The sequence below is a fragment of the Dendrobates tinctorius genome, unplaced genomic scaffold (genome assembly GCF_039654945.1).
Source record: "Dendrobates tinctorius isolate UK_male_01 unplaced genomic scaffold, ASM3965494v1 ptg000136l, whole genome shotgun sequence".
Lineage (NCBI taxonomy): Eukaryota > Metazoa > Chordata > Amphibia > Anura > Dendrobatidae > Dendrobates > Dendrobates tinctorius.
In genome coordinates, this window is record NW_027361804.1 from 4,204,828 (window position 1) to 4,781,543 (window position 576,716).

Here is a 576,716-nt window from a genome sequence, read left to right on the forward strand (position 1 = left end):
ACTTCTGATAATAACCCTCAATACTAATAATACTACTGATAACACCCCAATACTAATAATGCGACTGATAAGCCCCAATACTAAATACTACTGATAATAACCCAAAATACTAATAATACTACTGGTAATAACCCCCAATACTAATAATACTACTGGTAATTACCTCCAATACTAATAATACTACTGGTAATTACCTCCAATACTAATAATACTTCTGATAATAACCCCCAATACTAATAATACTACTGATAATAACCCCCAATACTAATAATACTACCGGTAATAACCCCCAATATTAATAATACTACTGATAATAACCCCCAATACTAATAATACTACTGATAATAACCCCAAATACTAATAATACTACTGATAATAACCCCCAATACTAATAATACTACTGGTAATAACCCCCAATACTAATAATACTACTGATAATAACCCCAAATACTAATAATACTACTGATAATAACCCCAAATACTAATAATACTACTGGTAATAACCCCCAATACTAATAATACTACTGATAATAACCCCCGATACTAATAATACTACTGGTAACCCCCAATACTAATAATACTACTGATAATAACCCCCAATACTACTGATAACACCCCAATACTAATAATACTACTGATAATAACCCCCAATACTAATAATACTACTGATAATAACCCCAAATAATAATAATACTACTGGTAATAACCCCCAATACTAATAATATTACTGGTAACCCCAATACTAATAATACTACTGATAATAACCCCCGATACTAATGATACTACTGGTAATAACCCCCAATACTAATAATACTACTGGTAACCCCAATACTAATAATACTACTGATAATAACCCCCAATACTAATAATACTACTGGTAACCCCAATACTAATAATACTACTGATAATTACCCCCAATACTAATAATACTACTGGTAACCCCAATACTAATAATACTACTGGTAATAACCACCAATACTAATATTACTATTGATAACCTCCAATACTAATAATACTACTGATAATAACCTCCAATGTTGTGAGTTCATTTTTCTCTGTTATGATGAGTCACCAAAGGAGGAAAAAACAAAATACCAGCGTCCAGAAAAACCAGAGAGGTTGGCAGCTATCGGATTGCAGACCCCTGAACCTATCCACAACAACTAGCAGTAGCCGTGGGGGGTTCCTACGGTGCCCTAGACCCCTCGATCACAGCCGGAGAACTACATAGCCTAAAGACAGAAAGGGGAAAAACTAAACTTCCCCAGAGCAGATCCCAAAGCAATAGGCAGCCCCAGCATATAATGACGGTGAAGCAAGATGAAAACACTAACACAGATAGAAAGATAGGTTGAGCAAATGATGGGGCCCAAGCTAACTACATAGGACAGGATAGGAAAGCTGCTGTTTGCCATCCGCAAAAACCCTATCAAAATGAGCCAACCGACTGATAGGAAAAACAGGCCCTGAAGTCGCTAGGCTTCAAAAGACTATATCAGCACTCAGGTATATTCTGAAGACAAAGCAAAAGATCAACAGATCAGAGACAAAAATGGAATTCAGCTCACCCCCGGCCGGGGATGGCAGAACTCCCAAAAAACAAGGCAAAACAAAAACAAAACTGAAGAGTACAAAGCAGAGCAGAAAAACTTAGCTTTGAGATGCAGGAATCAGACTGGTCTCCAAGAATCCAGCAGGAAAATCACCAGCCAGGAAGAAGGGCGTCGGCGGCCTTATATCCAGTCCTCAATTCCAGCCATCCAGTCATCATCTAGCTGCCCAGGTGTTTGGTAATCAGCCTCACCACCTTCCTTCACCAGAGGAGGGAGTTCATCAGACCTCAATGGTGAAGGGAAAAATGAACTCACAACAGTACCTCCCCCTTGAGGAGGGGTCACCGAACCCTCATCCATGCCACCAGGGCGATCCGGGTGAGCCCGATGAAAGGCACGCACCAATCTTTCGGAATGAATATCAGAGGCAGAGACCCAGGAATTATCCTCCTGACCATAACCCTTCCACTTAACCAAATACTGGAGTCTCCGTCTAGCCAGACGGGAATCCAGTATCTTCTCTACCTCATATTCCATGTTACCTTCAACCAATATAGGGTCAGGAGGTGCCACCACAGGAACTACTGGTTCAACAAACCTCTTCAACAAGGACTTATGAAACACATTATGAATTTTAAATGTGACAGGAAGAGCCAACCGAAAAGAGACCGGATTAATAATCTCCAAAATCTTGTAAGGTCCAATAAATCTAGGCTTAAACTTAGGAGAAGCCACCTTCATAGCGATATTTTTTTATGACAACCAAACCATATCACCCACCTTAAACTGGGGACCAACGGTCCTACGCCGGTTGGAAAACCGCTGGGCCTTTTCCTGGGAGAGAGACAACTTATCCACTACTTGGTCCCAGATCTGGTGCATTCTCTCCAACACAGTGTCAACACCTGGACAGGCAGAAGGCTCCACCTGCCCTGAAGAAAATCGAGGGTGAAAACCAAAGTTACAAAATAAAGGTGACATCAAAGTGGCAGAACTAGCTCTATTATTTAAAGCAAATTCGGCCAAGGGCAAAAATGAAACCCAATCATCCTGATCGGCAGAAATAAAACATCTCAAATACGACTCCAAAATCTGGTTTGTTCTCTCCGTCTGCCCATTGGTCTGAGGGTGGAACGCAGAGGAGAAGGACAGCAGAATCACCAGCCATACCGCAGATCCTAGGGTACTCAATAGCAGCAGAGAATTGTAAAAAGAAAAAAAAAAAAAGTGTCAGAATTTTTTTTTTTTTGTGTGCATATTTTTTCCTCTATATCTCTGAGGCCGTAGGGGGAATTTTTCTCTCAATGGAGATGAAGCAATTGTCTGATCGTGTGGAGCAGCTCGCTGCTGAAGTGCGGGGAATTTCCGCCTACCTTGCTCATTCACATGCTGCTGAACCAAAGATTCCTGCTCCTGATGTGTTTTTTGGGGATCGGTCTAAATTCTTGAATTTCAAGAATAATTGTAAATTATTTTTTGCCTTGAAGCCTAACTCGTCGGGGAACTCTGCGCAGCAGGTTAAAATTGTCATCTCTTTGCTGCGCGGCGATCCCCAGGATTGGGCGTTTTCTTTAAAACCAGATGATCCTATTCTGAATAATGTGAACGCATTTTTTCAAGCCTTGGGGTTGTTGTATGACGAACCTAATGCTATTGATCAGGCTGAAAAGACCCTGTTGGCATTGAGCCAGGGTCGGGATTCGGCAGAGTTGTACTGTCAAAAATTCTGAAAGTGGGCGGTCCTTACTACCTGGAATGATGGTGCCTTGGCAGCCCTCTTTCGGAAGGGTTTGTCAGAAACTGTAAAAGATACTATGGTGGGATTTCCTGTTCCCTCTGGTCTTGACGATCCTATGTCATTAGCCATTCAGGTGGATCGGCGTTTACGTGAACGCAAAACTACACGAGAGATGTTGCCACCTGTTGAACAAATGTCTGAACCTATGCAATGTGATAGAGTTTTGTCTAGGGCGCAACGTCAGGAGTTCAGAAGGCGTAATAAGCTGTGTTTTTTTTGTGGAGATGCCTCGCATATTATTTCTGTCAGCCCTAAACGAGAGAAACGTTGTGCACACACGTTTTCTGTGGGTGGTGTTCAACCTAAGTTTCTTCTGGCAATTACTCTGATCTGCTCCCTGTCCACATTTTCCGCCAAGGCTTTTGTGGATTCAGGAGCAGCTCTTAACCTGATGGACTTGGATATTGCTAAACGTTGTGGATTTCCTATGCCAACCTCTCTGGTTTTTCTGGACTTAGCTGGTATTTTGTTTTTTCCTCCTTTGGTGACTCATCATAACACTCCAAGACTAATAATACTACTGATATCCCCCAATACTAATAATACTACTGGTAATAACCCCCCAATACTAATAATACTACTGATAATAACCCCCAATACTAATAATACTACTGATAATAACACCCCAATACTAATAATACTACTGGTATTAACCCCCAATACTAATAATACTACTGATAATAACACCCCAATACTAATAATACTACTGGTAATAACCCCCAATACTAATAATACTACTGGTAACCCCCAATACTAATAATACTACTGGTAATAACCACCAATACTAATAATACTACTGATAACCCCCAATACTAATAATACTACTGGTAATAACCCCCAATACTAATAATACTACTGATAACCCCCAATACTAATAATACTACTGATATCCCCCAATACTAATAAAACTACTGGTAATAACCCCCCAATACTAATAATACTACTGATAATAACCCCCAATACTAATAATACTACTGGTAATAACCCCCAATACTAATAATACTACTGATAATAACACCCCAATACTAATAATACTACTGGTAATAACCCCCAATACTAATACTACTACTGATAATAACACCCCAATACTAATAATACTACTGGTATTAACCCCCAATACTAATACTACTACTGATAATAACCCCCCAATACTAATAATACTACTGGTATTAACCCCCAATACTAATACTACTACTGATAATAACACCCCAATACTAATAATACTACTGGTAATAACCCCCAATACTAATAATACTACTGGTAACCCCCAATACTAATAATACTACTGATAATAACACCCCAATACTAATAATACTACTGGTATTAACCCCAATACTAATAATACTACTGATAATAACACCCCAATACTAATAATACTACTGGTAATAACCCCCAATACTAATAATACTAGTAGTAACAACCCCCAATACTAATAATACTACTGGTAATAACCCCCAATACTAATAATACTACTGATAATAACACCCCAATACTAATAATACTTCTGGTAATAACCCCCAATACTAATAATACTAGTAGTAACAACCCCCAATACTAATAATACTACTGGTAATAACCCCCAATACTAATAATACTACTGATAACACCCCAATACTAATAATACTTATGGTATTAACCACCAATACTAATAATACTACTGATAATAACACCCCAATACTAATACTACTACTGATAATAGCCCCCAATACTAATAATACTACTGATAACCCCCAATACTAATAATACTACTGGTAATAACCCCCAATACTAATAATACTACTGGTAATAACCCCCAATACTAATAATACTACTGGTAATAACCCCCAATACTGATAGTACTACTGGTAATAACCCCCAATACTAATAATACTACTGATAATAACCCCCCAATACTAATGATACTACTGGTAATAACCCCCAATACTAATAATACTTCTGGTAATAACCCCCAATACTAATAATACTACTGTTAATAACCCCCCAATACTAATGATACTACTGGTAATAACCCCCAATACTAATAATACTACTGATAATAACCCCCAATACTAATAATACTACTGGTAATAACCACCAATACTAATAATACTACTGGTAATAACCCCCCAATACTAATGATACTACTGGTAATAACCCCCAATACTAATAATACTACTGATAATAACACCCCAATACTAATAATACTACTGTTAATAACCCCCAATACTAATAATACTACTGGTAATAACCCCCAATACTAATAATACTTCTGGTAATAACCCCCAATACTAATAATACTACTGATAATAACCCCCCAATACTAATAATACTTCTGGTAATAACCACCAATACTAATAATACTACTGGTAATAACCCCCCAATACTAATGATACTACTGGTAATAACCCCCAATACTAATACTACTGTTAATAACCCCCAATACTAATAATACTACTGGTAATAACCCCCAATACTAATAATACTTCTGGTAATAACCCCCAATACTAATAATACTACTGTTAATAACCACCAATACTAATAATACTACTGGTAATAACCCCCAAATACTAATAATACTACTGGTAATAACCCCCAATACTAATAATACTACTGATAATAACCCCCCAATACTAATGATACTACTGGTAATAACCCCCAATACTAATAATACTACTGATAATAACCCCCCAATACTAATAATACTACTGGTAATAACCCCCAAATACTAATAATACTACTGGTAATAACCCCCCCAATACTAATAATACTACTGGTAATAACCCCCAATACTAATAATACTACTGGTATTAACCCCCAATACTAATAATACTACTGATAACCCACTTTCTATATGTAGAGAATAAGAGCAGATAACCAGACGCCGTGAGCCTTTGTCCCTGGATGATGGTGGACGACCAGCAGTCCTGATTGGCCTTGGACTGTGGTATGGTGTCACTAGTAATATTCTCGCCTTTTATTCGTGGGTCGTGACACGGATTGGTGGCAGCGTGTTCCCAATGCGCCGGGTGTGTATAGTGACCCCTAGTGAATGCCTGGGCAGCTGCAGGCCGCCATCACCCCGAGATCTCCTTATTGTTAACCGCTCTGGGTGATGCCAGCTGCATGGTCGGGGGGACGCAGCTGCTGGAGCTGTTACTTTGTGACACTGACCCACTTTACTCAGGAAACAATGTCCCCAACTTGTAACAGTCACATTAACCCTTTCATCACACTTCTGTGCTGCCGTCTCCTTTTTGTAAGAATAAAGAGGTAGAGTTATTAATTATCAAGCGAGTTTTCTGCAAGAAGGGTTAAAGGATTATTGATTAAAAACTTCTGCAACTTTATAATATTCTTTGCTGTAATTCTTCTGAGAATGTGAGAGCTCTTCTTTCTGTCAGTGAATGGAAACATTAATATAATAATAATAAATTTTATTTCTATAGCGCCGACATATTCCGCAGCACTTTACATTTCAGAGGGGATTTGTACAGACAATAGACATTACAGCATAACAATAATCACATAGACCATAACAGATACCAAGAGGAATGAGGGCCCTGCTCGCAAGCTTACAGTCTATGAGGAAAGAGGGAGACACGAGAGGTGGGTGGTAACAGTTGCCCTGATTGTATGGACCAGCCATAATGTTAAGTGTGTAACAGTACAGACGCAGAGGGCTAATGGATGCATAAAGCATGTGGGAACATGAGGCTGGGAACCTGGTTATGGTAAAACTTTTGGCTGTGCCACACAGGGATAGATTAGGTTAATGTGTTGAGGCGGTAGGCCAGTCTGAATAAATGTGTTTTCAGGGCACGCTTAAAATTGTAGGGATTGGGGACTAATCGTATTGACCTGGGAAGCGCATTCCAAAGAATTGGCGCAGCACGTGTAAAGTCTTGGAGACGGGAGTGGGAGGTTCCGATTACTGAGGATGCTAACCTCAGGTCATCAGCAGAACGGAGGGCGCGGGTAGGGTGGTATACTGAAACAAGGAAGGAGATGTAGGGTGGTGCTGAGCAATGTAGGGCTTTGTGGGTGAGGGTAATAAGTTTGTACTGAATTCTGGAGTGGATGGGTAGCCAGTGTAATGACTGGCACAAGGTAGAGGCATCGGTGTAACGATTGGTGAGGAATATGATCCTGGCTGCAGCATTCAAGACAGATTGGAGAGGGGAGAGTTTTTATCTTACATTCATCTGAACCTGAGACTTTTCTTTTTTACTGCTGAAGGACTTGCTACAATGTATCAGTGTTTGTAAGAGATATAATCTCTGCGTCCAGAACAGAGGTTTATTCTGCAGATGTGTTTCGCTCACAGAGGATTGTCCAGATGTTGTTTTTCAAACCCACGACCAATCTGTTGATCATTGCAAAACGGATGTCAGGCACCGATCTGCTTTTGCTCTTCATTTTTCTTTGGATTTCACTTCCAGCACAATGCTGCCCCCCTAGTGTCTTATCTAACCCACCAGTAACCAGAGAGCTGCAGCCAAAATAAAATCCTGAGTGACCAATCACCTCCAGAAGTCACATAATTAGTACATCGCGCCCAGCTGGGTGCGATCTCTTCTCAGTATAACTACAGCTGTTCTGTGAAAAACTCAGAGGTTTGTGTGAGGGGCCAAACAGCATCATGAAAACCAAGGAGCCCACCAGACAGGTCAGGGATAAAGTTTTGGAGAAAAGTAGAGCAGGGATAGGCTATAAACATAGCTCAATCTCTGAACATCTCATGGAGCACTTATCAATCCATCATCCAAATGGGAGGAGTATGGCACAACTGCAAACCTACCAAGACATGGGCGTCCACCTAACCTGACAACCCAAGCAAGCAGGGCACTGATTGGAGAAGCAGCCAAGAGGATGATGGTCACTGGAGAAGCTGCAGAGATCCACAGCTCAGGTGGGAAAATCTGTCCACAGCAGGGGTGTAATGACAGTGGCTACAGAAGGTGCTCCCCTCCAGATCTGTGCTGGAGGGGAGCCGCCGACACCAGCGCCTATTTTAGCTGGATGTGAGTGTGAGGGGACTAAGTTTAAATTTTGCACTGGGGCCCACTGGACTGGTCCAAAGGACAACTTTTAGGCCGAGGTCACACTTGCGAGTACAATGCGAGAAACTCGCGCAAGTCTCTCGCATCAATACCCGGCACTGCCGCCGGCACTCGGACTGGAGTCGGGGGTTGCATGTACTTCTATGCAGCCACACACTCCGATCCCGAGTGCCGGTGGCAGTGCCGGGTATTGATGCGAGAGACTTGCGCAAGTTTCTCGCATTGTACTCGCAGGTCTGACCTTAGTCGTATACTTCCAAAATCTTGTCTTTATGGAAGAGTGGCAAGAAGACAGTTGTAAAAGCCACAAGAAGTCCCATTTACAGTTTGGGACACAGCAAGTATGTGGAAGTAGGGGCTCTGCTCAGATGAGACAAAAGGTGAACTTTTTGGGATAAATGCAAAATGCTGTGTGTGTTGGAAAATCAGCATTGCACATCACCCTGAAAATATCATCCCCACCATCACACATGGTGGTGACAGCATCATGCTGTGAGACAGTTTTTCTTCAGCAGGGTCAGGGTAACTGGTCAGAGTTGATGGGAAGATGGATGTATATAAATACAGAGAAATCCTAGAGGAAAACCTGTTAGAGGCTGCAAAAGACTTGAGAGTGAGGCATAGGTTTACCTTCCTGCATGACAACGACTCTAAACCTCCTGCCTACAATTAGATCAGAGCATATTCATGTGTGTGAAGGGCACAGTCCAGACCCAAATCCCAGAGAATCTGTGACAAGACTTGAAAATTACTGATCAGAAACGTCTCCATCCAACGTCACTGAGCGAGAGGGAAAAGAAGAAGGGGTAAATGTCAACTCTAGATGAACAAGGCTGGAGACACAGACCCCAAAAGACTGCAGCAGTGACTGCAGGGAAAGGAGGTCCCACAAAGTACTGACCCAGGGGATGAAGACAATTTTCAGATATATATTCTTATATTAATTGGGAAACCGCGTATCATTTCCTTTACACGTCACAAATGCTCATTATTTTGCATTGGTATCACAGAGAATCCCTGTAAAGTTCACGGGGTATGAAGACTTATTCAAGGCAATGTGTATAGTAAAATGTATACTATACAGTGTGAAAGCAAAGCAGGATAACACCCATCACCATGGGAAGTGCAGTGGGCGGGGCCTGATCACTGGCCATTGGTAATGCTGTCAGAGTTGTGACACTGCAAGGGGGGAGGGGATGGATGGTTGTTGTGATTGAGCTCAGTCTGGGACTTCTTCCATAAAGATCAGGAAGGATCAGACACCAAACATCACAAAGGTCTGTGACTGCTCCTGTGTGCAGAACCCTAATATGTCCCCTCCCAATACTAACCACCGAACTATCACCCCACATCCTGTGCCCTGAGTGTCCGTCCATATACACTGCACAGTACCACTCCTCCTGTATATATACACTGCACAGTACCACTCCTCCTGTATATATACACTGCACAGTACTGCTCCTCCTGTATATATACACTGCACAGTACCACTCCTCCTGTATATATACACTGCACAGTACCGCTCCTCCTGTATATATACACTGCACAGTACCGCTCCTCCTGTATATATACACTGCACAGTACCACTCCTCCTGTATATATACACTGCACAGTACCGCTCCTCCTGTATATATACTGCACAGTACCACTCCTCCTGTATATATACACTGCACAGCACCGCCCCTCCTGTATATATACACTGCACAGTACTGCTCCTCCTGTATATATACACTGCACAGTACCGCTCCTCCTGTATATATACTGCACAGTACCACTCCTCCTGTATATATACACTGCACAGTACCACTCCTCCTGTATATATACACTGCACAGTGCCACTCCTCCTGTATATATATACTGCACAGTACCGCTCCTCCTGTATATATACACTGCACAGTACCACTCCTCCTGTATATATACACTGCACAGTACCGCTCCTCCTGTATATATACTGCACAGTACCACTCCTCCTGTATATATACACTGCACAGTACCACTCCTCCTGTATATATATACTGCACAGTACCGCTCCTCCTGTATATATACACTGCACAGTACCACTCCTCCTGTATATATACACTGCACAGTACCGCTCCTCCTGTATATATACTGCACAGTACCACTCCTCCTGTATATATACACTGCACAGTACCACTCCTCCTGTATATATATACTGCACAGTACCGCTCCTCCTGTATATATACACTGCACAGTACCACTCCTCCTGTATATATACACTGCACAGTACCACTCCTCCAGTATATATACACTGCACAGTACCACTCCTCCTGTATATACACTGCACAGTACCGCTCCTCCTTTATATATACACTGCACAGTACCGCTCCTCCTGTATATATACACTGCACAGTACCACTCCTCCTGTATATATACCGCACAGTACCACTCCTCCTGTATATATACACTGCACAGTACCGCCCCTCCTGTATATATACACTGCACAGTACCACTCCTCCTGTATATATATACTGCACAGTACCACTCCTCCTGTATATATACACTGCACAGTACCACTCCTCCTGTATATATATACACTGCACAGTACCACTCCTCCTGTATATATACACTGCACAGTACCACTCCTCCTGTATATATACACTGCACAGTACCACTCCTGTATATATACACTGCACAGTACCACTCCTCCTGTATATATACACTGCACAGTACCACTCCTCCAGTATATATACACTGCACAGTACCACTCCTCCTGTATATACACTGCACAGTACCACTCCTCCTGTATATATACACTGCACAGTACCGCTCCTCCTGTATATATACACTGCACAGTACCACTCCTCCTGTATATATATACTGCACAGTACCACTCCTCCTGTATATATACACTGCACAGTACCACTCCTCCTGTATATATACACTGCACAGTACCGCCCCTCCTGTATATATACACTGCACAGTACCACTCCTCCTGTATATATATACTGCACAGTACCACTCCTCCTGTATATATACACTGCACAGTACCACTCCTCCTGTATATATACACTGCACAGTACCACTCCTCCTGTATATATACACTGTACAGTACCACTCCTCCTGTATATATACACTGCACAGTACCACTCCTCCTGTATATATACACTGCACAGTACCGCTCCTCCTGTATATATACACTGCACAGTACCACTCCTCCTGTATATATACACTGCACAGTACCACTCCTCCTGTATATATACACTGCACAGGACCACTCCTCCTGTATATATACACTGCACAGTACCGCTCCTCCTGTATATATACACTGCACAGTACCGCTCCTCCTGTATATATACACTGCACGGTACCGCTCCTCCTGTATATATACACTGCACGGTACCGCTCCTCCTGTATATATACACTGCACGGTACCGCTCCTCCTGTATATATACACTGCACGGTACCGCTCCTCCTGTATATATACACTGCACGGTACCGCTCCTCCTGTATATATACACTGCACGGTACCGCTCCTCCTGTATATATATACTGCACGGTACCACTCCTCCTGTATATATACACTGCACGGTACCACTCCTCCTGTATATATACACTGCACGGTACCACTCCTCCTGTATATATACACTGCACGGTACCACTCCTCCTGTATATATACACTGCACAGTACCACTCCTCCTGTATATATACACTGCACAGTACCACTCCTCCTGTATATATACACTGCACAGTACCACTCCTCCTGTATATATACTGCACAGTACCGCTCCTCCTGTATATATACACTGCACAGTACCACTCCTCCTGTATATATACTGCACAGTACCACTCCTCCTGTATATATACTGCACAGAACCATTCCTCCTGTATATATATACTGCACAGTACCACTCCTCCTGTATATATACACTGCACAGTACCACTCCTCCTGTATATATATACTGCACAGTACCACTCCTCCTGTATATATATACTGCACAGTACCACTCCTCCTGTATATATATACTGCACAGTACCATTCCTCCTGTATATATATACTGCACAGTACCACTCCTCCTGTATATATACACTGCACGGTACCACTCCTCCTGTATATATACACTGCACGGTACCACTCCTCCTGTATATATACACTGCACAGTACCACTCCTCCTGTATATATACACTGCACAGTACCACTCCTCCTGTATATATACTGCACAGTACCGCTCCTCCTGTATATATACACTGCACAGTACCACTCCTCCTGTATATATACTGCACAGTACCACTCCTCCTGTATATATACTGCACAGTACCATTCCTCCTGTATATATATACTGCACAGTACCACTCCTCCTGTATATATACACTGCACAGTACCACTCCTCCTGTATATATATACTGCACAGTACCATTCCTCCTGTATATATATACTGCACAGTACCACTCCTCCTGTATATATATACTGCACAGTACCATTCCTCCTGTATATATATACTGCACAGTACCACTCCTCCTGTATATATACACTGCACAGTACCACTCCTCCTGTATATATACACTGCACAGTACCACTCCTCCTGTATATATACACTGCACAGTACCACTCCTCCTGTATATATACACTGCACAGTACCACTCCTCCTGTATATATACACTGCACAGTACCACTCCTACTGTATATATACACTGCACAGTACCACTCCTCCTGTATATATACACTGCACAGTACCGCTCCTCCTGTATATATATACTGCACAGTACCGCTCCTCCTGTATATATACACTGCACAGTACCGCTCCTCCTGTATATATATACTGCACAGTACCACTCCTCCTGTATATATACACTGCACAGTACCACTCCTCCTGTATATATACACTGCACAGTACCACTCCTCCTGTATATATATACACTGCACAGTACCACTCCTCCTGTATATATACCCTGCACAGTACCACTCTTCCTGTATATATATACACTGCACAGTACCACTCCTCCTGTATATATACTGCACAGTACCACTCCTCCTGTATATATACACTGCACAGTACCACTCCTCCTGTATATATACACTGCACAGTACCACTCCTCCTGTATATATACCCTGCACAGCACCACTCCTCCTGTATATATACTGCACAGTACCACTCCTCCTGTATATATACACTGCACAGTACCACTCCTCCTGTATATATACTGCATAGTACCACTCCTCCTGTATATATACCCTGCACAGCACCACTCCTCCTGTATATATACTGCACAGTACCACTCCTCCTGTATATATACACTGCACAGTACCGCTCCTCCTGTATATATACACTGCACAGTACCACTCCTCCTGTATATATATACACCGCACAGTACCACTCCTCCTGTATATATACACTGCACAGTACCACTCCTCCTGTCCTCCCTTGCTGTCTAATTTATTAGATAACAAACTCCTCTCAATCACAAGACGTTTTCCAGCGTTTTCCACAACGTTCCTCAATTCCAGTGATGAAAGGTTATGGAGCCTCGTTCTGTATCTTTCTATATATCCATGTAATATCTATAGATTTATTATATATCTTTTATCTTCCTCTCGTCTTTCTTTATGTTCATATAAGATTCCTATAATTTTTATGACAGCTTGATTTAATTTACGGTACATAGATTATTATTATTATTATTATTATAGTATGTAGGAGACGCATAGCAGTCGCCTGACACTCGACAACTGTTGTGGCTGAGAATCTGAGCCATTTTATAGACGCAGATGGCAGCGAACCCTTAGATACATGTTTCGGCCTGGGACTATCATGTGGTGCCAGTGGATTGCTGCGGTACCCGGGGCCCACAGAAGTCCCTGTTGCCATCATTTTTCTCTTCCGTAATGTTGTATTGCGGTACATAGAACAAACGATGGAATGATCGCGTGGGTAAGTCCAGTAGGGGGATTTAATAAGTTATAAGAAAAAGTGTAGAAAGACATTAATAAAATCAAACAAACATAAATGATTAAATCACACTTTTTCACAATCAAAAAATAAATAAATAAAGCAAATGAATGAAAACAACAATATTTGTTCTCCCCACATCTAATATATGAAGTCCTCAAAATAATTAACTCGTACGGTAAAGTAGAAAAAAGAAAAATACATTATCATATGTCTCTGTATACAGGGAGCTCCCCCTAGTGGTGGCTGCAGACAGGATCTTATCATGTATCTCTGCATACAGGGAGCTCCCCCTAGTGGTGACTGCAGACAGGATCTTATCATGTATCTCTGTATACAGGGAGCTCCCCCTACTGGTGGCTGCAGACAGGATCTTATCATGTATCTCTGTATACAGGGAGCTCCCCCAGTGTTGACTGCAGACTGGATCTTATACTGTATCTCTGTATACAGGGAGCTCCCCCTACTGGTGGCTGCAGACAGGATCTTATCATGTATCTCTATACAGGGAGCGCCCCCTACTGGTATACAGGGAGCTCCCCCTAGTGGTGACTGCAGACAGGATCTTATCATGTATCTCTGTATACAGGGAGCTCCCCCTACTGGTGGCTGCAGACAGGATCTTATCATTTATCTCTGTATACAGGGAGCTCCCTGTTGTGAGCTCATTTTCTCGTTCACCTTTGAATCATAGAATCGTAGAGTTGGAAGGGACCTCCTGGGCCATCTGGTCCAACCCCCTGCTCAAAGCAGGATTTGCTAAATCATCCTAGTCAGATGTCTTTCCAGCCTGTTTGAAGACTTCCATTGAAGGAGAACTCACCACTTCTCGTGGCAGCCTGTTCCACTCATTGATCACTCTAACTGTCAAAAAGTTTTTTCTAATATCTAATCTCTGTCTCCTCCCATTCATTTTCATCCCATTGCTTCTAGTCTTTCCTTGTGCAAATGAGAATAAAGTTGATCCTTCTACAATGTGACAGCCCTTTAGATATTTGTAGACAGCTAATAAGTCTCCTCTCAGTCTTCTCTTTTGCAAACTAAACATTCCCAAATCCTGCAACCTTTCCTCATAAGACAGGGTTTGCAGACCGGTCACCATTCTGGTCGCTCTTTTCTGAACTTGCTCCAGTTTGTTGATGTCTTTTTTAAAATGTGGTGCCCAAAACTGGACACAATATTCCAGATGAGGTCTGACCAAAGAGGAGTAGAGGGAAATAATGACTTCACGTGATCTAGACTGTATGCTTCTGTTAATACATCCTAGAATTGCATTTGCCTTTTTTGCTGCTGCATCACACTGTTGACTCATATTCAGTCTGTGATCTATTAGTATACCCAAGTCTTTTTCACATGTGCTGTCACTTAGCCCTATTCCTCCCATTCTATATATGCTTTTTTCATTTTTATTGCCCAGATGTAGTACTTTGCATTTCTCCCTGTTAAAAACCATTCTGTTAGTTGCTGCCCACTTCTCCAGTTTATTTAAATCTTTTTGAATCCTCTCTCTCTCTTCTCTAGTATTAGCTATCCCTCCTAGCTTTGTGTCATCAGCAAATTTAATCAGTTTACCCTCAATTCCTTCATCTAAATCGTTGATAAAGATGTTGAACAATACAGGGCCCAGGACAGAGCCCTGTGTGTTGTGAGTTCATTTTCCCCTCCGTCACTGAGGCCTGGTGAACTCCCTGTTCTAGTGAAGGAAGGTAGTGAGCCTGATTATCAGGCACCTGGGACTAATGAAGACGATTGGCTGAGTGGAGTCACTGACTGGATTTAAGGCAGCCTACGCCCTTTCTGCCCTGCGGGTGATTTCTCTGTGGACTCTTGGACACCAGTCTGATTCCTGCTCTCCTAAAGCTAAGTTTTCTGTTTTGCCTTTTTGCATTTAAGATTTGTTTTTGTTTTTCTTGCTTTTTGGATTCTGCCACTCCCTGCTGGAGTGTGCAGTGTTCCGTTAGCTCTGTCTTCTGAAAGTACCTGAGTGCTGATTTAGTTTTTGAAGCTTAGTTGCTTCAGGGCCATTTTTATATCAGCTTGTTGGCTTTTGTCTCTGATAGGGTTTTGGCAGATTGCAGACAGCAGCCTTCCTATCCGTACCTATCTAGGTAGTTTTTGGGCCCCGTCTTTGCTCAGCCTGTCTTTCTGTCTGTGTAAGTGTTTTCATCTTGCTTCACTGTCATTATATGTGGGGGGCTGCCTATTACTTTGGGGTCTGCTCTGGGGCAGTTAGATTTCCCCTTTCCTTCTTTAGGCCTATGTATCTCTCCGGCTGTGATCGAGGGGTCTAGGTCATCATAGGAACCCCCCACGGGTACTGCTAGTTGTGTTGATAGGTTCAGGGGTCTGCAATCTGATAGTTGCCAACTTCTCTGGTTTTCTGGACTTAGCTAGCATTTCTGTTTTTGCCTCCTACGGTGACTCAATCATAACAGAATCACCCGCCCAACCGCAGATCCTTGGGTACTCAATAGCAGGAAAGAATTGTGTTTAAAAAAAAAAGTGTGTATATTCTTTCCTCTATATCTCTGAGGCCGTAGGGGGAATTTTTTTTTCTCTCAATGGAGATAAAGCAAGTGTCTGATCGTGTGGAGCAGTTCGCTGCTGAAGTGCGAGGAATTTCCGTCTATCTTGCTCGTTCACATGCTGTTGAACCAAAGATCCCCACACCTGATGTATTTTTTGGGGATCGATCTAAATTTTTGAGTTTCAAAAATAATTGTAAATTATTTTTTGCTTTGAAGCCTAACTCGTCAGGGAGCCCCGCGCAGCAGGTTAAAATTGTCATCTCTTTGCTGCGTGGCGATCCCCAGGATTGGGCGTTTTCTTTGAAACCAGATGACTCTATTCTGACTAATGTGAACGCATTTTTTCAAGCCTTGGGGTTGCTGTACGACGAACCTAATGCTATTGATCAGGCTGAAAAGACCCTGTTAGCATTGAACCAGGGTCGAGAATCTGCAGAGTTGTACTGTCAAAAGTTCCGAAAGTGGGCGGTCCTTACTACCTGGAGTGATAGTGCCTTGGCTGCTCTCTTTCGGAAGGGTTTGTCAGAAGCCGTAAAAGATACTATGGTGGGATTTCCTGTTCCCTCTGGTCTGGACGATTCTATGTCTTTAGCCATTCAGGTTGATCGGCGTTTACGTGAACACAGGATTACACGAGAGGTGTTGCCACCGGTTGAACAGACGTCTGAACCTATGCAATGTGATAGAGTTTTGTCTAAGGCACAACGTCAGGAATTCAGAAGGCGTAATAAGCTGTGTTTTTTCTGTGGAGATGCCTCACATATTATTTCTGTTTGTCCTAAACGTGAGAAACGCTTTGCACACACGTTTTCTGTTGGTGGGGTTCAGCCTAAGTTTCTTTTGGCGATTACTCTGATCTGTTCCCTGTCCACATTTTCCGCCAAGGCTTTTGTGGATTCGGGAGCAGCGCTAAACCTAATGGACTTGGATTTTGCTAAACGTTGTGGATTTCCGTTGACACCTCTGCAGACGCCTATCCCTTTGAGGGGGATTGATGCTACCCCTCTGGCTAAAAATAAACCTCAGTTTTGGACCCAGTTGGTCATGCGGGTCGCCCCAGACCACCAAGAAAATTGCAGATTTTTGGTGTTGCATGGTCTGCATGATGCCGTTGTTCTGGGGTTTCCCTGGTTGCAGATTCATAATCCAGTTTTGGATTGGAAGTCTGTGTCTGTGGTGAGTTGGGGTTGCCAGTGTACCTTTAGTGAGGCTCCGGTTTTTTCCACCTCTCCTCAGTCGCATGAGGTTCCTGACTATTTGGCGGACTTCTATGATGTATTTAGTGAGATTGAGTCTGCGTCCTTGCCTCCTCATAGGAGTTATGACTGTGCAATTGATCTAAGCCCGGGGTGTAAATTTCCCACGGGTCGGCTCTTCAATTTATCTGTACCCGAGCACGAGGCTATGCGATCCTATATTAAGGAGGCGTTGGAAAAGGGTCATATTAGACCATCCTCTTCACCTTTAGGTGCCGGTTTTTTTTTGTGGCCAAAAAGGATGGTTCTTTAAGGCCTTGTATTGATTATCGTGCCCTCAATAAAATTACTATTAAATATCAGTATCCGTTACCCCTGATTTCGGATCTATTCTCTAGAGTCAGAGGTGCTTGCTGGTTTACCAAGCTTGACCTCAGGGGGGCGTATAATCTTATCCGCATTAAGCAGGGGGATGAATGGAAGACGGCGTTTAATACTCCGGAGGGACATTTTGAGTACCTGGTGATGCCTTTTGGGCTCACTAATGCCCCTTCTGTCTTCCAGTGCTTCATGAACGATATTTTCCGAGACTTTGTTGATAAATTTTTGATTATCTATCTGGACGATATTTTGATTTTCTCCAAGGATTGGGATGCTCATGTGGAACATATTCGGACTGTGTTCCGGATCTTGAGAGAGAATTCTCTGTATGTCAAAGGATCAAAATGCCTTTTTGGAGTACAGAGGATTTCTTTTTTGGGATTTATTTTGTCTCCGTCAACTATTGAAATGGACCCGGCCAAGGTACAGGCCATTTATGATTGGGTTCAGCCCACTTCTTTGAAGGCCCTCCAGAAGTTTTTGGGTTTTGCTAATTTTTATCGGAAATTTATAGCAAAATTTTCTAGTATTGCCAAACCATTGACTGACCTGACCAGGAAGGGTGCGGATGTGTTGAATTGGTCTCCGGAGGCGGTTGCTTCCTTTCAGGAGCTGAAGCGTAGATTTACCTCCGCCCCGGTTCTGCGGCAACCTGATGTCTCACTCCCGTTTCAGGTAGAGGTGGATGCTTCTGAGATTGGTGCAGGAGCAGTGTTGTCCCAAAAGGATCCGGTAACATCTAAAATGAATCCCTGTGCTTTCTTTTCCCGAAAGTTCTCTTCATCTGAACGTAACTATGATGTGGGGAATTGGGAACTGTTGGCCATGAAATGGGCATTTGAGGAGTGGAGACATTGGTTGGAGGGAGCCAAACATCAAGTTGTGGTCCTCACTGACCACAAAAATTTGATTTACCTAGAGTCGGCTAGACGCTTGAACCCTAGACAGGCTAGGTGGGCCTTGTTTTTTACACGTTTTGATTTTGTGGTCTCTTTCCTTCCTGGAACTAAGAATGTCAAGGCAGACGCCCTCTCTAGGAGTTTCTTTGCTGATTCTCCTGTGGTGACCAAGCCTGCTACCATCTTAGGCGAAGGGGTAGTTCTTTCTGCCATCTCGCCCGATTTGAGACTTGCTCTGCAAGAGTTCCAGGAGGACAAACCTGAGCGTTGCCCCAGTGGAAAGTTGTATGTTCCTGACCAGTGGAAGAAGAGAGTGATGTCTGAAGTTCATTGCTCTGCATTGGCTGGTCATCCAGGTATTTTTGGTACTAGAAATCTGGTGAGTCGCTCTTTTTGGTGGCCCACCTTGTCTCATGATGTCAGGAATTTTGTGCAGTCCTGTGGGACTTGCTCCCGGTCTAAATCTTGTTCTCGCTCTAGTGGGTTGTTGATGCCTTTGCCGGTCCCCAGGAGGCCATGGACCCATATTTCAATGGATTTCATCTCTGATATGCCGGTCTCTCAAAGAATGACTGTTATTTGGGTGATTTGTGATAGGTTCTCTAAGATGGTTCATCTTGTACCACTCCCTAAGTTGCCATCTTCCTCTGAGTTGGTGCCCCTGTTTTTGCAACAGGTGGTTCGCTTGCACAGGATTCCTGAGAACATTGTATCTGACAGAGGAGTTCAATTTGTGTCTAAATTTTGGAGGACATTCTGTTCCAAGTTGGGAATTCAGTTGTCCTTCTCCTCTGCTTTTCACCCTCAGACCAATGGGCAGACAGAGAGAACAAACCAGACCTTGGAGTCGTATTTGAGATGTTTTATTTCTGCTGATCAGGATGATTGGGTTTCATTTTTGCCCTTGGCCGAATTTGCTTTAAATAATAGAGCTAGTTCTGCCACTTTGATGTCACCTTTTTTTTGTAACTTTGGGTTTCATCCTCGATTTTCTTCAGGGCAGGTGGAGCCCTCTGCCTGCCCAGGTGTTGACACTGTGGTGGAGAGAATGCACCAGATCTGGGACCAAGTGGTGGATAAGTTATCTCTCTCCCAGGAAAAGGCCCAGCGGTTTTCCAGTCGGCATAGGACCATTGGTCCCCAGTTTAAGATTGGTGATATGGTGTGGTTATCATCAAAAAATATTGCTATGAAGGTGGCTTCTCCTAAGTTTAAGCCTAGATTTATTGGACCTTACAAGATTTTGGAGATTATTAATCCGGTCTCTTTTCGTTTGGCTCTTCCTGTCACATTTAAGATCCATAATGTGTTCCATAAGTCCTTGTTGAAGAGGTTTGTTGAGCCAGTTGTGCCTGAGGTGGCACCTCCGGACCCTGTATTGGTTGAAGGTAACTTGGAATATGAGGTAGAGAAAATTCTGGATTCCCGTCTGGCTAGACGGAGACTCCAGTATTTGGTTAAGTGGAAGGGTTATGGTCAGGAGGATAATTCCTGGGTCTCTGCCTCTGATATTCATGCCAAAAGATTGGTGCGTGCCTTTCATCGGGCTCACCCTGATCGCCCTGGTAGCGTTGTTGAGGGTTCGGTGACCCCTCTTCAAGGGGGGGGTATTGTTGTGAGTTCATTTTCCCCTCCGTCACTGAGGCCTGGTGAACTCCCTATTCTAGTGAAGGAAGGTAGTGAGCCTGATTATCAGGCACCTGGGACTAATGAAGACGATTGGCTGAGTGGAGTCACTGACTGGATTTAAGGCAGCCTACGCCCTTTCTGCCCTGCGGGTGATTTCTCTGTGGACTCTTGGACACCAGTCTGATTCCTGCTCTCCTAAAGCTAAGTTTTCTGTTTTGCCTTTTTGCATTTAAGATTTGTTTTTGTTTTTCTTGCTTTTTGGATTCTGCCACTCCCTGCTGGAGTGTGCAGTGTTCCGTTAGCTCTGTCTTCTGAAAGTACCTGAGTGCTGATTTAGTTTTTGAAGCTTAGTTGCTTCAGGGCCATTTTTATATCAGCTTGTTGGCTTTTGTCTCTGATAGGGTTTTGGCAGATTGCAGACAGCAGCCTTCCTATCCGTTCCTATCTAGGTAGTTTTTGGGCCCCGTCTTTGCTCAGCCTGTCTTTCTGTCTGTGTAAGTGTTTTCATCTTGCTTCACCGTCATTATATGTGGGGGGCTGACTATTGCTTTGGGGTCTGCTCTGGGGCAGTTAGATTTCCCCTTTCCTTCTTTAGGCCTATGTATCTCTCCGGCTGTGATCGAGGGGTCTAGGTCATCGTAGGAACCCCCCACGGGTACTGCTAGTTGTGTTGATAGGTTCAGGGGTCTGCAATCTGATAGTTGCCAACTTCTCTGGTTTTCTGGACTTAGCTAGCATTTCTGTTTTTGCCTCCTACGGTGACTCAATCATAACAGAATCACCCGCCCAACCGCAGATCCTTGGGTACTCAATAGCAGGAAAGAATTGTGTTTAAAAAAAAAAGTGTGTATATTCTTTCCTCTATATCTCTGAGGCCGTAGGGGGAATTTTTTTTTCTCTCAATGGAGATAAAGCAAGTGTCTGATCGTTTGGAGCAGCTCGCTGCTGAAGTGCGAGGAATTTCCGTCTATCTTGCTCGTTCACATGCTGTTGAACCAAAGATCCCACACCTGATGTATTTTTTGGGGATCGATCTAAATTTTTGAGTTTCAAAAATAATTGTAAATTATTTTTTGCTTTGAAGCCTAACTCGTCAGGGAGCCCCGCGCAGCAGGTTAAAATTGTCATCTCTTTGCTGCGTGGCGATCCCCAGGATTGGGCGTTTTCTTTGAAACCAGATGACTCTATTCTGACTAATGTGAACGCATTTTTTCAAGCCTTGGGGTTGCTGTACGACGAACCTAATGCTATTGATCAGGCTGAAAAGACCCTGTTAGCATTGAACCAGGGTCGAGAATCTGCAGAGTTGTACTGTCAAAAGTTCCGAAAGTGGGTGGTCCTTACTACCTGGAGTGATAGTGCCTTGGCTGCTCTCTTTCGGAAGGGTTTGTCAGAAGCCGTAAAAGATACTATGGTGGGATTTCCTGTTCCCTCTGGTCTGGACGATTCTATGTCTTTAGCCATTCAGGTTGATCGGCGTTTACGTGAACGCAGGATTACACGAGAGGTGTTGCCACCGGTTGAACAGACGTCTGAACCTATGCAATGTGATAGAGTTTTGTCTAAGGCACAACGTCAGGAATTCAGAAGGCGTAATAAGCTGTGTTTTTTCTGTGGAGATGCCTCACATATTATTTCTGTTTGTCCTAAACGTGAGAAACGCTTTGCACACACTTTTTCTGTTGGTGGGGTTCAGCCTAAGTTTCTTTTGGCGATTACTCTGATCTGTTCCCTGTCCACATTTTCCGCCAAGGCTTTTGTGGATTCGGGAGCAGCGCTAAACCTAATGGACTTGGATTTTGCTAAACGTTGTGGATTTCCGTTGACACCTCTGCAGACGCCTATCCCTTTGAGGGGGATTGATGCTACCCCTCTGGCTAAAAATAAACCTCAGTTTTGGACCCAGTTGGTCATGCGGGTCGCCCCAGACTACCAAGAAAATTGCAGATTTTTGGTGTTGCATGGTCTGCATGATGCCGTTTGTGACGAACAGCCCACGGCCGTTCGTCCACTTACGGGCGACGACTAACGGGGGTCCCGCTGCCACCAAAACGCGACGGACAGCGGACCCTGTGTCACCACTATGTCACAATCCCACCACTGACACCGGTGTATCAGCGGACGGAGGGACGTGACACAATGCCGGCACACGGCTATCACAGGCGCAGTGGGGCTTATCTTAGTTATCCCACCACTGGCACCATGTGACAAAAATATCCAGCAAGCTAATCTCGCTCTACAATTTGCCGCAGGGGGAGTTTAATTTGGATGCCCCACCACTGCTATCAATCTTCCAAGTACTGCGGGGATTTGTGTATATCCCACTTTCTCAGTTCCACCTTGGAACTCGCAGCTCTCCGGCGCCCCCCTTACCCTCAGGTCAGTCAGGGAACTGCACCTAGGATAATTGGTCGCCGGACGGGCTGCCTGTTGTGAACCGGCAATTAGGCTTCTGCAGTAAGGGAATTATCAATGCTGTGGCCGCAGACCCTTATTCAGCAATATAAGACCCTTCTGTACTGCCAGCAAGCCGTAATAGCCGTACACAACGCGCTGCCACCAGTCACGGTTACTTAATTCACAGTGTTAAATTAAGAGGGTCCGTGGCAAACCCCTTGAATTAGTAGCGATTATCTATCAAAGGCGTATAGTTCGAGTCTTAGAGCATAGAGACAGATCTAAATAATTATTTCATTTATTTTCCGAAAGAGGACAGTGATTACAGATAAAAGTTGCTATAAAATTGAGACATAAAATATGTACAGTACAGGTATAAAATAAAAGTGGAGAAAACAAAGAGATTACACTCACAGTTCCATATTGTTCCTTAGGCAGACCATGCGGCTAAGGTGGGTGGAGGCGGAGCTGCACTTCTCCGCTCATCTGGATCTTTCTAGCACGACGACTTGAGCTGTTCTGAGCTGGTTCTGCCAGGGAATGCCTTATAGACTTTCCTATGTTACATCACAGAGAGGTGCATTCTGGGTTGATCCCACCTCTCTTATCCAAGTTATGTTTTGGCTACAAAACTTAGATTAGCTATAACTTTATGGGAGAAGCTGGTATGGACTCATCAGTGGTATCATGTTTCCCAGCGTAATGAGCCCATCAAGAAAACATCAAACATCTATGCGATATGACCGTCCATTTGGGCGCAAATCATATCTCAGGTTCTGGACATCCGAGAGTTTTGCAACAGGCACCACAGCGAAGCTGGGTCTGCTCGGATCGCAGAAATATGATTTTTATATTTCTGCTGGGTATGGTTTTCGCGGGACAATCCCTTATTGTTTTATTCAAACTCCTGGTTTCAAACAAAGAGTTTAGTTCCCGCACTTTTTTTTCTCTTTCAGCTGAGAGAAACCAAATGGTGTGAGGAAGATGGTCTAGCTAATTAACATTCCTGCTCTTCCAGAGGAAGTGGCAGGGTTGATAAAACCTGGGGGGAAGGAATTCCTACTACTGACAGTTTACAATGTCCTAGGATGGAGGATTTGTTAGCACATTGCAACAGAAAACATATCTTCGGGCATTGTACATCACACCTCCCCCCTTAAGAGGGCGCTAAGGAGGCATTACCTCTCGGTAATCGGCCATGCGCACCTCAGCTGGTTCGCCCCGGCGGGACAACCCATCGGCATTGCCGTTTTCACTGCCCTTCCTGTGTTTTACAGTAAAATCGTACTGTTGAAGGGCAAGGCTCCAGCGGAGCAATCTTCCATTGGTTCCGGACACTGTGTGCAACCAGCTCAGAGGGTTGTGGTCAGTTACCACCGTGAAGGCGCGCCCGTACAGGTAGGGCTGCAAACGCTGCAGTGCCCACACCATGGCCAGACACTCCTTCTCGATGGTCGAGTATGCCACTTCCCTCGGCAAAAGTTTCCGGCTCAGGTACAACACAGGGTGCTCTTGGTCCCCCGAGTCGACCTGGCTAAGCACAGCACCGAGGCCAAACTCGCTGGCGTCGGTCTGTACCAGAAACGGGCGACTGCTGTCGACTGCTCTCAACACTGGAGAGTTGCACAGGGCTGCTTTCAAAGCTTGGAAAGCCGCCTCACAGTCATCTGTCCAGTTGACTGTTTGGGGTAGCCTCTGCTTGGTGAGGTCAGTCAAGGGTTTGGCAAGGGCGCTATAGTCCTGTACGAACCGCCTATAGTACCCTGCAGTGCCCAAGAAGGACTTCACCTGTTTCTTGGTCCTGGGGGTGGGCCAGGACACGATTGCGTCCACTTTTTCTGGCTCCGGACTCATGGAACCCCCGCCTACCCGGTGCCCCAGGTAGTGGACCTCGCGCATGCCTATCTGGCACTTCCCCGGCTTGATGGTCAGGCCTGCCTGGTGAAGACGCTTGAGCACCTCCTGGAGGTGCTGAAGGTGTTCCTCCCAGGTGGAACTGAAGACGGCAATATCGTCTAAGTACGCCACTGCGTACTCCTCCAGTCCCCGAAGCAGGTGGTTGACCATCCGCTGGAAAGTGGCAGGGGCATTCTTCATGCCGAAGGGCATAACCGTGGACTCGTACAGTCCAAAGGGGGTGATAAAGGCGGATTTCTCCTGCGCCTCAGGGCTCAGGGGAATCTGCCAGTATCCCCGACTCAAATCCATGATGGATATGTAGTTGGCGTTTGTCAACCGCTCGAGCAGATCCTCGATGCGCGGCATCGGGTGGGCATCAGAGGTTGTGATGGCGTTGAGCCCCCTGTAGTCCACGCAGAACCGGGTGGTTCGATCCTTTTTAGGCACGAGGACTACAGGTGAAGCCCACGCACCTTTTGACCGTCGAATCACTCCCAGCCTTAACATCTCATCGACCTCTTGGCGCATGACTTGTTGCACCGTTTCAGAGATCCGATAAGGTGTTCGCCGTAATGGGGCATGATTCCCGGTGTCCACCTCATGAACCGCTAACTCCGTCCTCCCAGGACGGTTGGTGAACACGGGCCGGAAGAGTTCCAGGGTGGCCATCAACTGCAACCGCTGGGACACGGTGAGCGAACCACTTATCTCCATGTCCTCAATGGACCCATCGGCCTTGGCCTGGGCCAGCATGTCCAGGAGGGGATCTTCCTCCCCATCCTCTGGCAGATTGCAGACCGGTAGGATGCAAGCTTCACGTTCGTAGTGCGCCTTCAGCATGTTGACGTGAAAGGCCTTGCGCCTACCCCGAGCATGGTCAAGCGTGACCACGTAGGTGACCGGGTTGAGCTGTTGGTGGACGACGTACGGGCCTTCCCAGGCTGCCTGAAGCTTATCCGTTGGTACAGGGACCAGCGCCCACACCTTTTGACCCACCTGGTAGGTCCACTCCCGGGCGTTCTGGTCGTACCAGTGCTTCTGGTCAGCCTGAGCCTGCGTCATGTTGTCATGCACCAACTGCGTCAAGGTCTGCATCTTGTCACGGAAGCGCATGACATAATCCACGATGGACACTTCTGTGGGGTTTTGCTCATCTTCCCAGGATTCTCTTATCAACCCAAGGGGTCCCCGGACTCGCCTGCCATACAGGAGCTCGAAGGGGGAGAACCCGGTCGAGGCCTGCGGAACTTCTCTGTAAGCGAACAGCAGGTGTGGGAGGTACCGCTCCCAGTCGCGCCCTTGGGTCTCAACCAGTATGCGGAGCATCTGTTTGAGGGTACCGTTGAAGCGTTCACACAAACCATTAGTCTGTGGGTGATACGGACTCGATACCAGGTGCGTCACCTGCATTTTCTCACAGAGAGCCTCCATTAGGCGAGACATGAATTGGGGCCCTTGATCGGTAAGCATCTCCCTGGGAAATCCTACCCTTGAAAAGATGGTCACCAGTGCGTCAGCCACCTTATCTGCCCTGGTTGAAGACAGAGCTACTGCCTCTGGGTACCGGGTAGCGTAGTCTACCACGGTGAGAATGTATCGCTTTCCGGAGCTGCTGGGGACGGACAGCGGTCCTACAATGTCCACCGCGATTCTCTGGAAAGGCTCCTCTATCACCGGCAAAGGAATAAGGGGAGCCTTAAGAGCAGGCCCCGCCTTACCCACTTTTTGACAGGTGGCACAGGAGCGGCAGTAGTGTGTTACATCTGTCCCCATCTTGGGCCAATAGAAGTGTTGAGACAGCCGTGCCTTTGTTTTGCTGATCCCCAAGTGTCCAGCGAGTGGAATCTCATGGGCAATCCGCAACAACTCAGTTCTGAACTGATAGGGGACGACCAGCTGTCTTTCCCTCAACCACTCCTTTTTAGGATCTCCGGGTACTGTCTCCCGGTACAACCTTCCTCGTTCCCAGAACACCCTCTCCTTATCAGACTTGGAGGTGGGCGTCTCGGCGAGACCTCTCAATTTCTCCAGGCTGGCATCTGAGTGCAGAGCAGCCTGGAACTCCATGCTGGAGGCTGCCAGAAGTGACGTCAGGGTCCCCTCTTTACTGGGACCCTCTGGAACCGGCTCTGGGTTCACCTCTGGTTCAGTCTCTCCTGTAGCAGCAGAGGGTCCAGAAGACAGTGCGTTACCTGCGATCTGGGCACTCTGACTGCGTGTGACAGCTGCTATGTATGCTGTCTCCCTGGGGATTTCTACAGACCCACCAGCCGGTGCTGCCCTGGGCTCTCCCTCCCCATCCACCCCAAACACTTTAGGAGCAGTGCTACTTATGGGCCAGTTACCTTCCTCGGTGGCACTGGTCAGCTGCATGGCATTACCTTCCTCATGGTCCCCATGCACCTCCCCATTCTCTTGAGCACCGTTGCTTGCTCCTGCCAGGGGTTCCTCAGCCGTCTCACTCCGCAGAGTGACGGGGCTGAGCACCTCGGTACCTGTGGACACATCTACCGTTTCAAAGAAAGGGTTAACGGGTTCAGTCGGCACAGATACATCAACATCATCATTCCTAGGAAAAGAATGGTTATCAGTTTGCTTTGGTACATTCACATCAGCATCAGCATCGTACCTGGGGAAAGAATGGTTGTTAGTTGCATCATTACTCATCAAGGCATTAGCAGGTAACACATTCAGTTTCCCATCATCAACATCATCAGGGTTAACGTTACCCTTATTATCAGTTTGGGGAAGGGTGTCAGGGACATAGTATGCAACCATCCTCCCCAAGTCAGTCCCCAATAAAGCATCAGTGGGCAAATTTTCAGACACTCCCACCTCCCTCAACCCGCTCCCGGCACCCCAGTCAAGAAAAACTCGTGCCACTGGCAAGGGACAACGGGTGCCTCCAATCCCGGTGACAGTCAGGGTTTTCCCCTCAACAAACTCTTCAGGGGCCGCCAGTCCAGGACGGATGAGGGTTCGTTCAGCCCCGGTGTCCTTGAGGCCTGTAGCAAGACGGGCCCCCACCTGAACAGGTTGAACGTTGTCGTCAGCCCTCCCAACCACACCTCCCACCAAAAGAACAGAGGCGTTGGGCCCGGGGGCCTTGGCTGGGGGGTTCTTCGGCCTATTCGGACAGGTGTAAAAGAAGTGACCAGGCCGCTGGCAGTGGTGACACAGGCGACTGTCAGTAGCCGGCCTGCTGTTGGCAACAGGGACTGGGCCTCCGGAGGGACGGCTAGCTGGGGCATTGGGGTTGGTTGCTGGCTTACCCCCTTTCCAGCTGGTGGCGACTGGCCTCCGCGTCTCGGGCTTCCGGTTGGCCTCGTGGTTGTCGGCGATCTGCGCCGCTTTGTCCGCGTTCGTTGGTTCGCGGTCCAGGATGAACTGTCGGACCTCAGCTGGGCAGAGATGCAGGAACTGGTCTTTGATCATCAGGTCCCGTAGCTGCTCAAAGGTTTCAACGGACAGTCCATGGATCCACTGGTCAAAGTGGGTCCTGAGTCCTTGCACCACATCACTGTAGCTATCGTGTGGGCCACGTTGGAGGTGTCGGAACTTCTTTCGGTATACCTCAGGTGTCAGCCGGTATTTGGCGATCAGAGCCTGCTTTATGGCGTCATAGTCGTCATCGGCTTCTGGCGGAAGAGAAGCAAATGCCTCCAGGGCTTTGCCTTTTAGCCCTGGGGTCAAGTACCTTGCCCATTGGTCTCTAGGCAGCTGGTACTGTCTGCAGGCTTTCTCAAAGGCTCGCAGAAATGTGTCTAAGTCCCCATCCTTTTCCATCACGGGAAAATGCTCTGGCCGGGGTTTAGGAGTCTGGACGCTGCTGGGCTCACTGCTTCGGGCTGTGGGGGCATTCCCACCCCGCTGGAGTACCTCCAGTTCATGGGCCCTCTGCGCCTCCCTCTCGGCTCGCTGCTCTGCTCTCTCAGCCTCCGCTCGGCGCTCAGCTCTCTCAGCCTGGGCTTGACGCTCGGCTTGGGCCTCCTGCCGATATTGCTGGATCAGCCTCACCCGCCCATCACTGTCTTCGGCGGGGAGTGCGTCCAAGGCCATTTGCAGATAGGGGTCCACCCCGTCCTGGTTGAATGTGGGGCCAGCGCTCAGGAGTGGAGCCTCTGCTGCAGCCCCATTGCCACTTGGGCCAACTTCTGCGCTCGCTGGATTCTGGTCGTTGTCCAGCTGCACTAGAGCCGCGATCATTTGAGCTCTGTTTTTGTTTGTGGCGTCAAGGCCTTGGTACGTGCATAACCCAGCAAGAACTTCCTTTGTCTGCCGGTTGTACCAAGGTTCTCCTTTTGCCGCCATGGTTGCCAAATAAAAGATAGAAAAAGAAAAACGAAGAAACGGGAGGGGGATACTTGCAAGTACACACTAATGTCTCAGGACTAGTAACCACTGAGTCTGTTCTCCAAAACCTATGATGCAGGATTCCCGCAGGAACCGTGCAGGTTTTTAGTGAGAGGAATGATTGCTCAAACCAAATCACTAATGCTCTAGGATTATCCCACCGCTCTGCCACCAATATGTGACGAACAGCCCACGGCCGTTCGTCCACTTACGGGCGACGACTAACGGGGGTCCCGCTGCCACCAAAACGCGACGGACAGCGGACCCTGTGTCACCACTATGTCACAATCCCACCACTGACACCGGTGTATCAGCGGACGGAGGGACGTGACACAATGCCGGCACACGGCTATCACAGGCGCAGTGGGGCTTATCTTAGTTATCCCACCACTGGCACCATGTGACAAAAATATCCAGCAAGCTAATCTCGCTCTACAATTTGCCGCAGGGGGAGTTTAATTTGGATGCCCCACCACTGCTATCAATCTTCCAAGTACTGCGGGGATTTGTGTATATCCCACTTTCTCAGTTCCACCTTGGAACTCGCAGCTCTCCGGCGCCCCCCTTACCCTCAGGTCAGTCAGGGAACTGCACCTAGGATAATTGGTCGCCGGACGGGCTGCCTGTTGTGAACCGGCAATTAGGCTTCTGCAGTAAGGGAATTATCAATGCTGTGGCCGCAGACCCTTATTCAGCAATATAAGACCCTTCTGTACTGCCAGCAAGCCGTAATAGCCGTACACAACGCGCTGCCACCAGTCACGGTTACTTAATTCACAGTGTTAAATTAAGAGGGTCCGTGGCAAACCCCTTGAATTAGTAGCGATTATCTATCAAAGGCGTATAGTTCGAGTCTTAGAGCATAGAGACAGATCTAAATAATTATTTCATTTATTTTCCGAAAGAGGACAGTGATTACAGATAAAAGTTGCTATAAAATTGAGACATAAAATATGTACAGTACAGGTATAAAATAAAAGTGGAGAAAACAAAGAGATTACACTCACAGTTCCATATTGTTCCTTAGGCAGACCATGCGGCTAAGGTGGGTGGAGGCGGAGCCGCACTTCTCCGCTCATCTGGATCTTTCTAGCACGACGACTTGAGCTGTTCTGAGCTGGTTCTGCCAGGGAATGCCTTATAGACTTTCCTATGTGACATCACAGAGAGGTGCATTCTGGGTTGATCCCACCTCTCTTATCCAAGTTATGTTTTGGCTACAAAACTTAGATTAGCTATAACTTTATGGGAGAAGCTGGTATGGACTCATCAGTGGTATCATGTTTCCCAGCGTAATGAGCCCATCAAGAAAACATCAAACATCTATGCGATATGACCGTCCATTTGGGCGCAAATCATATCTCAGGTTCTGGACATCCGAGAGTTTTGCAACAGGCACCACAGCGAAGCTGGGTCTGCTCGGATCGCAGAAATATGATTTTTATATTTCTGCTGGGTATGGTTTTCGCGGGACAATCCCTTATTGTTTTATTCAAACTCCTGGTTTCAAACAAAGAGTTTAGTTCCCGCACTTTTTTTTCTCTTTCAGCTGAGAGAAGCCAAATGGTGTGAGGAAGATGGTCTAGCTAATTAACATTCCTGCTCTTCCAGAGGAAGTGGCAGGGTTGATAAAACCTGGGGGGAAGGAATTCCTACTACTGACAGTTTACAATGTCCTAGGATGGAGGATTTGTTAGCACATTGCAACAGAAAACATATCTTCGGGCATTGTACATCACACCGTTGTTCTGGGGTTTCCCTGGTTGCAGATTCATAATCCAGTTTTGGATTGGAAGTCTGTGTCTGTGGTGAGTTGGGGTTGCCAGTGTACCTTTAGTGAGGCTCCGGTTTTTTCCACCTCTCCTCAGTCGCATGAGGTTCCTGACTATTTGGCGGACTTCTATGATGTATTTAGTGAGATTGAGTCTGCGTCCTTGCCTCCTCATAGGAGTTATGACTGTGCAATTGAACTAAGCCCGGGGTGTAAATTTCCTAAGGGTCGGCTCTTCAATTTATCTGTACCCGAGCACGAGGCTATGTGGTCCTATATTAAGGAGGCGTTGGAGAAGGGTCATATTAGACCATCCTCTTCACCCTTAGGTGCCGTTTTTTTTTTTGTGGCCAAGAAGGATGGTTCTTTAAGGCCTTGTATTGATTATCGTGCCCTCAATAAAATTACTATTAAATATCAGTATCCGTTACCCCTGATTTCGGATCTATTCTCTAGAGTCAGAGGTGCTTGCTGGTTTACCAAGCTTGACCTCAGGGGGGCGTATAATCTTATCCGCATTAAGCAGGGGGATGAATGGAAGACGGCGTTTAATACTCCGGAGGGACATTTTGAGTACCTGGTGATGCCTTTTGGGCTCACTAATGCCCCTTCTGTCTTCCAGTGCTTCATGAACGATATTTTCCGAGACTTTGTTGATAAATTTTTGATTATCTATCTGGACGATATTTTGATTTTCTCCAAGGATTGGGATGCTCATGTGGAACATATTCGGACTGTGTTCCGGATCTTGAGAGAGAATTCTCTGTATGTCAAAGGATCAAAATGCCTTTTTGGAGTACAGAGGATTTCTTTTTTGGGATTTATTTTGTCTCCGTCAACTATTGAAATGGACCCGGCCAAGGTACAGGCCATTTATGATTGGGTTCAGCCCACTTCTTTGAAGGCCCTCCAGAAGTTTTTGGGTTTTGCTAATTTTTATCGGAAATTTATAGCAAAATTTTCTAGTATTGCCAAACCATTGACTGACCTGACCAGGAAGGGTGCGGATGTGTTGAATTGGTCTCCGGAGGCGGTTGCTTCCTTTCAGGAGCTGAAGCGTAGATTTACCTCCGCCCCGGTTCTGCGGCAACCTGATGTCTCACTCCCGTTTCAGGTAGTGGTGGATGCTTCTGAGATTGGTGCAGGAGCAGTGTTGTCCCAAAAGGATCCGGTAACATCTAAAATGAATCCCTGTGCTTTCTTTTCCCGAAAGTTCTCTTCATCTGAACGTAACTATGATGTGGGGAATTGGGAACTGTTGGCCATGAAATGGGCATTTGAGGAGTGGAGACATTGGTTGGAGGGAGCCAAACATCAAGTTGTGGTCCTCACTGACCACAAAAATTTGATTTACCTAGAGTCGGCTAGACGCTTGAACCCTAGACAGGCTAGGTGGGCCTTGTTTTTTACACGTTTTGATTTTGTGGTCTCTTTCCTTCCTGGAACTAAGAATGTCAAGGCAGACGCCCTCTCTAGGAGTTTCTTTGCTGATTCTCCTGTGGTGACCAAGCCTGCTACCATCTTAGGCGAAGGGGTAGTTCTTTCTGCCATCTCGCCCGATTTGAGACTTGCTCTGCAAGAGTTCCAGGAGGACAAACCTGAGCGTTGCCCCAGTGGAAAGTTGTATGTTCCTGACCAGTGGAAGAAGAGAGTGATGTCTGAAGTTCATTGCTCTGCATTGGCTGGTCATCCAGGTATTTTTGGTACTAGAGATCTGGTGAGTCGCTCTTTTTGGTGGCCCACCTTGTCTCATGATGTCAGGAATTTTGTGCAGTCCTGTGGGACTTGCTCCCGGTCTAAATCTTGTTCTCGCTCTAGTGGGTTGTTGATGCCTTTGCCGGTCCCCAGGAGGCCATGGACCCATATTTCAATGGATTTCATCTCTGATATGCCGGTCTCTCAAAGAATGACTGTTATTTGGGTGATTTGTGATAGGTTCTCTAAGATGGTTCATCTTGTACCACTCCCTAAGTTGCCATCTTCCTCTGAGTTGGTGCCCCTGTTTTTGCAACAGGTGGTTCGCTTGCACGGGATTCCTGAGAACATTGTATCTGACAGAGGAGTTCAATTTGTGTCTAAATTTTGGAGGACATTCTGTTCCAAGTTGGGAATTCAGTTGTCCTTCTCCTCTGCTTTTCACCCTCAGACCAATGGGCAGACAGAGAGAACAAACCAGACCTTGGAGTCGTATTTGAGATGTTTTATTTCTGCTGATCAGGATGATTGGGTTTCATTTTTGCCCTTGGCCGAATTTGCTTTAAATAATAGAGCTAGTTCTGCCACTTTGATGTCACCTTTTTTTTGTAACTTTGGGTTTCATCCTCGATTTTCTTCAGGGCAGGTGGAGCCCTCTGCCTGCCCAGGTGTTGACACTGTGGTGGAGAGAATGCACCAGATCTGGGACCAAGTGGTGGATAAGTTATCTCTCTCCCAGGAAAAGGCCCAGCGGTTTTCCAGTCGGCATAGGACCATTGGTCCCCAGTTTAAGATTGGTGATATGGTGTGGTTATCATCAAAAAATATTGCTATGAAGGTGGCTTCTCCTAAGTTTAAGCCTAGATTTATTGGACCTTACAAGATTTTGGAGATTATTAATCCGGTCTCTTTTCGTTTGGCTCTTCCTGTCACATTTAAGATCCATAATGTGTTCCATAAGTCCTTGTTGAAGAGGTTTGTTGAGCCAGTTGTGCCTGAGGTGGCACCTCCGGACCCTGTATTGGTTGAAGGTAACTTGGAATATGAGGTAGAGAAAATTCTGGATTCCCGTCTGGCTAGACGGAGACTCCAGTATTTGGTTAAGTGGAAGGGTTATGGTCAGGAGGATAATTCCTGGGTCTCTGCCTCTGATATTCATGCCAAAAGATTGGTGCGTGCCTTTCATCGGGCTCACCCTGATCGCCCTGGTAGCGTTGTTGAGGGTTCGGTGACCCCTCCTCAAGGGAGGGGTATTGTTGTGAGTTCATTTTCCCCTCCGTCACTGAGGCCTGGTGAACTCCCTATTCTAGTGAAGGAAGGTAGTGAGCCTGATTATCAGGCACCTGGGACTAATGAAGACGATTGGCTGAGTGGAGTCACTGACTGGATTTAAGGCAGCCTACGCCCTTTCTGCCCTGCGGGTGATTTCTCTGTGGACTCTTGGACACCAGTCTGATTCCTGCTCTCCTAAAGCTAAGTTTTCTGTTTTGCCTTTTTGCATTTAAGATTTGTTTTTGTTTTTCTTGCTTTTTGGATTCTGTCACTCCCTGCTGGAGTGTGCAGTGTTCCGTTAGCTCTGTCTTCTGAAAGTACCTGAGTGCTGATTTAGTTTTTGAAGCTTAGTTGCTTCAGGGCCATTTTTATATCAGCTTGTTGGCTTTTGTCTCTGATAGGGTTTTGGCAGATTGCAGACAGCAGCCTTCCTATCCGTTCCTATCTAGGTAGTTTTTGGGCCCCGTCTTTGCTCAGCCTGTCTTTCTGTCTGTGTAAGTGTTTTCATCTTGCTTCACCGTCATTATATGTGGGGGGCTGCCTATTGCTTTGGGGTCTGCTCTGGGGCAGTTAGATTTCCCCTTTCCTTCTTTAGGCCTATGTATCTCTCCGGCTGTGATCGAGGGGTCTAGGTCATCGTAGGAACCCCCCACGGGTACTGCTAGTTGTGTTGATAGGTTCAGGGGTCTGCAATCTGATAGTTGCCAACTTCTCTGGTTTTCTGGACTTAGCTAGCATTTCTGTTTTTGCCTCCTACGGTGACTCAATCATAACACCTGTAGTACCCCACTTGAGACATTCTTCCAACTGGATGTGCAGCCATTTACGACCACTCTTTGGGTCCGATCACTAAGCCAGTTATGAATCCACCTAACAGTTGCCTTGTCCATTCCATACTTAGTCATTTTTTCAATAAGGATTGTATGAGAGACTTTGTCAAATGCTTTGCTGAAGTCAAGATATACTATATCTACAACATTTCCTTGATCCACCCAATCAGTGATACCGTCATAGAAGGAAATTAAGTTAGTCTGACATGACTTATTAGTTACAAACCCATGCTGACTCTGTTTAATCACTTCATTCTTATCCAGGTATTGACATACATGTTGTTTAATAATTTGTTCAAAGATCTTTCCTGGTATAGAAGTCAGACTCACCGGCCTATAGTTGCCTGGGTCCACCTTCTTCCCCTTTTTGAAGATAGGAACAACATTTGCTCTTCTCCAGTCTTCTGGCACTTCTCCTGTTCTCCAAGAACTTTCAAAGATTATGGAGAGGGGTTCAAAAATTTCTTCTGCTATCTCCTTCAGTACTCTGGGGTGTAATTCATCTGGACCTGGAGACTTGAATTCATTTAGGTTAGCTAAGTGTTTCCTCACTATCTTTCTGTTTATAGATATCATGGATTCTTCTATTCCCTTAATAGGACAGTGAATAACAGTTGATGTTACATTTCCTTTCTGAGAGAAAACAGATGCAAAATAGGAATTTAAAAGTTCAGCCTTCTCAACATCCTGTCTTACCATTTCATCATTTTCATCCTGTAAAAATCCTATAGCATCTTTGACTTTTCTTTTACTTTTGACATATCCCCAAAATCCTTTATTATTGCTTTTGACATCTCTTGCAAGCCTCAATTCATTTTCAGCTTTAGCAAATCTGATTTGTGCCCTGCAGGTTCTGCAGACAGCATTATATTCTTCTTTAGATATGCCTCCCTCTTTCCATTTTATAAACATTTTTTTCTTCCTTTTTAGCATGTGCTTAAGTTCTGTGTTCATCCATCCTGGTTTCCTTAAATGCTTCCTATTCTTCCCTCTTTTCGGAATTGTTAACAACTGTGCTTTGAGAATTTCATTTTTCAAGATTTCCCATCCTTCCTGGACATTTTTGTCTTTAAGGATATCCAGCCATTGGATCCCTCCAATTCTCTTTCTGAATCCCTTAAAATCTGCCTTTCTGAAATTTAACCTTGACGTCTGAGTCTTCACAGGTCTTCCGCCTCTAGTTATCCAAAATTCTAAAATAGCATGGTCGCTACCTCCTAGGGTCCCAGCCACTTTTACCTCCTTAACCATTTCCTCCCTGTTTTTAAGGATTAGATCCAAGGTAGCAGTTCCCCTGGTTTTCTCCCCTACCTTTTGGAAGATAAAGTTGTCAGCAAGAGAGGATAAGAATTTCCTTGACCTGTTAGTTTTGCCTGAGAGAGATTCCCAACAAATGTCTGGATAGTTGAAATCTCCCATGACAACTATGTCATATTTTTTGGAGAACTTGGCCATTTGATGCATAAAGAGTTCATCCATATCTTCAGCTTGCACAGGCGGCCTGTAGTAAATGCCTACAATGGTGTCCTTTCCATTGTTCTGTCCTTGTATTCTTACCCAAACAGTTTCCACAGAACTCCCAGTCGCTGAAGCTTCTATCTCTGTGCAGATATACGCGTTTCTAACATACAATGCGACACCTCCTCCTCGTTTATCAAGTCTGTTTCTTGCAAATAAGTTGTATCCTTCTAGTCTTGTATTCCAATCATGTGTATTGTCCCACCAAGTTTCAGTGATTCCAATGACATTATATTTCTTTTCCTGTGTTAGTAGTTCCAATTCTCCTTGTTTGTTGCCCATGCTTTGTGCATTAGTATAGAAACATTTTAGTTTGTGATTGGTTTCTCTTTCTCCAATATTTTTATTAATTAGATTCTTTTGTCTTTGTTCTTCCTTTCCACTTCTAATAGCAGAGTTCTCAATAGCATTTGTCAGGTGTTTGGCTTTTTCTGGTCTTTTGCTTCCCTTCCCATGTTGTTCTAGTTTAAAGCTCTCCTTACAAGTGTAGCAAGGCGACTTCCAAATACATGCTTTCCAGTCTTCGTAAGGTGCACCCCATCTCTAGCAAGTAGTCCATCGTATAAGTAGTTCTCTCCGTGATCCAGAAATCCAAATCGCTGCTGACAGCACCATCAACGTAGCCAGTTGTTCACCTGCAGAATCTTATTCCACCTCCTTGTTCCATGGCCATCCACTGGAAGGATGGAAGAGAAGACCACCTGCGCTCCCAGTTCTTTCACTTTCTTGCCTAAGTCTTCAAAGTCTCTGCAGATGGTTTCCAGGTCGTTTCTTGCGGTGTCATTTGTCCCCACATGTAGTAGCAGGAATGGGTAGTCATCTGTAGGTCTGAAGAGTCCTGATATCCTGTCAGACACATCCTTAATTTTTGCACCTGGAAGACAGCACATTTCTCTTGAAGTTATATCCAGTCTGCAGATAGCGGCCTCTGTTCCTCTCAACAGGGAATCCCCCATGACCACCACTCTCCGTTTCTTCTTCACAACATTTTTCTTTCTCCATCCAGGAGGACTCTGAAGGCGTACAAGGTTGCTGTTTGTGGGCAAAGTCTTATCCTGATGTATTTCTTCATCGTTTTCCTGCGTGAGAGCCTGGTACTGGTTCCTGAGCAGTATGGGTGCTGACTGCCTCCTCATCCTCCTGCTTCTCTGGGTCACATGTCTCCATTCCTCTGTTTCTTCAGGTGCACTTCGAATTTCTTCTCTTTCTGTAACATGAAGAGATAATTCTGCTCTGTCCAAGAACTCTTCCCCTTCCTTAATGATCTTCAACGTAGCTAACCTCTCTTTGAGATTTTGCAACTTTTCCTCCAACAGGGACACAAGCTTGCATTTGTGGCAGGTGAAGTTTGGCTTTTCCACTGGTAAATCTGTGAACATGTGGCAAGAAATGCAGCTCACCAAATGGCTCCTGGCCTCTTCCATCTTGAGATTTCTTAAAAACGATGAAAGATGAGCCAAAATTTGCGCGCCGACAGGCGCGCGGATTTTCCGATTTCCTCTTTTCAGCTGCAACGGCCAAAACCCAGTGATCGTTGAGCTCACGGAGACTCTTCACTTATTCCAGAAGGCACTGGGAATATGCAAATGATCTCCTCAAGACTCTCCCCCTGGTCTTCCAATTTCCTCTTTTCAGCTGCAACGGCCAAAACCCAGTGATCGTTGAGCTCGCGGAGACTCTTTACTTATCCCAGAAGGCACTGGGAATATGCAAATGATCTCCTCAAGACTCTTCCCCTGGTTTTCCGATTTCCTCTTTTCAGCTGCAACGGCCAAAACCCAGTGATCCTTGAGCTCGCGGAGACTCTTCACTTATCCCAGAAGGCACTGGGAATATGCAAATGATCTCCTCAAGACTCTTCCCCTGGTCCGATGAACTCCCTCTGCTGGTGAAAGGGGGTGGTGAAACTGATTTGGATGGGAGAAACCTGTCACTGGAACAGGTGGATTGCGATTGGACATCCATAATCTCTGAGTGGATATAAGGCAACCGACGCCCTGTAGGATTGCTGGTGATTTCTCTGCTCTGAGCTTTAGCCTCCAGTTCAGTTCCTGTCTTCTAAAGCTAAGTTTTGCTCTGTTATTGTTCCATGAGATTTTGTCTGATTTGCTTAGTTTTGTGTTCTGCCAGACCCGGTAGGGGCTCTGCTGAATTTCCATTTTTGTCCCTGATCGGTTAAATCTCTTTTGCTCTGTATTCAGAATATATTGGAGCGCTGATATAGGGATTTTGAAGTCTAGTGACTTCAGGGCCGTTTTTCCTATCAGACGTGTTGGGACATTTTTGGTAGGGTTTTTGTGGATTGCAGCCAGCATCTTTTCTGTCCTTTCCTATCTAGTTAGTTGGGCCCCATCGTTTGCTCTGCCTGTCTTTCTGTCTGTGTTTGTGTTTTCATCTGTTTTCACTGACAATACATGTTGGGGGCTGTCTATTGCTTTGGGGTCTGCTCTGGGGCAGTTTTGATTTCCCCATTTCTTTCTTTAGGCTTATTTAGTTCTCCGGCTGTGAAGAGACATCTAGGACCACCATAGGAACGCTCCACGGCTACGGTTAGTTGTTGTGAATAGGATCAGGGGTCTGCAATCCGCTAGCTACCAACCTCTCCGGTTTTCTGGACTTAGCTTGCATTTTTGTTTTTTCCTCCTCCGGTGACTCATTCATAACCGCTCCCCCTACTGGTGGCTGCTGACAGGATCTTATCATGTATCTCTGTATACAGGGAGCTCCCCCTACTTATGGCTGCAGGCAGGATCTTATCATGTATCTCTGTACACAGGGAGCTCCACCTAGTGGTGACTGCAGACAGGATCTTATCATGTATCTCTGTATACAGGGAGCTCCCCCTAGTGGTGGCTGCAGACAGGATCTTATCATGTATCTCTGTGTACAGGGAGCTCCCCCTAGTGGTGACTGCAGGCAGGATATTATCATGTATCTCTGTATAGAGAGAGCTCCCCCTAGTGGTGGCTGTAGACAGAATCTGATCATGCATCTCTGTATACCGGGAGTTCCCCCTAGTGGTGACTGCAGACAGGATCTTATCATGTATCTCTGTATAAAGGGAACTCCCCCTGGTGGTGACTGCAGACAGGATCTTATCATGTATCTCTGTTTACAGGGAGCTCCCCCTAGTGGTGACTGCAAACAGGATCTTATCATGTATCTCTGTATACAGGGAGCTCCCCCTAGTGGTGACTGCAGACAGGATTTTATCGTGTATCTCTGTATAAAGGGAGCCCCCCCTCGTCGTGACTGCAGACAGGATCTTATCATGTATGCCTGTATACAGGGAGCTCCCCCTAGTGGTGACTGCAGACAGGCTCTTATCATGTATCTCTGTACACAGAGAGCTCCCACTAGTGGTGGCTGCAGGCAGGATCTTATCATGTATCTCTATATACAGGGAGCTCCCCCGAATGGTGGCTGCTGACAGAATCTGATCATGTATCTTTGTATACACAGACCTCCCCCTAGTGGTGGCTGCAGATAGGATTTTATCCTATATCTCTGTATACAGGGAGCTCCCCCTAGTGGTGGCTGCAGACAGAATCTTATGTATCTCTGTACACAGAGAGCTCCCCTTAGTGGTTGCTGCAGACAAGATCTTATGTATATCTGTATACAGGGAGCTCCCCTCGAGTGGTAGCTGCTGACAGAATCTTATCATGTATCTTTGTATACAGGGAGCTCCCCCTAGTGGTGGCTGCAGACAGAATCTTATCATGTGTTCCTGTATACAGGGAGTTTTCACTATGAAAGGGTTAAATAGCTTAGTTTCTGTCTGAAGCTTTCTGGTCGGTTTTATTTATGAGATGGTAAGTTCCCCATTCGTCTCATATTCTCGATTCTGGATTGAGAGTCGCAGTTTTACTTCCTTTTTGTAAACTACGACCTTTGACTGATTCTGAATTTTTTTTTTCAAAATGTGAATTATGAATGCAGCTCTGTATGTGATTGGAGTACATGACTGCACAAGAAACTTTGGCATCAATAGTAAGTCCTCTGCAGACAAGGGTCATGGTCTTGGTGCCATCAGTACCGGTCTCAGAGATTATTTGCGGGGTCATGCAGAGCTTTCGCTGTTCTCTATCAGTACAGAATCCAGGACAAAGCTCAAGCCGCGGCCAATGAAATGTTCCCTCTCTCGGTCCTATAGCAAAATTACCTGCAGCATCCCTTGTTATTGCTCTCTGTTATCAGCCATTTCTGCCAGGAGAATGATAGTACTCAATCTGTTGTGTGGCTAATTCCATGTTGCAGAATTGTGAATACAGCTTTGGATGTGACTGGAGTACAAGTAAGAGCAGCAATCTAGTGACCATTTATTATATGGAATGTTCTTTGTACATTAGGAAATAGAAATGACCTAACTGCGCAGATCTGTGGGGATCGCGGCTTGGAATGAAAATCTCAAAGAAGATTCAGTGGATCTCTGAGGTCTGATTGGTTTGAGACAGGATTCAACACCAAATGCTTGTCCATTTAGTTACTGCAGGTGATGCTGTAAGATCTCTATCTATTATTCTTTCCCCCTAGGGTCCATAATTACAGACAGGTTATGGGGGATCTCAGCAGGAGGTTGTGCTACATAAATATTCATTATAATGAAATGGCTGATAACAGAAAGCAAAGCCGGCAGTGAGTCCTCTGCTGTTACCTCCCAGCGCTCAGCATCACACACTCACCGTCAGATAGAGGAAGCGTCTCCTCCTCGCCTGCCTGGGGGCAGATACAGAACCCGGCCATTCGTGTGCAAACCTGGCATCTGCTGACTCAGCCGGTCTGGTGCTAAATCCCTGGTGTCAGCCCTGGTATCGCACTGAGGGGTCCGCGCTGGACAAGGTAGGACGCTGCCCGTGTGTCTGCGCTGTCCTGACGGGGTGGTGCGCACTCCGAGTGTTACCAGGGGCTTCTCCGGGGTCTGCCTGCACAGTGCCAAAGATACTGGAGGAACATGTGAGTACAATCTATTACTCCCTGTTATCAGCCATTACTGGGGAGGAGACTGTAGGACAGGAGACTACAATCTATTACTCCCTGTTATCAGCCATTACTGGGGGAGGAGACTGTAGGACAGGAGACTACAATCTATTACTCCCCGTTATCAGCCATTACTGGGGAGGAGACTGTAGGACAGGAGACTACAATCTATTACTCCCTGTTATCAGCCATTACGGGGGGAGGAGACTGTAGGACAGGAGACTACAATCTATTACTCCCTGTTATCAGCCATTACTGGGGGAGGAGACTGTAGGACAGGAGACTACAATCTATTACTCCCCGTTATCAGCCATTACTGGGGGAGGAGACTGTAGGACAGGAGACTACAATCTATTACTCCCCGTTATCAGCCATTACTGGGGGAGGAGACTGTAGGACAGGAGACTACAATCTATTACTCCCCGTTATCAGCCATTACTGGAGTAGGAGACTGTCATGAACTCATTTTCTGCTCCACCAGTTGAGAGTTCCCCTTCCGTTCTCCCTATGGTAGTGACAGGAGGTAGTGCGGTTGGTTTAAGTGGTAGTGATCTGCCACCTGATGAGGAAGATAACGATTGGATCTCTGGAGTATCAGACTGGATATAAGACAGCCGACGCCCTATCCAGGTGCTGGTGATTCAGTCTGCTTCTCAGGTCCTGGACTTCAGCTCTCTTCCAGTCTTCTCAAGTTAAGTTTGTTTTTTGCTATTGTTCACACTTGCGCTTGTTGGTCAATTCAGTTTTTTGTGTTATCAGCCTGCCCCTGCTGGGGCTATGCTGAAATTCCACTCCTATTAATCAGTATTTGCCAATCTGCTTTTTGTCCCTTATTAGATTGGCCTCTTTTTTGCTTTGTCTCAGAGTGCTGATATAGGTTTAGAAGTCTAGTGACTTCAGGGTTAATTTTGCTATCAGAAGTGTTGGACAATATTTTTGTAGGTTTTTTTTTTGACAGATTGCAGACAGTGTCTTTCCTTTTCTGTCCTTTTTAGTTAGCCGGGCCCCATCGTTTGCTCTGCCTATTTTCCTGCCTTTGTTTGCATTTTCATCTTGTTTCACCGTCAATACATGTGGGGGGCTGTCTTTCCTTTGGGGTCTGCTCTGGGGCAGTTAGTTTTCCTCTTTTCCTGCTTTATGTAGTTCTCCGGTTGTGACGAGGCGTCTAGGACCAACGTAGGAACACTCCACGACTGCTGCTAGTTGTGCGGTTAAGTTCAGGGATCTGCAATGTGCATAGTGACCAACTTCTCTGGTTTTCTGAGACTTAGCTTGTTGTCTTTTTTTCCTCCTCGGTTTCCCATTCATAACAGAATCACCAGCCATACCGCAGATTCTAGGGTACTCAAAAGCAGGAAAGAATTGTTAGAGAAAAAAAAAAAAAAGTGTCAGAATTTTTTTTTTTATTATGCATTTTTTCCTCTTTTTCTCTGGGGCCGTAGGAGTATTTTTTTCCTAATGGAGATTAAGCAACTGCCTGATCGTGTGGAGCAGCTCGCTGCTGAAGTACAGGGAATTTCCACCTACCTTATTCAGTCACATGCTGCTGAACCCAAGATTCCTACTCCTGATGGGTTTTCTGGGGATCGGTCTAAATTTCTGAATTTTAAGAATAATTGTAAATTATTTCTTGCTTTGAAGCCTAACTCATCGGGGAGCTCTGTGCAGCAGGTTAAAATTGTCATCTCCTTGCTGCACGGCGATCCCCAAGATTGGGCTTTTTCTCTGACATCTGAAAATCCTATTCTGACTATTGTGGATGCATTTTTTCAGGCCTTGGGGTTGTTGTATGATGAACCTAATGCCGTTGATCAAGCTGAGAGAACCCTGTTGGCATTAAACCAGGGTGTTATGAATGAGTCACCGAAGGAGGAAAAAAAAAAATACAAGCTAAGTCCAGAAAACCGGAGAGGTTGGTAGCTATCGAATTGCAGACCCCTGATCCCATTCACACAACTAACAGTAGCCGTGGGGGGTTCCTACGGTGCCCCAGACCCCTCGGTCACAGCCGGAGAACTAAATAAGCCTAAAGAAAGAAAGGGGAAATCTAAACTGCCCCAGAGCAGACCCCAAAGCAATAGACAGCCCCCAACATGTATTGTCGGTGAAAAGCAGATGAAAACACAAACACAGACAGAAAGACAGGTTGAGCAAACGATGGGGCCCAACTAACTAAATAGGAAAGGACAGAAAAGATGCTGGCTGCAATCCGCAAAAATTCTGCCAAAATAATGTCCAACACGTCTGATAGAAAAAAGACCCTGAAGTCACTAGACTTCAAAAACACTATATCAGCACTCAGGTATATTCTGAAGACTGAGCAAAAGATCAACTTGACCAGAGACAAAAATGGAGCTCAGCCTGTACCAACAAGGGCTGGCAGAACACAAACACTAAGTAAACAGACAATATCTCATGGAAAAATAAGAGAGCAAATACTTAGCTTTCAGAAGACAGGTACTGAACTGGTTTGCAAGAGCTCAGAGCAGAAAGGATCACCAGCACCCCTGTTGGGCGTCGGCTGCCTTATATCCACTCAGTGATTCCGGGTGTCCAATCAGGCTCCACCTGTTCAGATGACAGGTTCTTCCCAACCCAATCAATTTCACTACCTCTCTTCACCAGCTGAGGGAGTTCATCAGACATCAACGGTGAAGGGGAAAATGAACTCACAACACCAGGGTCGGGATCCTGCTGAGATGTACTGTCAAAAATTCCAAAAGTGGGCGGTCCTTACTACATGGAATGATAGTGCATTGGCAGCTCTCTTTCGGAAAGGTTTGTCAGAGACCGTAAAAGATGTTATGGCGGGATTTCCTGTTCCCTCTGGTCTAGATGGCTCTATGTCATTAGCCATTCAAGTTGATCGGCGTTTACGTGAACGTAAAACTACACAGGAGGCGCTGCCACCTTTTGAACAAATGTCTGAACCTATGCAATGTGATGGGGTTTTGTCTAGGGCGCAACGTTAGGAGTTTAGAAGGCGTAATAAGCTGTGTTTTTTCTGTGGAGATGCCTCTCATACTATTTCTGTCTGCCCTAAACGAGAGAAACGTTTTGCACACACATTTGCTGTGGGCAGTGTACAACCTAAGTTCCTTTTGGCAATTACTCTGATCTGCTCCTTGTCCACATTTTCCACTAAGGCTTTTGTGGATTCAGGAGCAGCTCTGAATCTGATGGATTTGGACTTTACTAAATGTTGTGGTTTGTCCATGACGCCTCTGCAGATGCCCATTCCTTTGAGGGGTATTGATGCCACTCCTTTGGCGGAGAATAAACCTCAGTTTTGGACCCAGGTGATAATGCGAGTTGCCCCAGACCACCAAGAAAATTGTAAATTTTTGGTGCTGCATAATTTGCATGATACTATTGTCCTGGGGTTCCCCTGGTTGCAAACTCATAACCCAGTTTTGGATTGGAAATCTGTGTCTGTGGTGAGTTGGGGTTGTCAGTGTGATCTTAGGGACGCTCCTGTTTTCTCCACCTCTCCTCAGTCTCATGATATTCCTGATTATCTGGCTGAATTCTCTGATGTATTTAGTGAGAGTAAGTCTGCGTCTTTGCCTCCTCATAGGAGTTATGACTGTGCAATTGAGTTGATGCCTGGGTGTAAATTTCCCAAGGGTCGGCTTTTCAACTTATCTGTACCCGAACATGATGCTATGCGATCCTATATTAAGGAGTCGTTGGAGAAGGGTCATATTAGACCTTCCTCGTCACCTTTAGGTGCTGTTCTTTTTTTTGTGGCCAAGAAAGATGGTTCATTAAGACCGTGTATTGATTATCGTTCCCTTAACAAGATGACGGTTAAATATCAGTACCCGTTACCTCTGATGTCTGATTTATTCTCCAGAGTTAAGAGTGCCTGCTGGTTTACTAAGCTTGACCTCAGGGGGGCGTATAATCTTATTCGCATCAAGCACGGGGATGAATGGAAGACGGCGTGATGCCTTTTGGGCTCTCTAATGCCCCTTCTGTCTTCCAATCCTTTATGAATGATATTTTCCGAGACTTTGTGGATAAGTTTTTGATCATCTATCTGGATGATATTTTGATCTTTTCTAGTGATTGGGATTCCCATGTGGAACATGTCCGGACTGTGTTCCGGATTTTGAGGGAGAATTCCCTGTTTGTTAAGGGATCGAAATGCCTCTTTGGTGTACAGAGGATTTCATTTTTGGGATTTATCTTGTCTCCATCGACTATTGAAATGGACCCGGCCAAGGTACAGGCCATTTATGATTGGGTTCAGCCTACTTCTTTGAAGGCTCTCTAGAAGTTTTTGGGTTTTTCTAATTTCTATCGTAAATTTATAGGTAATTTTTCAAGTATTGTCAAACCACTGACTGATCTGACCAAGAAGGGAGCTGATGTGCTGAATTGGTATCCTGAGGCTGTCTCAGCATTTCAGGAGCTTAAGCGGAGATTTACTTCAGCTCCAGTTTTACGGCAACCTGATGTCTCACTTCCATTTCAAGTGGAGGTGGACGCTTCTGAGATTGGTGCAGGAGCTGTGTTGTCCCAAAAAGACCCTGTGACTTCTAAGATGAATCCCTGTGCCTTCTTTTCTCAAAAGTTCTCCCCATCTGAACGCAATATGACGTGGGGAATCGGGAATTGTTGGCCATGAAATGGGCATTTGAGGAGTGGAGACATTGGTTGGAGGGAGCTAGACATCAATTTGTGGTCCTCACCGATCACAAGAATCTGATTTATCTGGAGTCGGCCAAACGCTTGAATCCTAGACAGGCTAGATGGGCCTTGTTTTTCACGCGTTTTAATTTTGTGGTCTCTTTTCTTCCGGGCACTAAGAATGTTAAGGCAGACACCCTTTCTAGGAGTTTCTTTCCTGATTCTCCTAATGTGACCAAGCCTACTACTATCCTAGGTGAGGGGGTAGTTCTTTCTGCCATTTCGCCCGATTTGAGACGCGCCCTGGAGGAATTTCAGGAGGATAAACCTGAGCGTTGCCCTATGGGAAGATTGTATGTTCCTGACCAGTGGAGAAAGAGAGTGATGTCTGAAGTCCATTGCTCCTCATTGGCTGGTCATCCGGGTATTTTTGGTACCAGAGATTTGGTGAGTCGTTCGTTTTGGTGGCCTGCCTTATCTCGTGATGTCAGGAATTTTGTACAGTCCTGTGGGACTTGTTCTCGGTCTAAACCCTGTTCTCGTTCTAGTGGGTTGCTGATGCCCCTGCCGGTGCCCAAGAGGCCATGGACCCATATCTCAATGGATTTTATTTCTGATCTTCCTGTCTCTCAGAGAATGACTGTTATCTGGGTGATTTGTGATAGATTTTCGAAGATGGTCCATCTTGTACCGCTTCCAAAGTTGCCATCTTCCGCTGAATTGGTGCCCTTGTTTTTACAACAGGTGGTTCGGTTACACGGGATTCCTGAGAACATTGTGTCCGATAGAGGGGTCCAGTTTGTTTCCAGATTCTGGAAAGACTTTTGTTCCAATCTGGGAATTCAGTTATCCTTCTCCTCCGCGTTTCATCCCCTGACCAATGGGCAGACTGAGAGAACAAACCAGACCCTGGAGTGTTATTTAAGATGTTTTACAGTATTTTTCCGACCATAAGACGCACTTTTTTCCCCCAAAATTTTTGGGGAAAGTGGGGGGTGCGTCTTATGGTCGCAATACACGGTACTAACCTTGTGGCTGGTGGCAGCGGGCGGGGCTCTGCGGTGCGGTGGTGGCAGCGGGCGGCGCTCTGCGGTGCGGTGGTGGCAGCGGGCTGTGCTCCGCTGCAGGGGCGGCGGGTCCACCGGCATTTCTTCGCAGCCCGGAGGCCTCCCGCACTTCCCTTGCTGGCCGCCGCCATGTTGCGGTGGCCTCCGGTAGCATGGACGCCGGAAATATGGCCGCCGATCCGGGGACGACGCATGCGCGGGATTAGATCTCGTCCCGAGATCTCGGGGGACGAGATTCAAATCTCGGCAACGAGATCTCGTCCCCCAAGATCTCGGGACGAGATCTGATCCCGCGCATGCGCCGTCCCCGGACCGGCGTCCATCTTTCCGGCGTCCATGCTACCGGAGGCCACCGCAACATGGCGGCGGCCAGCAAGGGAAGTGCGGGGGGCCTCCGGGCTGCGAAGAAATACCGGCGGACCCGCCGCCCCTGCACCGGAGCACAGCCCGCTGCCACCACCGCACCGCAGAGCGCCGCCCGCTGCCACCACCGCAGAGCCCACCTGTCCCAGCACAGCTGCCCCTGCCTCAGCACAGCTGCCCCAGCACTGCTGCCCCTGCTCCAGCACAGCTGCCCCAGCACAGCTGCCCCTGCACAGCTGCCCCTGCCTCAGCACAGCTGCCCCAGCCCCAGCACTGCTGCCCCTGCCCCAGCACAGCTGCCCCTGCCCCAGCACTGCTGCCCCTGCCCCAGCACAGCTGCCCCTGCCCCAGCACTGCTGCCCCTGCCCCAGCACAGCTGCCCCAGCCCCAGCACTACTGCCCCTGCCCCAGCACAGCTGCCTCAGCACAGCTGCCCCTACCCCAGCGCAGCTGCCCCAGCACAGAGCCGCCACCGCACGAGCCTGGACCACTGAATGACCCCTGTGACTACTTCTCCACCTGTGCCGGATCCCTTCCCAGGTAAGCTGAATTCGGACTGTAAGACGGACCCCTATTTGACAAATTATTTTTTTTTCCCTATTTTCCTACTGAAAATTGGGGTGCGTCTTATGGTCCGGTGCATCTTATAGTCCGAAAAATACGGTATATCTGCTGATCAAGATGATTTGGTCTCATTTTTGCCCTTGGCCGAATTTGCGCTGAACAATAGAGCTTGTTCTGCCACTCTGATGTCACCATTTTTCTGTAATTCTGGGTTTCATCCTCGATTCTCTTCAGGGCAAGTGGAATCTTCGTCCTGCCTAGGTGTAGACACTGTGGTTGTGAGAATGCAGCAGATATAGTACCAAGTGGTGGATAAGTTGTCACTCTCTCAGGAAAAGGCCCAGCGTTTTTCCAACCGGCGTAGGACCATTGGTCCCCGGTTTAAAATGGGTGATATGGTTTGGCTGTCGTCTAAGAATATTCCTATGAAAGTTGCATCTCCAAAATTTAAGCCAAGATTTATTGGACCTTCTAAGATTTTGGAGATTCTTGATCCTGTTTCTTTTCGATTGGCTCTTCCAGTTACGTTCAAAATCCATAACGTATTTCACAAGTCACTGTTGAAGAGGTTTGTTGAGCCAGTGGTTCCTATGGCAGCACCTCCTGATCCTGTATTGGTTAAAGGCAATGTGGAATATGAGGTAGAGAAAATATTGGATTCTCGTTTGGTTAGACGGAGACTCCAGTATTTGGTCAAATGAAAGGGTAATGGCCAGGAGGATAATTCTTGGGTCTCTGCCTCTGATATTCATGCCAATAAATTGGTTCGTGCTTTTCACCAGGCCCATCCTGATCGGCCTGGTGGCATGGATGAGGGTTCGGTGACCCCTCCTCAAGGGGGGGGTACTGTCATGAACTAATTTTCTGCTCCACCAGTTGAGAGTTCCCCTTCCGTTCTCCCTCTGGTGGTGACAGGAGGTAGTGCGGTTGGTTTAAGTGGTAGTGATCTGCCACCTGATGAGGAAGATAACGATTGGATCTCTGGAGTATCAGACTGGATATAAGACAGCCGACGCCCTATCCGGGTGCTGGTGATTCAGTCCGCTTCTCAGGTCCTGGACTTCAGCTCTCTTCCAGTCTTCTCAAGTTAAGTTTGTTTTTTGCTATTGTTCACACTTGCGCTTGTTGGTCAATTCAGTTTTTTGTGTTATCAGCCTGCCCCTGCTGGGGCTATGCTGAAATTCCACTCCTATTAATCAGTATTTGCCAATCTGATTTTTGTCCCTTATTAGATTGGCCTCTTTTTTGCTTTGTCTCAGAATATTTCAGAGTGCTGATATAGGTTTAGAAGTCTAGTGACTTCAGGGTTAATTTTGCTATCAGAAGTGTTGGACAATATTTTTGTAGGTTTTTTTTGGCAGATTGCAGACAGTGTCTTTCCTTTTCTGTCCTTTTTAGTTAGCCGGGCTCCATCATTTGCTCAGCCTGTTTTTCTGCCTTTGTTTGTATTTTCATCTTGTTTCACCGTCAATACATGTGGGGGGCTGTCTTTCCTTTGGGGTCTGCTCTGGGGCAGTTAGTTTCCCTCTTTTCCTGCTTTAGGCTTATGTAGTTCTCCGGTTGTGACGAGACGTCTAGGACCAGCGTAGGAACGCTCCACGACTGCTGCTAGTTGTGCGGTTAAGTTCAGGGATCTGCAATCTGCTTAGTTACCAACTTCTCTGGTTTTCTGAGACTTAGCTTGTTGTCTTTTTTTCCTCCTCGGTTTCCCATTCATATCAGAATCACCAGCCATACGGCAGATTCTAGACTGTAGGACAGGAGACTATAATCTATTACTCCCCATTATCAGCCATTACTGGGGAGGAGCATGTAGGACAGGAGACTACAATCTATTACTCCCTTTTATCAGCCATTACTGGGGGAGGAGACTGTAGGACAAGAGACTACAATCTATTACTCCGCCCTCTTAGCCCTTTGCTTTACTGGTTTGTGATCAAATTTTTCCTCAGAAGGGTCGATTGTGGACCGTTGGCGGGGGTGAGGATGGGCGGGGTGGTGCCAGAGGCTGTCCTGAGGGTAGTGGCCTACTCGGACGATGTCACCGTTTTTGTTTCTTCGCGAGAGGAGGCGATGGTGGTGATGCCAGAAGTGGAGAGCTACTCGGAGGCTTCTGGGTCCAAGGTCAACCAGGACAAGTGTAAGAGTCTCTGGCTGGGAGGCGGGGATCCGGGGTTTGATCTTACGGACACCCTCCCCAAACCCCAAGAACATGCCAAAGTAATAGGCATCGAATTTGGCCAGGGTGATTACTCCACGAAAAACTGGGAAGGCAGAATCAAAGGTGTCGCCCAAAGAGTGGACCAATGGAAGGTTGGTCTTTGACCCTGAGGGAAGGGGTTGGCCTGTGCAAAGCTTTCCTGCTCCCCTTGCTAATCTACCTGGGCAGCGTCTGTGTCTTGCCAGAGCTTCTCTGGACTCGGGTCTACAGTCTGTTCTTTCAGATGTTATGGGGGAATAGACTGAACCTAGTCAAGCGGGAGGTCACTTACCACACGAGGAGACTAGGGGGGTTGAATATGGTGAACCCCGTGGTGTTCCTAGTGAACACCTTTTTAAAGGTCAACGTGGCAAACCTCTGGAAAGAGAGGGCTCCTCCGTGGGTATTCTCCTGCAAGGGATGGTTTCAGCCTTTCTTCCAGGAATGGGAGACAGGGGGAAGATTGAAGGATCTTCGTGTCAGGATCCTGTCAGCGCCGGCGTGCAGCCTCCGCTGAGCAGGGACTCACCCGCACTGTAGGGGGGCCCAGGGTTAGGTACAGCCGGAAAGTACAGATACACAGGACCTGTGGACGCTGAAGTTAGCAAGCAGTCACAGGACCTATGGTCATGTGACTGCAAGGGGGCGGTGCTTAGCGTCCTGCTTTCAGAGATGGCAGGACACTATACAGAAATACTCAGAGTCAGGCAAAACTGAGGTCATGCACAGAGATATCAGTAAAGTACCAGGGATGAGACAGAACGGATAGTCAGGGCCAAGCAGGGGTCAAAACCAAACAGACATAGAAGATACCAAGCAGAATCCAAAGCAATATCCAGAGAACAGACCGAGTCGTACACAGAGAATCAAGCAACCAGAACACAGCACAAACACACTCAGGGGTCACCACACTATGCCAAGGGCAAAAGTATAACTGATGGGGATGGGAGCGTCCTGAGGCTATAAGAAGCTTTCCCAGAACCAATGAGAGGCCACTATAATAGGTCCCAGGTGTGCAGGTAACAGTCTGCACTGAGATCAAAACATTAACCCCAGAAGTGCCGGTCATCCAGCACTGGTATCATGACACTTCGCACACCGCACGGGCATCTCCCGGCTTATGTTACCCTGGTTTTGAAAATGATGCGCCGGTGGGGTCTGGGAATGTGGGAGGTGAGGTCCCTCCCGAGGAAACTCCTCGACATGCGGGTCTTGCTTTCGCATTTTAAGAGTCCATTGGTCCTCAAGGATTGCCCAAGTCGGGATCTAGAGGTTGGGTTGAGTTTGTTAAATTCTAATAGGATCCCCAAGAAGTACTGGGACTTGACTTGGCGCTGCTTCCAAGGTAAGTTGTATGTGAGGGACAATCTGAAGTACAGGAGCTCCGAGGACAGGAATTGCCCCCGTGAGGCTTGTGCTTACATGCTGGAAAGCATGGAGCACTTCCTGCTTAATTGTCCTTTTAATGCAGAGGTGTACAACAGGGTGGGAGCTTCCATTGGTTGGCCGCGGCTGGCTACTCTGTCCTATGCTGAGTGGGACTATGGAGCGTTCGGAGACCTGGGGAGAAGGGACCGAGTCACTTTATTTATAGTCAGTGCAGTGGTCAGGTACTTCACGTGGAACGCACGAGTTTTAGTTTTGACGCAGAGTAAAATCCTCCGTGTAGACGAAGTTTATAGCAGCATCCTAGGTGCCCTGGTGAAGGTCCGTTCTCTGGAGTATGAAAGACTGGGTGCCCGGAGGGCGGCCCATCTCTGGTGGGGTTTTTCCTTCGGGGTGCCTTAGTCCGTTAGTACTCCTATATCCTGGTGGTGGGCTGATGCCTTTTCACTCTAGAGCTTTGTTTTGAATTTCTGTCTCTTGAATAGGTTTGCAGGCATCATACTTGAGCCTTAGGCTGGGGTCACACTGCATTAAGGCAGTCCGTTTAACGGATTGCGTTACATCGTGGTGTAACGCAATCCGTTAATGCTGCAATAAACCCCCATTATCGGGCGCATCGCCAACGCATGCCATATTCGGCATGCGCTAGCGATGTGCCTTCATTCAGTGATGGACCCTCAGACGCGGGCTGCAGCGTCCGAGGGTCCGTCACCGCTAGCGCAGATGAAGCATCAGCACTAGCGGGTATAGCATAGTGCGATCGCGTTATGCTATAGAGTTAACACAGCCCGTCAACGCTATGCGTTGAACGTGCTGCTTTAACGCAGTATGAACCTAGCCTTAGGTGGTGAGTATGTAGGTTATGTTCTGTATTGATGGTTTATGTATATATTGTATATAGTGTTTTGTATGTATTGTATATATTTTATATATTGTGTATAATACAGGGTCTTAGTTAGGTTGGGTGGGGGGATGGGGGGTTTCAACAGCGGCTTTTTAAGAGACTGATCTGGCCTGGCCCAGGCCTCACCTGGGGAAGAACTTTGGGGCCTGATCCTAGCTTGGAGAATTCCTGAACTTTGTGGCCAGAGCTGGATCAAGGGTGGCGGGATAGTTAGAGTAGATGTGTGTTTATATATAGTAAAAATAAATTAATAAATTAAAAAAAAAAATACTTTTTTTTATTCTTTGTATATTGTGTTTGTAATTAAGTTTGTTGCAGTGTGAATGTGGTGGTGTAGGGGAGAGGCTGTGAGGTAAAGCGGTGTGACCGGTGGGTATTTGCTGTGTTTTGGTGTCATGTATAATATTCGGGTTAGTGTAATGTTTTATATAGTGTATATAATATTGTATATAGGGCGGTGTGAATGTAGTTTGGGGTTGTATATAATAGTATGAATGAAGCTGAGTCGGGGGTTTTACATGATTTTATATTTATTTATTATTTTAGGGGGTGCTTGTGTAATTATGGTAATTTCCTTTTTTTTGTTTGTTTTTTTGTTTTTTGTTTTTTTTTCTCTTTTTTAGTTTTCATTTCTTGTTTCTTTAATTTTCTTTGTATTTTTCTTTTTTCCCGTTTTGTAGGTCGAGAACTTTCCTAAATATTGTTTCCATTTCTGGTTTATTTCTTTGTGTTTTGTGTCTGATTTTGTCATATTGTTTTCTGATTGGAGTTTTTGTTCTTATGATTTGTTCTGTTGTGTTTTATTTTGTAATGTCATATGAAGTATTTTATAATAATAGAAAAGACCTACAATCTATTACAATCTATTACTCCCTGTTATCAGCCGTTACTCACCTGACCCTTCCTACATGAGCTCGGCAGACTGTGTTTTCTATGAGGAGGGTAAGAGACGTGGTACCTGACCCCTCACCATATGCCCTTCCCAGTCTCGCGTACACTAGACGATGGGATGGATTCTTGACCATCGGGTTTGGCCCCCAATGATGTAACGTCGGTGGGGCCCTGTGGTGTTGGGCGAGCAGACTATGGCGGACTGTCTGTGTATATAACACACCTGTTCTTTCTTCTCGTCTCCACAGCCGTGAAATAGAGATGTTTCTGTCCTGGATCCTCCTTCTCTCTTTGCTGCACCATGGCTGCTGTTTGCCTCTCTTAGAAGAGAGGGACGCTCTTCTGGAGCAGGAGGATGCCCGCAGAGCCGGCGGCGACATCGTCCTGGACGAGAAAGAAGTTGAGGCCAATAAAAACCTGATGGCAATAAAGGGGGCAGAAATGACTCAAGCCTTAAAAAGCGGCATCTTCCCTCCCAGCATGCACTTCTTCAATGCCCGGGGGCATATCCAGCAGAGCAAAGTGTTCAATATTCTCCGAGAGATGCCCAAAGGTGAGCGGTGGCGTTTTATGTGGTGTCTGGTATTCATAGCAGCAGTACCAGGCACAACCATGGAGTAGAGAGGCGCTGTGCTGGTATCACATGGTGGCTGCTCATCTGGTGCATTTCCCCTTATTCTGCCACCCATAGGGGGCGCTCTGCACTTACATGACTTTGCCATCCTGAGTGTGGATTGGTTGGTGAGAAATGCCTCGTATCTGCCAGACTGTTACATCTGCTTCACCAGCAACGGAGAAGCCAGATTCACGTTCTCCAAGCCGGCACCGGTGGGGAAGCTGCTGTCCAGCTGCTCCGGGTGGGTCCTGCTCGAGGCCTACAGAAAGAAGCTGGGAGACGTGACGGAGTTCGATAGCAGGTCAGTGATGGGGAATCATGGGGGTGGTCACAGGATGGGTCCCACCATGGATCGCCCGCTGCAGGGTCTCACCATTCACTTCTATGGGAGTCAAAATAACATCTGAGCTCATGGAGGGAAATGTAGCAGGAATACGAGGTGGTCAGCGTGTATAATATGGGTGCAGTGTAACGGGTAAATGGGGGCAGTGTAGTGGGTATATGGGGGGGGAGTACGGTGGATATATAGGGGGCCAGTGTGGCAGATATATGGGGTCAGTGTAGCAGGTATATGGGGGCAGTGCGGTGGATATATTGGGTGGTATGGCGGGTATATTGGGATGGTGCAGCGGATAAATGCAGCATTGCTGCAGGTACATGGGATGGTGCAGCAGGTATATGAGGTGGACATGCGGTTGTGCTGCAGGTATATGAGGTGGACATGTGGCTGTACTGCAGATATATGGGGAGCACATGCTGAGGTGTTGCAGACATATGGGGCGCATAAGCAGCAGTTCTGCAGGTATATGGGGTGCTCATATGGCGCACAGGCGGGTGCTGCAGATATATGGGGTGCATATGCGGCGGTGCTGCAGGTATATGAGTTGCACATGCTGCAGTACAGCCGGTATATGGGGTGCACATGCGGCAGTGCTGCAGGTATATGGGGTGCACAGGGGGCGGTGATGCAGGTATATAGAGTGCACATTCAGTGGTGCTGCAGGTATGTGGGGCGCACATGCGGCAGTGCTGCAGGTATATGGGGTGCGCAGGGGGCGGTGATGCAGGTATATAGGGTGCACATTCAGCGGTGCCGCAGGTATATGAGGCTCACATGCGGCAGTGCTGCAGGTATATGGGGTGCTCAGGCAGCAGGTATATAGAGTGCAGATGCTGCTCTGCTGCCGGTATATGGGGTGCACATGCGGCAGAGCTGCAGGTATATGGGGTGCGCAGGCGGCTGTGCTGCAGGTATATGGGGTGCACATGCGGCAATGCTGCAGGTATATGGGGTGCGCAGGCGGCAGTGATGCAGGTATATGGGGTGCACATGCGGCGGTGCTGCAGGTATATGGGGTGTGCAGGCGGCTGTGATGCAGGTATATGGGATGCACCTGCGGCGGTGCCGCAGATATATGGGGTGCACATGCAGCAGTGCTGCAGGTATATGGGGTACGCAGGCGGCGGTGATGCAGGTATATGGGGTGCACATGTGGCAGTGCTGCAGGTATATGGGGTACACATGCGGCAGTGCTGCAGGTATATGGGGTGCGCAGGCGGCGGTGATGCAGGTATATGGGGTGCACATGCGGCGGATGCGGCGGTGCTGCAGGTATATGGGGTGCACATGCGGCGGTGCTGCAGGTATATGGGGTGCACATGCGGCGGTGCTGCAGGTATGTGGGGTGTGCAGGCGGTGGTGATGCAGGTATATGGGGTGCACATGCGGCGGTGCTGCAGGTATGTGCGGTGTGCAGGCGGTGGTGATGCAGGTATATGGGGTGCACATGCGGCGGTGCTGCAGGTATATGGGGTGTGCAGGCGGAGGTAATGCAGGTATATGGGGTGCACATGCGGCGGTGCTGCAGGTTTCTGTATATTTCTCTCTTTTTCTCCAGTCTGATACGTAACCTGACGTTGCTGACAGACTCTCCGGAGCAGGATTACCCCACCCAGGACATAGTGTGGCGCAGGTTTGAAGGGGCTTTCATTGCTGCCTCCGGCCTCATCCTCTACGCCCCGGTCTTTAAGGAATATTTCTACGAGGGTCTGAAGGAGCTTTATCACGACCAGATCCAGTATGTGGAGCTGCGGACGATGCTCGCCCCGGTGGGTTCAGTGCACCTTAGCTTCAGTCCGTAGCTTTAGGATACAGTTTCAGGCCTAATACTTTTGCGCTGTTGCCCCCAGGTTTACGAGCTGGATGGTACGACTCATGATCGCGCCTGGTCAGTGGCGACTTACAGAGACATCGTCAACCGGTTCAAGGAGGACCACCCAGACTTCTTAGGAATGAAGATCATTTACACTGTGCACAGGTAGTCTTCTGTCTAGTTACGCACTTGCAGCCATATAGAGCAGAGTTCATCCTGAGCCTCCTAGTTCATGTACAGGATCTACGTCTACACAGTAGTTGGGAGTCTGTAGAAAGTGGGTGATCGCCCCAGTGGGGCAGCCGATTATCTAGATGTTCACCCCTATAGTGAGCGTCCATCATAGTGGTCTTAGCAGTATATTGTGCCCTCTCCCTCAGACATGAGGATCTCCCGGCAGTGAAGGAGGCCGTGCATTTTGCGATGCAGCTGATGTCACAGTTTCCCGACTCCATGGCCGGCTTTGATTTGGTAAGAAATATGAGCACAGACGGGTGGACATGCAGAGCCGGGGGCATCGTTTCCATGCAGTGACCCCCGATTCCTTCCCTTTCTCTATAAGGTTGGCCAAGAAGATGCCGGCCACTCACTGTACCAGCTGCGAGAAGCCCTTAGCATCCCCCGCAAGATGGGGGTCACCCTGCCGTACTTCTTCCATGCTGGAGAGACTAGTAAGTAAGTGAGGTGATGGTGTTGTGAGGGCCGACATCCATCCTGGCCGTCCACTCTGGAAGTGGAAGAGTTAAATAAAATTCTTAATCCATTAATGAAAAAAGAGGTGTGGTATAATCAAAGAGGGCGGGGCAAAGCACCGCACCGCCTAAATACTGTCATAAAGTATCAAAATAATACCGCCATATAATGGTCAAAAATGATTACTGAACCGGGAAAAAATAATACCGCTATACAGTGATCATATGAGATACATATACAGTGCAAAAATAATACTGCCATATATAGGTCAAAAAGGATTACTAAACTGTGCAAAAATAGTACCGCCACATCATGGTCATATAATAGACACACACACATATATATATATATATATATATATATATATATATATATATATACACTCACTGGCCACTTTATTAGGTACACCTGTCCAACTGTGTGTTAAGACTTAATTTCTAATCAGCCAATCACATGGCGGCAACTCAGTGCATTTAGGCATGTAGACATGGTCAAGACAATCTCCTGCAGTTCAAACCGAGCATCAGTATGGGGAAGAAAGGTGATTTGAGTGCCTTTGAACGTGGCATGATTGTTGGTGCCAGAAGGGCTGGTCTGAGAATTTCAGAAACTGCTGATCTACTGGGATTTTCACGCACAACCATCTCTAGGGTTTACAGAGAATGGTCCGAAAAAGAAAAAAAATCCAGTGAGCGGCAGTTCTGTGGCCGGAAATGCCATGTTGATGCCAGAGGTCAGAGGAGAATGGGCAGACTGGTTCGAGCTGATAGAAAGGCAACAGTGACTCAAATTGCCACCCGTTACAACCAAGGTAGGCAGAAGAGCATCTCTGAACGCACAGTGCGTCGAACTTTGAGGCAGATGGGCTACAGCAGCAGAAGACCACACTGGGTACCACTCCTCTCAGCTAAGAACAGGAAACTGAGGCTACAATTTGCACAAGCTCATCGAAATTGGACAGTAGAAGATTGGAAAAACGTTGCCTGGTCTGATGAGTCTCGATTTCTGCTGCGACATTCGGATGGTAGGGTCAGAATTTGGCGTAAACAACATGAAAGCATGGATCCATCCTGCCTTGTATCAACGGTTCAGGCTGGTGGTGGTGGTGTCATGGTGTGGGGAATTTTTTCTGGGCACTCTTTGGGCCGCTTGGTACCAATTGAGCATCGTTGCAACGCCACAGCCTACCTGAGTATTGTTGCTGACCATGTCCATCCCTTTATGACCACAATGTACCCAACATCTGATGGCTACTTTCAGCAGGATAATGCGCCATGTCATAAAGCTCGAATCATCTCAGATTGGTTTCTTGAACATGACAATGAGTTTACTGTACTCAAATGGCCTCCTCAGTCACCAGATCTCAATCCAATAGAGCATCTTTGGGATGTGGTGGAACGGGAGATTCGCATCAGGGATGTGCAGCCGACAAATCTGCGCCAACTGTGTGATGCCATCATGTCAATATGGTCCAAAATCTCTGAGGAATGCTTCCAGCACCTTGTTGAATCTCTGCCACGAAGAATTGAGGCAGTTCTGAAGGCAAAAGGGGGTCCAACCCCTTACTAGCATGGTGTACCTAATAAAGTGGCCAGTGAGTGTATATATACAGTGGGGCAAAAAAGTATTTAGTCAGTCAGCAATAGTGCAAGTTCCACCACTTAAAAAGATGAGAGGCGTCTGTAATTTACATCATAGGTAGACCTCAACTATGGGAGACAAACTGAGAAAAAAAAATCCAGAAAATCACATTGTCTGTTTTTTTTTTCATTTTATTTGCATATTATGGTGGAAAATAAGTATTTGGTCAGAAACAAGCAATCAAGATTTCTGGTTCTCACAGACCTGTAACTTCTTCTTTAAGAGTCTCCTCTTTCCTCCACTCATTACCTGTAGTAATGGCACCTGTTTAAACTTGTTATCAGTATAAAAAGACACCTGTGCACACCCTCAATCAGTCTGACTCCAAACTCCACTATGGTGAAGACCAAAGAGCTGTCAAAGGACACCAGAAACAAAATTGTAGCCCTGCACCAGGCTGGGAAGACTGAATCTGCAATAGCCAACCAGCTTGGAGTGAAGAAATCAACTGTGGGAGCAATAATTAGAAAATGGAAGACATACAAGACCACTGATAATCTCCCTCGATCTGGTGCTCCACGCAAAATCCCACCCCGTGGGGTCAGAATGATCACAAGAACGGTGAGCAAAAATCCCAGAACCACGCGGGGGGACCTAGTGAATGAACTGCAGAGAGCTGGGACCAATGTAACAAGGCCTACCATAAGTAACACACTACGCCACCATGGACTCAGATCCTGCAGTGCCAGACGTGTCCCACTGCTTAAGCCTGTACATGTCCGGGCCCGTCTGAAGTTTGCTAGAGAGCATTTGGATGATCCAGAGGAGTTTTGGGAGAATGTCCTATGGTCTGATGAAACCAAACTGGAACTGTTTGGTAGAAACACAACTTGTCGTGTTTGGAGGAAAAAGAATACTGAGTTGCATCCATCAAACACCATACCTACTGTAAAGCATGGTGGTGGAAACATCATGCTTTGGGGCTGTTTCTCTGCAAAGGGGCCAGGACGACTGATCCGGGTACATGAAAGAATGAATGGGGCCATGTATCGTGAGATTTTGAGTGCAAACCTCCTTCCATCAGCAAGGGCATTGAAGATGAAACGTCGCTGGGTCTTTCAACATGACAATGATCCAAAGCACACCGCCAGGGCAACGAAGGAGTGGCTTCGTAAGAAGCATTTCAAGGTCCTGGAGTGGCCTAGCCAGTCTCCAGATCTCAACCCTATAGAAAACCTTTGGAGGGAGTTGAAAGTCCGTGTTGCCAAGCGAAAAGCCAAAAACATCACTGCTCTAGAGGAGATCTGCATGGAGGAATGGGCCAACATACCAACAACAGTGTGTGGCAACCTTGTGAAGACTTACAGAAAACGTTTGACCTCTGTCATTGCCAACAAAGGATATATCACAAAGCATTGAGATGAAATTTTGTTTCTGACCAAATACTTATTTTCCACCATAATATGCAAATAAAATGAAAAAAAAAACAGACAATGTGATTTTCTGGATTTTTTTTTCTCAGTTTGTCTCCCATAGTTGAGGTCTACCTATGATGTAAATTACAGATGCCTCTCATCTTTTTAAGTGGTGGAACTTGCACTATTGCTGACTGACTAAATACTTTTTTGCCCCACTGTATATATATATATATATATATATATATATATATATATATATAGTGATGTAGTGACCACTGTGCCCACTAGGGGGCGCTGTGTGGATGTCCCGAGAGAGAGAATGAGTGGCAGAATCCTGAAGGACTGTTATGTATCTCAAGGTGGGTGGCCTTGAGATGGAGACTTATGTGTGTGTGTGTGTGTGTGTGTGTGTTGATCAGCAATGATATTGCTGAGGTTTTGTTTCAATTTGTCAGGGAGAAGTCTCCAGGTAACTGAGGAGACGGGCAGGCCCAGTTACCTACAATCCCACCCAGGGGCTGTGTTTGAGAATGTTATGATAAAAGTGTGTGAATGGTTCAAGGACCTGTGATGAGGTCATAGCCATGTGACCCGGTGGGCGTGGCTACGGACCGTATAAGGTGGCCAGGGTGGGTCACATGAGGTGAATGCAGGGACCTGGTTGGTCCGTTTTGGAAGGCCCCATCTGGGAGAGATGGGGGCTGTCTTCCTGACAGCAAGGAACGCTGTGTTGAATGGCTGCACGTGCCTGATGATTCCCTGGAGGGAATGGACGTCTGCAGCCTGATGAAGGAACTATGAGGAAACCCTGACGTGGGTGAGATAACTGGGGCAGAAGAGCCTGTGTATGCCTAACCTGTGTGACCACAGGGATTACAGAGCTGAACTCTGTCATGGACGCTATGCTGACGTTACGAAGTTTATGTTGCTGCTGTGGGTCTAAGATGGTAAATAAACCACGTGGACTATGATTGTTTTTAGAAAACCTGTGCCGGATCTGGTTTTGTGGCTGCTAAGCGAGTATCCCCTACCCGAATAACAGCGCTACCTTACTATATATATATATATATATATATATATATATACATACAGTCATGGCCAAAAGTATTGACACCCCTGCAATTCTGTCAGATAATATTCAGTTTCTTCCTGAAAATGATTACAATCACAAATTCTTTGGTATTATTATCTTCATTTAATTTGTCTTAAATGAAAAAACACAAAAGAGAATGAAGCAAAAAGCAAAACATTGATCATTTCACACAAAACTCCAAAAATGGGCCAGACAAAAGTATTGGCACCCTCAGCCTAATACTTGGTTGCACAACCTTTAGCCAAAATAACTGCGATCAACCGCTTCCGGTAACCGTCAATGAGTTTCTTACAATGCTCTGCTGGAATTTTAGACCATTCTTCTTTGGCAAACTACTCCAGGTCCCTGATATTTGAAGGGTGCCTTCTCCAAACTGCCATTTTTAGAGCTCTCCACAGGTGTTCTATGGGATTCAGGTCTGCACTCATTGCTGGCCACCTTAGAAGTCTCCAGTGCTTTCTCTCAAACCATTTTCTAGTGCTTTTTGAAGTGTGTTTTGGGTTATTGTCCTGCTGGAAGACCCATGACCTCTGAGGGAGACCCAGCTTTCTCACACTGGGCCCTAAATTATGCTGCAAAATTTGTTGGTAGTCTTCTGACTTCATAATGCCATGCACACGGCCAAGCAGTCCAGTGCCAGAGGCAGCAAAGCAACCCCAAAACATCAGGGAACCTCCGCCATGTTTGACTCTAGGGACCGTGTTCTTTTCTTTGAATGCCTCTTTTTTTCTCCTGTAAACCCTGTTGATGCTTTTGCCCTAAAAGCTCTACTTTTGTCTCATCTGACCAGAGAACATTCTTCCAAAATGTTTTAGGCTTTTTCAGGTAAGTTTTGGCAAACTCCAGCCTGGCTTTTTTATGTCTCGGGGTAAGAAGTGGGGTCTCCCTGGGTCTCCTACCATACAGTCCCTTTTCATTCAGATGCCGATGGATAGTACGGGTTGACACTGTTGTACCCTCGGACTGCAGGGCAGCTTGAACTTGTTTGGATGTTAGTCGAGGTTCTTTATCCAACATCCGCACAATCTTGCGTTGAAATCTCTTGTCAGTTTTTCTTTTCCGTCCACATCTAGGGAGGTTAGCCACAGTGCCATGGGCTTTAAACTTCTTGATGACACTGCGCACGTTAGACACAGGAACATTCAGGTCTTTGGAGATGGACTTGTAGCCTTGAGATTGCTCATGCTTCCTCACAATTTGGTTTCTCAAGTCCTCAGACAGTTCTTTGGTCTTCTTTCTTTTCTCCATGCTCAATGTGGTACACACAAGGACACAGGACAGAGGTTGAGTCAACTTTAATCCATGTCAACTGGCTGCAAGTGTGATTTAGTTATTGCCAACACCTGTTAGGGGCCACAGGTAAGTTACAGGTGCTGTTAATTACACAAATTAGAGAAGCATCACATGATTTTTCGAACAGTGCCAATACTTTTGTCCACCCTCTTTTTTATGTTTGGTGTGGAATTATATCCAATTTGGCTTTAGGACAATTCTTTTTGTGTTTTTTCATTTAAGACAAATTGAATGAAGATAATAATACGAAAGAATTTGTGTTTGCAATCATTTTCAGGAAGAAACTGAGTATTATCTGACAACATTGCAGGGGTGTCAATACTTTTGGCCATGACTGTATATATATATATATATATATATATATATATATATATATACACAGTACAGACCAAAAGTTTGGACACACCTTTTCATTCAAAGAGTTTTCTTTATTTTCATGACTATGAAAATTGTAGATTCTCTCTGAAGGCATCAAAACTATGAATTACCACATGTGGAATTATATAATTAACAAAAAAAGTGTGAAACAACTGAAAATATGTCTTATATTCTAGGTTCTTCAACATAGCTACCTTTTGGTTTGATTACTGCTTTGCACACTCTTGGCATTATCTTGATGAGCTTCAAGAGGTAGTCACCGGAAATGGTTTTCACTTCACAGGTGTGCCCTGTCATGTGTAATAAGTGGGATTTCCTGCCTTATAAATGGGGTTGGGACCATCAGTTGTGTTGTGCAGAAGTCTGGTGGATACACAGCTGACAGTCCTACTGAATAGACTGTTATAATTTGTATTATGGCAATAAAAAAGCAGCTAAGTAAAGAAAAGCGAGCGGCCATCATTACTTTAAGAAATGAAGGTCAGTCAGTCCGAAAAATTGGGAAAACTTTGAAAGTGTCCCCAAGTGCAGTGGCAAAAACCATCAAGGGCTACAAAGAAACTGGCTCACATGAGGACCGGCCCAGGAAAGGAAGACCAAGAGTCACCTCTGCTGCGGAGGATAAGTTCATCCGAGTCACCAGCCTCCGAAATCGCAGGTTAACAGCAGCTCAGATTAGAGACCAGGCCAATGCCACACAGAGTTCTAGCAGCAGACACATCTCTACAACAACTATTAAGAGGAGACTTTGTGCAGCAGGCCTTCATGGTAAAATAGCTGCTAGGAAACCACTGCTAAGGACAGGCAACAAGCAGAAGAGACTTGTTTGGGATAAAGAACACGAGTAATGGACATTAGACCAGTGGAAATCTGTGCTTTGGTCTGATGAGTCCACATGTGAGATCTTTGGTTCCAACCACTGTGTCTTTGTGCGACGCAGAAAACGTGAATGGATGGACTCTACATGCCTGGTTCCCACCGTGAAGCATGGAGGAGGAGGTGTGATGGTGTGGGGGGGCTTTGCTGGTGACACTGTTGGGGATTTATTCAAAATTGAAGGCATACTGAACCAGCATGGCTACCACAGCATCTTGCAGCGGCATGCTATTCCATCCGGTTTGCGTTTAGTTGGACCATCATTTATTTTTTAACAGGACAATGACCCCAAACCCACCTCCAGGCTGTGTAAGGGCTATCTGACCAAGAAGGAGAGTGATGGGGTGCTACGCCAGATGACCTGGCCTCCACAGTCACCAGACCTGAACCCAATTAAGATGGTTTGGGGTGAGCTGGACCGCAGAGTGAAGGCAAAAGGGCCAACAAGTGCTAAGCATCTCTGGGAACTCCTACAAGACTGTTGGAAGACCATTTCCGGTGACTACCTCTTGAAGCTCATCAAGAGAACGCCAAGAGTGTGCAAAGCAGAAATCAAAGCGAAAGGTGGCTACTTTGAAGAACCTAGAATATAAGACATATTTTCAGTTGTTTCACACTTTTTTGTTAATTATATAATTATATATATATATATATATATATATATGCACTGAAACCCATATACTGCCATACAGTGATCAAATAAGATACATATAGAATGCAAAAATAATGCTGTCATACAGTGCAGTGGTCATATAAGATTACTATACAGTCAAATAATAATAATGCTGTCATACTTTGGTCATATAAGATTTCTGCTCATCTCTACATTACTGCCTCTGTGTGATACTGCATATTTTGACTATTAGGCCAGTACCGGTGACCATATGACAGTGTATTGCTTCATTAGGCTGGCAGGGTATGGACGTAGATGAAAATGTGCTGGACGCCCTGTTGCTGAACACATCCCGAATCGGTCACGGATATGCTCTAATTAAACACCCCGTGGCTCAGGAGATGTCTCTGAAGATGAACGTCCCTCTGGAGATCTGTCCAGTCTCCAATCAGGTCAGCTGGGGGGCCGCTGGCCATCTTCATTACATGTGACCTTGCACTTTGTCAACCGTCGCCCATTTTCTGACTCACACTTTTCCTGTGCAGGTCCTCCTCTTGGTGTCTGACCTGCGCAACCACCCTGCGGCTACTCTGCTGGCCGACGGCCATCCATTGGTCATCAGCTCGGACGACCCATCCATTTTTGGCGCCCAAGGGCTGTCGTATGACTTCTATGAGGTGTTTATGGGAATTGGGGGCTTGAAGGCCGATCTGAAGACCCTCAAGCAGCTGGTGGTCAATTCGATTAGGTAAGTGATACTTCACTGTCTCAAAACGGGGACACTGGACGACCAGCAGATTGCACCACTCCCGGCATCTCGGTAACGTGGCATTACATGGCAGCCATTCAGATAATCCATACATGTAATGCCACGATGACTCCAATGCTCCACAGCATGAGCCACTCTCTTTTTGGGCCTACAGAAATGGTCCCGAGATGGGCACCGACTTCTTTGATGCCTAAATGCAAGTGTTTTGGTCTAAAGCTACCTTTTGCAGTTGTGTTTCATTACAAATTTTGTACTATTTCACAGGCTTTTTATCTAACAAGCACTGCTAGCTGCAGATAGAGTTAACTGAGAATCTGTCAGTGAGCTCCTTCTGACTATTACTGGCACCCTCATCTCCCAAATCTATTGCAGGTTCAGCTCTCTGTCTCCCGAGGGGAAGGACAGGCTGACGGACATCTGGCAGAAGAAGTGGGATACATTTGTAGGCGATTTGGCTGATAAGACCCACGAAGAGCAGGAGTAGAGCGTCACGCTTCACCAAAGCTCACGGCGTCCCGTTATATCCGAGAAGGAAAAAATAATCAACCACAAAAATACTTTATACAACATGGAGCAAGATGGAAAGAGAGTGAATGTGTGTGAAGGAGGGTGAGCAAAACTGGAGGACAACGCAAGAATGACGTGACTGTGTGCAAGATGTAGACATTGTGCTAGTAAATCCTGGATATTAGCGCTAGACCCGCTGCTTCCACCATTAATCCCTGCGGTTCCCTCACCCCTGGGGACTGTATAAGGGGAATGATATCCCGGTAGCAGAGGCTTATTGCTAGTGCCACGCCGTGCCGTGTAGATGTCTGAGCCTTTACTGGTAAATGAGGGCTACAGGCTGTGTGTACGGGATCTAGAATGTAAGGTCCTCTGGAGCAAGGACACTTGTGGGAAGGGGGGATATGCTCTTTGTGCAGCACGGCTATGAATGTGTTAATAAATTACCCCTATTGTATGTGCTTCAGTCTTCATTACAGATTTCTCTACTGCGGAGATTCACTGCCATCATTTACACCTGAAAAATAAAAATAAATTATGTCATCTATCCACAAGATCAGTGGTGGTCCTAGCAGTCGGACCCCCTAGGGATCACCTATCTACAGGACTTTGGTCTCATGTTCGGTAATGGTCCTAGCAGCCCAACCCCCAGAGATCAGCAAGTTATCACATATCCAAAGTACCTTGGTCTTGTGAACAGTGGTGGTCCTAGCAGCTGGACCCCTAGAGATCAGCAAGTTATCACATATCCACAGGACTTCGGTCTCGTGATCAGTGGTGGTCCTAGCAGCAGGACCACTAGAAATCAGCAAGTTACCACATATCCACAGGACTTCGGTCACGTGATCACTGGTGGTCCTAGCAGCAGGACCACTAGAGATCAGCAAGTTATCACATATCCACAGGACTTCGGTCACGTGATCACTGGTGGTCCTAGCAGCAGGACCACTAGAGATAAGCAAGTTATCACATATCCACAGGACTTCGGTCTCGTGATCACTGGTGGTCCTAGCAGCAGGACCACTAGAGATCAGCAAGTTATCACATATCCACAGGACTTCGGTCACTTGATCACTGGTGGTCCTAGCAGCCGGACCACTAGAGATCAGCAAGTTATCACATATCCACAGGACTTCGGTCACGTGATCAGTGGTGGTCCTAGCAGCCGGACCACTAAAGATCAGCAAGTTATCACATATCCACAGGACTTCGGTCACGTGATCAGTGGTGGTCCTAGCAGCTGGACCCTTAGAGATCAGCAAGTTATCACATATCCACAGGACTTCGGTCTCGTGATCACTGGTGGTCCTAGCAGCAGGACCACTAGAGATCAGCAAGTTATCACATATCCACAGGACTTCGGTCTCGTGATCACTGGTGGTCCTAGCAGCAGGACCACTAGAAATCAGCAAGTTATCACATATCCACAGGACTTCGGTCACGTGATCACTGGTGGTCCTAGCAGCCGGACCACTAAAGATCAGCAAGTTATCACATATCCACAGGACTTCGGTCACGTGATCAGTGGTGGTCCTAGCAGCTGGACCCTTAGAGATCAGCAAGTTATCTTATATCCACAGGACTTCGGTCACGTGATCAGTGGTGGTCCTAGCAGCCTGACCACTAAAGATCAGCAAGTTATCACATATCCACAGGACCTCGGTCTAGTGATCAGTGGTGGTCCTAGCAGCTGGACCACTAAAGATCAGCAAGTTATCACATATCCACAGGACCTCGGTCTAGTGATCAGTGGTGGTCCTAGCAGCCGGACCACTAAAGATCAGCAAGTTATCACATATCCACAGGACCTCGGTCTAGTGATCAGTGGTGGTCCTAGCAGCTGGACCCTTAGAGATCAGCAAGTTATCACATATCCACAGGACTTCGGTCACGTGATCACTGGTGGTCCTAGCAGCAGGACCACTAGAAATCAGCAAGTTATCACATATCCACAGGACCTCGGTCTAGTGATCAGTGGTGGTCCTAGCAGCTGGACCCTTAGAGATAAGCAAGTTATCACATATCCACAGGACTTCGGTCACGTGATCACTGGTGGTCCTAGCAGCAGGACCACTAGAAATCAGCAAGTTATCACATATCCACAGGATCTCGGTCTAGTGATCAGTGGTGGTCCTAGCAGCTGGACCCTTAGAGATCAGCAAGTTATCACATATCCACAGGACTTCGGTCACGTGATCACTGGTGGTCCTAGCAGCAGGACCACTAGAAATCAGCAAGTTATCACATATCCACAGGACCTCGGTCTAGTGATCAGTGGTGGTCCTAGCAGCTGGACCCTTAGAGATCAGCAAGTTATCACATATCCATAGGATCCAAGACTCATGATTGGTGGTGGTTTCATCGGTTGGAACCCCAGAGATCAGCAAGTTTTCACATGTCCAAAAGACCAGAGTCTCGTCATCGGTGGTGGTCTTGTCGGTTGGAACCCCAGAGATCAGCAAGTTATCACATATCCACAGTATCGGGTGTCTTATGATCAGTGATGGTCCCATCACTGAGACCCCTAGAAAAGAGAAAATGACCACCTAGCCACAGGACACTGGTCTCAGGATCAGACCCCCCAGAGTTATCACGTGTCCTGTGAATCGGTGGTGGCTTGTAATCCTAGTATTAGGGTTATTCCCGTTTCCGTCCACGGGACGTTGAGCTTTGCTGGCTCCGTATCCCCATCAGAAATTATAGAAACAGAGCCTCTCAGACGCTTTGGCCTTGTTCCGGTGGTCGGACATAGACAAAGTTACAAGGCAAGAGAACCTACGATCGTAGGTTCATGTCCACAAACAAAAAAAAAAATTTTGAAAAATAAGTAAAAATTAATGAAAAAAGTTTCTAAAATATATACAGTTGTGCTCAAAAGTTTACACACCCCCGGCAGAATTTTTGCTTTCTTGACCTTTTTTCAGAGAATATGAATGATAACACCAGAACTTTTTCTCCACTCATGGTTAGTCCTTAAAGGTTCGATGCATCTAAACATATTATTCTGTACGTTAAGTCCCGAAAAGTAAAATTATCACTTCCCCTAAAAATCTAATGGTAGCTATAGAAAGTACGGAATAATTGAGCCCTAGAGCCGCCTCATCGGCAAAAAAGTTTTAAAAAATGGAAACATAAACAAATGTATTGATTTTTTTTTTTTTACATTTTTTTTTTTTTTACAATTTTCTGATTTTTATCTTTTATACAGTAAAATAAAAAAAACCTCGACACTTTTGGTATCGGCGTGATCGTACTAACGCGGAGGATCGCGATTCTAGCTCATTTTTACCACACAGGGAACACAACAAAAACAAAACTCAAAAATATGGCGGAATTGCATTTTTTTTTTAGCATTTTACCATGACTGTATTTTTTCCGTAGTTTTTCAGTACATTATATGGCAGAATGAATGATGTTGTAGAAAACTACATGTCGTCCCGCAAAAAAAAAAAAAAAAATTCTCGTGTGTCTAAGGAGGCGGAAAGATTTAAAAAAAAAAAAAAAAAAAAAAAAAGTTATGGATCTTGAAATAAGAGGAAAAAATATAAAAGAGCAAAAATGAAAAATCGCTCTGAAAGAAGGGTTAAGCCATAATATTTCATAAGATAAAGGCAAGTAGAAGAACTGGCCTCTCACAATATGGAGGTTTTTACTTTCGTTTTACCTCAGGTGTCATTTCTGACTGAACATGAGGGAAATCAGAATCTCCTCAGGCGGTGACGTCACGCTCCCGGCAGAAGACGCTGTGAGCAGTGAGCTTCTGTCTCCGCCGCTGGAGCCATATTGTGTGAGACAATCTTCTTTGATGGTGAGGATGGGTGGTATTCAGAAACATGGCCGCCGATAAAGAACAACCCTCAGATCTGTGAAGACATGGAGGCACAACGTTATCCCGAGTCGTCGTGACCCGATTATATACCATTTCTCTCTCTTCTCTTTGTCATGGCTTCTGGTAGCTTTTAGAAGTAGTTGTAGATCCCGGAAATCGATTGATGAGACTGGTTCACCTCTGGACTTCATATCCCATCAGACCCTGCGCCGGAATACGCTGAGCTCTACCGTAAGTGCATTCTGGGAGTTGTATTTTTTTTTTTAATTTAGTGTAGCTGTCATGGAAGCTGACGGGTGCAGTGTGTGAGGGTCAGTGGCGGCTCCCTGGGAAAGTTACCTGTACAGGTGAGACAGTCCTGGCTCCTGGTGTGTGGGGGCCCTCGGGGCCCCTCTTCGTCTTGCTGTGTCAAGGCTTGTTTTTGTTTTTTTAATCTCTTTCACTGTCGTCACCATGTTGGCTTCTGTACAATTTGTTACTCGAATTTTTTGGGAGGTGAAGTGGCCAGAAAATAGCGATTCTGTTGCACGGTGTGTGCAACCATGAAGGCCAAAACATGGCGGCCAGGGGAGTGCAACCATGAAGGCCAAAACATGGCAGCCAGGGGAGTGCAACCATGAAGGACAAAACATGGCGGCCAGGGGCGTGCAACCATGAAGGCCAAAACATGGCGGCCAGGGGTGTGCAACCATGAAGGCCAAAACATGGCGGCCAGGGGCGTGCAACCATGAAGGACAAAACATGGCGGCCAGGGGCGTGCAACCATGAAGGCCAAAACATGGCGGCCAGGGGCGTGCAACCATGAAGGCCAAAACATGGCGGCCAGGGGAGTGCAACCATGAAGGCCAAAACATGGCAGCCAGGGGAGTGCAACCATGAAGGCCAAAACATGGCGGCCAGGGGCGTGCAACCATGAAGGCCAAAACATGGCGGCCAGGGGTGTGCAACCATGAAGGCCAAAACATGGCGGCCAGGGGCGTGCAACCATGAAGGACAAAACATGGCGGCCAGGGGAGTGCAACCATGAAGGCCAAAACATGGCGGCCAGGGGCGTGCAGCCGTGGCGGCCAAAACATGGCGGCCAGGGGCGTGCAGCCGTGGCGGCCAAAACATGGCGGCCAGGGGCTTGCAGCCGTGGCGGCCAAAACATGGCGGCCAGGGGCTTGCAGCCGTGGCGGCCAAAACATGGCGGCCAGGGGCTTGCAGCCGTGGCGGCCAAAACATGGCGGCCAGGGGCTTGCAGCCGTGGCGGCCAAAACATGGCGGCCAGGGGCGTGCAGCCGTGGCGGCCAAAACATGGCGGCCAGGGGCGTGCAGCCGTGGCGGCCAGGGGCGTGCAGCCGTGGCGGCCAGGGGCGTGCAGCCGTGGCGGCCAAAACATGGTGGCCAGGGGCGTGCAAACATGGTGGGCACAGGGGCTTCAGTAGAACTTAATAATGGGTGTGCAGTGTTATAGCAGTGCCAGTGTATTGGGGGTGTGGTAGTATAGCAGTGCCGGTGTATTGGGGGTGTGGTAGTATAGCAGTGTCGGTGTATTGGGGGTGTGGTAGTATAGCAGTGCCGGTGTATTGGTTGTGTAGTGTAATTGTAGTGGGGGTGTGGTAGCATAGCAGTGCCGGTGTATTGGGGGTGTGGTAGTATAGCAGTGTCGGTGTATTGGTTGTGTAGTGTAATTGTAGTGGGGGTGTGGTAGTATAGCAGTGCCGGTGTATTGGGGGTGTGGTAGTATAGCAGTGTCGGTGTATTGGGGGTGTGGTAGTATAGCAGTGCCGGTGTATTGGTTGTGTAGTGTAATTGTAGTGGGGGTGTGGTAGCATAGCAGTGCCGGTGTATTGGGGGTGTGGTAGTATAGCAGTGTCGGTGTATTGGGGGTGTGGTAGTATAGCAGTGCCGGTGTATTGGTGGTGTGGTGTAGTTGTGGTGGGGGGATGGTAGTATAGCGGTGCCGGTGTATTGGGGATGTGGTAGTATAGCGGTGCCGGTGTGGTGTAGTGGGGGTGTGGTAGTATAGCGGTTCCGGTGTATTGGGGGTGTAGTGTAATTGTAGTGGGGGTGTGGTAGTATAGCAGTGCCAGTGTATTGGGGGTGTAGGGTAATTGTAGTGGGGGTGTGGTAGTATAGGGGTGTGGTGTAATTGCAGTGGGGTTGTGGTAGTATAGCGGTGCCGGTGTATTGGGGGTGTAGTGTAATTGTAGTGGGGGTGTGGTAGTATAGCGGTGCCAGTGTATTGGGGGTGTAGGGTAATTGTAGTGGGGGTGTGGTAGTATAGGGGTGTGGTGTAATTGTAGTAGGGGTGTGGTAGTATAGCGGTGACGGTGTATTGGGGATGTGGTAGTATAGCGGTGCCGGTGTATTGGGGGGTGTGGTGTAGTTGTAGTGGGGGTGTTGTAGTATAGCGGTGCCGGTGTAGTGGGGGTGTTGTAGTATAGCGGTGCCGGTGTATTGGGGGTGTGGTAGTATAGCGGTGCCGGTGTATTGGGGGTGTGGTAGTATAGCGGTGCCGGTGTATTGGCGGTGTGGTGTAATTGTAGTGGGGGTGTGGTTGTATAGCGGTGCCGGTGTGTGGTGTAGTTGTAGTGGGGGTGTGGTTGTATAGCGGTGCCGGTGTATTGGGTGTGTGGTGTAGTTGTAGTGGGGGTGTGGTAGTATAGCGGTGCCGGTGTATTGGGGGTGTGGTGTAATTGTAGTGGGGGTGTGGTAGTATAGTGGTGCCGGTGTATTGGGGGTGTGGTGTAGTTGTAGTGGGGGTGTGGTAGTATAGCGGTGCCGGTGTATTGGGTGTGTGGTGTAGATGTAGTGGGGGTGTGGTAGTATAGCGGTGCCGGTGTATTAGGGGTGTGGTGTAATTGTAGTGGGGGTGTGATAGTATAGTGGTGCCGGTGTGTTGGGGGTGTGGTAGTATAGCAGTGCCGGTGTGGTGTAGTTGTAGTGGGGTTGTGGTAGTATAGCGGTGCCGGTGTATTGGGGGTGTGGTGTAATTGTTGTGGGGGTGTGGTAGTATAGCAGTGCCGGTGTAGTGTTATGGTGCTGCCGGTAACATGTGACCCTATGTATTTTTTCCCCCATTTCAGGTTCTCTGCCCACCGTGCGGCTGATTGCTGACGATGGCCGCCCTCGTGGGTTGGCAGCGTTTTTTCTCCAGGCTGGTGCAGCACACATCATTACCCCGGTGGCAGCGAGCAGCGTTGTCGGCTGTGCCACCTGCAGCAGTGCGGGGATCACCAGCGTCTAATGTAAGTGCTTCCCCCCACAATCTGCCATCACTCGTGCCCCCCCCCTGGTTATAATGTTGGCGTGGTGCTTCAGTACCACCTCTCTGGACTCGCCCTGATTCATGTTTTAACCCTTTTCGTCAGTCATCCCCGAACTTCGGCCTGCTGTTTGACATAGATGGGGTGTTGGTCAGGGGCAGAAATCCCATCCCTGGAGCTGCCGAAGCCTTCAGGAAATTACTGGACGGTGGCGGGAAGCTGGCGATGCCCGTTGTGTTTGTGACTAATGCAGGTAACTGTCGGCGCCAGGAGAGGGCGACTGAGCTGAGCCGGGTGCTAGGGGTGGAGGTAAGAAATGCTCCACCGCATGCAAAAATACACAGAAAAATTGCTGCAAAAACGCAATGTGTGAACATACACTAAAAGTAGCTATGGAGCCCCAGCCCATCCCGACCTTCTTGGTGCCGTCCCCGCAGGTCTCCGCTGAGCAGGTCATCCTGTCGCACAGTCCGCTGCGGATGTTCCACCACTTCCAGGATAAGTGCGTTCTCGTGTCCGGTCAGGGTCCGGTGGAAGATGTCGCCAAGGAGTATCCTTCTCTGACGTGCCCCATTATTGGCGGTTCACTCAACGTCCTGTGGGATCTGATATAGTCGGCCCTGTATCGTCTTGACCACAGTCCCTATGAATGTCTTTCGGCATGATCTCCTTGACACTTCGCAGCCTCGGCTTTATGAACGCGGTGACGATCGACGCCGTGAGGCAGGCGTACCCGCTGCTGGACATGGTGGACGAGAAGCGGAGGCCGAGGGGTGCTGTACGTATAGATCTGATGGTGATGGCTACCCCTGTATTGTACCCCACTGTACTGATTTTCTGGGAGTTTGTGATTTTTGCAAAAGTCCCACTGACGCAGATATATCCTATTTCTGTTCTATGCAGATCGATGTCGGCGGGAAGCTTCCAGCCATAGAAGGTGAGGAGGAGAATAAAGCTCAATAGGATCTTTCTTAAAGGGGTTGTCTAGAGATCTTGAAAGGGATGAGAGAATTGTAGATTTATAATTGCATTACATGGGGTTGATCGGTGTAATTGGAGCTCCCTCTTGTCGCTTTGCAGCCGTTGTTTTGTTGGGGGAGCCGGTACGTTGGGAGACGAGTCTGCAGCTGATCCTGGATATCCTGCTGAGCGCAGGGAGGCCGGCGGAGTGGAGGACACAGGTGCCATATCCGCAAATCCCAATATTAGCCTGTAATATGGATCTGCTCTGGATGGCGGAAGCAAAGATGCCTAGGTCAGCAGTGCACCGCTGTTATAAATGTCGCCAGCAGAGGGCATCGAAGTCTAAGGGGATCACTGAGAGCGCAGTCTGCTCTTCCACCACCAGAGGGTGCCATTTGCTGGAGGTCTCATTTCTAGCCCATCTCTTTTGTTTTTTTTTGCTGCAGGTTTGGTCACGGGACGTTTCTACTCTGCCTGGAAACATTATACTATAAAATCACAGGCCAAGAGCTGCGGTATGAGGCACTGATCGGTAAACCCAGCCCTGTCACCTACGAATTTGCCGAGAAGCTAATTCTGAGCCAGGCGAGGGAGCATGGGTGGAGTAGTTCCATTCAGACGCTCTATGCTATTGGGTGAGTTGCAGGACTATGGTGAGCGGCATTGTGGGAATTGCAGTGTTTTGTCCCAGCTTCTTATCCTGCTTTTTCTGCTTTAGGGATAATCCCATGGCAGACATATACGGCGCCAACCTTTATAACCGCTGTCTGCAGAGTCGGAGAGGAGACTCGCAGCGGCCACACAGCTGTCAGTCGGTCTTGGTGTGCACCGGGGTGTATAGTAATGGGGGCGACGTGCCCAGTGACCTACGGGAGAGCGTGACGCGGACCGTTTTCCATGGACATCGGGACTTTAAATTTGACCCCAGTCTGGTGGAGGCGTCCTACGTGGTGCGGGATGTGGGGGAAGCTTTGGAGTTGATACTGAAGAAAGAGGGATGGCGGTCAGGACGCGAGGGCGCCAATAATGTCACTGAGCCCCGATAACCAGGACCATCCGGATGTTAGCGTGCCAATGATGTCACTGAACTGCGGCTAACCAGAAAGATATGGACGTGAGCACGGAGATGATGTCTATGTGCCCCGATAACGAGAACCATCCGGATTTGAGTGCACTGATGATGTCACTGTGCCCTGATAACCAGAACCGTCTGGATGTCAGCGCGCTGATGTCGTCCCTGGGACCCAATAACCAGAACCATCCGGATGTCAGCGTTCCATTGGTGTCACTGATCCCCGATAACCAGAACCATGCTGACGTGAGCGCCGGTGATGTCGCTGAGCCCCGATAACCAGAACCATGCTGACGTGAGCGCCGGTGATGTCACTGATTCCCCGATAACCAGAACCATGCTGACGTGAGCGCCGGTGATGTCACTGATCCCCCGATAACCAGAACCATGCTGACTTGAGCGCCGGTGATGTCACTGATCCCCCGATAACCAGAACCATGCTGACGTGAGCGCCGGTGATGTCACTGAGCCCCGATAACCAGAACCATGCGGACGTGAGCGCCGATGATGTAATTGAGCCCCAAAACCAGAACAATGTGGACGTGAGCGCCGATGATGTCACTGAGCCCCGATAACCAGAACCATGCTGACGTGAGCGCCAATGATGTCACTGATTCCCCGATAACAAGAACCATGCTGACGTGAGCGCCGGTGATGTCACGGATCCCCGATAACCAGAACCATGCTGATGTGAGCGCCGGTGATGTCACTGAGCCCTGATAACCAGAACCATGTAGACGTGAGCGCCGATGATGTAATTGAGCCCCGATAACCAGAACCATGCGGACGTGAGCGCCGATGATGTAATTGAGCCCCGATAACCAGAACCATGCGGACGTGAGCGCCGATGATGTCACTGAGCCCCGGGCTCTGTGATCCTCCATCCCGATATGTTTTAACCATTATTTATTGCTTTTTTTTTTTTTTTTTTTTTTACCGGATCATTGATACTGGCCGTCTGATTGTCCAGCAACTGTGTGATAGTGATCCAGTATGATATGTGTCTGATAATCCGGAATGTTTGATACGGCTCCTGACTGTTTTGTAGACACAGACTAAACCCCATATATACTGACTTGTCGCGTGGTCTTGTGTGTGAACTGTAACCGATATTGTTGCCCACCGTCCTGTGGAGACGACGGACACGTCCATGGAGGATTCACCTCCGCAGCAGGGCGGTGGAGTCGGAGTCTGAGCCCATTTTGGTGGAGTCGTAGTCAGTCGGTGTCATTGAAATTGAGGAGTTGGAGGTTTGGCTTACAGACTCCACAGGTCGGTCAGGTGCGCGGCGGATTTTCCGCTTGCTTTTTCTTGCCATAAAATATGCCGCATCTGTCTCGTGGGAAGGTCCGCACCGCTGTGGAGAAGATTGGGAAAGATTTGGTGGTCCTGAGATGTCTGCACATAAGGGGGCTATAAACAGGGCCTGATATTTGGACGACCCCATCGCAGCTTTACTCCTCCACAGGAGACAGATGTCTCAGCCAGCGACATCTCTCAGGGGTCCGAGCCCCTTTCCCACCCATGGGTGTTATGTGCCCCTAATCTCTTTATCTTTACTATATAATTAACCCTTTATTACGGGATTCACACGTGTGCTAAAATAAGTTGGAAACTTGGACCGAAAGGTGGCAGATACGGTTTAACATTGATAAATGTAAGGTTATACACATGGGATGAAGGAATCAATATCACCATTACACACTGAACGGGAAACCACTGGGTAAATCTGACATGAGAAGGACTTGGGGGTCCTAGTTAATGATATAGTGCCAGGCAGCGGCTGCCAAGGCACACAGGATCATGGGATGCATTAAAAGAGGTCTGGATACACGTGATGAGAGCATTATACTGCCTCTGTACAAATCCCTGGTTAGACCGCACATGGAGTACTGTGTACAGTTTTAGGCACCGGTGCTCAGGAAGGATATAATGGAACTAGAGCGGGTACACAGGAGGGCAACAAAATTAATAAAGGGGATGGGGGAACTACAATACCCAGAGAGATTAGCAAAATTAGGATTATTTAGGCTAGAAAAAAGACGACTGAGGGGCGATCTAATAACCATGTATAAGTATATAAGAGGACAATACAAATATCTCTCCGAGGATCTGTTTATACCAAGGAAGGTGACGGTCACAAGGGGGCATTCTCTGCGTCTGGAGGAGAGAAGGTTTCTCCACCAACTTAGAAGAGGATTCTTTACTGTTAGGGCAGTGAGAATCTGGAATTCCCTGCCTGAGGAGGTGGTGATGGCGAACTCAGAAGAGGGGTTCAGGAGAGGCCTGGATTTCTTCCTGGAGCGTAACAATATTGTATCTGACAGTTATTGTTAGGTTCTTTAGAAGGACGGAGATCTGGGGATTTATTCTGACAGAATTTTATAGGCTGAACTGGATGGACTAATGGCTTTTTTTGGCCTTACTAACTATGTTAGAACTACAACTCCCAGCAAGTTCTGGCCACCTGCAGAGCCTCAGCTCTGTAAAACAAGCTAAGGAGGGATAATGTCTATGGTGCCATCATATGACATCAGGGGAAGGTGGGAGCCCCGGGGGGCCACATTCGACATCGGGGTGACCCAGTTCTGTCAGAGCCGATGTGTCAGCAATAAATTATCACTGTACATGCAGGAGACGGTGTAGCTGGGGGATGGGCGGACCTGCTGGGACTTGGAGTCGGAGCCTCGTGCAGAAATCCCAGCACCTCTGGCCGCGATCACTGAGGTCTCTGCAGTCTAGAAGATTGACTGTGCGCTACCGCTCTCAAAAGACTCCTACACTGTGAAAAAAGACTCTTGTCCATCATATTCTCCCTTTCTCCTGTTCTACATTTATCGCTAGACTATTTATTACCCACAATACCATTTATTGTGATAAATGCCTACGGCCCGTCTGTCCATGCCAATATATAGTGTCGGCCATTACTACCTCTTATCGGCAATCTACTGTGACTGCTGTAACTGTAAAGAACCCTTTTCTGTTTAACTGCCGGAATCGTGTTTCTTCCACCTGTAATGAATGTGCCCTGGTCCTTAGTATGGTCTTTGGTAGGAATAAGTCCTGTGCCGTCATTTTGTATTGTTCACACATGTACGTATATGTATAACTGAGATCTCTGAGGCGTCAACGAGAATTGGTCCTAACGCTGATCATTGTGGTCCCCACTGCCCCAGATACCGATCCTTATAGTCCTGTCTGTTGTCTTTATCCCTTTTATAGAACTTACCATTTACAACTCTCTATATAATTAGTGTGTCTGTATATACAGGTGCATCTCACAAAATGAAAATATCATCAAAAAGGGAATTTATTTCAGTTCTTCAATACAAAAAGTGACTCTCCTATTCTATAGAGTCATTACACACAGAGTGATCTATGTCACGGGTTTATTTCTGGTAATGTTGATGATTATGGCTTACAGCCAATGAGAACCCAAAAGTCATTATATCAGTAAATTAGAATAATTAACAAAAAACACCTGCAAAGGCTCCTAAGTGTTTATAAAGGTCCCTTAGGCTGTGTGCACACGGTGCGGATTCTGCTGCGTTTCTGCAGCGGTTTTGGCCCTGCGGAAACACAGCAGTTCCGCAGACCAAGTACAGTACAATGAAACCCTATGGGTTTTCAAAAACGCTGTTCTGACGGTGCGTTTTTTTCCGCGGTTTACAAACCGCAGCATGTCAATTGTTTTGGCGGTTTCTCACTTTAAACATAGTAGAGGTGTGAAACCGCAGGTCACTTTACCTGCGGTTTTACCTGTGGTTCCGCGTAGAAAAAAACGCCGGTGAATCTGCAGCCTAAGCCTAAGTCTGTTTCAGTAGCTCCACAATCATGGGGAAGACTGCTGACCTGACAGATGTCCAGAAGGCAGTCACTGACACACTCCACAATCATGGGGAAGACTGCTGACCTGACAGATGTCCAGAAGGCAGTCACTGACACACTCCACAATCATGGGGAAGACTGCTGACCTGACAGATGTCCAGATGGCAGTCACTGACACACTCCACAAGGAGGAGAAGCCACAAAAGGTCATTGCTAAAAGAAGCCGGCTGTTCCAAGCATTATAACCCCTTAACCACAGCTGATACGCCTTTTAACAGCAGTAGTTAGGGGTACTTAAACCACAGCATGTTAATTAAAAATGCAAAAATCATACAGAAAAAAGCAACACTAATAACCCAGCATTTACACTATTTACACTATACCGATAAGCCTACAGCCTGCAATGATCCTCGGTCTACTGAACCAGCGCACGACCTGCTGTACCCTCTCCTACTGTATCCTCACCCTCCCTGTAGACTGTGAGCCCTCGCGGGCAGGGTCCCCTCTCCTTATGTACTTGTGCGTCCCTTGTCTTACACATGTTTATTGTACTTGTCTATATTTCCCCTTTTCACATGTAAAGCACCATGGAATAAATGGCGCTATATAAATGCATAATAATAATGTGTGACCACAGCCTCAGCATTACGTTACCACATTTTTATAAAGAGAAAATCAATTACGCCATTTTTTACGCCGCTTATCGATCTCCATAAGTAGTGTGATCGCTGTGTTGTGCGGATCGTTACAGGGACACAAATATGTCCATGTTATTTGCTGACTTGTGAGGTTTATTATTTAAAAGAAGCGAAGTGAAAATGACATTATTGTAATTGTTTTTCATAATTTTTTAGTAATTGTATAGGGAAAAAAAATATTTTTTTTTTTTTTAATTTTCCCTCTAAAATCCAGGGACATATAAATACACTGCTATGTACAGATGTTTCTCTGGGTACAAGTAGTATTTGTCTGTACGTCCAGAGTCTGCAATGCAGCTTCAAATATTGAAAATCCTCCCAGTGTTGTCAGCAGAGGCTGTTGCTCATCGCTTTAATGGTCACCTGCAATGATAGAGGTCGCGGGTTCGATTCCCATGAGACCAGAGAATTATTTAATTAATGTAAGTACAAAGCGGAAATGCCGACCCACACCCCTCAATGAGCATGTTATGACAGCCACTAGACAAAAAGTGCGGTGGGTTTTATTTCAACCCCACCTAGAAGTGAGAATTCCTGATAAGCCCAAGAGGGGAAGATTTAGAGAGAAAACATAAGTCCCCATAAGAGAAAGTGATCCCTAGTGGCTGAAAAGTCCTGATATAAGTGATTAGGAGACTGGATCTTCAGGTCCCCTATGGACTGTGAAATCATCATTTTTCTTCGGTCTCGGTGTTGGTGCCATAGCTGTTGATAGAGACTATACAGATATCTGTCCTCTCCACTCTAAAAAATATATTTACAAGGTACCAATCATTTACAGACATTTTTATTATTATAGGGGCTGTATCTGCTTCCAATCAGTGGGGTACAGGTCCTGATTCCAACACCTATCGGTCATAAGACCACTGTGAAGTGCGCAGCTCCGGCATAAGCCGTGTGCATAAAGATGTGTAAGGGCTCAATAGTAAGTGTATGTGTCCGTACACCGCTCTGAGGAGAAAAATCACATCATGCAGAAAGGAATCGATGGAGTCGCTCTGCTCTTATTGGCATCAGTTATTAGATGACCCCTTTCTCTTTGGACAGAGCAGATGCCCATCACTGCTTGGTGTTGGGAGAGAACCTGAAGAAGGCATTATACCTGCCCCTGCTGGATAATGTCTGGGGCATTTCCTAGAGCAGAGCACGTCCATCTAATATATAATTGGCAATCGGCTCTGTCACAGCTTCCGGCGAATGTGCCGCTATCCCACAATCCACTGCGTCGCACAGGAAGTACGCCGCCCACCATATTGGAATAGCCAAGTGATGGGTATTCCAATATGGCACCCGCTGGTGGTACCAGGCCCTTGCACAGTATCACTAGCGGGACACCTGCCGCCGTCGGATCATACTTCACCACCCCCCGGCACGTCTCTGCAGCCCCCCTTCTCTCACGCCTTCCTTCAGCGGTCACGTGGTACCACTCATTAAAGTCATGAATATGCGCATATTCATGACTTTAAGGAGCGGTACCACGTGACCGCTGAAGGAAGAGCTGCCGGAGACGCAGGGGCTGCAGAGACGGCGCCAGGAGGGGGTAAGTGTAAGCGATATTCACCTGTCCCAGGTCCATCGCTGCACGTTGCTCTGTCAGTGACGTTCAGGCAGAGGGCGCGATGATGTAGTTAGAGCGCGCCGCGTCCTCTGCCTGAACAGTCACTGACAGAGAGACCCGGCAGACAGTGGCGAGCAGCGATGGACCGGGGACAGGTGAAGATCGCAGGTGCCGGGGCCCTGAGGAAGTGGTGACACCGGCACCTGGCCCCCCAGCGACGAGAGGTGAGTATGTAATTTTTATTTATTTGCAGCAGCATACGGGGCCCATTCTATGGAGTATTATATAGGGGCATAATCTATGGAGCATTTTATGGGGGCAGAATCTATGGAGCATTTTATGGGGGCATAATCTATGGAGTATTTTATGGGGCCATAATCTATGGAGCATTTTATGGGGCAGCATATGGGGGCATAATCTATGGAGCATCTTATGGGGGCATAATCTATGGAGCATTTAATGGGGGCATAATCTATTCAGCATCAAATGGGGCAGCATATGGGGGTGTTATCTATGGAGCATTTTATGGGGCGTAATCTATGGAGCATTTTATGGGGAATAATCTATGGAGCATTTTTGGGGGCATAATCTGTGGAGCATCTTATGGGGAGTAATTTATGGGGCATAACCTATGGAGCATTTTATGGGGTATAATCTATGGAGCATTTTATGGGGTATAATCTATGGAGTATTTTATGGGGGCATAATCTATGGAGTATTTTATGGGGGCATAATCTATGGAGTATTTTATGGGGGCATAATCTATGGAGTATTTTATGGGGGCATAATCTATGGAGTATTTTATGGGGGCATAATCTATGGAGCATTTTATGGGGCCATAATCTATGGAGCATTTTATGGGGCAGCATATGGGGGCATAATCTATGGAGCATCTTATGGGGGCATAATCTATGGAGCATTTAATGGGGACATAATCTATTCAGCATCAAATGGGGCAGCATATGGGGGCGTTATCTATGGAGCATTTTATGGGGGCATAATCTATGGAGCATTTTATGGGGTATAATTTATGGAGCTTTTTATGGGGGCATAATCTATGGAGCATTTTATGGGGGCATAATCTATGGAGCATTTTATGGGGGCATAATCTATGGAGCTTTTTATGGGGGCATAATCTATGGAGCATTTTATGGGGGCATAATCTATGGAGCATTTTATGGGGGCATAATCTATGGAGCATTTTATGGGGGCATAATCTATGGAGCATTTTATGGGGGCATAATCTATGGAGCATTTTATGGGGCATAAACAATGGAGCATTTTATGGGGCATAATCTATGGAGCATTTTATGGGGTGTAATCTATGGAGCATTTTATGGGGGCATAATCTATGGGGCATAATCTATGGAATATATTATGGGGCATATTCTATGGAGCATCTTATGTGGGGCCATTATTAACCTTTGTGTAGCATTATATGAAGTGTATTTTGTGTGGAGCATCTTATGGGGCCCATCATGAACTGTATGGAGCATTATATGGGGCTCCTGATTCAGTATGGATATTCAAAAACATTTAACCTACTGATGTCTCAATTTTACTTTTATTAGCATCTATTTTTTCCCTTCCCCATGACAGCACCGCAGACATGAGAGAAGGTATCCGCCCCCAGGAAACACGAAACCTGTAGCAGAGACATAAGAAGGGGGCAGCACCTCTCCCCAGTTTGGTTTCCTGTTTCCTGCAGGCGGATGCTTGGGGCAGAGCCTGTACCTCCGGAGGGATCCCCCTCTGATGATGTCCAGTCAGGAGGCTGAGGTCCACGGGGAGAGGATGGCAGCGGGGTGCGGTGGCGCGCGCCTGTCAGCCCAGCTCGGTGGGCGCTGTGAGCGGTGTCCTCGTGTGACTCCCCGGCGGCTGCTCCAGTGGGAGGCAGGGACGGGGGAGGCGTGGCCACCATGACACTGGCGCCGACGACTTCCGTGGTCGCACCGGAAGTGATGTCACGCTGGGGGAGCGGTGTACTAGGCACTTCCAGCGGGAGCAGTCCCAGAAGCGCGCACCGCTCCTCCATAAAAAGGGAGGCGAGGCAGGCGCCACTGGTCCCTGAGAGGCTGCACACGGGCTCCAGAGTTATAGAGCCAGACCAGCAGCAAAAGGCAAATGGATCCTGAAGTCGAGAGGAACGCGCAGGAGGAAGAGCTACCGGGGTACCCAGGAAAGGGGCCGGGTGAGTGCCTTTGTAAGGCAGCACAATATATTAACAATTGCCCTATATATGTCTTCTGTAGGGAAAGGCCACATCCAAACAAAAGAACAAGGAATGTGCATTATGCAAAAAGGCCCTAGCTAAAACGTATGAGAAGCGACTGTCGCTCATGCATTAAAAAGACAGTGGCTGAAGAGTCACCATCCCTGCTCCAAAGCATTAAAGCTATGATTCGGGATCAAGTAAAAGATGAATTAAGAGAGCAGACACCTAGCTCTGATATAACACCAGCCCCAACCCCGCCCCCACCTCCTCCTCTCCCTCCCACAGAGATAACTACTGATATAGAGTCTGAGGAAGAGCAAGGGGAGATAGGGGCCTCGGACTCGGACCTGGACTCCTCGGACGAGGAAAAGGGTCGTCCATATTTCCTATCTGATGACATTGGGAAGTTACTAAAGCTTGTAAGGTCCAGAATGGGACTTGAGACACCAAAAGAGCCAAAATCAATTCAATATGCTATGTTTAGCAACCTTGAGGGGAAAAAACGAAGGGTTTTTCCTTTCCATGATAGCCTGTTAAATTCAATCAAGAGAGAATGGAAGAAACCAACACAAAAATTTCCATACCGCAGGCACTCAAACGTAAATACCCGTTTGATGAGGAGGTATACGATAAATGGGAAAAAGCTCCCAGACTAGATGCCACCATTGCTAGTACATCCAGAGGAATAGCATTGCCATTTGAGGACATGGGCGCCTTAAAAGATCCCCTTGACAAGAAAGCAGACGCTTTTCTAAAGTCTGCTTGGGAAGCATCGGCTTGGTCGGTTAAACCGGGGGTGGCCGCCACTTGTACAGCATGTGCTATGGGCAAGTGGTTAGACGAATTAAGTGACCAAATTAAGAAGAAATGCCCAAGGGAGACACTGCTGGAGGCAATACCTTCCCTACAGAAGGCAGCGAAATTCCTGGCGGACACCGCAGTAGATTCCGTCCGTGGTGCCACCCGTGCATGCGCCCTTTCAAATTCAGGCCGCAGAGCACTTTGGTTAGAAAACTGGTCGGCAGACTTCCAGTCAAAAGTTAAACTCTGTGCCGTCCCTTGTGAGGGTCAATACTTGTTTGGGAAAGCATTGGACGAAATTTTAGAAAAGGCGTCAGATAAGAAAAAACGGTTTCCACCTCCCTTCCCTAGGCGCCGGTGGACTGAAGCTCGCTCGTCCTTTCGTGGAGCAGGGAACAGAGGGAGCCGAGGGCGGCCAGACGATAGAAGCACGCGGGGCAGACCCTGGAGGGGAAAGAGAAAGGATTCCTCTTTAGTAAAACCACCCAGAGACCCGATACTAAGCAATGACGCCAGGGCGGTTGGGGGAAGGCTTCGGTTCTTTGTCTATCAATGGGTAGCATTGCCCGCCTCAAAGTGGGTAACCGACCTGTTAGCCGAGGGCCTATGACTAAGTTTTCTAAGCCTTCCACCCCAAAGACTAAAAGTGACCCGGGTAGCCAAAAAGAATCGGGCTACGCTAGAAAAGGAGATCCAGCTCCTCATTCGAAAAGAGGTACTAATAAAAGTCCCGTCTCATCAAGAAGGGAAAGGGTATTACAGCACTCTGTTCCTCACGCCAAAACCAGATGGGTCACTAAGAACAATATTCAATCTCAAAGCCCTGAACCAATGCATCAGAACAGAGAAATTCAAAATGGAGACCTTGGGATCAGCAGTGAAGCTACTCGACCCAGGTTGCTACATGGCAGTAATAGATCTTACCGACGCCTATTACCATGTCCCAATATGGGGGGAACACCAACAATATCTAAGATTGGTAGTAGAGATTGCTCAAGTCCCCACTCATCTACAGAACCAGTGCCTACCCTACGGGGTATCAGTGGCCCCTCGTATATTTACAAAAATCATCGGGGAAGTAGCGTCCTTTATAAGAAGGGAAAATACCTGTTGGTACCCTATCTAGACGATTTCCTCATCATAGCAAACGACAAGCAAAATTGCGAAAATGCAGTTACAAAGGTCCTGGAAATATTAACCAGGTTAGGCTGGATGAGCAATCTGAGAAAATCCAAATTAACTCCAGTACAGTCACAAGAATTCCTTGAAATTCAATTGGACTCATTAAAACAGCAGTGCATTCTTCCAGAAAGAAAAATTGGGGCTATCCAACAGAAAATACAACGGATACAATTCGGTCGAGCCATATCAGTAAGAGAGGCAATGTCGCTCCTGGGCACGTTAACAGCAACAATCCTAGCGGTCCGATGGGCACAAGCCCATACGAGAGAGCTACAGTGGCAGATCCTATCCGAGCAGGAGAAGGGTCCTTCCAATTTAAACCGGGAGATCATTCTCTCCCCTCAAGTGCAGGAGTTGCTAAAATGGTGGCTGAGCACCGAAAATTTAACCAGATCAGTGCCCTGGACTACTCAAAACTCGGTGGTATTGACCACGGACGCAAGTCCGAGTGGTTGGGGGTCACATATAGAGAAACGAACCCTACAGGGCCAGTGGGAACCCGGAATGAGGGATGCATCCTCAAATCTAAAAGAACTGGCGGCTGTAAGGCGAGGCCTTCCCCTAGTAAAGCAAGAAGTACAAGGGCGACATGTCACCATACTATCCGACAACAACACGGTCATAGCATACATAAACAGACAAGGGGGTACAAGGTCGGCAACCCTTATGGCAGAGGCCAGGGAATTATTCACATGGGCGGAAAATAATCTTCTGTCCTTATCGGGTACACATTTAAAGGGGGCCGACAATTATCTGGCCGATTATTTAAGCCGTCATGTACTACACCAGGGAGAATGGTCCCTAAGTCAAAAAATATTTGGGGAAATCTGCGCTGCCTGGGGCACACCAGAAGTAGACCTGTTTGCCACCAGGGAAAATCGGAAAGTGGACAGGTTCTACTCCCTAAATCCAAGAGGGCAACCAGAGGGGGTGGATTCGTTACTACACCGGTGGAAATTTCGTCTGGCCTATGCGTTCCCCCCCCCCCTGTTTCCATTGATTCCAGTAGTCTTGAAAAAGATCCGACAAGAGAAAGCTTGAATAATCTTGATTGCACCCTTCTGGCCGAAAAGGGCATGGTTCACATGGCTCAGACGCATGTCTGTCTCGGACCCATGAATCCTCCCAGATACTCTGAATCTGCTATACCAGGGCCCAGTAGAACACCCCAGGGTTCACAGGCTGCACCTCACTGCGTGGAACTTGAGAGGGGACTCCTTCTAGCAAAAGGGTTCTCAGTCCCGTTAGTAACCACCCTGCTCGCTAGCAGAAAGGAGGTAACTTCACGCAAATACCAAAAAATTTGGGAAAAATTCTTGCAGTTCACGGGCCGACAAGGACTGGGACAGCCTAGGAAATACCAATAAAAGAGATCCTAGAGTTCCACCAGAAAGGACTGGTAAAAGGACTGTCCACAAGCACCTTGAAAGTGCAGGTATCGGCCCTGGGTGCATTATTTGATCAAAAACTGGCTGATCACCCATGGGTCTATAGATTCATTCGGGCCTCCTTTACATCCAGGCCCACAAAATTAACATCTAAGGTAGCTCCCTGGGATCTAAATTTAGTATTGAGGGCACTGACAGCGTCTCCATTTAAACCTATTGCTTCCATCTCGATAAAGGTGCTGACGCTAAAAACAGTACTCCTGGTGGCCCTAACCTCAACTCGTAGTGTCTGCGAGCTGCAGGCAATATCTGTAAATCCACCATATACCACCTTTTTGGATGATAGGGTGATCATAAAAACTGATCCAGCCTTCCTACCGAAGGTAAATTCCAAATTTCACAGGGAGCAGGAGATAATTTTGCCCTCGTTTTGTCCAAACCCAAATCCCAGGGAGAGAAAACCTTCCATTGCTTAGATGTCAGACGTTGCCTGCTTCAATATATGGAAGCCTCAAAATCATGGCGACAGTCTTCAGCCCTTTTTGTCTCCTTTCAGGGGACAGACGGGTAAGAAAGCTTCAAAATCAACAATTGCACGATGGCTACGTATGGGTTTTGCACTGGCTTATTCGTCTTTAGATCAGACTCCCCCACTGGGTGTAACGGCTCACTCTACGAGAGCCATAGCCACGTCCTGGGCTGAAAGGGCAAATGCTTCGGTTGAGCAGATCTGTAAAGCAGCAGTGTGGTCCTCACCATCCACTTTCTTCCGACACTATAGACTAGACCTAGGGCCCTCAAATCTGGCCTTTGGGAGAAAGGTGTTGTCTGCTGTTGTCCAACCCTAGGAGTTTATGCTATCTTTCATGTCTGTGGTGCTGTCATGGGGAAGGGAAAAAATGATAATTACTTACCGGTAATTTGACTTTCCAGAGCCATGACAGCACCGCATCGTTCCCGCCCTATCTTGGTGATGGTTGTGTGGTGCACCAAAAAATTTAAAGTTGTATCTGGATATGTAAATATACAATGAAAAAAGAGAAAAGAGGGTGCACGCTCCCAGGTATATACCAAACCTTTGAAATATCCGTAAAAAAAATGGAAAACAGCACGCCTTAGAAGATATGAAGGTGTTTTATTCAGCCCATTCAGTGCACTTTATATTAAGCAAGCACTTCATGATTGTATATCACAATGTTGGAGATCTGGTTTTATAAAACATATATTGTATTATTATCATAAAATACCTGTATAATTGGTGCGCTATAAAAAGGCACTTATTTGCTGTATAGTACTGCTTGAAAAAGGTCCGCACCCTTTTTGGACCGAAACGTTGCACTGAATGGGCACATAGCCTTATGGGCTGAATAAAACACCTTCATATCTTCTAAGGCGTGCTGTTTTCCATTTTTTTTTATGGATATGTAAATATATATGAAAATATAAAAAAAATCATAATATATATGTATAGAAAGCGAAAAGAAGGTGAATATTAGTGACACTGTTATATAACGTGTGTGTAAACTAATAAGGCGGTTACCTTTGCATACTCTGAAACAAACTGGGGAGAGAGGAGCCGCCACCTTCTTATGTCTCTGCTGCAGGTTTCCTGGGGGCGGCTGCCTTCTCTCATGTCTGCGGTGCTGTCATGGCTCTGGAAAATCAAATTACCGGTAAGTAATTACCATTTTTATTTTTGAAATTTACCAGTAGCTGCTGCATTTTCCCACCCTCGGCTTACACACAAGTAAAGTTTTCCCAGTTTTTTGTGGCAAAATTGGGGGGGGGGGTCGGCTTATACACGAGTATATACGGTGCATGTACACAGTATAATGTCCCCACACGCACTTACACACATATACATGCAGATACACACATACATATACAAAGTATAATGTCCCCACATGCGCACACACGTGCATACACACAGTATAATGAAACCACACGCACGCACATATACACATGTAGATACAAACACGCATGCACACACAGTATAATGCCCCCACATACTCATACACGCACGCACATACACTGTGTTCCAAATTATTATGCAAAAAATATTTCCTCCTATTGTCTCTAAATTACCTCTATGAATTGCCGTCATTGTTATTTTCCAGTCATCTAATATTCTAGTATAATTGCAATGTTTTTGAACAAACTGCCTATGAAAACAGTATATTTTTAAAAATAAGAAACCCTCACAATGCATGTTCCAAATTATTATGCACAGCAGAGCTTTCAACCTTTTTATTTTTATTTTGAACAAAAACAATGGTGAATTGTGAAGTTATAAGCATTATCAGCTTATTACAGGATGACATCAAACAGTTTTCAAGTCAAACCTTTCTTCTGGGTGATGTTACATTTGCACATAGGACCCTTGTTGGAAAGAAGCTTCTGAACTCTGTCGTCCATTGGATTTGTCAGTTTTTGGATGGTTTGTGCTTCCATTGTTTTGCCTGTGGACAGAATCCCCTCCCAGAGCTGCTGCTAGATGTGAGCTGCCTCCCGCCATAATAGACGCTCCTTGTGATGATGCTCCAGAGGTTCTCAATGGGGTTGAGGTCAGGGGAAGATGGTGGCCACACCAGAAGTTTCTCCTCCCATAGCAGCCAGAGATGCAGATGTGTTATTTGCAGCATGAGACGGTGCATTATCAGGCATGACAATGATCTTGCTGCGGAAAGCACGGTTCTTCCTCTTGAACCATGGCAGGAAGTGCTGTTTTAGAAACTCCACATAGATTATGGAGTTCATCTTTACCCCTTCAGGGATCCTAAAGGGGCCGACAATCTCCCCATGATTCCAGCCCAAAACATTACTCCACCTCCTCCTTGTTGGCGCCTTAGCCGTGTTTTCTCGTCCATTCCTTTTGGGCAAGGCGTTGGGATGTTCTCCCACCCCGGATCCACCATATCAATTCCCCTTACTTTGAGGCCTTTACTATTACAGTCATGGAAGATTTTAAAATGTCTCGGAATCGTTTTTAGCAGATGTACATCAGTTTCATCAGCCGCGGCCTCTATGCCTAAAACATGCTCCCTGACCCTAATCTTAAGTTGTCGGGTGGTCAACCCAACATAGATTAGGGAACAGTGACATGTGGCATAGTAGACCACGTTCCGAGACATACACGTAATAGATTTCTATATTTTGTACACCTTATTACCCGAGGAATCTGTAAATGTATCCTCTCTCACCATATTGACACATGCCACACAGTGGCCACAGGCGGCACTGCCGCCACCCCTCGTGTGTAAAGTTATCCAGAAATGTCCTAGGGGGATCCCCAATATAGTGGCTATGTACCAAATGATCTCCCAGATTTTTGGCCCTCCTAAACGTAATCTGTGGTGTATCGGGAATGATTTTCGCAATTATTGGGTCTGTTTTTAAAATTGGCCATGATTTTTTCAGAATGGTCCGCATCTGTTCTGAACGGGTATTAAAATTAGTAATAAACCTCACAACGTCTGACTTGACTGGTGCATCTCTTGGTTTGTATAAAAGAGCATTCCTGTCACTAAATTTAGCACATAAATACGCTCTTTTAATGGAGCGGTTGCTGTAACCTCTCTCTGAAAAACGGATCTTCATATCCCTGGCCTGATCCTCAAATTCTTCCATCGTTGAACAAATGCGTCGAAGGCGCATGAACTGCCCTATGGGTACCGACCGTACCATATGTGGTGGGTGAGAGGAGCATGCGTGCAAAAGCATATTCGTAGACGTCAGTTTTCTATAAATGGTGGTCTGAACAGTCCCCTCTCCATCCCTACTTATCAACACATCTAGAAACTCCACTTTGAATTTATCAAAGGTGGCGGTAAGATGTATGTTACGATTACCGTCATTTAGATGTCCAATGAACTCTTCTAATAGTCCACTATCCCCTTGCCAGATCAAAAGAATGTCATCTATGTAACACGTCCATAAGAGGACGCGCTCCATAGATGACAGGCGATCTGACATCAGGAGGTCCCTCTCCCACAGCCCCAGGAACAGATTTGCATATGAAGGCGCATAGGCCGCCCCCATCGCTGTCCCCTGGAGCTGCAGGAAAAAGGACCCCCTGAAGAGGAAAAAATTATGAGTCAAGGCAAATTCCAGGACCTCTAATACCAGGGTCCTCAAACCCAACGAGATCTTGCACATGGATAAGAAAAATTCTGTAGCCCGCAGGCCATCCTCATGTCGGATGTTAGTATATAGTGATTCCACGGTACAGAGGAACGTGTCATCATCTAAGATGAGGCCATCAATCTTACGCAAAAGTTGGTTTGTGTCCTTTAAATATGAGGGCAGATCTTCAACTAATGGTTGGAGTATTGAGTCCAGCCACTTATTTACACACTCCAGATAACCCCCACACCCCGACACTATAGGCCTCCCTGGGGGGGGTTTGCATGTTTTTATGTGTCTTGGGGAGGAGATAGAATGTGGGAATGGTGGGTTCAACCACAAACAGCGTACACCACAATTCCTTGGTTATAATTTTGGCCTCCAACCCCCTCGTTAGGATCACCCTGAGCTGCGAGCAAAAGGCGGACAAGGGGTTAAATGTTAATCTCTTGTAGCACATAGTGTTATTCAATTGGCGCATCGCTTCTTTCTCATAGGCCTGTTTAGGCCATACTACAATGTTACCCCCCTTGTCCGCCGGTTTGATCACAACATCAGGGAGGCCCTTCAGGTATGTTAGCCGTCTCCTCTCCTCCCCAGACAAATTATCTTTCTGGATGTATTGTGGTACATTCAGAAATTCATTAGTCACCACCTTCACAAAGAGGTCTATCGCACTGCAATTAGAAAGGGGGGGAAATTTCTTCTATCGGATCTTCAAGGAGGGAGGTATCTTACCTCCCTCAGGAGTTAGATGTTCCTCTGATAAGTCCTCGAGAGTTCTCAGTGCCGACTGTTCTTCTTCTGTGGGGAACAATGTATTTAAACTATCATCAAAGAAGAATCGCTTAAAAAGAAGGGATCTGGCAAAAATATTCAAATCTTTGATAGCTGTAAACCTATCAAAGCCCGCCACAGGTGAAAAAGATAAACCCTTGTGTGACAAGGTACAGTCCGCTTGTGTAAGTACGTGACTACTGAGATTAATTGCCTTGTTATCACTGGCCGGGCCCTCTGTAGAGCGATTCTTCTTTCTCTTGTAAGGATGATAATTATAATTTCTCATTCTCCCATAATTCGTGCCAAAACGAGTAACAAATGAGGAGGTGGAGGCATCCGACTGTGTACTGAGGGAGGATACTGAGGTGCTGGATGTAGCGGTCGTGCATGTGTCGTTGGTTGTCTCCAATAATATACACTTTTGTTTTGGTAATCCTTTAAATCTCTATTAAATTTAGATGTCTGCGTCTCAATGATCTTTTTCACCACCGTATCCACTGCTTTTTCCAAAACGTCCTCATACGACTTTAGTTGTTCTGCTGAGCAATTAGCTCGCAACTCAATCAAGGTTTGATCAATGTCCTTATCCAGACTGGCAATTGTTTTGGTATTTGGCCCCGCTAGCAATTTCATAAGAGTCATAGAGCATGCCCCACACGCATCCTCCCACCTAGATACAAAGTCGGCATCATCAATAGGGAAGGTGGGTAGCACCCGGACCCGGAGACCCCTGGGTATCATGTTTTTGACTATGTACTTCTCAAGAAAAATTCTGTTCCACCAGATCTTTGTTCTTTTAATTAACATTTTTTGGACAGATTCAAATGTAACATCATTTTTTTTTTTTTTGTTAATATACAGCATTTGCAGTTTGACCTGTCTAATGTATATTGACTCTTGTATATACAATATGTGATACTGCCGTTATATACAGCAGGATCACCTATATAATGTACATACAGTAGTCTCAATGTGATATATAGCAATTGCGGAGTCTCCTATATGATGTATATGTGTGTCTCCTATGTGATGTATGCATCATAATATAGTATAATACTGTCTTATTTATAATGTAGAGTTGTGTGTGTATATAGTGTAGAGCTGTTCATATAGTATATATCTGTGTATAGCGTATGTAATCCTCACTATATCCACTGGCCCATCTCTACACTATATAGTATATACACAGCTCCACGCTATATTCCTTACCGCAGAATATAGTGTGGAGCTGTGTACATTGGGTATACTCCTCCTGTCCTGTATACAGGGTATAAATATAAGTATCTGCTCTAAGTGTGTGTATCTATGAAAATAAGAAACACTCCGATTAATTGTGGAAAGTGGCAACGCATCAGATCCATAACAGAACAATTCTCTGCTATGGAGTTGTAATGCTACCACATGGCTAATAAGGAGTCCGCCACTTTTCTCTTATTTAATCGGTGTGCTGATTATTTTCTTTTTATCCCTTTGATTTAAGGGTGTGCGTCCTAAAAGCATTTCACCCACTGGTTAATATTTGGTGGTGCTCAGTTATGACACGTATATCAAGGCTGACATCACCACCCAGTGCTTGTTGGCAATTGCCGGGATCCACAAGCCGTCGGGGACATGTCATGCTATGGGGCTCGTAAGTCGTAGCGCCCCAGTGCCAGCCCCGACACAGTTGATAACAATGATGAGTGAGGGAGCCATCCGCTGATGCTCCCTCTCACCTCATTCCCCCTCTGCGTCTGATCTCTGTGATATCTTAGCGCAGAAGGTGCAATTACATCACTACAGCGCATCCTTTGTGCTGAGCAGTGGAAAAGGTCAGAATACGCTGAGGAGACCAGAGCAGCGGGGCACAAGGAGAAGTGAATATTTGATGATTTTTTATGTATGGAGTATTATACTTTATAGGGCCCATTATACTGTATGGAGTAAGATATGGGGCCATTATACTGTATTGAGCAATATATGGGGCCCATAATTCTGTATGGAGGACTATGTAGTGCCCATTATACTGTATGGAAGACTATGTGGTGCCCATAATACTGTATGGAGGACTATGTGGTGCCGATAATTCTGTATGGAGGACTATGTAGTGCCCATTATACTGTATGGAAGACTGTGGTGCCCATAACACTGTATGGAGGACTATGTGGTGCCCATAACACTGTATGGAGGACTATGTGGTGCCCATAATACTGTGTGGAGGAATATGTTGTGCCCGTAATACTGTATGGAGGACTATGTGGTGCCCATAACACTATGGAGGACTATGTGGTGCACATAACACTGTATGGAGGACTATGTGGTGCCGATAATTCTGTATGGAGGACTATGTGGTGCCGATAATACTGTATGGAGGACTATGTGGTGCCCATAATTCTGTATGGAGGACTATGTGGTGCCCATAAAACTGTATGGAGGACTATGTGGGGCCCATAATACTGTATGGAAGACTATGTGGTGCCCATAATACTGTATGGAGGACTATGTTGTGCCCGTAATACTGTATGGAGGACTATGTGGTGCCCATAACACTGTATGGAGGACTATGTGGTGCCGATAATACTGTATGGAGGACTATGTGGTGCCCATAATACTGTATGGAGGACTATGTGGTGCCCATAATACTGTATGGAGGACTATGTGGTGCCCGTAATACTGTATGGAGGACTATGTGGTGCCCGTAATTCTGTATGGAGGACTATGTGGTGCCCGTAATACTGTATGGAGGACTATGTGGTGTCCGTAATACTGTATGGAGGACTATGTGGTGCCCATAACACTGTATGGAGGACTATGTGGTGCCGATAATACTGTATGGAGGACTATGTGGTGCCCATAATACTGTATGGAGGACTATGTGGTGCCGATAATACTGTATGGAGGACTATGTGGTGCCCATAATACTGTATGGAGGACTATGTGGTGTCCATAATACTGTATGGAGGACTATGTGGTGCCGATAATTCTGTATGGAGGACTATGTGGTGCCGATAATTCTGTATGGAGGACTATGTGGTGCCTATAATACTGTATGGAGGACTATGTGGTGCCCATAATACTGTATGGAGGACTATGTGGTGCCGATAATTCTGTATGGAGGACTATGTGGTGCCCATAATACTGTATGGAGGACTATGTGGTGCCCATAATACTGTATGGAGGACTATGTGGTGTCCATTATACTGTATGGAGGACTATGTGGTGCCCGTAATACTGTATGGAGGACTATGTGGTGTCCATTATACTGTATGGAGGACTATGTGGTGTCCATTATACTGTATGGAGGACTATGTGGTGTCCATTATACTGTATGGAGGACTATGTGGTGCCCATAATACTGTATGGAGGACTATGTGGTGCCCGTAATACTGTATGGAGGACTATGTGGTGTCCATTATACTGTATGGAGGACTATGTGGTGCCCATAATACTGTATGGAGGACTATGTGGTGTCCATAATACTGTATGGAGGACTATGTGGTGCTGATAATTCTGTATGGAGGACTATGTGGTGCCAATAATACTGTATGGAGGATTATTCTCTCCTGTCTAAAATGAAAAGTCTGCAGTCACTCTGCGTATCACTCGGTGTGACTGCAGACTTTTGATTCCCCCCAGGACACGCATTGTTTCTGAGCTATTGTAGAAGTTACAATAGAGATCACTCATGTAATGTAAGAAGTGAAATCTTTGGCGTTGTACTGTACCGATATTTCCCTCTACATCATATAGAAGTATCCGTTTTCATCCAGGAGAGTGGGACGATTCTCTCCTCGCCCGTTTGCAGTCTGCTTCTTTTCTGAGCAGTTATTAATCATGTTCCCCATGTTACAGAGATGTAATGTCACCGGAAATATGGGATGTTATACTGAGGCCTCCAATGTTTTTCCTCCCAGCCATAGACTTGAATGGGTGAGTCTCATTGAGTTGCAGAGACAAATCGCACCATGATGGGATTTTTTTTCCGCACTCTGAATCAGTTTGAGGAAACAACTGTTCCTCTGCGCGGCCTCATTGTATATAACATGGGTCAGTGTGCGATCTGATGGAACATCACAGCCGCCTGGTTTATACACTTGTTCGCTTGAGCATTGGCCGACTGGATTGTCATTATCGGTTTATTATTTTCTACATTCCTATAAATGTGATAAAAATAAGTCCTGAAAGACCCCAACCCTAACTTCTCTCAAATCTGGCAGTTCTCCTGATCGTCTGGATAGGGGATGACTTTCTGTTTGTTGTGGATCTGATTGCGGGGACCCCCATGATCCTGGGACCCCGTAGTTTTGAAGAGCACCATGTAAAAGGAGCTGTGGTCGATCCTACGCACTGCGGGGCCGTTCTCATGTGGCTCATCCAATAACCCCTATTAGAGAGTGGTGAGGGCGCCGCAAAGTAGAGAGTCTGTGGGCTGGGGGGGCTTGTGCGGCAGGGCGGCTTCTTAGTCCCAGGACCACCGCTCTGCAGCCATCATCTGGGTGTACCTCTGGAACACTTCCATGGATCCCTCTGACTCTGAGGTTTTTTTTTCATGACATATTGTACTTTACGTTAGTGGTAAAAATTTCTTCGATATGACTTGCGTTTATTTATGAAAAAAACCCCGGAAATATTGGGAAAATTCTTAACATTTTGCAATTTTCAAACTTAATTTTTATGCCCTTAAATGATAGCGATACTGTACATCACACAAAATACTTAAAAAAATAACATTTCCCACATGTTTACTTTACATCAGCACAATTTTGGAAATAAAATTTGTTTTTTTCCTTAGGAAATTATAAGGGTTAAAAGTTGACCAATGATTTCTCATTTTTACAAGATTTACAAAACCATTTTTTTTTTTTAGGGACCACCTCACATTTGAAGTCACTTTGAGGGGTCTAGATGGCAGAAAATACCCAAAAGTGACACCATTCTAAAAACTGTGCTCAGAACCACATTCAAGAAGTTTATTAACCCTTTACGTGCTTCACAGGAACTGAAGCAATGTGGAAGGAAAAAAATGAACATTTAACTTTTTTTTTCTTTTACAAACATTTTACTTCAGAGCCATTTTTTTTTTTTTTTATTTTCACAAGTGCAAAAAGAGAAAATGAATCACAAAATTTGTTGTGCGGTTTCTCCTGAATACGCCGATACCCCATGGGGGTAAACCACTGTTTTGGTGCATGGCAGAGCTCAGAAGGGAAGGAGCACCGTTTTGGAATGCAGACTTTGATGGAATGGTCTGCAGGTTTCATGTGTTTGCAGAGCCCCTGATGTGCCTAAAAAATGACCCGAATCATGTTCTCTAGGGTCTCTGCTACCCCTGGCAACCAAGACCCTGGAGAAAATCAGACCCTGGGAGGCGCTATACACTTTTTCCACAGCGCTGTTAATTAACGCGCTGTGGTTTAAGTACCCCTAACTACTGCTGTTAAAAGGCGTATCGGCGGTGGTTCAGGGGTTAATATGCTTGGATACAGCGCTCTGTTAACAGCCGGCTTCTTCAGCAATGACCTTTTGTGGCTTCCCCTCCTTGTGGAATGTGTCAGTGACGGCCTTCTGGACATCTGTCAGGTCAGCAGTCTTCCCCATGATTGTGGAGTGTGTCAGTGACGGCCTTCTGGACATCTGTCAGGTCAGCAGTCTTCCCCATGGTTGTGGAATGTGTCAGTGACGGCCTTCTGGACATCTGTCAGGTCAGCAGTCTTCCCCATGATTGTGGAGTGTGTCAGTGACGGCCTTCTGGACATCTGTCAGGTTAGCAGTCTTCCCCATGATTGTGGAGTGTGTCAGTGACGGCCTTCTGGACATCTGTCAGGTCAGCAGTCTTCCCCATGGTTGTGGAGCTACTGACACAGACTAAGGAACCTTTATAAACTCTTAGGAGCCTTTACAGGTGTTTTTTAATTATTCTAATTTCCTGAGATAATGACTTCTGGGTTTTCATTGGCTGTAAGCCATAATCATCAACATTACCAGAAATAAACCTCTGACATAGATCACTCTGTGTGTAATGACTCTAGAGAATAGTCATTTTTTGTATTGAAGAACTGAAATAAATTCACTTTTTGATTATATAATTTTGTGAGAAGAACATGTACATTAGCGTGTGTGTGTATATATATATATATATATATATATATATATATATATATATATACAGTATATATAGAATTAGTGTCTGTATATACACACACACTCTCACACAAGCGCTCCCTCCCCTGCAGTGCCCTCCTCTCACCACCAGATGGCGGCACTGTGTGGACCCGTCTCATTCTCTCGGCAGCAGAGAAGCTGCTGCTCGTCCTCTCCGTTGCTTCCCGTGGCCCCCGCCACCTCCCGACTCCTCAGGGCCCCGAATCCCGGGATCCTCCAGTGACTACAGCTGCCGGAGATCGGGGATCAGTCCCGGGATGTCACATCTTCCAGACTGCTGCCTCCTCCGGGCGTCGCAGCCTCCTCTGTGCCCCCAGGTCAGTGCGTCTCCCTTCACCATGGAGCAGAGCCGGCAGCAGCCTCTACTGACCTCCTCCTCCTAGCAGCTGTGCCTCCGTGTCCACTACCTGTGCAGCACTGCCAGCAGCCCCCCACACCGTGCACCCAGAGCAGGACCCCCAGAGCACTGCCAGCAGCCCCCACACCGTGCACCCAGAGCAGGACCCCCAGAGCACTGCCAGCAGCCCCCACACCGTGCACCCAGAGCACTGCCAGCAGCCCCCACACCGTGCACCCAGAGCAGGACCCCCAGAGCACTGCCAGCAGCCCCCACACCGTGCACCCAGAGCAGGACCCCCAGAGCACTGCCAGCAGCCCCCCACACCGTGCACCCAGAGCAGGACCCCCAGAGCTCTGACAGCAGCCCCCCACACCGTGCTCCCTGAGCAGGACCCCCAGAGCACTGCCAGCAGCCCCCACACTGTGCACCCTGAGCAGGACCCCCAGAGCACTGCCAGCAGCCCCCCACACCGTGCACCCTGTGCAGGACCCCCAGAGCACTGCCAGCAGCCTCCCACACCGTGCACCCTGTGCAGGACCCCCAGAGCACTGCCAGCAGCCTCCCACACCGTGCACCCTGAGCAGGACCCCCAGAGCTCTGACAGCAGCCCCCCACACCGTGCACCCAGAGCAGGACCCCCAGAGCACTGCCAGCAGCCCCCACACCGTGCACCCAGAGCAGGACCCCCAGAGCACTGCCAGCAGCCCCCCACACCGTGCACCCAGAGCAGGACCCCCAGAGCACTGCCAGCAGCCCCCCCCCACGTGCACCCAGAGCAGGACCCCCAGAGCACTGCCAGCAGACCCCCACACCGTGCACCCTCACTCAGCCGGCCCCCCAGAGATTATACAGCTGCACATTCCAGCAGATGTGAGGACCGACGGTGGCCCCCGATATCTGCACAGAGCTGACAATCACAAGGCACCCTCCTTTGCTAGTGCTCCCCTCACCCCTGCATTGTTGTCCCCTATCACACCCCAATAATCCCCCCGTGCACACTCCTTCATTAGTGCACCCCAATAATCCCCGCCTGCACACCTCCCTCATTCTTGCTCAGTTTGTCATTTTTGTGCCCTGTGGCCCCCACCCCCTGACATCCTGCCCCCTCCACTCTCCCCGCTACCTGTGGCCCCCTCGTGCCCCTCTTCCTCGGCCCCCTCTTCCACTCTGGGGATGACGGCTGGGGAGTTCCCACATGGGGGCCCTGGGAGGCTGCCACGAGGGGGCCCAGGCTGTGCACTCTGTGGCTGTTATAAGGTGCTGTCCGTGGTGCTGCTGCTGGCACAGGGGGCGCTGCTGGATCTGTACCTGATCGCGGGCACGGACCTGTACTGGTGCTCCTGGATAGCCACTGACTTGGTTGTGGTAGCCGGATGGGGGATCTTCTACTCCAAGAACAGCCGGGGCCAAAGAGCCTATCAGCGGTCACTCAGCTTCTCTGGCTACGGGCAAGTCCTCCGGCCGAAGAAGGGCCACTTCGCCTACAGCCACCTGGCCTGGCTTATATATGCCATAGCCTTCACCCCAAAGGTGACCCTGATCCTCTGCACCCAGATAGTGGATCAGATCGAGGCCGGGGTTCCGCTGGGCAGCACAGGTTTCAGACTCACGGTGGCTCTCTCGGTTCCTCTCCTTTGGTCTCTGGTGCGCTCGCTCAGCGTTGACCCTCGAGGGTGGCCACACCAAAGAGCCAACGGCTACTTCCTCGCCTCCTGCCTGGATCTGCTGGACAGCTACACTCTCCTGGACCCCGTGCTTGAAGGGAAACTACTGCTAAATCCCCTGATCCGCTACCCTCTACTGGTGGTCTACTTCGTGGCTCTGGCCTCCCCCGTCCTCTGGTTGTCAGAGTTGGACTCGGCAGCTCCGGCCGGCTGTTGTCGCCTCTTCCTTCGCCTCCTCTGCAGCTCGATGGTGGACGCCCCCCTCTTGGCCGTCCGTTGCTACTTAATGTTGGGTCCGGCCCACCAACCCATGTCCGTCTTCATGTTAAAGAATGTCTTCTTTTTGGCCTGCCGCTGGTTGGAGGTCCTGGAGCTCTGCTGCCTCCTGAAATCTCCGGGTCCTGACCACACGGACCGCCCACCGGTACAGTTCAGCCACTGCGTATCCGAAAACGACATGGGACCCCACGCTTATGTCAATACGCTGGCTGTGACATCACAGAACTAAGCTGCGCTGCCATGGTGGCCGATCATTCGCAATTAACCCCTTGTTCTCCAGTGGACCTTATTCTTCCTTTACCAACACTGCCATGAAAATCAAGAGAGACCCTTTCGATGTCTAAATATGGAAAAGGAAGTCGTATAGAAACTTGGGATCTGTATGGGGGTCTGTCAGGTCAAATTAAAAGGTTTTTGGGGGGTGGGGGAAAGTTGATGTTTATCTATGGTAGCTGAAAAATGATTGGTTTGTAGACGTCATGTGATTACCCACCGTGAGATCCCAAAATAAGTTATACTTGGAGGATTTAAAGGGAAGTCATCACCAGCACAATGTAAGGCACCCAAAAAAATCGTCCCCAAAGTGCCAAGAAGGCACTAAAGTGATCCCCTCTGCCAATCTGATTCCTTAAAGGGTTAATCCCGTTTTCCTAGACGAACATTATCGGATAGGGCTTGTAAAAACAAACACTTTTGCAATTTACTGCTGTTTAAAATTTTCAGCCGTTCTTGAGATAATAACATTTTCATTGTTATACTCTTCTGCAACGGTGGTCGGTTTCCAAGGCAACCAGCCGTAAACCAAAAGAAAACTGTTCATATCTCAAGAAGGGCTGAAAATCTTAAGCAGCAAATTGTAAAATTGCTGGTCTTTACAAGCACTATCCGTCGATACCCATTTATAAAAAGTGTACAAATCCCTTTAAATTACTATAGTGGCCGCCGTGCTACCCTAAGTATAATAGCGGGTTTGATAAAAATGGAAATGGGTCTATTTGTGCATCTGTCGTGTCTTATTGGGAAATTTTAAAGGAGCACACACACCCTTTACATTTTCCAAAAGCTGCAAAAAAAGTTTTAAGAAAAAAAAAAAGTGAATTTTGAGTGAATTTAACGTAATTTGATGAGTAATGCATGCGACCTAACAATGGCTGGATATAACTTTATATATGGTTTAATTCTGTATTTAAAGGGGAACTCCTAATCTAAAGTAATCTTTGCCGGGAAAAAAAAAGTAATATAATCCCTGTTGGATTATCAACATTTTCCGTCAGCTGCAGGTTTCTTCTGTCTGGATTACCACTCCGATTCAGTGTTGCTGCAGTACTCACACCTACCTGCAGGTGTCACTTTAGCCTATGCGGTCAATGAGGCCTATGCCACCAACAGTGACCCCTACAGGGTACAAGAGAGAATATAACTTTTTTTGTATGGAGATATCTTGAGAAAATATATTATATTTAGTGTCAAAGTGAAATCTAAAGAAAAAATATTTTATGAAATGCAGGAAAAAAAAAATGCAAGAAAAAAGTCTGCTGCTATCCCGATTCTGTGAGCTGGCTGCGGGCCGCCCTTATGTACCGATTACACCTGTCAGGTCTATGCGCCGAGACCAGCACTGCCTTATCTCTCCTCACCCCAGGGCTCCTACTAAAGATTTCGGAGTCTTTGGGTGTCTTAAAGGGGCTCGATATATATATTTTTACTAATAATATTATTTAAATGGATGTATTTGGGGCTAAAAATCATTTTCGTAATTGGGTTTAATTAAAAATTTTGCACCGTTTTGCAGATAGCCCATTTAGCAGCCAGCCATAACCGGTATGATGGAGGCTATAGAAGGAGAACGGTGCAAAAATTTTAATGAAACCTAATGATAAAAATGAATTCTAGACAAAAATACATGCAAATATGTAAGAAAAAAAAAATCGTCCTAACCCCTTTAAGAATTGATAAATTTTCAATCACATTCCAAGGTTCAGGATAAAATGACTTAATATTTTAAGTTTTGGGTTGTTGCCATGACTACTGGTTATTACGGTAGCGGCTAGTGCGATTCTAGAGAACGGGGGATGTCGCTTTACGGATGGATTCATTTGGGCCCTTGCAATGAAATCTGCACCCAAATCAGTGTGTAAGACGCGGATTTCACAGCAGATTGGATTCATTTGGACTTTAAATCTGTACAATCCTTTTTTTTTTTTAATTGCTGCCTGGAAACAGTCAACAAGCAGGCTGCATGGTATCTAACAGGGCTAAGCTGAAAGTGGATCTGCTGACCAATCCACTGCAAAAATCCCGAGTCCCTGCACAAAATACGGCTCGGTTTCAGTACAAAAAAAACAAACTAAACAGCAGCTTGTTGATGGTTTCCACGTAGGCACGTTTTTTAACTGAATAATATCTGGCATGTATGAGCCCATAGCAACCAATGAGATCACTGCTTTCATTTTCCAGTCTGAAAGGAAAAGAAGAAATCTGCAATCTCATTGGATGTTGTCTGTAGTAGGAAAATGAAAGTAGGGAGTTGATTGGTTGCTATGAATCCACGGCAACCAATCAGATATCAGCTAGAATCTGCGTAGTGAGGGTTAGAAAATGAAATCTGTGATCCGATTGGTTGCTATGGACGCAGGCTGCTATCTTATTAATACCGCGACTTGAAGAAAAAAAAAAGCAGCAAATATTCTAAGGTGACCGCCGTATGGTGACCGGCTGACGCCATGTTACATGACGCTGATACAATGTCCGCCAACTGCTAACACTGCATAATATGGCAGCGACCAAACGCCTCCGCTGTGTGAGGTCATCACTATCTGTAGAAATCCAGCAAGGGCTGTTCTTCTAGAGGCGTCACGCTCTCACTTATCCCAAACTGATTGTAAATGCAACAAGGCTCTCAGGTAACGCCGCACCAAGGGCTGAACCTCAGGATCTCACACCCAGCAATGCACAAGGTGGCCGCCACGGGGCCAGGACTGCGCCTGCCGAGAGACGCACTAAGCAATGCATGGAGAAAGGGATATTTTTTTGTCTCATACGTGTTTTATAAAAGTCGGCGAACCCGCGTCTGTAAAGGAGATTCTGTCTGATTCAGCACCACCAATATGTAAGATGTAAACAGCTGTCGTCTTACAGCATTGTGTTATTACTATAATACCGCCCCCTGTGTACAAGAATATAACTACTATAATACCGCCACCTGTGTACAAGAATATAACTACTATAATACTGCCCCTATATACAAGAATATAACTACTATAATACTGCCCCCTATGTACAAGAATATAACTACTATAATACTGCCCCCTATGTACAAGAATATAACTACTATAATACTGCTCCCTATGTACAAGAATATAACTACTATAATACTGCCCCCTATGTACAAGAATATAACTACTATAATACTGCTCCCTATGTACAAGAATATAACTACTATAATACTGCCCCCTATGTACAAGAATATAACTACTATAATACTGCTCCTATGTACAAGAATATAACTACTATAATACTGCCCCTATGTACAAGAATATAACTACTATAATACTGCCCCCTATGTACAAGAATATAACTACTATAATACCGCCCCCTATGTACAAGAATATAACTACTATAATACCGCCCCTATGTACAAGAATATAACTACTATAATACTGCTCCCTATGTACAAGAATATAACTACTATAATACTGCCCCCTATGTACAAGAATATAACTACTATAATACCGCCCCTATGTACAAGAATATAATTACTATAATACCGTCCCCTGTGTACAAGAATATAACTACTATAATACCATCCCCTGTGTACAAGAATATAACTACTATAATACCGCTCCCTATGTACAAGAATATAACTACTATAATACTGCTCCTATGTACAAGAATATAACTACTATAATACCATCCCCTGTGTACAAGAATATAACTACTATAATACCAGCCCCTATGTACAAGAATATAACTACTATAATACTGCTCCTATATACAAGAATATAACTACTATATTCTTGTACATAGGAGCAGTATTATAGTAGTTATATTCTTGTATATAGGAGCAGTATTATAACTACTATAATACTGCTCCTATATACAAGAATATAACTACTATAATACTGCCCCCTATGTACAAGAATATAACTACTATAATACTGCCCCTATGTACAAGAATATAACTACTATAATACTGCCCCCTATGTACAAGAATATAACTACTATAATACTGCCCCTATGTACAAGAATATAACTACTATAATACTGCTCCTATGTACAAGAATATAACTACTATAATACTGCTCCTATGTACAAGAATATAACTACTATAATACCGCTCCTATGTACAAGAATATAATTACTATAATACCGTCCCCTGTGTACAAGAATATAACTACTATAATACCATCCCCTGTGTACAAGAATATAACTACTATAATACCGCTCCCTATGTACAAGAATATAACTACTATAATACTGCCCCCTATGTACAAGAATATAACTACTATAATACTGCCCCCTATGTACAAGAATATAACTACTATAATACTGCCCCCTATGTACAAGAATATAACTACTATAATACTGCCCCCTATGTACAGTTGTACTTGTGGAATCGGGCAGAATCTCTGAACAGCCGCTCTGGAGGTGTCGCCCGCTTGCCCTGTGACTGTAATAACGGGTGAATAAATGGTGATACTTTGTGCTCTGCGCCTCGTGTGATTATTGGGTAATGATGATTGCAGTGTACAGTCATATGTAAAAGTTTGGGCACCCCTATTAATGTTAACCTTTTTTCTTTATAACAATTTTGGTTTTTGCAACAGCTATTTCAGTTTCATATATCTAATAACTGATGGACTCCGTTATATTTCTGGATTCAAATGAGGTTTATTGTACTAACAGAAAATGTGCAATCTGCATTTAAACAAAATTTGACCGGTGCAAAAGTATGGGCACCTCAACATAAAAGTGACATTAATATTTCGTAGATCCTCCTTTTGCAAAAATAACAGCCTCTAGTCGCTTCTTGTAGCTATTAATGAGTTCCTGGATGAAGGTATTTGTGACCATTCCTGTTTACAAAACAATTCCAGTTCAGTTAAGTTTGATGGTCGCCGAGCATGGACAGCCCGCTTCAAACCATCCCACAGATGTTCAATGATATTCAGGTCTGGGGACTGGGATGGCCATTCCAGAACATTGTAATTGTTCCTCTGCATGAATGCCTGAGTAGATTTGGAGCGGTGTTTTGGATCATTGTCTTGCTGAAATATCCATCCCCTGCGTAACTTCAACTTCGTCACTGATTCTTGCACATTATTGTCAAGAATCTGCTGACACTGAGTTGAATCCATGCGACCCTCAACTTTAACAAGATTCCCGATGCCGGCATTGGCCACACAGCCCCAAAGCATGATGGAACCTCCACCAAATTTTACTGTGGGTAGCAGGTGTTTTTCTTGGAATGCTGTGTTTTTTAGCCTCCATGCATAACGCCTTTTTGTATGACCAAACAACTCAATCTTTGTTTCATCAGTCCACAGGACCTTCTTCCAAAATGTAACTGGCTTGTCCAAATGTGCTTTTGCAGACCTCAGGCGACTCTGTCTGTGGCGTGCTTGCAGAAACGGCTTCTTTTGCATCACTCTCCCATACAGCTTCTCCTTGTGTAAAGTGCGCTGTATTGTTGACCGATGCACAGTGACACCATCTGCAGAAAGATGATGCTGCCGGTCTTTGGAGGTGGTCTGTGGATTGTCCTTGACTGTTCTCACCATTCTTCTTCTCTGCCTTTCTGATATTTTTCTTGGCCTGCCACTTCTGGGCTTAACAAGAACTGTACCTGTGTTCTTCCATTTCCTTACTATGTTCCTCACAGTGGAAACTGACAGGTTAAATCTCTGAGACAACTTTTTGTATCCTTCCCCTGAAAAGCTATGTTGAATAATCTTTGCTTTCAGATCATTTGAGAGTTGTTTTGAGGAGCCCATGATGCCACTCTTCATAGGAGAACTACTTGCAAGTGGCCACCTTAAATACCTTTTCTCATGATTTGATACACCTGGCTATGAAGTTCAAAGCTCAATGAGGTTACAAAACCAATTTAGTGCTTCAGGAAGTCAGTAAAAAGTAGATAGGAGTGTTGAAATCAAGAAAATGATAAGGGTGCCCATACTTTTGCACTGGTCAAATTTTGTTTAAATGCAGATTGCACATTTTCTGTTAGTACAATAAACCTCATTTGAATCCAGAAATATAACTGAGTCCATCAGTTATTAGATATATGAAACTGAAATAGCTGGTGCAAAAACCAAAATTGTTATAAAGAAAAAAGGTTAACATTAATAGGGGTGCCCAAACTTTAACATATGACTGTATATCAGTGAGGTAGATACACAGAACAGATTTGTCCGTATTCCGATGGTCCGGCACTTCCCCTCCCAGTATTCCGGAGTCTGCATAGTGATAGCATTACATTCTACATGATGGCGGTATTACAGTACAATATTATTATTCGACAATAGGAAATTTACATTCATTATTTTCAGTACAGGATATAGATGCGTCAGTTTCACGGCAGCGCGGGAACTTTTGTGATTAGATTCATAACAGACTTTTTTTTTTTTTTTCTTTATTTTAGTGGCGTTAAAATTTAATTCTCAGTTTATAAAGAAAAAAAAAAAAAGCCTTCGATTTTGTGCCATTTACTATGACCCAGAACTTTTGCGCTTCTTCCTCAATTATTTTTATTGCTTTTCTCGCACTATTGGGAGATGAGGCACGGGACTGAACATTGCGGCATTTTGAGTTTTGCTTTATGGCGTTTACCATACGGGTTAATTACTTTTATATTTTGGATTTTCACAAGCGTGGCGATACGGAATATGCTTCTTTTATTTTGATTATAATTATGTATATTTTAATTTTAAAAACTTTTGCTTTATCTCTCACGGTTTGGTGTTTTTACTGCAATTTCACAGTAGTGCAGTCTGCATTATGTCTCCTGTGAAGCGCAGAGTACCCAACATGGCTCATTACACCGCCGGCACATTGTTAGGGTTCATGGTTCCATAGCCCAGATCCTCAAAGTGGCAGTGCTTGTCATCAGTCTGACCCGCGAGCAGGTAATGGTCACCACACTGCTCGTATACACAGTCCATCTGGGGGATCATTCTCTGACCTGCCAGGATTTCTCCGAGATCCATCGGTCCGGACGGATGAGTTTGAAGGAAACATTCACTGCTGGTCAGCAGAGGTTCGTCAGTGTCTCCTAACAGTGGCTGACGTTCATAGACAGTTTCCGGCCGTCTCGTGGTGGGGACTAGGTCTGAGGCTGTGCGCTGATCGCCAAGTATGGTCTGCAGGAGAAACTTCTGCTGAGCTTTCAACAAGGCATTGGGGTTGACATCTTGGCCAGATGCACACACGTCGTAATATGCTTCCTCATCATCCAAAGGATTGAACATCGCTCCGGCCTGATCTGCAAAGTCGCTCTGTAATAAAAACCTCTTCTGGGCTTCACCTAAGTCCTCGGATTCACCTTCTTGGTCACTTAGCATGGACAAGTCCATTTGACGTAACGAGTTAAGAAGAGACCGCTCCAGGTCGACAGATGGAGACAGTCTTGGATCTTCTGCATGGAAGACAACTTCAGGGTCATCGGATTGATCGAAAAAGCTCTGGCAGAGGAACCTTCTTTGGGCTTCGCCAATGTCCTCCATCACACAATCTTGGTCAGTTGGTACAGACAAGACCATCTGATCTAAGCGTCGGTCATAACGTGGCACAGACTCGTCTGCATCGACCAAGATCGGCTGTTGTCTATAAGATGCCTCGAGAGCTTCCATATTAAGGGATGGCTGCACAAAGGTGACCGGCGACAGCTCCTTATTAATTTGAGGTACCATGTAGCCAGCTGAGCACCCAACCACAAGAGATGGGTTTACTGATCGAAGAGGCTCTGGCACAGTGATATGAGGACTCACAAGAGAGACTGACCTCTCTGGTTGGAGGATGCGAGGACAGACTCTACGAGTGAGCTCATGTCCAGCCTCGTCCTCCACCATGGGCTGCTCATCCGCTTGTGCTGGGATATATTCCCTCCCTAACCAATCCACGTGCGTCTCCTGCCAAGTCCGGCACTGCTCAACGGCCTTCACCAAGTAGCGGTAGCTTGGATGTCCGGCCACGTCCACGTTATATTGCACGTTGGGCTGATGGCTTTCTATCCTCTGGATGCGGAATAGAAGGTGTTCCAGGTTTTCAATCAGTGCATACCGAGGGCAGATTTCAAATGGAGAAGGGATATCACCGAAATCACTCAGGTCACTGAAATAAGCCACCAGGTATCGATCATAAGGGTTGGCCATCTGGAAGTCAGGGAGAATGTTTGCCAGCGCTGGAGTGAAGAGGTCACCAAACATGTAAGCAGCGTCTTCAGGCAGCGACACCCGCTCTTCCTGACCGCTCTGCATCGCTCGCCATTTTGCCTGGACACCTCTGGAACAGAGAATAAGGATTGTCCCATTCGCCTTCTCGATTTCAGCTTTTTGATAGCCCAGCCAGGCCATGGCACCTTTTATCCCGATCATTTGGCTCTGGTACCGATCCAGAATGACGTCCAGGCCCCAGGCCAAGCTCAGGAAGTCTGCCAGCCTCACAACGACATTGACGTAAAGCTCGTGATCGGCAGAATAAACCAGCCATACTTTCTGTTTCTGCAGCAGAGGTGGAGGTGGTGGCGGCACTGACGGGGGCAGGGCAGGGGTTTTACCTGTAGTAAAAAAAAAAAAAAAAAAAAAAAGATAAAATGACAAAGTACTGTATAATTATGGAAGCATTATGAATTCAGGGATAATGCATTTTTCATAAATGCCACTAGATGGCAGGAGAGCAAGCATTCACTCATGCACACGACTGTCTCACTTTCCACCTTGCAGCAAAGATGCATAGATGATATTTCTGCAAAACATGTAATCCCCGAATATACGGTGAGCAGGATGTAAATCAGTACGTGGGGACTAGTTTGCAACATATTACAATAAATGGACAGCGCTACATAATCTGCTCGCACTACACAAGGAATTATTTATTTAGAGGCTTTCGACCGGATCTCAAGTCAAGGAGACTTGATGGCTGAATGATTTGCAGGAAGATGGAGCTTATGCAAGCCTGGATAGGTCCATCAGGGTCTTCGCTGTTTCTAGTCTTCCTCTTCGCCTTGTTCCTTCTATTCTTCTGACCATGATGTTCTCCAGTGATTGTTCTCTTCGTATGATGTGTCCAAAGTAGACAAGTCGTAGTTTGGTAATCCTTGCTGCCAGTGACATGTCCGGCTTGATTTGTTCTTCATGCCCTCCCTGGTATTGATAGCATGCTTCTCCAGCTTCACATTTCGGCATTGATTCCTCTCCCGTCTTATTTCTTTATCGTCCAGGTTTTGCATCCGTGTGTTACTACAGAAAAGACCGGACTAAGTACGAGCTGTGTCTTCATCACCAGTGAAATGTTCCTCGGTTTGAAGACCTTGTCCAGAGACTTCATGGCTGATTTGCTCGTAACTTTTCTCCTATTCAGTGTCATCTCTACACCTTCAGTGATCATTGATCTGAGTAGGTTGAAGTCCTTCACAACATCCAGTTAGTCGCCGTCCATCTTAGGCTGGTTTCACACTAGCGTTTTTGCGCAGCGCTGTGTACGCTAACATGCACCCCTATGTTTAATATGGGGGCGCATGGTCTAGCGTTTGTAAGCGTTTTTTGTGCGCATGTTTTTTTTGTAGTGTGCGCCTAGGCGCGCCGGACGCTACCTGTTGCATTTTTTGTGCGTCGAACCTGTCTAAAAAAAAAAAAAAAAAACGCATACACACAAATGCACAAAAAAAATAAATAAAATCACATTACAGTCTATGGGAACGCTGGAAAGCCAGAGTTTAAAATCGCATGCGTTTTTTAGACTTAAATGGCTAAAAATGCATGCGCCTAAAAAAAAAGCAATCGCATGCAAAACACATGCTGCGTTATTAGCATGCGCACAGCGCAAAAAGACGCTAGTGTGAAAGTAGCCTTAGACGTGTCGCGGTCGTATCTGGCAGCATCTTTGTAATGAGTAGCAGTCCCATAGTCGAGCTTTCCATCTTTACACGCCATAAGTCCTTCATTCCAGCTGCGCTTGTTGCCATCAATGTTGTATCGTCTGTGTATTGAAAATTGTAGAAGATTCAACCAGCAATTTGGATCCCTTCTTTTTCCTGAAAATTGCTTCTGTGTATAAACTGAAGAGAGACGGGGACAGGATGCCTCCTCGTCAGACGCGGCGGTCTACGCAACCAGGCCGTGTCCCATTCAGACTGTTGCTTCTTGGTCAATGTAAAGATTCTTAATGAGGCTGACCAGATGGTTCGGAACACCCAAATCCTTCATGGGATTCCAAAGTTTTTGGTCATCAACACAGTTTGCGGCATCGACTACATCAAAGCCTTTAAATAGCTCTCCTCGTTGGGTTCTTAGCTCTCCTCGTTGGGTTCTTTGGTCTTTTCCATGATCCCTCTAATGTTAGCAGTTACATCTCTGGTCCCTCTGCTTTTTCTGACTCAGGCTCGTATCTCTGCCAGCTCTCTGTGTCACAGGAAGGCTGGAGCTGTCTTTGTTGGATCTTCAGTAGTGTGATGGTTTCCACAGTCGGCGGCATCTCCCTTCTTCGGAATAGGAATAATCACAGATGTTATCCAGGCGTTATCCAGGCCTTGGGCCATTTCCTGTTGTCCATGTCTGCTGACAAAAAGCGTGTGATGACATCAGCTGCAGCTCCGGGAAAACTATTAGCTCTGTTGGAATATTGTCACCTCCAAGCATATTGTTGTTGTTGACAGAAGCTTTATCTCAGCATCTTTCAAGATGTTCGGTTCACCATCACTTCCAGTCTCAGTTTCTTCCTGTAGAGGAGGCTCCTTGTAGGCTTTCAATCTTTCCTTGCTCTGTTAGATGCCAATGGGAACTTTCAACATTCACACTCTTGGTTGAAACTTTCTTTGTGTCCATTTGATCTTTAGATCTGCCTGCCCAGTCTTGCCCTCCAGATGTTCACTTTCTATCTCTGTGTATATCTTTTGGTTATCAAGTTCTTTGTCTACTTGATTGGCTCTCTTTAGTCCTTTACTGCTTGACTAGCTCTCTTTAGTCCTTTACTGACACTGTCTGCGTCCCGCTCGTTACCTTTTGCCATTAGTCTTTCTTCGGTGATCTTTAGCGTCTCTTCTGTTAACCATGGCTGTGGGGGTCTCTTCTGCCTCTGGGGGTCTTACTGGCTTCTTCAGTAATCGCAGATATTATTCAGATACTAGTTGCATCGATGTTTGTCATTTACTTTTTTTACCTTGCAAGTAAAATTTTTTATTACTCCCTCTCCTTCACTAATTTTATGCTTTTTTTCGGGAATGGGTTAAAGCTACACTCACCTGATCCGTAGATACAATCTGTAAGAAAAGAAAAGGAAGAGAGTTATCAAGAAAATAAAAAAAAAAAATTGCAAATATCTCGTCAGCACCGCCAAACGCCCACCACAGCAGCAGCTGCAGAGAAGATGCCTCACGCAGCGGGGGGGGGGGGGGGGAAGTGACTCGAGTATTAACTCTATGCAGCTCATGTGTTGGGGGAGGGAAGGCTCAGGATCCCGCAGCCCCAAGATTTGTTTCTTACCTCGAAACCGCCAAAAGACGAATATTGTGCCCACGAAAGCCATAACCATTACAGCGGCCACAATCAGCCACAGGTGGACCGGCATCGCTGGCACTGCAGATTTAACATAACACGTAAATGCTCCAGTCACAACCAAAGCTGCATCTATCATTCTGTTGGGTTCCTCCGATACACTGACAGTCGTGGCTCACCTGGGGTCGGAGGGTATGGTATTTCAGAAGGGGGACACGTTGGAGCGTACCGCTGCCGCACACAGTCCGTATGACAGTTATCCATATGTGGCCAAACCTGAAAGCAATAACGGAAAACAGAACTTAGAAAAAGAAAGTCTGGTGCTCGTGCCCCCCAAAATCAGAGAGCAGAAAAATATAACTAAGGGTTAACAGACATCTACATTACCGAGACATTGTACCAGCAAGGCTCGTAGGTCACAGGGCTGTGGAAAATAACCTGCACTCGCTCAGCAGTCGCCCCCTGCAGGCCAGGAGAAAAAAGAAAAATAAGTTGCAATGCCAAGTTTGTCCACCAGGAGGCAGCACCAACAACTTACGGTAGTTATTATTATTATTATTATTTATTGTTATAGCGCCATTTATTCCATGGCGCTTTACATGTGAGGAGGGGTATACATAAAAACAAGTACAATAATCTTAAACAATACAAGTCGTAACTGGTACAGGAGGAGAGAGGACCCTGCCCGCGAGGGCTCACAATCTACAATGGATGGGTGATAATACAGTAGGCGAGGATAGAGCTGGTCGTGCAGCGGTTTGGTCGATCGGTGGTTACTGCAGGTTATAGGCTTGTCGGAAGAGGTAGGTCTTCAGGCTCTTTTTGAAGGTTTCGATGGTAGGTGAGAGTCTGATATGTTGTGGTAGAGAGTTCCAGAGTAGGGGTGATGCGCGAGAGAAATCTTGTATGCGATTGTGGGAAGAGGAGATAAGAGGGGAGTAAAGAAGGAGATCTTGTGAGGATCGGAGGTTGCGTGCAGGAAAGTACCGGGAGACGAGGTCACATGTATGGAGGAGACAGGTTGTGGATGGCTTTGTATGTCATGGTTAGGGTTTTGTAATGGAGTCTCTGGGCAATTGGGAGCCAGTGAAGGGATTGACAGAGGGGAGAAGCTGGGGAATAGCGGGGGGGACAGGTGGATTAGTCGGGCAGCAGAGTTTAGAATAGATTGGAGGGGTGCGAGAGTGTTTGAGGGGAGGCCACAGAGCATGAGGTTGCAGTAAAGGCGAGAGATGATGAGGGCATGGACTAGGGTTTTTGCAGATTCTTGGGTGAGGAATGAACGGATGCGTGAAATATTTTTGAGTTGAAGTCGGCAGGAAGTGGAAAGGGTTTGGATATGTGGTTTGAAGGAGAGATCAGCGTCAAGGATTACTCCGAGGCAGCGAGCTTGTGGGACTGGGGAGAGTGGGCAGTCATTTACTGTAATTGATAGGTTCGTAGGGGGGGTCACGTGAGATGGGGGAAAGATGATGAATTCTGTTTTGTCCATGTTGAGTTTCAGATATCTAGTGGAGAAGAAGGATGAAATAGTGGACAGACATTGAGGGATTCTGGTTAGTAGGGAGGTGATATCTGGTCCAGAGATGTAGATCTGTGTGTCATCAGCATAAAGATGATACTGAAAGCCATGAGATTCTATGAGCTGTCCCAGGCCAAAGGTGTAAATAGAGAACAGCAGGGGCCCTAGGACTGAACCTTGTGGGACTCCGACAGATAGGGGGCGAGGTGAGGAGGTGGTGTGTGAGTGGGAGACGCTGAATGTCCGGTCTGTTAGGTATGATGAGATCCAGGAGAGGGCCAAGTCTGTGATGCCGAGGGATGAGAGGGTCTGTAATAATAGGGAATGGTCCACTGTGTCAAAGGCAGCCGACAGGTCCAGGAGGAGGAGGACAGAGTAGTGTCGCTTGCTCTTGGCAGTTAAGAGGTCATTGGTGACCTTAGTAAGGGCAGTTTCAGTGGAGTGGTGTGACCGGAAGCCAGATTGTAAGCGGTCGAAGAGGGAGCAAGAAGAGAGATGGGAGGACAGTTCAAGGTAGACGTGTTGTTCCAGTAGCTTGGAGGCGTATGGGAGAAGTGATATAGGGCGATAGCTAGATACAGAGGATGGGTCAAGAGAGGGCTTTTTGAGGATAGGTGTGATGGAGGCATGTTTAAAGCTTGAGGGGAAAACACCAGTTGTTAGTGACAGGTTGAAGAGATGGGTTAGGGTTGGGATGAAGACTGTGGTGAGGTTTGGGATGAAGTGGGATGGGATCGGGTCGAGTGCACAGGTGGTGAGATGTGATCTTGAGAGTAGAGTGGAGAGTCGATCTTCTGTAATGGTGGAGAAGTTGGTTTTGAAGGTGGAGGGCTGGGAAGTCGGGAGGAAGGGCTCTGGGGGTTGTTGACCAAAACTGTCCCTGATGTTATCAATTTTCTGCTAGTTATAATAGAAAACGGAGATGTCTATGACAGCAATAATCCTGGGGTGCCCCGTGCCCCAGCGGAGATCCGGAATGCGTACCTGCTGCAGGACGACCTCCGTCGAGTTCGTGATCTTCGTATAGCGGATACCCACAGTGACGCCATATCTGAGGGCGTCGCTACGAGGGGTAAATGTCACAATCAATTGGTCTTCGGAGAATTCTAGGCTGATCTTAGGGCTCCAGCAATATCCTGGAGGGCCGAGCGGAGGATGTAATAAATCCTGACATCAGTACATCACCACTAAGGCTCCTCGTACCGTGCTGGTCACACACGTACCTTCCTTACAGCAGGTCCACGTCTCCATCATCCCATTCTCACTGCACCCTGAAAATACAGAAGACGCCGGAGTTACAACGTCACCGAGACTCCTGCCGCCCAATGCAACCACTGCTCTATACTGGGAAGTGTCCCTGCATTACCTGCGCAATCAATGACGCCACAGAGCTGAAATCTACCTGCTGCCACCATGATACACCGTAACTCCACCAGCAGAATAGTGAGTGCAGCTCTGGGGTATAATACAGGATGTAACTCAGGATCAGTAATGTAATGTATGTACACAGTGATTGCACCAGCAGAATAGTGAGTGCAGCTCTGGAGTAGAATACAGGATGTAACTCAGGATCAGTAATGTAATGTATGCACACAGTGACTGCACCAGCAGAATAGTGAGTGCAGCTCTGGACATACCCCAGAAGAGGAGGAGCGTCGCAGCTGAGCCTCTGCAGGCTGGGGTTTTGCTAAGCTCCTGGGAAGGGAGGTTTTTCCTGCAAGGACTTTCCATCTGCCCCCTTCCCAGGAAAGAGGACTCTCCCTGGGACTGAGCGCCGGGGCTGTGCCCCTGGCTCCCACCCACCGGCAAGCCAGCTGGGGGTGGGGGGCCTCATCCACTACCAGGAGGCCCAAGGCACAGCCAGACAGTCCCAGGGATGGGGAAAAAGCGGACCCCAGGGGGCCGCAAGGCTCCAGGGTCCGGGACCCCCGAAGTGAAGGCTGTGGCGGGCCCTTCCCCCGGAGGTGCAGCAGCCGGCAGAGGTGAGGCGGGGCCCCCCCTTAACATCTGGGGCTCCAAGGTTGCGGGAGAGCCAGTTACCACCTACGCCTCCCGCATTCATGCCCACCTCTCCGCGTACGAGGAGGCCGGCAAGCAGCTCAGGAGACTCCGGGGGGAGTTGGAGGGAGCCTGGGTCATCAGTAAAAACAGGCTCCCTGCCTCAAAGAGAGCGGAGGTCACCGCCACGGTCAAGCGGCTGAAAGGGGAGATTCGAGCCCTGGAGGACCGGCGAAGTACCATCATGGCCGGTAGCGGCCCCTTCCAGGAGAAGCTGCACAACAAGGACCGGTTCAGGGCCATGGCCGGTGGGTCTCCTGGGGGGGTCAGGAGTCCCCATCCAGGAGGAGGAGGAAGAGCAAGATGGCGCCCACACCACACCCGGGCCACCTCCACCTGAAGACCTGGCGGACACCAGCGTGAGCCAGGTAACATACAGTGGGATAGCCCCCGAGCAGGTGGCTCTCCCGCTGGACTCCAGTAACGTGGAGGAAAGCGGGAGCGAGGGGGAGCATGGAGGGAGCGGGAGTAGTTCTGAGGGGGGCTGCCTCATCCATAAACAAGTGCGGCAGACTGAATCCCCAGCACGGTTTGGCACGCTGTTGTTTGGGTATGAGGTCTGCCAGGAGGATGAGGCAACCGGGAGGAGGAGAAACAGGAGGCGCAGGCGTAAGACCTCTGAAGGCGTGGAGGAACAACTGGTTTTTGCTCCTCTTCCCGGGGCCCCTCTGTCCCGCTGTGTGGAACCCGCTACCCACCCCGGCTCGGGCCCTGTGGTGGGTCCGCAGCGAGGGAGCGGGGAGAGAGATGACTTGTGACCTGACTGTCGCATCTGGTGACAGTTCAGACCAGGGCAGCGACATGGAGGTCAGTGCTGGTTGTGGTGGTGGTGTCCAGGCTCAGCCCTCAGTGGCAGGGGGGGCTGGCCTGGCACCAGGTAAAGCTGGTACAGCCAGGGCCGCACATCCGGCGGCGAGTGCTGGGGCTTCTGGACCCCCCACGTACGGATCCGCTAAGTCTGGATCGCTAGTGGGGGTCCAGAAGCCTAGGAAGGGCGAACAGAACATCAAGCAGCAGCTGAGGCGGTGCAAAGTGCTGGTCGCTCCCATGTCGGCGCCTGAGGTGAGAGCGGGGTCTCCGGCACGTCGACCCAAAAAGGGGTCCGTGCAGGGGGCTCCGCCGCCGCTGGGCGACGAGGGGGAGTGGCCGGCCTTGCCTGTCAAGTGGTGGGCATAGGGTGGCCTCCCCGAGCGTTGCCCGGCCTGCAAAGGCTGTGGCGTGCGGGGGGGGGCATGTCCTCCACGGCCGTCGTCCCACCCGCTGCGTCTGCGTCACCCGGGGGGCGTGGCCTCACAAGGGGTCGCTGCTCTGCCCGTGGTGGGCGTGGCCTCGGCGGTCGCGGCTCCGCCCGCTGTGCTCGCGTCGCCCAGGGGGAGTGGCCTCACAGGGGCCGCGGCTCTGCCTGGGGTGGCTGCGGCCGGCGGGGGGCGTGGCCGCGGCGGGCCCGCTGCCCTCTGTCCCACCCTTCCAAGTAATGATGTGCTGCCCCCAAAAGCTGGCGGGGACTTGTCGGGGTCCCCGGCCCACCTACCTTCATCTGAGGGTGCGGGGACTCTGGCGCTCCCTGACAAGCCGGCGGTGGGGGTGAAGAAAAGTGCAGGGCAGGGAGCGGTGCCAGTGGCCGTCCCTGCCCAGAGCAAGGAAAACTCAGAAAAAGAAAAAAAAAAAAATGGAGCTGAAACCAGGAGCTGCTGTTGCTCCTAGGCCCAGCCAGGGCAGAGTGCATGATGTCATCAGCACTGAGGCATTTAAAGGGGCAGCAGCGCTCCTGGACAGGAGCTGGAGTAGCTCCCAGCAAGAGAGCTCGGGGCCCCCAGCAGGCAAAGAGAGGAACTGCACAGGTTCAGGAAATGTAAATAATGTAAATAATGTTGCTATGAACACCAATTGTGCGAGTGAGAGTGAGTACGAAAGCGGAGTGGACATATTTGAGGAGATGTTTGCTGAAGTGAATGGTGATATGAGTGACATGGATGAGGGAGTGAGTGCTACTGTGAATGTGGGTGAAAGTGCTAGAGTGAATGCAAATAATAAAAGTGAATGGGAGGACGAATGAGGGTGCTGGCACAAGTGGTGGTAGTGGTGGGAGGGCTGGCCCGTCTGCCACTCCGGCCGCGAGACCTCAACGCAATTATGCGGGGGCTGCGGCTGGGGGTGGTCCTGGGGGGTTTAGGGGGGGTCTCCTCGCCTCCGGGCTCCAGGGACGGCGTTTCGCACCGCCGTTTCCTGGAGGCTCTCAAAAGGGGAGATAGAACAATAGTGGTAGAGGGGAGGACAGTGGACTTGTCTTTCTGGATAGAGAGACACAGCCTTGCCGCCTTCCAAAATCAAAGGGAGGGACTGTTTGGTCTCTCCCCACAGCTGGGCAGGGGCCGCCAAGAAGGAATGTGGTCCGTCTTAGGTGGGGGGGCAGTGAAGCTTGTCCACCTAGGAGCAAGGTGGTGGAGCTCCTCCTTAAGATGGGCTTCGGGGCGAATGACATCTTTGCCCTGATACATCCTTCGGCGTCCCGCTTCATCCTTCGGCGTCCCGCTTCTTCGACGTCAGCTTCGTGCGGCCAGAGGGGCTTGAGCTCTTTTGGTCGAATTACGAGCTGGTGCGAGAAGAGCCCGAATGGCGAGACTTCGTGGCTCAAGCGGGGTCTCGCCAAAATTCCGTCAAGCGAGTGACCGTGGTTACATGTAACGAGTCACTCGCAGGCGTGGACATTATGACGTGGCTTTCCCGTTACGGGGAGGTCACCGAGGTCCCAAAAAAGAACAGGGATGAATTCGGCATCTGGTCGGGGGGCTGGACTTTCATGGTTAAATTGAAGGTTTCCGGCGGCACGGTCACCCACATCCCTTCCTCGGCGTTCCTGGGAAGGGACAGGATCCTGGTCTTCTACCGGGGGCAACCGAAGGTCTGCCACAAGTGCGGCGACCCCACCCACTTCAGCGCCAACTGCAAGGTGCAGAAATGTGCCTTGTGTGGTGGGGTGGGTCATCTGGCCGCCTTGTGTAAGGATATTCGGTGCCACCTGTGTGGTGACCTAGGTCACCCTCTCAGCCGCTGCCCTCGCTCTTTCTCTAATGCCGCCGCAGGCCTGGTGGGGGGAGACCGTGGGGGGGCAACCCCCGGTGGCGCTTCTGCTGTGACAGGTGGTGGCGGAGGAGGAAGGGCTGAGGGGCCAGTGAGGAAGGGCAATGCTGCAAGGGGCCCCGCGTACCAGCGGAGGCAGGAAAAGCGCCAGGGAGGTAGGGGACAGGTGGAGCCTCGGGCAACCGGGATGATGCCTGCTCCTCCCTCCAGGCCCGTGGCCAAAGCCTCTGAGGCCCTGGGGGAGAGTGCGGTGAGTGAGGAGATCAGGAGGATGGAGAGAGGAGAAAGCGGCTGACTCAGACGACTCCTCTCGTTATGAAAGTGTCGACGAGGATGTCAGAGAGCAGCCTACAGCATCAGGTGGCAAAACCAGGCGTGCCAAGCGCAAAACGGGGGGGGGGGGGGGGAAAGAAGGCTGACAAGCCTTCAAAGTCTCCCCCACCCCCAACCACCAGGGTGCACACGGAAGGGCCCGCTGACCCCCCCCCCCCTCTGATCAGACTCTCCAACTGGTTCAGCGCCCTCGGAGGTTCAGATGATGAGCCGCCAGACGAGGGTGCTGGGCCGGGGGCAACACCGGAGGGTCCTTCAGGGGATGGCGGAGTCCGTCCCTCAGGGGGCACTGTTCCTCCTGAGGGGGGGACAGACCTGGAACCCGGGGGCGAGGTGGGATGGACACGTCGGGAGCTTCCCTGAAAAGGAAGGTGTCTGACCCCCTCCCCAGGTGGAGGTGATAGCGGGGCAGGGAAGAAACTGGCCATCCAACTCGATCACCCATGATGGCTGAACTCGCCCCGTTGACACTGGCGTCCATTAATGTCGCCAGCATTAAGTCAGATGCGGCTCGCTTCACGGCCTTTGATTTTTTCTCCCGGATTGAGGCAGAAATTTTATTCTTGCAAGAGACCAGACTAACAGACATGGGGGCCATCTATAAAGCACGGAGGGAGTGGAGGTGCGGACCCTCATACTGGTCTCTTGCGGCCGAGCCGTATAGCGGGGTGGCAGTCCTTTTTAAGACTGCAGCTGTTGAATGCCGACGGGTTACTGAGTTGGAAATGGGGAGGTGCCTGATCCTAGATGTCTTCATGAGGGGACAAGAGCTCCGGCTCATCAACATCTACGGCCCATAATCCAAGTGGGACCGCAAATGTCTCTTCCTGAGGATCAAGCCCTTTCTTTTTACGAGCCGGCTGGTGGTCTTCGGTGGGGACTTCAACACCGTTACGAGGTCCCGTGACCGGGGGGGTCCCGGAGACCGCCTGGCTTATGACAGCGTCGCGCTTAATAGCATAGCCAGTGAAGCTCGCCTGGTGGATGTCCACATCCGGCACACCCCAGGTCACGGGGGTTTCACCTACCATAGGGGTAGCAGTAGGTCTAGAATAGACAGGTTTTTTTTTTTTTTTAAGGAGGACGCCATCTTTTCTGCTGTGTCCGTCGTTGAGGTGGAGTTCTCCGACCACTGTTTAATTTTGTTTTCTCTGAATGTTGCAGAGACTCCTCGGATGGGAAGAGGGCTGTGGAAGCTCAATTCGTCCCTGCTGGAAGAAGCGGAGGCGAGACAATCCTTCGAGGATTTTCTTCAGAGCCAGGTACCGCTGTTGGATCTCTGTAGTAGTAAGTCAGAGTGGTGGGAGATCTTCAAAAAGCGGGTGGCGGGGTTCTTCCGTCAGCTCTCGAACCTCAGAAGTCTGAACAGGCACCGCTTGTATCAGGCTCTGGGGAGGAAATTCGAGCAGCTTGTCTCGACTGGAGGTGACCGTGAGGAAATCTCCAGAGTGAAGTCTTTGCTCAAGAGGTGTCAGTATGATAGGCACACATCTTTGGTTTTTGAGAGGGACTTCGGGAAGTACCGCTCGCCCGACCCTTACAGAAACTGTAAGATGTCAGTGAATTGTAAGATGGTGACAGGACTGATCGACAGTACGGGGTCCCTGAACAGATCCAAATCAGGGATCCTGGAGGTGGTCAGATCCTTCTACTCACACCTCTTGGAAAAGAAGGATCTGGATCGGGACAGGATGTCGGCTTTCCTGGCTGAAACCGTCCCTGAGCCAGGGGGTGATCCCTCTCTTGGTGTTTTGGCAGAAGAAATCAGGGAAGAGGAAGTGAGACTGGCCATTGATGGGCTTCGGCCCAAGAAATCGCCAGGTCCGGATGGCTTAACATCCGAGTTCTATAAGACTTTTAGGGACTCCTTGGTCCCCCTCTTGACAGGGGTATTTAATGAGTGTCTCTCCTCGGGCACTCTTCCCGACTCAATGAGGAAGTCAGCCCTCATTATTCTGTCAAAGGGTAAGGATCCGTCCCGTATCGAGAATCGGCGTCCCATAGCGCTTCTCGATACGGACCGGAAGGTTCTGGCCAAGGTGCTGTTTAATCGGCTGAAGTTTGCACCCCGGCTCCTTTCAGGGGCCCAGCATTGCTCTGTTCCGGGCCGCAGTACTTTTAGTGCTGTGCTCGGTGTCAGAGAGGCAGTGGAGCAGGGTAGGGCAGGTCACTGGAAGGGGTACTTGCTGTCATTAGATCAAGCGAAGGCCTTTGACCGGGTCAACCACGAGTACCTCTGGTCTGTCCTTTTGAGGTATGGTCTGCCTGGGAGGTTTGTAAAATGGTTAGAGATCTTGTACCAAGGGGCTGAGACTTTTCCGCTGGTGAACGGTTGGTCAGGTCGCCCTTTTGAGGTGGGTTCTGGGGTCCGTCAGGGCTGTCCGCTGAGCCCGCTTTTATACGCGTTCGCAATCGATCCCTTCCTAAGGAGGGTAGATCGTGGACCCTTGGCGGGAGTCGGGATGGACCAGGCGGGCTCTGGGTCCTCTCTGAGGGTGGTGGCGTATGCCGATGATGGTTCCCTTTTCGTGTCCTCGAGAGGGGAGGCGGATTGGGTCATGTTGGAGGTAGTGCGCTACTCGGAGGCATCCGGGTCCATGATCAACCGGGATAAGTGTGAAAGTCTCTGGCTGGGAGGGGGAGATCCCAGGTTTGATCTCCCGGACACCCTTCCAGGGCCCCAGGCCACCGCCAAAATTCTAGGCATCGAATTTGGCCCTGGGGATTACCCCCAGCAAAATTGGGAGGGCAGACTTAAGATCGCCGCCCAAAAGGTGGACCAATGGAAGGGTTGGTCTTTGTCCCTAAGGGAAAGGGTTGCCCTGGCTAAAGGCTTTCTGCTACCTTTATTGATATACCTGGGCAGTGTGTGCATCTTGCCGGAACCTCTCTGGACACGGGTCTATAGCCTGTTCTTCCAATTGTTATGGGGGAATAGGCTTAACCTAATCAAGAGGGAGGTTACATACCGTACGAGGAGACTAGGCGGGTTGGGTATGGTCAACCCGGTGGGGTTTCTAGTAAACACCTTTCTTAAGACTAACATCTCCAACCTCTGGCTAGAGAGGGCTCCTCCGTGGGTAGTCTCCTGCAAGGGTTGGCTTTGGCTTTTCTTCCAGGAATGAGAGACAGGAGGGCAGGTGAAGGACCTAAGCACACCTCATGGGCATCTCCCGGCTTATGCTACCCCGGTTCTGAAGGTGATCCGCCGGTGGGGTCTGGGAATGTGGGAAATCAGGACCATGTCGAGGCAATGCCTTGACAGGAGGGTCCTGTTGACCCATTTCCAGAAGCCCCTGGCCCTTAAGGATTGCCCAGGCCGGGATCTGGAGGTCGGGCTGGGGCTTTTAAATTCTAAGCGGATCCCCATGAAGTTTTGGGACTTGACCTGGCGTTGCTTCCACGGGAGGCTATGTAAAGGATAACTTGAAGTGCAGGAAATCCGATTTTCGGGGTTGTCCCCGTGAGGAGTGTGGCGACGTGCTGGAAAGCATGGAGCACTTCCTGCTTCATTGTCCCTTTAATGCAGAGGTTTACAACAGGGTGGGGGCTTCCATACGTTGGCCGCGGCTGGCGTCCCTCTCCTATGCCGAGTGGGCCTATGGAGCGTTCAGATCCCTGGGTGGCCGGGACCCGTGCACTTTATTCCTAGTCAGTGTAGTGGTTAGGTTCTACACTTGGAATGCACGGTGCCTAGTTTCGACGCGGAAAAAAACCCTCCCAAGGGATGAGGTGGTAGGAAACATCTTGGGTGACCTGGTGAAGGTCCGTTCTTTGGAGTTCGAAAGGTTGGGTGTGAGGAAGGCCTCTTGGCTTTGGAGAGGCCTCTCCTTTTAGAAACGCACTCAAGGGAGAGCTAGCTCCGTGTGAATGAGGGTAGGGATAGCATAAGTTTCACTGGGTGTTAGGGACAGAAGTAGGGGCAGATAGGGACAGGGAGGGACAGGCACTGAGGGACAGATAGAGAGTTAGTTATGATAAGTTAGGTAGAGGAGGGGCAGGTAGGGACAGTTTCTTTAGGGACAGAAGTAGGGACAGTCTTAGTTGTTGAGGGACAGGGTGAATGTGTTAGTGAGGGATGGGGCCTCCAGAACTCCTTTCCTGGTGTTGGGCTGGTTCATGTCACTTTAGCTTTTTGTTTTGGAAGCATGAAATTTAATGGATATTGGGCTTGCAGGCACCAAACTTGGGCCTGTGGCAAGGTTTTTGGAAATGTGGTTAATACTTATTGTTTGGGTAATATTATCGCTGGTTATAGCAGGTCGTATCTTAGGTGTATAACAAGTGTAGTATGTGCTTTTTGTGTATGTGCATATGTATGCAGTATTGTATGTATGTCGTTAGGATGGTAATTTTAAAAAAAATGTATTTATTATAGTTAGGAAAGGGGGAAGGGGTACAGTCCGGTTGGGTGGGGGTCTCTTGCGGGGGGGGAGGGGGGAAGTTTGGACCCTGGAATGGACCCCGAGAAATCAAGGGCCGAAGATCAGAAGGAAGATGGCCTGGGAACTACACCAAGGACCATGTAGAGACGGGCCATAAACTTTCCTGGACCCTGAGGTGCTGTTTTTTTTTTCTGAGGCCATAAACTTTCATGGACCTAGGTGTGGAAAAGGCTACGAACTTGCGGACCTGTGGTGTGGGTGGTGGGAAAAAAAAAAAAAAAAAAAGAAAAAAGAAAAAAAAAAGGAATTAGACCTACCGGTAATTCTGTTTCCTGTAGTCCCTCAGGACAGCACCATGGAGGACGTCCTTCCTTGCCCTATAGTGGGACAGGATCAAAGAGAGGTTAAAAGGCCCCTCCCACCTCCACCCTCCAGTGTTTTTTCAAAGTACCACCGAGGATGGATGGAAATGGTCTAAACACGCCCTTACAAACGCGTCTGTAAGACCCTTTAGCGGCTCCATCTCGAGCCACGATGACCTGATGGATGAACAATCTGCCGATCGATTCCATGCAAGCCTAAAGACAAACATAAGGGAGGGAACTAAGGGTGCTGTCCTGAGGGACTACAGGAAACAGAATTACCGGTAGGTCTAATTCCCTTTTTCCCTTACGTCCCTCCGGCCAGCACCATGGAGAATACCAAAGCAAAGGTCTCAGGGTGGGTACAGAAGCCCCCAGATCAAAGTTCTAGGTAAGAACCAGGCTAGATGTAGACATTATCTATAAGCCGAGAAGAAATATAGATATCGAAAGGGATCTACAAAGGTAATCACCGCAGTGAGTGTCTGATATATGTCTATAATGGCCAATTTCAGTATGGATGTGGCAAACAAGATTTGCAGTGGAACAACCTGTTGCACCCCAATACCACTAATGAACCGCAGTGAATTACAGTTATTGTGATAGATACTTATGAATACCGCAGTCACAGAAATAGGATTAAAACCTTATTGCCCAGCAAAAGGTATGGTGATAACCACAGCCATAATACAAAGAGGACTGTACAGACCGTTAATTCGCTGTATGTGCTTTTAACACAAGATAGTTCCTTCGTCGGTCCTCCTGGGCTCGGCTTAACCTTGGCTGGAGACCACCTTACCATCCTACAAGGAAACCTGCAGGCCAGAGACCCTGCTCCGCTGGCAGATCAGAGCAATAACAGTACATGGAAAATAGCGGAGCATTGAGACGTATGTACCCTACTCATCCAGGAGGTCCTGTGTATTCTGAATCCTTTACATGTCTAAACCTCAAGAAAGGGTTGGCTATTATTTAAGACTAAGGAAATACTCCATCTGGCAGGTAACTACTCCTGCCACTACCAACACTGGCTTTTCATTAGAAGCATTGAAAGGGAAATGTGGATCCTCACGCCTGTTTTACTGATGTTAGACACGGGAGTCTGGACTTTGGAACTGAGGAGAGTAAGTGTGTGCTTCTATACAAGTCACTGACACTGTAAATGTGTCAACTTATTCATATGTTATATCCTAAACGGCAATCTTCTTAGAGATATTTATACCCGACTGCTATGGTGCGAGGAACCACACTCTTTAGCTAGAGGGAAATAGGTTTCCTCCCATCGCAGAGGGGATTGACTACTGCGAGACAGATGGGCTATGGGTTCTCGACTGCAAGAGTCATGGATACCGCTTCTTTACCTTAGGAGCCCTGACTCCCGTAAGAGCAGCGAGTATGGGATCCTCTGCCACCTGACGCAGGGCTGCTGAACCGCCACCAGGTACAAAAAGTAGTGATGCCACCCCTGGTAAACATAATATAACTGATTTATAGGACAAGAATCTGCCTAACGGGTCTCTATCAAGGAAACCAGTCCGACTGCTCTATGTGGAGTCGGGAAGAATTGTTTCCTCCCACCTTATGGGATTTTCTGCACCCAGACTATGTCCACTTAAAGGATGAACCCCAAAGACGTATGTCTCGCTTTAAAAGTTAACTATGAGAGGGACCTGCCTTTAGCCCTCAAGACAGTAACTCACTTTAGAGTTTCTGTTCCAAATAGACGAAATGCTAAGTTACTAGGCCAATTCAAGCATAACTGTTCGTCTGGCTAAGTCCAGTTGCCAAGAATGAAACAGAAACTGGGTCTAGGCCCGAAACACAAAGACCAGAGTTGGGGCCTGAGACAAAATGTGAAGTGGTAGGCCAACCATACAAGGTGTGGCCCACAAAAATGCCCAAGTCAGAAGGTCTAAGCCAGAGGCCCAAAGCCACAGCACCCGAGGTATTATGAAGCACAGAGGTATTAGGACCCATAAATGACCCCCTGAGGCGCAGGGGTACCAAAGCCTTATGACGCCATATGATGCACAGAAGCCTTATGCTGTACAGAAGCGCCATGATGCAATATGATGTGCCAAGACACTATGGGGCGCTATGAAGCAATATGATGCATAGAGCCACTATGAAGGCTTATGATGCAATATGATGCACCAAGGGACGATGAAGCTATATGATGCAGTATGACGCACAGACACTATAGAGCTCTATGTTGCAGCACAAAGGCACTATGAAGCCACATAGTGGAATACGCTGCACAGAGGTCCCATGATGCCGCATGGTGAACAGAGGCACCATGCAGCCCCCTGATGCAGTCTGATGCACAAGGGAACTATGAAGCCACATGATGTACAAAGGCACTATGAAGTCATATGATGACGTATGATGTACCAAAGTACTATGACGCCATATGATGCACAGAGGTACTATGAAGCACAATGATGCAACCTGAAGCACAATGATGCCACGTGAAGCGCAATGATGCAATATCAAGCGCAATGATGCCATATGAGGCACACTGGTGCAATATGAAGCAATATGATACAACACGCTGCACAATGATACAACACGCTGCACAATGATGCACAACGGCCGTATGGTGCACGGCGGCAACATATCGTGCACGGCAGCAGTATATCGTGCGCAGCGGCCATGTATCGTGCGCAGCGATACGATGTTCAGCGGCGATACGATGCACAGAGACAAAACGATGCCCCTATGATGTAATATGATGCACAGATTACGGCCCTGCTTGAAGGTGCCAAACAAGAGGCCAGGTCCCCAGCTACCCCCAAGAGAGCAATCAGAGATCCGGATAAACCTTCGCTCTGAATAGTATATCTCAATTGTCAGACCAGCTCCACCTGAAGGAGCTAATTAATGAGACTCAGGTGGAGAGCAGACTCCCTGGAGACCCTGTGTTGCATTCCACCATGTGTCCAGCCATAAGGCTCTGTGCAGACCTGGTCTGCAACTAACTGAGGTCCCATTATGAGATGTAGCTTGGACAAATGGCCTTACTATAGCCTAGAGGTCCAAGGCCTAGCTGCTTATATGTGGAGCATATCTCAGCACATGAGGCTCTAGGCCCAGCTTTGGCACCAAGGCATGAGGCTAGTATTAACCCAGAGGCCAGGCCCGGAACACAACATTCCAGCGTGCACTCACCTGTGCTGGCTCCACACCTGCTAGAAAGACAGGGGGAGCTGGTAACGCCGAGAGCCTACCATGGAGGGAAGTGGCTTTTGGTCAGGAATGTTGTATTACTGCCAGTGATTTCCTTTCCTGTGCCCCACGAGATCCAAGAAACTAGGCTGTTGCCTGTCTCGTTCTGCACTTCCGCGTTCTGCCGTGGAACGCACGCCGACCTTATGCTGACGTTGCCGGAGGCGCGGCGGCCTTCTCCACCGCATGTTTTCCGGAATTAGCCATGTTTTGCCGGCCGGCGTCCGAGCCGAGAGCCTCCCACCGGGAGGAGCGGCTCAACCCAGGAGCACGTCCGCTCGACTGGTCTCTGGGGCAGAGGGACTCCCCACCGGGGAGTGTCGGCCCTGGGCCCCTTGGCAGGGGGAAGGATTGGATGCGCCGCACGATCCCCCTGAGCCCATCATGCAGGCTGGCTGAGGAACTTCTCCAAGAGGTGTCAGCCACGGTCCACTTGACAGCGGGGAAGAGAGGGCTGAGACCCCCAATCCAGTCTGGTACAACGAATGACGGCTGAGGGACCTCTCCCAGAGAGGAATCAGCCACAGACCACCAGCCAGGGGAATGGAAAGCAATAAATGTCCACAGGCTATCTTCGCTCCAAGAGCAACCTCTCATACAACCGTCCCCTGCCGGGACAGGAAAAACACTGGAGGGTGGAGGTGGGAGGGGCCTTTTAACCTCTCTCTGATCCTGTCCCACTATAGGGCAAGGAAGGACGTCCTCCATGGTGCTGTCCGGAGGGACGTAAGGGAAAAGGGGGGGGGGGGGGGGACTGGGGGTTTGCTGTGTTGAGGGGAAGTAGTTGTGGGTCTGCCAAGATGGCTGTTTTTTTTTTTTGTTTAAGGCAGTGGGCCAGAAAAAGTGTTTACTTTCCTGTTTTAAATCCAGTATATAGGAATGAATGGGAGCATGAGTGAAGGCGTGAATGGGGTTGAATGTGAAGGAATGGATTTTTGTTTGTTTTCTGTTAGGAGGTTCCTGCTGGGGGTCCCTCAGGCTGCAAAGCCTGGAGACACTGCACTATGTTCTTCAGAGATGGACTGTCGTAAGCTAGCATATTTGCACAAGTTTGTTTTTTTTTGTATGTCTGTGTGGTTTATTTTAGTTCATGTATCGTGGTTTTTGATTTCTGGAATGTTGTTTTTGTCTGTCTTATGTATTATGTTTTTGATATTTTTATAATAAAAGAGATACAGGATGTAACTCAGGATCAGTAATGTAATGTATGTGCACAGTGACTACACCAGCAGATTAGTGAGTGCAGCTCTGGGGTATAATACAGGATGTAACTCAGGATCAGTAATGTAATGTATGTACACAGTGACTGCACCAGCAGAATAGCGAGTGCAGCTCTGGAGTATAATACAGGGTGTAACTCAGGATCAGTAATGTAATGTATGTACACAGTGACTGCACCAGCAGAATAGCGAGTGCAGCTCTGGGGTATAATACAGGATGTAACTCAGGATCAGTTATGTAATGTATGTACATAGTGACTGCACCAGCAGAATAGTGAGTGCAGCTCTGGAGTATAATACAGGATGTAACTCAGGATCAGTAATGTAATGTATGTGCACAGTGACTGCACCAGCAGAATAGCGAGTGCAGCTCTGGAGTATAATACAGGGTGTAACTCAGGATCAGTAATGTAATGTATGTACACAGTGACTGTACCAGCAGAATAGTGAGTGCAGCTCTGGGGTATAATACAGGATGTAACTCAGGATCAGTTATGTAATGTATGTACATAGTGACTGCACCAGCAGAATAGTGAGTGCAGCTCTGGAGTATAATACAGGATGTAACTCAGGATCAGTAATGTATGTACACAGTGACTGCACCAGCAGAATAGCGAGTGCAGCTCTGGTGTATAATACAGTATAAGTAATACAACAGATATCATCCTGTACATTATAGCCACAGAGAAACTCCGGGACCTATAATCCTCCCTGTGTGAACATCTGCTTAGGCAGAAGCAGGGGTATAGTACAAGCTTTGGACATGTGACATCCACACTGAACGCACAGTGACCTCTAGTGGTAGGTAAAGAAACTGCCATTTAGATTTTCACTGGACTCTGCAGCTTCATCCAATGAATAAATGAGGAAATCTCCGCGTTACCTGGAGCTGTAAATCTCTGCTCTCTGCGGTTCAGGCTTCCGTCTCGCTCTTTCGGCAGGTGCTGGACACTTACAAGATATTCATTACCAGGAAACACCTCAAACTTGTCGTAAAAGAACTTCCACTATGAGAGAGAACAGTGTGATCCGGCTGATACAGGAGAGCAACAGGATATAACCCACCTGCACCCCGAGACTCTCCAGGGAGTCACCTACCTCCTGCTGCTGATGATCTCGCTGACTGTCAAACCTGTTATTGAACTGGAACTGAACACAACGAGTGCGACCCGAAGAAAAATCCAGAACCGAGATCTCCGCACCTTGTAGGATCTGGATACTGGCTGCGAGGACAAGGGAGCGTCACTAGGGGGCCCCCCCAAATGTAACTGTGTAATATCCCAAGTGTCATCATCCTGTACCCCGAGCGTCAGTATCCTCATTCTGTACCCCCAGCATCAGTATCATCATCCTGTACCCCCAGCATCAGTACCATCATCCTGCACCCCCAGCATCAGTACCATCATCCTGCACCCCCAGCACCATCATCCTGTACCCCCAGCATCAGTACCATCATCATCCTGTACCATCATCCTGTACCCCCAGCGCCAGTACCATCATCATCCTGTACCCCCAGCGCCAGTACCATCATCATCCTGTACCCCCAGCGCCAGTACCATCATCATCCTGTACCCCCAGCGCCAGTATCATCATCCTGCACACCCAGCATCAGTACCATCATCATCCTGCACCCCCAGCATCAGTACCATCATCATCCTGCACCCCCAGCATCAGTACCATCATCATCCTGTACCCCCAGCATCAGTACCATCATCATCCTGTACCCCCAGCATCAGTACCATCATCATCCTGTACCCCCAGCGCCAGTAGCATCATCATCCTGTACCCCCAGCGCCAGTAGCATCATCATCCTGTACCCCCAGCGCCAGTATCATCATCATCCTGTACCCCCAGCGCCAGTATCATCATCATCCTGTACCCCAGCGCCAGTATCATCATCATCCTGTACCCCCAGCGCCAGTATCATTATCATCCTGTACCCCCAGCGCCAGTACCATCATCCTGTACCCCCAGCGCCAGTACCATCATCCTGTACCCCCAGCATCACTACCATCATCCTGTACCCCCAGCATCACTACCATCATCCTGCATCCCCAGCGCCAGTATCATCCTGTACCCCCAGCATCACTACCATCATCCTGTACCCCCAGCATCACTACCATCATCCTGTACCCTCAGCTCCAGTATCATCCTGTACCCCCAGCATCAGTACCACATCCTGTACCCCCAGTGTCAGCACCCTGTACCCTCAGCACCCTGTAACCTCAGTGTCGGCGCCCTGTAACCCCCGGCGCCCTGTAACCCCCGGCGCCCTGTAACCTCCGTGTCGGCGCCCTGTAGTGTCAGCACCCTGTAACCTCAGTGTCGGCGCCCTGTAACCCCCAGCACCCTGTAACCTCAGTGTCGGCGCCCTGTAACCCCCGGCGCCCTGTAACCTCAGTGTCGGCGCCCTGTAACCCCCGGCGCCCTGTAGTGTCAGCACCCTGTAACCTCAGTGTCGGCGCCCTGTAACCCCCAGCACCCTGTAACCTCAGTGTCGGCGCCCTGTAACCCCCGGCGCCCTGTAACCTCAGTGTCGGCGCCCTGTAACCCCCGGCGCCCTGTAGTGTCAGCACCCTGTAACCTCAGTGTCGGCGCCCTGTAACCCCCGGCGCCCTGTAGTGTCAGCACCCTGTAACCTCAGTGTCGGCGCCCTGTAACCCCCGGCGCCCTGTAACCCCCGGCGCCCTGTAACCCCCGGCGCCCTGTAGTGTCAGCACCCTGTAACCTCAGTGTCGGCGCCCTGTAACCCCCGGCACCCTGTAACCTCAGTGTCGGCGCCCTGTAACCCCCGGCGCCCTGTAACCTCCGTGTCGGCGCCCTGTAACCCCCGGCGCCCTGTAACCCCCGGCGCCCTGTAACCCCCGGCGCCCTGTAACCCCCGGCGCCCTGTAACCTCAGTGTCGGCGCCCTGTAACCCCCGGCGCCCTGTAACCCCCGGCGCCCTGTAACCCCCGGCGCCCTGTAGTGTCAGCACCCTGTAACCTCAGTGTCGGCGCCCTGTAACCCCCGGCACCCTGTAACCCCCGGCGCCCTGTAACCCCCGGCGCCCTGTAGTGTCAGCACCCTGTAACCTCAGTGTCGGCGCCCTGTAACCCCCGTGTCGGCGCCCTGTAACCCTCGGCGCCCTGTAACCCCCGGCGCCCTGTAACCCCCGGCGCCCTGTAACCCCCGGCGCCCTGTAACCCCCGGCGCCCTGTAACCCCCGGCGCCCTGTAACCCCCGGCGCCCTGTAACCTCAGTGTCGGCGCCCTGTAACCCCCGGCGCCCTGTAACCCCCGGCGCCCTGTAACCCCCGGCGCCCTGTAACCCCCGGCGCCCTGTAACCCCCGGCGCCCTGTAACCTCAGTGTCGGCACCCTGTAACCCCCGGCACCCTGTAACCCCCGGCACCCTGTAACCACCGGCACCTATCCCGGACACTCACAGTCGATGCCTACGGTCCAGTTGACCCTTAGGATCGGCACGCGATGCCCCGTCTCGTTCCGGCCGATCCCCGGGGTCGCCGTCACACTGGAGGGGGCTGTGGGGGTCCAGTCCTCCGGTCGGAGCCAGCTGAGATCCAGGCAGTCACCTAAAGGGGGAAGCTCGGGTAAGCTGCGGACACACCGTGCGAGCGGCGGAGGCTGCGGCCACTTACTGTCCCGGACGGTGCACGCCATCATCCCCTGCAACACAGAGAAGGCGCTGGTGAGCACTGGCCCTCTGCTGGGGAGGCCGCCGGCACCGGCGTCGGTCACTCACCGGCTGCGAACAGTTGAAGGCTGGGGAGCGGATGACTCGGAGTCCACGGGCGACACCCAGGAGCGCGGCGAGGACGAGGACAGCCGCCGCCATGACCTCCGCTCCACTGCGCCGGGCAGCACTGCGCTTCCGCCTGCCCGCTGCTGAGAACTATATGCAAATCACCGGGGCGGGCGGACCAATCAGAACGCTCCATCCTGCCCAGGTGAGAGCAGAGGGGAGGTGGCTATGCCGGGAACTGAGGTACCGTGGGGAAATCCCAGGTATGCAAATGAGAGGGCGGGGCTGGACCTGTGTTATTATTGTGGTTGGACGGAGAGAAGTGGCCCAGTGACGTCAGCGCTGTTTCCGCGGAGCGCTGGTCCAAAGTGGCGGTTGGTGACGTCACGTCTCATATATAATGCCAACTCCAAAGGCGGCGCGATTTAGTTGCCGCCGCGACGTGAGGCGGCAGGCGGGTGGGCAAGGTGTTCGCTCTCCGCGGCTTCTGTCAGAACGCATAGTGCAGTACTGGAGAGATGAAAGCGGTTAGAAAGACAGATGGTAAGACTGAACTATAACAGAGGAGAGGACAGACGTCAGGTGGAAGCACGGGTAGCCAGGTGGTCTTAATGTTATGGCTGACAGGGTTATATGTCACAATATGCCCGAAATAGATTAAATGTGAAGTAAAAAAATAAATAATCACCGAACATAAAACTGGTTTTAATTTCCATTTGGGCTATAATTGGGTTTCTCACATTTTTTTTTACAGAGGGCAGAGATTGGTGTACAACATCCAACCCCCCCCCCCAAAAAAAAAAACCAGAAAAAGCAGCTGTGAATCATTAATGGGGTACAATACATATTGGGCAGTCACCCTAGAATTCATTCCACACTCCCATTGGTTCCCCTGTCACTGATCGTGGGGCACCAATGGGTTGTCATGACAGCCGGGGGTCCGCTGAAGACCCCCGTGCCTGTCGATAAGATCCCGTGAAAAGAGCAGATTACTGCAGTGCACAGGTGCCAGGAGAGGTCCAGCGCCTGCGCACTGCAGTACTGTGATCTGCCCTCAACAGGGTAGAGCAGTGCGCCGGAGCCGCGACGGGCAGGAAAGAAGAGGATGTCATCGCTGCAAGATGGGAGGCGCCGGACCACGACTCCCTCCGAACCCGGACCACCCCTGGGTGAGTATAATCAAACTCATTTTTCTCTTTCAGGGTAAATCGGGGGCTTCTACAGCATTACAGAATGCATTACAGAATGCTATAGATAAGCCCCTGAAAGCGGTGGCCGCAGCTGATAGGCGAAAAATAGAGTAACAGATTCCCTTTAAGGCCAAGTTCACACATCCGTTATTTATGGTCTGAATGCAGACTGGCTCTTGGTCTCATGGCTCAAATTCTGCAGCCTCATAGGTATATATGAGCCTTTACATTAGGGGGCCCCTCTGAGAGTAGCCCACCCTGCAGCCACCCATGATCTGTGAGGAGACTGTGTACCCTCTGGTGTTGGAGCTCAGAACAGCTGCTACCTGCATGTAAGAAACCAGTCTGAGCAGTCGGTGGCTGTGTAGGTGATGTATGGTGTTTTGTGGAAATATGGTGGGATATGCCCCCCTCCGGTGTTTCACAGCTCGGGCTTCTTTAATGTCACAATTTAAGCAGTGGGGCTTTCATGGATGCCGGATCTGATTGAGATCTGGGAAATATGGAGACAAACCATTCTCGTGAAATCTGTTACAGTTCTCATTCCATTCCTGAACACATTTTTCCGTGTGGCAGTGGCTTTACCTGCTGAAGAGACTCTTCAATTATAAAGTAATGCAGCTATGAATTGGGTTCTTCGCTGTACAATGTCGCGGTAGGTGTTACGTGGCACATCCAAACAGGACTGGGACAAAGTATTTTGGTGCCAAAGGCTAGTTTCACATTTGCGTATGGAGGAGCTGCGGAGGGCTGCGAACTTCCTCCGTGAAGCTCCACCCACTGCCGCACCTTCTCCGGTCAGCTCCACCTACGTCTGCATGCGGCCTGCATATCCTATCTTTAGCATTGGGTACGCAGGTCGTGCGGATGCCTCCGTATGTGTCGTTTTGATGATGCGGCGACCCACATCGAACGCAACATGTTGGAATTTGATGCGGTCACCGCATTGTCAAAACGACGCATGCGGAGGCATCCGCATACATCTGCACGACCTGCATACCCAATGTTAAAGATAGGGTAGGCAGGCCGCATGCAGAAGTATGCGGACGTAGACGGAGCTGACCGGAGGAGGTGCTGCACTGGGCGGAGCTTCAGGGAGGAAGTCCGCAGTTCCTCCATATGCTAGTGTGAAACTAGCCTTAGGCAGATGAAGCCAATGCACCCCCCCCCCAAGATAAAGAAATGATTCAGAGACTAAAGCCCCCGTCACACATAGCGATCTCGCTAGCGAGATTGCTGCTGAGTCACAAGTTTTGTGACGCAACAGCGATCTCACCAGCGAGATCGCTGTGTGTGACAGCGATCAGCGACCGGCCCCCCTGCCGGGTATCGCAGATCGTTCCTGAAAGCTCAGGACTTTTTTTGGGTCGTTGGTCTCCCGCTGGCCAGCACGCATCGCTGCGTGTGACAGGCGGGAGAGCAATGAACAGCGATCAGCGCGCTGGTAACCAAGGTAAACGTCGGGTTTCTAAGCAGGGCGCGGTGCTTAGAAACCCGATGTGTACCTTAGTTACCAACGTGCTGATGCAGGGAGCTGGTAACCAAGGTACACATCGGGTTTCTAAGTGACGCGTACCGCTTAGAAACCCGATGTTTACCTTAGTTACCAGCTCCCTGCATCAGCGCGCTGGTAACTAACGTACACACGCTCGGCGTCGCTGCTGCTGATCGCTGTGAAGATGCCTGTTTGACAGCTCACCAGCGATCATGTAGCGACTCACCAGCGATCCTGACACGTTGATATCGTTGTCGGGATCGCTGGTGAGTTGCTATGTGTGACGAGGCCTTAAGGTAACAGGACCCCTAATGCAGATCCCCCTTCAAGGCTAATGGGCTAGTTAGCAAACTGATGACCACTTCTACTAGAATTGTTAACTTTTTCACAAAAAAATGTTATCAAAAGTTAAAAAAAAGTGGTGTACTTTAGTGATGTGACTTAACAGGGAATGCAATTTCAAAGTTAGATACAGAAACAATAATATTTTTGAGGGCCATTTACACAATACAGGGGGAAAATAGCTTTATTAATCCCAACTCAAGGATAGTTGTGGAAACTAATAAAGCGTAACTATAATCGGGGCCGTTTGGTTTCTATTAAGGTGTCCAGCATTTGGCAAATACCCTAATGAAAAATAAACAGACCCCCCCATTATAAATAAAGGGCTACGTCTGAAGGTTTTTGCATCCGTCCTGCAACAAATATAGCTGGCACAAAACTGATAGTGGTTCTAGTGATATATTCCGGTTCTGGTGACTTAGTCATGTAGTGATGTTTGTTCTGGTGCTGTATTAATGTAGTGAGAATGATTTTGGTGATATATTCATCACTAGAACGATCATCAGTACATGAATATAAAGCCAATATCATCATCAGTACATAATTAGATTGTAAGCTCTTACGAGCAGGGTTGTCATTATTTTGCTTTAATTATTTTATCTTTAGCATTATTTCTTATGACTTGTATATGAACTATTAAATTGTAAAGCGCTGCAAAATATGTTGGCGCTATATAAATAAAGATTATTATTAAAATTAGAGAACCAGAGCCATCAATAATGAATATAGCACCAGAAACATCATCAGTAAATAAATACATCACCAGAACCACCAGCAGTATATGAATACGTCAACGGAACCACCATTAGTACATGAATGCATCACTGTATCCACCATCAGTACATGATTACATGATCAAAACCAAGAGTACTTGAATACAAGAACCAAACTTAGGACAACAATCAAATGTATCGCATGAACCTATAACACTACACCTCCCAGTATGTCCTTCACAATGGTAAGGAGATACTGGGATTTGTTATTAGCAGCCATCATCAGACTGCGGGCCATACAGGAACCACAGTACTGTCAGTATCACAAATAAACATTTCTATCCAGGTAGCTGATAGATGTAATCTATAGCCATCTCTTTCTTTTCATCTCCATCTTGTCTAGATTCCATGATGACTTTTCACATCCACAGCTATTCTTTGCAGACCTCCCACTTCTCTGTTTTTTTGGAGCACATCTCGACATAGTGCCCTTAAAAATAGTGTTTATTTTGACCTTAAGGCTATGTGCCCACGGTGCGTGTTAAAACGCACACCAAAAACCGGACTCCTTCCCAGAAATCGCGCGGTTTTTTCCCCCGCGCGATTTTACCGCGATTATGATCGCGATTTTGCAGCGATTTTCGTGTGCGATATTCAAGCACTTTCCAAGTGATTTGAAGCATCGCTTGGAAAGTGATTGACAGGTTGGTCACACTCGTCAAACATAGTGTTTGACAAGTGTGAGCAGGTTTTCACTATTGAGGCCGCCTATGCGGCATCAATAGTAAAAGATAGAATGTTAAAATGCTAAAAAAAACTAAAAAAAAATCGGTGTATATTTACCTTCCGGCGTCCCGCGCTGCATTCCCCGGCCACAGCGTTCCCAGTAATGCCTTGCGAGACCTGTGATGATGTAGTCTCGCGTTGCTATAGCGATCTCGCGAGACCACGTCATCACAGGACCGTGCCGCAAGGCATTACTGGGAACGCTTAGGCCGGGAATGCAGCGCGGGACGCCGGAAGGTAAATATACCCCAATTTTTTTTATTTTTAATTCTTTTTTTTACAGGGGTATGGTACCCAGGGCCTGGAGGACAGTCTCCTCTCCTCCACACCGTGGGTACCAACCGCACATGAGACGCTTAACTTCCCGCATGGTGGGCACAGCCACATGCGGGAAGTCAGCGATTCTCATGAATTCCTATGGGTGCGGAATGGCGGCAATTCTTTGCGATTCCGCACAAAAGAATGAGCATGCTGCGATTTTTTTCCGTGATGCGATTCCGCCGCGGAAAAAAGCACAGCATTAGCACAGCATGTGCGGAATGCATGGGGGGCGTTCTGTGCATGATTTTTAAACGTTTTCGCGCCGAAAATCGCGGCAAAACGCTTAAAAATTGCTACGTGTGCACACAGCCTAAAGAAGCCTTCTATGGTATATGACCTTCACACTGTCTATCATTATCATCTATAATTGCCACACTGTCCACCCTTATGACCCACGGCCTATACCATGACTGTCTCCTCTCTAATTTTCCAATACACTTTCTATATCTCCACACTGTCCCCTTGCCATGCTAACCCCTCTCCATATTGTGCCTCTATTTCACGTTGTCCCCACTCCATATCAATTCTGTGCCCCTTTTCACACTTTGCCATCATACTGCCCACCACGCTGCCCTGTTCAAAGTATAACCTCTCCTCACAGTGTCCCCCTACACAGTATGATGGTCACCACCGCTGTCCATATGGTATGATATCCACCACAAGCTCACCACCAGAGCCCCCATATATAGTATGACGTCCACCACAACAGACCCCCCATGAATAGTATGATGTCCAAAACAGCCCCTATAGATATTATGATGGTCCCCACAACACCCTATACAGTATTATGGCCTACAAACAACAACCCAAACAGTATGATATTCACCACAGCCCCCTGTCCAGCATGGTCAACACAGCCCCCCAGTATAATTACCTCCACAACTCCATATACAGCATGGTCACCACAGCTCATCATATACTTTGCTGTCCCCCCTTCACAGCCCCTCATTTCATGGCCCAAACGCACATCCACTCATATTTTGGCCCCCCGCACAGCCCCTCAATGCATTGCCCCCCTGCACAGCCCCTCAGTTTATCCTCTTCCATTTGCACAGCTCCACATTGTATCCCCCCTCTGCACAGCCCCTGGAAATAAATCAGCTGGATGGCGCAATGATATTACTGCACCGCGCCATCCAACGTCCCCTGCGTGTGCCTTCTCTAACATGGCGCAGACCGGAAGTGGCCTTTGTCTTGCTGGATATCCTGGCGGAGCAGGGGAGATGACAACTCCACTGCTCCTGTGCTGGCTGTGCTGCTCACAGCAATTATAGCTGTGATTGATAGGCGCAAATGCAATTGAGAGCAAGGAAGGAGTGACGGCTGGGGCGCAGGAAAGAGAGGGGTGAGCGATGTCAGTCACTATTGCTCACCTCTTTGCCTGTGCCCCCCTCGGGTAGGCCGGAGGTAGCGCCCTAGGCAGGTGCCTACCCCTCGATGCGGCGCTGCATCCTCATCAGTGCCAGAATTCAACATTTTCAACACAACTTTGCTTACATCACACGACATCTACTGTTGGCATCTCTTTACCACGTAAGGCTTTGTTCACATCACATTGTACAGTCTGTTGAAGGTGTGTGGCTGGAAGACTCTTGGTTTATACCTCCGCTAAAAGGCTGTAACGTATTTCATGCTATAAGCTTACATTTTCTTCTATATCCTGATATGAAGCATGTTGGAAGAACCTGGATATCTTCTGTATGTAATCATATACAGGAGATGCCCAGGTTATACCAGCAGTACATATATAATTATATACAGGAGATGCCCAGGTTATACCGGCTGTACATATATAATTATATACAGGAGATGCCCAGGTTATACCAGCTGTACATGTATAATTATATACAAGAGATGCCCAGGTTATACCAGCTGTACATATATAATTATATACAGAAGATGCCCAGGTTATACCAGCTGTACATATATCATTATATACAGGCGATGCCCAGGTTATACCAGCTGTACATATATAATTATATACAGGAGATGCCCAGGTTATACCGGCTGTACATATATAATTATATACAGGAGATGCCCAGGTTATACCAGCTGTACATATATAATTATATACAGGAGATGCCCAGGTTATACCAGCTGTACATATATAATTATATACAGGAGATGCCCAGGTTATACCGGCTGTACATATATAATTATATACAGGAGATGCCCAGGTTATACCAGCTGTACATGTATAATTATATACAGGAGATGCCCAGGTTGGTTATAGCAGCTGTACATATATAATTATATACAGAAGATGCCCAGGTTATACCAGCTGTACATATATCATTATATACAGGAGATGCCCAGGTTATACCGGCTGTACATATATAATTATATACAGAAGATGCCCAGGTTATACCGGCTGTACATATATAATTATAAACAGGAGATGCCCAGGTTATACCATCAGTACATATATAATTATATACAGGAGATGCCCAGGTTATACCAGCTGTACATATATAATTATATACAGGAGATGCCCAGGTTATACCAGCTGTACATATATAATTATATACAGGAGATGTCCAGGTTATACCAGCTGTACATATATAATTATATACAGGAGATACACAGGTTATACCAGCTGCACATATATAATTATATACAGGGGATACCCAGGTTATAGCAGCTGTACATATGTAATTATATACAGGAGATGCCCAGGTTATACCGGCTGTACATATATAATTATATACAGGAGATGCCCAGGTTATACCGGCTGTACATATATAATTAAATACAGGAGATACCCAGGTTATACCAGCTGCACATATATAATTATATAAAGGGGATACCCAGGTTATAGCAGCTGTACATATATAATTATATACAGGGGATACCCAGATTATAGCAGCTGTTCATATGTAATTACATACAGGAGATACCCAGGTTATACCAGCTGCACATATATAATTATATACAGGAGATACCCAGGTTATACCAGCTGCACATATATAATTATATAAAGGGGATACCCAGGTTATAGCAGCTGTACATATATAATTATATACAGGGGGTACCCAGATTATACCGGCTGTACATATATAATTATATACAGGGGATACCCAGATTATACCGGCTGTACATATATAATTATATACAGGAGATGCCCAGGTTATACCGGCTGTACATATATAATTAAATACAGAAGATACCCAGGTTATACCATCTGCACATATATAATTATATAAAGGGGATACCCAGGTTATAGCAGCTGTACATATATAATTATATACAAGGGATACCCAGATTATAGCAGCTGTACATATATAATTATATACAGGGGATACCCGGATTATAGCAGCTGTACATATATAATTATATACAGGAGACGCCCAGGTTATACCGGCTGTACATATATAATTATATACAGGAGACGCCCAGGTTATACCGGCTGTACATATATAATTATATACAGGAGACGCCCAGGTTATACCGGCTGTACATATATAATTATATACAGAAGATGCCCAGGTTATACCGGCTGTACATATATAACTATATACAGGAGATGCCCAGGTTATACCAGCTGTACATATATAATTATATACAGGAGATGCCCAGGTTATACCAGCTGTACATATATAATTATATACAGAAGATGCCCAGGTTATACCAGCTGTACATATATCATTATATACAGGAGATGCCCAGGTTATACCGGCTGTACATATATAATTATATACAGAAGATTCCCAGGTTATACCGGCTGTACATATATAATTATATACAGGAGATGCCCAGGTTATACCAGCTGTACATATATAATTATATACAGGAGATGTCCAGGTTATACCAGCTGTACATATATAATTATATACAGGAGATGCCCAGGTTATACCAGCTGTACATATATAATTATATACAGGAGATGCCCAGGTTATACCGGCTGTACATATATAACTATATACAGGAGATGCCCAGGTTATACCAGCTGTACATATATAATTATATACAGGAGATGCCCAGGTTATACCAGCTGTACATATATAATTATATACAGAAGATGCCCAGGTTATACCAGCTGTACATATATCATTATATACAGGAGATGCCCAGGTTATACCAGCTGTACATATATAATTATATACAGAAGATTCCCAGGTTATACCGGCTGTACATATATAATTATATACAGGAGATGCCCAGGTTATACCAGCTGTACATATATAATTATATACAGGAGATGTCCAGGTTATACCAGCTGCACATATATAATTATATACAGGGGATACCGAGGTTATAGCAGCTGTACATATGTAATTATATACAGGAGATGCCCAGGTTATACCGGCTGTACATATGTAATTATATACAGGAGATGCCCAGGTTATACCGGCTGTACATATATAATTATATACAGGAGATACCCAGGTTATACCAGCTGCACATATATAATTATATACAGGGGATACCCAGGTTTTAGCAGCTGTACATATCATAGAATCATAGAATCGTAGAGTTGGAAGGGACCTCCTGGGCCATCTGGTCCAACCCCCTGCTCAAAGCAGGATTCGCTAAATCATCCCAGTCAGATGTCTGTCCAGCCTCTGTTTGAAGACTTCCATTGAAGGAGAACTCACCACTTCTCGTGGCAGCCTGTTCCACTCATTGATCACTCTAACTGTCAAAAAGTTTTTTCTAATATCTAATCTGTGTCTCCTCCCATTCAGTTTCATCCCATTGCTTCTAGTCTTTCCTTGTGCAAATGAGAATAAAGTTGATCCTTCTACAATGTGACAGCCCTTTAGATATTTGTAGACAGCTATTAAGTCTCCTCTGTCTTCTCTTTTGCAAACTAAACATTCCCAAATCCTGCAACCTTTCCTCATAAGACAGGGTTTGCAGACCGGTCACCATTCTGGTCGCTCTTTTCTGAACTTGCTCCAGTTTGTTGATGTCTTTTTTAAAATGTGGTGCCCAAAACTGGACACAATATTCCAGATGAGGTCTGACCAAAGAGGAGTAGAGGGAAATAATGACTTCACGTGATCTAGACTGTATGCTTCTGTTAATACATCCTAGAATTGCATTTGCCTTTTTTGCTGCTGCATCACACTGTTGACTCATATTCAGTCTGTGATCTATTAGTATACCCAAGTCTTTTTCACATGTGCTGTCACTTAGCCCTATTCCTCCCATTCTATATATGCTTTTTTCATTTTTATTGCCCAGATGTAGTACTTTGCATTTCTCCCTGTTAAAAACCATTCTGTTAGTTGCTGCCCACTTCTCCAGTTTATTTAAATCTTTTTGAATCCTCTCTCTCTCTTCTCTAGTATTAGCTATCCCTCCTAGCTTTGTGTCATCAGCAAATTTAATCAGTTTACCCTCAATTCCTTCATCTAAATCGTTGATAAAGATGTTGAACAATACAGGGCCCAGGACAGAGCCCTGTGGTACCCCACTTGAGACATTCTTCCAACTGGATGTGCAGCCATTTGCGACCACTCTTTGGGTCCGATCACTAAGCCAGTTATGAATCCACCTAACAGTTGCCTTGTCCATTCCATACTTAATCATTTTTTCAATAATTATATATAATTATATACAGGATTTGTCCAGGTTATACCAGCTGTACATATATAATTATATACAGGAGATACCCAGGTTATAGCAGCTGTACATATGTAATTATATACAGGAGATGCCCAGGTTATACCAGCTGTACATATATAATTATATACAGGAGATACCCAGGTTATACCAGCTGCACATATATAATTATATAAAGGGGATACCCAGGTTATAGCAGCTGTACACATATAATTATATACAGGGGATACCCAGATTATAGCAGCTGTACATATGTAATTATATACAGGAGATACCCAGGTTATACCAGCTGCACATATATAATTATATACAGGAGATGCCCCGGATATACCAGCTGTACATTTATAATTATATACAGGAGATACCCAGGTTATACCAGCTGTACACATATAATTATATACAGGAGACGCCCAGGTTATAGCAGCTGTACATATATAATGATATACAGGAGACGCCCAGGTTATACCAGCTGTACATATATAATGATATACAGGAGACGCCCAGGTTATACCAGCTGTACATATATAATTATATACAGGAGATGCCCAGGTTATTCCAGCTGTACATATATAATTATATACAGGAGACGCCCAGGTTATACCAGCTGTACATATATAATTATATACAGGAGATGCCCAGGTTATACCAGCTGTACATCTATAATTATATACAGGCAATACCCGGGTTATACAGGCTGTGCATATATAATTATATACAGGAGACGCCCAGGTTATACCAGCTGTACATATATAATTATATACAGGAGATACCCAGGTTATACCAGCTGCACATATATAATTATATACAGGGGATACCCAGGTTATAGCAGCTGTACATATATAATTATATACAGGAGATGTCCAGGTTATACCAGCTGTACATATATAATTATATACAGGAGATACCCAGGTTATACCAGCTGCACATATATAATTATATAAAGGGGATACCCAGGTTATAGCAGCTGTACATATATAATTATATACAGGGGATACCCAGATTATAGCAGCTGTACATATGTAATTATATACAGGAGATACCCAGGTTATACCAGCTGCACATATATAATTATATACAGGAGATCCCCAGGTTATACCGGCTGTACATATATAATTATACACAGGAGACGCCCAGGTTATACCAGCTGTACATATATAATTATATACAGGAGACGCCCAGGTTATACCAGCTGTACATATATAATTATATACAGGAGATGCCCAGGTTATACCAGCTGTACATATATAATTATATACAGGAGACGCCCAGGTTATACCAGCTGTACATATATAATTATATACAGGAGACGCCCAGGTTATACCGGCTGTACATATATAATTATATACAGGAGATGCCCAGGTTATACCGGCTGTACATATATAATTATATACAGGAGATGCCCATGTTATACCGGCTGTACATATATAATTATATACAGAAGATGCCCAGGATATACCAGCTGTACATATATCATTATATACAGGAGATGCCCAGGTTATACCAGCTGTACATATATAATTATATACAGAAGATGCCCAGGTTATACCGGCTGTACATATATAATTATATACAGGAGATGCCCAGGTTATACCAGCTGTACATATATCATTATATACAGGAGATACACAGGTTATACCAGCTGCACATATATAATTATATACAGGGGATACCGAGGTTATAGCAGCTGTACATATGTAATTATATACAGGAGATGCCCAGGTTATACCGGCTGTACATATGTAATTATATACAGGAGATGCCCAGGTTATACCGGCTGTACATATATAATTATATACAGGAGATACCCAGGTTATACCAGCTGCACATATATAATTATATACAGGGGATACCCAGGTTATAGCAGCTGTACATATATAATTATATACAGGAGATGTCCAGGTTATACCAGCTATACATATATAATTATATACAGGAGATACCCAGGTTATAGCAGCTGTACATATGTAATTATATACAGAAGAAACCCAGGTTATACCAGCTGCACATATATAATTATATAAAGGGGATACCCAGGTTATAGCAGCTGTACATATATAATTATATACAGGGGATACTCAGATTATAGCAGCTGTACATATATAATTATATACAGGAGATGCCCAGGTTATGCCAGCTGCACATATATAATTATATATAGGAGATTCCCCGGTTATACCAGCTGTACATTTATAATTATATACAGGAGATACCCAGGTTATACCAGCTGTACACATATAATTATATACAGGAGATGCCCAGGTTATAGCAGCTGTACATATATAATGATATACAGGAGATGCCCAAGTTATAGCAGCTGTACATATATAATTATATACAGGAGATGTCCAGGTTATACCAGCTGTACATATATTATTATATACAGGAGATGCCCAGGTTATACCGGCTGTACATATATAATTATATACAGGAGACACCCAGGTTATACCAGCTGTACATATATAATTATATACAGGAGATGCCCAGGTTATGCCAGCTGTACATATATAATTATATACAGGAGATACCCAGGTTATACCAGCTGTACATATATAATTATATACAGGAGACGCCCAGGTTATGGCAGCTGTACATATATAATTATATACAGGAGACGCCCAGGTTATACCAGCTGTACATATATAATTATATACAGGAGATGTCCAGGTTATACCAGCTGTACATATATAATTATATACAGGAGATGTCCAGGTTATACCAGCTGTACATATATTATTATATACAGGAGATGCCCAGGTTATACCGGCTGTACATATATAATTATATACAGGAGATGTCCAGGTTATACCAGCTGTACATATATAATTATATACAGGAGATGCCCAGGTTATGCCAGCTGTACATATATAATTATATACAGGAGATACCCAGGTTATACCAGCTGTGCATATATAATTATATACAGGAGACGCCCAGGTTATACCAGCTGTACATATATAATTATATACAGGAGATGTCCAGGTTATACCAGCTGTACATATATAATTATATACAGGAGATGCCCAAGTTATAGCAGCTGTACATATATAATTATATACAGGAGATGTCCAGGTTATACCAGCTGTACATATATTATTATATACAGGAGATCCCCAGGTTATACCAGCTGTACATATATAATTATATACAGGAGATGCCCAGGTTATGCCAGCTGTACATATATAATTATATACAGGAGATACCCAGGTTATACCAGCTGTACATATATAATTATATACAGGAGACGCCCAGGTTATACCAGCTGTACATATATAATTATATACAGGAGATGTCCAGGTTATACCAGCTGTACATATATAATTATATACAGGAGATGCCCAAGTTATAGCAGCTGTACATATATAATTATATACAGGAGATGTCCAGGTTATACCAGCTGTACATATATTATTATATACAGGAGATGCCCAGGTTATACAGGCTGTACATATATAATTATATACAGGAGATGTCCAGGTTATACCAGCTGTACATATATAATTATATACAGGAGATGCCCAGGTTATGCCAGCTGTACATATATAATTATATACAGGAGATACCCAGGTTATACCAGCTGTACATATATAATTATATACAGGAGATGCCCAGGTTATGGCAGCTGTACATATATAATTATATACAGGAGACGCCCAGGTTATACCAGCTGTACATATATAATTATATACAGGAGATGTCCAGGTTATACCAGCTGTACATATATAATTATATACAGGAGATGTCCAGGTTATACCAGCTGTACATATATTATTATATACAGGAGATGCCCAGGTTATACCGGCTGTACATATATAATTATATACAGGAGATGTCCAGGTTATACCAGCTGTACATATATAATTATATACAGGAGATGCCCAGGTTATGCCAGCTGTACATATATAATTATATACAGGAGACACCCAGGTTATACCAGCTGTACATATATAATTATATACAGGAGACGCCCAGGTTATACCAGCTGTACATATATAATTATATACAGGAGATGTCCAGGTTATACCAGCTGTACATATATAATTATATACAGGAGATGCCCAGGTTATACCAGCTGTACATATATAATTATATACAGGAGATGTCCAGGTTATGCCAGCTGTACATATATAATTATATACAGGAGATACCCAGGTTATACCAGCTGTACATATATAATTATATACAGGAGACGCCCAGGTTATACCAGCTGTACATATATAATTATATACAGGAGATGTCCAGGTTATACCAGCTGTACATATATAATTATATACAGGAGATGTCCAGGTTATACCAGCTGTACATATATTATTATATACAGGAGATGCCCAGGTTATACCGGCTGTACATATATAATTATATACAGGAGATGTCCAGGTTATACCGGCTGTACATATATAATTATATACAGGAGATGCCCAGGTTATGCCAGCTGTACATATATAATTATATACAGGAGATACCCAGGTTATACCAGCTGTACATATATAATTATATACAGGAGACGCCCAGGTTATACCAGCTGTACATATATAATTATATACAGGAGATGTCCAGGTTATACCAGCTGTACATATATAATTATATACAGGAGATGCCCAAGTTATAGCAGCTGTACATATATAATTATATACAGGAGATGCCCAGGTTATACCAGCTGTACATATATAATTATATACAGGAGATGCCCAGGTTATACCAGCTGACGAAAATTAAGAGACCACTGTAAAATTTTCAGTTTGTCTGATTTTTCTCTTTATAAGTATTGTCACAGATTACAAGGGGGGATATATTTGTATATCTCACCGCTGCCACCAATTTGTCACGTACCCGCTTCTTAGCACATGACTTGCGCCTGCAAAGGTTAATAATCTATCTCCTCTCACTCAGTCCAGCATTTATCCTCTGTCCTATGCTGCAGTGGGAGCATAAATCACTCCGACACAGACCACACACCCCGCTCATACACGCTGCCACCACTCACCGAACACATGGGCGATGAGTCCCGGAAATACTACTACACTGCTCAAAAAAATAAAGGGAACACTAAAATATCACATCCTAGATATCTCTGAATGAAATATTCCAGTTGCAAATTTTTATTCATTGCATAGTGGAATGTGTTCAGAACAATAAAACATAACAATTATCAATGTAAATCAAAATGAATATCCCATGGAGGTCTGGATTCGAAATGATACTCAAAATCAAAGTGGAAAATCAAATTATAGGCTGATCCAACTTCAGTGGAATTGCCTCATGACAAGGAAAAGATGCTCAGTATTGTGTGACCTCCCTACAACGTCTGGGCAAGCTCCTGATGAGGCGGTGGATGGTCTCCTGAGGGATTTCCTCCCAGACCTGGACTAAAGCATCTGCCAACTCCTGGACAGTTTGTTACGTTGGTGGATGGAGCGAGACATGATGTCCCAGATGTGCCCAGTCGGATTCAGGTCTGGGGATCAGGCGGAACAGTCCATAGCTTCAATACCTTCATCTTGCAGGAACTGCTGACACACTCCATCCACATGAGGTCTGGCATTGTTCTGCATTAGGAGGAACCCAGGGCCAACTGCACCAGCATATGGTCTCACAAGGGGTCTGTGGATCTCATCTCGGTACCTAATAGCAGTCAGGCTACCTCTGGCGAGCACATGAAGGGCTGTGCGGCCCTCCAAAGAAATGCCACCCCACACAATTACTGACCCACTGCCAAACCGGTCATGCTGAAGGATGTTGCAGGCAGCAGATTCGCTCTCCACGGCGTCTCCAGACTCTGTCACGTCTGTCACATGTGCTCAGTGTGAACCTGCTTTCATCTGTGAAGAGCACAGGGCGCCAGTGGTAAATTTGCCAATCCTGGTGCTCTGTGGCAAATGCCAAGCGTCCTGCACGGTGTTGGGCTCTGAGCACAACCCCCATCTGTGGAGGTCGGGCACTCAGACCATCCTCATGGAGTCGGTTTCTAACCGTTTGTGCAGACACATGCACATTTGTGGCCTGCTGGAGGTCATTTTGCAGGGCTCTGGCAGTGCTCCTCCTGTTCCTCCTTGCACAAAGGCTGAGGTAGCGGTCCTGCTGCTGGGTTGCTGCCCTCCTACGGCTCCCTCCATGTCTCCTGGTGTACTGGCCTGTCTCCTGGTAGCGCCTCCAGCCTCTGGACACTACGCTGACAGACACAGCAAACCTTCTTGCCACAGCTCGCATTGATGTGCCATCCTGGATGAGCTGCACTACCTGAGCCACTTGTGTGGGTTGTAGAGTCCGTCTCATGCTACCACGAGTGTGAAAGCACAACCAACGTTCAAAAGTGACCAAAACATCAGCCAGAAAGCATTGGTACTGAGATGTGGTCTGTGGTCCCCCCCTGCAGAACCACTCCTTTATTGAGGGGTCTTGATAATTGCCAATGATTTCCATCTGTTGTCTACTCCATTTGCACAGCAGCATGTGAAATTGATGGTCAATCAGTGTTGCTTCCCAAGTGGACAGTTTGATTTCACAGAAGTTTGATTCACTTGGAGTTATATTCTGTTGTTTAAGTGTTCCCTTCATTTTTTTGAGCAGTGTATAATATATATAGATCCTCTGTATATAATGATCCATGTACCATCAGTATAACCTGGGCATCCTTTGTATATAGTGATTTTTTTATGCATCATGCTTGCAGTGCTTATTACAGGAATTGGACTAAGTAATCACTTTTTTTTTTTTTAAATAAACTTTATTTTGTAGCCATTTTACAACATCATTGCTTAGGTAAAAATGCAATCTTACATAAATATACATTTATCCCAAAGATCAACCTTTAAATATCTTTATTTCAGAGCCCATTCTGCCGGAGACTGGATGCCACGTGCAAGGAGGGGGAGGAAGGTTTACATTAAACACCCGAGAGCTGAGTGTTCCCAAAGGGCCCTGGATAAATAGGGGGCCCAACTGGGAGGCTGGAATAATGGAAGCAAAGAGGGGGCTTTCCTGGGGCAAAGGTCTCTCCAAACACAGAGGCTTTTACATTCTTATATCCCTACCTATCCGATTTCATGAGGATGTTAGGATAGGACTCAAGTTAATAACCTTCAACTTTTATAGGGACAGGACCCCACGACCTGTGAATTTGCATAACATCAAGTGAAAAAGTTTTGTTTTTTTTGCTGAATTTCACTGGCAGCTTTCGTACTTTTGGCAGTGTCTGCTATACGTTACTTTACAGAGGTATTCTGGCATCAGAACCATCCATGCCCACCACTACATATAGAGGAAAGGAGGCAAATAGGAACAAGGGCACTGTCACTGTGGAGCCATTCAATGGAAAACTGCATAAAATGCTTCAGGAATACATGAATAATTGCCAGATATAAATCTGGATATTTCCTTGAGGTGTACAATTCTTCACCTGACATCTCAAAATGTAAGAATGTAAAGGCCGTGTATAATAAGTCTATTAGAGCTGTATGATGGGGTCATCTTGGGCATGTAGTGCAGTGTCTATATTGTATATCATGTTGGAGGTGCAGTGCTCTGTGTGGCATATACAGTGCCTTGAAAAAGTATTCTTACCCCGTAAACTATTCCTCATTTTTTCACGTTATACCCACAAACTTAAATGTATTTTATTGCGAATTTTATGTGATATTAACATAATGTAGCTAGTATTTGTGAAGTGTAAAGGAAATTATACAAGGTTTTCTAAATATTTAAAAAATATACAAATGCCTGTCAAACTTTTCATATTTATTCAGCCCCCTATAGTCTGATACCCCTAAATAAAATCCTGAGTGATCAATTCCTTCCAGAAGTCACATAATTAGTAAATTAAGTCCATCTGGGTGTGATTTCTTCTCAGTATAAGCACAGCTGTTCTGTGAAGGCCTCAAAAATGTGTGTGAGAACATTAGGGTTCAATCATCATCATAAGAACCAAGGAACACACCAGACAGATCAGGGATAAAGTTGTGGAGAAGGGTAAAGCAGAGTTAGGTTATAAAAAAAAAAAAAAATAGCCCAAGCTCTGAACATCTCACGGAGCACTGATCAATCCATCACCCAAAAATGGTAGGAGTATAGCACAACTGCAAACCTACCAATACATGGCCGTCCACCTAACCTGATATTCCAAGCAAGCAGAGCACTAATAGCAGCTCATGGTCACTCTGGAGGAGCTGCCGAGATCCACAACTCGTGGGAAAAACTACCCACAGGACAACTATTAGGCCGGGGTCACACTTTCGAGTGTGATGCAAGAATCTTGCGCAAGTCTCTTGCATAAATACCCGGCACTGCCGCCAGCACCCGGGACCAGAGTGTGCGGCTGCATGGATTTCTATGCAGCCGCACACTCTGGTCCAAGTGCCGGCAGCAGTGCTGGGTATTGATGCAAGAGACTCGCGCAAGTTTCTCGCATCACACTCACAAGTGTGACCCCGGCCTTAATCTTATACTTCAGAAATCTGGCCTTTATGGAAGAGTGGCAAGAAGAAAGACAGTTTTGAAAGCCACAAAAAGTCCCATTTGCAGTTTGGGACACCGCAAGTATGTGGAAGAAGTTACTTTGGTCAGATGAGACCAAAGAATAACTTTTGAGCTAAATGCAAAACGCTGTGTGATAGGAAAACTAACACTGCACATCACCTTGAAAACACCATCCCCACCATCACACATGGTGGTAGCCGCATCATGCTTAGGGGAAGCATTTCTTCAGAAGGGCCAGGGAAGCTGCTCAATGAGAAGATGGATGCAGCTAAATACAGGGCAATCCGGGAGGAAACCCTGTTAGAAGACTTAAGACTGGGGTGTAAGTTCACCTTTCAGCAGGACAACAACCTAAACATCCTGCCAGACCAACAATGGGAAGTTTAGATCAAAGCATATTCATGTGTGTGAACAGTCTAGTCATAGTCCAACCCAACTCCCAATAAAATACATTTAAGTTTGAGGGTGTAACTTGAAAAAATGTGGAAAAGTTCACATGAATACTTTTTAAGGCAATGTATCAGGATCATGAGGGGTGTGTGGCATATATATTGGTCATGTTCGGGGTGTAGTGCTCTGTGTTTATCTCTATGTATGTGGCATGTATCCGAGTCATGGAGGTTTGTAGAGCTCTGTGTGTGGCACATATCAGGGTGAAGTTGGGAGGGTTTTGCGCCCTGCGTATGGCACATGTAAGTGTCATGTTTGGGGGGTGCAGTGCTCTGTGTGGCACATTAGGGTCATGTTGGGTGGTGTAGGACTCTGTGTGGCACATGTTGGGGGTCTGTAGCGCTTTGTGGCACATGTCAGGGTTGTGTTGGGGAGTGAAGTGCTCTGTGTGGCATATCACGGTCATGTCTGGGGGGGGTACAGTGTTCTGTGTGGCACATGTTGGGGTCTGTAGCGCTGTGTGGCACGTCAGGGTCATTTTGGGGGGTGCCGTGCTCTGTGTGACACCTATGATGGTCATGTTGGGAGGTGTAGCGCTCTGTGTGGCACATGTCAGGGTCATGTTAAGGGGGTGTAGGGCTCTGAGTGTGGCACATGTTAGGGGGGGATGTAGCAATCTGTGTATGGCACATGTCATTTTCATGTTGCGTGGTGTAGTGCTCTGTGTGTGACACATGTTGTGGGATATAGTGCTCTGTGTGGGTCACATATCGGGGTCATGTTGGGGTGTTGTAGTGCTCTGTGTGGGGCAAATGTTGGGGGTCATGTTGGGGAGGTGCAGTGCTCTGTGTGGCATATGTTGAGGGGATGTTGTGTCCTGTGTGTGGCGCATGTGGGGGTCATGTTGCGGGGGTGCAGCGCTCAGTGTGTGGCACGTGTTGATCATGTTGGGGTTGTGTTGCTGTGTGTGGCACATGTCGGGTCATGTTGGGGTGGTGCACTCTGTGTGTGGCACACATAAGAGTCATGTTGGGGGGTATAGCGCCCTGTGGGTCACATGTTGGGGAGTTGCACTCTGTGTGTGTGGCACATGTCGGGTCATGTTGGGGTGGTGTACTCTGTGTGTGGCACACATAAGAGTCATGTTGGGGGGTATAGTGCCCTGTGGGTCACATGTTGGGGAGTTGCACTCTGTGTGTGTGGCACATGTCGGGTCATGTTGGGGTGGTGCACTCTGTGTGTGGCACACAGAGTCATGTTGGGGGGTATAGTGCCCTGTGGGTCACATGTTGGGGAGTTGCACTCTGTGTGTGTGTGTGTGGCACATGTCGGGTCATGTTGGGGTGGTGCACTCTGTGTGCGGCACATGTCTGGTCATGTTGGGGTGGTGCACTCTGTGTGTGGCACATGTCGGGTCATGTTGGGGTGGTGCACTCTGTGTGTGGCACATGTCGGGTCATGTTGGGGTGGTGCACTCTGTGTGTGGCACACAGTCATGTTGTGGGGTATAGTGCCCTGTGGGTCACATGTTGGGGTGGTGCACTCTGTGTGTGGCACATGTTGGGTCATGTTGGGGGAGTGTAGTGCTTACTGTGTGGCACATGGGGCATGTTGGGGGAATATAGCGCACAGTGTGTGGGACATATCAGGGACCTGTAACGCTCAGTGTGGCACATGTCGGGGTCATGTTGGCAGGTATGTTCCTTTATGTATAGCGAATAATAGACTAGTATTATTGTCACTGTGGGGGTCTGTATACAGCATAGATAAGACAGTAGAGGGGGGATTCTTCTGGGTTGTTTGCATTCCCTTCCTATCTTTTTGGAGCTTTCTGAAATAATTTCTCATGAAACATTTGATGAGGTTGTATCGCCAAACCCAGATGCTTCACACTGAAGAAACCCAAAATGAAATGGCAATAAAAAAGCAATGTACTAAATAGTTTACATATTTACACCGCAATGTACTGCACAGCAACACATCGCACAAACTCACCCACTGAAACAGAAAGAAACCTACAGTTTCCACTCTGAAAAACAGATGCGAGTGTGGGTTCATGATGGAACTGGTGAGCACAATGTGATTAATGGCAGCCACACTGGACGGGTACGGGGTTACATTCGGCAACAGCTGCAAGTTGTATCAAGGTTAAAAAAAGGCTAAGATCACTAGAAATATTAAAAAGCAGACCCAGATTCAAGTATTTTTGCAACAAACCCTTCATGCACAAAGTAGCACAAAACCAAAAAAAAACGGCCACAAGTCACTTGGTAAAGAAGTGCAATCATCTCGCAGCACGTGGCGTCGGTGTCTGGACGCCGCTGAGGCACTGGTCTATAGAAGAAATCAGAACATGAGCTACAATTTAAAGTTCGTTTATATTTAAGCTTTTATATTTGACTTTTTAAGAAAAAAATTCTGCTCATTTTGTGCTTAGGAGTCCAGTGGGCGGTCTTATCAGTGAGCGACAGTCTTCTTGCATAGAGACTGCTCACTGGACTCCTCAGCTCTGAATCAGCAGGAATTAAAATCGATGAATTAGGAGTAATACTGTTTTCCCACAAAATTATATCCAGATCTGCTCCACTCTGTAACATAGTCCCCATAGCCTACTCCATGTTTAACAGGAGGGGGTCCCTTTAAGGCCAAGAAAGAGATTAATTTGTAAAGTAGCCGCACGTCCTCTGTCACTTCATAAATGGCGGACACATCATGTACACACCACTCTGATAACCAGTGGTTATCGCCACTTTTACTCCTCATTGAGGTATATATCTCTAATAACTTTTTACTACTTTGTATTTTTTTTTTTAACAGCTCATCTTGTCTCAATAGTTTTTATTTATCTGGTGTATTTATCATGTATGTGAACTCTACAGCTGCACGTGGAGGAAACAGACGGTCTGTGGACAAACGATAAGAAGTCATCAAAGTATCCCCAGATAATTGGAATCCCCCCTGTCTTTCCATACTGTCGACAGGTCAATTTAAAGGGAGTCTGTCAGCACAGAATGACTGTTCAAGCCCAGCACAGGCGCATCATGGCGCGGCCAAACAGTTCATTGCACCTCTCCACCTACTTGTTTTTCATTGATCTCTCTAGCTTTACGAAGCTAGAGCCGTCAATCAAAAGAGAGGGGAGGCAGAGAAAACAAGTAGGTGAAAATCTACACTTAAATGTTTGGCCACATGCGCCGGTGTTTGGTTTGATCTGGCATTCTGTACAGACAGATTCCCTTTAAAAGGATTGTCCAATTTTTGGACCCCTTTTTTCAGATTACGAGGATTCCTCAACGATAAATTGACCCTATTGCTAGGACCTAGCGGTCAGTTGTCATCTCCCACAAGTAGGAGCAGGTGTTCAGTTTCCCTGCAGTGCCCCCACAGGAGACATATAGCATTACATATTGCTCCTGAAAATCGAAGGGCAGAGTGAGGCGAGCAGTTTCTAGCAGATTACTTTGGATTTGAGTCGATTAACCAATCTTTTTGCCTAAGAATCATAAGCCCAGTGCCACGTTGTGCCCACCATCCTCTACCACCGTGCTGCGTGGCGAGATGACAGTGAAGTGGTGATGTCAAAAATTAACATGCAAAAATCTGTCACGTGTCTTCTATCAGCAATACAACATCCCTGAATGTCTAGGAAAGTATATATATGTATATTTCTCATTAACAGTATTCCCATTTTAGCAGCTATTAAGGACAATGCCAAAGTCTCGCTAGGAAAAACGTCTGTGAAAAAATATATCACCGGAAATCAGTGCACCCATTATCCTCAAGGGTTGGCAGTGATTAATGTCTTGTGAAACTTCCACTCTCGAGCACATAGTTGCGCTGATGGACCCAAAGTCTGACACTAAACAGGTTAGGAAACTATTCTCTTTTATTAAATGCTCCGCTTGTCCCATTAAAGCTGTCATAGGCCCACCTCGGGAACGACTGGCATTTCTTACACCAGTCTGAGAAAAAAAAAAAAAGTAATGATTTACGTCAAATTTCTTAAAAGTTGCAAACTTTTTAGTATGTTTGGCACATTTGAGACAGAGACATGATAAATCTGTCTAAAATACTGGAGATCACATGAAAACTATGACAACTTTTCCCAAAAATGAGAGAGTGCCAAGAAAAGGGGCAGTTGTTTTTAACGTGACGCAAGTCATGATTCTTCACCTTTATTCGTGCAATTTTGCCAAAGATTGGCAATGTATTGGTAAACAGGAAAAATGCATTACTTGCTGTGGACGCCTTTTGCATCGTGATTTTCTTTAAGGATCTGAATCTATAATCATAGAGGGAAGATGGCGGCCCTCACACATTTATACTCTTTACATTTCAGATTTAACGGTAGTATAATAACGTCACGGATTGGTCGCTCTGTCTGCATCATCCAGCAGGGACAGCCAATCGTCAAACAGGAAGGAACGGCACTGAAACGTGACAGCTGCACCAAATACACTGTATTTAAATGGAAGGAGTAGCTGGATGACACAATTTTTTGATTAGCAGCAGAGACGATGTTGGATGATGCAGCAGGAGCATCGAAAACATTTTGCATCTGGAAATGCATATTGAGAAAATCTTTGGGGGTTCATGGATAGAAACATAATAACAAAAATAAAAAATGAGCAAGAAAACAGTTGTGATCGAGGTTTCTCCAAAGATCCAACCTTTTTAAGTTCTTAATTTAAAGGAACCAGGATGCCAGGTGACCCCCAAAAAGGATTCCAGCGGGTCCTCCAATCCCAATATAGAATAAAGAAAGAAAGTCAGCTCCGGATGTTTTCTCCTCCTCCCACCCCAACTAAAAAGGATGAAGAACGCTGTTCTGGTCACTCCAGGTCACGAGAACAGTGAGGCACTTCTGAAACAAACTCATTAGGAACACCAAAAAAAAAAAAAAGAAAGAAACTGAAGAAGGAGCACAAAACTCCTCCAGGAACATCCACCCTCTGACAAATTGGCATTCACTACGGCTCTTGTCTATATGAGGCTACTGGCTGCTTATGTATATTCGGCAGTCCTCCTGTTCGCCATCGCTAGTTGCACAACCCGCTGAGAGTCCTGGCTCCTCTGACCCAACCCCCACGCAGTCCAGCCCCTGGTCCCTGCGGTTGGTGAAAGGTGAAAGCTTCCCGTTCGGGCTGGGATTGCTATTCAAGAAGCTGTCAGCTGCGGATTCCATCTCCTCTATCGTCATATCGCAGGCATCCGCCAGCTCGTGTGTTGCCACCTGCAAAAAACAGGGGTCCTGAGCAAACTGCGCCAAACCTTCAGATATCAGCACCTTTGGAGAAAAGAGATTTGTCAATGTAACAATCTTTTGCAGTCTGTACAGATAAGCAGCTCTTAAAGGGGTCGTGCCAAGTAGTTCTTATTTCTCCACCGGGAGTGAGAAATGCTGCTGGCAATAGCCAGGGAAACCACCCATGCTGGCAGGCTGGTATCATGGCCACAGTACTAAAGAAAAATGAGGCACCGCTCAACTTCTAGCCTTTCATTACACATCACTCCCATTAATTACTCTTTATCCGAACACCTATACTTATGCCTGATGTGAAAAAGGGGACATTCACAGGTCCACTTATAATCATAACTTCCCTTACCGCTTCCACTAAACTGCTTGCACTGCCGTGGTGCTGCCGCGTCTGGTCCCGCGTGTGGCAAGGAACTGTGAGGGAGGCCGGTCGGTCTCTGCTGAGGTTACAGTCGCTGCAATGCACCGATGGGAAGCTGCTGTTTAAACTATCTTTGGGCCCAGGGTCTCCTTGTAGCCTCAGTGCTGGTACAGTTTGTTGTGCCCACCCTCGGGAACAGGGTGTAGCGGGCGGTGTGGAGCAGAGGCGTGAAAATGCTGTTGGCGAGTGACTCCTCCGCAGTAGCGGGCTGAGCCCGGCTACCGCTAACGCCTGTGAATGTAGAAGATGTCTTGTATTATGCGCTTCATCTTAAAAATGGATTCTCTCATGTCCCTTATAAAATGCACTAAGCTATGAAGATTATATGGAATTAATGTATTGATGAAAGAAAGGCAAAAAGAACAGAATCACTACAGATAGGCAGGAGAAATCTTAGAAGTATTCACCTGATGGTGTACCAGATGGAGCTGCGGTAAGACCGCTTTGGGTGAAGTGTCAGCTCCTTGGTTCCGGTACCTCCGTAGACATTCCAGATGGAATGATGCCCTTCGCCCTGCAAAGATACCCATAAGGAAAGCAGTTTTCAAGAATGCCTCTTGAACTTAATTGTTTATTCATCAGTATCTTCAAAAGCCCACCATGAGCCTTATATTTGAAGACATATGGAGACTTTTTCTAGCACAACTTCTGGGATTACCTAAAGAAGCTGAGCGCAGGAAGCTTCTTTTAGGAGACGGACACAACCCTTTCTCCAGCTCTCCTTCTGATGGGGTCAACTGCCGACTCTCCTCATCTCGATCAGAAAACCTATAGGGTATATGGAGTACTTCAGATATACCTGTTTTACTCATGAACCACAGATGTGACTCACATTCATTATACTCCTTCTAGAGATGTCATCTGCCTTCGACAGTCAACCACTTCATCCTTCATCTGTAGATCCTCAGACCTCGCCCTCTCCAGGATCTAAAGTCACCATACCTTTTTAACCACACATATAGTGTCTCTTACTCCCATACTACTTCCTTATCCTGCCCTCTCTCTTTTGTCCTTCAAGGACTGACCTTGGGAACCCTACTCTTCTCCATTTATGCCTTTGGCCCTGGACAACTCATAAAGTCCCACGGCTTCCAGTACCACCTATACGCTGAGGACACTCAGATCTACCTCTCTGGCCCAGACGTCACTTCTTTGCTCTCCAGAACATCAGAGTGTCTATAAGCCATATCCTCTTTCTCCTCTTGCTCCTGCTCAACGTGGACTTAAGTGAACTCATCATCTTTCATCCATCTCACCTAAACCCCTCTACCCGATATTTCTATCACAATAACGCTTTCCACTGTAACGGACGTCCGCTGCCTTGGAGAAACCCTTGACTCGGCCTTGTCCTTCAAACCTCACATCCAAGCTCTCGCCGCCTTCTGTCGCCTCAAACTCAAAAATATTTCTAGAATCCATCTACTAAAATATTAGTGTCCTTATCTAATCCCCAGCCTTGACTACTAAATTAACCTCCTCTTTGGTCTTCCTGCTAACACTCTTGAATCTCTCCAATCTGTCCTTAAATTTGTTGTTCGATTAATCCACCTCTCTCTTCGCTACTCCTTCTCAAATCCCTTCAATGGCTTCCAATTCCTCCAACGTATCCATTTCAAACTACTAACTACAAAGCCGTCTATAATCTGTATCCTTCTTATGTCTCCTAACTAATCTTCCAATATCTTCCCACATGTAATCTCCGGTCCTCTTAAGACCTTCTTCTCTCCTCCAAACGCAATGTTCCTCACCCATCGCCTCCAAGTCTTCTACTGAGTATCCCCTATCCTCTGGAATTCTGTGCCCCAACACGTCCCATTATCCGTCACACTCGGAACCTTCAGACGGAACCTGAAAACACATCTCTTCAGGGAAACTTACAGTCTGCAATGACTGCGCTGCCACCTCACTAACCCATGAGTGGTCGTCTCACCACCACCGGAGCTGCAGCAACCCCCCACCTTACTATCTTCGGATTATCCTGTAAACTGTAAACCCTCTCATCTTTGTACCAGTCTGTCACTGCTAGTTTGTTCGTTGTAATTTTATATTTTTGTATGTAAACCCTTTTCACATGTACAGCAGCTGGGAATCAATGGTGGTCTAAAAAGAAATAATAATTCAGGTGTCGTATCTTATGTAAAACTCACATGTCTGAACAGAGGAGGCTGGGCTCGCTGCTGTACTCCACTTCCTCACTGGCATCGTATGTCTCATCCTGGGATGCTTCCTCTCGACATATGATCGGCAGACGGCTGTCTCTGGATACTGAGCTGTGGAACAAGTTATTAGAAACGTAAGTCCCAAAAATGCATAATGTACATTCCCTAAGCTTTGTAGCCGAGGAACCTACCGTCCCCAGGCCTCACAATAACATGTCCTGGATTGGCAGTAAAGAAAAACAGAAAAAGACAGTCACATTGAGATGGAAAAGACACCCACAGAAATATGAGAGATGCTTAGGAAGGAACTACCACCAGGTGATAGTGGCTTTTACAGCACCTAAAGAAGCTCAACAGACTTTCATCATCAAATAGTTGTCTTTTGAATCCTATTCTTACCTCTTTGATCCAAGTTTCCAAGATCCATGAGTACGAATTGGGCAGCTCTGTCCTTCTACGGTGCTGATGGTGCTCTGGTATGGAAGTAGGTTGGGAAGACGTACCAAAGCTGTATTGTTGGCGTTGTTAATGTTGGCATTGGAGCCAGAAGACGAGTAACTGCTTGGAGTGAATGTAGAGTCCACTAGCTTCTCGTGAGATGGGGAATCGAGGTCCCCGGGGCCACCAGAGGTTTTGTTGATGTGTAGTGGCCGTTGGGTGGTGAAAGTCTGTGGGAACGCACTTCGTACCTCACTTTGGTAGTAGCTGACATGATTCCCAAATAAGCCTCCTGCTCTCTGAGGGTTCAGACAAGAAGAGATGAAGGAATCAGCACAGGGCACTAAAATCGCAGACACGGATGAAGGTTTACTGGACAAAAATGCAAAATACAATTTGCCTTTTAATAAATGTTCGCTGGATATCTCACCTTGCAATTGCTGACTACAAGATGCTGTCGTCCTCTGTTACTTCCAAGTCACTTATTCAGAAGCTTATTCATTGAGAGCCAATCTACCTACTCTACACGGTCACATCACTTACCATGTGTTTTATAAAAGGCAACTTATATTTTACATTCACTGTTTGTCACTGCACTGACTGACAAGTTCTTCTGTTACTGGGGATTAGGACATAAATGATCCAGCAATGCACAAACCAAAGGAGATGCAATATACACGATCAGATGCCCCATGGATCGACAACAATGTATGACTACGATTTCATAATGAGAGACATGGAAACTGCACAATGTCACATAACCCAGCTCTAAAGCTTTTCAGCAATACACATATCAGCCAATATTAAATGATACATTGTCATCAGTGTTTTGAGGGGAGTTGGTGTCGCCCCCAGACTGGAACAGCTGGATGTTTGGTCATAGGTGTATAGGCTGATATTGGGATCTACCACGTCAAATCAAGAAAATGGCATTTAAATCCAATTCACTCTATAAAATGGGATTCAAGCCAATTTCTACAACCTACAAGAAGCTGACAGGTGACCCGTTTGCATAGGTTTGCTGTTACAGGACAATGAACACAGTGTGGCACAAGTGATACAATCTAACACAATCCTGACATAGATGTAATGTTATCAAAGCAGAGGCGTGATAATGTTACTAGAGCAGGCGTACTCAGCGGAGTGATACAATGATACAGAGCAGGCGTACTCAGCGGAGTGATACAATGATACAGAGCAGGTATACTCAGCGGAGGAGTGATACAATGATACAGAGCGGTGTACTCAGTGGAAGAGTGATACAATGATACACAGCGGTGTACTCAGCGGAAGAGTGATACAAGGATACAGAGCGGTGTACTCAGCGGAGGAGTGATACAATGATACAGATCAGGCGTACTCAGCTGAAGAGTGATACAATGATACAGAGCAGGTATACTCAGCGGAGGAGTGATACAATGATACAGAGCAGGTGTACTCAGCGGAAGAGTGATACAATGATACAGAGCAGGCGTACTCGGCGGAAGAGTGATACAATGATACAGAGCAGGCATACTCAGCGGAGGAGTGATACAATGATACAGAGCAGGTGTACTCAGCGGAAGAGTGATACAATGATACAGAGCAGGCGTACTCGGCGGAAGAGTGATACAATGATACAGATCAGGCGTACTCAGCGGAGGAGTGATACAATGATACAGATCAGGCGTACTCAGCGGAGGAGTGATACAATGATACAGAGCGGTGTACTCAGCGGAAGAGTGATACAATGATACAGAGCGGTGTACTCAGCGGAAGAGTGATACAAGTGTCATGGTCACTGTGTGTCTGGGCGCAGGTGTTACCGCAAGGCGAACCCATAACACACGTGACCCAGGATACAGCGCCTCCAGTGGGGCGAATTTAAATAATACGTGCAGATGGATACACCGCCTCCACCTGGCGAATTTGGGTATTACACGTTAATAAACATTCTGGAAACCCTGCCTCCAGTACGGCGAATTTAAATAAGGGGGACCTGGGAAACATTAACAGTGGTGGGCCCTGCAATAGGGAAAAGGGAATTGGAGACCTCCTGAGCTCCCCTGAGCCAGTGTCCCTGCACTCCTAACGTTCCCTATGCCGGTTTCGCACCGGGCGCCGCACGCGTACCTCAACACCCTAGCTCGCCCTGACCCTAAACCCTCACTAGGGAATAGGTCGGTGCGGAAACTAATCCCACCACTGCACTAATAACACACATGAGGGAAAGAGACAATACAGGGGGACACCACTTAGCTTTATGCTCTGTGCTTATGCTCCTGCAACAGAGCCCTCCACCTGCGTGTGTCTTCTCCTCCACCTGGATCCATCACCATAACAGGATCCTGCACCATAGTGCTGCCTAGGAGCAGAGTCCACCACCAGTTGCTGCAGCTTAATAACAGAGTCCCAAGGATAAGTTCAGCTTCTGCCACGAAGTCAAGTATGCTTGAGTCCAGCTCAGCAGCCAAGTCCCACATGGTGAGTGCCACTCTCCATAGTAGCCACTCCACCAGACCATGCACACACTTCCCGCTGACACCATCACTGCGACTCCACCACGCCATGCCAGCCCTTCGTCCAGACACCATAGCTGACACACGTCCCCCCTGGCTAAGCTGCGCAGGACTCCTCCTCAGCTCCATCTTTCCACCAGGCTCTCACAAACTCAGAATAAATGAATCAGTCAGTATCACCAGCCGTGATTGCACACCCTGAGACTCCTTTATAGAGCCCCACACCTGATTCCTAATTACGTGCACATTAACTGAAACCTAAGGTGTGATACCACTAACCACCACCGGGGACAGTCAAGTCACCTTGGCAACTTGCCAAAAGGAAAAAAAGTTCACACAGTGCTTTTAAAACTGTCAGATCACTTCAGATCATGACAGTACCCCCTCCTTAATGAGGGGCCTCTGGACCCTCAAGACCACCCCTCATTAGGGAAACACCTACAGCGGGGACGCCCAGATCCTGAGTTCACTCACCACTACCTGACACTTCAGGTTTATGACAACACACCGCTGGTATTGGCAATAAAGTTCATTTTGGAGGCACCACTCATCTCCACAGTGCCGACCTGGGGAACGAGTTTATGTATGTATGTTTGTTTGTTATGAGCTGATCAGGCTCCACAACACACTTCCACAAGATGTTTTTTGGTGGCACACATACACGCTCGTTCACACACAGGTCCGGACCTGAACGTTTATTGCATACATTCGATTGTCATAATTGGTGAACTCACTCTGAACTAGACAGCAGAGGCGTCCCCCTGCATCACCACACTCACACCCCCGCAATTCACCAAGGGGTCACCACCCTCCAACCCTCTTCACCATGAGGTCTGCACCTCCCAGGGTTGGTTAATGGCGAGGGTTGAGATTTGTCCCAACTCCCCCGCAGCACACCTGCTGCTCACACCAGGAGGAGAGGGACCGGATATGGAGGAAATATACACTCACTGGTCGCCTCCACACGACCAGGAGGGGCGGCTTCTTCGGTGGTATTTGAAGATTTGGCGTAAACCCCGCGGACTCAACACCAGTCTGCTCATCACCGGGACGTACCCCATCTCCTCGGGGAACACCAAGCAGCTCCGTGGGGCACCATTCCTCCCACCAGCCTGGGTACGCCCGCGTGCATGAGCAAGTCCCGCTCCCCAGCAGCGACTCTAGGGGCTTTTAGCAAGATCACAGCCGCCATTTTGATTTCCTGGTTACCTGAGCAGAGGCCCCAGACCGTGATAACTGCTGCTGCAGCGGCTCTAAACACCTTGCCGCTCCCCACTCACCTCAGTGAGGCCCGGCAGCAATTACTCAGCGGTCTCCACATGGCCAAAGCTCACCAGAAAAAAAAGCAGGGCTAGTGATAATGTCATGGTCACTGTGTGTCTGGGCGCAGGTGTTACCGCAAGGCGAACCCATAACACACGTGACCCAGGATACAGCGCCTCCAGTGGGGCGAATTTAAATAATAATACGTGCAGATGGATACACCGCCTCCACCTGGCGAATTTAGGTATTACACGTTAATAAACATTCTGGAAACCCCGCCTCCAGTACGGCGAATTTAAATAATAAGGGGGACCTGGGAAACATTAACAGTGGTGGGCCCTGCAATAGGGAAAAGGGAATTGGAGACCTCCTGAGCTCCCCTGAGCCAGTGTCCCTGCACTCCTAACGTTCCCTATGCCGGTTTCGCACCGGGCGCCGCACGCGTACCTCAACGCCCTAGCTCGCCCTGACCCTAAACCCTCACTAGGGAAAAGGTCGGTGCGGAAACTAATCCCACCACTGCACTAATAACACACATGAGGGAAAGAGACAATACAGGGGGACACCACTTAGCTTTATGCTCTGTGCTTATGCTCCTGCAACAGAGCCCTCCACCTGCGTGCGTCTTCTCCTCCACCCGGATCCATCACCATAACAGGATCCTGCACCATAGTGCTGCCTAGGAGCAGAGTCCACCACCAGTTGTTGCAGCTTAATAACAGAGTCCCAAGGATAAGTTCAGTTTCTGCCACGAAGTCAAGCATGCTTGAGTCCAGCTCAGCAGCCAAGTCCCACATGGTGAGTGCCACTCTCCATAGTAGCCACTCCACCAGACCATGCAGACACTTCCCGCTGACACCATCACTGCGACTCCACCACGCCATGCCAGCCCTTCGTCCAGACACCATAGCTGACACACGTCCCCCCTGGCTAAGCTGCGCAGGACTCCTCCTCAGCTCCATCCTTCCACCAGGCTCTCACAAACTCAGAATAAATGAATCAGTCAGTATCACCAGCCGTGATTGCACACCCTGAGACTCCTTTATAGAGCCCCACACCTGATTCCTAATTACGTGCACATTAACTGAAACCTAAGGTGTGATACCACTAACCACCACCGGGGACAGTCAAGTCACCTTGGCAACTTGCCAAAAGGAAAAAAAGTTCACACAGTGCTTTTAAAACTGTCAGATCACTTCAGATCATGACAACAAGGATACAGAGCGGTGTATTCAGTGGAGGAGTGATACAATGATACAGATCAGGCGTACTCAGCTGAAGAGTGATACAATGATACAGAGCAGGTATACTCAGCGGAAGAGTGATACAATGATACAGAGCGGTGTACTCAGCGGAGGAGTGATACAATGATACAGATCAGGCGTACTCAGCGGAAGAGTGATACAATGATACAGAGCAGGTATACTCAGCGGAGGAGTGATACAATGATACAGATCAGGCGTACTCAGCAGAAGAGTGATACAACGATACAGAGCAGGTATACTCAGCGGAGGAGTGATACAATGATACAGAGCGGTGTACTCAGTGGAAGATTGATACAATGATACAGAGCGGTGTACTCAGCGGAGGAGTGACACAATGATACAGAGCAGGTGTACTCAGCGGAGGAGTGATACAATGATACAGAGCAGGTGTACTCAGCGGAAGAGTGATACAATGATACAGAGCAGGTGTACTCAGCGGAAGAGTGATACAATGATACAGAGCAGGTGTACTCAGCGGAGGAGTGATACAATGATACAGAGCAGGTGTACTCAACGGAGGAGTGATACAATGATACAGATCAGGTGTACTCAGCAGAGGAGTGATACAATGATACAGAGCAGGCGTACTCAGCGGAAGAGTGATACAATGATACAGAGCAGGCGTACTCAGCGGAAGAATGATACAATGATACAGAGCAGGCGTACTCAGCGGAGGAGTGATACAATGATACAGAGCAGGCGTACTCAGTGGAGGAGTGATTCAATGATACAGAGCAGGAATACTCAGCGGAGGAGTGATACAATGATACAGAGCAGGCGTACTCAGCGGAGGAGTGATACAATGATATAGAGCAGGTGTACTCAGCGGAGGAGTGATACAATGATATAGAGCAGGTGTACTCAGCGGAAGAGTGATACAATGATACAGAGCAGGCGTACTCAGCGGAAGAATGATACAATGATACAGAGCAGGCGTACTCAGCGGAGGAGTGATACAATGATACAGAGCAGGCGTACTCAGTGGAGGAGTGATTCAATGATACAGAGCAGGAATACTCAGCGGAGGAGTGATACAATGATACAGAGCAGGCGTACTCAGCGGAGGAGTGATACAATGATATAGAGCAGGTGTACTCAGCGGAGGAGTGATACAATGATATAGAGCGGTGTACCAAGCGGAAGAGTGATACAATGATACAGAGCAGGCGTACTCAGCGGAAGAGTGATACAATGATACAGAGCAGGCGTACTCAGCGGAGGAGTGATACAGTGATACAGAGCAGGTGTACTCAGCGGAGGAGTGATACAATGATACAAATCAGGAATACTCAGAGGAGGAGTGATACAATGATACAGAGCAGGCGTACTCAGCAGAGGAGTGATACAATGATATAGAGCAGGCATACTCAGCGGAAGAGTGATACAATGATACAGAGCAGGTGTACTCAGCGGAGGAGTGATACAATGATACAGAGCAGGTGTACTCAGCAGAGGAGTGATACAATGATACAGAGCAGGCGTACTCAGCGGAAGAGTGATACAATGATACAGAGCAGGTGTACTCAGCAGAGGAGTGATACAATGATATAGAGCAGGCATACTCAGCGGAAGAGTGATACAATGATACAGAGCTGGTGTACTCAGCGGAGGAGTGATACAATGATACAAATCAGGAATACTCAATGGAGGAGTGATACAATGATACAGAGCAGGCATACTCAGCGGAGGAGTGATACAATGATACAGAGTGGTGTACTCAGCGGAAGAGTGATACAATGATACAGAGCAGGCGTACTCAGCGGAGGAGTGATACAATGATACGGATCAGGCGTACTCAGCGGAGGAGTGATACAATGATACAGATCAGGAGTACTCAGTGGAGGAGTGTTTCAATGATACAGAGCAGGTGTACTCAGCGGAAGAGTGATACAATGATACAGAGCAGGCGTACTCAGCGGAAGAGTGATACAATGATACAGAGCAGGCGTACTAAGCGGAAGAGTGATACAATGATACAGAGCAGGTGTACTCAGCGGAAGAGTGATACAATGATACAGATCAGGAGTACTCAGCGGAGGAGTGTTTCAATGATACAGAGCAGGTGTACTCAGCGGAGGAGTGATACAATGATACAGAGCAGGCGTACTCAGCGGAGGAGTGATACAATGATACAGATCAGGCGTACTCAGCGGAGGAGTGATACAATGATACAGATCAGGAGTACTCAGTGGAGGAGTGTTTCAATGATAGAGCAGGTGTACTCAGCGGAAGAGTGATACAATGATACAGAGCAGGTGTACTCAGCGGAAGAGTAATACAATGATACAGAGCAGGCGTACTCAGCGGAAGAGTGATACAATGATACAGAGCAGGTGTACTCAGCAGAGGAGTGATACAATGATACAGAGCAGGTGTACTCAGCAGAGGAGTGATACAATGATACAGAGCAGGCGTACTCAGCGGAAGAATGATACAATGATACAGAGCAGGCGTACTCAGCGGAAGAATGATACAATGATACAGAGCAGGTGTACTCAGCAGAGGAGTGATACAATGATATAGAGCAGGCATACTCAGCGGAAGAGTGATACAATGATACAGAGCAGGTGTACTCAGCGGAGGAGTGATACAATGATACAGAGCAGGTATACTCAGAGGAGGAGTGATACAATGATACAGAGCAGGCGTACTCAGCGAAAGAGTGATACAATGATACAGAGCAGGTGTACTCAGCAGAGGAGTGATACAATGATATAGAGCAGGCATACTCAGCGGAAGAGTGATACAATGATACAGAGCTGGTGTACTCAGCGGAGGAGTGATACAATGATACAAATCGGGAATACTCAATGGAGGAGTGATACAATGATACAGAGCAGGCATACTCAGCGGAGGAGTGATACAATGATACAGAGCAGGCATACTCAGCGGAGGAGTGATACAATGATACAGAGCAGGCGTACTCAGCGGAAGAGTGATACAATGATACAGAGCAGGCGTACTCAGCGGAAGAGTGATACAATGATATAGAGCAGGCGTACTCAGCGGAAGAGTGATACAATGATACAGAGCAGGAATACTCAGTGGAGGAGTGATACAATGATACAGAGCAGGCGTACTCAGCGGAAGAGTGATACAATGATACAGAGCAGGCGTACTCAGCGGAAGAGTGATACAATAATACAGAGCAGGTGTACTCAGCGGAAGAATGATACAATGATACAGAGCAGGTGTATTCGGTGGAGGAGTGATACAATGTTACCTGGCCAGGCGTACTCAGAGCAGTGATACAATGATTCAGAGAAGGCGTAGATGAATGATACAATGTTACACAGAGGATACAGTGCAGATACCAGATGAGTAATACAACGTGATACAGCAGGATATTACACGCTGATATAGAGGTGAACTTGGTGGGAGGTGATACAATGTTACAGGTTCAGTGATACAGAATGAGTGATACAATATGAAACCACAGGATAAAATACAGAGTCTGAAGCAATGACACGTATACAAGCAGCTGTGCATTGTTACACATGTGGACAAGCCTCAGTAATGAAACATGGTGAAGGCTACACGGAGGCTTTGGTCGCCTGATGTGAACAGAATCACATCGCCCCCTCTCATCTAATAATGGTCAGGGAGGTCACAGGACGCCATCACTCTCACAAATGTAATACACAACAGACCATGTCTGACCAATTCATACACAAAGTGCAAACATTCTTCCGGTTTTGTCTGGAAACTGACATGTGTCAAAAGTCTTATCGTGTATCCCTAATCTAAGGAATATGAGATGTGAGAATGACGTGTAGGATAGTACACGGTGTATGTGGAAGGATATACAGTAAATGGGATATGCTGGGGATGTTAGTACGGGGGGTACAGAACAGCAGGTACAGTGTGCACACGTTATAGACAGAGTTAGACGCAGCGTTACAGCAGGACGGATGCAGAGCGCGCTGAATACGAGGTGACACATGCTGGCGAGATAATAGCTGGCGGACGTGTTGTAGCAGAGCGGATTCAGTCCGTGTTACCCACAAGTGCCATACACATGATCTCCCCAGCGCAAGTTTATTCCTACACACCCTGAAGATGTCGTCCTCTGACGCTGCAGACACGGCCTCCTTCATGGCTTTGTCCAATTCTTCCTCTGCCGTCAGGTCTCCAGAAATAGCTCTGCGGATCTCAGGCCCGATATCATGCAGCGTGCGTAGCCCGGCCTGAGGGGAACCACAAACATCTGGGCTACTAGCCAGGGCCGAGATTTGCCAGATCCTTACCAGTAATCAGGACCTGGATTACGGGGCCCTTCTTATCCTGGGGGCCATTTACATAACAGCTGGATATATATCGCGTATCCAGAGTGGTATATAAGGTTATGTACAGATGATCTATACAGTCATGTACAGGATGATATATATATAGGAGGGATATACAGAATGATTTATACAGGGTGGCAGATATGGCAATGTACAGTAATATACAGTTATATAGGGAAGTATATACAGTTATGTACAGGATGGCGATGATGAGGAGGTGTATACACTCATATGTAGGCGCTATATCCACTAACTGCTTATATAGAAAATTCAATGCATTTACTATATATTGGTTTTCATCGGCATCAAAGCGTTAATATATGACACTATAGCTGTGTAACATACAGTACTGTCCTATAGTCTGGGGACGTGACAGATCCCGTCCGTCTGACTGAGCTCCCCTCTTCTCACCTAACAGAGTGAACTCCAGGATGATGGGAGTGATTACTATACCTGCAGCGAGAGAGCGTTGCGCTGAGAAGGTTTTCCTACCAACCCTTGCTCTTTGCGTTTCTTGAATTTCCGAAAATATTCCTGAATCAGGAAAGTGGCGTAAAATTTTCCCACAGTGACTTCATCATCTGAGAGAAGAGCACAAAATGGTGAGTACCCATAATCCACAGTTAGAAGCGTGTTTTCTGCATGTCTTATGTATGGGGCTACTGATAGCCACAAGCAGAAATGTTCATGCATTAGGTTTCATTTTATCAAATTTGCTTCCCTTGTTTCCTCCAGTGGCCAAATACACAGAGCAGCACGGTCTGTCTTGCCCGGAGCTGGAAATCCCAGCACAAGCTGCAGCCGCAAATCGCAGGACTGATCCTGTGTGCTGCATTGTCATCCCTTCCAACATAAAAGTGGGATTGGATGCAAGTCCTGTACCTGGTATCCTGATATTACATAGGCAGGAAGAATGGGACTTCAACTGAGCAATCTTCTCTATAGGCCATCCGCACTACTCCCCCATCCTCCAGAGGCCTGCCACACAACTACTTCCTAGAGGCTGGCCTACAACTCCCCCAGCCTCTAGAGGCCTGCCGCACTACTTCCTACAGAGGCTGGCCGTACAACTCCCCCATCCTCTAGATGTCAGCCGTACGAGTCCCCCATCTTCTAGAGGCCTGCCGCACAACTACTTGCTAGAGGCAGGCCGTACAACTCCCCCATCCTCTAGAGGCCGGCCGCACGACTCCCCCATCATGTAGAGGTCTTCTGCACAACTACTTCCTACAGAGGCTGGCCGTACAACTCCCCCCATCATCTAGAGGCCTTCCGCACAACTACTTCCTACAGAGGCTGGCCGTACAACTCCCCCATCCTCTAGAGGCCTGCCGCACTACTTCCTAGAGGCTGGCCGTACAACTCCTCCATCCTCTAGAGACCGGCCGCACGACTACCCCCTTCTCTAGAGCCTAGCTGCACGACTTCCCCAACCTCTAGAGGCTGGCAGCATGACTACCCCCCTCTCTTAGAGGCTAGTCGCAAGACTCTTCCATCCTCTAGCACGACTATCTCCTTCTCTAGAGGCTAGACACATGACTCCTCTTTTCTCTAGAAGCTAGCTGCACAACTCCCTCTAGAGTCTAGCTGTACAACTTCCCCAATCTCTAGAGGCTGGCAACACAACTACCCCCTTCTCTAGAGACTAGCCGCACAACTTCCCTAACCTCTAGCAGCTGGCCGCACGACTACCCCCTCTCTAGATGCTAGCCGAATGACTCTTCCATCTTCTAAAGGTCAATTGCACGACTATCCCCTTCTCTAAAGGCTAGCCGCATGACTACCCCGTTCTCTGGAGGCTAGCAGCACAACTCCCTCCTCTAGAGTCTAGCCACACGACTTCCACATTCTCTAGAGGCTAGCCACACATCTGTATTCTTCTCTAGAGGCAAGCAGGCTGACTCTCCCTTCTCTAGAGGCCAGCCACAAGACTCTCCTTTTCTCTAGAGGTCAACCGGCTGACTGCCCCTTCTCTAGAGGCCATCCATACGTCTCTTATCCTTCTCTAGAGATCAGCCGGCTGACTCCCCTCCAATCTGTGTCTGGGTCAGCATTAGCAGGTGAATGGCACCACTTTTGCAATGTGTTGCATGTAAAGCTGCATCTTGAACAATAGTTTTAACAAATGAGCATTTCACTTACCACCAGCCGGGGGCACCACCTGATCCAGTAGTTTCATGCTAGTTCTTTTCCAGATCTTTTTAATGATCGCCCTGAGCTCTTCGTTGGCTTGTTCTAGGTTACCTGTTGGGTGGCAGGATTGTTAGCAGCGGTATGAGGGGTACAAGCAGCGATACATTGCATATGTGGGGCTCCTGATCCACTTTAAGGGGCATGTCCAGTTTTATATATAATTATTATATGATGTGAAGTTATTCTGTGAGATGTAATCCCTCGCAGTTTTATCAGCAGACAATGGTGACCCTTACAGACCCCTTATATTTTTGTGTCTGTGGCTATAGACAATCTGAGATCCATGACTTGTTAGTAACAGATTGCAAGATTTACTGTGTAGAAAAGTCCTAAACTCTGACGCCTTCCGCTTTAAATGTGCCACTTTTTAGAGCTGTCGCCATTTTTAAGGGGGAGCGGCAGTTTTAACATCACTTACTTACGTCGTAAATTGGCAAAAAATTATAGACTGAGCATAATAAATTCCTTCTCAGGGGTTTTCTAAGAAAGAAAGGAGCAATCCTCGACAATGTATAGAAAATGATGTGAAGAAATATGATTACCGTCAGTTTTAATGCATAGAGAAGTCCGAACCAAAGCGAAGAGCGTCGCGTTAAACATGACCGTCCCATCGCTGTTCAGAGGCATGTTCATGGCAACTAACCGCTGCGTGACATAGAAAAAGGAGGTGATGCAGGTGTCATGCGCTCCATGGTACATCAGGTCGACTCGTCCACCTGAAGCGCTTTGTTACATCATTGCAGTGCGAGTATCAATACATAGTGACGAGTGTAACATTGTGGCAGGAAGGCGACATTCACACTGCATCCATGATTGATTGTGACGGTATTTATCAATGCGTATGATTACCTTACACGCCACACGATGCGGGCACAGCTTTCCAAATCCTAAAGGCGGCTGGATCCGTCTTAGCAGGGTCACGACATCCAGGTGCTTGATACGGCCCCTGGGTCAGAAGACAAATAGAAGATGTAAAACATCTTAGTACATTCTCTTCAATAACTGCGCTATTTTCCTACATTTACTGATATATGAATGTCTGACACTCTTACTTGGCCTCCGGATCATACTCTGCCCAAATCCTTTTAAATTCATCCAAATGATGAGGACCCAATATGGACCAGTCTCGCGTCAGATAGTCAAAGTTATCCATAATGACGGCAACAAACAGGTTGATGATCTGCAGAGGAAGAAAGGAAAAACTGACAACCTCGTTCACCCAGACCATACCCGAGAGGAGCCGTCAGAGGGGATGAAACTCACCAGGAAGGCGCAGAGCATATAAAAGCTGATGAAATAGAAGACGGCGAAGCTGCTGCCGCAGGTGTAGTCTTCCTCGTTGCGGTGGACCTCAGAATCGGGGTCACACTTCTTGTTGGGGAGACAGGCCAGCATGATCTCCTGCCAGGCTTCACCAGTCGCACATCTGTCAGGAGGACACGGGTCATCGGCGGACAAAAGAGGTGAGAGAATGGACATTATTAAATCAACAGCACGTGAATATGTCCAGATCCGGCCACATGTGAACGCTGCAGACACAAACATCTTTTTTAAGCATTTTTCACAAAATAGAATATATCGTGCACATTTATGGCTTTCAAGTTTTATTGTATAAGGATGGAAAAGCCGGACAGACAAAACCACCCTCTCCGATCCACGTGCCACCAACCTGAAGAGCAGCAGGACGGCCTGAGGGAAGGTCTGGAAATTATTATTCCTGTTGATGTCTGTCGTGTCGTTTAGTGCAATCTTCCCAAAAACCTGCACAGAGAAAATCATGTCAGCACCATGTTATCGTTTTATAGTTTAGGAGATGACGGCACACGGTGGAGAATGCGATCTGCAGTACCTGAGAACGGCCACTACCTGGTGTATGGCACTGTGCTGTTTTGCCTTTCTACATTATGTACTTCGAGGATGATTGGGCGGAGGGTCGGGTGTTCGACCCCACTGATTTGATATCGATGACCTTGTCTTAGGATAGGTCTTCAAAATCTAAGTCCGGGACAACCCCTTTAACTAAAGATTTTTGTTCTCCAGATGAGATGACCACAGTGGAATTGGAAGCTTAAAGGAGTAGTCCAGGTTCAGAAAAAAAAATTCTAAGCCATTTATCAGGTGAGAGTCCGCTTTACAGGATCCTCATCTGTTAACCACAAAGAGTGCCTCTCGCTGCCAAGGAAAGCGTGCCCGCACATAACACACACTTTTCAGTGGGCAATGCGTCATTTCTCCTGTGTTGGCGCTGCGGGGTAACTGGACGCCTTCTATTGAGATCACCAGGCTGAACACTCTGGGATCTCGGAGGGGATGGGCCCTCTAATAAAATGTCTGAAGTGGACAAAATGCTGAAGAGGTTTCCTTACCTGCATCCCAATCACGGCATAGATAAAAAACAGCATAACTATCAGAAGAGCCACATACGGCAGTGCCTGTGTGGGAAGAAGGGACACAACGATGTCGGGAATCCATGTAATAGGGGTGTTGTGTTCATAATACTGTATGAATAGAGAAGAGGGATCCTCGTTACCTGGAAAGACTTGATGAAGGTCCAGAGAAGGGTCCGGATTCCCTCCCCTCGACTGAGGAGCTTTACCAGCCTCATAACACGAAAAAGCCTGAAGAAGGTGATGGAGATGCGCGAGTTTTCCTCCCCCTGCTACAATATACAGTGGTCATAGGTTAGACAGGGTCCGAGGCCGCTGGCAGGCGCTGCTTGTCTGTCCTACCCTGCAGACCCCGCCTTACGCTGCAAACACTCCAAAAATATTCAGATCTGATCTTGAAAAAAAATGAATTAGAAAAATCTAAATGGATCGTAACCTTCATCAACGCTCAGGAATCTCTTTCACCTAGTTTGTAAGTCTACGTAACTCTGTGCTGTCTCTGAAGTTTCCCTACCCATAAAAACATTGGAAACTATGGGCCTGAACTTCGGATGTAGTAAGATCAATGTCATCCAAAAATGCGACGCCAAGGATCTATATACACCGACACCTAAGGTCTAACAGCTTCCACCCAAAACTTCCCTCCCATTAACCACTAATCTGCAGGAAAAAAAAAAAACAACATGAAGACTGGAGAGGACGGACCGGTCGAAGGATTTCTTGTTGAGAACATCTCAGGTCTCCACCGGACGCTGGCCACCATTAGGCTCAATGCTTTTTTTCTTTTGAAGGCTTCTTACAAATTATTTCAATTGGTGTCAATTACAAATTAGCCGCACATCGTCGCAGGTTTTTACTCTCCCCAAGAAGAACATAAAAGAAACCAATTACACTTCGGGAATGTTATTGTTCCACGCGAGAACGCAGCCGTGCCGTAATCCGCTTATAAAACACCGCCTCCAGGTTATAATTTATTCATTCTATGGGGGTTGTATAAATGTCACATTACCAAAAACCCTCATATCTAATTACAGCCGCGAGAGCTACTGATGGATCTCGCCAACGATCTACAAGTCCTCCTGTGATCCGAGCCGTAGTGGTGATCGTGCCCCGCGCACCTCGGATCTTTGCTCAGTAATTTCATAGTAAATCTAGGGATAGAAGATTTGTTTTTCTCATACACAGCTCCAAATCTTCTGCAGAGACAAATCGGGGAACTTATTAAAGAAATTGCAAATAATTTGAGAAGAAGGCAGTGCCACCGTGTGACAAACATACAGAAATTATCGCAAATTAGTGCAGATTTCAATTTCCGATGGAGATGTGGCAAATTTTACTGCTACGTACTTTTGGCTTCAGACTGAGGAGCGAAACCTCAATCTTAGTGCATCCGCACCAAAGCATTAACTTGCCAAGAAACCCAACAGTTATACTGACTGGTGGCACAGAGGGAATAGCGCAGGAGGCGCTGAGCAGACAGATATTTATGTATTGTGAGGCAGTGACTGGTGTTACATGTGAGGGTCACTGTATGTTACCCCCGGGATGCGCACGGAGGCGTATTGGGGCCATGAGAGGGCATGGCAGTCACAGGCGTAGCTGTGGTTGCAATGCAGACTAAAGTGAGTATAGGTCTTGGATATGCTAGTTGTCCAAGACAGATTTAGGGAAAATTTGCTCTGGGTTTTGGTGTTTTGAAACAGACTGCAGATGGTAGTGTTGCTGTCAATTTATTTCCTGGCCTGGGTTTTCCATGTGACCCAAGGCCACAGGTTGCTAGTTAAAAACTCTGCAGTATAGGGTTTGTGTGTGTCAGGGCCAGAGTTAGTTGGTGTTTGTTAGAGTGCAGAGCAGTCGGCTTTGCAGTGCTCCATCTGTGTGCGTAAACACAGGCCAGCGGAGCCAAACGGCCAAGGCAGCTGAAGAGCCCGGCACCCACAGCGTACACAGTGGTGCAGTCGCCCACGGTAACTAGTCTCGGAGGTGGACGGTATTGTGGTTGGCGGTGAACCGGAGGTAGACTGTCCTGTGCCTGAAGGAGGACTGGCGCGTTTAATGACTGTAAACTGAAGGATAGGGTTCCCGGCTGCGATCCGGAGGATATTGTGTGCTGTGTAAAGCTGTGAATAGAACATTACACGGTGGTGCAGTCGCTCATGGCAACCGGTCTCAAGAGGAGGACTGGCATATTTAGTGACTGTAAACTGAAGGATATCGTGTACTGTGCAAAGCTGTAAGTAGCACATTAACACAGCGGTGCAGTCACCCATGGCAACAGTCAGAGGAGGACCGGCGTGTTTAGTGACTGTAATCCAGAGGATATGCTTCCCGGTTGCGATCCAGAGGATATTGTGTGCTGTGTTTTGCTGAGTTGAACATTAAACAGACGTTTTGCTTTGAACTTTCCTGGGTCATTGCCTCCTCACTGCATAAAGTGTGCTGCCGCTGCACTACAGTATATTTTTGATGGAGACTATTCAGTATAATTTGTATTAAACTGCTGCTTGTGGGCGCTATTGTCAGTGATTGATAACATTCTGCTTGATTGCTCCACCCACTTAATCATTAAGCCTAAAAAGAGTAGGATTTATATAAATCAAAAGATATAAAGAATTCATGTCTCTGCAGGGGATTTGGAGATCTGTATCCGAAAAATAAACCTTTTGAACGTTGGAGTGATATAGATAAAGTGGGGACATGCGTTATATAGCACCTCTCGCTTTTGCTTCAGTAGGTGAGAGATGCTGCTGTCATGGCCTCCATCACCTGCCGATGGACGTTATGTCAGTGTAAGAGGCGCCAGACAATCCTCTTGATGGATGCCATGATACCGGTCATGAGATTGTAGCAATCTACCCGGGCAGCATTAATATTTGCCGTTTTCCGGAGCATCGATCACGGCCCTGAACATTTAAAGTTTTCAACAAGAATTCCTCCTGTTCTGTCCTCTTCAGATTAATCTGCCGGAAAGTCGGACCACCTCTTGGGGTCTCCCCCCTGGACTGGCCCGGTGGCAAGCGGTAAGACAAGCTTAGAAGAACAGAGTATTACACAGATAAACCACAAAGTTCACAGCTCAGGAGACACAAATACAACATGGCGGCCACAGGGCATGCAGAGAAGACTAGACAAGGTGTGGAGAGAAGAGCCCCACAGTCAGGGGCACACAGCTGTGTCAGGGGTGTCAGAAGAAAGAAGGGGTGACAGTGCTCTGAAGGGTTGTTTGGTCTTACCATATTGTGGCATTGGGCATGTTCACCTGTCTTTAAAGAAAGGCAGACAGAGATAAGATGTAATACCGGCTATATCCACAGGGGGGCACAGTACAGCAATATGATCAGCATGGAGGGTAGGAAAATGTGAAGGATAAGCAAGTGGAATACAAAATATAGCTAAATTGTGAAATCGTCAACCCTGGTGGTACTCTGGTAGAAGTCTTTTGCTGCTGCGCCAAACTACACCCCCCACCATCCTGGTCATTTATTGGGATACTAGGGGTGAGATACTGAAGGTCGAAGACCTACTGCAAAAACTTTAAATCTCTTTTTTTTGAGCCTTCCTTCCAATTATGCTGCGCGTAAAGGTTCAATGTTTTTTTTAATCCTGGACACTCCCATTAAAGGGAATCTGTCAGCAGATTTTTACTACCTCATCTGAGAGCAGCATGATGTAGGCAAAGAGAAGCTAAATTCAATGATGTATCACTTACTTTACTGGGCGCAGCCGTTCTGACATAATCAGAGAGTTTTTAGATTTAGAATTAAGCATAGCTGAGGAAGCTAGCCCCGCCCACATCACAGCTGCCCTACCCACATCACAGCTGCCCCACCGACACCAGGCTCTCCATGTACAAATATAAAACTAAGCAACTAGATCCAAATATTAGGCACAAAATAAAATTGTAAAATATTTGTCACTTTATTAAACAATTTAAAAAAACACAAAACAGACATGATACAAATTATTTGGTATTACGGTATTTTGTATTTATTTACAAATCCAGCACAAGCCCTTTACTGTCATTTATCTATTAGTCATTATGTATATTTTGCTGGTGGCTATTACTAGGTACTGATTAATTGTATTGTTATTCTTATTACTTTGTACTAAGTGCACACTCCTCCCCCTCCCTACATATACTATATATATATATATATATATATATATATATATATATACACACACATACATACACTAGCTGAAGAGCCCGGTGCTGCCCGGGCATAGTAACTAACTGTGGTTAGTTATAGCAAATTATAATTATCCTCCATCCCATAGTCCCGTCCCCATATACCCATCACACATATCCTTCATCCCATAGTCGAGTGCCCATATACCCATCACACATCCTCCATCCCATAGTCCCGTGCCCATATACCCATCATACATATCTGCCATCCCATAGTCCTGTGCCCATATACCCATCACACATATCCTCCATCCCATAGTCGAGTGCCCATATACCCATCACACATCCTTCATCTCATAGTCCCATGCCCATATACCCATCATACATATCTGCCATCCCATAGTCCTGTGCCCATATACCCATCATACATATCCTCCATCCCATAGTCCCGTGCCCATATACCCATCATACATATCTGCCATCCCATAGTCCCGTGCCCATATACCCATCATACATATCCTCCATCCCATAGTCCAGTGCCCATATACCCATCATACACATCCTCCATCCCATAGTCCCGTGCCCATATACCCATCATACATATCCTCCATCCCATAGTCCAGTGCCCATATACCCATCACACATCCTCCATCCCATAGTCCAGTGCCCATATACCCATCACACATCCTCCATCCCATAGTCCAGTGCCCATATACCCATCACACATCCTCCATCCCATAGTCCAGTGCCCATATACCCATCACACATCCTCCATCCCATAGTCCAGTGCCCATATACCCATCATACACATCCTCCATCCCATAGTCCCATGCCCATATACCCATCATACATATCCTCCATCCCATAGTCCAGTGCCCATATACCCATCATACATATCCTCCATCCCATAGTCCAGTGCCCATATACCCATCACACATCCTCCATCCCATAGTCAACCATTATGACATCATAATGAGCGGCGGGGCTTGCAACCTATGATGACATCAGCGTTGCCATGGCAACCATTATGACATCATGAGGGGCGGGGCTTGATACACACTTTTTCCCCATTATGTAGATAGGGGCAAAATTGTTTGGTGAATTGGAACGCGCGGGGTTAAAATTTCGCCTCACAACATAGCCTAGGATGCTCTCGGGGTCCAGACGTGTGACTGTGCCAAATTTTGTGGCTGTAGCTGCGACGGTGCGGATGCCAATCCCGGACACACATACACACATACACACACACATACATACACACATGCATACACACACTTGCGCTTTATATAATAGATGTATATATATATATTTTCTCATCTTTCCCACGCCTATTTTTTCCTTTTCCCTTTTTTTTTTATCATGTCTGGTTTGTGTCTTTAAATTGTTTAATAAAGTGACAAATATTTTACAATTCTAACTTTTGGCTGTTGTTGTTTAGGTTTATATATGCGGGCACATCCTTAGGCTCATACATTATTGATATTTCCTTCTTGTGTAGCTGTGTTTCTCCAGGTACAAAGTCCGTAGACAGTGAGGTGCTTAGTTGCCGGATTAGTCTGGCAATGATAATCTCTTGGTGATAAATCTTTCGCAGTTAGTAAACAGCACAAGTGACAAGTCCCTGAATTCTGTGTTTTAGCCTCTATCTCCTGCTGTCTTCAGATTACATAGCAAAATCCTGCTGACAGATTTCCCTATAATGAATGAAGCATTTTCATCTGAAATCTGCAGCGATCTGTGCTGGGACAGTAGCAATGAGCGCCATCGCAGGTCTTGTAGGGTTGTCACTTAACTTTGCTGCAATTCAAATTGTCGTGCAGGCTGAAGTGCACGACGTCCATCTGGCGGCACCACATGTGGCTGCAGAACTGATAAGATTTCTCAGTTGACTCTTCATATGCCGCCATATGGGGCCTCTGATGTGGAGCCACGCAGTCTCCAATCAGTGAGTCTACGGCAGTGTACATACACAAGGCCATATTTTTCGATCCTAGTAGACCAGGTAACAACCTCTATATGACCCACAATGGCATCATTTACGACTTTATATTTTGCAGAAAAGTAAAGAAGAAATGGCCAAAGCAACCTCTGTTTGGTTCCTTTTTTTTTTTTTTACTTAAATACATGTATTTTTGGCTAAAAATTGGTCAACCTGATTTGTTCCACAAGGCGATTCTAGTAGGATTTCACCTCCTGAAGACAAAATATGTTGATAGAATTTTTTCCATCAGGCGCAAGTTGTTTTTTTTTTTACACTTTGTAATTTTAATTTGAGCACTTTTTACAATTCCTGTGTGTGGTGAACTGACGTTTAAGAGACAAAATTTTCCACCACTTGTAAAAAAAAAATAAATAAAAAAAAAAGCGCTATGAGCCTTATTTCAGGTGTAAAGTCGGTGATCTCGAAAGACACCAGGCACCATATATCTACTCCAAGAAGGCTCGAGAATATGCAGGGATCGTGGCCGACAGTGATTTCTGAAACCATTTCTCTGAAGAATAAGGTTATTTGTGATAAGGTTTCTTCTCTTATGGAGGCCCATAGACATCAACACTGGCAGATGAGTGGCGAATATTCATAAACAAAAGAACTGGTGAATCCTCTGCTGGGCCCAATGTTCTTCAGTCTGACACTGGATAGCAGGGATCGGAAGTCTCACTAGGTTCGAAAACCATGGCCTAAATGTGGACCTCTTGTTCCTGGGCAAAAAAAATGTGTCAAATTCAACTAGGATGGATGAAACAATTCGTAAAAGCACTTGATGAAAATTTTGCTGCATTTACACATTTGAAATGTAAATTTTCCAAAATTAGTGACGGAACGCTTTATTATAGGGCCACAAATACAATCAGTGGTGAACGATGAACAGTTTCAGGAACTGATATATCCATTGCAAAAAGCAGCCCGGCCATCCTTCAAAAATGTCTCCTCTTCTTTTCTCGGAAATCATAAAGCAGAAAACTACGGTGAGTGATCTTGTGAAGTCAGACCAAGCCGCACTGCATGCAACACGTCCTTGAAACTTCATTTCTTGGACTCCCATCTGGACTTCTCCCCAGAAAACCTTGGTGCTGTCAGTAACCAGCATAGGGAGCATTTTCATCAGCAGATTTCTACGATGGAATGGAGGTCCCAAGGATCCCCGGTATACCAGCTGACTATTGCTGGACATCCCCGAAGCAAAATAGTCCCGTGAATCATCATGAAACATTTTTTCGGTAAGCTGTATTTCATATTATGTTGACTACATAAGTATTATTTTTTTTTAAATATTTCCATAAAACTTGAAATGCGTGTCACAAAAAAACCCTGCCCGATGGGAAAAATCCAAAAGCATACTTGAATTCAGCACGAAAAATATATTTAAATCCAGTAAATTTTGTTTTTGTGAAAGAGAAAAAGTTTTTTGTTGACCAGTGAAACCATTTCTGCGATTAGGATTCATTAATTATTGTAGCCTCCTCCATCCTCTACATATCAATACATAGACTGAAAAATATACCTGAACTTTTCTAAGCTAATTTCTGAGAAAAGTGAACCAAATTAAAATCTACTTAGATGATGGTTTAGAAGATCGAGCTCGCTGGTAGATCACTGGTGGCTCATCCTGCAGTTTGCTATGTACAGTGATACACAGAGGATGTAGAATACAAATGTGTCAATGTATCCCTACAGAAAAAATATTATTCATTTTTTTTTTTTTTTTAACAAAAAAACACATGTATTTAAGAAAAAAGTGATTCCTCAAAGAACCCATATCCTTCAAGAATTTTGTATTCTACATATTTCCTAGTGATTTCTGGGTGAAGATCCTCCGATCTAGTATTGGTTAATGTCCTTGGAGAGGAAAATCTTTACATAAAATAAAGGAGCACAAGAGGACATGTTTTTGGCTGTCAGACGACAACATTATGGGTAAAGGCGTTCTTTGGTCAAAAGATCCTCAGGATAGGTCATTAAAGGGCATCTGTCAGTAGGATTAACCCTCCTGAGTCATCTATATGGGCACGCAGATCAAAGGACGCTGAATAAAATGATATCTTGATATTTGAGATCCAATATTTTATTCCCGAGAACTACACATTCTTCTTAATATGCAAATGTGCGGTTAAGATCTATGGGCGGGACATAGATCTCCCTGAGACTTCGCCTCCAAAGCTTATTTTGTATGAAATAACACTCCATTACCAATGTGAGACATGTAATGACTGACAGTCTGCTTTGCTGATCTACATGTCTCACACTGGTAGCGCCCACATATGCTCTGTGGGAAGATTCTCAGTAACATCTACAGTACAGACCAAAAGTTTGGACACACCTTCTCATTCAAAGAGTTTTCTTTATTTTCATGACTATGAAAATTGTAGATTCACTCTGAAGGCATCAAAACTATGAATTAACACATGTGGGATTATATAATTAACAAAAAAGTGTGAAACTACTGAAAATATGTGTTATATTCTAGGTTCTTCAAAGTAGCCACCTTTTGCTTTGATTACTGCTTTGCACACTCTTGGCATTCTCTTGATGAGCTTCAAGAGGTAGTCACCGGAAATGGTTTTCACTTCACAGGTGTGCCCTGTCAGGTTTAATAAGTGGGATTTCTTGCCTTATAAATGGGGTTGGGACCATCAGTTGTGTTGTGCAGAAGTCTGGTGGATACACAGCTGATAGTCCTACTGAATAGACTGTTAGAATTTGTATTATGGCAAGAAAAAAAGCAGCTGAGTAAAGAAAAGCGAGTGGCCATCATTACTTTAAGAAATGAAGGTCAGTCAGTCCGAAAAATTGGGAAAACTTTGAAAGTGTCCCCAAGTGCAGTGACAAAAACCATCAAGCGCTACAAAGAAACTGGCTCACATGAGGACCGGCCCAGGAAAGGAAGACCAAGAGTCACCTCTGCTGCGGAGGATAAGTTCATTCGAGTCACCAGCCTCAGAAATCGCAGGTTAATGGCAGCTGAGATTAGAGACCAGGTCAATGCCACACAGAGTTCTAGCAGCAGACACATCTCTACAACAACTGTTAAGAGGAGACTTTGTGCAGCAGGCCTTCATGGTAAAATAGCTGCTAGGAAACCACTGCTAAGGACAGGCAACAAGCAGGAGAGACTTGTTGGGCTAAAGAACACAAGGAATGGACATTAGACCAGTGGAAATCTGTGCTTTGGTCTGATGAGTCCACATGTGAGATCTTTGGTTCCAACCACCGTGTCTTTGTGCGACGCAGAAAAGGTGAACGGATGGACTCTACATGCCAGGTTCCCACCGTGAAGCATAGAGGAGGAGGGGTGATGGTGTGGGGGTGCTCACTGTTGGGGATTTACTCAAAATTGAAGGCATACTGAACTAGCATGGCTACCACAGCATATTGCAGCGGCATGCTATTCCATCCGGTTTGCCTTTAGTTGGACCATCATTTATTTTTCAACACGACAATGACCCCAAACAAAACCTCCAGGCTGTGTAAGGGCTATCTGACCAAGAAGGAGAGTGATGGGTGCTACGCCAGATGACCTGGCCTCCACAGTCACCAGACCTGAACCCAATCGAGATGGTTTGGGGTGAGCTGGACCGCAGAGTGAAGGCAAAAGGGCCGACAAGTGCTAAGCATCTCTGGGAACTCCTTCAAGACTGTTTGGAAGACCATTTCCGGTGACTACCTCTTGAAGCTCATCAAGAAAATGCCAAGAGTGTGCAAAGCTCAAGCAAAAGGTGGCTACTTTGAAGAACCTAGAATATAAGACATGTTTTCAGTTGTTTCACACTTTTTTGTTAATTATATAATCCCACATGTGGTAATTCATAGTTTTGATGCCTTCAGAGTGAATCTACAATTTTCAGAGTCATGAAAATAAAGAAAACTCTGAATGAGAAGGTGTGTCCAAACTTTTGGTCTGTACTGTATGTCCGTCCCATAGATCTGAACAGCTCATTTACCTATTAAGAAAAATGTGAAATTTTCAGGAATAAAACATTGGATCACAGATAACGAGGTATCATTGTATTCAGCTTCCTATGACCTACATGCCCATATAGGAGGGTTAGTCCTACTGACAGATGCCCTCTAACAGCGTCAGTGTGGGTTCCGACACCCGTCACCACCATTGATTAGCTGCCGGGAGCTGCTCAATGTGTAGTGACTGCTGACAGGTGGGACGGGGTCTCCAGGCCTTCAGGACAAGCGTCCATATAGTGTGACCACAGAACCCCTTTAACGATCCAGTTACAGTATTTTAAGTTTACTTAAGGGGGTGACACTTGAGTTTTACAGCAGTGATACCCCCTTTTCTGTAACATGGCTGTTATCCTGCCCTACCCATAGATATCTGTAGAGTTGCTCAGAGCCCAACGAGTCAGATGTAGGGGGAGATGTGACCTCTAGAGCTGCTATTGGGCTCACAGAATCGACACGTCCGCAGTAATGGCCGACATGTAATTCTGTGTCCACGTTCAGCTTATATCGCATGGAAAACATGTAAAGGGGTCTCCGGCCACCCAACAGCGCAGGGACCTGCAGCGCGGCCTCATACAAGTGATGGGGTAACCTTCATCTCAGGGTCAGTGAGTCCAGAGCCCACATATCGCAAAGTGATGGCAGAGCCTAGTGACTGGACTACCCCAGGAATGACAGCATTTGTTTTCCTACTGTCCCTTACCATTCTTAGAGCCTGTTTGCTGTCAATGAATAAAAACATTCGCTGTTTGCCTTCTAAAAATCCATTGTATTCCTCAAAACTGAGGATTTGGTACAGTTGTATCTTGTCTAGACAATGCTCTGTGAGCTCAGTGTTTGCTACAATGTGTCACACAAAGAATTGCTTGGACTGGATGGAAAGGTGACAGCATCAGCTCGTTCAGCATCTTCGTTCTGATTACCTGACAGCAAGCAGAGATCCTGAAATCTGAGTAATTGAACAGAATTGATTAGAAAGCTGCAGAACAGCGCATTGTACCATTAGGCTTTATCTGCATAAAACAGTAAGACCCCTTTATATTCCTGGGGACAACGCTGCTGAGGGCTGCGGTCAACACGATCAAGGAGCCGAATAAAAGTACATGAGCCAAGACAGCGCTCTATAAATGCCTCCACCGGCGTCACCCGTGTAAGAATGACAGGAGAACACAAGAGACGGGGAAGGGAGAAAAGGGACGTGTCAGGGGGGTACACAGCAGATTGGTGTCAGCTCCCCCTGCTGCTCAGGTCAGGGAATGACAGCCAGCACTACAGGGTGCTCAGGGGTGGAGAAAGAAAACACTGCACGGTTCTGACCCAATCACTGACAGGACAGGAGGTAATATCTGTGACTCTGAAGGTATATATATATATTCTAGAGCAAGTGGAATTTCCTACATCTAATAGCTGCCCTTTTCTAAATGCTTTCCCATTATTAACCTTATTGTTCACCCTTAGAAAAACATATTTCTTTCCATTTTATTAGGATCAAGAGCTCCATATGTCATAAATTATAATGTTCAGGCTACCTGCAGTCACCACTAGAGGGCGCTCACTGCATACAGCCTGTACATTCAACTGAGTAATGAGAAATATATATAAGGAGCTGCCCCTAGTGGTGACTGAAGACAGGATCTTATCATGTATTTCTGTATACATGGAGCTCCCCCTAGTGGTGACTGCAGACAGGATCTTATCATGTATCTGTATACAGGGAGCACCCCCTAGTGGTGACTGCAGACAGGATCTTATCATGTATCTCTGTATACAGGGAGCTCCCCCTAGTGGTGGCTGCAGACAGGATCTTATCATGTATTTCTGTATACATGGAGCTCCCCCTAGTGGTGACTGCAGACAGGATCTTATCATGTATCTCTGTATACAGGGAGCACCCCCTAGTGGTGACTGCAGACAGGATCCTATCATGTATCTCTGCATACAGGGAGCTCCCCCTAGTGGTGGCTGCAGACAGGATCTTATCATGTATCTCTGTATACAGGGAGCTCCCCCTAGTGGTGACTGCAGATAGGATCTTATCATGTATGTCTGTATATAGGGAGCTCCCCCTAGTGGTGGCTGCAGACAGGATCTTATCATGTATCTCTGTATACAGTGTGCTCCCCCTAGTGGTGGCTGCAAACAGAAGGTTATCATGTATCTCTGTATACAGGGAGCTCCCCCTAGTGGTGGCTGCAAACAGAATGTTATCATGTACTGTTGTGCTCAAAAGTTTACGTATGCCAGCAGAAATTTCGCTTTTTTGGCTTTTTTTTTCAGAGAATATGAATGATAACACCAAACCTTTTTCTCCACTCATGGTTAGTGGTTGGGTGAAGCCATTTATTGTCAAACTACTGTGTTTTCTCTTTTTAATTCATAATGACAACCCAAAACATCCAAATGACCCTGATCAAAAGTTCACATACCCCATTTCTTAATACAGTGTATTGACCCCTCTAACATCAATAACAGCTTGAAGTCTTTGGTGGTAGTTGTGGATGAGGTTCTTTATTTTCTCAGATGCTAAAGCTGCCCACTCTTCTTGGCAAAAAGCCTCCAGTTCCTGTAAATTCCTGGGCTGTCTAGCATGCACTGCACGCTTGAGATCTCCCCAGAGTGGCTCAATGATATTGAGGTCAGGAGAGTGAGATGGCCACTCCAGAATCTTCAATTTGTTCTGCTGTAGCCAATGACAGGTCGACTTGGCCTTGTGCTTTGGACCAGTCATGTTGGAACATCCAAGTGCGTCCCATGCGCAGCTTCCGGGCAGATGATTGCAAATTTGCCTCCAGTATTTGATGATAACGTGTTGCATTCATCTTTCCTTCAACTTTGACCAAGTTTCTTGTGTCTTTGTAGTTCACACATCCCCAAAACATCAGCGATCCACCTCCATGCTTTACAGTAGGAATTGTGATCCTTTCATCAAAGTCCTTGCTGACCTCTCTCCAAATGTAACATTTATGGTTGTGGCCACAAAGTTCAATTTTGGTTTCATCACTAAAAAATTTCCTTGTTCCAGAAGTTCTGAGGCTTGTCTCTGTGCTGTTTTGCGTCTTGTAGGTGAGATACTTTGTGGCATTTGCACAGTAATGGCTTTCTTCTGGCGACTCGACCATGCCGCCCATTTTTCTTCAAGTGCCTCCTTATTGTGCATCTTGAAACAGCCACACCGCTAGTTTTCAGAGAGTCCAGTATTTCAGCTGGTGTTATTTGTGGGTTTTTCTTTGCATCCCGAACAATTTTCCTGGCAGTTGTCACAGGTCACAGGTGAGGATGTTACCTTTAGTAGCCATTCAAACCCAGGCCAAAATCACCAGGGTATGTAAACTTTTGATCAGGGTCATTTGGATGTTTTGGGTTGTTATTATTATTTAAAAAGAGAAAACACAGTAGTTTGACAATAAATGGCTTCACCCAACCACTAACCATGAGTGGAGAAAAAGTTTTGGTGTTATCATTCATATTCTCTGGAAAAAGGCCAAGAAAGCAAAAATTCTGCCGAGGTATGTAAACTTTTGGGCACAACTGTATTTCTATATACAGGGAGCTCCCCCTAGTGGTGGCTGCAGACAGAATCCTGTCATGTATCTGTGTACACAGGCAGCTCCCCCTAGTGGTGGCTGCAGACAGGATCTTACATGCTTATACAGGGAGCTCTTGGTCAGAGGGACAGAATGGGATCCTGGGAGATAGTCTTCCCATTCTGATCTATTAATCCCATTTTGCACTGCTATTGCTGCAGTTCCCCCATATCCTGCGCTATGTAACATACAGGTGGATTTAGGGTGTAATTGAAGACTGTATTTTAGTTTTCATGTAGTGCTACAAAATCTCTGCACAAATAAGGCAATAAACTGCAGTCTGACTTTGCCAGTTGCAGGTGCCCTAATTCTTAAAGTAAATCTGCTTTTTTTGGGTGTTGCAAAGTGATGAGTCTGAATTCTAGTGAGAGTCGGTATTGTCCAATAACCCTATGGGGGAAATGTGGGGGCGACACAGGAAAATTAAAGTAAAAAATGAAAAATTTAGACAGGATTTCCTCTGTAAAAAGAAACTGTTATCTCATGCCAAGTCACAGAGACATAGCAGGTCCAGGCTGTATAGGAGGAAGGGGCGAGCCCAGGAGGGGGCAGTCACAGGCGGAGGTCACCGGGCGACCCATGTGTGTGATACCCGGGTCTGCGTGGCAGAATACACAATGCTGGGATTCACTAGTTAACGGGAACTTGCATTTATTGCTATGTGTCAGGATGGCAGCTGGAAGTCAGTATTTATATGGATGTTCACGCCGTCCGTCTGTGATTGGCAGCTGATCTGACCCTCATACCAGCCCCGTCCTCCTATACAGCACATCACATGCCAGAAGGAGTTTATGCAACGGTCAAGTTCCTATGTAACCCAAGGAGAAAATAAATGTAAAAATAAGAAAAAAATAACTAAAACAAAAGTAAAAATAGACTAAAAAGAAATAACGGAAGAGGATAGACAAACAGGGGTGGGGGGTGATGCAGCCACAGTCACGGACAGAGGCAAATTACTTACGTTTAGTTCGGTGATTGCAATATCAACAATGCTACCCACTACTATGAGTGCATCAAATGTATTCCATGCATCACAGAAATAATGCTGATGACAGCCCAGGAGAAGAGGAGGGAGGACGGAGAAGAGAGAAAAAGAGAGAGAGAGAGAGAGACAAAATCAAAGAAAAGGAAAAAGAAAAAGTGTAAACAAGGGAGAGAATGAAAAGAAAAGAGTAAAAAAAGAAGGAAAAGTTAAGAGGCATTACACTGGCACGTCCGGACTCCTCTCGTGTTCGGCCGCCGGGGGGTAACCCTGCATATCGGGAAGAGACGAGGGAGAGAAAAACCCCACTCGGCCCCCAGCAAGTGGGGAGTCCTGGAGATTTTCCCTTCCCTCTCTCCCTTCTCCCTGGGAGGGGGGGACTGAGAAAAATAAAAATGAAATCAAAGTAAACCGCTGGTGAAACTATTCGGGTAGAGAAGCGCCCACATCAGCATGGAGGAGAGAGAGAAGGGGGTGCGGAGGGTGTGAGGACAGACACCTGCCCCGATATACTTACATTGGTCTCGCTGAGAATGACGTCTACTACGCTGCCAATGACGATCAGAAAATCAAAGACATTCCAAGGGTCACTAAAATAACCCTACATAGGGGGTCGGGAGGCAAGGCAAGGTAGGGAATTAAAAAGGATGGTTAGACAGACTCAAATACAGCAGCACATTCCCCCTCGATGCCAGCAGAGCGTGCCCACTACAGCAGCGCAGACCCTCCTGGCAGGGACAGGGTCAGTGACCATCCCTCCACCCCCCATTTAAAGCAGGACATCCAAGCACAATAGTGGGGCCCCCTCATGTGTACCAGCAGGGGACCCCAGCACCAAGCGAGGCACCCAGTCCTAGATTCACAGTGTTAGGTGTACAGGAGAAATGATATGATTAGCGGGAGGGGAGTCGTGTATAGGATGCTGGAGGTTGTAGTGTGCGTGTTGGAGGATAGGAGTTGTGGGTCTTAATCACAAGCACATGTGGTGGGTCAATGGGAGTGAAGACCTGTAGTGATTGCCCAGCACACATGGTTGAGGTCTGGTCTCAGCCTCGTAGGTCCACAATGTTCAAGGTTTCAATATATACAGTTGTATGAAATCTACATTATCTCTAGGGGCGGATAAAATATGAGCTTCTATAGAGGAGACCGGTAGGTGAGGGGGCCGACGACCACCCTTTAAGTAGCTTCCGACTGTCTATTACATTGCATTACTCAGTGATTGGAGATTAGGGGCCGATATTGTGTTCCTGCACAGGCGCCTTCCACTGTCAGCCCCAGGTTATCTCCACAGCCCCTGCGCTCACCACTTTGGGGGCCAACCTGCATAATATGACCCCGTCTAAGCCCCCCTGTCGTAGGCATTAGACCCAGCTTCATGATCTGCTCTCCAGCCCTCTGTGTATAAGAAGCCATAGGGCACACCACACCTGGCTTTGGATTATAGGGCTCATAGGGGGACGCTACATTTTCGGGATTAGTTTGTGAGGGTAGAGACCCGCTGTGATTCATGAATAGCTAAAATTACAAAATCCAATAAGATTATAGCGCATGATGAACATAAACAGGGAAATGCATGGAAATACCCCTCCTCTATATGCCCAGCGACAATACAGGGGATCACACATATAGATGGGGCGGCCGTGGATCCTGAGATCTCAGTGCACAGAGACCTGGGAATAATCCGCTGGGGCAGAACAATCATTGCAGCTCGGCTTCCCCTTAATGGCGCCTTCAACTCATCAAATTATGAAAATCGCCAATGCGGTTTTTAATGGAGTTTTGAAAACCAAAGACAGAAGTAGATTAAAATAAAATATAAATTAAGGATAATAACTTCTGCCTGATCTGTTCACTTCTGGCTTTGGTGCAGAGTAACTGCCTGTGTGATTCATTTTCCTGCAGCTTGTGTCTCTCCCGAACGATCATCGTACATGAAACATGATTAGATTTCATCTTGGAGGAGAGACGACATGGCTGAAGTCTGACATGACGGGAATCTGCTGTCAGCACCGTCTGAACAGTATCAAGCAGCCTGTAGTGTGTGGTAATACATGCAAGCTGCAGAAGAAGAATGGCTAAAGGGGTTTTCCATTTTTTTGTAAATTGGACCCCAAAAGCTGTAAAATAACAGAGCAGGTATTCACTCTCCCGGGTCCAGAGCAGGTTCCCCACCGCTGCTTACCTCTCCTGTTTTGGCTGCAGCAGTGACTTTGACAGCGCTCATCACCATTTTAACCAATCACACGAGACCCAAGCAGCTTAAGGGAACTGGCGCTGGACCCAGAAAGGTGAGTACCTGCTCTGTTTGTTACTTTGGAGAATTTAGGGTCTACTTTTCCTGAAATGTCTGATATCACACCATGCACACACAGCACTAGACATGGACAGCGCTCAGTCCTACGGATTTTGGGGTGTCCTGAGATGATGATGATTGTACACCATATATACAGAGATATATGTGATGTACACAATATATACAGAGATGGACATGGGTTCAGCACACAGACTTCAAGTGTTACATCCTTGTCTGAGCCAGCGGTGCCACACTTATACTGTGGGTGGCGCTGAGTGGCTCATCCAAGTGTATTGATGAGGCTGGGACTTATGGTGCCACCCAGTTAGGCTGTGTGCACACGCTGCGGATTTTGCTGCGGTTTCGCAGCGGTTTTGGCCGCTGCGGACCCGCAGCAGTTTCTGCTGCGGTGTACAGTACAATGATTCCCTATGGGAATCAAAAACCGCAATGCAGACGGTGCGGAATTTTCCGCGCGGATTATCTGCAGTTTTCAATCCGCAGAAAGAATTGACATGTCAATTCTTTCTGCGGATTCTCCTGCGGTTTGCCATCTCCTCCATTTGAAAAGATGATAAACGGCAGGGCAAAACCGCAGAGCAATCCGCAGGTAAAACCGCAGGTCTTTTAACCTGCGGTTTCATCTGCGGATTTTACAAAATCCGCGCGGATGAATCCGCACCTAATCCGCAGCGTGTGCACACAGCCTTAGGGAACCTGTATTTTTGCAAAGCAGCTTATTAGCAGGTCTACTAGCTCCCTGCTGTGAGCTTTGGGCCGGGTCACACCTTATTTAAACTCCAGGAGGTGTCAGACATAAGCATTTTTTGACCCTTCCCGGGTCTCTGGCGATACTCTGCTGACTCTACACCGTCATAGCCTTTCATTTGCCTGATCTCCGCTATCTTCTGACCTCATCCCTTACTTCTGACTTTGTCCTGTACCTGACCTCTCTGATTTTTACCCAGCCTGATAACTGTCCTTTGCCAACTCGCTCCACCGGCCTGCAGCCACTCCATGAATGAAACCCAGGGGCCCCTTTAGTAAAGCCAGACCCATGTACAGTGATTAAAGGTGTATGTCAGGGTCCACTGTAACCAGCTAAGTAAATTGGCGAAAGTAAAGTCTGTCCGTGGAAGCACTATCCATAGGTAATCACAAAATGCAGTTTATAAATGAAGGGTTTTATTATTAAGAGAAAAAGAAATCCAAACCTACAGTGCCCTGTGTGAAAAAGAGATTGCCCTCATTTAAAACATAAATTAACCCCTTAAGCCCCAAGGGTGGTTTGCACGTTCATGACCGGGCCAATTTTTACAATTCTGACCACTGTCCCTTTATGAGGTAATAACTCTGAAACGCTTCCATGGATCCCGGTGATTCTGACATTGTTTTCTCGTGACATATTGTACTTCATGTTAGTGGTAACATTTCATTCATATAACTTGCGTTTATTTGTGAAAAGAACGGAAATTTGGCGAAAATTTTCAAAATTTCGCAATTTTCCAACTTTGAATTTTTATGCCCTTAAATCACAGAGATACGGCACACAAAAAACTTGATAAGTAACATTTCCCACATGTTTACTTTACATCAGCAAAATTTTGGAACCAAAATTTTTTTTTGTTAGGAAGTTATAAGGGTTAAAAATTGACCAGCGATTTCTCATTTTTGCACACCATTTTAGTTTTACGGACCACATCACATTTGAAACCACTTTGAGGGGTCTATATGATAGGAAATACCCAAAAGTGACACCATTCTAAAAACTGCACCCCTTAAGGTGCTCAAAACCACATTCAAGAAGTTTATTAACCCTTTAGGTGTGTCACAGGAATTTTTTGAATATTTAAAAAAAAAATGAACATTTAACTTTTTTTCACAAAAAAAATACTTCAGGTTCAATTTTTTTTATTTTACCAAGGGTAACAGGAGAAATTGGACTGCAAAAGTTATTGTGCAGTTTGTCCTGAGCACGCTGATACCTGATATGTGGCGGGGAACCACTGTTTCGGCGCATGGCTGAGCTCAGAAGGGAAGGAGCGCCGTTTGACTTTTTCAATGCAAAATTGGCTGGAATTCAGATCGGACGCCATGTCGCAACAAAAAGTGCCATACAAAGTGCTCGTGCTAAAGTGAGTAAAAAATTGTTCAATGCCGCCTGAAATAGCCCATATAGGACAATAGGGCAATCGTTATATCATTTTATACCTAAATTACAGCGGCCTCTAAGTGTGGCATGCGTATAGGGCCTCAGTCCCTAAACCCAGATATAACAAAAGATAGCCTATAGCTCCACATAGAACTTGTCCTTTTATGGTTATTGCTGTTTCCTAGGCTCTATTATAGTCCATAAAGGACATCATAAAATCAAAAAGTGAGCCACTGTACACATATCGAACACCCTCAGAAAGAACGTGTATAGGATCTCCTTTAAATTACTGATCACATATCTCCTTTCTAGTGTATGAAATAGATATTGTGCTTATCTCAGATATCGTTGTTTTTCATAGCGATACCCGAATACTGCTCACAGCGAGGGGGCTCCACATGTCAGCAAATCAAGGATCGCTGGGTAGCTCGATTCCCTCTGTATATCTCCCAATGCGTTTCATCTACCACAAATTCATCAGGGGAGTAGTGGCATTTAGTCCGGTGGCATTGCGCGCCATATCGCGCTCTCATTACCTTTTAAATACATTCAGAAGTCCCGCGGTCTATCCCTATTTCCGGACGCCGGGACTGGCACTTCCGGTTTTCACCTTGCTTAGACCCTTAGACTCCTCTCCTGCCCCACTTCCTGGGCGTGTCTAAGGGCCAAAGACGTCACATCCGGTGACGCGTCATGGCCAGATCCTGTGCCCCACTTCCTGGGTTCGTCTAAGTATCGGCAGCGTCACATCCGGTTTAAACAGCGATGTAAACACATCGCGTTCATGTGACTCGCCCGTGCCCATGGCAACCAGACGCTATTATGCATATCTAATTAGGGCATTCAGCGTCTCGTTCCATAGAGTGGGGCTCAGGCTGGAAAAATCATACACCTGTTCTCATTTAAATATAACCCATATCAGTGGCTTAGAGACGTGTATAATTTTGAGAAATCAGCAAAACTATTTTCTGTCTTTTGCTGATAAACCCAAATAAGGGACATTTTCAGTGCATTCCTAGATCCAAAATTTTTACAACATAATCAAAATGCAAAGCGTATAATTAAACTTTCCAGAGGAAAAAATAATTACCAGAATGTAGTAGTCAAAATGTCCTATTGGTTAATAGGTGTTGCATGGTATAAACTGGGCACCACGGACCTTTTTGGGAAAAATAGAAAAGGGTGCTCACTAGAACTTACCCTATTAAGCCCTCTCTATATGTCACCTACCTAACGCGGAGGTTGGCACCCTAATTCCTGCGCTAGTGGCGCCCCCACTCAACGGCGGCTCTCCCTATACTCTGGTGACCCTATTAAAGTCCTCCCTACAAGAAGGAAGAATAGGTGAGGAGTTCATTAAGTCCCTTAGGGTGTACTGTTCGTAGTGAGAAGATCCAGAAAGTTTCTCTTTGAAGGATTCGCTTATCCCAGTCTCCTCCCTTTCGATTTTTTGGGACTTTTTCAATGCCTATGAAACTGACGGCCTTAACATCCCCATTATGGGCCTGATTGATGTGATTCGCCACTGGTGTGTCTCGTTTGTTTATGATGTCCCTGTGATGCTCTCCCACTCTCACTCTGAGCTCTCTCTTGGTTTTACCAACATATTCTAAACTGCATCTACAGGTAATCTTATACACAACTCCAACCGATCTACAATTGATAAACATGTATAGGAAAAGTTTTTCCTGTGACACTGCTGCGGAACATAGTGTCCTGTGTAATTGATGCGCAATATTTGCAGTTGCCACACTTATAGCACCCTTTAGGTTGGGTACCCAGCCAGGTAAGCCTAGTGTTAGTGTTTGAGGATAATCAGCTGACACCCGGCTGCGATCAGCGGCGCTCACCATGTGGGCGCTGCTGATCGCAATGACGTACTATCCCGTCCCTGGGAATTAAGTCCCAGGGCACATGGACGGGATAGTACGTCATATGGCATTAAGGGGTTAACAGTGGTTTATCACATCTTTGGGAAGCTGAAGTAAAATTCCCTCTATACAGGCAGGCCTGATTACTGCCACACCTGTTCTCCATCAAGAAATCCCTTAAATAAGGCCTGCCTGACAAAGTAAAGTAGACAAAAAGATCCTCAAAAGGTAGACATCATACCGCAATCCAAAGAAATTCTGGAACAAATGAGAAACAAAGTGAGATCTATCAGTCAGGAAAAGGTTATGAAGCCATGTCTAACGCTTTGGGACTCCAACGAACCGCAGTGAGAGCCATTATCCACAAATGGCCAAAACATGGAACAGTGGTTCCAAGACAAAAACCACTGCTGAGCAATAAGAACATAAAGGCTTGTCTCAATTTTGCCAGAAAGCATCTTGATGATCCCCAAGTCCATCTATGGACTGATGAGACAAAAGCTTAACTTTTTTGAAAGTGTATGTCCTATTACATCTGGCCTAGAAGTAACACAGCATTTCAGAAAAGGAACATCATACCAACAGTAAAATATGGTGGTAGTAGTGTTTTGCTGCTTCAGGACCTGGAAGACTTGCTGTGGTAAATGGTACCATGAATTCTGTTGTCTACCAAAAAATCCTGAAGGAGAATGTCCGGCCATTTGTTCGTGACCTCAAGCTGAAGAGCACTTGGGTTATGCAGCAGAACAATGATCTAAAACACACTGGCATGTGCACCTTTGAATGGCTTAAGAAAAACAAAATGAAGACTTTGGAGTGGCCTAGTCAAAGTCCTGACCTTAACCGATTGAGATGCTGTGACCTTAAAAAAGGCAGTTCATGCTCGGAAACCTCCAATGTGGCTGAATTACAACAGTTCTGGAAAGATGAGTGGCCAAAATTCCTCCAGAGCGTTGTAAAGGACTCACTGACAGTTATCACAAACGTTTGATTGCAGTTGTTGCTGCTAAGGGTGGAACGACCAGTTATTAGGTTTAGGGGGCAATCACTTTCTCACACAGGGACCCTGGAGGTTTGGATTTCTTTCTCCCTTTATTATAAAGATCTTCGGTAAAAACATAATTTTGTGATTAATTATGTCATCTTTGTCTAATATTTACATTTGTTTGGTGATCGGAAACATTTAAGTGTGAGAAACATCCAAAAGAATAGGAAATCAGGAAAGGGGTGAACACTTTCACACAACTGTAGCTGCTAGTTACACAGTATAGATGGCTGGTAGAGATGTACACAAGCGCCACACAAGCCTATCAATCTGCAGCCCAAAGCGGTGTCCTAGTTCTGCTGCCGCTCTCCGAGGTGCTGAACTCTCACCCAACAAACATATATCCAGTGCACGAGAGGCGATGTTTGGAATATACTGTATACTCCTGAACACTGACATTAAGCACCAAGAAGTGCCAGACATCACTGGACAGAGACGTCACTGATCGTCAGGTCATCTGTATCCAGTCTGGAGCCTGAGCCTCATGTAGAAATCCCAGCATGTACAGCCTGGACCGCTATCACTGAGGTCATTAAAGGGGTTGTCGGTCCAAACGATATGTCTGCAGTCACTCTGTGTGACTGCAGACTTATGAACCTCCCACCCAGCACATGCACTGTGCGCTGCGGAGATTCGCCGGTTTCTGAGCCGGGACCAGGAGGGTATGTATGCGTTATACATACTCCTGACCAGAAGCCGTCTTATGGGTGTGTCCTCCCTCCATACACTTGTATTGAGTGAGGTCACGCACTGCCTAGTGACGCAGCAGTCCAGTGGGTGTGGCCTACTGGAGGGCACGGCCTCACTCCATAAAAGTGTATGGATGGACGAGCTCTGGCTGGGAGTGTGCATAGTGGATACGTTCCCTCCGATCCCGGCTCAGAAAGAGTGACTGCAGACTTATCAATTTGGACCAGACAACCCCTTTAATGGTCGTCTGATGCTCAAAGCACTTGGGCAAATCATCAATATTCATAGTTGGCAGCTCCTGTGTAATCACCAACCAATGTCGTCCCTGTGCTTGATAGAGACAAGTCCAGAGATGCTGCCGCCACAAGAGCAGGTTTAGGCCACGCAAGCTCCTCGCAGTAGCACCAAGAACATGCAGCCTGGGGTTGTTGTGTTGAGAAATGGCTCCTGGGTCCCTTGGCCTTACCAATGGTTCCACCACCTAATCAATGTAATACTGAGATGTTACTGCCCTGTGAATGAAGAGTAGGGGGTCTGGCTACTATTCATTATGCCTCCACACCATAATCCCGGGCTAGGAACGGTGTAACGTTCCTTCCTGAAGAACTCTTCATGACATTGCCCAAATGAACTCCAGATGGACACTGGATGCTGGTATTTGCTCTTCGGCGATGAGTCCCTCTTCTGTTTTGGACATAATGAAGGCTGGAGATCAGTCTGGAGACCATGTGGGCAATGCCAAGAAGAAGCCATCACGAGGGAGTGACAATAATCTTGGCACTCAATGTGTGAAATATTCAGACACTTTTATTTCGTGCATCCAGACAGAAAGGTTACACGTTTTCGGTCCAACATTGGACCTTCATCAGAAAAATCTCGTTTACTGAAATATACATACAAAAGGAGAACAAAAAATAAAGCGTTAATTGCCCTCCGCATCATCACAGAAATACATACTAACAAAAAACATGACAAAATATATGTTCCAAATCCGTCAATATACTTCAAAAGAGAAAGAGCCGGCTCGTAGAAGTACTATCCAAGGGTGCTTGGCTGAGTCAGGCGATGGACACGCCATACGCGCTGTGCTGGTCATTAAGGAAGAGGGAGCCTATAAGTGCGTATGGTCAAGCATAAAAGGAACTACAAAGACCGATTATTCGTGGTAATATTGTGCGACACAGGTATAGCGGTATATCTTATATGTGTATCCTAGTGCTTCCAAGATGGCTAGGAATAGAAATCATACCAATACCTGAAACAGATAGATCCTTTCAATGATAGCCAAATAGGACAAAGTCGAGAGTCCACAAGCAGAATAGAGGCTATAAGCATTGAATGTGATAGGTGTGACACAATGTATATGGCAGTCATATAGCAGCATAGTACCAACTACGTGAGGTCATATATATAGAGAAGCGACATAGTTGGAATACCTGGATGGCCTATGAGTGTGTTAACCCTCAGCTGGTGAGGTGGGGTTTGCCACACCCCAGGGAAATTTTGTTTGGCTGCCATTCATTGAAAAATGCTGGTATGAGGTTACGTGTCTCACTAGCTTCCATCCATTTGCTTGTCAACAGGATGTCGTCAAGGCCTCTCTCTTCTGGACACGCATAACAGAGCTGGCTGTCGCTAAGTGCTGTCTTGGCCTTGCTGAACCCCACATCACCACTCATGTCATTCTTTTTTACACATTTTCAAATTTTGAAAAGAATTTGAGAATGCCCCTGTGGACTCGCTTACGTGGGCGAAACCACTCAGGCAATTAGAGACAGAATATCACAGCACAAATCCACTATATGTTACAAAAAAATTCATTTGCCCCTTCCACTACATTTTCATGACAAGAATCACAATATATCACAGCTCAGGGTTTCAGGTTTTGGAACAGATTGATATCAGTAGGAGGGGCCAAAATAGGTCTAAAATACTCAAAAAGAGGGAGGCCTTTTGGATATTCACTTTACAGACTCTAGAGCCAAAAGGACTCAATAGGGAATATGAGGCTTCAGCTTTTTTGTAATGTTACTGTGTGACCTGATTTCTTATTCATGATTTCCACCCTAATCATCTCATTTTTCTTTTCAGAATCGTTAACCTCTACCCTATATCTTTCACTGGGCACCTCTGACTCCACACACGGTAATGTATATGGTCCAGTTGGCAGTAGTTACCAAATATAACTCTTGGCACCAACATACAGATTATGAGGCACCCTTCGAGCATCATATACACTGTCATTATCATAAGCATTGTTAACAGCCCCTATCAATGTCAGGTGACTCACGCAGTATACCCGAGGGTCTGTTTTGTGCGCCATATTGGTGTTGTAGATCTCACATACACACCAAAGCATTTGATCAGCCACCCCTAATTAGCATATAGTTAAGTAAGTTGTAGATTCCACATACACACCAACTCATTAGATCAGCTACTCCTAATTAACATATATTGAGGCAGCGATGTACACAGTGGCCTCTTTGCTCTCTTTGTCTCCCTGATCCTCCCCTGGTCCTAGTGTCCAGCCCCACTCCACAGCGCTGCTTGTTTACATCCCGCGCAGCTTACACAGCGGTACAGCTGGTATTCATTCCTTTCCCCATTCTACTGCGCATGCGCGCACTTCTCATTTCCCTCCGGACATGTGACCGCTATGACGCGCTCCGGGTCGGCATCTAAACCCGGAAGCACTGTCTCCTCACAGCGTCTTCCACATGGGGCAGCCATACTACGGACCGGGGCTTCACCAGGTAAATAGAGCAGGAGATGAGGCGATATGCCGGACTCCTGTCAATTAACTCCTCATGTACTTCTCTTTATTTTTACAGCGCGATTCAATGTTAGAGGTTGTACACCCACTGCTACTAGCGCTGTCTCCACTCCCTATTTCAGTGACCCTGGAGGTCCCTCTTCTGTAGCCCTAAGGTGTACAGGTATATTTATCTCTCTTCAGTCTATTCCCTGCCTCACACTTGCAGTTCACTATCTGATAAGCCATTTGCTTATACAGCTGCCTTTTCTATTGCTGGACTCCATTGTCCATATACGCTGCCCAGACGCCAGCAGCTTCACACACTCACAGGCCAGCCAGGTATTCCAACTAAGTCGCTTCTCTATATATATGACCTCACGTAGTTGGTACTATGCTGCTATATGACTGCCATATACATTGTGTCACACCTATCGCATTCTATGCTTATAGCCTCTATTCTGCTTGTGGACTCTCGACTTTGTCCTATTTGGCTATCATTGAAAGGATCTATCTGTTTCAGGTATTGGTATGATTTCTATTCCTAGCCATCTTGGAAGCACTAGGATACACATAGAAGATATATCGCTATACCTGTGTCCTTTAACGCACAAGGACGCACAATATTACCATGAATAATCGGTCTTTGTAGTTCCTTTTATGCTTGACCATACGCACTTATAGGCTCCCTCTTCCTTAACGACCAGCACAGCGCGTATGGCGTGTCCATCGACTGACTCAGCCAAGCACCCTTGGATAGTACTTCTACGAGCCGGCTCTTTCTCTTTTGAAGTATATTGACGGATTTGGAACATATATTTTGTCATGTTTTTTGTTAGTATGTATTTCTGTAATGATGCGGACAGCAATTAACGCTTTCAGTAAACGAGATTATTCTGATGAAGGTCCAATGTTGGACGGAAAACGTTTAACCTTTCTGTCTGGATGCACAAAATAAAAATGTCTGAATATTTCACACATTGAGTACCAAGATTATTGTCATTTTGATTGATGGGTTGGATACCCGACTTGAGCCCCAACAACCAAGCTATTCCTGTGCTGTGCTCTCTTCATAGGCATCACGAGGGATTGTCACACTGGTCCGACTTTCAGGATTATGGTGTGGGGGGCATAATGCATGATAGCCGGACCCCTGTAGTCATTTCAGATACACTTACAGCTCGGTGTCATATTGGTTTGATTGTGGAACCAGTAGTGCAGCATTTCTCCAAAGTGTCCCAGGAGCCGTCCCAAGACGACAACCCCAGACTGCAGTTTCTTGCACTACTGTGAGGAGCCTGCATGGCATAAACCTGCTCCCATGGCTGCAGCGTCTGCGTCTCTGGACTTGTTTTCAACAAGCACTTCAGGGATGTCATTGGTCGTGATCACACAGGAGCTGCCGGCAGAGGATCCTGATTATTTCGGCTGCAGGACTTTCCTCAAACGACCATTACTGGGTCGAGGCTGGAGGTGCCGGGATTTCTGCACAAGGCTGGAGATGCCGGGATTTCTGCACGAGGTTCAGACTCCAGACAGAAGAAATCCAGATGGTTCGTAAATTTAGTTTCTATTTTACTTCATTTGCAGATTAGTAACTTGTCATTATCCTGTGGTTTGCATCATTCCACTGCTTTTCCTTCTTGGCGCTGTAATCACACATACACCTATGAAAAGGCAAGAAAACACTACACCAATCCTGGAAGATGAGGCAACGTACAAGATGGTGACCAGTCACTGAGCAATGACGTAACAACGCAGCAGATACGCACCGCCTTTTCTTGTCCTGGTGCTGACGTCTGTACTCTCACACTTTTATCTATCGGGATGTGTGGTCTCCACTTATCTCATCTCAGCTGTATCATCGCATGCTCGTCTGGGCCAGACAGCAGATTTATAGTGTTGGGGGCGACATGAGTATAACTGTGCTCAGATTTACTGTATATCGTGAGCGTTCATATCATACTTACAGACACCCCCTCACTGTGCGGATTCTGCACTATATCTGCAAGAGGATTAGTGCCTGCAATGACCAATGTCTACCACAGGATGGCACCGTGGCCACAGATACCAGGGAAGCTGCCATAGATCATGTGTAACTAGCAGCAGCGATCCATGTACTCTTACATTCTGCCCTTTCAGATCTCTGCTTGCTGCCAGTGAGTAGGAACATCCTAATATAGATGTTTTTCCAGCTGAGCAACTAAGCAACGGGACACGATCAGGGCACGACCAGGATACAACCAAACCACGACCAGAACATGACCAGGACACAACCAGGGCACGACCAGAATACAACCAGGGCACCATCAGGGCACGACCAGAACACAACCAGGGCACCATCAGGGCACGACCAGAACACAACCAGGGCACGACCAGAACACGACCAGGGCACGACCAGAACACCACCAGAACACCACCAGGGCACGACCAGAACACCCCCCAGGGCACGATGAGAACACCACCAGGGCACAACCAGAGCACGACCATAACACAACCAGGGCACCATCAGGGAACGACCAGGGCATGACCAGAACACGACCAGGACACCACTAGGACACAACCAGGGCACGACCAGAATACAACCAGGGCACCATCAGGGCACGACCAGAACACAACCAGGACACAACCAGGGCACCACTAGGACACAACCAGAACACAACCAGGGCACCACTAGGACACAACCAGGGCACGACCAGAGCACGACCAGAACACAACCAGGGCACCACTAGGACACAACCAGGGCACGACCAGAGCATGACCAGGACACGACCAGAGCACGACCAGAACACAACCAGGGCACGACCAGAGCACGACCAGAACACGACTAGAACAGCCCCAGTTCATGACGAGAATACCATCAGGGCACAACCAGAGCACGACCAGAACACAACCAGGGCACCATCAGGACACGACCAGGGCACAACCAGGGTGACTTCTCAGCATCTCGATATCTATCAATATTTTCCCAATCACTGAGAGTAAGCTAAGACACCCAAAGTCTGTTCCCTGTAACTGTCTATGCTCCATTATTTGGGAGGCCCGACCCTGATGTGGTGGCATAGAAATCTGCAACCTGCCGAGTGCGTTTACTACAGTGATTGCTATATGAGGTTGGCATCCTGTGTATAAGGAGCAGGAGAGTTTGACATCCTGTTGTCTGTGTATTGGTGGGGTCAGAGTCCTGATGTCGGTGTATTAGGGGTGGGTCAGAGTCCTGATGTTTGTGTATTAGGTGGGGTCAGAGTCCTGATGTCTGTGTATTAGGGGTGGGTCAGAGTCCTGATGTCTAGGGGTGGGTCAGAGTCCTGATGTCTGTGTATTAGGTGGGGTCAGAGTCCTGATGTCTGTGTATTGGTGGGGTCAGAGTCCTGATGTCGGTGTATTAGGGGTGGGTCAGAGTCCTGATGTCTGTGTATTAGGTGGGGTCAGAGTCCTGATGTCTGTGTATTAGGTGGGGTCAGAGTCCTGATGTCTGTGTATTAGGAGGGGTCAGAGTCCAGATGTCTGTGTGTTGGGTGGATCAGAGTCCTGATGTATGTGAATTGGGGGGGGTCAGAGTCCTGAGGTCTGTGTATTGGGTGGGTCAGAGTCCTTATGTCTGTGTATTAGGGGTGGGTCAGAGTCCTTACGTCTGTGTATTGGTGGGGGTCAGAGTCCTGTTGTTGTGTATTAGGGGTGGGTCAGAGTCCTGATGCCTGTGTATTGGGGGGTCAGAGTCCTGATGTCTGTGTATTGGGGGGTCAGAGTCCTGATGTATGTGTATTGGGGGGGTCAGAGTCCTGAGGTCTGTGTATTGGGTGGGTCAGAGTCCTTATGTCTGTGTATTAGGGGTGGGTCAGAGTCCTTACGGCTGTGTATTGGGGGGGTCAGAGTCCTGTTGTTGTGTATTAGGGGTGGGTCAGAGTCCTGATGTATGTGTATTGGGTGGTCAGAGTCCTGATGTCTGTGTATTAGGTGGGGTCAGAGTCCTGATGTCTGTGTATTAGGTGGGGTCAGAGTCCTGATGTCTGTGTATTAGGAGGGGTCAGAGTCCAGATGTCTGTGTGTTGGGTGGATCAGAGTCCTGATGTATGTGAATTGGGGGGGGTCAGAGTCCTGAGGTCTGTGTATTGGGTGGGTCAGAGTCCTTATGTCTGTGTATTAGGGGTGGGTCAGAGTCCTTACGTCTGTGTATTGGTGGGGGTCAGAGTCCTGTTGTTGTGTATTAGGGGTGGGTCAGAGTCCTGATGCCTGTGTATTGGGGGGTCAGAGTCCTGATGTCTGTGTATTGGGGGGTCAGAGTCCTGATGTATGTGTATTGGGGGGGTCAGAGTCCTGAGGTCTGTGTATTGGGTGGGTCAGAGTCCTTATGTCTGTGTATTAGGGGTGGGTCAGAGTCCTTACGGCTGTGTATTGGGGGGTCAGAGTCCTGTTGTTGTGTATTAGGGGTGGGTCAGAGTCCTGATGTATGTGTATTGGGTGGTCAGAGTCCTGATGTCTGTGTATTGGGGGGTCAGAGTCCTGATGTATGTGCATTGGGGGGGGCAGAGTCCTGAGGTCTGTGTATTGGGTGGGTCAGAGTCCTTATGTCTGTGTATTAGGGGTGGGTCAGAGTCCTTATGTCTGTAAATTGGGGGGGGGGGTCAGAGTCCTGATGTCTGTGTATTGGGTGGGTCAGAGTCCTGTTGTTGTGTATTAGGGGTGGGTCAGAGTCCTGATGTATGTGTATTGGGTCAGAATCCTGATGTCTGTGTATAGGGGGGTCAGAGTCCTTATGTCTGTGTATTGGGGGGGTCAGAGTCCAGATGTCTGTATAATGGGGGCTGTTTCTGTGTATTAGCAGGTCAGAGTCCTCATGTGTGTATTTGGAGGGCAGTCAGAGTCCTGATGTCTGTGTATTGGGGGGGTCTGAGTCCAGATGTCTGTGTATAATGGGGGCTGTGTCTGTGTATTAGCAGGTCAGAGTCCTCGTGTATGTATTTGGAGGGCAGTCAGAGTCCTGATGTCTGTGTTTTGGGGGGATCGGTCCTGATGTCTGTGTATTAAGGGGTCGGCATCCTGTGTATTAGGAGTAGAGGTCAGCGTCCTGATATCTGTGTATTAGGAGGTCGGGGTCCTGATGTCTGTGTATAGTGGGGGCTGTGTCTGTGTATTGGGGGGTCAGAGTCCTCGTGTGTGTATTTGGAGGGCAGTCAGTGTCCTGATGGCTGTGATTTGGGGGGTTAGAGTCCTGATGTACTGTATGTGTATTGGCGGGGTCAGACTCCTGATATATGTGTATTGGGGGGTCAAAGTCCTGAGGTCTGTGTATTGGGTGGGTCAGAGTCCTTATGTCTGTGTATTGGGGGGGGTCAGAGTCCTTATGTCTGTGTATTAGGGGTGGGTCAGAGTCCTTATGTCTGTGTATTGGGGGGGTCAGAGTCCTTATGTCTGTGTATTGGGGGGGTCAGAGTCCTGATGTCTGTGTATTGGGGGGGGGGGCAGAGTCCTGATGTCTGAGTATTGGATGGGTCAGAGTCCTGATGTCTGTATATTGGATGGGTCAGAGTCGTGATGTCTGTGTATTGGGGGGGTCAGAGTCCTGATGTCTGTGTATTGGATGGGTCAGAGTCCTTATGTCTATGTATTGGGGGGGGGTCAGAGTCCTTATGTCTGTGTATTGGGGGGTCAGAGTCCTCGTGTGTGTGTATTTGGAGGGCAGTCAGCGTCCTGATGTCTGTGTATTGGGGGGGTCAGACTCCTGATGTATGTGTATTGGGGGGGTCAGAGTCCTGATGTCTGTGTATTGGGGGGGGTCAGAGTCCTGATGTCTGTGTATTGGATGGGTCAGAGTCCTGATGTCTGTATATTGGATGGGTCAGAGTCCTGATGTCTGTGTATTGGGGGGGTCAGAGTCCTAAGGTCTGTGTATTGGGTGGGTCAGAGTCCTTATGTCTGTGTATTGGGGGGGGTCAGAGTCCTTATGTCCGTGTATTAGGGGTGGGTCAGAGTCCTTATGTCTGTGTATTGGGGGGTCAGAGTCCTCGTGTGTGTGTATTTGGAGGGCAGTCAGCGTCCTGATGTCTGTGTATTGAGGGGGTCAGACTCCTGATGTATGTGTATTGGGGGGTCAGAGTCCTGATGTCTGTGTATTGGGGGGGGGGGGGTCAGAGTCCTGATGTCTGTGTATTGGATGGGTCAGAGTCCTGATGTCTGTATATTGGATGGGTCAGAGTCCTGATGTCTGTGTATTGGGGGGGTCAGAGTCCTAAGGTCTGTGTATTGGGTGGGTCAGAGTCCTTATGTCTGTGTATTAGGGGTGGGTCAGAGTCCTTATGTCTGTGTGTTGGGGGGGGTCAGAGTCCTTATGTCCGTGTATTAGGGGTGGGTCAGAGTCCTTATGTCTGTGTATTGGGGGGGTCAGAGTCCTGTTGTTGTGTATTAGGGGTGGGTCAGAGTCCTGATGTATGTGTATTGGGGGGTCAGAGTCCTGATGTACTGTAAGTGTATTGGGGGGGTCAGACTCCTGATGTATGTGTATTGGGGGGTCAGAGTCCTGAGGTCTGTGTATTGGGGGGGGTCAGAGTCCTTATTTCTGTGTATTAGGGGTGGGTCAGAGTCCTTATGTCTGTGTATTGGGGGGGGGGTCAGAGTCCTGATGTCTGTGCATTGGATGGGTCAGAGTCCTGATGTCTGTGTACTGGGGGGTCAGAGTCCTTATGTCTGTGTATTAGGGGTGGGTCAGAGTCCTTATGTCTGTGTATTGGGGGGGTCAGAGTCCTGATGTCTGTGTATTGGGGGGTCAGAGTCCTTATGTCTGTGTATTGGGGGGGGGGGGTCAGAGTCCTGATGTCTGTGTATTGGATGGGTCAGAGTCCTTATGTCTATGTATTGGGGGGGGTCAGAGTCCTGATGTCTGTGTATTGGGGGGGTCAGACTCCTGATGTATGTGTATTGGGGGGGTCAGAGTCCTGATGTCTGTGTATTGGGGGGGGTCAGAGTCCTGATGTCTGTGTATTGGATGGGTCAGAGTCCTGATGTCTGTATATTGGATGGGTCAGAGTCCTGATGTCTGTGTATTGGGGGGGTCAGAGTCCTAAGGTCTGTGTATTGGGTGGGTCAGAGTCCTTATGTCTGTGTATTAGGGGTGGGTCAGAGTCCTTATGTCTGTGTATTGGGGGGGGGTCAGAGTCCTTATGTCCGTGTATTAGGGGTGGGTCAGAGTCCTTATGTCTGTGTATTGGGGGGTCAGAGTCCTCGTGTGTGTGTGTATTTGGAGGGCAGTCAGCGTCCTGATGTCTGTGTATTGGGGGGGTCAGACTCCTGATGTATGTGTATTGGGGGGGGTCAGAGTCCTGATGTCTGTGTATTGGGGGGGGGGTCAGAGTCCTGATGTCTGTGTATTGGATGGGTCAGAGTCCTGATGTCTGTATATTGGATGGGTCAGAGTCCTGATGTCTGTGTATTGGGGGGTCAGAGTCCTAAGGTCTGTGTATTGGGTGGGTCAGAGTCCTTATGTCTGTGTATTAGGGGTGGGTCAGAGTCCTTATGTCTGTGTATTGGGGGGTCAGAGTCCTCGTGTGTGTGTGTATTTGGAGGGCAGTCAGCGTCCTGATGTCTGTGTATTGGGGGGGTCAGACTCCTGATGTATGTGTATTGGGGGGGGTCAGAGTCCTGATGTCTGTGTATTGGGGGGGGGGTCAGAGTCCTGATGTCTGTGTATTGGATGGGTCAGAGTCCTGATGTCTGTATATTGGATGGGTCAGAGTCCTGATGTCTGTGTATTGGGGGGTCAGAGTCCTAAGGTCTGTGTATTGGGTGGGTCAGAGTCCTTATGTCCGTGTATTAGGGGTGGGTCAGAGTCCTTATGTCTGTGTATTGGGGGGGTCAGAGTCCTGTTGTTGTGTATTAGGGGTGGGTCAGAGTCCTGATGTATGTGTATTAGGGGTGGGTCAGAGTCCTGATGTATGTGTATTGGGGGGTCAGAGTCCTGATGTACTGTAAGTGTATTGGGGGGGTCAGACTCCTGATGTATGTGTATTGGGGGGTCAGAGTCCTGAGGTCTGTGTATTGGTGGGGGTCAGAGTCCTTATTTCTGTGTATTAGGGGTGGGTCAGAGTCCTTATGTCTGTGTATTGGGGGGGGGTCAGAGTCCTGATGTCTGTGCATTGGATGGGTCAGAGTCCTGATGTCTGTGTACTGGGGGGTCAGAGTCCTGATGTCTGTGTACTGGGGGGTCAGAGTCCTTATGTCTGTGTATTAGGGGTGGGTCAGAGTCATGATGTCTGTGTATTGGGGGGTCAGAGTCCTTATGTCTGTGTATTGGGGGGGGGTCAGAGTCCTGATGTCTGTGCATTGGATGGGTCAGAGTCCTGGTGTCTGTGTATTGGGGGGTCAGAGTCCTTATGTCTGTGTATTAGGGGTGGGTCAGAGTCCTTATGTCTGTGTATTGGATGGGTCAGAGTCCTGATGTCTGTATATTGGATGGGTCAGAGTCCTGATGTCTGTGTATTGGGAGGGGTCAGAGTCCAGATGTCTCTGTATAATGGGGGGCTGTGTCTGTGTATTGGGGGTCAGAGTCCTCGTGTGTGTATTTGGAGGGCAGTCAGCGTCCTGATGTCTGTGTGTTCGGGAGTTAGTATCATTTGTATAAGGAGAGGTCAGATTCCTGATGCCTGCATATCAGTTGGGTCGGTGTCTGTGTATCTGGAGGGGCTATGTCTGTGTATCGGGGGGTCTGTATATTAGGAGGGTCTGTGTCTTGTATATCAGGAGGGTCTGTGTCTGTGTATCGGGGGGGGGGGGGGTCTGTGTATCGGGGGGGTCCATATCTGTGTATCAAGGGGGTCCATGTCTGTGTATTGGGGGTTTGTGTATGTGCATCAGGGGTCTGTGCCTGTGAATTAAGGTCCATGTCTGTGTATTGGGGGTGTGGATATATAATGGGAGTTGCTTGTTATGGAGTTAGGAAAATAATACAGAGTTAGATAGAGATCAGCATTTGTCAGATCCTGGAAAAGGAGCAGAATTATTAGCACGAGCAGCGGGAATGAAGTTGGTCCAAGGTTTACTGGACTGATCTGCAAACAAGACCGACCTGTAAAAAACATCTGTACATATTTCACTGCTGACATTCACTCCTCCACCACCAGGGGGCAGAACAGAAGCTCCACCACGTGTGTCACATGCATTATCACAGTGATCAGGACGGGATCCTCCAAACTATCACCTAGTGCAGCCACTAGAGGTCAGTAAGGAGCAACGAATGTTCACAAATGGGTCAAACAGCGCCCCCTACGTCTGGAGGAAAGAAAGTTTAAGCATACTCTCAGACGCGGATTCTTTACTGTAAGAGCAGTGAGACTATGGAACTCTCTGCCATATGATGTTGTAATGAGTGATTCCCTACTAAGAAGGGACTGGATGCCTTTCTTGAAAAGTATAATATTACAGGGTATATACACTAGTTTCCTTGATATTGCGTTGATCCAGGGAGCTAGTCTGATTGCCGTATGTGGAATCGGGAAGGAATTTTTTCCCCATTGTGAAGCTTACTGTTTGCCACATGGGTTTTTTTTGCCTTCCTCTGGATCAACATGTTAGGGCAAGTTAGGACAGGATATAGGTTGAACTAGATGGACTTAAAGTCTCCCTTCAACCTTAATAACTATGTTACTTATGACTGTTGTGTTTTGAAACTGTTAAACTGTAAAGCGCTGCGGAATATGTTGGCGCTATATAAATATATAAATTATTATTTTTATGGGTTTTTCTGTCATTAAATGAGGGGTAACAACAATTTTGACCACGTGTGCATCAGATTAGAATAAACTATCGGTAAGCAATTTCAGGCTATGTGCACACGGTGCGGATTCTGCTGCGGATCTGCAGCGTTTCAGGCTCTGCGGGTCCGCAGCAGTTTAGCTGTGTTGTACAGTACCATAGTTTTCAATGGTAAACTGAAAAACGCTGTGCACATGCTGCGGATTTTTCCACGCGAATTTGCTGCGGGTTCAAATCCGCAGCATGTCAATTCTTTGTGCGGATTCCGCTGCGGTTTCACACCTTCTCCATTGTAGAGGTGTGAAACCGCAGGCTAATCCGCAAGTAAACCGCAGGTCTTTTGACCTGAGAATTTACCTGCGGATTTTTCCAAATCTGCGCGGAAAAATCCGCAGGACCTAAAACTACGTGTGCACATAGCCTCAAGATTATTTTGTCTTATCCTCAAAAAAATCCTTCAAAGAGGAACTAGGTGCTTCTCTTCTGTCTGATGTGAGGTCCACCTTCTGCTATAAGGTGAAATCTGTGTCTAGCAGCAAAGACACCAACATGGATTACTGGAAGCAGGGGGGGGTTTGGTATATTAAGTGGGGAGTTGCTGTCTCTGTCTTGACACAGGAAGCAGGGGCAGGTCTTTGTCTCAGTACAGAAAGCGGGGCGGGTCTTTGTCTCAGTACAGAAAGCGGGGGCGGGTCTTTATCTCAGTACAGAAAGCGGAGGCGAGTCTTTGCCTCGGTACAGAAAGCGGAGGCGGGTCTTTGTCTCAGTACAGAAAGCGGGGGCAGGTCTTTGTCTCGGTACAGAAAGCAGGGGCGGGTCTTTGTCTCGGCACAGAAAGCAGGGGCGGGTCTTTGTCTCAGTACAGAAAGCTGGGGCGGGTCTTTATCTCAGTACAGAAAGCGGAGGCGAGTCTTTGCCTCGGTACAGAAAGCAGGGGCGGGTCTTTGTCTCGGTACAGAAAGCAGGGGTGGGTCTTTGTCTCGGTACAGAAAGCGGGGCGGGTCTTTGTCTTGGTATAGAAAGCTGGGGCGGGTCTTTTTCTCAGTACAGAAAGCGGAGGCGAGTCTTTGCCTCGGTACAGAAAGTGGAGGCGGGTCTTTGTCTCAGTACAGAAAGCGGGGGCGGGTCTTTGTCTCAGTACAGAAAGCAGGGGCGGGTCTTTATGTCAGTACAGAAAGCGGGGGCGGGTATTTGCCTTGGCACAGAAAATAGGGGCAGATCTCTGTCTTGGTACAGGAAGCGAGGGCAGGTCTTTGTCTTGGTACAGGAAGTGGGGGCGGATCTCTATCTTGGTACAGGAAGCGGGGGCAGGTCTTTGTCTTGGTACAGGAAGCAGGGGCCGATCTGTCTTGGTACAGAAAGCGGGGGCAGGTCTTTGTCTTGGTACAGGAAGCGGGGGCGGATCTCTATCTTGGTACAGGAAGCGGGGGCAGGTCTTTGCCTTGGTACAGGAAGCAGGGGCAGGTCTTTGTCTTGGTATAGGAAGCGGGGGCGGATCTCTATCTTGGTACAGGAAGCGGGGGCAGGTCGTTGCTTTGGTACAGGAAGCGGGGGCAGATCTCTATCTTGGTACAGGAAGCGGGGGCAGGTCTTTGCCTTGGTACAGGAAGCAGGGGCAGGTCTTTGCCTTGGTATAGGAAGCAGGGGTGGATCTCTGTCGTTCAGTGACTAACAACATTCATCCAAAACGCATCTACCTAACGTTTTGAAGGTGATGGTGCGATAGGTTGCTTTTTGACTTTTATATAACTTTTGTAATAAAATATTGGATTTTACTGGATTCTCCTGCTGCTGGAATATTTTGTCTTCTTCGGGTCTTTGTCTCGGTACAGAAAGCAGGGGAGGGGTCTTGTCTCGGAACAGAAAGCGGGGGCAAGTCTTTAACTTGCACGTCATTCCTTGTAGTGGATGGGATGGAGGCAGCAGGACCTTACTATTACTCTGGTTGTGCATGGTGAAAGCACAGGTATAGCCTAGTACAGAGATTACATTGGGCCCCACCTCACTGTGCCGCTGATCCAAGCTGCTGTAATGCATGGTGAGATCGTACACACTGGGGTCCTGACTTTCCGGGCATCTCTAAACGCTAAACATTATTCTTCATATGTTTCCTACAAAATATCTGATGGTATGAAAGCGACCAGATTGTGTTCTGTAATGCCAGTCACGGACACGACGCCGGCCCCGGGGAGATCGTCAGCGCTGGACACGGACATGAGTCATTCCTCCTGTTATTAGGGACGATTCCACGGGGGGCCGCGTGTCAGACCCGAGGACCCTTCTAACACACATTCACTCAGAGATGATTGTTCTTAAAGGGAAATTCCTCTTTTATATCCTTAATAAAGGGCCTGTCACACTAAGCGATATCGCTAGCAATATCGCTATAACGTCACTGTTTTTTGTGATGTTATAGCGATATTGCTAGCGATATCGCTATGTCTGATACTTACCTCCGACCGCTCCCCCGCTGGTTATCGCTGATCGCGTGAGAACGTCCAGGACCGTTTCTCGTCGTCAGCTTCCTGCTGGGCTTCCTGCTGTGGAGACGAGCAACGTGTGGACGCGGGCGGGAGGACGTCAGGATTGCCTCGTCTGACAGGTAAGTAGCGACCCCCGACCCCTGCGATGTCGCTGGTGAGATCTGCCTGTGTGGGCAGCTCACTAGCGACCACTTAGCGATGCACCAGCGATCCTGACCGCGTCATATCGCTAGTCGGGAACGCTGGTGCATCGCTAAGTGTGACAGTACCTTAACTCTGGATCCAGGGGTCAGATATTACAGCTCCCTTTCTGCACAGCTCCACTAGCGCCCCCTGCTGGGTCAATGTCTGTATGTACAGTGGGTATGGAAAGTGGGTATGGAAAATATTGACTCTTTGTTTCATTGCATCCATTTGGTAAATTCAAAAAAGTTCATTTTTCTCATTAATGTACACTCTGCACCCCATCTTGACTGAAAAAAAAAAACATAAATATAAAAATTTTTGCAAATTTATTAAAAAAGAAAAACCTGAAATATCACATGGTCATAAGTATTCAGACCCTTTGCTCGGACAATCATATTTAAAAAACATGTCCATTTCCTTGTGATCCTCCTTGAGATGGTTCTACTCCTTTATTGGATTTTACAGCTGTGATTAATTAAACTGATAGGACTTGGTTGGTAAAGGCGCAGACCTGTCTATATAAGACCTCACAGCTCACAGTGCATGTCACACCAAATGAGAATCATGAGGCCAAAGGAACCGGCCAAGGAGCTCAGAGACAGAATTGTGGCAAGGCGCGGAGCTGGCCAAGGTTACAGAAGAATTTCTGCAGTACTGAAGGTCCCGAAGAGCACAGTGGCCTCCATAATCCTTAAATGGAAGATGTTTGGGACCACCAGAAGTCTTCCTAGACCTGGCCGTCCAGCCAAACTTAGCAAGCGTGGGAGAAGAGCCTGGTGTGAGAGGTAAAGAAGAACCCCAAGATCACTGTGGCTGAGCTCCACAGATGCAGTTGGGAGAAAGTTCCACAAAGTCAACTATTAATGCAGCTTTCCACCAGTCGTGCCTTTATGGCAGAGTGGCCCGACGGAAGCCTCTGCTCAGTGCCAGACATATGAAAGCCTGCACAGAGTTTGCTAAAAAACACATGAAGAACTCCCAGATTATGAGAAGTAAGATTCTCTGGTCTGATAAGACGAAGATAGAACTTTTTGGTGATAATTCTAAGCGGTATGTGTGGAGAAAAACAGGCACTGCTCATCACCTGCCCAATACAATCCCAACAGTGAAACGTGGTGGCAGCATCATGCTATGGGGGGTGTTTTTCAGCTGCAGGGACAGGACGACTGGTTGCCATTGAAGGAAACATGAATGCGGCCAAGTACAGAGGTATCCTGGATGAAAACCTCTTCCAGAGTGCTCTGGACCTCAGACTTGGTTGAAGGTTCACCTTCCAACAAGACAATGACCCTAATCACACAGCTAACATAACAAAGGAGTGGCTTCAGAACAACTCTGTGACCGTTCTTGACTCGCCCAGCCAAAGCCCCGACCTAAACCCAATGGAGCATCTCTGGAGAGACCTGAAAATGGCTGTCCACCAACGTTCACCATCCAACCTGACGGAAATGGAGAGGATCTGCAAGGAAGAATGGCCGAGGATCCCCAAATCCAGGGGTGAAAAACGTGGCATCTTTCCCAAGAAGACTCATGGCTGTACTAGCTCAAAAGGTGCTGCTACTCAATACTGAGCAAAGGGCCTGAATACTTATGACCATGTGATATTTCAGTTTTTCTTTTTTAATAAATTTGCAAAAATGTCTACATTTCTGTTTTTTTCAGTCCAGATGGGGAGCAGAGTGTACGCTAATAAGAAAAAAAAATGAACTTTTTTAAATATACTGCAATGAAACAAAGAGTGAAAAATTTAAAGGGGTCTGAATACTTTCCATACTCACTGTATAGTTCTCTGATGAGTTGCAGTGTATCATGGGATTTCAGGTTGTTGGGGGTCAGCGTGCATGCTGGTCTCTGTAGTTCTGTATCTATATTATTATATAAATGTGACATTAGTCAAAGGGAACCTGAGGAGTCGCTAAATTATCACCCCCATGTGAGAAGTAACTGCCCCCTATGCCTAAATCATTTAAAGTAACCCCCCAAAAACGTATCATATCTCTAACATGAGAATGGAGTCCTCTCCAGAAGTTACTGCATGGTTCCTATGCAGGCTGCTGTTTGTCCCTTTCCCATGCTTTACACTGCAGCTTTGCGCTTGGTCAGCAGGAATCAATACATGGAAAAGATTTATAAGGACAAAAGGATTATAAACTACAGGCAACTAAATCGCCAGAGAAAATGGGAGATATCAGGAAAAGTGTGCAAATAGCCAGAAGGGAGGAGCCTCAATAAGGAGGAGGGGCCTGGAGGTGATGTGAATATATGGGCGCTCAGGTTCCCATTGTCTAGTATTCCATCTCTCACTGTGTCGCAGACACTGGCTGATCTGTATACTGATAGCTGAGGTTACAGCACAGATTCATTGCCCCCTCATGTCAGCTCCCTGCTCCACCCAGGACTATCACCCCCATTTCATATTCACTCTTCTGCCACTAAATCCAACAGATGTCCAAAGAGCAGCTGCCAAAAGCGCTTACAGAGAAGCAGGTGCCCCTCCACCCATGGCCGCGTCCTGGACGCTACACTGATATGGCGGTACTACATGGTGTACAGTCGCAGAGCCGCCAGGTGCGGGAGGGGACGTGCATGTATGGGAGAGATTCATACCCCTGATTGAGGCTGAGGTGGTGCTTAGGTATACAGGTGTCCCAGGGGGTCCCAAAGTGCTGACATGAAGCCTCTGATAATAACAGAGAGCCCCCGCCCATCCTGACGACACCCTCCGCTCCGCTGAACCTACCTTTGGCTTGAAGGCAATGAGTTTCAGGATCATCTCCACGGTGAAGAGGCCGGTGAACACCATGTTGAGGATGTTCATGGCTTCCTTGAAAGAACAGCTCTGCCCGTAGTGCTAGAATTAGGGAGGGAGACGATCAGAAAGGTGTCCTTTACTTTTGCATCTATTCCTACAGAGGGGCAGACTCTTACCTGCATGGCCAAACAGATGGTGTTCAGCAGGATCAGCACGAACATAAGATACTCAAAGTAGGTGGAGTTGACCACGTACCACACTTTGTACTGGTACTGGTTTTTGGGTATGTACCTCCGCAGGGGACGAGCCTTCAGAGCGTACTCCACACACTGACGCTGCAGGGGAGAAGGAGAGAGAGAGGCGATGAATGACTGGTGAAGACAGACAGTACGAGAGTCAGAAGAAGGGGGAGGAATAGATCATATACAGCGGCTGAAGCCAGGGACTGCCAAATCTCCCCGGACCCCCAATCAGTCAGGTCCGCAGCAAGAACTGACCCCGCAGAGCTAGATAAGGGAAGAGGCGATAAATCCTCATTACAATGGCCAATAACAGATCAATAAGGATCTTCTGCATCTCCCTGCACCCACATAGAAAACTATGGCTTTCTGCTAAGTGCGTGCTCGGCCAACAGCTGCTCTCTCCATCCCCGTACACATGCACACTCTGCTGGTAGCTGTTCTCCCCACCCCATACACATGCACACTCTGCTGGTAGGTGTTCTCCCCACCTCCATACAAATGCACACTCTGCGGACAGCTGTTCTCCCCACCTCCATACACATGGACACTCTGCTGGTAGCTGTTCTCCCCACCCCATAGACATGCACACTCTGCTGGTAGCTGTTCTCCCCACCCCATAGACATGCACACTCTGCTGGTAGCTGTTCTCCCCACCTCCATACACATGTACACTCTGCTGGTAGCTGTTCTCCCCACCTCCATACACATGCACACTCTGCTGGTAGCTGTTCTCCCCACCCCATACACATGTACACTCTGCTGGTAGCTGTTCTCCCCACCCCCATACACATGTACACTCTGCTGGTAGCTGTTCTCCCCACCCCATAGACATGCACACTCTGCTGGTAGCTGTTCTCCCCACCTCCATACACATGTACACTCTGCTGGTAGCTGTTCTCCCCACCTCCATACACATGCACACTCTGCTGGTAGCTGTTCTCCCCACCCCATACACATGTACACTCTGCTGGTAGCTGTTCTCCCCACCTCCATACACATGCACACTCTGCTGACAGCTGTTCTCCCCACCTCCATACACATGCACACTCTGCTGATAGCTGTTCTCCCCACCCCCCCATAGACATACACACTCTGCTGGTAGATGTTCTCCCCACCCCATACACATGCACACTCTGCTGGTAGTTGTTCTCCCCACCCCATACACATGCACACTCTGCTGGTAGGTATTCTCCCCACCCCATACACACTCTGCTGGTAGCTGTTCTCCCCACCCCATACACATGCACGCTCGTCCGACAGCTGCTGTCTCCTCCCCCACACACATGCACACTCTGCTGGTAGCTGTTCTCCCCACCCCATACACATGTACACTCTGCTGGTAGCTGTTCTCCCCACCTCCATACACATGCACACTCTGCTGACAGCTGTTCTCCCCACCTCCATACACATGCACACTCTGCTGGTAGCTGTTCTCCCCACCCCCCCATAGACATACACACTCTGCTGGTAGATGTTCTCCCCACCCCATACACATGCACACTCTGCTGGTAGCTGTTCTCCCCACCCCATACACATGCACACTCTGCTGGTAGCTGTTCTCCCCACCCCATACACATGCACACTCTGCTGGTAGGTGTTCTCCCCACCCCATACACACTCTGCTGGTAGCTGTTCTCCCCACCCCATACACATGCACGCTCGTCCGACAGCTGCTGTCTCCTCCCCCACACACATGCACACTCTGCTGGTAGCTGTTCTCCCCACCTCCATACACATGCACACTCTGCTGGTAGCTGTTCTCCCCACCCCATACACATGTACACTCGTCCGACAGCTGCTCTCTCCTCCCCCACACACATGCACACTCTGCTGGTAGCTGTTCTCCCCACCTCCATACAAATGCACACTCTGCTGACAGCTGTTCTCCCCATCTCGATACACATGCACACTCTGCTGGTAGCTGTTCTCCCCACCCCATACACATGTACACTCTGCTGGTAGCTGTTCTCCCCACCTCCATACACATGCACACTCTGCTGACAGCTGTTCTCCCCACCTCCATACACATGCACACTCTGCTGGTAGCTGTTCTCCCCACCCCCCCATAGACATACACACTCTGCTGGTAGATGTTCTCCCCACCCCATACACATGCACACTCTGCTGGTAGTTGTTCTCCCCACCCCATACACATGCACACTCTGCTGGTAGGTATTCTCCCCACCCCATACACACTCTGCTGGTAGCTGTTCTCCCCACCCCATACACATGCACGCTCGTCCGACAGCTGCTGTCTCCTCCCCCACACACATGCACACTCTGCTGGTAGCTGTTCTCCCCACCCCATACACATGTACACTCTGCTGGTAGCTGTTCTCCCCACCTCCATACACATGCACACTCTGCTGACAGCTGTTCTCCCCACCTCCATACACATGCACACTCTGCTGGTAGCTGTTCTCCCCACCCCCCCATAGACATACACACTCTGCTGGTAGATGTTCTCCCCACCCCATACACATGCACACTCTGCTGGTAGCTGTTCTCCCCACCCCATACACATGCACACTCTGCTGGTAGCTGTTCTCCCCACCCCATACACATGCACACTCTGCTGGTAGGTGTTCTCCCCACCCCATACACACTCTGCTGGTAGCTGTTCTCCCCACCCCATACACATGCACGCTCGTCCGACAGCTGCTGTCTCCTCCCCCACACACATGCACACTCTGCTGGTAGCTGTTCTCCCCACCTCCATACACATGCACACTCTGCTGGTAGCTGTTCTCCCCACCCCATACACATGTACACTCGTCCGACAGCTGCTCTCTCCTCCCCCACACACATGCACACTCTGCTGGTAGCTGTTCTCCCCACCTCCATACAAATGCACACTCTGCTGACAGCTGTTCTCCCCATCTCCATACACATGCACACTCTGCTGGTAGCTGTTCTCCCCACCCCATACACATGCACACTCTGCTGGTAGGTGTTCTCCCCACCCCATACACACTCTGCTGGTAGCTGTTCTCCCCACCCCATACACATGCACGCTCGTCCGACAGCTGCTGTCTCCTCCCCCACACACATGCACACTCTGCTGGTAGCTGTTCTCCCCACCTCCATACACATGCACACTCTGCTGGTAGCTGTTCTCCCCACCCCATACACATGTACACTCGTCCGACAGCTGCTCTCTCCTCCCCCACACACATGCACACTCTGCTGGTAGCTGTTCTCCCCACCTCCATACAAATGCACACTCTGCTGGTAGCTGTTCTCCCCACCCCATACACATGCACACTCTGCTGACAGCTGTTCTCCCCATCTCCATACACATGCACACTCTGCTGGTAGCTGTTCTCCCCACCCCATACACATGCACACTCTGCTGGTAGGTGTTCTCCCCACCCCATACACACTCTGCTGGTAGCTGTTCTCCCCACCCCATACACATGCACGCTTGTCCGACAGCTGCTGCCTCCTCCCCCACACACATGCACACTCTGCTGGTAGCTGTTCTCCCCACACCATACACATGTACACTCTGCTGGTAGCTGTTCTCCCCACCTCCATACAAATGCACACTCTGCTGACAGCTGTTCTCCCCATCTCCATACACATGCACACTCTGCTGGTAGCTGTTCTCCCCACCTCCATACACATGTACACTCTGCTGGTAGCTGTTCTCCCCACCTCCATACACATTCACACTCTGCTGGTAGCTGTTCTCCCCACCCCATACACATGTACACTCTGCTGGTAGCTGTTCTCCCCACCTCCATACACATGCACACTCTGCTGACAGCTGTTCTCCCCACCTCCATACACATGCACACTCTGCTGGTAGGTGTTCTCCCCACCCCATACACACTCTGCTGGTAGCTGTTCTCCCCACCCCATACACATGCACGCTCGTCCGACAGCTGCTGTCTCCTCCCCCACACACATGCACACTCTGCTGGTAGCTGTTCTCCCCACCTCCATACACATGCACACTCTGCTGGTAGCTGTTCTCCCCACCCCATACACATGTACACTCGTCCGACAGCTGCTCTCTCCTCCCCCACACACATGCACACTCTGCTGGTAGCTGTTCTCCCCACCTCCATACAAATGCACACTCTGCTGACAGCTGTTCTCCCCATCTCCATACACATGCACACTCTGCTGGTAGCTGTTCTCCCCACCCCATACACATGCACACTCTGCTGGTAGGTGTTCTCCCCACCCCATACACACTCTGCTGGTAGCTGTTCTCCCCACCCCATACACATGCACGCTCGTCCGACAGCTGCTGCCTCCTCCCCCACACACATGCACACTCTGCTGGTAGCTGTTCTCCCCACCTCCATACAAATGCACACTCTGCTGACAGCTGTTCTCCCCATCTCCATACACATGCACACTCTGCTGGTAGCTGTTCTCCCCACCTCCATACACATGTACACTCTGCTGGTAGCTGTTCTCCCCACCTCCATACACATGCACACTCTGCTGGTAGCTGTTCTCCCCACCCCATACACATGTACACTCTGCTGGTAGCTGTTCTCCCCACCTCCATACACATGCACACTCTGCTGACAGCTGTTCTCCCCACCTCCATACACATGCACACTCTGCTGGTAGATGTTCTCCCCACCCCATACACATGCACACTCTGCTGGTAGCTGTTCTCCCCACCCCATACACATGCACACTCTGCTGGTAGGTATTCTCCCCACCCCATACACACTCTGCTGGTAGCTGTTCTCCCCACCCCATACACATGCACGCTCGTCCGACAGCTGCTGTCTCCTCCCCCACACACATGCACACTCTGCTGGTAGCTGTTCTCCCCACCCCATACACATGTACACTCTGCTGGTAGCTGTTCTCCCCACCTCCATACACATGCACACTCTGCTGACAGCTGTTCTCCCCACCTCCATACACATGCACACTCTGCTGGTAGCTGTTCTCCCCACCCCCCCATAGACATACACACTCTGCTGGTAGATGTTCTCCCCACCCCATACACATGCACACTCTGCTGGTAGCTGTTCTCCCCACCCCATACACATGCACACTCTGCTGGTAGCTGTTCTCCCCACCCCATACACATGCACACTCTGCTGGTAGGTGTTCTCCCCACCCCATACACACTCTGCTGGTAGCTGTTCTCCCCACCCCATACACATGCACGCTCGTCCGACAGCTGCTGTCTCCTCCCCCACACACATGCACACTCTGCTGGTAGCTGTTCTCCCCACCTCCATACACATGCACACTCTGCTGGTAGCTGTTCTCCCCACCCCATACACATGTACACTCTGCTGGTAGCTGTTCTCCCCACCCCATACACATGCACGCTCGTCCGACAGCTGCTCTCTCCTCCCCCACACACATGCACACTCTGCTGGTAGCTGTTCTCCCCACCTCCATACAAATGCACACTCTGCTGACAGCTGTTCTCCCCATCTCCATACACATGCACACTCTGCTGGTAGCTGTTCTCCCCACCCCATACACATGCACACTCTGCTGGTAGGTGTTCTCCCCATCCCATACACACTCTGCTGGTAGCTGTTCTCCCCACCCCATACACATGCACACTCGTCCGACAGCTGCTGCCTCCTCCCCCACACACATGCACACTCTGCTGGTAGCTGTTCTCCCCACACCATACACATGTACACTCTGCTGGTAGCTGTTCTCCCCACCTCCATACACATGCACACTCTGCTGACAGCTGTTCTCCCCACCTCCATACACATGCACACTCTGCTGGTAGCTGTTCTCCCCACCCCCCCATAGACATACACACTCTGCTGGTAGATGTTCTCCCCACCACATGCACACTCTGCTGGTAGCTGTTCTCCCCACCCCATACACATGCACACTCTGCTGGTAGCTGTTCTCCCCACCCCATACACATGCACACTCTGCTGGTAGGTGTTCTCCCCACCCCATACACACTCTGCTGGTAGCTGTTCTCCCCACCCCATACACATGCACGCTCGTCCGACAGCTGCTGTCTCCTCCCCCACACACATGCACACTCTGCTGGTAGCTGTTCTCCCCACCTCCATACACATGCACACTGTGCTGGTAGCTGTTCTCCCCACCCCATACACATGTACACTCTGCTGGTAGCTGTTCTCCCCACCCCATACACATGCACGCTCGTCCGACAGCTGCTCTCTCCTCCCCCACACACATGCACACTCTGCTGGTAGCTGTTCTCCCCACCTCCATACAAATGCACACTCTGCTGACAGCTGTTCTCCCCATCTCCATACACATGCACACTCTGCTGGTAGCTGTTCTCCCCACCCCATACACATGTACACTCTGCTGGTAGCTGTTCTCCCCACCTCCATACACATGCACACTCTGCTGGTAGCTGTTCTCCCCACCCCATACACATGCACGCTCGTCCGACAGCTGCTCTCTCCTCCCCCACACACATGCACACTCTGCTGGTAGCTGTTCTCCCCACCTCCATACACATGCACACTCTGCTGGTAGCTGTTCTCCCCACCCCATACACATGTACACTCTGCTGGTAGCTGTTCTCCCCACCCCATACACATGCACGCTCGTCCGACAGCTGCTCTCTCCTCCCCCACACACATGCACACTCTGCTGGTAGCTGTTCTCCCCACCTCCATACACATGCACATTCTGCTGGTAGCTGTTCTCCCCACCTCCATACACATGCACACTCTGCCGACAGCTGTTCTGCCCACCCCATACACATACACACTCTGCTGGTAGCTGTTCTCCCCACCCCATACACATGCACGCTCTGCTGACAGTTGTTCTCCCCACCTCCATACACATGCACGCTGTGCTGACAGCTGTTCTGCACACCCATACACATGCACGCTCTGCTGACAGCTGTTCTCCCTACCTCCATACACATGCACGCTCTGCTGACAGCTGTTCTCCCCCATACACATGCACGCTCTGCTGACAGCTGTTCTCCCCACCCCCATACACATGCACGCTCTGCTGACAGCTGTTCTCCCCACTCCATACACATGCACGCTCTGCTGACAGCTGTTCTCCCCACCTCCATACACATGCACGCTCTGCTGACAGCTGTTCTGCACACCCATACACATGCACGCTCTGCTGACAGCTGTTCTCCCTACCTCCATACGCATGCACGCTCTGCTGACAGCTGTTCTCCCCCCATACACACACAGCTGACAGCTGTTCTCCCCACCCCCATACACATGCACGCTCTGCTGACAGCTGTTCTCCCCACCTCCATACACATACACACTCTGCTGGTAGCTGTTCTCCCCACCTCCATACACATGCACACTGCTGGTAGCTGTTCTCCCCACCCCATACACATGCACGCTCGTCCGACAGCTGCTCTCTCCTCCCCCACACACATGCACACTCTGCTGGTAGCTGTTCTCGCCACCTCCATACACATGCACGCTCTGCTGACAGCTGTTCTGCACACCCCATACACATGCACGCTCTGCTGACAGCTGTTCTCCCGACCTCCAAACACATGCACACTCTGCTGACAGCTGTTCTCTCCCCCCCCTAACACATGCACACTCTGCAGGTAGCTATTCTCCCCACCTCCATACACATGCACACTCTGCTGGTTGCTGTCGTCCCCACCCCATACACATGTACACTCTGCTGGTAGCTGTTCTCCCCACCCCATACACATGCACGCTCGTCCGACAGCTGCTCTCTCCTCCCCCACACACATGCACACTCTGCTGGTAGCTGTTCTCCCCACCTCCATACACATGCACATTCTGCTGGTAGCTGTTCTCCCCACCTCCATACACATGCACACTCTGCTGACAGCTGTTCTGCCCACCCCATACACATACACACTCTGCTGGTAGCTGTTCTCCCCACCCCATACACATGCATGCTCTGCTGACAGTTGTTCTCCCCACCTCCATACACATGCACGCTGTGCTGACAGCTGTTCTGCACACCCATACACATGCACGCTCTGCTGACAGCTGTTCTCCCTACCTCCATACACATGCACGCTCTGCTGACAGCTGTTCTCCCCCATACACATGCACGCTCTGCTGACAGCTGTTCTCCCCACCCCCATACACATGCACGCTCTGCTGACAGCTGTTCTCCCCACCCCATACACATGCACGCTCTGCTGACAGCTGTTCTCCCCACCTCCATACACATGCACGCTCTGCTGACAGCTGTTCTGCACACCCATACACATGCACGCTCTGCTGACAGCTGTTCTCCCTACCTCCATACGCATGCACGCTCTGCTGACAGCTGTTCTCCCCCCATACACACACAGCCGACAGCTGTTCTCCCCACCCCCATACACATGCACGCTCTGCTGACAGCTGTTCTCCCCACCTCCATACACATACACACTCTGCTGGTAGCTGTTCTCCCCACCTCCATACACATGCACACTGCTGGTAGCTGTTCTCCCCACCCCATACACATGCACGCTCGTCTGACAGCTGCTCTCTCCTCCCCCACACACATGCACACTCTGCTGGTAGCTGTTCTCGCCACCTCCATACACATGCACGCTCTGCTGACAGCTGTTCTGCACACCCCATACACATGCACGCTCTGCTGACAGCTGTTCTCCCGACCTCCAAACACATGCACACTCTGCTGACAGCTGTTCTCCCCACCCCATACACATGCACACTCTGCTGACAGCTGTTCTCCCCACCCCATACACATGCACGCTCTGCTGACAGCTGTTCTCCCCACCCCATACACATGCACGCTCTGCTGACAGCTGTTCTCCCCACCCCATACACATGCACGCTCTGCTGACAGCTGTTCTCCCTACCTCCATACGCATGCACGCTCTGCTGACAGCTGTTCTCCCTACCTCCATACGCATGCACGCTCTGCTGACAGCTGTTCTCCCCACCCCATACACATGCACGCTCTGCTGACAGCTGTTCTCCCTACCTCCATACACATGCACGCTCTGCTGACAGCTGTTCTCCCCACCCCATACACATGCACGCTCTGCTGACAGCTGTTCTCCCCACCCCATACACATGCACGCTCTGCTGACAGCTGTTCTTCCCCTCTATACACAGGCAGACTTGGCTCGGCCCACATGGTTTACCCCGACCTCTTGCTCGTGCACACTCCGCTGTCATCTTATTCTCCCTACATCACACACTATGCAGGGTCTTTCTTTCTCCTGACAATATCTGTCGGCCGCTCTGACCAGCACAATTATCAGCCTTTAGTCTGATGTGTATGGACACTTTTTGTCTCTCCTCAGTCTGCAGTGGCTGATAACAGAGAGCTATAGATTGCATTCACATGCCTCTCCGGAGCATGAAATAGCAAGTAAGAGGGTGCAATAGTTTATAGTCCCTTGTCCGTCAGTCCAGCCCTCCCAGCAACAGTGAATAGTAGAGCACATTCTACTGCAAAGTAAGCCGAGATAACAAGGTTTACTGTCCCTGTAGCTGTAAAGCCACAGACGCATCCTCACGTCTTCCATACCTGGTTCTTGTCCAGCTCGCAGTTCTTATATTCCTGCTCTCCCTGCTCCTGAAACGTGACAATGACGAAACCTACGAAAATGTTCATCATGAAGAAGGCGATTATGATGATGTAGATGATGAAAAAGATGGAAATCTCCACTCGGTGGTTGTAGATGGGACCTATGTCCTCAGTGTGGGAGTCAATGGCTCTATACAGCAGCCTGAAAAAAGCACAAGAGACAGCGTCTGTCACCGACCAACATAAGTCACACTGCGTCCTGAAGACTGAAACGTGGCCTGGAGACGTGGCTAGTCCACCATCACCCTGCAGGGGGCGCTGTGCATTGGAGGGCACTTTATAGCATGGATCCACATTTAATGAACCTGTCACTTCTGCTTTCTTATACACTTGCATGAATATATATTTGGTCCGGGTACAAAGTATCGTACACAGATCAGTTGTAGCCGATGTGCTTCTGCACATGGCCAAGTTTCCACGCGGACTTCTGGTCAGCTAGGAAAAAATTGCAGCATGGTCCAATTTTATTGCATGTATTGGAGGAAGCTCCTGAGGGATCTGGAGGAGGGGGCAGAGAAATCAGGAGAAATGAGACAGAGGGGTCTGGAGGAGGGGACAGGGGGTCTGGAGGAATGAGACAGAGGGGTCTGGAGGAATGAGACAGAGGGTTCTCGAAGAGGGGAAAGAGGGGTCTGGAGGAATGAGACGGGTCTGGAGGAGGGGACAGAAGGATCTGGAGAAATGAGACAGGGGTCTGGAGGAGGGGACAGAGGAATCTGGAGAAATGAGACAGAGGGGTCTGGAGGAGGGGTCTGGAGAAGGGAGACAGAGGGGTCTGGAGGAGGGGACAGAGGAATCTGGAGAAATGAGACAGAGGGGTCTGGAGGAGGGGTCTGGAGAAGGGAGACAGAGGGGTCTGGAGGAATGAGACAGGGGTCTGGAGAAGGGAGACAGAGGGGTCTGGAGGAATGAGACAGGGGTCTGGAGAAGGGAGACAGAGGGGTCTGGAGAAGGGAGACAGAGGGTCTGGAGGAGAGGGGCCTAGAGAAAGATAGGGGGGTCTGGAGGAGACATTTGTGGTTAGAGGGGTCTTGAGGAGAGGACAGAGGGGCTTAGAGAAGGGCCTGAGGGATTTGGATGAGGGGACAAAGTCTGGAAGAGGAGACAGAGTGGCTTAGAGGAAGACAGGGGGGTCTGGAGGAGATGTATGTCTAGCAGTGGCTTTTTCCCCTCTCCCTAGTGAGAGAGAGCAGAGATCAGTGTACATATGTATGGGAAGGTTGGGTGAAATAACTTTCAGCATCTTTAGTTAGTGTTTCAGGAAACTACTGCAAGTTTTCTTAAAATCTCATTTGTTTTTATACCAGTCCTTAAAGGGGTTTTCTCACGAACAAAAGTTCATTTTAATCAATAGATCTTAAAATAATAATAACTTCCACAATTGGATGTGTTTGAAAAAAAATGTTCCTGTGCTGAGATTATTGTATAAATGTTCCCCCCTGTGTACTGTGTAATGGTTGTGTCTGACAGTGCAGGGACATGGTCTGATCATACCACAGCTCCTGTGCAGGGGGAAGCAAAAAAGAGTATACAGTCATTACAGCCGGGATTGATTATTTTTGTTAGATAAAACATTTCCCTGCCTGTTCTTAATTTTTTACTACAAAGAAAGAATAGTTTGTGATCCCGGCTGTAATGTCTTTATACTTCCTCCCCCCCCCCACACCCTCAGGCCCAGGAGCTGCGGTATGTTCAGACCATGTCCCTGCACGGTCAGACACAGCCATTACACAGTACACAGCAAGGACGCATTTATAAGATTACCTCAGCACAGGAACATTTTATTTAATCACATCCAATGTGGAAATTATTATTATTCCAAGATCTATTGATTAAATGAACTGTGTTCTTGGGAAAACCCCTTTAAATTACAGGATAAGTTATAGGAATCCGTAGTCAAAGGGGATGAAAACCTCTGCAACTAATGGAGCTGAGATAAAACATTGTTGAAATCATATTGCCGATGTCTGATACTTGCTGCCCGAGGATCGCTGCCTGAAGATCAGTGACTATAGATCGCTACCCAAGGATTGCTGCTTGTCGATCGCTGCCCAATGATCGCCGCTCGTGGATCGCTGCTCGTGGATCGCTGCTTGAGGATTGCTACCCATGGATCGCTGCCTGAAGATCATTGCCCGAGGATTGCTGTCAGTGGATTGCTGCCTGAAGATCACTGCTTGTGGATCGTTTCTCGAGGATCGCTGTCAATGGATCACTGTCAATGGATCGCTGTCAATGGATCGCTGTCAATGGATCGCTGTCAATGGATCGCTGTCCATGGATCACTGTCCATGGATCACTGTCCATGGATCACTGTCCGTGGATCGCTGGCCGAGAATCACTCTCCGTTGATTGCTGCCCTTGGATCGCTGGTTGTGGATCACTGGCCGAGGATCGCTGCCCGTGGATTGCGGTCTGCGGTCAGGTTCACTTTCATCTGACATATTTGCAGGTTGCTCTACTCACTATTTCGGGTGCCCCGGAGCAGCGTTCACCTTCACATCTTCTGGTCCCTGCATTTCTCTAACCTTCCAGTGTAATTTCGGCGTCGGTGAGCCGGTGTTGTCAGGACTTAACCGGGTCTCTGCTTGTTGCAAAAAACCTCGGGCCCACATGAGCCCGATCTGCCACCTCTTACGTGGAGAAAAATATCGGCACTGCCATAAAGAAGAAGCCACGGACACAGCAGATATTTCCTTCCACAATGTAATTAGGATTTGCTTATCCGAGGACAAGAGCCGCTGGTGGCGCTATCTCCGCTCCTGTGATCAGTGACGTCACCGCAGATATTAAACGGCTTTATAAAATAAAGGATGGATTTGATTAAGACTTGTCAGCGAGCGCGGCCCACACAGGAGCTAATAATACAGATCCACCAGCGTCAGTCACTGCTCATCATGACAAATAGTAACACGTCCGCGGTGACAACGGACTGCTGTCATTGAGGAATTGCCCTCTAGGACTTATATCAAGTGTTCAATAAGGGATTGTTCAGGATTTACTGTCCAACAACAGCGCCACCCCTCTCCACAGGTTGTGTCTGGTATTGCTTCACATTCTCTACAATGGAGTTGCAGTACCAGAGACACGGCAGAGGAGGCACTGTTTCTGGAAGAAAGAAGCCACGTTTTTCTAACCCTCATACTCTCCGCATTCCCACAACTCACTCCGGCCAACCCTCAAAGGTGGAAACTGTGAAAAGCGCCATCATGGCATCCAAGACGTTATCGAAGTCGAATTTGCTGTTCTCCCAATTGCGTTCCTGGATCATCGGCTGTGACACGTCGCCGTCCTTGTAGGTGATGTACTTCCCCCTGCAGAGCGTAAAATTTAGCGTTCAGTCCCATCACTTTATTAACTGTATATTATCCTCCAGTCACATCCAGAGCTGCAGATACAATTCCTGGTTGTGTCTTTGCTCCACTGGGCTGCAGTTCAGCAGATGTAGTGTACGCTCAGTCCTATAACAGTGCAGCTTGGACTGTGGCTGAGCAGATACAGAGCAGAACTATAAATGCAGCTCCGGATGGGATTGTAGTTGTAGACTTGAATGTGAATAGGTTTCAAGGTAAGCGTCTAATCACTTCCATCATTGTGTAATGTCTGTCAGTTAGCCTCAGGAGGTTGGCTTCTGCCAGGCAGAGCTCTGCACAATGAGGGGAGCTGCCGGGAAACGACTGAATCTAGAGGTTCTGTACGAGAATAAAAGGGATCCCTGTCGTGTAGTAATCCCACGTCTCAGCGCTGAGAAATCAAGCTGTAACGTCACAAAGACACACGTACAAATCAGCCTGAAGGTGCAAAGGGGAGTGACAGTGCTCGGAGGGCGCTTCCCTCCTTAATAGACCTGCAGGCTAATTTGTATATGGCTTTTCAGGTATTCAGTCACCCCCAAAATGCAAATTAAACTACTTAAACATTTCTATAGGGGACTTAGCCCCATAGTATTTATGTGTAAATGAGGTGACTTCATTGCTCCCTTGTCATGGCCATTGCTTGGTGCACGGTTATATCCTCCAATTTGCATTCCAAACACTCTCCCTGATCTTGTATTGACAGTGCTCATTTGCCCTGATCCCAATAAATATTCCTACGCAAATGCAGACACTTGAGGGCATGGTAGCATGCTAACAGTGTGGCTCCTTCCTGCGGCCACGCTCTGGTCCCCTGTTCCCATCTGCGATCAAGCTCTGATCCCTGGCTCCTTTCTGCGGCCACGCTCTGATCCCTGGCTCCTTCCTGTGGCCACGCTCTGATCCCTGGCTCCTTCATACAGCCACGCTGTGATCCCCTGTTCGTATCTGCGGCCACACTCGGATCCCTGGCTCCTTCCTGTGGCCACGCTCTGATCCCTGGCTCCTTCCTGTGGCCACGCTATGATCCCTGGCTCCTTCCTGTGGCCACGCTCTGATCCCTGGCTCCTTCCTGCGGCCACGCTCTGATCCCTTGTTCCAATCTGCGGCCAAGCTATGATCCCCTGTTTGTATCTGCGGCCACACTTGGATCCCTGGCTCCTTCCTGTGGCCACGCTCTGATCCCTGGCTCCTTACTGCAGCCATGCTCTGATCCCTGGCTCTTTCCTGTGGCCACTCTCTGATCCCTGGCTCCTTCCTGCGGCCACGTTCTGATCCCTTGTTCCAATCTGCGGCCAAGCTATGATCCCCTGTTTGTATCTGCAGCCACACTTGGATCCCTGGCTCCTTCCTGTGGCCACGCTCTGATCCCTGGCTCCTTACTGCAGCCACGCTCTGATCCCTGGCTCCTTCCTGTGGCCACGCTCTGATCCCTGACTCCTTCCTGCGGCCACGCTCTGATCCCTTGTTCCAATCTGCAGCCAAGCTATGATCCCGTTTGTATCTGCGGCCACACTTGGATCCCTGGCTCCTTCCTGTGGCCACGCTCTGATCCCTGGCTCCTTACTGCAGCCACGCTCTGATCCCTGGCTCCTTACTGCAGCCACGCTCTGATCCCTGGCTCCTTCCTGCAGCCATGCTCTGATCTTTTGTTCCAATCTGCGGCCAAGCTATGATCCCGTTTGTATCTGCGGCCACACTTTGATCCCTGGCTCCTTCCTGTGGCCACGCTCTGATCCCTTGTTCCCATCTGCGGCCAAGCTATGATCCCTGGCTCCTTTCTGCAGCCACGCTCTGATCCCCTGTACGTATCTGCGGCCACACTCGGATCCCTGGCTCCTTCCTGTGGCCACGCTCTGATCCCTGGCTCCTTCCTGTGGCCATGCTCTGATCCCTGGCTCCTTCCTGTGGCCATGCTCTGATCCCTTGTTCCCATCTGCGGCCAAGCTATGATCCCTGGCTCCTTTCTGCAGCCACGCTCTGATCCCCTGTACGTATCTGCAGCCACACTCGGATCCCTGGCTCCTTCCTGTAGCCACGCTCTGATCCCTGGCTCCTTCCTGTGGCCATGCTCTGATCCCTGGCTCCTTCCTGTGGCAACGCTCCGATCGCTGGCGCCTTTCTGCGGCCACGCTCTGATCCCTGGCTCCTGTGTGCAGGGACACTCTGATCCTTGGCTTCTGCCTGCAGCTACGCACCGACCCTTGGCTCCTGTCTTTTCAGAGTGCATCTAGACTAGCACCGTGTGCTTGCTGCTGGGCTCCTCCAGTGTCGGTGCACAAGCGCAGTAACACAAATTGAGTTCAGACAATGCCTGCTTTGAGTTCAGACAGTGCCTGCTTTGGGAAAACAAGTGCTGTCAGGGACAGTAGTCGATATGCCAAGCTCAGGATGTAACAGGCACTGAGGCCTTGGCCACAACAATTTGCATAAAAAGTAAAGTCAGTTTTCTCTCTGTAACTTATATACTGCTGGTATAAATTGTGTGGAGCTAAGTCCCGTAAATAAATGTTTCATTTTTATTTTGGGGGTGACCAACTCCCATTAAAGCTTCATTTCTCAGCACTGGCACAGCAGATTGCCAAAAACATGTTTATTTTATTGTTATATTAGGACGGTATGAAATCATCCTGATAGCTTCCTTTTTCTAGAGTAACTTAGGAAACCTTTGATGCTTCATAGACACACGTCAGAAATTTGATCAGTGGGGGAACGGTACTAAACAAGAGGAAGAGAAGTGCTACACAGAAACTAAAGACAGCCTCAAAAGAAAGTCCATAAAGTCCATGTTCAGTCTCGGAGGAGAGCAATGTTCACCAGATGAACACATTGCAGGGCATGGCCAGGCCAACAGAGCGAGCCACCTCCTTCTGGCAAACACCTTAGATGCCGTGGTAGCTATTGACTGCGTCACCTATGGGTTAAAATTAAACTGGTCCCATTTCGGTATTGATGATCAAGGATAATTACGTTAATTTTTAAGTTTTATTAAAGTTTTAAATGGATTTCAGCTTTTGGATGTAAACAATAATGTTCCCATTCACTGACAGCAAGATTAAAAATAGTATTTTGGACACACAACATACTTGCACTCGGCCTCTGTAATCTTCGAGCTGTCGGAGCAGCTGTAGAGTTTCCCCTGAAATCACAGATTGGATCGTTATCAGTGAATCACAAAGTCTCCCCCTTTCCTGTGACCCTACTCTGTCTCATATTACAAGTAAAACTGAGAAATATCAGGACATATTCATTAAATCAGACATGTCTCTCCTCACAGCTGCAGTAGGAGCCTCCCCCCTTCTTTGCCCCACCCACTGACAAAGCCCCGCCTTTCACAGCAGATCAGGAGATGAACCCTTGTGTTCTCAGTTTGCACAAAATGCTGCAGATTACTGCTCACTCCAAATCAGAGCAAAGCAAATGGCAAAGTCTTCTGCTTTATTTTTTTTCCTGCTATCTAACCCTCCTGCTACTGATCAGTGGCGTCTCCTTAACCATTGGTCTTTGCAGCTCACCTTGAAGAGCTGCACCCCGATACAGGCGAACATAAACTGCAGCAGAGTCGTGACGATAACGATGTTACCGATGGTGCGAATGGCCACGAAGACACACTGGACCACGTGCTGTGGAGGCAGAAGACAGGGAAGGTGCAAGGCTTGTAATCTGCTGCTCTGAACATGTCACTGGTCCACAGGATACAAGTCTGTCTGCTGGGGGTCCCGATTCCCTGTCTCTTCTCACTGCAGTCGTAATTGCTGCATGGCGACCTAAGTCCGTCAGCCTGATTTGCGGCCATTTACAGGATCGGGGTCCCCCTGTCTTGTGAACAGACGAAGTCCCAATGGTGGGACCCCCACTGATCAGACATTTATCCTCTATCCTGTGGGGAAATCTTTTCAACACCAAAACTTTGGATCGTTGAAATTATTGGAAACTTTTTGCATAAAGAGAACTTTACAATTCAGACACTGATAAAAAGCTCAATAATCATATAAAGCAAAACATTCTGGGGCCGAATTCCTCGGGCCGTTGTCATCAGTTTTGTGATGCAAAACAGCTTGAAATCTGGAAAAATTTCAGCGCCGTTTTCGATTAACGTACATTACTGCCGGCGGCAAATGAAAGCTTAAAGCACCAAATTAGGAGGCGCAGCTTACTCCACCGCTTTCTTCATTAAGACTGGAGCGCAAAACACCGGTCTTACTGAATCGGAAATAAGTCAATACAAACAAAAAACAACCAATGTAATAGAAACCTATAACATGACACACAATGTATATAACATAAATGATTCAAATTTTATTGTTAAATTATTTCACAAATAATCACATGATAACAAAAAGGGGGGAAAGGGCAAAACAGCGCAACAAAAAAATACAGACAAAAACATAAAATTGAATAAAAAATGCACAGGAAGGTAAGTCAAGATTTGAAAATGTGAACAATCACAGTATGGTATCGTCCAACAACAGGTAAGTAAAATGAGTAAAAAAAAAGTATATACGTATATAACGTAGCCTGTGGTCGTACAGTCCAAACTCACATAAGCTGATCTACAATGACACTCAAAAGTGAGTCAGCTCATCCAAAATAATTACAATATCATGACCAAACGAAAAATCTCTCAAATATAGATTTAACATAAAATCAGTGATAATAATTATAAAGTGCTACGTGCTTATAGATATCCAATATGTGGATATGAATAATCATAGCAAAGGTAGGTAAACATGATTAGAAGAAAATAAAAAGTTGTATGTAAAGTGACATGTGCCTACTTATTGCAAAATAGCCAATAACGTACAGTACAGACCAAAAGTTTGGACACACCTTCTCATTCAAAGAGTTTTCTTTATTTTCATGACACTGAAAATTGTAGATTCACTGTGAAGGCATCAAAACTATGAATTACCACATGTGGAATTATATAATTAACAAAAAAGTATGAAACAACTGAAAATATGTCTTATATTCTAGGTTCTTCAAAGTAGCCACCTTTTGCTTTGATTTCTGCTTTGCACACTCTTGGCATTCTCTTGATGAGCTTCAAGAGGTAGTCACCGGAAATGGTTTTCACTTCACAGGTGTGCACTGTCAGGTTTAATAAGTGGGATTTCTTGCCTTAGAAATGGGGTTGGGACCATCAGTTGTGTTGTGCAGAAGTCTGGTGGATACACAGCAGATAGTCCTACTGAATAGACTGTTAGAATTTGTATTATGGCAAGAAAAAAGCAGCTAAGTAAAGAAAATCGAGTGGCCATCATTACTTTAAGAAATGAAGGTCAGTCAGTCCGAAAAATTGGGAAAATTTTGAAAGTATCCCCAAGTGCAGTGGCAAAAACCATCAAGCGCTACGAAGAAACTGGCTCACATGAGGACCGCCCCAGGAAAGGAAGACCAAGAGTCACCTCTGCTACGGAGGATAAGTTCATCCGAGTGAAGCTCATCAAGAGAATGCCAAGAGTGTGCAAAGCAGTAATCAAAGCAAAAGGTGGCTACTTTGAAGAACCTAGAATATAAGACATATTTTCAGTTGTTTCACACGTTTTTGTTAATTATATAATTCCACATGTGTTACTTCATAGTTTTGATGCCTTCAGAATGAATCTACAATTTTCAGAGTCATGAAAATAAAGAAAACTCTTTGAATGAGAAGGTGTGTCCAAACTTTTGGTCTGTACACTATGTATAGAGAGATTTACCATTGCTGAATGAGGAGAAAAGTTGTGATTGTGGCACAACCCCTTTAACTACTTCCAGACTTTAAACATCCGGGGGTCTGTGTTCTTCTCTTCAATCATGATCTGAAAGGTCACTACTGCATACTAGTAGAGAAACTAGGATTTGCAGCCGCGTGAGCCGGCTGTCAGACACAACCTTGTTCTCCATAGAGAAGTGTTATGAATGAGTCACCGAGGAGGAAAAAACAAAAAGCAAGCTAAGCCCAGAAAACCGGAGAGGTTGGTAACTAGTGGATTGCAGACCCCTGATCCTATCCACAACAACTAGCAGTAGCCGTGGAGCGTGCCTACGGTGGTCCTAGACGCCTCGTCACGGCCGGAGAACTAAATAAGCCTAAAGAAAGAAAGGGAAAATCTAAACTGCCCCAGAGCAGACCCCAAAGCAATAGACAGCCCCCAACATGTATTGTCAGTGAAACAAGATGAAAACACAGACACAGATAGAAAGATAGGCTGAGCAAACGATGGGGCCCTCACTAACTAGAAAGGACAGGAAAGAAAAGCTGCTGTCTGCAATCACGCAAAAAACCCTGCCAAAAAAAAATGTCCAACACATCTGATAGAAAAATCACTATATCAGCACTCAGGTATATTCTGAAGACAGAGCAAAAGATCAACTGATCAGAGACAAAATGGGGATTCAGCCCAGTCCCAGCCAGGGCTGGCTGAACACAAACACTAAGTAAACCAGACAAAACTCATATGAACAATAGTAGAGAAAACTTAGCTTTAGGAAGGCAGGAACCAAACTGGAAACCAGAAGCCACAGTCAGGAAAAATCACCAGCAAGAAACTAGGGAGTCGGCTGCCTTAAATCCAATCAGAAACTCCTGATGTCCAATCGCAGTCCTCTTCCTCAGGTGGCCGGTCTCTGCCATTTAGATCAGCTTCATTACCTCCCTTCACCAACAGAGGGAGTCCAGATAGAGAACTCACTACTCCTCTGTCAGCACAGCCAGCTCCATAACCCTCACCAGAAGCCAGAGGCAAACCCGAAAATGAGCTCACAACAGAGAAGGCAGAGATGGTATATAGCTGTCTCTGCCTTCCACATCGCTGTCTACACAACACCGAACAAGTCCTGTGTATACAGAATATGAAGTGCTGGCATCGCTTCCTGGCCTTACCCAGCAGCCATGTGATCACTAGATCTCAGGATGAAGGTCATGGGTCCTAAGACACCAAGTCAGGTCTGCAATGCAGCCAGGAGGCTGAATTTTCCCTGTAATTGTGGGCAAATACACCAGTCCCAGTTACAGAGGCAATCGAATTAAAAAAAATTTGAGATGTTGAATTGGCTCCCAAAGATGTTTTATGACCTTATATGTAACTTAAATGAAAAATAAAATAAAAAAATTATGAAAATTAGGTAAAAACTAAATAATAATTAAAAAAATGTTCCAATGTGCATAGGAAAATATTGGCTGATATTAAAAAAAAAAATAAGATGAGTATAAGTATGAGTTTAAAAATAACAAAACATAAAGAAGGCCCTCATGTGATGAAAATAAAATGCGGAAATTATTTTATTATCAAAACAAGAAAAAGATTTAAAGTTCATTAAATGACAGTTAAGAAAAAACCTGAAAACAGCCCGGTCATGGACTGGTTAAGATGTCACTAAGTGCGGCCCCTTCGCCCACAGACTATGGTCACCCACCTTGAGGCCTTTTGCTCTGTTAATAGCCCTGAGGGGTCGCAAAACTCGCAGAACCCTCAAAATCTTCACCACGTTGATGGCGCTCGACCTAAGACATGAGAAGGGAAGATTTGTAAGAAGGTCCATGCTGCAGGATCGGACATCATGGCTCCTACTTACTGTATTCCGAATGAGATGAGAGAGACGCTGACCACCAGCAGGTCCAAGATATTAAAGTAATTCCTGCAGAAGGATCCCTTGTGTAGAAAGGCCCCGTACGCCGTCATCTGAAAGCCAAGACGCACCAATGAGGCGGGAAACGATGTGTGTGAGCGGAGATACTGTGCCATGTCCATGCATGTAATGAGTCCGTGCAGCCATGCAACACCACCCCTCTGTGTCCGCCAAGATTGGTGAGGAGTCCACGGCCCGGCTGTAATGGCCGATCAGGGCACGGATTAATGGTGAGAGCAAACCATGCACACGCGTGACAACCACACCAGATCGTGTGACCACATGCAAGAAACAGTCTGCATCCTGACATCACGGCCATAACGTTCCCCGGTCAGTATATTCCTACTAGAAGAAACCTGCATTCCTCTATGTACAGCACTATAATGTAATTAACATTTTATGTTCAGATTATTTTCTACCAGGATTTCCTGTAAACCTTGGAACAAATCTAAATCCCCGGTATTGTGAGAACGCTGCCACTTTCGGTGGTAATCTAGGAGCGGCCGGGCCCAACAAACTCCGTGTGCACATATCCTGAGGGTCGGTCCACACGGAAGTTCGGAAAAATCAGTCCTGAGCTGAGAACTGAGGCCGACTCTTCCTGGTGTATATTTGCACTTTTCGTCTGATTAGGCTGCACGGTCCTCTGTGTCGTGGCCCCACTACCTCTTAGGGCCCCTGTGTAGGTAACCAGGCTGCAGACCCTACAGACAGCGCTTTAAGGTTTTTTTTTTGCTGTTTACCTTAAGGATAATTTCTAAAGTGAAAATGCTAGTGAAAACGTAATCAGCGTTTCCTAGAATCTGAAAGACAGAGCAGAGAGTGGTTAGTGCAGGAGGAGGGAGCGGCAGACAGGGGGCGGCAGTGTGTTAGCGCTGAGCAGAGGTGGAGACGACAACGCGCTCGCGGCTCCGTTACCTTCAGCGCAATCTCAACGGTGAAAATGACGGTGAAAACTATATCAAAATAAAAGAGGACCTGAAAGACACAAAGACGATGAACCGGGGGTCCGGAGGACGCGGCAACCTCAGGGGGCCGGCCCGGGAATAGTCACATCAGATCGGAAGACAGAAATGGGATTTTAGACAACGTTTAGGATGGAAAATGGAAACTTAAAAATAATGTAGAGGGATATGAATGAGGACAGCGATCTATGAAGGGTTACTGACAGGAACCGCCATTCCTGGATTTTACACCTTACTACAAAGCCAGGAGAACCAGTCCTGCTCACACAGCTGAAGGCTTGTCGTAGTGTGGATTATGTAATAGATGATAGATAACGGCAGTCAGTAAGTGGTTAACCTACTGGCTCTATAGTCACACACTATACTGGAGATCTGGACATTTAGTGCCGCTACCGGGAGGAGCGCTGCACATCTACCAGACGTTTACTGTTTAGCTTTGTAATAAAATATAAAAAGAGAAATCTCTGGGCACAGACGGCTCCTGCTGGGTGACATGACGGGTGAGAGGGATCAGGTTGGATCTCCCATACCCCAGACAAGAGGAGACATTGTGCATACTTGGTTCCTGAAGGAATAGTGTCGCACGGGGTCTTCTGCGGCCAACGAGATGCTGCTCAGGAGGATGAAGAAAAGGATGAGGTTAGTGAAGATGTTATTGTTGACAATTTTGTGGCAATGGAGTCGGAACCTGTGAATAGAAAGGAGACGAGGGGTTAAGATGAAAAACGTCATCTCCCTAACAAAAAATAATACAAAGTATCTGAGCCAAGCAGTTCCCATGAGTTTACTGACCATGAAGGGCCTAATTAACAAGGATAGAAGGAGCTGACCCAATTCCCGAAGGTGGGAGAAGTACGAGGAAAGCAAAGTCGCAGTAGTCAACAAAAGGAGCATCTGAGGATCACCACAAGCTCCATCCTAAACTTGTTCCTGTGACGAACCGGAGCAATCCCAAAGATCCAGCTCCTCTGGAAAAAGATCTGGCTCTATCCCAAAGATCGGTCTCTTTCACAAAGACCCAGTTCTATTGGTAAAGATCCAGCTCTAATCCAAAGGCAAAGATTTAACCAAAGTCCTAGTTCTATCCCAAGAAGCCAGCTCCTAAATATCCTGAAGAACTTCGCTGTTTCTACTAGCAAAGAGCCATCTCTACCGGCAAGGAGCCACCTCTACCGGCAAGGAGCCACCTCTACCGGCAAAGAGCCATCTCTACCGGCAAGGAGCCATTTCTACCGGCAAAGAGCCATCTCTACCGGCAAAGAGCCATCTCTACCGGCAAAGAGCCATGTCTACCGGCAAAGAGCCATCGCTACCTGCAAAGAGCCATCGCTACCGGCAAAGATCCATCTCTACCGGCAAGGAGCCATCTCTACCGGCAAGGAGCGATCTCTACCGGCGAGGAGCCATCTCTACCGGCAAAGAGACACTTCTATCGGCAAAGAGCCATTTCTACCTGCAAAGAGCCTTCTCTACCAGCAAAGAGCCATCTCTACCGGCAAGGAGCCACCTCTACCGGCAAGGAGCCACCTCTACCGGCAAGGAGCCACCTCTACCGGCAAAGAGCCATTTCTACCGGCAAAGAGCCATCTCTACCGGCAAAGAGCCTTCTCTACCGGCAAAGAGTCATCTCTACCGGCAAAGAGCCATGTCTACCGGCAAAGAGCCATGTCTACCGGCAAAGAGTCATCGCTACAGGCAAAGAGCCATCTCTACCGGCAAAGAGTCATCTCTACCGGCAAAGAGCCATCTCTATCAATAATACAGCGCTTTGTCACTAGAAATGCTTTGCATTTTGTCTGCTATCAGTGACGTTTATGGATCTGCACAATTCCAGCTCAGTCATTAGATTTATGCACAACAGATGAGATTGATGTCAGACCAGACATAGAAATTACTTGTTATCTGAACGGAAAACGAAGAATGCTGTGGCTTCTGGCATCGGGGCCGCTTTTTCCTTAATGTGCATTTCAGAGAGAGGACGAGGACGGGGACCAACCGGCATCTCAGGTTCTTCTTCGTCTTCCCCTGAGGAAGCACAATAACACAATGATACAGCAATGCCTAAAGCCAGCGGAATACCTATTGAAAAGTTACATTGAAGAGTTCCTTTAAGTAATGCTTCTTAGGGAAATCCACCGCTGAGTGCTCTCATCCAAGAGACTGTGTCTGTGATGTGTTAGAAGATAGTTTTACAGTGATATTCCCCTTTAATAAGCAGAACTCTCGACTTTTATAAAAATCATCTGTGTAATATCCACAACGTATCCCCGACAAGCTCATATTAGCAATGTCTATGATTACTGTAAATCTGTGGACGTTACATTACCTGGGTTGTCATTGTTGCTGGGGTAAGGAGTTTTCTCATTGTTCTCATGAGATGAATATTCCTCTACATTGATCTATACACAAAAGACATCAATGTATTAAGCAAATACACAGAATATATTATAGTGCTATGAGTAGGTGCAGGATCTGCAGGGGCGGAGACATTCCCTTCGCCATGCTCCACCCACGAGGACCCTGTAGTTTGTAAACCTTTCTCAGAGTGCTCCTTTACAAGCAGAAATGGGCCAATAAACAGTAGAAAATCAGTCACTATGATGCTGTTCACACCTTGGTTGCTACTGGAGACTCCCCGTCGGCCGTGATCGCCTTCAGCTCTATCTTTTCCTTGTTCTCCTCCAGGGCCGGCACGGGTGACTTTCCGATAGTGTCATTGTCTTGCTTTTTCTCTGGACTGGCCGTTCTAAGCAACACAAACAGAATAGGCTTAGAAGATACAGTGGCGTGTTACTGAAGTCATGAACATCCAATAGTGATTATTTTGGCGGACTCCAATTCCCGTCAGTGCCGTGATGTTTTTGTCTGACAACGCTGGATCTTTAAATCCTTAAGGAGATCTGAGGTTGTCAGTCACAGATTTGCACAGGAACAAGGATTTACCAGTCACGGGCCAGGGCATGGACATGGAGTTTTGGCTTAGTAGTGGAGGAAAATTTAATAAAGTGTAGGCGAGACTCCTCGCCGGACCCACCGAGCCAGCTTCTTTCTCTCCTTCTCTTCCTCCTCCTCCTTCTGAGCTGAAGTCAGACTCTCAGCGTCAGCCAAATTATCGACAGCGATGGCTAAGAAGACATTCAGTAGGATGTCTGTGCAACGATAAGGAACTTGGAGGCTGATTCAGGGCTGCTGATGGCATCTGCAAAGCATGCAATGTTGTGCAGTCATGTGGATTTCAGTAGGGTTGGCCAAGTAAAATCCATGGGGGCTTTGCACTCTCCCCAATAGGGGAAAGAAAGTCTGAGCATTGGATTTTGATATCTTGACACTTGACAGCAGAACACAGCCAAGCTGAGAATGCATGTACATTAGGGGGCCGGGAGGAGTAGCTGTCTGCTGAGTAAGCAACTAATAAGAATAATAATCTTTATTTATATAGCGCCAACATATTCCGCAGCGCTTTACAGTTTAACAGTTTCAAAACACAAGTCAACTGACCGCTATGTAAAGTGTATGGACGCCCACCGATCACAAGAATGAGGTTTCTGTGTACCCCTTTCAAATGAAGCGCAACAGTGGGGGTCCTGTGAATCAGTAACATATCACCTTACATATTGCTGCTGCCCTGTTGGATCCACGTCTGTGGTGCAGGGTGAGAGTTGTAGTGTTTCCGCCAGGCCCTACACACCCGTCCGCTATATTTATCCCTGCACATAAAGGATACAATTCCCGCAGATGAAGAGAATGATGAAGTATATACAGACGAGCATCCCAGGAAAGGAGGGTCCGCCGTACGCCATGATCCCGTCGTACATCACAGAGTTCCAGTCTTCGCCCGTGAGGATCTAAAGGAGAAAACGGGTTAGGAAACTTTCCTGCAGTGACCAAAGACTGGCATCACCTAGCGGAGGTACCGCACCTGGAAGACCGTCAGCAGCGCCTGGGGAAAGTTGTCGAATGTGCTCCTGCGCGTTTGCATCTCGTCAAAGTTAAATTTACCCCCGAAAAGCTGCATCCCGAGCAATGAGAAGATGATGATGAAGAGGAAGAGGAGGAGTAACAGGGATGCAATGGAGCGCACCGAATTCAACAGCGAGGCCACAAGATTACTCAGCGAGTTCCAGTACCTGCAAGATCAGAAACACTATTGGCCACTACACAGGATACGCCCATATTCCGCTACCTGGCTCCACCCACTTCCTACAATTCGTCAATGGGTTTTGTTTTTTTTTAAGTTGCATGAAAATAAAAATGTAAAAGGGGGGGGGGGGGGGGAGTGCACAAAAATGCAGAATGGCGGAGAAACTCCCCCCGACACCTTCCTCCATACCTGGTGATCTTGAATATCCTGAGAAGGCGCACACATCGCAGAACAGAGATGCCCAAAGGAGACATGATTTTAGTCTCCACCAGGATGGTCTCCAGAATCCCCCCGCAGACGATGAAGCAGTCAAAGCGGTTAAAGAGGGACACAAAGTAAGCCTGAAGGCCGAGGCTGTACATCTTCAGGAGCATCTCGGCCGTGAACAGCGCCAGGAGGACCTTGTTAGCTGTGTCTGCGGAGGAAAGAAAAAATCATCCCTTTCCGTTTTTCACATAGTCCCGTCTTAGGTCCCTGGCAGTCACGATCTTTTCAGCCTGACCAGCAGGACAGGAAGCCATTCCTATTGTCTGCCCTGCAGAGAACAGGGGGACTGACTGCAGGTCACTAGGTGGACATACGTCCTGCTATACACTGTGACTACCAGGTGGCGCCACACTATGTAGTGAATGTCGGCGCTCTTCCCTGGATCGTATGATCCGTACAATGAATGCGACATTTACCAGTGGGACGGCCCCTTTAAGAGCAGCTCCCGGCTCCTCACCTTGTACCTCTGTGAGCCAGTCCGGTTGGTTGTAGTGTTCGGAGGCGATGGTGAGCGTGTTCAGGAACACCAGGAATATCACCAGCCAGTAGAAGACGTTTGACTTCACCGCCGCCCGGCACTTCCTCCGGCAAAACCGATTCCATCGCCGCCAATAACGACTAGAAGGGAGGGGAAGGTTCCCATCTTAAGGAGCTTTTCTAATTCTATGTGAATACGTCTGAATATCTCCGTTTTCATGATCTCTGCTTGCTGTCAGTTTCTTGCTTCCACTAAAAGCTTGCTTACAGCTGAGGGTTTAATAATACAGAAACTTCGGCACTCATATGATAGGTTTATTCAGCAATAGTAAGACAAAAGAGGCAAAACCCCACCACATAACAAAAAAAGGAAAAAAGACCCTGGAATAAACAGATATTTTCTTGCGCAACGTTTCAGCCTTTCTCAAGCAAGATCTGTATAGAAATACATAAAACAGAAGATTAATAATAAGGTCTAGAGAGAACAAGTGTTTAGTCATGTTAGACATTGCGAAAGATGATAGACCAACAAGCAAAGGTCATATTACTTGTACTAATGACGTTTAAAAGCATTCCTCATAAATACTGAAAAACCCAACGAGAAAACGGTTAGAGAAAAGATGTCATGATAAATACACATGAACCGTAGTAAGTACGAGACCAAATCCTAATTTGACCGATCAGGGACTCATGAAAGGGTGAAAGTAGGACGAAAAGAAGAGAAGGAGGGATAAAAATAGAGAACAAAAAATAATGAAAAAAAATGAAAACATAAAAAAATTGAAATATGATAATAAAACAAATAGAAGGAAAAAGAGAAAATAGAGAAAAAAAAGAAAAAAATGGAAAAAAGAAAAGAAAAAATATGATGAAAAAATGAAAAAAATCCAAACTTTAAGGGAAATAAAAAATGAAAAATAAAATATGAATATTAATGAAAAATAAGATTAAAGCAAAAATAAAGATAAAAATGAAAAAAAAAAAGTAGAAGAAAAAAGGGGGAACGGAAAACGAAAAAAGACCATAAGGACAGAACATGTCAGATAGAGGCAGTTACCTATGTGGGGTAGGGTCTGAGAGTGTGGCAATAAATGCTATAATAGACCTAAAATAAAAAACTGAATAATAAGTAAAAGGGGTATGAATTCACTGAAAGATCCAGCGCAGCAAAAGCTAAGGTCTATAATGTTACCTGTGATTAATGTGGTCTGTGGGCAGAACATATGTTTGATTTTTCATTGCAGCACTCGGCTTTTTCTGGCGGTCATGCGCAGGTATACCCGGCACATGACTCCGGACTGACCCGGAAGTCTCATCCCGCTGCCTATATAGGACCACCGGGGCATCATCCCCATCCCTGCCGATACCCGGAACGCCTCCATTAGTCCCTATGCCTCACGTCCCACAGGTATGATTGGAGTGTACACTCCACTTTTTGCATGGTATTATATAATTGGCTACTACCATTCCTTGTACAGGCACCAGGAGCGCGGCTTTCTGCCCACAGACCACATGACTAAACACACTTGTTCTCTCTAGACCTTTACATTAATCTTCTGTCTTATGTATTTCTATACAGATCTTGCTTGAGAAAGGCTAAAAACGCCGAAACGTTGCGCAAGAAAATATCTGTTTATTCCAGGGTCTTTTTTCCTTTTTTTGTTATGTGGTGGGGTTTTGCCTCTTTTGTCTTTCTATTGGTGAATAAACCTATCATATGAGTGCTGAAGTTTCTGTATTATTGCTTGGATTTTTTCTTCAGAGCATCCTAATCTCAATTGCAGTGAGCACCCCCTATCTAACTACAGCTGAGGGTTTGTCACAGTTTTCCAGTGTAAATCAGGGATCGGCATTTTCGCAGATGTTGTGCTCGACAGCTTGTGGCCATCAGAGAATGCTGGGAGTTGTAGTTGCTGGTCACGGGGTGAACTTAAGGCTATGTGCACACGCTGTGGATTCTGCTGCGGATCCGCAGCGGTTTTGGCTCTGCGGGTCCGCATCAGATTTTGCTGCGTTGTACAGTACCTTTATTTCCTATGTAAAAAAAAAAACGCTGTGCACATGCTGCGGATTTTTCCGCGTGGTTTTGCTTCGGTTTACAATCCGCAGCATGTCAATTTTTTTGCGCAGAACCGCTGCGGTTTCACACCTCATCCATTATGAGGTGTGAAACCGCAGGGCAAAACCGCAGGCAAATCCGCAGATAAACCGGATTTATCTGCGGATTTCACTACAAAATCCGCAGATCCAAAAAACTCTGTGCGCACATAGCCTAAATCTTACTGACTGCTTCGCTCATACACTGTAACGACCCCCCAGCTGTGAGGCATTAGATTAGGATGTTTTTTAGCCTCTGAGTGTTCCCATTCACTGACAACAAGCAGTGATCCTGTAAATGGTGGACACCTGAACATTCATCATTTTATGACTGGTGGGGGTCTAAGCAGTGGAGGGTTCGCAGTGCTGCGTCTCCTGTGCGGGACGGTTTCCCTGCACGGCGGGGGGCCTTCACTGTGCAGGAACACAGCCGCAGCGATCACAGCATGACGATCCCTTTATACGGTGGAATCCATCTGTGTGCGCTCCTCTGTGGGTCAGATATAACGCCGCGTCTTTTCCGAGGCTCCTGGCGGCGGCGCGGTCTACGTCGGCAGCTGCTTCTCCTGTCAGACCTGTACGTTTCGCTGCTGATGTCCGAGGTCGCACACGAGCTTCCTACTGACCTGAGCGAGTTCTCCGGAGACGCGTTAAGTGCGGCAGATCCCTTTTTACACTCAATTACCCCCGGTCCTTTGTATCTGAAGCCGCAGTTGCTAAGCTGCTCGGATCTTCGGAGTGGGAGGTCTGTAATTAGCGCTAAGTATCTCGTGCAGCCAATAATTATCTGCTGAATACAGCTGACATTTGTGAATGACTCTATAACCAGAAGATGCATTAACCCCTACTTTGCCGGTCCGAGACCTTCCCGTCTTTGAGGAGCCTACACCACTATGGAGAACAAGTCACAAGTGTGTGCCGCTGCTCGGACCAAGCCCATAAGTGTCCACCCCGTGACCCTCATCTCCTGAAGCCTCCCTGCCACCGCTTCCATATTGGATAGATATATTTGCCGTCCAGGAGCCTGGAAAAGTCTCGATGATCCTGATTTCTCAGACTGTGACGCTTCGCAGTAAGGGGCCACATTCAGATAAGGAAAAGTGAAAATCGGATTGGATGTCTTAATGTGGCGCTCTGAGCCATTCTCACCATGTATCCTTCAGGTTTATATTGAATGTTAGCCATCACACGGAATGACTGTTCTATAAATGCCCACTCTATACTAAGCCCCGCCCATGAGGAGCCAGCTGATCCCAGCAGATTCTGGAGCTGGGTTCTGTTGTAGTTTCCTCCGGGGCCTGGAATCAGGCAGCAGCCGCTTCTCACCTTATGACTCAGCGCAGAATTCTTACCTAAATTTAGACTTGGAAATCCTGTGCCTGGAAGAGAGAGAAAATGGAAATGATGTTGAGTCAGAAATTACATTATTCACCCTGGTGACAGGACAAACGGCTGCGAGTGCTCTCCTCATCCCTCCTAGCAACGAGACCTGGAGATGAAGAGTAGCAGAGGTCTGAACGTGAACTACAACACTCAGCATGTCAAGCCTGGCCGACTGACACAGCACGCATTCAGAGATCGTCATTACTGCAACATTCATCCCAGCCTATCAGCTTCTCACTATTCTAGGATCTCCGCTTGTTGTCTATGCGTAGGAATCTCCATGTCCTGTTCAGTAAAAGGACAGATTTCGATCTTTTGCAAACATTGAAGATTTCCATTCATAGACAGCAAGCACAGAGGACCTGGGAGGTAACGCAAATAACATTGCAGAACGATTGAGTTTTATTTTCAGGGTGTGCTGACACTTGTAGTTCTGCCTCGGCTGGAGGGAGCCCCGTTTACATGACTTAGGGGTAATTGCTTGGCTATTACATGTTGTGTATAAGCTCGGGGTGTACTCACGCGAGCCGGACTCCGCAGCTCTCTTCTTCCACATCTCCACTTCCCACATTATCGGTATTTACAGACTCCGTCTCGCTGGTGGGCATACTCACTGCAAAAGGCACAGAGAGGGAGACAGGCGCTGAAAAGGCATCACATCCATCAGGTGTCATCATAGAAAACATTCCTACTAGGGGAAAGAGTCATTGTCATCCCCTTCTAGCAGTAAAAACAAAATAACTGGATGGGCAGAAGGGGGATGCAGCTGCAGTTTTATCACCATACCTGTACAGTTGCAGGAAGAAGGGGGATGCAGCTGCAGTTTTATCTACATGTTTGTACAGCTGCAGGGAGGAGGGGGATGCAGCTGCATTTTACTCCCCATACTTTTACACCTGTAGGGAGGAAGGGGATGCAGCTGCCGTTTTCTCACCATACCTGTACAGCTGCAGGAAGAAGGGGGATGCAGCTGCAGTTTTATCTACATGTTTGTACAGCTGCAGGGAGGAGGGGGATGCAACTGCAGTTTTTCCCCCATACCTGTAGAGCTGCATGGAGGAGGGGGATGCAGCTGCAGTTTTTCTCTTTATATGTCTGCTTGCACACACTGGACAGGAGGGGGATGCAGCTGCAGTTTTCTCTCTATATGTCTGCTTGCAGACACTAGACAGGAGGAGGGTGCAGCTGCAGTTTTTCTCTATATATGTCTGCTTGCTGACACTATACAGGAGGGAGGTGCAGCTGCAGTTTCTCTTTGCTTGCACACTCTAGACAGGAGGGGGGTGCAGCTGCAGTTTTTCTCTCTATATTTCTGCTTGCAAACACTGGACAGGAGGGGGGTGCAGCTGCAGTTTTTCTCTCAATATTTCTGCTTGCAGACACTAGACAGGAGGGGGGTGCAGCTGCAGTTTTTCTCTATTTCTGCTTGCAGACACTAGACAGGAGGGGGATGCAGCTGCAGTTTTTCTCTCTATATTTCTGCTTGCAGACACTAGACAGGAGGGGGGTGCAGCTGCAGTTTTTCTCTATATTTCTGCTTGCAGACACTAGACAGGAGGGGGATGCAGCTGCAGTTTTTCTCTCTATATTTCTGCTTGCAGACACTAGACAGGAGGGGGGTGCAGCTGCAGTTTTTCTCTCTATATGTATGCTTGCAGACACTAGACAGGAGGGGGATGCAGCTGCAGTTTTTCTCTCTATATGTCTGCTTGCAGACACTAGACTGGAGGAAGGTGCACTGCCTTGGGGGACATATAGATGATCTGTGTCTAATTGTGGCATCACCCCCAGTTTCAGGAGCAGCAATGCAATATGAGGGCAGCAGCTCCTTCCATGACGTGGCGATGAAGCCACGGCCGGACTGTCCTGGCATTTGGCTGAGCCTGCGCTGGACGCCGGATTTTCCAGATAATCTTGTTAAATTTAGCGGAGAATTATTTGATGCTTGACTGGACGCCAATAAAGGCAGAGACGAGGTCCTGAGACAAATCATCAGGCGCACAGCGCCCCCTCCACGGACTCGTCTCTGCTCATTACCCGGGAGATATCTTTAGATCACAAAGTGACGCCGCTCGTCAGCTCAGTGTCATTGGCAGGGAAGGTCGGCTCATAAATCACGGCCGTGACTCCAGCGGTGCAATACTCGGAGGAGACACTAATACTGGGACACCGTCTGCCAACCAGCGGATGCAACCTGCAGGACAGCAGACCTTAGTGTAACGTGACAAATGAGAAGTAAGCAGTGGCTGCATATTAGGAGGTGGCCAGTGTGGGGGGCATTGCCCCCGATGCTCCTGCTGGCAGCTGCACCTTACGGACAGTTAAAGGGCTAGAAATAAAGTCTTAGTGATTCTCCAGTAACATCCAGAGCTGCTCCGTTAGCTCTGTATATCGGATATATTTCCACACTGCGTAACACCACGCCTGCAGATCTCGGCATAAGTTTGGTTGCAGCTTTGGATGTGACTGGAGCACCAGATGCAGTGCAGTTTGTGAAGTGATAGGGGCACTGACTGTTTCTTGGTTTGTCCTCGTCAAGATCTTCGTCTTCATTTTCGGGGTCGATATCTTCGGCCTGTGTGATCCAGTCTAGGTAACCCTTCAAGTCTTCTTCCAGTTGCTGCTTCTCCCTCAGTTTTTGGAAGTCGCCCCGAGCCTTGGCCTTCTCCCTCTCCTTAGAAAACTCCCTGGTGAGACGGAGGGAAGCAGCTCAGTGATGGGATACAGAACATTCAGGGGAGAGGGTGGAAATCATCTGCAGGTAATGCTCAGGTTATAAGATGCTCCATCCTGAGGGGGGAAGGAAGTCAGGGAAGGACAAGACTCTAAGACAGCTCCTTCCCGAGACCACCCGTCACACAGAGCGTAGCGTCCGTGATTGTCTCATAAACAACAGCAGGACTCATAAACTGATCCAACAGACCCAAAAATAATAATGTGCAGTACCTGTTGTATCCACAGGGTGGCAGTAGACACCTCCTACATAAACTATCCCGCCGTTTATCCTGCCAGACTATTTTGGGCAGTATTGGCGCGTACCCCGCACACATCGCTGGGGGCGGCCATGTATTTTTACTTATATAAAGGCATCAGCAGTTTTGTGCCTTAATTAGGCCATTATTTCATCCATTGCTGATACGCTACCATATAAGAGGAGTGCGAGCTCTTCTGCCGAGACCCCTGAAGCCTCCACTGCCCGATGGAGTCGCGCGGCTCCGATCATTATCAGACATCAACATTTTTATTCAGCGTATTATTTACTAGATGAATAGGCTGCGATTGTATCTGTGCCAGATAAAGGGCAGGAAATGTTCAGCGGCTGCTCATGGCGATAATAAGTACAGCTCAGGATTTGAGTGCTTACGTCTCCGTCACCGAACCTGTAATTTCCAGCAACACAAATCACGAGCGCTAGTGTCTAGGACAGTAGGCCAGGACGGCAGGGGTCCACACAGAGAGCTAAGAGTGGGACGTGGGGGGCACAGCAGGTCACGGAGGAAGACTCGGGGCAACCAAGGTGTCCAGGAGAAAGACCACCCAGACACTGCGTGCACACACGTCACAACATCAATCAGAATTACCTGCTCAACCTACACACGCATTCAGTGACCACCCACCAGTCAGCGAGCGCAGGAAGCCTGACAGGGTTGTTGTACAGGTGCAAACACTATATGTAATTCCTAAGTCCAACACCGACCAAATGTACAGCTCAAATCCTGTATTATACTCCAGAGCTGCACTCACTATTCTGCTGGTGCAGTCACTGTGTACACACATTACATTACTGATCCTGAGTTACCTCCTGTATTATACTCCAGAGCTGCACTCACTATTCTGCTGGTGCAGTCACTGTGTACATACATTACATTACTGATCCTGAGTTACCTCCTGTATTATACCCCAGAGCTGCACTCACTATTCTGCTGGTGCAGTCCCTGTGTACATACATTACATTACTGATCCTGAGTTACATCCTGTATTATACTCCAGAGCTGCACTTACTATTCTGCTGGTGCAGTCACTGTGTACATACATTACATTACTGATCCTGAGTTACATTCTGTATTATTTCCCAGAGCTGCACTCACTATTCTGCTCGTGCAGTCACTGTGTACATACATTACATTACTGATCCTGAGTTACATCCTGTATTATACTCCAGAGCTGCACTCACTATTCTGCTGGTGCAGTCACTGTGTACATACATTACATTACTGATCCTGAGTTACATCCTGTATTATACTCCAGAGCTGCACTCACTATTCTGCTGATGCAGTCACTGTGTACATACATTACTGATCCTGAGTGACATCCTGTATTATACTCCAGAGCTGCACTCACTATACTGCTGGTGTAGTCACTGTGTACATACATTACATTACTGATCCTGAGTTACATCCTGTATTATACCTCAGAGCTGCACTCACTATTCTGCTGGTGCAGTCACTGTGTACATACATTACTGATCCTGAGTTACATCCTGTATTATACTCCAGAGCTGCACTCACTATTCTGCTGGTGCAATCACTGTGTACATACATTACTGATCCTGAGTTACATCCTGTATTATACTCCAGAGCTGCACTCACTATTCTGCAGGTGCAGTCACTGTGTACATACATTACATTACTGATCCTGAGTTACATCCTGTATTATACTCCAGAGCTGCACTCACTATTCTGCTGGTGCAATCACTGTGTACATACATTACTGATCCTGAGTTACATCCTGTATTATACTCCAGAGCTGCACTCACTATTCTGCTGGTGCAGTCACTGTGTACATACATTACATTACTGATCCTGAGTTACATCCTGTATTATACTCCAGAGCTGCACTCACTATTCTGCTGGTGCAGTCACTGTGTACATACATTACATTACTGATCCTGAGTTACATCCTGTATTATACCCCAGAGCTGCACTCACTATTCTGCTGGTGCAGTCACTGTGTACATACATTACATTACTGATCCTGAGTTACATCCTGTATTATACTCCAGAGCTGCACTCACTATTCTGCTGGTGCAGTCACTGTGTACATACATTACATTACTGATCCTGAGTTACATCCTGTATTATACCCCAGAGCTGCACTCACTATTCTGCTGGTGCAGTCACTGTGTACATACATTACATTACTGATCCTGAGTTACATCCTGTATTATACCCCAGAGCTGCACTCACTATTCTGCTGGTGCAGTCACTGTGTACATACATTACATTACTGATCCTGAGTTACATCCTGTATTATACTCCAGAGCTGCACTCACTATTCTGCTGGTGCAGTCACTGTGTACATACATTACTGATCCTGAGGTACCTCCTGTATTATACCCCAGAGCTGCACTCACTATTCAGAAGAACTAATAAGTAAATCACCAAAGAGGCTTTTTGCAGTTGTTGAATGAGTGCAGAATCATAACTGCGCTGAAGCCCCTGAAATTGTGCCTGGTCTGGTGCCTTGACCCCTTCCGTCTATAGGTGTCGGGGGAGGGCTCCCCGGTGAATACCCCCTTTACACAGGAGCCTCCACTTGTGGCCGGTGACATCTGTGGCAGTGATTAGAAGACGTGGCAGCCTCTTACCCGCTCAACACACCGAGAACCAGATTCAGTACGAAAAACGATCCGAAGATGACGAGGCTGACAAAGTAAAAACACGGCAGCTCGTACCCCATGGCATCCTGCATCTAGAGAGAGGAAAGAGGCGACATGTCAGTTACACCCGCTATATGTGCGGGCAGCCGGCAGATTTGTGAATGCAGCTCTGGATGTGAGTAGAGACATAAGCAGTAATAGACATCCTAATATTTCAACATGTAGTAGCACAAAGGGCTCCTGACTGACTCGCTGACAATGCCCTCCATGATAGACGGGGTGCAGCAGATATGGGGCTAATAGCTGTGCCCCCCCCCCCGGTTCCCAGAAGAGCCGCTATTTATAAATGCTTTCATCTCCCCCCAGCCTCCGGAAATCCACTTCAAAGTATTAACGGCGGCCTCACCCCCATCGACCCTGAACTCTGGGGTCTCACACAAAAAGATGCTACGGTTGGTCATGACGAAGTGGGTGTTCTGCTTTAGGCCCTGGGGCCACTAGAGGATTCCAGAGCAGAACTCCCACACGTGAAATGTGAGCTACAAAGGGAAACTGTGGTACAGCAGCAAAGCCAGGACCCTGGGAAACGGCCACTGGCCGCCCTCCACCCGCCCAAGTCATGAATTGCATCATGGGATATGTACCCTCCGAGAAGCCGGGCACCTACCCAGTATAACACGTCCGTCCATCCCTCCATGGTGATGCACTGGAAGACAGTCAGCATGGCGAATGCAAAGTTGTCGAAATTGGTGATGCCATGCTTCGGTCCGTCCCACCCGGACTCGCACATGGACCCGTTCGGGCAGTGCCGTCCGTTATTGCTATTGATAGCACAAGGTGACGGCTCCTCTTCTGCGGGAACTTCTGAAAATGATAAAACAGGAAGAAAAAAACTTAGATGTGAGAAAAAATGCAAGACGGACTGACGAGGTGTTACAGCTGTACCCAGGACTCCAAGACTGACCCACTGTCTGGATGTGTTCATCTCACAGAGCATGGTCTGGACTGGACGGGACACTACCGTAGATTCACCCCCTTTTTTCGTACCTTTGTTGGTCAGGAAGTAGCAGGTTTTGTGCATTTTGCCCATAAACAGCTCCAGGCCGATGATAGCGTAGATGATGATGACGAACAGGACGAGCAGCGCGATGTGCAGCAGGGGAACCATGGCCTTGATGATGGAGTTCAGCACCACCTGGAGACCTGCAGAGAGAAAAAAAAACGTCATCTATTTAACATCCACACAAAAGATTTTTCTGCCAGTCTCACTACAGTCATGGGCAGAAAAGTTTTCAGACAGACACAAACAAGTTTTAGGTTTTCACATTTTGCTGCTTCAGTGGTTTTCAATCTTTTAGTCGGATGTTTCTGTGGTTACTGGAGTACAATTATCATCATTTCAGTAGTCTGGAGAATAAGGGGAAATATTGAGAATTTACAGAAACTTCATGGATTAAAAGCTTAAAAATTTCCGGAATGTTTATAATTGTCTTCCAGAAACCATAGAAACAGCGACTAAAAGAGCGAAAACACTGAAGAAGGAAAGTGAAAACCAAAACTTGTACTGTGCCTTGCGAAAGTATTCGGCCCCTGGAACTTTTCAACCTTTTCCCACATATCATGCTTCACACATAAAGGTACCAAATGTAAATTTTTGGTGAAGATTCAACAACAAGTGGGACACAATTGTGAAGTTGAGCGAAATTTATTGGTTATTTTAAATTTTTGTGGAAATTCAAAAACTGAAAAGTGGGGCGTGCAATATTATTCGGCCCCTTTAACGTAATACCTTGTTGCGCCACCTTTTGCTGCGATTACAGCTGCAGTCGCTTGGGGTATGTCTCTATCAGTTTTGTACATCGAGAGACTGAAATTCTCGCCCGTTCCTCCTTGGCAAACAGCTGGAGCTCAGTGAGGTTGGATGGAGATCGTTTGTGAACAGCAGTTTTCAGCTCTTTCCACAGATTCTCGATTGGATTCAGATCTGGACTTTGACTTGGCCATTCTAACTCCTGGAGACGTTTATTTGTGAACCATTCCATTGTAGATTTTGCTTTATGTTAGGGATCATTGTCTTGTTGGAAGACAAATCTCCGTCCCAGTCTCAGGTCTTTTGCAGACTCGAACAGGTTTTCTTCAATAATGGTCCTGTATTTGGCTCCATCCATCTTCCCATCAATTTTAAACATCTTCCCTGTCCCTGGTGAAGAAAAGCAGGCCCAAACCATGATGCTGCAACCACCATGTCTGACAGTGGGGATGGTGTGTTCAGGGTGATGAGCTGTGTTGCCTTTACGCCAAACATATCGTTTGGCATTGTTGCCAAAAAGTTCGATTTTGGTTTCATCTGACCAGAGCACCTTTTTCTACATGTTTGGTGTCTCCCAGGTGGCTTGTTGCAAACGTTAAACAACGCTTTTTATGGATATCTTTGAGAAATGGCTTTCTTCTTGCCTCTCTTCCATAAAGGCCAGATTTGTGCAGTGTACGACTGATTGTTTTCCTATGGACAGACTGTCCCACCTCAGCTGTAGATCTCTGCAGTTCATCCAGAGTGATCATGGGCCTCTTGGCTGCATCTCTGATCAGTCTTCACCATGTTTGAGATGAAAGTTTAGAGGGACGGCCGGGTCTTGGTAGATTTGCAGTGGTATGATACTCCTTTCCATTTCAATATGATCGCTTGCACAGTGCTCCTTGGGATGTTTAAAGTTTTGGAAATCATTTTGTATCCAAATCCGGCTTTAATCTTCTCCACAACAGTATCACGGACCTGCCTGTTGTGTTCCTTGGTCTTCATGACGCTCTCTGTGCTTCAAGCAGAACCCTAAGACTATCACAGAGCAGGTGCATTTATACGGAGACCTGATTACACACAGGTGGATTATATTTATCATCATTAGTCATTTAGGACAACATTGGATCATTCAGAGATCCACAATGAACGTCTGGAGTGAGTTTGCTGCACTGAAAGGAAAGCGGCCGAATAATATTGCACGCCCCACTTTTCAGTTTTTGAATTTCCACAAAAATTTAAAATAACCAATAAATTTCATTCAACTTCACAATTGTGTCCCACTTGTTGTTAATTATTCGAATTATTTGAAGCATGATATGTGGGAAAAGGTTGAAAAGTTCCAGGGGACTGAATACTTTCACACTGTAGAAACAATAGTGAACTGCAAAAGTGCAGTGCAGTCTACTGGCCTGATGACACGAGGACGCTCTCGTGGCCACCAGAAAATCAATGGGAGTCTATGGGGAGGTTTGACAAATCCCAGTGTGAACGGAGCCTAACATCCTACAATGTAACGATTGCTAACTCCTCTCACACTCCGGCACGAGACGCTCCTCACAATAAACGTCTCCGGGGAGAGCGCTTTAATTACACCTAATAGTCGTGGGATGGCGGATAGATGTCTTCAAAGGACGAGCTAAGGAGGCGAAGTCTGTGAACACAACGTGTAATATCTATACTAAGACTACAGGGCACATCGGCACGGGGGATGGTGTCACCAAACACCACGTCTAGGAGTCAGACCTCATCATAGATGATCCATCCTGAGCACCGGCCACAGATCTCCTGCCCTGAAATAACCCTGTAACGACAGATGAGACCTAAGCACTCGGAATTATTGTGCGTTTTTTTTCCCTTCCAGTGAACCGGCAATGTCCGGCCAAGAAGAGAACCGTTGATCTCTGTATTATTTCTCCAGCCCTTCATCTTCCGCCATCTGCTGAGGACAATCTGTCCGGTGGAGTTTTTCAGCGAGATTTACGGCGCCGTTCTCCGTGTCGTACATTACGATGAGTGTTATGAGCCGCGCAGATGATGATTACGCTGCCAATTTAGCACATGTCGCTAGAAGTCTCTGGGAATTGAGGCAGGATCGGGAGCCGCTTCCGCAGCGTCTGACGATAATGGAGATTTTCATAAAAAGCGGAAAAGTTGGATGCGAGCCCACAGCTAAACGATGGCATGTCTGTCAGCAGCAGCAGCGGGCAAAGCTTGGCATGGGCAGAAATTACTGCTTAATTAGCGAGCTCCACATGACAAAGACGACACGGTCTGTCACTGCCGTAAATACCCGCGCTGCCATTGCATCGACAGGGTGCTACAGGGAGATGGCCATGAGGAAGAGGACAGGATGAACTTCCATATCTGAATGTGTCCATCCTGCTCCAGATGTGTGCTTGTTGCAGTGCCCCCCCCCACGATGAAGGCTGCCTCTAATCATGTGACCACAGGTCCATGTGCCTCTAATCATGTGAGCACAGGTCCACGTGCCTCTAATCATGTGACCACAGGTTCCCGTGCCTTTAGTCATGTGACCACAGGTCCATGTGCCTCTAATCATGTGAGCACAGGTCCACGTGCCTCTAATCATGTTACCACAGGTCCATGTGCCTCTAATCATGTGACCACAGGTTTCTGTGCCTTTAATCATATGACCACAGGTCCGCGTACCTCTAAGCATGTGATAACAGGTCCGTGTACTTACTAGGTACCCCAGAAACCAGTCTAAGGGGTCTGAGGACTCGAAATGCTCGCAGCGCTTTAACATCAAATCCTGCCCCTTTGCCTCCCAAGGCGCTGCCACCATCTGCCTTGGTTGCTTGCTCTAAAATTGCACTGAAAAGCCTAGAAGGAAGAAAAAAATAAGTAAATGGAAACATTGTATCACCAGAGCAATACTGAACTCATCCAAGAGCGGAGGAGCACAGAGTATTTCAGAGATGGAGAACTCACCCTACGACCACAATGATGAAGTCCAGCAGGTTCCAGCCGTTGCGGAGGTATGCATTGGGATGAAAGAGCAGCCCGTATGCAATGACTTTAAGAAAAGCTTCCACTGTGAAGATGATGAGGAAAAGGTATTCCACCCGCTCCTACAGGGAAGAGACACACAGGAGATATAGTTAGACATCCACCTGCACGATTATAAGCCCAGGACTGGGAGCTTACTGGCCCTTTAAATATCACATTAGCAGAAGGATAAAGCGGTTATCACACGTCATGAAATACGGCTCATAATGGGGACGGCGGCGCAGCCAGATATAATGGTCCAGATAAATCCTGACAGTCTTAAGTGAGTCATTAAACAAAGGCCAACGAGGGACCCCCGCCATATTGATCCCCCGCATATCTCTGCAGCGCAAATCTGAGGTCGTGAGATTGAAAAGCAATAGACATTGATCGCACTTTACGTCTTCAGTTCCGGACACTTGATCGTGAAATTTACATCCACATAGAAGATGAGATCTAAGCCAGGTGCAAAAGCCAATTGTGGGTGACGGGCTGCTTGACACCAGGGGGCATACCGACAGCAAAACATAGAGTAGACACCACCTGACCATATGGGGGAACTGCTAAGTCCCCCAGTCTGCTGAGCTGTATATTTAAGCCCACCATGTGTAATGTGTAACTTTTCTTTCTCACCACTGCCCCCTCTGCGTTCCCATCTTGCCAAACTCCCTAGTGTCTGGCTTAGGATGGTGTTCCCATCTCACCAACCTCCCTCTTGTCTGGCTTAGGATGGTGTTCCCATCTCGCCAACCTCCCTCGTGCCTGGCCTGGGATGGCAATTCCCTCTTGCTGACTTCCCTCATGTTTGGCCTGGGGTGGCGTTCCCCTCTAGCTTACCTCCCTCGTGACTGGCCTAGAGTGTCGTTCCCCCTCGCCGCCGTCCCTCGATTCTAGGCTGGGGTGGCGTTTCTCCCCTCGCTGACCTCCCTCCTGTTTGGCCTGGGGTGGCCTTCCCCACTCTCCGACTTCCCTCGTGTCTGGATAGGATGGTATTTCCATCTCGCCAACCACCCTCGTGCCTGGCCTGGGATGGCATTTCCCTCTTGCTGACTTCCCTTGTGTTTGGCCTGGGGTGGCGTTCCCCTCTAGCTTACCTCCCTCGTGACTGGCCTAGAGTGTCGTTCCCCCTTGCCGCCGTCCCTCTTGTCTGGGCTGGGGTGGCGTTTCTCCCCTCGCTGAACTCCCTCCTGTTTGGCCTGGGGTGGTCTTTCCCACTCTCCGACTTCCCTCATGTCTGGCTTAGGATGGTGTTTCCATCTCGCCAACCACCCTCGTGTCTGGCCTGGGATGGCATTTCCCTCTTGCCGTCCTCCCTTATGTTTGGCCTGGGGTGGTGTTCCCCCCTCGCTGACCTCCCTAGTGTCTTACCTGGGGTGGCGTTCTCCTCTTGCCGTCCTCCCTTATGTTTGGCCTGGGGTGGTGTTCCCCCCTCGCTGACCTCCCTCGTGTTTGGCCTGGGGTGGCCTTCCCCTCTAGCCGACCTCCCTCGTGACTGGCCAAGAGTGTCGTTCCCCCTCGCCGCCGTACCTCGTGTCTCGGCTGGGGTGGCATTTCCCCCCTCGCTGACCTCCCTCCTGTTTGGTCTGGGGTGGCCTTCCCCTCTAGCCGACCTCCCTCGTGACTGGCCTAGAGTGTCGTTCCCCCTCGATGCCGTCCCTCGTGTCTGGGCTGGGGTGGCGTTTCCCTCCTCACTGACCTCCCTCCTGTTTGGCCTGGGGTGGCCTTCCCCAATCTCCGACCTCTCTTGTGTCTGGCCTGGGATGGCGTTCCCCTTTAAGTATCTCAGCGCACTATTACTCGGCCTCTCCTCCATCCATTTATCGTCTGTGGGGGATTTTCCTGCTGTGAAATGTTTTGCGGTTTCTATGAAATGTTTCCTGCTAATGAATATGTGATATCAATAATTAATGGGGTGCCGTGCATTTATTTACACCGCGTCACAACCCTACCCAGAATGCACTGCTCTGAGGAGGAACAGAAGAGCTGACAATCTAAGATGCACAAAAGCCGATGCCCCACACAGTGGAGGGTAAACGGACTAATTTCTGCCATACTCCAGAGCTGCATTCCTCCTTCTGCAATCTATGTCATAATCAGCCGCACTCCAAAGCATTGCATTCTGGGACATGTAGTCCCTGTCATACATACTCCATATCCTACAGTACCCCACAGGAGGACACCAGCAAAATTATGAATGCAGCTCTGGATGTGACTGGACACATTAGATGGAGATCTGACCTGTGAATTGGGCGCTATCTCCTCCGCGTTGTGAGAGGTGACTCATGACATCTGCAGATGTTACACCGGACCACGTGGACAGTAATAAACAATCCGCTCCTTAATAAGCCCCCATCATTTATTCATAAAGACCATTAATAGCAGCTCATTAGTTCATCCTCAGGAAATTGCACCTGTTCCATCCCCAACGTGCTTAACCCCTTCCATCTGCTGCATAGTGAGGCCGCTGCAGGCTGGACGGGGTTAATGATGCTGAAAATGGCAGATTTAGCCGCTGAGCGGAGGAGTGTGGATCAGGACGCGGCTGCCTGGGGTGCGATGGTGACATTTGCCAGCTTGTCCCGCAGCGAAGGAAACAGATCAAGACATTTAATGGGATAAACACTAGGTCCCTGCAAGAGCGATCAGTGCACACAGCCACAGTGCTGCTCTTATGGGGAACTCACCGGGGTACGGAGGTCCTTCAAATGGGGCACCTTTAACCCTTCATTTTCACATTTCGAAAACCACATTTTTTATATTTCTCTGCCCCATATGATGACACAGAAGTACAAAGTGTGCAGTGCTCAGAGACACGGCCATGGTGAGGAGGCCGAGCCCGACCACCACTGAGCAAGTCACATTAGTACAAAGTGCTCAGAGACACGGCCGAGGTGAGGAGGCCGAGCCCGACCACCACTGAGCAAGACACAGAAGTACAAGGTGCTCAGAGACACGGCCAAGGTGAGGAGGCCGAGCCCATCCACCACTGAGCAAGATACAGAATTACAAGGTGCTCAGTGCTCTGAGGTCTCTGAGGCCTAGGTGAAGAGTCTGAGCCCGACCACCAGTGAGCAAGACACAGAAGTACAAGGTGCTCAGAGACACAGCCGAGGTGAGGAGACCGAGCCCGACCACCACTGAGGAAGACACAGAAGTACAAGGTGTTCAGTGCTCAGAGACACGGCCAAGGTGAGGAGGTCGAGCCCGATCACTACTGAACAAGACACAGAAGTACAAGGTATTCAGTGTTCAGAGACACAGCAGTGGTGAGGAGGCTGAACCCGACCACCACTGAGGAAGACACACAGGTGGAAACATCAGGACTGGGACAAGAAATATCTGAACGAGATTGTTCCTAGGTTTTGTGGACTGATGAGATGAGACGGCTCTGGAAGGAGCAGATGAATGGGCCGAGGCTGGATCAGTATCGGGTACAGACCTCCACTGCCCCTCAGACACCAGCGAGGTGGAGGTGGGCACTGCTATGGGTCACATTATTACAGAGGAGCTTGCTCTACCTTTTCAGGTTGAAGATGGATCAGAATTGCCTCCCAAACCTCCTGCCGGTGATTAAAAAGCACTTTCTCCCAGCATTAGAGCAGGAAAAAGTCTTGCATCTCTCCAGAAAACCAGGATTGTTCTGCAGGATAAGGCTCCATCGCTGCATCGACGTCTTCATTGCTAGAGGCCAGGAAAGGCCTTAAAGATGGAGAGTAATGACCGGCCCGGTCCTCACCAGATCCGATCCGTAGTGAGAACTTATTGTACTTATTACAAGCCGATTTGCAGTGAACAAGAACAGTCGCCTCTCTGAGCCGTGTCTGGGGGGCTGTGGTGTAAACATTTACATTTTTCCTTTAGTTTCTCCATTATTCTGCAAACAGAGATATTCTCTGTGACCTCCCGAGATACACAGGATTATTCGCCTTGTGGACTGGAGATGTGAAATAATAAAGTGACCTAATAATTTTGCACTCAGTGGATTTGGTCACAACCAGTAAGTGGAGCTCCTGAATCTGAATGACGTTGTGAGACTGCATGAATGTTCGGAACCAGCAGAACGTTTCCTTCTACAATGATGATCTGACTTCTGACTGTTCGCCCCTTTTACTGACACGTGGACCTTCCGTGGTGGTCACGTGTGTTCCAGCCGTGTACAGTGACACGACCCCTCTGACGCGCGCTCTTATTACATATGACCGCGTTATTACACCTGATGATGATTTGTACGTGATGATACTGAAGAACACGTCGTATCTCGCTGCAGATAGAGGTCAGACCTGAATTATTCATCATTTACTAAGAGCTTATACATCTCACTGTAGCTCCGGAGAAGACGGAGCCGACCGAGTCCCCATGGCGGTGTCAGAATTACATTCCCGCAACATTCACAGCAGCACAGAGTATTTGAGGAGTGTTGGCTCATGCATTCTCTGAGCAAACAAGCAGCCTCCAGAAATCTACAGGCTGTGAGGAACCTGGCAGGCCTTAAATGCAGCTCTCGATGTGACTTGCGCAGAGTTAGCAGAGGAGGGGAGCAGAGTCGACTGTCTCTCTCTTTAAGACATCTAAGTCCGCTGACAGTCTCTCCATAGACTATGTCCACAATGACAGTCTCTGTATCAGATGCCTTTCTACTCACTATGACATGCTTTCTGTGACATTTCAGGGCAATCTCTTGGTTCTGCCGACCAGAAGGCAGCGCACTCTTCATCATCCGGCCACTTCTCCGCACGTCTGCTCCTCAGCGCTCTACTAACAGAGCCATATGTTACCTGCTGAGAAAGCGCAAACTGTCTCCTATATAAACGAGGGCATCCATCACTGCACAGGCCAGATCCTGACTGCGCCATGATGGGTCTCGCAGAGACGGAGCACCACGTCCTATTATCACACCCATCTATCACACCATGTCATGGATCTATCTGCAGTCACAATTATCCCCCCCCCCCCGGAGTAAACTTTTCTTCAGTAACACTTTTAAAGTTTCTGTTATTTGCAAAAAAACAGGAGCAATTTTTACACTGATGTAACAAGTGGTTTCTCCAAATTCGCCACAAATGCCACTGATCAGGAGAAAATCCACATAAAATACCAGGACTGGCTGCAGGTCTGAGGACAGGACTGGCCGCGAGTCTGAGGACAGGACTGGCCGCGGGTCTGAGGACAGGACTGGCCACGGGTCTGAAGACAGGACTGGACGCGGGTCTGAGGACAGGACTGGACGCGGGTCTGAGGACAGGACTGGACGCGAATCTGAGGACAGGACTGGCCGTGGGTCTGAGGACAGGACTGGCCGTGGGTCTGAAGACAGGAGTGGCTGTGGGTCTGAGGACAGGACTGGCCACGGGTCTGAGGACAGGACTTGCTGAGGGCCTGAGGACAGGACTGGCTGCGGGTCTGAGGACAGGATTGGCTGCGGGTCTGAGGACAGGACTGGCTGCGGGTCTGAGGACAGGACTGGCTGCGGGTCTGAGGACAGGACTGGCTGCGGGTCTGAGGACAGGACTGGACACGAGTCTGAGGACAGGACTGGCCGTGGGTCTGAGGACAGGACTGGCTGTGGGTCTGAGGACAAGACTGGCTGTGGGTCTGAGGACAGGACTGGCCGAGGATCTGAGGCACAAGACTGGCCGCGGGTCTGAGGAGAGGACTTGCTGAGGGTCTGAGGACAGGATTGGCCACAGGTCTTAGGACAGGACTGGTCGCGAGTCTGATGACAAGACTGGCTGTGGGTCTGAGGACTGGACTGGCTGAGGGCCTGAGGACAGTGTTACACCGCTCCGTCATACTCACCTGGCCTCCGCTCCCATGCCGCAGCCGGCCTCCGCTCCCACGCCGCAGCCTCTCTCCACCCGGCGGCCACGGCAGTCACCTGACGGGCTCGCGGCCGACGCCATCCCTGCATGCAATGTGCATGCGCCATAGGCTGCGGCCATGCCTCCCTGCTGCTTCTTGTGCTCCGACTGTGCCCTGACCCGGAAGCACCTTCGGACCAATGGCAGACCAGATGGGGCTATATCAGGCCGCTTCCCCCTGAGGGAGGTGCCTGATCGTTGTGTTACCTTGCACACTGGGCTATTGTGAGTTCATTTTCCCCTTCACCATTGAGGTCTGATGAACTCCCTCTTCTGGTGAAGGAAGGTAGTGAGGCTGATTACCAAGCACCTGGGCAGGATGATGATGACTGGGTGACTGGAATTACTGACTGGATATAAGGCAGCCGACGCCCTTCTGCCTTGCTGGTGATCTCTCTGAGGGATTCTAGGAGACCAGTCTGATTCCTGCTCCTCAAAAACTAAGTTTTCTGCTCTACTTTTTGCATTTGTGTTTTGTTTTTGTTTTGCATTGTTTTCCTTGATTTCTGCCATTCCTTGCTGGGGTGAGCTGAATTCCTTTTTGCTCTGTCTTCAGAAAATACCTGAGTACTGATATAGTCTTTTTGAAGCCTAGCGTCTTCAGGGCTTTTTTCCCTACCAGCTGTTGGCTCTTGTTTTGATAGGGTTTTGGCGGATTACAGACAGCAGCTTTTCTATCCTGTCCTATGTAGTTAGCTTGGGCCCCATCATTTGCTCAGCCTATCTTTCTATCTGTGTGAGTGTTTTGTCATCTTGCTTCACCGTCATTATATGTTGGGGGCTGCCTATTGCTTTGGGGTCTGCTCTGGGGCAGTTTAGATTTCCCTTTCTGTCTATAGGCTATGTAGTTTTCCGGCTGTGATTGAGTGGTCTAGGGAACCGTAGGAACCCCCCACGGCTACTGCTAGTTGTTGTTGATAGGTTCAGGGGTCTGCAATCCGATAGCTGCCAACTTCTCTGGTTTTCTGGACTTAGCTAGTATTTCTGTTTTTGCCTCCTACGGTGACTCATTCATAACAGAATCACCAGCAAGGCAGAAGGGCATCGGCTGCCTTATATCCAGTCAGTAATTCCCGTCACCCAGTCATCATCATCCTGCCCAGGTGCTTGGTAATCAGCCACACTACCTTCCTTCACCAGAAGAGGGAGTTCATCAGACCTCAATGGTGAAGGGGAAAATGAACTCACAACACTGGGCCCTGCTTCCTCCTGTGCTCTCTGCAGTCTCTCGGTGCCGTCCTCAGTGTTTCCTGCAGCAGCCTCGCAGCCTGTCTTCCGTGTTCGCTAACAGTTATTCTCAGTCCTGCTCCAGTGTTCCTGTTTCCTCTGTCTCCTGCCTCCGGTGTTCCTGTTCCATCCTGCTCCAGTCCTGCTGTCCTACTCCAGTCCTGCCTCCGGTGTTCCTGTTCCATCCTGTTCCAATCCTGCCGTCCTACTCCAGTCCTGCCTCCGGTGTTCCTGTTCCATCTTGTTCCAGTCCTGCCGTCCTACTCCAGTCCTGCCTCCGGTGTTCCTGTTCCAGTCCTGCCGTCCTACTCCAGTCCTGTCTCCGGGAGTTCTAGTTCCAGTCCTGCCGTCCTACTCCAGTCCTGCCTCCGGTGTTCCAGTTCCATTCTGCTCCAGTCCTTCCGTTGTCCTTTATTCCTGTCTCCTGTGTTCCAACTCTGTCCTGTCATCTACACTTCAGTTCTCCACGTTCCAGTCTATAGTCTTACTCCATTCCTGTCTCCTGTGTTCCAGCATTGTTCTGTCATCTACACTTCAGTCCCACTGTCCTACTCCAGTCCATCCTGAGCCGCCCCTCTCGGTACCGGCTACCGTGGTATTCGAACCCCTGGGCCTGCTCCTAACGGTCCCTGTATAGGGCTCGGTTCCACCTGGCAGCTCACCCGGGGCCCTCTCGGGGCCACGGTCCAGAGGGTCCACTCCTGGAGATTCTGGCTCCTGACCACCCACGCTAACAGACAGGATTGGCTGCGGGTTTGAGGACAGGACTGGACGCGAGTCTGAGGACAGGACTGGCTGCGGGCCTGAAGACAGGACTGGCTGCGGGTCTGAAGACAGGACTGGCTGAGGGCCTAAGGACAGGACTGGCTGAGGGCCTAAGGACAGGACTGGCTGAGGGCCTGAGGACCAGACTGGCTGCGGGTCTGAGGACAGGACTGGCTGCGGGTCTGAGGACAAGACTGGCCAAGGGTCTGAGGACAGGACTGGCCGAGGGTCTGAGGACAGGACTGGCCACGAGTCTGAGGACAGGATTGGCCGCGGATCTGAGGACAAGACTGGCTGAGGGCCTGAGGCCAGGACTGGCTGCGGGTCTGAGGACAGGACTGGCCGCAGGTCTGAGGACAGGACTGGCCGCAGGTCTGAGGACAGGACTGGCCGCGGGTCTGAGGACAGGACTGGCCGCGGGTCTGAGGACAGGACTGGCCGAGGATCTGAGGACAGGACTGGCCGCTGGTCTGAGGACAGGACTGGCCGCGGGACTGAGGACAGGACTGGCCGCGGGACTGAGGACAGGACTGGCCGCGGGTCTGAGGACAGGACTAGCTGAGGGCCTGAGGACAGGATTGGCTGCGGGTCTGAGGACAGGACTGGCTGAGGGTCTGAGGACAGTACTGGTCGTAAGTCTGAAGACAAGACTGACTGAGGGTCTGATGACAGGACTGGCCATGAGTCTGAGGACAAGACGAGCTGCGGGTCTGAGGGACTAGACATGCCATGGGTCTGAGGTCTGGACTGGCCGTGATTCTGGGGACAGGACTGGCCACGAGTCTGAGGACAGGATTGGCCGCGGGTCTGAGGACAGGACTGGCTGAGGGCCTGAGGACAGGACTGGCTGCGGTTCTGAGGCCAGGACTGGCTGTGGGTCTGAGGACAGGACTGGCCGCGGGTCTGAGGACAGGACTGGCCGCGGGTCTGAGGACAGGACTGGCCGCGGGTCTGAGGACAGGACTGGCCGCGGGTCTGAGGACAGGACTGGCCGAGGATCTGAGGACAGGACTGGCCGCTGGTCTGAGGACAGGACTGGCAGCGGGACTGAGGACAGGACTGGCCGCGGGCCTGAGGACAGGATTGGCTGCGGGTCTGAGGACAGGACTGGCTGAGGGTCTGAGGACAGGACTGGTCGTAAGTCTGAAGACAAGACTGACTGAGGGTCTGATGACAGGACTGGCCATGAGTCTGAGGACAAGACGAGCTGCGGGTCTGAGGGACTAGACAGGCCATGGGTCTGAGGTCTGGACTGGCCGTGATTCTGGGGACAGGACTTGTCGCGGGTCTGAGGACAGGACCAGTACTGTGAGTCTGAACACAGAACTGGCTGCAGGTCTGATGACAGGACTAGCCACAGGTCTGCTGACTTTCCATCGCATGGAACAAATATGTCAAGAGATTGTGATGACAATGAACTATGTCTCTTCGGTTCACTTTTTGGACCAACAAAAGAATGGGATACGAACAGAGGTACTGAATGTTTATAGAGAAACAGCTGGAGGCAGAGGTCACATCGGCGCAACAGCTACAATACCGGAACATGGCAGAAAGAGGAAGCTGTCACCAGCAGACACTAAGTTCCTAAGGAGGCAGGGGGTCAAAAACACTCAAATGACTGCAAAAGACTGGCAGTGAGATCTGGTGGCAGTGTTGCTGATGGATCAATTTATACAGTAAGGCACAAACTGAACTTTGAAGAGTCCATGCCGAACTCCCAACACTTCATCTCTACTGACTCAAAACAGTTGCCTCCAGTATGCTCCAAACTATACAAATAACCACATAAATTCTGGGATTCTGTTATGTGGAGCGAGGAAACAAAACTGGTAAATTTTAGGCCTTTGGATCAACAGAGTCTGGAGAAGGCAGAATGAAGCAAACACTGAAAAAACCACCCTGCCTACAGTGAAGCATGGGGTTGACTCGACTATGTCTGTCTACAGTGAAGCATGGTGGTGGCTCCATGATGTCTATAGTAACGCATGATGATGGCTCAGTGATGTATACAGTGAAGCATGGTGGTGGCTCAGTGATTTATACAATGAAGCATGGCAAAGGCACAGTGAAGTTTATAGTGAAAAATGGGGCTCGGTGATGTCTACAGTGAGGCATAGCGTGGGCTTGGTGATGTTTACAGTGAAGCAAGGCAAGGGCCTGGTGATGCCAATAGTAAAGCGTGGCAGGGTTTCTGTGATGTCAAGGGTGAAGCATGGGGGGGCTCAGTGATGTCTACAGAAAATAATGGCGGGGCTCAAGAACATTAATGGAGATCAACATCCAACACTGCGGAGACACCATCACATGTTTCTCAACACAGTGATTCTACAGCAATGCCCCCATCCCTTATGGGAAATATGAAAAAACATGATGGTGTCTCCGCGGCTTGTGTTTTGCATGTTTTTGCATATTTCCCATAAGGGATGGGGGCATTGCTCTAGAATCACTGTGTTGAGAAACGTGATGGTGTCTCCGCAGTGTTGGATGTTGATCTCCATGAGTTCATTCATCCTCATTTTTCACAGTCTTCTACTAGGCATTGCTCCTACTGGCAGTTTTTCAAGAATATTAATGACCTGAAAGCCACTGCTCATGAGGACTGGGCTAATATTCTTCAAGAATGCTACCAGAAGCTGGTGTCTGCCTAGACTTTACGTATCCAGCAGGTTATAACAACCAGAGGGTCCCTACTAAGCAGTAAAGGATGCTGGTCACAAAAGGTGAATAATTCTGAGACTATAGTTGTCAAAATAAGTAGTGTTTTGTGCTGAAACTGGAGAAAAAACCATAATATTAGTTGTGTTCAGATATTTCCAATATTCTTGCTTCATTGGTTTATTACAAACAACAGAAAGTTTTGAAAAAGAAGGGCAGCTGGAGTACATGTCCCAGTTGAAGTTGGCTAGCAGGATGAAGGTGTCTGCGGGTCATGCATGTGGTCCACATTGCTTTTCTGCCTGTGTTCCTTCAAGTTACATCAGTTGGAATATCTTGCTAGCTGTTGAATCTTGACCTAAGGAGTTTTTTTTTTCAGGAGGAGCATGAGAGGAAGGAAGAGACATTGCAGACAAGCTATGCCTTCTGCGTACCACAGTTCCCTCTCCTCTGATAAAATGTGACGATGCTACAGGGAAGGTATGTGTGATGTATGTGTACGTTATACAAATGTACATGTACAAATATATATGATAAAAGTGTGTATTCTGTGTAACGTGTATGTATGTATATAAGTTGTAAGTACTGATGGTGGTTCTGGTGAAATTTGTATGTACCAATTTATGGACTCATTATACTAATAATAGTTGTAATGTGTTCATATATGGATGATGGATCTGATGCTCTATTCATGTACTGATGGTAGTTCTGGTGCTGTATTCATGTACTGATAATGTTTCTGGTGATGCATTCATATACTGATAGTGTGTAGTGATGTATTCATGTACTAATGATGGATCTGGTGCTGTATTAGTGTACTGATTATTAATCTGGTGTTTCATGTTATATGTTTCTGATGCAGCACTCATGTACTGATGGTATTCTTGGTGCTTGATTATTGTGCTGATGGTAGTTCTGGTGCTGTATTAATGTACTGATGATTGCTCTATGTTCACATACTTATGATGGTTCTGATTATGTATCCATGTATTGATGGTGCATTATGACCCGATTGTCAGGTGACTCGGGACCAGGAGCTCCTACCCTGTCCCTAATACTAGGGGGTGCTCTAGCTCGCCCTATTCCCTGGGTTACTTGTGAAGGTGAAGATGCCGGGGCCACCAACCTTGCCTTATCTCCTGTATCCGCCCTTCGTCTGTTCCCTTCCCCCTCACAGGAAAGAGGGGAGCAATATAACACCACAGGACACCAATGAGACAAACAAGGCAACACGTACAAGGGCAACTGAAAATACCAGGCACACAAATATTCACTCACATATAACAGTGGAATTGACCAGGGAGTGGAGGATAGGGAAAAAAAGAAAGTAAGAGGAGGAAAGGGTATTATCACACTTACAAACCCAAGGAACAGAGGAACAGTCACAGATGAATCCGCCAAACTCCTTCTGTCATAAGCTCTCCAACAACTCTCCTCTAAGCATGCAGCATAAGCTAGTCCTGATGATGTGTTTCAGTCAGAACCCAAGTTACATAGGGGATAGGAGTGGCTAACCGTGCTCAGCTGAGAGATCAGGCTCCCAGAGTGCCCAACATAGCCAATTAACCCCGTACTACCAAAAGAAATTAACACCAGTTAAAAAGAAGGTGAAGTTCTTCTTTTCAGCACAGGAATAGAAGGGAGAAGAGTCCTGAGGGGATCATTTGCATATTCCCAGTGCCTTCTGGGATAAGTGAAGAGTCTCCGACAGCTCAACGATCACTGGATTTTGGCCGTTGCAGCTGAAAAGAGGAAATCGGTAAACCGCGCCCCGATTTTTGGCTCAATTTTCATCGTTTTGAAATCTCTATAACTATAACAAGATGGAAGAGGCCAGGAGCCATTTGGTGAGCTGCATTTCTTGCTACATGATCACAGACTTACCAGTGGAAAAGCCAAACTTCACATGCCACAAATGCAGCTTGTGTCCCTGTTGGAGGAAAAGTTGCAAAATCTCGAAGAGAGGTTAGCTACGTTGAAGATCATTAAGGAAGGTGAAGAGTTCTTAGACAGAGCAGAATTATCCCTTCATGTTACAGAAAGAGAAGAAATTCGAAGTGCACCTGAAGAAACAGAGGAATGGAAACATGTGACCCAGAGAAGCAGGAGGATCAGGAGGCAGTCAGCACCCATACTGCTCAGGAACCAGTACCAGGCTCTCACGCAGGAAAACGATGAAGAAATACATCAGGATAAGACTTTGCCCACAAACAGCAACCTTGTACGCCTTCAGAGTCCTCCTGGATGGAGAAAGAAAAATGTTGTGAAGAAGAAAAGGAGAGTGGTGGTCATGGGGGATTCCCTGTTGAGAGGAACAGAGGCCGCTATCTGCAGACCGGATATAACCTCAAGAGAAATGTGCTGTCTTCCAGGTGCAAAAATTAAAGATGTGTCTGACAGGATATCAGGACTCTTCAGACCTACAGATGACTACCCATTCCTGCTACTACATGTGGGGACAAATGACACAGCAAGAAACGACCTGGAAACCATCTGCAGAGACTTTGAAAACTTAGGTAAGAAAGTGAAAGAACTGGGAGCGCAGGTGGTCTTCTCTTCCATCCTCCCAGTGGATGGCCATGGAACAAGGAGGTGGAATAAGATTCTGCAGGTGAACAACTGGCTACGTCGATGGTGCCGTCAGCAACGATTTGGATTTCTGGATCACGGAGAGAACTACTTATACGATGGACTACTTGCTAGAGATGGGGTGCACCTTACGAAGACTGGAAAACATGTATTTGGAAGCCGCCTTGCTACACTCATCAGGAGAGCTTTAAACTAGAACAATGTGGGAAGGGAAGCAAAAGACCAGAAAAAGCCATACACCTGACAAATGCTATTGAGAACTCTGCTATTAGAAGTGGAAAGGAAGAACAAAGACAAAAGAATCTAATTAATAAAAATATTGGAGAAAGAGAAACCAATCACAAACTAAAATGTTTCTATACTAATGCACAAAGCATGGGCAACAAACAAGGAGAATTGGAACTACTAACGCAGGAAAAGAAATATGATGTCATTGGAATCACTGAAACTTGGTAGGACGATACACATGATTGGAATACAAGACTAGAAGGATACAACTTATTTGCAAGAAACAGACTTGATAAACGAGGAGGGGGTGTCGCATTGTATGTTAGAAACGCGTATATCTGCACAGAGATTGAAGCTTCAGAGACTGGGAGTTCTGTGACAAATGTTTGGGTAAGAATACAAGGACAGAACAATGGAAAGGACACCATTGTAGGCATTTACTACAGGCCGCCTGTGCAAGCTGAAGATATGGATGAACTCTTTATGCATCAAATGGCCAAGTTCTCCAAAAAATATGACATAGTTGTCATGGGAGATTTCAACTATCCAGACATTTGTTGGGAATCTCTCTCAGGCAAAACTAACAGGTCAAGGAAATTCTTATCCTCTCTTGCTGACAACTTTATCTTCCAAAAGGTAGGGGAGAAAACAAGGGGAACTGCTACCTTGGATCTAATCCTTATAAACAGGGAGGAAATGGTTGAGGAGGTAAAAGTGGCTGGGACCCTAGGAGGTAGCGACCATGCTATTTTAGAATTTTGGATAACTAGAGGAGGAAGACCTGTGAAGACTCAGACGTCAAGGTTAGATTTCAGAAAGGCAGATTTTAAGGGATTCAGAAAGAGAATTGGAGGGATCCAATGGCTGGATATCCTTAAAGACAAAAATGTCCAGGAAGGATGGGAAATCTTGAAAAATGAAATTCTCAAAGCACAATTGTAATGTAAAATGTCTGTAAGGTATGACTGCTAGAAACTTCCTGTAATGTAAAATGTACTGTAAGGCATGATTCTGTTGGAACCTTCCAGAGTCCTCCATTCTAGGAGAAAATCTTGTCACATAGCTTGCAGCATCCCCCCTCCTTAACAGCTCTGTGTCCACATTGGTAATAGGACACTTCCTGCTACAAGCATTTGGCCCCTCTCCACAGAAAAGAATGTTAATTAGTTAAGGGAAAGGATTCCTTCGTTCTGGCCACGAGGCTGGATGTAAGTATATGGGAAGTATTAAAACAAGTCATATTGCAAACACCATACATCACAGAGATATAATAATTACATTTCTGCAACGGGCACGAAATTAGCTTGTCTAACCTCTAATTTTCACGGCTCTGATCCCTCCAGAAACTGAGATATGGATTGCTCCCAAATGGAGTGTCTTAAGTATGGCATTTGTGATGTTGTTTTATTGTATTCGATAAACTACAACCAATGAGGCCCTCAGTGTGTTGATACGAGCTTCCCTCGTTAAGATATGGTTAGCATAAGTTTATTAGTTAATTGGCAACTTGGAGAAAGGGGGGCTGAACTTCTGCAGACTGCCCCTTTCGTGATGTAACCGACCCTGGGCTATAAGGTACCCCTCCCTTACAGTGCTTCAGTTGGAGCTGGAGTTTTGATGCTGACAAGACGTGCAGATGTCTTGGGATGTCTGGTTAAGCGGCCCATCCCCCAGCCACATGGTCTGCCTAATACCAACTAAGCACATGTAAGTGTTACTCTTTGTTTTAATCCTTGTTGTTTTAATATTCGCATTGTGCATATTTACTGTCTCAAACTTTATAGCAACTTTTTATCTATGTAATCACTGCCCACATTTTGAGAATGAATGATAAAATTATCAGTTTGTCTCCATGCTCTAAGAAACGAACTATGCGCCTTTTTTAGATAATTACGCTACTGTTTGGGTTGGCTTCGGACCCCTCCATTAAGTCTATAACTTAAGTGGAGAAACCAGGAGCTGATGGCAGCGTGGTGTGTGCGGTTGGTTAGGCTGGTTGGCAGTACGGAACGGTCTTATATTGCTGAATAAGGGGGGCTGCGGCCACAGCATTGATAATTCCCTTACTGCAGTAGTCTAATTGCCCGTGCACAACAAGCAGCCCATCCGGCGACTAATTATCCTAGGTGCAGTTCCCTGACTGACCTGAGGGTAAGGGGGGGCACCGGAGAGCTGCGAGTTCCAAAGTGGAACTGAGAAAGTAGGATATACATAAATCCCTGCAGTTCTTGGAAGGTTAGCAGTGGTGGGGCATCCAAAATAACCCCCCTGCGGTAAATTGTTAGAGCGAGATTAGCTTGCTGTATATTTTTGTCACATGGTACCAGTGGCGGGATAACTAAGATAAGCCCCCACTGTGCCTGTGATAGCCGTGTGCCGGCAGTGCGTTGCATCCCTCCGTCCGCTGACATACCTGTGTCAGGGGTGGGATCGTGACGTATTGGTGGCACAAGGTGTGCTTTGAGCTGCTTTCATCATCACAATTGCTAACAATTCCAAAAAGAGGGAAGAATCGGAAGCATTTAAGGAAACCAGGATGGATGAACACAGAACTTAAGCACATGCTAAAAAGGAAGAAAGAAATGTTTATAAAATGGAAAGAGGGAGGCATATCTAAAGAAGAATATAATGCTGTCTGCAGAACCTGCAGGGCACAAATCAGATTATTAAAGCTGACAATGAATTTAAGCTTGCAAGAGACGTCAAAAGCAATAATAAAGGATTTTGGGGATATTTCAAAAGTAAAAGAAAAGTCAAAGATGCTATAGGATTTTTACAGGATGAAAATGATGAAATGGTAAGACAGGATGTTGAGAAGGCCGAACTTTTAAATTCCTATTTTGCATCTGTTTTCTCTCAGAAAGGAAATGTAACATCAACTGTTCTTCACTGTCCTATTAAGGGAATAGAAGAATCCAGGATATCTATAAACAGAAAGCTAGTGAGGAAACACATAGCTAACCTAAATGAACTCAAGTCTCCAGGTCCAGATGAATTACACCCCAGAGTACTGAAGGAGATAGCAGAAGAAAATGTTGAACCCCTCTCCATAATCTTTGAAAATTCTTGGAGAACAGGAGAAGTCCCAGAAGACTGGTGAAGAGCAAATGTTCCTATCTTCAAAAAGGAGAAGGTGGACCCAGGCAACTATAGGCCGGTCTGACTTCTATACCAGGAAAGATTGTGCCGAACAGCACGGCCGGTGCCACCAACACGCCACGATCCCACCATGGGGACGGGTTTGTCAGCAGATGGAGGGACGCGACGCACTGCCGGCACACGGCTATCACAGGCACAGTGGGGGCTTATCTTAGTTATCCCACCACTGGCACTATGTGACCAAAACACAGCAAGCTAATCTTGCTCTAACAATTTACCGCAGGGGGGTATTTTGGATGTCCCACCACTGCTAACAACCTTCCAAGAACTGCGGGGATTTATGTATATCCCACTTTCTCAGTTCCACTTTGGAACTCGCAGCTCTCCGGTGCCCCCCTTACCCTCAGGTCAGTCAGGGAACTGCACCTAGGATAATTAATCGCCAGACGGGCTGCTTGTTGTGCACGGCCAATCAGACTGCTGCAATAAGGGAATTATCAATGCTGTGGCCTCAACCACTCATCCAGCAATATAAGACCCTTCCGGACTGCCAACCAGCCTAACCAACTGCACACACCACGCTGCCACCAGCCACGCTTTACTTAATCAAAGAGTTAATTAAGAGGGTCCGTGGCAAACCCCCAAATTAGTAGCGATTGTCTAAAAAAGGCGCATAGTTCGTTTCTTAGAGCATGGAGACAGAGCTAATAGATTTTATCATTTATTCCCAAAAGGGCAGTAATTACATAGATAAAAGAGGCTATAAAGTTGAGACATTAAATATGTACAATGCAGTATAAAACAAAAGGATTAAAAACACAGAGATTAGCACTTACATTTGCTTAGGTGGTATTAGGCAGACCATGTGCCTGGGGGATGGGCCGCTTAGCCAAACGACCCCACTCATCTGGGGTTCTTGTCAGCACGGACTCTGCAGCTCCAACTGACTGGAAATTGGTAGGGAATACCTTATAGCCTGGGGTCTGTGACCTCACGAAATGGGCGGTCTGGTGAGGTCCTACCCCCCTTTCTCTAAGTTATGATTTGGCTACAAAACTTAGTACAACTATATCTAAACGAGAAAAGCCTGTACCAACACACATAGGGCATCATTGTTTGTGATTTATCGAATAGAATCCAATAACACCAAGCATGCCATAATTAAGGCATTCCATTTGGGAGCAATCCATATCTCAATTTCTGAAGGTTCGAGAACCTCGCAGGAGCTACCGTAGCGAAGCCGGGTCCACTCAGATCACAGAAATATCCGTTTCATTTTTCTGTCGCGACCGGGGCCCATGCTAGCTTAGTTTAATATCTCTCATACTTTTCATTCAGCCTGTCTTAGATCAAAAGAAATGCTTTCCCTTTAGCTGTGCGGGGGGGGGGAGGAAAAGGCTTTGAGAGGAAATGTCCGGTATCAGGTTTCAGATGCAGGCAGAGAGCTGTACACACACAGCTGCTAAGGGGGGGGCAAAAGGAGGGGGCTGCAAAAGCTGACAGGCTACTTTCTCATAGAATGGAGGATTCTAGAAGTTTACAGAAAACATCATAACTTATAGACATTTTACATTACAAAGATCTTTGAACAAATTATTAAACAACATGTATGTCAGTACCTGGATAAGAATGAAGTGATTAAAACAGTCAGCATGGGTTTGTAACTAATAAGTCATGTCAGACTAACTTAATCTCCTATGATGGAATCACTGATTGGGCGGATCAGGGAAATGCTGTAGATATAGTATATCTTGACTTCAGCAAAGCATTTGCCAAAGTATCTCACACAATCCTTATTGAAAAAATGACTAAGTATGGAATGGACAAGGCAACTGTTAGGTGGATTCATAACTGGCTTCGTGATCGGACCCAAAGAGTGGTCGTAAATGGCTGCACATCCAGTTGGAAGAAGGTCTCAAGTGGGGTACCACAGGGCTCTGTCCTGGGCCCTGTGTTGTTCAACATCTTTATCAACGATTTAAATGAAGGAATTGAGGGTACACTGATTAAATTTGCTGATGACACAAAGCTAGGAGGGATAGCTAATACTAGAGAAGAGAGAGAGAGAGGATTCAAAAAGATATACATAAACTGGAGCAGTGGGCAGCAACTAACAGAATGGTTTTTAACAGGGAAAAATGCAAAGTACTACATCTGGGCAATAAAAATGAAAAAAGCATATACAGAATGGGAGGAATAGGGCTAAGCAACAGCACATGTGAAAAAGACTTGGGTATACTAATAGATCACAGACTGAATATGAGTCAACAGTGTGATGCAGCAGCAAAAAAGGCAAATGCAATTCTAGGATGTATTAAGAGAAGCGTACAGTCTAGATCACGTGAAGTCATTATTTCCCTCTACTCCTCTTTGGTCAGACCTCATCTGGAATACTGTGTCCAGTTTTGGGCGCCACATTTTAAAAAAGATATCAACAAACTGGAGCAAGTTCAGAAAAGAAGGACCAGAATGGTGACCGGTCTGCAAACCCTGTCTTATGAGGAAAGGTTGCATGATTTGGGAATGTTTAGCTTGCAAAAGAGAAGACTGAGAGGAGACTTAATAGCTGTCTACAAATATGTCAAGGGCTGTCACATTGTAGAAGGATTATCTTTATTACCCTTTGCACAAGGAAAGACTAGAAGCAATGGGATGAAACTGAATGGGAGGAGACACAGATTAGATATTAGAAAAAACTTTTTGACAGTTAGAGTGATCAATGATTGGAACAGGCTGCCACGAGAAGTGGTGAGTTCTCCTCAGTGGAAGTCTTCAAACAGAGGCTGGACAGACATCTGACTGGGATGATTTAGCGAATCCTGCTTTGAGCAGGGAGTTGGACCAGATGGCCCAGGAGGTCCCTTCCAACTCTACCATTCTATGATTCAGTCAGATGCTGCGGTCTTCTGGCTCATCTCTGTTGCGGTATCCCCGTGACATGATGGTTCTGGTGATATATTTATGTAATGATGATGGTTCTGGAGCTATGTTTTTGTACTTATGGTGTACTGTAAAATTCAGAACCGTACCGAACACAGTGTTCAGTCACATGGTCCCGAACATGGAAACCCGTGTTCGGGACCGTGTGACTGAACACTATGTGTTCGGTACGGTTCCGAATTTTACAGTTTGGGTTCGCCCATCCCTAATCACCATAAGTACAAAAACATAGCTCCAGAACCATCATCATTACATAAATATATCACCAGAACCATCATGTCACGGGGATACCGCATCAGAGAGGAGCACAGTTCGGGTCCAGGGCCGGCTGTAAAAAAAAAAGCAGAAAATTAATAAACATTACAATTACTTGTCAAGCGACGTGTCCTCCCGTCCTGCTGTCTCCCGGCCGCATCTGCTTCCGGTGCCACTCATTAACTTCCACCAATATTCACTGCACTCGGCAGTCTTCGGCTTTTTACAGCAGTGTCACCGCACAAACACTGCCGTAAAAAGTCGAAAACTGCAGAGTGCAGTGAATACCGGTGGAAGTTAATGAGCGGCCCCAGAAGCAGATGCGGCTGGGAGACAACGGGACAGGAGGACGCGTCGCTGGACAGCTAAGTAGAATTATAATGTTTATTATTAATTTTCTGGGGTTTTTTAAAGCTCCCCCCGCCCCATCCCATATCTGTAAAGTCCGAGTTCGTGGTTCGGATGCAAGTTCGCGTCATCTCTAGCCCCAAACTCGAACTTTCCAAAAAAAAACTTGGGCGAACCCGCCGATCCCGAACATCGGTGGGTTCGCCCATCACTAATGGTGATTATGGTTACTTGTCCATGTACTGATGATGTATCTAGAGCTGTATTCACATACTGATTATGGTCCTGGTGTTATATATGTGTACTGATGGTGTTTTTGGTGCTTGATTATTGTACTGAGGAGGTTACAGAGCTGTATTCATGAACTGATGATGGTTTGGTTGCTATGTTCATGTACTGATGGTGGATTTGGTGCTGTTGTAATTTACTGATCATTGTTTTGGCACTGTATCCATGTTCTGTTGCGGATTCTAGCAATATATTTATGTAATAATGGTGGTATTGATCATGTAACAACTTCTGCTGCATGGCCGTGTTAATAAAGTATTCTGTGTTCTGACAAATTAAGGATTACTACATTTGTGTTTACATTGGTAGCGCTAAAACCGTTGTATTTAAAGGCGTTATCGCTTCCATTTTGGCTTACCTGTGCCACAGGCTGAGCTTTATAGAGGACCGTAATTTAAGTAGTAAAGAATAAAAGATTTGAACAAACATAAAAGAAAAAAAGCCTTTCTAATCACCCCCTGTGACACTCATTGAAAATAAAGAAATTAGAAAATAAAATAAAAATGCTTGGTTTCGCCACATCCGTAAAAGTCTGCGGGGAGTGCAGCAACAATGACAGAATCAGCCATGGACAAGTGTGAAACGTGTAGGAATGTGTGTAAGGCCTGTTTCACATTTCCGTTTGTTGCCATCAGTCAAAATCCGCCGTTTTGCAAAAAAAAAATGGATCCGCCATTTTTGGGGCGGATCCGTTTTTTTCCCATTGACTTGCATTAGCGGCGGATTTTGACGGATGGTCATCTGTTGGATCCGTTTTTTGACGGATCCGCCATAATTTTGGCATCCGCTGACTTCAGTGGACGGACAATGAAACATTTTTTGTCTGAGTCAATATAGCGGATAGCAACGGATCCGCCGCTATCCGTCATTCGTTATAATGATCGCCTATGGGCGGCGGATCCGTTGCCAACCGTTTATTGACGGAATCCACCAACGGATCCGCTTTTTGACACTGAGCATGCCCGGAAGAATTTCCTTGCCAGAAATTTAACCCCAAATTCCGTTTTTGTGGCGGAAAATCTCTCTCTCTCTCATCCATTTGTGACAAAACGGAAACGGATCCGTTTTTTTACAGTCTGGCGGATTTTGAAAGGCGTCAAAAAACTGAAGTGTGAAACAGGCCTAAGGTGTAGTAAGGTGAGCACAGCTGTGTGCTTGTGTAGGCAAACTATTACCAAGAATTTCTTGTTTCTGATGTCAGAAACCATCCTTGGGCACCATGTCACATTTGCATGGCCATTCAGATGCCTGAACAGCAGAAACCCCCCACAAGTGACCCCATTTCGGAAACTACACCCCTCAAGGATTTTATCCAAGAGTATACTGAGCATGTTGAATCCACAGGTACGACACAGAATTTGATAATATTAGGTTGTCATATTGAATATGTCGTCATATCAGCATCTTTTTTGTATCTTTTGAAACAACCCTAAGCCTATCCCTATGCTCCTCAGATGAACCACAGCAGGCGAGTTGGCTTAAGCTCTATCCCTAAGCCCGCCCGCCATTTTACTTCATGAAGAGTAGGAAGGCAGGGGGATGGCGGATCTGGTATTAGGGTACAGTGGGGGGACTTAGGGATACCATTTCTATTATATATTTTTTTTACATCGGATCTCACTTTTCTTACGTGATAGTGACCATTATTCGTTGGATAAAGTCAATCACGAGATTGGGGTCCGGAAAAATCTGCCCTGATCATGTTCTCCAGGGTCTCAGCCCTTGAGCAACCACCATTTTTATGCGCATTGGCAATGAATAAGGGGTTATATTTGTCACAATAGTGACATTACCTAGAACTGGACGTCCCTCAAAATCAATGAAAAGACAAGTATATTGGTCAGGGGAGTACCAAGAGACTGACAGCAACATGAAAGACCTGCAGGAATTTCTGGTCAGTCCTGTGTGTGACCACAATCCCCTGTATTCTTCATATGTCTGGCCTGTGGTGTCAGTGGCAAGATGGAAGCCTTACAAAGAAAAATATCCAAGGCGAATGATGTTCTGCCAAAACTTCCATCACGACAAAAGTATGAAAACGTGTTTTGTCTGATGAGATCGAGGAGGAATTTTTTCATCATAATTCCAAAAGGTGTAAAGCCGACACTGTGCATTACCAGAAGATCCCCATCCCCACAGTGAGGCATGGTGGAGGCAGCAATGTGCAGTATTGTGCATTGGGGCTGTTTTTCAGCAACTGGATTTGAAGAGGGAGGGAATTAAGAACAGAACCTGATATCAGTTAATTGTTCATCAAAACCATCAGATCTTCACTAAAAAGATGAAGGCGGTATTTCACCTTTCAGAACAAGGAACCTAAGAGACTTTGAAATCAGGAAGGAATAGATCACCAGAAGAAGGAAGTTCTGGAATTGGCCAGCTCAAGCCCAGACCTGATTCCAAGAGACATTCTGTGGTGACCTGAAGTGGGCGCTGTACACAGGAGATGCCCCTGCAATCTGACAGATATGGAGCTGCTGCAAGGAGGAGTAAGTGAAGATCACCAATTCTAGATGTGCCGCATGGATGGAACCCAAGCCAAAAACACAAAATACTGCCAGAAATTCACAGGGGACTGCACATAAGTATTAGTGTAAGGGTGTACAGATTTATGCAACAACACTATTTTAGTTGTTAATATTTTTTTTCCACCTTGAAAAGATTTTAGTTTGTTTCTCAATAGATTTGTACAGATTATAAGCGACATTAAAAGTGGGAAAAGTCCTGAAATGATTCTTCTTGTTAGGATTTTTTTTTACATGACAAAAACCTGAGATTTTAACAAGGGCGTGTAGAGTTTTCACATCCACTGTAGATATATATTATTTGTAAATGACGTCATCTACATGTTCCACCACTCACACTGCAGACCTGACGTCGGATTGTGTCCCACGCTCTCCATTCACTGACACAAGTGCTAATGGCTGAGGATTTCCCCTTGAAGAAGCCCTGTGTGTGTAACTGCACAATAGTCACTGCGAGCTCCTGATCCAACTACACAAATAAGGCCTGTTTCACATTTCCTTCTTTTCTTGTCAGTCCAAATCCGCCAGAGCGTTAAAAAATGGATCCATTTCCGTCATGGGCCAAACGGATGCCACTAGATCCTTTGTTTATACGGATCCGCTGGAAAAGGAAAGGGAGAGAGAGAGAATATTTTCACGGCGTTTACAGACGCTATTCAGGGTTAAAATGCTTGGCACAGCAAATCTGCCGGGCATGCGCAATTGAAAATAGCGGTCCGTTGCTTAAAAAAAACGTTTCAGAGTCCGTCTCCTCCGCCCGGGAGACGCTACAATTCTAACGGATCCATCAAAAAACAGATGCGACGGACGACCATCAGTCAAAATCCGCAGCTAATGCAAGTCTATGAGGGAAAAAAATGGATCCGCCAAAAAAGGGGAGGATCCGTTTTTTTCTAAAAGTGACAGATTTTGACTGACGTCAAAAACGGAAATGTGAAAACAGGCCTAACTGCTCTAAATACCGACCGCACCATGCTTACTAACAAAGACTAATAACATTTCTAACCACTATAATACTGCCCCTATGTACAAGAATATAACTAATATAATACTGTTCCTATGTACAAGAATATAACTACTATAATACTGCCCCTATGTACAAGAATATAACTACTATAATACTGCTCCTATGTACAAGAATATAACTACTATAATACTGCTCCTATATACAAGAATATAACTACTATAATACTGCCCCACTGTACAAGAATATAACTACTATAATACTGCTCCTATGTACAAGAATATAACTACTATAATACTGCCCCTATGTACAAGAATATAACTACTATAATACTGCCCCTATGTACAACAATATAACTACTATAATACTGCCCCTATGTACAAGAATATAACTACTATAATACTGCCCCTATGTACAACAATATAACTACTATAATACTGCCCCTATGTACAAGAATATAACTACTATAATACTGCTCCTATGTACAAGAATATAACTACTATAATACTGCTCCCTATGTACAAGAATATAACTACTATAATACTGCCCCTATGTACAACAATATAACTACTATAATACTGCCCCTATGTACAAGAATATAACTACTATAATACTGCCCCTATGTACAACAATATAACTACTATAATACTGCCCCCTATGTACAAGAATATAACTACTATAATACTGCCCCTATGTACAAGAATATAACTACTATAATACTGCCCCTATGTACAAGAATATAACTACTATAATACTGCCCCTATGTACAAGAATATAACTACTATAATACTGCCCCTATGTACAATATAACTACTATAATACTGCCCCTATGTCCAAGAATATAACTACTATAATACTGCCCCTATGTACAAGAATATAACTACTATAATACTGCCCCCTATATACAAGAATATAACTACTATAATACTGCCCCTATGTACAAGAAAATAACTACTATAATACTGCTCCTATATACAAGAATATAACTACTATAATAATGCTCCTATATACAAGAATATAACTACTATAATACTGCCTCCTATGTACAAGAATATAACTACTATAATACTGCTCCCTATGTACAAGAATATAACTACTATAATACTTCCCCCTATGTACAAGAATATAACTACTATAATACTGCTCCCTATGTACAAGAATATAACTACTATAATACTGCCTCCTATGTACAAGAATATAACTACTATAATACTGCTCCCTATGTACAAGAATATAACTGCTATAATACTGCCCCCTATGTACAAGAATATAACTACTATAATACTGCATCCTATGTACAAGAATGTAACTACTATAATACTGCCCCCTATGTACAAGAATATAACTGCTATAATACTGCCCCCTATGTACAAGAATATAACTACTATAATACTGCTCCTATGTACAAGAATATAACTACTATAATACTGCCTCCTATGTACAAGAATATAACTACTATAATACTGCTCCTATGTACAAGAATATAACTACTATAATACTGCCCCCTATATACAAGAATATAACTACTATAATACTGCTCCTATGTACAAGAATATAACTACTATAATACTGCCCCCTATATACAAGAATATAACTACTATAATACTGCCCCCTATATACAAGAATATAACTACTATAATACTGCCCCTATATACAAGAATATAACTACTATAATACTGCTCCCATGTACAAGAATATAACAACTATAATACTGCCCCCTATGTACAAGAATATAACTACTATAATACTGCCCCTGTGTATCAGAATATTTTGTTCTGTTCTGTCATTATTAGGACTGATACCTCTCTGGTTACCTGTAATAATTGTTATGAAATATGTAAACTATAAAGTCTCCTCAGATGTGGAAAGGTTAGTAACTAGTGTTGAGAGGGTTAAACCTCGCATCTCTCCAGCAGTGCAGATGGCTGGGATCTGACTCCCACTGATATTCTATTTTTGTCTATGGAGAAAGCTCAATTTTCAGGGATTGGGAAGCTGAAGTCATTGATAACCTATCTATGCAGAGCAAAAGAGTCACTAACTGGTCACCAAAGAGTTAACACTAGGGTAAAACTCAATGTCCTTCACTCAGGAGACAGAAAATCCGATAATCATTGCTATAATCAAAGAATCAAAAATCAATAGAGGAATGGAATGAAGTTTATTTTGGACTCCCTAATATCAACCTGACAACCACCGGGAACTGGTGGCACTGAAAGTGTGATATGGCAGCTTTATAAGAATTTATTACCATACTTTGAAAACTTACTATAAACCCTCTATTCTATAAGATAATAACTTTCCATAAGATTCTGCCTGGAGCTACCACTAGGGGGAGCTCCCTGTATACAGAGATACATAAGATTCTGTCTGCAGCCACCACTAGGGGAAGCTCCCTGTATACAAAGATACATGATAAGATCCTGTCTGCAGCCACCACAAGGGGGAGCTCCCCGTATACAGAGATACATGATAAGATCCTGTCTGCAGCCACCAGTAGGGGGAGCTCCCTGTATACAAAGATACATGATAAGATCCTGTCTGCAGCTGTAGATGACACACAGGTATATACAGGGGAGATGACATATAGGTATATACAGGGGAGATGACATACAGTTATATACTATATACAGGAGATGACATACAGGTATATACTATATACAGGGGGAGATGACATACAGGTATATGCTATATTCAGGAGGAGATTACATACAGGTATATACTATATACAGGGGGAGATGGCATACAGGTATACACTATATACAGGGGAGATGGCATACAGGTATACACTATATACAGAAGGAGATGACATACAGGTATACACTATATACAAGGGAGATGACATACAGGTATATACTATATACAGGGGAGATGACATACAGGTATACACTATATACAGGAGGAGATGACATACAGGTATACACTATATACAGGAGGAGATGACATACAGGTATATACTATATACAGGAGGAGATGACATACAGGTATATACTATATACAGGAGGAGATGACATACAGGTATATACTATATACAGGAGGAGATGACACACAGGTATATACTATATACAAGAGGAGATGACACACAGGTATATACTATATACAAGAGGAGATGACATACAGGTATATACTATATACAAGAGGAGATGACATACAGGTATATACTATATACAGGAGTAGATGACATACAGGTATATACTATATACAGGAGGAGATGACATACAGGTATATACTATATACAGGAGGAGATGACATACAGGTATATACTATATACAGGAGGAGATGACATACAGGTATATACTATATACAGGAGGAGATGACAAACAGGTATACACTATATACAGGAGGAGATGACACACAGGTATATACTATGTACAGGAGGAGATGACATACAGGTATACACTATATACAGGAGATGACATACAGGTATACACTATATACAGGGGAGATGACACACAGGTATATACTATGTACAGGAGGAGATGACATACAGGTATATACTATATACAGGAGATGACATACAGGTATATACTATATACAGGAGATGACATACAGGTATATACTGTATACAGGAGGAGATGACATACAGGTACACACTATATACAGGGGAGATGACATACAGGTATACATTATATACTGGAGGAGATGACATACAAATATATACTACACACAGGGGAGATGACACACAGGTGTATATACTATATACAGGGGGAGATGACACACAGGTATATACTATATACAAGAGGAGATGACATACAGGTATATACTATATACAGGAGTAGATGACATACAGGTATATACTATATACAGGAGTAGATGACATACAGGTATATACTATATACAGGAGGAGATGACATACAGGTATATACTATATACAGGAGGAGATGACATACAGGTATATACTATATACAGGAGGAGATATCATACAGGTATATACTATATACAGGAGGAGATGACATACAGGTATATACTGTATACAGGAGGAGATGACATACAGGTACACACTATATACAGGGGAGATGACATACAGGTATACATTATATACTGGAGGAGATGACATACAAATATATACTATACACAGGGGAGATGACACACAGGTGTATACACTATATACAGGAGGAGATGACATACAGGTATACACTATATACAGGGGAGATGACATACAGGTATATACTATATACAGGAGGAGATGGCATACAGGTATATACTATACAGGAGGAGATGACATACAGGTATACACTATATACAGGAGGAGATGACATACAGGTATACACTATATACAGGAGGAGATGACATACAGGTATACACTATATACAGGGGAGATGACATACAGGTATATACTATATACAGGAGGAGATGGCATACAGGTATATACTATATACAGGAGGAGATGACATACAGGTATACACTATATACAGGAGGAGATGACATACAGGTATACACTATATACAGGAGGAGATGACATACAGGTATACACTATATACAGGAGGAGATGACATACAGGTATATACTATATACAGGAGTAGATGACATACAGGTATATACTATATACAGGAGGAGATGACATACAGGTATATACTATATACAGGAGGAGATGACATACAGGTATACACTATATACAGGAGGAGATGACATACAGGTATACACTATATACAGGAGGAGATGACATACAGGTATACACTATATACAGGAGATGACATAAAGGTATACACTATATACAGGAGATGACATACAGGTATACACTATATACAGGGGAGATGACATACAGGTATATACTATATACAGGAGGAGATGACATACAGGTATACACTATATACAGGGGAGATGACATACAGGTATATACTATATACAGGAGGAGATGGCATACAGGTATATACTATATACAGGAGGAGATGGCATACAGGTATATACTATACAGGAGGAGATGACATACAGGTATACACTATATACAGGAGGAGATGACATACAGGTATATACTATATACAGGAGGAGATGACATACAGGTATACACTATATACAGGAGGAGATGACATACAGGTATACACTATATACAGGAGGAGATGACATACAGGTATACACTATATACAGGAGATGACATAAAGGTATACACTATATACAGGAGATGACATACAGGTATACACTATATACAGGAGGAGATGACATACAGGTATATACTGTATACAGGAGGAGATGACATACAGGTACACACTATATACAGGAGGAGATGACATACAGGTATACACTATATACAGGAGATGACATAAAGGTATACACTATATACAGGAGATGACATACAGGTATACACTATATACAGGAGGAGATGACATACAGGTATATACTATATACAGGAGGAGATGACATACAGGTATATACTATGTACAGGAGGAGATGACATACAGGTATATACTATATACAGGAGGAGATGACATACAGGTATACACTATATACAGGAGGAGATGACATACAGGTATACACTATATACAGGAGGAGATGACATACAGGTATACACTATATACAGGAGATGACATAAAGGTATACACTATATACAGGAGATGACATACAGGTATACACTATATACAGGGGAGATGACATACAGGTATATACTATATACAGGAGGAGATGACATACAGGTATACACTATATACAGGGGAGATGACATACAGGTATATACTATATACAGGAGGAGATGGCATACAGGTATATACTATATACAGGAGGAGATGGCATACAGGTATATACTATACAGGAGGAGATGACATACAGGTATACACTATATACAGGAGGAGATGACATACAGGTATATACTATATACAGGAGGAGATGACATACAGGTATACACTATATACAGGAGGAGATGACATACAGGTATACACTATATACAGGAGGAGATGACATACAGGTATACACTATATACAGGAGATGACATAAAGGTATACACTATATACAGGAGATGACATACAGGTATACACTATATACAGGAGGAGATGACATACAGGTATATACTGTATACAGGAGGAGATGACATACAGGTACACACTATATACAGGAGGAGATGACATACAGGTATACACTATACACAGGAGATGACATAAAGGTATACACTATATACAGGAGATGACATACAGGTATACACTATATACAGGAGGAGATGACATACAGGTATATACTATATACAGGAGGAGATGACATACAGGTATATACTATGTACAGGAGGAGATGACATACAGGTATATACTATATACAGGAGATGACATACAGGTATATACTATATACAGGAGGAGATGACATACAGGTATATACTGTATACAGGAGGAGATGACATACAGGTACACACTATATACAGGGGAGATGACATACAGGTATACATTATATACTGGAGGAGATGACATACAAATATATACTATACACAGGGGAGATGACACACAGGTGTATATACTATATACAGGGGGAGATGACACACAGGTATATACTATATACAAGAGGAGATGACATACAGGTATATACTATATACAGGAGTAGATGACATACAGGTGTATACTATATACAGGAGGAGATGACATACAGGTATATACTATATACAGGAGATGACATACAGGTATATACTATATACAGGAGGAGATGACATACAGGTATATACTGTATACAGGAGGAGATGACATACAGGTACACACTATATACAGGGGAGATGACATACAGGTATACATTATATACTGGAGGAGATGACATACAAATATATACTACACACAGGGGAGATGACACACAGGTGTATATACTATATACAGGGGGAGATGACACACAGGTATATACTATATACAAGAGGAGATGACATACAGGTATATACTATATACAGGAGGAGATGACATACAGGTATACACTATACAGGGGAGATGACAAACAGGTATACACTATATACAGGAGGCGATGACAAACAGGTATACACTATATACAGGAGGAGATGACATACAGGTATACACTATATACAGGAGGAGATGACATACAGGTATATACTATATACAGGGGAGATGACAAACAGGTATACACTATATACAGGGGAGATGACAAACAGGTATACACTATATACAGGAGGAGATGACAAACAGATATACACTATATACAGGAAGAGATGACATACAAATATATACTACACACAGGGGAGATGACACACAGGTGTATATACTATATACAGGGGGAGATGACATACAGGTATATACTATATACAGGAGTAGATGACATACAGGTATATACTATATACAGGAGGAGATGACATACAGGTATATACTATATACAGGAGGAGATGACATACAGGTATATACTATATACAGGAGGAGATGACATACAGGTATATACTATATACAGGAGGAGATGACAAACAGGTATACACTATATACAGGAGGAGATGACACACAGGTATATACTATGTACAGGAGGAGATGACATACAGGTATACACTATATACAGGAGATGACATACAGGTATACACTATATACAGGGGAGATGACACACAGGTATATACTATGTACAGGAGGAGATGACATACAGGTATATACTATATACAGGAGATGACATACAGGTATATACTATATACAGGAGATGACATACAGGTATATACTGTATACAGGAGGAGATGACATACAGGTACACACTATATACAGGGGAGATGACATACAGGTATACATTATATACTGGAGGATATGACATACAAATATATACTACACACAGGGGAGATGACACACAGGTGTATATACTATATACAGGGGGAGATGACACACAGGTATATACTATATACAAGAGGAGATGACATACAGGTATATACTATATACAGGAGTAGATGACATACAGGTATATACTATATACAGGAGTAGATGACATACAGGTATATACTATATACAGGAGGAGATGACATACAGGTATATACTATATACAGGAGGAGATATCATACAGGTATATACTATATACAGGAGGAGATGACATACAGGTATATACTGTATACAGGAGGAGATGACATACAGGTACACACTATATACAGGGGAGATGACACACAGGTATATACTATGTACAGGAGGAGATGACATACAGGTATATACTATATACAGGAGATGACATACAGGTATATACTATATACAGGAGGAGATGACATACAGGTATATACTGTATACAGGAGGAGATGACATACAGGTACACACTATATACAGGGGAGATGACATACAGGTATACATTATATACTGGAGGAGATGACATACAAATATATACTATACACAGGGGAGATGACACACAGGTGTATACACTATATACAGGAGGAGATGACATACAGGTATACACTATATACAGGGGAGATGACATACAGGTATATACTATATACAGGAGGAGATGGCATACAGGTATATACTATACAGGAGGAGATGACATACAGGTATACACTATATACAGGAGGAGATGACATACAGGTATACACTATATACAGGAGGAGATGACATACAGGTATACACTATATACAGGGGAGATGACATACAGGTATATACTATATACAGGAGGAGATGGCATACAGGTATATACTATATACAGGAGGAGATGACATACAGGTATATACTATATACAGGAGGAGATGACATACAGGTATACACTATATACAGGAGGAGATGACATACAGGTATACACTATATACAGGAGGAGATGACATACAGGTATATACTGTATACAGGAGGAGATGACATACAGGTACACACTATATACAGGAGGAGATGACATACAGGTATACACTATATACAGGAGATGACATAAAGGTATACACTATATACAGGAGATGACATACAGGTATACACTATATACAGGAGGAGATGACATACAGGTATATACTATATACAGGAGGAGATGACATACAGGTATATACTATGTACAGGAGGAGATGACATACAGGTATATACTATATACAGGAGATGACATACAGGTATATACTATATACAGGAGGAGATGACATACAGGTATATACTGTATACAGGAGGAGATGACATACAGGTACACACTATATACAGGGGAGATGACATACAGGTATACATTATATACTGCAGGAGATGACATACAAATATATACTATACACAGGGGAGATGACACACAGGTGTATATACTATATACAGGGGGAGATGACACACAGGTATATACTATATACAAGAGGAGATGACATACAGGTATATACTATATACAGGAGTAGATGACATACAGGTATATACTATATACAGGAGGAGATGACATACAGGTATATACTATATACAGGAGATGACATACAGGTATATACTATATACAGGAGGAGATGACATACAGGTATATACTGTATACAGGAGGAGATGACATACAGGTACACACTATATACAGGGGAGATGACATACAGGTATACATTATATACTGGAGGAGATGACATACAAATATATACTACACACAGGGGAGATGACACACAGGTGTATATACTATATACAGGGGGAGATGACACACAGGTATATACTATATACAAGAGGAGATGACATACAGGTATATACTATATACAGGAGGAGATGACATACAGGTATACACTATACAGGGGAGATGACAAACAGGTATACACTATATACAGGAGGCGATGACAAACAGGTATACACTATATACAGGAGGAGATGACATACAGGTATACACTATATACAGGAGGAGATGACATACAGGTATATACTATATACAGGGGAGATGACAAACAGGTATACACTATATACAGGGGAGATGACAAACAGGTATACACTATATACAGGAGGAGATGACAAACAGATATACACTATATACAGGAAGAGATGACATACAAATATATACTACACACAGGGGAGATGACACACAGGTGTATATACTATATACAGGGGGAGATGACACACAGGTATATACTATATACAAGAGGAGATGACATACAGGTATATACTATATACAGGAGTAGATGACATACAGGTATATACTATATACAGGAGGAGATGACATACAGGTATATACTATATACAGGAGGAGATGACATACAGGTATATACTATATACAGGAGGAGATATCATACAGGTATATACTATATACAGGAGGAGATGACATACAGGTATATACTGTATACAGGAAGAGATGACATACAGGTACACACTATATACAGGGGAGATGACACACAGGTATATACTATGTACAGGAGGAGATGACATACAGGTATATACTATATACAGGAGATGACATACAGGTATATACTATATACAGGAGGAGATGACATACAGGTATATACTGTATACAGGAGGAGATGACATACAGGTACACACTATATACAGGGGAGATGACATACAGGTATACATTATATACTGGAGGAGATGACATACAAATATATACTATACACAGGGGAGATGACACACAGGTGTATACACTATATACAGGAGGAGATGACATACAGGTATACACTATATACAGGGGAGATGACATACAGGTATATACTATATACAGGAGGAGATGGCATACAGGTATATACTATACAGGAGGAGATGACATACAGGTATACACTATATACAGGAGGAGATGACATACAGGTATACACTATATACAGGAGGAGATGACATACAGGTATACACTATATACAGGGGAGATGACATACAGGTATATACTATATACAGGAGGAGATGGCATACAGGTATATACTATATACAGGAGGAGATGACATACAGGTATATACTATATACAGGAGGAGATGACATACAGGTATACACTATATACAGGAGGAGATGACATACAGGTATACACTATATACAGGAGGAGATGACATACAGGTATACACTATATACAGGAGATGACATAAAGGTATACACTATATACAGGAGATGACATACAGGTATACACTATATACAGGGGAGATGACATACAGGTATATACTATATACAGGAGGAGATGACATACAGGTATACACTATATACAGGAGATGACATACAGGTATACACTATATACAGGAGGAGATGACATACAGGTATATACTATATACAGGAGGAGATGACATACAGGTATATACTATGTACAGGAGGAGATGACATACAGGTATATACTATATACAGGGGGAGATGACACACAGGTATATACTATATACAAGAGGAGATGACATACAGGTATATACTATATACAGGAGGAGATGACATACAGGTATACACTATACAGGGGAGATGACAAACAGGTATACACTATATACAGGAGGCGATGACAAACAGGTATGCACTATATACAGGAGGAGATGACATACAGGTATACACTATATACAGGAGGAGATGACATACAGGTATATACTATATACAGGGGAGATGACAAACAGGTATACACTATATACAGGGGAGATGACAAACAGGTATACACTATATACAGGAGGAGATGACAAACAGATATACACTATATACAGGAAGAGATGACATACAAATATATACTATATACAGGAGGAGATGACATACAAATATATACTATACACAGGGGAGATGACACACAGGTATATACTATATACAGGGGGAGATGACACACAGGTATATACTATATACAGGAGGAGATGACATACAATGTGATGACATTCCATAACATTTTGTTATGGAAACAACAAAAACCCTCACTGTTGCATTGATCCACTCTCGCCTGGATTACTGCAACGCTCTATTAATTGGCCTCCCCGTCACTCGACTATCCCCTCTCCAGTCCATACTCAATGCAGCAGCCAGGATCGTCCATCTGGGTAATCGGTACTCGGACGCGTCCGCTCTTCGCCAGTCCTTACATTGGCTGCCCATTCATTATAGGATCCAATTCAAAGTACTTGTTCTCACCCACAAAGCTCTCCACAGTGCGGCACCCCCTTACATCTCTTCTCTCATTTCTGTCTATCGGCCTAGCCGATCGCTGCGCTCTGCAAACGACTTTCGACTAACCTCTGCACTAATCCGTACCTCCCACTCCCGACTCCAAGACTTCTCCCGTGCTGCTCCTATCCTCTGGAATGCTCTACCCCAAGAAATCAGGACTATCCACAATTTGCATAGTTTTAGGCGCTCCCTCAAAACACACCTGTTCAGAGCGGCCTATCACATTCACTAATCAAAGTCATTCTCTGTGTAAGTGTGCGTGCGTAGCCCATTCACTATCTCCATCCATCCTTCACTCCTGCAAGATGGCTGGACCTTCATTGTAAATACACCATTGTAAATACACACCTGTACTCTGTATCTCCCTCACCTCATTGTAGATTGTAAGCTCTCACGAGCAGGGTCGTCTTATTTCGTCTTATTTTGCTTTAATTATTGTATTGTTAGCGTTGTTACTTATGACTTGTGTTTTGAAACTGTTAAACTGTAAAGCGCTGCGGAATATGTTGGCGCTATATAAATAAAGATTATTATTATTATTATTATTACAGGTATATACTATAATACTATATACAGGAGGAGATGACATACAGGTATACACTATATACAGGGGAGATAGTATACAGGTATACACTATTTACAGGAGGAGATGACATAAAGGTATACACTATATATAGGAGAAGATGACATACATGTATATACTATATACAGGAGGAGATGACACACAGGTATACACTATATATTTAATTGCAATATAATCATTATAATTTGTTATAACTAATCAAAGTTACTATGCCCGGGCTCTTCAGCTAGTATATACATAAGAATAAAAAAGGAGAAAAGAGAAAAGAGTTCCCCCTAGTGGTGGCTGTAAACAGGATCTTATCATGTATTCAGCTTCAGACATTCAGTGTCACACACTCGCACATCATCTCCTCACCTCGCCCTCTCTCTGTCAGAGTCCTGCAAGGTTCAGTCCTAGGGCCCCTGCTCTTCTCCATTTATACCTTCAGCCTCGGACACCTCATAGAATCTCACGGCTTTCAGTATCACCTCTATGCTGATGACAGATCTACAGCTCTGGACCAGATATCACCTCCCTACTAACCAGATTCCCACAATGTCTGGTCGCTAGTTCATCCTTCTTCTCCGCTAGATTTCTAAAGCTTAATATAGACAAAACAGAATTCATCATCTTTGCCCCATCCATATCCATTAAAGTAAATGGCTGCTCACTCTCCCCAGTCCCACAAGCTCGCTGCCTCGGGGTAATTCGTGACTCTGATCTCTACTTCAAACCACATATCCAAGCCCTTTCCACTTCTTGCCGACTTCAACTCAAAAATATTTCCCGAATCTGTACATTCCTAAATCAAGAATCTGCAAAAACCCTAGTCCATGCCCTCATCATCTCCCGCTTTGACTACTGCAACCTCCTGCTCTGTGGCCTCCCCTCTAACACTCTCACACCCCTCCAATCTATTCTAAACTCTGCTGCCCGACTAATCCACCTGTCCCCCCACTGTTCCCCGGCCTCTCCCCTCTGTCAATCCCTGCACCTGGTTCCCCATTACCCAAAGACTCCAGTTCAAAACCCTAATCATGACATACATAGCCATCGACAACCTGTCTCCTCCACACATCTATAACCTCGTCGCCCGGTACTTACCTGCATGCAACCTCCGATCCTCACAAGATCTCCTTTTCTACTCCCCTCTAATTGCTTCTTCCCACAATCTCATACAAGATGTGTTCCACACATCCCCCCTACTCTGGAACTCTTTACCCCAACACATCAGACTCTCGCCTACCGTGGAAACCTTCAAAAAGAACCCGAAGACCGACCTCTTCTGACAAGCCTACAGCCTGCAATGATCCTCGGTCTACTGAACCACCGCACGACCTGCTCTACCCTCTCCTACTGTATCCTCACCCATCCCTTGTAGATTGTGAGCCCTCGCCGGCAGGGTCCTCTCTCATCCCTTGTAGATTGTGAGCCCTCGCCGGCAGTGTCCTCTCATCCCTTGTAGATTGTGAGCCCTCGCGGGCAGGGTCCTCTCTCCTTCTTGACCAGTCGTGACTTGTATTGTGTAAGATTACTGTACTTGTTTTTATTATGAACACCCCACCTCACATGCAAAGCGCCATGGAATAAATGGCGCTATAATAATAAATAAGAATAATAATAATGTATCTCTGTATACAGGGAGTTCCCCCTAGTGATGACTGCAGAGGGTATATTTTCATGTATCTCCGTATACAGGGAGCTCCCCCTAGTGGTGACTGCAGACAGAACCTTATGTATTTCGACATACAGTGAGCTCCCCCTAGTGGTGACTGCAGACAGAACTTTATCATGTATCTCTGCATACAGGGAGCTCCCCCTAGTGGTGGCTGCAAACAGAATAGTATCATGTCTCTCTGTATACAGGAGGCTCCCCCTAGTGGTGGCTGCAGACAGAACCTTATTATGTATCTCTGTATACAGGGAGCTCCCCCTAGTGGTGACTGCAGAGAGTATTTTATCATGTAATTCTGTATACCGGGAACTCCCCCTAGTGGTGACTGCAGAGAGTATCTTATCATGTATCTCTGCATACAGGGAGCTCCCCCTAGTGGTGGCTGCAGAGTATCTTATCATGTATCTCTTCATACAGGGAGCTCCCCCTAGTGGTGGCTGCAGAGTATCTTATCATGTATCTCTATATACAGGGAGCTCCCCCTAGTGGTTACTGCAGGGAGTACCTCTGCATATATGGAGCTCCCCCGAGTGGTGGTGGCCGAAAGGAAGAATTACTGCTACCAATTACACACAGGGAGTCAGATGTGGCATATTGCTCCTGAAAATGCCACCACCTAAGATCTCTGAAAAAAGATTGCTTCCCCTATAAATTGAAAAACTATGTGACAAGTGAAATATTCATTATTCCGTGTCCTCTGCTGGTTGTCACCCAGCCTGTGTGGGCTCTTGAATGGCACATCTGGCTGATTACACCTTCCTGTCCTGACATGACTTTATAGATGGGAATAGGAAGTAAAAGCTCCTACAGAAGCGGTGGTGGTGTCCACATTGATCATCCTCCGCGATGTCCCTCTACCCCACACACAAACAGGCTCTCAGTTAATGGAAAGATGAGACCAGTAGAATTGTCATCAAGTTAATTTTTTAACTCCGCGTATCCATGGAAACTGGAATGGCGCGATGATTATAAGCATCTAATCGTGATAGTTGCAGATCAGGGAGCGATTAGTGGCAGCGTTCCGGATAAATGACTCCGTGCAGAAAAGGAGAACATGACAATTATATATAGAGAAATTATAGGGATCTTCTTTATGGGTACCCAACAGCGTAAACTCCTTATATCAGGACCGGGGATGTCAGATCAGAGGCACCAACTCATCCCCATACAACCTCATATAACCTGGGCATCTCCTGTATATAATTATATATGTACAACTGGTATAACCTGGGCATCTCCTGTATATAATTATATATGTACAACTGGTATAACCTGGGCATCTCCTGTATATAATTATATATGTACAGCCGGTATAACCTGGGCATCTCCTGTATATAATTATATATGTACAACTGGTATAACCTGGGCATCTCCTGTATATAATTATATATGTACAACTGGTATAACCTGAGCATCTCCTGTATATAATTATATATGTACAGCCGGTATAACCTGGACATCTCCTGTATATAATTATATATGTACAGCTGGTATAACCTGGGCATCTCCTGTATATAATTATATATGTACAACTGGTATAACCTGGGCATCTCCTGTATATAATTATATATGTACAACTGGTATAACCTGAGCATCTCCTGTATATAATTATATATGTACAGCTGGTATGACCTGGGCATCTCCTGTATATAATTATATATGTACAGCTGGTATGACCTGGGCATCTCCTGTATATAATTATATATGTACAGCTGGTATAACCTGGGCATCTCCTGTATATAATTATATATGTACAGCTGGTATAACCTGGGTATCTCCTGTATATAATTATATATGTACAGCTGGTATAACCTGGGCATCTCCTGTATATAATTATATATGTACAACCGGTATAACCTGGGCATCTCCTGTATATAATTATATATGTACAGCTGGTATAACCTGGACATCTCCTGTATATAATTATATATGTACAGCTGGTATAACCTGGACATCTCCTGTATATAATTATATATGTACAGCCGGTATCACCTGGGCATCTCCCGTATATAATTATATATGTACAGCCGGTATCACCTGGGCATCTCCCGTATATAATTATATATGTACAGCCGGTATAACCTGGACATCTCCCGTATATAATTATATATGTACAGCCAGTATAACCTGGGCATCTCCTGTATATAATTATATATGTACAGCTGGTATAACCTGGGCATCTCCTGTATATAATTATATATGTACAGCTGGTATAACCTGGGCATCTCCTGTATATAATTATATATGTACAGCTGGTATAACCTGGACATCTCCTGTATATAATTATATATGTACAGCTGGTATAACCTGGGTATCCCCTGTATATAATTATATATGTACAGCTGGTATAACCTGGGCATCTCCTGTATATAATTATATATGTACAGCTGGTATAACCTGGGCATCTCCTGTATATAATTATATATGTACAGCTGGTATAACCTGGACATCTCCTGTATATAATTATATATGTACAGCCGGTATAACCTGGGCATCTCCTGTATATAATTATATATGTACAGCCGGTATGACCTGGGCATCTCCTGTATATAATTATATATGTACAGCTGGTATCACCTGGGTATTTCTGTATATAATGATATATGTACAGCGTTTCTGTTCCTTGTTTCTGCCCCGTCGATCCTCATCTCCGCTCCCACACTCATCTTCGCCTTCTCGCTTCTCATCTTTACCTTGGCGCACCTCGTCCCTGCCCCGGCGCTCCTCATCTCTTCTCCTCGTCCCTGCCCCGGCGCTCCTCATCTCTGCTATTCGTCCCTGCCCCGGCGCTCCTCATCTCTGCTACTCGTCCCTGCCCCGGCGCTCCTCATCTCTGCTACTCGTCCCTGCCCCGGCGCTCCTCATCTCTGCTACTCGTCCCTGCCCCGGCGCTCCTCATCTCTTCTCCTCGTCCCTGCCCCGGCGCTCCTCATCTCTGCTCCTCGTCCCTGCCCCGGCGCTCCTCATCTCTGCTACTTGTCCCTGCCCCGGCGCTCCTCATCTCTTCTCCTCGTCCCTGCCCCGGTGCTCCTCATCTCTGCTACTCGTCCCTGCCCCGGCGCTCCTCATCTCTGCTACTCGTCCCTGCCCCGGCGCTCCTCATGTCTGCTACTTGTCCCTGCCCCGGCACTCCTCATCTCTTCTCCTCGTCCCTGCCCCGGTGCTCCTCATCTCTGCTACTCGTCCCTGCCCCGGCGCTCCTCATCTCTGCTACTCGTCCCTGCCCCGGCGCTCCTCATGTCTGCTACTTGTCCCTGCCCCGGCACTCCTCATCTCTGCTACTCGTCCCTGCCCCGGCGCTCCTCGTTTTTCGCATGTGATCACTTTTCATCCGATTTTCCACAAACTGATGAGCGTTTCAGTTCTTCCCCATTGTCAGCATCTTACATCTGAGAAGCTGCTGCAATGTGTCAGTGTAGATAGGACTGCAGGACAGGGGACTGGATAGAGCTACTACAAATCCTCAGCTGTGAGAAGAATCGGGGTCTGTTCACACAGCGGAATTTTCTCAAGGATTTTGAGGCGTTTTCGATTAAATTTCTGGGAACATTTCTTTTCCTGGGGTGATCAGAGCATAACATAAACCACGAGCCCTCCATGCCTCTCTCTGCGTCCTTTTCATGCCCTCACATGGTTCCGGTACGCAGCTCCACCGCCCGCCAGCAGAGCTCTGCACAGTGCAGCCAGCGCCGGAGCCCTGTCATTGCCTGAAAACTCCTGAGCGATTCCTAATCTGTAGATCACAATTATACCAGTCAGCCATTACCGGCCTCGTTATATATTCCCGCTACATCCGTTCTGACGTCCCTCCAGCGCCAGAGAGGTTAATGGCTAAACGCTCATTTTTTGCTTTACTCACCCAAAATGAATGCAGCCATATTTCATGCACAATTACCCCATCACCCTGTGTGCGGCGCAGCCGGGAGACTCGTCCGGCCGGCGGTGACTGACGACAGATTGTGCGCGTTTACCAAGAACATGTCTGTCACACACGGGGTAATTCACTGCCGCCGCCTGTCAGGAAACTGGTGACCTTGTCAGAAACCTGAAGGTCAAATCCAGAGATAATAGGGGAGACTTGCCGAGAAAACATGAGAGTGAGAAGGAGTCCGCACCCGCGGCATGCACAGCGGTCAGGAAAGGGTTAAACGTGGGCTTCAACTTCAGGTCCGATTGGATTGTGCAAAAATAAAAATGATACCCGGAGTCCCTGCAGGAGGTCTACCTGGTGACCCGTGGGCTTCGACCAAGACTGGGCAGCGGTGAACATGGCGGAGAAGCCCAGGAAACAGGAGCAATGAGGATAGGAGGGGCCAGTGTCCTCTCCTCTGGGGTCTGAATTACTTTGGTGGTCTCATTTGGGAACTGTTTTAGCATTCTGATCTAATTAAGAGGGTTTGGAGTCTTAATCATGTAGGTGGTCAGGGGTCTGATTAATAGTGGGGGTCTGGTCTTGGGCCTAATTAATAGGGTTTGGGGGTCTTAATCATATAGGTGGTCAGGGGTCTGATTAATAGTGGGGGTCTGGTCTTGGGCCTAATTAATAGGGTTTGGGGGTCTTAATCATATAGGTGGTCAGGGGTCTGATTAATAGTGGGGGTCTGATCTTGGGCCTAATAGGGTTTGGGGGTCTTAATCATATAGGTGGTCAGGGGTCTGATTAATAGTGGAGGTCTGGTCTTGGGCCTAATTAATAGGGTTTGGGGGTCTTAATCATATAGGTGGTCAGGGGTCTGATTAAGGCCTCTTTCACACATCAGTTTTTTGCCTTCAGGCGCGATCCGGCTTTTTTTTGTAAAACCGGATCCGGCAAAATGCAATGCCGGATCCGGTTTTTCCCCATTGACTTGCATTAGCGCCGGATCGTGCCGGATGGCATTGCGTTTCATCCATTTTTTGCCGGATCCGGCAACTTGTCTCATTCCGGCGTCTGGAAAAAACGTCTACTGTAACGTTTTTTGTCTCCGGCGAAAAAGCCGGAAGCGCCGGATCCGGCGCTTCCAGCTTTTTGCTACAATGAAAGTCTATGGGCGCCGGATCCAGAAAAAGACGGATCCAGCCACCGGATCCGGTTTTTTTAAGTCTGCGCATGCTCAGATCCAATTGGCCAGCCCCCAGGAACAGATATAACCTGCTAGACGGATCCAGCAAAAAAACGGATCCGTTTCTACAGTTCTCCAAAATTTATGCCGGATCCGTTTTTTCTAAAAAAAGCCGGATCCTGCCTGACGGCAAAAAACTGATGTGTGAAAGTAACCTAATAGTGGGGGTCTGATCTTGGGCCTAATTAATAGGGTTTGGAGTCTTAATCATATAGGTGGTCAGGGGTCTGATTAATAGTGGGGGTCTGATCTTGGGCCTAATTAATAGGGTTTGGAGTCTTAATCATATAGGTGGTCAGGGGTCTGATTAATAGTGGGGGTCTGATCTTGGGCCTAATTAATAGGGTTTGGAGTCTTAATCATATAGGTGGTCAGGGGTCTGATTAATAGTGGGGGTCTGATCTTGGGCCTAATTAATAGGGTTTGGAGTCTTAATCATATAGGTGGTCAGGGGTCTGATTAATAGTGGGGGTCTGGTCTCGGGCCTAATTAAGAGGGTTTGGGGGTCTTAATCATATAGGTAGTCAGGGGTCTGATTAATAGTGGGAGTCTGGTCTTGGGCCTAGTTAAGAGGGTTTGGGAGTCTTAATCATATAGGTGGTCAGGGGTCTGATTAATAGTGGGGGTCTGGTCTTGGGCCTAATTAAGAGGGTTTGGGGGTCTTAATCATATAGGTGGTCAGGGGTCTGATTAATAGTGGGGGTCTGGTCTTGGGTCTAGTTAAGAGGGTTTGGGAGTCTTAATCATATAGGTGGTCAGGGGTCTGATTAATAGTGGGGGTCTGGTCTTGGGCCTAATTAAGAGGGTTTGGGGTCTTAATCATATAGGTGGTCAGGGGTCTGATTAATAGTGGGGGTCTGGTCTCGGGCCTAATTAAGAGGGTTTGGGGTCTTAATCATATAGGTGGTCAGGGGTCTGATTAATAGTGGGGGTCTGATCTTGGGCCTAATTAATAGGGTTTGGAGTCTTAATCATATAGGTGGTCAGGGGTCTGATTAATAGTGGGAGTCTGGTCTTGGGCCTAATTAAGAGGGTTTGGGGTCTTAATCATATAGGTGGTCAGGGGTCTGATTAATAGTGGAGGTCTGGTCTTGGGCCTAATTAAGAGGGTTTGGGAGTCTTAATCATATAGGTGGTCAGGGGTCTGATTAATAGTGGGGGTCTGATCTTGGGCCTAATTAATAGGGTTTGGAGTCTTAATCATATAGGTGGTCAGGGGTCTGATTAATAGTGGGGGTCTGGTCTCGGGCCTAATTAAGAGGGTTTGGGGGTCTTAATCATATAGGTAGTCAGGGGTCTGATTAATAGTGGGAGTCTGGTCTTGGGCCTAATTAAGAGGGTTTGGGGTCTTAATCATATAGGTGGTCAGGGGTCTGATTAATAGTGGGGGTCTGGTCTTGGGCCTAATTAATAGGGTTTGGAGTCTTAATCATATAGGTGGTCAGGGGTCTGATTAATAGTGGGGGTCTGGTCTTGGGCCTAATTAAGAGGGTTTGGGGTCTTAATCATATAGGTGGTCAGGGGTCTGATTAATAGTGGGGGTCTGGTCTTGGGCCTAATTAAGAGGGTTTGGGGTCTTAATCATATAGGTGGTCAGGGGTCTGATTAATAGTGGAGGTCTGGTCTTGGGCCTAATTAAGAGGGTTTGGAGTCTTAATCATATAGGTGGTCAGGGGTCTGATTAATAGTGGGGGTCTGATCTTGGGCCTAATTAATAGGGTTTGGAGTCTTAATCATATAGGTGGTCAGGGGTCTGATTAATAGTGGGGGTCTGGTCTCGGGCCTAATTAAGAGGGTTTGGGGGTCTTAATCATATAGGTAGTCAGGGGTCTGATTAATAGTGGGAGTCTGGTCTTGGGCCTAGTTAAGAGGGTTTGGGAGTCTTAATCATATAGGTGGTCAGGGGTCTGATTAATAGTGGGGGTCTGGTCTTGGGCCTAATTAAGAGGGTTTGGGGGTCTTAATCATATAGGTGGTCAGGGGTCTGATTAATAGTGGGGGTCTGATCTTGGGCCTAATTAATAGGGTTTGGAGTCTTAATCATATAGGTGGTCAGGGGTCTGATTAATAGTGGGGGTCTGGTCTTGGGCCTAATTAAGAGGGTTTGGGGTCTTAATCATATAGGTGGTCAGGGGTCTGATTAATAGTGGGGGTCTGATCTTGGGCCTAATTAAGAGGGTTTGGGGTCTTAATCATATAGGTAGTCAGGGGTCTGATTAATAGTGGGAGTCTGGTCTTGGGCCTAATTAAGAGGGTTTGGGGTCTTAATCATATAGGTGGTCAGGGGTCTGATTAATAGTGGGAGTCTGGTCTTGGGCCTAATTAAGAGGGTTTGGGGTCTTAATCATATAGGTGGTCAGGGGTCTGATTAATAGTGGGGGTCTGATCTTGGGCCTAATTAAGAGGGTTTGGAGTCTTAATCATATAGGTGGTCAGGGGTCTGATTAATAGTGGGGGTCTGGTCTTGGGCCTAATTAAGAGGGTTTGGGGTCTTAATCATATAGGTAGTCAGGGGTCTGATTAATAGTGGGAGTCTGGTCTTGGGCCTAATTAAGAGGGTTTGGGGTCTTAATCATATAGGTGGTCAGGGGTCTGATTAATAGTGGGGGTCTGATCTTGGGCCTAATTAAGAGGGTTTGGAGTCTTAATCATATAGGTGGTCAGGGGTCTGATTAATAGTGGGGGTCTGGTCTTGGGCCTAATTAAGAGGGTTTGGGGTCTTAATCATATAGGTAGTCAGGGGTCTGATTAATAGTGGGAGTCTGGTCTTGGGCCTAATTAAGAGGGTTTGGGGTCTTAATCATATAGGTGGTCAGGGGTCTGATTAATAGTGGGGGTCTGATCTTGGGCCTAATTAAGAGGGTTTGGGGTCTTAATCATATAGGTGGTCAGGGGTCTGATTAATAGTGGGGGTCTGGTCTTGGGCCTAATTAAGAGGGTTTGGGGTCTTAATCATATAGGTGGTCAGGGGTCTGATTAATAGTGGGGGTCTGGTCTTGGGCCTAATTAAGAGGGTTTGGGGTCTTAATCATATAGGTGGTCAGGGGTCTGATTAATAGTGGAGGTCTGGTCTTGGGCCTAATTAAGAGGGTTTGGAGTCTTAATCAAATAGGTGGTCAGGGGTCTGATTAATAGTGGGGGTCTGATCTTGGGCCTAATTAATAGGGTTTGGAGTCTTAATCATATAGGTGGTCAGGGGTCTGATTAATAGTGGGGGTCTGGTCTCGGGCCTAATTAAGAGGGTTTGGGGGTCTTAATCATATAGGTAGTCAGGGGTCTGATTAATAGTGGGAGTCTGGTCTTGGGCCTAGTTAAGAGGGTTTGGGAGTCTTAATCATATAGGTGGTCAGGGGTCTGATTAATAGTGGGGGTCTGGTCTTGGGCCTAATTAAGAGGGTTTGGGGGTCTTAATCATATAGGTGGTCAGGGGTCTGATTAATAGTGGGGGTCTGGTCTTGGGCCTAGTTAAGAGGGTTTGGGAGTCTTAATCATATAGGTGGTCAGGGGTCTGATTAATAGTGGGGGTCTGATCTTGGGCCTAATTAATAGGGTTTGGAGTCTTAATCATATAGGTGGTCAGGGGTCTGATTAATAGTGGGGGTCTGGTCTTGGGCCTAATTAAGAGGGTTTGGGGTCTTAATCATATAGGTGGTCAGGGGTCTGATTAATAGTGGAGGTCTGGTCTTGGGCCTAATTAAGAGGGTTTGGGAGTCTTAATCATATAGGTGGTCAGGGGTCTGATTAATAGTGGGGGTCTAGTCTTGGACCTAATTAAGAGGGTTTGGGGTCTTAATCATATAGGTGGTCAGGGGTCTGATTAATAGTGGGGGTCTGGTCTTGGGCCTAATTAAGAGGGTTTGGGGGTCTTAATCATATAGGTGGTCAGGGGTCTGATTAATAGTGGGAGTCTGGTCTTGGGCCTAATTAAGAGGGTTTGGGGTCTTAATCATATAGGTGGTCAGGGGTCTGATTAATAGTGGGGGTCTGGTCTTGGGCCTAGTTAAGAGGGTTTGGGGTCTTAATCATATAGGTGGTCAGGGGTCTGATTAATAGTGGGGGTCTGGTCTCGGGCCTAAGTAAGAGGGGATAAGGATCTGAATTATTTAGGGGTCTGGTCTCAGGCCTAAGTAATTTAGGTGGTTTGGAGTCTTATTCGTAGATAAACCTAATTACCTAATTCATTCAGAGGATTTGGGGTCTTACTCATATAAGGGGTCTGGTCTGGAGTCTAATTCATTTATGGACCTTGTGTAGGGTCTGATTTATTTGAGGGGCAGATTAAGGCATTCTGGGGTCTGATTTATTTAGGGGTTCTCTTCTGGGGTCAGTGCTTAGATGTCTCCACTACAATGAAAAGCTCCTGGGACATCGGATATTGCAGACTGGCAATTGTCCTTCACGGTGGATATGATGGCAGGAGACCCCTGTGACGTCTGACCCTGTGGAGCGGGCTCCAGGGCCATCTGCTTTGATCGGCTCCTATCGACCTTGGGTTATTACTCTGGATTTACTTCCCCACTGCTTTCCTGATAGCCCTCAGCATGGTCAGAGATGTAGTGTTCACACCTGGCATCCTGGGGACGCAGTTTACCTTCTTGCTCTCATCTATGGCTCATGGGTTTTGTTTTCTGTACCTTATATGTGACCCCTCCACCCGCAGCGACGTGACGTGCACACATGAAGGTCAGCTGTACTGCAACACGCATCTTGTCTTCCGTCACCGAGGAGAAGTGATTTACACGGAGGCGGCAGAGATGCGGCCCTGAGCGCAATGGTCAGCCATTAGCCAGCGGCATCCAGCGGCGGAGCGATGAGACGGAGAAGGCTGGAGACGGCGCTGTGCAGACAGGAACGTGCTGCCATCATCCTCCCAGAGCTGCACAGTCTATGGCGGCAATGTCTTGTGCAGAAGATTAAGATTTCCCATCACTGAAGCTAAGGAGCCATGGATTATTATTATTATTATTTATTGTTATAGCGCCATTTATTCCATGGCGCTTTACAGGTAAGGAGGGGTATACATAATAAAAGTACAATAATCTCAAACAATACAAATCATAACTGGTACAGGAGGAGAGAGGACCCTGCCTGCGAGGGCTCACAATCTACAATTCCCCATACTTACCACAGTAGCAGCTGCTTGCTGACGGTTTCCACAATGAGACTCCATTATAACAGAACCAAAAAAGAACTAAGTAAAAAAAAAAAGAAGAGAAAACAGCAAAACAGATGCCAAGCAGCCGTCAATGAGACTTCTATCTGAACCGAAAAGTAGCTGATAACAGAAAACAATAGATTACAAGGCAGAAGACTGACAACAACCGATATAAATGAGACCATGCTGAGGCTTGTAGTCCCACAATGTTTCCAGATTTCAACACATTCTGGAGAGTATAAAGTTCAACATAAAATCCATAATCAGAAACAAAGAGAAAATAGAGAGACGTTCATGAAGTTTTCTCATCACCACATTGTCTCAAACTACAAATCTTCTGCAAAGACCCCTAAACTCGTCTCCGAGTCACCATGGTAACCTGGCTCCACAGCGCCGAAGATGCTGCAATTAACCCGTCTACTCCTGTGTGGAGTCTGCAGCACATTGCAGTGTAGTGGCACATTACAGAGCTGAGGAGCTGGCAATCTAACACCAGATGAGAGAAGAGTGCACAGAAAACAGCAACAATACAGTGTAACTCATTATGGAATATACAAGCACGTCACTACACATCCACACCGTGCAGGGCAAGAATCACAGAATCTTAGAGAAGGAAGGGACCTCCTGGGCCATCTGGTCCAACCCCCTACTCAAAGCAGGATTCACTAAATCATCCCAGTCAGATGTCTGTCCAGCCTCTGTTTGAAGACTTCCATTGAAGGAGAACTCACCACTTCTCGTGGCAGCCTGTTCCACTCATTGATCACTCTAACTGTCAAAATGTTTTTTCTAATATCTAATCTGTGTCTCCTCCCATTCAGTTTCATCCCATTGCTTCTAGTCTTTCCTTGTGCAAATGAGAATAAAGTTGATCCTTCTACAATGTGACAGCCCTTTAGATATTTGTAGACAGCTATTAAGTCTCCTCTCAGTCTTCTCTTCTGCAAACTAAACATTCCCAAATCCTGCAACCTTTCCTCATAAGACAGGGTTTGCAGACCGGTCACCATTCTGGTCGCTCTTTTCTGAACTTGCTCCAGTTTGTTGATGTCTTTTTTAAAATGTGGCGCCCAAAACTGGACACAATATTCCAGATGAGGTCTGACCAAAGAGGAGTAGAGGGAAATAATGACTTCACGTGATCTAGACTGTATGCTTCTGTTAATACATCCTAGAATTGCATTTGCCTTTTTTGCTGCTGCATCACACTGTTGACTCATATTCAGTCTTATTATCATAGGCAGTATTATAGTAGATATATTCTTGAACGTAGGAGCAGTATTAGGCCGGTGTCACAATTACGAGAAACTCCCATGAGTCTCACATGTCAATACCCGGCATGTCCCTCTACGCAGCTGAGCGCTCCGGTCTCGAGTGTCGGGTATTGACATGTGAGACTCGTGGGAATTTCTCGCAATTGTGACATAGTAGTTATATTCCTGTACATAGGGGCAGTATTATAGTAGTTATATTCCTGTACATAGGGGCAGTATTATAGTAGTTATATTCTTGTACATAGGGGCAGTATTATAGTAGATATATTCTTGTACATAGGGGGTAGTATTATAGTAGTTATGTTCTTGTACATAGGGGCAGTATTATAGTAGATATATTCTTGTACATAGGAGCAGTATTATAGTAGTTATATTCTTGTACATAGGGGCAGTATTATAGTAGTTATATTCTTGTACATAGGGGGCAGTATTATAGTAGTTATATTCTTGTACATAGGGGGCAGTATTATAGTAGTTATATTCTTGTACATAGGGGCAGTATTATAGTAGTTATATTCCTGTACATAGGGGCAGTATTATAGTAGTTATATTCTTGTACATAGGGGCAGTATTATAGTATTTATATTCTTGTACATAGGGGGCAGTATTATAGTAGTTATATTCTTGTACATAGGGGCAGTATTATAGTAGTTATATTCTTGTACATAGGGGCAGTATTATAGTAGATATATTCTTGTACATAGGAGCAGTATTATAGTAGTTATATTCTTGTACATAGGGGCAGTATTATAGTATTTATATTCTTGTACATAGGAGCAGTATTATAGTAGTTATATTCTTGTACATAGGGGCAGTATTATAGTATTTATATTCTTGTACATAGGGGGCAGTATTATAGTAGTTATATTCTTGTACATAGGGGCAGTATTATAGTAGATATATTCTTGTACATAGGGGCAGTATTATAGTAGTTATATTCTTGTACATAGGGGCAGTATTATAGTATTTATATTCTTGTACATAGGGGCAGTATTAAAGTATTTATATTCTTGTACATAGGGGTAGTATTATAGTATTTATATTCTTGTATTTAGGGGGCAGTATTATAGTATTTATATTCTTGTACATAGGGGGCAGTATAATAGTATTTATATTCTTGTACATAGGGGGCAGTATTATAGTAGTTATGTTCTTGTACGTATTAAAGTAGTTATATTCTTGTACATAGGAGCAGTATTATAGTAGTTATATTCTTGTACATAGGGGGCAGTATTATAGTAGTTATATTCTTGTACATAGGAGCAGTATTATAGTAGTTATATTCTTGTACATAGGAGCAGTATTATAGTAGTTATATTCTTGTACATAGGGGCAGTATTATAGTAGTTATATTCTTGTACATAGGGGCCAGTATTATAGTAGTTATATTCTTGTACATAGGGGCCAGTATTATAGTAGTTATATTCTTGTACATAGGGGCAGTATTATAGTAGTTATATTCTTGTACATAGGGGCCAGTATTATAGTAGTTATATTCTTGTACATAGGGGCCAGTATTATAGTAGTTATATTCTTGTACATAGGAGCAGTATTATAGTAGTTATATTCTTGTACATAGGGGCAGTATTATAGTAGTTATATTCTTGTACATAGGGGCCAGTATTATAGTAGTTATATTCTTGTACATAGGGGCAGTATTATAGTAGTTATATTCTTGTACATAGGGGCCAGTATTATAGTAGTTATATTCTTGTACATAGGAGCAGTATTATAGTAGTTATATTCTTGTACATAGGGGCCAGTATTATAGTAGTTATATTCTTGTACATAGGAGCAGTATTATAGTAGTTATGTTCTTGTACAACATAGGAGCAGTATTATAGTAGTTATATTCTTGTACATAGGAGCAGTATTATAGTAGTTATATTCTTGTACATAGGGGCCAGTATTATAGTAGTTATATTCTTGTACATAGGAGCAGTATTCTAGTAGTTATGTTCTTGTACATAGGAGCAGTATTATAGTAGTTATATTCTTGTACATAGGGGCAGTATTATAGTAGTTATATTCTTGTACATAGGGGCCAGTATTATAGTAGTTATATTCTTGTACATAGGGGGCAGTATTATAGTAGTTATATTCTTGTACATAGGGGCCAGTATTATAGTAGTTATATTCTTGTACATAGGGGGCAGTATTATAGTAGTTATATTCTTGTACATAGGGGCAGTATTATAGTAGTTATATTCTTGTACATAGGGGCAGTATTATAGTAGTTATATTCTTGTACATAGGAGCAGTATTATAGTAGTTATATTCTTGTACATAGGAGCAGTATTATAGTAGTTATGTTCTTGTACATAGGAGCAGTATTATAGTAGTTATATTCTTGTACATAGGGGCAGTATTATAGTAGTTATATTCTTGTACATAGGGGCAGTATTATAGTAGTTATATTCTTGTACATAGGGGCAGTATTATAGTAGTTATATTCTTGTACATAGGGGCAGTATTATAGTAGATAAAGGGAAAACAATCAGGTGGGAAGCTGCACTTAAATATTTGGCCACATGATGTATTGAGCCCTTGTATTGGGTTTGCCGTGGTTCTGTGCTGAATTCTCCCTTTTAGGGCTCATACTCACTTGCGAGAGACTTGCATGATTCTTGTGCGTGTCTCTCGCATTAAAACCTGGCACTGCTGGCGGCACTGGGACCGGAGCGTGCTGTTACATGTATTTCTATGCAGCCGCACGCTCCGGTATGAGTGCCGGCGGCAGTGCCAGGTTTTCATGCGAGAGACACGCACTAGCATCATGTGAGTCTCTCGCAAGTGAGTATCAGCCCTTAGCGTATTTTTCTGTTCCGCTATAAGGGCATCTTTGTGTATCGGCTGCTGAATGTAAGAATATGTGATGTTCGGACCGTTTTTCCCAAGATGCAGAAGACAACGAGGGAATTCTTTTATAAATTATAAATGTCATACACAGCAGAAGACGGATTTGAAGTTTTACAAAATCCACAACCTCCAGCTGATAACAGCCCTGATTAATGATGCAGCGTAAGGGACGAGAAAATGCCCTGAGACGTCACATAACGAACCATGCGAGAGAGGAGAAAACGCTGTCAGCAGTGTATCCCTCCATCTATGTATCCATTATCTATCTATCTTTTATCTATCTATTATCTATCTCTCCATCTATCATCTACAGTGCCTTGTGAAAGTATTCGGCCCCCTGGAACTTTTCAACCTTTTCCCCCATATCTTGCTTCAAACATAAAGATACCAAATGTAAATTTTTGGTGAAGAATCAACAAGTCGGACACAATTGTGAAGCTGAACGAAATTTATTGGTTATTATAAATTTTTGTGGAAATTAAAAACTGAAAAGTGGGGCGTGCAATATTATTCGGCCGCTTTCCTTTCAGTGCAGCAAACTCACTCCAGAAGTTCATTGTGGATCTCTGAATGATCCAATGTTGTCCTAAATGACTAATGATGATAAATATAATCCACCTGTGTGTAATCAAGTCTCCGTATAAATGCACCTGCTCTGTGATAGTCTCAGGGTTCTGTTTGAAGCACAGAGAGCGTCATGAAGACCAAAGAACACAACAGGCAGGTCCGTGATACTGTTGTGGAGAAGGTTAAAGCCGGATTTGGATGCAAAATGATTTCCAAAACTTTAAACATCCCAAGGAGCACTGTGCAAGCGATTATATTGAAATGGAAGGAGTATCATAGCACTGCAAATCTACCAAGACCCGGCCGTCCCTCTAAACTTTTATCTCAAACTAGGAGAAGACTGATCAGAGATGCAGCCAAGAGGCCCATGATCACTCTGGATGAACTGCAGAGATCTACAGCTGAGGTGGGACAGTCTGTCCATAGGACAACAATCAGTCGTACACTGCACAAATCTGGCCTTTATGGAAGAGAGGCAAGAATGGTTTGGGCCTGCTTTTCTTCAGCAGGGACAGGGAAGATGGTTAAAATTGATGGGAAGATGGATGGAGCCAAATACAGGACCATTCTTGAAGAAAACCTGTTGGAGTCTGCAAAAGACCTGAGACTGGGACGGAGATTTGTCTTCCAACAAGACAATGATCCCAAACATAAAGCAAAATCTACAATGGAATGGTTCACAAATACACGTATCCAGGTGTTAGAATGGCCAAGTCACAGTCCAGACCTGAATCCAATCGAGACTCTGTGGAAAGAGCTGAAAACTGCTGTTCACAAACGAACTCCATCCAACCTCACCGAGCTCGAGCTGTTTGCCAAGGAAGAATGGACGAGAATTTCAGTCTCTCGATGTAAAAAACTGATAGAGACATACCCCAAGCGACTGCAGCTGTAATCGCAGCAAAAGGTGGCGCAACAAAGTATTAAGTTACAGGGGCTGAATAATATTGCACGCCCCACTTTTCAGTTTTTGAATTTCCACAAAAATTTAAAATAACCAATAAATTTCATTCAACTTCACCATTGTGTCCCGCTTGTTGTTGATTATTCACCAAAAATTTACATTTGGTATCTTTATGTTTGAAGCATGATATGTGGGAAAAGGTTGAAAAGTTCCAGGGGCCGAATACTTTCGCAAGGCACTGTATCTATTATCTATTTATTATCTTTCTATCTATCATCTGTCTATTTGTCTATTATCTATTATGTATCTATCATCTTCTATCTTTTATCTAATTATCCGTCTATCGCTCCATCTATTATCTATCTATCTATCTATCCATCCCTCCATCTATGATGTTACACATTATGACTTCCGGCTTTCACAGAACAGATAGAGCTGCTGAATGCTCGTTATATTTCGGGGTGATTGCTGGATTTGGGGGATTGCTCCCATATATGTGACTCTCCTGTGATCCCAGGGGCTGCCGTTGGAGGATGTTGTTTCCTTGCAGGTAGTTGATGAAGCAGAGCCGGTGGCGGAGCGCTGTGCCAGGGTGTGTGCCGCTCTGCGGGGCACGGGGTGACAATAGCGCACCCTGTGAGCTGCACTATAACAGGCTGCGTGATTACAGGCTGCGGACAGGACAAGTCTCAGCGCAGTGACAACACTCAATTACACGTCAGTCACAGGGCCGGGAAATTGTACAGTAAGACAGAGCCCCCGCCATACATGTGTGTACTGTATGTACGTACGCAGGGCAGTAATCTACGCTGATCACCCCTCAGCTCACCCACACCCGGCACAGCAAATTAACTGCCGGCAATGGAAGGGTTAACATCGAAAGCTTGACGAAAAGGTGCAATTATCCAGGTTTTGTTAAAAGTGAGGGCAGAACGCCAGAGAGTAAACGGCGAGAGACAAAGGGAAAGGAGAGAGAGGTATTATCGGCCCCACTAATGGGTCCATTACTGCAATTCTGTTCATCCTGAGCCTCCTTGTTCATGAAGTCATCCAATGCTACAGAAATGACTGACCACGAAGATCAGTGGGCTCCCGCAGTGGAGCTCAGCGCTACGCAGACCCCACACGGTCTATATAACGCTTAATCATTGTACAGAGAACAGTTCAGGAACTTTTTGAAGTTTCCTATCACTGCTTGCGGTCAGTGAATGAGGACACACTCGGTCTGTCGCGGTCTTTTCAGTTTTGTAAGGAACCTCTAAAACTTTTTTGGCCTAATTTCTTTATCATTTCATCATGTCTGCTGCTGTCAGCCAATGAAAACGTCTAATCCAGAGGCCGAACATGTGTCCTGACCTAACACCTCTCACAGCTGGGCAGTCGCTGCAGTGGCACCCAGTTTGGAGGGCAGGGATACATTGTAACAAACCACCAGCTGGGGATCGTCTGTACCGGATATGACTGTAACAAAGCCTCAGCTGTGAGCAGCAGCCGCCTGTCACTGTCACTATCACCTTTTGGGATTTCAGCACCGCGGACAGCAGCAGACTGGTCCCAGTCACTTGTATAGAAGGGAGCTGCAGTACCAATCACAACCACAACACGTGCACGGCGCTGTGCCGCTTGCAGTGCATCTCAGCCCCTATAATCAGTTGGCGCCCCCAATATAATAATTGATGACCTGTCCTAAGGACACAGAAAACCCCTATAACACGCAATGGTGGTGTAAAATGCCCAGGCATGACGGGAGCGGTTACCCCCCCGGACCCTGATGATTTACCCCCCCCCCCAGTCCCATCAGCTCAACCTCGGCAATCAAGCAGTCATGTGATTCTTATGAATACGTCGGTTACCTAGCAACCACTGAAGTCGCCATCCGTGACGCCCCCTGAGCGGTCTGATGGGTCTGATGCTGGAGTAATGCCCCTGGCGGTCTCACTGTGGACAGTGGACTGGGGTCTACAGGAGACCCCCGGCCACAAAGCCCCGGGCCGAGGTGCGGCACCGTGCTAGTAACCAGGCGGGCAGGCACTGGATGATGGGTGCAGTGGTCACAGGCGCAACCGCCGCTGAGCAAACCGGACCCTAAGACAAAAAGAAACAGGCAAAGTGCATAAAAGTGGATATGAAGGGGAACCCCACCTAATACCACAGCTGACAGGAGATATAGACACAGCGACGTGGCCCTAAGAACTGTGAGCCAGCATGTAACAGTGCCCCCATAACAATGCCCCCCGTAATGGTGCCCCCATACCAGTGCCAGTCTGTATCAGTGCCCTCATACCAGTGCCAGCCCATATCGGTACCCCCATACCAGTGCCAGCCCATATCAGTGCCCCCATACCAGTGCCAGTCTGTATCAGTGCCCCATAACAATGACCCCCGTAATAGTGCCCCCCTACCAGTGCCAGCCTGTATCTGTATCAGTGCCCCATAACAGTGCCAGCCCATATCAGTACCCCCATACCAGCGACAGCCGATATCAATGCACCCATAACAATGCCCCCGTAATAGTGCCCCCATTCCAGTGCCAGCCTGTATCTGTATCAGTGCTCCATAACAGTGCCAGCCCATATCAGTGCCCCATACCACAGCAAGCCCATATCAGTGCCCCATACCAGTGCCTGCCTGTATCTGTATCAGTGCCCCATAACAGTGCCAGCCTGTATCTGTATCAGTGCTCCATAACAGTGCCAGCCCATATCAGTGCCCCATACCACAGCAAGCCCATATCAGTGCCCCATACCAGTGCCTGCCTGTATCTGTATCAGTGCCCCATAACAGTGCCAGCCTGTATCTGTATCAGTGCTCCATAACAGTGCCAGCCCATATCAGTGCCCCATACCACAGCAAGCCCATATCAGTGCCCCATACCAGTGCCAGCCTGTATCTGTATCAGTGCCCCATAACAGTGCCAGCCTGTATCTGTATCAGTGCTCCATAACAGTGCCAGCCCATATCAGTGCCCCATACCACAGCAAGCCCATATCAGTGCCCCATACCAGTGCCAGCCTGTATCTGTATCAGTGCCCCATACCAGAACAAGCCTGTATCTGTATCAGTGCCCCATAACAGTGCCAGCCTGTATCTGTATCAGTGCCCCATACCAGAACAAGCCTGTATCTGTATCAGTGCCTCATACCAGTGCCAGCCCATATTAGTGCCCCATACCAGTGCCAGCCTGTATCATTGCCCCCATACTAGTGCCAGCCCATATCAGTGCCCCCATATTGGAGCCGGACAATATTAGTGGAGAATAACTGGTCTGTGATGTTTCTACTTAACCTGGGAAGATCCAGTGTAGACCCTCACTATTGGGGCACAGTCCCTCACCCCTCGCTGCACCAGCCGCTTTCTTCAGCTGGTGATCTCTATAGTGAGAGACATGGGGCGATGATCAATAATCAGATTGCAAATAATATATCAATAAGTTGATTGAGAAAAACAAGAGGTGGCAGGACAATGGTTAATGAGAGAGTAATATCAGATGACGGAGCTTTACAATGATGTGGAGCGGAGCAGGTAGCAGGGCGGGCGCTCTGGCATGATGGACGGCAGCAGAGCAGCTGCCCATGTGTCTGAGCACAGAGAATGCCAGGTGAGAGAAGATGACCCGCCATCACCATGGACACCAGAATCTCATCCTGTTGCTCTGGTAACTGCCTCCGATCAGATGAGAGATGCTCCCGTGTGATGCCGGGAGGAGAGGCTGGTAGTTTAATAACAGGCGGCAGGATCCGGGCACAGCCTGGGCAAAAAGTCACTACCAACTTCTGCTGCATTATGAGGCGGCACCGCTGGAGAGTGGGAAGAAGATGGCACCGCTGGAGGGTGAAAAGATGGCACCACTGGAGGGTGAGAAGATGGCACTGCTGAAGGATAGGAAGAGGATGGCACTGCTGGGAGGGAGTAGATGGCACCGCTGGAGGGTGAGAAGATGACACCCCTGAAGGATGGGAAGAAGATGGCACTGCTGGGAGGGAGTAGATGGCACCCCTGGAGGGTGGGAAGATGACACCCCTGAAGGATGGGAAGAAGATGGCACCGCTGAAGGATAGGAAGAAGATGGCACTGCTGGTAGGGAGTAGATGGCACTGCTGGAGGGTGAGATGATGACACCCCTGAAGGATAGGAAGAAGATGGCACCGCTGAAGGATAGGAAGAAGATGGCACTGCTGGGAGGGAGTAGATGGCACCGCTGGAGGGTGGGAAGATGACACCCCTGAAGGATTGGAAGAAGATGACACCGCTGAAGGATAGGAAGAAGGTGGCACCGCTGGAAGATGGGAAGAAGATGGCCCCACTTGAGGGCAGGAAAATGATGGCTCCACTGGAGGATGGGAAGAAGATGGCACCGCTGGGGGGAGAAGATGGAACCACTGGAGGGAGGAAGAAGATGGCACCCCTGCGGGGGAGAAGATGATACCACAGGAGGGAGGAGAAGATGGCACCCCTGCGGGGGAGAAGATGATATCGCTAGAAGATGGGAAGAAGATGGCCCCACTCAAGGGCAGGAAGGTGATGGCACCACTGGAGGATGGGAAAAAGATGGCACCGCTGGAGGGGAGAAGATGGCACTGCTGGAGGGAGGAAGAAGATGACACCGCTGCGGGGGAGAAGAAGGCACTGCTGGAGGGAGAGCTCATCGACACAAAAAGAGGACTTAGAAATCCTCCAAAAAAATTTTAAAATACACCAGAAAAAAGGCAAAGGCAGGGTGCAGTGGACACTACACCCCTATAATAACACCAGCACACTACCCTTATAATAACACCAGCACACTACACCCCTATAATAACACCAGCACACTACCCTTATAATAACACCAGCACACTACACCCCTATAATAACACCAGCACACTACACCCCTATAATAACACCAGCACACTACCCCTATAATAACACCAGCACACTACACCCCTATAATAACACCAGCACACTACCCCTATAATAACACCAGCACACTACACCCCTATAATAACACCAGCACACTACCCTTATAATAACACCAGCACACTACACCCCTATAATAACACCAGCACACTACCCTTATAATAACACCAGCACACTACACCCCTATAATAACACCAGCACACTACCCTTATAATAACACCAGCACACTACACCCCTATAATAACACCAGCACACTACCCCTATAATAACACCAGCACACTACCCTTATAATAACACCAGCACACTACCCCTATAATAACACCAGCACACTACCCCTATAATAACACCAGCCCATTACCCCTATAATAACACCAGCACACTACACCCCTATAATAGCACCAGCACACTACCCCTATAACACCAGCACACTACCCCTATAATAGCACCAGCACACTACACCCCTATAATAGCACCAGCACACTACCCCTATAATAACACCAGCACACTACCCTTATAATAACACCAGCACACTACACCCCTATAATAGCACCAGCACACTACACCCCTATAATAACACCAGCACACTACCCTTATAATAACACCAGCACACTACACCCCTATAATAACACCAGCACACTACCCTTATAATAACACCAGCACACTACACCCCTATAATAACACCAGCACACTACCCTTATAATAACACCAGCACACTACACCCCTATAATAACACCAGCACACTACCCTTATAATAACACCAGCACACTACACCCCTATAATAACACCAGCACACTACCCTTATAATAACACCAGCACACTACACCCCTATAATAGCACCAGCACACTACCCCTATAATAACACCAGCACACTACCCTTATAATAACACCAGCACACTACACCCCTATAATAGCACCAGCACACTACACCCCTATAATAACACCAGCACACTACCCTTATAATAACACCAGCACACTACACCCCTATAATAACACCAGCACACTACCCTTATAATAACACCAGCACACTACACCCCTATAATAACACCAGCACACTACCCTTATAATAACACCAGCACACTACACCCCTATAATAACACCAGCACACTACCCCTATAATAACACCAGCACACTACCCTTATAATAACACCAGCACACTACCCCTATAATAACACCAGCACACTACCCCTATAATAACACCAGCACACTACCCCTATAATAACACCAGCACACTACCCTTATAATAACACCAGCACACTACCCCTATAATAACACCAGCACACTACCCCTATAATAACACCAGCACACTACCCCTATAATAACACCAGCCCATTACCCCTATAATAACACCAGCACACTACACCCCTATAATAGCACCAGCACACTACCCCTATAACACCAGCACACTACCCCTATAATAGCACCAGCACACTACACCCCTATAATAGCACCAGCACACTACCCCTATAATAGCACCAGCACACTACCCCTATAATAACACCAGCACACTACCCCTATAACAATACCAGCCCATTACCCCTATAATAGCACCAGCACACTACCCCTATAACACCAGCACACTACCCCTATAATAGCACCAGCACACTACCCCTATAATAACACCAGCACACTACCCCTATAACAATACCAGCCCATTACCCCTATAATAACACCAGCACACTACCCCTATAACAATACCAGCCCATTACCCCTATAATAACACCAGCACACTACCCCTATAACAATACCAGCCCATTACCCCTATAATAACACCAGCACACTACCCCTATAATAACACCAGCCCATTACCCCTATAATAACACCAGCACACTACCCCTATAACACCAGCACACTACCCCTATAATAACACCAGCACACTACCCCTATAACACCAGCACACTACCCCTATAATAACACCAGCACACTACCCCTATAACACCAGCACACTACCCCTATAATAACACCAGCCCATTACCCCTATAATAACACCAGCCCATTACCCCCATATTAGCATCCCTATTTGTGCAGTGACTGTCTTCTCCCCTTAGACTCCCTCTCACATCAGTGACTCTGACATCTGCATCCAGCAGTTGAGTCAATTTCTTTGCATCTATTCTTAATACAAAGTAGGGGACTGACCCAGTTGAGTTCAGGGGGATTTCAAGAAATCGAATAGGACCCAGAAAGGCAAAGACAGGGTGGTGGTGATGGTGGTGATGGGGGATCTCAAAGTTAAAGTTACTTTTCCACAGGCGCAGATTTGGGGCTTCTGCTTTGATCTTTGGTTCCATACTGCCCTTCTCCTGACTGTCCCCAGGACGGCAGCTCCTCGTGGGCGGAGAAACATTACCCTGCAGATCTGAAGGACAAATTGAGGGAGTTGGATTAGCAGCCATCAGGCCGTAGTGGACTCCAAGAGGAGTGAATAGTAACCATCCCAAGGGAGATACATTTTTGTGCATTGTTTCTGTTTCCAGGACCTCATAAGCTAATATCCTTTTCTCCTCGGAGTATCACTCCCATGATCCCTGTCTCCAGGAGCTTCTAATCTGCTGTCCTTGCTGCAGATGAGGCAGGATAGACGTGCAGAGGCTGACATTGCTCTCGATGGTCAGTGAATGGTTAATTCTAGGGAGGGGTGGGGGGACTCACTGCAGGAGGGGAGATAGAATGTGTAATCATACCCTGCAGCAGCTACAGCAAAGGAAATTCCACTGCACAAATCCAAAGAAGAGGGGAGGAAAAGCAGCAATCCTGCAGGAGCGCAGCTGCCTAGGAGGCGGACACACAGCAGTGACATAGGCAGAGCATGGATGCAGCCCCTCATCACTATTAGGACACGATTGTAGGGGTGACCAGTTACAGTACCCATACAAACGTCCTCTATACTGGGCATTGTATAAGTCTGCAGCCCCTGCAGTGGTATCTCATTCTGGGGACCTCCAGCAGTGAACCAGGAGGCCTGCACACCAGATAACTCCTTTGTCCCATTAAGAGAATGACTGATTGAGAAATCCCATGATCAAGTACCCTAGTAGTTATTAGCCAAAGAGATGAGAAGCTACAAAGAGCGTCTCCCCTTCAGGAAGACACGACATAGCCATTACAATGAGATCAGTGCAATACTTCATTCATCCTCTGTGGTTGCTGTAGGGAGTTTGAAAACTGTTGGGACCCTCAGCGATCACTTGTGATCTGTTCTCAATTCCTGCACCGACTACAGCTGATCGCTGGGGGTTTCGCAGGCAGTAAACCGTGTATCAGATTATAGATTGAGAACCATAAAAAAAGAGTTTTACAATGTGAAGCCCCCTGTAATGTACTGTAAGATATGATTTTACTGGGACATTTTAGAAATCTCCCATTGCTACTCTACTGATGACATTGTAGACTGTCAGCTCCTGCAATCCCCCCTCCCCCCTCCTTAAAAGCTCTGTGTCTGCATTGGTAATAGGACACTTCCTCTGCAAGTATTTGGCCCCTCTCCACAGAAAGGAATGTTTATTAGTTAAGGGAAAGGGTTTCTTTGTTTGAGCCATGTGGGGCAAGCATATGAATGAGAGATATTAAAACAAGTCATATCGCAAAAACCATATGTGACAGAGATATAAAACTCACATCTCTGCGTAGGCAACGAAACCAGCTTTCTAACCCCTAATTTTCACAGTTCTAACACCTCCAGAAACTGAGCTATGGATTACTCCCAAACGTTGTGTCATAATTACTGTATGTTTTATCTTGTTTTATTATACTCGATAAACGGGGAAAAATGATACCATCTGCGTGTTTATACGAGCTTTCCTCGTCTAGATATAGTTAGTATAAGTTTTTAGTTAAATTGCAACTTAGAGAGTAGGGGGGCAGACCCTCTCCAGCCGGCCCCTTTTGTGATGTCACACAGCAGAGGCCACAAGGGATGCTAGTGGACAAACAGCTGAGTTAGCTGCAGAGTCCGTGCTGACAATAACCCATCAGATGCAGGGGGACGTGTGGCTGCTGCCCCTCTCCCGGCCACATGGTTTGCCTAATACCAACTAAGCACATGTAAGTGTTAATCTCTACTTTTTAATCCTTGTTATTTTATATTTGCAACGTACATATCTAATGTCTCATCTTTGTAACAACTTTTATTTGTGTAATCACTGCCCCACTTTGGGGAATAAACCGTAAATGTATTAGCTCTGTCTTCATGCTCTAAGAAACGAACACGTGCCTTTAAGATAATCGCTACTAATTTGGGGTTTTGCTACGGACCCTCTTAATTAACTCATTGATTAAGTAAATCGTAGCTGGTGGCAGCGAATTGTGATTTGGACCCCGGGCACTGCTGGCTGTGACGGAAAGGGACTTTATAAGCTAATTGGGTGGCTGCGGCCAGAGCGTTTACAATTCCCTCACTGCAGCGTGCTGGGTGGCAAGACCTCATTGAAGCAGCCGGCCGGCGACCAATTATCCCAGGTGTAGTTCCCTGACTGACCTGAGGGTAAAGGGGGCGCCGGAGAGCTGCGAGATCCAAAGTGGAACCGAAAAGTGAGATATCCATAAATCCCCGCATTTCTTGGAAGGTTGTTAGCAGTGGTGGGGCATCCAAAATACCCCCCTGCGGTAAATTGTTAGAGCAAGATTAGCTTGCTGTGTTTTTGTCACATGGTGCCAGTGGTGGGATAACTAAGATAAGCCCCCACTGTGCCTGTGATAGCCGTGTGTCGGCAGTGCGTCACGTCCCTCCGTCCGCTGACATACCCGTGTCAGCGGTGGGATCATGACATATTGGTGGCAGCGGTGGGATCGTGACACCCCCCCTTTAAAAAACTCGTCTCCAAGAGGTTTAGCCATAAAGACAGGCACGGAAAATAGGAAATCTTTCTGGCGTGTCTGCCTTGTGTAATGTGACAGAGAAGAATGAGGAGTGATTTCCAGGGGCACCGGAGTCTCATCTGTCTTATGAGGCGTCTTATTCACAGTGCAGATGAGGTGCGGCTCATTAGGTCTGATGTTACTGACATCTGTTTATGGTGGTGGATCCTACAGGTGATATGAGCGCCGGCTCCAGTCTATATCCCCCCACACAGAGACCCCAGCACCCAAAGCTTACTCATAGAGGATTTCCTCTCCATTCTTAATTCTATTAACAAACAATTTGAGACTTAAAGGGTGGCTCCACCTAAAACACAACGTTAAAGGGGTATTCCAACCATAGGTCAGATTCTCCTAGACCTTAATGAGCCGAGCAATGAGGAGTCATGATCTGGTCCTTCCTTTGCAAAATACTCCATGGGTCTAATATCAGTGCTAGAGACCCTCCAATATAGACGGAGCCCCCTGGATTTCTCTCAATGAGCCAAAGCAAGAATCCGACCCATCGTTTATGAGACTGATCACCATGTAATGCCACAAACTCAACTGTGGAGAGGCAGAACTGTGCATCCACAGTGTCCTCTTATTCCTCAGCAGGGGGCGATGCTGAGCTCAGAAGAAGACTCCTCCCACTCTACAGAGAATATGAAATGGAAGGACACAGTTTATGGTGGAGTAGAGGGATTTAACAAGCGTCAGATATCAGACACTGCCGTCATGTGACTGAGGAACGGTCCCTGCTCCAATCAGCCGATACCGGAGTCGCCCTTTAAATAAAGTGTATGGAGCCTGTAAGTGCACACGGCAGCAATACATTCCTCCCAAGTTTCAGGCACAGAAGGATTTTTTCACATTGATGGATTTCAGGTCTCTAGGAACACGGTTCCGGAACGAAGCTCAGTAACAAGACAAAGAGGGACGACCGCAACACGGAGGAATCCATCATCGGAGCAGAAATATTCACTGGCCAGTACTCACCACAGAGGTTACTCAACACTGGCTGGGAGGGACAAAGGTGAGGAGAGAAAGAGAAGGTGGGGGACTACAAGTCTCAGGATAGCCAATGTAAATGGGGAATTTCATAGAGATGTGGCTGACATTATATATATAGACTAGCTATGAACTCGTTCTACGCCCGGGTGGCGAGCATTTTAATTGGTATATGGTCTCCCATCCTGGTATGTGCTGCCACCCTCCTATCCTGGTATGCATGGTCCCCTCACCCCTCAATCCTGGTATGCATGGATACCTCACCCCCTATCTGGGTATGCATGGTCCTCTCACCCCCCAATCCTGGTATGCATGGTACCCCTCATCCCCCAATCCTGGTATGCATGGTCCTCTCATCCCCCAATCCTGGTATGCATGGTACTCCCACATCCCTATCCTGGTATGCATGGTCCCCTCACCCCCTAATCCTGGTATGCATGGTACCCCCTCATCCCTATCTTGGTATGCATGGTACCCCTCATCCCCCAATCCTGGTATGCATGGTACCCCTCATCCCCCAATCCTGGTATGCATGGTCCTCTCATCCCCCAATCCTGGTATGCATGGTACTCCCACATCCCTATCCTGGTATGCATGGTCCCCTCACCCCCTAATCCTGGTATGCATGGTACCCCCTCATCCCTATCTTGGTATGCATGGTACCCCTCATCCCCCAAACCTGGTATGCATGGTACCCCTCATCCCCCAATCCTGGTATGCATGGTACCCCTCATCCCCCAATCCTGGTATGCATGGTACTCCCACATCCCTATCCTGGTATGCATGGTCCCCTCACCCCCTAATCCTGGTATGCATGGTACCCCCTCATCCCTATCTTGGTATGCATGGTACCCCTCATCCCCCAATCCTGGTATGCATGGTACCCCTCATCCCCCAATCCTGGTATGCATGGTACCCCTCATCCCCCAATCCTGGTATGCATGGTCCTCTCATCCCCCAATCCTGGTATGCATGGTACTCCCACATCCCTATCCTGGTATGCATGGTCCCCTCACCCCCTAATCCTGGTATGCATGGTACCCCCTCATCCCTATCCTGGTATGCATGGTCCCCTCACCCCCCAATCCTGGTATGCATGGTACCCCTCATCCCCCAATCCTGGTATGCATGGTCCTCTCATCCCCCAATCCTGGTATGCATGGTACTCCCACATCCCTATCCTGGTATGCATGGTCCCCTCACCCCCTAATCCTGGTATGCATGGTACCCCCTCATCCCTATCTTGGTATGCATGGTACCCCTCATCCCCCAATCCTGGTATGCATGGTACCCCTCATCCCCCAATCCTGGTATGCATGGTACCCCTCATCCCCCAATCCTGGTATGCATGGTACTCCCACATCCCTATCCTGGTATGCATGGTCCCCTCACCCCCTAATCCTGGTATGCATGGTACCCCCTCATCCCTATCTTGGTATGCATGGTACCCCTCATCCCCCAATCCTGGTATGCATGGTCCCCTCATCCCCCAATCCTGGTATGCATGGTACCCCTCATCCCCCAATCCTGGTATGCATGGTACCCCTCATCCCCCAATCCTGGTATGCATGGTACCCCTCATCCCCCAATCCTGGTATGCATGGTACCCCTCATCCCCCAATCCTGGTATGCATGGTCCTCTCACCCCCCAATCCTGGTATGCATGGTACTCCCTCATCCCTATCCTGGTATGCATGGTACCCCTCATCCCCCAATCCTGGTATGCATGGTACTCCTCATCCCCCAATCCTGGTATGCATGGTACCCCTCATCCCCCAATCCTGGTATGCATGGTACCCCTCATCTCCCAATCCTCGTATGCATGGTACCCCTCATCCCCCAATCCTGGTATGGTCCCCTCACCTCCTATCCTGGTATGCATGGTACCCCTCATCTCCCAATCCTGGTATGCATGGTACCCCTCATCTCCCAATCCTGGTATGCATGGTACCCCTCATCTCCCAATCCTGGTATGCATGGTACCCCTCATCCCCCAATCCTGGTATGGTCCCCTATCCTGGTATGCATGGTACCCCTCATCCCCCAATCCTGGTATGGTCCCCTATCCTGGTATGCATGGTACCCCTCATCTCCCAATCCTGGTATGCATGGTACCCCTCATTCCCCAATCCTGGTATGGTCCCCTCACCCCCTATCCTGGTATGCATGGTACCCCTCATCCCCCAATCCTGGTATGCATGGTACCCCTCACCCCCCGATCCTGGTATGCATGGTCCTGTTATACCCCAATCCTGGTATGCATGGTACCCCTCATCCCCCAATCCTGGTATGCATGGTACCCCTCACCCCCCGATCCTGGTATGCATGGTCCTGTCATACCCCAATCCTGGTATGCATGGTACCCCTCATCCCCCAATCCTGGTATGCATGGTACCCCTCATCCCCCAATCCTGGTATGCATGGTACCCCTCATCCCCCAATCCTGGTATGCATGGTACCCCTCACCCCCCGATCCTGGTATGCATGGTCCTGTCATACCCCAATCCTGGTATGCATGGTACCCCTCATCCCCCAATCCTGGTATGCATGGTCCTCTCACCTCCCCTATCCTGGTATGCATGGTCCCCTCACTCGTATTAAAACTACACACATACAAAAAAAAAAAAAACCTTTATACTCACCCTTCTTTCCTGGGCTCCAGCGCTGTCACCACGTTCTGCTGGAGGCCGGGGGAGGAGTTTGGCGCCGGAGTAAGTGCATGCCCATAGCGCTGTCCGGTGCCATATTGCTGAAGACACACTGCAAGTGTGTCTTCAGTAAAACGGCACCGGATCGCGCTATGCGCATGTGCGATTCTGGCCGCACTCTCGCCCCGGTCTCCAGCCGAAGAGAAGTGCCGCGGCAACGCTCCTCCCGGTCAGGTAAGTATGTAAGTATGGCGTCGGAGATGGCGGCATGCACTGTGTACGGTACCGCCATCTCCGGCGCCATACACACTCCTCACCGCTGGCTGCCTCATTCTGTCTCGAGCCAGACTGCGCAGGCGCGTCGCGCTTGCGCAGTCTATAAAGGCTTCGGACAGAGTGACGCTTACAGCGTTATATTATAGATACTCAGGCTCGTCATCATATTGAGTCATGTGATCGTCCTGTAGGATTTCTTTTAAGTAATAAAACATTTAATTTGGCTGCGAGGATGAAGCCGAGAGACACAAGAAGCGATCAGACTCCTGACACCTCCACAGCCGCTCCACATTCCTACAGATCCAGCCATCCCCGGAGGAACTGTGTCCTAGATACCGCATCCTCAAGGGGTGCTGCCACTGTCTGCTCTGCCTACAAAGCCAATGTGCAGGAGGCCAATCAGCTCCACCCAGGAACAAACCAGCGCCACATACTGTATATTACATACCGCCTGTCTGTTACACAGCTCACACACAAACTATACACTGCTGACAATCAGTAACTAATATCCACAGCACTGCACAATATAGCAGATAGGGGGCAGTATTATAGTAGTTATATTCTTGTACATAGGGGACAGTATTATAGTAGTTATATTCTTGTACATAGGGGCAGTATTATAGTAGTTATATTCTTATACATAGGAGCAGTATTATAGTAGTTATATTCTTGTACATAAGGGACAGTATTATAGTAGTTATATTCTTGTACATGGGGCAGTATTATAGTAGCTATATTCTTGTACATAGGAGCAGTATTATAGTAGTTATATTATTCTATATAGGGAGCAGTATTATAGTAGTTATATTCTTGTACATAGGAGCAGTATTATAGTAGTTATATTCTTGTACATAAGGGACAGTATTATAGTAGTTATATTCTTCTATATAGGGAGCAGTATTACAGTAGTTATATTCTTGTACATAGGAGCAGTATTATAGTAGTTATATTCTTGTACATAGGGGCAGTATTATAGTAGTTATATTCTTCTATATAGGGAGCAGTATTACAGTAGTTATATTCTTGTACATAGGAGCAGTATTATAGTAGTTATACTCTTGTATATAGGGGCAGTATTATAGTAGTTATATTCTTGTACATAGGGGCAGTATTATAGTAGTTATATTCTTCTATATAGGGAGCAGTATTACAGTAGTTATATTCTTGTACATAGGAGCAGTATTATAGTAGTTATATTCTTGTACATAGGAGCAGTATTATAGTAGTTATATTCTTGTACATAGGGGCAGTATTATAGTAGTTATATTCTTGTACATAGGGGCAGTATTATAGTAGTTGTATTCTTGTATATAGGAGCAGTATTATAGTAGTTATATTCTTGTACATAAGGGACAGTATTATAGTAGTTATGTTCTTGTACATAGGGGCAGTATTATAGTAGTTATATTCTTGTACATAGGGGCAGTATTATAGTAGCTATATTCTTGTACATAGGGACAGTATTATAGTAGCTATATTCTTGTACATTGGGGGCAGTATTAAAGTAGCTATATTCTTGTACATAGGGACAGAATTATAGTAGCTATATTCTTGTACATTGGGGGCAGTATTATAGTAGCTATATTCTTGTACATAGGGAGTAGTATTATAGTAGTTATATTTTTGTACAAAGGGGGCAGTATTATAGTAGTTGTATTCTTGTACATAGGGGCAGTATTATAGTAGTTATATTCTTGTACATAGGGGCAGTATTATAGTAGTTATATTCTTGTACATAGGGAGTAGTATTATAGTAGTTATATTTTTGTACAAGGGGGCAGTATTATAGTAGTTGTATTCTTGTACATAGGGGCAGTATTATAGTAGCTATATTCTTGTACATAGGGAGTAGTATTATAGTAGTTATATTTTTGTACATAGGGGGCAGTATTATAGTAGTTGTATTCTTGTACATAGGGGCAGTATTATAGTAGTTATATTCTTGTACATAGGGGCAGTATTATAGTAGCTATATTCTTGTACATAGGGAGTAGTATTATAGTAGTTATATTTTTGTACAATGGTGGGCAGTATTATAGTAGTTATATTCTTGTACATAGGGGGCAGTATTATAGTAGTTATATTCTTGTACATAGGGGCAGTATTATAGTAGTTATATTCTTGTACATAGGGGCAATTTTTATTATAAAACCAAACATAAGTACAATTATAATAAGACAAAAATCATCCAGCATTACAAAACACAAATCACTTAGGTAATATATACACAAGCACTAAATAATCAAATCATATTCATAATTAATATGTCCACACCTGGGGATGGAAAAAGAAAGTTATAGAGAAAAAAAAAAGCACATTTCCTAACTGAATTTTACGTTTCTCCATAACGTTATGTTTCTCGGACTCCTTCCAACTTCCAGTGATTTTATCCACCGGAGTTCTGACATAACCTGATTGGTGGCAGCGGTGTGATCGAACGGCTCATTGTGCAGTGACACCCGGGTTCTCATGTGCCAGTGATAGTATTTGATGACACTGAATATAATGTACATCGTCTCTCTGTTGATGTCACTAACAGTGGAGGGGACACCATAGATTATGTCAGGGTACTTTAGGGTCCGCAGTCTGGGGATTTTTAGATTATCTGACACTTCCTCCCAGATCTTCCACCCTCCCCAGCAATCACATATAAAGTGTTCCATAGTCTCCTCCTGCTGACAACCAAGGGGACAATTCCGATCAGAGACACACAGATGTTTCAGGTTCCCCCTGACAAAGAGCCGACTATGCAGTGAAAGCCAAGTGACATCAAACAGTTTAGGAGGAAGTCGTTTCCCGTTTAGGAACCTAAGGCTTTCCTGCAGGGTGGTAGTGACACAATCTCTCAGGGCCAGTGGAGAGTAGAAGAAAGTACTACATACACGAGAATACAGGTCTCTTCTCGTACTGCTCTCAATGTAAGACTTCTCCAGTCCCCACCTCCTAACACACTTCAGTCCATAGTCAAGATACTGGGGGGAGGTGGTCACCTGTCCATCTCCTCCTCTTGAGACTGCCGCCTCGCACCCAAGATTCCACAAAAGGCAATATCCAATACCTGATACTATTTACCCACAGGGAGCTTCTGATTGAGTCCATGTTCCCAAAATTCACCTTTAGAAACAAGGAGTCAAAGAAAACCCCTGGATTCAACATATCCAGCCCACCCTCTCTCCGCCGTAGGTACGTTATTCCCCTCTTTATTAGGTTCACCCTATTCCCCCACAAGAGCTGGAAGAACAGGCTGAAGAGCCTCGCTGAGAAAGATTCTGGCAAAGGGAAAATGACAGAGACATACAAGAAAACGGGGACCAGGTACGTCTTCAACATTGTGACCCTTTCTCTGTAGGTCAGCCTCCAGTTTTTCCATCGCTGAACCTTTGCATTTCCGGTTTCCAATTTATCCTCCCAATTTAGCGTATCATTATCATCCCTCCCAAATTTAACCCCTAGGATCTTAATATGGGTGGAGGCTTTGGAAAACTGCAGCAGATCAAAGCTGGGCTCAGTATCTAGTGTCCACAGAGCTTGACTCTTTTCAAGGTTAACCAGAGACCCGGAGGCCTCTGAGTAGCTTCTGATGGACGCAGACAACATCTGCACCTCACGAGGATTGGAGATCACCAGTGTCACATCATCCGCATAGGCAACAACATTCAGAGGCGGGCAGTGGGGGACCGGCACCCCCTGAAAATCGCACTCCTGCAGTGACCTCAGAAACGGGTCTAGGGCAAAAACATACAGGAGTGGACTCAGTGGGCAGCCCTGTCTCACCCCCGCCCCAACTCCAAAAGTGTCACCCTGCCAACCATTAATCAGAGGAAATCTCACCGCCTCTCTGTACAACATCTTCACCCAATCCACAAATTGTCCCGGAATACCATACTTTCACAAAGTGGCCCACAGATAATCATGATCAACCCTGTCAAAGGCTTTAGCCTGGTCCAGACTAACAACATATCTCCCACACCGCAGAGCTTTACATCTCTCAAACATCTCCCGTATCGAGATGACTGCTCCAGAGATGTTCCGCCCTTTTACTGTGCCAAACTGAGAGCCTGCCAACAGTGCCGGGGACAAACAGACTAATCTAGAAAATAGGATCTTTGCCAGAATCTTCCTGCCCACATTCAAGAGGGCAATCGGCCTCCAGTTCTTGATGTCGCTCGGCTCTTTACCTTTAGACAGCAGAATTAACGAGGACACTCTCATGGATGGAGGCATCAGGTGATTTTCTAGACAATTTCTATACACATCCACGAGAATTGGAGCCAGGAGGTCTCTGAATTTCTTATAAAATTCTGCTGTTATACCATCCGGGCCTGGTGCCTTCTTCAGATATAACTTATCAATGGCCTCCTTAACTTCCTCCACCGTTAATTCTGCTGTCAAAGGAGAAAAGTCCAGATCATTAGTATCAGGCACTGGAGTTGCCTCCAAGATTTGAGCTATCTTATCTTTATCCAAAACTTTCCTCTGAAACAAGTCAGCATAGTAAGATCTCACCACCTCCAGGATACCCTCCCGTGAATCCTGCAATACACCCTGGGAGTCAATGAGACCCGTGACCATTTTTTTGGCCACCCTCTCCCTGCAATTCTCAAAGGGATCAGGGGCCCCTAAGGACCCATAATCCCGTTCAAGAACCAGGGAGGTATACCTGCTGTACTGATACTGCCTTATCTCAGATTTCAGCCGGTCGATCTTCACTTTGTCAACACCGCCCGCCGAATACAGTGACTCCAATTCTTTGCGCAGCTTTAGGTACTGGCTGTACTTATTCCTCCCTTTATTAACTGACAGTCTCTTTAAGAGGGATCTGATATCCTCCTTGACGTCCTCCCACCAGTCGGTCATGTTGTCATAGAAATCAACCCTGTCTAGATGAAGCTGGATAAGGGAGTGAACACGGCTCTGAACATAGGCATCATCCAGGAGACTGGAATTGAGCTTCCACAACCCTCTACCAATGTCCGGACGGTTAGAGGAACCCAAAGAGAAGCACAAGGTGAGGTGATCAGAGTAAGGGACGACCTTCTCACCCAGGGCGCCGACAGCCTCAGTAGGACTGACAAAAGCAAAATCTATCCTACTGCACCTGTTAGAACATGAATACGTAAATTTTGGCTGTCGCCCACCCTGTGTGAAAACGTCAGTCAGTCCTGTCTGCATTAGGACGTTATGTAGGACCTTACCGTCCCTGGTCACTGCCCTGCCTGAGGAGCTGTCACCTGATGTCAGTATGGCATTAAAGTCCCCCGCCATCACCACTGGAAGAGAAGTGAAGAGGTAAGGCTTGACGTCATTAAACAGCTGGATCCTGTCAGTCACTGTCTGTGGCCCATAGATGTTAATAAGCCGGAGTCGCCTCCCATGGACAGTGACTTCTATGACCATACATCTTCCCATGGCCACCTCTGTCATCCTATGCACAGTCACATCATTAGTGTCAAACAGGACAGCGACCCCGGCGTAAGGCTCCACAGCCAGTGACCAGAGAGAAGGACCGGACCGCCATTCCCTGTCAGCCTCTCTCATAAGCCCCAGAGATGTCAGTCGTGTCTCCTGCAGGAAGATGACATCTGTGTGCAGATATTTGAGATGCTCATACACCGCGTGTCTAGTTCTCCTCAGCTTAATGCTATTCACATTACTCGAGGTCACTGTCAATGAGAACCCCACCATCATAACACAATAAAGAAGGAGCAAAGTAACAGCCATCATCATGAGTCAGAGATGTTCTGTGCACCACTGGTGTCCATGTCAGACTCTACCTGAGGGTCTACAGAAAAGGGCTTCCGCTTTGGCGGGGGATGGTCCTCTATGTCCCTGTCACACTCAGCATCAATTTTCCTCAACTCTTCCTCATAATCGTCACCATTGGAGTCAGACAAAACTCCATACTTGTTGGACACGACCATCACTCCTGCAGAATTCTGAACCTTCTTACTAGCAGTCTGACCAGTGTCATATTCTGCCTCAGGTTTACGGGAGGATGTGTTCTTTTTCTTCCTTTTATTATTATTAATGCTCCAGTCATCAGATACAGACAGTGATGCTGAAGGGGGGCTATCTGAGGCTGCTGGACCTGATGGACGACCTCCATGTTCCCCTCTGCACCCTGCTTCTCTGGTGCTGCCTGAGTGGACTCCTGGTGGACATCTGAGCTGGTCAGCATCTCTCCTGACAGTAACTCCTCCTCCCCATGTGTCCCTGCCACCACATCCTCATCCTCCTGAGCCTCTGCCCCTGCCATCACTAACTCATCAGGGAAGACTCTGCAGATGTTGTGCCAGGCGTCTGGACAGTCCCTGTGAGGGTGGCCCATCCTACCACAGAGGTTGCACCTGACGTCCCGGCAGTCTGCAGCGACATGGCCGATTGCCCCACACAGACTGCACTTCACCACAGTACAGGCGTTAGCCAGATGACCTTTCCCACCACATTTAAAGCACTTTCTGGGTTGCCCGGGATAATAACACCTTCCCTTCTCCCTCCCAATGAAGAAGGAGTTGGGTAAGTGGTCAGTGATGTTATCACATTGCCGCAGTTTCACCAAGACCCGCCACCCCATTGTCCAGATACCATCCTCATCTCTGACCTTGGTGAGTCCAGAGACGAGGTCACAGTGTCTCCGGAGCCACACCTCGATGTCCTGTGGAGGAACGGCCTCATTCCAGAAGGTGATGTTTACTGTGACAGTGTCCGGCCTGGAGATAGGAACCAACACAAACTTATTCCAGCCCTCAGCATCTCTGAACTTGGGGTAATTGGCCCAGAATCTATCCAGGTCAGACATGAGCTTGAAGCTGACCTCGTAGCCCTGCCTGTCCTGAAGATTAGACACTGCCAGTATCTCATTTGCCACAAACCCCATCTGGCCGCAGAGCAGCTCTCTCACCACATACCTGCGTTGTGGCAGATCCTCCTTGGCACCTATGTATTTAAACCGCACCACATTAATGCGTTTGAATGTCTGGCCGGTATACCTGGCGCTGGAAGTGAAGGATGGGGCGCCACGGCTCCAGGCATTCCTGGGGGGCACCTGCCGGGTCACACTGGGCTGGCTGACAGGGAGAGGGCCTGCAGCAGGGGGGGCTGTCACACCCTGTGGACTGGATGGCAAAGGGGGATAATCACACATATCATGCACATTATCATGAGCAGCATCATTATCATCATACAGTGCGACGTCCAATACAGAATGTGAAACCCCTCCAACTCCCGACCCCATGGGCACAGCATCCCCAGCCACAGTCTGTGCTTCAGCCTCAGCCTCATCAGCACAAACAGTCTCACATACACTGTCCTGCTCCTGTGTGGGGCATTCTGGGACCTGTGGTGCCTCTGCTGCAGTCTGAAGTGCATGCTCCTGTTCACACTGAGCTGCCTGCTGCTGCTGCAGCTGTTTTCCCTCCTGGAAGCAGAAGCAGGCAGCCTGTAACACTGGCCGTGTCCGCTGCTGGGGGGTCCCGTGCTGAACATCAGGGGTCCTGGCCTCTACAGCACAGTCCTGCTTATAGGAGGCGAACGGCTCCCGGTTCCTGTAGGTCTCTGCCAGGGGCCCCATGCTCTCCAGCACAGATTCAGTGTCCTGCACAACACTCGCCAGCTGTACACCCAGTGTGTTCAGTCTCAGGTCATAGGCGTCATTACTGGCAGGATTAGTGATCTTTAGGCAATAGATGAAGTCTACCTCCATTTGCAGTGCTTTTTTTTGCTGCTGTAACTCACCCAGTTTTCGGACAAGTCCCGGTATCTCATCCGCTAGCTGCAGCTCGGGTGCACGCGCCGGCCCCACAGGTTTAGTCTTAACGACAGGTACAGGGGATTTGAACACAGTCTTGTGCGGGTCCACCACGGATGGTTCTGTGGCCCCTTGGCTGGATGCAGGCTCCGCAGCAGGTTTATCACTGCCACCCGATTGCGACCATGTGCTCCCTGAGCACGCCATACTGCCATGTTGCTGTAGGTTCTCCTGCATTGTCTGCCTTTCCAAAGACGTCCGTCTCTGCCTGGAAGCAGGAGAGGTGATCTGCACAGCTGGGGCCGATCTCACCTGTGTACCTGGCAGAAGCTGCTTACTGACTGGGGAGCTACAAGACTTCACATTCTGCTGGATTCCATCATTCACTGAACACTTTTCCTTCTTGCTTCTTTGCTGGAACTGGAGAAGGTTTTCCTCCCAAAACTTTACTCAAAGCTTTTTCCTCCTTCGCCAAACTGCTGCAGATTTGACTCGCTGCATTCACTGGTCTCACAGTGGCTATGGGATTAACTTCCCCATTGGTATAAACCTGGGAGGCTTGTCCCAGTGTAGGCCGGGAAGCGTGGGCCTTGCCTGGGGAGCTTCCCCGCCCAGGGTGGCCCCTCCCTGGGCTTGCTCCAGACATGAGGAGAACCACAGACACACAACCTCACAGCTAGGAGGCAGTATTATAGTAGTTATATTCTTGTACATAGGGGCAGTATTATAGTAGTTATATTCTTGTACATAGGAGGCAGTATTATAGTAGTTATATTCTTGTACATAGGGGGCAGTATTATAGTAGTTCTATTCTCGTACATAGGAGCAGTATTATAGTAGCTATATTCTTGTACATAGGGGCAGTATTATAGTAGTTATATTCTTGTACATAGGGGCAGTATTATAGTAGTTCTATTCTTGTACATAGGGAGCAGTATTATAGTAGCTATATTCTTGTACACAGGGGCAGTATTATAGTAGTTATATTCTTGTACATAGGGGCAGTATTATAGTAGTTATATTCTTGTACATAGGGGCAGTATTATAGTAGTTATATTCTTGTACATAGGGGCAGTATTATAGTAGTTATATTCTTGTACATAGGGGCAGTATTATAGTAGTTATATTCTTGTACATAGGGGCAGTATTATAGTAGTTATATTCTTGTACATAGGGGCAGTATTATAGTAGTTATATTCTTGTACATTGGGGCAGTATTATGGTGGCTGTCCTGTGAGGTGAAGCTATTAATCTTCTCATGTTTGGTATGATCTATGCAGGGACACAGTAACATTTTAGCTTTGTTAGGTGAATCAAAGACAAGCAAAGTACCATAATAACAGAATTCTTTTCTTCGGGTGGAGTTTCCCTTTACCCTGGACCATTCATTAGATTAGAGCAGAATATTGAGCTGTGGTAATTATGATGTGACGTCTGCCCTCCGTATTGTAGTGGACCGTGTTACAGGACTTGTCGCTATAGATCGTTTTCCATCTCTTACTGGTATGTTAATTATAACATATATATATATTGGTGATGACATCACAAGACCTCACCGTTCAGGAGATCCCCCTCCAGAGCTGCAGGATAACGGCAGAGTTGCCGCTCGGATCCTTAACTACAGCACAGCAGCCATTGATTTCCATTAACAGAATGAATTTTTATTTCCAGAGCGGTGACGGGCAGAATACGTAATGAGGGAAGCGGGAAAGCGAAGGGCGGCGGGCGAACGAGGAAATGCCACATAGGACAGTCAGGCCAATGTCAGGACCAGTCCTCCAGAACATGATGTGTAGGGGGATCATGGGGAAGACATTATTTAAACGGCCAGCACTGCCTGATAAAAGTTCTTGAACTTTCTGTTCGGGGGATTTGGAAGGTTTTCATAGAGAATAAATCATGAAGGTTTTCATAGAGAATAAATCATCGGACACAACCCCCCCCCCCCCCCCCCCCCCGCTGATACTACTGTGTTTTCTGCTCCCAGGGGAGATGTCTATCTCTGTATGGTTCACCCTCAGTGTGGGGGGTGACATGCGGGACAGGATGTAGCGCAGCGGGTGGTCCCTGAATCCTTCTACAATAAGATGGGGATGGGAGTATTGTACTTATCCGGTGTTATACACCAGCCATACGGGCCAATCCAGGAGCCACCAGCGATGGGACTGATAGCGCTGCTCATCCTGAGCTTCCTGGCTCATGAATAGAATGACAGAGCTCCAGGGAAGACTGACACATCTACAGAGGAGCAGTAGAGGGCATGAAGAGCAAGTGCGAAACTCTGCAGAGTCAAGATGTGTAGATACTGGGGGACAACAACAACCAGCAACCTCAGTCCAAAGGTTCAGAGTTCACCCTTTTCCATGTGGACCCCAATAGTCTGCCATGTTGTCCCCTAAGGAATCAGTATAGTGAGCCCACATAAGGGGTTACTACAGCACGGCTCCACGGACCCCTTATCAAGACTGGGAAAATACACCGGGACCAAAGTCTATCAGAACCTTTCATTAGTCTGCCCGGGTAACAGAAAAGAGTTAACATTTAGGCTGTGTACCCACGTAGCGTTTTTCATGCAGAATATTCCTGAGCGGAAACGCACACCCTCTTCCCGGGAAAACGCATGACTTTTGTGACGCGCTTTTGTTAAGCGTTTTCGCATGCGTTTTCCTATGCGTTTTTGCCATACAATTGTATGTATACGGAAACGCGTGCGTTTCCGCAAAATTAATGAATATGCTGCGTTTTTTCCGCTTAGCGTTTCCGCAGCGGAAAAAAAACCGCACCATTAGCATAACATGTGCGGATTCCATTATGATTGCATTGGATGCTTTTCTTAAGCGTTTCCGCAGCAGAAACGCGCGTCTAAAAGCGCTGCGGAAACCATTAAAAAACGCAACGTGGGCCCCCAGCCTCATGGTCCTGTGACCACAGTCATAGCTTTATCCTAGCAACAGGCATGTTGTGTGTTCTGTGAAGATGAGTGATACAGAGTCTGAACAGAGAAGTGGGGACCATTAACCCCTTTCCTGCAGGATCTATCACTATGTATGTGTCAGGAGGTGGAGGAGCGATGCTCTGCAGAGAGGTCAGTGGTGTAATAATCTGCAGGACATACCACTGTATGTGTCAGGACGTGGAAGAGCAATGCTTTACAGATATGTAGAGGTCAGTGATAGGAGAGCGATGCTTTGCAGGTCTGTAGAGGTCAGTGGCAGAGGTAGCGATGCTCTGCAGACCGGTAGAGGTCAGTGACAGATGAACGATGCTCTGCAGACCCATAGAGGTCAGTGGCAGAGGAGCGATGCTCTGCAGACCCGTAGAGGTCAGTGGCAGAGGAGCGATGCTCTGCAGACCCGTAGAGGTCAGTGGCAGAGGAACGATGCTCTGCAGACCCATAGAGGTCAGTGGCAGAGGAGCGATGCTCTGCAGACCCATAGAGGTCAGTGGCAGAGAAGCAATGCTCTGCAGACCGGTAGAGGTCAATGGCAGAGGAGCGATGCTCTGCAGACCCGTAGAGGTCAGTGGCAGAGGAGCGATGCTCTGCAGACCCGTAGAGGTCAGTGGCAGAGGAACGATGCTCTGCAGACCCATAGAGGTCAGTGGCAGAGGAGCGATGCTCTGCAGACCCGTAGAGGTCAGTGGCAGAGGAGCGATGCTCTGCAGACCCGTAGAGGTCAGTGGCAGAGGAACGATGCTCTGCAGACCCATAGAGGTCAGTGGCAGAGGAGCGATGCGCTGCAGACCCATAGAGGTCAGTGGCAGAGAAGCAATGCTCTGCAGACCGGTAGAGGTCAATGGCAGAGGAGCGATGCTCTGCAGACCCGTAGAGGTCAGTGGCAGAGGAGCGATGCTCTGCAGACCCGTAGAGGTCAGTGGCAGAGGAACGATGCTCTGCAGACCCATAGAGGTCAGTGGCAGAGGAACGATGCTCTGCAGAACCATAGAGGTCAATGGCAGAGGAGTGATGCTGTGCAGACCCATAGAGGTCAATGGCAGAGGAGCGATGCTCTGCAGACCTGTAGAGGTCAGTGGCAGAGAAGCGATGCTCTGCAGACCCTTAGAGGTCAGTGGCAGAGGAGCGATGCTCTGCAGACCCGTAGAGGTCAGTGGCAGAGGAACGATGCTCTGCAGAACCATAGAGGTCAATGGCAGAGGAGTGATGCTCTGCAGACCCATAGAGGTCAATGGCAGAGGAGCGATGCTCTGCAGACCTGTAGAGGTCAGTGGCAGAGAAGCGATGCTCTGCAGACCCTTAGAGGTCAGTGGCAGAGGAGCGATGCTCTGCAGACCCGTAGAGGTCAGTGGCAGAGGAGCGATGCTCTGCAGACCCGTAGAGGTCAGTGGCAGAGGAGCGATGCTCTGCAGACCCTTAGAGGTCAGTGGCAGAGGAGCGATGCTCTGCAGACCCCTAGAGGTCAATGGCAGAGGAGCAATGCTCTGCAGGTGTCCTGGGTGCAGTGTCCTTTCCGCCCCGGTTACCACGTTCTCTTCTCATCACACAGGACAAGTGATCAGAGATCTGGGGCGGCCGCTTCTGCTGGGGACCCTCGTCCTAGTGACCCACATCCCCTTCTGTCCTCACAGAACTAGTCACTTCTTATTAACCCTTTCCATGTATGCGGCCGATAAGACCTGATGGTGCTGGAACATCACTGATACATTGTGTAACCTTCCTGTTACTCTATAGGTATTTGAGTTCTACTCCAGTCACATCCAGAGCTGCATCCATCATCTGGGGCTCGGCAGGGTGGAGACAACAGGAGCAGCACTCGCCGTCGGCCCATTGGACGTGCGGGTTCTTTAATTCCGCGTCCCCCGCCGGATGCTGGCTCTCAACGCTGCGATCATTTATAAATAGACGCTTTAGGAGAACATGTTCTTATAGTTTGTTCTGCTTCTCGGTATTATCATAGCGTGAGACAAGATGGCAGAGCACCTGCAGACTGGCGTCACGGCGAGGGTGCTGAGCTCTGCACCCGGGCCGGAGGGAAAAGCTCCGCACTCTGCTGCCCAAGTGTCCGATCACAGGACGAAACTAGAGCAAAGCTACGGCCAAAGCCAGGCGAGGAACAATCAGAGGACAAGGTATAATAGAGGCAGGTGCACCAGTTCTGCAGGTCTGACCCACTCCGGGTTTTGCCTTACAAATACTGATGTGAAATCCTGACTAAATACCGACAGTGTGGCCATAGCCCAAGTCACATCGTGCTGGAATTTGGAATTGGAGCTTGATCATTTTTTGGGCAAATTATTTTCCTAATTTATCACTAAATGCTGAGAAAAGACGATGTGATCCGCTGAGGACTAAATAACTACTATGACACATTGTTAATAAAGTATTGGGAGGAGAGCGCGGAAGGGAAGGAGCGCCGTTTGACTTTTTCGACACAGAATTGGCTGGAATTGATATTGGGCGCCATGTCACGTTTGGAGATCCCCTGATGTGCCTAAACAGTGAAAACCCCCCACAAGTGACACCAATTTGGAAACTAGACCCCCCAAGGAACTTATCTAGATGTGTGGTGAGAACTTTGAACCCCCAAGTGCTTCACAGAAGTTTATAACGTAGAGTCATGAAAATAAAAAAATACATTTTTTCCACAAAAATTATATTTTCGCCCCCAAATTTTTATTTTTCAAAGGGTAACAGGAGAAAATAGACCCCCAAAGTTGTTGTGCAGTTTGTCCTGAGTATTCTGATACCCCCATATGTGGGGGAACCACTGTTTGGGTCCATGGCAGAGCTCAGAAGGGAGGGAGCACTGTTTGACTTTTTGAACGCAAAATTGGCTGGAATGAATGGTGGTGCCATGTCACGTGTGGAAACACCCCAATTCTATCTTTAACCCTAACCCCAACACACCCCTAACCCTAATCCCAACCCTAACCATAACCACACCCCTAACCCTAATCATAACCTTAATCACAACCCTAAACCCAAAAGACCCCAAACCCCAACACAACCACAACCTAACCCCAACACAACCATAACCCTAACCACAACTTTAACCCTAATGGAAATATATAGTTTTTATTTCATTATTTTTCCCTAACTAAAGGGGTGATTTAGGGGTGATTTATTTACTATTTTTTTTATTTTGATCACTGTGATAGGGTCTATCATAGTGCTCAAAATAAACCAATAGAAAAAAATTCCTATTGATGCAATCACATCAGAGGAGAGAGAAATTAAATGGAGAAATCAACCTTTTTTTTTTTTTTTTGCGGTCGCCGTTATACTGTTAATAGCGGCGATCACAACACTGGGGTCGGTAAAAACCGACCCAAATCATATTTTCTGAAGTCTTAGCTACCCCCGAGACCCCGGAGAAATTACAACTCTGGGGGGGCGCTATACACTTAAACCTCAGCATCGCTAAAAAGCGGCGCTGTGGTTTAAGTGTCCTTAACTACCGCTGTTAAAAGGCGTATCGGCGGTCATTAAGGGGTTAAGGAATACTACATTTGTGGTCATGTTGGTAGCGCTAAAACCGTTGTATTTAAAGGCGCTATCGCTTCCATTTTTTCCTTACCTGTGCCCCAGGCTGAGCTTATAGAGGACCATAATTTAAGTACTAAAGAATAAAAGGTTTTAAAAATATTACAGAAAAAAAGGCCATTCTAACAACCCCCCGTGTCCCTCGTTGAAAATAAAGAAATAAAAAATATATAAAAAATGGTTTGTATCGCCATATCCATAAACTCTGTGGGAAATGCAGCAAAAATGCCAGAATCAGCCCTGGACATGTGTAAGAATGTGTGTAAGGTGTAGAGAGGTGAGCGTAGTTGTGTGCTTGTGTAGGCAAAGTATTAGCAAGATTATACAGTGCCAGTGGGTACGGAAAGTATTCAGACCCCTTTCAATTTTTCACTCTTTGTTTCATTGCAGCCATTTCGTAAATTCAAAAAAAGTTCATTTTTCTCTCATTAATGTACAATCTGCACCCATCTTGAATGAAAAAAAAACAGAAATGTAGAAATTTTTGCAAATTTATTAAAAAGAAAAACTGAAATATCCCATGGTCATAAGTATTCAGGCCCTTTGCTCAGACACTCATATGTAAGTCACATGCTGTCCATTTCCTTGTGATCCTCCTTGAGATGGGTCTATGCCTTCATTGGAGTCCAGCCGTGTTTAGTTAAACTGATAGGACTTGATTTGTAAAGGCGCACACCGGTCTATATAAGACCTCACAGTGCTTTGTCTGATAAGATTGACGAGGAACTTTTTATCCATAAATCCATAAGGTGTAAAGCTGACACTGCACGTCACCAGAAGATCCCCATCCCCACAGTGAGGCATGGTGGAGGCAAGCATTGTGCAGTATTGTGCTTTGGGGCTGTTTTTCGGCAGCTCGAACGGGGGATTTGGTGAAGAGGGAGGGAATTAAGAACAGAACAAGATAACAGTTAACTGTGCATCAAAACCATCAGGTCTCCGCGATGAAGATGAAGAGGAATTTCACCTTTCAGAGAAACAATGAACCTAAGCGACCTTCAAATCAGGAAAAGAATAGAGTCACCAGAAGAAGAAGGAAGTTCTGGAAGGGGCCAGCCTGAGCCCAGACCTGATTCCAAGAGACATTCTGTGTTGACCTGAAGTGGGCGCTGTACACAGGAGATGCCCCCGCAATCTGACAGATATGGAGCTGCTGCAAGGAGGAGTAAGTGAAGATCATCAATTCTAGATGTGCTGCATGGATGGAACCCAAGCCAAAAACACAGAATACTGCCAGAAATTCACAGGCGACAGCACAAAAGTATTAGCGTAAGGGTCTACAGATTTATGCAACAACACTATTTTAGTTCTTTATTTTTTTTACTTGAAAACATTTTAGTTTGTTTATTGATAGATTTGTACAGATTATAGGCAACATTAAAAGTGGGAAAAGTCCTGAAATGAATCTTCTTGGTAGGATTTTTTTTTACATGACAAAAACATGGGATCTTAAAAAGGACGTGTAGATTTTTCACTTCCACTGTCGGTAGAGAGATATTAGATGTGAATGACGTCATCTACATGTTCCACCATTGACACTGCAGACCTGATGTCGGATTGTGTCCCACGCTCTCCATTCACTTACACAAGTGCTAATGGCTGAGGATTTTCCCTTGAGAAAGCCCTGTGTGTGTAACTGCACAACAGTCACTGCGAGCTCCTGATCCAACTACACAAATATCTGCTCTGCAAATACTGACCGCACCATGCTTACTAACACAGACTAATAACATTTCTAACCAATAAAATACTGCCCCCTATATACAAGAATATAACTACTATAATACTGCCCCTATGTACAAGAATATAACTACTACAATACTGCCCCCTCTGTACAAGAATATAACTACTATAATACTGCTCCTATGTACAAGAATATAACTACTATAATACTGCCCCTATGTACAAGAATATAACTAGTATAATACTGCCCCTATGTACAAGAATATAACTAGTATAATACTGCCCCCACGTACAAGAATATAACTACTATAATACTGATCCTATATACAAGAATATAACTACTATAATACTGATCCTATGTACAAGAATATAACTACTATAATACTGCCCCCTATGTGCAAGAATATAACTACTATAATACTGCCCCTATGTACAAGAATATAACTACTATAACACTGCCCCCTATGTACAAGAATATAACTACTATAATACTGCTCCTATGTACAAGAATATAACTACTATAATACTGCCCCTATGTACAATAATACAATAATATAACTACTATAATACTGCCCACATGTACAAGAATATAACTACGATAATACTGCTCCTATGTACAAGAATATAACTACTATAATACTGCCCCCTATGTACAAGAATATAACTACTATAACACTGCCCCCTATGTACAAGAATATAACTACTATAATACTGCCCCTATGTACAAGAATATAACTACTATAATACTGCCCACATGTACAAGAATATAACTACTATAATACTGCCCCTATGTACAAGAATATAACTACTATAATACTGCCCCTATGTACAAGAATATAACTACTATAATACTGCCCCCTATGTACAAGAATATAACTACTATAACACTGCCCCCTATGTACAAGAATATAACTACTATAATACTGCCCCTATGTACAAGAATATAACTAGTATAATACTGCCCCTATGTACAAGAATATAACTACTATAATACTGCCCCTATGTACAAGAATATAACTAGTATAATACTTCCCCTATGTACAAGAATATAACTAATATAATACTGCCCCTATATACAAGAATATAACTACTATAATACTGCCCCTATGTACAAGAATATAAGTACTATAATACTGCTCCCTATGTACAAGAATATAACTACTATAATACTGCCCCTATATACAAGAATATAACTACTATAATACTGCTCCCTATGTACAAGAATATAACTACAATAATACTGCCTCCTAGCTGTGAGGTTGTGTGTCAGTGGTTCTCCTGATGTCTGGAGCAAGCCCAGGGAGGGGCCACCCTGGGCGTGGAAGCTCCCCAGGCAAGGCAGGCTTCCCGGCCTACACTGGGACTAGCCTCCCAGGTTTCTACCAATGGGAATGTTAATCCCAAAGCCACTGTGAGACCAGTGAATGCAGCGAGTCAAAGCTGCAGCAGTTTGGTGAAGGAGGAAAAAGCTGTGAGTAAAGTTTTGGGAGGAAAACCTTCTCCAGTTCCAGCAAAGAAACAAGAAGGCAATGTGTCAGTGTGTGATGGAAACCAGCAGAATGTGAAGTCTTGTAGCTCCCCAGTCAGTAAGCAGCTCCTGCCAGGTGCACAGGTGAGATCGGCCCCAGCTGTGCAGATCACCTCTCCTGCTCCCAGGCAGAGACGAACGTCTTTGGAAAGGCAGACAATGCAGGAGAACCTACAGCAGCATGGCAGTATGGCGCGGTCAGGACGCACACGGTCGCAATCGGGTGGCAGCGATAAACCTGCTTCGGAGCCTGCATCCAGCCAAGGGGCCACAGAACCATCCGTGGTGGACCCGCACAAGACAGGATTCAAAACCCCTGTACCTGTCGTTAAGACTAAACCTGTGGGGCCGGCGCGTGCACCCGAGCTGCAGCTAGCGGATGAGATACCGGGACTTGTCCAAAAACTGGGTGAGTTACAGCAGCAAAAAAAAGCGCTGCAAATGGAGGTAGACTTCATCTATAGTCTAAAGACCACTAATCCTGCCAGTAATGAGGCGTATGACCTGAGACTGAACACACTGGGTGTACAGCTGGCGAGTGTTGTGCAGGACACTGAATCTGTGCTGGAGAGCATGGGGCCCCTGGCAGAGACCTACAGGAACCGCGAGCGGTTCGCCTCCTATAAGCAGGACTGTGCTGTAGAGGCCAGGACCCCTGATGTTCACGACGGGACCCCTCAGCAGCGGACACGGCCAGTGTTACAGGCTGCCCGCTTCTGCTTCCAGGAGGGAAAACAACTGCAGCAGCAGGCAGCTCAGTGTGAACAGGAGCATGCACTTCAGACTGCAGCAGAGGCACCACAGGTCCCAGAATGCCCCACACAGGAGCAGGACAGTGTATGTGAGACTGTTTGTGCTGATGAGGCTGAGGCTGAAGCACAGACTGTGGCTGGTGATGCTGTGCCCATGGGGTCGGGGGTTGGAGGGGTTTCACATTCTGTAATGGACGTCGCACTGTATGATGATAATGATGCTGCTCATGATAATGTGCATGATATGTGTGATTATCCCCCTTTGCCATCTAGTCCACAAGGTGTGACAGCCCCCCCTGCTGCAGGCCCTCTCCCTGTCAGTCAGCCCAGTGTGACCCGGCAGGTGCCCCCCAGGAATGCCTGGAGCCGCGGCGCCCCATCCTTCACTTCCAGCGCCAGGTATACCGGCCAGACATTCAAACGCATTAATGTGGTGCGGTTTAAATACATAGGTGCCAAGGAGGATCTGCCGCAACGCAGGTATGTGGTGAGAGAGCTGCTCTGCGGCCAGATGGGGTTTGTGGCAAATGAGATACTGGCGGTGTCTAATCTTCAGGACAGGCAGGGCTACGAGGTCAGCTTCAAGCTCATGTCTGACCTGGACAGATTCTGGGCTAATTACCCCAAGTTCAGAGATGCTGAGGGCTGGAATAAGTTTGTGTTGGTTCCTATCTCCAGGCCGGACACTGTCACAGTAAACATCACCTTCTGGAATGAGGCCGTTCCTCCACAGGACATCGAGGTGTGGCTCCGGAGACACTGTGACCTCGTCTCTGGACTCACCAAGGTCAGAGATGAGGATGGTATCTGGACAATGGGGTGGCGGGTCTTGGTGAAACTGCGGCAATGTGAGAACATCACTGCCCACTTACCCAACTCCTTCTTCATTGGGAGGGAGAAGGGAAGATGTTATTATCCCGGGCAACCCAGAAAGTGCTTTAAATGTGGTGGGAAAGGTCATCTGGCTAACGCCTGTACTGTGGTGAAGTGCAGTCTGTGTGGGGCAATCGGCCATGTCGCTGCAGACTGCCGGGACGTCAGGTGCAACCTCTGTGGTAGGATGGGCCACCCTCACAGGGACTGTCCAGACGCCTGGCACAACATCTGCAGAGTCTTCCCTGATGAGATAGTGATGGCAGGGGCAGAGGCTCAGGAGGATGAGGATGTGGTGGCAGGGACACATGAGGAGGAGGATTTAATGTCAGGAGAGATGCTGACCAGCTCAGATGCCCACCAAGAGTCCACTCAGGCAGCACCAGAGAAGCAGGGTGCAGGGGGGAACATGGAGGTCGTCCATCAGGTCCAGCAGCCTCAGATACCCCCCCTTCAGCATCGCTGTCTGTATCTGATGACTGGAGCATTAATAATAATAAAAGGAAGAAAAAGAACACATCCTCCCGTAAACCTGAGGCAGAATATGACACTGGTCAGAGTGCTAGTAAGAAGGTTCAGAATTCAGGAGTGATGGTCGTGTCCAACAAGTATGGAGTTTTATCTGACTCCAATGGTGACGATTATGAGGAAGAGTTGAGGAAAGTTGATGCTGAGTGTGACAGGGACATAGAGGACCATCCCCTGCCAAAGCGGAAGCCCTTATCTGTAGACCCTCAGGTAGAGTCTGACATGGACACCAGTGGTGGACAGAACATCTCTGACTCATGATGATGGCTGTTACTCTGCTCCTTCTATATTGTGTTGTGATGGCGGGGTTCTCATTGACAGTGACCTCGAGTAATGTGAATAGCATTAAGCTGAGGAAAACTAGACACGCGGTGTATGAACATCTCAAATATCTGCACACAGATGTCATCTTCCTGCAGGAGACACGACTGACATCTCTGGGGCTTATAAGAGAGGCTGAGAGGGAATGGCAGTCCGGTCCTTCTTTCTCGTCACTGGCTGTGGAGCCTTACGCCGGGGTCGCTGTCCTGTTTAACACCAATGATGTGACTGTGCATAGGATGACGGAGGTGGTCATGGGAAGATGTCTGGTCCTGGAAGTCACTGTCCATGGGAGGCGACTCCGGCTTATTAACATCTATGGGCCACAGACAGTGACTGACAGGATCCAGCTGTTTAATGACGTCAAGCCTTACCTCTTCACTTCTTTTCCAGTGGTGATGGCGGGGGACTTTAATGCCATACTGACATCAGGTGACAGCTCCTCAGGCAGGGCAGTGACCAGGGACGGTAAGGTCCTACATAACGTCATAATGCAGGCAGGACTGACTGACGTTTTCACACAGGGTGGGCGACAGCCAAAATTCATGTATTCATGTTCCAACAGGAGCAGTAGGATAGATTTTGCTTTTGTCAGTCCTACTGAGGCTGTCGGCGCCCTGAGTGAGAAGGTCGTCCCTTACTCTGATCACCTCGCCTTGTGCTTCTCTTTGGGTTCCTCTAACCGTCCGGACATTGGTAGAGGGTTGTGGAAGCTCAATTCCAGTCTCCTGGATGATGCCTATGTTCAGAGCCGTGTTCACTCCCTTATCCAGCTTCATCTAGACAGGGTTGACTTCTATGACAACATGACCGACTGGTGGGAAGACGTCAAGGAGGATATCAGATCCCTCTTAAAGAGACTGTCAGTTAATAAAGGGAGGAATAAGTACAGCCAGTACCTAAAGCTGCGCAAAGAATTGGAGTCACTGTATTCGGCGGGCGGGGATGACAAAGTGAAGATCGACCGGCTGAAATCTGAGATAAGGCAGTATCAGTACAGCAGGTATACCTCCCTGGTTCTTGAACGGGATTATGGGTCCTTAGGGGCCCCTGATCCCTTTGAGAATCGCAGGGAGAGGGTGGCCAAAAAAATGGTCGCGGGTCTCACCGACTCCCAGGGTGTATTGCAGGATTCACGGGAGGGTATCCTGGAGGTGTCGAGATCTTACTATGCTGACTTGTTTCAGAGGAAAGTTTTGGATAAAGATAAGATGACTCAATTCTTGGAGGCAACTCCAGTGCCTGATACTAATGATCTGGACTTTTCTCCTTTGACAGCAGAATTAACGGTGGAGGAAGTTAAGGAGGCCATTGATAAGTTACATCTGAAGAAGGCACCAGGTCCAGATGGTATAACGGCAGAATTTTATAAGAAATTCAGAGACCTCCTGGCTCCAATTCTCATGAATGTGTATAGAAATTGTCTAGAAAATCACCTGATGCCTCCATCCATGAGAGTGTCCTCGTTAATTCTGCTGTCTAAAGGTAAAGAGCTGAGCGACATCAAGAACTGGAGGCCGATTGCCCTCTTGTATGTGGGCAGAAAGATTCTGGCAAAGATCCTGTTTTCTAGATTAGTCTGTTTGTCCCCGACACTGTTGGTAGGCTCTCAGTTTGGCACAGTAAAAGGGCGGAACATCTCTGGAGCGGTCATCTCGATACAAGAGATGTTTGAGAGATGTAAAGCTCTGCGGTGTGGGAGATATGTTGTTAGTCTGGACCAGGCTAAAGCCTTTGACAGGGTTGATCATGACTATCTGTGGGCCACTTTGTCAAAGTACGGTATTCCGGGACAATTTGTGGATTGGCTGAAGACGTTGTACAGAGAGGCGGTGAGATTTCCTCTGATTAATGGTTGGCAGGGTGACACTTTTGGAGTTGGGGCGGGGGTGAGACAGGGCTGCCCAATGAGTCCGCTCCTGTATGTTTTTGCCCTAGACCCGTTTCTGAGGTCACTGCAGGAGTGCGATTTTCAGGGGGTGCCGGTCCCCCACTGCCCGCCTCTGAATGTTGTTGCCTATGCGGATAATGTGACGTTGGTGATCTCCAATCCTCAAGAGGTGCAGATGTTATCTGCGTCCATCAGAAGCTACTCAGAGGCCTCCGGGTCTCTGGTTAACCTTGAAAAGAGTCAAGCTCTGTGGACACTAGATACTGAGCCCAGCTTTGATCTGCCGCAGTTTTCCAAAGCCTCCACCCATATTAAGATCCTAGGGGTTAAATTTGGGAGGGATGATAATGCCACGCTAAATTGGGAGGAGAAATTGGAAACCGGAAATGCAAAGGTTCAGCGATGGAAGAACTGGAGGCTGACCTACAGAGAAAGGGTCACAATGTTGAAGACGTACCTGGTCCCCGTTTTCTTGTATGTCTCTGTCGCTTTCCCTTTGCCAGAATCTTTCTCAGCGAGGCTCTTCAGCCTGTTCTTCCAGCTCTTGTGGGGGAATAGGTTGAACCTAATAAAGAGAGGAATAACATACCTACGGCGGAGAGAGGGTGGGCTGGATATGTTGAATCCAAGGGTTTTCTTTGACTCCTTGTTTCTAAAGGTGAATTTTGGGAACATGGACTCAAACAGTAGCTCCCTGTGGGTAAATAGTATCAGGTACTGGATATTGCCTTTTGCAGAATCTTGGGAGCGAGGTGGCAGTCTCAAGAGGAGGAGATGGACAGGTGACCACCTCCCCCAGTATCTGGACTATGGACTGAAGTGTGTTAGGAGGTGGGGACTGGAGAAGTCTTAAGGCCCCGTCTCACTAAGCGACTTACCAGCGATCCCGACACCGATATCAAGGTGTCAGGATCGCTAGTAAGTCGCTATGTGATCGCTGGTGAGCTGTCACACAGACAGCTCACCAGCGATCAGCACAGCGATGCTGAGCGCCCGGCATCGCTGGCCATCCTGTAAAAAATAGAATCAAAATAAAAAATATAGTTATTCTCACCATCCGACGTCGCGTTCAGTCATCCCGCCTCTCTCCACGCTCCGGTCCCAGTGATCCTTTGCACGAATGACCGCGAGATGTCACGGTCTCGCGGGATAACAAAGTCTCGCGGTCATTCGTGCAAAGGATCACTGGGACCGGAGCGTGGAGAGAGGCGGGATGACTGAACGCGACGTCGGAAGGTGAGAATAACTATATTTTTTATTTGTTTTATTATTTTTTACACCTGATCGCTGGTCTCCCGCTGTCACACACAGCGATGCGTGCTGGCCAGCAGGAGACCAGCGACCAAAGAAATGTCCAGAGGTTTCTTGCAGCGATCAGCGATACCGGCAGGGGGGCCGCTCGCTGATCGCTGTCACACACAGCGATCTCGCTGGTGAGATCGCTGTTACGTCACAAAAGTTGTGACTCAGCAGCGATCTCGCTACCCAGATTGCTTAGTGAGACGGGGCCTTTACATTGAGAGCAGTACGAGAAGAGACCTGAATGCTCGGGTATGTAGGACTTTCTTCTACTCTCCACTGGCCCTGAGAGATTGTGTCACCACCACCCTGCAGGAAAGCCTTAGGTTCCTAAACGGGAAACAACTTCCTCCTAAACTGTTTGATGTCACTTGGCTTTCACTGCATAGTCGGCTCTTTGTCAGGGGGAACCTGAAACATCTGTGTGTCTCTGATCGGAATTGTCCCCTTGGTTGTCAGCAGGAGGAGACTATGGAACACTTTATATGTGATTGCTGGGGAGGGAGGAAGATCTGGGAGGGAGTGCCAGCTAATCTAAAAATCCCCAGACTGCGGACCCTAAAGTATCCCGACATAATCTATGGTGTCCCCTCCACTGTTAGTAACATCGACAGAGAGATGATGTACATCATAATCAGTGTGATCAAATATTATCACTGGCACATGAGAACCCGGGTGTCACTGCACAATGAGCCGTTCGATCACACCGCTGCCGCCAATCAGGTTATGTCAGAACTCCGGTGGATAAAATCACTGGAAGTTGGAAGGAGTCCGAGAAACATAACGTTATGGAGAAATTCAGTTAGGAAATGAGGGTTTTTTTTGTTTTTTTTTTCTCTAACTTTCTTTTTCCATCCCCAGGTGTGGACACTTCATTTATAAATATGATTTGATTATTTAGTTCTTGTGTATATATTGCCTAAGTGATTTGTGTTTTGTAATGCTGGATGATTTTTGTTTTATTATAATTGTACTTATGTTTGGTTTTATAATAAAAATTGCCCCTATGTACAAGAATATAACTACTATAATACTGCCTCTATGTACAGGAATATAACTACTATAATACTGCTCCTATATACAAGACTATAACTACTATAATACTGCCCCCTATATACAAGAATATAACTACTATAATACTGCCCCTATGTACAAGAATATAACTACTATAATACTGCCCCTATGTACAAGAATATAACTACTATAATACTGCCCCTATGTACAAGAATATAACTACTATAATACTGCCCCCTATATACAATATAACTACTATAATACTGCCCCTATGTACAAGAATATAACTACTATAATACCACTCCCTATGTACAAGAATATAACTACTATAATACTGCCCCCTATGTACAAGAATATAACTACTATAATACTGCCCCTATGTACAAGAATATAACTACTATAATACTGCTCCTATGTACAAGAATATAACTACTATAATACTGCTCCTATGTACAAGAATATAACTACTATAATACTGCTCATATGTACAAGAATATAACTACTATAATACTGCCCCCTATATACAAGAATATAACTACTATAATACTGCTCCTATGTACAAGAATATAACTACTATAATACTGCCCCTATGTACAAGAATATAACTACTATAATACTGCTCCCTATATACAATATAACTACTATAATACTGCCCCTATGTACAAGAATATAACTACTATAATACTGCCCCTATGTACAAGAATATAACTACTATAATACTGCCCCCTATATACAATATAACTACTATAATACTGCCCCTATGTACAAGAATATAACTACTATAATACCACTCCCTATGTACAAGAATATAACTACTATAATACTGCCCCCTATGTACAAGAATATAACTACTATAATACTGCCCCTATGTACAAGAATATAACTACTATAATACTGCTCCTATGTACAAGAATATAACTACTATAATACTGCTCATATGTACAAGAATATAACTACTATAATACTGCCCCCTATATACAAGAATATAACTACTATAATACTGCTCCTATGTACAAGAATATAACTACTATAATACTGCTCCTATGTACAAGAATATAACTACTATAATACTGCTCATATGTACAAGAATATAACTACTATAATACTGCCCCCTATATACAAGAATATAACTACTATAATACTGCTCCTATGTACAAGAATATAACTACTATAATACTGCCCCTATGTACAAGAATATAACTACTATAATACTGCCCCCTATATACAATATGACTACTATAATACTGCCCCTATGTACAAGAATATAACTACTATAATACCACTCCCTATGTACAAGAATATAACTACTATAATACTGCCCCCTATGTACAAGAATATAACTACTATAATACTGCCCCTATGTACAAGAATATAACTACTATAATACTGCTCCTATGTACAAGAATATAACTACTATAATACTGCTCCTATGTACAAGAATATAACTACTATAATACTGCTCATATGTACAAGAATATAACTACTATAATACTGCCCCCTATATACAAGAATATAACTACTATAATACTGCTCCTATGTACAAGAATATAACTACTATAATACTGCCCCTATGTACAAGAATATAACTACTATAATACTGCTCCCTATATACAATATAACTACTATAATACTGCCCCTATGTACAAGAATATAACTACTATAATACTGCTCATATGTACAAGAATATAACTACTATAATACTGCCCCCTATATACAAGAATATAACTACTATAATACTGCTCCTATGTACAAGAATATAACTACTATAATACTGCCCCTATGTACAAGAATATAACTACTATAATACTGCCCCCTATATACAATATGACTACTATAATACTGCCCCTATGTACAAGAATATAACTACTATAATACCACTCCCTATGTACAAGAATATAACTACTATAATACTGCCCCCTATGTACAAGAATATAACTACTATAATACTGCCCCTATGTACAAGAATATAACTACTATAATACTGCTCCTATGTACAAGAATATAACTACTATAATACTGCTCCTATGTACAAGAATATAACTACTATAATACTGCTCATATGTACAAGAATATAACTACTATAATACTGCCCCCTATATACAAGAATATAACTACTATAATACTGCTCCTATGTACAAGAATATAACTACTATAATACTGCCCCTATGTACAAGAATATAACTACTATAATACTGCTCCCTATATACAATATAACTACTATAATACTGCCCCTATGTACAAGAATATAACTACTATAATACTGCCCCTATGTACAAGAATATAACTACTATAATACTGCCCCCTATATACAATATAACTACTATAATACTGCCCCTATGTACAAGAATATAACTACTATAATACCACTCCCTATGTACAAGAATATAACTACTATAATACTGCCCCCTATGTACAAGAATATAACTACTATAATACTGCCCCTATGTACAAGAATATAACTACTATAATACTGCTCCTATGTACAAGAATATAACTACTATAATACTGCTCATATGTACAAGAATATAACTACTATAATACTGCCCCCTATATACAAGAATATAACTACTATAATACTGCTCCTATGTACAAGAATATAACTACTATAATACTGCTCCTATGTACAAGAATATAACTACTATAATACTGCTCATATGTACAAGAATATAACTACTATAATACTGCCCCCTATATACAAGAATATAACTACTATAATACTGCTCCTATGTACAAGAATATAACTACTATAATACTGCCCCTATGTACAAGAATATAACTACTATAATACTGCCCCCTATATACAATATAACTACTATAATACTGCCCCTATGTACAAGAATATAACTACTATAATACTGCTCCTATGTACAAGAATATAACTACTATAATACTGCCCCTATGTACAAGAATGTAACTACTATAATACTGCCCCCTATGTACAAGAATATAACTACTATAATACTGCCCCTATGTACAAGAATATAACTACTATAATACCACTCCCTATGTACAAGAATATAACTACTATAATACTGCCCCCTATGTACAAGAATATAACTACTATAATACTGCCCCTATGTACAAGAATATAACTACTATAATACTGCTCCTATGTACAAGAATATAACTACTATAATACTGCTCCTATGTACAAGAATATAACTACTATAATACTGCTCATATGTACAAGAATATAACTACTATAATACTGCCCCCTATATACAAGAATATAACTACTATAATACTGCTCCTATGTACAAGAATATAACTACTATAATACTGCCCCTATGTACAAGAATATAACTACTATAATACTGCTCCCTATATACAATATAACTACTATAATACTGCCCCTATGTACAAGAATATAACTACTATAATACTGCCCCCTATAGTGAGAATGGTACAGAACATGTTTTTCTCTGTCTTGGTCTCCACTTCATCTGTTTGCGATTTTGGAAGTATTTATAGAGAAGTGAATATTTCACAGGCGATTAGTGCCAGACTTGGAGGGGTCCTGTTCAGCAGGATGCAGTTCCAGACCTCTGGGAAACAAGCGGGAGTAATGTAGGTCCAGCTCGGCACCCGTATTCTAAACCCCTTGATACAGGGAGATTATAGAACTACTTTATTTCTTCTCTTGAAGCTGACACTTATCCAGGACAGGAATTTTCACGGATGGAAAGCGTCTCAGGAGAAGCGGTAACCTTTCTACAAATGTCACATTCACAGATTCTGATCCAACAGCACATTTTTTGTATTGTAGTCATTACCTTCAGTAATGCCATATTATCCTGTAGTTCCATTTGTCACCAGTAGGGGCTGTACAAGACACATGGGCAAGTAAAGCTAAAATGAAAGGAAAGCTTCAAACAAGCCATAGAGACCCTGAAGGACAAGGCTTGCAAAACCTTCTGTTAGTGACGGCGGAACGCACTAAATATAAATAATAGAAAGTGCGTTCGCTGCCCGGGGTCCACCGTGCAGTAGGTGTAAAAACCGCTGCTAGACAATGGCAGACGCGCTATATGGTGGTACAACGCGCACGGGTTAATTGCCACCCGATGTGCGCTGAGCGGACTCTGTTAACACACAGAGGCGCTGTAGGGAAAATGAAACATAAGCGCCGAGCCTGTTAGCTTCACAGGTCTCAGCTGGCGTGCACACACGGTATACGGTCACAGGACACGGCCCAAGACTGAGGTCGGTGTCCGTCTAGACCTACCGTGCGTGCGGCGTCGCTACCGCGGACGCCGGTAAGTGCTGCTAACTGCAGCGCGGCGGTAACTACTGCCGCTATACGACAGTGCCGTGAGGCGTGACACCATCGGACGCTAGTGTAGCGGTGTGGTATGCACTGTGGCCTATAGCTTGCCACTGACTATCTCTCTAGTTTCCTATCCACATACGTAATATCAGAGGGAGGGGAATCTTAATGAGTCAGTCACCAAAATCATACATCCATCACCATTCACACATAGCAAGTATAGTCTATACTAGCGCATGGCCAAGCGGCCATGCGGGCCTTTTATAGCCATGCGCTTCCGGGACCTTCCAGACCTCTGAGATGGGCCAATCAGATCAGGAGAAGGACCTGAGCACGTGACTCCCAATCTCCACTGGGAGATCGTCTCGTGGGCATGCCCAGTAGCGCGGCGAGAGGTCTTAGCCTCTGGAGTGGTTTCCTGCAAAGCAGGTTGCGCTACGATTGCTGGTCCAGAGGTGGCAGCAACAGCCAGACCCATAGAGCTGGTCTGAGCAGGGCACCTGGATCGCCGAGATTGCTGTGCAGGTCCCTGAGTGGTCGGAAAGGAATGGGAGACCGCTGGATGTATGGCTCTGGATTCCTGCTGTGCAGCTGCAGGAACCCGACGCCTAACATTACACCCCTTCCTAGGGCCGGGCCGCCCCCCCTCCCCCTCTTGAGCCTCGCTACGCTCAAAAGCCGCGATCAGGAGCAGAGCGTGGATGTTCACCACTGGCTCCCAGGTCCAGGCCTCTGGACCAAGATCCTTCGAGTACAGCAAATAAAATTTTTTGCCACGCACAATCCTGCGTCCCACAATGGCGTTAACCTCAAACTCACCCGAAGACAAGTCTGATGACCCGGCAGATGACTCAGAGAACCGGGCCATGTGAACAGGTTTGAGAAGGGACACGTGGAAAACGTCAGAAATGGCTAAATGTGGAGGAAGAGCCAGGCGGTAGACCACCGAGCTGATTCGCTCGAGAACCTTAAAAGGTCCGATGTATCGCGGTGAGAACTTGGTGGACTCGGCCCACAGCTTGATGTTTCGAGCAGAGAGCCACACCAAGTCGCTGGGGAAAAGGTTGGAGCGGGTCGCCGATGTGTGTCGGCGGATGCCCTCATTCTTTCTTTAGAGGCTCGAATAGCATCCTGAGTGCGATCCCAAATGTCACGAGCCTCCACTGCCCTGTCTGCCACCCTGGAGTCAGCGGAGGACACTGGCATCGGGACGGGGACACGCGGATGCTGGCCGTAATTTAGAAGGAATGGCGTCTGACCAGTGGAATCAGCCACTGCATTATTCAGGGCAAATTCAGCCCATGGTAGCAAGGATGCCCAGTCATCCTGCCTGGCAGAGACGAAATGCCGTTACCAAGGTTTGGTTGGCTCTCTCAAGAGGTTGGGGCAGTAACACCAGTGGAATAGAATGTTTTTGGGTGAAGGTCGAGGCCATAAAGTTCCCCTCAGCCCCGGAATCCACCGTAACCTCTACCTCCCAGGTGGAAGCCCCGCTATCTAAGATCCCTCGGAATACCAGTTTGGGAGAAAAGGGGTTCATATTTGTCAGACCACCACCTGCGACCACTGGACGTGATCGTTTTTTCGACCGCTGAGGACACGTTCTAGCCGAGTGACCAAACTGCCAGCACTGGTAACAACGTGCGGAGCTTCGCACCGGACGTGGCTTGGGGCCGGCGCGAGGCACCTCCATAGGTTCTGAAGGTGTAAGCTCCTGAGCGAGAAACCTTAGTGGCTCGGTGAAGGTGGGAGCAAAGTTAACCCTTCGTCTGGATTGGGCACGTTCCAGCCCGCGCTCCATAAACCGGAGATCAATGTGGGTGGAGATGGCAATCACTTCCTCCAGACTTGTGGGGACCTCTCTGGTTGCTAGAGCATCTTTGACATGCTCCGCTAGCCCTCTCCAAAACACAGGGATGAGTGCTTTATCAGGCCACTCTAGTTCGGAAGCCAATGTCCGGAATCGGACGGCATAATGGCTGACTGAGATAGACCCCTGTGTTAGGGCCAATAATTGGAGAGAGGTGTTGTGCGTGATCCGTGGTCCTAAAAAGACCTGCTTCAGAGCCGCGAGGAACTGAGCAGCGCCCTGAACCACGGGATCATCACGCTCCCACAATGGCGTAGCCCACTCTAATGCCCTGCCAGATAAAAGAGAAACAATAAACCCCACCTTAGCCCGCTCAGTAGGGAACCGTGCGGCCAGTAACTCAAGCTGGATAGAGCACTGACTCACGAATCCCCTACAGGTGGCGCTGTCACCCGAAAAATTGTCGGGGAGCGGGAGGCGAGATATTGACTGCATAGGCATACACTGTGACCATGAGGCCCTGGCGGATGAGACCCACTTTCTGCTACACTGCTCCAAATACTCAGCAGTGAGGGACACTCACTTCAGGAGACTCTCACATCTCTTCCCGGATTTCATCACCATGAAGGAGGAAGAGAAAACATATATCCTGCTGGGGGAAGAAGAGAGAGCAGTGGAGATAGCGGCGCGGTATGTGAGCGAATGTCATAGACTGCGAGAAAGAGAACTATGATATGCCATGGACTTCGTTAGCCCCCACCCTGTACCCCTTCCATCGTTCCCACAGTCCCCATTCCCTACTGTACATGTGATTTGGCAAAACTAATGTTTACTTGGTCCTGCCAATAAAGCTTTTTTGAATTGAATTGGAAAGAGATACCCAACACCATGTACTGAACACCAATCGCGCCCAGAGCTGCATCCACGCCTCTGTTGCTCACCCCTGTGTTGCCATTGTCTGCAGCACTGCATTGCTGGCATGTGGCTTTTGTCCGTCCACACGGCCTGCGATGCCTTATGTCAGCATGTTCCACTCCAGAATTGTATCTGAACATTGCGCCATTATTATGTGTGCAGCTTTGTTTTATTAGAGACCACGTGCCTTTGGGCTTATGTAACCCTATAGACTTGCATAGCATTTACATCAGATTTCTCAGCTGCAACACTGAATACATGAAACAAATCTACAGTAACAGTGACAGCAGCAAAGGCCATCAGTCCGATCAGAGAAATAATCACTGGGGGGAAAACTCTGGGGGAAACAGATGTGACTATAGAGAAAGTAAGAGAGAGCGGCTGTGACTATAGGGAAAGTAAGACAGCGGCTGTGAATATAGAGAAAGTAAGAGAGAGCGGCTGTGACTATAGGGAAAGTGAGAGAGAGTGGCTGTGACTATAGAGAAAGTAAGAGAGAGCGGCTGTGACTATAGGGAAAGTAAGAGAGCGGCTGTGACTATAGAGAAAGTGAGAGAGAGCGGCTGTGACTATAGGGAAAGTAAGAGAGCGGCTGTGACTATAGGGAAAGTGAGAGAGAGCGGCTGTGACTATAGGGAAAGTGAGAGAGAGCGGCTGTGACTATAGAGAAAGTAAGAGAGAGCGGCTGTGACTATAGGGAAAGTAAGAGAGCGGCTGTGACTATAGAGAAAGTGAGAGAGAGCGGCTGTGACTATAGGGAAAGTAAGAGAGCGGCTGTGACTATAGGGAAAGTGAGAGAGAGCGGCTGTCACTATAGAGAAAGTAAGAGAGAGCGGCTGTGACTATAGAGAAAGTAAGAGAGAGCGGCTGTGACTATAGGGAAAGTAAGAGCGGCTGTGACTATAGGGAAAGTGAGAGAGAGCGGCTGTCACTATAGAGAAAGTAAGAGAGAGCGGCTGTGACTATAGAGAAAGTAAGAGAGAGCGGCTGTGACTATAGAGAAATTAAGAGAGAGCGGCTGTCACTATACAGAAAGTAAGAGAGAGCGGCTGTCACTATAGAGAAAGTAAGAGAGAGCGGCTGTGACTATAGGGAAAGTAAGAGAGAGCGGCTGTCACTATACAGAAAGTAAGAGAGAGCGGCTGTCACTACACAGAAAGTAAGGGAGAGCGGCTGTGACTATAGAGAAAGTAAGAGAGAGCGGCTGTGACTATAGGGAAAGTGAGAGAGAGCGGCTGTCACTATAGAGAAAGTAAGAGAGAGCGGCTGTGACTATAGGGAAAGTAAGAGAGAGCGGCTGTCACTATACAGAAAGTAAGAGAGAGGGGCTGTCACTACACAGAAAGTAAGGGAGAGCGGCTGTGACTATAGAGAAAGTAAGAGTGAGCGGCTGTGACTATAGGGAAAGTGAGAGAGAGCGGCTGTCACTATAGAGAAAGTAAGAGAGAGCGGCTGTGACTATAGAGAAAGTAAGAGAGCGGCTGTGACTATAGAGAAAGTAAGAGAGAGCGGCTGTCACTATAGAGAAAGTAAGAGAGAGCGGCTGTGACTATAGGGAAAGTAAGAGAGAGCGGCTGTCACTATACAGAAAGTAAGGGAGAGCGGCTGTGACTATAGGGAAAGTAAGAGAGAGCGGCTGTGACTATAGAGAAAGTAAGGGAGAGCGGCTGTGACTATAGAGAAAGTAAGGGAGAGCGGCTGTGACTATAGAGAAAGTAAGAGAGAGCGGCTGTGACTATAGAGAAAGTAAGAGAGAGCGGCTGTCACTATACAGAAAGTAAGAGAGAGCAGGTGTCACTATAGAGAAAGTAAGAGAGAGCAGCTGTGACTATACAGAAAGTAAGAGAGCGGCTGTGACTATAGAGAAAGTAAGAGAGAGCGGCTGTGACCATAGAGAAATTGAGAGAGCGGCTGTCACTATACAGAAAGTAAGAGAGAGCGGCTGTCACTATAGAGAAAGTAAGAGAGAGCGGCTGTGACTATAGGGAAAGTAAGAGAGCGGCTGTGACTATAGGGAAAGTGAGAGAGAGCGGCTGTCACTATAGAGAAAGTAAGAGAGCGGCTGTGACTATAGAGAAAGTAAGAGAGAGCGGCTGTGACCATAGAGAAATTGAGAGAGCGGCTGTCACTATACAGAAAGTAAGAGAGAGCGGCTGTCACTATAGAGAAAGTAAGAGAGAGCGGCTGTGACTATAGGGAAAGTAAGAGAGAGTGGCTGTCACTATACAGAAAGTAAGAGAGCGGCTGTGACTATAGAGAAAGTAAGAGAGCGGCTGTGACTATAAAGAAAGTAAGAGAGAGCGGCTGTGACTATAGAGAAAGTAAGAGAGAGCGGCTGTGACTATAGAGAAAGTAAGAGAGAGCGGCTGTCACTATACAGAAAGTAAGAGAGAGCGGCTGTCACTATAGAGAAAGTAAGAGAGAGCGGCTGTGACTATAGAGAAAGTAAGAGAGAGCGGCTGTCACTATACAGAAAGTAAGAGAGAGCAGGTGTCACTATAGAGAAAGTAAGAGAGAGTGGCTGTGACTATACAGAAAGTAAGAGAGCGGCTGTGACTATAGAGAAAGTGAGAGAGAGCGGCTGTCACTATAGAGAAAGTGAGAGAGAGCGGCTGTCACTATAGAGAAAGTAAGAGAGAGCGGCTGTCACTATACAGAAACTAAGGGAGAGCGGCTGTGACTATAGAGAAAGTAAGAGAGAGCGGCTGTGACTATAGGGAAAGTAAGAAAGAGCGGCTGTAACTATACAGAAAGTAAGAGAGAGCGGCTGTCACTATACAGAAAGTAAGAGATAGCGGCTGTCACTATAGAGAAACTAAGGGAGAGCGGCTGTGACTATAGAGAAAGTAAGAGAGCGGCTGTGACTATAGGGAAAGTAAGAGAGAGCGGCTGTAACTATATGGAAAGTAAGAGAGAGAGGCTGTGACTATAGAGAAATTGAGAGAGCGGCTGTCACTATAGAGAAAGTAAGAGAGAGCGGCTGTCACTATAGAGAAAGTAAGAGAGAGCGGCTGTCACTATACAGAAAGTAAGAGAGAGCGGCTGTCACTACACAGAAAGTAAGGGAGAGCGGCTGTGACTATAGAGAAAGTAAGAGAGTGGCTGTGACTATAGAGAAAGTAAGGGAGAGCGGCTGTGACTATAGAGAAAGTAAGAGAGCGGCTGTGACTATAGGGAAAGTAAGAGAGAGCGGCTGTGACTATAGAGAAAGTAAGAGAGCGGCTGTGACTATAGAGAAAGTAAGAGAGTGGCTGTGACTATAGGGAAAGTAAGAGAGAGCGGCTGTGACTATAGAGAAAGTAAGAGAGCGGCTGTGACTATAGAGAAAGTAAGAGAGAGCGGCTGTGACTATAGGGAAAGTAAGAGAGAGCGGCTGTAACTATACGGAAAGTAAGAGAGAGCGGCTGTCACTATACAGAAAGTAAGAGAGAGCGGCTGTGACTATAGAGAAATTGAGAGAGCGGCTGTCACTATACAGAAAGTAAGAGAGAGCGGCTGTCACTGTAGAGAAAGTAAGAGAGAGCGGCTGTCACTATAGAGAAAGTAAGAGAGAGCGGCTGTCACTATACAGAAAGTAAGAGAGAGCGGCTGTCACTACACAGAAAGTAAGGGAGAGTGGCTGTGACTATAGAGAAAGTAAGGGAGAGTGGCTGTGACTATAGAGAAAGTAAGGGAGAGCGGCTGTGACTATAGGGAAAGTAAGAGAGAGCGGCTGTGACTATAGAGAAAGTAAGAGAGAGCGGCTGTGACTATAGAGAAAGTAAGAGAGAGCGGCTGTGACTATACAGAAAGTAAGAGAGAGCGGCTGTGACTATAGAGAAAGTAAGAGAGCGGCTGTGACTATAGAGAAAGTAAGAGAGAGCGGCTGTCACTATACAGAAAGTAAGAGAGAGCAGGTGTCACTATATAGAAAGTGAGAGAGCGGCTGTGACTATACAGAAAGTAAGAGAGAGCGGCTGTGACTATAGAGAAAGTAAGAGAGAGCGGCTGTGACTATAGAAAAAGTAAGAGAGCGGCTGTCACTATAGAGAAAGTAAGAGAGAGCGGCTGTCACTATACAGAAACTAAGGGAGAGCGGCTGTGACTATAGAGAAAGTAAGAGAGAGCGGCTGTGACTATAGGGAAAGTAAGAGAGAGCGGCTGTGACTATAGGGAAAGTAAGAGAGAGCGGCTGTCACTATACAGAAACTAAGGGAGAGCGGCTGTGACTATAGAGAAAGTAAGAGAGAGCGGCTGTGACTATAGAGAAAGTAAGAGAGAGCGGCTGTCACTATAGAGAAAGTAAGAGAGAGCGGCTGTCACTATAGAGAAAGTAAGAGCGCGGCTGTCACTATAGAGAAAGTAAGAGAGCGGCTGTCACTATAAAGTAAGAGAGAGCAGTTGTCACTATACAGAAAGTAAGGGGAGAGCGGCTGTGACTATAACGAAAGTAAGAGAGAGCGGCTGTGACTATAGAGAAAGTAAGAGAGCGCTGCGGTGACTATAGAGAAAGTAAGAGAGCGCTGCGGTGACTATAGAGAAAGTAAGAGAGCGGCTGTGACTATAGAGAAAGTAAAGAGAGAGCAGCTGTGACTATAGAGAATGTAAAGAGAGAGCAACTGTGACTATAGAGAAAGTAAGAGAGAGCGGCTGTGACAATAGAGAAAGTAAGAGAGAGCGGCTGTCACTATACAGAAAGTAAGGGAGAGCGGCTGTCACTAAAGAAAGTTAGAGAGCGGCTGTCAATTTTGGGAAAGTAAGAGAGAGCGGCTGTCACTATACAGAAAGTAAAAGAGCGGATGTCACTATAGAGAAAGTAGGATTTCACTGATTGAGCGCCTTAGTGTTTTCTTTGACTGGTCTCCCTGAGGTCAGTGATTGTTTCGTGGTATAGAGAAAGTAAGAGAGAGCGGCTGTGACTATAGAGAAAATAAGAGAGAGCAGCTGTGACTATAGAGAAAGTAAGAGAGAGTGACTGTGACTATAGAGAAAGTAAGAGAGAGCGGCTGTGACTATAGAGAAAGTAAGAGAGAGCGGCTGTGACTATAGAGAAAGTAAGAGAGAGCGGCTGTCACTATACAGAAAGTAAGGGAGAGCGGCTGTCACTAAAGAAAGTTAGAGAGCGGCTGTCAATTTTGGGAAAGTAAGAGAGAGCGGCTGTCACTATACAGAAAGTAAAAGAGCGGATGTCACTATAGAGAAAGTAGGATTTCACTGATTGAGCGCCTTAGTGTTTTCTTTGACTGGTCTCCCTGAGGTCAGTGATTGTTTCGTGGTATAGAGAAAGTAAGAGAGAGCGGCTGTGACTATAGAGAAAATAAGAGAGAGCAGCTGTGACTATAGAGAAAGTAAGAGAGAGTGACTGTGACTATAGAGAAAGTAAGAGAGAGCGGCTGTGACTATAGAGAAAGTAAGAGAGAGCGGCTGTGACTATAGAGAAAGTAAGAGAGAGCGACTGACTATAAAGTAAGAGAGAGCGACTGTGACTATAAAGTAAGAGAGAGCGACTGTGACTATAAAGTAAGTGAGAGCGACTGTGACTATAAAGTAAGAGAGAGCGACTGTGACTATAGAGAAAGTAAGAGAGAGCGGCTGTGACTATAGAGAAAGTAAGAGAGAGCGACTGACTATAAATTAAGAGAGAGCGACTGTGACTATAGAGAAAGTTAGAGAGAGCGGCTGTGACTGTAGAGAAAGTAAGAGAGCAGCTGTGACTATAGGGAAAGTAAGAGAGAGCGGCTGTCAGTACAGAGAAAGTAAGAGAGAGCGGCTGTGACTATAGAGAAAGTAAGAGAGAGCGGCTGTGACTATAGGGAAAGTAAGAGAGCGGCTGTGACTATAGGGAAAATAAGAGAGAGCGGCTGTGACTATAGAGAAAGTAAGAGAGTGGCTGTGACTATAGAGAAAGAGAGAGCGGCTGTGACTATAGAAAAAGTAAGAGAGCGGGTGTGACTATAGAGAAGTAAGAGAGCGGCTGTGACTATAGGGAAAGTAAGAGAGAGCGGGTGTGACTATAGAGAAGTAAGAGAGCGGCTGTGACTAGAGAAAGTAAGAGAGAGCGGCTGTCACTATAGAGAAAGTAAGAGAGAGCGGGTGTGACTATAGAGAAGAGAGCGCGGCTGTCACTACAGAGAAAGTAAGAGAGAGCGGCTGTGACTATAGGGAAAGTAAGAGAACGGCTGTGACTATAGAGAAAGTAAGAGAGCGGCTGTGACTATAGAGAAAGTAAGAGAGAGCGGCTGTGACTATAGGGAAAGTAAGAGAGAGTGGCTGTGACTAGGGAAAGTAAGAGAGAGCGGCTGTGACTATAGGGAAAGTAAGAGAGCGGCTGTAACTATAGGGAAAGTAAGAGAGAGCGACTGACTATAGGGAAAGTAAGAGAGCGGCTGTGACTAGAGAGAAAGTAAAGAGAGTGGCTGTGACTATAGGGAAAGTAAGAGAGAGCGGGTGTGACTATAGAGAAGTAAGAGAGAGCGGCTGTGACTATAGGGAAAGTAAGAGAGCGGCTGTGACTAGAGAGAAAGTAAGAGAGAGCGGCTGTCACCGGCCGATATAATAGACCTTGTGCCGATAATAACCTACAGAACTTGGTGAAGGTCTCGGTCTGCAGGAAACTCTCGTCTGAGATCTCCTCCAGCGGTGCAAGAGTTAATTCTCTTCCCCCAACCATCATTTAATCAACTTAATACTCCCGGGAACATTTACAAGTAAACTCTCCGACCTCATAAGACACAAAGCAACACAACCAATCAATAACGCAGCGCCAGCCAGGAACCGCAGCCAAACCGGGCGGCAGAGAACACAGGGTCCCGCACACCGGACATGTACGGCAGCATACAAGAACATGGCACGGCCCAACCGGAAAGCAGAGCAAAGAGAAGTAGTATCCAAAGGCAACATTATGATTAATGATTACCTTCAGCAACTATCAGACGGAACTGCTCTGATTAATAAGGGGTTAAAAACAGCTTAGATATGGGTGAGATCATTAATAATCATTTACTTAATGATCCACAGCTGAAGAAGACAGGAGACACAGAGCTGACAAAAACCGGTGCAAGATGGCAGCAGCGTCATCTGCAAGTGATGGCAAATATTGGGGGGGAGAATACAAACTGCTGCTACACATCAGTGACCACCACCCTGCCACATCCACATAAGCAACTGAGGCGCCACATTACAACACTGATCCTGCACCGGGAAAGGAGGAAACTGCACATTTATGCTACATTGACTGTAAAAAAGATTCTATAACAGAGGAGCATCCCAAGAGCAAAAACAATACCAAAGATACAGAATACAAACCGCATAAAAGCACCTGATAATGAACAGATTCTACATAAATAGAGGAGTCACTGTGTACACACATTACATTACTGATCCTGAGTTACATCCTGTATTATACTCCAGAGCTGCACTCACTGTTCTGGTGGTGCAGTCACTGTGTACATACATTACTGATCCTGAGTTACATCCTGTATTATACCCCAGAGCTGCACTCACTATTCTGGTGGTGCAGTCACTGTGTACATACATTACATTACTGATCCTGAGTTACATCCTGTATTATACCCCAGAGCTGCACTCACTATTCTGCTGGTGCAGTCACTGTGCACATACATTACATTACTGATCCTGAGTTACATCCTGTATTATACTCCAGAGCTGCACTCACTATTCTGCTGGTGCAGTCACTGTGTACATACGTTACATTACTGATCCTGAGTTACATCCTGTATTATACTCCAGAGCTGCACTCACTATTCTGCTGGTGCAGTCACTGTGTACATACAGTACATTATATTACTGATCCTGAGTTACATCCTGTATTATACTCCAGAGCTGCACACACTATTCTGCTGGTGCAGTCACTGTGTACATACATTACATTACTGATCCTGAGTTACATCCTGTATTATACCCCAGAGCTGCACTCACTATTCTGCTGGTGCAGTCACTGTGTACATACAGTACATTATATTACTGATCCTGAGTTACATCCTGTATTGTACTCCAGAGCTGCACCCACTATTCTGCTGGTGCAGTCACTGTGTACATACATTACATTACTGATCCTGAGTTATATCCTGTATTATACCCCAGAGCTGCACTCACTATTCTGCTGGTGCAGTCACTGTGTACATACATTACATTACTGATCCTGAGTTACATCCTGTATTATACCCCAGAGCTGCACTCACTATTCTGCTGGTGCAGTCACTGTGCACATACATTACATTACTGATCCTGAGTTACATCCTGTATTATACTCCAGAGCTGCACTCACTATTCTGCTGGTGCAGTCACTGTGTACATACGTTACATTACTGATCCTGAGTTACATCCTGTATTATACTCCAGAGCTGCACTCACTATTCTGCTGGTGCAGTCACTGTGTACATACATTACATTACTGATCCTGAGTTACATCCTGTATTATACCCCAGAGCTGCACTCACTATTCTGCTGGTGCAGTCACTGTGTACATACATTACATTACTGATCCTGAGTTACATCCTGTATTATACTCCAGAGCTGCACTCACTATTCTGCTGGTGCAGTCACTGTGTACATACATTACATTACTGATCCTGAGTTACATCCTGTATTATACCCCAGAGCTGCACTCACTATTCTGCTGGTGCAGTCACTGTGTACATACATTACATTACTGATCCTGAGTTACATCCTGTATTATACCCCAGAGCTGCACTCACTATTCTGCTGGTGCAGTCACTGTGTACATACATTACATTACTGATCCTGAGTTACATCCTGTATTATACCCCAGAGCTGCACTCACTATTCTGCTGGTGCAGTCACTGTGCACATACATTACATTACTGATCCTGAGTTACATCCTGTATTATACTCCAGAGCTGCACTCACTATTCTGCTGGTGCAGTCACTGTGTACATACGTTACATTACTGATCCTGAGTTACATCCTGTATTATACCCCAGAGCTGCACTCACTATTCTGCTGGTGCAGTCACTGTGTACATACATTACTGATCCTGAGTTACATCCTGTATTATACTCCAGAGCTGCACTCACTATTCTGCTGGTGCAGTCACTGTGTACATACATTACATTACTGATCCTGAGTTACATCCTGTATTATACCCCAGAGCTGCACTCACTATTCTGCTGGTGCAGTCACTGTGTACATACATTACTGATCCTGAGTTACATCCTGTATTATACTCCAGAGCTGCACTCACTATTCTGCTGGTGCAGTCACTGTGTACATACATTACATTACTGATCCTGAGTTACATCCTGTATTATACCCCAGAGCTGCACTCACTATTCTGCTGGTGCAGTCACTGTGTACATACATTACTGATCCTGAGTTACATCCTGTATTATACTCCAGAGCTGCACTCACTATTCTGCTGGTGCAGTCACTGTGTACATACATTACATTACTGATCCTGAGTTACATCCTGTATTATACCCCAGAGCTGCACTCACTATTCTGCTGGTGCAGTCACTGTGCACATACATTACATTACTGATCCTGAGTTACATCCTGTATTATACTCCAGAGCTGCACTCACTATTCTGCTGGTGCAGTCACTGTGTACATACAGTACATTACTGATCCTGAGTTGCATCCTGTATTATACTCCAGAGCTGCACTCACTATTCTGCTGGTGCAGTCACTGTGTACATACAGTACATTACATTACTGATCCTGAGTTACATCCTGTATTAGGGTGAGTTTCCACGTGCCGTATTGTCGGCGCTTTGGACGGAACGGAAACCCCTCTCCGCCCAAAGCGCCTCCCCCTTCTGTACGCGCGGTGGGTAGCGTAGTTTTTGCGCTGTGGCCCCCTCCGCCCCTCTCGATGTCTCCCAGACCCCGATTCCATAAACTCTGCACATCATAAAATTATTGATTGCCGACAACATCTGTGTACAGTCGCCCGTCGCTCGGTGAAATTGGAATTAATATGCGGCATTGTTGGAGCGGCGTTCTGACTGCGCAGCTTATTCCTGCAAGTACATAATTATACAGGTGGCGCCGGCGTTCCCGCTGCTCGGCTTTATGCTTCTTACTACACTTAACTATTCCTGTCATTTTTACACACACAGGGTTATGTCACAGCCACAACAACGGAGCCGCCAACGTATCCGCCGTGACGCCGTGCGCCATTTATTATTTCATTGCACGCAGAACCCTTCATCTCATAACATCTTTCACTGTGATGTGGAGCTGGAAGGGTTAAAGGAGGAGGGCGACATAACAACGCAGTCACCGTCGAGTTACGTTCCGCTACGTAATGGGCGACAGCGGTCAGAGCATAAAAAGCAAATAATAAAGCGTCATCGACCGTCGGTTATTAGGTATATGAGACAACAATTCTAGTTAGAGATGCCCCTGACGCAACCGTGCAGCACGCAAACCGGCAGCGATCTCATTATCAGAGGCGTTGCCATGACAATAGGCCGTTGCCAGGTAGCCGGAGTGAGAATCTGCGGGCCTAAAAATAAAGCTGTTATGTCTCGTATCTCCTCCTCGCTCCGACATAAGACGCAGCAAAGGACTCTGGGAAACACCACGGACTTTACTGGGAGTCCACAACTCAAAGAACCACGCACCTTGCCAAACGTCCAGGCTAAGCAGGGTGACAACCAATATGGCCACATAGCAACTTGCCTAGACACCTGAAAGATGGGAGATACCATCTACCGCCACTGCTTAAAAGGGTTGTCTTGGGGTAGGATGGACCACCCTCGATCACTAAAAATCACTGAGAACTACAGGAGAGTTAAAATGTAGCTGTTGTTTCAGGAGAACTTGCAATAGAATATCTGTGTCTGCCTCTAGCTCCTCCCCTCTCCATAGTTCCCGTATCCAGCTCTTCCCCTCAGCATAGCGCCCACCTCCAGCTCCTCCCCTCTCCATAGTGCCCGCCACCAGCTCCTCTCTCCATAGTGCCCGCCACCAGCTCCTCCCCTCTCCATAGTGCCCACCACCAGCTCCTCCCCTCTCCATAGTGCCCGCCACCAGCTTCTACCCTCTCCATAGTACCCGCCACCAGCTCCTCCCTTCTGCATAGCGCCCACCTCCAGCTCCTCCCCTCTCCATAGTACCCGACACCCGCTCCTCCCTTCTGCATAGCACCCACCTCCAGCTCCTCCCCTCTCCATAGTGCCCATTGCCAGCTCCTCCCATTTCCATAGTGCCCGCCACCAACTCCTCCCCTCTCCATAGTACCTAACACCAGCTCCTCCCATCTGCATAGCGCCCACCTCCAGCTCCTCGCCTCTCCATAGTACCAAACACCAGCTCTTCCCCTCTCCATAGTGCCCATCTCCTACTCTTCCCCTCTCCATAGTGCCCGCCACCAGCTCCTCCCCTCTCCATAGTGCCCACCACCAGCTCCTTCCCTCTCCATAGTGCCCACCTCCAGCTCCTCTCCATAGTGCCCGTCTCCAGCTCTTCCCCTCTCCATAGTGCCTGCCACCAGCTCCTCCCCTCTCCATAGTGCCCACCTCCAGCTCCTCTCCATAGTGCCCATAGGGGAGGAGCTAGAGGTAGACACTCTACAGAGAGGGTAGGAGCTAGGGGCAGACACTATGAAGAAGTTAGAAGTAGCGGCAGACACTATGGAGAAGAGAGGACCTGGAAAAGGACAATCCATAGATAGGGGAGGAGCTACAGATGGACACTATGGAGAAGGGAGGAGCTAGAGGCGGACAGTATGGAGAAGGGAGGAGCTAGAGGAAGACACAATGGAGAGGGGAGGAGCTAGAGGCAGAGACTATGGAGAGGGTTGGTCAAAACAACAAGAAGAACAGCGCTCCATCCAGGTGTAGTAGTAGAAACAAGACTTTATTCCGCCATCGTGCAATACAACGTTTCGATCAAAAGTAGATCTTTGTCAAGTATACACATAACAGTGCAAAGGGCTAGCTTTAAATAATGTGGAGCTACAACAAGCAACAATCACCATCAAGCCACATCCCATATTCAAAAAATACAAGATAAATTACAGATAAGACAACAGATATACATAGGGTCAATATCATTTGCAATAAATCAATCTATAATATATATAATAAAGAAATACCTATAATCCACACATATCCAAAATTGACAACAAATGAAAAAGATGCATCCTCGTTTTCATAGAAACCATCATCTAATCGCTAAGACCGGATGTTAATGAATTCAAAAATATACCTGTTAGAGGCAGACACTATGGAAAAGGGCGATCTAGAGACAAACTATAGAAAGGGGAGGAGCTAGAGGTGGACACTAAGGAGTGGGGAGGAGCTAGAGGCAGACACTTTGGAGAGGGGCGGCTCTAGAGACACACTATAGAGAGGGGAGGAGCTAGAGGTGGACACTATGGAGTGGGGAGGAGCTAGAGGCAGACACTATGGAGAGCGGCGGATCTAGAGACACACTATAGAGAGGGGTGGAGCTACAGGTGGACACTATAGCGTGGGGAGGAGCTAGAGGCAGACACTATGGAGAAAGGAGGAGCTAGAGACAGGCATTATGGAGGGGGGAGGAGCTAGAGGCGGACTTTATGGAGAGGAGAGAAGCTAGATGCGTACATTATGGAGTGGGGAGGAGATAGAGGCAGAAAATATGGAGAGGGGAGGAGCTAGAGGTGGACAGTATGGAGAGGGAAGGAGCTAGAGGAAGACACTATAGATAGGGATGGAGCTAGAGACCCTCTATAGAGAGGGGAAGGGTCAGAGGCGAACACAATGGAGAGGAGCTAGAGGCAGACTCTCTGGAGAGGGAAGGAGCTAGAGGCAGACACTATGGAGAGTGTCTTCCTCTAGCTCTTCTCCTCTCCATAGTGTCCACCTCTAGCTATTACCTTCTCTATAGAGTGTCTACCTCCACCTCCTTCCCTCTTTATAGAGTGCCCGCTCCTAGCTCCTCCTCTCTTCATGGAGTGCCCACTTTTAGCTCCTCCCATCTCTATGGAGTGCCCACCTCTAGCTCCTCCTTCTCCATAGTGTCCCCCTCCAACTCCTCCCCTGTCCATAGAGTATCCGCCTCCAGGTCCTCTCCTCTTCATAGAGTGTCCGCCTTTAGCTCCTCCACTTTCTATAGAATGCCCACCTCTAGCTCCTTCCCTCTCCATAGAGTGTCTGCTTCCAGCTCCTCTCCTCTCTACAGAATGTCATCCTCTAGCTCCTCCTCTCACCATAAACTTTCATTAGCAGTAAATGTCATTTCCCATCTCAGTAACCGGAAGGTCTGTCATCTCTGAAAACAGATTTTACTCCTGAAGTGAGAGTTACAGATCTTTTTGGTGACACTCGGGCCCCAATTTTTGTTATTTTAAATTATCTTTGTTATTTTTTTTTTTGCAAATAACAGATGCTGTCAGTGGCAAAATAAATGAAATACGTGTCTGATTTTCACATTGTTTTACTTTTTGTATCTGTTGGTACCATGAAAAAACTCTAAACTACATTTTAAAATGTATTGAATTTTTTGTAACAATTATTTTTTATATATCGCATACGAGTTTTATATGGGAAGTGGCTGTGATAACAATTTGGATTGGCAGTGTGATTTTTTGCATATTTATTTTTCATTTATTTCACATATCACGCCCCTAATAAGGTCATAAAACATCTTTGTATGGACGGATTTCAACATTTAAATATTTTTTAACTGATTTCCCCTGTAAGGCTACTTTCACACTAGCGTCGTGCCGACGTACGCTGTGAAAGTTTTGCACAACGGGGGCAGAGGATGCAGTTTTTCAACGCATCCGCTGCCCCATTGTAATGTTCAGGGAGGAAGGGGCGGAGTTTCGGCCGCGCATGCGCGGTCGAAAATGGCGGACACGACGCACAAAAAAAGTTACATGTAACGTTTTTGTGTGCGTCGCGGCCACCAAAATACGACGCATCCGTCGCACGACGGATGTGACGTGTGGCCATACATCGCAATGCGACGCTAATGCAAGTCTATGGAGAAAAAACGCATCCTGCGGGCAACTTTGCAGGATGCGTTTTTTCGCCAAAACGACGCATTGCGACGTACGTCGCCCGACGCTAGTGTGAAAGTAGCCTAACTGGGGCAATGAAGCATCCTGACTGAATAGCAGAGCTCACTTGGGTGACATGACAGCTGGTGTTAGGCTCACCTGATTAGGTGGATCCTCAAAGCCCAAGGTCCAGGTGGGCACATGGGCCTCGGTGCAAACAGGTAAAAGAGGTCCTGGAGACCACAGACAGGTGACAGAAGTCCAGGAGAAAACAGACTAAGGCAGGTTGCAGAGGTCCTAGAGACCGCAGACATGTACTGAATAGGTTGTGGTGCACAGACAAAGAGTCATGCTACCAAGACAAGACACAGGTGTGTTTATTGGTGGACCTTATATAGTTCTAAGTAGATGATCTCATGGGAGTACGCCGGGCTACTTGCAGAGCCTGACGTGGCGCACAAGAGAGTTTAGCAGACTGAGGTGAAAGGAGCAGAGTCACCTGGGACAGGTGTGTAACAGCTGGGTCCAGAAGAGGAAGAGCTGTTAATACTATATACATAACGCTGGCTAATCGGGAAAGCAGAGACGGTAATAAACAGACTCTGCCTTCTCGATGAGGAGTCTGGCTGTGTCTGACAGCCAGATCCCCACTCCTGTAGCTTTATGATCTAATGCTGCTGCACTACTATTCAGCAACGTTTTAGAAAGTCACTGCAGAGCATAATGCGGACCACCTACACATTTGTGGTCTATGGGTGGTGCGGAAGTAGTCAAGAGATAACCAACATGGCCCGAATTGCCTACTCTGTACAGAATGAAAACCGATCCACGTAGATCAAACTTTACACTTTTTACAGTGCCCCTCTGAGAGGAAAGTGCTTACAATACCCAAATAGTTTTCATCCTTAAACCTACAACTCAATCATCTCATTCATGCCTCCTCAATGCGCGGAAACCTCCGCAAAACCTATTCTTCAGGAGATTAATCTATTCCTCCATCAGTCCAGGAGGTGAAATGTTTATCCGTAAGTCTCCTGCAGAGGAATATTCAATGTTACCCATACAGATTCATCATTCAGGAGTGCGGAACAGTTGGGGTCCATTTGTAAAAAAAAAAATTTTCGGTAAATTAAAGATTAAAAGTTTAATATTTTTCTATTTTTAAAAAACTTTTTATTTTCACTTTTATTTTTTAGTCCGGTAAGTGGGATGTAAGCCTGTGATCAAAAGCTTGTCCCATGTACTGCAATAATACTTTGCTGCAATACGAGGAGACAATGACATTCCCCTATGAAGCTCCCCTGTAGGAGGACTAAGATGGCAGCCATGTACCCTTCATTAAGCCCCCGGCGGTCAGGACAACCTATTGACACCCAGCAGTCACATCGCAGGACTATGGCCTCTTTTCTTGTAGATAAGAGGAATCTGAGATCACAGATCTGTTACCACCTGAGACAATGAGAAAACGTCGGTGGGGTTGGAGTTCTTCTTTACTGATTTAGGCTGCGATTAACGCCAACTATAATTTTTGTTGTTTACTTGAGCACAAAATCCTGTAACATAGAAGTCTCTGGAGAACATTTATCTCCAGCGTCAGTCCCAGGGCTCCGAGAAAACAATTATATGTTAATGTTCCTGTAAGTAGACATGCCCACCGCGCCCGGCCGACGCCAAAAGGGAACTCCGTAAGAAAACAAGAGATTTCCAGTCACTGAAAACTATCAGAAAAGAAGACTAAATGGTGAACTAGTAACAGTAATACTGTGAAAATGAAGATCTCTTCTGTTCTGTCCATGTTGCCCCCACACATAATTAGGTAGTAATCCAGAAAGCAGCACAATTTTACACCACAAAAAATATAACTACTATATTACTGCTCCCTATGTACAAGAATATAACTACTATAATACTGCCCCTATGTACAAGAATATAACTACTATAATACTTCCCCCTATGTACAAGAATATAACTACTATAATACTTCCCCCTATGTACAAGAATATAACTACTATAATACTGCTCCTATATACAAGAATATAGCTACTATAATACTTCCCCCTATGTACAAGAATATAACTACTATAATACTGCTGCCTATGTACAAGAATATAACTACTATAATACTGCCCCTATGTACAAGAATATAACTATTATAATACTGCCCCTATGTACAAGAATATAACTACTATAATACTGCCCCTATGTACAAGAATATAACTACTATAATACTGCTCCTATATACAAGAATATAGCTACTATAATACTTCCCCCTATGTACAAGAATATAACTACTATAATACTGCTGCCTATGTACAAGAATATAACTACTATAATACTGCCCCTATGTACAAGAATATAACTATTATAATACTGCCCCTATGTACAAGAATATAACTACTATAATACTGCCCCCTATGTACAAGAATATAACTACTATAATACTGCTGCCTATGTACAAGAATATAACTACTATAATACTGCCCCTATGTACAAGAATATAACTATTATAATACTGCCCCTATGTACAAGAATATAACTACTATAATACTGCTGCCTATGTACAAGAATATAACTACTATAATACTGCCCCCTATGTACAAGAATATAACTGCTATAATACTGCCCCTATATACAAGAATATAACTACTATAATACTGCCCCTATATACAAGAATATAACTACTATAATACTGCCCCTATGTACAAGAATATAACTACTATAATACTGCTCCTATGTACAAGAATATAACTACTATAATACTGCCCCCTATGTACAAGAATATAACTACTATAATACTGCTCCTATGTACAAGAATATAACTACTATAATACTTCCCCTATGTACAAGAATATAACTACTATAATACTGCCCTTATGTACAAGAATATAACTACTATAATACTGTCCCTATATACAAGAATATAACTACTATAATACTGCCCCTATGTACAAGAATATAACTACTATAATAATGCCCCCTATGTACAAGAATATAACTACTATAATACTGTCCCTATATACAAGAATATAACTACTATAATACTGTCCCTATATACAAGAATATAACTACTGTAATACTGCCCCCTATGTACAAGAATATAACTACTATAATACTGTCCCTATATACAAGAATATAACTACTATAATACTGTCCCTATATACAAGAATATAACTACTATAATACTTCCCCTATGTACAAGAATATAACTACTATAATTCTGCTCCTATGTACAAGAATATAACTACTATAATACTGCTCCCTATGTACAAGAATATAACTACTATAATACTGCCCCTATGTACAAGAATATAACTACTATAATACTGCCCCTATGTACAAGAATATAACTACTATAATACTGCTCCCTATGTACAAGAATATAACTACTATAATACTGCTCCTATGTACAAGAATATAACTACTATAATACTGCCCCCTATGTACAAGAATATAACTACTATAATACTGCCCCTGTGTACAAGAATATAACTACTATAATACTGCTCCTATGTACAAGAATATTACTACTATAATACTGCCCATATCTACAAGAATATAACTACTATAATACTGCTCCTATGTACAAGAATATAACTACTATAATACTGCCCCTATGTACAAGAATATAACTACTATAATAATGCCCCCTATGTACAAGAATATAACTACTATAATACTGCTCCCTATGTACAAGAATATAACTACTATAATACTGCCCATATCTACAAGAATATAACTACTATAATACTGTCCCTATGTACAAGAATATAACTACTATAATACTGTACCTTTGTACAAGAATATAACTACTATAATACTGCTCTGTGATAAAACACTCCGGGATCGCCTTTGCTGGGGTCAAAGGTCACGTGCGTTCAGCATGAAACTCAGGCGCAGAGCTGGGATTCGGGTATAACTGACCCTGGGTCAGGTTTATTAACGGTGAAAGCAATGCAAAAGGAAATAAAACATAAAACAAATCCTTGCCTGTCCGGCACTAACTAAACAATGGACAACCTAACTACCAACTGGCGGGCTTCTCCCGTCCAGCCAAACCACAGTTGCAGTGGGCACTGCTTCCACTCACGTGTGTCTCTCACACAGACGAGCTCTCTGTGTTCCCAGGCTGAGACACTCACACAACCACCTGGCATCCTTTTATATCCGCCCTCCCATTATCCATTAGTAAGCAGGTGCGATACTGACCAGACTAGGCCACATAGGAAAGGAATCTGGGCGAGATATACCTGCCCTCATCCACTATTCCCACATGATTCTCACATATCCCCCCTTCTGCTCAGACCACTCCGGTCGAGCAATGACACCCGCCAAACAGTGCACTCGGGACAGGGCATCTGCATTCCCCATCTGTACCCCTGGGCGGTGCTCCACCGTAAAAGTGTAGGCCTGCAGGGCAAGGAACCACCGGGTCACCCGGCTATTCCGTTCCTTGTTCAAGTGCATCCACTTGAGAGGGGCATGGTCAGTGATCAGCCTGAACTTTCGGCCCACCAGGTAATATTTGAGGGCCTCTAGAGCCCACTTAATGGCTAGGCACTCTTTTTCTACGACTGCATACCTTTGCTCGCGTTTATTCAGCTTCCTGCTGAGATAGAGGACTGGGTGTTCCACTCCGCCCCTCACTTGTGACAGTACGGCCCCGATACCGGTATCAGAGGCATCCGTTTGTACCACAAACTCGCTGCAGAAGTCCGGAGTCACCAGTACGGGCTGAGAGCAAAGTGCCCGTTTTAGGCTATGGAAGGCTTCTTCAGCCGCTAAACTCCATTTAATCATGACGGAGTCTTTCCCTTTTGTAAGATCCGTCAGGGGGGTAGCGATGGCTGCAAAATTGGGTATGAACCGGCGATAATAACCGGCGATCCCCAGGAAGGCTTGCACCTGCTTCTTGTTGACAGGTTGCGGCCAGTCCTGAACCGCCTGAATCTTATCAACCTGGGGTTTAACAACACCCCTCCCAATTACATACCCCAAATACCGGGCTTCTTCTAGCCCGATGTGACATTTCTTGGGGTTCGCGGTTAGACCTGCCTCCCACAGGTCGTCAATCACAGCTTGTACTTTCTGGAGATGAGTCTCCCAGTCCAAGCTGTAAATGACAATGTCATCCAAATAGGCCGAAGGGTACTGCCTATGTGGCCTCAAGACTCGATCCATCAGTCTCTGGAAGGTCGCCGGGGCTCCGTGCAGTCCAAACGGCATATACACATACTGAAATAAACCTTCCGGCGTAGCAAATGCCGTCTTTTCTCTGGCAGCCTCCACCAGAGGGATCTGCCAATACCCCTTTGTTAGGTCTAGGGTCGTAATATACCGGGCTTTTCCTAACCGATCTATTAACTTGTCGACCCGGGGCATGGGGTAGGCATCAAATTTTGAGACCGCATTCAGTTTCCTGAAGTCATTGCAGAACCGGATGGTGCCGTCCGGTTTAGGAATTAGCACAATCGGGCTGGACCACGCACTGTGCGATTCCTCAATGACTCCTAACTCTAACATTGCCTTCACTTCTCGGAAACGGCTTCACGGCGCGCTTCCGGGATTCGGTAGGGCTTTGCGTGAACTGTGACACCAGGTTCCGTTATGATGTCATGTTTCATTAGCATAGTCTGCCCGGGTTTTTCTGAGAAAAACTTTTGGTTGTGAAGTAGAAACTGCCTGACTTCCGTCTTTTGCCGCTCCGAGAGAGTCTCTGCAACCCGTACCTCCGGTACGGTATGCGAGCAGACAGGACGGGCCAGCTCCGCTGACAAGGCAGACCGATCCTTCCAGGGCTTTATCAGATTTACATGATAAATCTGTTCAGGTTTCCGTTTACCTGCCTGGTATACTTTGTAGTTTACTTCACCAACTCTTTCCTTAATCTCAAAGGGGCCCTGCCACTTTGCCAGGAACTTACTGTCCACCGTGGGGACCAGGATCAACACCCTATCTCCGGGTGCAAACGTACGGATCTTGGCGCCCCTATCATAGATTCTTTTTTGGGCTCCTTGAGCCTGTATCATGTGTTCTTTGACGATAGGCATAACAGCCGCAATACGGTCCTGCATTTGTGTGACGTGATCTATCACTGTTTTAAACGGAGTGACCTGACCCTCCCAGGTTCCTTTTGCAACGTCTATCAGTCCGCGAGGACGTCGGGCGTACAATAATTCGAAAGGCAAGAATCCCGTGGAAGACTGGGGTACTTCCCTGATGGAAAAAAGCAAATACGGAAGTAAATAGTCCCAGTTCTTCCCATCCTTGTCTATCACCTTTCTCAGCATCTGCTTCAGAGTTTTATTGAACCGTTCGACCAACCCGTCTGTTTGAGGGTGATACACGGATGTGCGTAATGGTTCAATTTGTAACAATCGGCAGAGCTCCTTCATTACCCTGGACATAAAGGGGGTCCCCTGGTCGGTGAGTATCTGTTTTGGTATACCGACCCGACTAAACACATGCACCAGTTCCTTGGCAATCGTCTTGGTGGCCGTGTTACGCAAAGGGATGGCCTCCGGGTAACGAGTGGCATAATCCAAGATGACCAGGATATGTTGGTGTCCACGTGCAGACGTGGAAGGGGCCCAACTAAATCCATCCCAATCCTCTCAAACGGGACTTCAATAATAGGTAGGGGTACCAAAGGGCTACAGAACCGGGGCTTAGGTGCAGAGGCTTGGCAGTCAGGACAAGACTCACAATATACACGAATATCGTGATGCATGCCTGGCCAAACAAAACAGTGTAATATCCTTTCGGTGGTTTTCTGGACTCCCAGGTGACCTCCCATCACATGTCCGTGGGCCAGGTCCAGCACCTGCCGCCGGTAGGGTTTTGGCACGACTAATAGTTGCACCGTATCTTCCCCCTTTTTCTCTATCTGATAGAGTAAATCATTCTCCAGAACCATGTAAGGATATGCCAGCCTAGAGCCAGGTTCAACGGGTACCCCATTTATCACTTTTACATTTGTCCTAGCCTGAGAAAGGGTAGGATCCTTTATTTGCTCGCTTTGGAAGTCATCTTTCTGAACTTCCAAATCCGGCAAACGGGGAGGTGGACGGCTGTCGGCCTCCTCCTCTTCCCCGGTCTCCGTATCACCCGCCATGACTGAAAACGGGAACTGTAGGTCATTTCCAGCAGACTCTTCCCCCGAGTCTTCCGGGGAGACCTCTTCCAGGGGTTCGGGACCCACACGCGCCCTGGGAGAAGAATCTTGTACACTATTACCCAAGGGCATCAACTGATTCTCCCACAATTGCCAGAAGTGGGGAAAATCCCGGCCCAGGATAACATCATGCAATAACGCCGGGACGAGTCCCACTTTATGTTACACAGACCCATAGGAAGTAGTAATGCATATGACCGCGGTGAGGTACGAACAGGTGTCTCCATGCACACACGTTACAGAAAATTTGTCTGATGGTCCAGTCGGGGCTGACACCAGACTGGCCTTCACCAGAGTCACCACACTTCCCGAGTCTAACAATGCCACCACATTTTTGACATCAACAGTTAAATCACACAAATGTTTTTCCACATCTTTTTGACCGGCATTCACACTCACTACCCGTGCAACCATAGACATGCGGTTTTTAGAGTCTGTGACGTCGCACTGCATGGGTTCAGTAGTGACCGGACAGTTCGCGGCAATATGTCCCATCTCTTGGCAGCGGAAACACCTAACGGGCCCCTTGCTTAGACCATAGTTCGTTACTCTCGGCCTCGCAGTGCGGGCAGTCCCGTTTTCCTCCCCCACTGTCTTAGGGATTTTTCCATCTCCCCTACTCCCTGGAACAGTCTTACCGGTTCCCCGTGGAGATGATGAAGAACGAGGTGGGGTAGCGTCGTCTCGGAGTCCTTCCGCCACGGAGTAACGTTCAACCAGATCCACCAGTTGATCTGCCGTCGTAGGATTTCCATGGCTTACCCACTTCCTCAGTGCTGGCGGTAGAGCTCTCAGGTACTTGTCCATGACGACTCTCTGAATTATCTCTGGCGCTGTCAACACCTCAGGTTGTAGCCACTTCTTCGTCACGTGGATCAGGTCGAACATCTGTGACCGCGGGGGTTTATCCGGCTGATAAGTCCATTGATGCACTCTCTGTGCACGGACAGCGGTCGTCACTCCCAGCCGGGCCAAGATCTCGGATTTCAATTTGTCAAAGTCCTGCGCAGCTTCAGGTTCCAAGTCATAATAAGCCTTTTGGGCCTCACCGGAAAGAAACGGGGCGCTCAGGCCGGCCCATCGTGCCTTCGGCCATTTTTCTCGCACCGCCGTCCGTTCAAACGTGGTCAGGTATGCCTCGACGTCATCTTCGGTCGTCATCTTCTGCCAGTACCGACTCACGTGAATCACTCTCGACTCGGCTTCCAGGTTAACCTCCTGTAGGCTTGCCAGGCGCTGCGCCACCTGCTGGAGAAGCGAACGATCGGTAGCTGTCATGTCCACCAACTCCTTCAGCTGGGCCATCATCACCCGATTAGCTTCTTGCTGGACGGCGGTGGACTGTACCAGCGCTTTCACCACGTCCTCCATGCTCATGCTTGCAACGTGATGCCCGCGTTCTCCACCACAATGTGATAAAACACTCCAGGATCGCCTTTGCTGGGGTCAAAGGTCACGTGCGTTCAGCATGAAACTCAGGCGCAGAGCTGGGATTCGTGTATAACTGACCCTGGGTCAGGTTTATTAACGGTGAAAGCAATGCATAAAAGAAATAAAACATAAAACAAATCCTTGCCTGTCCGGCACTAACTAAACAAAGTACAACCTAACTACCAACTGGCGGGCTTCTCCCGTCCAGCCAAACCACAGTTGCAGTGGGCACTGCTCTCACTCACGTGTGTCTCTCACACAGACAGGCTCTCTGTGTTCCCAGGCTGAGACACTCACACAACCTCCTTGCATCCTTTTATATCCACCTCCCATTATCCATTAGTAAGCAGGTACGATACTGACCAGACTAGGCCACATAGGAAAGGAATCTGGGCGAGATATACCTGCCCTCATCCACTATTCCCACATGATTCTCACAGCTCCTATGTACAAGAAAATAACTACCATAATACTGCCCCTATGTACAGTTGTGGCCAAAAGTATTGACACCCCTGCAATTCTGTCAGATAATACTCAGTTTCTTCCTGAAAATGATTGCAAACACAAATTCTTTGTTATTATTATCTTCATTTAATTTGCCTTAAATGAAAAAACACAAACAGAATTGTCCTAAAGCCAAATTGGATATAATTCCACACCAAACATAAAAAAGACGGTGGACAAAAGTATTGGCACTGTTCGAAAAATCATGTGACGCTTCTCTAATTTGTGTAATTAACAGCACCTGTAACTTTCCTGTGGCACCTAACAGGTGTTGGCAATAACTAAATCACACTTGCAGCCAGTTGACATGGATTAAAGTTGACTCAACCTCTGTCCTGTGTCCTTGTGTGCACCACATTGAGCATGGAGAAAAGAAAGAAGACCAAAGAACTGTCTGAGGACTTGAGAAACCAAATTGTGAGGAAGCATGAGCAATCTCAAGGCTACAAGTCCATCTCCAAAGACCTGAATGTTCCTGTGTCTACCGTGCGCAGTGTCATCAAGAAGTGTAAAGCCCATGGCACTGTGGCTAACCTCCCTAGATGTGGACGGAAAAGAAAAATTGACAAGAGATTTCAATGCAAGATTGAGCGGATGTTGGATAAAGAACCTCGACTAACATCCAAACAAGTTCAAGCTGCCCTGCAGTCCGAGGGTACAACAGTGTCAACCCGTCCTATCCGTCGGCGTCTGAATGAAAAGGGACTGTATGGTAGGAGACCCAGGAAGACCCCACTTCTTACCCCGAGACATAAAAAAGCCAGGCTGGAGTTTGCCAAAACTTACCTGAAAAAGCCTAAAACGTTTTGGAAGAATGTTCTCTGGTCAGATGAGACAAAAGTAGAGCTTTTAGGGCAAAGGCATCAACATAGAGTTTACAGGAGAAAAAAAGAGGCATTCAAAGAAAAGAACACGGTCCCTACAGTCAAACATGGTGGAGGTTCCCTGATGTTTTGGGGTTGCTTTGCTGCCTCTGGCACTGGACTGCTTGACCGTGTGCATGGCATTATGAAGTCAGAAGACTACCAACAAATTTTGCAGCATAATGTAGGGCCCAGTGTGAGAAAGCTGGGTCTCCCTCAGAGGTCATGGGTCTTCCAGCAGGACAATGACCCAATACACACTTCAAAAAGCACTAGAAAATGGTTTGAGAGAAAGCACTGGAGACTTCTAAGGAGGCCAGCAATGAGTCCAGACCTGAATCCCATAGAACACCTGTGGAGAGCTCTAAAAATGGCAGTTTGGAGAAGGCACCCTTCAAATATCAGGGACCCGGAGCAGTTTGCCAAAGAAGAATGGTCTAAAATTCCAGCAGAGCATTGTAAGAAACTCATTGATGGTTACCAGAAGTGGTTGGTCGCCGTTATTTTGGCTAAAGGTTGTGCAACCAAGTATTAGGCTGAGGGTGCCAATACTTTTGGCCAAAACTGTACAAGAATATAACTACTATAATACTGCCCCTATGTACAAGAATATAACTACTATGATACTGCTCCTATGTACAGGAATATAACTACTATAATACTGCCCCTATGTACAAGAATATAACTACTATAATACTGCTCCTACGTACAAGAATATAACTATTATAATACTGCCCCTATGTACAAGAATATAACTACTATAATACTGCCCCTATGTACAAGAATATAACTACTATAATACTGCTCCTATGTACAAGAATATAACTACTATAATACTGCCCCTATGTACAAGAATATAACTACTATAATACTGCCCCTATGTACAAGAATATAACTACTATAATACTGCCCCTATGTACAGGAATATAACTACTATAATACTGCCCCTATGTACAAGAATATAACTACTATAATACTGCTCCCTATGTACAAGAATATAACTACTATAATACTGCCCCTATGTACAGGAATATAACTACTATAATACTGCCCCTATGTACAAGAATATAACTACTAAAATACTGCCCCTATGTACAAGAATATAACTACTATAATACTGCCCCCTATGTACAAGAATATAACTACTATAATACTGCCCCCTATGTACAAGAATATAACTACTATAATACTGCCCCTTTGTACAGGAATATAGCTACTATAATACTGCCCCCTATGTACAAGAATATAACTACTATAATACTGCCCCTATATACAAGAATATAACTACTATAATACTGCTCCCTATATACAAGAATATAACTACTATAATACTGCCCCCTATGTACAAGAATATAACTACTATAATACTGCTCCTATGTACAAGAATATAACTACTATAATACTGCCCCTATGTACAAGAATATAACTACTATAATACTGCCCCTATGTACAGGAATATAACTACTATAATACTGCCCCTATGTACAAGAATATAACTACTATAATACTGCTCCCTATGTACAAGAATATAACTACTATAATACTGCTCCTATGTACAAGAATATAACTACTATAATACTGCCCCTATGTACAGGAATATAACTACTATAATACTGCCCCTATGTACAGGAATGAAAGTACTATAATACTGCCCCTATGTACAGGAATATAACTACTATAATACTGCCCCTATGTACAAGAATATAACTATAATAATACTGCCCCTATGTACAAGAATATAACTACTATAATACTTCCCCTATGTACAAGAATATAACTACTATAATACTGCCCCTATGTACAAGAATATAACTCCTATAATACTGCCCCTATGTACAAGAATATAACTACTATAATACTGCTCCTATGTACAAGAATATAACTACTATAATACTGCCCCTATGTACAGGAATATAACTACTATAATACTGCCCCTATGTACAAGAATATAACTACTATAATACTGCCCCTATGTACAGGAATATAACTACTATAATACTGCCCCTATGTACAAGAATATACCTACTATAATACTGCCCCTATGTACAGGATTATAACTACTATAATACTGCCCCTATGTACAGGAATATAACTACTATAATACTGCCCCTATGTACAAGAATATAACTACTAAAATACTGCCCCTATGTACAAGAATATAACTACTAAAATACTGCCCCTATGTACAAGAATATAACTACTATAATACTGCCCCTATGTACAGGAATATAACTACTATAATACTGCCCCTATGTACAAGAATATAACTACTAAAATACTGCCCCTATGTACAAGAATATAACTACTATAATACTGCCCCCTATGTACAAGAATATAACTACTATAATACTGCCCCCTATGTACAAGAATATAACTACTATAATACTGCCCCTTTGTACAGGAATATAGCTACTATAATACTGCCCCCTATGTACAAGAATATAACTACTATAATACTGCCCCTATATACAAGAATATAACTACTATAATACTGCTCCCTATATACAAGAATATAACTACTATAATACTGCTCCTATATACAAGAATATAACTACTATAATACTGCTCCTATATACAAGAATATAACTACTATAATACTGCCCCTATATACAAGAATATAACTACTATAATACTGCTCCCTATATACAAGAATATAACTACTATAATACTGCCCCCTATGTACAAGAATATAACTACTATAATACTGCCCCTATGTACAAGAATATAACTACTATAATACTGCTCCTATGTACAAGAATATAACTGCTATATTTAGGGTGTTACAAACATGGTATGTAGAACTTTCTCGGTTTTGTCTCATGGTAGTAATATCCACGTCTCTCCACATAGATGAGTGACAAGGTGCTGATCTCATGTTAGGTCCCATCATTCACCCTGCATCACCAATTCTGACTCCAGCAATAGAACAGATAAGAGCTGGAGGGTACTAGACACACAGGCTTCAAGATAATACAAGGAGCATACAGAGTCATACATGGCTTCTCAAGAGCTCAAATTGTTCTAAATCTACAAGTGTTTAACCCCACAATATTCTACACCAAAACTATATCCGGAAAAGGAGGAAACTGCACATTTATGCTACATTGACTGTAGAAAAGATTCTATAACAGAGGAGCATCCCAAGAGCAAAAACAATGCCAAAGATACAGAATACAAACCGCAGAAAAGCACCTGATAATGAACAGATTCTACATAAATAGAGGAGTCACTGTGTACACACATTACATTACTGATCCTGAGTTACCTCCTGTATTATACTCCAGAGCTGCACTCACTATTCTGCTGGTGCAGTCACTGTGTACATACATTACATTACTGATCCTGAGTTACATCTGTATTATACTCTAGAGCTGCACTCACTATTCTGCTGGTGCAGTCACTGTGTACATACATTACATTACTGATCCTGAGTTACATCCTGTATTATACTCCAGAGCTGCACTCACTATTCTGCTGGTGCAGTCACTGTGTACATACATTACATTACTGACCCTGAGTTACCTCCTGTATTATACTCCAGAGCTGCACTCACTATTCTGCTGGTGCAGTCACTGTGTACATGCATTACATTACTGACCCTGAGTTACCTCCTGTATTATACTCCAGAGCTGCACTCACTATTCTGCTGGTGCAGTCACTGTGTACATACATTACATTACTGATCCTGAGTTACATCCTGTATTATACTCCAGAGCTGCGCTCACTATTCTGCTGGTGCAGTCACTGTGTACATACATTACTGATCCTGAGTTACATCCTGTATTATACTCCAGAGCTACACTCACTATTCTGCTGGTGCAGTCACTGTGTATATACATTACATTACTGATCCTGAGCTACGTCCTGCATTATACCCCAGAGCTGCACTCACTATTCTTCTGGTGCAGTCACTGCGTATATACTTTACATTAATTATCTTGTACTGATCCTGAGTTACATACTGTACTGTGTACCTGTGTATGGGGCCATGGTGGTTGTACCCAGCTTTCCTTGGATCAGATACTGACAGGGAATGTCTGACACTTCTTCCTATATTCAGGATCTGGGTGCAATATTTCCCCTTGTGGTGTCTCTCTTTTACGTGGACTATTTTGCCAGTTCCCGCTGAGCCGCATCACGTGGCGTATTGATCCGTGAGGTAGGCAATAATGATCACTTAATACACTGTTATGAGTACACTGGCGGTGGATCGATGGCGGCTCTCCTGCATTGATTGGCGTCTGAAGGAAACTGATTACAATCGTAAAGTCTCAAAAAAAATCTAAAGTCAATTAATAGTAAGCGAGCCGCAGCCGCGACTGCTGAGACGGGGCAGCCACTTAGGCTACTTTCACATTTCCGGATTTTAAATCCGGCGGGCTGCGGCGAAAAGTTGTCAAACCTGATCCGTTAGGAGCCGCAGACCGCCGGATCATCTGTTTTTGCCGGATACGGTGCAGGAGAGGGAAAGAGAGTCTTCGCGCATGCGCTCTGCAAAAAAGCGGTCCGGCGCTGTCAAAAAACGTTGCATGGAACTTTTTTTGCAGACGCCGGACAGGCATTTTTTGCCATTTCCGGCTAAAGCCGGACACGCCGCATGGCCATCAGGGGCAATGCGGCGATAATGTAAGTCTATGGGAAAAAAGCCGGATCCGGTGGCAGCAGGCGCCGGATCCGGTTTTCCAATTTTTCGCCGCATCGCGCCTGATGCTTCAAAACGGAAATGTGAATGTAGCCTTAAACCCAGCATCTAGTGTCACCCAACTTTCCCAGGATACTGAATGGGACACAAATCTGCACTGCAAGAAGGTACAGATATTTAGATACAGGGGATTCACTAAGTTTGTGGACCTCTATTCAAAATGTCCAACAGGGCCCCAACTATCACATGTTTTTAACGGTAATAGTATTTTCACATTTGGCAAATTGACATTTTGGACCCCCTAGTGTACCGTCTGACCCCCTAGTGTATTGTCAGACTCTCTAGTGTATTGTCAGACCCTCTAGTCTATTGTCAGACCCTCTAGTCTATTGTCGGACCCTCTAGTCTATTGTCGGACCCTCTAGTTTATTGTCGGTCCCTCTAGTTTATTGTTAGACCCTCTAGTTTATTGTCAGACCCTCTAGTCTATTGTCGGACCCTCTAGTCTATTGTCGGACCCTCTAGTCTATTGTCAGACCCTCTAGTCTATTGTCAGACCCTCTAGTCTATTGTCAGACCCTCTAGTGTATTGTTAGACCCTCTAGTGTATTGTTAGACCCTCTAGTGTATTGTCAGACCCTCTAGTGTTGTGAGTTCATTTTTCCCTTCACCATTGAGGTCTGATGAACTCCCTCCTCTGGTGAAGGAAGGTAGTGAGGCTGATTATCAAACACCTGGGCAGCTAGATGATGACTGGGTGGCTGGAATTGAGGACTGGATATAAGGCTGCCGACGCCTTTCTTCCTGGCTGGTGATTTTCCTGCTGGATTCTTGGAGACCAGTCTGATTCCTGCATCTCAAGTTTTTCTGCTCTGCTTTGAACTCTTCAGTTTTGTTTTTGTTTTGCCTTGTTTTTTGGGAGTTCTGCCATCCCCGTCCGGGGGTGAGCTGAATTCCATTTTTGTCTCTGATCTGTTGATCTTTTGCTCTGTCTTCAGAACATACCTGAGTGCTGATATAGTCTTTTGAAGCCTAGCGACTTCAGGGCCTGTTTTTCCTATCAGTCGGTTGGCTCATTTTGATAGGGTTTTTGCGGATGGCAGACAGCAGCTTTCCTATCCTGTCCTATGTAGTTAGCTTGGGCCCCATCATTTGCTCAACCTATCTTTCTATCTGTGTTAGTGTTTTCATCTTGCTTCACCGTCATTATATGTTGGGGGCTGCCTATTGCTTTGGGGTCTGCTCTGGGGCAGTTTAGTTTTTCCCCTTTCTGTCTTTAGGCTATGTAGTTCTCCGGCTGTGATCGAGGGGTCTAGGGCACCGTAGGAACCCCCCACGGCTACTGCTAGTTGTTGTGGATAGGTCCAGGGGTCTGCAATCCGATAGCTGCCAACCTCTCTGGTTTTTCTGGACTTAGCTGGTATTTTGTTTTTTCCTCCTTCGATGACTCATCATAACACTCTAGTCTATTGTCGGACCCTCTAGTCTATTGTCGGACCCTCTAGTTTATTGTCGGACCCTCTAGTTTGTCGGTCCCTCTAGTTTATTGTCAGACCCTCTAGTGTATTGTCGGACTCTCTAGTGTATTGTCAGACCCTCTAGTGTATTGTCGGACCCTCTAGTCTATTGTCGGACGCTCTAGTTTATTGTCGGACCCTCTAGTGTATTGTCGGACCCTCTAGTCTATTGTCGGACCCTCTAGTTTATTGTTAGACCCTCTAGTGTATTGTCGGACCCTCTAGTGTATTGTCGGACCCTCTAGTGTATTGTCGGACCCTCTAATTTATTGTTAGACCCTCTAGTGTATTGTCGGACCCTCTAGTGCATTGTCAGACCTTCTAGTGTATTGTCGGTCCCTCTAGTGTATTGTCAGACCCTCTAGTCTATTGTCGGACCCTCTAGTGTATTGCTAGACCCTCTAGTGTACTGTTGGACCCTCTAGTGTATTGTTGGACCCTCTAGTGTATTGTCGGACCCTATAGTGCATTGTCAGACCCTCTAGTATATTATCGGTCCCTCTAGTTTATTGTCGGACCCTCTAGTGTATTGTCGGACCCTCTAGTGTACTGTCAGACCCTCTAGTGTATTGTCGGACTCTCTAGTGTATTGTCGGACCCTCTAGTGTATTGTTGGACCCTCTAGTGTATTGTCGGACTCTCTAGTGTATTGTCAGACCCTCTAGTGTATTGTTGGTCCCTCTAGTGTATTGTTAGTCCCTCTAGTGTATTGTCGGACTCTCTAGTGTATTGTCAGACCCTCTAGTGTATTGTTGGTCCCTCTAGTGTATTGTTAGTCCCTCTAGTGTATTGTCGGACCCTCTAGTGTATTGTCAGACCTTCTAGTGTATTGTCGGACCCTCTAGTGTATTGTCGGACCCTCTAATTTATTGTTAGACCCTCTAGTGTATTGTCGGACCCTCTAGTGCATTGTCAGACCTTCTAGTGTATTGTCGGTCCCTCTAGTGTATTGTCAGACCCTCTAGTCTATTGTCGGACCCTCTAGTGTATTGCTAGACCCTCTAGTGTACTGTTGGACCCTCTAGTGTATTGTTGGACCCTCTAGTGTATTGTTGGACCCTCTAGTGTATTGTCGGACTCTCTAGTGTATTGTCAGACCCTCTAGTGTATTGTTGGTCCCTCTAGTGTATTGTTAGTCCCTCTAGTGTATTGTCGGACTCTCTAGTGTATTGTCAGACCCTCTAGTGTATTGTTGGTCCCTCTAGTGTATTGTTAGTCCCTCTAGTGTATTGTCGGACCCTCTAGTGTATTGTCAGACCTTCTAGTGTATTGTCGGACCCTCTAGTGTATTGTCGGACCCTCTAGTGTACTCTCAGACCCTCTAGTGTATTGTCGCTCCCTCTAGTGTATTGTCAGACCCTTTAGTCTATTGTCGGACCCTCTAGTCTATTGTTAGACCCTCTAGTGTACTGTCGGACCCTCTAGTGTATTGTTAGACCCTCTAGTGTACTGTCGGACCCTACAGTGCATTGTCAGACCCTCTAATGTATTGTCGGGCCCACTAGTGTATTGTCGGACCCCCTAGTGTATTGTTGAACCCTATAATGTATTGTCGTGCAAAGAAGTGTCCGGGCAAATGTCTACAATACAGGACCCATCCTTAAGAGAAGCGCCCCTCTCCTTATCCCTCTCATGATAGACGTCTGTATAGATAAGATCCATGTAATCTGTCTCCCCACAATGGCGGTGGGACGCAGGCGGTGGTGTCGTGTGATGATAGCGTGTGTAATGTATTGTACTAAGGCGCGCGGCTCTTTAATCTTCATGGAGAAGGTTAATTATCATGTAATTAAGCTGTAGGCTTGTGACAGTGTGGAGATCCGCTATAATCACTATATTGATTACTCCAACAGGAACTGCCGGAAATGCATCAAATCCGAGAAATATTTGTCATTGACAATCTGTGATTCTGCCCAAGATGAAAGATGGATCTGTGTCCGTGATGGAAAACGGATCTCTGTCCGGGAGAGAAAACGGATCTGTGCCCGGGATGGAAGATGGATCTGTGCCCGGGATGGAAGACGCATCTGTGCCCAAGATGGAAAACGGATCTGTGTCCGGGAGAGAAAATGGATCTGTGCCCGGGATGGAAGACAGATCTGTGTCCGGGAGAGAAAACGGATCTGTGCCCGGGATGGAACACGGATCTGTGCCCGGGATGGAAGATGGATCTGTGCCCGGGATGGAAGACGGATCTGTGCCCGGGATGGAAGACGGATCTGTGCCCGGGATGGAAGACGGACCTGTGCCCGGGATGGAAGACGGACCTGTGCCCGGGATGGAAGACGGATCTGTGCCCGGGATGGAAGACGGATCTGTGCTCGGGATGGAAGACGGATCTGTGCCTGGGATGGAAGACGTATCTGTGCCCAAGATGGAAAACGGATCTGTGTCCGGGAGAGAAAATGGATCTGTGCCCGGGATGGAAGACAGATCTGTGTCCGGGAGAGAAAACGGATCTGTGCCCGGGATGGAACACGGATCTGTGCCCGGGATGGAAGATGGATCTGTGCCCGGGATGGAAGACGGATCTGTGCCCGGGATGGAAGACGGATCTGTGCCCGGGATGGAAGACGGACCTGTGCCCGGGATGGAAGACGGACCTGTGCCCGGGATGGAAGACGGATCTGTGCCCGGGATGGAAGACGGATCTGTGCTCGGGATGGAAGACGGATCTGTGCCTGGGATGGAAGACGTATCTGTGCCCAAGATGGAAAACGGATCTGTGTCCGGGAGAGAAAATGGATCTGTGCCCGGGATGGAAGACAGATCTGTGTCCGGGAGAGAAAACGTATCTGTGCCCGGGATGGAAGACGGATCTGTGCCCGGGATGGAAGACGGATCTGTGCCCGGGATGGAAGACGGATCTGTGCCCGGGATGGAAGACGGATCTGTGCCCGGGATGGAAGACGGATCTGTGCCCGGGATGGAAGACGGATCTGTGCCCGGGATGGAAGACGGATCTGTGCCCGGGATGGAAGACGGATCTGTGCCCGGGATGGAAGACGGATCTGTGCCCGGGATGGAAGACGGATCTGTGCCCGGGATGGAAGACGGATCTGTGTCCGGGAGAGAAAACGGATCTGTGCCCGGGATGGAAGATGGATCTGTGCCCGGGATGGAAGACGGATCTGTGTCCGGGAGAGAAAATGGATCTGTGCCAGGGATGGAAGACAGATCTGTGTCCGGGAGAGAAAACGGATCTGTGCCCGGGATGGAACACGGATCTGTGCCCGGGATGGAAGATGGATCTGTGCCCGGGATGGAAGACGGATCTGTGCCCGGGATGGAAGACGGATCTGTGCCCGGGATGGAAGATGGACCTGTGCCCGGGATGGAAGACGGACCTGTGCCTGGGATGGAAGACGGATCTGTGCCCGGGATGGAAGACGGATCTGTGCTCGGGATGGAAGACGGATCTGTGCCGGGGATGGAAGACGTATCTGTGCCCAAGATGGAAAACGGATCTGTGTCCGGGAGAGAAAATGGATCTGTGCCCGGGATGGAAGACAGATCTGTGTCCGGGAGAGAAAACGTATCTGTGCCCGGGATGGAAGACGGATCTGTGCCCGGGATGGAAGACGGATCTGTGCCCGGGATGGAAGACGGATCTGTGCCCGGGATGGAAGACGGATCTGTGCCCGGGATGGAAGACGGATCTGTGCCCGGGATGGAAGACGGATCTGTGCCCGGGATGGAAGACGGATCTGTGCCCGGGATGGAAGACGGATCTGTGCCCGGGATGGAAGACGGATCTGTGCCCGGGATGGAAGACGGATCTGTGCCCGGGATGGAAGACGGATCTGTGCCCGGGATGGAAGACGGATCTGTGCCCGGGATGGAAGACGGATCTGTGCCCGGGATGGAAGACGGATCTGTGTCCGGGATGGAAGACGGATCTGTGCCCGGGATGGAAGACGGATCTGAGTCCGGGATGGAAGACGGATCTGAGTCCGGGATGGAAAACGGATCTGTGTCCGGGATGGAAGACTGATCTGTGCCCGGGATGGAAGATGCATATGTGCCCGGGATGGAAGACAGATCTGTGCCCGGGACGGAAGACGGATCTGTGCCCGGGATGGAAGACGGATCTGTGCCCGGGATGGAAGATGGATCTGTTCCCGAAATGGAAGACGTATCTGCGCCCAGGATGGAAGATGGGTCTGTGTCCGGGATGGAAAACAGATCTGTGTCCGGGATGGAAGACGGATCTGTGCCCGGGATGGAAGATGGATCTGTTCCCGAAATGGAAGACGTATCTGCGCCCAGGATGGAAGATGGGTCTGTGTCCGGGATGGAAAACAGATCTGTGTCCGGGATAGAAGATGGATCTGTGCCCGGGATGGAAGACGGATCTGTGCCCGGGATGGAAGACGGATCTGTGCCCGGGATGGAAGACGGATCTGTGCCCGGGACGGGATGGAAAACGGATCCGTGTCCGGGATAGAAGACGGATCCGTGCCCGGGATGGAAGACGTGTCTGCGCCCGGGATGGAAGACGTGTCTGTGCCCGGGATGGAAGACGGATCTGTGCCCGGGATGGAAGACGGATCTGTGCCCGGGATGGAAGACGGATCTGTTTCCGGGATGGAAGACGTATCTGTGCCCGGGATGGAAGACGGATCTGTGCGCGTGATGGAAGATGGATCTGTTCCCGAAATGGAAGACGTATCTGCGCCCAGGATGGAAGATGGGTCTGTGTCCGGGATGGAAAACAGATCTGTGTCCGGGATAGAAGATGGATCTGTGCCCGGGATGGAAGATGGATCTGTGTCCGGGATGGAAGATGGATCTGTGCCCGGGATGGAAGACGGATCTGTGCCAGGGAGGGAAGACGGATCTGTGTCCGGGATGGAAGACGGATCTGTGTCCGGGATGGAAGACGGATCTGTGTCCGGGATGGAAGATGGATCTGTGTCCGGGATGGAAGACGGATCTGTGCCCGGGATGGAAGACGGATCTGTGCCCGGGATGGAAGATGGATCTGTGTCCGGGATGGAAGACGAGTCTGTGTCCGAGATGAAAGACGGATCTGTGCCTGGGATGAAAGACGGATCTGTGCCCGGGATGGAAAACGGATCTGTGCCCGGGATGGAAGATGGGTGTGGACCCAGTACCAATCATATACATTCCTGGATTAGACCAACCAGCAAGCAGCCTGACAGAACACCTCCAAGGGTACAAGGTTTGGAAATTGTAGTGCCAACATTAGCCCTCAGCAGAGCAGGAGATTATACATTATATATTTCTACACATCTCAATATTCTCAACTGCATCAAGATCCTTTCTCTGTGCTGTCTCTTTAAGCTCCAGTCCTTCCACTATCTCTGTGGTGGCTGCTGTCAGTAAGACCATTAAAGGTCATAATAGTCATCTTATCTAAACCTGATAACAGAGGGAAATAGCTTCCTGGCAGACAAGGAAAGACACAATGCCAAAGACTGATGCCCTGATGTGACTGAGCACCCAACAGAGAACAGATCATTAGTGCAAAAATCCACTTGTAAATCCAGAAAACTATTTCTAAAATAGTTTATACAAACTGGGGCTGCAAAGTAGGGAAGGAAACCATCAACATGGAAAGGGAACCCGTCAGCAGGATTCACCTCATCATTCCCACGAGCGTTGGTGATCTGAGATGTTTTTTAAAGTTACATCCATTAGTCACTTGTGAGGCCGTATATCTTACAAGAGCCTACAAAACCAATCAATAGGCCAGGAGCAGGCTTAGTCCGGATACGCCCACTGGACACTTGAGTGGTCATTTGCATACGGAGTGAGCGTTTGTTAATGTGCTTTATATACAGTATGTAGCAGGACAATAAATTATAAGATGTAACATCCCTCATTAAAGACGAGGAGACATTGGCCCCTGTGTAAATGTAGTCCAGGAACAGTTGCCCTTTAAGTCGTCTACTGCACATCACACATCAATTGTGAAGGAGAGGGGTTTAATTTGAGGAATGTAACAGGTGGGTTGGATGATGTATCTGCTAATCTTGACGCCCGTATCAAGCCGAGCGCAGATACAATGGCACCATGCCCCAGGGGTAAGGTTATCGGACAACTTTACAATGCCAGGAGGGTCGACACCTCGTCTCCTCCAGTGCAGTAACAGTTAACTTGACACTACTTTGTCACCGCCACGTCCACCTCCAACCGGGATGATTTGGAATTTGAGCTGAATTTTCAGCATTTGGGTCCAGAATAACAACGTGTGAGTCATCCCCAGACGCTGGCAGCCACCTATGAATGTATTAAGCTGCTCTGATCAGCGCCGAGCGTGACTGGAAAGATGATCCGGCTCCGATGGAGTCAACTCGAGAGCCGCTTCCCCACATCTGACACCAATCTCCAGCGCAGGCGAAGGCCACAAGTGACCACATACAATGTATATACAATTACTGTATGTACAGGAGATGCCCAGGTTATAGCAGCTGTGTATATAAAATTATATACAGGAGATGCCCAGGTTATACCAGCTGTACATATATCATTATATACAGGAGATGCACAGGTTATACCAGCTGTGCATATATAATTATATACAGGAGATGCCCAGGTTATACCAGGTGTACATCTATAATTATATACAGGAGATACCCAGGTTATACCAGCTGTACATATATCATTATATACAGGAGATGCACAGGTTATACCAGCTGTACATATATAATTATATACAGGAGATGCCCAGGTTATACCAGGTGTACATCTATAATTATATACAGGAGATACCCAGGTTATACCAGCTGTACATATATCATTATATACAGGAGATGCACAGGTTATACCAGGTGTACATCTATAATTATATACAGGAGATGCCCAGGTTATACCAGGTGTACATCTATAATTATATACAGGAGATACCCAGGTTATACCAGCTGTACATATATCATTATATACAGGAGATGCCCAGGTTATACCAGGTGTACATCTATAATTATATACAGGAGATGCCCAGGTTATACCAGGTGTACATCTATAATTATATACAGGAGATGCCCAGGTTATACCAGCTGCACATATGTAATTATATACAGGAGATACCCAGGTTATACCGGCTGCACATATATAATTATATACAGGAGATGCCCAGGTTATACCGGCTGTACATATATAATTATATACAGGAGATGCCCAGGTTATACCAGCTGTACATATATAATTATATACAGGAGATACCCAGGTTATACCGGCTGTACATATATAATTATATACAGGAGATGCCCAGGTTATACCGGCTGTACATATATAATTATATACAGGAGATGCCCAGGTTATACCGGCTGTACATATATAATTATATACAGGAGATGCCCAGGTTATACCGGCTGTACATATATAATTATATACAGGAGATGTCCAGGTTATACCAGCTATACATATATAATTATATACAGGAGAAGCCCAGGTTATACCTGCTGCACATATATAATTATATATAGGAGATACCCAGGTTATACCGGCTGTACATATATAATTATATACGGCAGATGTCCATGTTATATCGGCTGTACATATATAATTATATACAGGAGATACCCAGGTTATACCGGCTGTACATATATAATTATATACAGGAGATACCCAGGTTATACCGGCTGTACATATATAATTATATACAGGAGATACCCAGGTTCTACCAGCTGTACATATAAAATTATGTACAGGAGATGCCCGGGTTATACCAGCTGTACATATATAATTATATACAGGAGATACCCAGGTTATACCGGCTGTACATCTATAATTATATACAGGAGATGCCCAGGTTATACCGGCTGTACATATATAATTATATACAGGAGATACCCAGGTTATACCGGCTGTACATATATAATTATATACAGGAGATGCCCAGGTTATACCAGGTGTACATCTATAATTATATACAGGAGATACCCAGGTTATACCGGCTGTACATATAAAATTATATACAGGAGATGCCCAGGTTATAGTAGCTGTGCATGTAACATTAGATACAGGAGATGCCCAGGTTATATCAGCTGTACATGTACCATTATATACAGGAGATGCCCAGGTTATACCAGCTATACATATATAATTATATACAGGAGATGCCCAGGTTATAGCAGCTGTGCATGTACCATTAAATACAGGAGATGCCCAGGTTATATCAGCTGTACATGTACCATTATATACAGGAGATGCCCAGGTTATACCGGCTCTACATGTATAATTATATACAGGAGATGCCCAGGTTATACCAGCTGTACATACAGTATATAATTATATACAGGAGATGCCCAGGTTATAGCAGCTGTGCATATAAAATTGTATACAGGAGATGCCCAGGTTATAGCAGCTGTGCATATAAAATTGTATACAGGAGATGCCCAGGTTACACCAGCTTTACATATATAATTATATACAGGAGATACCCAGGTTATACCATCTGTACATATATAATTATATACAGGAGATGCCCAGGTTATACCAGCTGTACATATATAATTATATACAGGAGATGCCCAGGTTATACCAGCTGTACATATATAATTATATACAGGAGATGTCCAGGTTATACCAGCTGTACATATATAATTGTATACAGGAGATGCCCAGATTATACCGGCTGTACATATATAATTATATACAGGAGATACCCAGGTTATACCGGCTGTACATATATAATTATATACAAGAGATGCCCAGGTTATACCAGCTGCACATATATAATTATATACAGGAGATGCCCAGGTTATACCAGCTGCACATATATAATTATATACAGGAGATACCCAGGTTATACCGGCTGTACATATATAATTATATACAGGAGATGCCCAGGTTATACTGGCTGTACATATATAATTATATACAGGAGATGCCCAGGTTATACCAGCTGTACATATATAATTATATACAGGAGATACCCAGGTTATACCGGCTGTACATATATAATTATATACAGGAGATGCCCAGGTTATACCGGCTGTACATATATAATTATATACAGGAGATGCCCAGGTTATACCGGCTGTACATATATAATTATATACAGGAGATGCCCAGGTTATACCGGCTGTACATATATAATTATATACAGGAGATGTCCAGGTTATACCAGCTATACATATATAATTATATACAGGAGAAGCCCAGGTTATACCTGCTGCACATATATAATTATATACAGGAGATGCCCAGGTTATACCGGCTGTACATATATAATTATATACGGGAGATGTCCAGGTTATACCGGCTGTACATATATAATTATATACAGGAGATACCCGGGTTATACCGGCTGTACATATATAATTATATACAGGAGATACCCAGGTTCTACCAGCTGTACATATAAAATTATGTACAGGAGATGCCCGGGTTATACCAGCTGTACATATATAATTATATACAGGAGACGCCCAGGTTATACCAGCTGTACATATATAATTATATACAGGAGATACCCAGGTTACACCAGCTGTACATATATAATTATATACAGGAGATGCCCAGGTTATACCGGCTGTACATATATAATTATATACAGGAGATACCCAGGTTATACCAGCTGTACATATATAATTATATACAGGAGATGCCCAGGTTATACCGGCTGTACACATATAATTATATACAGGAGATACCCAGGTTATACCAGCTGTACATATATAATTATATACAGGAGATGCCCAGGTTATACCGGCTGTACATATATAATTATATACAGGAGATACCCAGGTTACACCAGCTGTACATATATCACTATATACAGGAGATGCCCAGGTTATACTGGCTGTACATATATAATTATATACAGGAGATACCCAGGTTATACCAGCTGTACATATATAATTATATACAGGAGATGCCCAGGTTATACCAGCTGTACATATATAATTATATACAGGAGATACCCAGGTTATACCAGCTGTACATATATCACTATATACAGGAGATGCCCAGGTTATACTGGCTGTACATATATCACTATATACAGGAGATGCCCAGGTTATACCGGCTGTACATATATAATTATATACAGGAGATGCCCAGGTTATACCAGCTGTACATATATAATTATATACAGGAGATGCCCAGGTTATACCAGCTGTACATATATAATTATATACAGGAGATGCCCAGGTTATACCAGCTGTACATATATAATTATATACAGGAGATGCCCAGGTTATACCAGCTGTACATATATAATTATATACAGGAGATGCCCTGGTTATACCAGCTGTACATATATAATTATATACAGGAGATGCCCAGGTTATACCGGCTGTACATATATAATTATATACAGGAGATGCCCAGGTTATACCAGCTGTACATATATAATTATATACAGGAGATGCCCAGGTTATACCAGCTGTACATATATAATTATATACAGGAGATGCCCAGGTTATACCGGCTGTACATATATAATTATATACAGGAGATGCCCAGGTTATACCAGCTGTACATGTATAATTATATACAGGAGATGCCCAGGTTATACCGGCTGTACATATATAATTATATACAGGAGATACCCAGGTTATACCAGCTGTACATGTATAATTATATACAGGAGATGCCCAGGTTATACCGGCTGTACATATATAATTATATACAGGAGATGCCCAGGTTATACCAGCTGTACATATATAATTATATACAGGAGATGCCCAGGTTATACCAGCTGTACATATATAATTATATACAGGAGATGCCCAGGTTATACCGGCTGTACATATATAATTATATACAGGAGATGCCCAGGTTATACCAGCTGTACATGTATAATTATATACAGGAGATGCCCAGGTTATACCAGCTGTACATATATAATTATATACAGGAGATGCCCAGGTTATACCGGCTGTACATATATCATTATATACAGGAGATGCCCAGGTTATACCGGCTGTACATTTATAATTATATACAGGAGATGCCCAGGTTATACCGGCTGTACATTTATAATTATATACAGGAGATGCCCAGGTTATACCAGCTGTACATATATATTATATACAGGAGACATATGAAGCCTTAAAGGGCCGGTAGCCATCACAGTCGGACGCTTATTATAGTCCTGTAGCGTTATAAGAGCAGCGGATGACACGGTATAACATTTAAGATAACACAACGGAGACCGTCGTCGCCATCACAGACGTCGGAGCCGCGGAGGAGGAAAACTAAATAATCCGGCACTTACCAGGTTGGAGTTGGTGGCGTTGGAGTCGTCCTCCGGGAAAGGAATGTACACCGCTAAGGCCACGCAGTTGGCAAAAATAGTCAGTAAAATGATGATTTCAAAGGGTCTGGAGGTAATGGGTTAAGGCAAAATGGCGGTATATGGTAACCATGGCAACACAGCAATACAATTAAACCACGTGTTGTTAGTATGGAAATACAACCACATTTTCTCTCCGTAGCGATGATGCGTGAGGAAAACCGTACAAACGTATATAAACCGCACCAATGTGTATAAACCGCACAGCAGCCAAAATCACGCCAAGATGTCTGAGGTAAATCTGTCTGCCCTTCTCCTAGCAACCAATCAGAGGGCAATTCTCATTTCTTAAGCTGCTCTGGGAGAATGTAAGCTGCGCTGTGATTGGTTGTTAGGGGCAACAAGAGTTTCCCACATGAGGCCTAGTAATTGTGCTGGAGGACAGCGGCCGTCTCCCTGTGTAGACAGAGTTAATCCTCAGCGCCTGGGCCCTGACACCGAACATCTGCCTGTCAGATCGGCTCAGTCCCATCCCATAATACAGCACACGTGTGCCAGAATAAACATTCCACCCTCGCCAAGCGTCTCCCTATTTATACTCTTCCTTCAGGCTTCTAGTGCATTTCCGAGGACATATTTGGCCTAGTTAACACACCACTGAAGGTGGCCACCATTTCTAGAAAGCTGGCGGAGAACCAGTATGGCCGCCATTACAGTTCTCAGGAAAGGAAAGGAAACGGCAAACCACCGTTTCCTGTGCGGCATTATGGAGGCTGTGACTGGACATGAGGTCGCTCATCGTCAGTGACAGATGTGACACCGGTTTTGTCGGTTCCTTGACTCCTAATTTGAGAACAAATTTAGGTCCAACAGGGTTGTCATCTAGTAATGGAGGCCATAATGATTACTCCCTAGATTTCTCAGAAACAGATGATACTCTGCACCGTGTTACTACACTGTTTGGTGGTGTGGCTCAAGTTCCTCAGGGGTGTAGTATGTGATATCCATGGCTGTTGTCTATGTCCTTCAGAGATGTGATATCCAGGGCTGTTGTCCGAGTTCCTCAGAGTTGTGATCTGAACTACACTGGGATGATGTCTGGTTCCTCAAGGGTGTGGTCTGAGATACCCAGGGCTGTTCTCTGAGTTACTCAGGGGTGTGGTCTAAGTTACTAAGGGGTGTGATGTTAGAAATGTAGTCTGAGGTACTGCGAGGTGTGGCCTAACTTACTTGGGATGTAGTCTGAGTTACTAAGAGGTGTGGCCAGAATTACTTGGGGTGTGGTCTGGCATGCAGTGTAAATTACTCATCAGTGTGGGTTGAGTTACTCATGGGTGGGGTCAATTACTCCATAAGGTGTGAATTGAGTTCCTTTGGGATATAGTCTGAATTTCTAATGGGTGTGGACTGAGTTACCTATGGGTGTGGTTAGTTACTCGGGGGTGGGGGTCAGAGTTAGTGAGAGTGTGTGTAGTCAGAGATACTCAGAGGTGTGGCTTGAGTTACTCAGGGAAGTAGTTTGAATTACTCATGGGAGTGGGATGAGTTACCCATGGGTGTGGTCAGTTACTCCAAGGGTGTGGAGTAAGATACATATGGGTATGGTCAGTTACTCCAAGGGTGTGTAGTGAGATACATATGGGTGTGGTCAGTTACTCCTTGGGTTTTGAGTCTTACATATGGGTATGGTCAGTTACTTCAAAGGGTGGGCTGAGTTACTCATGGATGTGGTCATATAAGGGTGTGGAATGAGTTACTCATGGGTGTGGTCGGCTACTTCAAGGATGTGGGCTGAGTTACCCATGGGTGTGGTCAGTTACTCCAAGGGTGTGGTTTGGGTTACTCATGGGTATGGTCAGTTACTTCAAGGGGTGGGCTGAATTACTCATGGGTGTGGTCAGTTACTTCAAGTGTGTGGGCTGAGTTACCCATGGGTGTGGTCAGTTACTCAGAGGGTGAGGTCTGAGTTACTCAGGGGTGTGATTTAAGGAAAACTATCTCCTGAAAGTCGCACCCTCTGTAGCAGTGATATTGCAGAAAGGATACTTCCACTCCACGATGCTGATACAGGCTCTGCGGATGGGGTTTTTCAGGGTGAGACACAGTAACGCCCGTGGAGGTCTCGTCGACGTTGTGGCCCCTTGTTTTTTCTGCTTGCTGTATTGCTGTCTTTTCCTCTGCGTGGAGCTGACCGTGGATATGGTGGCATTGGCTGCACTGCCCATTAACTTAGCCTGGCGAGCAGCATCGATCGCGGCCTGCCAGGAGAGGGCAGCACCTGGGGATGCGATGTGCTCGGTCGCCAGGCCGGGGGTGGAGTTCATGGTGCCCAGTGCAGGGAGGGGGATCGTGTAATTCGAACCTAAAAAAGGGAAGAAAAAAGACAGAAACTGTTACTAGAAAACATCATTCAGTAGAAAGTATGATAGTTCAGTCACCTCTAGAGCTGAATTCATAATTCTGTTTGTATCCTGTTAGCTTAGAGCAGTGGTGCGGAACGTCCGGCCCGCCGTATACGGCCCGCCATATCATCTTGTGCGGCCCGCAGCCATTTTCCCCATTTTTTGGCAACGGGCCCTTTAAGAGGTGCGGTGGTATTGTGCTCAGCAGGGCCGTATTTGCCCCCCCATCATACTCACCTCCTCCAGCCGTGCCTGAGCTGCAGCTCCCATGATCCTGTTCTCCCTGTGTCAGCGCGCGGTCACATGGTACCGCTTATTAAGATCATGAATATGGATGCCACTCCACTCTTATAGGCGTGGCGCCCATATTCATGACCCTAATGAGCGGTACCACGTGACCGCGCGCTCACACAAACAGGAAGAAACAGCAGGAAGCAAGCCACAGGTGAGCCAGGGGGAGAGAACTAGCGGCGGGGGGGAAGAGAGAAAGAGCGGCGGGGGGGGGGGGCAATGGGCACTTGGGGGGTATAGAATGAGCGGAGCCTGCACTGGGGAGATGGATGCTCTGAGGAGATGGGTGCACTGAGGAGATGGCTGCACTGGGGAAATGGGTACACTAAGGAAGCGGGTGCACTGAGGAGATGGGTGCACTGAGGAAACGGCTGCACTGAGGAGACGGCTGCACTGAGGAGACGGCTGCACTGAGGAGACGGCTGCACTGGGGAGACGGCTGCACTGGGGAGACGGCTGCACTGGGGAGACGGCTGCACTGGGGAGACGGCTGCACTGGGGAGACGGCTGCACGGGGGAGATGGGTGCATTGGGGAAATGGGTGCACTGGGGAGATGGCTGCATTGGGGAAACAGGTGCTCTGAGGAGATGGCTGCACTGGGGAAACGGCTGCACTGGGGAAATGGGTACACTGAGGAAGCGGGTGCACTGAGGAGGCGGCTGCACTGGGGAAACGGGTGCACTGAGGAGATGGCTGCACTGGGGAAACGGGGGCACTGGGGAGACGGCTGCACTGAGGAGACGGCTGCACTGGGGAGACGGCTGCACTGGGGAGACGGCTGCACTGGGGAGACGGCTGCACTGGGGAGATGGCTGCACTGGGGAAACGGGTGCACTGGGGAAATGGGTACACTGAGGAAGCGGGTGCACTGAGGAGATGGCTGCACTGGGGAAACGGGGGCACTGGGGAGACGGCTGCACTGAGGAGACGGCTGCACTGAGGAGATGGGTGCACTGGGGAAACGGGGGCACCGAGGAGATGGCTGCATTGGGGAAACGGGGGCACTTAGGAGATGGGTGCACTGGGGAGATGGCTGCACTGGGGAGACGGGTGCACTGAGGAGATGGCTGCACTGGGGAGATGGCTGCACTGGGGAGACGGGTGCACTGAGGAGACGGCTGCACTGAGGAGATGGCTGCACTGGGGAGATGGCTGCACTGAGGAGACGGCTGCACTGGGGAGACGGCTGCTGTGTGCAGGGTAATCACGGTAACTCAGGCCCGTTGCTCGGGCTTTCCTGAGCATGCTCGGGTGTCCTCAGAGTATTTTGGCGTGCTCTGAGACTTAGTTTTCGTCGCCTCAGCTGCATGATTTATAGCTGCTGGACAACCTGAATAAATGTGAGGAATGCCTATTTGTTAAGGAGTCCTCACATGTATTCAGGCTGGCCAGCAGCCGCAAATCATGCAAATGCATCGACAAACTAAATCTCCGAGCACGCCAAAATACTCAGAGGACACCCGAGCATGCTCAGGAAAGCCCGAGCAACGAGTATACTCGCTTATCATTATTAATAATGTTATACGGCCCCCGAACGCTATTATAAAATTCTAAATGGCCCTCGGCAGAAAAAAAGGTTCCCCACCCCTGGCTTAGAGATATGAGAGCCTCACATCTCACTGCTGCCCCCTGCTGTTTCAGAGTCCGTAGCGAGCATGGTCATGATAGGTAGTGCAACTTAGCATACGGCGCTCGATTAGCAGAAATAAGTACATTGCAGCTCTGCATGTGACTGAACATTATAAAACGCTGCAAAGATGATGGGAACAGAGCAAAAGCGACTGTCAGCTGGACATTATATAATTCAGAGTCCTGTCGGTGACTGTAAACTGTACATTATAAATCAGTGTCCTGTACATTATAGCTCAGTGTCCTGTATATTATAGATCACCGTCCTGTACATTATAGCTCAGTGTCCTGTATATTATAGATCACCGTCCTGTACATTATAGCTCAGCGTCCCGTACATTATAGATCACCGTCCTGTACATTATAGATCAGTGTCCTGTACATTATAGCTCAGTGTCCTGTATATTATAGATCACCGTCCTGTACATTATAGCTCAGTGTCCTGTATATTATAGATCACCGTCCTGTACATTATAGCTCAGTGTCCTGTATATTATAGATCACCGTCCTGTACATTATAGCTCAGCGTCCCGTACATTATAGATCACCGTCCTGTACATTATAGCTCAGCGTCCCGTACATTATAGATCACCGTCCTGTACATTATAGCTCAGCGTCCCGTACATTATAGATCACCGTCCTGTACATTATAGATCACCGTCCCGTACATTATAGGTCACCGTCCCGTACATTATAGGTCACCGTCCTGTACATTATAGATCACCGTCCTGTACATTATAGATCACCGTCCCGTACATTATAGATCACCGTCCTGTACATTATAGATCACCGTCCCGTACATTATAGGTCAGCGTCCTGTACATTTTAGCTCACCGTCCTGTACATTATAGGTCAGCGTCCTGTACATTATAGATCACCGTCCCGTACATTATAGGTCACCGTCCTGTACATTATAGATCACCGTCCTGTACATTATAGATCACCGTCCTGTACATTATAGATCACCGTCCCGTACATTATAGATCACCGTCCTGTACATTATAGATCACCGTCCCGTACATTATAGGTCACCGTCCTGTACATTATAGGTCACCGTCCTGTACATTATAGATCACCGTCCTGTACATTATAGGTCAGCGTCCTGTACATTATAGCTCACCGTCCTGTACATTATTATTGATGAGTGTCCCGTACATTATAGAGCACCGTCCTGTACATTATAGATCACCGTCCCGTACATTATAGCTCACCGTCCTGTACATTATAGGTCAGCGTCCTGTACATTATTATTGATGAGCGTCCCGTACATTATAGATCAGCTTCCAGTACATTATAGCTCACCGTCCCGTACATTATAGCTCACCGTCCTGTACATTATTATTGATGAGCGTCCCGTACATTATAGATCAGCGTCCAGTACATTATAGCTCACCGTCCTGTACATTATAGCTCACCGTCCTGTACATTATAGCTCATCATCCTGTACATTATAGCTCACCGTCCTGTATATTATTATTGATGAGTGTCCCGTACATTATAGATCACCGTCCAGTACATTATAGCTCACTGTCCCGTACATTATAGCTCAGCGTCCTGTACATTATAGCTCACCGTCCTGTACATTATAGCTCAGTGTCCTGTATATTATAGCTCACCGTCCTGTACATTATAGCTCACCGTCCTGTACATTATACATCAGCGTCCTGTACATTATAGCTCAGCATCCTGTACATTATAGCTCAGCGTCCTGTACATTATAGCTCACCGTCCTGTACATTATAGCTCACCGTCCCGTACATTATAGCTCACCGTCCCGTACATTATAGCTCAGCGTCCTGTACATTATAGCTCACCGTCCTGTACATTATAGCTCAGCATCCTGTACATTATACATCAGCGTCCTGTACATTATAGCTCAGCGTCCCGTACATTATAGCTCACCGTCCTGTACATTATTATTGATGAGCGTCCCGTACATTATAGATCACCGTCGTGTACATTATAGATCACCGTCCCATACATTATAGCTCACCGTCCTGTACATTATAGGTCAGCGTCCTGTACATTATTGATGAGCGTCCCGTACATTATAGATCAGCGTTCAGTACATTATAGCTCACCGTCCTGTACATTATAGCTCACCGTCCTGTACATTATAGCTCACCGTCCTGTACATTATTATTGATGAGTGTCCCGTACATTATAGATCAGTGTCCAGTACATTATAGCTCACCGTCCTGTACATTATAGCTCACCGTCCTGTACATTATAGCTCACCATCCTGTACATTATAAATCACCATCCTGTACATTATAGCTCACCGTCCTGTACATTATTATTGATGAGTGTCCCGTACATTATAGATCACCGTCCTGTACATTACAGCTCACTGTCCCGTACATTATAGCTCAGCGTCCTGTACATTATAGCTCAGTGTCCTGTACATTATAGCTCAGTGTCCTGTATATTATAGCTCACCGTCCTGTACATTATAGCTCACCGTCCTGTACATTATACATCAGCGTCCTGTACATTATAGCTCAGCGTCCTGTACATTATAGCTCAGCGTCCTGTACATTATAGCTCACCGTCCTGTACATTATAGCTCACCGTCCCGTACATTATAGCTCAGCGTCCAGAACATTATAGCTCACCGTCCTGTACATTATAGCTCACCGTCCTGTACATTATACATCAGCGTCCTGTACATTATAGCTCAGCGTCCTGTACATTATAGCTCAGCGTCCTGTACATTATAGATCACCGTCCTGTACATTATAGCTCAGCGTCCTGTACATTATAGCTCGGCGTCCTGTACATTATAGATCAGTGTAATGTACATTATAGCTCGGCGTCCTGTACATTATACATCAGCGTCCTGTACATTATAGATCAGCGTCCTGTACATTATAGCTCAACGTCCTGTACATTATAGCTCGGCGTCCTGTACATTATACATCAGCGTCCTGTACATTATAGCTCAGCGTCCTGTACATTATAGCTCAGCGTCCTGTACATTATAGCTCAGTGTCCTGTACATTATAGCTCACCGTCCTGTACATTATACATTAGCGTCCTGTACATTATAGCTCAGCGTCCTGTACATTATAGCTCAGCGTCCTGTACATTATAGATCACCGTCCTGTACATTATAGCTCAGCGTCCTGTACATTATAGCTCGGCGTCCTGTACATTATAGATCAGTGTAATGTACATTATAGCTCGGCGTCCTGTACATTATACATCAGCGTCCTGTACATTATAGATCAGCGTCCTGTACATTATAGCTTAACGTCCTGTACATTATAGCTCGGCGTCCTGTACATTATAGATCAGCGTCCTGTACATTATAGCTCGGCGTCCTGTACATTATACATCAGCATCCTGTACATTATAGATCAGCGTCCTGTACATTATAGCTCAGCGTCCTGTACATTATAGATCAGCGTCCTGTACATTATAGCTCAGCGTCCTGTACATTATAGCTCAGCGTCCTGTACATTGTAGATCAGCGTCCTGTACATTATAGCTCAGCGTCCTGTACATTATAGATCAGTGTCCTGTACATTATAGATCAGCGTCCTGTACATTATAGCTCAGCGTCCTGTACATTATAGATCAGCGTCCTGTACATTATAGCTCAGCGTCCTGTACATTATAGCTCAGCATCCTGTACATTATACATCAGCGTCATGTACATTATAGCTCAGCGTCCTGTACATTATAGCTCAGCGTCCTGTACATTATAGCTCAGCATCCTGTACATTATACATCAGCGTCATGTACATTATAGATCAGTGTCCTGTACATTATAGCTCAGCGTCCTGTACATTATAGCTCAGCATCCTGTACATTATACATCAGCGTCCTGTACATTATAGCTCAGCGTCCTGTACATTATAGATCAGCGTCCTGTACATTATAGCTCAGCGTCCTGTACATTATACATCAGCGTCCTGTACATTATAGCTCAGCGTCCTGTACATTATAGCTCAGCGTTCTGTACATTATAGATCAGCGTCCTGTACATTATAGCTCAGCGTCCTGTACATTATAGCTCAGCGTTCTGTACATTATAGATCAGCGTCCTGTACATTATAGATCAGCGTCCTGTACATTATAGCTCAGCGTCCTGTACATTATAGCTCAGCGTCCTGTACATTATAGCTCAGCGTTCTGTACATTATAGATCAGCGTCCTGTACATTATAGCTCAGCGTCCTGTACATTATAGCTCAGCGTTCTGTACATTATAGATCAGCGTCCTGTACATTATAGCTCAGCGTCCTGTACATTATAGCTCAGCGTTCTGTACATTATAGATCAGCGTCCTGTACATTATAGCTCAGCGTCCTGTACATTATAGCTCAGCGTCCTGTACATTATAGATCAGCGTCCTGTACATTATAGCTCAGCGTCCTGTACATTATACATCAGCGTCCTGTACATTATAGCTCAGCGTCCTGTACATTATAGCTCAGCGTTCTGTACATTATAGATCAGCGTCCTGTACATTATAGCTCAGCGTTCTGTACATTATACATCAGCGTCCTGTACATTATAGCTCAGCGTCCTGTACATTATAGCTCAGCGTCCTGTACATTATAGCTCAGCGTCCTGTACATTATAGATCAGTGTACTGTACATTATAGCTCAGCGTTCTGTACATTATACATCAGCGTCCTGTACATTATAGCTCAGTGTCCTGTACATTATAGCTCAGCGTTCTGTACATTATAGATCAGCGTCCTGTACATTATAGCTCAGCGTTCTGTACATTATACATCAGCGTCCTGTACATTATAGCTCAGCGTCCTGTACATTATAGCTCAGCGTTCTGTACATTATAGATCAGCGTCCCGTACATTATAGCTCAGCGTCCTGTACATTATAGATTAGCGTCCCGTACATTATAGCTCAGCGTCCTGTACATTAAAGCTCAGCGTCCTGTACATTATAGCTCAGCGTCCTGTACATTATAGCTCAGCGTTCTGTACATTATAGATCAGCGTCCTGTACATTATAGCTCAGCGTCCTGTACATTATAGATCAGCGTCCTGTACATTATAGCTCAGCGTCCTGTACATTATAGCTCAGCGTTCTGTACATTATAGATCAGCGTCCTGTACATTATAGATCAGCGTCCTGTATATTATAGCTCAGGGACAGCGAGCTGCAGAAGTGTTGTCGCAGCTCTGGCAGGGAGTGGAGGATCCCCCTGTGTGGCGGTTGTAGTGGCTGCCATACGGTTGGCAGCAGCGGTTCGGGGCTTTCTCTCGGGTCCGTCCAGTTCAGCCATTTTTGTGTGTCCCCCCCCGTCCGCTCCCTCCGTTTGTCGCTCCTAACAAGGTAACAGTCGGCGGCTGCCTCGTCTCTGTCCTGCCGCATGCTGCAGCCAATCACTGCTGTTTGGATCTTTCCTCATCACTTTTCTAGTGACGGCTAAAAATATCCCCAAGTTACATGAAGGAATGAGCGGCATCCGAAGAGGGGGGCACTTACTTATCCTGGTGATGTCAGGACGAGATCCAGACCCCCGACGCCAGGAATGACGTCGACGCCGATTCTGGCCATACTCCAGTCACAGCCCAAGCTGCACTTACACTTCAGCAGCCTGAGAACATGACACGTCCCATCAATCATTGTCGCCTCACAGGAAAACACAGTATTAGATGTGCAGCTTTGGGGGTGACTAGAGCAAAAGACCTGACAGTAATGAAGGAAAGTGAACAGTCTTTTGCTCCCTGTTATCAGCCAGTTCAGAATGACTGTAGTTTTCTTTTCAATGGGATGAATGACAAGAAGTGCAGAAACCTCTGCGCCCCCATGACAACTACTATGTGACATCGCCCGTGCCGAGGCCGTCCAGAGACAATATCCAGTGTGACTGATGTCAGCCCCCGGTGGTCTCCACTGAGGACGAAGTATGGCGAGTGTCAGAGGGGTCAGCACCCGAGGATCCGGCGCAGCCGCCGAACTCGGAGCTAATCACAGCTGACATTGATTTTCCAGAACAATGACGTCGAGAGCGAGAACTCAACCGGGGTCTGGTCACGAGCCCCCCGAGGAAACCGCAGCCCAGAGCGCAGCTCACACCTCAACTGCAGCCTCCAGGCGTTCAGTTATCATGTACAGTGGATGTAAAAGTCTGGGCGCCCCTAGTCAAAATGAATGCTATTGTGAACAGCTGAAGATGAGATGATCCCTGAAGTTACAGATGACACATTTCATTTGCATTTTAGGCAAAAAATATATATGTCAGTTTTTGCATTTTAAAAATTACATCCAGGAAAACTTGATGCAAAAGTTTAGGCACCCTTGGAGATCTGTGTGCTCATATAACTTTGACCAAGGTCTCAGACCTTAATTAGCTTGTTAGGGTTATGGCTTCATCACTGTCATCCAGGTGATACAAATTTCCGGCTTTATAAACACCCAGCCTCCTCTAAACTTGTGCCAAAAACAGAGCACTCAGACAATGGTGGAGGCCCACAAAGCAGGAGTAGGCTGTAAGAAGATAGCAAAGCATTTTCAATTTGTCTTTTCCTCAGTTCGAAATGTATTTAAGAAATGGCCGTTACCAGAATCTGTGGAGGTCAAAATAAGGTCTGAAAGACCAAGCAAAATTTGAATGAGAGTCACTCATAGGATTGGAAGAGAGGCAAATCAGAACCCCCGCTTGACTGCAAGAAAGATTTAGCAGAGTCTGGAGTTGTGGTACATTATTTTACTGTTCAGAGACACCTGTATAAATATGGCTTTCATGGAAGAATTATCAGAAGAAAACCTCTCCTGCGTCCTCACCATAAAATTCAGCATCAGAAATATGCAAAGTAACATCTAAACAAGCCTGATGCATTTTGGAAACAAGTCCTGTGGACGATGAGGATAAAATAGATGGTCACTATGATCACAGGTATGTGTGTACAAAAAAGGACCCAGAATTTCAGGAGAAGAACATCTCACCTACCATTAAGCATGGGGGTGGGTTATTAATGCTTTGGGGTTGTGTTACAGCCAATGGCATGGGGAACATTTCATTTGTAGAGGGAAGAATGGATTCAATTAAATTTCAACAAATTCTTGATGCAAACATAACACCATCTGTAAAAAAGCTGAAGGTGAAAAGAGGAAGAGGAAGAGAATGGCTTCTACAAATGGATAATGATCCCAAAAACACGTCACTATCCACAATAGACGACCTCAAAAGGTACAAGCTGAAGGTTTTACAATGGCCCTCACAGGCCCCTGGTCTGAACATTGTTGACAATCTGTGGCTGGACCTCAAAATAGCAGAGGAAGCAAGACGCTCCAGGAATCGCACAGAACTGGAGTAATTCTCCAAGGACGAACGGAGGAAAATCCCTCAAACAGGAACTTGAAAGTCTCTTGTCTGGCTATAAAAAGTGGTTACAAGCTGTGATACTTTCAAAACGGGGTGCTACAAGGTAATAAACATAACTTTTACATGCCACTGTAATATACTCCAGAGCTGCACTCACTATTCTGCTGGTGCAGTCACTGTGTACATACATACATTACTGATCCTGAGTTACATCCTGTATTATACTCCAGAGCTGCACTCACTATTCTGCTGGTGCAGTCACTGTGTACATACATACATTACTGATCCTGAGTTACATCCTGTATTATACTCCAGAGCTGCACTCACTATTCTGCTGGTGCAGTCACTGTGTACATACATTACATTACTGATCCTGAGTTACATCCTGTATTATACTCCAGAGCTGCACTCACTATTCTGCTGGTGCAGTCACTGTGTACATACATTACATTACTGATCCTGAGTTACATCCTGTATTATACTCCAGAGCTGCACTCACTGTTCTGCAGGTGCAGTCACTGTGTACATACATTACATTACTGATCCTGAGTTACATCCTGTATTATACCCCAGAGCTGCGCTCACTATTCTGCTGGTGCAGTCACTGTGTACATACATTACATTACTGATCCTGAGTCACATCCTGTATTATACTCCAGAGCTGCGCTCACTATTCTGCTGGTGCAGTCACTGTGTACATACATTACATTACTGATCCTGAGTTACCTCCTGTATTATACCCCAGAGCTGCACTCACTATTCTGCTGGGGCAGTCACTGTGTACATACATTACTGATCCTGAGTTACATCCTGTATTATACTCCAGAGCTGCACTCACTATTCTGCTGGTGCAGTCACTGTGTACATACAGTACATTACTGATCCTGAGTTACATCCTGTATTATACTCCAGAGCTGCACTCACTATTCTGCTGGTGCACTCACTGTGTACATACATTACATTACTGATCCTGAGTTACATCCTGTATTATACCCCAGAGCTGCACTCACTATTCTGCTGGTGCAGTCACTGTGTACATACAGTACATTACTGATCCTGAGTTACATCCTGTATTATACCCCAGAGCCGCACTCACTATTCTGCTGGTGCAGTCACTGTGTACATACATACATTACTGATCCTGAGTTACATCCTGTATTATACTCCAGAGCTGCACTCACTATTCTGCTGGTGCAGTCACTGTGTACATACAGTACATTACTGATCCTGAGTTACATCCTGTATTATACTCCAGAGCTGCACTCACTATTCTGCTGGTGCAGTCACTGTGTACATACATTACAGATCTTGAGTTGCATCCTGTATTATACCCCAGAGCTGCACTCACTATTGTTCTGGTGCAGTCACTGTGTACATACATTACAATACTGATCCTGAGTTACATCCTGTATTATACTCCAGAGCTGCACTCACTATTCTGCTGGTGCAGTCACTGTGTACATACATTACATTACTGATCCTGAGTTACATCCTGTATTATACCCCAGAGCTGCACTCACTATTCTGCTGGTGCAGTCACTGTGTACATACATTACTTATCCTGTACTGATTCTGAGTTACAGCTTATATTATTCTCCAGAGCTGCACTCACTATTCTGTGGTGACCTTACTATATTGTGTGCTGTTGAGGACCTTTTATTGGGGGCTGAGGTGACCATACTGTACAGGACGCTGTGGGGGACATTATACACAATACATCACTAAACCCGCCATCAGACCATGAATACATCAGTCATCCACAGTACATGAATACAGCACCAGAAAAAAACATCACTACACAAATAAAATCACCAGAATCACCATCAGAACAGACCAGAAATACGTCTCCAGAACCACCGTCAAAACAGATAGACTGTTCTGTATAGTGGGCTCACACGGTGTGGTGGATCCTCTAAGCCCAAGGTTCATTTGGGCACATGGGCCATGGGTGTCTGCAGCAGTCAGATGGAGCACATGGAACATGAACACAAAGAATGCAAACTAAAAGTTTAATAAAGTCATGGAACCCACGGACAAATAGCAGAGTTACTGAAGAACGTCCTGATGAATGTGGATTGGAACTTTGCAGAAAAAATGGCACCAGAACCACAATTAGGACATAAATACGTCACTAGAACCACCATCGCAACAGGAATACATAGCCAGAACCAGCATCAGTACATGAACACGTCACCAGAACAACCATCATTACATGAATTTGTCACCAGAACCACCTTCAATACATGAATGCAGCACCAGAACCATCATCAGTACATGAATGTCACCAGAACCACCATCAGTACATGAATGTCACCAGAACCACCCACAGTACATGAATCGGTCAAAAGAACCACCATCAGTACATGAATACAGCACCAGAACCATTATCAGTACATGAATGTCACCAGAACATCCATCAGTACATGAATACGTCACCAGAACCATCATCAGTACATGAATGTCACCAGAACATCCATCAGTACATGAATACGTCACCAGAACCATTATCAGTACATAAATAAATCACCAGAACCATCATCAGTACATGAATATCACCAGAACCACCATCAGTACATGAATACAGCACCAAAACCATCATCAGTACATGAATATCACCAGAACCACCATCAGTACATGCATAAGTCACCAGAACCACCATCAGTACATGAATACAGCACCAGAACCACTATCAGTACATGAATCAGTAAACAGAATCATCAATACACGAATACAGCACCAGAACCATCATCAGTACATGAATATCACCAGAACCACCATCAGTACATGAATATGGCACCAGAACCACTATCAGTACATGAATCAGTAAACAGAATCATCAATACACGAATACAGCACCAGAACCATCATCAGTACATGAATATCACCAGAACCACCATCAGTACATGAATCAGTAAACAGAATCATCAATACACGAATACAGCACCAGAACCACCATCAGTACATGAATATGGCACCAGAAACAATGTCAGTATTCTTGCAAGTTCTATTTGTCGCGTGACAGATGCAAACACCGTCAGGCGTATCCATTTGTTTATAATGGGGTCTGTTTCGTTTCCATTAGGGTATCTGCCAAATGCTGGATTGAAACCAAAGCTATTTTAGTTTCAGTATCACATATTTCCCGGGTTTTCTCAGCGCTGTCTGGCGGTATTCATTAGTACCCAGGACTCGCAGGCAGTGGTGCCCGATTCTCACCGCGGTTCGGGCATCTCAGAAAAGTGTTTATATCAGGAGAATCTGGAGACAATTACTGGCCTGTGAGTCAGGGACACGAGCGGGGTGGGCCCGGCCTGACGTCACGATCGGGATCACACTGGTGTCACCGTCCGTATCCGCGCAAATCATGAAGAAGGGGGGACCTCTTTGAATGTTTGTGCATTGGCCAAATTGGATGCAGCTGTTGGAGGTCTCCCAGCTTTTTCTTGGGGTCTGCACGGCCCCCGCTGCTTCACTGACCCCTGAGATTATCGAATTTTAAGATCTTCATGGTATTTGTCTATATAACGATTTAAAGGGCAATTGCATCCTCAGTGGATATTAACACGAGGGGTGGAGTAGTCCGTCCTGAGACGCAGGGTGCAGTCAATTAGAAAGAAAATATCTCAGAATTTGTTTCCCATCATGCTTCAGGAGCGAAGAAAGATTTAAAATTCTCTAGAGTGGGAGGAGCCTACATCTGAACTAAGCCCCGCCCTTCACTAAGCAGAAGGCTGAGAAAGAAATAAAACAAGGTGAGGAGCAAAACCGCTATCTCTCCAGTGATCTGGCCGCCGCTTTCTACCGATGCCCCAAATGATCAACTACATAGTACAGAGATCACATAACACCGTCATATGGTGCTCAAATAATACAGCCATAAAGTGCACATACAGGATCACACAGCCCTAGAGTAATACGGCCACATAGTGCACATACAGGGTCACACAGCCCTAGAGTAATACGGCCATATAGTGCACATACACGGTCACACAGTCCTAGAGTAATACGGCCATATAGTGCACATACACGGTCACACAGTCCTAGAGTAATACGTCCATATAGTGCATATACAGGGTCACACAGCCCTAGAGTAATACGGCCACATAGAGCACATACAGGGTCACACAGCCCTAGAGTAATACGGCCATATAGTGCACATACACGGTCACACAGTCCTAGAGTAATACGGCCATATAGTGCACATACAGGGTCACACAGCCCTAGAGTAATACGGCCACATAGTGCACATAGAGGGTCACACAGTCCTAGAGTAATACGGCCATATAGTGCACATACAGGGTCACACAGCCCTAGAGTAATACGGCCATATAGTGCACATACAGGGTCACACAGCACTAGAGTAGTATGGCCATATAGTGCACATACAGAGTCACACAGCCCTAGAGTAATACGGCCATATAGTGCACATACAGGGTCACACAGCCCTAGAGTAATACGGCAATATAGTGCACATACAGGGTCACACAGCCCTAGAGTAATACGGCCATAAAGTGCACATACAGGGTCACACAGCCCTAGAGTAATACGGCCATATAGTGCACATACAGGGTCACACAGTCCTAGAGTAATACGGCCATATAGTGCACATAGAGGGTCACACAGTCCTAGAGTAATACGGCCATAAAGTGCACATACAGGGTCACACAGCCCTAGAGTAATACGGCCATATAGTGCACATACAGGGTCACACAGCCCTAGAGTAATACGGCCATATAGTGCACATACAGGGTCACACAGCCCTAGAGTAATACGGCCATATAGTGCACATACAGGGTCACACAGCCCTAGAGTAATACGGCCATATAGTGCACATACAGGGTCACACAGCCCTAGAGTAATACGGCCATATAGTGCACATACAGGGTCACACAGCCCTAGAGTAATACGGCCATATAGTGCACATAGAGGGTCACACAGTCCTAGAGTAATACGGCCATATAGTGCACATACAGGGTCACACAGCCCTAGAGTAATACGGCCATATAGTGCACATACAGGGTCACACAGCCCTAGAGTAATACGGCCACATAGTGCACATAGAGGGTCCACAGTCCTAGAGTAATACGGCCATATAGTGCACATAGAGGGTCACACAGTCCTAGGGTAATACCGCCATATAGTGCACATACAGGGTCACACAGCCCTAGAGTAATACGGCCATATAGTGCACATACAGGGTCACACAGCCCTAGAGTAAAACGGCCATATAGTGCACATACAGGGTCACACAGCCCTAGAGTAACACGGCCACATAGTACACATAGAGGGTCACACAGTCCTAGAGTAATACGGCCATATAGTGCACATAGAGGGTCACACAGTCCTAGAGTAATACGGCCATATAGTGCACATACAGGGTCACACAGCCCTAGAGTAATACGGCCATATAGTGCACATAGAGGGTCACACAGTCCTAGAGTAATACGGCCATATAGTGCACATACAGGGTCACACAGCCCTAGAGTAATACGGCCATATAGTGCACATACAGGGTCACACAGTCCTAGACTACTACAGCCATATAGTGCACATACAGGGTCACACAGTCCTAGAGTAATACGGCCATATAGTGCACATACAGGGTCACACAGCACTAGAGTAGTATGGCCATATAGTGCACATACAGGGTCACACAGTCCTAGAGTAATACGGCCATATAGTGCACATACAGGGTCACACAGCACTAGAGTAGTATGGCCATATAGTGCACATACAGGGTCACACAGTCCTAGAGTAATATGGCCATATAGTGCACATACAGGGTCACACAGGCCTAGAGTAATACGGCCATATAGTGCACATAGAGGGTCACACAGTCCTAGAGTAATACGGCCATAAAGTGCACATACAGGGTCACACAGCCCTAGAGTAATACGGCCATATAGTGCACATACAGGGTCACACAGCCCTAGAGTAATACGGCCATATAGTGCACATACAGGGTCACACAGCTCTAGAGTAATACGGCCATATAGTGCACATACAGGGTCACACAGCCCTAGAGTAATACGGCCATATAGTGCACATAGAGGGTCACACAGTCCTAGAGTAATACGGCCATAAAGTGCACATACAGGGTCACACAGCCCTAGAGTAATACGGCCATATAGTGCACATACAGGGTCACACAGCCCTAGAGTAATACGGCCATATAGTGCACATACAGGGTCACTCAGCCCTAGAGTAATACGGCCACATAGTGCACATAGAGGGTCCACAGTCCTAGAGTAATACGGCCATATAGTGCACATACAGGGTCACACAGCCCTAGAGTAATACGGACATATAGTGCACATACGGGTCACACAGCCGTAGAGTAATACCGCCATATAGTGCACATACAGGGTCACACAGCCCTAGAGTAATACGGCCATATAGTGCACATACAGGGTCACACAGCCCTAGAGTAATACGGCCATATAGTGCACATACAGGGTCACACAGCCATAGAGTAAAACGGCCATATAGTGCACATACAGGGTCACACAGCCCTAGAGTAACACGGCCACATAGTACACATAGAGGGTCACACAGTCCTAGAGTAATACGGCCATACAGTGCACATAGAGGGTCACACAGTCCTAGAGTAATACGGCCATATAGTGCACATACAGGGTCACACAGCCCTAGAGTGATACGGCCATATAGTGCACATAGAGGGTCACACAGTCCTAGAGTAATACGGCCATATAGTGCACATACAGGGTCACACAGCCCTAGAGTAATACGGCCATATAGTGCACAAACAGGGTCACACAGTCCTAGACTACTACAGCCATATAGTGCACATACAGGGTCACACAGTCCTAGAGTAATACAGCCATATAGTGCACATACAGGGTCACACAGTCCTAGAGTAATACGGCCATATAGTGCACATACACGGTCACACAGCACTAGAGTAGTATGGCCATAGAGTGCACATACAGGGTCACACAGCCCTAGAGTAATGCAGCCATATAGTGTACATTGTGGGTCACACAGTCCTAGAGTAATACAGCCATATAGTGCACATACAGGGTCACACAGCCCTAGAGTAATACGGCCATATAATGCACATACACGGTCACATAGCACTAGAGTAGTACGGCTATATAGTGCACATACAGGGTCACACAGCCCTAGAGTAATACGGCCATAAAGTGCACATACAGGGTCATACAGCCCTAGAGTAATATGTCCATATAGTGCATATACAGGGTCATACAGCCCTAGAGTAATATGTCCATATAGTGCACATACAGGGTCATACAGCCCTAGAGTAATATGTCCATATAGTGCATATACAGGGTCACACAGCCCTAGAGTAATACGGCCATATAGTACACATACAGGGTCACACAGCCCTAGAGTAATACATCCATATAGTGCATATACAGGGTCACACAGCCCTAGAGTAATACGGCCATATAGTACACATACAGGGTCACACAGCCCTTCAGTAATACGGCCATATAGTGCACATAGAGGGTCACACAGTCCTAGAGTAATATGGCCATACAGTGCACATACAGGGTCACACAGCCCTAGAGTAATACGGCCATATAGTACACAGACAGGGTCACACAGCCCTTCAGTAATACGGCCATATAGTGCACATAGAGGGTCACACAGTCCTAGAGTAATACGGCCATACAGTGCACATACAGCGTCACACAGTCCAAGAGTAATGCTGCCATATAGTGCACATACAGGGTCACACAGGCCTAGAGTAATACGGCCATACAGTGCACATACAGCGTCACACAGTCCCAGAGTAATGTGGCCATATAGTGCACATAGAGGGTCACACAGCCCTAGAGTAATACAGCCATATAGTGCACATACAGGGTCACACAGTCCTAGAGTAATACGGCCATACAGTGCACATACAGCGTCACACAGTCCCAGAGTAATGTGGCCATATAGTGCACATAGAGGGTCACACAGCCCTAGAGTAATACTGCCATATAGTGCACATATGGGTCACACAGCCCTAGAGTAATACCGCCATATAGTGCACATAAAGGGTCACACAGTAATAAGGCAGTTTTAAGTTTTAATGTACAGAATGGGATACAGCAGCCAGTATTACACATATCAGGATTAGATACACAGCTCAGCAGACAGTATCCCACAGGATAGGATTAGATACACAGCTCAGCACTCAGTATCACACAAGATAGGATTAGATACAGGGCTCAGAAGTCAGTATCACACAGGAGAGGATTAGATACACAGCTCAGTAGTCAGTATCACACAGGAGGGGATTAGATACACGGCTCAGCAGTCATTATCACACAGGATAGGATTAGATACACGGCTCAGCAATCAGTATCACACAGGAGAGGAATAGATACACGGCTCAGCAGTCAGTATCACACAGGAGGGGATTAGATACACGGCTCAGCAGTCATTATCATACAGGATAGGATTAGATAAATGGCTCAGCAGACAGTATCACACAGGAGAGGATTAGATACACGGCTTAGCAGTCAGTATCACACAGGAGATTAGATACACAGCTCAGCAGTCAGTATCACACAGGAGAGGATTAGATACACGGCTCAGCAGACAGTATCACACAGGAGAGGATTAGATACATGGCTCAGCAGTCAGTATCACACAAGATAGGATTAGATACAAGGCTCAGCAGTCAGTATCACACAGGAGAAGATTAGATACACGGCTCAGCAGTCAGTATCACAAAGGAGGGGATTAGATACACGGCTAAGCAGTCAGTATCACACAGGAGAGGATTAGATACACGGCTCAGCAGGCATTATCACACAGGATAGGATTAGATACACGGCTCAGCAGACAGTATCACACAGGAGAGGATTAGATACACGGCTCAGTAGTCAGTATCACACAGGAGGGGATTAGATACACGGCACAGCAGTCAGTATCACACAGGAGGGATTAGATACACGGTTCAGCAGACAGTATCACACAGGAGAGGATTAGATACACGGCTCAGCAGTCAGTATCACACAGGAGAGGATTAGATACACGGCTCAGCAGTCAGTCCACTACTGCATAATATCAGTGCTCTCCATACTCGATAGATTTGTGCATTTTTCTTCTCTCCAGGACACAGATCTGCTCATCTGAGTATCAGACATGTAACCGTCAGAGGACGCAGCCCCTACAGATGTGGAGAAAGAGGGGTCGGCTGAGGACAACACAGCGAGGTGTCAGACAGAGAAGTCACCTGATCACAACCCGACAGACGCATCATAATCCTCAGGAGCCTAAAGATCATCACACGGCTGACACCAATGTGCACAGAGCCCAGGATGTAACTCAGGATCAGTAATGTAATGTATGTACACAGTGACTGCACCAGCAGGATAGTGAGTGCAGCTCTGGGGTATAATACAGGATGTCACTCAGGATCAGTAATGTAATGTATGCACACAGTGACTGCACCAGCAGGATAGTGAGTTCAGCTCTGGAGTATAATACAGGATGTAACTCAGGATCAGTAATGTAATGTGTGTACACAGGGACTGCACCAGCAGAATAGTGAGTGCAGCTCTGGCGTATAATACAGGATGTAACTCAGGATCAGTATTGTAATGTATGTACACAGTGACTGCACCAGCAGGATAGTGAGTGCAGCTCTGGGGTATAATACAGGAGGTAACTCAGGATCAGTAATGTAATGTATGTACACAGTGACTGCACCAGCAGAACGGTGAGTGCAGCTCTGGGGTATAATACAGGATGTAACTCAGGATCAGTAATGTAATGTATGTACACAGTGACTGCACCAGCAGAATAGTGAGTGCAGCTCTGGCATATAATACAGGATGTAACTCAGGATCAGTATTGTAATGTATGTACACAGTGACGGCACCAACAGAATAGTGAGTGCAGCTCTGGCGTATAATACAGGATGTAACTCAGGATCAGTATTGTAATGTATGTACACAGTGACTGCACCAGCAGGATAGTGAGTGCAGCTCTGGGGTATAATACAGGATGTAACTCAGGATCAGTAATGTAATGTGTGTACACAGGGACTGCACCAGCAGAATAGTGAGTGCAGCTCTGGCGTATAATACAGGATGTAACTCAGGATCAGTAATGTAATGTATGTACACAGTGACTGCACCAGCAGGATAGTGAGTTCAGCTCTGGGGTATAATACAGGATGTCACTCAGGATCAGTAATGTAATGTGTGTACACAGGGACTGCACCAGCAGAATAGTGAGTGCAGCTCTGGCGTATAATACAGGATGTAACTCAGGATCAGTAATGTAATGTATGTACACAGTGACTGCACCAGCAGGATAGTGAGTGCAGCTCTGGGGTATAATACAGGATGTAACTCAGGATCAGTATTGTAATGTATGTACACAGTGACTGCACCAGCAGAATAGTGAGTGCAGCTCTGGCATATAATACAGGATGTAACTCAGGATCAGTATTGTAATGTATGTACACAGTGACGGCACCAACAGAATAGTGAGTGCAGCTCTGGCGTATAATACAGGATGTAACTCAGGATCAGTATTGTAATGTATGTACACAGTGACTGCACCAGCAGGATAGTGAGTGCAGCTCTGGGGTATAATACAGGATGTAACTCAGGATCAGTAATGTAATGTGTGTACACAGGGACTGCACCAGCAGAATAGTGAGTGCAGCTCTGGCGTATAATACAGGATGTAACTCAGGATCAGTAATGTAATGTATGTACACAGTGACTGCACCAGCAGGATAGTGAGTTCAGCTCTGGAGTATAATACAGGATGTAACTCAGGATCAGTAATGTAATGTGTGTACACAGGGACTGCACCAGCAGAATAGTGAGTGCAGCTCTGGCGTATAATACAGGATGTAACTCAGGATCAGTAATGTAATGTATGTACACAGTGACTGCACCAGCAGGATAGTGAGTGCAGCTCTGGGGTATAATACAGGATGTCACTCAGGATCAGTAATGTAATGTATGCACACAGTGACTGCACCAGCAGGATAGTGAGTTCAGCTCTGGAGTATAATACAGGATGTAACTCAGGATCAGTAATGTAATGTGTGTACACAGGGACTGCACCAGCAGAATAGTGAGTGCAGCTCTGGCGTATAATACAGGATGTAACTCAGGATCAGTATTGTAATGTATGTACACAGTGACTGCACCAGCAGGATAGTGAGTGCAGCTCTGGGGTATAATACAGGAGGTAACTCAGGATCAGTAATGTAATGTATGTACACAGTGACTGCACCAGCAGAATGGTGAGTGCAGCTCTGGGGTATAATACAGGATGTAACTCAGGATCAGTAATGTAATGTATGTACACAGTGACTGCACCAGCAGAATGGTGAGTGCAGCTCTGGGGTATAATACAGGATGTAACTCAGGATCAGTAATGTATGTACACAGTGACTGCACCAGCAGAATAGTGAGTGCAGCTCTGGCATATAATACAGGATGTAACTCAGGATCAGTATTGTAATGTATGTACACAGTGACGGCACCAACAGAATAGTGAGTGCAGCTCTGGCGTATAATACAGGATGTAACTCAGGATCAGTATTGTAATGTATGTACACAGTGACTGCACCAGCAGGATAGTGAGTGCAGCTCTGGGGTATAATACAGGATGTAACTCAGGATCAGTAATGTAATGTGTGTATACAGTGACTGCACCAGCAGAATAGTGAGTGCAGCTCTGCAGTATAATACAGGATGTAACTCAGGATCAGTAATGTATGTACACAGTGACTGCACCAGCAGAATAGTGAGTGCAGCTCTGGAGTATAATACAGGATGTAACTCGGGATCAGTATTGTAATGTATGTACACAGTGACTGCACCAGCAGGATAGTGAGTGCAGCTCTGGAGTATAATACAGGATGTAACTCAGGATCCGTAATGTAATGTATGTACACAGTGACTGCACCTGCAGAATAGTGAGTGCAGCTCTGGAGTATAATACAGGATGTAACTCAGGATCAGTAATGTAATGTATGTACACAGTGACTGCACCAGCAGAATAGTGAGTGCAGCTCTGGAGTATAATACAGGATGTAACTCAGGATCCGTAATGTAATGTATGTACACAGTGACTGCACCTGCAGAATAGTGACTGCAGCTCTGGAGTATAATACAGGATGTAACTCAGGATCAGTAATGTAACGTATGTACACAGTGACTGCACCTGCAGAATAGTGAGTGCAGCTCTGGAGTATAATACAGGATGTAACTCAGGATCAGTAATGTAAGGTATATACACAGTGACTGCTCCAGCAGAATGGTGAGTGCAGCTCTGGAGTATAATACAGGATGTAACTGCACCAGTAGAATAGAGACTATATGACAATCAGTGACGGGTGTGGCGCTCTGACAACCTCTCTAGATACAGGATAGATGGGAAGGTTGTCACCACCAATTACGTGGCCACCCGTGGATTCAGGAAGGGGGAGGGTAGCGTAGCCTGCGCTGTTTAGCTGATCGGTTGCCCTGGTAACGAGGCGACGTTTTCTGGTGATCCGCGAGGATCTGAGTGTTTCCGAGCTGAACGTCAAATGTTCCATTCAATTACCGCTCATCGATCTGCGGCTCCATAACAAATACATAATGACGGCTCTTAGGACGAGCCGCGGCTGATGGATCCACATCACGGCCGGAATATGAATTTTCCACAAACTATAACTTGATTCCATGAGATAAATGACCCCGTCCCTCCCCCATACAGTGCGGCCGGCGCTGACGGTTACAGATCACCCCCCCGTATACCAGCAGTCACCTCCCCGAGACTCAGCGTCCTGCAGAGAGGAACGTCTATAATTAATGAGAGCAATGAAGGAACGGCGCAGAAAGTAATGGTAGGTGTGTACAGGGCAGACGGCACCAGATATCGACCGCACGGCGAGGGCAGGAGTATACAGCCATGGCCAAAAGTGTCAGCACCCTAGAAATTGTGCCAGAAAATGACGTATTTCCCCAGAACATTATCACATCCCTGTGTTTTGTTACACATGATGTTCATTTCCTTTGTGTTTATTGGAAGAACACGAAAAAAAAGAGAAAAAGGACAAATTGGACGTAATTTCCCGCAAAACCCCAGAAATGGTCCAGACAGAATTGTTGGCGCCCTCAGGTTAATATTTGGTCGCCCCCTTTGGAATAAATCGCTGCGATCAGTTGCTCCCTATAACCATCCACAAGCCTCTTCCTCCTCGCAGCCGGGATCTTGGACTCTTCTTACAATCCGCTCCCGGTCTCATATTTCACCTTCTCCCAACAGCGATTGTAAGATCTCTCCACAGGGGATCAGTGGGATTCATGTCCGGACTCATTGCTGCCACTTCAGGACTCTCCAGCGCTTTGTTTTCAGCCATTTCGCAGGGCTTCTTGAAGTATGTTTGGGGTCATTCTCGAATGACCTTAGACGCACACCCAGCTTTCTGACACTGCGCACTACATCGCCACCCAAAATCTATTGGTAATCTTCAGAATTCATGATGCATCGCACACAGTCAACGCACCCAGTGCCAGAAATAGCAAAACAACTACAAAACATCTGTGATCCTCCACCAGATCTGACTGTAGGTACGGTGTTCTTTTCTTTGTACGCCTCATTCCATTTTTGGTAAACATTAGAATGATATGCTTTACCAAAAAGCTCTATCTTGGTCTCATCTGTCCACAAGACCCTTTCCCAGAAGGATTTTGGCTTACTCATGAACATTTTGACAGACAGCAGTCTAGCTTTTTTATGTCTGTTTGTCAGCAGTAGGGTCCTCCTAGGTCTCCTGCCATTTCATTCACATGTAGACGGAAAGTTCGCACTGACACTCTTGCACCCTGAGCCGGCAGGACAGCTGGAATTTCTTAAGACCTTGATTGGGGCTTATCTACCATCCGGACTATACTGCGTTACAACCTTTCATCAATTTTTCTCTGTCATCCACGTCCAGGGGGATTAGTTACATTGCCATGGGTTGTAAACTTCTTGATTATGTTGCGCACCATGGACAAAGGAACACGAAGATCTCTGGAGATGGATTTGTACCCTTGAGATTGGTGATATTGCTCAGACAGTTCTCTTCTCCTCTTTCTGTTCTTCGTGCTTAGAGTGGCACACACAGACACACAATGCAAAGACTGAGTCAATTTCTCCCCTTTTTATCTGGTTTCAGGTGTGATTTTCATATTGCCCACACCTGTTACTTGCCACAGGTGAGTGTGAACGAGCATCACATCCTGGAAACAAAGTTGTTTACCCACAATTTTGGAAGGATATTAACAAATTTGTCCTGACCATTTTTGGGGTTTTCTGTGAAATTATGTTCAATTTAACTTTTTTCTTAGATGTCTTGTGTTACACACAATATACAAAAAGGAAATAAACATCATCATGTGTACAACAAAACACGAGGAATGTAATACTGTTCTGGGAAAAATACATCATTTTATAAAACAATTTAAAGGGTGCCAATACTTTTGACCATGACTGTATCTTTTATAGCACTGCCTCCTATGTAAAGATATATCTACTACAAGAATATAACTGCTATAATACTGCCCCTATGTACAGGAATATAACTGCTATAATACTGCCCCTATGTACAAGAATATAACTACTATAATACTGCTCCCTATATACAAGAATATAACTACTATAATACTGCCCCTATATCCAAGAATATAACTACTATAATACTGCCCCTATATACAAGAATATAACTGCTATAATACTGCCCCTATGTACAAGAATATAACTACCATAATACTGCCCCTATGTACAAGAATATAACTACTATAATACTGCCCCTATATCCAAGAATATAACTACTATAATACTGCCCCTATATACAAGAATATAACTGCTATAATACTGCTCCTATGTACAAGAATATAACTACTATAATACTGCCCCCTATGTATAAGAATATAACTACTATAATACTGCCCCTATATACAAGAATATAACTGCTATAATACTGCTCCTATGTACAAGAATATAACTGCTATAATACTGCCCCTATGTACAAGAATATAACTACTATAATACTGCCCCTATGTACAAGAATATAACTACTATAATACTGCCCCTATGTACAAGAATATAACTACTATAATACTGCCCCCTATGTACAAGAATATAACTACTATAATACTGCCCCTATGTACAAGAATATAACTACTATAATACTGCCCCTATGTACAAGAATATAACTACTATAATACTGCTCCTATGTACAAGAATATAACTACTATAATACTGCTCCTATGTACAAGAATATAACTACTATAATACTGCTCCCTATGTACAGGAATATAACTGCTATAATACTGCCCCTATATACAAGAATATAACTGCTATAATACTGCCCCTATGTACAGGAATATAACTGCTATAATACTGCCCCTATGTACAGGAATATAACTGCTATAACACCCCTACACATTTCTGAGCTGTAGCGTGTGGTGTATTTTCTGCTTTCTGCATTCGTCCTTGAGTCTTTCCTTAGGTGACTGGCGCTGGGATGAGTCAGTCCGTGCGGTATAAATACAGGTATTATATAACGGCAGCTTATAATGGTTTAGTGGCAGAGATTCAGCTCAATCCTGAAAAGCATCTTGATGAATCCGCCGGTGACTGTCACTAGAGAGAGCAGACTTTTCCCATACGGCGACATAAGCAGCATTATTTGCAGCCGCCGTGTCTGCAGGGAGCGACTGGTCTCGTTCTGCTGAGAAATGTCAGAAGGACAATGGGACGAAATATATCTATACGTTTCATAACCCCGCCCACTGATGACATCAGTGATTGTAGACGTTGTCAGCCCCGCCCCTTGTGATGACATCACTGATGTGTTATGGGACAGTCTCAAAACTGAAAATGCTCTTTTGTGGAATTTGCAGCATTAGGAGGTCACATTCACTGACAAAAAAGCTATTTAACTCCAAAACCTCCTACCAGGCCAAGTGACATGGTAACAGAGGAACCCTTCTGTGAGATCACCTTCACAATTCTTCCATCCATTGACCTTGTGAGTTTTTGGAGAGTTTCTGCTTGGATTTCTTTGCATGAAGCCAGAATAGCCCCCAGAGCTGCTGTTCTGACGTGAACTGCCTCCCACCCTCATAGATCTTTCGCTTGATGATACTCCAAAGGTTCTCTATAGGGTTGAGGTCAGGGGAGGATGGTGGCCACTCCATGAGTTTATCTCCTTTTATGCCCATAGCAGCCAATGACTCGGACGTCTTCTTTGCAGCATGAGATGGTGCATTGTCATGCATGAAGAGGATTTTGCTCCTGAAGGCACGTACGCTATATACTTTGCAGAGGTCATTTTCACACCTTCAGGAACCTTAAAGGGCCCTACCAGCTGTTTCCCCATGATTCCGGCCCAAAACATGACTCCTCCACCTTCTTGCTGACGTCGCAGCCTTGTTGGGACATGGTGGCCATCCACCAACCATCCACTACTCCATCCATCTGGACCATCCAGGGTTGCTCGACTCTCATCAGTAAACAAGACAGTTTGAAAATTAGTCTTCATGTATGTCTGGGCCCACTGCAACGGTTTCTGCCTGTGAGCATTGCTTAGGGGTGACCGAATAGTAGGTTTATGCAGCACAGCAAGCCTTTGAAGCATCCTACACCTTGAGGTTCGAAGGACTCCAGAGGCACCAGCAGCTTCAAATATCTGTTTGCTGGTTTGTAATGGCTTTATAGCAGCTAGTCTCCGATGACCTTGCCTGGCAGAAACCTTCCTCATTCTGCCTTTATCTGCACGAACATGTCTGTGCTCAGAATCAGCCACAAATCTCTTCACAGTACGATGATCACGCTTAAGTTTTCAGGAAATATCTAATGTTTTCATCCCTTGACCGAGGCATTGCACTATTTGATGCTTTTCGGCAGCAGAGAGATCCTTTTTCTTTCCCGTGTTACTTGAAAACTGTGTCCTGCTCAATAGTGTGGAACGTCCAGTTTTCCTTTTATTGGGCTCACATGGCAAACTAATTATCACAGGTATCTGAGATTGATTTCAGAGATCCAAAGAACCCCGAGACACAATACCAGCAATGGATTTCATTAAAAAAAAACAAAACGCTATGACACTTAAAAACAATTTGCATAATAATTTGGAACATGGTGTACATAGACAGCGCCATGGATCAACCGGTAAAAGGGACAAGACCTACCTAAAAGTGAGTTCTGCCTATCAAACCGCTTAGATCCTATGGCCACTATTGACCCTGACATCTAAGGGGTTACATGTCCTGGATCTGAGTTATCGCATATTCTGGCCAGAAAGCTCCTGAGCTCCCCCTACTGGTGGCTGCAGGCACACTGCAAGGAAACGGATCTCTGCCGCCTATAGAGACATACATGGGATCATTCAGCGCAGGATGGCGGCTATATATATATATGGAATGTCGTGTCTCCAGGACAATGGTAGTAAATGAAAATGTAGATTAATATCCAGCCGATCCCCCGACGCCCCCAATATCACTACTGTGAAGGACTTAGCCTAACATTTTCTCCATTGTCGTCCATTGTTGTAAACGTCTCCGAGCGCCATTCACCAGACTGCAATCAATACCATCAATTACATATTAACTGATGGGCAGTGACAGAGGAGGCGGCCGCCGCTGATCCCCTCGTTATACCGATCTCCATATAACGGAGAAACAACGGAGCACAAATACATTTTCCTTTCATCATAAACTGAGCGAAAAAAGTCACATTCTAGCGATCCGAGATTGTGGGAATACAGAGCAAAAAGTGACCGCACCACTGTAACGTTTATACCGCAACCTCCACTTCAACTTCGGCGGGAGTCGGTATTATAGCAATTATATTCTTGTACATAGGGGGCAGTATTATACAGTTGTGGCCAAAAGTATTGACACCCCTGCAATTCTGTCAGATAATACTCCGTTTCTTCCTGAAAATGATTGCAAACACAAATTCTTTGGTATTATTATCTTCATTTAATTTGTCTTAAATGAAAAAAACACAAAAGAGAATGAAGCAAAACATTGATCATTTCACACAAAACTCCAAAAATGGGCCAGACAAAAGTATTGGCACCCTCAGCCTAATACTTGGTTGCACAACCTTTAGCCAAATAACTGCGACCAACCGCTTCCGGTAACCATCAATGAGTTTCTTACAATGCTCTGCTGGAATTTTAGACCGTTCTTCTTTGGCAAACTGCTCCAGGTCCCTGATATTTGAAGGGTGCCTTCTCCAAACTGCCATTTTAAGATCTCTCCACAGGTGTTCTATGGGATTCAGGTCTGGACTCATTGCTGGCCACCTTAGAAGTCTCCAGTGCTTTCTCTCAAACCATTTTCTAGTGCTTTTTGAAGTGTGTTTTGGGTCATTGTCCTGCTGGAAGACCCATGACCTCTGAGGGTGACCCAGCTTTCTCACACTGGGCCCTACATTATGCTGCAAACTTTGTTGGTAGTCTTCAGACTTCATAATGCCATGCACACAGTCAAGCAGTCCAGTGCCAGAGGCAGCAAAGCAACCCCAAAACATCAGGGAACCTCCGCCATGTTTGACTGTAGGGACCGTGTTTGTTTCTTTGAATGCCTCTTTTTTTCTCCTGTAAACTCTATGTTGATGCCTTTGCCCAAAAAGCTCTACTTTTGTCTCATCTGACCAGAGAACATTCTTCCAAAACGTTTTAGGCTTTTTCAGGTAAGTTTTGGCAAACTCCAGCCTGGCTTTTTTATGTCTCGGGGTAAGAAGTGGGGTCTTCCTGGGTCTCCTACCATACAGTCCCTTTTCATTCAGACGCCGACGGATAGTACGGGTTGACACTGTTGCACCCTCGGACTGCAGGGCAGCTTGAACTTGTTTGGATGTTAGTCGAGGTTCTTTATCCAACATCCGCACAATCTTGCGTTGAAATCTCTTGTCAATTTTTCTTTTCCGTCCACATCTAGGGAGGTTAGCCACAGTGCCATGGGCTTTACACTTCTTGATGACACTGCGCACGGTAGACGCAGGAACATTCAGGTCTTTGGAGATGGACTTGTAGCCTTGAGATTGCTCATGCTTCCTCACAATTTGGTTTCTCAAGTCCTCAGACAGTTCTTTGGTCTTCTTTCTTTTCTCCATGCTCAATGTGGTGCACACAAGGACACAGGACAGAGGTTGAGTCAACTTTAATCCATGTCAACTGGCTGCAAGTGGGATTTAGTTATTGCCAACACCTGTTAGGTGCCACAGGTAAGTTACAGGTGCTGTTAATTACACAAATTAGAGAAGCATCACAGGATTTTTCGAACAGTGCCAATACTTTTGTCCACCCTCTTTTTTATGCTTGGTGTGGAATTATATCCAATTTGGCTTTAGGACAATTCTTTTTGTGTTTTTTCATTTAAGACAAATTAAATGAAGATGATAATACCAAAGAATTTGTGTTTGCAATCATTTTCAGGAAGAAACTGAGTATTATCTGACAGAATTGCAGGGGTGTCAATACTTTTGGCCACAACTGTAGTAGTTATATTCTTGTACATAGGAGCAGTATTATAGTAGTTATATTCTTGTACATAGGAGCAGTATTATAGTAGTTATATTCCTGCACATAGGAGCAGTATTATATTAGTTATATTCTTGTACATAGCGGGCTGTATTATAGTAGTTATATTCTTGTACATAGGGGGCAGTATTTTAGTAGTTATATTCTTGTACATAGGAGCAGTATTATAGTAGTTATATTCTTGTACATAGGGGGTAGTATTATAGTAGTTATATTCTTGTACATAGGGGGCGCTATTATAGTAGTTATATTCTTGTACATAGGAGCAGTATTATAGTAGTTATATTCTTGTACATAGGAGCAGTATTATAGTAGTTATATTCCTGTACATAGGAGCAGTATTATATTAGTTATATTCTTGTACATAGCGGGCTGTATTATAGTAGTTATATTCTTGTACTTAGGGGGCAGTATTTTAGTAGTTATATTCCTGTACATAGGAGCAGTATTATATTAGTTATATTCTTGTACATAGGGGGTAGTATTATAGTAGTTATATTCTTGTACATAGGGGGCGCTATTATAGTAGTTATATTCTTGTACATAGGAGCAGTATTATAGTAGTTATATTCTTGTACATAGGAGCAGTATTATAGTAGTTATATTCCTGTACATAGGAGCAGTATTATATTAGTTATATTCTTGTACATAGCGGGCTGTATTATAGTAGTTATATTCTTGTACATAGGGGGCAGTATTTTAGTAGTTATATTCTTGTACATAGGAGCAGTATTATAGTAGTTAGATTCTTGTACATAGGGGGCGCTATTATAGTAGATATGTTCCTGTACATAGGAGCAGTATTATAGTAGTTATATTCTTGTACATAGCGGGCTGTATTATAGTAGTTATATTTTTGTACATAGGGGGCAGTATTTTAGTAGTTATATTCTTGTACATAGGAGCAGTATTATAGTAGTTATATTCTTGTACATAGGGGGCGCTATTATAGTAGTTATGTTCCTGTACATATGAGCAGTATTATAGTAGTTATATTCTTGTACATAGCGGGCTGTATTTTAGTAGTTATATTCTTGTACATAGGTGGCAGTATTATAGTAGTTATATTCTTGTACATAGGTGGCAGTATTATAGTAGTTATATTCTTGTACATAGGGGGCGCTATTATAGTAGTTATGTTCCTGTACATAGGAGCAGTATTATAGTAGGTATAATCTTGTACATAGGGAGCAGTATTATAGTAGTTATATTCTTGTACATAAGGGGCTGTATTATAGTAGTTATTTTCTTGTACATAGGGGGCAGTATTTTAGTAGTTAGATTCTTGTACATAGGAGTATTATAGTAGTTATATTCTTGTATATAGGAGCAGTATTATAGTAGTTATATTCTTGTACATAGGGGGAGCTATTATAGTAGTTATGTTCCTGTACATAGGAGCAGTATTATAGTAGTTATATTCTTGTACATAGTGGGCTGTATTTTAGTACTTATATTCTTGTACATAGGTGGCAGTATTATAGTAGTTATATTCTTGTACATAGGGGGTGCTATTATAGTAGTTATGTTCCTGTACATAGGAGCAGTATTATAGTAGGTATAATCTTGTACATAGGGAGCAGTATTATAGTAGTTATATTCTTGTACATAGGGACTGTATTATAGTACTTATATTCTTGTACATAAGGGGCTGTATTATAGTAGTTATTTTCTTGTACATAGGGGGCAGTATTTTAGTAGTTAGATTCTTGTACGTAGGAGCAGAATTATAGTAGTTATATTCTTGTACATAGGAGCAGTATTATAGTAGTTATATTCTTGTACATAGGAGCAGTATTATAGTAGTTATATTCCTGTACATAGGAGCAGTATTATATTAGTTATATTCTTGTACATAGGTGGCAGTATTATAGTAGTTATATTCTTGTACATAGGTGACAGTATTATAGTAGTTATATTCTTATACGTAGGGGGAGCTATTATAGTAGTTATGTTCCTGTACATAGGAGCAGTTATTATAGTAGTTATATTCTTGTACATAGCGGGCTGTATTTTAGTAGTTATATTCTTGTACATAGGAGCAGTATTATAGTAGTTATATTCTTGTACATAGGTGGCAGTATTATAGTAGTTATATTCTTGTACATAGGTGACAGTATTATAGTAGTTATATTCTTATACGTAGGGGGAGCTATTATAGTAGTTATGTTCCTGTACATAGGAGCAGTTATTATAGTAGGTATAATCTTGTACATAGGGAGCAGTATTATAGTAGTTATATTCTTGTACATAGGTAGCTGTATTATAGTACTTATATTCTTGTACATAGGGGGCTGTATTATAGTAGTTATATTCTTGTACATAGGGGGCAGTATTTTAGTAGTTATATTCTTGTACATAGGGGGCAGTATTATAGTAGTTATATTCTTGTACATAGGGGGCGCTATTATAGTAGTTATGTTCCTGTACATAGGAGCAGTATTATAGTAGGTATAATCTTGTACATAGGGAGCTGTATTATAGTACTTATATTCTTGTACATAAGGGGCTGTATTATAGTAGTTATTTTCTTGTACATAGGGGGCAGTATTTTACTAGCTAGATTCTTGTACATAGGAATATTATAGTAGTTATATTCTTGTATATAGGAGCAGTATTATAGTAGTTATATTCTTGTACATAGGAGCAGTATTATAGTAGTTATATTCTTGTACATAGGGGGCGCTATTATAGTAGTTATGTTCCTGTACATAGGAGCAGTATTATAGTAGTTATATTCTTGTACATAGTGGGCTGTATTTTAGTACTTATATTCTTGTACATAGGTGGCAGTATTATAGTAGTTATATTCTTGTACATAGGTGGCAGTATTATAGTAGTTATATTCTTGTACATAGGGGGTGCTATTATAGTAGTTATGTTCCTGTACATAGGAGCAGTATTATAGTAGGTATAATCTTGTACATAGGGAGCAGTATTATAGTAGTTATATTCTTGTACATAGGGACTGTATTATAGTACTTATATTCTTGTACATAAGGGGCTGTATTATAGTAGTTATTTTCTTGTACATAGGGGGCAGTATTTTAGTAGTTAGATTCTTGTACATAGGAGCAGTATTATAGTAGTTATATTCTTGTACATAGGAGCAGTATTATAGTAGTTATATTCTTGTACATAGGAGCAGTATTATAGTAGTTATATTCCTGTACATAGGAGCAGTATTATATTAGTTATATTCTTGTACATAGGTGGCAGTATTATAGTAGTTATATTCTTGTACATAGGTGACAGTATTATAGTAGTTATATTCTTATACGTAGGGGGAGCTATTATAGTAGTTATGTTCCTGTACATAGGAGCAGTTATTATAGTAGTTATATTCTTGTACATAGCGGGCTGTATTTTAGTAGTTATATTCTTGTACATAGGAGCAGTATTATAGTAGTTATATTCTTGTACATAGTTGGCAGTATTATAGCAGTTATATTCTTGTACATAGGTGACAGTATTATAGTAGTTATATTCTTATACGTAGGGGGAGCTATTATAGTAGTTATGTTCCTGTACATAGGAGCAGTTATTATAGTAGTTATATTCTTGTACATAGGGAGCAGTATTATAGTAGTTATATTCTTGTACATAGGTAGCTGTATTATAGTACTTATATTCTTGTACATAGGGGGCTGTATTATAGTAGTTATATTCTTGTACATAGGGGGCAGTATTTTAGTAGTTATATTCTTGTACATAGGGGGCAGTATTATAGTAGTTATATTCTTGTACATAGGGGGCAGTATTATAGTAGTTATATTCTTGTACATAGGAGCAGTATTATAGTAGGTATAATCTTGTACATAGGAGCAATATAATAGTAGTTATATTTTTGAACATAGGGGGCGCTATTATAGTAGTTATATTCCTGCACATAGGGGCAGTATTATAGTAGGTATAATCGTGTACATAGGAGCAGTATTCTAGTAGTTATATTCTTGTACATAGGGAGCAGTATTATAGTAGTTATATTCTTGTACATAGGGGGCAGTATTTTAGTAGTTATATTCTTGTACATAGGGGGCAGTATTATAGTAGGTATAATCTTGTACATAGGAGCAGTATTATAGTAGTTATATTCCTGTATATAGGGGCAGTATTATAGTAGTTATATTCTTGTACATAGGGAGCAGTATTATAGTAGTTATATTCTTGTACCTAGGGGGCAGTATTTTAGTAGTTATATTCTTGTACATAGGGGGCGCTATTATAGTAGTTATATTCTTGTACATAGGGAGCAGTATTATAGTAGTTATATTCTTGTACATAGGGGGCAGTATTATAGTAGGTATAATCTTGTACAAAGGAGCAGTATTAGAGCAGTTATATTCTTGTACATAGGGAGCAGTATTATAGTAGTTATATTCTTGGACATAGGGGACAGTATTTTAGTAGTTATATTCTTGTATATAGGGGCAGTATTATAGTAGTTATATTCTTGTACATAGGGGGCAGTATTATAGTAGTTATATTCCTGTACATATGAGCAGTATTATAGTAGTTATATTCTTGTATATAGGGGGCAGTATTATGGTAGTTATATTCTTGTACATAGGGGCAGTATTATAGTAGTTATATTCTTGTATATAGGGGGCAGTATTATGGTAGTTATATTCTTGTACATAGGGAGCAGTATTATAGTAGTTATATTCTTGTACACAGGGGGCAGTATTATAGTAGTTATATTCTTTTACATAGGGGGCAGTATTATAGTAGTTATATTCTTATACATAGGAGCAGTATTATAGTAGTTATATTCTTTTACATAGGAGGCAGTATTATAGTAGTTATATTCCTGTACATAGGAGCAGTATTATAGTAGTTATATTCTTGTACATAGGGGCAGTATTATAGTAGTTATATTCTTGTATATAGGAGCAGTATTATAGTAGGTATAATCTTGTACATAGGGAGCTGTATTATAGTACTTATATTCTTGTACATAAGGGGCTGTATTATAGTAGTTATTTTCTTGTACATAGGGGGCAGTATTTTAGTAGTTATATTCTTGTACATAGGGGGCAGTATTATAGTAGGTATAATCTTGTACATAGGAGCAGTATTATAGTAGTTATATTCCTGTATATAGGGGCAGTATTATAGTAGTTATATTCTTGTACATAGGGAGCAGTATTATAGTAGTTATATTCTTGTACCTAGGGGGCAGTATTTTAGTAGTTATATTCTTGTACATAGGGGGCGCTATTATAGTAGTTATATTCTTGTACATAGGGAGCAGTATTATAGTAGTTATATTCTTGTACATAGGGGGCAGTATTTTAGTAGTTATATTCTTGTACATAGGGGGCAGTATTATAGTAGGTATAATCTTGTACATAGGAGCAGTATTATAGTAGTTATATTCCTGTATATAGGGGCAGTATTATAGTAGTTATATTCTTGTACATAGGGAGCAGTATTATAGTAGTTATATTCTTGTACCTAGGGGGCAGTATTTTAGTAGTTATATTCTTGTACATAGGGGGCGCTATTATAGTAGTTATATTCTTGTACATAGGGAGCAGTATTATAGTAGTTATATTCTTGTACATAGGGGGCAGTATTATAGTAGGTATAATCTTGTACAAAGGAGCAGTATTAGAGCAGTTATATTCTTGTACATAGGGAGCAGTATTATAGTAGTTATATTCTTGGACATAGGGGACAGTATTTTAGTAGTTATATTCTTGTATATAGGGGCAGTATTATAGTAGTTATATTCTTGTACATAGGGGGCAGTATTATAGTAGTTATATTCCTGTACATATGAGCAGTATTATAGTAGTTATATTCTTGTATATAGGGGGCAGTATTATGGTAGTTATATTCTTGTACATAGGGGCAGTATTATAGTAGTTATATTCTTGTATATAGGGGGCAGTATTATGGTAGTTATATTCTTGTACATAGGGAGCAGTATTATAGTAGTTATATTCTTGTACACAGGGGGCAGTATTATAGTAGTTATATTCTTTTACATAGGGGGCAGTATTATAGTAGTTATATTCTTATACATAGGAGCAGTATTATAGTAGTTATATTCTTTTACATAGGAGGCAGTATTATAGTAGTTATATTCCTGTACATAGGAGCAGTATTATAGTAGTTATATTCTTGTACATAGGGGCAGTATTATAGTAGTTATATTCTTGTATATAGGAGCAGTATTATAGTAGGTATAATCTTGTACATAGGGAGCTGTATTATAGTACTTATATTCTTGTACATAAGGGGCTGTATTATAGTAGTTATTTTCTTGTACATAGGGGGCAGTATTTTACTAGCTAGATTCTTGTACATAGGAGTATTATAGTAGTTATATTCTTGTATATAGGAGCAGTATTATAGTAGTTATATTCTTGTACATAGGAGCAGTATTATAGTAGTTATATTCTTGTACATAGGGGGCGCTATTATAGTAGTTATGTTCCTGTACATAGGAGCAGTATTATAGTAGTTATATTCTTGTACATAGTGGGCTGTATTTTAGTACTTATATTCTTGTACATAGGTGGCAGTATTATAGTAGTTATATTCTTGTACATAGGTGGCAGTATTATAGTAGTTATATTCTTGTACATAGGTGGCAGTATTATAGTAGTTATATTCTTGTACATAGGGAGCAGTATTATAGTAGTTATATTCTTGTACATAGGGACTGTATTATAGTACTTATATTCTTGTACATAAGGGGCTGTATTATAGTAGTTATTTTCTTGTACATAGGGGGCAGTATTTTAGTAGTTAGATTCTTGTACATAGGAGCAGTATTATAGTAGTTATATTCTTGTACATAGGAGCAGTATTATAGTAGTTATATTCTTGTACATAGGAGCAGTATTATAGTAGTTATATTCCTGTACATAGGAGCAGTATTATATTAGTTATATTCTTGTACATAGGTGGCAGTATTATAGTAGTTATATTCTTGTACATAGGTGACAGTATTATAGTAGTTATATTCTTATACGTAGGGGGAGCTATTATAGTAGTTATGTTCCTGTACATAGGAGCAGTTATTATAGTAGTTATATTCTTGTACATAGCGGGCTGTATTTTAGTAGTTATATTCTTGTACATAGGAGCAGTATTATAGTAGTTATATTCTTGTACATAGTTGGCAGTATTATAGTAGTTATATTCTTGTACATAGGTGACAGTATTATAGTAGTTATATTCTTATACGTAGGGGGAGCTATTATAGTAGTTATGTTCCTGTACATAGGAGCAGTTATTATAGTAGTTATATTCTTGTACATAGGGAGCAGTATTATAGTAGTTATATTCTTGTACATAGGTAGCTGTATTATAGTACTTATATTCTTGTACATAGGGGGCTGTATTATAGTAGTTATATTCTTGTACATAGGGGGCAGTATTTTAGTAGTTATATTCTTGTACATAGGGGGCAGTATTATAGTAGTTATATTCTTGTACATAGGGGGCAGTATTATAGTAGTTATATTCTTGTACATAGGAGCAGTATTATAGTAGGTATAATCTTGTACATAGGAGCAATATAATAGTAGTTATATTTTTGAACATAGGGGGCGCTATTATAGTAGTTATATTCCTGCACATAGGGGCAGTATTATAGTAGGTATAATCGTGTACATAGGAGCAGTATTCTAGTAGTTATATTCTTGTACATAGGGAGCAGTATTATAGTAGTTATATTCTTGTACATAGGGGGCAGTATTTTAGTAGTTATATTCTTGTACATAGGGGGCAGTATTATAGTAGGTATAATCTTGTACATAGGAGCAGTATTATAGTAGTTATATTCCTGTATATAGGGGCAGTATTATAGTAGTTATATTCTTGTACATAGGGAGCAGTATTATAGTAGTTATATTCTTGTACCTAGGGGGCAGTATTTTAGTAGTTATATTCTTGTACATAGGGGGCGCTATTATAGTAGTTATATTCTTGTACATAGGGAGCAGTATTATAGTAGTTATATTCTTGTACATAGGGGGCAGTATTATAGTAGGTATAATCTTGTACAAAGGAGCAGTATTAGAGCAGTTATATTCTTGTACATAGGGAGCAGTATTATAGTAGTTATATTCTTGGACATAGGGGACAGTATTTTAGTAGTTATATTCTTGTATATAGGGGCAGTATTATAGTAGTTATATTCTTGTACATAGGGGGCAGTATTATAGTAGTTATATTCCTGTACATATGAGCAGTATTATAGTAGTTATATTCTTGTATATAGGGGGCAGTATTATGGTAGTTATATTCTTGTACATAGGGGCAGTATTATAGTAGTTATATTCTTGTATATAGGGGGCAGTATTATGGTAGTTATATTCTTGTACATAGGGAGCAGTATTATAGTAGTTATATTCTTGTACACAGGGGGCAGTATTATAGTAGTTATATTCTTTTACATAGGGGGCAGTATTATAGTAGTTATATTCTTATACATAGGAGCAGTATTATAGTAGTTATATTTGTGTACATAGGAGGCAGTATTATAGTAGTTATATTCCTGTACATAGGAGCAGTATTATAGTAGTTATATTCTTGTACATAGGGGCAGTATTATAGTAGTTATATTCTTGTATATAGGGGCAGTATTATAGTAGTTATATTCTTGTACATAGGGGCAGTATTATAGTAGTTATATTCTTGTACATAGGATCAGTATTATAGTAGTTATATTCGTGTACATAGGAGGCAGTATTATAGTAGTTATATTCCTGTACATAGGAGCAGTATTATAGTAGTTATATTCTTGTACACAGGGGGCAGTATTATAGTAGTTATATTCTTGTATATAGGGGCAGTATTATAGTAGTTATATTCTTGTACATAGGGGGCAGTATTATAGTAGTTATATTCTTGTACATATGAGCAGTATTATAGTAGTTATATTCTTGTATATAGGGGGCAGTATTATGGTAGTTATATTCTTGTATATAGGGGCAGTATTATAGTAGTTATATTCTTGTATATAGGGGGCAGTATTATGGTAGTTATATTCTTGTACATAGGGAGCAGTATTATAGTAGTTATATTCTTGTACACAGGGGGCAGTATTATAGTAGTTATATTCTTTTACATAGGGGGCAGTATTATAGTAGTTATATTCTTATACATAGGAGCAGTATTATAGTAGTTATATTTGTGTACATAGGAGGCAGTATTATAGTAGTTATATTCCTGTACATAGGAGCAGTATTATAGTAGTTATATTCTTGTACATAGGGGCAGTATTATAGTAGTTATATTCTTGTATATAGGGGCAGTATTATAGTAGTTATATTCTTGTACATAGGGGCAGTATTATAGTAGTTATATTCTTGTACATAGGATCAGTATTATAGTAGTTATATTCGTGTACATAGGAGGCAGTATTATAGTAGTTATATTCCTGTATATAGGAGCAGTATTATAGTAGTTATATTCTTGTACACAGGGGGCAGTATTATAGTAGTTATATTCTTGTACATAGGAGCAGTATTATAGTAGTTATATTCTTGTACATAGGAGCAGTATTATAGTAGTTATATTCCTGTACATAGGAGCAGTATTATATTAGTTATATTCTTGTACATAAGGGGCAGTATTATAGTAGTTATATTCTTGTACATAGGGGGCGCTATTATAGTAGTTATGTTCCTGTACATAGGATCAGTATTATAGTAGTTATATTCTTGTACATAGCGGGCTGTATTATAGTAGTTATATTCTTGTACATAGGGGGCAGTATTTTAGTAGTTATATTCTTGTACATAGGAGCAGTATTATAGTAGTTAGATTCTTGTACATAGGGGGCGCTATTATAGTAGTTATGTTCCTGTACATAGGAGCAGTATTATAGTAGTTATATTCTTGTACATAGCGGGCTGTATTATAGTAGTTATATTCTTGTACATAGGGGGCAGTATTTTAGTAGTTATATTCTTGTACATAGGAGCAGTATTATAGTAGTTAGATTCTTGTACATAGGGGGCGCTATTATAGTAGTTATGTTCCTGTACATAGGAGCAGTATTATAGTAGTTATATTCTTGTACATAGCGGGCTGTATTATAGTAGTTATATTCTTGTACATAGGGGGAAGTATTTTAAAAGTTATATTCTTGTACATAGGAGCAGTATTATAGTAGTTATATTCTTGTACATAGGGGGCGCTATTATAGTAGTTATGTTCCTGTACATAGGAGCAGTATTATAGTAGTTATATTCTTGTACATAGCGGGCTGTATTATAGTAGTTATATTTTTGTACATAGGGGGCAGTATTTTAGTAGTTATATTCTTGTACATAGGAGCAGTATTATAGTAGTTATATTCTTGTACATAGGGGGCGCTATTATAGTAGTTATGTTCCTGTACATAGGAGCAGTATTATAGTAGTTATATTCTTGTACATAGCGGGCTGTATTATAGTAGTTATATTCTTGTACATAGGGGGCAGTATTTTAGTAGTTATATTCTTGTACATAGGACCAGTATTAGAGTAGTTATATTCTTGTACATAGGGGGCGCTATTATAGTAGTTATGTTCCTGTACATAGGAGCAGTATTATAGTAGTTATATTCTTGTACATAGCGGGCTGTATTTTAGTAGTTATATTCTTATACATAGGTGGCAGTATTATAGTAGTTATATTCTTGTACATAGGTGGAAGTATTATAGTAGTTATATTCTTGTACATAGGGGGCGCTATTATAGTAGTTATGTTCCTGTACATAGGAGCAGTATTATAGTAGGTATAATCTTGTACATAGGGAGCAGTATTATAGTAGTTATATTCTTGTACATAGGGAGCTGTATTATAGTACTTATATTCTTGTACATAAGGGGCTGTATTATAGTAGTTATTTTCTTGTACATAGGGGGCAGTATTTTAGTAGTTAGATTCTTGTACATAGGAGCAGTATTATAGTAGTTATATTCTTGTACATAGGAGCAGTATTATAGTAGTTATATTCTTGTACATAGGAGCAGTATTATAGTAGTTATATTCCTGTACATAGGAGCAGTATTATATTAGTTATATTCTTGTACATAGGTGGCAGTATTATAGTAGTTATATTCTTGTACATAGGGGGCGCTATTATAGTAGTTATGTTCCTGTACATAGGAGCAGTATTATAGTAGTTATATTCTTGTACATAGCGGGCTGTAATTTAGTAGTTATATTCTTGTACATAGGAGCAGTATTATAGTAGTTATATTCTTGTACATAGGTGGCAGCATTATAGTAGTTATATTCTTGTACATAGGTGACAGTATTATAGTAGTTATATTCTTATACGTAGGGGGAGCTATTATAGTAGTTATGTTCCTGTACATAGGAGCAGTTATTATAGTAGGTATAATCTTGTACATAGGGAGCAGTATTATAGTAGTTATATTCTTGTACATAGGGAGCTGTATTATAGTACTTATATTCTTGTACATAGGGGGCTGTATTATAGTAGTTATATTCTTGTACATAGGGGGCAGTATTTTAGTAGTTATATTCTTGTACATAGGGGGCAGTATTATAGTAGTTATATTCTTGTACATAGGGGGCAGTATTATAGTAGTTATATTCTTGTACATAGGAGCAGTATTATAGTAGGTATAATCTTGTACATAGGAGCAATATAATAGTAGTTATATTTTTGAACATAGGGGGCGCTATTATAGTAGTTATATTCCTGCACATAGGGGCAGTATTATAGTAGGTATAATCGTGTACATAGGAGCAGTATTCTAGTAGTTATATTCTTGTACATAGGGAGCAGTATTATAGTAGTTATATTCTTGTACATAGGGGGCAGTATTTTAGTAGTTATATTCTTGTACATAGGGGGCAGTATTATAGTAGGTATAATCTTGTACATAGGAGCAGTATTATAGTAGTTATATTCCTGTATATAGGGGCAGTATTATAGTAGTTATATTCTTGTACATAGGGAGCAGTATTATAGTAGTTATATTCTTGTACCTAGGGGGCAGTATTTTAGTAGTTATATTCTTGTACATAGGGGGCGCTATTATAGTAGTTATATTCTTGTACATAGGGAGCAGTATTATAGTAGTTATATTCTTGTACATAGGGGGCAGTATTATAGTAGGTATAATCTTGTACAAAGGAGCAGTATTAGAGTAGTTATATTCTTGTACATAGGGAGCAGTATTATAGTAGTTATATTCTTGGACATAGGGGACAGTATTTTAGTAGTTATATTCTTGTATATAGGGGCAGTATTATAGTAGTTATATTCTTGTACATAGGGGGCAGTATTATAGTAGTTATATTCTTGTACATATGAGCAGTATTATAGTAGTTATATTCTTGTATATAGGGGGCAGTATTATGGTAGTTATATTCTTGTACATAGGGGCAGTATTATAGTAGTTATATTCTTGTATATAGGGGGCAGTATTATGGTAGTTATATTCTTGTACATAGGGAGCAGTATTATAGTAGTTATATTCTTGTACACAGGGGGCAGTATTATAGTAGTTATATTCTTTTACATAGGGGGCAGTATTATAGTAGTTATATTCTTATACATAGGAGCAGTATTATAGTAGTTATATTCTTGTACATAGGGGGCAGTATTTTAGTAGTTATATTCTTGTATATAGGGGCAGTATTATGGTAGTTATATTCTTGTACATAGGGAGCAGTATTATAGTAGTTATATTCTTGTACATAAGGGCAGTATTATAGTAGTTATATTCTTGTACATAGGAGCAGTATTATAGTAGTTATAATCTTGTACATAGGGGCAGTATTATAGTAGTTATATTCTTGTATATAGGGGGCAGTATTATAGTGGTTATATTCTTGTACATAGGGGCAGTATTATAGTAGTTATATTCTTGTACGTAGGAGCAGTATTATAGTAGTTATATTCTTGTACATAGGGGCAGTATTATAGTAGTTATATTCCTGTACATAGGAGGCAGTATTATAGTGGTTATATTCTTGTACATAGGGGCAGTATTATAGTACTTATATTCTTGTACATGGGGCAGTATTATAGTAGTTATATTCTTGTACATAGGGGCAGTATTATAGTAGTTATATTCTTGTACATAAGGGCAGTATTATAGTAGTTATATTCTTGTACATAGGAGCAGTATTATAGTAGTTATATTCTTATACATAGGGGCAGTATTATAGTAGTTATATTCTTGTACATAGGGGCAGTATTATAGTAGTTATATTCTTGTACATAGGAGCAGTATTATATTAGTTATATTCTTGTACATAGGAGCAGTATTATAGTAGTTATATTCTTGTACATAGGGGCAGTATTATAGTAGTTATATTCTTGTACATAGGAGCAGTATTATAGTAGTTATATTTGTGTACATAGGGGCAGTATTATAGTAGTTATATTCTTGTACATAGGATCAGTATTATAGTAGTTATATTCGTGTACATAGGAGGCAGTATTATAGTAGTTATATTCCTGTACATAGGAGCAGTATTATAGTAGTTATATTCTTGTACACAGGGGGCAGTATTATAGTAGTTATATTCTTGTACATAGGAGCAGTATTATAGTAGTTATATTCTTGTACATAGGAGCAGTATTATAGTAGTTATATTCTTGTACATAGGGGCAGTATTATAGTAGTTATATTCCTGTACATAGGGGCATTATTATAGTAGTTATATTCCTGTACATAGGGGCAGTATTATAGTAGTTATACTCTTGTACATAGGAGCAGTATTATAGTAGTTATATTCCTGTACATAGGGGCAGTATTATAGTAGTTATATTCTTGTACATAGGGGCAGTATTATAGTAGTTATATTCTTGTACATAGGGGCAGTATTATAGTAGTTATATTCTTGTACATAGGGGCAGTATTATAGCAGTTATATTCCTGTACATAGGGGCAGTATTATAGTAGTTATACTCTTGTACATAGGAGCAGTATTATAGTAGTTATATTCCTGTACATAGGAGCAGTATTATAGTAGTTATATTCCTGTACATAGGGGCAGTATTATAGTAGTTATATTCTTGTACATAGGAGCAATATTATAGTAGTTATATTCTTGTATATAGGGGGCAGTATTATAGTAGTTATATTCTTGTATATAGGGGGCAGTATTTTAGTAGTTATATTCTTGTACATAGGGGGCAGTATTATGGTAGTTATATTCTTGTACTTAGGGGCAGTATTATAGTAGTTATACTCCTGTATATAGGGGGCAGTATTATAGTAGCTATATTCCTGTACATAGGGGCAGTATTATAGTAGTTATATTCTCGTACATAGGAGGCAGTATTATAGTAGTTATATTCTTGTACATAGCGGCAGTATTATAGTAGTTATATTCTTGTACATAGGAGCAGTATTATAGTAGTTATATTCCTGTACATAGGGGCAGTATTATAGTAGTTATATTCTTGTACATAGGGGCAGTATTATAGTAGCCATATTCTTGTACATAGGAGGCAGTATTATAGTAGTTATATTCCTGCACATAGGGGCAGTATTATAGTAGTTATATTCTTGTACATAGGAGGCAGTATTATAGTAGTTATATTCTTGTACATAGGAGCAGTATTATAGTAGTTATATTCTTGTACATAGGGGCAGTATTATAGTAGTTATATTCTTGTACACAGGGGGCAGTATTATAGTAGTTATATTCTTGTACATAGGAGCAGTATTATAGTAGTTATATTCTTGTACATAGGAGCAGTATTATAGTAGTTATATTCTTGTACATAGGGAGCACTATTATAGTAGTTATATTCTTGTACATAGGGGGCAGTATTATAGTAGTTATATTCTTGTACATAGGGGCAGTATTATAGTAGTTATATTCTTGTACATAGGGACAGTATTATAGTAGTTATATTCTTGTACATAGGAGCAGTATTATAGTAGTTATATTCGTGTACATAGGAGCAGTATTATAGTAGTTATATTCTTGTACATAGGGGCAGTATTATAGTAGTTATATTCTTGTACATAGGGGCAGTATTATAGTAGTTATATTCTTGTACATAGAGGCAGTATTATAGTAGTTATATTCTTGTACATAGGAGCAGTATTATAGTATATTCTTGTACATAGGGGGCAGTATTATAGTAGATATATTCTTGTACATAGGGGGCAGTATTATAGTAGTTATATTCTGTACATAGGGGCAGTATTATAGTAGTTATATTCTTGTACATAGGAGGCAGTATTATAGTAGTTATATTCTTGTACATAGGGGGCAGTATTATAGTAGTTATATTCTTGTACATAGGGGCAGTATTATAGTAGATATATTCTTGTACATAGGGGCAGTATTATAGTAGATATATTCTTGTACATAGGAGCAGTATTATAGTAGTTATATTCTGTACATAGGGGCAGTATTATAGTAGTTATATTCTTGTACATAGGGGGCAGTATTATAGTAGTTATATTCTTGTACATAGGGGGCAGTATTATAGTAGTTATATTCTTGTACATAGGAGCAGTATTATAGTAGTTATATTCTTGTACATAGGGGGCAGTATTATAGTAGTTATATTCTTGTACATAGGGGGCAGTATTATAGTAGTTATATTCTGTACATAGGGGCAGTATTATAGTAGTTATATTCTTGTACATAGGGGGCAGTATTATAGTAGTTATATTCTTGTACATAGGAGCAGTATTATAGTAGTTATATTCTTGTACATAGGGGGCAGTATTATAGTAGTTATATTCTTGTACATAGGGGGCAGTATTATAGTAGTTATATTCTGTACATAGGGGCAGTATTATAGTAGTTATATTCTTGTACATAGGGGGCAGTATTATAGTAGTTATATTCTTGTACATAGGGGGCAGTATTATAGTAGTTATATTCTTGTACATAGGGGGCAGTATTATAGTAGTTATATTCTTGTACATAGGAGCAGTATTATAGTAGTTATATTCTTGTACATAGGGGCAGTATTATAGTAGTTATATTCTTGTACATAGGGGGCAGTATTATAGTAGTTATATTCTTGTACATAGGGGGCAGTATTATAGTAGATATATTCTTGTACATAGGGGCAGTATTATAGTAGATATATTCTTGTACATAGGAGCAGTATTATAGTAGTTATATTCTGCACATAGGGGCAGTATTATAGTAGTTATATTCTTGTACATAGGGGGCAGTATTATAGTAGTTATATTCTTGTACATAGGGGGCAGTATTATAGTAGTTATATTCTTGTACATAGGGGGCAGTATTATAGTAGTTATATTCTTGTACATAGGAGCAGTATTATAGTAGTTATATTCTTGTACATAGGGGGCAGTATTATAGTAGTTATATTCTTGTACATAGGGGGCAGTATTATAGTAGTTATATTCTTGTACATAGGGGGCAGTATTATAGTAGTTATATTCTTGTACATAGGGGCAGTATTATAGTAGTTATATTCTGTACATAGGGGCAGTATTATAGTAGTTATATTCTTGTACATAGGGGGCAGTATTATAGTAGTTATATTCTTGTACATAGGGGGCAGTATTATAGTAGTTATATTCTTGTACATAGGGGGCAGTATTATAGTAGTTATATTCTTGTACATAGGAGCAGTATTATAGTAGTTATATTCTTGTACATAAGGGCAGTATTATAGTAGTTATATTCTTGTACATAGGGGGGCAGTATTATAGTAGTTATATTCTTGTACATAGGAGTATTATAGTAGTTATATTCTTGTACATAGGGGCAGTATTATAGTAGTTATATTCTTGTACATAGGAGCAGTATTATAGTAGTTATATTCTTGTACCTAGGGGGCAGTATTTTAGTAGTTATATTCTTGTACATAGGGACTGTATTATAGTACTTATATTCTTGTACATAAGGGGCTGTATTATAGTAGTTATTTTCTTGTACATAGGGGGCAGTATTTTAGTAGTTAGATTCTTGTACATAGGAGCAGTATTATAGTAGTTATATTCTTGTACATAGGAGCAGTATTATAGTAGTTATATTCCTGTACATAGGAGCAGTATTATATTAGTTATATTCTTGTACATAGGTGGCAGTATTATAGTAGTTATATTCTTGTACATAGGGGCAGTATTATAGTAGTTATATTCTTGTACATAGGGACAGTATTATAGTAGTTATATTCTTGTACATAGGAGCAGTATTATAGTAGTTATATTCGTGTACATAGGAGCAGTATTATAGTAGTTATATTCTTGTACATAGGGGCAGTATTATAGTAGTTATATTCTTGTATATAGGGGCAGTATTATAGTAGTTATATTCCTGTACATAGGAGCAGTATTATAGTAGTTATATTCTTGTACACAGGGGGCAGTATTATAGTAGTTATATTCTTGTACATAGGATTGGTATTATAGTAGTTATATTTGTGTACATAGGAGGCAGTATTATAGTAGTTATATTCCTGTACATAGGAGCAGTATTATAGTAGTTATATTCTTGTACACAGGGGGCAGTATTATAGTAGTTATATTCTTGTACATAGGAGCAGTATTATAGTAGTTATATTCTTGTACATAGGAGCAGTATTATAGTAGTTATATTCTTGTATATAGGGGCAGTATTATAGTAGTTATATTCTTGTACATAGGGGCAGTATTATAGTAGTTATATTCTTGTACATAGGGACAGTATTATAGTAGTTATATTCTTGTACATAGGAGCAGTATTATAGTAGTTATATTCGTGTACATAGGAGCAGTATTATAGTAGTTATATTCTTGTACATAGGGGCAGTATTATAGTAGTTATATTCTTGTATATAGGGGCAGTATTATAGTAGTTATATTCTTGTACATAGGGGGCAGTATTATAGTAGTTATATTCTTGTACATAGGAGCAGTATTATAGTAGTTATATTCTTGTACATAGGGGCAGTATTATAGTAGTTATATTCTTGTATATAGGGGCAGTATTATAGCAGTTATATTCTTGTACATAGGGGGCAGTATTATAGTAGTTATATTCTTGTACATAGGAGCAGTATTATAGTAGTTATATTCTTGTACATAGGGGCAGTATTATAGTAGTTATATTCTTGTATATAGGGGCAGTATTATAGTAGTTATATTCTTGTACATAGGGGGCAGTAGTATAGTAGTTATATTCTTGTACATACGGGGCAGTATTATAGTAGTTATATTCTTGTACATAGGAGCAGTATTATAGTAGTTATATTCTTGTACATAGGAGCAGTATTATAGTAGTTATATTCCTGTACATAGGAGCAGTATTATAGTAGTTATATTCTTGTACACAGGGGGCAGTATTATAGTAGTTATATTCTTGTACATAGGGGGCAGTATTATAGTAGTTATATTCTTGTACATAGGAGCAGTATTATAGTAGTTATATTCTTGTACATAGGAGCAGTATTATAGTAGTTATATTCTTGTATATAGGGGGCAGTATTATAGTAGTTATATTCTTGTACATAGGGGGCAGTATTATAGTAGTTATATTCTTGTACATAGGAGCAGTATTATAGTAGTTATATTCTTGTATATAGGGGGCAGTATTATAGTAGTTATATTCTTGTACATAGGGGCAGTATTATAGTAGTTATATTCTTGTACATAGGGGCAGTATTATAGTAGTTATATTCTTGTACATAGGAGCAGTATTATAGTAGTTATATTCTTGTACATAAGGGGCAGTATTATAGTTGTTATATTCTTGTACATAGGGGCAGTATTATAGTAGTTATATTCTTGTACATAGGGGCAGTATTATAGTAGTTATATTCTTGTACATAGGGGCAGTATTATAGTAGTTATATTCTTGTACATAGGAGCAGTATTATAGTAGTTATATTCTTGTACATAAGGGGCAGTATTATAGTAGTTATATTCTTGTACATAGGGGCAGTATTATAGTAGTTATATTCTTGTATATAGGGGCAGTATTATAGTAGTTATATTCTTGTACATAGAGGCAGTATTATAGTAGTTATATTCTTGTACATAGGAGCAGTATTATAGTATATTCTTGTACATAGGGGGCAGTATTATAGTAGATATATTCTTGTACATAGGGGGCAGTATTATAGTAGTTATATTCTGTACATAGGGGCAGTATTATAGTAGTTATATTCTTGTACATAGGGGGCAGTATTATAGTAGTTATATTCTTGTACATAGGGGGCAGTATTATAGTAGTTATATTCTTGTACATAGGGGGCAGTATTATAGTAGATATATTCTTGTACATAGGGGCAGTATTATAGTAGATATATTCTTGTACATAGGAGCAGTATTATAGTAGTTATATTCTGTACATAGGGGCAGTATTATAGTAGTTATATTCTTGTACATAGGGGGCAGTATTATAGTAGTTATATTCTTGTACATAGGGGGCAGTATTATAGTAGTTATATTCTTGTACATAGGAGCAGTATTATAGTAGTTATATTCTTGTACATAGGGGGCAGTATTATAGTAGTTATATTCTTGTACATAGGGGGCAGTATTATAGTAGTTATATTCTGTACATAGGGGCAGTATTATAGTAGTTATATTCTTGTACATAGGGGGCAGTATTATAGTAGTTATATTCTTGTACATAGGAGCAGTATTATAGTAGTTATATTCTTGTACATAGGGGGCAGTATTATAGTAGTTATATTCTTGTACATAGGGGGCAGTATTATAGTAGTTATATTCTGTACATAGGGGCAGTATTATAGTAGTTATATTCTTGTACATAGGGGGCAGTATTATAGTAGTTATATTCTTGTACATAGGGGGCAGTATTATAGTAGTTATATTCTTGTACATAGGGGGCAGTATTATAGTAGTTATATTCTTGTACATAGGAGCAGTATTATAGTAGTTATATTCTTGTACATAGGGGCAGTATTATAGTAGTTATATTCTTGTACATAGGGGGCAGTATTATAGTAGTTATATTCTTGTACATAGGGGGCAGTATTATAGTAGATATATTCTTGTACATAGGGGCAGTATTATAGTAGATATATTCTTGTACATAGGAGCAGTATTATAGTAGTTATATTCTGCACATAGGGGCAGTATTATAGTAGTTATATTCTTGTACATAGGGGGCAGTATTATAGTAGTTATATTCTTGTACATAGGGGGCAGTATTATAGTAGTTATATTCTTGTACATAGGGGGCAGTATTATAGTAGTTATATTCTTGTACATAGGAGCAGTATTATAGTAGTTATATTCTTGTACATAGGGGGCAGTATTATAGTAGTTATATTCTTGTACATAGGGGGCAGTATTATAGTAGTTATATTCTTGTACATAGGGGGCAGTATTATAGTAGTTATATTCTTGTACATAGGGGGCAGTATTATAGTAGTTATATTCTGTACATAGGGGCAGTATTATAGTAGTTATATTCTTGTACATAGGAGGCAGTATTATAGTAGTTATATTCTTGTACATAGGGGGCAGTATTATAGTAGTTATATTCTTGTACATAGGGGGCAGTATTATAGTAGTTATATTCTTGTACATAGGAGCAGTATTATAGTAGTTATATTCTTGTACATAAGGGCAGTATTATAGTAGTTATATTCTTGTACATAGGGGGCAGTATTATAGTAGTTATATTCTTGTACATAGGGGGGCAGTATTATAGTAGTTATATTCTTGTACATAGGAGTATTATAGTAGTTATATTCTTGTACATAGGGGCAGTATTATAGTAGTTATATTCTTGTACATAGGAGCAGTATTATAGTTATATTCTTGTACATAGGGGCAGTATTATAGTAGTTATATTCTTGTACATAGGGGGCAGTATTATAGTAGTTATATTCTTGTACATAGGAGCAGTATTATGGTAGTTATATTCTTGTACATAGGGGCAGTATTATAGTAGTTATATTCTTGTACATAGGGGCAGTATTATAGTAGTTATATTCTTGTACATAGGGGCAGAATTATAGTAGTTATATTCTTGTACATAGGGGGCAGTATTATAGTAGTTATATTCTTGTACATAGGGGCAGTATTATAGTAGTTATATTCTTGTACATAGGGGGCAGTATTATAGTAGTTATATTCTTGTACATAGGAGCAGTATTATAGTAGTTATATTCTTGTACATAGGGGCAGTATTATAGTAGTTATATTCTGCACATAGGGGCAGTATTATAGTAGTTATATTCTTGTACATAGGGGGCAGTATTATAGTAGTTATATTCTTGTACATAGGGGGCAGTATTATAGTAGTTATATTCTTGTACATAGGGGGCAGTATTATAGTAGTTATATTCTTGTACATAGGAGCAGTATTATAGTAGTTATATTCTTGTACATAGGGGGCAGTATTATAGTAGTTATATTCTTGTACATAGGGGGCAGTATTATAGTAGTTATATTCTTGTACATAGGGGGCAGTATTATAGTAGTTATATTCTTGTACATAGGGGGCAGTATTATAGTAGTTATATTCTTGTACATAGGGGGCAGTATTATAGTAGTTATATTCTTGTACATAGGGGGCAGTATTATAGTAGTTATATTCTTGTACATAGGAGCAGTATTATAGTAGTTATATTCTTGTACATAGGGGGCAGTATTATAGTAGTTATATTCTTGTACATAGGAGCAGTATTATAGTAGTTATATTCTTGTACATAGGAGCAGTATTATAGTAGTTATATTCTGCACATAGGGGCAGTATTATAGTAGTTATATTCTTGTACATAGGGGGCAGTATTATAGTAGTTATATTCTTGTACATAGGGGGCAGTATTATAGTAGTTATATTCTTGTACATAGGAGCAGTATTATAGTAGTTATATTCTTGTACATAGGGGGCAGTATTATAGTAGTTATATTCTTGTACATAGGGGGCAGTATTATAGTAGTTATATTCTTGTACATAGGGGGCAGTATTATAGTAGTTATATTCTTGTACATAGGGGGCAGTATTATAGTAGTTATATTCTGTACATAGGGGCAGTATTATAGTAGTTATATTCTTGTACATAGGGGGCAGTATTATAGTAGTTATATTCTTGTACATAGGGGGCAGTATTATAGTAGTTATATTCTTGTACATAGGGGGCAGTATTATAGTAGTTATATTCTTGTACATAGGAGCAGTATTATAGTAGTTATATTCTTGTACATAGGGGCAGTATTATAGTAGTTATATTCTTGTACATAGGGGGCAGTATTATAGTAGTTATATTCTTGTACATAGGGGGGCAGTATTATAGTAGTTATATTCTTGTACATAGGAGTATTATAGTAGTTATATTCTTGTACATAGGGGCAGTATTATAGTAGTTATATTCTTGTACATAGGAGCAGTATTATAGTTATATTCTTGTACATAGGGGGCAGTATTATAGTAGTTATATTCTTGTACATAGGAGCAGTATTATAGTAGTTATATTCTTGTACATAGGGGCAGTATTATAGTAGTTATATTCTTGTACATAGGGGGCAGTATTATAGTAGTTATATTCTTGTACATAGGGGCAGTATTATAGTAGTTATATTCTTGTACATAGGGGCAGTATTATAGTAGTTATATTCTTGTACATAGGGGGCAGTATTATAGTAGTTATATTCTTGTACATAGGAGCAGTATTATAGTAGTTATATTCTTGTACATAGGGGCAGAATTATAGTAGTTATATTCTTGTACATAGGGGCAGTATTATAGTAGTTATATTCTTGTACATAGTGGCAGTATTATAGTAGTTATATTCTTGTACATAGGGGGCAGTATTATAGTAGTTATATTCTTGTACATAGGAGCAGTATTATAGTAGTTATATTCTTGTACATAGGAGCAGTATTATAGTAGTTATATTCTTGTACATAGGGGCAGTATTATAGTAGATATATTCTTGTACATAGGGGCAGTATTATAGTAGTTATATTCTTGTACATAGGAGCAGTATTATAGTAGTTATATTCTTGTACATAGGGGCAGTATTATAGTAGTTATATTCTTGTACATAGGGGGCAGTATTATAGTAGTTATATTCTTGTACATAGGGGGCAGTATTATAGTAGTTATATTCTTGTACATAGGGGGCAGTATTATAGTAGTTATATTCTTGTACATAGGGGCAGTATTATAGTATGGTTTCTGGAGCTCCCCTTTGAGAATTGCAGTTTTGGCTCCAGGCCTGCTTCTGGCTGTGAATTATTCCCTATGTACACCGAGCTGATGTATAATATAAGCAGGAATGAGCCGCGTCGTTCGCTGTGATTACTTTCCCCTGCGTCCCCCGGTAATAACACTGGGCAGACGCGGTGCTCGCAGTAGATAGTCGGCCCCGAGCTGCGGCTGATCTTCGATCATCTTCACATCGCGCTCCGGATGGCGCTGGCGGGAGATGATGATCTGTGAGTTGCAATCACTTTGCGCTGAGATGACGGATCCTGGAAGCTTCATCTGCCGCTCTGCATTTCAGTCTGATACCGAGTCCTTTCGTCTTATCTAAAAGGGTCATGACCCAGCTTTTCAGAAACCCTGAGGCTGTGTTCACATACAGCGTTTTTTTCGTGGCTTTTCCCGCGGATTTGCCAAAAAATCTGCGGGAAAAATGTGAAAAAGAAGCTTCCCATTCATTTCTATGCATTTTGCACTTTTGTGTACATTGATGCGTTTTGTTTTACCGCAAGAAAAAACGCATCGCGGTAAAAATGCAGCATGCTCATTAATTTCGCGTTTTTTCCCGCGTTTCTGGCTTTTTCCATGTGTCTAGAAACCGTGCAGAAAAAAAACGCAAAAAACGCGCAAAAATCGCGGTGAAAACGCGCGGCTTCTGGGAAGGGAGTCCTGTTTTTCAGCAGAAAATTTCTGCTACGTGTGCACTTAGCCTGAAGGGCATAAAACCCTGGACTGCGTAGGTGCCATACAGAGAGAAGTGGCGCCGCTCAGCGCTGCAATCTTAAGAAACGGACCTATAGTTTAACTGCACAGAACGCGATCAGGGCTCTGCGTCAAAGGGTTAATGAGCGCTGGCGCAGCGAAACGCGTTGTGCGCTCTGATGGCGCCTGAACCGCGTTGTGGTCTGTGAATGTCCGCGGCCGAGGCGCAGCAATGACGCGGAGAGCGACTCTTGTCTCCGCCATCTGCCCGTCCAGCGTCTTAAGAATTAATCTCCAGATGGGGGAAGGGAAGGCGGGGGGGGTCACATCTGGAGCCCAGCGGGAGCTGGCACGGGGCACCGCCAAGATACAGGAATACTAAGCCTGGCTGAGAAATGCGGCCGCCATCAGCTCTCGATATTACAGACGGAATATCCATCTCCCTCTGGGCGACGGATGGTCCACAAGGGGTTAACCCCACGGCCCGCGACGTTCCCATGCCAGTGGCTGTCTGGCGCTCTCAGGGGACGAGTCTCTACGGGCCTCGCGTTACCAAATACGGTGATGCTGGCGGAGCGCTCGCGGTCTCACAGCTGCAGACGGCGCCCTGTGTGCACAGGATGGGGAAACGTCCCCATTATTTCCTCTATAGGGGGCGCTAGTGGCACACAGAGATCATGACATGAGCCCGCTTCATGAAATCCGGATTCAGCATCAATTTGACGCAACCAGACAGAGTATAATAAGGCCTCTTTCACACATCAGTTTTTTGCCTTCAGGCGCGATCCGGCTTTTTTTTGTAAAACCGGATCCGGCAAAATGCAATGCCGGATCCAGTTTTTCCCCATTGACTTGCATTAGCGCCGGATCGTGCCGGATGGCATTGCGTTTCATCCGTTTTTTGCCGGATCCGGCAACTTGTCTCATTCCGGCGTCTGGAAAAAACGGCTACTGTAACGTTTTTTGTCTCCGGCGAAAAAGCCGGAAGCGCCGGATCCGGCGCTTCCAGCTTTTTGCTACAGTGAAAGTCTATGGGCGCCGGAATGCGCCGGATCCAGAAAAAGACGGATCCAGCCACCGGATCCGTTTTTTTAAGTCTGCGCATGCTCAGATCCAATTGGCCAGCCCCCAGGAACAGATATAACCTGCTAGACGGATCCAGCAAAAAAACGGATCCGTTTCTACAGTTCTCCAAAATTTATGCCGGATCCGTTTTTTCTAAAAATAGCCGGATCCTGCCTGACGGCAAAAAACTGATGTGTGAAAGTAGCCTAAGGATACTTTCAGATTTCCGTTTTGAAGCATCAGGCGCGATGCAGTGAAAAATGCAAAAACCGGATCTGGCACCTGCTGCCACCGTATCCAGCTTTTTCCCATAGACTTACATTATCGCCGCATTGCGCCTGATGGCCATGCCGCGTGTCCGGCTTCTGCAAAAAAACCTTCCATGCAACGTTTCTTGACAGCGCCGGACCGCTTTTTTGCAAAGCGCATGCGCGAAGACTCTCTCTCCCTCTCCTGCACCGTATCCGGCAAAAACAGATGATCCGAAAAATCTGAAGTCTGAAAGTTGCCTACCCCGATGATACAAATGTTGCAATATTGAACATTCCGAGCCACGCCCCTTTAGAACGTTGTCATGGTAAACCATGAGCGCCACATTCTGCGCCATTTCCTCCCGGAGACGCTACAATCCCCGCTGTCAGACCGCCGTACCCCAGACACTCGCCTCCGAGCTGTTTATATGATGGGAAAGTCTCGGGCCGTTCCCACAGGTCCGGAGCCTGGGAATTAACCCCTCAGCCACCGGAGCGCAATCAGCTTTGGGAATAGCTCTGAGAACTGCGAGTCATGGGAAGAAAGGTCCGGCCAACTGGTCCAAGCAGCCATGTCTACCCCAGCAGAGCATTCTGGGAGGCAGGTGGCCATGTCTACCCCAGCAGGGCATTCAGTGAGGCAGGCCGCCATGTCTACCCCAGCAGGGCATTCTGGGAGGCAGGCGGCCATGTCTACCCCAGCAGAGCATTCTGGGAGGCAGGCGGCCATGTCTACCCCAGCAGGGCATTCTGGGAGGCAGGCGGCCATGTCTATCCCAGCAGGGCATTCTGGGAGGCAGGCGGCCATGTCTACCCCAGCAGGGCATTCAGGGAGGCAGTCGGCCATGTCTACCCCAGCAGGGCATTCAGGGAGGCAGGCGGCCATGTCTATCCCAGCAGGGCATTCTGCGAGGCAGGCGGCCATGTCTACCCCAGCAGGGCATTCTGGGAGGCAGGCCGCCATGTCTACCCCAGCAGGGCATTCAGGGAGGCAGTCGGCCATGTCTACCCCAGCAGGGCATTCCGGGAGGCAGGCGGCCATGTCTACCCCAGCAGGGCATTCCGGGAGGCAGGCGGCCATGTCTACCCCAGCAGGGCATTCAGGGAGGCAGGCCGCCATGTCTACCCCAGCAGGGCATTCTGGGAGGCAGGCGGCCATGTCTACCCCAGCAGGGCATTCAGGGAGGCAGGCCGCCATGTCTACCCCAGCAGGGCATTCTGGGAGGCAAGCCGCCATGTCTACCCCAGCAGAGCATTCTGGGAGGCAGACCGCCATGTCTATCCCAGCAGGGCATTCTGGGAGGCAGGCAGCCATGTTTACCCCAGCAGGGCATTCTGGGAGGCAGGCAGCCATGTCTACCCCAGCAGGGCATTCTGGGAGGCAGGCCGCTATGTCTGCTCCAGCAGGGCATTCTGGGAGGCAGGCCGCCATGGCTCCCAGGATAATGACTTTTTCATCTGTTTCCTAAGGATTTATGGGAATTCCTCTGTAGATGATTCATGAAATCGCTCTGGGTCAATTACTCACTATTCTCAAGGTGTCTCCTTGAGGTCAATGAATGGAAGCATCCACAGACTGAAAACCTGCATAGGCCCAACACTTCTCACAGCTGAGGGTCTGTTACAGTTGTATTCAGTCCGGACAACGCTCTGGGATCTAAACACATCAGCAACATAGAACTCACTACAGCCCTGATTGTTACAATGTATCAGTGCAGGGAGAAGACCACAATTATCTACACTGACAAACTCTCAGCAGAATAGTGAGTGCAGCTCTTGGGTATAATACAGGATGTAACTCAGGATCAGTAATGTATGTACACAGTGACTGCACCAGCAGAATAGTGAGTGCAGCTCTGGAGTATAATACAGGAGGTAACTCAGGATCAGTAATGTAATGTATGTACACAGTGACTGCACCAACAGAATAGTGAGTGCATCTCTGGGGTATAATACAGGATGTAACTCAGGATCAGTAATGTAATGTATGTACTCAGTGACTGCACCAGCAGAATAGTGAGTGCAGCTCTGGGGTATAATACAGGATGTAACTCAGGATCAGTGATGTAATGTATGTACTCAGTGACTGCACCAGCAGAATAGTGAGCGCAGCTCTGGAGTATAATACAGGGTGTATCCCAGGATCAGTGAGGGGACACAAGACTGCCACCACTGTATGTCACATAAGGCCTGTATAGTAATGGCGGATAGATCTCCTGTATCTGATCTGCTCACTATCAGATCTTATCTTTATCACGCAGCACATTTGATAGATGTATCTATGATTTTTACATGGCGGTTTTTCACTCGTCTCTTGATATAAATAGGAGATACAATTTATTCACATTTATGTTATTGTGTGAAGGGATTGCAATATTTCCAACGCCCCATGTGATCATCCTGGTACAGCGGTCAGTATGGCTCCATATATAATGCCCACCGTCTGCCATGTCACACACTCAGAAGGGACATATAATGACAGCAAGCGGATATCTTGAACATAGCGAGCAGTAAAACACAATATTGTTGCCATTTCAGCTTCCAAAATTGTCGTCAGTCAACTTTCAAACTCCTGAGCGACATATCTGCCAAGTCGGAGCAAATACAATAGTGGGGCGTGAATATTTCAGTCAAGGGTCTTGGAGAGCTGGATAATGGTCTCAGTGGGAGCTTAAAAGGTGGCCATATTGGGCTCCATCCAACTCTGCAGACATTGCTGGGAGTAGTAGTTCACCAGTCTGTGCTCTGCTGGCGAGATCCTCTGACGACCTTTCCAAGGTCACAGCCCCTTGAGCATCCTTCTCTCCTTTCACGAGACTCACGGTGTTGACATTTCCTGCCACTCATCTCGCTTCCCTCCACTCGTCTCACTTCCCGCCGCTCGTCTCGCTTCCTGTCACTTGTTTCGATTCTCAACGTTCGTATCGCTTTCCGCCACTCTTCTCTTTTCTCAACGCTCCTCTCGATTCCCGCCACTCATCTCACTTTCCGTTGCTTGTCTCGGTTCCCGCCGATTGTCTCGCTTTCCACCATTTCTCTCGCTTCTCAACGCTCATCTAACTTCCCGCTACTCGTCTCATTTCTCAACGCTCGTTTCGCTTCCCGCTGCTCGTGTCGCTTCCTGACGCTCGTCTCCTTTCACGCCGCTCGTCTCGCTTCCTACCACTCATTTCGCTTCTCAACGCTCATCTCGTTTCTCAACGCTCGTCTCGATTCCCGCCGCTCGTCTCTCTTCGCGTCGCTTGTCTCGCTTCCCGCCGTTCGTCTTGCGTCCCGACACTTTTCTCGCTTTTCAACGCCCGTTTTGCTTCCCGCCGCTCGTCTCGGTTCCCACCATTTCTCTCGCTTCTAAATGCTCGTCTCACTTCCCACCGCTCGTGTCGCTTCCTGCCGCTCGTCTCACTTCCCGCCACTCATCTCGCTTCTCAACGCTAGTCTCCCTTCCCGCCGTTCGTCTCGTTTCTCAACGCTCATCTCGATTCCCGCTGGTTGTCTCGGTTCCCGCCACTCGTCTCGCTTCCCAACACTTGTCTCACGTCTCAATGCCTGTTTCGCTTCCCGCCGCTTGTCTCGCTTCTCAACGCTCATCTCACTTCCCATTGCTCATCTTGTTTCTCAATGCTCGTCTCGATTCCCGCCGCTCGTCTCACTTCGCTTCGCTTGTCTCGTTTCCCGACACTTTTCTCGCTTTTCAACGCCCGTTTCGCTTCCCGACGCTCTTCTCGGTTCCCACCATTTCTCTCGCTTCTCAATGCTCGTCTCACTTCCCACCGCTCGTGTCGCTTCCTGCCGCTCGTCTCACTTCCCGCCACTCATCTCGCTTCCCACCGTTCGTCTCGTTTCTCAACACTCATCTCGATTCCCGCTGCTTGTCTCGGTTCCCACCACTCGTCTCGCTTCCCAACACTTGTCTCGCATCTCAATGCCTGTTTCGCTTCCCGCCGCTTGTCTCACTTCTCAACGCTCATCTCACTTCCCATTGCTCATCTCGTTTCTCAATGCTCGTCTCGATTCCCACCGCTCGTCTCGCTTCCCGCCACTCATCTCGTTTCTCAATGCTAGTCTCGCTTCCCGCCGCTCGTCTTGCTTCCCGACACTTGACTCACGTCTCAATGCCCATTTCGCTTCCCACCGCTCGTCTCGCTTCCCACCGTTTGTCTCGCTTCTCAACACTCATCTCGTTTCTCAATGCTCGTCTCGATTCCCGACGCTCGTCTCGCTTCCCGCCACTCATCTCGTTTCTCAATGCTAGTCTCGCTTCCCGCCGCTCGTCTTGCTTCCCGACACTTGTCTCGTGTCTCAATGCCCGTTTCGCTTCTCACCGCTCTTCTCGCTTCCCACCGTTTGTCTTGCTTCTCAACGCTCATCTCACTTCCCGCCGCTCCTCTCGCTTCCCGCAGCTCCTCTCACTGTTTTTGCTCTATTTTATGCGGGAATAAGAAAAATGATTCCTTATTTTTCGAGATGGCAGGTGGTGGTGGCACGGCGATGTGCTCAGGCGCGGTTTGGAGCGCTGCCCTGATACACTGGATTTCTCTGGAGCTCGGGAATTACATAACCACTGCAGATCGAGAGGAGGCACACACTCTGGGTTACCATAGAGCTTGGATGTTACTATTGATGAACCGCGTCGGATGCTCCAATATCTCACAGCGTGCGCTCTTAAAGGGCCAGACCGCTAATGTAGTGAGCAGCATCAATAATAGTTACCCCTGACAGCGACAGGAAAAGAGATAATAGGGCAATTATTTATAGGGGGTGTAGTTAGCATGGCGGCAATGGATGGCATACGGCGGAGCGCCGCTCGTCTCTGGTCCACAGCGGAGCTCACTGCAATGCAGCCACAGAACATGCGGAGCGTGACCCACTTCTCTCAGGACACATGTTCTGCTCGCCGGCTGCACTGCAGCGTGTGAATTTTCGATGCTTCCCACCGCTAGGCAATTAATTCTGCCTGCACAGATGTCTGCGCGCGTCTCCTGTACACACAATGGTGAGCAGGATAATCACGCTGATCCATCAAACACCCGCCCGGAATTACAGAGCTGTCAATCATCCCCGGCACAGCGGTTAATCATTGCTAAGAGCTTCTGCAGCATCTGCACAGTGTCAGTGAGAGATGTCAATCAATATTCCGTCAACTCTAAAGGGTCCAAGAAGACAAAGCGTCACTCAGGGGCTCGTTCACACACTGCTGGATTGTGGCGCTTTTATAAAATATCTCATCGGGAATTATGTTTAAGGTATTTTCATCTTAAAAGGGGAAAGCGTGGCACCCAGAGTCCGCTGCGGAGCGCGTACAGAGCGCGAGTTATAACGTCCTAAGAAACATTGGTGAAAAGTCACCAAGATCGCTGCATGGCTCCAGCGTCGGGGATTGTACACCCCCAAATCTGATCACAGTCCGCACCCCACATGGAAAAGTCCTGGAAAGTCTTCTGTGCACATGATTCCACCTGCTACTTACTTTATACACAGAAATGCTGACGATTATCTCCACGATCATTCAGTCCTCATGTATTCCTGCAGCAGACCCGCGACATCCACAGCAGACCCACGACATATCCACAGCATATCCACAGCAGACCCGCGACATCCACAGCAGACCCACGACATATCCACAGCATATCCACAGCAGACCCGCGACATCCACAGCAGACCCACGACATATCCACAGCAGACCCACGACATATCCACAGCAGACCCGCAATATATCCAGAGCATGTCCACAGCAGACCCGCGACATATCCACAGCAGACCCGCAACATATCCACAGCAGACCCGCGACACATTCACAGCATGTCCACAGCAGACCTGCGACATATCCACAGCAGACCCGCAACATATCCACAGCATATCCACAGCAGACCTGCGACATATCCACAGCAGACCCGCAACATATCCACAGCATATCCACAGCAGACCTGTGACATATCCACAGCAGACCCGCAACATATCCACAGCATGTCCACAGCAGACCCACGACATATCCACAGCATATCCACAGCAGACCCGCAACATCCACAGCAGACCCGCAATATATCCAGAGCATGTCCACAGCAGACCCGCGACATATCCACAGCAGACCCGCAACATATCCACAGCAGACCCGCGACACATTCACAGCAGACCCGCAACATATCCACAGCATGTCCACAGCAGACCTGCGACATATCCACAGCAGACCCTGAACATATCCACAGCATATCCACAGCAGACCTGCGACATATCCACAGCAGACCCGCAACATATCCACAGCATATCCACAGCAGACCTGCGACATATCCACAGTAGACCCGCAACATATCCACAGCATGTCCACAGCAGACCTGCGACATATCCACAGCAGACCCGCAACATATCCACAGCATGTCCACAGCAGACCTGCGACATATCCACAGCAGACCCGCAACATATCCACAGCATGTCCACAGCAGACCCGCAACATATCCACAGCAGACCAGCGACATATCCACAGCAGACCCGCAACACATCCACAGCAGACCCGCAACATATCCACAGCATGTCCACAGCAGACCCGCAACACATCCACAGTAGACCCGCAACATATCCACAGCATGTCCACAGCAGACCCGCAACATATCCACAGCAGACCCGCAACACATCCACAGCAAGACCCGCAACATATCCACAGCATGTCCACAGCAGACCCGCGACACATTCACAGCAGACCCGCGACATATCCACAGCATATCCACAGCAGACCCATGACATATCCACAGCATATCCACAGCAGTCCCACGACATACACACGTGGTCAAAATTGTTGGTACACCTCGTTTAATGACAGAGAACCCACAATTGTGACAGAAATAACTTGAATCTGATGAAAGTAATAATAAATCAAAAATCTATGAAACTGAACAAATGAAAGTCAGACATTGCTTCTCAGCCATGATTCCACAGAATTTATAAAAAAAAATAACACTCATGAAATCGGCCTGGACAGAAATGATGGGACCCTTACCTTAATATTTTGTTGCACAACCTTTTGCGGCAATCACTGCAATCAGACGATTCCTGTACCCGTCAGGGCAGTTTCACACGTCAGTGTCTCCGGTACGTGTAGTGACAGTTTTCACACGTACCGGAGACACTGACACACGTAGACCCAGTCTCAGGAATGTGTCTATGCAGATGTCAGTGTGTTTTCACGGACCGTGTGTCCATGTGCAAAACACGCTGATATGTCCGTTTTTGTACAACAGCACGGATCACACGGACCCATACAAGTCAATGGGTCCGTGTAAACACGTACCGCACACGGATGCTGTCTGTGTGCTGTTCGTGTGCGTTTTTAAAAGTCAAAGGGCTAACATTGAAAATAATTTTTCAAAAGCACGGACACGGACAGCATACGGACAGCACACGGATGGTATACGTATGCACACGGACAGCTCCGGTACCGGAATTATCTGGACGTGTGAAACTGCCCTTAGTGAGACTTCTGCTCCTCTCACAGGTATTTTGGCCACTCCTCAAGAGCAAACTGCTCCAGGTGTCTCGTGGTTGAAGGTTGCCTTTTCCAGACGCCATGTTTCAGCTCTTTCCAAAGATGATCAATAGGATTTAGGTCAGGGCTCATAGAAGGCCACTTCAGACTAGTCCAGTGTTTTCCTCAGCCATTCTTGGGTGTTTTTAGCTGTGTGCTTTGGGTCATTATCCTGTTACAAGACCCAAGACCTGTGACTGAGACCAAGCTTTCTGACACTGGGCAGCACATTTCTCTCTAGAATCCCTTGATAGTCTTGAGATTTCATTGTACTCTGCACAGATTCTAGACATCCTGTGCCAGATGCAGCAAAGCAGCCCCAGAACATAACAGAGCCTCCTCCATGTTTCACAGTAGGGACAGTGTTCTTTTCTTGATATGCTTCATTTTTCAGTCTGTGAACATAGAGCTGATGTGCCTTGCCAAAAAGTTCAATTTTTGTCTCATGTGTCCATTGGACTTTATCCCAGAAGTTTTATGGCTTGTCAACATGTAGTATGGCAAATTCCAGTCTGGCTTTTTTATGATTTTTTTCCAACAATGGTGTCCTCCTTGGTCGTCTCCCATGAAGTCCACTTTGGCTCATACAACGACGGATGGTGCGATCTGACACTGATGTTCCTGGAGCTTGAAGTTCACCTTTAATCTGTGTAGAAGTTTTTCTGGGCTCTTTTGTTACCATTCGTATTATCCGTCTCTTTGATTTGTCATCAGTTCTCCTCCTGCGGCCATGTCCAGGGAGGTTGGCTACAGTCCCATGGAGCTTATATTTCTAATTATATGTGCAGCTGTAGTCACAGGAACATCGAGCTGCTTGGAGATGGTCTTATAACTTTTACCTGTAACATGTTGTCTATAATTTTCTTTCTAATCTCCTGAGACAACTCTTTCCTTTGCTCCCTCTGGTTCATGTTGAGTGTGATACACACCGTGTCACCACACAGCACAGTGACTGTCTGTAGCCTCCATACCGGCCACTCACTGACTCCAGGACTGTAGACACCTGTGATGATCATTAGTGGACACACCGCGATGTAACATGTCCCGTCTGTCACATTATTTTCAGGGGAACCATCATTTCTGTCCAGGCCGATTTTTTTTTTTTTTTTTAATTCTGTGGACGCATGGCTGAGAAGCAATGTCTGACTTTCATTTGTTCATTTTCATACATTTTTGATTTATTATTACTTTTGTCAGATTCAAGTTATTTCTGTCACCATTGTGGGATTTTCTGTCATTAAACGAGGGGTGCCAACAATTTTGACCACGTGTGTATCCACAGCAGGCCCGCGACATATCCACAGCATGTCTGCCAGAGACTCACTGCACACCTAAAGGACACCAACACACCTGCACACATCCATACAATGCATGCAGCACATCCTCAGCCCATATGCAGCACATCCTCAGTCCATATGCAGCACATCCTCAGTCCATATGCAGCACATCCTCAGTCCATATGCAGCACACCCTCAGCCCATATGCAGCACACCCTCAGCCCATATGCAGCACATCCTCAGCCCATATACAGCACATCCTCAGCCCATATGCAGCACATCCTCAGCCCATATGCAGCACATCCTCAGTCCATATGCAGCACATCCTCAGCCCATATGCAGCACATTCTCAGCCCATATGCAGCACACCCTCAGCCCATATGCAGCACACCCTCAGCCCATATGCAGCACACCCTCAGCCCATATGCAGCACACCCTCAGCCCATATGCAGCACATCCTCAGCCCATATACAGCACATCCTCAGCCCATATACAGCACATCCTCAGCCCATATACAGCACATCCTCAGTCCATATGCAGCACATCCTCAGCCCATATGCAGCACATTCTCAGCCCATATGCAGCACACCCTCACTACATATACAGCACATCCTCAGTCCATATACAGCACATCCTCAGCCCATATGCAGCACATCCTCAGCCCATATACAGCACATCCTCAGCCCATATACAGCACATCCTCATCCCATATACAGCACATCCTCAGACCATATGCAGCACATCCTCAGCCCATATACAGCACATCCTCAGCTCATATGCAGCACACCCTCAGCCCATATGCAGCACACCCTCAGCCCATATGCAGCACACCCTCAGTCCATATGCAGCACACCCTCAGTCCATATGCAGCACACCCTCAGCCCATATGCAGCACACCCTCAGCCCATATGCAGCACACCCTCAGCTCATATGCAGCACATCCTCAGTCCATATGCAGCACATCCTCAGCCCATATGCAGCACATTCTCAGCCCATATGCAGCACACCCTCAGCCCATATGCAGCACACCCTCAGCCCATATGCAGCACACCCTCAGCCCATATGCAGCACACCCTCAGCCCATATGCAGCACATCCTCAGCCCATATACAGCACATCCTCAACCCATATACAGCACATCCTCAGCCCATATACAGCACATCCTCAGTCCATATGCAGCACATCCTCAGCCCATATGCAGCACATTCTCAGCCCATATGCAGCACACCCTCACTACATATACAGCACATCCTCAGTCCATATACAGCACATCCTCAGCCCATATGCAGCACATCCTCAGCCCATATGCAGCACATCCTCAGCCCATATACAGCACATCCTCAGCCCATATACAGCACATCCTCAGACCATATGCAGCACATCCTCAGCCCATATGCAGCACATCCTCAGCTCATATGCAGCACACCCTCAGCCCATATGCAGCACACCCTCAGCCCATATGCAGCACACCCTCAGTCCATATGCAGCACACCCTCAGTCCATATGCAGCACATCCTCAGCCCATATGCAGCACACCCTCAGTCCATATGCAGCACATCCTCAGCCCATATGCAGCACACCCTCAGCCCATATGCAGCACACCCTCAGCTCATATGCAGCACATCCTCAGCCCATATGCAGCAGACCCTCAGCCCATATGCAGCACATCCTCAGCCCATATGCAGCACATCCTCAGCCCATATGCAGCACATCCTCAGCCCATATGCAGCACATCCTCAGCCCATATGCAGCACACCCCCAGCCCATATGCAGCACATCCCCAGCCCATATGCAGCACATCCTCAGCCCATATGCAGCACACCCTCAGCCCATATGCAGCACACCCTCAGCCCATATGCAGCAGACCCTCAGCCCATATGCAGCACATCCTCAGCCCATATGCAGCACATCCTCAGCCCATATGCAGCACACCCCCAGCCCATATGCAGCACATCCTCAGCCCATATGCAGCACATCCTCAGCCCATATGCAGCACACCCTCAGCCCATATGCAGCACACCCTCAGCTCATATGCAGCACATCCTCAGCCCATATGCAGCAGACCCTCAGCCCATATGCAGCACATCCTCAGCCCATATGCAGCACATCCTCAGCCCATATGCAGCACATCCTCAGCCCATATGCAGCACACCCCCAGCCCATATGCAGCACATCCTCAGCCCATATGCAGCACATCCTCAGCCCATATGCAGCACACCCTCAGCCCATATGCAGCACACCCTCAGCCCATATGCAGCACATCCTCAGCCCATATGCAGCACACCCTCAGCCCATATGCAGCACACCCTCAGCCCATATGCAGCACACCCTCAGCCCATATGCAGCACATCCGCAGCACATCCTCAGCCCATATGCAGCACATCCTCAGCCCATATGCAGCACATCCTCAGCCCATATGCAGCACATCCTCAGCCCATAAGCAGCACACCCTCAGCCCATATGCAGCACATCCTCAGCCCATATGCAGCACATCCTCAGCCCATATGCAGCACATCCTCAGCCCATATGCAGCACATCCTCAGCCCATATGCAGCACATCCTCAGCCCATATGCAGCACATCCTCAGCCCATATGCAGCACATCCTCAGCTCATATGCAGCACATCCTCAGCCCATATGCAGCACATCCTCAGCCCATATGCAGCACACCCTCAGCCCATATGCAGCACACCCTCAGCCCATATGCAGCACACCCTCAGTCCATATGCAGCACACCCTCAGTCCATATGCAGCACACCCTCAGCCCATATGCAGCACACCCTCAGCCCATATGCAGCACATCCTCAGTCCATATGCAGCACATCCTCAGTCCATATGCAGCACATCCTCAGCCCATATGCAGCACATCCTCAGCCCATATGCAACACACCCTCAGTCCATATGCAGCACATCCTCAGCCCATATGCAGCACATCCTCAGCCCATATGCAGCACACCCTCAGCCCATATGCATCACATCCTCAGTCCATATGCAGCACACCCTCAGTCCATATACAGCACATCCTCAGTCCATATGCAGCACACCCTCACTACATATGCAGCACATCCTCAGCCCATATGCAGCACATCCTCAGCCCATATGCAGCACACCCTCACTACATATACAGCACACCCTCAGCCCATATACAGCACACCCTCACTACATATACAGCACACCCTCACTACATATACAGCACATCTTCAGCCCAAATGCAGCACATCTATAACACACTTACAGCACATTCACAGAATGCTTGCAGAAACCTCACAGCACAGCTGCAGGATAATCACAATACATCTACAGCATTGCTGCAGCACATCTATAACATACGTACAGCACATCCATCGCATGACTGTAGAGGAATCGCAGCATACCTGAGACATGCCTGCACAAACCCACAGCATACCCGCAGCACACCAATACCATATGCACAGCATACCCACAGTGTACCCATCGTATGCCTGCAGCACAATCATACAATATGCCCAGCACACCCACAATGTACCCATCGTATGCCCGCAGGACGCCCATAAAATATGCACAGCACATCCATAGTGTACCCATCATATTCCCATAACACCCCCACAGTGCACCCATCGTATGCTCGCAGGACACCCATCACATGCCCACAGCACACCCACACTGTACCCATAGTATGCCCGCAGGACACCCATACAATATGCACAACACACCCACAATGTACCGATCGTATGCCCACAGCACACGCACACTGTACCCATCGTATGCCTGCAGTACACACAAACTGTACCCATCGTATGCCCACAGCACACGCACACTGTATTCATAGTATGCCCACAGCGCACCCAGAGTGTACCCATCGTATGCCTGCAGCACACACACTACGCACTCTTCGTATGCCCACAGGACACCCACATTGCACCCATCGTATGTCTGCAGGACACCCATCGTATGCCCGCAGCAGACACACTGTACCCATCGTATGCCTGCAGGACACCCACAGCGCAACCACCATATGCCTGCAGCACACACACACTGCACCCATCGTATGCCCGCAGCACACACACACTGCACCCATCATATGCCTGCAGGACACCCATCGTATGCCCGCAGCACACACATTGCACCCATCGTATGCCAGCAGAACACCCATAGTATGCCCGCAGCACACACACACTGCACCCATCATATGCCCGCAGCACACGCACACTGTACACCCATCGTATGCCTGAAGGGCACCCATCGTATACCAGCAGCACACCCACACTGCACCTATCGTATGTCCACAGCACACCCATCGTATGCCCGCAGCACACACACTGCACCCATCATATGCCCGCAGGACACCCATCGTATGCCCGCAGCACACACACTGCACCCATCATATGCCCGCAGGACACCCATCGTATGCCCGCAGCACACACACACTGCACCCATCGTATGCCCGCAGCACACACACACTGCACCCATCGTATGCCCGCAGCACACACACACTGCACCCATCGTATGCCCGCCTCACACACACTGCACCCATCATATGCCCGCAGCACACTCACACTGCACCCATCATATGCCCGCAGCACACACACACTGCACCCATCATATGCCCGCAGCACACTCACACTGCACCCATCGTATGCCCGCAGCACACTCACACTGCACCCATCGTATGCCCGCAGCACACTCACACTGCACCCATCGTATGCCCGCAGCACACTCACACTGCACCCATCGTATGCCCGCAGCACACTCACACTGCACCCATCGTATGCCCGCAGCACACTCACACTGCACCCATCGTATGCCCGCAGCACACTCACACTGCACCCATCGTATGCCCGCAGCACACTCACACTGCACCCATCGTATGCCCGCAGCACACTCACACTGCACCCATCATATGCCCGCAGCACACACACACTGCACCCATCGTATGCCCGCAGCAGTCCCCCCTTTGTTTGTACGGGGCCCCTGAGGTACGAGGCCGATGAGATTCGTCCGGTCACAACAAAAATCATTGAGGATGAGAATTCCTGACCCCCATTATTAACCGATGACACATCGAGAGCCGGCGGTAAATCGGATGACCCCCTCCATGCCACAGGCAAACAGCTCTGCATATCTCAGCCTCCTGACCGCTATAGGGGTAACATGGAGGAGGGCCAGGTCGACCGCCGCGGTTATTATGGGTTATTTGTGGCCTCAGCATTTTAAGGCCCATACAAACCGGCATGCCGCCATTGTGTCCGAATCCTCCGAGCCCCTAGCAACAGGTGCCGGTGTTACCCATAGCAGCCAATCAGCTCACAGCTTTCGCTTTCCCACAGCTGCTTTGCGATGATCTGATTGGTCGCCACGGACAACACTGCTTCGGGCCTGGGGAGATGATGACTGACTGGGATGGTTGCTATGTGAAGATTTGCATAGCAACCTGCAGATCTGTGAAGGCAAGAACAGATCACCGAGCGGCCGGCGACACCCTCTCCCTGCACGGATGAGGCGACACACTACGCCGCCATTATTATCCCGTTACCTAGCAACAAGCCATGAATGGCGACAATCTGCCGGCCTCAATGTCATATTCTGGCAGAAGGTCAAGGGTTAAGCCTATAGGTGGCGGCCATATGTACCGGCGCGTTACCACGGCGACGACCTTCTGAGCTTTGTGTCACCGTGACAACCAGATATGATTTTATGGCCTGAAATGTGGACGGCGACGGCCTCAAAGGTCAGATCCAAGAGCCGCGACTCTCTGGGCATGCTGGGAGTTGTAGTCTGCTGCCAGGCCGCGGTTGTACACATATCAGCACTATACATTACAATCTGCCCTCACTATTATTACCCTCCGCCGGCCGGCGACAACCAGGAGGAGCCAAGAAAGAATTAGCCCCGCCCTCTGGACTCCTTAGAAAACCAAACCCACCTGGCTTTGTCAGTCAGGGCTGTCACGTGACTATCGCTGTCTCTTGTGATTGGTAGAAAACTCTCGGACATGAAGTTGTTTTCCAGCCCCCCCCCGACTCGTGGCTGATAACAGAGAGCCATAGCTTGCACTCACCCGCCAAACCTATACGATACACACAAGTGGTGGCGCCGGCCGCCCCTCCGCTACCAGGAACCATGTTCATGGCTCGCAGAGAACATCTGCTCATCAGATGGGCGACTCCCTGCGCGGAGGAAGACAGCGCCCCCCGTCACTATCCCGAAATAATCATCACTGGTCTCCCCCATCTCATAAGGAGCCGAGACGGCAACCATGATGGAGGCGCACAGTGATGTGCTCCAAAGACCGACACTGTATGACGAGGGGGTGTATACATATATATACTATATATACTATATATACACCCCCTCTGTATCAGTCATTGTTAGTTTGTGTACTGTGATATCTGTAATTTGTATGTAACCCCTTCTCATGTACAGCACCATGGAACCAATGGCGCTATATGAATAATAATAATAATACACCTCTAGGGGGAGCTCTCCTCACATATACACAGCTCCCATAAGCATCAACATTTACTGAAGACAGAATTATAATGAAGATGGGAGATGTGTATAATGCATACAGGGAGAGCTCCCCCTAGTGGTGACTGCAGACAGGATCTTATCATGTATCTCTGTATACAGGGAGCTCCCCCTAGTGGTGACTGCAGACAGGATCTTATCATGTATCTCTGTATACAGGGAGCTCCCCCTAGTGGTGACTGCAGACAGGATCTTATCATGTATCTCTGTATACAGGGAGCTCCCCCTAGTGGTGGCTGCAGACAGGATCTTATCATGTATCTCTGTATACAGGGAGCTCCCGCTAGTGGTGGCTGCAGACTGGATCTTATCATGTATCTCTGTATACAGGGAGCTCCCCCTAGTGGTGGCTGCAGACAGGATCTTATTATGTATCTCTGTATACAGGGAGCTCCCTGTAGTGGAGGCTGTTGACCACCAGGAACATGTAAACTAGGGAGTGATGGAAAGGCAGAATCCAGGAACGTTCCATGACAGGACCCTAAAAGGAACTGTACAGTGTAATGTGGGTATCTATGACACGGTCTGGAGGACCTTGTGTATTTAAACAGGCGGTGCATAGTTGCCATAGTGACCAAATATCATGACCGGTGACATCATCGATGCTTTGGTTGCCTAGCAACGTGGAAAACCTGACATACTGTAAGCTCTTGGGATAAATGTTGGCTTTAATTGTACAAAGTACAGGGGACCTGTAGTATTTGGATGGACGGGGCCCAACCTTCCGCAACCAAGTTTCACATGATCCCGATTGGCTCCATAAGAGTAGGACACAAGTGCCTGACCCTAATTAAGGGCAAGTGTAGGACACGGTACATTTAGAGGGACGTGTCACATCCATGGTTGCCCAGGACATCCGTATAGTTAACCCTTCCATGACGGCAGATTTCATTACGGTCGCCCCATTACGTAACCCCGAACGATACAGGATTTAAATAATTCTAGAACTTTTTGTTTCAGCGCAGTTCTATTCCTGCTCCGAGGATCCGCGTATCCAAGCAACGGCGGGGTGCGAAAAAAGAGGAAATCTCACCGACGTGATGTCTCCTGTGTGTCTATGGGATCCAGGCGTAACCCTGGAAAAAAAAAGTCATTTCCCAAAAAACCGCTTTGGGTTTCACATGAGAACTGCTCCGTCTGAACGGGACGCGTCACAGGTTTTGGTTTCCGGCTGATTCTCGTTCCGGCCGTCGTTTTATTACGGGGGAAAAAAAAGATAAATGATAAATGACCCCTCCGGGGCACGAGCGGGCGGCGGCAACAGGTGGGCCGGGGTCGTCTGCAGCCCTACAGCGCCGGCGGCGTCACCGCGTCAACGGACAAAAGAAAGAAAAATGAAGATTGTAAATGATTTTTTATTAAAAAGGACCTCCTTTTTTCCCCCAGATCTTTAATCTCCTCTTATGACTTTATCTTTCTTTCTCCGCATTTGTTAACCACTTTCTACCGCAGTCCTGGGCAGTGACGTCATCGCAGCCCCGCGACATTAACCCTATCAGTTACCACGGTAACGCTCACTCATTAGACACGAAAAAGTTTCAGCATTCCGCCGTAGAATTCTATCCGGCTAACGAGGGAAAGAGGAAAAATCTGTCACATCCGTCCGCATCCCTCATTATCTATGGGTCTATGTGTTCTCGCTGGATGGAGAAGAACATTTTTTTTATCTATATATTTTTCGGGGATTTTTTCTATACGTAAGGATCTGAATGCATCACATCGCGGCCGGAGACGACGTCCTAATGTCGCCCCCAGAGCAGCCGCTCGCCCTTACATTTTCTTATTTTGTGTTTTTTTTTTTCAATATATATTTATTACTTTAATTTTGCCTATTTTTTTAATTTAAAAACCGATCGATCGGTCGTCCTCCTCGCACAGCCGGCTGGCGGGGAAGGTTTGGACGCGGCCGGTCTCGTCGGATTCGGCCTGTGTTGAGCTGTAATAAGCGTCCGTCACGTTATATACAGTTTCCCGCGTACGATTATAAATCCGTGGCGGTTTCCCGGCTGCCTCTCGCTGCCCTATTTCAGCCCCCCACACACTGAAACGACCCATCCACGAATCCTTCATCCCCCGGATCCGACTTCACTTTGAACCCTCTTGGGTCAAAAATACACAAAAAAATTGCTAAAAATGTTCTATAATGAAGGGTGCGCACAATGAAGCCCCAATGGGGGGTGGACTGCTCGCCCATCACACGGAGCGCGGCGGTGGGACGAGGTGCAGGAAGGGTTAACGCCGCAGGCCAGGCTCTTCATGGCTGAGGGGCAGTGAGTATTTCCAAATCTGGAAATCCCCCAGGTGTCTCTGGATAATGTTATCTATGGCGGCGCCCCCCACCTTCCCATATACGCCAAGGGGGAGGGGGGAGCTGCTGCTGCTGCCACTAAGGGGTTACTCTGCCCCCATTAGCTGGAGGAAGCGGCAGCTTTCTGGTGATGCAGTGATGGGATGAAGCCGATCAGCATGATCCTCACCGATCAGTCGCTGCCCACCCCGCGTGCCCCAATCCCGGGCCCATGTTGGGGGTCCCCATTGGTCATACCCCACCACTGGAAGGCCGGATACCCATCTACGTTCCATTATCAGAGGCCTAAACCACAACCACCATCATCCTCCGAGCGGCCCCCAACCACAAAGCACCGTATGGGGGGGCTGCAGCACAAACAACACCCTAAATCTCAGCACCCCTCCAATGGAGCAGAGCATGTCACCTGTGGAGTCCACACACAGCAGCCCAGAGGACCATGATGATGGTGATGATGGTGGTGACCACCTGACCTGCAGGGCACAGCAGCTGGTGGTGGAGCAGGGTGGGCTCGGACCTCTCACCTTGGTGGTCTCCCTCGGGGATATACATCCTCCGGCTTTCATTGACCATTGACAAGCAGAAGTCAAAGATCCCGTGTAATCCTCCGGAGCGAAGGCCTCGGCCGCAGAAATGGGGGTCCGGGTCAGGACTGGGGGTCCGGGGATGGGGGTCCGGGGCAGGACTGGGGGTCCGGGTCAGGACTGGGGGTCCGGGGATGGGGGTCCGGGGCAGGGGGGCCCAGGTCAGGAGACAGGAGGAGGGGGACACATGTGAGGATGGTGAGGGGCTCTATAGGGTGATAATATGGGGGTCTGTCCTCAGGGATTGGGGTCTATGATCAGCGATGATGGTGGAGGGGGGATAAATCCAATGAGGAGTCGGATGGGTTCTCCTGTAGTGATCGGGGGGCTCTGGATCCAGTGATGGGGCGCAGTCTCCTGTGTCTCCAATAATGGGGGTCTCACTCCAGTGATGGGTGGTCTCTCCAGTGATGGGTGGTCTCTCCAGTATCGGGGGTCTCTGTATCCTCCCCTGGTCCGCGTTGCTCTCGGGGGGCTTTCACCTGAGCCCCATTATTGTGTGTGTGGTGTTCCTGGTGCGGTGGGCTCGGAGCCCCCCAGGCCGGGAGGGAGCATGCTGAAGCCGCACCGAGTCCTCTCTGCTGGCAGCAGCCGCGTCTGCAGAGGAAGAGAAGGGAAGAGACACCGAGCGGCCGCCTCCTCCTCCTCCTCCCCCAGCGGCGACTCCCCCAGCCCAGACCCCGGGAGCAGCCGGGACCCCCGGACACCACAGCACGGGACAGAGACCCCCGAGTACATCACCCCCTGCCCAACCTGACAGAGACCCCCGACTACATCACCCGCTGCCCAACCTGACAGAGACCCCCGAGTACATCACCCGCTGCCCAACCTGACAGAGACCCCCGAGTACATCACCCGCTGCCCAACCTGACAGAGACCCCCGAGTACATCACCCGCTGCCCAGCCTGACAGAGACCCCCGAGTACATCACCCGCTGCCCAGCCTGACAGAGACCCCCGAGTACATCACCCGCTGCCCAGCCTGACAGAGACCCCCGAGTACATCACCCGCTGCCCAACCTGACAGAGACCCCCGAGTACATCACCCGCTGCCCAGCCTGACAGAGACCCCCGAGTACATCACCCGCTGCCCAACCTGACAGAGACCCCCGAGTACATCACCCGCTGCCCAGCCTGACAGAGACCCCCGAGTACATCACCCGCTGCCCAGCCTGACAGAGACCCCCGAGTACATCACCCGCTGCCCAACCTGACAGAGACCCCGAGTACATCACCCGCTGCCCAACCTGACAGAGACCCCCGAGTACATCACCCGCTGCCCAGCCTGACAGAGACCCCCGAGTACATCACCCGCTGCCCAACCTGACAGAGACCCCCGAGTACATCACCCGCTGCCCAGCCTGACAGAGACCCCCGAGTACATCACCCGCTGCCCAGCCTGACAGAGACCCCCGAGTACATCACCCGCTGCCCAACCTGACAGAGACCCCCGAGTACATCACCCGCTGCCCAACCTGACAGAGACCCCCGAGTACATCACCCGCTGCCCAACCTGACAGAGACCCCCGAGTACATCACCCGCTGCCCAGCCTGACAGAGACCCCCGAGTACATCACCCGCTGCCCAGCCTGACAGAGACCCCCGAGTACATCACCCGCTGCCCAGCCTGACAGAGACCCCCGAGTACATCACCCGCTGCCCAACCTGACAGAGACCCCCGAGTACATCACCCGCTGCCCAGCCTGACAGAGACCCCCGAGTACATCACCCGCTGCCCAACCTGACAGAGACCCCCGAGTACATCACCCGCTGCCCAGCCTGACAGAGACCCCCGAGTACATCACCCGCTGCCCAACCTGACAGAGACCCCCGAGTACATCACCCGCTGCCCAACCTGACAGAGACCCCCGAGTACATCACCCGCTGCCCAACCTGACAGAGACCCCCGAGTACATCACCCGCTGCCCAACCTGACAGAGACCCCCGAGTACATCACCCGCTGCCCAGCCTGACAGAGACCCCCGAGTACATCACCCGCTGCCCAGCCTGACAGAGACCCCCGAGTACATCACCCGCTGCCCAGCCTGACAGAGACCCCCGAGTACATCACCCGCTGCCCAACCTGACAGAGACCCCCGAGTACATCACCCGCTGCCCAGCCTGACAGAGACCCCCGAGTACATCACCCGCTGCCCAACCTGACAGAGACCCCCGAGTACATCACCCGCTGCCCAGCCTGACAGAGACCCCCGAGTACATCACCCGCTGCCCAGCCTGACAGAGACCCCCGAGTACATCACCCGCTGCCCAACCTGACAGAGACCCCGAGTACATCACCCGCTGCCCAACCTGACAGAGACCCCCGAGTACATCACCCGCTGCCCAGCCTGACAGAGACCCCCGAGTACATCACCCGCTGCCCAACCTGACAGAGACCCCCGAGTACATCACCCGCTGCCCAGCCTGACAGAGACCCCCGAGTACATCACCCGCTGCCCAGCCTGACAGAGACCCCCGAGTACATCACCCGCTGCCCAACCTGACAGAGACCCCCGAGTACATCACCCGCTGCCCAACCTGACAGAGACCCCCGAGTACATCACCCGCTGCCCAACCTGACAGAGACCCCCGAGTACATCACCCGCTGCCCAGCCTGACAGAGACCCCGAGTACATCACCCGCTGCCCAGCCTGACAGAGACCCCCGAGTACATCACCCGCTGCCCAGCCTGACAGAGACCCCCGAGTACATCACCCGCTGCCCAGCCTGACAGAGACCCCCGAGTACATCACCCGCTGCCCAACCTGACAGAGACCCCCGAGTACATCACCCGCTGCCCAACCTGACAGAGACCCCCGAGTACATCACCCGCTGCCCAGCCTGACAGAGACCCCCGAGTACATCACCCGCTGCCCAACCTGACAGAGACCCCCGAGTACATCACCCGCTGCCCAACCTGACAGAGACCCCCGAGTACATCACCCGCTGCCCAGCCTGACAGAGACCCCCGAGTACATCACCCGCTGCCCAGCCTGACAGAGACCCCCGACTACATCACCCGCTGCCCAACCTGACAGAGACCCCCGAGTACATCACCCGCTGCCCAACCTGACAGAGACCCCCGAGTACATCACCCGCTGCCCAGCCTGACAGAGACCCCCGAGTACATCACCCGCTGCCCAACCTGACAGAGACCCCCGAGTACATCACCCGCTGCCCAACCTGACAGAGACCCCCGACTACATCACCCGCTGCCCAACCTGACAGAGACCCCCGAGTACATCACCCGCTGCCCAACCTGACAGAGACCCCCGACTACATCACCCGCTGCCCAACCTGACAGAGACCCCCGAGTACATCACCCGCTGCCCAACCTGACAGAGACCCCCGAGTACATCACCCGCTGCCCAACCTGACAGAGACCCCCGACTACATCACCCGCTGCCCAACCTGACAGAGACCCCCGAGTACATCACCCGCTGCCCAACCTGACAGAGACCCCCGAGTACATCACCCGCTGCCCAACCTGACAGAGACCCCCGAGTACATCACCCGCTGCCCAACCTGAGAGACCCCCGAGTACATCACCCGCTGCCCAACCTGACAGAGACCCCCGAGTACATCACCCGCTGCCCAACCTGACAGAGACCCCCGAGTACATCACCCGCTGCCCAGCCTGACAGAGACCCCCGAGTACATCACCCGCTGCCCAACCTGACAGAGACCCCCGACTACATCACCCGCTGCCCAACCTGACAGAGACCCCCGAGTACATCACCCGCTGCCCAGCCTGACAGAGACCCCCGAGTACATCACCCGCTGCCCAGCCTGACAGAGACCCCCGAGTACATCACCCGCTGCCCAACCTGACAGAGACCCCCGAGTACATCACCCGCTGCCCAGCCTGACAGAGACCCCCGAGTACATCACCCGCTGCCCAACCTGACAGAGACCCCCGACTACATCACCCGCTGCCCAACCTGACAGAGACCCCCGAGTACATCACCCGCTGCCCAGCCTGACAGAGACCCCCGAGTACATCACCCGCTGCCCAGCCTGACAGAGACCCCCGAGTACATCACCCGCTGCCCAGCCTGACAGAGACCCCCGAGTACATCACCCGCTGCCCAACCTGACAGAGACCCCGAGTACATCACCCGCTGCCCAACCTGACAGAGACCCCCGACTACATCACCCGCTGCCCAACCTGACAGAGACCCCCGACTACATCACCCGCTGCCCAGCCTGACAGAGACCCCGAGTACATCACCCGCTGCCCAGCCTGACAGAGACCCCCGAGTACATCACCCGCTGCCCAGCCTGACAGAGACCCCCGACTACATCACCCGCTGCCCAACCTGACAGAGACCCCCGAGTACATCACCCGCTGCCCAGCCTGACAGAGACCCCGAGTACATCACCCGCTGCCCAACCTGACAGAGACCCCCGAGTACATCACCCGCTGCCCAACCTGACAGAGACCCCCGAGTACATCACCCGCTGCCCAACCTGACAGAGACCCCGAGTACATCACCCGCTGCCCAACCTGACAGAGACCCCCGAGTACATCACCCGCTGCCCAGCCTGACAGAGACCCCCGAGTACATCACCCGCTGCCCAACCTGACAGAGACCCCCGACTACATCACCCGCTGCCCAGCCTGACAGAGACCCCCGAGTACATCACCCGCTGCCCAACCTGACAGAGACCCCCGAGTACATCACCCGCTGCCCAACCTGACAGAGACCCCCGAGTACATCACCCGCTGCCCAACCTGACAGAGACCCCCGACTACATCACCCGCTGCCCAACCTGACAGAGACCCCCGAGTACATCACCCGCTGCCCAGCCTGACAGAGACCCCCGAGTACATCACCCGCTGCCCAGCCTGACAGAGACCCCCGAGTACATCACCCGCTGCCCAACCTGACAGAGACCCCCGAGTACATCACCCGCTGCCCAGCCTGACAGAGACCCCCGAGTACATCACCCGCTGCCCAGCCTGACAGAGACCCCCGAGTACATCACCCGCTGCCCAGCCTGACAGAGACCCCCGAGTACATCACCCGCTGCCCAACCTGACAGAGACCCCGAGTACATCACCCGCTGCCCAACCTGACAGAGACCCCCGAGTACATCACCCGCTGCCCAGCCTGACAGAGACCCCCCGAGTACATCACCCGCTGCCCAGCCTGACAGAGACCCCCGAGTACATCACCCGCTGCCCAACCTGACAGAGACCCCCGAGTACATCACCCGCTGCCCAACCTGACAGAGACCCCCCAGTACATCACCCGCTGCCCAGCCTGACAGAGACCCCCGAGTACATCACCCGCTGCCCAGCCTGACAGAGACCCCCGAGTACATCACCCGCTGCCCAACCTGACAGAGACCCCCGAGTACATCACCCGCTGCCCAGCCTGACAGAGACCCCCGAGTACATCACCCGCTGCCCAACCTGACAGAGACCCCCGAGTACATCACCCGCTGCCCAACCTGACAGAGACCCCCGACTACATCACCCGCTGCCCAACCTGACAGAGACCCCCGAGTACATCACCCGCTGCCCAACCTGACAGAGACCCCCGACTACATCACCCGCTGCCCAACCTGACAGAGACCCCCGAGTACATCACCCGCTGCCCAACCTGACAGAGACCCCCGAGTACATCACCCGCTGCCCAGCCTGACAGAGACCCCCGAGTACATCACCCGCTGCCCAGCCTGACAGAGACCCCCGAGTACATCACCCGCTGCCCAACCTGACAGAGACCCCCGAGTACATCACCCGCTGCCCAACCTGACAGAGATCCCGAGTACATCACCCGCTGCCCAACCTGACAGAGACCCCCGAGTACATCACCCGCTGCCCAACCTGACAGAGACCCCCGAGTACATCACCCGCTGCCCAGCCTGACAGAGACCCCCCGAGTACATCACCCGCTGCCCAGCCTGACAGAGACCCCCGAGTACATCACCCGCTGCCCAACCTGACAGAGACCCCCGAGTACATCACCCGCTGCCCAACCTGACAGAGACCCCCCGAGTACATCACTCGCTGCCCAGCCTGACAGAGACCCCCGAGTACATCACCCGCTGCCCTACCTGACAGAGACCCCCGAGTACATCACCCGCTGCCCAACCTGACAGAGACCCCCGAGTACATCACCCGCTGCCCAGCCTGACAGAGACCCCCGAGTACATCACCCGCTGCCCAACCTGACAGAGACCCCCGAGTACATCACCCGCTGCCCAACCTGACAGAGACCCCCGACTACATCACCCGCTGCCCAACCTGACAGAGACCCCCGAGTACATCACCCGCTGCCCAACCTGACAGAGACCCCCGACTACATCACCCGCTGCCCAACCTGACAGAGACCCCCGAGTACATCACCCGCTGCCCAACCTGACAGAGACCCCCGAGTACATCACCCGCTGCCCAGCCTGACAGAGACCCCCGAGTACATCACCCGCTGCCCAGCCTGACAGAGACCCCCGAGTACATCACCCGCTGCCCAACCTGACAGAGACCCCCGAGTACATCACCCGCTGCCCAACCTGACAGAGATCCCGAGTACATCACCCGCTGCCCAACCTGACAGAGACCCCCGAGTACATCACCCGCTGCCCAACCTGACAGAGACCCCCGAGTACATCACCCGCTGCCCAGCCTGACAGAGACCCCCCGAGTACATCACCCGCTGCCCAGCCTGACAGAGACCCCCCGAGTACATCACCCGCTGCCCAGCCTGACAGAGACCCCCGAGTACATCACCCGCTGCCCAACCTGACAGAGACCCCCGAGTACATCACCCGCTGCCCAGCCTGACAGAGACCCCCCGAGTACATCACCCGCTGCCCAGCCTGACAGAGACCCCCGAGTACATCACCCGCTGCCCAGCCTGACAGAGACCCCCGAGTACATCACCCGCTGCCCAGCCTGACAGAGACCCCCGAGTACATCACCCGCTGCCCAGCCTGACAGAGACCCCCGAGTACATCACCCGCTGCCCAACCTGACAGAGACCCCGAGTACATCACCCGCTGCCCAACCTGACAGAGACCCCCGAGTACATCACCCGCTGCCCAACCTGACAGAGACCCCCGAGTACATCACCCGCTGCCCAGCCTGACAGAGACCCCCCCGAGTACATCACCCGCTGCCCAGCCTGACAGAGACCCCCCGAGTACATCACCCGCTGCCCAGCCTGACAGAGACCCCCGAGTACATCACCCGCTGCCCAACCTGACAGAGACCCCCGAGTACATCACCCGCTGCCCAACCTGACAGAGACCCCCGAGTACATCACCCGCTGGCCAGCCTGACAGAGACCCCCGAGTACATCACCCGCTGCCCAGCCTGACAGAGACCCCCGAGTACATCACCCGCTGCCCAGCCTGACAGAGACCCCCGAGTACATCACCCGCTGCCCAGCCTGACAGAGACCCCCGAGTACATCACCCCCTGCCCAGCCTGACAGAGACCCCCGAGTACATCACCCGCTGCCCAACCTGACAGAGACCCCCGAGTACATCACCCGCTGCCCAACCTGACAGAGACCCCCGAGTACATCACCCGCTGCCCAACCTGACAGAGACCCCCGAGTACATCACCCGCTGCCCAACCTGACAGAGACCCCCGAGTACATCACCCGCTGCCCAGCCTGACAGAGACCCCCGAGTACATCACCCGCTGCCCAACCTGACAGAGACCCCCGAGTACATCACCCGCTGCCCAGCCTGACAGAGACCCCCGAGTACATCACCCGCTGCCCAGCCTGACAGAGACCCCCGAGTACATCACCCGCTGCCCAACCTGACAGAGACCCCCGAGTACATCACCCGCTGCCCAGCCTGACAGAGACCCCCGAGTACATCACCCGCTGCCCAGCCTGACAGAGACCCCCGAGTACATCACCCGCTGCCCAGCCTGACAGAGACCCCCGAGTACATCACCCGCTGCCCAACCTGACAGAGACCCCCGAGTACATCACCCGCTGCCCAACCTGACAGAGACCCCCGAGTACATCACCCGCTGCCCAGCCTGACAGAGACCCCGAGTACATCATCCGCTGCCCAGCCTGACAGAGACCCCCGAGTACATCACCCGCTGCCCAGCCTGACAGAGACCCCCGAGTACATCACCCACTGCCCAGCCTGACAGAGACCCCCGAGTACATCACCCGCTGCCCAGCCTGACAGAGACCCCCGAGTACATCACCCGCTGCCCAGCCTGACAGAGACCCCCGAGTACATCACCCGCTGCCCAACCTGACAGAGACCCCGAGTACATCACCCGCTGCCCAGCCTGACAGAGACCCCCGAGTACATCACCCGCTGCCCAGCCTGACAGAGACCCCCGAGTACATCACCCGCTGCCCAGCCTGACAGAGACCCCGAGTACATCACCCGCTGCCCAACCTGACAGAGACCCCCGAGTACATCACCCGCTGCCCAACCTGACAGAGACCCCCGAGTACATCACCCGCTGCCCAACCTGACAGAGACCCCCGAGTACATCACCCGCTGCCCAGCCTGACAGAGACCCCCGAGTACATCACCCGCTGCCCAGCCTGACAGAGACCCCCGAGTACATCACCCGCTGCCCAGCCTGACAGAGACCCCCGAGTACATCATCCGCTGCCCAACCTGACAGAGACCCCCGAGTACATCACCCGCTGCCCAACCTGACAGAGACCCCCGAGTACATCACCCGCTGCCCAGCCTGACAGAGACCCCCGAGTACATCACCCGCTGCCCAACCTGACAGAGACCCCCGAGTACATCACCCGCTGCCCAACCTGACAGAGACCCCCGAGTACATCACCCGCTGCCCAACCTGACAGAGACCCCCGAGTACATCACCCGCTGCCCAACCTGACAGAGACCCCCGAGTACATCACCCGCTGCCCAGCCTGACAGAGACCCCCGAGTACATCACCCGCTGCCCAGCCTGACAGAGACCCCCGAGTACATCACTCGCTGCCCAACCTGACAGAGACCCCCGAGTACATCACCCGCTGCCCAACCTGACAGAGACCCCCGAGTACATCACCCGCAGCCCAACCTGACAGAGACCCCCGAGTACATCACCCGCTGCCCAGCCTGACAGAGACCCCCGAGTACATCACCCGCTGCCCAACCTGACAGAGACCCCCGAGTACATCACCCGCTGCCCAACCTGACAGAGACCCCCGAGTACATCACCCGCTGCCCAACCTGACAGAGACCCCCCGAGTACATCACCCGCTACCCAACCTGACAGAGACCCCCGAGTACATCACCCGCTGCCCAGCCTGACAGAGATCCCCGAGTACATCACCCGCTGCCCAGCCTGACAGAGACCCCCGAATACATCACCCGCTCCCCAACCTGACGGAGACCCCCGACTACATCACCCGCTGCCCAACTTGACAGAGACCCCGAGAACATCACCCGCTGCCCAACCTGACAGAGACCCCCGAGTACATCACCCGCTGCCCAACCTGACAGAGACCCCCGAGTACATAACCCCCTGCCAAGCCTGACAGAGACCCCCGAGTACATCACCCGCTGCCCAACCTGACAGAGACCCCCGAGTACATCACCCGCTGCCTTACCGGACAGAGACCCCCGAGTACATCACCCGCTGCCCAGCCTGACAGAGACCCCCGAGTACATCACCCGCTGCCTTACCGGACAGAGACCCTCCGAATATATCACCCCCTACCCAGCCTGACCCTTGAATAGATTACCCCCTGCTGAACTTGACATAGAGACCCCAAATTCTGCCTCTGTTCAGCAGCTGCAGACACAATGTGAGTGCAGCTTTGGATGTGACTGGAGCAGAACACATGATGCAACTGTGGAACATTGTAGAAATATATTCCGAGATGAACAATGGGGAGCACCAGTCCCAGGAATTGGGGGGTCAGCAAGGGTCCCCACTGATTACAGCCAGCCCCTGACATATATTAGAGGTATGAATGCTCTCTAGTTACCCCAAAAGCTGCACACACAAGTCTGACTTCCTACTGATTTTGGCCTTTGTGTCTCACTGTTGCCCTCTAGTGTTCAGAGCATGCTCTGCTGCCCAGGAATGTCCCCCGAATGACCACTTTTGGGTGTAGTCTGGGAGCGCTACGTCTTTCAGCACTGTCCCAACAAAAAATGACGCAGCTCTGTAGACTAGAGTATAAGACGTGATTGTTTGAGACGGAGGGTCTGCGTGCAGATAACGGGGGCTAACAGCCATAGCAAGACTGAGGCACGAGCCGCCATCTCCAGGTGCCCCACACACAGAAGTCACTTATTGATTAAGGAATAGAACTGCAGTCTGCAATTAACACGAGAAGAAAAATGGCAAAAGCAGCCGGAGCTGTAAGCCGAGTGCTGCAGATTGTTGTCCTCTGCCAGCTGGCACTGCGTGACTGCCATCTCCTGTGATATCAGCAAAGCGCGAGGTACAGAGCCCGCAACACGCTAGTGGCAAGATACCAAACCGTTACCGCTCTTATAGACGTATGGCCACCTCCTACACTGAGTGCAGCTCTGGAGCAGTATTATGCTCCAGAGTAAAGGCTAAGTAAAGTACACTGCTCAAAAAAAATAAAGGGAACACTAAGGTACCACATCGTAGATGTCACTGAATGAAATATCGCAGCTGCAAATCTTTATTCATTACATAGCGGCATGCGTTGAGAACAAGAAAACATAAAAATGGTCAATGTACGGTAAATCACAATATCCCATGGAAGTCTGGATTTGGAAGGATACTCAAAAATCAAAGTGGAAAATCAAATAGCAGGCTGATCCAACTTCAGTGGAAATGCCTCAAGACAAGGAAATGATGCTCAGTATTGTGTGTGGCACGTGCCTGTATGACCTCCCTACAACGCCTGGGCATGCTCCTGATGAGGCAGCAGATGGTCTCCTGAGGGATCTCCTCCGAGACCTGGACTAGAGCATCCGCCAACTCCTGGACAGTCTGTGGTGCAACGTGACGTTGGTGGATGGAGCGAGACATGATGTCCCAGATGTGCTCAGTCGGATTCAGGTCTGGGGAACGGGCGGGCCAGTCCATAGCTTCAATGCCTTCATCTTGCAGGAACTGCTGACACACTCCATCCACATGAGGTCTGGCATTGTCCTGCATTAGGAGGAACCAGGGCCAACCGCACCAGCATATGGTCTCACAAGGGGTCTGAGGATCTCATCTCGGTACCTAATGGCAGTCAGGCTACCTCTGGCGAGCACATGGAGGGCTGTGCGGCCCTCCAAAGAAATGCCACCTCACACCATTACTGACCCACTGCCAAACCGGTCACGCTGAAGGATGTTGCAGGCAGCAGATCACTCTCCACGGCGTCTCCAGACTCTCACGTCTGTCACATGTGCTCAGTGAGAGCCTGCTTTCATCTGTGAAGAGCACACGGCGCCAGTGGTGAATTTGCCAATCCTGGTGCTCTGTGGTAAATGCCAAGCGTCCTGGACGGTGTTGGGCTGTGAGCACAACCCCCATCTGTGGACGTCGGGCACTCAGACCATCCTCATGGAGTCGGTTTCTAACCGTTTGTGCAGACACATGCACATTTGTGGCCTGCTGGAGCTCATTTTGCAGGGCTCTGGCAGTGCTCCTTTTGTTACTACTTGCACAAAGGCGGAGGTAGCGGTCCTACTGCTGGGTTGTTGCCCTCCTACGGCCCCCTCCACGTCTCCTGGTGTACTGGCCTGTCTCCTGGTAGCGCCTCCAGCCTCTGGACACTACGCTGACAGACACAGCAAACCTTCTCGCCACAGCTCGCATTGATGTGCCATCCTGGATGAGCTGCACTACCTGAGCCACTTGTGTGGGTTGTAGAGTCCGTCTCATGCTACCACGAGTATGAAAGCACAACCAACATTCAAAAGTGACCAAAACATCTGCCAGAAAGCATTGGTACTGAGATGTGGTCTGTGGTCCCCACCTGCAGAACCACTCCTTTATTGAGGGTGTCTTGATAATTGCCAATAATTTCCATCTGTTGTCTATTCCATTTGCACAACAGCATGTGAAATTGATTGTCAGTCAGTGTTGCTTCCTAAGTGGACAGTTTGATTTCACAGAAGTTTCATTTACTTGGAGTTATATTCTGTTGTTTACGTGTTCCCTTTATTTTTGAGCAGAGTATGTACACAGTGACTCCACCAGCAGAATAGTGAGTGCAGCTCTGGAGTATAATACAGGATGTAACTCAGGATCAGTAATGTAATGTATGTACACAGTGACTGCACCAGCAGAATAGTGAGTGCAGCTCTGGAGTATAATGCAGGATGTAACTCAGGATCAGTAATGTAATGTATGTACACAGTGACTCCACCAGCAGAATAGTGAGTGCAGCTCTGGAGTATAATACAGGATATAACTCAAGGATCAGTAATGTAATGTATGTACACAGTGACTCCACCAGCAGAATAGTGAGTGCAGCTCTGGGGTATAATACAGGATGTAACTCAGGATCAGTAATGTAATGTATGTACACAGTGACTGCACCAGCAGAATAGTGAGTGCAGCTCTGGGGTACAATACAGGAGGTAACTCAGGATCAGTAATGTAATGTATGTACACAGTGACTGCACCAGCAGAATAGTGAGTGCAGCTCTGGGGTATAAAGAAGGAGGTAACTCAGGATCAGTAATGTAATGTATGTACACAGTGACTGCACCAGTAGAATAGTGAGTGCAGCTCTGGAGTATAATACAGGATATAACTCAGGATCAGTAATGTATGTACACAGTGACTGCACCAGCAGAATAGCGAGTGCAGCTCTGGAGTATGATACAGGATGTAACTCAGGATCAGTAATGTAATGTATGTACACAGTGACTGCACCAGCAGAATAGTGAGTGCAGCTCTGGGGTATAATACAGGATGTAACTCAGGATCAATAATGTAATGTATGTACACAGTGACTGCACCAGCAGAATAGTGAGTGCAGCTCTGGAGTATAATACAAGATGTAACTCAGGATCAGTAATGTAATGTATGTACACAGTGACTGCACCAGCAGAATAGTGAGTGCAGCTCTGGGGTATAATACAGGATGTAACTCAGGATCAGTAATGTAATGTATGTACACAGTGACTGCACCAGCAGAATAGTGAGTGCAGCTCTGGGGTATAATACAGGATGTAACTCAGGATCAGTAATGTAATGTATGTACACAGTGACTCCACCAGCAGAATAGTGAGTGCAGCTCTGGGGTATAATACAGGTTGTAACTCAGGATCAGTAATGTAATGTATGTACACAGTGACTGCAGCAGCAGAATAGTGAGTGCAGCTCTGGGGTACAATACAGGAGGTAACTCAGGATCAGTAATGTATGTACACAGTGACTTCACCAGCAGAATAGTGAGTGCAGCTCTGGGGTATAATACAGGAGGTAACTCAGGATCAGTAATGTAATGTATGTACACAGGGACTGCACCAGCAGAATAGTGAGTGCAGCTCTGGGGTATAATACAGGATGTATCTCAGGATCAGTAATGTAATGTATGTACACAGTGACTGCACCAGCAGAATAGTGAGTGCAGCTCTGGAGTATATTGCAGGAAGCAGCTCAGGATGAGTGGGGGGTGGCCAGTATGTACTGTTCCTTACTTTCCGCTCTCTTGTATCTCGGCTCCTTTTTCTGCATCATTTAGGAGTTAATGTGTGATCTCCGGGTCTTGAAATCATATTTGTCGGCCCGGTCTCGGTCCACATGTAACTGCAGCGGTGGATGTTGCCAGCTGCATGGGCCGATGTGCAGCTCCTGCTGTGGATCCTAAGTGCGATGTGACGGAGCCGCAGCTCCATCCGCAATGAAATCTTTTTCTTTCCCATAATTTTCCCCGCGTGGCGGCACAATGTGAATGCATTTCATCTGATGTATCGGAGGCCGCACAGGCAGCTGATGGACTTATCGATCTATGAGCATGAAGAGCTGCAGGGTAATCAGACAAAGCCATCAGCTGTCAGAATACTACCCTAACGGGGCAAAAACCTGCAGGAGGAACCCTGGACAGGAGGGCAATGAAGTCAGGCAGTGCAGCTTGATTACACATCCAGAGCTGCATTCACAATTCTGCTGCTGCTGCTAACTTCTCAGACTTTAGGAATTCACATCTCTACTACCCTCTGCTGGATTCCTGTGAGATCGCAGACTGTGGAGCTTTACATGTCACTTCTACTCTCTACTTCTTTCCTGTTAGCTCTCAGTGTGCAGGATCTCACATCTCCCTGCTGCTTTCCTGTTAGCTCTCAGTGTGCAGGACCTCACATCTCCCTGCTGCTTTCCTGTTAGCTCTTAGTGTGCAGGACCTCACATCTCACTGCTGCTTTCCTGTTAGCTCTCAGTGTGCAGGACCTCACATCTCACTGCTGCTTTCCTGTTAGCTCTTAGTGTGCAGGATCTCACATCTTACTGATACTTTCCTGTTATCTCTTAGTGTGCAGGATCTCACATCTTACTGCTGCTTTCCTGTTAGCGCTCACTGTGCAGGACCTCACATCTCACTGCTGCTTTCCTGTTAGCGCTCACTGTGCAGGACCTCGCATCTCAATGCTGCTTTCCTGTTAGCTCTCAGTGTGCAGGACCTCACATCTCACTGCTGCTTTCCTGTTAGCTCTCAGTGTGCAGATGCTGCTTTCCTGTTAGCTCTCAGTGTGCAGGATCTCACATCTTACTGCTGCTTTCCTGCTAGCTCTCACTGTGCAGGATATCACATCTCACAGCTGCTTTCCTGTTAGCTCTCACTGTGCAGGACTTCACATCTCACTGCTGCATTCCTGTTAGCTCTCAGTGTGCAGGACCTCACATATCACTGATGCTTTCCTGTTAGCTCTCACTGTGCAGGATCTCACATCTCACTGCTGCTTTCCTGTTAGCTCTCGCTGTGCAGGATCTCACATCTCCCTGCTGCTTTCCTGTTAGCTCTCAGTGTGCAGGACCTCACATCTCCCTGCTGCTTTCCTGTTAGGGCTCACTGTGCAGGACCTCGCATCTCACTGCTGCTTTCCTGTTAGCTCTCAGTGTGCAGGACCTCACATCTCACTGCTGCTTTCCTGTTAGCTCTCACTGTGCAGGATCTCACATCTCCCTGCTGCTTTCCTGTTAGCTCTCACTGTGCAGGATCTCACATCTCCCTGCTGCTTTCCTGTTAGCTCTCAGTGTGCAGGATCTCACATCTTACTGCTTGTTTTCCTGTTAGCGCTCACTGTGCATGATCTCACATCTCACTGCTGCTTTCCTGTTAGCCTTCACTGTGCATGATCTCACATCTCACTGCTGCTTTCCTGTTAGCTCTCAGTGTGCAGGACCTCACATCTCACTGCTGCTTTCCTGTTAGCTCTCAGTGTGCAGGACCTCATATCTCACTGCTGCTTTCCTGTTAGCTCTCAGTGTGCAGGACCTCACATCTCACTGCTGCTTTTCTGTTAGCTCTTAGTGTGCAGGACCTCACGTCTCACTGCTGCTTTCCTGTTTTCTCTCAGTGTGCAGGACCTCACTTCTCACTCCTGCTTTCCTGTTAGCGCTTAGTGTGCAGGACCTCACATCTCTCTGCTGCTTTCCTGTTAGCTCTCACTGTGCAGGATCTCACATCTCACTGCTGCTTTCCTGTTAGCTCTCACTGTGCAGGATCTCACATCTCCCTGCTGCTTTCCTGTTAGCTCTCAGTGTGCAGGACCTCACATCTCCCTGCTGCTTTCCTGTTAGCGCTCACTGTGCAGGACCTCCATCTCACTGCTGCTTTCCTGTTAGCTCTCAGTGTGCAGGACCTCACATCTCCCTGCTGCTTTCCTGTTAGCTCTTAGTGTGCAGGACCTCACGTCTCACTGCTGCTTTCCTGTTATCTCTCAGTGTGCAGGACCTCACTTCTCACTCCTGCTTTCCTGTTAGCGCTTAGTGTGCAGGACCTCACATCTCTCTGCTGCTTTCCTGTTAGCTCTCACTGTGCAGGATCTCACATCTCACTGCTGCTTTCCTGTTAGCTCTCACTGTGCAGGATCTCACATCTCCCTGCTGCTTTCCTGTTAGCTCTCAGTGTGCAGGACCTCACATCTCCCTGCTGCTTTCCTGTTAGCGCTCACTGTGCAGGACCTCCATCTCACTGCTGCTTTCCTGTTAGCTCTCAGTGTGCAGGACCTCACATCTCCCTGCTGCTTTCCTGTTACCTCTCAGTGTGCAGGATCTCACATCTTACTGCTTGTTTTCCTGTTAGCGCTCACTGTGCAGGACCTCGCATCTCACTGCTGCTTTCCTGTTAGCCTTCACTGTGCATGATCTCACATCTCACTGCTGCTTTCCTGTTAGCTCTCAGTGTGCAGGACCTCACATCTCACTGCTGCTTTCCTGTTAGCTCTCAGTGTGCAGGACCTCATATCTCACTGCTGCTTTCCTGTTAACTCTCAGTGTGCAGGACCTCACATCTCACTCCTGCTTTCCTGTTAGATCTTAGTGTGCAGGATCTCACATCTCACTGCTGCTTTCCTGTTAGCTCTCAGTGAGCAGGACCTCACAGCTCACTGCTGCTTTCCTGTTAGCTCTTAGTGTGCAGGATCTCACATCTCACTGCTGCTTTTCTGTTAGCTCTTAGTGTGCAGGACCTCACGTCTCACTGCTGCTTTCCTGTTAGCTCTCAGTGTGCATGACCTCACATCTCACTCCTGTTTTCCTGTTAACTCTTAGTGTGCAAGACCTCACATCTCACTGCTGCTTTCCAGTTAGCTCTTAGTGTGCAGGATCTCACATCTCACTGCTGCTTTCCTGTAAGCTCTTAGTGTGCATGACCTCACATCTCACTGCTGCTTTCCTGTTAGCTCTCAGTGTGCAGGACCTCACATCTCACTGCTGCTTTCCTGTTAGCTCTTAGTGAGCATGACCTCACATCTCACTCCTGTTTTCCTGTTGGCTCTTAGTGTGCATGATCTCACATCTCACTGCTGCTTTCCTGATAGCTCTTAGTGTGCAGGATCTCACATCTCACTGCTGCTTTCCTGTTAGCTCTCAGTGTGCAGGATCTCTCATCTCAATGCTGCTTGCCTGTTAGCTCTCAGTGTGCAGGACCTCACATCTCACTGCTGCTTTCCTTTTAGCTCTCAGTGTGCAGGACCTCACATCTCACTGCTGCTTTCTGTTCTTAGTGTGCAGGATCTCACATCTCACTGCTGCTTTCCTGTTAGCTCTTAGTGTGCAGGACCTCACATCTCACTGCTGCTTTCCTGTTAGCTCTTAGTGTGCAGAACCTCACATCTCACTGCTGCTTTCCTGTTAGCTCTTAGTGTGCAGGACCTCACATCTCACTGCTGCTTTCCTGTTAGCTCTTAGTGTGCAGGACCTCACATCTCACTGCTGCTTTCCTGTTAGCTCTCAGTGTGCAGGACCTCACATCTCACTGCTGATTTCCTGTTAGCTTTCAGTGTGCAGGACCTCACATCTCACTGGTGCTTTCCTGTTAGCTCTCATTGTGCAGGACCTCACATCTCACTGCTGCTTTCTTGTTAGTTCTAACTGTGCAGGACCTCACATTTCAATGCTGCTTTCCTGTTAGCTGTTAGTGTGCAGGAACTCACATCTCACTGCTGCTTTCCTGTTAGCTCTCAGTGTGCAGGACCTCACATCTCACTGCTGTTTTCCTGTTAGCTCTTAGTGTGCAAGATCTCACATCTCACCGCTGTTTTCCTGATAGCTCTCAGTGTGCAGGATCTCACATCTCACTGCTGCTTTCCTGCTAGCTCTCAGTGTGCAGGATCTCACATCTCACTGCTGCTTTACTGTTAGCTCTCAGTGTGCAGGACCTTGTATCACACTTTTGTCCCTGCTGATGTACTGTTAGCTCTCAGGATTGCATCTTATATTATTATATACCTGGTGGCTTTATTTCAGAAATAACTTGTCATGCACAGTGCAATACATAATATAATAGATAAGCAGACGTTGAGTCCAAAAAGATTGTGAATGCAGCTCTGGATGTGACTGGAATACAACCTATAAAACTTACCTACAGTTAATAAATTTAACTCTTTCTATGACATTTGTAATTTACGCATGATCAGGCAGCGGTGGACGAGACAGCGGCTGTCCTCCTGTGTTGTGTGACAGTGAATGGCGCTGCGCAGGCCGCTCCATGGACGGCTGCGCACTAATAATACTTCTGTCACTTCTGACTCTCGGTCGCCGCCATGTTCAGTAATGTAAATAGAATTACTCGCTATGAAGCGTCACCCGCGGGAGAAGCACTGCTTAATATTCTCAGCTTTCAGCTACGCGCTTCAAGGAGTTTTGCTACCTTGATGGCAGCCATCTTCCTCTGCACACATTGGTCAGAATTAAAAGCTTTCTGTATCACAGAACTTCATATCTCCGACATACGGAGCCACGCCGTCCATAAGAAACCGAAGAGTCCGAGGATACAGAGGAAATACTGAGACTGAAAGTACCGAAGAACCAGAGGAAAATTCTGTACACCCCCTGCTGACTAACGTACAGTGCATGAGAGGAAACACAGGAGGGAAACAGTCAGTGACAGCTGTCTCCTGTGTACAAGAATATAACTGCTATAATACTGCCCCTATGTACAAGAATATAACTACTATAATACTGCTCCTATGTACAAGAATATAACTACTATAATACTGCCCCTATGTACAAGAATATAACTACTATAATACTGCCCCTATGTACAAGAATATAACTACTATAATACTGCCCCCTATGTACAACAATATAACTACTATAATACTGCCCCTATGTACAAGAATATAACTACTATAATACTGCCCCTATGTACAAGAATATAACTACTATAATACTGCCCCTATGTACAAGAATATAACTACTATAATACTGCTCCTATGTACAAGAATATAACTACTATAATACTGCCCCTATGTACAAGAATATAACTACTATAATACTGCCCCTATGTACAAGAATATAACTACTATAATACTGCCCCCTATGTACAACAATATAACTACTATAATACTGCCCCTATGTACAAGAATATAACTACTATAATACTGACCCTATGTACAAGAATATAACTAATATAATACTGCCCCCTGTGTACAAGAATATAACTACTATAATACTGCCCCCTATGTACAAGAATATAGCTACTATAATACTGCTCCTATGTACAAGAATATAACTACTATAATACTGCCCCTATGTACAAGAATATAACTACTGTAATACTGCCCCTATGTACAAGAATATAACTACTATAATACTGCCCCTATGTACAAGAATATAACTAGTATAATACTGCCCCCTATGAACAAGAATATAACTACTATAATACTGATCCTATGTACAAGACTATAACTACTATAATACTGCCCCTATGTACAAGAATATAACTACTATAATACTGCCCCCTATGTACAAGAATATAACTACTATAATACTGCTCCTATGTACAGGAATAAAACTACTATAATACTGCCCCCTATATACAAGAATATAACTACTATAATACTGCCCCCTATATACAAGAATATAACTACTATAATACTGCCCCCTATGTATAAGTATATAACTACTATAATACTGCTCCTATATACAAGAATATAACTACTATAATACTGCCCCCTATATACAAGAATATAACTACTATAATACTGCCCCCTATATACAAGAATATAACTACTATAATACTGCCCCCTATGTATAAGCATATAACTACTATAATACTGCCCCCTATGTACAAGAATATAACTACTATAATACTGCTCCTATGTACAAGAATATAACTACTATAATACTGTCTGTTATGAATGAGTCAGCGTAGGAGGCAAAAACAGAAATGCTAGTTAAGTCCAGAAAACCAGAGAAGTTGGCAGCTATCGGATTGCAGACCCCTGAACCTATCAACACAACTAGCAGTAGCCGTGGGGGGTACCTACGATGCCCTAGACCCCTCGAACACAGCCGGAGAACTATATAGCCTAAAGACAGAAAGGGAAATCTAAACTGCCCCAGAGCAGACCCCAAAGCAAAAGGCAGCCCCCAACATATAATGACGGTGAGGCAAGAAGAAAGAACACTAACACAGACAGAAAGATAGACTGAGCAAAGACGGGGCCCAAGCTAACTAGATAGGAAAGGACAGGAAGGCTGCTGTCTGCAATCCGTGAAAAACCCTATGAAAATAAGAGCCAACAAACTGACAGTGAAAAAGGCCCTGAAGATGCTAGGCTTCAAAAAGGCAGTACTCAGGAATATTCTGAAGACTGAGCAACAGGCAAAAGGAGATTCAACTCACCCCAGCAGGGAATGGCAGAATCCAGAAAAGCAAGGCAAACAAAAACAAAACACAAATGCTAACAGGCAAAGCAGAAAACTTAGCTTTAGAGGAGCAGGAATTAGACTGGTTTCCTAGGAGTTCACAGAGAAATCACCCGCAGGGCAAAAGGGCGTCGGCAGCCTTATATCCAGTCCGTGACTCCACGCAGCCAGTCATCATCATTAGACTCAGGTGCCTGATAATCAGGCTCATTACCTTCCTTTACCAGAATAGGGAGTTCAACAGACCTCAGTGACGAAGGGGAAAATGAACTCACAACAACTGTCCCTATGTACAAGAATATAACTACTATAATACTGCCCCTATGTACAAGAATATAACTACTAAAATACTGCCCCTTATGTGCAAGAATATAACTATAATAATACTGCCCCTATATACAAGAATATAACCACTATAATACTGCCCCCTATGTACAAGAATACAACTACTATAATATTACCCCTATGTACAAGAATATAACTGCTATAATACTGCTCCTATGTACAAGAATATAACTACTATAATACTGCTCCTATGTACAAGAATATAACTACTATAATACTGCCCCTATGTACAAGAATATAACTACTATAATACTGCCCCTATGTACAAGAATATAACTACTATAATACTGCCCCTATATACAAGAATATAACTACTATAATACTGTCCTTATGTACAAGAATATAACTGCTATAATACTGTCCTTATGTACAAGAATATAACTACTATAATACTGCTCCTTATGTACAAGAATACAACTACTATAATATTACCCCTATGTACAAGAATATAACTGCTATAATACTGCTCCTATGTACAAGAATATAACTACTATAATACTGCTCCTATGTACAAGAATATAACTACTATAATACTGCCCCTATGTACAAGAATATAACTACTATAATACTGCCCCTATATACAAGAATATAACTACTATAATACTGTCCTTATGTTCAAGAATACAACTACTATAATACTACCCCTATGTACAAGAATATAACTACTATAATACTGCTCCTATGTACAAGAATATAACTACTATAATACTGCTCCTATGTACCAGAATATAACTACTATAATACTGCCCCTATGTACAAGAATATAACTACTATAATACTGCTCCTATGTACAAGAATATAACTACTATAATACTGCCCCCTATGTACAAGAACATAACTACTATAATACGGCCCCTATGTACAAGAATATAACTACTATAATACGGCCCCTATGTACAAGAATATAACTACTATAATACTGCTCCAATGTACAAGAATATAACTACTATAATACTGCCCCTATGTACAAGAATATAAATACTATAATACTGCTCCCTATGTACAAGAATACAACTACTATAATACTACCCCTATGTACAATAATATAACTACTATAATACTGCTCCCTATGTACAAGAATACAACTACTATAATACTACCCCTATGTACAAGAATATAATTACTATAATACTGCTCCTACGTACAAGAATATAACTACTATAACACTGCTCCTATGTACAAGGATATAACTACTATAATACTGCCCCTATGTACAAGAATATAACTACTATAATACTGCTCCTATGTACAAGAATATAACTACTATAATACTGCCCCTATGTACAAGAATATAACTACTATAATACTGTCCCCTATGTACAAGAATACAATTGCTATAATACTGCCCCTATGTACAAGAATATAACTACTATAATACTGCCCTTATGTACAGGAATATAACTACTATAATACTGCCCCTATGTACAAGTATATTACTACTATAATACTGCCCATATGTACAAGAATATAACTACTATAATACTGCTCCTATGTACAAGAATATAACTACTATAATACTGCTCCTATGTACAAGAATATATCTACTATAATACTGCTCCTATGTACAAGAATATAACTACTATAATACTACCCCTATGTACAAGAATATAACTACTATAGTACTGCCCCTATGTACAAGAATATAACTACTATAATACTGCTCCCTATGTACAAGAATACAACTACTATAATTCTACCCCTATGTACAAGAATATAACTACTATAATACTGCCCCTATGTACAAGAATATAATTACTATAATACTGCTCCCTATGTACAAGAATACAACTGCTATAATACTGCCCCTATGTACAAGAATATAACTACTATAATACTGTTCCTATGTACAAGTATATAACTACTATAATACTGTTCCCTATGTACAAGAATATAACTACTATAATACTACCCCTATGTACAAAAGTATAACTACTATAATACTGTCCCCTATGTACAAGAATATAACTACTATAATACTGCCCATATGTACAAGAATATAATTACTATAATACTGCTCCTATGTACAAGAATATAACTACTATAATACTGCTCCTATGTACAAGAATATATCTACTATAATACTGCTCCTATGTACAAGAATATAACTACTATAATACTGCCCATATGTACAAGAATATAATTACTATAATACTGCTCCTATGTACAAGAATATAACTACTATAATACTGCCCATATGTACAAGAATATAATTACTATAATACTGCTCCTATGTACAAGAATATAACTACTATAATACTGCTCCTATGTACAAGAATATAACTACTATAATACTGCTCCTATATACAAGAATATAACTACTATAATACTACCCCTATGTACAAGAATATAACTACTATAATACTGCCCCTATGTACAAGAATATAACTACTATAATACTGCTCCCTATGTACAAGAATACAACTACTATAATACTACCCCTATGTACAAGAATATAACTACTATAATACTGCCCCTATGTACAAGAATATAATTACTATAATACTGCTCCCTATGTACAAGAATACAACTGCTATAATACTGCCCCTATTTACAAGAATATAACTACTATAATACTGTTCCTATGTACAAGTATATAACTACTATAATACTGTTCCCTATGTACAAGAATATAACTACTATAATACTGCCCCTATGTACAAGAATATAATTACTATAATACTGCTCCTATGTACAAGAATATAACTACTATAATACTGCTCCTATGTACAAGAATATAACTACTATAATACTGCTCCTATGTACAAGAATATAACTGCTATAATACTGCCCCTATGTACAAGAATATAACTACTATAATACTGCTCCTATGTACAAGAATATAACTGCTATAATACTGCTCCTATGTGCAAGAATATAACTACTATAATACTGCCCCTATGTACAAGAATATAACTACTATAATACTGCTCCTATGTACAAGAATATAACTGCTATAATACTGCCCCTATGTACAAGAATATAACTACTATAATACTGCTCCTATGTACGAGAATATAACTGCCATAATACTGCCCCTATGTACAAGAATATAACTACTATAATACTGCTCCTATGTACAAGAATATAACTACTATAATACTGCCCCCTATGTACAAGAATATAACTACTATAATACTGCCCCCCATGTACAAGAATATAACTACTATAATACGGCCCCTATGTATAAGAATATAACTACTATAATACTGCCCCCTATGTACAAGAATATAACTACTATAATACGGCCCCTATGTATAAGAATATAACTACTATAATACTGCCCCCTATGTACAAGAATATAACTACTATAATACTGCCCCCTATGTAAAAGAACATAACTACTATAATACGGCCCCTATGTACAAGAATATAATTACTATAATACGACCCCTATGTATAAGAATATAACTACTATAATACTGCCCCCTATGTACAAGAATATAACTACTATAATACGGCCCCTATGTATAAGAATATAACTACAATAATATTGCCCCCTATGTACAAGAATATAACTACTATAATACGGCCCCTATGTATAAGAATATAACTACTATAATACTGCCCTCTATATACAAGAATATAACTACTATAATACTGCCCCCTATGTACAAGAATATAACTACTATAATACGGCCCCTATGTACAAGAATATAACTACTATAATACTGCCCCCTATGTACAAGAATATAACTACTATAATACTGCTCCTTTGTACAAGAATATAACTACTATAATACTGCCCCCTATGTACAAGAACATAACTACTATAATACGGCCCCTATGTACAAGAATATAACTACTATAATACGGCCCCTATGTATAAGAATATAACTACTATAATACTGCCCCCTATGTACAAGAATATAACTACTATAATATGGCCCCTATGTATAAGAATATAACTACTATAATACTGCCCCTATGTACAAGAATATAATTACTATAATACTGCTCCCTATGTACAAGAATACAACTGCTATAATACTGCCCCTATGTACAAGAATATAACTACTATAATACTGTTCCTATGTACAAGTATATAACTACTATAATACTGTTCCCTATGTACAAGAATATAACTACTATAATACTGCCCCTATGTACAAAAATATAACTACTATAATACTGTCCCCTATGTACAAGAATATAACTACTATAATACTGTCCCCTATGTCCAAGAATATAACTGCTATAATACTGCCCCTGTGTATAAGAATATAACTACTATAATACTGCCCCCTATGTACAAGAATATAACTACTATAATACGGCCCCTATGTATAAGAATATAACTACTATAATACTGCTCCTATGTACGAGAATATAACTGCTATAATACTGCCCCTATGTACAAGAATATAACTACTATAATACTGCTCCTATGTACAAGAATATAACTACTATAATACTGCCCCCTATGTACAAGAATATAACTACTATAATACTGCCCCCCATGTACAAGAATATAACTACTATAATACGGCCCCTATGTATAAGAATATAACTACTATAATACTGCCCCCTATGTACAAGAATATAACTACTATAATACGGCCCCTATGTATAAGAATATAACTACTATAATACTGCCCCCTATGTACAAGAATATAACTACTATAATACTGCCCCCTATGTAAAAGAACATAACTACTATAATACGGCCCCTATGTACAAGAATATAATTACTATAATACGACCCCTATGTATAAGAATATAACTACTATAATACTGCCCCCTATGTACAAGAATATAACTACTATAATACGGCCCCTATGTATAAGAATATAACTACAATAATATTGCCCCCTATGTACAAGAATATAACTACTATAATACGGCCCCTATGTATAAGAATATAACTACTATAATACTGCCCTCTATATACAAGAATATAACTACTATAATACTGCCCCCTATGTACAAGAATATAACTACTATAATACGGCCCCTATGTACAAGAATATAACTACTATAATACTGCCCCCAATGTACAAGAATATAACTACTATAATACTGCTCCTTTGTACAAGAATATAACTACTATAATACTGCCCCCTATGTACAAGAACATAACTACTATAATACGGCCCCTATGTACAAGAATATAACTACTATAATACGGCCCCTATGTATAAGAATATAACTACTATAATACTGACCCCTATGTACAAGAATATAACTACTATAATACGGCCCCTATGTATAAGAATATAACTACTATAATACTGCCCCTATGTACAAGAATATAATTACTATAATACTGCTCCCTATGTACAAGAATACAACTGCTATAATACTGCCCCTATGTACAAGAATATAACTACTATAATACTGTTCCTATGTACAAGTATATAACTACTATAATACTGTTCCCTATGTACAAGAATATAACTACTATAATACTGCCCCTATGTACAAAAATATAACTACTATAATACTGTCCCCTATGTACAAGAATATAACTACTATAATACTGTCCCCTATGTCCAAGAATATAACTGCTATAATACTGCCCCTGTGTATAAGAATATAACTACTATAATACTGCCCCCTATGTACAAGAATATAACTACTATAATACGGCCCCTATGTATAAGAATATAACTACTATAATACTGCTCCCTATGTACAAGAATATAACTACTATAATACTGCCCCCTATGTACAAGAATATAACTACTATAATACGGCCCCTATGTACAAGAATATAACTACTATAATACTGCCCCCTATGTACAAGAATATAACTACTATAATACTGCCCCTATGTACAAGAATATAATTACTATAATACTGCTCCCTATGTACAAGAATACAACTGCTATAATACTGCCCCTATGTACAAGAATATAACTACTATAATACTGTTCCTATGTACAAGTATATAACTACTATAATACTGTTCCCTATGTACAAGAATATAACTACTATAATACTGCCCCTATGTACAAAAATATAACTACTATAATACTGTCCCCTATGTACAAGAATATAACTACTATAATACTGTCCCCTATGTCCAAGAATATAACTGCTATAATACTGCCCCTGTGTATAAGAATATAACTACTATAATACTGCCCCCTATGTACAAGAATATAACTACTATAATACGGCCCCTATGTATAAGAATATAACTACTATAATACTGCTCCCTATGTACAAGAATATAACTACTATAATACTGCCCCCTATGTACAAGAATATAACTACTATAATACGGCCCCTATGTACAAGAATATAACTACTATAATACTGCCCCCTATGTACAAGAATATAACTACTATAATACTGCTCATATGTACAAGAATATAACTACTATAATACTGCCCCCTATGTACAAGAATATAACTACTATAATACGGCCCCTATGTATAAGAATATAACTACTATAATACTGCCCCTATGTACAAGAATATAACTACTATAATACGGCCTCTATGTATAAGAATATAACTACTATAATACTGCCCCCTATGTACAAGAATATAACTACTATAATACTGCCCCCTATGTACAAGAATATAACTACTATAATACGGCCCCTATGTACAAGAATATAACTACTATAATACTGCCCCCTATGTACAAGAATATAACTACTATAATACTGCTCCTATGTACAAGAATATAACTACTATAATACTGCCCCCCATGTACAAGAATATAACTACTATAATACGGCCCCTATGTATAAGAATATAACTACTATAATACTGCCCCCTATGTACAAGAATATAACTACTATAATACGGCCCCTATGTATAAGAATATAACTACTATAATACTGCCCCCTATGTACAAGAATATAACTACTATAATACTGCCCCCTATGTACAAGAACATAACTACTATAATACGGCCCCTATGTACAAGAATATAATTACTATAATACGGCCCCTATGTATAAGAATATAACTACTATAATACTGCCCCCTATGTACAAGAATATAACTACTATAATACGGCCCCTATGTATAAGAATATAACTACTATAATACTGCCCCCTATGTACAAGAATATAACTACTATAATACTGCCCCCTATGTACAAGAATATAACTACTATAATACGGCCCCTATGTACAAGAATATAACTACTATAATACTGCCCCCTATGTACAAGAATATAACTACTATAATACGGCCCCTATGTACAAGAATATAACTACTATAATACTGCTCCTATGTACAAGAATATAACTACTATAATACTGCCCCCTATGTACAAGAATATAACTACTATAATACGGCTCCTATATACAAGAATATAACTACTATAATACTGCTCCTATGTACAAGAATATAACTACTATAATACTGCCCCCTATGTACAAGAATATAGGTATAATTATGATTAGAACCATTGTGACAGCTCTTTTCTGAGTCTCTCATTTCTGTGTTCTCATCCTCGGTTTCGCTTGCCTGTGATGTTTCGCTGTCTCCTCACTCTCAGGTTTCTCTATAAATCGTGTTCCGTGATGATTTGTAAAAATTCTTTGTCTATTTGAAGTGATCTTTATTGATGGATCATACTGATACTTTTTATCGCTGCCCCATAGAAGCTGCAGATTTCTGTTTTCTATGCATTTTACTCTCGCTGATATTATTCTAGTTGCCTAGCTACAGACAGTTTCAGCATCTGGTGTTGGTTTCTTTGGATCGTGTGATGTTTCTCTACATCTGGAGGATCAGATCCATATAACCACTCATTAGTGCAGTTTTGGTGCACAGCTGCATTCGCCATGTGAGTGCAGATAAATAACAGCACATACAGGGCCTAAATAAGATAGCATGCAGTGTCCACACAATACTGCCACACATAGCCAAAATTATACTGCTCTATAGTGCCTACATAATACTGCTATTTAATGCTCACATAATACTGTCATATATAGTGTCTAAATAATGCCTCCATGCAGTGTCTTCTTAATACTACTGCCATGTAGTGCTACCATATCATGCTACTATACCTGTATATGATGACTAAATAATACTGCTGTACAGTGCTCATATACCTGCACATGATGACTATATAATACTGCCATACACTGCACACTATACCTGCCCATGGTGATTATATAATACCGCCATACAGTGCACCCTATACCTGCCCATGGTTACTATATAATACTGCCATACACTGCACACAAGGCTGTCCCATTACCGCCATAGAGTGCACACACATAGAATCATAGAATGGTAGAGTTGGAAGGGACCTCCTGGGCCATCTGGTCCAACCCCCTGCTCAAAGCAGGATTCACTAAATCATCCCAGACAGATGTCTGTCCAGCCTCTGTTGGAAGACTTCCATTGAAGGAGAACTCACCACTTCTCGTGGCAGCTTGTTCCACTTATTGATCACCCTCACTGTCAAAAAGTTTTTTCTAATATCTAATCTGTCTCCTCCCATTCAGTTTCATCCCATTGCTTCTAGTCTTTCCTTGTGCAAATGAGAAGATGATCCTTCTACAATGTGACAGCCCTTGAGATATTTGTAGACAGCTATTAAGTCTCCTCTCAGTCTTCTCTTCTGCAAGCGAAACATTCCCAAATCCTGCAACCTTTCCTCATAAGACAGGGTTTGCAGACCGGTCACCATTCTGGTCGCTCTTTTCTGAACTTGCTCCAGTTTGTTGATGTCTTTTTTAAAATGTGGTGACCAAAACTGGACACAGTATTCCAGATGAGGTCTGACCAAAGAGGAGTAGAGGGAAATAATGACTTCACGTGATCTAGACTGTATGCTTCTGTTAATACATCCTAGAATTGCATTTGCCTTTTTTGCTGCTGCATCACACTGTTGAGTCATGTTCAGTCTGTGATCTATTAGTATACCCAAGTCTTTTTCACATGTGCTGTTGCTTAGCCCTATTCCTCCCATTCTGTATATGCTATTTTCATTTTTATTGCCCAGATGTAGTACTTTGCATTTTTCCCTGTTAAAAACCATTCTGTTAGTTGCTGCCCACTGCTCCAGTTTATTTATATCTTTTTGAATCCTCTCTCTCTCTTCTCTAGTATTAGCTATCCCTCCTAGCTTTGTGTCATCAGCAAATTTAATCAGTTTACCCTCAATTCCTTCATCTAAATCGTTGATAAAGATGTTGAACAATACAGGGCCCAGGACAGAGCCCTGTGGTACCCCACTTGAGACATTCTTCCAACTGGATGTGCAGCCATTTACGACCACTCTTTGGGTCCGATCACTAAGCCAGTTATGAATCCACCTAACAGTTGCCTTGTCCATTCCATACTTAGTCATTTTTTCAATAAGGATTGTATGAGAGACTTTGTCAAATGCTTTGCTTAAGTCAAGATATACTATACACTACCGTTCAAAAGTTTAGGGTCACTTAGAAATTTCCTTATTTTTGGAAGAAAAGCACAGTTTTTTCCAATGAAGCTAACATTAAATGATTCAGAAATACACTCTATACATTGTGAATGTGGTAAATGACTATTCTAGCGGCAAACCTCTGGTTTGTAATGCAATATCTTCATAGGTGTATAGAGGCCCATTTCCAACAACCATCACTCCAGTGTTCTTATGGTACTTTGTGCTTGCTAACTGTGTAAGAAGGCTAATGGATGGCTAGAATTCCCTTGAAAACCCTTGTGCAAGTATGTTAGCACAGCTGAAAACAGTTTGGCTGATTAGAGAAGCTATAAACCTGACCTTCCTTTGAGCTAGTTGAGAATCTGTAACATTACATTTGTTGGTTCCATTAAACTCTCAAAATGGCCAGAAAAAAAAGAACTATCATGTGAAACTCGACAGTCTATTCTTGTTCTTAGAAATGAAGGCTATTCCATGCGAGAAATTGCCAAGAAGATTTCCTACAATGGTGTGTACTACTCCCTTCTGAGGAGAGCATAAACAGGCTCTAACCAGAGTAGAAAGAGAAGTGGGAGGCCCCGCTGCACAACTGAGCAACAAGACAAGTACATTAGAGTCTGCAGTTTGAGAAATCGACGCCTCACAGGTCGTCAACTGGCAGCTTCATTAAATAGTACACGCAAAACGCCAGTGTCAACCTCTACAGTGAAGAGGAGACTCTGGGATGCTAGCCTTCAGGGCAGAGTGGCAAAGAAAAAGCCATATCTGAGACTGACTAATAAAAGGAAAAGATTAATAGGGGCAAAAGAGCACAGACATTGGACAGAGCAGAGGAAGATTGGTAAAAAGTGTTATGGACAAACGAATCCAATCACACAGAAGAACAATTGTGAGACGGAGAACAACTGAAAAGATGCTGGAAGAGTGCCTGACGCCATCTGTCAAGCATGGTGGAGGTAATGTGATGGTCTGGGGTTGCTTTGGTGCTGGTAAAGTGGGAGATTTGTACAAGGTAAAAGGGATTTTGAATAAGGAAGGCTATCACTCCATTTTGCAACGCCATGCCATACCCTGTGGACAGCGCTTGATTAGAGCCAATCTCATCCTACAACAGGACAATGACCCAAAGCACACCTCCAAATTATGACAGAACTATTTAGGGAAGAAGCCGGCAGCTGGTAGTCTATCTGTAATGGAGCGGCCAGCGCAGTCACCAGATCTCAACCCCATTGAGCTGTTGTGGGAGCAACTTGACCATATGGTACGCAAAAAGTGCCCATCACGCCAAACCAAATTGTGGGAGGAGCTTCTAGAAGCATGGGGTGACATTTCTCCAGATTACCTCAGCAAACTATCTGCCAGAATGCCAAAGGTCTGCAATGCTGGAATTGCTGCAAGGGGAGCATTCTGTGACGAAAGCAGAGTTTGAATGAGAAAATTATTATTTCCAATAAAAATCTTTTTTTCGAACCTTGTCAATGTCTGGACTAGATTTTAAATTCATTTGGCAACTCATTTGATTAATAAAAGTATGAGTTTTCATGGAAAACACAATTGTTTGGGTGACTCCAAACTTTTGAACGGTAGTGTATCTACAGCATTTCCCAGATCCACCCAGTCAGTGATTCTGTCATAGAAGGAAATTAAGTTAGTCTGACATGACTTATTAGTTACAAACCCATGCTGACACTGCCCAATTACCGCCATACAGTGCACACACGGCTGAACCATTGCCGCCATACTGTGCACATAAGGCTGCCCCATTACTGCCATACTGTGCACACACGGCTGCCCCATTACTGCCATACAGTGCATACACAGCTGAACCATTGCCACCATACAGTGCACATACGGCTGCCCCATTACTGCCATACAGTGCACACACAGCTGCCCCATTACCGCCATACAGTGCACACAAGGCTGCCCCATTACCGCAATACAGTGCACACACGGCTGCTCCATTAATGCCATACAGTGCACACACAGCTGCCCCATTACTGCCATACAGTGCACCATAGCATCAGTGGTGTGGCACGGACCAGTAATATGGCATATGACGGCGGGGGCACGGGGACACTTGTCCCTATTACCCATCCTATGGCCTTGTCCTCCTGACAACCCTTGTGGGAGCAGTAATGACAGCCATATTAGTTGTCACTTTAAGTGGATACAACTGTACCAGACCCTCAGCTGTGAGCAGCAAGCAGTGAACGCGTCGCTCGTGAGGTTTCAATGCTATTATTCATCTTTAACATTTATGTTTTGAGCCAGTAACAGCAGAATGAACGTCGGCAATGAAGGAGTCCGGTGAATCCGGGCCAATCACTGACCGCGGCACCACAAGTTGTTCGAGGTCACAGCTCTGTCGGCGTCAAACATGGCGTAGGTGCCCAGGGCTTCCGGGAGCAGCAGGCGGGTGCCGGTCTGGATGTCCCTCTGGGAGAGCGCGTGCGTCTCCGGCCGCTGGACGCCAGCTGGGCGGCTTCACTCGCGATCCTGTCCAGTAGGAGGTTGACCATGGTGGACATGGTGTCCACGGCCTGCGCAGGTATCTGGCTGCCAGGCTGCATGTCCCTCAGGATCTTTACAATGAAGGAGTTGAACGTGGTGGGGCGGTGGTCCCTGGAGGTGCCGACCACCGCTGCGGGTCTGCGTCTGCCGCCTCTGCGACACTGTTCTGAACCTCTCGCCATGATGGCAGCTGTCAACTGTCGCTAGCTGCGCCAACTCCCTGCTAAGCCCCGCCCATAACGAGGGCAAGTGCCGGCCTGTGATTGGCTACAACCGGTAATGAGCGGTCCAATCACATAATATAAAGCTGTATACAATGGGAGAAATAAGTATTTGATCCCTTGCTGATTTTGTAAGTTTGTCCACTGACGCAGACATGAACAGTCTATAAATTTAAGGGTCGGTTAATTGTAACATTGAGAGAGAGAATATCAAAAATAAAATCCAGAAAATCACATTGTATAGAAATGTATTTCCATTTTGCAGTGAGAAATAAGTATTTGATCCCTCTGGCAAGCAAGACTTAATACTTGGTGGTAAAACCCTTGTTGGCAGGCTCAGCAGTCAGACGTTTGTTGTAGTTGATGATGAAGATCGTGCACATGTCAGGAGGAATTTTGCTCCACTCCTCTTTGCAGATCATCTCTAAATCATTAAGATTTTGAGGCTGTCGTTTGGCAACTCGGAGCTTCACCTCCCTCCATATGTTGTCTATGGGATAAAGGTCTGGACACTGGCTAGGCCACTCCATGACCTTAATGTGCTTCTTTTTGAGCCACTCCTTTGTTGCCTTGGCTGTATGTTTTGGGTCATTGTCTTGCTGGAAGACCCAGCCACGACCAAAGGTTGTCTCGCAGGATTTTACAGCACATGGCTCCATCCATTCTCCCATTGATGCGGTGAAGTAGTCCTGTGCTCTTAGCAGAGAAACACCCCCAAACCATAATGTTTCCACCTCCATGCTTGACAGTGGGGATGGTGTTCTTTGGGTCATAGGCAGAATTTCCCTTCCTCCAAACACGGCGAGTTGAGTTAATGCCAAAGGCCTCAATTTGTGTCTCATCTGTCCACAGCACCTTCTCCCGATCACTCACAGAATCATCCAGGTGTTCATTGGCAAACTTCAGACGGGCCTGCACATGTGACTTCCGGAGCAGGGGGACCTTGCGGGCGCTGCAGGATTGTAAACCTTTACGGCGTAATGTGTTAGCAATGGTTTTCTTGGTGACTGTGGTCCCAGCTGCCTTGAGATGTTTAACAAGTTCCCCCGTGTAGTTTTAGGCTGATCTCTCACCTTCCTCATTATCAAGGATACCCCACGATGTGATATTTTGCATGGTGCCCCAGACTGATGTCGATTGACAGTCACTTTGTATTTCTTCCATTTTCTTCCTATTGCACCAACAGTTGTCTCCTTCGCACCCAGCGTCTTACTTATGGTTTTGTAGCCCATTCCAGCTTTGTGCAGGTCTATGATCTTGTCCCTGACATCCATATAAAGCTCTTTGGCCTTGCCCATGTTGTAGAGGTTGGAGTCTGACTGATTAGGAGTCTTTTATAAAGGTGACTATGTAAGACAGCTGTCTGTAATGCAGGTAACGAGTTGATTAGGAGCGTCTAACTGGTCTGTAGGAGCCAGAACTCTTAATGGTTGGTAGGGGATCAAATAATTATCTCTCACTGCAAAATGCAAATAAATGTATATCATTTATATAATGTGATTTTCTGGATTTCATTTTTGATCTTCTGTCTCTAATGTTACAATTAACCTACCCTTAAGATTATACACTCACTGGCCACTTTATTAGGTACACCATGCTAGTAAGGGGTTGGACCCCCTTTTGCCTTCAGAACTGCCTCAATTCTTCGTGGCAGAGATTCAACAAGGTGCTGGAAGCATTCCTCAGAGATTTTGGACCATATTGACATGATGGCATCACACAGTTGGCGCAGATTTGTCGGCTGCACATCCCTGATGCGAATCTCCCGTTCCACCACATCCCAAAGATGCTCTATTGGATTGAGATCTGGTGACTGAGGAGGCCATTTGAGTACAGTAAACTCATTGTCATGTTCAAGAAACCAATCTGAGATGATTCGAGCTTTATGACATGGCGCATTATCCTGCTGAAAGTAGCCATCAGATGTTGGGTACATTGTGGTCATAAAGGGATGGACATGGTCAGCAACAATACTCAGGTAGGCTGTGGCGTTGCAACGATGCTCAATTGGTACCAAGGGGCCCAAAGAGTGCCAAGAAAAAATTCCCCACACCATGACACCCCCGCCACCAGCCTGAACCGTTGATACAAGGCTGGATGGATCCATGCTTTCATGTTGCTTACGCCAAATTCTGACCCTACCATCCGAATGTCGCAGCAGAAATCGAGACTCATCAGACCAGGCAACGTTTTTCCAATCTTCTACTGTCCAATTTCGATGAGCTTGTGCAAATTGTAGCCTCAGTTTCCTGTTCTTAGCTGAGAGGAGTGGTACCCAGTGTGGTCTTCTGCTGCTGTAGCCCATCTGCCTCAAAGTTCGACGCACTGTGCTTTCAGAGATGCTCTTCTGCCTACCTTGGTTGTAACGGGTGGCAATTTGAGTCACTGTTGCCTTTCTATCAGCTCGAAACAGTCTGCCCATTCTCCTCTGACCTCTGGCATCAACAAGGCATTTCCGGCCACAGAACTGCCGCTCACTGGATTTTTTTTCTTTTTCGGACCATTCTCTGTAAACCCTAGAGATGGTTGTGCGTGAAAATCCCAGTAGATCAGCAGTTTCTGAAATACTCAGACCAGCCCTTCTGGCACCAACAATCATGCCACGTTCAAAGGCACTCAAATCACCTTTCTTCCCCATACTGATGCTCGGTTTGAACTGCAGGAGATTGTCTTGACCATGTCTACATGCCTAAATGCACTGAGTTGCCGCCATGTGATTGGCTGATTAGAAATTAAGTCTTAACACACAGTTGGACAGGTGTACCTAATAAAGTGGCCAGTGAGTGTAGACTGTTCATTACTGTGTCAGTGGGAAAACTTACAAAATCAGCAAGGGATCAAAAACTTATTTCCCTGACTGTATGTAACCCCAACATCACCCCCCAATGAAGATGGAGCAACCTGAGGGCGAGTGAGTGCAGCTCTAGAGTATACAGGATGTAACTCAGGATCAGTAATGTATGTACACAGTGACTGCACCAGCAAAATAGTGAGTGCAGCTCTGGAGTATAATACAGGATGTAACTCAGGATCAGTAATGTATGTACACAGTGACTGCACCAGCAGAATAGTGAGTGCAGCTCTGGAGTATAACACAGGATGTAACTCAGGATCAGTAATGTATGTACACAGTGACTGCACCAGCAGAATAGTGAGTGCAGCTCTGGAGTATAATACAGGAGGTAACTCAGGATCAGTAATGTATGTACACAGTGACTGCACCATCAGAATAGTGAGTGCAGCTCTGGGGTATAATACAGGATGTAACTCAGGATCAGTAATGTAATGTATGTACACAGTGACTGCACCAGCAGAATAGTGAGTGCAGCTCTGGGGTATAATACAGGATGTAACTCAGGATCACTAATGTAATGTATGTACACAGTGACTGCACCAGGAGAATAGTGAGTGCAGCTCTGGGGTATAATACAGGATGTAACTCAGGATCAGTAATGTAATGTATGTACACAGTGACTGCACCAGCAGAATAGTGAGTGCAGCTCTGGGGTATAATACAGGATGTAACTCAGGATCAGTAATGTAATGTATGTACACAGTGACTGCACCAGCAGAATAGTGAGTGCAGCTCTGGAGTATAATACAGGATGTAACTCAGGATCAGTAATGTAATGTATGTACACAGTGACTGCACCAGCAGATTAGTGAATTCAGCTCTCGAATCTTGGATACCACATATCATAAGTCATTATATATAACATGAAACACAACAAGAAAACACAAAATGACAAATTTGCAAAACATACTCTGCAGTAAAAAACATGACAGTAATCAGCAAGTGCTGTATAACAAATACAGGGTATTTAGTCGATACGTTTTTTGCAAAAAATGTATACCAAGCCGCTTCACCACGTCACGGTAACCCTTCACGAAGCAGTCCCTATCTAATGTATTCAAAACATGAACATGTGAACAGGGTCTAAATGAACAGGATACAGACAGGCGCCTCTTAGTATATGGGCTTGTGGTGTAACACAGCTCATTTATGTGCATGTCACACAGGAGAGGGGTGGGGTCTCCCAAACCATGCTGAGCAAGGAAAAAACGGATTAAAAACATATGTGACATGCACAAGTGTGAACAATTCAGTCAGACAAAGCTCACACCACCCAATGACTGAAACACAACAAGAAAACACAAAATGACAAATTGTTTTTAATCCGTTTTTTCCTTGCTCAGCATGGTTTGGGAGACCCCACCCCACTCCTGTGTGACATGCACATAAATGAGCTGTCTTACATCACAAGCCCATACACTAAGAGGCGCCTGTCTGTATCCTGTTCGTTTAGACCCTGTTCACATGTTCAGGTTTTGAATACATTAGATAGGGACTGCTTCGTGAAGGGTTACCGTGACGTGGTGAAGCGGCTTGGTATACATTTTTTTGCAAAAAACGTATCGACTAAACACCCTGTATTTGTTATACAGCACTTGCTGATTACTGTCATGTTTTTTACTGCAGAGTATGTTTTGCAAATTTGTCATTTTGTGTTTTCTTGTTGTGTTTCAGTCATTGGGTGGTGTGAGCATTGTCTGACCGACTTGTTCACACTTGTGCATGTCACATATGTTTTTAATTATATATAACATGCAGAGAAAGAATGATCAGCAGTAATCAAGATTGAAAGTAAAATCTCATCAATCACCATAAACGAGAGATAAAAGAGAATGATGTACATAGGGGCAGTATTATAGTAGCTATATTCCTGTACATAGGGGCAGTATTATAGTAGTTATATTCCTGTACATAGCAGTATTATAGTAGTTATATTCTTGTACATAGGGGCAGTATTATAGCAGTTATATTCTTGTACATGGGAGCAGTATTATAGTAGTTATATTCTTGAACATAGGGGGCAGTATTATAGTAGTTATATTCTTGTACATAGGGGCAGTATTATAGAAGTTATATTCTTGTACATAGGGGCAGTATTATAGTAGTTATATTCTTGTACATAGGGGGCAGTATTATAGTAGTTATATTCTTGTACATAGGTGGCAGTATTATAGTAGTTATATTCTTGTACACAGGGGGCAGTATTATAGTAGTTATATTCTTGCACATAGGAGCAGTATTATAGTAGTGTATATTCTTGTACATAGGGGGCAGTATTATAGTAGTTATATTCTTGTACACAGGGGGCAGTATTATAGTAGTTATATTCTTGCACATAGGAGCAGTATTATAGTAATTATATTCTTGTACATAGGGGCAGTATTATAGTAGTTATATTCTTGCACATAGGAGCAGTATTATAGTAGTTATATTCTTGTACATAGGGAGCAGTATTATAGTAGTTATATTCTTGTACATAGGGAGCAATATTATAGTAGTTATATTCTTGCACATAGGGGCAGTATTATAGTAGTTATATTCTTGTACACAGGGGGCAGTATTATAGTAGTTATATTCTTGTACATAGGAGCAGTATTATAGTAGTTATATTCTTGTATATAGGGGCAGTATTATAATAGTTATATTCTTGTACACAGGGAGCAGTATTATAGTAGTTATATTCTTGTACATAGGGGCAGTATTATAGTAGTTATACTCTTGTACATAGGAGCAGTATTATAGTAGTTATATTCTTGCACATAGGGGCAGTATTATAGTAGTTATATTCTTGTACACAGGGGGCAGTATTATAGTAGTTATATTCTTGTACATAGTAGCAGTATTATAGTAGTTATATTCTTGTACACAGGGGGCAGTATTATAGTAGTTATATTGTTGTACATAGGAGCAGTATTATAGTAGTTATATTCTTGTATATAGGGGCAGTATTATAATAGTTATATTCTTGTACACAGGGAGCAGTATTATAGTAGTTATATTCTTGTACATAGGAGCAGTATTATAGTAGTTATATTCTTGTATATAGGGACAGTATTATAGTAGTTATATTCTTGTACATAGGGGCAGTATTATAGTAGTTATATTCTTGTATATAGGGGCAGTATTATAATAGTTATATTCTTGTACACAGGGAGCAGTATTATAGTAGTTATATTCTTGTACATAGGAGCAGTATTATAGTAGTTATATTCTTGCACATAGGGGCAGTATTATAGTAGTTATATTCTTGCACATAGGGAGCAGTATTATAGTAGTTATATTCTTGTACACAGGGGGCAGTATTATAGTAGTTATATTGTTGTACATAGGAGGCAGTATTATAGTAGTTATATTCTTGTACATAGGAGGCAGTATTATAGTAGTTATATTCTTGTACATAGGGAGCAGTATTATAGTAGTTATATTCTTGTACATAGGGGCAGTATTATAGTAGTTATATTCTTGTATATAGGGGGCAGTATTATAGTAGTTATATTCTTGCACATAGGGAGCAGTATTATAGTAGTTATATTCTTGTATATAGGGGCAGTATTATAGTAGTTATATTCTTTTACATAGGAGCAGTATTATAGTAGTTATATTCTTGTACATAGGGGGCAGTATTATAGTAGTTATATTCTTGTACATAGGAGCAGTATTATAGTAGATATATTCTTGTATATAGGGGCAGTATTATAGTAGTTATATTCTTGTACATAGTGACTGTAGTCTAGTAGTTTTATAGGGCTGTCTTATAGCAGTTATACACATGTCTGTTCCGTTACAATGTGTTGTCTGACAAGTCACTGGAAGATGTCTGGTGATGTGTCCTATCAGGAATATGTGTGGACGGCTGAGCAGATTTCGGGGAGACGTCCGCTGTGGATTCCAGGGCACACAGTGAGTGATATGTCAACTTGTCAACGATTTAAACAAATGCAATGAAAAGAATCCAATTATTGCATCTTCCGTGGCCTCTTACGCTGAATATATGGAAAGAATATGAAAGAGATCAATAGGAAAATGGAGATTGAATGAGCGGCTGCGGATAATGTATTTTCGGGTTGTGGCCTCTGTGTTGAGATGACAGGTGAGATGTTATTTGCTGATTTTACCTCCTTTATGTTCTGTAATATTTGGCGCCTTCTTATTACATTGTATCAGAGGAGAGAATATAAAATTCCACATACACTGAAGTCATCTTTTTTGCACGGCGGAACCTGGGAAAGCTGGGTGGATCCTCTGTAGTGAGAAACCTCCCGGACGTCCTAGATCCAGCGAGATATTCCCGGATTTCGGAAGGTTCCCTTTGTCCCGGGAGGTCGGGGTATGTCCTAATTTCAGCTGTGTCTGTGTCCTCAGGATGGAGATGGGTGAATACAATGGTGGACAGGGAGATGTCGGAGAGTCTGAGGGTCGGGGCCACAGGTGCCACGCCGTCACCAGGTCACACCGCACAGTCTGGAGCAGCTGGTGGTGGGTACGGGGCTTGGGGAATAGGTTTTTGTTATTTTTTTTATTTATTTAGTCAGTGCACCGTTCTAAGGCTAAGTTCACACTGGGTGTTTTTGCTGCGTTTTTTTAATGCTTTTTTATGCTAATTTTCAGCTGCTTTTTACAGTACCAGCAAAGCCTAGGAGGTGTCAGAAATCTCATACACACACTGGATTCTGTGTCTTCAGGATTTGGAGCTTTACTGCGTTTTTGGACATAGAGCATGAATGAATGAATGTGTGGTGAAACAACGCTGAAAAAAACGCACCAAAAACGCAGGGATCAGAATTTGCTGCATTTTTTGTGCCAACAACTTATTCTATAGAATATAACTTTGTTTTGAACACTAAACTTTATCAGCATGAACAAGAGACAAATCTAACACGCCAAAACCGCAGCAAAAACGCAAGAAAAACCAAGGCAAACCATGGAATACATGCTTTTTTTCTGCACCTTCTTTCCTGCCAAGAGATCAGGTTTTGCTGCAGAAAAAAAAAAAAAAAAAACGCTGAAAAAACGCCCAGTGTGAACTTACCCTTAGGGGTGAGTAGGGGCTTTGTGCTGTAGGGGCATCAGACTGTTTATGTGGGGGCACTGCAGGGGATTATAGAGAGAAGAAGGCAGTGTGGGGGAATGATATTGTGTCTGGGCATCATAACATGTTGGGGAGCTATGGGGATATCACACTATGTGAGGGGGGCACTGTGGGGACACAATATACAATACTATCTACCGGGAGCACTGTAAGGGCATTATACGGTATTGGTGGCACTGTGAGAGCATGATCATGTGCTGGAGGTGTGGGGGGCATCATAGTGTGTGATGGGCACTGTCGGGACATACTGTGTGGGGGCACTGTAGGGACATACTGTGTGCGGGGCACTGTCGGGACATACTGTGTGAGGGGCACTGTAAGGACATACTGTGTGAGGGGCACTGTCGGGACATACTGTGTGAGGGGCACTGTCGGGACATACTGTGTGCGGGGCACTGTCGGGACATACTGTGTGAGGGGCACTGTCGGGACATACTGTGTGAGGGGCACTGTCGGGACATACTGTGTGAGGGGCACTGTAGGGACATACTGTGTGAGGGGCACTGTCGGGACATACTGCGTGAGGGGCACTGTCGGGACATACTGTGTGAGGGGCACTGTCGGGACATACTGTGTGAGGGGCACTGTCGGGACATACTGTGTGCGGGGCACTGTCGGGACATACTGTGTGAGGGGCACTGTAAGGACATACTGTGTGAGGGGCACTGTCGGGACATACTGTGTGAGGGGCACTGTCGAGACATACTGTGTGAGGGGCACTGTCGGGACATACTGTGTGAGGGGCACTGTAAGGACATGCTGTGTGAGGGGCACTGTCGGGACATGCTGTGTGAGGGGCACTGTCGGGACATACTGTGTGAGGGGCACTGTAGGGACATACTGTGTGAGGGGCACTGTCGGGACATACTGTGTGCGGGGCACTGTCGGGACATACTGTGTGAGGGGCACTGTGAGGACATACTGTGTGAGGGGCACTGTGAGGACATACTGTGTGAGGGGCACTGTCGGGGCATACTGTGCGAGGGGCACTGCTGGGACATACTGTGTGAGGGGCACTGTAAGGACATACTGTGTGAGGGGAACTGTCGGGACATACTGTGTGAGGGGCACTGTCGGGACATACTGTGTGAGGGGCACTGTCGGGACATACTGTGTGAGGGGCACTGTTGGGACATACTGTGTGAGGGGCACTGTAAGGACATACTGTGTGAGGGGCACTGTCGGGACATACTGTGTGAGGGGCACTGTAAGGACATACTGTGTGAGGGGCACTGTCGGGACATACTGTGTGAGGGGCACTGTAGGGACATACTGTGTGAGGGGCACTGTCGGGACATACTGTGTGAGGGGCACTGTCGGGACATACTGTGTGAGGGGCACTGTAGGGACATACTGTGTGAGGGGCACTGTAAGGACATGCTGTGTGAGGGGCACTGTCGGGACATGCTGTGTGAGGGGCACTGTCGGGACATACTGTGTGAGGGGCACTGTAGGGACATACTGTGTGAGGGGCACTGTAAGGACATACTGTGTGAGGGGAACTGTCGGGACATACTGTGTGAGGGGCACTGTCGGGACATACTGTGTGAGGGGCACTGTCGGGACATACTGTGTGCGGGGCACTGTCGGGACATACTGTGTGAGGGGCACTGTGAGGACATACTGTGTGAGGGGCACTGTGAGGACATACTGTGTGAGGGGCACTGTCGGGGCATACTGTGTGAGGGGCACTGCTGGGACATACTGTGTGAGGGGCACTGTAAGGACATACTGTGTGAGGGGCACTGTAGGGACATACTGTGTGAGGGGCACTGTCGGGACATACTGTGTGAGGGGCACTGTCGGGACATACTGTGTGAGGGGCACTGTCGGGACATACTGTGTGAGGGGCACTGTAAGGACATACTGTGTGAGGGGCACTGTCGGGACATACTGTGTGAGGGGCACTGTAAGGACATACTGTGTGAGGGGCACTGTCGGGACATACTGTGTGAGGGGCACTGTAGGGACATACTGTGTGAGGGGCACTGTTGGGACATACTGTGTGAGGGGCACTGTAGAGACATACTGTGTGAGGGGCACTGTAGGGACATACTGTGTGAGGGGAACTGTCGGGACATACTGTGTGAGGGGCACATTCGGGACATACTGTGTGAGGGGCATTGTCGGGACATACTGTGTGAGGGGCACTGTAGGGACATACTGTCTGAGGGGCACTGTAGGGACATTATGCTGTTGTGGGGAGCATCACAATGTGGATGGAGATCACACTGTATAGGAGTGATAAGAGGGTTGCAATAATACTAAGGGGCTTCCCTTAGGGCGCTATTTCTGGTGGGGGGTAAGGGACGCTATAATATGTGTCCCTCAGGAGGTATTAGGGGAGTGGGATCTAGAATGCTGATCATTACTGGCGGTCACACTGGATATTGTTGAGTCCGGTGTATAGCTACGGGTGGCGGACATGCTGGATGTTGGTCAGACCGGCATTTGGCTGAAGGTGGCAGCCATGCTGGATGTTGGCCTGGCCGGGGTTTGGCTCGTGGTGGCAGCCATGCTAGACATTGGTCGGTTCGGCATTGGCTCGTGTTGGCAGCCATGTTGGATGTTTGTCAGTCTGATGTTTGGCTCGTGGTGGCTGCCATCCTGGATATAGGGTGGTCCGGTGTTCGGCTCGGGGTGGTGGCCATGATGAATATTGGTTGGTCTGGCATTAGGCTCGGGGTGCCAGCCTTGCCAGATGTTGGTTGGTTCAGCATTGACCTGTGGTGGCGGCCATGCTGGATATTGGGCGGTCTAGCATTTGGCTCAGGGTGGTGTCCATACTGGATGTTGGTTGGTCCAGTGTTTGGCTCAGGGTGGTGGCTGTGCTGGATATTGGTCAGTCCGGCTTTTGGCTTGGGGTGGCGGCCATGCTGGATGTTGGTTGGTCAGGCGTTGGCCCTTGGTGGCGGCCATGCTGGATATTGGTCGGTCTGGCGTTGGCCTGTGGTAGCGGCCATGCTGGATATTGGTCGGTCTGGCATTTGGCTCGGGGTAGCGGCCATGCTGGATATTGGTCGGTCCGGTGTTGGCCTGTGGTGGCGGCCATGCAGGATATTGGTTGGTTCGGCGTTTGGCTTATGGTAGCGGCCATGCTGGATATTGGTCGGTCTGGCATTTGGCTCGTGGTAGTGACCATGCTGGATATTGGTCGGTCCGGCATTGGCCTGTGGTGGCGTCCATGTAGAATATTGGTCCGTCCGGCATTTGGCACGTGGTATCGGATATGGTGCCTTCGTCTTGTGAAGCGTAACATATGGGATGGGTTTATATGGCGGCGCGTGTCCCAGTGAAGGAGATGGATATTTTGTGTACACAGCGGGGTCTTCCTTGCTGACCCCTGATCTGCTGTTTATTTCTGCGTGGCTGCATCGTGTCCTGGACTCGAACTTGGGAAAAGAGTCTCTGAAATCCTGAGGAATGTGAGACGTCGCAGCGAAAACCGCGCCAGCAGAGAGGAGACAAGGGGGCGTCTACTTGGTGGTCACACCGCACATCGGGGCCTCTGTGGCCCTGCGCTGACTGATCCAGGGGTCAGGGAACAAACTTACGCCCCTTTAAGATGCCCCTTTAAAATGCATGTCCACCTTACACTGTAACAAACCCTCAGCTGTGAGAAGTATTAGATCTGTGCCTCAGCACCTGGATGTATAATACTGCCATTACTGACAGCCAGCAGAGGTCTGCTAGGAATGGTCACACAATGTAGGAAGCATTAGATGTAATGTCCTCCAGACGTGCACCACCACCTGATACAGCGCCACCTGGTGCACCGCCACCTGATACAGCGCCACCTGGTGCACCGCCACCTCGTGCACTGCCACCTGGTACACCGCCACCTCGTAAACCGCCACCTGGTGCACCGCCACCTGGTACAACGCCACCTGGTGCACCGCCACCTGGAGCACCACCACCTGGTGCACCGCCACCTCGTACACCGCCACCTGGTGCACTGCCACTGCCGCAACTCGTGCACCGCCACCTCGTACACTGGAGTCTGTAAGATTTGTGGTGAGAACCGATAAATATCGCACTGGTGTTTACACAGGATCCGTCATGTTGAAGTTTCCAGCAGGGACTGAGATAATGCAGAGCCGAGCGCACGTTACACAACCACATTACATAATCATCAGGAGAGGAGACTCCTGCAAATTACTGCGGGGGGCTCCAAGGAGGGACGCGGGGTCACCTGGGGGGTGTTGGAACAGCTCGTCCTAATGCTCAGCAACACAAACGTCAAGAGTATTTCCAGGTGTTGCATTTATTTCTTAGGAACTACATGGCGGAATTATGTAAGCACTATATGGTGGCATGTGGGCACTATATGGTGGTATGTGGGCACTATATGGTGGTATGTGGACACTATATGGTGGCATGTGAGCACTCTGTGGTGGTACGTGAGCACTCTGTGGTGGTACGTGAGCACTAATATGGTGTTATGTATGGAATAAATGGCGCTATATAAATGTATAATAATAATATGTGGGCACTGTATGTTGTTTTATGAGCACTATATGGTGCTATGTGGATGCTATATGGCAGTACTAGTTGGATGCCATATGGTGTTATGTGGGCACTATATGGTGGTATGTGGGCACTATATGGTGGTATGTGGGCACTATATGGTGGTATGTGGGCACTATATGGTGGTATGTGGGCACTATATGGTGGCATGTGGACACTATATGGTGGCATGTGGGCACTATATGGTGGTATGTGGGCACTATATGGTGGTATGTGGGCACTATATGGTGGCATGTGGACACTATATGATGGTATGTGGGCACTATATGGTGGTATGTGGGCACTATATGGTGGTATGTGGGCACTATATGACAGCATTAGTTGGACACTATATGGTGTTATGTGGGCACTGTATGGCAGTATTATTTTGACATTACATGTTGGTGTTATGTGAGTTGTCAATAACAGCAATAGTTAGACTCTGTAGGGTAATATGGACACTATATGACAGTATTAGTTGGACACTTTAGGGTGGTCTCACATGGCCTGTAAATGTAGGTATTTTTGTGGTACTACATGGTGCTAATATATGGCCAAAATAACATTGTATTTGGACAATGAATGGTAGTTTATTGAGGTAATCCATGGCAGTTTTTGTGTTAGCACTATGTGGCGGTATGATATGGATTGTACAGTATTGTATGTGGACAATAAATAGTATGATTTTTGCATCACTGGCAGGTAATTTACAAGCAGTGTTATTCGGACATTACGTGATGCTGTTATGTGGGATGTACAGTGGGTAAAATAAGTATTCGATACACTGACTATTTTGCACATTTCCCCCCCTACAATGAATGGAGAGGTCTGTAATTGTTATCGCAGGTACACTTCACCTGTGAGAGATGGAATCTAAGGATAAAATCCAGAAAATCACATTGTAGGATTGTCACATCATTAATTTGCATTTTATTACATGAAATAAGTATTTGATACAATAGAAAACAGAACTTAAAGGGAACCTGTCACCCCCGGGCGGTTTTCAGTAAAAGAGCCACCTTCAGTAGCACTAAGGCTGCATTCTGTGAAGGTGGCTCTTCTTTTTCTGACCCCCAGTGACGCCGAAATATTAACTTTTATGAATAGGTCCTCATACCAGTAATGTGTCCCATAGGTATGGAGTCTCCCCCTGAGGCAGCCGCCTCCCCGCCGTTCATCATTCCTGTCTGGTGCCTCGGCACCGCCCACCATCCGTCCATCATGATGCCCCTGTGCGTCGCTGCCTCCTCCTGTTTTGAATGCCGGCGCCTGCGCTGTGACAAGAGTTCTCGGGCATGCGCAGTGCGTGCTGCCCGGGATCCGACATCAGGCTATTGCGCCTGCGCATTGCGGAGGCCCCAGATCCCGCCCCGCAGTGTGTTATGATTTATTCACACTGCGGGGCTGGGGCCTCCTGATGTCGGTTCCCGGGCAGCACGCACTGCGCATGCCCGAGAACTCTTGTCACAGCGCAGGCGCCGGCATTCAAAACAGGAGGAGGCAGCGACGCACAGGGGCATCATGATGGACGAATGGTGGGCGGTGCCGAGGCACCCCCTGGGGGGTGACAGGTTCCCTTTAATATTTGGTGCAGAAGTCTTTGTTTGCAATTACAGAGGTCAGACGTTTCCTGTAGTTCTTGACCAGGTTTGCACACACTGCAGCAGGGATATTGGCCCCCTCCTCCAAACAGATCTTTCAGGTTTCGGGGCTGTCACTGGGTAACATTGAGTTTCAGCTTCTCCAAAGATTTTCTATTGGGTTCAGGTCTGGACACTGGCTCGGCCACTCCAGAACCCTGAAATGCTTCTTATGGAGTCGCTCCTTAGTTGCCCTGGTTGTGTGTTTTGGGTCATTGTCATGCTGGAAGACCCAGCTACAGCCCATCTTCAATGCTCCAACTGAAGGAAGGAGGTTGTTGGCGAAAATCTCGCAATACATGACCCCATCCATCCTCCCTTCAATACGGTGCAGACGTCATGTCCCCATTGCAGAGAAGCACCCCAAAGTATGATGTTTCCCCCACCATGCTTCATGGTTGGGACAGTGTTCTTGGGGTTGTACTCATCCTTCTTCATCCAAATACAGTGAGTAGAGTTGATAGAGTCTATTTTGCTCTCATCTGATCACAAGACCTTCTCCCATGGCTCCTCTGGATCATCCAGATGGTCATTGCTGAACTTCAGAAGGGCCTGGACCTGTGCTGGTGTGAGCAGGGGGACCTTGTGTGCCCTGCAGGATTTTAATCCATGACAGCGTAGTGTTACTAACAGTAATGTTTCAGACTGTGGTCCCAGCTCTCTTCTGTCACTGACCAGGTCCTCCCATGTAGTTCTGGGCTGATTCCTGACCTTTCTGAGAATCGTCCTTACCCCACAAGGCGAGATCTCACATGGAGCCCCAGACCGAGGAAGACTGACAGTCATCTTGTGTTTCTTCCATTTTCTAATAACTGTGCCAACAGTTGTTGCCTTCTCATCAAGGTGCTTGCCTATTGTCCTGTAGCCCATCCCAGCCTTGTGCGGGTCTACAATTGCGTACCCGGTGTCCTCAGACAGCTCTTTGGTCTTGGCCATGGTGGAGAGGTTGGAGTGTGATTGAGTGTGTGGACAGGTGTCTTTTATACAAGTAACAAGATCAAACAGGTGCAATTAATCCAGGTAATGAGTGCGGACTAGGAGACTTCTTACATAAAATTAACAGGTCTGTGAGAGACAGAATTCTCGCTGGTTGGTTGGTGATCAAATACTTATTTCACGCAATAAAATGGGAAAACTGGTAAAATCGGCAGTGGACCAAATACTCATTTTCACCACTGTATATGGCGGTATCATTGTAGCACTAGATGGGAGCGTAGATAGATAGATAATAGATGTTAGTCTCGGGTTTGGTCAGGGGGGTGATGTGGATGTTGTGGGGGCAGCACTCTGTTCGGTTCGCTGGCACTGCCGCCCTCCCACACATTGATCTGACAGTTGGGTGGGCATCAGCTAGACCCAGCGCCCCCAGAGCAGTGAGCCCCCTAACCACATCCCACCCACAGCTCCTGCAAATTAAAGACCAGGACCCCCCCCCACCCCGAATCAAGCAAAATTCACCCGAGCTGTGTAACCGGTGCCAATCTTCTGCCAATCACTACATGTGCACTGGCTGCCTCTGCTCCAGGTAGTTTGTTTGTTACAATGTGTCAGCGCAGATCAAGTGTATCTGACATTATTGTCTGAACAGGGGACAATAGTAACAAACCCTCAGTTATGAGACAGTAAGCGAGGATGGGTTTCCGGATAGACCCTCATTCACTGACAGTAAGCAGAGATCTAGACAATTGTGGGGACCCTTCATTTGCACAAAACTGGACCATCCCTTTAAGATGTAAACTGAAAAGTATCCGCGTGCCCCCGTTTACCGGCTGTCGTCGCCATCCGTGAATGTATCCGAGCGCTGATCCTCCTCCGGGGACTCTTCATCCTCTTGGCAGGATCGCGGCTCGGGGGAATGAATTGGTTTGTAAACTTAAGAGCTGCGGAAAGAATCCATCAATATCCGGCGTGATCGATCCTCGCCGGCGCCGACGTCCACTTACACTCTGATCCCTGCGAGTGGGCACAATGCCGAGCCACCGCCTGATGAAGGGGCGCCGAATACTACAAGGCCGAGAAAGGAGAAGGAACATCCATGCTGAGGCGCAAGGCACGGCGGTGGGGCTGGGATGCTGACTGAGCCACCGCAGCCCCTTACAGGGGTGGGTACAGAAGTGGGGACCCCCATCACGGACTTTGCTTTGCCCTCAGGTCCGGTCATGACCAATGTGCCAATTTCCCACCGCCATGTTTGCCAAAAATATAGAGAGTCCAGCAGAGATTTGGATGGTAAAGTCTAGGGAGCCAAAGGTAGCAGGCACCTTTAGGCAATGCAGCCAGCGGGGCTCAACGCCCCTCTGACACCGTGAGTGGCACATTGTATGGGGTCCCCAGAGGATAAGACCAACAAGTGTCAGGGCGCCATAGTAGCCTCATGGTCGCCGGTGCATTCACCCTCAGCCATACAGATACTTTTTGGGACATTTTTACCCCCTTCTTAAGTTCGACCAGGAACAGCCCCAAAATTCACTTTTTGGGTCTTATTTTGTTCCGGCCCGCTCCTTTGGAATTCTGGATCTGTGTATAACTGTCCGAGTCTGGGCCGTAACGTACAGACTGAGCTACAAAGCTGTGGAGACCCGCAGGCCAGGACCAGTGTTAGAGGCAGGCAGACAAGGCACTTGCCTAGGGCCACCTATCCACAGAGGGCCCTCTGCTGGGACCCCACTTGTGCTGTGATGCATGGCGCCCCATACATTTACTATTGAGCCCTTACACGGCTTTATGGATTTCAGTGCACAGTTTTGAGCGACTGATGGGGGGCTCGGGACTCGGACCCCACTGACCAGCAGCAGTTTGCAGCCCCTATAATATAAAGATATAAAAAAATTTTGCAAAAGATTATGAAGAGGGTCTGGTCTGTGGTCTCTTTACAGGGGCTGTATATGGGGGGTCTGGTCTGGGGTCGGCATATAGAGGTCTGGGGTCTGTATATGGTGGCCTGGGGTCTGTATATGCGGGGTATGGTCTGGGGTTTGTGTATGGGGGTCTGGTCTGGGGTCTGTATAAAGGGGGTCTGTATATGGGGGGTCTGGCATGGAGTCTTTATACAGGGGGTTGTATCTTTATTTAGGGGCCTGTGTATGATGGGTCTGGGTCTGTATACAGGGGTCTAGTCTGGTGTCTGTATAGAGGGGGGTCTAGTCTGGGGTCTGTATACAGGGGATCTGGTCTAAGGTCTGTATATGGGGGGTCTGGTCTGGGGTTTGTATATGGTGGGACTGGGGTTTGTATACTGGGATCTGGTCTAATGTCTGTATACAAGGGGTCTGGTCTGGGGTCTGTGTACAGGGGGTCTGGTCTAGGGTCTGTATATGGGGGGTCTGGGGTTTGTATATGGTGGGTCTGGGGTTTGTATACTGGGATCTGGTCTAATGTCTGTATACAAGGGGTCTGGTCTGGGGTCTGTATATGGGGGGTCTGGTCTGGGGTTTGTATATGGTGGGTCTGGGGTTTGTATACTGGGATCTGGACTAATGTCTGTATACAAGGGGTCTGGTCTGGGGTCTGTATACAGGGGCTCTCGTCTAGGGTCTGTATATGGGGGGTCTGGTCTGGGGTTTGTATATGGTGGGTCTGTATACGGGGAGGTCTGGTCTGGGGTCTGTATACAGGGAAAAAAGCCAAGAAGCCAGAGCTGCCTATGGTCAGCACGCAATGTATAGAGTGCACATATTGATTTCTAGCTGTACTTTAAAATGAGACATTTAGCAAACAAATGATCAATTCTTTGAGCCGCCCCGCCACGGCATTCTTGGTTATGCCCGCCATTCTGTCTTTATTGTGATTGATCTAGGCCGTTGTGCACACATACTGCAGCCCTCCCCTCCCCCATAGGCTCTACTTAATTATGCACCTGGGTCTGTCTCACGCTTCTTCCATGGTTGCTGGTTTGGCAGTGTGGAGGTCAGATCTGAAATGTCCGCCCCTCTGGCGCCACGGGAGTGATTCAGAAATGCTTCAGGGTCTATACCCAAGTAAGTGTTTTTTTCACGTTTTTTAAGCGTTTTTCCCAGCAAAAACGCTTCAAAGGCGCATACAAGGAGCATCCCATTCTTTTGAATGAATTATGCAATTTTTGTGCACATGATGTGTCTTTTTCAGCGAAAAAAACGCATTGCGGTAAAAAACGCAGCATGTTCATTAATTTTGTGGAAATATCCACATTTCTAGCTATATTCTATGAGCAGGAGGATGCTCCTGTAAAAAACGCATAAAAAAGCGCAAAAATCGCACAAAAAAATGCACGTTTTTCCTGGGAAGAGTCCGTTTTTTTCTGCATACGTGGGTACATAGCCTCAGGTACGTTTGCATTTTATACAGTCTTGTGTTGTGAACTCTCTTGATCTGACTTCTGAGTCGGGGCTCCCTCTGGTGGTTACTGCGGGTAGTGGAGCTGGCCGGGTTGATAGAAGTCTGCTGATATAGTCGGGGAGAGGTCGTGAGACCTGTGTTTTTGTACATCAGATATGTTGGATTTTTTAGGGTTTTTGTGTGATTGCAGACAGTGTCTTTCCTTTCTTGTCCTATCTAGACAGTTTGGGCCCTGTCGTTTGCTCAGTCTATTTTCTGCCGGCGTTTGTGTCTCATCTTGTCTCACTGACAATATATGTTTGGGGGCTATCTATTCCTTTGGGGTTCTACTCCGGGGCAGTTTAGATTTCCCCTTTCTTGCTTTAGGCCTAGTTAATTCTCCGGCTGTGCTGAGGCGTCTAGGGCATCGTAGGTACGTCCCATGGCTACTGCTAGTTGTGTTGTTAGGATTAGGGGTGTCAGGAACACCGCACTACATTTGCTCACTGAGCCAGTGCGCGTGTCCTGAGTACAGAAACAGTGCTAAAGATACCTGTGGAGCGGGCAGCAGCGGTGACAATGCGTGCTTCAAACTATCGGTGTCAGGGTCCAGTCAGCGCCGGAAAGTAAAGAGGCACAGGACCTGCGGACACTGAAGTCAGTAGGCTGGCACAGGACCTATGGTCAGGTGACTGCAAGGGGGCGGGGCTTAGCGTCCTGCTTTCAGAGATGACAGGACACCATACTACAACTCAGAGTCAGGCAAAACGGAGGTCACAACAGTACGGGCAAACGAGGCACAGGAGGGACAAACAGACGGGAGGTCAGACAAAGCCAAAGGTCATACACAAGAGGGCGACGTGGTACCAAGGGGACGAGCAGAGAGAAGTCGGGTCACAAGCAGAGAGTCATACACGAGAGGTAGCGCAGTACAAGAGGGGCAGGCCGAACTCGTAACAGGGACAGAACCAGATCACAACCGAACAAGCAAGCAAGATATCAGGCACAAGGCACACGTACGCACGAGGTCAACTAACTCAGCCGAGGGCAGGAGTATAACTGACACCGGACCCAGGTCCAGTGAGCACTAAATAGCCTCCTGCTGCCAGAGAGAGGCGGAACAATTAACCCCCAGTCTAACCAGGACGGGTCAAAGCGAAATCCCGTCCTGGATCATGACAAGGGGTCTGCAATCCGCTCAGTGACCAACCTCTCTGGTTTCCTGGTGGCCCAGCCTATTCCTGCCATCCTCCTCGGTGACCTGTTCATAACAGTCTTGCTTTTAATACATTTAGGAGGCTGTAATGGCACAGCGAATATAAAAAGCGTGACGGGGCGGCTCAAAGAATTGATCAAATGTTTGCTAAAAGTCTCATTTTAAAGTACAGTTAGAAACTAATATGTGCATGTGCACTCTACACATTGCGTGCTGACCATAGGCAGCGATGGCTTCTTGGCTTTTTTACCTGTATACAGGGGGCTGGTCTGGGGTCTGTATACAGGGGGCTGGTCTAGGGTCTTATGCTGGGGGTCTGTATACAGGGGGCTGGTCTGGGGTCTGTATACAGGGGGCTGGTCTAGGGTCTTATGCTGGGGGTCTGTATACAGGGGGCTGGTCTGGGGTCTGTATACAGGGGGCTGGTCTGGGGTCTGTATACAGGGGGCTGGTCTGGGGTCTGTATACAGGGGGCTGGTCTGGGGTCTGTCTATAGGGGGTCTGGTCTAGGGTCTTATGCTGGGGGTCTGTATACAGGAGTCTGGTCTGGGGTCTGTATACAGGAGTCTGGTCTGGGGTCTGTATACAGGAGTCTGGTCTGGGGTCTGTATACAGGAGTCTGGTCTGGGGTCTGTATACAGGAGTCTGGTCTGGGGTCTGTCTATAGGGGGTCTGGTATAAGGTCTTATGCTGGGGGTCTGTATACAGGGGGCTGGTCTGGGGTCTGTATGCAGGAGTCTGGTCTGGGGTCTGTCTATAGGGGGTCTGGTATAGGGTCTTATGCTGGGGGTCTGTATACAGGGGGCTGGTCTGGGGTCTGTATACAGGGGGCTGGTCTGGGGTCTGTCTATAGGGGGTCTGGTCTAGGGTCTTATGCTGGGGGTCTGTATACAGGAGTCTGGTCTGGGGTCTGTATACAGGAGTCTGGTCTGGGGTCTGTATACAGGAGTCTGGTCTGGGGTCTGTATACAGGAGTCTGGTCTGGGGTCTGTATACAGGGGGCTGGTCTGGGGTCTGTATACAGGAGTCTGGTCTGGGGTCTGTCTATAGGGGGTCTGGTATAGGGTCTTATGCTGGGGGTCTGTATACAGGGGGCTGGTCTGGGGTCTGTATACAGGAGTCTGGTCTGGGGTCTGTCTATAGGGGGTCTGGTATAGGGTCTTATGCTGGGGGTCTGTATACAGGGGGCTGGTCTGGGGTCTGTATACAGGGGGCTGGTCTGGGGTCTGTCTATAGGGGGTCTGGTCTAGGGTCTTATGCTGGGGGTCTGTATACAGGAGTCTGGTCTGGGGTCTGTATACAGGAGTCTGGTCTGGGGTCTGTATACAGGAGTCTGGTCTGGGGTCTGTATACAGGGGGCTGGTCTGGGGTCTGTATACAGGAGTCTGGTCTGGGGTCTGTCTATAGGGGGTCTGGTATAGGGTCTTATGCTGGGGGTCTGTATACAGGGGGCTGGTCTGGGGACTGTATACAGGGGTCTGGTTTGGGGTCTGTGTATGGTGGGTCTGTATACAGGCGTCTGCGCTGTTGACTGCTATGGGCACCTGTTCCATTTCTATGCTCTAGTCTCGCTTCCTCTCCCCTGTGATCACATGACCCTGCACAGTCGGGGGCGGAGTCTTCTCCCATCTGTCCTCTGCAGCTATTCGTCCCCCTTGTGTCTATGGTAACCGGCTTCCTCGTTGCTGTGGGTGACGACGCTCGGTGAGCGGCTCCCTGCTCTGCTCGGCGCTCGCTCTGCCAGGTCTGGAGGGAACATGGCGGCGCCCGGGAGCGCTCCGCTGGGCCGAGGCTTGGACATCAGCCTGGCGGCTCTCCGGCGGCAGGACCCGTACATCCAGAGCATCGTGGACGTGGCCAGCCAGGTGGCGCTCTACACCTTCAGCCACAAGTCCAACGAGTGGGTGAGTGGCGAGGGCGGAATCCCGGGGGATAGTCAGAGACCCGAGACTCCCCTGAAATACTGTGTCACCGTGTACCCTTCCTATAGAACGCTCAGGATCCGCGCACTCCTCTCCTGAAATACTCTGTGCTGCTGTGTGACCGTGTACCCTTCCTATAGAACGCTCAGGATCAGTGCACTCCTCTCCTGAAATACTCTGTGCTGCTGTGTCACCGTGTACCCTTCCTATAGAACGCTCAGGATCAGCGCACTCCTCTCCTGAAATACTCTGTGCTGCTGTGTGACCGTGTACCCTTCCTATAGAACGCTCAGGATCAGTGCACTCCTCTCCTGAAATACTCTGTGCTGCTGTGTGACCGTGTACCCTTCCTATAGAACGCTCAGGATCAGCGCACTCCTCTCCTGAAATACTCTGTGCTGCTGTGTGACCGTGTACCCTTCCTATATAACGCTCAGGATCAGCGCACTCCTCTCCTGAAATACTCTGTGCTGCTGTGTCACCGTGTACCCTTCCTATAGAACGCTCAGGATCAGCGCACTCCTCTCCTGAAATACTCTGTGCTGCTGTGTCACCGTGTACCCTTCCTATATAACGCTCAGGATCAGCGTACTCCTCTCCTGAAATACTCTGTGCTGCTGTGTCACCGTGTACCCTTCCTATAGAACGCTCAGGATCAGCGCACTCCTCTCCTGAAATACTCTGTGCTGCTGTGTCACCGTGTACCCTTCCTATATAACGCTCAGGATCAGCGCACTCCTCTCCTGAAATACTCTGTGCTGCTGTGTGACCGTGTACCCTTCCTATATAACGCTCAGGATCAGCGTACTCCTCTCCTGAAATACTCTGTGCTGCTGTGTGACCGTGTACCCTTCCTATAGAACGCTCAGGATCAGCGCACTGCTCTCCTGAAATACTCTGTGCTGCTGTGTCACCGTGTACCCTTCCTATAGAACGCTCAGGATCGGCGCACTCCTCTCCTGAAATACTCTGTGCTGCTGTGTGACCGTGTACCCTTCCTATAGAACGCTCAGGATCAGCGCACTCCTCTCCTGAAATACTCTGTGCTGCTGTGTGACCGTGTACCCTTCCTATATAACGCTCAGGATCAGCGTACTCCTCTCCTGAAATACTCTGTGCTGCTGTGTGACCGTGTACCCTTCCTATATAACGCTCAGGATCAGCGCACTCCTCTCCTGAAATACTCTGTGCTGCTGTGTGACCGTGTACCCTTCCTATAGAACGCTCAGGATCAGCGCACTCCTCTCCTGAAATACTCTGTGCTGCTGTGTGACCGTGTACCCTTCCTATAGAACGCTCAGGATCGGCGCACTCCTCTCCTGAAATACTCTGTGCTGCTGTGTGACCGTGTACCCTTCCTATAGAACGCTCAGGATCAGCGCACTGCTCTCCTGAAATACTCTGTGCTGCTGTGTGACCGTGTACCCTTCCTATAGAACGCTCAGGATCGGTGCACTCCTCTCCTGAAATACTCTGTGCTGCTGTGTCACCGTGTACCCTTCCTATAGAACGCTCAGGATCCGCACACTCCTCTCCTGAAATACTCTGTGCTGCTGTGTGACCGTGTACCTTTCCTATAGAACGCTCAGGATCAGCGCACTCCTCTCCTGAAATACTCTGTGCTGCTGTGTGACCGTGTACCCTTCCTATAGAACGCTCAGGATCAGCGCACTCCTCTCCTGAAATACTCTGTGCTGCTGTGTCACCGTGTACCCTTCCTATAGAACGCTCAGGATCAGCACACTCCTCTCCTGAAATACTCTGTGCTGCTGTGTGACCGTGTACCCTTCCTATAGAACGCTCAGGATCAGCACACTCCTCTCCTGAAATACTCTGTGCTGCTGTGTGACCGTGTACCCTTCCTATAGAACGCTCAGGATCGGCGCACTCCTCTCCTGAAATACTCTGTGCTGCTGTGTCACCGTGTACCCTTCCTATAGAACGCTCAGGATCAGCACACTCCTCTCCTGAAATACTCTGTGCTGCTGTGTCACCGTGTACCCTTCCTATAGAACGCTCAGGATCGGCGCACTCCTCTCCTGAAATACTCTGTGCTGCTGTGTGACCGTGTACCCTTCCTATAGAACGCTCAGGATCGGTGCACTCCTCTCCTGAAATACTCTGTGCTGCTGTGTCACCGTGTACCCTTCCTATAGAACGCTCAGGATCCGCGCACTCCTCTCCTGAAATACTCTGTGCTGCTGTGTGACCGTGTACCTTTCCTATAGAACGCTCAGGATCAGCGCACTCCTCTCCTGAAATACTCTGTGCTGCTGTGTGACCGTGTACCCTTCCTATAGAACGCTCAGGATCGGCGCACTCCTCTCCTGAAATACTCTGTGCTGCTGTGTGACCGTGTACCCTTCCTATAGAACGCTAAGGATCGGCGCACTCCTCTCCTGAAATACTCTGTGCTGCTGTGTGACCGTGTACCCTTCCTATAGAACGCTCAGGATCGGCGCACTCCTCTCCTGAAATACTCTGTGCTGCTGTGTGACCGTGTACCCTTCCTATAGAACACTCAGGATCGGCGCACTCCTCTCCTGAAATACTCTGTGCTGCTGTGTGACCGTGTACCCTTCCTATAGAACGCTCAGGATCGGCGCACTCCTCTCCTGAAATACTCTGTGCTGCTGTGTGACCGTGTACCCTTCCTATAGAACGCTCAGGATCGGCGCACTCCTCTCCTGAAATACTCTGTGCTGCTGTGTCACCGTGTACCCTTCCTATAGAACGCTCAGGATCGGCGCACTCCTCTCCTGAAATACTCTGTGCTGCTGTGTGACCGTGTACCCTTCCTATAGAACGCTCAGGATCGGCGCACTCCTCTCCTGAAATACTCTGTGCTGCTGTGTCACCGTGTACCCTTCCTATAGAACGCTCAGGATCAGCGCACTCCTCTCCTGAAATACTCTGTGCTGCTGTGTGAGCGTGTACCCTTCCTATAGAACGCTCAGGATCAGCGCACTCCTCTCCTGAAATACTCTGTGCTGCTGTGTCACCGTGTACCCTTCCTATAGAACGCTCAGGATCGGCGCACTCCTCTCCTGAAATACTCTGTGCTGCTGTATGACCGTGTACCCTTCCTATAGAACGCTCAGGATCAGCGCACTCCTCTCCTGAAATACTCTGTGCTGCTGTGTCACCGTGTACCCTTTCTATAGAACGTTCAGGATCCGCGCACTCTTCTCCTGAAATACTCTGTGCTGCTGTGTCACCGTGTACCCTTCCTATAGAACGCTCAGGATCAGCGCACTCCTCTCCTGAAATACTCTGTGCTGCTGTGTCACCGTGTACCCTTTCTATAGAACGCTCAGGATCAGCGCACTCCTCTCCTGAAATACTCTGTGCTGCTGTGTCACCGTGTACCCTTCCTATAGAACGCTCAGGATCAGCGCACTCCTCTCCTGAAATACTCTGTGCTGCTGTGTGAGCGTGTACCCTTCCTATAGAACGCTCAGGATCGGCGCACTCCTCTCCTGAAATACTCTGTGCTGCTGTGTGAGCGTGTAACCTTCCTATAGAACGCTCAGGATCGGCGCACTCCTCTCCTGAAATACTCTGTGCTGCTGTGTGACCGTGTACCCTTCCTATAGATCGCTCAGGATCAGCGCACTCCTCTCCTGAAATACTCTGTGCTGCTGTGTGACCGTGTACCCTTCCTATAGAACGCTCAGGATCGGCGCACTCCTCTCCTGAAATACTCTGTGCTGCTGTGTGACCGTGTACCCTTCCTATAGAACGCTCAGGATCAGCGCACTCCTCTCCTGAAATACTCTGTGCTGCTGTGTCACCGTGTACCCTTCCTATAGAATGCTCAGGATCGGCGCACTCCTCTCCTGAAATACTCTGTGCTGCTGTGTCACCGTGTACCCTTCCTATAGAACGCTCAGGATCAGCGCACTCCTCTCCTGAAATACTCTGTGCTGCTGTGTGACCGTGAACCCTTCCTATAGAACGCTCAGGATCAGCGCACTCCTCTCCTGAAATACTCTGTGCTGCTGTGTGACCGTGTACCCTTCCTATAGAACGCTCAGGATCAGCGCACTCCTCTCCTGAAATACTCTGTGCTGCTGTGTCACCGTGTACCCTTCCTATAGAACGCTCAGGATCAGCGCACTCCTCTCCTGAAATACTCTGTGCTGCTGTGTGACCGTGTACCCTTCCTATGGATCGCTCAGGATCAGCGCACTCCTCTCCTGAAATACTCTGTGCTGCTGTGTGACCGTGTACCCTTCCTATAGATCGCTCAGGATCAGCGCACTCCTCTCCTGAAATACTCTGTGCTGCTGTGTGACCGTGTACCCTTCCTATAGAACGCTCAGGATCGGCGCACTCCTCTCCTTAAATACTCTGTGCTGCTGTGTGACCGTGTACCCTTCCTATAGAACGCTCAGGATCAGCGCACTCCTCTCCTGAAATACTCTGTGCTGCTGTGTGACCGTGTACCCTTCCTATAGAACGCTCAGGATCAGCACACTCCTCTCCTGAAATACTCTGTGCTGCTGTGTGACCGTGTACCCTTCCTATAGAACGCTCAGGATCGGTGCACTCCTCTCCTGAAATACTCTGTGCTGCTGTGTCACCGTGTACCCTTCCTATAGAACGCTCAGGATCCGCGCACTCCTCTCCTGAAATACTCTGTGCTGCTTTGTGACCGTGTACCCTTCCTATAGAACGCTCAGGATCAGCGTACTCCTCTCCTGAAATACTCTGTGCTGCTGTGTGACCGTGTACCCTTCCTATAGAACGCTCAGGATCAGCGTACTCCTCTCCTGAAATACTCTGTGCTGCTGTGTGACCGTGTACCCTTCCTATAGAACGCTCAGGATCAGCACACTCCTCTCCTGAAATACTCTGTGCTGCTTTGTGACCGTGTACCCTTCCTATAGAACGCTCAGGATCGGCGCACTCCTCTCCTGAAATACTCTGTGCTGCTTTGTGACCGTGTACCCTTCCTATAGAATGCTCAGGATCGGCGCACTCCTCTCCTGAAATACTCTGTGCTGCTGTGTGACCGTGTACCCTTCCTATAGAACGCTCAGGATCAGCGCACTCCTCTCCTGAAATACTCTGTGCTGCTGTGTGACCGTGTACCCTTCCTATAGAACGCTCAGGATCGGTGCACTCCTCCTGAAATACTCTGTGCTGCTGTGTCACCGTGTACCCTTCCTATAGAACGCTCAGGATCGGCGCACTCCTCTCCTGAAATACTCTGTGCTGCTGTGTGACCGTGTACCCTTCCTATAGAACGCTCAGAATCGGCGCACTCCTCTCCTGAAATACTCTGTGCTGCTGTGTGAGCGTGTACCCTTCCTATAGAACGCTCAGGATCGGCGCACTCCTCTCCTGAAATACTCTGTGCTGCTGTGTGAGCGTGTACCCTTCCTATAGAACGCTCAGGATCGGCGCACTCCTCTCCTGAAATACTCTGTGCTGCTGTGTGACCGTGTACCCTTCCTATAGAACGCTCAGGATCGGCGCACTCCTCTCCTGAAATACTCTGTGCTGCTGTGTGACCGTGTACCCTTCCTATAGAACGATCAGGATCGGCGCACTCCTCTCCTGAAATACTCTGTGCTGCTGTGTGACCGTGTACCCTTCCTATAGAACGCTCAGAATCAGCACACTCCTCTCCTGAAATACTCTGTGCTGCTGTGTGACCGTGTACCCTTCCTATAGAACGCTCAGGATCGGCGCACTCCTCTCCTGAAATACTCTGTGCTGCTGTGTGACCGTGTACCCTTCCTATAGAACGATCAGGATCAGCGCACTCCTCTCCTGAAATACTCTGTGCTGCTGTGTCACCGTGTACCCTTCCTATAGAACGATCAGGATCAGCGCACTCCTCTCCTGAAATACTCTGTGCTGCTGTGTGACCGTGTACCCTTCCTATAGAACGCTCAGAATCAGCGCACTCCTCTCCTGAAATACTCTGTGCTGCTGTGTGACCGTGTACCCTTCCTATAGAACGATCAGGATCAGCGCACTCCTCTCCTGAAATACTCTGTGCTGCTGTGTGACCGTGTACCCTTCCTATAGAACGCTCAGGATCAGCGCACTCCTCTCCTGAAATACTCTGTGCTGCTGTGTCACCGTGTACCCTTCCTATAGAACGCTCAGGATCAGCGCACTCCTCTCCTGAAATACTCTGTGCTGCTGTGTCACCGTGTACCCTTCCTATAGAACGCTCAGGATCAGCGCACTCCTCTCCTGAAATACTCTGTGCTGCTGTAACGCTCAGTCTGTGACTGCCCTCAGGATGCAGCAGAGGATTGATCTCTGAGCGCCCCCTGCTGGTCGCTCCTATAATAGAGCATTGGCTGCCCTCTGGTCTCCACACTGGAGATGACTGATTATGGGGTCTGGGGGGCTTTACCCTTCTTATCGCTCATCCCACATTACAGTCAGTCTCTCCTCAGCCGGAAGTGGCAGATAACAGAGAGCAGTAGTCTGTGTTTAACCATTTCTTGCCTCTGATGTCCCTTTTTTTTCTTATGTTGCAGGAGAAGACGGACGTGGAGGGGACGCTGTTCGTGTACACGAGGTGAGCGGCAGGGGAGGTCCGTGTCACCCAGATGCTAAAGACCTGTCCTGATGCGACTCACAGCTGAGGGTTTGTTACAGATGTGTCCAGTCTGGACCATCCTCTGTGACTGATGTTTCCTGCTCTGATACATTGTAACAAACCGTCCGGACAGGAGAGCTGTGTTTGGTGTGATCCTCGCACCCCCTCCTGGCTCTCTGTGTATGGGGTCTGCTGTTAGTGCAGGTGTTGCTGAGGGTCTTCTCACTGCGATCCGTCTCCCGTGCCTGGGGGGAGGGTGTGAGGTGAGTGTCAGATATGAGAAGTATTCTCCACTCCCATCCAAAGCTGCATTTACAAGCCTGCATCATGTAATCAGCTCGTGAAAATGGTCGGGGTCCTTGGAGCAGCCTTGGATGGGGGGGATTAGTGGGAGCCCCATTACTGAGATGCCAGATATTGAGAACGGCATCTGGGGAGTCACACAGCCGGATCTGAGTCATCTCTGATCTCTGTCACTGCTGCAGCGAATGTGTTCTTATTGGACATTTCTCTCCTGTCCGTCTGTCCACCCCCCCCCCCCCCCCCCTCCCACAGATCTGCGTCCCCCCAACACGGCTTCACTATCATGAACCGTCTGAGCATGGAGAACCGCACTGAACCCATCACTAAGGACCTGGAGTTCCAGCTGCAAGATCCCTTCCTGCTGTACAGAAACGCCAGATGTGAGTATGATGAACACCGCCGCTCACTGCCGCATTCATAGTTCTGCTCTCCATGTTGTGGTTCCAGAGTCAAAACCAAAGCTGCATTCACAATTCTGCTCTCTCTGTGGTGGTGTACTACAGTCGCAGCCAGAGCTGCAATCACAGTTCTGTCCTGGTAAACGTGTTGCTAACAGTTTAGCTGAATTCTTGCGTTGTGTGCTCTACGTTTATTTACTCCAGTCACATCCAGAGCTGCATTGACAGTTCTGCTCTCGCTGTGCTAGTGTTCTTTAGTCACATCCAGAGCTGCAATCACAGTTCTGTGGCGGTAATGGCATTGCTAACAGTTTGGCTGACCCCTCCAACTCTCTGCGCCTCCTCTGCCTAGTAGCGATAACTATGGATATGGCGGTGATTCCCTCCAGAGCTGTGTGCGGAGCGTTGCCTGTCTCCACACTGTATACGCCTCTATGCTGGTGACTGCCCCAAATCCTGGCCCAGGCGGTGAGGTGGGAGGGAGCGCGGACGTCCGGCATCTGCTATAATCAGGACAGGTTTCCATTCATTGACTGCAGCAGAGGTGATTTCACACTTCATACATTCTTCGTGCAGGATTTTGTTTCCAGCTCCGGGCGCCCCCGGGAGACAGACACCCACTGACAGCAGCGGAGCAGCCCCTAGCATTGCGCGAGCAGCTGCCTCTGTAATTACTGAGAGCAGGGTATAAATATAGGGGAGACGCCTGCCCCCCCTAGCGCCACGTACGGCCTGGCAGAGCGGCGCCATGTCCACCGCGCATCTCATCCCATCGTATTCTGCGTCCGTCTGGTCAGAGCGACCTGTGAACCCTGAACGCGTCCCTACACACGAGCCGCTATATGACGACCCGCGGGTTCACCCAGTCCTGTGTTTCCTGGTCGCCTCCGCTGCGCTGCTATTTGCATGTAATTGCTGCCTTCAGTGACAGCGCAGAATCGGATCGCCGGAGACGGAGGACGTGCTGGGGAGCGCAGCACAGTCACCGGGGCAGGAGGCTCGCGTCTTATTAATAGTGTATAATTACTGCGTGTCAGGAGACGACGGGGGCAGTGATCCTGCCATAGAGTGTGGGGGATTCACTCCCAGATATCAGACCTAGAGCTGTCCTCCAGCTGCCATAACAGCACTGACACATACTGACCCCCAGAGCTGCACTCACTATTCTGCCTGCACACTCACTATACCGGTGCTCTGTTTATAATTTGTCTCCCGTGGTGTGACGGCCTCTTACCTCCCGGAGGAACGTGGACATACTCCATCTCCGTCTCGGTGACCACATTCCCCTTCCAGTAGACGCTGGGCCGGCGGGCCACATCCTTGGCCATCGGCCGGTAGGAGGCCGTAGCCTGACGTATGAAGGAATGGAACATCTTGCCACTCTGAGTTGAGCAGATAGAGCAGGATTCAGTGCAGCGCTGCCGGACACAACATACTGAGGAAATGTGAAGTCCGGAGCCCCCGCAGACCGGTCGACCTTATTCTCCCCCCGCAGTTCTTCGCCTCCCCTGTGCCTTGTCGCCTCCCTCGCTCCTGTCCTGTGCAGAGTAACTGATTGGGAGCTGCGCAGAGATCGGCTGTCAGTGAGACTCTTCTCACAGTCATGAGGGGCTCTGCTTCTCGTCACTGACACCGCTGTCCTGATATGGGGGCACTGATAGCTTCGGGGGAGCAAGGGGCACGACTCGCAGCACCAGAGACCGTGTGCTGTTACACTCCAGTCACATCAAGAGCTGCGTTCAGTGCAGGGGCAAGGCGCTATCCAGTAAGGGGCTTTTTCTCCAGCAGCTTATGTCACATCCAGAGCTGCGCTCACAATTCTGCTGCTGGTTCTTGTGTGGCACGTGCAGAGAGTTGAGTGTGCGTCGCCTCCGCTACATGCGGACATAGCGCCGCGGCGGGTCTGACGTTCGGCTGTGGCTGAGGTCACAGCTTCTTCCGTTTTTTCCGTGTTGTGTTCCTGCTCGTTATCCGAGTGCAGATGTAGTCGGTGCCACCCTGAGTGCGCGGAGATGGAGCAGAGAGGTTTGGCATCGGGTCAGGGGTGCTGTTCTGATGGAAAAACACAAGGCGTGATAGCGGGAGGCCAAGTCCAGGACCCTGCTGGCGGCGGACCAGGAGATGGGGCGGGCTGGGACTTGTGGTGCTACATCAGCTTCTTGGCAGATGGAAGATGAGCTAATGGGGCATAACTCTGCAAAAGACCCTGCTGGAGCAGGACATGCTGAGACCTGTAGTGATATACACAGCAGTAGTATGATGAGAGTTGTAGTAGCCCGATCCTCAGTGGAGATCTTTTTTGGGCTGTGGCTTAACACAGTTGCTCTTCTCCAAAGTCATGGCAGGTGCACCCCAAACTGCCCGGCACCCCCTTCCTCTTCCGGTGACTTTCGGGCGCCCCCTTCCCACCCGGTGTCCGCTGTTTGGTGACTGACCTTTCTTTCCTTTTCTTGCAGTTCTCATTTACGGGATCTGGTTCTACAGTAAGGAGGAATGCCAGCGAATCGCAGAACTTATGAAAAAGTAAGAAGCGTCCCTCCGACACAGACGTTGCAGTGTGCTCACATCACGTGTACCCTGGTAGTGTGCCCCGGTGTAGACCTCCAGCGTGTGCAGTGCTATATACCTCCTGGTGTCAGCAGTGCCCCCTGCTGGACGCAGAGCGCTGTTCAGTGTTTGGGGCCGAGCCCTTTTTGATATTTTGCTTTGGGAAAGGTTTTATTTTCCTCTTCCTGGGCTCGATATTCGGGTGTCAAACCTTCTGTATAACTGGACACGTACGTTATTAATTACAGGTGAATTAGGAAAAATTAGGCGACCGCTCAGAGGAAGAGCCAGGACGAGGGCAGCGGGGGTCTGATTGCCCCCTGATTAGTCACGGCCCAGCAGGTAGTAACCAGCGCCGCTGTTCAGTTTCACCCAGCAGGAGCAGCTGAAGGCACAGCACTCGGCCAATGTCGGGGGGTCTCCGATGAACCTTCACTCGGAGGGGAAGGAAGTGGATATCCTGCAGATGCTGAACAAGGCCAAGGACGAGTACACCAAGGTGGGTGCAGGACCGAAGGGTTAATAAAGGAGCACTGCGGGGTGTTGGAGGGGTAATCGGCTCGTGCTCCAGCGCCGATCCCCCCCACAATGACCTGGGAGACTGCAGCTCAGGGGGGACATGTTCTCCGTGTGCTCCACATGGGTGGGTCACATCTGCGGCTCGTTGAGCCCCTTTAGTCGGCCGCTTTCGTTGGTCCTCACTGCTCATTTCTCTCCCTCGTTACAGTGTAAACCGTGCTCAGAGCCCAAGATGATGACCGGCTCGTCCGCCATCCACAGCAACCCGCACCTCATCAAGCCCATCGCCGTCAAGCCCAGCGACACGGCCCCCCAGGTGAGCAAGGTGAGGCGTCCCGCGGGTCTGAGGGCGTCCTCTAGTCACATCCCGAGCTGCCGTCACCTGCATTGTGGGAGATGTAATCTGTGTCTCACTGCCTCTCGCTTCTTCAGCCGCTACAGCATCTATCGCTGACCACACTCTTCGGGAAAGTGGAAAAGAACCCTGCGGAAAGTGCGGATCGGAAGGAGTCGGTGCGTCAGACGGTGGTGCGCTCCTTGTCCTACGAGGAGCCGGCGCGGGGCAGCGACATCGGGGACGAGCAGCTGTGTCCGGCCATCCAGAAGCTGCTAGTGCGAGGGGCCGATCTGCAGCCCGTCTCTGAAGTTTCAGAAAACCAGCACAACGGCGCCTCAATCCCCCCAGGAGACGTCTTCAGTGGCCTCTTCCTACCGCTAGAAGACCCCGCCCCCTTGTCTGGCCCAGACCACGTGTGCGGGGGGGACTACCTTCTGCAGAAACTGCATGGTTCACATACTTTCATGCCCCCTCTGGATCGGGGACCCCCGGCTCTGGCACAGTGCGCATCGCAGAAAGTCCCGGGGGCCGCACCCCTCAATTATTATGACACCTCTCAGTCAAACCAAAGGACTCCTGCGACCACAGCCCCCGCACCTCCGTCCACAGGGGGCGTCTCTCCCCAGGAATTTCTCCAAAAATTGAGTCTAGCGCATCAGGAGCAACAACTGAACCCCAAGCCGACCCTGGCCGCCAGATTCCCAGTCATTACCCAGAGTGCACCAACTCCACTGTGGGCCGAGAACGTGGCCTTGGGGGAGAAAGGCAACCCGCTGCTGCAGGTAGTGACCACTGGGCGGCACTCTCCGGTGTCCACATCAGTGACGCTTCTAACCCCTTACTGTTTGTGTGCTCCCTGCAGGTGATCTCCCCGCAGAGGATCCCCGCCACCGTGTCCCCGGCGTCGCTTCTCCTGTCTCCTGCCGTCTTTACACAGTCCAGTGACGCCAAGAACGCCCCTCCGCCTGCTAACGAAGCGGCTGCATCTAGCCTGCTGCTCCCGCGATCAGTGCAGGACGTCCCCGGTGTCCAGTGCAGCGTCCTCACCAAGAGCCAACTCCAGAGGGCCCTGCTACACCTCATCCAGGTAAGACCTGGTGTTTAGGGGGGGGTCCCTGTGCCCTGATCCATATCTGGACCCCCGACATATAGCTTAGCCCTACCATTCCCAGGTGGGTGGTCTCGAGCAGAGCACATCCACCAGTCCTAAGCTGGCACGTAGGTGGCACACTGCCACCTGCAGGATCACAGCTGTATTGCACAGCTGTTGGGATCGGAGTTGTACAAGTCGGGGTCCAGTCCTGAGCATCGGGGGCTCATACTTTCGTCTGTGCTCCATCTTTATTCTCTCCCTTCTTCCCTTCACAGAACGACGAGACGTTTTTGAACACGATCTATGAGGCGTACCTCTCCGTCCTGAACAGAGGGGGCGCCGGCAGGAAGTTCTGACACATTGCTATGGAGGACAGTCGCAGACAGGCACTGACCACGCACTCATCATCTTCCCATCTTGTATATTTTCCCCAGTCCCTGCAGGTTTATGGGGCCCGCATGCAGCTGATGGCCAATCATTTACACATTCTGATATATTTTTTTTTAACTGTTAAATATTTCTGTGCTGAGATTTTAGATGTAGATATTTTTTTTTTTTATACAAATCTTCTATTTTTCTCAGAGATCCTACATTTTATGTAAATGGGTTTATTTTATGGAGCAGCGGAAAAATGCAAATCGTGAGCCTAAAGGAAAGCAATTTTGATAGTGGCCACCAGATGGCGCCAGGAGAATAGGAATGTTCTACAAGCCACAGAAGAGCGCGAGAGTAATGGCTGATAACGGAGTAATACCGTATTTTCCGGGCTATAAGACGCACCCCAGGTTTAGACAGCAGAAAATAGGAAAAACATTTTTCCTGTTAGTGAAATCTTCCCTGCGGAGTAAAATGCCGGCGGCATTGTCACTAATGTTAAAGTGCACCTGTCAGCTGCTTTGGCCGCTATAAGATGCGTCGTCCGCCTTCAGGGCTGATATACACCATTCTATAATGCTGTAGATAAGCCCCTGATCCCACCTGCAAGACAAGAAAAATAAGTTTTCTTTACTCACCCGGGGGGCGGTGCGGTCCGGTGGGTGTCGCAGGTCCGGCGCCTCCTTCCATCTTCTTGTGATGCCGCCCTCCTGCTTGATTCATGCCTCCCCGGCATCGCGCTCCTGCGCAGGCATACTTATCTGCAGTGCGCAGGTGCTGGGCCTCTCTGACCTTTCTCGGCACCTGCGCACTGCAGTACTTTGCTCTGCCCTCAGCAGTGGGGGGGTTTCCACTGTTTGGGCACATCAGGAGCTCTCCAAACGCAACATGGCGTCTGATCTCAATTCCAGCCAATTCTGCGTTGAAAAAGTCAAACGGTGCTCCTTCCATTACCCCCACATATGGGGTATCAGCCGACTCAGGACAAACTGCACACCAACTTTTGGGGTCCAATTTCTCCTGTTACCCGTGGGAAAATAAAATAAAATTGGGGACTAAAAGATCATGTTTGTGGAAAAAATGACTTTTTTTATTTTTACGCCTGGGCGTTGTAAACTTCTGTGAAGCCCTTGGGGGTTCAAAGTGCTCACCACACATCTAGATAAGTTCCTTGGGGGCTCTAGTTTCCAAAATGGGGTCACTTGTGGGGGTTTTTTACTGTTTTGGCACATCAGGGGCTCTCCAAACTGAACATGGCACCCAATCTCAATTCCAGCCAATTTTGCGTCAAACGGCGCTCCTTCCCTTCCGAGCTCTACCATGCGCCCAAACAATGGTTCCCCCCCCCCCCCCCCACATGTGGGGTATCTGTGTACTCGGGACAAATTGCACAATAACTTTTTGGGGTGCTGTTTCCTTTGGGAAAATAAAAATTGGGGGTGAAAAGATCATTTTTGTGTAAAAAAAATTATTTTTTTAATTGTACGGCTGTACGTTATAAACTTCGGTGAAGCCCTTGGGGGTTCAAAGTTCTCACCACACATCTAGATAAGTTCCTTGGGGGGTCTAGTTTCCAAAATGGAGTCACTTGTGGGGGGTTTCTACTGTTTAGGCACATCAGGGGCTCTCCAAACGTGACACGGCGTCCGATCCAATTCCAGCCAATTTTGTGTTGATAAAGTCAAACGGCGCTCCTTCCCTTCTGAGCTCTGCCATGCGCCCAAACAGTGGTTTACCCCATGTATCAGGTATCAGCGTACTCAGGACAAATTGCACAATAACTTTTATGGTCCAATTTCTCCTGTTATTCTTGGTAAAATTAAAAAAATTGGACCTGAAGTAATTTTTTTTGTGAAAAAAAAGTTGTTGTTTTTTTTTTTTTTTTTAAACATTCAAAAAATTCCTATGATGCACCGGAAGGGTTAATAAACTTCTTGAATGTGGTTTTGAGCACCTTGAGGGGTGCAGTTTTTAGGAAATACCCAACAGTGACACCATTCTATCATATAGAGCCCTCAATGTGGCTTCAAATGTGATGTGGTCCCTAAAAATAAAATGGTGTTGCAAAAATGAGAAATCGCTGGTCAACTTTTAACCCTTATAACTTCCTAACAAAAAAAAAATTTGGGTTCCCGAATTGTGCTGATGTAAAGTAAACATGTGGGAAATGTTATTTATTAAGTATTTTGTGTGCCGTATCTCTGTGATTTAAGGGCATAAAAATTCAAAGTTGGAAAATTGCGAAATTTTCAACATTTTTGCCAAATTTCCATTTTTTTTTCACAAATAAATGCAAGTTATATGAATGAAATTTTACCACTAACATGAAGTACAATATGTCACGAGAAAACAATGTCAGAATCACCGGGATCCATGGAAGCTCCAGAGTTATTACCTCAAACAGGGACAGTGGTCAGAATTGTAAAAATTGGCCTGGTCATGAACGTGCAAACAACCCTTGGGGGTTAAGGGGTTAATTACATTTTGCATCGAGCTCATAGTTGACGGCCCTGTCCGCGACCGACAAGCGAGCCGGCCAATGAGCGGTTACGAACCTTTCTCTCTCTACAACTTCTGCTGTGACTTAATGTCGTCAGTTCGGGTTTTTTTTTTGCATTCATTCTTGCAATATAAAACAAAGTAGAATATATAAGGGAGGGAGGGGCAGCAGCAGCCAGGGGGCAGCCGGGGGAAAGAGGGACAGCAGCAGCCAGGGGTCAGCCGGGGGAAAGCGGAAGACAATAATATATCTTTATATAGTGCCAACATATTAACGGGGAGGCCAATTAATAGAGCGTTGCAGTAGTCCAGGCGGGAGTGGATCAGGGCTACAGTGAGGGTTTTTGTTGTTTCCATGGTGAGAAAAGGGCGGATTCTAGAGATGTTCTTTCGGTGTAAGCGGCAAGAGTGGGCAAGAGATTGTATATGGGATGTGAAGGAGAGATTGGTGGCAAACATAACACCCAGACAGCGCGCCTGCTGCCGGGGTGTTATTGTGGTACCACCCACAGAGAGGGAAATGTCAGATTTAGGGAGGTTAGTAGACGGCGGGAGCGGAAGTTCAGCTTTGGAGAGGTTGAGTTTCGGATAGAGAGCGGCATGATATTGGAGACTGCGGACAGACAGTCACTGGCGTTCTGTAGTACAGCGGAGGTAAGGTCGGGGGAAGATGTGTATAGTTGTGTGTCATCAGCATAAAGATGGTACCGAAAGCCAAATCTGCTGCTGGTCTGTCCAATTGGGGCCGTGTAGAGAGAGAAAAGAAGGGGGCCAAGGACTGAGGTACCCCGACAGCAAGAGGAAGAGGAGATGAAGTGGAGCCAGAGAACAAAACACTGAAGGAGCGGTCAGAGAGATAGGAGGAGAACCAGGGGAGAGCAGTGTCCTTAATGCCTAGTGACTGGAGCCTAGAGAGGAGGAGACGGTGGTCAACAGTGTCGAAAGCTGCAGATAGGTCAAGAAGAATGAGTGGAGAGTGGTCACCGTTACGTTTTGCTGTCAGAAGGTCATTGGTCACTTTGATGAGTGCAGTTTCAGTCGAATGTAGGGGGCGGAAGCCGGACTGCGAAGGGTCTAGGAGGGAGTGAGTGGAGAGGTAACGGGTAAGGCGGGAGTAAACTAGGCGCTCCAAAAGTTGAGATGAAGGGGAGATTGGAGACTGGTCTATAGTTTGTGCAGGATGGGTCGAGAGCAGGTTTCTTTAGTAGTGGAGTAACGATGGCGTGTTTGAAGGAGGAGGGGAAAATGCCAGAGGAGAGGGAGAGATTAAAGATTGTAGTTAGGTGAGTTGTGACGACTGGAGGAGATGTGAGGGAATGAGGTCAGTAGTGCATGTGGTCGGATGAGAAGAGAGGAATCTGGAGACCTCTGTGATGGGATCAAATGTGGAGAGTGAGACAGGGGAGATGCAGGGAGGGATGGGAGTCACAGCACTTGGTGGTTGGAAGCAGATTTCCTGACGGATATTATCTGTTTTCTCTATAAAATGGGAAGATGATGACCCCGAGCACCTGAATTTAATCCATGTAGGAGTGGCCGGACGCCCCTTCCCCTTTAATCCCATTGGTCAGTGGGCGTCCCAATTAGTGCATCCCTAATGCACAGAGATATTTTTAATAAACCTTCCTGCTTTATGGCCGTGGAGTCGGAGTTTGTGTTTTTTTTGCCGCTGCTCATTGTCATCCAGATCCATTTTGTTTATTGGAAAATGGGCATCTTGGTTCACACATTGATTGTCAGAAGCGCTGACACAGCTGCAGACAGTCGTGTGACTCTGCAGGCATTAAAGGAAAACTTATAGAAACTCAAAGCCTGCCCCCTGGTGGTTGTATGCCAGGAAGCAGCTGTCTGACACCCCCCATTTGCTGCCATATCAGCGCTTGTGCGGCTGATTTTACGGTCACTGCTGGCTCCTTTTCACCCGCATGTAGATATTCCTGGCAGTCAGACACCCGCTCCCACGATATCTGGTGGAGCCAGCAGGGGTGGAGGAAGTAGCTTGCTTCTCCCCCTGCGTCCATCTCTATCACTTTATTCAATGACGTCCTGATATTCGGGAGGACGGTGGCGGTTGCTGCGTCTGGGCGTGCGGGGCCCTGGTGTGCGGGTCTTGGATGTGCGTGGTCCTGGTGTAGGAGTTCCGGGCGCAGATCTGTGCCCACCCAAGGACATGGGCGTCCCATCCCACGCCCCAGGTACTCCGGGTCCCCGTCTCCTCTCTGGAGTGATCGTCGGGTTCAGCACTTACATCAGGTCGTTCACCCGGAGCTGCTGATGGGAGGAGTAGTCCTGTGGGCCGAGGGTCAGTAATGAAGATTTATCAGTGCGGTGCGGATGTAATTGCTTCCGTCTGTTAGACACTGGAGAGACGGGTGTGTATAATTGTGTGTATGGGTATAGACTTATATACCCCGTGAACTTTTCCATATTTGTTTCACAAACAAATATAATTTATTGGGATTTTCTGTGATAACACAAAGTAATAAGTATTAGTAACATGTAAAGGAAATGATACGGGGTGTACTAATTATTGTAAAAATATAAATCTGATCATTGCGAGTTGCATTTGATCTAATTGTAGGCAGGAGGTTTAGGGCTTTTGTCCTCCTGGATGGTGACCTATGCCCCACTCTCAAGTCTTTTGCAGCCTCAAACAGCTTTTCCTCCAGGATTTTTCTGTATTTATATCCATCCATCTTCCCATCAACTCTAAGCAGCTTCCCTGCTGAAGAAAAGCCTCTTAAGCATGATGCAACCACCACCATGTGTGATGGTGGGGATGGTGTTTTCAGGGTGATGGGCAGTGTTAGCTTTCCACCACATGTGGCATTTTTCTTTTAGCCCAGAAAGTTCTACTTTGGTCTTATCTGGCCAGTGCCCCTTCCTCCACATTATCTGTGTGACCCCTACATGGGACTTCTTACGGCTTTCAAAATATGGCTTTTCTTCTTGCTACTTTCCATAGAGGTCAGATTTGTGGAATATACACTTACTATTAGTTTGTGAACAGATTCTGACACCTGAATTGTAGATCTCTGCAGCTTCTCTAGAGAGACCGTGGGCCTCTTGGCTGCTTCTCTAAGTAGTCCTCTCCTTGCTTGGGATGTCAGGTTAGGTGGACGGCCATGTCTTGGTAGGTTTGCAGTTGTGCCATACTCCTTCCATTTTTGGGGGATGGATCAGTGCTCCGTGAGATGTTCAGAGCTTGGGCTATGTTTTATAACCTAATCCTGCTGTCCTCTTCACCACCGCTGAACTGGCTGGTGGGCTCCTTGGTTTTCATGATGCTGTTTGGTCCCTCACACAAACCTCTGAGGCCTTCATAGAACAGCTGTAGTTATACCGAGAAGAGATCACACCCAGCTGGGTGCAACATGCTAATTATGGGACTTCATGGGCGATTGGTCCTTCCGTATTTTATTTAGGGACAACAGACAGCAAGAGTCTGAATACTAATGCACCTCACAAATTCAGATTTATATTTTTAAAATAATTAGAAAACCCTGTATCGTTTCCTTTACACGTCACAAACACAGTGCTCCGCAAAAAATGAGTACACCACAACAGATTTGTGAAACTAGCCTTAGTGACAAGAATTCACCCATAAAGTCTATTTATTCATGACGCTTTGTCCAGCAGGCAGGGAATTATAAGAGGTTGTTACTAAAAAAAAAAAAAACACCTTATTTCATGCTGTCAGCAATGGCACCACGTGGAAGAGAAATGTCACAAGATCAAGAAAGATGAAGGTTCCAAGAAGATCAGCAAAGCTTCAGAAGTAGAAAGCTGAAACGACAATGATACAAAACTCACATCTGCTGCCTTCCTGAAGAAGAATAGGTGACCGTGACTCAGTGGCCAAGTGTCTCCTGAACTGACCAAGGGACACCTATGAGGGAGTTCTGGATACAAGTTGGTCTCCACAATCCAACCAGCATCGAGGTCTAGAGCTTATTCTGAAGAATAAAGACAGATGGATGTTGTCGTATGTCGCCAACTTCTTCATTCCAGGCCTAGAAGACTCAGTGGCATCCTTGCGTCGTTTTTGATGTGGGGTGTACTCTTTTTTTTTTTGTTTCAACCAATTTAAACAAAACTGAAGGTTTTGCAATGAACGTTCTATTATATTATTAACCTCAATTTCACGTTAGGGGCTTAAAAAATCTAACAAATAATTGTCAAAAATGTGGACATTGTCTCGTGTCCAGTGAGATACTGATTAAAATCTTGCGTTTCAAAGGGGGTGTACTCATTTATGCTGTGCACTGTGTGTGTAATGTATAAAATGTGTGCACGTGTATATAGTGTCTTCCCAATCTGCATTCTTGCCCCACATCAACCATCTTCCAACTTATAGCAAGGATCCTAACCCCACATAGTCACAGCAGCCTCGACCACTTTCTGTGTCATCACTGCCGCCTCTCTTTCTGTTCCCTGTGGTCACAGCAGCGGCATTTCTCTCACTTCTCCTGTGGTCACAGCAGCAGCTTCTCTGACTTTCTCTTTCCTCACAGCAGCCTCTCCTGTTCCCCAGTAGTCATAGCAGCGGCATTTCTCCCACTTCCTCTGCGATCACAGCGGCATTTTTCCCACTTGCCCTGCGGTCACAGCAGCGGCATTTCTCCCACTTTTCCTGTGGTCACAGCGGCATTTCTCCCATGTTTTCTGCAGTCGCAGCGGCGGCATTTCTCCCACTTTCCCTGCGGTCACAGCAGCGGCATTTCTCCCACTTTCCCTGCGGTCACAGCAGCGGCATTTCTCCTACTTTCCCTGCGGTCACAGCAGCAGCATTTCTCCCACTTTCCCTGCGGTCACAGCAGCGGCATTTCTCCCACTTTCCCTGCGGTCACAGCAGCGGCATTTCTCCCACTTTCCCTGCGGTCACAGCAGCGGCATTTCTCCCACTTTCCCTGCGGTCACAGCAGCGGCATTTCTCCTACTTTCCCTGCGGTCACAGCAGCGGCATTTCTCCCACCTCCCCTGCGGTCACAGCCGCGGCATTTCTCCCACTTTCCCTGCGGTCACAGCGGCTGCATTTCTCCCACTTTCCCTGCGGTCACAGCCGCGGCATTTCTCCCACTTTCCCTGCGGTCACAGCGGCGGCATTTCTCCCACTTTCCCTGCGGTCACAGCGGCGGCATTTCTCCCACTTTCCCTGTGGTCACAGCGGCTGCATTTCTCCCACTTTCCCTGCGGTCACAGCGGCATTTCTCCCACTTGCCCTGCGGTCACAGCAGCGGCATTTCTCCCACTTTCCCTGCAGTCACAGCGGCATTTCTCCCATGTTTTCTGCAGTCGCAGCGGCGGCATTTCTCCCACTTTCCCTGCGGTCACAGCGGCGGCATTTCTCCCACTTTCCCTGCGGTCACAGCGGCGGCATTTCTCCCACTTTCCCTGCGGTCACAGCGGCGGCATTTCTCCCACTTTCCCTGCGGTCACAGCGGCTGCATTTCTCCCACTTTCCCTGCGGTCACAGCGGCGGCATTTCTCCCACTTTCCCTGCGGTCACAGCGGCTGCATTTCTCCCACTTTCCCTGCGGTCACAGCAGCGGCATTTCTCCCACTTTCCCTGCAGTCACAGCGGCATTTCTCCCATGTTTTCTGCAGTCGCAGCGGCGGCATTTCTCCCACTTTCCCTGCGGTCACAGCGGCGGCATTTCTCCCACTTTCCCTGCGGTCACAGCGGCGGAATTTCTCCCACTTTCCCTGCGGTCACAGCGGCGGAATTTCTCCCACTTTCCCTGCGGTCACAGCGGCATTTCTCCCACTTTGTGACGCTCCCAGTGACTACAGCTGCGAGGAATCCTGTGGCTGATGGCTGCCGCGTTACAGAAGCAGCGCCCTGGGCCAAGTCCTTTGAGGGCAGAGCGCAGACCCGGGGCTCCAGGGCCCATTTACTGGTCACCATAGTGATCGTTTACACCGACTTTTCATGCCCCCTTAAAATTAAGACCCCCGCCCTATAAACAGAAATCCATAAATCATCCACATCGCCCTCGAGAATCCGGGGACAACCGGCTCCAAGCTGCGGCCGTCGCCCGCTCCCCTGGCATCAGACGATTCTCTCCTAATCTCCAGAACAGGAAGGGTTAAAGGAAAACTAATTGTACAAACTAATTTCCCATCGGACGCTCCTGGAGGACTGGAGGAGTCATTACCGCCGCGGCTGCTGACTCTGTTCCCTCATAATCAATGGACGCCATTAATTCCGCTGATGGGACCAGGCGTAATGAGAGTTATGGCTCTGTGCGACTGCGGCACAGGAGCTTAGGTACACAGCAGTGTCCGCATCATGGGATTAGATACACGGCTCAGCAGGGAGTATCACACAGGATGGGATTAGATACACGGCCCAGCAGTCAGTATCACACAGGAGAGGATTAGATACACGGCTCAGCAGTCAGTATCACACATGACAGGATTAGATACACGGCTCAGCAGTCAGTATCACATGGGATAGAATTAGATACACAGCTCAGCAGTCAGTATCACACAGGATAGGCTTAGATACACGGCTCAGTATACAGTATCCGGATAGGTTTAGATACACGGCTCAGTATACAGTATCCGGATAGGCTTAGCTACACGGCTCAGTACACAGTATCCGGATAGGCTTAGATACACGGCTCAGTATACAGTATCCGGATAGGCTTAGATACATGGCTCATTATACTGTATCCGGATAGGTCTAGATACACGGCTCAGTATACAGTATCCGGATAGGCTTAGATACACGGCTCAGTACACAGTATCCGGATAGGCTTAGATACATGGCTCAGTACACAGTATCCAGATAAGCTCAGATACTGATCCCCTCTGCACATTGTGGCGCGGTATCGGGGGATCTCTCTTCCTTCCTCTCTGGGGAGGTCAGCTCTTTCCTTCCTCATCTCTCATCATCATCCTCGCTGTCACGGGGTCCTTCTCTGGTATCACATAATCAACAGAGCAAGAGGAGAGTGAACAATTCCAAGACATTTATTTAGGCAAAAATATGAAAGGTCCATATTCAGTCCACCCCACAAAAGATAGATAGTCCAGAATCTGAATGCAGTTCAGTAACAGTATAACATGTCCAGGGAGATGAGAGTCCAAAATCCAGCTGACAGTGATAACATGTTCCATATATTCTTCTTTCTCTCCGAAGTGCTGTCTTCACACCATGCTCTGCACACAGCAACTGACTTGCCCAGCCCCTGTCCTCCCCAGCCTCCTCATTATGTCCAGGGAGAGTAAAACCGGTTGGGGCAGTTTTCAGGCCTCCCAGACTTGACAAAAGGTGCCTGAGGGATTATGACACTACAGGGGGTCATCAAGAGTCATAGATAAAAGTCAGGCTGCAGATATACAAGGCATCAAGATTAACACTATGCAAATCAGTGAAATAGCAATATACACAAAATGATATCCATATAGCATATCACACCATCACAACCTCTCCCCCTCATAATAAGTGAGCACGCTATGAGGTCTACACAGACCTCTGGCCTGCTCACTATAGTCCACATTGCTCAATCGTTTATAGTTCCTTGTACAGTGGCAGGGGTTGCAATAATTATAAGCACTTGATGTCCTTCCATAAAATCCCGGGTCTTGGCGTTAAGGTCATACCAGGTTTCTTGACTGGACTGGGCCATTTGCTGTTGATCATTAGCCACTAGCTGGGCGAGACGATCTCTGAACTCTAAACTCTAGAATGTAGAGAATGATGGGCATTCCAATGTCTGGGATATCTCCCTCCAATTGTTCTTTCAGAAGAGTGAGAGGCCCACGGACCTTCTGGCCAAACAGATTGCTCCTCAGTGGGGTCCGGATGTTGTGGTGCTTGAAGGGCCTGTAGTCGGGTGACTGCTCCCACAAAATGACACTGTAACTCCCCAATGTCGTTCCCAAGGAGGATATCTGCAGGAAGTCCTCCCATAACTCCAATCCAGCACAGTTTTTCTCCAAAACCATAATCCAAACACACCAAAGCTCGCTGTATATATTGGCGGACCCCCCCCCCGCCAGGACAATGGGAATTCCTGCACCCTGGTGAATTGCCTCGGGTCGAACCACACGGGTGTCAGCGATAGTCAGAAATGCCCCATGTCTCTAAATCCTGACCCTTTGTATCCATCAATAAAGACATCCTGCAGGTGGCGCTGCCGTTGCTCTGGGTAGCCAAAGGACAGAGGCCGGAGTCCGTACACTCCAGGAGGAGTATCTATGGTGCCGTGGTCGGTGGTCCACTCTGGTGGGGATGGTGGTAGCTCTTCCTCAGGCGGGATGGAGTGCACCAGATGCACTGGACGAGGTGGGGCTGCGTGGGGCTCCCTCCGAATCCTTGAGGGACATCCAAACTGCAAATGTCCAGGTTGCCCACACCCATAACATCTCCTCTCTGTGATACCCCCAGGTCGTGGTCGGAACTGTTGGGGTCCAGGATTGGGAGGCGTGATAGTCAGCGGCTTGCGACTAGGTGGAAGGGCAGATATAATTGGAGGTGGACGGGGCGCGGGAGCAGGCCGTGGTTCATTGTCCAGAAGCCTCCTCCATTGCGGCCGGATAGTAAGGGCTTCATCGGCCAGGGCTGCAGCTCTATCCACGGTACACGGCGTGCGCTCCCGGACCCATTCCCGTACCTCTGCAGGGCACTTGGCAAGAAATTGTTCTATAAGGAACGCCTGTATAACATCTTCCACAGTAAAGGCGTTTTCTGTTTCCAGCCATCTCCGACATGCCTCGGACATCTTATGTGCATACATCCTAAACGATCCCCCCGTGGTGCATGGGAGGTCTCGGAACTTGGCCCTATATGAGTCTGGGGTGATAGCATGGTAATCCAGGATAGTCCGCTTTACAATGTTATAATCCCGATTCCGCTGTGCGTCAATGGTTCGGTAAGCCTCCGCCAAGCTTCCGTTCAGGAGCCCCACTAAACGCATCCAGCTAGAGTGGGGCACCTCCATCACAGCACACTGCTGCTCAAAGTCCTTGAAGAACCCCTCCACATCTCCAGAAGCCTCATCAAATGGCTTAAACTCTGTCCGGGTGATCCGTACAGGCTCCCGGATTGTTGGGGTTACACTCCACATTGCGTTACTCCCTCTTTCAAGCTCCATTGCTTCCTGTCTCCGCTGTGCCCGGCGGGCAGCCTCCTCCTTGTACTCCTGAGAGACGCCGGGGCCCAGAACCGCCATCTCTTCTTCGTACCACACCACCCACTGGCTTTTGGGGGTGGGGATCCCTGTCTCCAGTGCTCGTCCTTCAGACATATGGGAGTAGGTGGTCTCACTAGCACCCACCAGTAGGTCAATTAAGGCTTCTTTAGTCAGTCCCTGGAAGTTCAGGCCCAGGTCTCTGGCTCTCTCCTGTAAACTGGATACAGTCCAATTTCTGTACTCACTCTGTGGGTGGTTCTCCATTGGGTTACGCTCTGTTGATCCCACTGCTGCCACCAGTTGTCACAGGGTCCTTCTCTGGTATCACACAATCAACAGAGCAAGAGGAGAGTGAACAATTCCAAGACATTTATTTAGGCAAAAATATGAAAGGTCCATATTCAGTCCACCCCACAAAAGATAGATAGTCCAGAATCTGAATGCAGTTCAGTAACAGTATAACATGTCCAGGGAGATGAGAGTCCAAAATCCAGCTGACAGTGATAACATGTTCCATATATTCTTCTTTCTCTCCGAAGTGCTGTCTTCACACCATGCTCTGCACACAGCAACTGACTTGCCCAGCCCCTGTCCTCCCCAGCCCCCTCATTATGTCCAGGGAGAGTAAAACCGGTTGGGGCGGTTTTCAGGCCTCCCAGACTTGACAAAAGGTGCCTGAGGGATTATGACACTACAGGGGGTCATCAAGAGTCATAGATAAAAGTCAGGCTGCAGACATACAAGGCATCAAGATTAACACTATGCAAATCAGTGAAATAGCAATATACACAAAATGATATCCATATAGCATATCACACCATCACACTCGCCATTGTCGCTTTTTCTCCTCTGGGCCCCCAGTAATAAATCTCCAGCTCTCTGATCCAGGTCACTTTTTTCTTCTATCAGTTCCTGGAAAGTTTGGGCACGACCAATACATTGACTTTTACAGATGACGGAGTGGTCACCCAGCTTTCCCTGCTCCTGAGTGTCCGTGTGGCCTCGTCCTGTGGTTCTCCTGCTGAGTGTACAGCTGCCGCTATGATGCGATGAATCCTAATTTATGTTCCAACATATTTGCTTTTATAATTGAAGAGCAAACACTGGCGCTGGCGCATGGCGGGGGGCAACGTGCGATCACCGGTCAGCATCACGGTCGCTCCGATATCATTTGGGTAATGGAAAAAGAGTTCTAAATTAAAAGAATTTAATTCCTCAAAAATACTATGTGCAGGTGGAGCAGACTTGTGTGCTTTGTCACAGGAAGGTCTACGGGGCGGCTCCTGGCACAGATTGGCATCTTACCCAGAAGTGTCCGGCGTATGGACAGACGCTCGGAGAGTTACCAGAGAACACAAGTCCGGTGCCAGGATCGGCGGAGCCACGAGTACTGTGTGGTCTGAATTATCTATCAGAAGCACAGGCCTAGTGCTGCTATCACACCCTGATAGTGCTGCTATAATGCTCATGATTCTAGTTCTGCTATACCGCAAACATATGCAGTGCTGCTATACCACACAAATACATAGTGCCGCTATATTGCACACATACATATTGTACTGTACCATACACATACATAGTGCCGCTATACCACACACATACATAGTTCTGCTGATGACCTGAGGTTAGCATCCTCAATAGTCAGAACCTCCCACTCCCGTCTCTAAGACTTTACACGTGCTGCGCCAATTCTTTGGAATGCACTTCCCAGGTCAATACGATTAGTCCCCAATCCCCACAATTTTAAGCGTGCCCTGAAAACGCATTTATTCAGACTGGCCTACCGCCTCAACACATTAACCTAATCTATCCCTGTGTGGCACAGCCAAAAGTTTTACCATAACCAGGTTCCCCGCATCATGTTCCCACATGCTTTATGTATCCATTAACCCTCTGTGTCTGTACTGTTACACACTTAATATTATGGCTGGTCCAAACAATCAGGGCAACTGTTACCACCCACCTTTCGTGTCCCCCTCTTTCCTCATAGACTGTAAGCTTGCGAGCAGGGCCCTCATTCCTGTTGGTATCTGTTATAATCTATGTGATTATTGTTATGCTGTAATGTCTATTGTCTGTACAAATCCCCTCTGAAATGTAAAGTGCTGCGGAATATGTCGGCGCTATAGAAATAAAATTTATTATTATATTATTATTATTAGTTATAGTGAACCACACACATACATAGTGCCGCTATACCACACACATACATAGTTATAGTGAACCACACACATACATAGTGCCGATATACCGCACACATACATAGTTCTACTGTACCATACACATACATAGTGCCACTATAAACCAAACATAATTCTTCTATACTGAAACCATAAATTGGACATAACTTCACACAAAACACCATAATGGGCTGAACAAAATTGTGGGTAAACAACTTTGTTTCCAGCATCTGATGCTCGCTCACACTCCCCTATGGCAAGTAACAAGTGTGAGAAATACGAAAATCACACCTGAAACTAGATGAAAAGGGGAGAAGTTGACTCAATCTTTGCATTGTGTGTCTGTAAAAAGCAAAAAGCACAAATATCCTGAAATAAAAAGTAAAACATAAACTGCAAATAATGCATAAAAGTAATAATAATAATTAGGGTATTTAGTAAACATAATTTTGATCAAAATAATGTACAAGCCATCCCGCCATGTCACGGCAACCCTCGTGGGACAGTCCTACTCTAGTATTTAAAACCTTTTCACTTGCCAAGTGACGTGAATGTGAACAAGGATCGAGGGACTGACCCACTAGTAAAAGCATAGGCCACACAGGATGGCTTTCCCAGCTCAGAAAGAGGGCGGTCACACCCTTATATGCACTCAATGCACAATGACGTGGCGGGATGACTTGTACATTATTTTGATCAAAATTATGTTTACTAAATACCCATATTATTACTTTTATGCATTATTTGCAGTTTATTTTTTACTTTTTATTTCCGGATATTTGTGCTTTTTGCTTTTTGCTTTTTGCTTTCTCTGGTTAATGGTCATGTGTTAATATGCACTTACATTGTGCATACACATTAATTTACTTTCTCAGTTCAGACTCCAGTTTTTTATTGTGTGTCTGTGTGTACCACTGTAAGCATGGAGAACAGAAAGAGGAGAAGAGAACTGTCTGAGGACTTGAGAACCAAAATTGTTGAAAAATATCAACAATCTCACGGTTACAAGTCCATCAACAGAGATCTTGATGTTCCTTTGTCCACAGTGCCAGGGCAGCCATCAAGGCATTACTACCCTTACTGTCGTATGGTATCCGCTTCCTGCACTGCAATAGGAGCTGCCATCCAATCAGAGGCCGGCAACTGATGGCGTGCACGTCACAGGCATATGACGTCACGACTGTGCCTCAAAGGGTTGAGGAGGATGACGCCGCTGGACCGCAGCCAGGTAAGGAGGAACTTTTTTTTGTACTGAAATCTGCAATATTGGGGACATGGAGACATATGGGGGGAACAGGATGGGAGATCATATGGGGGGCAGGATATAGACATATGGAGGGAGACGGAGACCTATGTGGCCAGGATGGGAAGACATGGGAGCAGGCACATGGGGGTCAGGATGGGGGATGTTATTACAGGAAGGTGCCAGTATGTAGGACATTACAACAGTAGGGGATAATTAAGCATAATATTTATGCTGTGATGGATTTTATTTTTTAAGATACTGTTTTCAGTGTGTGTGTGGGGGGTGGTCCTACTACTTTGCAAAACAAACACTTTTTTCTTCATCTCATATAGTGTGAAAGTTGGAGAACAATTGGGGTAGGTGCATTAGATTACTGTCTTATTTTCTCCAAGGTTGAGTCCTGGCTGGAAGTAATGATGGCGATCTGTGCTAGATGAAGAACAAAAGATGAATGTCTTCAACTAGAAATGTCACCTGTGAGTCATTATGTTACCTGTACACTGACACTATAAACTGTATACTATAGATAGAGTTCCTGTGCATAATGTCACTGGTGATCACTGTATTACTCGTACACTATATACAGAGCTCCTGTGTATAATGTCACCGGCGCTTACTGTATTACCTGTACACTGACACTATATACAGAGCTCCTGTGTATAATGTCACCGGTGATCACTGTATTACATGTATACTGACACTATATACAGAGCTCCTGTGTATAATGTCACCGGTGATCACTGTATTACCTGTACACTATATACAGAGCTCCTGTGTTTAATGTCACCGGTGATCACTGTATTACCTGTACACTGACACTATATACCGAGCTTCTGTGTATAATGTCACTGGTGATCTTTGCATTACCTGTACACTATACATTATATACAGAGCTCTTATGTATAATGTCACTGGTGATCACTGTATTACCTGTACACTATACACTATATACATAGCTCCTGTGTACAATGTCACTGGTGATCACTATATTACTTGTACACTGACACTATATACAGAGCTCCTGTGTTGTATAATGTCACTTGCGATCACTGTATTACCTGTACACTATACACTATATACAGAGCTCCTGTGTATAATGTCACTGGTGATCCCTGTATTACCTGTACACTGTACAATATATACAGAGCTCCTGTGTATAATGTCACTGGTGATTACTATATTACCTGTACACTGACACTCTATACAGAGCTCCTGTGTATAATGTCACTGGTGATCACTGTATTACCTGTGCACTGTACACTATATGCAGAGTTCCTATTTATAATGTCACTGGTGGTCACTGTATTACCTGTACACTATACAATATATACAGAGCTCCTGTGTATAATGTCACTGGTGATCCCTGTATTACCTGTACACTGACACTATATACAGAGCAGCTGTGTTTGTCACTGGTGAGTCACTCTATTACATGCACACTGACACTATATATAGAGCTCCTGTGTATAATGTCACTGGTGATCACTATATTACCTGTACACTGACACTATATACAGAGCTCCTGTGTATAGTGTCACTGGTGATTTCTATATTACCTGTACACTAGACACTATATACAGAGCTCCTGTGTATAATGTCACTGGTGATTACTATATTACCTGTACACTAGACACTATATACAGAGCTCCTGTGTATAATGTCACTGGTGATCCCTGTATTACCTGTACACTGACACTCTATACAGAGCTCCTGTGTATAATGTCACTGGTGATTACTATATTACCTGTACACTAGACACTATATACAGAGCTCCTGTGTATAATGTCACTGGTGATCCCTGTATTACCTGTACACTGAAACTATATACAGAGCTCCTATGTATAATGTCACTGGTGATTACTATATTACCTGTACACTAGACTCTCTATTCAGAGCTCCTGTGTATAATGTCACCAGTGATCACTGTATTACCTGTACACTGACACTATATACAGAGCTCCTGTGTATAATGTCACTGGTGATCCCTGTATTACCTGTACACTGACACTCTATACAGAGCTCCTGTGTATAATGTCACTGGTGATCACTGTATTACATGTACACTATACATTGTATACAGAGCTCCAGTGTATAATGTCACCAGTGATCACTGTATTACCTGTTCACTATACACTATATACAGAGCTCTTGTGTATAATGTCACTGGTGATCACTGTATTACCTATACACTATACACTGTATACAGAGCTCCTGTGTATAATGTTACCGGTGATTACTATATTACCTGTACACTAGACACTCTATACAGAGCTCCTGTGTATAATGTCACCAGTGATCACTGTATTACCTGTACACTGACACTATACAGAGCTCCTGTGTATAATGTCACTGGTGATCACTGTATTACATGTACACTATACATTGTATACAGAGCTCCAGTGTATAATGTCACCAGTGATCACTGTATTACCTGTTCACTATACACTATATACAGAGCTCTTGTGTATAATGTCACTGGTGATCACTGTATTACCTATACACTATACACTGTATACAGAGCTCCTGTGTATAATGTTACCGGTGATTACTATATTACCTGTACACTAGACACTCTATACAGAGCTCCTGTGTATAATGTCACCAGTGATCACTGTATTACCTGTACACTGACACTATATACAGAGCTCCTGTGTATAATGTCACTGGTGATCCCTGTATTACCTGTACACTGACACTCTATACAGAGCTCCTGTGTATAATGTCACTGGTGATCACTTTATTACATGTACACTGACACTATATACAGAGCTCCTGTGTATAATGTCACTGGTGATCACTGTATTACATGTACACTATACACTGTATACAGAGCTCCAGTGTATAATGTCACCAGTGATCACTGTATTAGCTGTTCACTATATACAGAGCTCTTGTGTATAATGTCACTGGTGATCACTGGATTACCTATACACTATATACTATATACAGAGCTCCTGTGTATAATGTCACTGGTGATCACTGTATTACCTGTACACTGACACTCTATACAGAGCTCCTGTGTATAATGTCACCAGTGATCACTGTATTACCTGTACACTGACACTATATACAGAGCTCCTGTGTATAATGTCACTGGTGATCACTGTATTACATGTACACTATACACTGTATACAGAGTTCCAGTGTATAATGTCACCAGTGATCACTGTATTAGCTGTTCACTATACACTATATACAGAGCTCTTGTGTATAATGTCACTGGTGATCACTGGATTACCTATACACTATATACTATATACAGAGCTCCTGTGTATAATGTCACTGGTGATCACTGTGTTACCTGTACACTGACACTATATACAGAACTCCTGTGTATAATGTCACTGGTGATCACCGTATTACCTGTACACTGGCACTATATACAGAGCTCCTGTGTATAATGCCACTGGTAATCCCTGTATTACCTGTACACTGACACTATATGCACATCTCCTGTGTATAATGTCACCGGTGATCACTGTATTACCTGTACATTATACACTATATACAGAGCTCCTGTATATAATGTCACTGGAGATCACTGTATTACCTGTACACTAAACACTATATACAGAGCTCCTGTGTATAATGTAACTGGTGATCACTGTATTACCTGTACACTGGCACTATATACAGAGCTCCTGTGTGTAATGTCACCAGTGATCACTGTATTACCTGTACACTATACACTATATACAGAGCTCTTGTGTATAATGTCACTGGTGATCACTGTATTACCTATACACTATATGCTATATACAGAGCTCCTGTGTATAATGTCACTGGTAATCACTGTATTACCTATACACTATATACTATATACAGAGCTCCTGTGTATAATGTCACTGGTGATAACCATATTACCTGTACACTGGCACTATATACAGAGCTCCTGTGTATAATGTCACTGGTAATCCCTGTATTACCTGTACACTGACACTATATACACATCTCCTGTATATAATGTCACCGGTAATCACTGTATTACCTGTAGACTAGACACTATATACAGAGCTCCTGTGTATAATGTAACTGGTGATCACTGTATTACCTGTACACCAGGGCTGTGGAGTCGGAGTCGTGGAGTCGGAGTTGGAGTCGGTATAAAATGGACCGACTCCGACTCCTAAAATATATAATAAATTGGGTACAGTAGTTCAATGCAGAATGTGCTGAATATTTTTTCATAGGAATTTGGGAAAGTTATGATATGTCCTATAAATGACTGTTCTATTCCTGATCTAAGGCTACATTCACACACAGCGTTTTTCCTGCGTTTTTTGAGTATACGTTTTTCAGCTGCAAAAGCAGATCAGCTTTTTAAAAAACGGCGTCACCTGAAAGGTTTTTGAGCTCATAGATTATGTTTTCAATAGTAAAAGCAGATTAGAAATCTGCTCTATTTATCTATATATCCATTTATCCATATCTGTCTATCCATATCATATCTGTACCAAAAAGAATGAAAGCTGGATAGCACACAGACTAACACTCCTTTTTTTTTAGCACCAGTCAGGTACACCTCATAGCTGCCCAAAAGGACGCCCAGGACAGGCATTGCTCGTCTTCAGTAACACATCAACATCAATTGATAGTTGGAATAAATAGACTGCATTCATCACCACATCTTCTTAAGGTGCAGGCTTTATTTTCAAGTGTAGAGGTGTGCAGTATGAGCTTCTGCAGCAGCTGAGGTGTGCAGTATGAAATTCTGCAGAACAGTATGAGGTTCTGCCCCCCCCCCCCAGGTTTGATCCTGGCTATGCCCATAGTGTGAATGTAGCCTGAGGATCTAGGCTTTATCTTAGCCGAGATAAGTCACAGTGTGTGTGTGTATATATATTTATATATATATATATACACACACCCACACACACACAGTACAGACCAAAAGTTTGGACACACCTTCTCAATCAAAGCGTTTTCTTTATTTTCATGACTATGAAAACTGTAGATTCACTCTGAAGGCATCAAAACTATGAATTATCACATGTGGAATTATATAATTAACAAAATAGTGTGAAACAACTGAAAATATGTCTTATATTCTAGGTTCTTCAAAGTAGCCACCTTTTGCTTTGATTACTGCTTTGCACACTCTTGGCATTCTCTTGATGAGCTTCAAGAGGTAGTCACCGGAAATGGTTTTCACTTCACAGGTGTGCCCTGTCAGGTTTAATAAGTGGGATTTCTTGCCTTATAAATGGGGTTGGGACCATCAGTTGTGTTGTGCAGAAGTCTGGTGGATACACAGCTGATAGTCCTACTGAATAGACTGTTAGAATTTGTATTATGGCAAGAAAAAAGCAGCTGAGTAAAAAAAAGCGAGCGGCCATCATTACTTTGAGAAATGAAGGTCAGTCAGTATGAAAAATTGGGAAAACTTTGAAAGTGTCCCCAAGTGCAGTGGCAAAAACCATCAAGCGCTACAAAGAAACTGGCTCACATGAGGACCGGCCCAGGAAAGGAAGACCAAGAGTCACCTCTGCTGCGGAGGATAAGTTCATCCGAGTCACCAGCCTCAGAAATCGCAGGTTAACAGCAGCTCAGAATAGAGAGCAGGTCAATGCCACACAGAGTTCTAGCAGCAGACACATCTCTACAACAACTGTTAAGAGGAGACTTTGTGCAGCAGGCCTTCATGGTAAAATAGCTGCTAGGAAACCACTGCTAAGGACAGGCAACAAGCAGAAGAGACTTGTTTGGGCTAAAGAACACAAGGAATGGACATTAGACCAGTGGAAATCTGTGCTTTGGTCTGATGAGTCCAAATTTAAGATCTTTGGTTCCAACCACCGTGTCTTTGTGCGACGCAGAAAAGGTGAACGGATGGACTCTACATGCCTGGTTCCCACCGTGAAGCATGGAGGAGGACGTGAGATGGTGTGGGGGGGCTTTGCTGGTGACACTGTTGGGGATTTATTCAAAACTGAAGGCATACTGAAACAGCATGGCTACCACAGCATATTACAGCGGCATGCTATTCCATCCGGTTTGCGTTTAGTTGGACCATCATTTATTTCTCAACAGGACAATGACCCCAAACACACCTCCAGGCTGTGTAAGGGCTATCTGACCAAGAAGGAGAGTGATGGGGTGCTACGCCAGATGACCTGGCCTCCACAGACACCAGACCTGAACCCAATCGAGATGGTTTGGGGTGAGCTGGACCGCAGAGTGAAGGCAAAAGGTCCAACAAGTGTTAAGCATCTCTGGGAACTCCTTCACGACTGTTGGAAGACCATTTCCAATGACTACCTCTTGAAGCTCATCAAGAGAATGCCAAGAGTGTGCAAAGCAGTAATCAAAGCAAAAGGTGGCTACTGTGAAGAACCTAAAATATAAGACATATTTTCAGTTGTTTCACACTTTAATTATATAATTCCACATGTGGTGATTCATAGTTTTGATGCCTTCAGAGTGAATCTACAGTTTTCATAGTCATGAAAATAAAGAAAACTCTTTGAATGAGAAGGTGTGTCCAAACTTTGGTCTGTACCGTATACATGTACACAGTGTATTACATATTTACAATTTATTACAGTTTTTTGTGTTCTAAAGTTGTATTCCAATAGATATTATGTTCTATCTAAATATCTTGATTATTGGATCATAGAAATGATTCAATATCTGATGTTCACATTGTACTACAATAAATTTTTCACTTAAATATAAGCAATATATGTGGGAGTCGGAGTCGGTGTAAGGGAAATTGAGGAGTCGGAGTTGCAGGTTTGGCTTACCGACTCCACAGTCCTGCTGTACACTTACACTATATACAGAGCTCCTGTGTATAATGTCACTGGTGATCCCTGTATTACCTGTACACTGACACTATATAGAGCTCCTGTGTATAATGTCACCTGTGATCACTGTATTACCTGTACACTATACACTACACTATATACAGATCTGTGTATAATGTCACTGGTGATCACTGTATTACCTGTACACTGGCACTATATACAGAGCTCTTGTGTATAATGTCACTGGTGATCACTGTATTACCTGTACACTTACACTATATACAGAGTTCCTGTGCATAATGTCACTGATGATCACTGTATTACCTGTACACTATACACTATATACAGATCTGTGTATAATGTCACTGGTGATCACTGTATTACCTGTACACTGGCACTATATACAGAGCTCTTGTGTATAATGTCACTGGTGATCACTGTATTACCTGTACACTTACACTATATACAGAGCTCCTGTGTATAATGTCACTGGTAATCACTGTATTACCTGAACACTCTATACTATATACAGAGCTCCTGTTTATAATGTCACTTGTGATCACTGTATTACCTGCACACTATACACTATATACAGAGCTCCCATGTATAATATCACTGTTGATCCCTGTATTACCTGTACACTGACACTATCTACAGAGCTCCAGTATATAATGTCACTGGTGAGTCGCTGAATTACAGATATACAGACAATATTCACTGTTATACTATGTACAGAGATTCTGTGTATAATGACACTTAAGTAATATTAGTATTGTGTTTTATTTATTAACTAGATGGAGGCCGGATGCTATCGCATCGGGAGGGCAGTAATGTCACGACGGGGGCAGACTTTGCAGTGTTGAGAATCTCTCCCCCCATATGCTCACCTACCTATCCACTCTCTCTTTCCCCATCTGCTGACTTCTCCCGCCTGTGCTCTCTTCTTTCACCTGTCTACCCCCATGTGCTATCCCAGTGGTCCCCAACCTTTTTTGTGCCAGGGAACGGCTTCAAGCAAGACCATTCTTCCATGGCCCAGCAGGGCGGGGATTGAGGTGTGGCAGGGGCAGAGCTTTGGCCATAAGGGGCGGGGCTATGGACAGGGTTGTAGTTTAGCAGTGCATAGTCATCATTTAATTATAACATTTATAATGTGAATGTGACTCAACTCACCATAGGTTTTGAATGAGTGGAAGCACCGGGCTTGTTTCCCTGTATCAGTGGGAGCACCGGCTTGTTTCCCTGCAACAAGACGGTCCCATCTAGGGGTGATGGGAGACAGCGACACCCTTGTATTCATGGCTCCGCTCCCACCCTTGTATACATGGCTCCGCTCCCACCCTTGTATACATGGCTCCGCTCCCACCCTTGTATACATGGCTCCGCTCCCACCCGTGTATACATGGCTCCGCTCCCACTCTTGTATTCATGGCTCCGCTCCCACCCTTGTATAAATGGCTCCGCTCCCACTCTTGTATTCATGTCTCCGCTCCCACCCTTGTATAAATGGCTCCGCTCCCACTCTTGTATGCATGGCTCCGTTCCCACCCTTGTATAAATGGCTCCGCTCCCACCCTTGTATAAATGGCTCCGCTCCCACTCTTGTATTCATGGCTCCGCTCCCACCCTTGTATGCATGGCTCCGCTCCCACTCTTGTATGCATGGCTCCGCTCCCACCCTTGTATTGATGGCTCCGCTCCCACCCTTGTATAAATGGCTCCGCTCCCACCCTTGTATTGATGGCTCCGCTCCCACCCTTGTATTGATGGCTCCGCTCCCACCCTTGTATTGATGGCTCCGCTCCCACCCTTGTATAAATGGCTCCGCTCCCACTCTTGTATTCATGGCTCCGCTCCCACCCTTGTATGCATGGCTCCGCTCCCACCCTTGTATACATGGCTCCGCTCCCACCCTTGTATACATGGCTCCGCTCCCACTCTTGTATTCATGGCTCCGCTCCCACCCTTGTATGCATGGCTCCGCTCCCACCCTTGTATACATGGCTCCGCTCCCACCCGTGTATACATGGCTCCGCTCCCACCCTTGTATACATGGCTCCGCTCCCACCCTTGTATAAATGGCTCCGCTCCCACCCTTGTATACATGGCTCCTCTCTCACCCTTGTATATATGGCTCCGCTCCCACCCTTGTATACATGGCTCCGCTCCCTCCCTTGTATACATGGCTCCTCTCTCACCCTTGTATATATGGCTCCGCTCCCACCCTTGTATACATGGCTCCGCTCCCACCCGTGTATACATGGCTCCGCTCCCTCCCTTGTATACATGGCTCCGCTCCCTCCCTTGTATACATGGCTCCTCTCTCACCCTTGTATATATGGCTCCGCTCCCACCCTTGTATACATGGCTCCGCTCCCACCCTTGTATACATGGCTCCGCTCTCACCCTTGTATACATGGCTCCGCTCCCACCCTTGTATACATGGCTCCGCTCCCACCCTTGTATACATGGCTCCGCTCTCACCCGCGTATACATGGCCCGGCTCCCTCTCTTGTATACACGGCTCCACTCCCACCCTTGTATTGATGGCTCCGCTCCCACCCTTGTATACATGGCTCCGCTCCCACTCTTGTATACATGGCTCCGCTCCCACCCTTGTATACATGGCTCCGCTCTCACCCTTGTATACATGGCTCCGCTCCCACCCTTGTATACATGGCTCCGCTCCCACCCTTGTATACATGGCTCCGCTCTCACCCGCGTATACATGGCCCAGCTCCCACTCTTGTATACACGGCTCCACTCCCACCCTTGTATACACGGCTCCGCTCCCACCCTTGTATACATGGCTCCGCTCTCACCCTTGTATACATGTCTCCGCTCCCACCCGTGTATACATGGCTCCGCTCCCACCCTTGTACACATGGCTCCGCTCCCACCCGTGTATACATGGCTCGGCTCCCACTCTTGCATACACCACTCCGCTCCCACCCTTATATACATGGCTCTGCTCCCACCCTGGTATACATGGCTCTACTCCCACCCTTGTATACATGGCTCTACTCCCACCCTTGTATGCATGGCTCTGCTCCCACCTTGTATGCATGGCTCTACTCCCACCCTTGTATACATAGCTCTACTCCCACCCTTGTATTCATGGCTCCGCTCCCACCCTTGTATGCATGGCTCCGCTCCCACCCTTGTATACATGGCTCTACTCCCACCCTTGTATGCATGGCTCCACTCCCACCCTTGTATACATGGCTCGGCTCCCACTCTTGTCTACACGGCTCCGCTCCCACCCTTGTATACATGGCTCCGCTCCCACCCTTGTATACATGGCTCCGCTCCCACCCTTGTATACATGGCTCGGCTCCCACTCTTGTCTACACAGCTCCGCTCCCACCCTTGTATACATGGCTCCGCTCCCACTCTTGTATACATGGCTCCGCTCCCACCCTTGTATACATGGCTCTACTCCCACCCTTGCATACATAGCTCTACTCCCACCCTTGTATTCATGGCTCCGCTCCCACCCTTGTATGCATGGCTCCGCTCCCACCCTTGTATACATGGCTCTACTCCCACCCTTGTATGCATGGCTCCACTCCCACCCTTGTATACATGGCTCGGCTCCCACTCTTGTCTACACGGCTCCGCTCCCACCCTTGTATACATGGCTCCGCTCCCACCCTTGTATACATGGCTCCGCTCCCACCCTTGTATACATGGCTCGGCTCCCACTCTTGTCTACACAGCTCCGCTCCCACCCTTGTATACATGGCTCCGCTCCCACTCTTGTATACATGGCTCCGCTCCCACCCTTGTATACATGGCTCTACTCCCACCCTTGTATACATGGCTCTACTCCCACCCTTGTATACATGGCTCCGCTCCCACCCTTGTATACATGGCTCCGCTCCCACCCTTGTATACATGGCTCCGCTCCCACTCTTGTATACATGGCTCCGCTCCCACCCTTGTATGCATGGCTCCGCTCCCACCCTTGTATACATGGCTCTACTCCCACCCTTGTATACATGGCTCCGCTCCCACCCTTGTATTCATGGCTCGGCTCCCACCCTTGTGTACATGGCTCGGCTCCCACTCTAGTCTACACGGCTCCGCTCCCACCCTTGTATACATGGCTCCGCTCCCACCCTTGTATTCATGGCTCGGCTCCCACCCTTGTGTACATGGCTCGGCTCCCACTCTTGTCTACACGGCTCCGCTCCCACCCTTGTATATATGGCTCCGCTCCCACTCTTGTATACATGGCTCCGCTCCCACTTTTGTATGCATGGCTCCACTCCCACCCATGTATGCATGGCTCCGCTCCCACCCTTGTATACATGGCTCCGCTCCCACCCTTGTATACATGGCTCGGCTCCCACTCTTGTCTACACGGCTCCACTTCCACCCTTGTATGCATGGCTCCGCTCCCACCCTTGTATACATGGCTCCGCTCCCACTCTTGTATGCATGGCTCCGCTCCCACCCTTGTATGCATGGCTCCGCTCCCACCCTTGTATATATGGCTCCACTCCCACCCTTGTATACATGGCTCGGCTCCCACCCTTGTATACATGGCTCCGCTCCCACTCTTGTATGCATGGCTCCACTCCCACCCTTGTATACATGGCTCTGCTCCCACCCTTGTATGCATGGCTCTACTCCCACCCTTGTATGCATGGCTCTGCTCCCACCTTTGTATACATGGCTCTACTCCCACCCTTGTATACATGGCTCTGCTCCCACCTTTGTATACATGGCTCTACTCCCACCCTTGTATACATAGCTCTACTCCCACCCTTGTATTCATGGCTCCGCTCCCACCCTTGTATGCATGGCTCCGCTCCTACCCTTGTATACATGGCTCTACTCCCACCCTTGTATGCATGGCTCCACTCCCACCCTTGTATACATGGCTCGGCTCCCACTCTTGTCTACACGGCTCCGCTCCCACCCTTGTATACATGGCTCCGCTCCCACCCTTGTATACATGGCTCCGCTCCCACCCTTGTATACATGGCTCGGCTCCCACTCTTGTCTACACAGCTCCGCTCCCACCCTTGTATACATGGCTCCGCTCCCACTCTTGTATACATGGCTCCGCTCCCACCCTTGTATACATGGCTCTACTCCCACCCTTGCATACATAGCTCTACTCCCACCCTTGTATTCATGGCTCCGCTCCCACCCTTGTATGCATGGCTCCGCTCCCACCCTTGTATACATGGCTCTACTCCCACCCTTGTATGCATGGCTCCACTCCCACCCTTGTATACATGGCTCGGCTCCCACTCTTGTCTACACGGCTCCGCTCCCACCCTTGTATACATGGCTCCGCTCCCACCCTTGTATACATGGCTCCGCTCCCACCCTTGTATACATGGCTCGGCTCCCACTCTTGTCTACACGGCTCCGCTCCCACTCTTGTATGCATGGCTCCGCTCCCACCCTTGTATACATGGCTCTACTCCCACCCTTGTATACATGGCTCTACTCCCACCCTTGTATACATGGCTCCGCTCCCACCCTTGTATACATGGCTCCGCTCCCACCCTTGTATACATGGCTCCGCTCCCACCCTTGTATACATGGCTCCGCTCCCACTCTTGTAAACATGGCTCCGCTCCCACCCTTGTATGCATGGCTCCGCTCCCACCCTTGTATACATGGCTCTACTCCCACCCTTGTATACATGGCTCCGCTCCCACCCTTGTATTCATGGCTCGGCTCCCACCCTTGTGTACATGGCTTGGCTCCCACTCTTGTCTACACGGCTCCGCTCCCACCCTTGTATACATGGCTCCGCTCCCACCCTTGTATTCATGGCTCGGCTCCCACCCTTGTGTACATGGCTCGGCTCCCACTCTTGTCTACACGGCTCCGCTCCCACCCTTGTATACATGGCTCCGCTCCCACTCTTGTATACATGGCTCCGCTCCCACTTTTGTATGCATGGCTCCACTCCCACCCATGTATGCATGGCTCCGCTCCCACCCTTGTATACATGGCTCCGCTCCCACCCTTGTATACATGGCTCGGCTCCCACTCTTGTCTACACGGCTCCACTTCCACCCTTGTATGCATGGCTCCGCTCCCACCCTTGTATACATGGCTCCGCTCCCACTCTTGTATGCATGGCTCCGCTCCCACCCTTGTATGCATGGCTCCGCTCCCACCCTTGTATATATGGCTCCACTCCCACCCTTGTATACATGGCTCGGCTCCCACCCTTGTATACATGGCTCCGCTCCCACTCTTGTATGCATAGCTCCACTCCCACCCTTGTATACATGGCTCTGCTCCCACCCTTGTATGCATGGCTCTACTCCCACCCTTGTATGCATGGCTCTGCTCCCACCCTTGTATACATTGCTCTACTCCCACCCTTGTATGCATGGCTCCGCTCCCACCCTTGTATACATGGCTCTACTCCCACCCTTGTATGCATGGCTCTGCTCCCACCCTTGTATACATGGCTCTGCTCCCACCTTTGTATACATGGCTCTACTCCCACCCTTGTATGCATGGCTCTACTCCCACCCTTGTATTCATAGCTCCACTCCCACCCTTGTATGCATGGCTCTGCTCCCACCCTTGTATTCATGGCTCCATTCCCACCCTTGTATGCATGGCTCCGCTCCCACCCTTGTATACATGGCTCGGCTCCCACTCTTCACTACACGGCTCCGCTCCCACCCTTGTATGCATGGCTCCGCTCCCACCCTTGTATGCATGGCTCCGCTCCCACCCTTGTATGCATGGCTCCGCTCCCACTCTTCACTACACGGCTCCGCTCCCACCCTTGTATGCATGGCTCCGCTCCCACCCTTGTATGCATGGCTCCGCTCCCACCCTTGTATACATGGCTCGGCTCCCACTCTTCACTACACGGCTCCGCTCTCACCCTTGTATGCATGGCTCCGCTCCCACCCTTGTATGCATGGCTCCGCTCCCACCCTTGTATGCATGGCTCCGCTCCCACTCTTGTCTACACGGCTCTGCTCCCACCCTTGTATGCATGGCTCCGCTCCCACCCGTGTATACATGGCTCCGCTCCCACTCGTGTATACATGGTTCGGCTCCCACTCTTGTATACACGGCCCACTCTTGTATACACGGCTCCACTCCCACCCTTGTATGCATGGCTCCGCTCCCACCCTTGTATACACGGCTCCGCTCCCACCCTTGTATTCATGGCTCCACTCCCACCCTTGTATTCATGGCTCCGCTCCCACCCTTGTATTCATGGCTCCACTCCCACCCTTGTATTCATGGCTCCACTCCCACCCTTGTATGCATGGCCCGGCTCCCACTCTTGTATACACGGCTCCACTCCCACCCTTGTATGCATGGCTCCACTCCCACCCTTGTATGCATGGCTCCGCTCCCACCCTTGTATTCATAGCTCCACTCCCACCCTTGTATGCATGGCTCCACTCCCACCCTTGTATGCATGGCTCCGCTCCCACCCTTGTATACATGGCTCCGCTCCCACCCTTGTATACATGGCTCTGCACCCACCCTTGTATACATGGCTCTGCACCCACCCTTGTATGCATGGCTCCGCTCCCACTCTTGTATGCATGGCTCCGCTCCCACCCTTGTATACATGGCTCCGCTCCCACCCATGTATACATGGTTCCGCTCCCACCCTTGTATGCATGGCTCCGCTCCCACTCTTGTATGCATGGCTCCGCTCCCACCCTTGTATACACGGCTCCGCTCCCACCCATGTATACATGGTTCCGCTTGCACCCTTGTATGCATGGCTCCGCTCCCACCCTTGTATGCATGGCTCCTTTCCCACCCGTGTATACATGGCTCGGCTCCCACTCTTGTCTACACGGCTCCACTCCCACCCTTGTATACATGGCTCCGCTCCCACTCTTGTATGCATGGCTGGGCTCCCCCATCCTCCCCCATCATACTTACCCTCACACCGTCACTGAACTTCCCTGCATCTCCATCATGGCGCGTCAGCTTCTTCCTGTATGGAGCGGTCACGTAGTACCGCTCATTAAGGTCATGAATATGGATGCCACGCCGATGGGAGTGGAGTCGCGTCCATATTCCTGACCTTAATGAGCGGTACTACGTGACCGCTCAGCACTGGATGAAGCTGCCGCGCCCGACAGGGATGCAGGAACTGAGGGTGAATATCGATGTCTTCTGGAAGCCAGCGGTTGCAGCTGTCACTACAGTGATACAGCCGCCGGCTCCCCTTGTGTCCAGCATTCTGAGCCGTGGCTCCGCGGACCGGCAACAGAACTGCAACGGCCCGGTTCTGGGCCGTGGACCAGCGGTTGGGGACCCCTGTGCTATCCCCCTTGTCTGCTGTCTCTCTCCTTCCTGTACTGTGTTCTCCCCTCATGTGCTGTCCGGTTTGAGCTGTCTCCCCCCTTTGCTCTGTCTCTCTCAACCCTGTTTCTGACCGTGTACAGAGCATACCGCATCTCCTGGGCAGGGGAGGAAGCAAAAGACAACACTGACATTACAGCAGGGGATCACAGAGAATACATTTTCTGAGGTAAAATATTGTTTAAAAACAGTCAGTGAAATATTTTACCTCACAAAATGAATCCTCTGTGATCTCCTGCTGTAATGTCAGTATGGTCTTTGCTTCCTCCCCTGCCCAGGAGATGGGGTATGGTCCGTACACGGTCAGATACAGACAATTTTTAAAATGAACTTTCGTTCGTGGGAAAATCCCTTTAATGTGACCGGCTTCCTCTGCCTGTAGACACGTCGCGCATCTGCCGCCGGGATCAGCCGAATGATTCACTGCGCCTGCGAGGAATTCACGCAGGTGCAGGGCGACGGTGTTCTGCTGGTGGTACCGCTTGAAGCTGCTTGAGTGTGTGAGTGTGACTGTGTGTAGTGCGTACGGCGTATAGAGTGTGTGTGTGGTGCGACGGTGTACCGCTGTTGGTATCACGCAATAGGTTGGTACCAGCAGCATTTTCCATATTGAGACATCCATCATGTGGGTATCCCAATATGGCAGTTGGTGAACTTCCTCCGCTTGGAATTCTGGGATACGGTGACATCTGGACAGAACAGGAAATGAAAACATTACAAGGCAATTATATAAATAGATTGTCAGTATTGAAGTATACAGTCACTATGTGGTTGTAATATGTGGTCTTGCCATGGTGTGGCCGTATTTGTTCCTTGTATGTGGTATTATTCAGTCCCTATTTAGTCTCATCATTGTGTGACTGTATTTTTTCCTTGTGATTTAATTCAGTCACTATGTGGTGGTAATATGTGGTCTGGACATGGTGCAGTGGTATTTGTTTCTTTTGTGTGGTATTATTTGGTCACTATGTGGTGGTAATATGTGGTCTGGACATGGTGCAGTGGTATTTGTTCCTTTTGTGTGGTATTATTTGGTCACTATGTGGTGGTAATATGTGGTCTGGACATGGTGCAGTGGTATTTGTTTCTTTTGTGTGGTATTATTTGGTCAGTATGTGGTGGTAATATGTGGTCTGGACATGGTGCAGTGGTATTTGTTCTTTTTGTGTGGTAGTATTTGGTCACTATGTGGTGGTAATATGTGGTCTGGACATGGGGTGGCTGTATTTGTTCCTTGTATGTGGTATTATTGATTATTTTAAAAAAATTATGTGACACATTCCCTTAAAGAAAAATTTTCAATAGGTTAGAGCAGGGTCCGTCCAAAAGGGTCTAACTTGTGGTGGCGAATTAAAACATCTTTTGGCTAAAACAAAAGCTGCTGGTTATGTATGTGATATGGTATTGGATGAAAACTGTTCGAAGGGGTCAAATTCCTGGTGACAGCACTGCATGGTGCGCAACATAATTAAGAAGTTTACAACCCATGGCACTGTAGCGAATCTCCCTGGGCGTGGACGACAGAGAAAAAATAATGAAATTGTAACGCAGGATAACCAGGATGGTGGATAAACCCCAATCAAGAAATTCCCACTGTCCTGCAGGCTCAGGGGGCATCAGTGTCAGCGTAAACTATGTGTCCACATGTGAATGAAATTAAATGCTATGGAAGACCCCACTGATGACACTGAGACATAAAAGTCCTAGACTGCAGTTTGCCAAAATGTACGTGAGTAAGCCAAAATCCTTCTGGGAAAGGGTCTTGTGGACACATGAGACAAATATAGAACTTTTTGGTAAAGCACATCATTCTCTTGTTGATCGAAAACAGAACAAGGTCTACCAAGAAAAGAACACAGTACCTACAGTCAGATATAGTGGAGGGTCACAGATGCTTTGGGGTTGTGTTGCTGCTTCTGGCACTGGGTGCCTCAGTTGCCTCAAATGTATGCAAGGAATCTTGAAATCTAAAGATTACCAAAGGATTTTGGGTCGCCATGTGGTGTCCAGTAACAAAAAGTTTGGTTTGCTAGATCATGAATCTTCCGGCAGGACAATGACGTCAAACATACTCCAAGAAGCCCCCAGAAATTGAATGAAACAAAGCAATGGAGAGATCTGAAGTGGCAGCAATGAGCGCGGATCTAAATCCCATTGATCCCCTGAGGAGAGATCTTAAAATTTTTGATGGGAGAAGGTGCCTTCAATATTAACCCAAGGGTTCCATCAATTATTTCCCGACCCATTTCTGGGGTTTTGTGTGAAATTTTCCAATTTACCTTTTTTCAATGTTTTTTTTTGTGTTGTTCAAATAAACGCAAATGAAATAAACATGTGTGAATGCATCATCTTCAGGGAGAAATACTTCATTTTCTGGAACAATTTCTAGGTTTCCACACTACATGCAATGTAGTTCTGCTACATTGTACACAGGCATAGTGCCGCTATACTGCACACAGACATGGTGCCGCTATACTGCACACAGACATGGTGCTGCTATACTGCACACAGACATGGTGCCGCTATACTGCACACAGACATGGTGCCGCTATACTGCACACAGACATGGTGCTGCTATACTGCACACAGACATGGTGTCGCTATACTGCACACAGATATGGTGCCGCTATACTGCACACAGACATGGTGCTGCTATACTGCACACAGACATGGTGCTGCTATACTGCACAAAGACATGGTGCCGCTATACTGCACTATACTGGTGCCGCTATACACTACATGCAATGTAGTTCTGCTACATTGTACACAGGCATAGTGCCGCTATACTGCACACAGACATGGTGCCGCTATACTGCACACAGACATGGTGCTGCTATACTGCACACAGACATGGTGCCGCTATACTGCACACAGACATGGTGCCGCTATACTGCACACAGACATGGTGCTGCTATACTGCACACAGACATGGTGCCGCCATACTGCACACAGACATGGTGCTGCTATACTGCACACAGACATGGTGCTGCTATACTGCACACAGGCATGGTGTCGCTATACTGCACACAGATATGGTGCCGCTATACTGCACACAGACATGGTGCTGCTATACTGCACACAGACATGGTGCTGCTATACTGCACAAAGACATGGTGCCGCTATACTGCACACAGACATGGTGCTGCTATACTGCACACAGACATGGTGCCACCATACTGCACACAGACATGGTGCTGCTATACTGCACACAGACATGGTGCTGCTATACTGCACACAGGCATGGTGTCGCTATACTGCACACAGATATGGTGCCGCTATACTGCACACAGACATGGTGCTGCTATACTGCACACAGACATGGTGCTGCTATACTGCACACAGACATGGTGCCGCTATACTGCACACAGACATGGTGCTGCTATACAGCACACAGACATGGTGCCGCCATACTGCACACAGACATGGTGCTGCTATACTGCACACAGGCATGGTGTCGCTATAGTGCACACAGATATGGTGCTGCTACACCACACACATAGTGCCGCTATAATGCACACAGGCATGGTGCAGCTATACTGCACACAGACATGGTGCTGCTATACTGCACACAGACATGGTGCCGCTATACTGCACACAGACATGGTGCTGCTATACTGCACACAGACATGGTGCTGCTATACTGCACACAGATATGGTGCCGCTACACCACACACATAGTGCTGCTATAATGCATACAGACATGGTGCTGCTATACTGCACAAAGACATGGTACCGCTATACTGCACACAGACATGGTGCTGCTATACTGCACACAGACATGGTGCCGCCATACTGCACACAGACATGGTGCTGCTATACTGCACACAGACATGGTGCTGCTATACTGCACACAGGCATGGTGTCGCTATACTGCACACAGATATGGTGCTGCTATACTGCACACAGACATGGTGCTGCTATACTGCACACAGACATGGTGCTGCTATACTGCACACAGACATGGTGCCGCTATACTGCACACAGACATGGTGCTGCTATACTGCACACAGACATGGTGCCGCCATACTGCACACAGACATGGTGCTGCTATACTGCACACAGGCATGGTGTCGCTATACTGCACACAGATATGGTGCTACTACACCACACACATAGTGCCGCTATAATGCACACAGGCATGGTGCAGCTATACTGCACACAGACATGGTGCTGCTATACTGCACACAGACATGGTGCTGCTATACTGCACACAGACATGGTGCTGCTATACTGCACACAGACATGGTGCTGCTATACTGCACACAGATATGGTGCCGCTACACCACACACATAGTGCTGCTATAATGCACACAGACAGGGTGCCGCTATACTGCACACAGACATGGTGCCGCTATGCTGCACACAGACATGGTGCCGCTATACTGCACACAGACATGGTGCTGCTATACTGCACACAGATATGGTGCTGCTACACCACACACATAGTGCCGCTATAATGCACACAGACATGGTGCCGCTATACTGCACACAGACATGGTGCTGCTATACTGCACACAGATATGGTGCCGCTACACCACACACATAGTGCTGGTATAATGCACACAGACATGATGACGCTATCCCTCACACAGACATGGTGCTGCTATACTGCACACATGAATGGTGCCACTACACCGCATGCACAGAGTGCCGCTATACTGCACACATAGTGCCGCTACACCACACTCAGAGTGCCGCTATACTGCACACAGACATGGTGCCGCTACACCACACACATAGTGCCACTACACCACACACAGAAATAGTGCTGCTATACCACAAACATATTGCATCTATACTGCACACAGCCAGTTCTATTATACAGTACAAACATGCATTGTAGTTCCGCTATATTGTACACATACGTAGTGCCGCCATAACGCACACATACAGAGAAGGATGGACTTCCAGAGCCCCTCCATGTATGTTACGGTAAATCAGTAAGAGGGTCCAAGTGCTGCCATACTGCAGGCACGTGACTGCCCATCACAGTGAAGATGTCACTAGTTTTATGTCCCTGTGCGGATGTTGTGCTGAGCGGGCGATCCGCTCCTATCACCACCCCACAATCTTGCTGAATGAGACGCGGCTGTCTGTCCATCACTGTCAGATCATTGATCGCCGGGTGACGAGTTAAAATGGTCTCCACATTAACCCTTTACAGGCAATGAGCAGACAAATGGGACCAGAAGATTCTCACTTCCTAGTGATGGAAACTCATCTATCCCAGAAAATGCTGAGCGGTCATTTGTCCTTTAGGGGGCGTTGTGCTCTTGTACCTATCAGATAAACCTGTCATAGACGAGCCGAACCCAAGGATGATACAAACGATTGTCAGCTTTTGTGCCCAATCTTGTTCTGTCTGATCTAATGATTGTTCCTGATCCAGAGAAACCTCATCCTCCAATATGACAAGTATCAGCGTGCAAGGAACAATGATGGCTCCCAAACCTGCGAGAGATGATGAAACGTCAGAAAATAAAAGGAGCATGATAGTGTAATAGCAGTTATATTCCTGTACATAGGGGCAGTATTATAGTAGTTATATTCTTGTACATAGGGGCAGTATTATAGTAGTTATATTCTTGTACATAGGGGCAGTATTATAGTAGTTATATTCTTGTACATAGGGACAGTATTATAGTAGTTATATTCTTGTACATAGGGGCAGTATTATAGTAGTTATATTCTTGTACATAGGGGGCAGTATTATAGTAGTTATATTCTTGTACATAGGGGGCAGTATTATAACAGTCATATTCTTGTACATAGGGGCAGTATTATAGTAGTTATATTCTTGTACATAGGGGCAGTATTATAGTAGTTATATTCTTGTACATAGGGGGCAGTATTATAGTAGTTATATTCTTGTACATAGGGGGCAGTATTATAGCAGTTATATTCTTGTACATAGGGAGCAGTATTATAGTAGTTATATTCTTGTACACAGGGGGCAGTATTATAGTAGTTATATTCTTGCACATAGGGGGCAGTATTATAGTAGTTATATTCTTGTACATAGGGGGCAGTATTATAGTAGTTATATTCTTGTACATAGGGGCAGTATTATAGTAGTTATATTCTTGTATATAGGAGCAGTATTATAGTAGTTATATTCTTGTACATAGGAGCAGTATTATAGTAGTTATATTCTTGTACATAGGAGCAGTATTATAGTAGTTATATTCTTGTACATAGGAGCAGTATTATAGTAGTTATATTCTTGTACATAGGAGCAGTATTATAGTAGTTATATTCTTGTACATAGGAGGCAGTATTATAGTAGTTATATTCTTGTACATAGGGGGCAGTATTATACTAGTTATATTCTTGTACATAGGGGCAGTATTATAGTAGTTATATTCTTGTACATAGGAGCAGTATTATAGTAGTTATATTCTTGTATATTGGGGCAGTATTATAGTAGTTATATTCTTGTACATAAGGGCAGTATTATAGCAGTTATATTCTTGTACATAGGGAGCAGTATTATAGTAGTTATATTCTTGTATATAGGGGGCAGTATTATAGTAGTTATATTCTTGTACATAGGGGCAGTATTATAGTAGTTATATTCTTGTACATAGGAGCAGTATTATAGTAGTTATATTCTTGTACATAGGAGCAGTATTATAGTAGTTATATTCTTGCACATAGGGGGCAGTATTATAGTAGTTATATTCTTGTACATAGGAGCAGTATTATAGTAGTTATATTCTTGTATATAGGGGGCAGTATTATAGTAGTTATATTCTTGTATATAGGGGGCAGTATTATAGTAACTATATTCTTGTACATAGGGAGCAGTATTATAGTAGTTATATTCTTGTACATAGGGGGCAGTATTATAGTAGTTATATTCTTGTACATAGGGGCAGTATTATAGTAGTTATATTCTTGTATATAGGAGCAGTATTATAGTAGTTATATTCTTGTATATAGGAGCAGTATTATAGTAGTTATATTCTTGTACATAGGGGGCAGTATTATAGTAGTTATATTCTTGTACATAGGAGCAGTATTATAGTAGTTATATTCTTGCACATAGGGGGCAGTATTATAGTAGTTATATTCTTGTACATAGGGGCAGTATTATAGTAGTTATATTCTTGTACATAGGAGCAGTATTATAGTAGTTATATTCTTGTATATAGGAGCAGTATTATAGTAGTTATATTCTTGTACATAGGGGGCAGTATTATAGTAGTTATATTCTTGTACATAGGGGCAGTATTACAGTAGTTATATTCTTGTACCTAGGAGCAGTATTATAGTAGTTATATTCTTGTATATAGGAGCAGTATTATAGTAGTTATATTCTTGTACATAGGGGGCAGTATTATAGTAGTTATATTCTTGTACATAGGGGGCAGTATTATAGTAGTTATATTCTTGTACATAGGGGCAGTATTATAGTAGTTATATTCTTGTACATAGGGGGCAGTATTATAGTAGTTATATTCTTGTACATAGGGGGCAGTATTATAGTAGTTATATTCTTGTACATAGGGGCAGTATTATAGTAGTTATATTCTTGTACATAGGGGCAGTATTATAGTAGTTATATTCTTGTACATAGGGGGCAGTATTATAGTAGTTATATTCTTGTACATAGGGGCAGTATTATAGTAGTTATATTCTTGTACATAGGGGGCAGTATTATAGTAGTTATATTCTTGTACATAGGGGCAGTATTATAGTAGTTATATTCTTGTACATAGGGGGCAGTATTATAGTAGTTATATTCTTGTACATAGGGGCAGTATTATAGTAGTTATATTCTTGTATATAGGGGCAGTATTATAGTAGTTATATTCTTGTACATAGGGGGCAGTATTATAGTAGTTATATTCTTGTACATAGGGGCAGTATTATAGTAGTTATATTCTTGTACCTAGGAGCAGTATTATAGTAGCTATATTCTTGTATATAGGAGCAGTATTATAGTAGTTATATTCTTGTACATAGGGGGCAGTATTATTGTAGTTATATTCTTGTACATAGGGGGCAGTAATATAGTAGTTATATTCTTGTACATAGGGGCAGTATTATAGTAGTTATATTCTTGTACATAGGGGGCAGTATTATAGTAGTTATATTCTTGTACATAGGGGGCAGTATTATAGTAGTTATATTCTTGTACATAGGGGCAGTATTATAGTAGTTATATTCTTGTACATAGGGGCAGTATTATAGTAGTTATATTCTTGTACATAGGGGGCAGTATTATAGTAGTTATATTCTTGTACATAAGGGCAGTATTATAGTAGTTATATTCTTGTACATAGGGGGCAGTATTATAGTAGTTATATTCTTGTACATAGGGGCAGTATTATAGTAGTTATATTCTTGTACATAGGGGCAGTATTATAGTAGTTATATTCTTGTACATAGGGGGCAGTATTATAGTAGTTATATTCTTGTGCATAGGGGGCAGTATTATAGTAGTTATATTCTTGTACATAGGGGCAGTATTATAGTAGTTATATTCTTGTACATAGGGGCAGTATTATAGTAGTTATATTCTTGTACATAGGGGGCAGTATTATAGTAGTTATATTCTTGTACATAGGGGGCAGTATTATAGTAGTTATATTCTTGTACATAGGGGGCAGTATTATAGTTGTTATATTCTTGTACATAGGGGGCAGTATTATAGCAGTTATATTCTTGTACATAGGAGCAGTATTATAGTAGTTATATTCTTGTACATAGGGAGCAGTATTATAGTAGTTATATTCTTGTACATAGGAGCAGTATTATAGTAGTTATATTCTTGTACATAGGGAGCAGTATTATAGTAGTTATATTCTTGTATATAGGAGCAGTATTATAGTAGTTATATTCTTGTACATAGGGGGCAGTATTATAGTAGTTATATTCTTGTATATAGGAGCAGTATTATAGTAGTTATATTCTTGTACATAGGGGCAGTATTATAGTAGTTATATTCTTGTACATAGGGGGCAGTATTATAGTAGTTATATTCTTGTACATAGGGGGCAGTATTATAGTAGTTATATTCTTGTACATAGGGGGCAGTATTATAGTAGTTATATTCTTGTACATAGGGGCAATATTATAGTAGTTATTTTCTTGTACATAGGAGCAGTATTATAGTAGTTATATTCTTGTACATAGGGGGCAGTATTATAGTAGTTATATTCTTGTATATAGGAGCAGTATTATAGTAGTTATATTCTTGTACATAGGGGCAGTATTATAGTAGTTATATTCTTGTACATAGGGGGCAGTATTATAGTAGTTATATTCTTGTACATAGGAGCAGTATTATAGTAGCTATTTTCTTGTACGTAGGGGCAGTATTATAGTAGTTATATTCTTGTACATAGGGGCAGTATTATAGTAGTTATATTCTTGTACATAGGGGGCAGTATTATAGTAGTTATATTCTTGTACATAGGAGCAGTATTATAGTGGTTATATTCTTGTACATAGGAGCAGTATTATAGTAGTTATATTCTTGTACATAGGGGGCAGTATTATAGTAGTTATATTCTTGTACACAGGAGCAGTATTATAGTAGTTATTTTCTTGTACATAGGGGGCAGTATTATAGTAGTTATATTCTTGTACATAGGAGCAGTATTATAGTAGTTATATTCTTGTACATAGGGGCAGTATTATAGTAGTTATATTCTTGTATATAGGAGCAGTATTATAGTAGTTATTTTCTTGTACATAGGAGCAGTATTATAGTAGTTATATTCTTGTACATAGGAGCAGTATTATAGTAGTTATATTCTTGTACATAGGGGCAGTATTATAGTAGTTATATTCTTGTACATAGGGGGCAGTATTATAGTAGTTATATTCTTGTACATAGGAGCAGTATTATAGTGGTTATATTCTTGTACATAGGAGCAGTATTATAGTAGTTATATTCTTGTACATAGGAGCAGTATTATAGTAGTTATATTCTTGTACATAGGAGCAGTATTATAGTAGTTATATTCCTGTACATAGGAGCAGTATTATAGTGGTTATATTCTTGTACATAGGAGCAGTATTATAGTGGTTATATTCTTGTACATAGGAGCAGTATTATAGTGGTTATATTCTTGTACATAGGAGCAGTATTATAGTAGTTATATTCTTGTACATAGGAGCAGTATTATAGTAGTTATATTCTTGTACATAGGGGCAGTATTATAGTAGTTATATTCTTGTACATAGGGGGCAGTATTATAGTAGTTATATTCTTGTACATAGGAGCAGTATTATAGTGGTTATATTCTTGTACATAGGAGCAGTATTATAGTAGTTATATTCTTGTACATAGGAGCAGTATTATAGTAGTTATATTCTTGTACATAGGAGCAGTATTATAGTAGTTATATTCCTGTACATAGGAGCAGTATTATAGTGGTTATATTCTTGTACATAGGAGCAGTATTATAGTAGTTATATTCTTGTACATAGGAGCAGTATTATAGTGGTTATATTCTTGTACATAGGAGCAGTATTATAGTAGTTATATTCTTGTACATAGGAGCAGTATTATAGTAGTTATATTCTTGTACATAGGGGCAGTATTATAGTAGTTATATTCCTGTACATAGGGGCAGTATTATAGTAGTTATATTCTTGTACATAGGAGCAGTATTATAGTAGTTATATTCTTGTACATAGGAGCAGTATTATAGTGGTTATATTCTTGTACATAGGGGCAGTATTATAGTAGTTATATTCTTGTACATAGGGACAGTATTATAGTAGTTATATTCTTGTACATAGGAGCAGTATTATAGTAGTTATATTCTTGTACATAGGAGCAGTATTATAGTAGTTATATTCTTGTACATAGGAGCAGTATTATAGTAGTTATATTCTTGTACATAGGAGCAGTATTATAGTGGTTATATTCTTGTACATAGGGGGCAGTATTATAGTAGTTATATTCTTGTACATAGGAGCAGTATTATAGTAGTTATATTCTTGTATATAGGGACAGTATTATAGTAGTTATATTCTTGTACATAGGAGCAGTATTATAGTAGTTATATTCTTGTACATAGGGGGCAGTATTATAGTAGTTATATTCTTGTACATAGGAGCAGTATTATAGTAGTTATATTCTTGTATATAGGGACAGTATTATAGTAGTTATATTCTTGTACATAGGGGGCAGTATTATAGTAGTTATATTCTTGTATATAGGGACAGTATTATAGTAGTTATATTCTTGTACATAGGGGCAGTATTATAGTAGTTATATTCTTGTACATAGGGGGCAGTATTATAGTAGTTATATTCTTGTACATAGGAGCAGTATTATAGTAGTTATATTCTTGTATATAGGGACAGTATTATAGTAGTTATATTCTTGTACATAGGAGCAGTATTATAGTAGTTATATTCTTGTACATAGGAGCAGTATTATAGTAGTTATATTCTTGTACATAGGGGCAGTATTATAGTAGTTATATTCTTGTACATAGGAGCAGTATTATAGTAGTTATATTCTTGTACATAGGAGCAGTATTATAGTAGTTATATTCTTGTACATAGGGGCAGTATTATAGTAGTTATATTCTTGTACATAGGAGCAGTATTATAGTAGTTATATTCTTGTACATAGGGGCAGTATTATAGTAGTTATATTCTTGTACATAGGAGGCAGTATTATAGTAGTTATATTCTTGTACATAGGGGCAGTATTATAGTAGTTATATTCTTGTACATAGGGGCAGTATTATAGTAGTTATATTCTTGTACATAGGGGGCAGTATTATAGTAGTTATATTCTTGTACATAGGAGCAGTATTATAGTAGTTATATTCTTGCACATAGGGGCAGTATTATAGTAGTTATATTCTTGTACATAGGGGGCAGTATTATAGTAGTTATATTCTTGTACATAGGGGCAGTATTATAGTAGTTATATTCTTGTACATAGGGGGCAGTATTATAGTAGTTATATTCTTGTACATAGGGGCAGTATTATAGTAGTTATATTCTTGTACATAGGGAGCAGTATTATAGTAGTTATGTTCTTGTATATAGGGGGCAGTATTATAGTAGTTATATTCTTGTACATA

At 46.3% G+C, this 576,716-nt stretch overlaps 6 protein-coding genes across 14 annotated transcripts; 4 read left to right on the plus strand and 2 right to left on the minus strand.

Annotated features, from left to right (window-relative positions):
* Positions 1-9,574: 9,574 nt before the first annotated feature.
* On the plus strand, positions 9,575-66,101 carry ADA2 (adenosine deaminase 2). Of its 3 annotated transcripts, XM_073544118.1 has the most exons (11): positions 9,589-9,667; positions 39,149-39,213; positions 53,903-54,207; positions 54,346-54,571; positions 56,169-56,379; positions 56,461-56,588; positions 56,804-56,894; positions 56,986-57,094; positions 64,663-64,820; positions 64,914-65,116; positions 65,510-66,101. In XM_073544118.1, the coding sequence occupies exons 3-11, from the start codon at positions 53,916-53,918 to the stop codon at positions 65,619-65,621; spliced, it is 1,530 nt and encodes a 509-aa protein (XP_073400219.1). In that variant the 5' UTR covers positions 9,589-9,667; positions 39,149-39,213; positions 53,903-53,915; the 3' UTR covers positions 65,622-66,101. The 3 variants fall into 3 exon arrangements, with proteins under 3 accessions (XP_073400217.1, XP_073400219.1, XP_073400218.1); XM_073544116.1 differs by lacking the exon at positions 39,149-39,213 and having other exon boundaries at positions 9,575-9,667; XM_073544117.1 differs by lacking the exons at positions 9,589-9,667; positions 39,149-39,213 and adding an exon at positions 41,473-41,620.
* Positions 66,102-69,555: 3,454 nt separating this feature from the next.
* Positions 69,556-75,834, plus strand: HDHD5 (haloacid dehalogenase like hydrolase domain containing 5). Of its 2 annotated transcripts, none has more exons than XM_073544121.1 (9): positions 69,556-69,704; positions 72,545-72,706; positions 72,830-73,033; positions 73,162-73,274; positions 73,409-73,502; positions 73,628-73,661; positions 73,805-73,979; positions 74,134-74,322; positions 74,406-75,834. In XM_073544121.1, exons 2-9 carry the CDS (start codon positions 72,578-72,580, stop codon positions 74,731-74,733), a joined length of 1,266 nt encoding a protein of 421 aa, XP_073400222.1. In that variant the 5' UTR covers positions 69,556-69,704; positions 72,545-72,577; the 3' UTR covers positions 74,734-75,834. The 2 variants fall into 2 exon arrangements, with proteins under 2 accessions (XP_073400222.1, XP_073400221.1); XM_073544120.1 differs by lacking the exon at positions 69,556-69,704 and adding an exon at positions 69,705-69,820.
* A 21,729-nt stretch (positions 75,835-97,563) lies between these two features.
* Positions 97,564-104,465, plus strand: TMEM121B (transmembrane protein 121B). The gene has a single exon (XM_073544122.1). The coding sequence runs from the start codon at positions 98,986-98,988 to the stop codon at positions 99,982-99,984; it is 999 nt and encodes a 332-aa protein (XP_073400223.1). The 5' UTR covers positions 97,564-98,985; the 3' UTR covers positions 99,985-104,465.
* Positions 104,466-106,634: 2,169 nt separating this feature from the next.
* On the minus strand, positions 106,635-131,606 carry IL17RA (interleukin 17 receptor A). 2 transcript variants are annotated; one of them, XM_073544129.1, is made up of 12 exons: positions 131,396-131,550; positions 131,292-131,319; positions 131,079-131,225; positions 128,751-128,875; positions 128,536-128,659; positions 114,212-114,259; positions 113,973-114,124; positions 111,854-111,928; positions 111,646-111,742; positions 111,455-111,547; positions 111,214-111,231; positions 106,635-108,531 (listed from the first exon to the last, which is right to left on the minus strand). In XM_073544129.1, the coding sequence occupies exons 1-12, from the start codon at positions 131,486-131,488 to the stop codon at positions 106,793-106,795; spliced, it is 2,739 nt and encodes a 912-aa protein (XP_073400230.1). In that variant the 5' UTR covers positions 131,489-131,550; the 3' UTR covers positions 106,635-106,792. The 2 variants fall into 2 exon arrangements, with proteins under 2 accessions (XP_073400230.1, XP_073400229.1); XM_073544128.1 differs by lacking the exon at positions 131,292-131,319 and having other exon boundaries at positions 131,396-131,606.
* Positions 131,607-151,332: 19,726 nt separating this feature from the next.
* On the minus strand, positions 151,333-468,793 carry CACNA1C (calcium voltage-gated channel subunit alpha1 C). Of its 4 annotated transcripts, none has more exons than XM_073544124.1 (48): positions 468,115-468,792; positions 395,742-396,057; positions 393,678-393,783; positions 253,860-253,999; positions 253,612-253,751; positions 250,157-250,312; positions 249,777-249,973; positions 249,098-249,201; positions 246,025-246,197; positions 244,033-244,123; positions 243,480-243,506; positions 240,011-240,171; positions 239,476-239,701; positions 239,065-239,272; positions 238,870-238,990; positions 238,180-238,294; positions 237,759-237,891; positions 237,472-237,544; positions 237,041-237,170; positions 235,704-235,833; positions 234,924-234,983; positions 234,127-234,233; positions 233,968-234,055; positions 230,082-230,189; positions 229,653-229,705; positions 226,381-226,527; positions 223,154-223,355; positions 213,635-213,793; positions 213,447-213,557; positions 187,467-187,550; positions 176,070-176,099; positions 172,980-173,108; positions 172,816-172,881; positions 172,119-172,210; positions 171,713-171,875; positions 171,502-171,629; positions 171,299-171,395; positions 170,992-171,094; positions 170,399-170,500; positions 168,710-168,837; positions 168,023-168,157; positions 158,906-159,243; positions 158,698-158,724; positions 158,495-158,617; positions 157,006-157,115; positions 156,755-156,861; positions 156,276-156,578; positions 151,333-155,956 (listed from the first exon to the last, which is right to left on the minus strand). In XM_073544124.1, exons 1-48 carry the CDS (start codon positions 468,161-468,163, stop codon positions 155,663-155,665), a joined length of 6,390 nt encoding a protein of 2,129 aa, XP_073400225.1. In that variant the 5' UTR covers positions 468,164-468,792; the 3' UTR covers positions 151,333-155,662. The 4 variants fall into 4 exon arrangements, with proteins under 4 accessions (XP_073400225.1, XP_073400224.1, XP_073400227.1 ...); XM_073544123.1 differs by lacking the exon at positions 187,467-187,550 and adding an exon at positions 188,005-188,088; XM_073544126.1 differs by lacking the exons at positions 168,023-168,157; positions 187,467-187,550 and adding an exon at positions 188,005-188,088 and having other exon boundaries at positions 468,115-468,793.
* Positions 468,794-522,078: 53,285 nt separating this feature from the next.
* On the plus strand, positions 522,079-538,652 carry DCP1B (decapping mRNA 1B). Of its 2 annotated transcripts, none has more exons than XM_073544130.1 (9): positions 522,079-522,351; positions 528,876-528,916; positions 529,493-529,620; positions 532,095-532,161; positions 532,552-532,684; positions 532,913-533,029; positions 533,137-533,823; positions 533,904-534,128; positions 534,410-538,652. In XM_073544130.1, exons 1-9 carry the CDS (start codon positions 522,205-522,207, stop codon positions 534,488-534,490), a joined length of 1,626 nt encoding a protein of 541 aa, XP_073400231.1. In that variant the 5' UTR covers positions 522,079-522,204; the 3' UTR covers positions 534,491-538,652. The 2 variants fall into 2 exon arrangements, with proteins under 2 accessions (XP_073400231.1, XP_073400232.1); XM_073544131.1 differs by having other exon boundaries at positions 522,081-522,351; positions 532,913-533,020.
* Positions 538,653-576,716: the final 38,064 nt, after the last annotated feature.

Excerpts from the sequence above, each read along its gene's own strand:
- CACNA1C (XM_073544124.1), bottom strand. The coding sequence starts at position 468,163 with ATGGTCAATGAAAGCCGGAGGATGTATATCCCCGAGGGAGACCACCAA. Across the intron at positions 240,172-243,479 it reads ATTTCCAAGTCTAAATTTAG|TCGTTATTGGCGGCGATGGA; the intron begins GTAAGAATTCTG and ends CCTCCCTTCTAG. Across the intron at positions 172,882-172,979 it reads CCTTCATCAAGTCTTTCCAG|GCACTGCCGTATGTGGCTCT; the intron begins GTAACGAGGATC and ends CTTCCCACACAG.
- TMEM121B (XM_073544122.1), top strand. The coding sequence starts at position 98,986 with ATGACGGCTGGGGAGTTCCCACATGGGGGCCCTGGGAGGCTGCCACGA.
- HDHD5 (XM_073544121.1), top strand. The coding sequence starts at position 72,578 with ATGGCCGCCCTCGTGGGTTGGCAGCGTTTTTTCTCCAGGCTGGTGCAG. Across the intron at positions 73,034-73,161 it reads GCCGGGTGCTAGGGGTGGAG|GTCTCCGCTGAGCAGGTCAT; the intron begins GTAAGAAATGCT and ends CCGTCCCCGCAG. Across the intron at positions 73,275-73,408 it reads GTGGAAGATGTCGCCAAGGA|CCTCGGCTTTATGAACGCGG; the intron begins GTATCCTTCTCT and ends GACACTTCGCAG.
- ADA2 (XM_073544116.1), top strand. The coding sequence starts at position 53,916 with ATGTTTCTGTCCTGGATCCTCCTTCTCTCTTTGCTGCACCATGGCTGC. Across the intron at positions 56,895-56,985 it reads CCATGGCCGGCTTTGATTTG|GTTGGCCAAGAAGATGCCGG; the intron begins GTAAGAAATATG and ends TTTCTCTATAAG. Across the intron at positions 57,095-64,662 it reads CTTCCATGCTGGAGAGACTA|GCTGGCAGGGTATGGACGTA; the intron begins GTAAGTAAGTGA and ends TTGCTTCATTAG.
- DCP1B (XM_073544130.1), top strand. The coding sequence starts at position 522,205 with ATGGCGGCGCCCGGGAGCGCTCCGCTGGGCCGAGGCTTGGACATCAGC. Across the intron at positions 522,352-528,875 it reads GCCACAAGTCCAACGAGTGG|GAGAAGACGGACGTGGAGGG; the intron begins GTGAGTGGCGAG and ends CTTATGTTGCAG. Across the intron at positions 533,824-533,903 it reads AAGGCAACCCGCTGCTGCAG|GTGATCTCCCCGCAGAGGAT; the intron begins GTAGTGACCACT and ends TGCTCCCTGCAG.
- IL17RA (XM_073544128.1), bottom strand. The coding sequence starts at position 131,591 with ATGGAGCGTTCTGATTGGTCCGCCCGCCCCGGTGATTTGCATATAGTT. Across the intron at positions 111,929-113,972 it reads CGGAGGTCGTCCTGCAGCAG|GGGGCGACTGCTGAGCGAGT; the intron begins GTACGCATTCCG and ends CCTGGCCTGCAG. Across the intron at positions 111,548-111,645 it reads ACCATACCCTCCGACCCCAG|TGCCAGCGATGCCGGTCCAC; the intron begins GTGAGCCACGAC and ends TTAAATCTGCAG.